The sequence below is a fragment of the Pyrgilauda ruficollis genome, unplaced genomic scaffold (genome assembly GCF_017590135.1).
Source record: "Pyrgilauda ruficollis isolate IOZ18807 unplaced genomic scaffold, ASM1759013v1 scaffold46, whole genome shotgun sequence".
Lineage (NCBI taxonomy): Eukaryota > Metazoa > Chordata > Aves > Passeriformes > Passeridae > Pyrgilauda > Pyrgilauda ruficollis.
The window spans coordinates 1475473-2052188 of record NW_024526155.1 but is presented as its reverse complement, the minus strand read 5'-3'; the positions used below and the strand labels follow the sequence as shown (position 1 = coordinate 2052188).

General features: G+C 43.1%; 1 protein-coding gene across 1 annotated transcript; it reads right to left on the bottom strand.

Moving 5' to 3' along the window:
* Positions 1–121140: 121140 nt before the first annotated feature.
* PTPRT (protein tyrosine phosphatase receptor type T) lies at positions 121141–560572 on the bottom strand. Its single transcript, XM_041478701.1, has 33 exons — positions 560464–560572; positions 444465–444590; positions 396229–396500; positions 391402–391483; positions 388189–388304; positions 385294–385468; positions 342875–343168; positions 272519–272815; positions 271137–271246; positions 234914–235115; positions 231447–231549; positions 212504–212777; positions 203703–203739; positions 189574–189709; positions 184451–184480; positions 174638–174786; positions 168746–168823; positions 168507–168542; positions 159044–159231; positions 153414–153501; positions 145731–145807; positions 144811–144847; positions 143493–143590; positions 141675–141791; positions 140237–140391; positions 136874–137009; positions 135559–135708; positions 131784–131957; positions 128694–128825; positions 124761–124886; positions 123284–123447; positions 122319–122454; positions 121141–121594 (listed from the first exon to the last, which is right to left on the bottom strand). Exons 1-33 carry the CDS (start codon positions 560531–560533, stop codon positions 121541–121543), a joined length of 4419 nt encoding a protein of 1472 aa, XP_041334635.1. The 5' UTR covers positions 560534–560572; the 3' UTR covers positions 121141–121540.
* Positions 560573–576716: the final 16144 nt, after the last annotated feature.

Genomic DNA, 576716 nt, shown 5'->3' with positions numbered 1-576716 from the left:
CGAAGGAAAGCATCAGGGGAGAGCACAGCCCTGGGCTGGTGAATGGAGAACTTCTATCTGCTCCCCTGCACATCCCTCAGCCTTTGTTTGCCGCCCCTTTGGGTGGGCAGTAGTGATTACCACTGCAGGAGCATTATCTCCCTGCTTCCAAAGGGATGAAATCTGGCAGAGTCCATTTGGTTTGTATATTGACAATAACCTTTCTTTTCCAGGAACCACAAAGGCCCTTAAAATAAATACCAAAGCCAAGCAAAACAAAACTGTCGACATTTCAACTGAGATCCTCAGAGAAGTTGGGCTCTCACTCAGCAAAACATTTACAGCACAGGCAGAAAGGGCTGCTGGAAGTGCTGCCCCACCAGCTCACAGATGCTCTTTGCTCCCCCAGCTGCACGTGGCAGGTTTGGGGACACAGCTGTCACTGCACCCTGGGCTGTCACTGCACCCAGCTTTGCCAGCAGCACTGGCTCCAGCCAGCTCTCCCAGTTTCTCAAATAAATAAACCTCAGTGGTGTCTGGGCATTTGGGACTGACCCTTGTAGGACAGCAGGTGCCTGGATGTTGGAGGGGTGTGTGGTAATTACATATCCTCTGAAAAGAGAGAGACATGGTTCTTCCAGGAAAATCCTGGGAAGCTGTGTGGAAGCTGTGAGAAACTTAGAGGAAAGAATTATTATCTCTCTTTCTGTGACCATTGTTTATAGATATGGTTCTCCAAAGTGTACTATTCATAGCTCACCAATAGTGTGAGAGAAGATTCCTAAAGGCCATTCAGTTCTTAAGTATGTCCACCATTGTTTCTATAAGAACTGTAGATTCCTGATAATAAAGTGTCTTTTCATGTCTTCTGATGATGGAGTTTCTGTATCACCTTTAGCTGTCCCCGATACCCCTCTGGTGACAGGGGTGTGCCCTTCACCACGTGGGCTCTGAGGAAGGATGTGAGACTGCAGCAAAGGAGGCTGAGTGTGGCTGTGTGAGGGACCAAGGGACACGTGGCAGATCTCCAAGGGTTTTTCTCTCCTTCTGGGCATACTCTGCCAGCCTCAGAGAAGGTGGGTGCTTGTCCAGTGAGCTACACTTCTCTGCCCACCACATCCACGGCCAAGGAAACAAAGCTGAGAGATGTGAATGACTTTTCTTGTGGGATTGGGCCCTATTTCAGGCTCCTGAGTTTGCAAATAAGCTAATTCCAGTGAGATGGAGACCAGCTGTGTGAAAGGAATTTGTTAAGCCACATCCATGAACATGTTCACACACTTGCAGACTTTCTGGAAACTGAGCTGGGATTGGTCAGCTCTTGGACATAACCTGGCAAATCTACTCTACTCTACTCTACTCTACTCTGTATTAAAGGTGCTATAGGAAGAAGCTGACTTAGCTCCCCAGCCCTGGAAGCACTCCCTCAAAGCCAGATGTCTTCTGCCCATTTCTTTAGACACTCCTTAGCCCCTTTTCCCATCCATCTCAGAAGTGTTCCTGTCCACATCTTTCCTGTGTTTTGTCTCCATTCAGGGTGCATGGCCAAGACTTGGCTCCTTCCAACACCCCTTTTTTACAGTACTATCTTAAAATAAGCTCAGGGTTTCTTTACAGCTGGATGTGCTGAACTACAAAGTGATGGTGTTGCAATGGACCTGCAGCCCTTGAGCTGCTGGGTCCACAGTGTTGCATATCTCTACCTAAGGGAGACTGAAAACAAAAAAAAAATTATTTTCTGTAGTTATTTTAACAAAATCCATGCTCAGAGAGATCCTGCAAAAATGACATGTCCCATGCTGCTGGTGCTAACTGGAAACCAGTTGGAAATTCTTGCCAACAAACACTGATTTGCAGCTGACCTCTGAGCATGATCTGAACCCTTCTGGGAGTTTTGTTCCCACTCTGTGTGTCTGGGCTCCCACGATTGCTGCTCAGGTGCTGGCACTCTCTCCAGCTGTTGGACATCCATTAGATCCTGAGCTTGCCTGGCATTGTCTTGTTGTTATTAGTGGGGGATTAGAAGTTTAAGGCCTCAGAGCTTAATGGCCTCCACAGGTGGAGAGCGTGGCACTGGCTGTGAAAATGACAAAAATCAATAGCTAATCCAGTGCAGTCAGTCAACCTTTTCAAAGCCTCATCCCTATTGATTTCCACAAGCTGCTCTTCCTGTCCCTTGACGTAATCAGTCTGTTTGCTCAGCAGACAGACTCGCTCTCTTCCATTCTCCCCCTCACTTTTTTAGGCTTTTTACACTTAGAAATGGATTACTTAGATCCCCCCAGCTTTTCATCTCTGTAGCTGTTGTCAGAGGAATGATTAAAGGGGAGGCAGACTGGGCAACCATCTCTGACAAATCAAGGGAGAGTTGACCCACGGTGTGATGGATGTTTCAGGGAAGGAGCAGGGAGGCTTTGACGTGGGAGAAATGGAAAACATCTGGTCAGGTTAGATAGTTACAATTCAGGTGGTGAACACAGGAAAAAAAGATCACTCCCATCTCCTTTCCCCATCACTTTGAAGATGAATCAGAGTCACCATACTGACAGAATGTGGCTCTGTATGAAATTAGGGATTGAGTTGCAATACCTTGGAGGAACATTTCCTCTTGCAGAGGGGATAACAGGCTTTTTCCTTCACCCACACTGCTCTGGCTGTTTGAAACACAAATTTATGGGGCATCTAGACACCTTTTAAAAAACCACCAATATAAGAGAGCTGCTGCTAGAACCCAGTGCAGTGGTGCTGGGCTGGGTCACCCCTGGGCAGAATGCTGCAGCCTGCTCTGGATGTGTGACTTTCCCAGTGCTGTGCATCCATACCTCAACATCACCCATCCCCAAAACACAAAGCCACCAAGAAAGCAGCAAGGCAGACAGGAAACTTTGGCCACAGGCTCAGAGCAGGCTCAGCAAGGGATAGTCCAATCTTTCCAGACTGACTCATGGCCATCCGCTGCTCTTAAATACGACTCAGTTCATAGCAAACTGAGTGTGTTTGAGATAAAAACACCAGTTAACAGGTGTGCTTTGTGATGCTTTAAACCATCTCTAAGAGCTGAACTGACCTAAAAGGTAATAGGAAAATAAACATATTTTGTATTGGCAAATTAAAAAAAACCGAACTCCACAACTGTGATGGCCGTGCAGATGCTGAGCCATGTGGGCATCTGCACAGGATGGATTAGCAGTGTGAGAGTGCTCCAAAAACACTGAAAAATGCTGCAAAATACATGGGGGAGCCTTTCCCTGCCCACGGCCCTGCTGTCTGTGCCCACTGCCCTGGCAGAGAGGGACAGTGCAGTCACACAGGGCTGCAGCAGCCACACCTCAGAGCAAGACCCCAGGTGGGAAGCAATCCCTTGCACCAGACTTGCAAACCAAGCACAGAAGGGAGACCAGAAAGGCAAAGCAGATTACCTGGGACTTCCCAGCAGCTTCCCCAGCCCTGGAGTCAGAGCAGAGCAGGGCTGATGATTGAGCTGGGTGGGTGCTGTCCTTTCAGCCTTGTTCACTGCTCCGAGCTGACCTGGCACTGTTAGCATAGGGAGATAAGGAAGCATAATTTGCTGTAATGTTTTTCTCCCCAGGCTGTTTTGTCGTGCCTCAAACACAGCAGATTAATTTTGCCTGTCAAATCCAGTTACAGTTTATTCCATCTCCTGTAGCTGGGATCAGAGGGCAGACATTTATCAGGCGAGCAATTGAATTACCAAATTGCATTCCTAAACCAACTGAACAAAAAAGCCCCTTTGTGACTCTTTTCTTGAGGGGAAAACCCAAACACCCAGTATTTTTCCTTGGGAGTTGTACTGAAACATCTGCTGTCATTAGACCCACCAGAATGACTCCAGGAAACAGCAGCTATGGAGGAACAAGATCTGCTCAGCAGAGGCCCATTTCTGAACAAAACTCTTAATGCTGTTTCCTCTGACAGAAATTCTGCCATCCACACAAACGAATCCTTTCCTGAGCTACAGCTTTCAGCAGCAAAATCACCTCTGAGCCTGTTGGTTCCTTTTGCCCCAGGCTAGCACCCTGTCCAGCACAACAGGCTGTGGGGTTTGTGCAGTCTTATTTCCAAATTATCACCGTGCTGCACCACAGCCAGGCCCAGGCTCCTGGTCCCTGGGGATGTCACTCCTCCTGGATCAGGAGTGGCATCCTGATCCCTGGGGATGTCACTCCTCCTGGGTGAGTGTTTCAGGCTGGAGGCTGCATGCTCCCTGCTCTCACTGGTGCTCTCAAGGTTGCTCTGTCCCTTTTGCTGATGTGACACAGAACTGTATTTTCTGGTGACAAAGAGACAATTCTTTCCATACAAAGGATGCTGTGTTTGCCAAGAAGAGCAGAAGGATGGCTGCAAGGCACAGTGAGGTGTAGCTGACTCTATTCTGCTCCTGAAGGCTGGTAGCTCCCTCAGGTGCTGGCCATGGTCTCACTTGTCCATGGAGTCCTGCATTGCCTGAGGAACCCAAGGGTTTCCAACTCTCCATCTGCCAGCCTGCCCCATCTGACAGCCTTCCTGCCCACTTTCTGTCATCTGCAAGGGTTACTATCCCACTCTGATCCTCAGCTTAGCTTTGCAAGACCCTGATTTACCAGCAAGGAGGGCGAGGCAGAAGAATTTCCTCACTTTGTTCTTGTAGGTGTCTACTCACTGGTTTGACTTCGCTTTTCAACAGCCCTTTTGATCTCTCTGCCACTCAAATAACTGAGAGGGAAGGGTGATGTGAACAGCACCATGGGAAACAAAAGTGCTTCCTTTAACTGTGAGGCAAACACAGAGGTGCCTTCTCCTTGGGACACATCTGCTCCAACATGGGCACTGCTCCTCCTCCCACCTCACCCACCCAGCACAGGATTCTGTTTCAAAGGGTCTCAAAGCCCCTCTGGCATCCCCTGTGGCCAACAGAGGGTCTGGCTGCCACCAGCGCCTGCTTGGGAGCCCTCCTGAGCTCTCCAAGGACCAGGCAAAGAGAGCAGGTCATCAGCAAAGGCAGCAGAGATTGATAAGTGAAGCAGGCAGTGTGATCTCTGCAGCGTTCCTAAAGGTGCCATTTTTCAGCTCAGATGCCAAAGCAAAGTCTTCACTGCTTGTAATAAATAAAAATCCTGGTTTTAATATTTTGCAAGGGGAAAGTTCTTATCCCAAGGGCAATGACTACATTTTCCTGTGAGTGGAGGTGTTAACCTTGTTGTACTGACTACATTTTAACCTAAGTTATTGTTGAAAAGAATGAATTTTCTGTGTGATGATGACCTTTTCCAGGAAAGCTCAAGGCTTTGTAGATGCAGCACAATGCTTAAACTCTATAGTAAGGAACAACAGTCTTGACTAAACTACACTAAAAATAACTTCACAGCTTAACAGGACAAAATACTCCTGAAGAAATGCTGAAAATTAGATTCCCCAATCTATATTTAGGCACTACATAGAAATGCACCTGATTAATGAATGATGCATTTCAGACCCCATATCAGCCACTCAGTTTTGCAAATTCAGTGTTAATTTTCCAGTGGCCATAACTAACAGTGATGGGATTAGCCTGCTGCCACATAAACAGTAAACAGGTAATTACTTTCTCATGCATTCATTAAACATTTAACCAGCACTTATACATGTAAGTGACATATAACAAGGTAGCTTTAACAGGTTCATTTGGGATTCAGATTGCAAAGATGTTAATTGACATTTAATAGGTTTGTAATTGATCTCTGTCATCTTACATTGTGGAAAAATGCTAAAACATAATTCAGCATAATGGCAAATAGTACAATGTAATGCAATAGTCAACATATCACCAAGATACACTATTATTGCAGCTACATAAAACTAAACTAAGCTACACAAGAAGTAATTTACTAGTTTAAAACTGTATTAATCTTCAATATTTTGCTTCACACCACCCACAGAATTTTAGGAGGCAGTAGTTTCACATGGTAATTAAGAAAACGTCCTTATATGTAGTAATGGGGGGCTATACAGTTATATCCTGTGCATACATACCCAGCCTATTGCTGCTTTTAATAATTAGGTAAGGATCAGAATATTTGCAGAAGCCCAGACACTGACTTTCACGAGTGGTGGTGTGCCCAAAATGGTTCTGTTTATTATTATAATGGCCTGGTGCTTAAACATTTATAGCTCTTTCCAGTGACCCAGAATTACACCAGCCTATAAACCAAAACCCTGCATCTTGCTTGTGTGGCTGTTTCTGAACAAATATATATGGATTTTGTCCAGGTAAAACATTTCTGGTACCTTGGAGCAGGACACTGAGATTTATCATGGGTCAGCTTCTATAGCAAGAATCCATCACTTGTTGTTTTATGACAATCGAGCACAACTCAGGCCATGAGGGGCACAGAGACCCAGGGGAGATGGAGAGCCTGTTCCAGTCTACTATAAAAATAGGGAAGAAGGAAGAATTAAGAGAGCTTGGCTGCATGAATTATTCCAAAGAGCTCTGCTTGCATAAAAGGGTGCTGGCACTGCCCAGGCTCCCCAGGGAATGGGCACGGCCCCGAGGCTGCCAGAGCTCCAGGAGCGCTGGGACAGCGCTGCCAGGGGTGCCCAGGCTGGGATTGTTGGGGGCTCTGGGCAGGGCTGGGGCTGGGCTGGGTGATCCCTGTGCCTTCCCAGGATTTCTGTGACTCTGTGACATGGTGAGCTAAGCAGGCAGGATGGCCATTCCTGATCCAGGTGCAGTGTTTGCATTGGCAGCCTTCCCCACAATGATTCAAAGTTTTAGAAATCACTAATAGCAAACTTGTAACCTCTGTTTTTTTCTGTTTTCTATAACTAATACCAATATTTATTGGTATTACTTATAACTATTGTTAATATTACATAAATATTACATAAATATGTTAATATTACATATTTTTAAAAATGTTGTCTTAACCCCTTCAAACACTTACTCTTAATGTATTATTTGTATAATGTAAATTCACTGATTTTTGTGATAAGCATTATTCATGAAGTATTATTATAATATTTACCACTGACTTTCATATGTTTTACCATCTCTTTGTGTGATCACCTACACCTTGGAGCCAAGGGCTGGATGGGAGAAGGAGTCACCTGTAGGGGAGCAAAGAACTGCCTTGTGCAGAGCATTGGTTCTGCAGGAAGGGCTTGAAATAACTTGGCTGCCTTAGCATCCTCTGGAGCTTTCTCATCCATGGAGACAGGGCCTGATTTATCCAGAGGGGTGTGGGCTGGATGGCTGCTCTGGGGCTGTAACTCGTGTCAGCCTCACTGGTTATTCCACCTCATAGCATCAGGTGCACCCAACTGTCAGGGGCATCTCTGTCCACATCAAACCATCTTCAGAGGCTTCTTATAACTTCACTCCCTGTATTGAGCTGCAGGCTGATTATAAACTTTTTTTCCCAGTATAAGTAATCTGTTTCTGATGACTTTGATTTTTTGACTTTTGGACTTTCCCTCACTGACTTTGGGTCCTGAAAAATGAGTAGCCAGTTCTGATCACGTAGAGTTTTAATCTGAAAAGCCAGAGGACACGGGCACCACTCAGAATATTCTTTCTCAGGGACTTATAAGGGATACTGTCAAGCTGAATCTGTACCCATTGAACTTGATTCCTTTAGCACGTGTTCTGAAATTCCCATTATCTGCCGAAGGAAATACTAGCAGAAAAGATTGTTAAAGGTCAGCAGAAGGCAGGGAGACTGATTTGTCTGAGTCCTTGGTTTCCATTGGCCCCATGTGGGTGCTTTACTGATTAGTTGGTAGAGAAAGCACCTCATGTAACCTGAGCTCAGGCTTGGTACAAACACGTTTGAGATTTCATCACTTCCACATGCCTAAGCCTGGTTTTGGAGCCTCTGAAGCAAATATATTCAGTCTGTCACACACATGCAACCTACCTGAGCAAGTAATTCTGCAAAACAAACCCAGAAGTGCTTACCCACCGGTGGCCATTTGTTTACTTTCAAGAGCTGCTGAACATGTGAAAATATTGACAAGGCTGGCAAGTCCCAGAAGTGGCTTGGGAATGCTGGAAGACTTCAAACTTAATTATCATTTGTGCTTGTTTGTTCTGGAGTTGCTTAATTTTTATGAGTTATGAAACTCGTGTGTTTAGATCTAGGCATAGAGAAGAGCTTTTATGCAAACAAATTATTGTTATTAACTGTTCCCATAATACCACTGTAAATGAACAGTTACCCAGGGCAGTACAAACACACAGACATCCAGCCAGGATACCTGTTCTCTCAGCAATGTTCTTTGTGGAAACTTCTGAAGATCAGCAAACACAGACTGTTTTCAGCTCCAGAATGGCCCCACACCTTGTCTTGGATTGCAGGCTGGGCAAACTGCAACTCTAGAAAAAGGCAGGAGAAGGTACCAATCCCCTCATTGTCCTTCTCCTGTTCTAGTTCACACCATTTCCATGCCAGAATGGTCTCTGCTCATCTCAGGCCTATATGGATTATTCAAGATAAAAAGGAGGAATAAAATCCAAACTAGTATTGTGGATATAAGGAGCCAACTAGAGCATCCCTGTGTTCCAGGGATGAACAAGAACCAGGCAAAGTCATTGAGGAAGAGATGGTGGCCCTGATAGTTTAAGGTGTAAACTGAGCCTGTGTAGCGCTCTCCCTTTATTTAAGTTTTCCAGGTAGGGACTGAAGGAACTAATGAGAAGGAGCTAATTAAGCTGTGGGTTTAAGAGCTGGAGCACAGAAATGGGCTCTGATGCTGCCTGCCAGCTCCCTGAAGGCAGGGGGAGGCCAGGGAGGAAAAGGCCAGGAAGAGCTTTCTGTTCTGGCACCTTCTGGGAGCAATCACTGGATGTTTTCAGGTGGGCTCCTGACAGCGGGAAATAGCCTCTTTCCTTGGTAAGGAGAGCACCTAGCCCCAGTGTTGGTGGTGCAGATGATGGGCTTCCAGGAGAAGTCAAGGCCAGCAACAGCTTTCTGTCCTGGGGGACAATTTTTGGACATTTTCAGTTTTGATGCTGTGGACACCAAAGTCATTCAGGCTCCTGTGAGCTCCCAAGGCTTGGGAGCAGGAGCTTTTGTGCTGTAAATGTGTGAGCTCATGACCAAAATGTGCACAGACTGTGCACAGCATCCCTGAGGTTATGTATTTAATTCATTTTGGCAAGGTCTTGCTGATGGGTCATGAGAAGTCCTACATGTTGGTGGGTGTTTGTAAGAAACAATGAAGTGATCCCTTAAGCTACAAATTTACAAAAATGGAGCCCAATCCTTCAGCCCACCTGACAGTGAAGTTCTTCCTGCAGAGATCTGGATTTAGAGTTCTGCATGACTGTGTTTTATAGATATTTATACCAACTTATAGAGGGACGCACCTCTACTAACATGCACACAGTCAGAGTGGAGCAGTGTCCTGGCAGTGATGTGCTTTTGGGGTGTAAATAATGCCAGCAACATCTCTCCCACTGACCAGGCTGTGTTGGGCATGCAATGCACACTACACTGACCATCTTCTGTCTGCCCTGGGGGACAGAATGGTTTTGCAGATCAGAGGAAATGCTTATCCTGCTGCAAAACTGTGCAATGATATTTGTGCTAATGCACTGTGTACCTGCAAGAGCTTACTCTGAACCAGACTATTTTGTTGACTTAAATGAGATGAAAGCTGCAGAGCCTGGGCAAGCCAGTAACAGGCTCATGGCTGAGACAAAGAATTACACAGCTCTACAGGCTCCAGGAATAAAGTCAGACAGTCATTTACTCCCACTGATGGAGACTGGTTCGTTCTCATGGGCAAACAATTTGTTCATGATATTTATTCCCTGTGCTGATCTGTGAGATTTTGGTTACTGCTGTGACATTTCACAGCAGTGTTTACTACTCCACGGGCTGTGTGGGCTTGAGTTTCTGCCAGTCAGGTGGGTGCTACAGAGGAGAGACTCATTGTAACAGGAGTGATCTGCACTGGAGGTGGGGAACAGAAACATGCAAGGCTGTTTTTGTCACCAGAACAACAGAAAGAATCACTCCTGCCATGTTTCTGGTAAACAAATCGGAAAGGTCATTGCAGGCAGAGGTAAAAATTTGAGCTTTTAGATTAAAATTTTCTGCTTTTGATCCATCTTCTGTGTTCAAGCCATTCCTCAAGATTTCTGCACAGAACACATTGCCTATCAAAAGGATAAAAAGCAGAAACAAAATATTATCTGCTGGTCAGATTACAGGAGTGGCATTTCCTTACACATTGTCCTGTATTGTTCTCTGGTGCCCCACATCTTTCTTAAGCAGCCATCCAAGGATGTCACTGCACAAGACCACTTTCCTTGGGAGAAGACGCAGATCTCAGTGAGCTGAGCCCATTTCCAGGGAGTTGTGCAGCAGATCAAGCAGCAGGAGCCCCAGGAGTGATCTGCTGCTCACTGCTTTGGTGCTCCTGCGGGTGCCTGCTTGTGAATCTTTACTTGTCGCTGTTTGATGCCAACCTCCCAGTAATTCATCTTGCCTCCCTGAAGCCCAAACCCGAGGATTTAGCAGAGCTGTGCCCAAAGAAGGATCATTCAGCAGCACACAACTGTAGCAGCAGGGGATCATTAAATACTTGGCTTAAATGGAAACTTATGAAAGTTGCTTTGAATACCAAATTTCTCCTCGCTGCCTCACTAAGTGCCTGTGGTGTTACTTCCTGGTGCAGAACAGGTTCACTCCTCTGATTTTTGCTACCTCTGTATTTCAACTGTGACCCAAATGACTGTAGATGGATGTGACACAGCAAGTAATATTTTTATTCTGACATGATTTGAAATGTAGACAAGTAGTCTGGCAGAATTTAAATATTCACTGTGGCTTTGTCCTTAATAAACACCACTGTGAAATGCTCCAGTGCTGCCTTCTAAAGGACACACCACAAGTTTTACAAGGTGCACAGGCTAAATGTAAATAATTATCAGTTCTCAGATTCTCATCCAGGCAGGAGAGATGCCAAGAGCTTGTGTGTTTATCCTCAGATCTATTGGGAAATTTCCCAGGAGCACGAGCTCCCAGACATTTAGTCAAAACATCTAGTGGTAACTGTCTCCAGAACATTCAGCAGCTCTTTGATTGACATATTTCTCATCAACAAGTTGGCTTTGTTTACATAGCTCTGAGAAGTACATAGGCAATGATGGAAAAAAATACAGCCAGACTTTTCTGTTCTTAGACTTTCTTCTTCTGGCAAGATGGGTTTTATTTCAGGAGCTGTTACCAGCCCAGCTTTGCTATCATTAACCAGCTGGGCTGTGCTGAAATGGCCATGCAGAGCAGCTTGCAAATACTCCTTGAGGAGCTTTCCAGCAGCTCAGGTCTGAAGCACCATCAGCAGAAGGCAAAGGAAGTTGGTTTGTTTTGTTTTTTTTCCCTTCAGCACACCTCTGCTTTCTGGGCTGAGCAGATTTTTGTTACTTCTGTCAATCACACTTGTAGGAAGTAGATCCCGTGTCTCTGCAAAACACAGGTACAAATCCTGAAATCACAGGATGGCTTGGAAGGAACCCTAAAGATCATCTCATTCCAACCCCCTGCCATGGGCAGGGACACCTTCCCCTGGACCAGGTTCCTCCAGGCCTCCTGATGCACCTCCAGAGCTGTCAGATCTCATTTTAATTTGCTTAATTACATAGAATTGTTTCTTATCAAACTGACCAACTCTAACAAATCCTCTTCTTCCTCTGCAGCCTTGACACTTCTAAAATACCGAGGGGATTGCCCAGGTTCTACTTCTGACATGGTGCTGAGACAATTCATCACCACCTGCATCTCCAGGAATCCTCCAGTTTATCTCATTATTACCTGTAATACTGACTTACCTCCTGGGGTTGCTGCAGAACTTAATCTTTTTATGGACACATGGAATTATTGTAATGGATCACCTTACAGGCCCTCATCTATCTGTGTTTTCTTGTAACTCCTCTCATTATGAGAACTAAATATGCACACACAAAGCTGCAAGAGGGGAGAATTTGGTGCTTCTTTTCCTACCATGTTAATTCATGCAGTGGGACTCACACCAGCCTATAGGGAATAGAAAGAGGAGGTGAGGTAACTTAGTCACTGACCTGCTCCTGCTCCTCAGTCTGTGAGCACACTGTGACATTTTTTTGCCCCACACCATATGGGTTTGCAGCTGCTGCCACTCTCCCAGGTGAGGAGCCTTGGATTGGAGCTGGTGGCTGGTATCCCAGAGGAAGGCAGCACTTCTTGTTCAACCCACACTCCTGAGAGCTGCACTCAATCTAGCAATGAGAGCACCAGAAACTTCTTCACCAATTATTCCAATTGTCCTTGGCCACCTCTGGGAGCACCTCACCTGCAGCCTGAGCAACTGCTCAAGCCAAGGTGCCTGTCCCTCAGAATAAATCAATAACACCTCTGAGTTAATAACTGTGAAACACTAGAGCAAAGTCTGCCATATTATCCAGCAATTAGGAAGATTTCTGTTTTTAAATCCACAGCTACTGAGAGTTCTCAAAAAAAGAAAAAATAATAGCGGTTTTGGAACAAAAAGAAGGACAAGCTGTTTCAGTCATCATTTTATTACTGGCTCACAAGGGAAATCAGTGAATCTACCAGTGGTTCTTGCAATTCTGTTGCCAGCTTCCCAGAAAGGAAATGTCATGTATAGCAACTTGTTTTTCTATTGCAGCAATTAAAGTACATAGGAGGCCACAACAAAATCAATACAAAACTGGTAAATCCGTAATGAATGACAGCAAAATACTGATCCTCTTGCCTAAAGAAGCATCTGTCTAAATACCAACAAATGGTTAGGCAGTAGAAGGCTTTTATGGGCTGTTTTTGTAGGGTTTGCCATTTTTTATCCCTTTCTTTATGTAAGCATCACAAATGGCCTCCTGCTTCCTGTGTTTGAGTTCCCTCTGAGGAGAGCATGCGCAAGTGCAAATTTTCAAGGCTTGAGATATCCCTGAGGAGAGTGCAGTTTGTGCTCCATGAGACATGTGCTGCTGGTGAAACCCCTCAGAGGCTCCCCTGGAGCCCACGGGGCAGAATTGTGGGAGCCATGGGGCTGCCTGTGCAAGGGAGAATTCATCCTTCTGCTGCAGGCTTTGGGATCCCACCGTCCACAGTCCCTGCCAGGCTGACACCCATTCCCATCCATTCATCCAGATGAGATGATTGGCAAGGGGGCCCTGATCAGTGGTCCAGAGGTGAATATCAACTACTGACCTCACAACAAGAATATGGCAATTTTTTAATACAATAATGCGTTTTCAGCCTGGTTTTTTTTTCACTGTTTCAACACATGACTTTTCTGTGTCTTGCCATTATGTTGATGGTTTAGAAGGGCTGACTGCTGCAGCCTTCTGCATGGGGGCTGTCTCCATGGTGTCCTGTCCTTTCTGAGCCAACTTGGTCCTATTTTTACCCTCTGCAGTTACTTTCAAATCACTTTTTTGCTTCTTTTCAAAAAAACACAGGCTGAGTCTCTTTTCTACTTCTTGTTTCTCAGAGGAATCATCACAATTAATTGTGCACATGTAATTTTTCCCTTGCCCATGGCATCTTTAGGTAATTTGCTGAGGTAGAGGCCAGCCAGTGCCTCTGACAGCTTCCTCGCTGCCCAGCAAGGCAACACGCAGGGAGAGGTGCAGAAAGCATCATCTCAGTACCCAGGTCACATAGAGTGCTCATAAATAATTGCAGATCAGCCCTATAACCTTCACAGATGTAACCTCATCTGTTGCTGGGGTGCTTATTTTTCTTTTTTTTTTTTTTTTTTCTTTTTAATTTCCACCTTCCATTCCAGCAAAACTGTGTTCAAATGCTTTTCTAAGCAGAACCAGATAATGCTTTTGATTGTAACCAGGATGTTTGGTTATTCATGATATTGCTTTTGTGTCTGTTGGGGGGTTTTTGCTTATAATTTTTATCAAGCAAGTTGTTTTCTAGTGCTGGAATGGCTTGCTCTGCTGTGCTAAACACTCATTGTGTCTGTCACATGCTTATCCTATTTCAGCAGGGAGAAATCAATAGGAATTGATTTGAGAATGTCCAATCTTATCAAGTATTGAGCAGGGTGCTGGGACAAAGGCTGAGCTGGTGCTGTAACATCTAACAAGGCACCGAGTATGACAACCTTGTTTAGAAGGATGGTTGGACTCCAAGGTGTTAAGTGCTTTTGTTCCTCCCCGTGCCCTCGGCTTTCAGATGGAGCCAATTTCCACAGCAGCTCCCTCCCAGCTAAAAGCAGTGCAAGCACACTTTCTAGTCCTAGCAGAAGATTACGTTCTGGAGAGAGAAAGTGTTGCATTTAGAAACAGAAACGCTGCCAGCAAATGCTATTTCAGCAATTACCTATGTTTAGTAATTATGCTAATGTTGATTCTCAAAAGGCTGTTATTTGCTCAGCATGTTCTTCATGCTTTATCTCTCTACCTGCCTAACCCTTTATTTTCACTCTAGCTATTACTGGTTGTTTGTCAAGTTAAGTGATGTTTGCAGTGCCAAGTGTTGTCAAGGTACTGTTGCTTTAGCTGAATTCCTATTTTTCCAATACTGGCTGCTGTGATTTTCTGCACATCACTACTACAAGGCTTTGGGGATTGGATTTCACTGCTTACAAGGAACCTTGGGTGCTGCAGGTGTTATTGGGCTGTGGGATGAATGAGCAGCCCCTGGGGCCTGTAAAAACATGTTTGATGAAGTGTGATGGGCATCAATTTGTAAGTGTTGAACTGACACAGGTGAGGAACCTGCGTGTGCTCCTGTCCTGCTGCAGCTCCAGCCAGCGTGCTGGCAAATGAAAACAGCCCAGCACACTGCTGTGGACATGGCCCTGACAGAAACACCACACCTGGAGCACCCTGCTGGGTTAGGTTTAAGGAGAATCCTATGGGAATGCCAGCATGTAACTGATGGACAGCCTGCACAGGGCTGTAAGAGTATGTAGGGGGTGTGTATGTCCTGTATGTGCAGGGCAAGAGGAAAGTGTTCAGTTACTTGGAGCAAAGCAAAATTGCCCCAAAGCCTGCACAATTCCAACTGGATGAGGCCAATGGATCATTTGGGCCAGCACCAGCCATGCCCTCAGGAATGTGCACAATGGCCTCAGCATTGCTCCCCAGGAACATCCCGTGACAGGACAGAAACAGGGGGTGTTGTGCATGGAACAGGGAAAGAGAAACTGATCTGGGGCAGGAAAAGGGAAAAGTCCTACTCCAGAAAGGGATTCTGCATGCACAAGGCTGGGACTTGGCTCTTCAGAAAGAGACAGCTTTGGAGGCAGGTCTGAGTCTGTGCCTGGCAGTGTGACACAGCATGTCTGAGCCTGGAAACACTGGGAATTTATCAGGGCTCAGTGGTCCCAAACACACTGCTTCCAGCTCCTAGCCAACCTTCCAGCATGGTCCAGGTCCCAGCCAGCCCTCCACAGCCCAGCCCAGGGTCACTTGTGTCCCCTCTCCTCCCTCTCCAAGCACTCGTGGCAGATACCTACTGGCTAAAATTTTTTGCAAAAATCCCCAAATTTGAGCCAGGGTAACAAACCTGTTTCTAGACAATTTTCAAGGAAGATTCACGATTTAACATGCTAGAGCTATTTCAACAAGCATCCTGCAAACAGCAGCCTGCACTGCAGGAGGAGGGAGCTGGAGATGAGCCTGCCAGCCCCAGTGTCAGACAGTGATACTGGGAAAATTTAATTTACCAGTGCCAGCACAGCTTGGAGAGCTTGACTCCTCATTGCAGCTCCTCCCTAACATGCAACAGCCCCAAACACACGGTGCAGCATTACACATTGATGAATTCATTTGCTCTGCATTTGCTGTCAAGTGACATTTGCACCTTCCTTTAACTTTTTGGGCTCCATTGATTTTATTTTTCCTTACAATTCTTCACCCTGTTCCTGCGGTTCAGGGAACACATCACAAGCCCTCCCGTGGTTAATTTAGCATCCATTAGCTTTTTGCCAACTTATTTGTAAATTAATTGTTGGGATTTATTTAGGAGAAAGAAATTCCATGAGATCCTGTGCGGGCTGTGCAGAACAAACCCTCCGTCCCTGCTCCCACGCAGGGATGTGCGGTCCGGGAACAGCAGCCTTAGCAAAGAGCTGTTTAATGGCCAAGGTGAGCCAGGTACCAATCGGGCTGACTCGGCACACGTGTTTATTAGCTGACAGGGGGGAGCTGTGAGCTGCAGAAATCGGCAATTAAGCGCTAATTGTGTCTTCTTTAAGGGGGCATTTTAAACAGCTCACCCTTTTGTTAGGCGGATCTTCTCACACACATCACGTCTCCCCATGGATAAACAGCCCTTTATCTCACTTGACTCTTCTGTTTTCCTTTCCCTGTGAAATGCTGGATCTGATTTAAGTCCCGACTCAAAATTCAATAGATCTTCCTTGTTACCTCTTTCCTTTCGGAAAGTCTTCATCAACGAAACCCTTGAAGATGATTTAAATGACCAATAGGTAGTAGTGCTCTTTAACTGTGCAATCAGAGATGATTTACTGAATGCATTTCGGGATGATTGTAGCCTGTTAAGGGATTGCTCAGGAAAAAGAGGGGAAGTGGCTGAGGTGTTCTGCCTCCCCTCAAAGGGCAATGCGCAGCGGCAGGAGCACGGGCTGCATATGTCACTATTATTATGGAACATGGAGCATCCATTAAAAGGCAGAAAAGCCAATATGTCACGTATTTGGAAACCTTCCACTCGCTGCCGAACCATCACAGAGCACAGGCCACAGAGATAGATCATGCTGACCTCTTTCCTAGACTGCAAACTGAACCTCATGTGCTGTTTCTACACTCATTATTTTCACCAAAGGCAGCTGCAAGTGCAGTTATCCTCCTTGCACCTTCCCTGGAAGCTCAGTTTAAGTGCTGAAAAGTACATCTATCTCACATTAAACACGAGTTCTCCCTCCAACTTAAGTTATTCTTTTGTCTCAGGACCAGCTGTCACACTTTGCACATATAGGATGCATTCAGGATAACAAAAAGGAACAACAAAACATAAAGATCAGTGGCAGATCTCACTGGTGTGCTGCAGATTTACCCCGCCTGCCTTTGCTCAGTACAGTTGTGCCAGTGTAAACAAACTGTGTAAGTTCAAATTTACCTTCGTCCCAGCCTGTGAGAGCCCCTCAGAGCAGGATCTCACATCTCAGACCAGGAGATTGCTCTGTTCATTTCCTCTTTGCTGTTGACTTCGTGTGTCTCAATCAGCCCCAGAACATTATACACTTGAACCTTCCTTCAGCTTAATCAGTTTCAAATATTTATTTGTCTTTCTAACCTAAAACTCTTTCTCTGCCTACTGATCAGCTGAACTGAAGCCAAGATCAGGCTCTCAGCTCACAAATGACCTCGTGTAAACAAAAATAAAAGAGAATTTCAGTGGTCTGCGTGAGGATTTGAGATTACTATAATGACACGGAATTTACAGGAGCTTGAAACCTAGGGAAGGTCTGTTTCAGAGAAGAAATATGGTAATTTGTGGCCGGAGGGAGTAAGGGAGGATTTAGCCAGAATGGAAATTACCTTTTGGTGCTCCTTTACTATAACCCCTATAACTCTAATTATAGTAATACACTGGGTTGTTTTACTCTTGTCCTATAACTCCAGCCCTTATACACAACTTAATCCATACAGCACCTCTTAATGAATTTACTACTCTCCTTACTCTCCTAATGCTGAATTATTAAGGAGATTTTGCTCTTGTTTAAAGGGAAATGTTGAACAAATATATATTTAGGAAGCAAAGGAAGATATCATGGACATAAACCATTCCAACACTTTTGGGGATCCCGTGTGGCAACACCCAAGTCAAGAAGAAGGTTTGGTGCTGGGGAGACACTGGGGTTAGAAATTGATTTGGGGGTTCTGGGTGTGAGGCAAAACTGCTGGGCTGATCTGGAAGTCCTCAGGGTACCCTCAAACACAGAGCTCACACACAGCATATTAAACTCTCTGGGACTTTTAATACTTTTCTGAGCTTGTGACAATGAGGTGATAAAGCAATTTGTAGAACTTTGTTTTTTTTTCCCGTGGTGCTATTTTTATTTACTTTTTGTTGGGTTTGTGAAGCCAGTTCTGGTCCTGCAGGAGCACTGGCCTGTGTGCATGGGCATTGAATTTGACTCTGAGGTGAGGTTCATTTTTTTCAATGAAAACTGAGAGTTTCTACATAAACCCGATTCTTTTATCAAAGCTCTTTCTAAAATAAAAAATTCTCTTCTGGAGAATGACCCACACAACCCACCTTGGTCTCCAAGAATTAGAAGATAGCTTAGGGACTTTGACTCTGGTTTTTCTTTTCCTTTAGTATGACTTGTGAGTTTTCTTATTTATACACAGAATCCACATTAGACCCTTCCATAAATGTACTTTCTCATTTATTTTCTGTTTCCCCAGCAAAAGGATTTCTGCAGCTCAAAAGTTACATCTCTGAGCCTTCACACCTCATCCCCTGGGAGGTATTCTCACACTCTCCTTCCCACCAGCACTGTTAGATTTCCAAAGCAGTTCAAAACAGTAAAAACCCCTCCTTTGGTCTGCAGTTTCAATGTTTTCTTTCAGATCCTTCCCAGCCTCAGCAGTCAGCCAGGACAGCTCCACCTCACCCTCACACTCTGCTTTGCTTTCAGCCATCTCAGGCTTTGTTTTATTTTTATTCTTATTTTCTAAAAGCCTCTTTGTCTGCTGCTGGATGGCTGCAGAACAGATGCTACAGGATTATATTTCATTTTCTGTCTTTACTCTCAGGCAAAATTCAATGTTCAGGGGCATGGTCAAAATTATTTCTTGATGGCCTTTGGATATTTGTTAAATACACACAGCTCTGGTGTATGATGTCTTTTCAGTGATGTTATATTGCTTTCAGTAATAGCTACAATTTAGCAATTGCACATATACCAAGGCAAAAACACACTACAAAAGCCTAAAGCTAACCTGTAAATCCATGAATTCAAGGGCTAAAGAAGGCAGAGAATTTATGGTGATATTAAGCTACTTGGTAGCTGGAAGTTCCAGCACACAGGTCCTAATTTTGAAAGTATTCAGCCTGTGGAAATTCACAATCCAATGGAGATTATTTTTTTAACTGAAAATATTTTTTTTTCTTGTTGAAGCCTATTAAATTCCATGTGTTAAACTCATGCTTAAGCATTTTCAGGATAAGGATGCTTAGGATATAACTAAAAACCCATTTGAAATGGCCAAAGTGCCCAGCTTTGGAACACAGGTACAAAACCCAGAAAGGTGAAGTCATTACAACACTCAAAGCATTCCCTCTCTTCTTTGAGTAAAATCAATATCCTTTAAAAGCTGTGAAATCTGATGTAAAATCTTGCAGTGAACTTCTGAATTTCCCATTCTGGAGTGGGTGTTCAGACACCCCAGTGATTAATGTTTTCATGACTGCCCAGCCAGATGGAAGCCTGATAGAAGACAGAAACATAATGGCCATGTAAATAAAAATGTCTTTACTAAAGGCTCTGCCAAGGTACTGAAATCTCTGGGCCTGAAGGAAAACAGCAAAGCTGGGGGTGATGCAGTAATTGTCATATGGATGTTCCCAGAGAGGGAGCTCAGTGCAGGCACTGAACAGGCAGAAAGAGGTGGGAGGCTTTGTTGTGCAGCTAATATATTGTTGTTTCATATTAATTGAAAATGGGACTTTTTATATGGAGCTGCTGGAAAAGCACCTGTGAAACAAATAAGCTGATCACTTGGGCAGAGCTAATGAGGCACCAGAGAAGCTACTCCTTAATATTACTTAAATGAAATTTGTCAGTTTACTGTAATTGTCCTTTAACTTTTGTAAGTCCAGAGTCTGCTTCCCCAAATTTCCTGACATTGTCACGTAAATTTTATTATTTTGGGGTCTGCTTCAGTCCCTGGCCTGGGCTCAGTTACGCCTATGAGCACATACTAATCTTCCAGAGAGAAGTTAGGCCTTTCTTTTTTTTTTACAATTCAACAAAGCGGAGTTATTTTCACTGAATTGAGAGTACTCCCAATAAGGATCCTGCCTGTCATCTTCAAAAGTTCACTTCATTAATTTCAGCAGAGCTGTGAAGCTCAGTCCTGGCTGAATTACTCATAAACAGGCAGGACAGGACTGAGTGTGCAACCCAGGGAACAGCGACAGCACCAGGCAGTGCTGGAATCCTCCCCCACGGGTTGAACAACCAACTGTTAATATGCATAAGTGTGATTTTGCAAGTCAGGCCGTGGGCTAAAATGTGTGTGAGAGAGCACAGATGGACTTCAGAATTACCAGGCAGTCGTGAGAGATGAGCAGTTGAACAGCCCCAAAGAAAAGCTGCTTGCAGACAGGTAAAATCCACTGAGCCCACGTCCTGCTCTGATAATAACACCAGCATTTATTGCCCATCAATTCTATTTCCTAACAGGTTTTTCTTTTCTTTTCTTTTTTTTTTTAGATGTTACCATGCAGACCATGGGAGGAATGAAAATGTTGTCCACCTCCGAATATCTCATTAAGATTTACCTGTGACAGACGCCTACAAAACATTTGCAGAGCAGGTTGCACTGTGACAGTCACTTACTACACCAAACATGATGGTTCCCCTACCTGTCCTGACCCACACCTGCCTGTTTTATATCCTTAATTAAACACTGCTTTAGTGCTGTTGTGTGCCAAGCTTAACCCTGTGGAGCCCCAGCCTGGAAGGACTCATTAGGGGCTACAGCAACATAAACAATAGATAAATCATTAACAACAATCAATAGCTGTATTCCTCATATTCTTTGTTTCCAGTGAATAATCCCATCAGTTCAAGTTGTCAGGCATGGCAGCAGGTAAAATAGCTGCAAGAAGCTCTGAAAACTTCCCAAATGATGGCTTCCTGCAGTTCTTTTGAAGGGCTTTAAAAGGTGGGTGAAGGATGCAGGAAACCCACAGGCAGAGTGACTTGGGGGTGGTGCTGACAGCCCAGGCTGCAGTCAGGACTGGCATAAATTGTGGGGAGAAGGAGTTGGCAAAGATTAAAGGATTTCCCCAAAACTGAAGAGGATACAAACAGAAAAGGGTGGATTAGAGAGGAGTGACACAGCCAGTATAAACCTAGAATCACTGAATGGTTTGGATTGGAAGAGACCTTAAAAATCATCCAGTGCCACCCCCTGCCATGGGCAGGGACACTTTCCACCACCCCAGGCTGCTCCCAGCCCTGTCCAGCAGGATAAGGACACAAGGGTGGCACTCCAAGCAGAGATGCACAAAACGACACTCAGCCCAAGGTCACAGCATGATGCAAAGACCCTGCTGCACCCAGCAAGAGCACCTGCCTTCCACTTACCTTTTTTAACCACTTATCCACAATTTCTGTGTAATTGCACCTGCCTAATAGCCTTCTGTCAGGCTCCTGCCATTCATCCATCACACATTAGCAGTCTATTCTGATTTCTGAGGTATATTTCATCTTCTCTGACACCCATAATTTTCATGTAACCCCTTTATTGAGGCAATTAAATCCTTCCATCCATTCTTTTCGGTTTCAAATTTACATTTTTAGTACTACTTTTGCAACAGCCCTTGCTCCTTCACAGTTGCAGGGTTTAATTCATGTTTATGTTCAGTTCATGTGGCATTCTCACCACATGGTTTATTTCTGTCAACTATGAAATTTAGATTGCAGCCCAGGCTCACTTTGCATTTTCACATTTCCACCACAAGACACATGAAAACACAAGATCCAAAATGGGATGTTTCCTTCTAATTTTGACCATTTGCTCATGTCCCATAATATTTTTTGGGTGACAATTTACAAAAAAATAAATTTTATCATTATTGTAGCTCTTCTCCTTATAATGCATTCAAATGCAGAGTCCTGTGTGTGTGAAAAACATAGAGACAGGGGAGAAAAATACTAATGAAAAACTCAGCAGAGCATGCAGTGCTTCTCTCTAGCATTTCTAACAAGTTGTCCATTTTTGTGGTCTTCAGGACCATTTGGAACCAGCTTATGGAACAGGTCAGTGAATGCTTCTCCTTGAATTATTTTGATAATGCAAGAAGTTAATAGCAAAGTTTACTGCTGTTTGCTGAAGAGGATAAATGCAAAGAAGTCTGGATGTCAGCAGCAAAAGACAGCCTCACTGGCTGCTTCTCTTCACACAGCAGCCCTGGGAATGCTGGATATGGGCACAGACCTGTCAAAAATCCTGAATGGAACAGGGAAGCTCCAGAAAAACACTTTTATTTCCCACCAGATTCCACAAATAGGTGCTAAACCTGGCTTTTGGAAGGGCTTTGCTGCCCACCCCTCCTGCCCTGCTGGCTTGCTGTGGGATGGCAGCAGCAGCTCCCTGGCCTTGGCCATCCCTCAGCCACTGCAAACACCAAAGCTGGCAACAGCCAGTGGTTTCCACAAGCAGGGTGTGGTGGGTTTGTCTTCATTGGAAAGAAAAGGTCAGACTTTCCCAGGATTAGACTGGAGCACTGTCAGAGGGTCCCTGTGCTGCCTAACTCCCAACTGAGCAGTTATTTTTCCTTCTGTAGGACAGTGACCAAACACCTCAAGGAATAATTCTGAAGTCATTTTCACACCTGGGTAAAAGGAACATTTATAAAAATGACTCTGACATTTAGGCACTGCTGGATCCCAAAGCTGTGCAAGAATTTGCACAAGCCACGGTAAGGAGTGGGACCAGCCAAGCTGAAGCACCTCAGTCTCCAATCCATCCCAGATCCTAACACAACCCACAGGGTCCTGGAAACAGAGAGGAATACTTGGAAACCTTGCTTGTGTCAGAGCACATTTCCCCTGATAAGATGCAGCACTGTCGAGTCACAGAACAAATAAAAACAAACAGAAAAGAAATCAAGAAGAAGAGCAGAATTAATTCTTCTCCAACTTAATTGTCTCAATCTTTCAAAGGCATCACCCTTGTGAGATGGATCTTTGTTACAAAGAAGTGATGTTGGGGCTGCTCCACGGGGCAGGTTTGGGTGCCAGGCGTGGATTTCCAGCAAGGAGCTCCCAGAGCTCCACAGGAGCACGGCGAGGAGCCTGCTGTATAACAGGGCCCCTGACACCTGGGAATGATTGGTATCTGACTCCAAGGCTTTGGAATGCTGAACATCCACTTTATTAAAACTATATTATATTACATTACAGCTATATTAAAGAGTGATACGATACCATACTATACTATATCATACTTCTAACTAACTAACTAACTAGCAAACCTGTGACTCTCTGCCCGATAGTCCCAACAAACACACGTGGATCCAACTGGTAAATGAATCCAAAACTCCATCACCAGAATCCAATCAAACAATCACCTTGGGTAAACAATCTCCAGAACATATTCCACATGGGCACAAACACAGGAGCAGCAAATGAGATAAGAATTGTTTTGATCATTCTTTTCTCTGCTTCTCTCAGGTTCAGAGAGTGTGAATCCCACAGTGCTGCTCTCAGCTGAGCCAGGAGATCACAGATTACAGATCTGCAGATTCCACTGAGATAAAATGATCTGAAGCCAGCTGCAGGTCCTTAGGGAACATTTGCAAGGGGACAACGGGACAGTGCCCAGCCCTTCTGCAGTCCCAGAGCAGGGTGCACTGGTCCTAGGCTGTGTGCCACTGTCACCCTGCCCTGCCTGGCAGAGGACAGGAGGGATGTGGAGCCAGCGAGCAGCACAGGCAGATCTGGCCTCCCCTCAGGACACTGTGCCAGGCTCAGGGAGTCTCCAGGGGAGCCTGAACAAAGCTGCTCTGGGTGAGGTGAGCGTGGCTGTGGCTCCAGCAGTGCCCGAGGCAGAGCCAGCTGCACGCTTGGGCACGCAGGGCACTGCCAGGGCAGCAGCAATGGGCTGGTTTGCTGCCCACAGCACCTGTGCCAGAGCCCACAACAGCCTGGCTGGCTCCTGCTGCTCACTCGCATGTTCAGGATGGTCTTTACAAGGAATATCCCTTGTGGGATGGGGGGCAACAGCTCTGCTCCCTGCCATATCCCTCCTTGCCTGGCAGCAGCAGCAGGAGCTGCAAATCTCACCCTACCAAGCTGTTCCTTCCTGGCTTTGCCCTGTGCACATCTCACACCCAGACAAAAACCCAACTGCACCTTCTAATAATTTTCCTCAATTAGTGAGAACAGTTTTCAGGTGCTGGAATATTGACACTGTCTTTTAAAAATTGGATTGGTGGTATTTAGGAGTCTGTTGTTACTTAGGAGCACAGGCTGTTGAACTGGTATTGTCATCTTGTTATCAATTCGCTTTTAATTAAGGTGAATTTTATCTTTTCTCTATTAAGTGGGGAAGAGGAGAGCAATGGGCAGGATAGGAGTAGGCAGAGCACCTTCAACAGCAATTTCACTGAGCAAACTATGAGCCACTAAACACTGACAACACTTCCTAATGTGCACTGCAACCATTGTCAACACGACGAGTGACATTAATTTCTAGTGTCCCTCTACATTTCTGACAAGAGCCACTACTTGAAGCCAGGATTCACTGTGCCACCAGCACAGCCAGCACAGAGCCACCAGGCAGTGCTGTCACTGCAGTGACATTCTCAGGCTGGAAAACCAGGTGGTCATACATTTGGTGGGTTTTTGTTTTGGTTTTTTTTTTTTTGGTTTTTGTTTTTGTTTTTGTTTTTGTAGTAGGCAATCCAGAAATAGGGAAATCTCCAAAGAGGAGAAAGCAAGGTAAATTTTCTCTCACCTTCTCTCTCATTCCTGATTTATCTATTGCTCTGCTTTGTTGCATTTCCAGTGCCCAAATGGGCTGCAAGACACGTGGAGTGGGCATGGAGTGACAGGACAAGGGGGAGTTGCTTCAAGCTGACAGAAGGGAAGGGTTTAAATTGGATTTGGAAGAAGCTCTTCTCTGTGAGGAGACTCTGGCACAGGGTGCCCAGAGCAGCTGGGGCTGCCCCTGGATCCCTGGCAGTGCCCAAGGCCAGGCTGGACAGGGCTGGGAGCAGCCTGGGACAGTGGAAGGTGTCCCTGCCCATGGCAGGGGTGTGGAAGGAGGTGATCTTTAACATTCCTTCCAATCCCAGCCGTTCTGGGATTCTCTGATTTTATGCTCATCATGGCTGAAGATCTCTCCATTACTCAGCTGCCCTACGTGACCCAGCTCTCCTATCAAATCTTTGCCACAGATTCCTGTTTGTGCAGTGTCAGAAAAACAACACAGAATTTTGTGTCTGTTTACAGAGAAAAAGCTCCATTGAGAAGGAAAGCAAAAGTAAAAAGCTGCATTGAGAAGGAAAGTGATGTTTGTGGGAGTCCCAGCTCCCTGCCTGACAGGACACTGGTTCCAGTGGGGTGAGGGATGGCTGGGGAGGTGTGAGAACCAGCCCAGAGGGCCTGGACTGCATTTCAGAGGAGGTTTAACTCCATTAGAGGGAGCACAGTAGATGTAGAGCCATTTGTTTCTTCCAAGTGAAGCAGTGGGTTTGCTTCTGTCCTTAAGCACTATTTCAGGGTGAAGGAGAGAGACAAAGCCGGAATTTGTGGGAGGAACAAAACCATTCCTAACACTCTCAGTTTAAAGGTTTATAGTCCTTGCAGCCTTTGTTAAAAATGCTTGGAAAAGATCCCTGGTCCCTCTACAGTTATAGACAAAAATCAGTGTACTATTCATCTTTGGTTACATGGTTGGACTTACCAAAGCCTTTATCTTGAAGGTAATACTGATTATACCTCTGCTGAATTGGGGTTTTTTTGTCCCTTTAATTTCCTTGCAGGACTAGTCCACAATTCCTTGACCATCCAGGCAAATCCATCATCTCCCCATAGAGCACCTCCATCAGCCTGTTTTTGATGCAAGCCCTGATAAAGGGCAGAATTTAAGCCATCCACGGTCAGAATTAAGTAAAAAAATGGGGTTCTGTCCACCTGTTTTTTTTTTGGGTTTTTTTTTGTCTCTTGAAATTACTTTCCAGCTCAGTCCCAGACTGAGTAATTCAAAGCTGATGGGAAATGAAAGTCATGGTCCGTGGAGAGCTAATGGATGTCTAAAAGCAGCAAAAAAAAAAAAAAAAGTTAGGGGAAAATTTATCCTCCCCTCGCCCCTAAATCCACCTGAGTTGAGAAGTGCAATACATCAACAGGTCTGTTGATAGGTTGTCTTCTAGCACCAGCTCATCATCCCATTTTATCTGCCTCATCATCTTGTGGACCTACACAGTGGCAGCAGACAGATAGCTCCAGAAAGAGTCAAGGTAACATTAAAGAGACAAATGCCTCCCATCTCCCTGGGTTTTTATGCACACTGACTCCTCTCTAGAGTCATCTGTACGACAGTCTCCTCTTGCCACCAGTCTAAAATAAAACAAAACAAAGCCCTAAATAAATGCCAGCAGGCTGAGGTGAGGGGACGCTCAGCAGTGTGAGCAGTGACACTGGCCCAGGGGAGGTGGCCCAAGAGCCTGCCCAGAGATGTTTCCTTCAGTGACCCTCAGGGGACATCCCCTCCCTGCTCACAGATGACTGTGCACATGCCCTGCTTTTCCCCCAGGACGTGCTGCTGGAGAAGATGAGACATGAGGACAGAAGGATGGCACTTCCACTTTGGCCTCTTGTTTTCTCTCTCTGGCCTTGATTTTGTCACGTCTGCTCTCAGACTTGTCTTTGTCAGGGATGCAGGGAGAGTCAGGGAGGTTGAGACCAAGTGTGCACCCAGCTCTGTGTGCTGGCCCTGATACAATGCCAGTCTCACCCTCCTTTATCTCAGAGTTTTTTTTGAGACTGATGTTGCCTATGAATTTAGCAGCCACCTATGAATCCTCCGCACTCTTCACTCTACAGTTAAAACTTAATTCTGTCCAAGCCAAGACCTGTTACAAGCACTAAAGTCCTCAAGCTGGAGTCTGCAAAGTCTCACTTTAACACTTGCCTTGCCACAGCCTATTCAGGAAAAAAAGAATTTATACTCATCACCTAGGAATTTCCTTAGAAAGAAATATTCATATATTACATAATCTTTTCATGTTGGGATATTCCTGGGACGAGCCTTTTTGGGCAGCAATTCACCACTCAGAGCCTGAGAAACAGCTTCTGTTCAATGGATGAGGTGCACATAGGAGCAAAACCTCCCCTGCATGTTGGAAACCATGGGAAGCCACTACAAATCCTGCCTTTCCTTTGCTGAGATAGTCAAAAAGGGAGCAGGACAGGGCAGGGCAAAATAATCAGATGCAAGAAAGCCTCCTTCTGTCTAATCTGCTGCTGCTCACCATGTGTGAAACAACCATCACTCACAGATGCAGGGACAGGCACGCCTGGGACATTGGCCTGGAGAGAAAGTGCAGGGGATGTCACCAAGACGAGCAGGGGGATGGGAAAATTCTCCTATGAGGAAAAGCTGAGAGGATTGACATTGGTCAGGCTGAAGAAGTGAAGGCTTCAGAGTGACTTAATTGTGACATTACAGCACCTGAAGGGAGCCTGCAGGAAAGATGGAGAGAGACAATTTGCAAGGACCTGGAGTTACAGGAAAAGGGGGAATGGCTTTGAACTGAAAGAGAGTAGGTTTATATTAGATGTTAGGAAAAACTCTTCTCTGTGAGGGCTGAGGCCCTGGCACAGGGTGCCCAGAGAAGCTGGGGCTGCCCTTGGATCCCTGGACGTGTCCAAAGCCAGGCTGGACAGGGCTTGGAGCACCCTGGGATAGTGGAAGGTGTCCCTGGCCATGGCAGGGAGCTTGGAATGAGATGATCTTTAAGGTCCCTTCCAACCAAAATAATTGCATGAGTTCCATTCTGGAGCTCCTTTGAGTGCCTCTCCCGCTCCCAAAAATTATACGCACATCCCAAAGATTGAAGCCATCAGTGGTTACATGCAGTGCATGGCCTGGGGGAGCTGAAAAGGGGAAGAAAGCAGCACCTCATATCCAAAGACAAGACCTCTCATCCCAGGCTGTTTCCAAGAGCATCGCCACTGTGAGGACAGCAGAGCTCATGTGATGTCTGGTGTGAGGGAATGCTGGAAGCACACTCACTCCAGAAGGGAAGCATGCCTTGGGAAAAGGCACAGTGGGAAACCAAACACCCCAGTGTACTTGTGGAAGATGCACAAGCCTTTTCCATCAGTGGGTCTGGATTTGAACTTGCATCCCTTAGATAGAGTGGCACATTTGTCTCTGAGATCAATGGGGCAGTTGCATCCCTAGATATGAAAAGCAGGGCAGGAGGCATTTGAGAAGTAAGAAACTAAAAATATGGCAGCCCTTCTGAGGGTCAAGATAAAGGTAACATGAGCAGACATGAGAAGAAGAGGAGGAAAAGGAATAAAACCTGCAAACCATTTCCTACTGCTGCCTTCCAAAACATGTGAGAGGTTTTAGTCTCCAGGAGCCTGTTGGAAAGAAGTTCTCAGCTCTGTCTCTGCTTCCACAAATAGCTTTCTAAAAATACCAGAACCCAGAAATTATCACAGGAATTATTTGATATTTATCGTGATTCAAATGCCTATGTAGACAAAATGAAAATGTAGATATCAGCCAAACCCTGGGCCTCTTCTTCCCTCCTTCTGTGCTCTGGATGAGTTGAGCCAATGGAAATTCCTGTCCCTGGCTGTGTCCCTTCTATTGATTAGGCTCGGGAGATACCAGACAAAGTCCACAGCACAGTTGCTCCAAATTTTCCCTTTCCCTGATGAGTCCCTTCTGACAACTTAGAAACTTACAGAACAGTTTTGTTCCCAGATACACGGCATCATTACAAGCTAGGAAAAACAGATCCACTTTCCTGACTGGGTTTTACATGTTAGCTGCTATCCACAGAGTCAAAGTTGCAGTAGGCACAAGCCTTGCAGCAGTGGGGCTCTGCTCTTAAATCTCAGACTGAGGTTGTGCCCCTTTGCACAGCCACGTAATGCCAAACGACCCACCGAGTGCTCATTAACGTGACACCCAATGGACAGCAGAGAGAACAAGGCAATAAATCCAGGCTGGAGCCTCCAGAGCCCAGCAAAGAGGAAAGAGTGAGTCAGAAAATCCTGCTCCTTCCTTGCGACATTTCCTGAGGTCCAGAGCGAGCTCAGAGGTGCCGCCTCACTTCTGTCCCTTTGCAGAACACAAATGGGAAAGAAAGCAAAGCTCAGACAGAACTGACTCTTCTTCACTGAGATTTATTGCACACAGGAGCTGGTGATGGGCATGAGCCAAGGAGTGCTGAAAAGAGAGATAGAGAGATAATCAGGCTGTTCCTAGCCAGGCTGGGCTTTCATAGTCCAAAGGAAAAGCAAATTGCTCATGTCCACCATCTGAGTTGGACCTTCCACAGATTCACACCCGGCAGTGTTTCCCACCCGCTTTCCCATTGCACCGAGGTGAACGGAAACGTGGTGGATACACACTGGACTGCTCCCTGAGAAGCAAAAACCAGCTTGAGAACCATTTTTCTCAGGTTTAACGGAGTGGGGAAATGATTTTCGTCTAGCTGGCAGTGAGTTCACAAGACCATCAGTCACTGCCTGCGCTGCAGCCCCCGGGGCAGTGCGACAGGGATTGAGCAGGAGATGGCACAAGGCAGAGCAGCACGGGGTGCAGCAGCAGCTCTGCTGCACAGCGGTGCAGGAGCATGTTGTTACCCGCTAGCATGAGAAACTGAGGGTTCCTGCAGGTTTTTTGCAGGGTGCAAATTGCTGCAAAAAAGCAAAGAGATCTGTGCTTCATTTGCAGCTGGGATATTCTGAATACACACAAGGGAGGGCAGGCAGAGAGTCACTGAAATGCAAATGGAGGTGCATACCTGTGAAACATGTCATTTTCTTTGACACGGTGGGTTACCTGCATGGAGTTACTTTATTAAAGCACCTTTTTGCCCCTGTGGCCTCTCTCCAAGAGAACAAACACACCCCATGGCTAAGCTGCCCCCACCCCGTGCCATGCATAGGTTGCAGGGGCATCCAAATGCTCGTGCCATACAAACCCTCCTAAGTCACTGCTTTCTTCAAATACAGCCACTCTGGAAGCACTCAGTCTTTTCATAACCTGCAGTTCCTAACAAATCCATCCCTCCAAGTTCATGAAAGAAAACTCCACATGTCCCTGCATGAAAACCCAGTCTCTGCATTGTGTCCTGGTGGGGTTTGACAGCCAGTCATGTCAGGGCACAGCTTGGTGATCCACGGGGAGCTGGAGCACAGCCAAGAGCAGGGACCGAAGGGCAGACAGAGCTGGGAACAGAAATTCCCTGGGGATTCACCTGGGCTGGTTGGTTTTACCATGGCCTGCAGTAACAGGGGAAGGCACATCCCCTCAAATATTATTTTACACTAAAAAATGAGGGTCAAATTCCTGAGCTTCACTTGAACCCTTCCTAGAGATAAGGGTCAGAATATGGTGGGATCCAAAGTGAGGTTCAACTTGTGAGGTGTGGCTCACTTCCCTCTCTGCAAGAGCAAGGAACACATAGGAAAAAGTATGTTTTAATCTGTCTTCTGTCTGGTGTTTTGCTGACAGCTCCATAGGGGACCTCAGGAGCAGAGTAGCCGAGATATTGCAGGTGCAGCTGTGAGTGTAATGGGTTTTTCAGTTCATTTGGAAAACAAAACAAGAGCTGTTCTGTGTTGACCTGAAATATTTTTCCACCATAATGAGAGAAAAGGAGCAAACACTCACCTTCAATCAACTGAAACATTCTGTTTGACCCAAAATGAAAGCTGTTATTTTGTTTCCACAGTATTCAACCACTTATTAATTCTTGCTAAATTCAAAACAAGAAACACCAATCAAGCAAAATGCTTTGTGTCGAGCTGAATAGTTTTTCTTACCTTCCTGCCCTCACCTGGGGAACTCCGCTCTAATGCAAGGAGGGTTTGCAAATTATTTTGTGTTGTTTTTGAATTACATGGAAGAGTGAAGGGGAACCTTTCTGCAGGTTGAGCCCTCCTGCCCTGGCGTGTGGCCAGGCTGGCGGAGCATTAACAGCACTGCAGGAATTCGCTCCTGCCTCCCTGGGCACGGCTGTAATAACAGCAGCAGCACCCTCAAATTAGCAGCTTGGGGCTCCTTTCTGCCCCATCCAAATGTCTGTAATAAAGGCAATTCCCAGCTCGGGGAAGGTGCGCCCTGCCTCCCCACTGCTGGCTACCTGCTAATCAGCAGCAGCCATCCCCCCTGCATCCTAAAACGTGTCATTAACGGGTCGGCATCCCCCGGAGAACAGCGGGAGAACTGAAAGTAAACCATCAGGTTATGTCAGGATTTGAGTCACAGAGCAGCTCTAACTGAAACTTCTCTGTCATTTACTCATCAGGAATGCAGAGCTCCTTCTTTGAATGAAACATTAGACACCGGCCTGACAGATCCAGGTGGAAGATTATCCGGCAGCTTAATCGCTCCCTGACAGCCCTGGTTACTCCCACATCAGCATCTATTAACCTTCCTTTTATTCAGACCCTTTTATGCCTTTTTAATCAGTGGCTCTGGGTGCTTTGGATCAAAAGCCAGTCAGATCTCAGGCGGGATGTGAGAGCTGCATCTCGCCATCGAAGCTCTGCTGTTTGAGGGTGCCAGGGCTGCCTGCCAGGTCACCTCCTCTTGGGTGGAAATCTTCAGAAAAGGGGTTGCCTTCTGAAACCACTAATGCTGTTTATCTCTGGGAAGGAGAAAGGTGTTTGTCAGAAGTTGAGCTCTTATCAGAAGCTTCAAATTTTGGGGTGTACTGTTTAAAGCCCCAAGTCATGGATGTGAAAGAAAAAGCACTGTGAAAAATTCAGCTTTAATTTAATTTATTTTCTGATAAGTCAGTATCAAGCCTTTAGGTTTTCAGAGAGCTCAAAGCCAGATGTGAGTGCACCCTCAAGGCTCAGACATTGGAAGACAGATAAAAAGAACCCAAAGTTTATCCTCTCTAAATCAAGACTGGATGTCTCTTGAAAATTGGTGCTATAACTCAAACAGAAGTTATGGTCTTGATGCAGAAATTATTGGCTGAAGCTTCCTGAGCTGTATTATGCAGGAAGTCAGACTAGATGATACTAGTCCCTCCTGGCCCTCAAGTCTATGAATCCTTCTCCTGTGTTGTCCCAAGTTGTCCTTTATTGTATGATATGTTTGGGTCCAGATTCTCAATGGCATTTGGACAGACAGCACCAAGCATGCACTTTAAGGTAGAAATAAAGGAATTTTAGCACCTCCGTAACACCTTGCACCAGTTCTTTCTGCGTGCTCTGAGTCCCCAGTGCAGACCTGGGCAGACAGAGAGCCGGTGGTGACGAGCAGACCGAGGCACTTTGGGCTTCACATTGTCCCAGGCCAGTGACACAGGGTTGTCCCACAGTGTGTGGGTGTGTGGCTCGGCTCTCCTTGGTGACACCAAGGGTGTGACATTCCCAGCTCAGCACCTCTGGCCCAGGTGGCCCTGCTGAGCTCACCAGACATTTGCTGAGCAGATGGGGAGTGGCACAGCCACCTCAGGCTCTGCTTGTGAAAAGGCTCTTCCCTTTGTCTGCCACCCTCACCCCTTCCAATGCCATTTGCTGCTGCTCCCAGCTACCAGCCTGTCCCTGGAACACCCTGAGCTGGCTGGCTGCTGGCTTCTCCTGATCATCTGTGTGCTGCTCCACGTGCTCCTCCTTGCTCCATCTACGGGCCCAGATGTCCAAAGACTCAATACTCCTTTCCCAAGCCATCTTGGCACAGATCCTGCTTCAGCCTTGGACCAGATTGCCTTTGCTGGCTGCAGTTGGCTTGGCAATACCATGGTGGAGCCATTTCCGGAATAAATAAATAACCCTCACATGAATAGACACTTCTGCTGCTCTAAGGGATGTTCAACACCAATGAAACACATCCTGAGATGTCTCACTCGGGAGAAAAAACAACCTTCAAATGGTGATCCTGTATTTCTGCAATGCAGCCCTAGAAACCTGAAGTTCATCCTCCCACCTGGGTTTCCCAACCACATTAACAATCCAAAATAAGACTGAGTCTGTGCCCAACAGAGCTTCCAGCAAAGTCAGACAAGCCAAAGCAGCGTGCTAGATAATAGCTGAGGGTTGGAAGGAGTGAGGAGACCTGGGTGAAGGGAAAGATGGAAAGGACTGTTGAAGGGAATGTAGGGAAAGATGGACTTGACAGAGGAGAGAAAAGGCTGTCTGGGGAAAAGGAGAGGAATGTGTCCAAAACAGTGGCAGCGTGGCTGAAGGAAAAACAGTCAGAGAAGAGACGGAGGGAATTGGAGAATAAAAGGGCTGTGAAGTATAAAATCTGGATGTACCCGAGGAGATTTGGAAAGGTCTTTGCTGGAGACCACGTGGAGCTAACTAGGTAAAAGGAGGAAAAAGTCCACTGGTTGCTTTCAGAATGGTCCCAGTAAAAGACAATAAAATAGAATTGGTGATCTGGGGAGCAGAGACAGAGGTGTAAAATGTCAAAAGACAGAAAAGGCCAGTTCTTACTTAATGAGGAACAGAGTTAACTTTGTGGCTTATGAACTTTTTCACACTGTGAATGAGGTCAAAGCGGGATTAATTGAGTTAATGAGTGAGAAGTCTCAGTTTAATATACGTTGATAGACAGACATTCCGCCATTAAAACAAAAGGATGAAAACACCCCAGGAAGCAGTTGTTGCCTTTCCAGAGCAGCTCTGGTGTGACAAGGAACCATAACCATCCACACAAACACTGGGAGAGCTGAGCTGTTTGATGTGTCAGGGTCAGGAGAACAGGGGAGTGGTTGACCCTAAATCCAACCCACTACCAAAAAACCCACCCAAACCAAAAAACAAAACAAAAAGCAAACAAAAAAAAACCCCCAAACAAACAACAACAAAAAAAACGTGCAACAAACTTGACAATTCCTTGTTTTCCTGGCTTGTATCTCTCAAAAAACCCCCCCAAAAAAAAAAACAAAAAAAAAAACAAACAAAAAAAAAACCCCAAACAAACAACAACAAAAAAAAGTTCAACAAACTTGACGATTCATTGTTTTCCTGGCTTGTATCTCTCAGACAGAGGTCAAGGCACCATGCAGCACAGACTGGAGAGCAGAAATGCTGCTGCACGGATATCAGCTGTGCTCGTCCGGAAACACAGCTGCCATTTGTCCTTCCATCTCCTATTCCCCAAAGGGAGGTTATAGAAATGTCTTGGCTTGAAAGACAGGTGTCTGCTAAGGAAGGCAGGAGCCCCCCTTGGAATGGAAAATGTAAACTCCTTCCATCTGAATTGTTATAATTCTGAAATTAAAGGGGTCTCAGGCAAAGATATGAGGATAGGAATAACAGTTCTTTACTAGTGTGTATAATAAAGCAAACAAACCACACCAGCTGTGGCCCTGACACCCAACAGAGCACGAGCCCAGCGCCAGCCTTCTCCTGGCCGCGGCGCTTTCCCCGCCGTGCAGTTCCGCACACGGCCAGCAGGGGCGCTGCTGGCTCCCGGCCGGGCAGGGGGTGCGATGATTCCTCCACTCCTGCAGGGGGCGCTGTGCGGCGGCGCAGGGAGCACGCGGTGATGGCGGCTAGGCCCAGATGGGACAGGGTGGAGGAGCGGCTTGGCTCCACAAACCCTGGGGCTCTCGGGAGCAGCAGGCTGAGAGAGCAGGATGTCTGGGCAGGCCAGGGGTGTGGGGCTACAGTGCAGCGAGAACTCAGAGCAGCACTGAAGAAGCAGCAGGGGTGGGTCAGCGGCAGCCTGGCTCCCAGCAGGGCAGGGAGAGGCGAGCTCAGGATCCTGGGCACCCGAGCAGGAGGAGATAGATCCCTTGTTTTAGTGAGGTGGGTGTTAGTAAGGGCCCAGTTCAGTCGCTGCTCTCACAAGCAGAGGCTCACCCCACGGCAGAAGAAGCAGCTCTGGGCTGGGCTCTGGTGTTAGCAGTGAATTCCCTGAGCAACAGCTCCAGCTGTCCTCCTCCAAAACTGAGAGAGAGAGCGCCAGCAGCTGCCCCATCCCCGTCCCCTACTGCCCAGTTCTTGGGGTATCTCTGCCCCTTGGATAGAAATTCCCAGATAAGGGAAGTGCAACCAGATGCTTTCCTCGCCTGAGCTTGGCTACTTCTTTTGTTTTTCTTAAGTACCACAGTTGTTAGCGTTTCCTAGCACCTTATGGGATAAAATTTCCCTAAGTAAAAAGGAACTAAAGGAAAGAAAAATAACCCCCAACAATAAAAAAAAAATAATAAAAAAAAAAAGTGTTAAACTATCCCTTCTTTGACACCATCATATCATGTATTTGCATCAGCTGATTCATGGGAAATATTTAGATTTTACACTGTTAATGTCTCAGTGAGTTCATGCAAGGTACCCAGAGACATTTAATCGTTGGGTTTGTCTTTATTTAATAGAGATTGTTTAATGGAGTCTGCAAAGCTGTTCAAACCACAGTGGATCAGCACATAATAAACCACAAGGGCACTTGGGGGTTTCCATGCCAATTAAGCATCGATAGCCCTGGATTTGGAGGGCTTTCACCTCAGAGTTTGATTTTGGCTCTGCTAGTGAGCAATAGCATTAACACACACCTGTCTGCTTCAGCACTAAATCAAATGAGGCCTAAGCCATCACAGGCTGGTAGGGATCCAAACCTTCCTGACTGTCAGTGGTGCTTCTGTGCTCAAATTTAATTCAAACCTACTCCTAACAAGAAAAGAGAGGGTATTAGAGCAGTGCTCCTGGATTTAGGCATGACAGCAGCTGGAGAAGGATGGAGACCTTCCTGAGAACAATGAAAGAAGGTCAAGCCCATGTATGAAGCATGTGCTGATAGCAGAGGACAATTTACTTGCCTACAGAGCTGGTGATCCCAGCTCTACCCCTGCATATGGCTTGAGAAAGAAAGAATACGTTTGATGGCAGTGGATGTGGAGATCTGAATTGTGGGAGTTTGACAGGCTGGGAACCCCTGCTGAACAGCAAACCTGGGAACAGGGTCAGGGCTGTGGCCTCCGAGGTGACTTTAGCACAGCCAACTCTATCTGCATAATAATTGTTCTGATTCTAATCATTATTTACAACCCCCACTATGCCTCTCACCTGAGCAGCACAAAAAAAAGCTTTAAAAGATGGTTGCAGCTTATTTACAACAGCTCCATTGGCTTGTAGCACTCTCCAGATGCATGTTAAAGCAGCAATAAGGGAAGCAAAAGCATTTTTAAAATCTGCTTTTAGAGCTGTGCATTGGTGACATGTATTTAAATCATCTGCACGCCATCAAGCACGGGCTCAAATTTAAATGTCACTGTGAATCTCCTTCTCTTATTCCTTCACAGGGTTATTTGTCATCTTCCAATTCATGCAATGAAAGGAACTGAACAGAAAATTAGACAAACAAATAAAAATCTATGTTTTTAATGCAAAATGCAACCCTGGAAACCTCTTACTGTAAGTTTTTTTAAATACCTTTCAAGAAGAAGAGTGAAAACAAAGCAAAACTGGTGCTGAAAGAAACAATAGATAAAGCAAAAGTCTTTCTCTTTGCTTAAATGTTAGAAGTAATAATAAAATGAAATAATCATTATTGTTGATCATCTGGCTGCCAAAGTGGATGTTTACCTTCCTGCTTATTACCCACCTTGTTGTGATAAATTTGAATAAGCACTGGGGGAACAGGAATTAAGTGGTAGGGTTTTTATCCCAGTCTTTAATTCTAAACTCATGAGAGTAGCTTCATTTCCCAGATCACTGAAATGTCTTTTATTTCCTGTCAATCTGACAAAGCGACTTACATATTCTGATATCTATCTATCTGTCTATCTATCTATATATATAAAATATATTCCAATTACTTTTTCAAGAATTCCAGTTTATGTTTCCTCAAATTGTAGCATTGCTCTGAATATGAAAACCTCTGTCTCTCTAATGCTTCTTTTGACCAGTAATCTTACTTTTTGCTTAGACAAAATATTAAGAGGAGAATCCATAAGTAACATAACGTGGTTTCCATAGCTATCAACACTATTAAAACATTGTTTCAGTTTTCCATTGCAATGGAATCTACAGAACAGACACAGATTATATGATATCAGTGATAAAATAATGACTGTCTGCAGTCATAGGGCCAGATGTTTGACTTCTATGGCACAAAACACTTGTGCTGATGGCAGAATGCAATCTGCCTTTTCACCTTCAGGAGAAAATATTTCCACTCAATTTTAATGTTGGTAAGCAAGAGATTTCTGATTAGGGTCCTTTATTGTCAAATATTTGCTGTGTCTTATCAGAGTGAAAGTTTGAATTTTCTCCCAAAAAGTGAAGCTTCTGCAGTCTTGGAGTTGAGATGAGGATCACTATTCTTCTATACAAAGAATCAAGGCTTTAAGTTACACCTAAAAGTAAAGAAAAACCCCAGCATTTTGTAATAACATAATAATATAGGTTGTAATAACAAAAGAAGCCTGAAAAGGACTCAGAGTGTTCTTTACAGAGGTCTCATCATTCAATGCCAGACCCAGGCTTTGAGGAAACCTTGAGTAATAGATGTACACATAAAATCCATAAACTTCAGTCAAATTAGTTATGAGATTGAATCCCATAGCCTCTCAAACTGGGATATTTGTTTTTTTCTGTGGTGTTTCAGTCGGCATTTATTTGTACCCAAAATAAAATATTATCACCAGAATAAGTCCCAAATTTAACCACCAGCACAGGAAAAGGGACTTGGAGAATCCCACCCACTACCCAAATCCTGCCTCTGGCACAAAGGTAGAAGTAGGACTAGGAGAGCTGTGAGGACAAAGGAAAATTATTTCAGACTAAAAGGAAGTAGGTTTAGATTGGATAGTGGGGATAAATTCTTCCCTGTGGGTGTGGTGAGGTTCTGCCACAGGTTGCCCAGAGCTGTGGCTGCCCCTGGATCCCTGGATGTGTCCAAGGCCAACAGAATAGCAAACAGAACTGAACAGCAAATGTAAGAAAATGTTTTTCCAGGGTTCATGAATGAAAAAGCCTCACAAGGAACATGAATGGGTGTGTAAAGACATTGGTTAACTAAAGAACACAGGTTTATGTGCCTGTAATCAGCTGAGGTGGTCAGGAGTTAATTCGGTATTCAGGGAAGTAAAAGATTATTTGGTCTAGAAGAAATTAAGAGTATGAACAGCTCCATTCAGTATTCCTAACAGAGCTGGAGAAATAATCTGCTCTGTGAATTTGGCCTCTGGTTCTGTTTTCCAATTATCCTCAGGCAGATGGTGATTTTGTTTTATTTATTCACTATTGGAATTATTTGCTGGATAGCCTCAGTAAACAATTCGCACTTGATACAATGCCACTGAGCAGTTTCCTTGGGATCTTCAGTGCTTGCTCTGCTTCGATAAGATGCAAAGACTACCTGGAATCACTGTGGTCTCTTCTGGGATGGGCAGATGCCTTAGAATCAGGTTTCCAAAGAAAAAAAGGGTGTGATTTTGCTGTCAACATTCCCTTTCTAGGAATATTTCTGTAAACTGAGCTGTTTCCCATGAGCATGTCTAACAGTCATTCCACTGCCCAAAGTTAGCCCAGGTACACAAAACAGCACCTGAGCTCCCAGCCCAGCCACACACCCAGTCCCTCAGGTCTCTGCTTTCATTTCCCTGCTCAGAGCTGCAGCTTTTGGCTCTTCCTTCATGTGACGGACACTCATCAGCACAATGGTCAACGTGGAGGAAATTTTAAGCAGCCTTTGACTGCATACTCAGTCTTTTCAAATATTTTACCATCCATTAAAATAAAAGCTTGTCAGAGAGAAGTGACATTAAAAGTAATAGGCTGTTTTATACAAGCCTGCTTCTCCCCTCTGCCTGCGTCTTTCAGGCTCTCCCCAGCCTCTGTGGTGACCCATCATCTCTCCACATCCCTCCTGCTTCCCCACCTCTTCTTTCTGCTGTGAGAGGCTTTTAGATGCTGAATTCCTTTGACCCTGAGGTTCCCCACTTTGGAATATCCCCACTTGCCACCCACCACTTAGCAGAGCTAAAAGGCATCCTTGAATGGGGAAGGTTGTCCTCTGTCTGTCAGGAAGATGGATAAATAGATAATGTTGGAGAAGCTGTTTAGCTTAATGTTTGGATTCCACTGCATCTGAGCAGCACTGAGATATTATAAACACTCCAAAATAATCCAAATCAATAAAGCATAGGGAAATTCCCATCAGATATCTCATGTAACAACTGCATCTGTCTGAGCAGGAACCCACATTCCAGTTCTGTTTTGAGGGATTATTTACCTAACCTAGCTGTCTACTGATCACATGGTTTCTTTAAAGAAGTGCCCACTTATTTATGAAAAATAATTTGCAGTTTGAGTTCATCCTATATACGTTGCCAATGAATTGTAAGCCTGCTCCACTTTTCCAGATACAGATTTCCACCAGGCAGAAATAAAGTACAAAATTACTTTTCTTATTTTATGGGCCATGAGAAAAATCACTGATCTCAGGACTAAAAAGCTGGCCAGCAAAGCAAATGACCATTCAAAGAAGAATTATAGAAGCATAAAGAACTGCTAATAAATAACACACCAATACTGAAAGTAGAGGGTGAGCTATTAAGCACATCAGAGGAAAAACCAATGTTCTTAATGCTGAGATCCTAAACAACCCTGGCAGCAGCTCCCGAGAGGACAAACCTATATATTCCAGTGACTCTGAAAAGGTCATTGGGTTTTCTTAATGAACAGCCTGGGAATCAGCATCTGTACGTAGATGCAGAAAAGTATAAAGCCAGGAGCTGAGGCTTTGTGACAAGCTTGTTGGGCTTTGAAGTAACTTTGAACTGGCATTTTCCAGTGTAGAACAGGGCAGGAACTGAAACTGTTATATCAGTGAAAACTCAGGGGGTTGTAACTCGATGTTCACAGAATTCCAGAATGGCTTGGGTTGAAAGAGACCTTAAAGCTTGTCTTGTTCCACCCCCTGCCATGGGTGACACCCAGGTTGCTCAAAGTTCCATCCAACTTGGCCTTATGTTGCCTAAATGTGGATGTTAAAACTGAGAAGGACAAAGTGACTTACCTTGGGAGGCTGGGTTGGGAGCTGTGAAGGCCTGGACATCTGTGGAGAGGCACCAGCCCATTCTCCTGACCAGGCTGTGCGATGGCTTTCTGAGAATAACTTCATTGTTAAACAGGGGCTTCTCACAGCATCACTCTCTCCTGCTTTTGCCTGATGGAGCAAGTCACAGAGCAATCTGGAGTGTGTTTATGGAAGGACTGAAGAAAGGAGATCTCTCACTTGGTTGCTGCAGGTAAGTGTGGAAAGGCAGGAATTCACACCGGCCAGTCTGAGATGATGAGCTGGGCTAATTTGACTTTCTCTGAAATTAAAGGAAAAGCATCCTGAATGCTGTGAAGCAGCATTTCAACCAGGAACCTAATTTAGCTGCTCCAAGTCACACTCTGGGAACTCTCCCTGCTCCCCATTGATTACAGAGGGAAGTAAAGGAGATCAGATAGCAGAGGGAATTGATTAAATTACCTGTCTGAAATTGCTGGTACAAATACCCTGCAATGTGCCCTAGAATGGAAAGATTAGCACAATTTCCAGGGAGGTGTAAAAGACCTTGAGCTGCACCCAGCAAGAATTGCACAATCATTCCAACTGCTGCTGGTTTTTGGCAGGTGCTGATGCTAAAAGTTCTCTGCACAAAATGTTGTTTAAATGCTGTAGAATGGCATTTAAAATAAAGCAAAATGAAAAGTGACAATTAACACCAAAATCCTGGATACATCTATTTTTCCTAGAATTCAAATCAGAGCACAGGTATGACAGAGCAGCACAGCAGAGGTGCTAAAAGGGAGAACTTCTTGTGGCAGGTGTAGGTGTTTACAATAGAAAATTTGGACTTTAGAAAATAATTTTACAACAATGTTGGAGGATGACATCCCCTTTGATAAAAGATAAGAACCTTGTGAAAACAAAGATTAAATAAATACCATTCAAAATAAAAATAAGAAGCATAATGATTAAGTTTTCAACTTCTTCCACAGCCTGACAACAGATCTGACAAGTTCTGAAAACAAAGGCTGAAAACAAACAAAATAATACTTTTTTTCAATAAAAGAAGCGGGGAAAAACTGATTTGAAATGACTGAAAAGTTTTCTTTCAACTTCAGTGGTACTGACTCATTAATAACCTTTGGCTAAGAAATTTTAGGTATAACTTCCTGACTATAAATTTTATCAGTCCTTCAGATGATATAAAATGAAAATATGTTTTCTTCCATAAGCAAGTCCCATAGAGCAGTTTGACTCTTCCTTCTACAGCATTTTGGTGTAAATTCTGCTTGGAAACAGTGTCTGTCATAAGTTCTGCTTGAGATATGAGAAAAATCCAGAATTCACAGGTATTTAGGGATGTACCCTGCCTGTATGAGCAGATAGCCTTTATACCCAATGATTTAAAACCCTGTTTGGGCTAATTGAACTCCCCTGACACTGCAGACACTGCCCCAGAAAAACTCTCCCAAGATGGATTGCTTTCGTGGCTCTTCTCCTCTTCTTGTTTCATCCCCATAGAGCTGTAGCTGGCAGAGGCTTATTTTACAAAATCTCTGTCTGTTGACTTCTCTGCCCACCATGTGGTCCCTGCTCACTGGAGCAAAAGCATTTTCCTGCCATCTCCCAGTCCTCCAAGTCCTGTTACTGGAAATGAAGTTTCGATGTCTCAGGCATTGGCGCAGTTGCTCCTGCCCATGGAAGATGGAAGCACTAAACTGTTAAATTAACAGCTGCAAACAGCTCACAGAATTGGGATGAAAGCAAATGATCGTGACTCCAAATCATTCCTCCTGAGCAGAGCAGGCCCCTGGTGCTGAGGGCACAAAGCAGTCAGCCTGGCCAGGCTGGAATTCCACACCAAGCCAGATTCCACTTCCAAGACCAATCAGTTTAGATGAAACACTTGGAGAGAGAAAAATAATCTTGCAACTGATGGAGAAACCTTAAAAAAACATTCTGAAGCGGAGGGTTATTTTAAGCCCCACATTGCTGCTCAGATGGCAGTGTTTTTTTCTGGACTGTTTCACCCATCCCTACACAATGATATAAAAGTCAGCGCTTCATTGAACTTCCTAATAGCCAGGACATATTTCCTTCACAACCCCAGCGCTGCCTCTCGCTATGAGCTTTCTCCTAAGCAGCATGACACAACATATTGTAAAGGGAAAATGATAATTAGAAGGAACATTCGAGCAGAGGAAGTTGTCTGGAAAAATGCTTTAGTTAAATGAAGCGGTGAAGATTGTTTTTAACTTAATCTGTTAAACACACTCGCCCGCACGCAGATCTAGCCCAGCTCAGGAATGTCTGCTCATGGCAGAGCTGCTGCCCATGGATGGAGCACAAACCTGAGCAAGGAGGAGAGGACAATTCCTGGTTTGATTTTACAGAGGTTAAATGGAAATACAGAGGGATTAAAGGCACATCAAGTACCCAAGTGCAGGAGTGAAGTGCTCCAGAGCCATGGCTGTGACCCAGCTCTGTCACACTCTGTGGATGCCCCTTCCACCAACTCAGGGACATTACAAGGCTGTGACCCATATTCCTGTCAATTTCTGTTTGAGTCTTTGATATATCTTGTGGTTGGGATGGTGAGAGAAAATGGAAATCTAAAACATCCCATTTATTTAATTAACCAGGCCACTGCAACACCAATATCCCCTCCACTCAGAAATGTGCTGGTTTCGCACAGATGTGAGGGAACCATCATTTTATTTTAAACTTAATTAATGTGGGCATGGAGGAGCCAAGGATAGAATTGCATTTTTTGAACAATAAGGATCAACTTCACTTTGGAGAAATTCACTCTTCCAACAGTGATGCTTCTATAAAATCTACAGGGATGCCAGGCTGTCAGAAGCAGCCCCAAGTGAAAGAAGGTTGGACAGTGTAGGCAAAGGGGCCAAAATAGTTTAATAGAAGTTGTTTTTCCAGGTTAATCATCCTGTAATTGTGAAATGAGTGGGATGGTTCTCTGTGTGGAGATCCAGGGATGAGATAATGAACTGCCAAGCAGGGAATGACCATGGGATAGGGAAGAAAGCAAGTGGTGCTGAAATTGAAATGGGACTGTGTGGGAGAGGGATTTTCCTTGTGCTCGTAGCTCAGCCTCAGCCTGCAGGTGTGATGCAGAACAAGATCAATACAGAACACCTGTGTTCTCCAGAACACAATTTTTTTTCCTCTTTTGTGTTAATACAGAAAATATTTCTGCTAATACAGTAAGATTTCTTTCCTGGTAACCTTCTACTTTTCTCTTTCTGCCCTTGGTTTCCTTTTGTCTTCAAGCACAGAGAGAAGAATCTGAAAGCAGGGCTGGGTTTCAGCTCTTTGCTGGGGCTCAGGGCAGTGCAGCTCAGCTCATTTGTGCTCAGGCTCCTTTCCACAGTGCTGCAGAGTCAGGATGGGACAGGGCAGCTGTGGGTCACTCTTACAATCATTTTCCTTCACACTGTTTTTCAAAAAGCTTTTAGAGTAACATGACAATTGCCAGTGTGGATAAGGATCAGTGACAGTTTAACCGAGTGACTTACCTCAGGAAATGATCAAAAAAGAAACTTCAGAGGAAAATATAAAACCTGCCACCCAAGAAAATAATGTAACAAATCCCTAGTGTAATAGTGAATAAATCTAGAGAAGAGCCCTGAAACTCTTAATACATTCAGAATCTTCATGCTTGATTAACTATTACAATTTTGGGTATTTTAATGGTCCTCTTTGAATCTAGCTAGAAATGATGTACTTCTACACAGGAGATCAAATGAATCTTGGCACTCCTGGCCAGGCCTCACCCTCTGCATCCTTCCACCCATTGCTCAGATAAATTGCCTTGTCCAGGAAGGTGTTAGAGACTGTTCACTGAGTGCAATGTCTGCCCACAAATCTGCTCTTCACATCTGTGTAAATCTCGACTCCTCTCACCCTGCAAAAGAAGCCAATTCCTTGTGGCCAAATGAGAGGACAAGAGGATAATCCAACACTCTAATGATCAGCCTTGATTAATTAGCTAGTCCTTCTGGATGGAAGTACCAGGGGTGGTCCTGCATTAGGTGAAAGGGGGTCATGGGAGGTAATATTCTCCAGCAGAACCTCTATAGCAGACTCTCAGCACAAATGATACATTTCTCCTTGTTGGGTTTTATGTTTCCAGTAAATTTTGTGCCGGTGGAAAACGCCACTTTCATTGCCCTGGAGACCCAGACACTGTTGCAGGTGTTATTTCTTTTCCTGACAGCACCTATAAACAAATACGTTTCTTCTTTTTTTTTCTTTTCCCTATCCTTTTAGAAACTCTCCAATGACAATGGAGTCCAAATTCATACTTTATGCAGGGAAAAGATGTTCATGGCAGGGAAAAATTCTGCAGGTACTCAGTGAGGAATCCCAGTGCCTTTAGTCGGGTTGCAGGTTGGTTGACTTTGCATTGATATGGGCTTCCTTGTTTGTCTTTCCAGTTTAAGCATCTGTTCTTAAGGAGAATGGACAAATTTTCGGTCTTTAACACTCAGCTCGTGGATAATCTGTCCCTGAAATGCTTACCTACAAATCTTGAAGCAAGTGGAAACTGTTATTTTGCAAGGTCTAATGTGAACAAGACAATTTTTTTTTCTTTTATCTTGTTTGTACCTAAACATCAGAACAATGGTTTGCATCCAAGTTAATCCTCCGATATAACAAATACTCAAAATTGGTTCTTTCATTTTTTTTTTTTTTTTCACATCTGGACTGGTGAATGAGCTCATGGCATCATGAGGGTTTGATGTGGCAGGAAAACCTCCATGAAAATGGCAAAAGTGCCAGCAGCAGAGTTCAAGCTCTGGCACCTGACTGTGCTCCTGCCTTTGCAAGTCCCTGCTGCACATGTGAGAACTTTGCAGCAGCCAGCTTTTCTGATTTGTTTTTCTGCTCATGAACTTTACCCACTGCTCTCAGTATCATTTTCAGGACTCAGAAGACACAATATTTTAGCTTTTTTTCTAGAAGCATCTGTTGCAGGAGGTGCTGTAACAGCACCCACTGCCCACATGACCCATCCCTCATTTCTAGGGACAGTGCATCAGCCAGACTAAGTAAAACACAGTTCTGAAAGTGCATCTGGCACTGTGGATACCAGGCATTATCTGAAGGCTGAAAATGTCCATTTTCTGCATCAATGGCAAAAAAATAGTGCAGAGAACAGTGGCTGACTTTAATAGGAGCAGGACAGGCTGCAGCTTAAAAGGAATCTGCTCCAGATGACCAGTCTGAGCTGGTGATTTATTATTTCTGCTGCTGTAGTAGATGCTGTGTTTGGGTGAAAGTCTATATGGGCTGTCAGAATTGTTGCTTGTGTGCTTTCTCTCCTGTAATAGGACTAAACACTCTGACACCTCCTACCCAGGAATATTTACTGCTACAGCCATGAAGAAGCATCAAATTAAATTTTCCAACCAAGACGGGCTTCCTCCAGCCCTTTTAGAGCATTACAGATTTCCTCAATGACAGTTAAGGAACCTGAGACCATCAGCATTTACTGTTAGCTTTGATTTCTGGGTAAAAAGTCATAAATAAAATCCAAATTCAATAACTGCTTTCCTTGCAAAACATGTGTCACCTACAAAGATCCATCACATATAGGCAGGTGCTACAGCACTCTCATTTGTACTTTGTCTGCAGGTGGCAAACTAAACCCAGGAAATAAATGTACTGTAATGGAAATGTTAAATGTTCAAGAAAAAATTAAAAGCTAAACAAGCATTTTCACATAAGATGAACTTTGACTTTACTACCAACAGCTCCACTGTACAGAAGGACGTCAAAAGGACTTCAGCCCACGCCATGAAGATTTTTTCCAGTTGATGTGAAATATTTTCCTCCCCTTCCAGATCTCTTTTCCCTACTTTAAGCTCCTTGATGGCAGTGTGAGCACCAGTATCATTGTCTTTATTTCCATCAGGGAGTCCTGGATGCTCCTTCTCCTTCCAACTCCTTGAAAGTCAGGAATGGCAGACACAAAACCAGTGTGTGTTATAGGAAGATGTGCTCTCCTGGAGACATTGCTCATCCTTAAAAGATAGTGACTAATCTCTTCCATTATTTCTCATTCATTAGGGAAATAATTGTCTGTACCAGACAACTTGTAGCAGAATAATAAAGCAGAGTAAGTAGGGATGTGAATAAATAGAATGAGTCAATATTGCTTTTGTTAAGTCAGATTGTGGCCAGAAATCTCATAGAGTTCTTTGAGGGTGTTTATGAGCTTGTAAATGAAAAGAATTGGTCAGCATAGCATAGCTGTATATCCACAAGATTTCCATTAAATTTCCTTTCTAGGGGTCTTAAAGAACTGAGTCCTCCATGGGATAAAATAACTTCTCAATTTGTGCATTAACAACTGGTTATAATATAAGAAACAAAAGATAAGGAGGTTTTTACTGGTTTCCAGCAAGGTTGTAAAAGGTTGTCTGCTTGAACTGTTTTTATTCAGTAGTTCTACATAACCTCAAAATGGGGACGAATATGGCAAATTGCTGAGGATAGAAATGTACTCATTATAACCAGACTTGGAATTTATTTCAAAGAAGAGTATAAAGCTCCCAGGACATCTAAAAATCATAGAAGTAATACATTGAGGGAGGGAATTTTTGACTGGATTAATTAGAGGAGTCTGGACTGTGTTAAATAGGCAGTGATGATTCAACTGTGGTGGATGAAGAAGGGTAAAAGATGAGATAAACCTATGAAATTATTGGCTGTGGGGAGATGTACATGGTGAGATTATTCCATTTCTTTTAATATAAAACCAGGGATGTATATAATGAAAAGAGTAGAAAACAGAGTTTCAAGTAAATAAAAAAATACATATTTTTAGGACAAAATAAAGAATTGCTTTGAGGAACTCATTGTCCCAGGATATTTCAGTAGCTGAAACTGTGAACAGATTGGAAAAAGATTCATTGAGATAAACTGTTGTTGTTGCACAAAGCTATAACACCTATTACACATTATGAAGCCCAAAAAGCCCTGAACTCCAGAAGCTGGGAAAATCATCAATTTAAAATTACCTTTCTTCTGTAGATTCCATCCTAGAGAAGCTGCTATCACTCCCATCACAATCAAAACAGTCTTTGATCCAGCAGTTCTTCCATTTTTATGGGAGCAATTCCACAGCATGGCCACCACCTGAGCCTGCCTGGCACGTAAAGTGCCTGGAGAGGAGCTGGGCCACAGCTGGACCTGGATAGGGGTAGGAGGCTACAATAATTCTGGGTTTTATACCCATTTATACCTCAGATTGTTTGCATTATGTCTTCAATATACCTTGCTTTATATCAGAGTGGCATTTTCTCTTTGCAGTGACATGACATAACACCATATAGAAAATGGTCTAGTTTAATAAAACGTTGACTATCTGTATATAAAAAAAAGTTTTCCTTGTCTTAATGGTGCCATTGGAGAAAGCTAACTGGTTGTGGAAAGGACAAGATTATGGTGGAGTCAAACTCAGTGTGGGAAACCAGAGATGTTTATCAACAGAGACACTTGGGGACTAAAAAAGTGATGAAAAAGAGAGTTGATGAACTGTGACCATGAGGCTCAAACCTGCCCTCTCTTCTTTTCCTCATACTTTAAATGGATTAAGGGGTTTTTGGAAGGATCTTGGCTGTGAAGGACATCCAGAAAACATCCTGCTCTTGCCCCTGTTCAAAGACCACTGGAGTCAAAGGGGCCCTTTCCTGCAGCACTTTGTGTTCAGGCTTCAGCTCCCAGAGCAGATTATCCATGGCAGATAACTGGCAGAGAAGCAGTGCTGTGCTGCCTTCCTCAGCCATTAATTGCAGATCCAAATCAGCGGCCCAGATAGCAAAGAAAAGAGCAGTTCCACTCCCTGAGCCTGGCTTAGCTCAGTCTGTGTCCTGCCCATCACCCCTCAGAGCTGCTGAGCTGATCCATCCCTTTCTTCTTTCGCTGTGGCTCTGGTGTTTGCTGGAAGCCACTCCCCTGAGAGGTGACACTTGCACATTATCAACGAACAGAGAGCCCATCTTTTTGTGTGCTGGCTCCCAGCTCCATCCCATAGGGGCTGCTGTTTCAGAATTGTTTGGGAGTGTGTGGGTTGCCTTGTCACGTTGGTTGGGTAATGAAAGGGTACAGAAAACAGCCCGAGATCTGCTACTGGAGACATGTAATTATTGCCGATCTCCAGGAAGCTTGTAAGTTGGGGTTTCTTTATTATTATTTGTGCTATGACAATGGTATCTGGATCTTTACCTTTCAGCCTTCTCCCATATAGAACGAGCTAAAAAGATGGATGTATCAGCAGGGTTTCTGAGGGGAAAAGAGTGTGGTAGAGTGTTTAGTGCCCTGTGCCTGCACTCAGACTTCCCTTTAATGAAAATGCCCTACTGTGGGACTAAAATAGTGCACCTGTAAATTGTTGCTGGTTTTGAGCTGTATTCCACTTGCACACTTGCTTATGTGCAACTGCATGGAGAAAGAGCACGTTGAAAGGCAAGGAATGGTGTATATAAACTGGAGATGGATTGTGAGGGCACAGTGGGTATTTGATTTGCAGGAAAATACACCAGAACCAAGATCTGAGCACTCAGGCTTGGTCCCTGCAAAGCAGAGGCTGCTGTAGCCATTGTCTGGTTGGGAGCAAAGGGGAAGGGAGAGAAAAGCAGATTGCGTGACTAAACTCCGGTGAAAATGAGCTGTGATCCATCAGGAGCAGAGTCTGGCACTTGCCTCACCTTCATCCTTGCTGTTTCCTCTCCTGCTGCTTGAAGATAGCCAAGAGCTTCCTTTTTAATCAAGGACCATTGGAAAGCACCAGCGGGCTCCCACTCACAACGCATTGATTGGCTTCCAACCGCAGTGACAATTGCATCCTGTAATCAAAGCAGCAATCATTAACGGCACGATTATTCCCCCTCCACACACTCACACACTCACACACACTCCTGTAGCAGGAGGGATGACTCCAAAATGCAGAACACAAACAGAGCTCAACATTCTCCTGGCTGGGCCTTGTTCCAGGTGGATCCTTTGCCAGAGGCTCCGGGAGGGCAGGTGTTGGTGGCAGAGTCAAGACTGGAAATCAAAAGGCAAATCCAAAGGAATTGAGAGGGAATCCAGGGTGATGCAATTGTCCTTTTCCCTCAGTGCTCCCCCATCACATCCCTGCTGCTTGAGCATCCCTCTTCAGGCTCTGCCTGAGCTGTTGGCACTGGGCTGGAATCGCCTTCCTGCAGGTTCCCTTCCCCAGTTCTTGCACAGCACTGTGGCCATGAGAGAAGGTGGAATTTTGGGAGTGTCTGACTTTCTGAATGCTTGGAACACAGCTGGGACAGTTTATTCTGCAGACACCAAACCCTGCTGCCAGGTTCCCTTTCCTTTTTGTGTCCTCACTTGCTTTCAGCTCCCTTTCAGACATTTAATTTCTGCATAGGCTGTTCCCTCTCCACACTCAGGATATGGACAGGGTCTTCTTCTTCCTCCTCTTCTTCCTCCTCCTCTTCTTTTTCGTCTTCTCCATCTTCTCCTCCTTCTCCTCCTCCTCCTCCTCCTTCCACTCCCACTCTCCTGTTCTGTCTCCTTTGGACATCCACCTCCACCAGTGGCTCAGAACATTCTTTAGCATATCTGCCTTTTCCTTTTTTTTTTTTTTTTAAGTGTGAAATAAATCTCCACAGAAAACTTATCCAGATGAAAAAGGAATTCTTTTAACCTTTACACTTCCAAATCAGAAGAATAAAATAGGTGTTAAAGAATCAATGGCATCTGAGCCTTGCAGTTTGCTTTAAAGGCAGGAGAAAAAATTATAAGAGTTATGTAAAATCTCTATGTATTTTACTTTGAGATGTGTTTGATGAAATAAAAATGAAAACTTTTTTTCACCAGCCAATATCTGGTATTCCTTTAGAAATTTGGCTTTACTTTACTCCCTGATGATTCAAAAAATATTTTCCGTGAAGGTTAATTTTTGAAGGTGGGTATTTTAGAACTGAGATTTGCAAAGTGGTATTCTGAAATGCCAAATAAAGAAACGTAGTGGCACTCTCAAAATCCACACTTGTATTCTCACCAAAGGTATGCACTGAGTTGAAGCTTATTTTATGTATAATTTTCATCCCTCTAATTTTCTGTGTGGGGTCTTTTCACATTTACTCCTTGTAAACAGCCATCCATTCCTCATGGTTATATATTTTTTCCCCTTAACTGTCCTTGTAAGAGTCAAAGTCTAAAAGAGTTGGGCTTAGAACAACTGACACATTTCTCTGGAATTATAGAGGTGCTTATGGAGCAGTGAAGATCCAAACAGCTGCAGCATCTCACCAGCACTAAACTAACTTCACACTTAACTTTGTAGAAAACCAAGATAAAATGCTGCTTTATTTTCCATTTCTGGGATATTATGAAACATGGCTCAGACCTTGAATGAGATGGAGACAGAGAGTTTACAAAATATTATCTGTAAGCAAATTTGTGGACAATGGGGAACATGAATTCTCCTTACTGCAAAGCATCTTCTGGAAATGCTGTGTGGTCTCATCTGCTGATTCTTTCTTTCCCTTCTCACCTGGTATCCAGGTTTTAGGGGTGAAGAAGACTCTTCCATAAAATAACCAGTATGAGACAGAAAAAACAAGAACACAAGTCTGTCACACTGGGAAAAGTATTTTCCTGTCAGCTTGTATCAGACTGACTTATTAGCAAATCATTAGCAACAAGCAAATCTCCAGAGTTTGGAATTTCTTTCCATTCATTCCAGATAAATATTTAAATGTGTTTGTCTTTATTACATTTCTCTGGGCTTATTCTGATGTGTTTGGCCTGGAAATCAGACTAAGGATTTTGGAGTCTGGAACAGGTTAACAGAGCCCACAAACTGAATGCAGAATAAATTAGTGGTGCCTGGTGGTTGGGTGGCTTGACAAGGGAGGGTGTTTGAAAAAACCCTTTACATTTAGGACCTCCTGGGGAGGAAAATAGAAAAGTAGAATCATAGAATAGAACAGAATAGAATAGGACATTAAATCTCATCTCATTCCACCCCTGCCATGGGCAGGGACACCTTCCACTATCCCAGGGTGCTCCAAGCTCCGGGACACTGCCAGGGATCCAGGGGCAGCCACAGCTTCTCTGGGCACCCTGTGCCAGGGCCTGCCCACCCTCACAGGGAAGAATTTTTTCCCAATATCCCATCCAATCCTGCCCGTTGTCAATTTTAAACCCTTCCCCCTCATCCTGTCACTCCATGAACCTGTCCAAGTCCCTCTCCACCTTTCTTACAAAAGGAGAGTTTGTTTGCTGTGGGACCTGCAGCCCTCCAGGTCCTCCTCTGAGCTTCCCTTTCTACAGGTGGTGTTTGCTCCTGCTTCAAGTGAGACAAGGGCAGGAAAATCTAACCCTGTTTTTCAAGCCCAATAAACAGTTCAGGCCAGTTTTGAGAGTCTCTTTTGTTACAGCTTGTTCAGCTGCCTCCAGAGCCCTGCAGCAGAAAGGGGGACCTGAAGTTGAAGAGGAAAAAAAGCCTTTCCCTGGTTTATTCTGTTAATGAGTGGATTTATTCCCAAGGCACACACATTTCTATTTTTCACAGCTGGTTCTGACCTCTGTCAGGGACTTCAGCCAAGAATGGCTATCAAGAAGGGCACATCCCAACCCTCAAAGAGCAAGCAGCTCCCTAAGGCACAATTTCCCAGCAGCTGGATTGTTGGAAAAAAGGCCAACATCTCCACAAAAGCAAATACTGCCAATACAGAAGCTTTGCCTTGAGGGGAAACTTGCACTGCTACAAGCCACTTCAGCCGCTGGGTTCAAGGCAATTCCCAGTGGAGGAAAAAAAAATAAATAAAAATTGGCTGGCTCTTCTACTACACAAACAGACAAAAAAGCACAAACATGTGCAGCACTGCCTTTTCTAAAAGTGCATTATTATTAACTGGAAACAGCAGCCAGATCCATCATGTTCAGCATGCCCCACATCACTGCTTCACTAAACACCACAGATTATTTCCCTGTAATTGCCTTCCTGAGCTGTCTAGCAGCCTCGATTCATTTCCATTAAAGCTTGGGAGGATGAGATCATTTAATATTCTTACATCCCCCCTTTCACTTCTCCCCGAGGTTTTTTTTTTGTTTTTTTTTTTGTTTGTTTGTATGTTTGTATGTTTTTTGTGGTTTGTTTGGTTTTTCATTTGTTTGGTTTTTGGGTTTTTTTTTTGGTAGATGTAACATTTATGTGCTCATTGTCACCCTCAGTGACTGCAGTTAAAGTTTAGCACTTGGTATTGCAGGGGAGCAGCTGAAACAATAGCAAAGTAATAAAAGTAGTTTTCACCCATATGTGTTTTCTCCTGAACTTAAAAGGGAAATATATTTATGCCCTGCACAATTTGACAGACAACAGCTTCGCCTCTGTCACATCCCTTCACTTTGCACAGCACAACTTGGTGGAGCAGACACGAGGAGAGAAAAGAAGGCAGAAGAAAGCCCTGTAGGCTGGTATCATCCAAGGGCTGACACCAGACTGGTAAATCATCTGCTGATTGTTTGCCTTTTGTAGCTGCAGAGTGCTAATTAAAACTATTCTGGATGTAGATTGAGTTTCTGCACTCGGAAGTTATCATCAATGCCTCACCTGCCTTGAATAAGAACTGCACATCCTGTGATAAATGCAGTGAGCGTTTTGCCCGGTTTCACTGAGTGTCTGCAGCTTCCTCTGGAGGATTTATTCCTCACCAAGTCTGTGCCATCTCCTGTGCTGCCACTGAGCACAGAGTGGGGTCATCCTCCAGTGTGAGACAGCCTCCACCTGCTCATAGCAACAGAAACACTCGGGTGGCTTCGGATGAGATTGGATTTGATGCCAGGATCATCTCCTGGTAGAAAAATAGATATTAAGTGAACAATCCTTCCATCAGACATGTACAAATCCTTGAGCTTCTGCCAGTCTGGAAGAACTGCTAATGTCTCTATTAGAGTTTCAGTGCTAGCTTTGTCTCACCGATGCTCTGCTTTGGAGAACAGGATCCAAGAAGCCATGTCACCATTTCTGTGCCTTTTCCTCATTTTCTGCACATGAGTTTTTCAGTTCTGATTTTTTTTTTCCTTTCTGATAACTGGTAATCTCATAAAGGAGCTATCAGATATTTCAAATCTCTCCTGTTCTGGTAATTACTACACTTTGATGCAGCAATCTTTTGATGTTGCTGCAACATCATTTTTTCATTAGTTCCCCATGTCACTGCTGTCAGAGTCTGACCTGATCTGACCCCGTGTTCCCCCAAAATGTTGACTGCCAGACAGGAGACCAGAAAGCTTTGGACAGGGCTTTTCATCCTCATTTTTTGCTCAGCTGTGTAAGTGCCAGGTAAAACTTGGAGCCACACAGCCTGTGCTCATCTGAGCTGTGCCACACCGTGTACCTGATCAGATACAGAAGTAAAAGCTCACTTAAAAGGCCTGCTGAGGCAGCTTGGAGATCTCTGCATAATTGAGAGGATCCCAGTTAGTGTGGAAATGTGTATTCCACACTGACAGCTCCATAGGGACATGAAAAGCAAAAATTCACACACTGTTGGTAGACAAAATGGCACAGAATAGAAAATAGGATTAGCAAGAGGGACAATTCATAAAGCAAAGCAGCCCTGTGTTATTTTTTCAGTCTTGATCTCTTAAATAGGTCTAGGGCTTCTTTTTTTTTTTTTATTTTTAGCATTATTGGTTTTTGCACCATTTCTGGGTTTTGCAGCATTTACTGCAGCATTGCTGGGCTCCTCCTCAGCTCTGCTGGGCCACAGAGGTTGTGAGCATCACTCTGGGCCCTGCTCTTCCTCTGCCTGCACTAACAGAGGTTCAGAGCCACTGAGGGAGAAGCAGGAGAAAAATGGGGGATAGGGCAGTTCCTGGGCTCTAGGAAGGATTATGCCTGATTTACCTCAAAAAATAATTAAATCAAAATAAAGGGCCTAACACAGACTTATAAAACACTTGGCCAGCTCCTAATTTTGATTTCAGGGGCATGTAATGATTCATGTCAGCTGGATGTCTATCTCTATATGCATATATTAAGATCTGACACAATTACCAGTTTGCCAGTGCTGAAGTAGTCTGGGCATGAGGAGGAACTCAGATGTAACAGAACTAAAGCATTGAACTGAGCTGCCTCCGACTGCCTCTCTGAACCCCCAGGATGGGAAGCCAGCCAGCACAGAGCTCCTTGTTATTTGGGGAGCAGCTGAGTGAAGCACCCCTGAGATCTTGGGGTCAGACCGCCAACAAAGGAGTGAGGGATTTATCAAATCCTTGTCTTTGTCAAGGAAACAGGGGCTACTTTCTGTACTGAGAGAGAGAGACACCATTCTCTGGGCTCAAAGCAGGGAGGGAAGGAAAGAAGGGACATAATTTCCCATGCACAGGCATGAAGGAGACAGAGCAAGACAGAGCAGGCACGTTAATATTTATCAACACATCCACTAATGAGAGAAAAGCAAGGCCTGCTGTTGCAGACAGGTAGAGATATTACAAAGGAAAGGTTTTATAAAATATGGTTTAGGCCCTGCTACTCTAGCTAAGCTAGCAGTAGCTTGAAAGTTTCCATAAAGAAAAATCGTAAGAATGAAGGCACTTAACACAACAACCTGTTCTAGTAAGAAAAGTAAGTTTTCACCTGCATAAACAATAGACCTGTCACATGAGAATCAGATATGTAAACAATCCAAGAATAGAGAGATTTGATGCAAAGGTAAAATGCCAGTTACTAACCAATGAATTGAGTGGAAAGAAAACTAGTAGCCAACAGGGGTTGAAGAGGTCTGTAAAAACTGTATAAAAATGCGTTATGTGAAAAAAGAATTGGATTTTCTGCATGAAGAAACTGAGTCCTGTCTGCTTAGTAATGCAACAGCCTGCTTTATGTGGTGTTAAACACACTCAGGAAATACAGGATACTAAAAAACTGGAAGAGGTTGCCTGTGCCACAGCCCCATGGACACAAGGGGAAGTTTAAAGGCGACCAACACGTCACTGAGACAGTGGTGCCACTCAGGTCAACCAGCAGCCACAAAACAGCTCTGAGGGCCACAAAAGAGCTTCTTCTCCTGGGAAACCTGAGCGCTGGTGAAGTTACTGGAAGTGTTTGGCTGCAGGTAGCACCTGTCAGGGTGGGCTGAGGTGGGAATGTGCAGATTATCTGTGTTCTCTGCTCAGGTCAGGCCAGAGTCACCCATGCCTGAGGCTGGAAAGGGGAGCAGAAGGTGCACCCTGCTTCCCCGGGGCCTCTCAGCCACACAGTCTCACACTCCTCCAGGGCACCTTGTCTGACCCCCCAAACCATCCCTTCCACCCTCTGCCACAGCTCAGGAATGGGATGTGCTCCTGGAGCCAACTTCTCTGCATCCCTGTGCCTTGGTGCAGCACCAAGGCTCCCGAGGGACCCAGAGTCCCAAGCTCAGTGTCAGTCTGACTCATATAATGACTGACAGAAAGGATGCATACCCACTGCACAAACCCTTTTATTTATTTTTTTAAGGCCATCAATAAGGCCCTGATTACAATGTTCCCTTCCTTGCCCTTGTTCAGATCTGTGTAAGCCTGGTAACGTCACTGAGTGAAACAGATAAAAGTTTTACTGCTCCTTCAGGGCTATTATGCCAAATGAAGAATTGCTACATATTCACCCACAAACAGCTGTTAATGTTTAATTTTTTACGTAAAATGCTCTGGAAATAAAGACGCATTGGGCTGAGCAGCTGGCAATGCTCAGTTTTGCCTTGCAGTGGCTGCAGTGTGGAGGGCAGTGCTTCTCTCCATCACCTCTGCCACACTGGCTTCAATACATCAGCAAAGGGTGAGAGCTCAGCTAAAGCCTTGTTCATATCAGCTGCAGCTGCTGGCTTTGCACAGGGTCCTGGAACTTTGCAGAGAACATTCAGACCTAAATCCACCATCAGAAAGAAGAGAACACCTCATTTCTGAGCAGGGAATGCTTTTTACCTTCTTTAGTTTCTGCACATCAAAAAGAGTTGGGAGCCAAACTGGTTTTTCTGCTTACCTTCAGGATGTCTGATTTCTCCTGATTTTACTTTACAGCTTTTTAGATGGGGGCCAGTGGTTGAATGAAGCTGGACCTTGCCAGCAGCCTCCTGGCACAACGGACTTTCACCTATTCCTCCAAGAGCACATATTAAATTAAACCTTCAAATAGATGAGAAGCAAACTACTAGAAGGTCTCAAGAGGTGAGAGGAAGTGGAATTAATCACCCTCTGAAATATGGAGGCCATAGCAAATGAGAATAGATGAGGTTTGATGTCAGGAGAAAAAGCTGGCAGTGGGGCTGAAACTCTGATAGCTTCTTCTCAGAACACGGCTCAGCCTGGCTTTCATCTCCCAAGGTCTGGAACAGCTCTGTGCTTCAAAAAAAGCTTTTGAGGGGTCTCTCTGTTGAAAAGGGAAGGAAATTGAGAAAGGCAATCACATCAACAAGTCCAGCAGTGCTCAGCCTGTGGAACTGCCACCCAAAACCTCCCATGTTCTCTCAGGAAATCCATGTGTTAGACCTGGAATTAGGAAGCTCAGGTTTGAGAAATGGCTGCTGATGCCCTTTCTCTAAGAAGTGACTCTTACTGTTCTCTTGACATTATTTGAGCACGCCTCATCTCAAAGGACATGGCAAACATTAATTAAGCCTCCAGTAAATAAACCTGTAGGGAAAGTTTATCAAAGGAAGGCACAGAGCCACAAAGTGATTTATGCAAGGCTGTGGCTAAGGCTGATTCTCAAATCCATTCTCTGCACACCACTAGACAGTGCTTTTTTTTTCACTGCCACCAGTGCTTTTGTACCACAAAGCTCAGCCAGCCCATAAAACTGAATAAAACAGGTCACTTAACACACAAGCACTCTGGACAACTTCCTGCTGGCTTTCTTTAACGAGGAGAGCAGAGTTTGGCTTTGAAGCCTCAGGGCAGAAGTCTTGGAGTGTGTGCATGTGAGTGTGCATGACACTGGATAAATGTGATAGATCTGGTGTGACAAAACTATCAGGGAGGCATTTGCATTGCCATTTCTGCAGCAGGGCTGCCCGTGCAGGGCAGAAAGGGAACATGTTCGGGGTGTCAGGCGTGTTACAGAGTAATGGGAGGTGACGTGAGAGCCCGAGAATGGTCACTTTCATTAGCAGAGACATCCCAAACGAACAGGGACAGTGCCTGCTCAGCAAGGGCAGCTCCTGGCTCTGCAGCTCCTCTGACTCGAGCTCGGGGCAGTTGGAACATTGTGGATTTGTCCTGACATCCTCCCTTTCCTGTGCTGTGCCCTCATGCCCAGCTCAGCAGTCCCAGACTGAAGCCCAGGAGGCTGAGGGACACCACAGTGCACCAGGGAGAGCCAGACCTGTTCCTTCTCTGCTCCAGAGCAGGGCAGCACAAGGGATCTGCAGCCCATTTATTCCCTGAGCAGCTCCAAATGCACCTGGAAGTCAGAATAATAGATTTAACCCCCCTGTGAGCAAGCACTTACCGAGATCAAGGGTGATTATTTTAGGATGTGATATGCACCAATAGTTCTAGGAAATTTTAGGTGTATTGCCTTTTTCCTTCCACTTTTGCACCCAATTATGTGACTGGGGAGAGTGGTTTATATTACACCCAAGAGACTTTCTGAATAGAGGAAAGCTGGAGAATTAATCCTCTACCTCAGCTAGTTTGTGGTATAAGAGCTCTCATCAAGGAAAAAAACTGTCAGACATTCAAACCTGAGCATTTTGCTTGTCTTTAACCAGTTCTTCCTTTTTATTTGTTCCCATAAATACAGTCGGATTTGGCAGGGAGAACTGCACAGGTGGAACTGAGTAATGGCTCTCAGGGTTTCTATAAATTAAGAACACCCAAGCTGACAATGTACATGTCGTCTTTACCAATTCTCTCCCCAAGCCCGTGCCAGGCTCTCTGCAATAAACTTCCTCTCCATTTCACAGCTAATCATGTGCAGCATAAATCCCACAGATCACAGCCTGCTCACAGGGCTGAGGAAGGATCAGTCTGGGGGGTTTATCCTCAGATGTGATCCAGCTGACACAACTTTTCTCCCCTGTTCACCCTCCACCACGGCAAAGGAACCTCAGTGAGGGGAATAATCAGAGTTCAGTTTATTTTCTAATTCAAATGCAAAGCACTTGGACATCCCCACTTGCTATGCTGCCCACCACCTCTTCCCTTTCTGTTTCCCTTGTAAACAAGCTGCAGGTGAATCGTGCTGCTCAGCACTTTTCAGACTTTATCCCGCTATTTTTAAATACAGCACAAATGTGATTAGCACATCAGCCTGATTATCTCCACAAGGATTCAAGAAGAAGACTGCCAGCCAGCTTCAAGTCTGTGGAAATCCTATTAAGGTTAAAGACAGTGTCCACAGGAGTGAGGGGTGGTGCAGGGGATGCTGCTGTGGTTCTGGAGAGGTGAGCAAAGGGAAAAGCTGCACCATCCCACTCTGCCTCTTTGTGTCACCCCAGCAGCACCAGCCGTGCAGAGAACTGTTCAATCTGCCCTTTCCTTTATCATAAAGGTAAATATTGTACTAGAAGCTCACTGAAATGCCCTCTCTTGGCCTCGTGTGCCACATTTCATCCTTTGCTCTCAAATTGCATTTTTCTTGTGTTGCTGGCTTCCTTTCTGCTCTTTTGGACACTTGCCCAGCTTCTCAGACACTGATACTCTCAGTATGGACAAACAGGCACATGGGTGTCTTGTGAGAGCACACACCAACACTTTCAGAGCTATTTAGGCTTGCAGAGGCCCAAAATATGTCTTTTTTTGGATTCAGTGGGCTGACTCTGGAAACACAGCACAGCATCTGCATTTCCATCTGGGAAATGGGGAGGAAATCTGGACAGACATATGGGAGTCAGTGTTTTTATATTTGCAGCATTGATGGATAAGCATCTGAATTTTCAACAGCCATCTCCTTAGTTCAGAGCCAACAGAGTTTGCTCCTTGTTGGGTAAAAGAACAAGTGTTTCAGACCCAAACTCCACTGATGAGGAGTCAGAGCTCCTGTACGTTGAGAAAGAGCCTGGATTCACCACAAAGGCTATGAGTGCTTCAGTCACACTTGATTCTAAAAAGTCAGCCCCAAGTGTTGACAGAGATGGGAAAATATTTATTCTCAAATCAGTTCCTCTTTACAGACTTTAAAAGAAGGTTTTTTCCTCTTGCTGTTAGCCAGATGTGGTGCTAAACACACATATATGCACATGCAGGTGCAATTTTCCCACAACCTTGTAATCTCCTGGAAACTTCCCCAGCAGGCATTAAAACCCCAGAAATCTCCAGAAAGGCTAATAAATCATTCTAAGTATGATGTTTGCAGGGGAAGGCATTTTGGAGATGATAAAACGAAGCCCATTTTCCAAATGTCAATGAACCCACAGCAATGGTGAGTGGCTTTTCAGATGTCTGCCCACTTATTAGAGATGTGCAAAGTCAGGTGCCTACAATGTTAGACTAGAAAAAGTTAGATTATAAATGAGTGTAGCCTTTCCAAGCCTATAAAAAGGGAGGCAGGGATCAGAAATGATTGGGGGGGGGAAAATGAATCTCCCACAAGCCTATTTTTCAGAAACCAGAGTTCAGCTTGCTCCTGAGAGCAGCAGGAAGCACAGCATGGAGAGGTAATTGCCCATGAGAAATTCTCTTTGAATGCACAGGACAACATTACTGGGCAGAGAGGCAAGAGGAGGAACAAACCAGAGCTCTGTGTGTGCTACTCAGGAAGCTGTTTGTACCAATTCCTACATACCCACATACTTCTGATGTATTAATTAACACCTGGGAGGAAAAGTCACCCAGGCCAGGGGCTCGCTGTGTCTGTTGTGACCTGCCAAATCCCAGCACCTCTCATGTGCTTATACATGGGAGACACAAGAAATGGTAAACACAAACACACAAACGTCACATCCAACTGCAGAAATGAGATGTGAGGGTTACTGTGGTGGATAATTCATTGTGTTCCTGCCTTTTGAGGTACTACAGGGAGTAGGATGCCAAATTCCCTCCATGCCATCACAATCACAGAGCATTTTACAATAGGATCCTACCTCCTTATTTTTTTGTCATTGGTAAAGTAACCATTTGGAAGTGAAACTCCTGCAACCTTTCATTAAAGATGGGAAGCCAAGAAAGTGGAGGGAATAGATGGCATTTTAATGAAACATTAGACACAAAGTGATGGCCACACTATTGTGTGTTAGAAAGCTCTGAAGGATGCTCAGCCAACTTGATAGCTTGATGGAATGAACATTTAAATTCTTCCTTTTGGGAAGGAGGTGTGGGATAATGGAACAGGGCCATGCTGCTGGCAGCTGAAGGGCTGATTTTTGCAGCACAGCTATGGCTGATAGTTTAAGTGTCTACAAATATGTGTTAGTATTCGAAGACAATTGAAATTAAAATGTTCAGGACCTGATTCTTCTCCCACCATGCAGCACCAGTTTCAGGGAATTTGTGCCTCAGTCATATCAGTACAAATGAAGAGAAATTCCATCTGGGTATTTCAGTGTACAAGTCTCCTTCCACAAGGTATTTAAGCACAAGTTTAAATCAATCCCTATTCAGCCAAGACTGATGCAGATCTTTGGCTTTCAGTAAAGAAACATGCTTAAAACCTTTGTCTTACAGGAATGAACTACAAGCCAGGGCTTTAGTTTAGTTCCTGTACCTTTCCTGATGAACCTTGTTACAGAGGAAAGTCATTCTTTGAAAAAGAAGGTATCAGTGGTGTGAAGCCAGATTATCTTGAGCCTGCAGGGAAGTTTATTACTTGGCTGAAGCACCTCAGCAGAAAAATATTTGATATTGATACCCATCTACCAAATGCAAAAGAAAAAGAATAAAAAAGAGAAACGAAACACCAAGAAACTAAACAGCTAAATGGACTAAATGACTTTTAATGGTGCCTTCCAACACAAACTATTAATGATTCTCTAATTCTATAAATATTGGATTGCATTTTTAGTGTTTTGCTACTTATATCTGTCAAAACCTGCAAGCCTGCCTGTTCTCTGAGGGGACAGCTCTCACTGAAGCAGGAGTGCACCCGTGTGAGCTCCAGAGCCTACAGCCTCTCAGTAACCCCCCCACCAGCATACCCAGCTTTTGCACTGCCAAAATGTGAATTTTATAGATGCAGCTAAAAAAAGCCATCTGAATTTTTTTTTCCCCACTGTGTTTGCCATTAAGTGCTTGTTGACTGTAATTAAAATAATTTATATTTCACGAGGGCAGTTGCGTCCCGCTCTCCCTTCCACGCGGGGCCACGAACTGCAGCAGCAATTAGTGAGACATGAGTGATGGAAGTCACGGTCTCCAAAGGTCAGAGATGGCTTTCCTTGCTCACAGCAGCTGCACAGAGCACCAGACCTGAAAGGAGCCAAAACCTCCACCAAGGGTTCGGGTTTGTAGCAGGCATGTTGCACCCAGGAAGATATAAGTGGTACCAACAGACCCAAAATTCTATACAATACCCAGACTCTGATTCTATAAAATTCCCAGCCCCTGATTCTATAAAATACCCAGTCCCTGATTCTGTAAAATACCCAGTCCCTGATTCTATAAAATACCCAGTCCCTGATTCTGTAAAATACCCAGCTCCTGATTCTGTAAAATACCCAGTCCCTGATTCTGTAAAATACCCAGCTCCTGATTCTGTAAAATACCCAGCTCCTGATTCTGTAAAATACCCACTCCCTGATTCCCTATAAAATCCAGTCTTGGCTCCCTGGGAGCAGCAAATGGAGCCAGGGGAGGATGAGGTCTGGGGAAATTCAGTCTCCAACACAGGCCAACACAGCACAAGGTGGCAGATTTCCCTTGGCCCCACATTAAAATAGAATTTTCTCCAATGCAATCTGCCAAAAGTGCACCAGAGAAACAGCTGTAAATACACACATAAGGAGTTTTCTAAGAATAAAGAAACTTGAAGAATAATGAAATTTGCTGTGCTGATAGGGGTTAGAAAATCTTACACTATACTCCTTTCCTCCTTGCTCTGTTAAGAGCAGCAGCAGAGAAAATCAGCACAAGAAGTCTTTGGTTTTTTTCTGGTGTTTTCATTTACTTTTATTTGCAGCAAAGTTTTCCCCATTTAGATCCCAATTTCCTTTGCCCTGCTGCAATGGGGTCACCCCGGCAGGGGTGAAGGCAGCGCGTGCCTGGCTGCACCCAGCAGACACCAGCCCAGCAGAGAGAACACAGAGCCCCCGCCACATCTCTGTAATTGTTAGTGCCGGAATGCGCCGACCTAAATGGAATTTCACCTTGGGAGCTGGGCCTGAATTGAGTCTGAATAGAGGTGAAATTCCCCAGGCATATGGTGAGTCCTCTGGCTGGTGCAGTCAGAGCCCTGGAGCACTTCAGCAGGCCTTGGGAGCCCCCCATTAGCTCCACAGAGGGCTGGGATCAGGGGAGGAGAACAGCTGTAAGTGTCTGTTCATGCCAGTGGGGAGCTGCAGAGTGCTGAACTACTGCCTGTGCAATAAAAAACAGGTATACAGCTCCTCTGAATTAGTTTAGATCACCGAGGTCTCTTTGTTTCAATTATCACTGGTACAGTCAAGTCTCCTGAAAGATCCCATTAGCTCCCAACTAGTTCTTTTACACACAGGCACCTCTTCTAATACCTTTTGCTTTAATGAAGCTGCTTTTTTTAATAGCTCACACTGGAGCACATACCAAAAAGAGAGTGGGAGCACTTAAAAATAAATGGGTCAAATGTGTCCCTGGTGTAACACAGTGGGGTGTATTGATAGATTGTTTAGATCTAAGCTGTTGAGTGAGTGAAATGGTGGGGAAAAGGGGAAAAGAACAAAGAACTGAACCTAAATAAAGACCTGTCTTGTCCCCCTTTTCCTGGTTTCCCTTCTACAGGTCAGTATGTGGTGCTTCCCTTTGCAGTGAGGTTTTGTGGATAAGGAGTCACATCCATCATTTTCTACCTGCTAATGCTATTTACAAAGCTCCTTCCAGGGAAGTGGTTAAATCCATGCCTGGTGCCTCCATTCATGCCTACACTTCTGCAGCTGGGACAGAAGATAATCTCCAAAGAGAAGAGGAGCATAGTTTTCTGTTTCTTCTCCCTGGCTGCTGCGCCTGCGTAAGGAAAAGTTCAGATTTGTTTAAAATGCCCAGGATTGCTGCTCAATCAAAGTTCAAAAAACATCAAATAAAGGCAAGAAGGCAGAGGTCAGATCTCCTGGTCCCTTGGTGCCTGTGACAGTTCTCCAGCACGCTGCTCCTTGCCTGGGGACAGACTGAGTTCAGCCCAGAAGGGCTGGTGCTGTGGGACTGTGCCTCAGAGGCTTTGACAGCAGCACGAACACCCCAGCAACCTTGGCTGCTGCCAGCACAGGGAGGAGAGGTTCTCACTGAAATTGGATGGGAATCCTTTTCTTTTAAGATCCCAAATCTCATTACACACAATCTGCTTGCAAGCCCACCGCCAGTTCTGCTCGGTGATTTTCTGCTGGGAAATGCTGCTGTATTTCAAGGCTGACTTTCTCCACACTCATTTTCCAGCCCTCTTGTTAGGCTCTATTTTGCAGGGTCAAAAGGCCCTTTACTCTCAAGACTCCTCTCCATGTAGATACTCTTAAAACTAATGATAAAAATCTCCTCTCCATCTTTTAATAAGATAATGAATAGAGTTCCTGGTGCTTCAGGTCATGTAACTCATTTCCCATGCCCTGGATCATTTTCCTAGCCTTCCTCTGAGGTCTGTGTAACACCTTCCAGTCAGTATCAGAAGTGGGTGAGGTCTCCAGCAGCCATCACTCAGTGCTCAAGACAGAGATGAGGTTACTCTGATTCCACTTGATTCTTTCCGTGTGCGCAGGGCTGTCCTTGTGCTGCAGAGCTGAGAGCTCCCTTTGAGGCTGCTGCCCCACCACGACCCTCGAGCCCACCCCAGAGCCATCACCTTCCCAGACAGGAGCTCCCTTTCTGTGGCTCCATCAGCACTTTTCCTTGCCAGGAGAGCAGCTGACTGTGTTTAACTGCAAGTGCTGTGACTGTCCCCCTGCACACAGCACTGCTGAAGCCACACCTCAAATCCTGCCTTTGCTTTTGGGCTCCTCACCGCAAGAAGGTCCAGAGGGTGTCCAGAGGAAGGAACGGAGCTGGGGAAGGTCTGGAGCACAAGGTGGGTGAGGAGCAGCTGGAGGGGGCTCAGCCTGGAGAGAAGGAGGCTCAGGGGAGACCTCACAGAGCTCTGACAGGAGGGTGCAGCCGGGGGGGTCAGCCCCTCCTGCAAGTAACAAGCTACAGAACCAGAAAGAATGGCCCCGAGTTGCACCAGAAGTTTAGACTGGATATTAGGGAAAACTTCTTCATGGAAAGGCTTGTCAAGCACTAGAAAAGTGAGAGAGCTTATGGCTATTATTGATTTGTCCTTTTTAACTGAAAGGTGAGGAGCCCTCAGTGCCCCAAGGGCTGGAGGAAGGGGAAAGTGCACCACAAACCAATACAAACACACATACAGCAAGGCTGAAGGGAATTTTAGCAAACATTTCCCTTCTGAGTTGTTTTTTTTTTTAAAGAGAAATGAAGAATAATGTTGTCCTTCAGAGGAGATATATTCCACTGGATGGACTATTTTTTACAATAGCTGATGCCCCTGCCAGCCCAGAGGAAAGCAAACTGAGTGATTAGAAGAGTAAAAAACTATTGCTGGAAGTGAAAAAGGACGTGGAGCAAGGACAGTTATTTTTAAGCTGTGCAGAAGCATTGCATCAGGATTTAACAGCACAAAAGTTACAATTTCTTGTTGATCACACTTTTTTTCCCCCTCTTTCTAAAGCTATAGCCAGACTTGCAATCTGTGTCTTATGAGTTAGTACAGTGGCTACCAAAGAGAAAGAAGAACCTGTTTATTACAAAATTCATTTGTTGGCACTTGAGCTCCTGGGAACTGCCCCTGAGTGCAATTTGTATTTGCAGATGTCAATGATGAAGGAAAGGAATCCCCAGATGAGGACAGGGAAGTGCAGATAATTTTGGCTTTACAAGGTATCTGGAGAAGGGGTGAGTGTATTTGTGAGCTGCAGTTAATGGCAGTGCATTCCACGGATGGCAGAGCCAAGACTTTATCACCCCAGATCCTCCAGCCAAGTGCAGTGGCCAGAAACAACCTCGAAACAGGTTTCAGGAGATGATAAAAGTTTAAAAGGAGGGGGAGGCAAGGGAAGATATATCCATTGGTGCTAAATGGAATAAAGAATTATACACAAAGAGAGCAAGCCTGCAGCAGCTGCAGTCAAGAAAACAAATCAACCATTTATTACTTCTCCTTCAGTGTTTTTAAATATTTATGGAATGCAATCCATAACCAAGTTAATTGTGAATGGCTGATGGTGTATTTGCAGAGCCTTCTTTCACCTGCAGGCAGCAGAACTGCCATGAAAGGGACTTTTCATCAATGACAATAATTATATGGCCCCTTAACAGCTCTCTGTGGGCCTTATGGCATAATCCAGTGCAGCTCCTCCCACAGGGCTTCACTGGTGAGTGGAGGCAAGGAATGCCAAGGGAATGGGAAGAACACAGTTCTGTGTGTCTGTGCATGCAGGTGAGTGTCCTCTTGGAGAAAGAAACCAGCCCCACTTTGCCAGGCAGAGACTCGTGAACATCCACAGCTGTGAAATTAAAAAAGCTCTGTGCTCCCTGCCATTTATAATGTAGGAATTAATCCAGAGTGCCCTCATTACTGCTGGTAGCACCTTGCTTAATGCAGTATTTAAATAAAAATAAACAAAAAACGAAACCCAACCTGCTGCTTGTGCAGTGACCTGGTGTCAGAAATGAAGAATTCGTCTCCACGCTGATTTAATCATATCAGAAAGATGGATGCCAGGATTCATTACTGTGACAAAATGTTTATTGTTTAATCACATTATCTGCCAGCTCTCAGGGAGGTTTATATGACACAGACCTGCCACAGGGATCACAGGAGCTGCCTCCTGGCTGCTGCTCTCCACACACAGCTCTGGGATGTCCCTGCTGTCCCCAGGTGAGGCTGAGCACCTGGAAGTGGCACCAGACACCTCCCTCTACTGCTAATCTGGCTGTGTGTTTTACCTATTCCCTCCCTTTCACCATGTGGACAGGGTCTGTTCAGCCAGGTGCATGGAAAAAGGGCATCAGCAAACAGGTACCACATTGAAAGAGGACTTCTGATTCCTTTCCACATTTGTATGTGAAATCCTGTTGCTTCCTGGAGATGAAATCCAAAGTAGTTTTCATTTTTGCCAATTCACAGCTTTTCCAGGCTAACCCCTGTCAAAGTTTGCCAGACTTCCTTCAGCCAAAACAAGCATAAGCATAAAAAATCTGCTTAAGGTATTTCTGAAGCATTTTCCATTTTGGTGACATCCAACAGATTTTCATGTTCTCCTCAGCTTGGATGAGAAATATATTGAGCAAAGCAAGCTCATGCTCTGGTCAGCTGGTTTCACTGTGGGTAACACAGAACCACAGAAGGGTTTGGGTTGAAAGGGACCTTAAAACTCATCCAGTGTCACCCCTGCCATGGGCAGGGACACTTTCCACTGTCCCAGTGTTCTCCAAGCCCCGTCCAGCCTGGCCTTGGACACTTCCAGAGATCCAGGGGCAGCCACAGCTTCCCTGGGCAACCTGAGCCAGGGCCTGCCCAACCTCACAGGGAAGGATTTCTTCCTGAATCTTCCAGAGAACAGGTAAAATGTTGGGTCCTGCTCCCAGCTGGCAGCAGAGCTGTGTCTCACCAGGAATTCCTGCAGCTAGGGTGCAGAACAGAGATAACTCTCCTACAAACCCTGCTCAGCAGAACTGCAAATACACAAACAAGTTCTCACAGCCCCAAGCTTACAGCTCCTGTTGTTACCACACATCTTTCACAAAGACATTCAGCCTCGAGCTAAGGGCTTCAAATGGTGGAGAATCCACCTTGCTGCTGGGTAATTTATTTCAGTGGTTAATTACTCTCTGCTAAAAATGTGCACCATATTTCTAGTCTGCACTTCTGCAGCAACTGCTTTAAAGCAGGCTTTTAAATGAGTTCAAATACATGCTGGAGCAGGACTCAGGGAGTTAATTAATACTGTTTGGATAGCCAGACAGTGGAGACATGTTCAATAAAGCTGACATTTATGTATCACTATCAATTCACAAAGATGAAACACTGAATTCACTTGCAAAGCAACAGGCTTGTGGATTTTTAGACATCTTAGTAGAATTTCAATAAAGCTATAAAGAATAATCTACTTAATTTCCACCAAACCCTCTCTCTATGATGTAAGGGTAGAGCAGTTTTATTTCTCATAATTTAGGGAAAAATATTCACTCTGTAGTCCCTTTCAAGCCTGAGCTGAGAAATATTTATCTTACTATTTTAATTTTTTTCCCATGATTTATAAATGCTGCTCTCTTTCCCCAGAGATGGGCATGAGGCTCAGACTCCTGACATTGATTGATTCAAGGGGGAAAAGTTTGTCACATTTGATCTGACAAGGCGAGCACATGCAATCCTTGGACAGATGTACCAGGGAGAGAAGTCATATTTTTATCTTGAACAGGGTTCTGGTCAGATGTTATCTGAGTTCAGATCCTGCAAGAAATTATTGTGAATATGTAAAGAAAAATAATCTGCTGGGAGAAAAAGTCTTCCCAAGTTTTGCACAGACTGGCTCTGGACAACTCATTTATGCCAATTCTCCTTGAGATTCACATCTTGCCTGAAGTGAATGGACAGAACTTTTCCATGGTTTCCAAATCAGTCAGACCAACAAATCTGGGGCATTTCCTGAAAAATGCCAAGACATGCAAACATTTTTGCTATCATTGCAAAGACAAATCTCTTCTTCCTCCCCCCACCAACATGCAGCCATCAGAAAAAGCAAGATTTAAAGGGATTTCACACTTCCATAAAAATAACCCACAAATCACCCCTGTGAGCTGCCAAACTAAGCTGACCACTAAGAAAGGCCAAGAACTGATTTTTTTTCTATCCCATGAAGAATGATGGGAGATATTTGCATTAAAATCAATATAAAGCTTATAACTCACATCAGTTTTGAAAACTCAAGATTTTTGCCTTTCATGGTTTGGGTCTTTTCAAATATTTCAGTTCAATTTAATTTGAATCAGCTCAGTTCACTTCATTCCTCTGGTTTGTTTCGCTTTTTAAACCATATTATTATTATGTTTAAGGACAAATTAATAAAACCAAGATATTTTATCCTGGGAAAAAGCAATAATCAAAGCCTAGAAATTTACACTTGGATTATTAAAAATAAAAAAATCAATAACAATTTTTCCTGTGGATAACTTAATTCACTTTTCATGAACTGAGACATTCCAAATGAAATGGAATTTTGTTTAAAAAAATTCCCAGCCAGCCCCAGAAAATATTTCTTCTTGTGTTTGTAAATCCTTCCTGCCTCCCTCTACAAGTACCTGTAGTGCTTCAATGAAGACCTCCTATCTCACCCAATAAATTCAATATACCTGTCACCAGATGTGGGAAAACTGCAGCATACCAACATGTATCCAAGTAAAAATTACTTCAGCAAGCATTTCTCTTTGTTTTACTGAGAACAACCTGGCAAGCCTTCCAGGGAGCTGACCCTGAAGCAAAACAGATGCACAGAGCCTTGCAACACCTACATCTTCATTTCCTATGTTTTGCTTTTTAGAAGAAGTGTAGGTGTCTAATGGAGCTTGGGAAAGCCACATTTTCCTTCAACTACACACTCAAAGTAAATCAAGAGTGTCGAGTAAAGAGAAACTAATTCCATTTTTCTTGCTTCCAGTAGGAAGGAGAATTGTCTGTCCTCCTCTTCTTGCCCCAAGCAACAGTCTTGGCAGCAAAGAATATTTTTTCATAAAGCATAATGCAGAAGCAGCTCTCATTCACTCCAGCAAATCCTGTTTAATCCTTGGATTTGTATCGTTTGCTGACTAGACTGAGAAATTTGGCTGCATCTAATCCTTTGGCTTCTGAAGAAAAATGGCTTATTTAAATATTTAGCTGCACTTTGTCAATAGCAGCGGGCTGGGGGTGATGGATGACAGCAATTATGCTGGGTGCATCTCCATTAATGTGCCACTTTCCCCAGGTATGGAGTCTGCCTCTTGTATGCTTTGTTTAATGATCACGACTGAGGAGGAATTTTAATGACCCCTCAGCAGCCTGCGCTCACTTGAGGTTGGATATTATTCAGTGGTGTGGGAGTAGCTGGTGAGCTGGGATGATCAGAGCAGTGGATTAGACACATCCTCTGCAAACAAGTTGACTCAGGCTTGGTGACACCCTGAGCTGCAGCAGGTGAAACACACCAGGAGAGAGCCTCAGCTCCAGCCGGGACAGCAGAAGCACTCCCAATGCTCTGCCGTGCAATTTTCAGTCCATCACATGATGAGAGCATTCTACACTGCTCACCAAATTTCTGTCAGCCATATATCTCCTCCTAAGCCAGTTTTTATAGGGAGACAGAGATAGAGACAGCAAGAGTGAAGGCAGACATCCCTCCCTCACCTGTACCAGGAGATGCCTTCAGTGCACCAGGGCTGGGCTCAGCAGTGATGGCTGCTGCCCCTGACAACAGGCAGGGTTTGCTGGGTTTTCAGAAGAACTGTCCAGGATGTCTCCATGCTCACCCTGTCTCCTGGCTTTCCAGAAGGGGATGGAAGGGTTCTTCTGCTCCAGAGTGGAGCATGGCTCTATGGCACACACTGAACTGGGCACTGAGGACAAGTGCAAACACTTTTGACTCCTCTGGCTGCCAGAAAAATGAGTCAAGAATAAATCTGAGGCCATTCCACTGCTGCTCACCCTTGGCGTGATGATCTGAAACAGAGTGGGTCCAGTTGTACCTCACAGGCCATTGTAAAGGCAGAGACAAAGAGCCTGTGAATTAATGAAAACGGGCCAGACCTACCACAGAAATATGAGTTTAACCTCCAGTTCTTTTCCCCTCTTTTCTTCTTCTGTCTGGGCCAGGGGTCCTGTTCCTGCTGTTATTCTCTATGTACTATTTGTATGGTTTATACATGTAAAGTGAATTTATTAGACTGCTGGTTTTAATGCTCTTCTGTTGCTGTTCCTATGTACCTGTGCAGACACAGGCGTCACATGAACCATTTCCTTCTGGTCAGAGCAGCACATATGAAAGAAATGTTCTGGATGGACTATTGCATGTTAATATTGCTGTAAAAGATGTGAGGTAAAATGTGACAATCCAGTAAATCCCAGATACTTTGTGTTTCATGTGCATGTGGTGCAAATCTTGGAAAGTCAATGGGATGCCCAGAGGACAAATAAAAGCAACACAGATCTTGAATGTGATTTCATTCTAGGGTAACAGACACCCTTTAAAAACACAATATGCTCTATAAACGGTATTATTAGCCTGAAGAATTGAGGGCAATTCTGACCCCTAACAGGGCATTAACAAAGATATCTACATTAGTGCTGATCTGTCCATCCTTGGTAGGATTTGGAGTCACAAAAGGCAGCTCAGTGTTCCTGATACTTTTTGGAAGTAGAAAAAAAAATCTATTTGTAATCTGCCTCCTCACAAATACAGGCTGGACCAGCATAATTTTCCTATCTGTTTCTCCTGCTACAAGGTATTATTTGCATTGGAAAGATCCCTGTACAGAAGGTGTGATGGGCAGGTCAATCAGTCAGTCCACAGACCTGACTGCCATCCTCCACCCCAGCTTTCACTGCAAAGAAATATGCAGAGGCCACCTTAAAACATAATTAAAGGCAGACCACACAAGGGATCCAAGGAGCTCAGCCATCTATTAATGGAAATGATGGATGCTCTGTATTAACCTTGCTGCTGTTGCAGTCCTACATACAGAAAGAGCAGCAGCCGTGTGAGCCATCCAGTGAGGTTACCTCCTGCAAATTGTATTAATAATTCACTTGTCTGTGTGAGCAAATCCCTCCTTCCCAGGCCAAAAGGTTGGACTAATTTAATGGTACAAGGTTCAGATATCCATATGCTCCTGCAGGCAGAGATGAAGCAGAAAACCTGGAGGTTGGCAGCCACCCTTTCCTGGGCTTTGTGCAGCAGCCAGAGGCTGCCCAACCTGTCTTGTGGGATGTAGTGCCAGGACAAGGGGGAATGCCTTCAAACTGACAGAGGGCAGGGTTAGATGGGATATTGGGAAGAAATTCTCCCTATAGGGGTGCTGAGGCCCTGGCACAGGGTGCCCAGAGAAGCTGTGTCTGTCCCTGGGTCCCTGGACGTGCCCAAGACCAGGTTGGATGTGGCTTGGAGCACCCTGGGATAGAGGAAGGTGTCCCTGCCCATGGCAGGAGGTGGCACTGGATGATCTTTAAGGTCCCTCCCCACCCAAACTATTCTGTGGTTCTGTGATGGCAGAAGGCAAAGCTGGGGGTCTGCAGTCTGGCCTTACCAAGTGCAATAGGATCCCACACACATCCCTGGGAAAGACCTGGCAGTCCCAGGGCTGTGGGCATTTCCTGATGGAAGAGGCAGGTCTTCTGCAATTCAGCAGAGATCCCATGTGCTGCAAACATACCAAAAGTGTGTCCAAAATGATTTACAAGAAAATCAAAGTATCACCTGTATTCTTCAAAAACTACTTTATGTTGGCTTATTCTCCATTTCTTAACTGACAGTGTTTACTTCTTCATGTTACTGGGGTGAGATGGGAGAGGGAGAAAGGAAAGCAGAGGGGACAGAAGATAAGGAAGCAATCATAGAATATCCTGAGGTGGAAGGGAGAAAGGGTACATCCGGGTGAGCCCCAGCCCTGCCCAGACCCCCCAACAACCCCAGCCTGGGCACCCCTGGCAGCGCTGTCCCAGCGCTCCTGGAGCTCTGGCAGCCTCGGGGCCGTGCCCATTCCCTGGGGAGCCTGGGCAGTGCCAGCACCTCTGGGGAAGAACCTTTCCCTTATACCCAGCCTAAACAACCAACAATCTTTGAGAAATGCCCCAAATCTGAGGGGGGAGGAAGAGTGATGGATTTCAAGACTGCCATACTTTTTTAAACATTTGTACTCCCTTGTTGAGCGTCACCAATCCTCCATCACGGCAACCAGTGAAGTGTTACATTGCCTTGCCTTTTGCCTACCTACACAGCCTAATTTGGAGTCACCTGCTAACAGTCATTTAATCCACTGCAGAGATTTTGTGCCATTTTCACTCCTGGAGCAGTCACTTGACAACATGTCAAGTGGGAGCAGCGCACAGCCGAGGCTGAGAAATCCGGCTGTCCACGGGAAACGTGGGTGGCAGAAGCAGGGAACCTGGAAAGATCCAAGAGAAGGTGGTAATTGCCCAAGAGCAGAGATAAAGCAGACTAGCCTTACATGAACCCCTGCAATTACATTTTCTTGCCATCCACAGTGCAGCTGCCCCACTCCTTTGAGAGAGACTCGGGGCGTGTGGTGACTTTAAAGCCCAGATCTGGGGGTTTAACTCTGAAGATAAAAACATTGTGGCTTTAACTGGGAAGGGTTTAACATGGCTGGAAACCATAAATGTTATGGCTTCCCAGCAGTACAACAACCATCACTGTGAACACATGGCTGTGATGCCAGCTGTGAGTGCCTGTGCTGGATGTAATTGCTTTTTTTCCTCCTGGTGTTCTTCATCAACCACCCAACCAACATATGAAGCAGAGGAATTTGCCATATGAGAGAGGAAATCTTGCACAAGATTTGCTCCAGTTTCTCTCAGTGTTGATCTGATACGAAGAGAAATAGCAACAAGAGATTACAGGATGTAGAAGCAAGAAAAGATTGCCTAAAATCCTGGTTGAATCCAAAGTCACAGAGAAAAAAACTGTGTGAACCATTTTTCCTAAGGAGCCCTGAGTCTGAGCTCTCTCAGGAGTGCTACCACATGTCTGGAAATACAGAACCAATGTGTGGATGTGACTCCAAAGCAATGGTGACAGCCGGGTTTACAGCTGCTGGCTGCCCTGCCTGGTGTAGCCTCTTTCCTCTCTGACCCTTCAGTTCCTGCTGCAGCTCTTGAGCTGCTTTGTAGCTTCCCAAAGACCACCCAGACCTGCTGCCCTCCACTTCCACCCTCCCTGTCACTATAGGACACGAAATAACACGATGCGGACACACCGCTCTTTCAAGGTAAAAAAGGGACTTTTTGATTTCTGACTCTAACATTTATAGATTTCCAAAACTGACAGTGGATTGGAGGGTGAAAGTGCCACCTCTCCATTGACACTGGACAAACCAACAGTCCATCCAAATATAATTTCTCCTCTTCCACAAAAAAATGCAAAACAATAAGTTATTTACATGAAGTGTGTGAGAAAGTTCATTACAAGAATGTAAACATCAGAACCCTTAGAAAAACTTAAAAAAAACAGGGCAACACCCTCCCTGCTTTGTACATTCTTGTCCATGGTACATCTTTGCTCTCTTCCTGCTCCCCAACCTTCACCAGGATTCAGCTGCCACTCTGCTCCCAGAGCTGTGACATGAACAGCCCAGAGTTCAGACTGCCCACACAACACAAACAAGAGCCAAACCCAGTAAAATCCATCCCCCTTCCACTGCACATGAAGCAGGCAGTGGCAGACCACGGAGTCACAGATTGTCCTGGGCTGGGAGGGACCCCCAGGATCACCAGCCCAGCCCCAGCCCTGCCCAGACCCCCCAACAACCCCACCCTGGGCACTCCTGGCCGCGCTGTCCCAGCGCTCCTGGAGCTCTGGCAGCCTCGGGGCCGTGCCCATTCCCTGGGGAGCCTGGGCAGTGCCAGCACCTCTGGGGAAGAACCTTTCCCTGAGCTCCAACCTAACCCTCTCCAGCAGATGACTCTTCCAGCTGCTCCTGAGCCACACAGCATGAGGCAGAGGTTTTCCCTTCCCTGCATGGGTTTGAATGACACGGGGAGTGAAGACAGAAACCTGAATGTTTCTGTTTATAGAGTAAGGCAAATGTCAAAGCAGTGGAGGAATATTTCACAGCCTATGGACCCTGAGGACAGAAATGCAGAAAGAGGCTGCCAAGTGATGTGTTTCTTGTTTCCAGACGCCAGCTTTTCCAGGCACTCTCTGGACCTGCCTGAGGAGTCTTCTCCCCAGCTCCTGGATGAATCTGTGACAATTGCAGTGGAATTCTGGAATTCTTTACTTTTTTTTGGCCCAATTTTTGTTTATAGATCTAATTTGTATTGAAATACGAATATTGTGGGCTTGGGAATCTGCTTTCTACAGCTGATTCTTTGATGGAAACAATACATTTTTTCCCCTCAGCTCAAATGAAAGGTTTTTTTCCGAAGGGGAAAAGTACATTGACATCCGTTCCAGATTTGTTATTCAGCAAACAGTCCAATTCAGGGTGTCAGCTTCCCTGTTGATTTGCAATATAGACTGTGAGATACTGTTATCCTGCTGCCATTTGCTCTGCACAGTTTCATTGTAGAGAGTTCCTGACCCTACTGAATTTGGCTCAAGAGTTACCATAGGAAAAAAATATAAGGCAGTGCCTTAAAAGGGACCTTGAAAACGACCAGTTTGTTATTCATTTGTTTAAATGAAAATTCTAATGATTGTTTTTTTCCAGAAAGCCCGATGGTTACTTATAGATACATTTAAAGGAGGGAGAGAGGTGTTAAAACCAGAAGAACTTATTACCTCGTTGACACTTGCAGGGAAATAACAAGAAGTAAAAATGCCTGAAGCTGCTCAGCCCAAACACTTTCAGAAACAAGCATTAACATTACAAACACTGCCAGAGGACAGAAGAAGGATCTCACTGAGGTGGTGTTTGTAATTTCAGTTGTGGTATGAGCACTGTTTATGAAGACTTCAACAGATACATGCCAGAGCTCTAATTTGGACCTTTCATTTTCATGTGGAAATAATACTAAAAATAATTTGTTTGTTCTCTCTCTGGCTGCTCCCAGGTACCTTTTGAGTCAGTCAGTTCTTTTTAACAAGCAAACAGCACTTTTTGTTACAAGAACTTCTGAATGAAGCCCCATTCAGAATGACAAATAAATGTGAACATCATCTTCTGAGATAATTAGCAGGAAACTTCAGCAACAGCTCTGACTCCTGGAATTTTAATGGCAAGAGTAACCTTTGCAGCACGGGGTTGAATTCCTCTTTAATTTAGAGCTACTCATAAATAGAAACAAACACCAAAGTCAGAAATTATGGGCCTCCATCCCCCTGAGTTGGCAATGAAAACCTCGTCCACAATCACTGCTTTAACCCTCCCAAGTACTGATGAAGGTAAAGCTCTGTCCTCCACTGCATCTCCATTTCTCTCTGCCCGCTGGGACATCATAGTGCCTTTCCCAAAACTGGGAGAACACAAAGGCATGGAGCTGTAAGGAGAGCAAAGCTTGGAACTGCCCCAAAAGGAAGTGTTCAAAGCCAGGTTGGATGGAGCTCTGAGCAACCTGGTCTAGTGGAAGATGTCCCTTCCAGGAAGGCATGCAGCACTGGAACAAGATGATCTTTAAGGTCCCTTGTAACCAAAACCAGCCTTGATTCTATGAAAAGTAGAGGAAGAATAACCAAGAAAGAAAAAGGCTAATGGTGATGTTCATCATGGGGAAAGCCCACTGCAGCCTGGGGACACAGCCCTTGGGGAGGACCTGTTTAAGGCCTGATTGCTACAGAAAGGCACTGCTGAGAAAAATAATAATCTGATTTATATCATACCTTTCAGACCTGAGCTGTGGCAAAATAACTTGAGAGCTGAGCTGCAGTGCACTTTATGGCTGGAGAAGCAAGGCAGGCTTTCCATGCACAGCAGCACCTTGCAGCCTGCCTTTGCCAGCAGAAGTGTTCTGCTGAGCAGAGGACTCTGGATCTAGAGGCAGGAGCGAGGCAATTTGTTCTACTGCCTCTGCCAAGGATGCTCCTCACGATCTGTCCTGCTCTCCCTCATCGCTAAAGCAGGACCAGCAGTGACAAGGACACATGCCAGCCCCACCTCGGGGCCAGCACAGCTGCAAGAAGCCATGTGCCCATCCATGTGTCCTGTCCAAGGCCTAAGTGTGCCCCTGGGCAAACAGGTTTAACCCCTGAGAGTGCCCAGCAGCACCCACAGGAGCCCTGTGAGCTGCTGCTCTCTCTGGGTGGCCCTGCTTGCACTGGCAGTGGCAGTGACAGTGGCAATGACAGTGGAATCCTTTCCAGGACTGCTCCTGCCGGGTGGGATGGCTGCAGGCAGAACCACTTGTCTGTATTTGTAAGGACAAGCTGCACATTCCCACTGGGAATGTTTTCTTGGGTTGCCTCCTCCAGCAGCAGACCTGCCCGACCTCCAGCTAACCTGCAATCCAAACAACTGTGCTGGAAGGGAATCTGCCAGCAAACTCAGCCTGAGCTGCAGGAAGCAGAGAGACACATGAATAAAGCAAAGCAAATTTGTTATCTTGGATTAAACCCTTGGTGACTTCAGCAGAGCTTGACTTGATATGGGGGTTTCATCAGCCCCAAAGTTCAGGGCAAACATGGCAGAAATATGTGCAAGGAAGCCTGCAAGTCAGGATGATTGTCTTGGATGAGGAGAAATACACAGCCTGTGCTCTGCAGAGGAATGGATTTAAATTATTGTAAGCAAAACCTAGCAGCTTGTTTACAGTGAATGTTACCTAAATTATGTCAATATTTCTCTCTTTTTTTTTTTTGTCAAGCCCTCCTTCACATGCAAACAAATCCCTCTCCCACCCCTCAGCTTTCAAAAAAAATCAAGCAACCACATATACTCTTCAAGTGCCAGTCAATCATAGGTTTCAAAGCATAAGCAGAAGAAGAAAATATCTCTTTTTTTGCTTTTGAAATGAACATAAAATAAAATAAAAAAAACAACCTGTAACATCAGACCATCATTAGTGAGTGTTTAATCAGAAACAACAGATTGGCCTTCAATCATGACTAATGACAACTTCTCTGCTGTGAAGTCTGACTGTGCAGGCAAGCACAGGGGAGCTCTCAGAGTCTAACACACAGGGGTTTAATAATACTCTCTGTGACCTGTAATTCCATTTGTCCTAGAGAATCACTGTACCTGGCATGTCCAGGGCCATTTCTTATGTCCCCTCCTGAAAGGGAACAAAATTACAATGGATACCTTCTCATGCTTCACTGAGGTAAAGGCAGTAATGAAGGGAGTTGGATTTTGCTACACAATCAGGAGGAGCAGCAATAACTCTTCCCAGCAGCCAGAAAGTTCTGGAGGTATATTGTTTTCTCCAGCTATCTGAAATAAATCCCAGGGGGTAATTACAGAATGGAGAAATAACACATAAATCCTGTTTAATTGACAACACTGAGGAAAAAAAGAAACACAGCGGAGTTTCATCCCTCTGCCTGCACTACCTGTGCTGCTCCTAATGTCTCTGGGACATCTGGAAACCAGGGAGGGTCAGACCCAGAAATCTCAGCCTGGATGGGGAATCTGCCTTAATGTAAAGCTCTTATGGGCAAGCATCCATCTCAATCCCAGGTAATGGGTTACAGGGAAAACCAACGGAGCAGAAAACTGGTATCAGCCTAGATTATCTCACTGCAGAATTTCTGACCCCGCAGGAAAGGATCCACACAGGGCTCAGAGCTGCAGCTCCCACAGCACAGGCACTGAGCAGGGTGCGCTGGTGCCTGTCAGGCAGAGAAGGGAGAGCTGGAATTCTCATTCCTGCCCTGGCTGCTGTGCTTCCCTGCCACAGCACCACGGCCCAGACCCACAGCTTTTCCAGCTGTGTCCTCCAGGCAGCAAAGGGCCTGAAAGGAAATGGCAAGGATCTGTGTGGTTTTGCTGTCCTGGAATCAGCATCTGAAGGCAAACTGCTTGGCAAAAGCTGTGTGTAATCTCTGTTCATCCAGCAGTTTATAGGTAATCCCGTGCTGGAAGGGGCAGCATATCCTGGGACCAGGATATCCAATTTACTCTAGGTTTTGTCACTGACCTCTACATCATCACCTTTAGGGGAAAAAAAAAAAAGAAAGAAAAAGATAGTGAAAGGGTGAAAGGGGCTGGAAATGCTCCCTGAGCTGAGAGCTCTGGTGGTGGCTCAGTGTCTTAGAGCAGCCACAGCAGCTGTTCCTGGCACTGACACCTGCAGGGCAGCACTTGGTACAGACCCAGAGCAGAGGGGGCAGAGCAGCTGTGCAGAGCCCCCTGCCACACTGCCAGCTCTTACCGAGGACTGCAGGGATGCACAGGGACTTAGACAAGGGCACCTAGTGACAGGACAAGGGGGAATGGCTTCAAACTGGCAGTAGGTTAGAGGAGATATCAGGAAAATAATTCTGTACTGTGCCACTGGGGAGGCCCTGGCAGAGGCTGGCCACAGAAGCTGTGGCTGCCCCATCCCTGGAAGTGTCCAAGACCTGTCCATGTATCCACCATGATCTAAAGGTGATCCTTTTGTTTTCTTCTATTTGGCTCAGAGATACCTCTGCAAGCTGCTGTGATAATAAACTGTCCTGCCTCATCCTGCTGCCTGTGGACAGAGCAAGGCCGGGGTGAGGAACAACCAAGTGTTCCCCACTCCCAGCTCTGCCTCTTCCTTCTCCAGGCTGTCCTAAGAAGATGAGTAAGACACCAGACAGGAACACACATTTCCATTACTCTCATGCAGATGGCTTTTACAGACATACAAAGCCAAAAATGTCCTTAAAATACATCACTATGGAAGCTGAGAGACAACACAAAAATCTGCTGATCCCAATATTGAACTTTAACCACTGGGACCCCACGGAGTTCTCTGCTCAGCCTGCAGAGCCCCATGGAAATCACCCAGCTCCAAATGACAGTGTCATTGTCACCAGCCTCCCACCAACGTGTTTCATCCCAGCCTGGCCCCACAGAGTTTATTACAGAAGAAACCACAATGTCATTTACACTTCCCTGAATGCCAGGGATCCAGCAGCATGTGCTGCAATCCAAGCTTTTTTGCTGCTGCAGAGCAGCTCCGTGGAGCTGTCGAGGAGAATGTCACCGCCACCACGATGCCACACAGCTTGTGATTGTCTTTGCCTCCCTGTCCCAGCTGGCAGAGACAGCTCTTTCCCTCACAGAGATGTAACTGAGTATCAGTAAATCAGGATGTCACCACTGATACCCTCCAGACCTGTGAGCAGACTGCTCCCCCCAGGGCTGTGCAGAGAGGTGTTGGCAGCAGCTGTCACTCGGTTTTGTTACTTCACTGTAGAAGATTAACTCCTGGTGCTTAGAAAGAGCAGAAACCAAATGGCAGGGTGAAGAAACATCTGGAGCAGGAATCAGTGTGCCTCCCTTCTTTCTCTTTCACACACTTCTTCACACTTTTTTTAATTTTTTTTTTTTTTTTTTTTGATCATTGGATTTGAAACCACAAAGTAAAAGTGAAATTTTGCATCATTTTCACCAAAGTCAGTGGGATGATGCAGAAGTTTTGGAGCTTCATGGAACAGGAAAGGAGCCCCAGCAAGGCCTGAGGGCATGCAGGGCTCCTCTCTCACCGTGTCTCCTTTACACAGTGAATCTGTGAGACATGAATATTGCTGATTACCAGGGAGGATGTTGTGGTGTGCTTTTATAGGAGGACACGAGAGCTCTCTGCCATTCCTGTGGAAATCCCAGTGCACTTCCTGTCAAGTGGATTCATTCTTGATTTCTGGCAGGAGAGGGTGGAGGGGGTCTTGATTATTCTTCTTCCCATTTTACATTTCAGACTTGGAATTAAGATTAAAAAGAGGGTCAGGTTCCCAGTGCAGCTCCAGGTCATTGTGCAGCAGGCCAGGCACAGACCTTTCTGCCTGGGAACACTGGGGATGTCCTGTCCTTCTCATTCAGGTTCAGATTTGGAACAGGAGGGGCCTCAAGATTTTTATTCCAAACCATTGTCAGCTGAAACCCATTCCCTGACATACTCATTTTTCTTTAAATGTATAAATACTGCTGTATCTAGGCTGCACCAGTGTAGTTCTTCTTTTGTGACCAAACCCAACTTCAATCTTCTGCTGATTCTTGTAGCATCCTATTTCCCTCTCACTTTGCTCTCTCCTCCTCTTCCCTTTCATCACTTCTTTATTCCCATTTCTATTCCTTTTTCACTGTTCTTACCTCCAGTTTATGCACTGAATGCACCTTCCTTGGCGATTGTCTGGGTCTGAAAGTGCTGAAAGCCAGCTCCTGGATTCTGGGAAGTTGCGCTACCCTGGATTCAATGCTCTCAAAGAGGCAGCTTCACTTTCATTGAAGCAATTTGTATTGTATTATCCACATTTGCATTCAAACACACTTACCTCGATCCTAAAGCACAGGTGTACTTGGGAGCAGATCAACAGTGAGTTTGTAAGTAGTTTAAAATACAGCAATCATAAAAATTCCAGCAGTTTTGGGAGATATAGTCCTGCTGAGTTTCTCTGCTCTGCACAGTTGTGTACACAGGGGGCCCCAGATTGTTTGGGATAATGGCCCAAGCCTTGTAAAAGAGCTGTCACAGTGGTAGATCATATGATTTCCAGTGAATTAAGCAGAGTCGCTTAAATTTGATTATCCCTCTTTCAGTTAGTGCATCTAAAGGGGTTGGGGAAAGAATTATCCAGCATCCAAATCCTTCCATTAAACTATTTTGTGAATCCAACTTTCAAACATAGTTGACAAAATGAAAGCTTTCATTGCTGTCCCCGTACACCCTTCATCCCCAGGACATCCAGAATGGAGCTCACAATGCCCATCACCTCTTTTAGGTGTTTGTATTTGTGAGTCACAACCAAAGTGTCTGAAAAGAACAACAGCAGCAGCAATGAAGCATAGCAAGGCAAATTTTCTAGATATTATCATTCCCCTGATTTTGTATAAGCAAAAAGAGACAATTACATCTGAATTTAAACCTAACCTCAGCACCCCAGTCAAACTGTAATTCTTTTTGAGCATCCTCTGAATGTCCTGGACACGCAAATGGGTCTCACAACCTCCCTTTCCACACTGATGTGAGCTGTGTCTGCTGTGAACAGACACAAATCCACCCTGGAAAGTGCTACGGGACCAGAAAAGCCTAAAAGAGAAAAAGCAAAAGCAGAAAGTTGGAGCACAACCAATTTCAAACCGAGATGGATGGTGCTCTCTGCTCACTCAAGACACAAGGAAAAAATCTCAGAGATTAATTTGTGAAGGCCCAGCAGGAACTGTGCATGCTGGGGATTGTGGAGGAAATAAAGTATATAAAAATACAGCTTTACTCTGAGGCAAGAAAGCCAATAAATCAAAGTGCATTAGCAAATATCAGCCGTATGAATAAATTGGCAGAGCCATTATGTTGTATCAGTTTCCTGTAGCTGAATGCAAGTGGAGCCAACTTCATTTCTGCAAGGGAACTGCTGGTCACAAAGTTTAAGTCACACAGGTTTTCCTGAGGGAAAAAAAAACCCAAAAACCAACCCAAATCCAAACAGCTTTCATGCCTTATCCAGCTGAATGACTAAAATCTGATAGTTTATCTGAAACTCTGCAAACCAAAAGAATATATCCTGGTCCCGAGTCACTTTTTCTTTCAAGTTCAGTGCATGAAAATACCCCCAGGATCTTGGTCTGGCCTTTTCCACATTATGCCGTCAGGAGAGCACAGAGCCAGCCAGGTGTTATTTGTGAGTGCCCTGGTTTGAAAAGGCAGGTGTCTGCTAAGCAAGGCAGGAAATGGAAATTCCCTTGAAATGGAAAATGTAAAAACCCCTGCCCCAAATTATTATAATTTGGAATTTGATCAGCCCTGCAGGGACACTCCCTGGCCATGGACAGCAGAGATCTCCTGGAGGGAGGATTGGCTGTGGGAGAGATCAAGAAAACTGCCCCGTGAACAGCAGAGAACTGCCCCATCGGAGAGGAACAGAATACACAGCCCCATTTCCAAGCCAAGACAGTGAGCTTTTGGGACAGAGCAGTGAGTGAGCAGGAGAAGCTGATGGCAGGCAGAGAGGAAAGGGCTGAAGGTCACCTCCCCTCTGGGTCCAGGGAGCAATGCCCAGGGGCTGCAGCCAGGTGAGGCACAGAACACAACTCTTCTTTCCCAGAGCAAGAGGGAGCAGAGAAACCCTTACTCAGACTGCCCAGGGAAGGTGAAGAATCCCCATCTCTGGAAATGTTCAAAAAACATGGATCTGTGGCCCTTAGGGGCATGGCTTAGTTGGGGGCCTGGCAGTGTCAGGTTAAAGGTTGGACTCAAGGATCTTAGAGGTCTTTTTCGCCCTAAATATTCTACAATTCCTTAGGACAGTGCAGAGGTGATGCTTCTATGCATGGCTGAATGAGACTAAACTATGTTTTGCTCCATTTTCTGTTCAATGCTCAAATATTAAAGCATAGTTTTGTGGCATTCAGGTGGAGAAGGATTACTTTACAGAATCTGTTCTTTGTAAATCCTACAGAAATGCTACAGAGTAAACACAAATGAAAGCACTCAGAAGCCTCTGTCCTGCCCTTTCGTATTATTGTTTGCATGAGGTTAATTTTTTTTTTTTTTCTAAGACTGCTGACTCTCTTCTGGGAGTTCTTTTAATTATGCTCATAATATTATTTCAGTAGGAGCATTATCATTCCTATACTACAAAATTACTTGATCAAAAAATTTGTTTTAAATCTCCACAGACTGCAGCAGTAACAAGGAAATGTTCCAACCACGCCCTCTCCAGCCTGGGCACCAGAGAGAGGGAGTGAAAAACATGTGAACTCCCCAGCTGGTTTCCTGCTAATGACTTTAACAAGGATAATGAACAGGAACTTGTGGAAAATGGAATATTTTGTCCTCAGGGGGGAGGAGAAAGATTTGCTATTTCTTGGATTTGTTTTGTGAACTCCAAGGACCAAAAAGTGGTAGTCACTTCTGAAAATCTTCACTGATTTCCAGCCAAAGCCATTCCAAGGGGAGCACTCTGCCAGCAGAAGGAGAAGAATTGTGAAGTGTCAGGAGCTGATTAGGAACCCTGCAGTGACGTCCCAAAATGCTACAGGAGGGAGGCTCAGTGCTTGGGGAACTACACTGGGACTTGAGACTCATTCCCATCTCTCTCCTAATCCTCATATAATTTAGGAGAAGTCCCTCAGGCTCACTGTGCCTCAGTTTCCCTTTCAGGGGTGTCCCAAGGATAACTAAGTTAATGAGCTGTTAAAGGAAATATGGATAAAGACCAGCTAAAAAATGCATCAGAAGCATCCCCACAGGTCTGGGTGTTGCTGTAATTGCAGAACACCAAGGTACCTCTAAATTAGAAAAAGGAAAAAACAAGTTTCCTTCTTCTTAGAGCATCACTTGTGGGTATTTCTGGACTTTCTCCTACAACATTAACTAGCACCCAGAGACAGACTGAACTGATAAATTCAGTTCTGGAGGCAATGTTCCCATATCATCCCATTTGCTAAAGCAACACCAGGATTTCAACAACCCACAGTTGTAGGGATGATGGGGAAGTGTTTTTTTAACAACAGCAATGCAGATTGCTACTGTCAGCAAAAAGCAACTGTGAACACATCATGCAGGGTGTTGTCTTTATTGTCTGAGGGTCTGGCCAAAGGCCTGGGAAGGCCATCAGAGTCACTCATCACTTAAACATTGTGCTTAAGTCTCCCAGGCCCCTTCGGCAATTCATGGAGAACCAGACCTCCCTGGACATGCCCATACTGTGAGCATCAGAGAGCTGGCCTGAAGCAGGAGCCACACCAGGGGCTCCCTGGGGTTTGAATGCATTGCTCATGCAGGCTCTGGACACTGAGTCTTCCTTCCATTATGGCTCATTCCTGCAACAAAAAAAACCAAACCAAAACAAAACACAAAAACAAACAAGCAAAAAAAAAAAAAAAACCCAAAAAACCCCACCCCTAAACTAGACCAATAAAACAAACAATAATCCCCGAAAAACAAAAAGCAAACAAAACCAACAAAAAAATCCCCAAACAAACAAAAAAATTCCAAACCAAAACAAACAAAAAAACCCAAAAAAACCCAAAAAAACCCCCCAAAAACCCCAAAAGAAATAAAAACCCAACAAAACAACAACAACAAAAAAGCAAACAAATAAAAGAGTTCTGAGCAAGAATATACAAAGTTTACCCTTCCCAGCACTGTGAAATGCATGGGAGGCTGAATTGCCTGAAGCAAACCAGTTTAGTTTGATACCCACTGAACTCAGGTGCATTCAGGAAAAGCAACAGTTCCATGAATTTATGTCTGACTTTTTTTTGAATGCTGGTATTCTGGACAGCAAGAGATCAAACTCTTATTGTGCCTTGAAAAAAATTTTGGCAGAATTTTCATGTAATAAATGCCTTCTGAGAACAAATATTTACCACTAGCTCTAAAGTTGAGTCTGTTTCCAAGGTGCCACTATAGCCCCTTGTAAGAACCCAGCTGGGAACACTGCGAACACATCTGACACAAACCAGTGCAGAGGTGCAGGAGTTACTCAGCCTCTGATTTGTGAGGAGCCATCACACCTCAGGTGTGAACCATTCATTAAAGCCTCTTTCTTCTGCTCATTTTGCTGTTTGCCCTGTGCCATTAACGAGGTGGCAGTGAGAAATGACCCTTCCCACCCTCCATGGAGCCTTCTCCCTGGGGATCAATAAATAGCAAGGAGGAGAGACAGACTTAGACACAGACCCTGCCAGACCCAAGGCAAATCCTCTGCCCAGAGGGCTGGATGCAATCAGACCTCAGCCAGGAGCTCCCATCCAGCCATCCCAAGGCCACTTTTATTCCAAAGGCTGGTAGCACCGAGCCATAAGGAGTCTGTCACACATCAGTAGGGCTTGTAAATGCTCCTCTGGGAAGGTAACTTGCACAGCAGCCCTGCTTTATTATTGCTTCCTCATCCTGGTTTTATTTCTCTCCAAAGCACCACTTCATTCCTTAGAACAAACAAGTATATTTTTAAAATAGCCAGAGCACTTTGCCCTCACCCAGTGGCTCTCAGTGTTGTGCTGTGAACTTCACAGATCGTTCCTCATTTCCTCAGGGAAGATGCAATCTCCACTCTCAAACCTTTTCTGTTTCATTGCTGGACTTGTGGCTGCCTGGACAGAATTGCTTCAGAACCTGGGGCCTCACAGCAAAAGTGGGGTTGGGCAGAGCCAGGGAAGCTGTGCAGACACAAAAGCAAACTCCAGCATCCTCCCCTGTATGTCCTTGGGTGGAGCCAGGGACATTTCCACAGGACTGAGCCCATGCTTGGCTCACTGCAGTTCAAGGAGATGATCAGGTGCTCACCATTCCTCCTCCTGTCACCACCACAGGCACCTGTGGCCTGTTCCACACGTTGTGTCTGCAATTTGAACTTTAGTCTCTAGCATCCCATGCTACCCTGGGTGAATCCCCCCACCTGGGCACCAGGGGCCCATGGTAGAAACAGGCGACCCCAATGTAGGGAATAATGTGCTCTGATTCCGTGATTCAGAAGGCTGAACAAATGCTTTATTAAGCTATACTACATTACACTAATACTATAGTAAATTACATACTAAAGAGATACTAAAGAAAAACCTGTGACTGGCTGGAGGCAGCCACGACACAGCTTTGACCCAACTGGCCAAGGAATCAAAACAACCTTCACCAGTGTCCAGTTCACAAATCACTTTGGGTAAACAATCCCCATAACACATTCCACATGTGCCAAGCAACAGGAGCAGTGGATAGAGGTAAGAATTGTTTTCTTCTCTGAGCTTCTCACTGCCTTCCCCAGGAAAAATCCTTGCTCTCTGTGAAGGGCTGCAGCCACAGGGGCCTGGCCTGGGGTGTTCTGGCACTGCCAAACCCACTGGTGCTGCTGGCTGCAGTCTCTGCTCTCTCTGGGGAGCCCAGTTCAGTTTATCACAGCCCAGCTCAGGAGCTGTTTTTTATACAGTCACTGAAAAACAGCCCTGGTGGCCCTGAAAGCATCAATGTCCTTATTGACTAACAGCAAAAAGATGGATTTCCTCAGTCTTGCTCATGTGCACCTGAGCTTATGGAGGAACACAACTCTCAAATGTTGCTCAAAACAAAAACTGCACAGCAGAGGGAATGCAGGATCTTCCCACGGGAATGTTGTTACCTCAGTTTTCCTGAGCATCTCTGTCCATTATCAATGATTTTTGTCATCTATCAGCCATCTTTGCCACACTGTCAACATTTCCATCTTTAGAAAACCAAACCACCACGTGGCAGAACTGAGAAAATAAGGAGACCAGCTGGAATCCTTGGAAATAAAAAGTGTTTCTAATCAAAATCAAAATATTCCATTTTTAGGAAGCCTGAAAATTCAAATAATATGAAAGAGCAATTAGATTTTCCCCCATGTCCTGGTTTTGGTTGAATGCTATTTGCACTACACCACTTCAAATATCAAGTGGGACAAAAAAAGTCACTTTAAGGGAAAGTTCAAAATACTAAAACATATTTAAACATCATAGTATTCTGATTTCTTATGAATAATTCTTTGTGGATTGAATGGTTTGGCAAAGATTTTTAAAGCATCAGCTTTTGCAAAAATGGAAATCTGCTCTTTTAAAGTGTTCTGATAATAAAACCTTCCTTTGCAGCCAAGGACACTGCTCTCAGAACTGCAATTTGTACTGTCCTCTTTATAGGACATTGATCTCTCTGCCACACGTATTAGAACATACACACTTCACAGGTTAATGACAAAAATGTAGTATTGGTTTCAAATACTGTTTCCCAGGGAATTGCCTTTTGATAGAAGGGAATTTGATCAATGTCCAGGCCCACAAAGGCACTGCCCAGACAGGGAGGGACAACTGCAGTGAACAGGAGGTGACTGCGAGCAGCCACAGGCACCCAACTGCTGTTCCAGGGCTGTCCCAAAGTGCCCTCCCTCCATCAGATATTAACTCAAGGATGGCCACTGATGATAAAAGGTGCTTTGGACAAAATCATTCTGAGCCTCACCTCCCAACCAAATTCCAGGTGTGGCTTAGAATATTTTGCTTTTCTAACAGCATTTTCTTTTCTGTTAAGTCAAAGTCCCTAATTTTTATTCTCTGTCTTAAATGGCTTTTCATGCTTCTAAGTGATCTTAGATTGCTGTGGCTTCTCTTAGCTCTAGTCCAGAGGGAAGATACCCAATTCTTGTATATTTTTAGTGTAAATCAAGAGCAACCCCTCTAAAGTCAAAAGTGCATAAAAGCAAAGTGAGAAGACAATTAAGTCCTGCTGTTTACAAAGTGCTGTGGAATCTCTGGGAATAGAAAGGTGTTACATAAATCTAAGATATTATTTATTAGTTTAAAATAAATCCACTTGGCATAGTAATGCACACACAAACTCTAAATACAGACAGAGGTCAGTAGGTCTTGTGGCTCTTTTCCCTCTCTCTGGAGAGCAGTGTCTTCTCACAAGAGAAGTGAGTGGCAAAATTAAAAAAAAAAAAGTGTAAGGGCCAATAAAAACAAGCTTCTTTTTAGCCCTTATAACTGCACATTGTGTTTCAATGGCATCTTCACTTAATACTTCAATATTTTTCTCACTTTGCAAGTCCACAGAGTAATGACAGCTTATAACAGAGAGCTTCAGTGCTAATTTCAGAATGCCTGAGTCAGCCACTTATCTTCATTTATCCTCTTCTGCTGGAATCTTGTTAAAAAGAAACAAAAACCAAACCAACTGCAATTTCATAACCCTAAAATAAATGGACACACACACTCCCTCTCCTTATGCTTTGCTGAAAATTAACTTTCCTGTGCTATTCTCCTTCAATTTCTTGCTACTGCCTTTATTCCCAGCTACATTTAGTGCCAGCAATCAGATTGGTTTTAATGTTAAAGCTGTAAGGTTCCTATTCATTGACTAAATTTTGCTTTATTTAAAGATTACAGAATGTCAGACCCAGCAGACCTTTCCCTTCACAGTAGTCTGCAGCTTGTTGCCTGTGCCTGTGGTGTCAAGCCTTGTTTTCCAGCGGAGGGATCCTCATATTATTTGTGTTTTCTTCCAGAACAGCACAAATCCAGCCCAGGATTCCCTAAATGCTCTCTAATTAGCAGCAGACACTCTGGGTGTGTCTGTCTGTGGTGTTTGCAGCCCTTTAGATGGACAGCACAATTTGGAGAGTGATCTTCCAGCTCCAAGCCACAAATGACAGAACCACCGATTCTTTTAGGTTGGAAAAGGCCTCCAAGATCTTTGAGTGCATCCATTGTCCCACCTTTGCCAAGCCCACCGCTGGTCCCTGTCCCCCAGAGCCACATCCACACGTGGTCTGAGCGCTTCCAGGGATGGAACGTGCCAGTGCTGGTGGAGCAGCCACCAAGCCTCAGAGAAAGAGCTTTTACATCAGGAGCCAGACCTTGCCTGGCCTCAGCCACTGCCTGGGGATGGGGACTCCAGCTGCAGCCATGGTTTGAAGGATTTACAGCTGTGGACAGTGGTCAGGGGGTGGGTGCTGAAGGTTCTGTGTGCAGTGGTGGCTGTCACCTCCTCCTGGGGGCACAGATGGCACCAGCAGGGCACTGATGGCTCCTCTGCTGCTCAGGGACTGAGGGTTCACTTGGCACAGAGGCTCCAACCTCCCCTCTACAGATGCTTTACACATCTGCCAGGTGATGTGGGAAAAGCAGCACTGGAAACTGATGGTTCAGGCTAGTTCTGTGCTTGGCTGACAGGAGTGTGTTGGGTTAGGATGAGAAAATAATCCTTCCATGTCTGGAACAGACTGCCAGCAGAAACCAGCAGCTTTTCTTGTGTGCGTGCATTGTGTTCAGGACACTGGGGTGGCAGGAGTTCAGCCACTGCCATACATTGCTTTTTCCACAGCCAGCTGGGCTGGAAGGGACCCAGCTCAAAGCAGGTCACAGCAGAGCTTGCTGCTCATGGACTTGTTGGGATGTCATGGTCCCCAGAGATGAAGACTTCAAAACTTCCTGACTCCCTGGAGTCTTCTGCAGGGCCCACATAACTGCATCAATGCTGTTCCCACACTCTAGAAAACAAAAGATGATTTACACAAATGATCTCTGACACTGAGGTAGCCACAAATGGCCACGGGAGTGCCAGAGGCTGATGCAGGGACACTGCAGTGCAGCTTGCCCAGCTTTGCTGGAGATAAACCAGGCAAATGCAGAAGGAGCACTGACATATGAAGGCTGCAAGACAGACAAACGACTCACTTGGTACAACTGAATGTTCAGAATTTGCCTCCTTGTTGGGAGCAGTATGAACTTGATGAATATTTGAGCTGCCACACTATATTGAGGAGAGTCAAATAACTGCTAGGATATTTTTTTCTCAGTGCCCTGCACTTCTGCATGTGTTAATATTTGCTGTGCTTTCTGGAAATTGCTTCCATCCTGCATTCTGTTCAGATAACAGCAGAGCAGAGGAGACATATGCTGTGCTGACAGCAAAGAGGTTGTTGGAGTTTTCTTAAAGCTGGCAAAGAACATAACAGCAGCAGGAGACAAATATCTTCCCCTACGAGGAGCTGGTCCCCTCAGAGCACAAACAGCTATGTACCAGCCTGGGCTGTGATTTGATCCTCATTTTAAACCAAGCACAGCCTCACAGTCCTGCCCATCACAGTGTTAGCACATTCCCTGTCCCTCTGTGCAGGAGCAGCTTTCCCAGCAGTGTCCCAGGGGCGCTCTTTCCCACTGGAATCTGTGCAGGCTGAGCCAGATCTGGATGCTTTGTGGGTGAATTAAAATCCTCTCCATGTCTACCCATTTCTGACCTCTCCTGTGAGATGAGGGCCATTTTCTGAACAAGAATGATTTTATTCCTTCCTATTCCAAAAACATGTTATCTATTACTGCTTTGAGTTCTGCTCAAAAACAGCAGCTGAAATCTCTGTCACTTTATAATCTCTGTATCTTTGGCCTAAATCTCTGTAACTTTGGCCTAAACAATGATCAAGTTTTATTTTAAACTGAGGCTTAATTACAACACAGGCAACACCAAGCACAAACTTGGTGCTCCAGATGCCTTGGCTGTTGTTTTAGAAGAACCTGGAAACAAGACAAAGTATTCATCACTCAGGTCTCATAGTTGGAGATGATGGGTATTGAATAGAACACAATCACACTGTCATTAACACAAAATAGCTCAAAGGGGTTTGAATCAGGCCCAAGGTGGACTCTACAATATTTTCAACTTTGAAGGTGACCTCTCCAAGTTTCTTCTTGTTTTGTGTTTGTTTTTATCAGAGCACAAATGTTCCTGGATTTCAAAAAGCCACTGCACCAAATTTGGCTAGCAAGGAGGAAAAGGGGAATTGGAAATCTGAACTGTTTTAAATACTACCTTTTATGATATATGGTCTCCAACAACACATTGTGTTTCTGTAGAGTCTTCTCTGTGTGGTCCTTAAATCCCTTTTCATAAATAAAACCATCTGTCTCCTTTGAACTATAGCAGCTCTAATTTAAAAAGTCAGTATTTGCCAATGTCTACAACTCATTAGCTCTGAAGCTGTGAAAAACTTCCCTATCTGGCTCTTCATTCAGCAGGCTTTGGCAATCACTGTGTTTGCCTGTTAGTTGTAAACATCCATTTTTATGAAAGATATGTTTTGCTTTGGATATCAGGTGAATTGAAAGGTAAAAGTGAGATTAGGAGCAAAAGCTGAGCAGGCAGCCTCCAATCTGAAAGGAAAATCTCACCTGGTCATCAGTGCTGGGACAGATAAACTCTTCTTTTCCAGTTGTGAAAGTGCAGCTGAGCACAGCCCTGCCCGCACCAGAGCCCTGCAGGCTCCTGCTGGAGCTGGGGAATGTGACCTGCAGAATTTCCCTGGTGCCGCAGCACAGTTAGGGATGTTGCCTGCTGGGACTGCAGCTTGCTGGAGTGCTTAAAAGCAACGTGCAGGAAAGGAAAGCAAGGAAACATCCAAGAGAGCCACAGAGACACTGCCAGAGCCAAGAGCCCGCTGCAGTGTTAACTCTGGTACCTGTCAGGTGCAGTTGTGATCAGTGTGATCATTACAAATAAAAGAACAAGGCTCAGCTTGTTACACACTAACTGTCTGCAAGTTAAAAAAGAGGGAACCTAGTCTGTACAAAAAGAATTTTTATCTCCCTAGATTTGGTAAAGCCTTTCTCCTGGCACTGCTTTTAGCAAGGGGGAAGGTGAGGTGTGGGTGAGCACTCTCTGCCTGCTGAACCCACAGGACCAGGACAGATCAGTGCAGCACAGCTCATTCATCAGTGGAGCTCAGCAAGGAAGGCAGGCTGGGTTTGCCTCTTCTCTCTGAACAGGGATTTCTCTCTCTAGGGCTGTTAATACAGCATCTTTTAGAGACAGTGAATTCTCTTCAGAAATAGGGAGATAATGAGGCCATTTCCACTCAACACTGCATTTAGATAGAAAAACAAAACAAATAATGCTGTCAAGATTTATAGCAAATACATTATAAAGGGCAACAGAACATTTGTATAAGGAACTGAAATGGACCTGCGGTAGAAAACACACTTTACTTTTATGACTTTAACTTTAGGGCATGGAAGGCACCTCATTAATGATTAGAGGGATACAGATGAGCCATAATAGTCTATATATCCTTATAAATTATATACAGGGAGAGCTAAAAGACAGCAAATTACAGTCTCCACTGTTGTGATTTTTCCTCTTCACCTCTTTCTTTCTCAGTCTTCCAGCTGAAAGAAGGAATTCAAATTTATATTGACCAACTGGGTATTAACTTAGTCCAATAGCTAATCACTTCTGGTAGGTGGCACGGATAGCTGGTCTGGACTGGAGCATCTGGAAATGCAGTAGCCTCTTATAAACAGCACAAACTCTGGTTTTAAACCTCTGAGCTGTGTTTCCTGGCAGGAGCCAGCTCAGAGCTCACCTCCATCAGGGCTTGCTGACAGGCAGGTGACGTAATTAACTCATTAAGTCACAGCAGCTCAGTCTCTTTGGATCACTTGACCTTATGCTAAAAGACAAACCATTCATCAAAGGCTTGTCCTCCATGGGCACAGGTGAGGAAGGGAAGAAAGGAAGGAAGAGGGGAGAAACAAAGAGCAAAAGGAAAATTAAGTGACTTACTGAAGGGCACAAGGAGTCTGCAGGACCAGCACGGCTGAGCTCAGCACTGAACGCCAGCACTGGGACTTTGTGCCAAGAAAATGCCTTCTCTAATAATCAGCAAAATGTATGTCTGACATCAGGAAGCAAACACACTGTTTTCCCTTCAAGACAGAGAAAAGGGCAGTGGTGGCTACTGGCCTTGGCTGCACTGAGAGCTCAGAGTTTGACCAAGCTCCCCAGAACAGAGCTAGAGAAATGTCTTATTTCCTTGTGGTGGAAAACACTGAAAGAGAAAGCTTTGGCAGTACAGGGGCTTTCTCTGTGGTGGAGACACATGCAATTCCTGCTGCAGAGTTGACAAATCACAGCAAGAAAGTCAGGGTGGATAAACCTAGGAGTATTATCCAGAAAGAAAGAAGAGAGTGACTCTTTCCAGCCGTGGCATCACTGCACAGCTGAAGGGAAGAAGCAGAGCTGTTCCATCCCTCCTCTGTGCATCAGTCTCCAGCTCCAGTTGGGGTGCTCTGGATGTGACTGTTAGGGAGGTGAATGGAGCCCTGAGGCTGCTCTAAGGTAGACAGAGACAGTCTGGGCAGCCCGAGCCTTGCATTTCCCTCTGCTGTTCCCTTGGCCTCGAGCAGACAGACAGACAGACGCAGACTAAGGTTGGTGTATCCCCAGGGCTTCTCAAAATCTGCTCTTGTGGAGGCACCTTGTGATTTCAGAGCTGACTTCTCCTCTCCCTTGCCGTGTAATTCTCTCTTTATGGAGTTCTTACCTTGGGGGAAATGGGTTTTATTGCAAAGTCAAAAGGTAATTTTTACATAGACTCTATTACCTGTTTATAATTAAAACCATAAAATCCCTTTGTAACAGGCTTAATAACTTCCCCCACACCAGAAGAGGTTTTCATAAAGAGTCATTAAAAGTACTCACAGCTAATGCTGGAAAATCAAGAGAAACATAGAAAATTATTGAGACATTTCAGCATTTAACAATGGGCACTTTCCCCCATTTATTTGAATAGTTCAAAATAATAAGAAAAGGCAGATCAACCTCAGCCTTTTTGGCCCTTCTCCTCTATTTTTTCTTTCTTCCAGGAGACCTCCTGCCCTGGGATTTTCCAAGGCTGAGAGCATGAGCTGTGATTAGCTGCTGGGATTTCCGGCCTTGAGAATGCACTGAGAAGTTCAACTCCAGCAGTTCTTACGAGCTCCTCCATGTCCTGTTTGCTTGTCTTGACCTCCCACCATTCCTGATCATGTTGGTAATGTGAGCAGTGAGCTTAAATTCCTCCACAGTTTTCTGTCCTTTAGGACCATTGAGGCCAAAAGTCGTTTTTGGCTTCTGAAGGCTAGCAAAATATATATAGTAGAAACACTATAAGCAGGAAAATGTGACCTTTAAAACAAATGGATGTAAAATTATATGTTTTACTTTGCAGTAACAACTGCCTCAGGCTGAACTGGAGCTGGGGCAGTCAGGGGCTTGGGGGAGCTGCACTGGTCCTATCCCAGTTTTTGAGAATCAAAACAAGCAAGGAAAAGTATAACAACACAACAACAAAAACAAACCAAAAACCCCCACCAAGCTAAAACCTACAGGGCAAAACTAAATCCATAACAAATCTCTAACAATGTTTTTAAAACCAGGCCATAGGTATCATCCAGGCAGTTTGACCTCCATGGATTTATGACCTACAGGCATCTCAACCAGAGACCAAAGCAGCTCTGCCCTACAACCATTCCTGTGCTGTGTTGCATTGTCAAACAACCTTATCTTCAGCTCAGAATTCCAGCCTGGGTTTTTGCTTTTTTTTTCCCTTGGCCTAAATAATGTCCTCATCATCAGGAGTGCTCGGTAATGTCACCTTGGCAGAAAATTATGTGTGCAAATGAGCTAAAATTGGCTAACTCAAGTGGTAGCACAGTGGAGGTGAGTCCCTGCTCATGCCAGGTTCATGGGTTAATAGGTAAGTGTCAGCATTCCACACCTCTGCAAAGGAGGGGGATCTGGCAGAATCTGGAAAAGTTCCACCCCTTTAGAGCCTGGTTGAAAACAGATCTCAGCTTTAGAGGCAGAATGAGCAGAGATTCTTCTTGAAGTCAGGCAGTTTGGAGCCCTAATTTGGGGAACAGTGCCTTTGGAATGTTGCCACACTCACAGCCTAACAACCTGTTAGACTACAGAACTGTTAGCAGCATCTTATTTCATCCCCCCTCACTAAGCACTGTTTTCCTTAAATTTACATTCTCCATTCACAGTCACATCTCAAACATCTCTTGGGTTTTTCTGTAAATCATTTCCAGCCCAAAATGCTGACTCATGGGGGAACTGAGGTTAAAGAAACTTTATTTATGTCAGAGGAATTGATCGCTTGTAATTTAAAGCCTTCCTGCACCACTATTTATCTTCTGCCTCTTGCTCCATGCTTTGTCCCACATCTGGGCCATGGCAGGTGCAGAGCCATGTATCTGTCAGAACAGTGGAGCTGCCTCATTGCTCATTTTTGGCCTCCTTGACCTTGCCTGCTCACCTTACTTTATTAGTACAGTTCTTCAAAACTTCTGAAAAAGCAAAATATTCCCCCTTGATGCCCTTCCCCATTTAATATAGTAGCACTTCTAATAGTTCTTTCAAGCTGTAGCAGCCTCTCAACTCCCTCACCCCTGCCACCTTCTCCCTTCTTTCTTCTTTATCCCTTTTTTTTCCCCTCCCAGTTGACACAGTCCACTTCTCTCTTGAGCTCCTGGCCTTTTAGCTTCATCCTTATGTCACTTTGGCATACAAATAGCCATCACCACGATAATCCCATCTGACTGTTTCCTTCACTTGGGGGCTGGGTGACTTCAAACCTCCTTCTAACACATCTTCATCCCTGCAGGAGTGTGGCCAACAGGACTTGTTTAATCACTCAGCCCCCTTTGTGCAGTGTCTCCTACCATGACTGAGGGTTTCTTGATTTTGTGCTGCTCTCTGCAGCCTGGAGAACCTTCTGCTCCTGGGATAGAATCCTTTGTGCCACCTTTGACAGCGCTCCCACCCCTTCAGACTCCAAGGGGAAGTCAGCTAAGAGCTGTTGGCTGTTTAGCACCATCCATTCTCCCCCTTAGCTCAGGAATGGCATAAACCTGATGGGGAGCAGAGAGCCCATTAAAGGGGGCAGCCTTGGGGCTGTACCTGTCTCCAAAAGCAACAAACCTGTCCCAAGTGCTAAGAGATGAACTGAGGCAGCTGCTCCAACAGCAGCCTGGAGACATTGCAGGGATAGCTGGGGGGAAAAAAATCGGAAAGCAAGTTTCTCTCTCATTTATCTGTCCCTGATACATGAAGGTGCCTTGTAATGTTGGTTTGTAGCTTGCTGCTTTTTCTCGTATTATTTGTAACTCACTCTTCTAGAAACTTCACAGTCATTGGCCTCAGAGGATTTCCAGTCAATTTATCTTTTCCTGCAGCTGAACTCTCTTGAGGTGATTCAGCCTGTAGGGACACTGGCAGAGGTGGCAGTGCCCTCCTGTCCCATGCACAGGGTACCCTCAGCAGCTGTACCCCCATCCAGGTGAGGCTCTTCAGGAGTGATGAGCAAGGATCATGAAAAGCCCTCTCACAGCTGTCCCTACTCTTGCTGCACCTTGGGTCTCAGACTTTCCTCAGAATCCTTCTGAGGAATTCATAGAGAAATCTGTGATATATTACATTGAAAGAATGGAATTTATCAGCTCTATACAACAAAAAACCAATCACTGTAGGAAAGAGACAAAAATTAGTTTGGATTAACGAGGCTGCTGGTGGGGAAAGAGTCATTCACAGACAGATTAAGCAAACCAATCATGTTACAACATTGTTTTGCTGTGTATTACTTGGAGTTAGTAGACTTATACTTGCTCTGAAAGAAAAAGGACATTTAAGTTAATAGAAGACAGTAAAAGCTACAGAACAATCTGAAGCCACTTGAAACACTGCACGCTGTTATTATGAAGGGGAGAAATTCAGCTCGGTGGGGGGAATTCTGAGCCTTTTTGTTAGGCTCCTGACTTTAGCAATCTGCCTCCCACATGGAAGGAGCAGGGAAGGCTCAGCCTAACACGTGCCAGGCTCAGCCACGTGCATGGAGCCCGGCCTGGGCTCAGCTCCTGAGAGGCAGGAGGGAGCTCCGCGTTCAGTAAGGCTGATAGATCGTTTACAGGGTGCTGGGAGATGGAATATGCAGTAATCACACCAGAGCACAGCAAAACAGAGACAAGACAGGTGTGAAAAATTGCAGGCTGATTAGTAATTTGTCACAGGCTTGCAAGGGGTCTGCCAAAGTTGGAGGCAGTGGAACAATGTGCACTTCCTGTGTCTTCAAACCAACTCAGACACCGAGTTTTCCATTCCAATTTCAGGAAATAAATAGCAGTGATAATTGATGAACAGCTCTGAGATGTCTTCCCATGCCTTTTCAGATCCTGATTTTATCATCCTGCTAGGAGAAAATTTCCCCAACAAACAGTTTATTGATTGTCCATTACACATTTTCCCTCTAAAGTTCTCAGAATGCCATCCAGATGTCAGACACATGATAGCAAAGCAGAAATTCAGCCAGGGAACAAAGATATCCTTAGCTGCAGCGCTGAATCTGACATTCAGGAATCCAGACCCCATGTTTACCCCTAGATCTTAATTAATCCTTGCTGTACCTCCCCATTCATAATGGAAAAGCAAACCCATTTCTAGTCCCAAACTTTCCCGGCCTTTGATATTTGTTATGAGCACACTGAGAGATGACTGTGCTGATGGGGTGTTTTGGAGAGTGCCTAAGGAAAGAGGTCAAATTTTGGGGGTGCAGAACTTAGAATCATAGAATAACCAGAGTTGTAAGAGAGCCACAAAACCATCAAGTCCAAATCCTGCACAAATCCATGTGGTTTGGGGAATTTATTTTTGTTTTCCAAGATCAAGCACTAGCATCCTTTAAGTCTTAAATGCAGTAGGTCATAATACTCTAAAATTAGAAATAAATAATGCTGGCTAGTAAAGATGCAAGTGCCTTCTAAATAAGTTTTCCTGATCAGATCTGTCAAGGCACCTCATGCCTGTCCCTCCTTAGAGCTCAGGGAGGGCAATTTCTGCCAAATTAGTCATTACCCCTGTGATCAGCAGGAGTAGGCTGAGATAATTGGTGTTGTTCAGCCTGGAGAAGAGAAGGCTTTGAGGTGACCTAATTGCAGCCTCTCAATCCCTGAAGGGAGCCTACAGGAAAGATGTAGGAGCTTTTTGCAAGGCCATGTAGTATTAGGACAGGGGGAATGAATTTAAATTGACAGAGGGTTTAGGTTGGATGTTTGGAGGAAATTCTTTCCTGTGAGGGTTCCGTGGCCCTGGCATGGGGGGGCATTGTGCAGGGAAGCTGTGGCCATCCTCCCCTTGGAAGTTTTGGATGGGCTTGGAAGAAGCCCTGGTCTAGTAGAAGGTGTCTCTGCCCATGGCAGGGGTTGGAACAAGATGATCTTTAAGGTCCTGTCCAACCCAAACCATTCCATGAATCGTGAGCAGAGGCAAAAAGTTGACCCCCCACTCATCTCAACCTGCACCCAGTGCCCTGAAGACCAGGTCACGCTCACCCAAGGCAGCACCTCAGTGCACCCGTTCTTTGGAAAGAACATATACCAAGAAATGAATAGGAAACATTCATTTTTCCACACAAAGGAGAAAGGCAGCCCAGAATAAACAGCTTCCTGCAGGAATCACAGCTGCTTTGGTGTGCAAAGGCCGACATGCATGCAAATGGTGCCTAATTAACTGCTTAAGGAGAGATTAGCTGCCATATGTTGTAGGAGTGATGGGTGTGCTTCCAGTGCGGAATTAATCGATTACAAATACTCTCAGGCAATACAGGGTGGGCTGCCTGCACCCTGGGGAGCACAGGGGCAGGAGCTGGGTGTGCTGTTGGTGTCCCTGTGCTCAGCTGGCTGGGACAAGCTGAGCAGGGCATGACCCACTGTTATGGGTGCTCATGCCTCACGTTGAAGGAGCCACGTGGGTTTGGGTGGCTACAACACAGGGAAAAGGGTCTGCTCCACCACTGTGAATATAATTTACCCTGTGGATGAAGCACTAACTGAAGGAACAAGTCAAGACACCACCAAATGAAGCCTTTGCATGACACCACACATCACAACAGGCCAAGATGGAGAAAGAGCTCGGTCTCAGAATTTGGGATGAACAACCTATTTCTTCACTCAAGCCAGGTGCCTTTCATAAAGAAACTCTATCTGAACTTTGGGAATGACAGGGAATAGGGAAAGACATCCAGGTCTTGATCCTCACAGTTGTGGGTGCCACTGGAAAAATTGTTCATGACCTCCTGGTCATCCCCTGGCCAGGCACCTGCCCACTCCCATTCAACCCTCAGCTCACCCTGCAGCCCTTTGCTACCCACAGCTCACCGAGGAAAAATAATTGTGTTCTTCAGCTCAGAAAGCTCAGTGGACATGTCAAGGGTTTAGCAGGGCTGTGGGATCACCAGAAGGGGAAATAGGGTGGGGAAGGCTCACACTTTTGAGCAGAGCAGAGCTCAGCAGCAGCTCAGCTGCCTTTCTCAGCAGTGCTTTACCCCACATGCATTAATCAGGAGAAATCATTTAATCCTTCTCACCTCTTTTTCTGCAAAGTGGGTTATTGGTATATCCCAGCTTTGACCGGCTTTGCATGGATAAATCCATAACCATCATTTTATCACCATGACTGTGGGACTCTGTGAATGGGCGTGTGCGAGGAAGAAACTCAAACTGTAATTCCTGCCTATCCCCCACCTCCTGAAGTCACAGACTTCAAAGGCCTGAAGCAAAGTCCCTTGAAAGCACTGAAAGGCTCCACTGGGGTGCAGATTAGCCTGTTAAAGTCGGAGCTCCAGAATTTCCCCAGAGATTTCCCCTCGCCTGCCAAGACTGACAGGCCTGAAAGCAAGGAGGGCACTGCCCCAAATGTTGGAGCAGCAGATTATACCAAAGGATTGACTCCCCTGAAAATGGTATTGAAATGAAGAGTAGATGACACAGCAGCCACTGTGAGCCTCAGAAAGGTCAAGTGATCCTGTGCTTTCTTAGGAGCCATTTATGCAGTGCTTCAGTGCAGTCTGAAATGGAATAATCTCAAGAAGGCATTGAGAGCTGTCCCTCTGCTGTTTTCTGGACCTCAGTAGGAGATGGAAAACCAGGGAGATTTGTTAGGTGTTGCACAGAGGCAAAAGAAATAATTCCACTCTCTCAGAGTGTTTTCAAATTCTGTCATCATGGGTTTAAATACTTGCCTTACCCTCAGCCTCAACCTCTGTTACAGACACAAAAGTGATTCCATATAAACACTCATTTGCCTCCTAGTGCCATTTAGCACTTGTAAAATAAGAAGGAACTACCACCAACAACTCTGAATGATGCAAAAAGACAAGATACTGTCAGATGAAACACCTGATGCTGAAAATGAGATGTGAGCCACTGAGATCTGGGGCTTTGGTTTGACTGTGGAAGTCTGAACTCCAGGAGCCTAAGGGGCTAAGAACTGAGAATTGCTGGGCTATAAGAAAAATCCACTTTAGTGCAGAAAATGTTAAAGCAACTTTTAAACCACAGCCAGGAGGCACCTAAATATTGCATTAGAATGGGCCATTGAGCTTTGCAACAGCACCAAAGGAAGGGAAAGTTATCCTGAGCACAGAGAGGAAAATTGAAAGGTGAAGAGAAAATAGGGAAGAGAAAGGTATGGGAAAAAAAAAAAAAAAGAAAGAAAGAAAAGAAAGGTAGGAGCCTCCCTGCAGCAACAGGCTCAGCACATCCTACACACACAGAATGCCTCTCCCCAGCTCTGACAGATGGAAATAGAACACATCTTGCATTTCCAACCCAAGACACCTCTTTAACAGAAAGTGATGGGGTTTGACTTTAAATTCAGGCCTTCAAACCCCCTTGTTGTGTGGAGAGGCCGAGCAGTGTGGAGCAGGTTGGGAGCCAGCCCTAGACTGCAGTGTCACCTCCCAGTGCTGCCAGTTTGCACCCTGGTATCACCTCGTGGATTTAAATAGAAGCATTGATAAACTGAACCCCTCATTAACAAAGGGCCCTCAAATACCTTCAAAATGATTGAAGCCAGGCATAAGATTAGCTCCAGAAGGCAGGGAAAAGAAAAGGTATTAAAAAACCAGCAAAATCCCACAAAATTCATTACTTTCTACTTAAGTGCAAGTCCCTGGAGAAGGTGCACCCATGCCAGGCTGGGCCATGTACAACACTGCAAAGAGAAGGAACAAACACAGGTTTTAGAAAATAAGGCTTTTCTGTCTTCTTTATTATCATTATGCTAATTATTCTGGGATATTCATTCCTTTTGTGTTCAGAAAATTCAGAAAGAAAATTCAGTACAGTCTCCCCCCTCTCCATTTGTCTCCCTTGCCCCATTCTTTTTTGAGGAAATTGGTAAAAGCCCTCTCTTAGGAGTCTAAAAAAGATATTAAATACAGACACATAAGAAATCATCACTTACATGCAGTGTTTTTGCAAAATCCAGTAATTTATAAAAAAAGCAAAGTTCTTCAAGATGACCTTTTAGGTACTAGACAGTTTCTTTGAAGTGGGAGAAAGAGGAGAAAAAAACCCCAAGAGGACTTTCTCTTGATAGTATGACGTGCACTTAGTAGGAGAAAGCTGTTGAAAACACTTAAACTCTGTTTTAGGTCTTTCTGCTGTTGCCCATCACCATGGTATCAGAACATCAGAAATGTAAAGCAGATTAGCAAAATCTGAGTCTCTGTGGGACTCCTGGTTCTTTGTCATTTTTTGTGTACGCAGAATCCCATGGGAAGTGAGTCCCTGTGTTTTGATTTCCAGGGAGGCTGAAAGCAAATTCCATTTTCTTACAGTGCTACCTAAGGGGATGGAGCTGCAGCAATTTCCTGAGTCACTCGGAATTTGGCCTTGTCCATTTTCTTCTGAAAGTTTATTCCATAATCAAGCCCCCTTCTGGACAAGAAACCTATACTTCAGGATTTGCAACTGGTGTTTTGGATTCTCTGAGGGGTAGGTAGGTGTCAAATGTGTGCCATGCTTCAAACACCTCTTTTCTAGCTCTGAATGGGTTAATTTTCTCACTGGTAATTTTGTGAAATTACTCAAATGGATGTGAATTCCTGCATGCAGTTTTTTACAGCTTTTTTTTTCCACCAGAATAAAACCCCAGTCCCTGTCACAATGCTGCCTCTCTCCTGACACAACAGCCAGGGCCATCACTGTCACAAGTTCCGTGGTGGAGCTGTTATTACAGAGAACATTACATCTCAAATGATGGGATTTGGTGGTCAGCTACTTGTTCTGTGCAAAATTATGTTTGAACAGAGCTAACAATGAAACATTTAGAACCATCACATAAAACATAAAAGGATGGAAGAACAAAATAATGAAGGGAAAAAAAAAATAAAAAGCACTTGGGGACATTCTCTAGTACAGTTTGTACCATCACACAGGAGTTATTATTTTTCCTACAGCTCATGGTTAGGAACACTCTCAAAGTCCAGGAGGTCCATTTGACCATTCCCAGCCTCTAGGCCACCTAATTTGGGGTCCCAGAGGTGGGGCCTGCTCTTCTGATGACTCTGGATATCCCAGGCAATAACCATAGGATGCTGTGTAGGCAGAGCTCTGTCCTGAGTTATATAATCTGACCTGGCTATGCAGTCCTGGAAACCAAAGTTATGTAAATAAATTATCCCAGAGGCTGCAGGAACTGGCACAATTGGCTGTGTGCTCTGAATGCAGACGTGCTGCTCTGAGGAGTCAAAGCAGCTCAGCACCTGCCCAGCAGATCTGCCCTGATGGGAACACCTCTGCCTGCCCCTCTTCCCACCCCTTCTGCTGCCTGCCGTTCCAAGGGACTCAGCTGAATTGCTGGCTCAATCTTCCACCCAAAATCTGGGAGAATTTATCAGAAAGTCTGATCTCCAGTAATTCCCATGCACTCCCTTGCACCCAGTCCCACCCAGACCAGGCAAGGGAGGAAGCAGCTCTGAGGGGCTCCTGTGAGTGTTGCTATGGGGAAAGGTTAGGAATGGTCCAAGGAGCAAGGGGACAATCAACTATTTGAGTTAATGCATCTAGTGAAACTATTACCAAAGCAGGATTTCATAAAACCTTCTGAGGGTGCAGGGAAAGTTATCATTAGAAGAGTTTAGCCTAAGGTTTTTACCTTTTTTTGGGCACTACATATTAAGAGTAGTGTCTATTCAAAACTAATTACAGAGCCAGGATAATCCATTCGGAATCACTACAAAAAAAGGGCGAGGAGAAAGAAGTTTAAAAAATTTAAAAAGGAATGAAATCAATGCCTTGGAGATAAATGTAACTGAAAAAAGTGAAAGGCAAAATCATTACTCAAAGAAGAAAAGTGAAATTATTCCTGCTTTGATGCATATAGAAAAGCATCTTGATAACTACAAGGCAAATCTAAAGAATGTGTTATCAAAAAAGAATGGGGTCCCTGTTTTTTCGGTTGCACTCTCAAATCTTGAATGGTGGTGATTTGATTGAGTTGACCTCAGAGGAGACCAACCAGACCAGAAAAACCCAGGATGTGATCGATGTATCAGTGGAGGGCTCAGCTCTGGAAGAGCTTTCTGAAGGCAGAGCCAGGTAGCTCCATACACCTTCTCTCAGGGAACTCACAGGGATTCAAGGTCTCAGAGATGCAGATATTTTTGCACCCCTTCCCTTCCCTTCCCTTCCCTTCTCTTCCCTTCCCTTCCCTTCCCTTCCCTTCCCTTCCCTTCCCATGCAGATAAAAGCCATTTTAAGGCCCCATCCCAGTGCAGGAGGCAGGGCTGAGGTGTCTCTGTGTGTGCACCACTGATCCCTGCCCTGTGACACCACCTGGGCCATGGTTTGGCCAGCTTGGGAGGCTGGTCCAGCTGGAAGCTGGGCAGCCAAAGGTGCACTGCGTGTCCTTGCAGCTGGCTCTGGGTGAGGGACGTGGTGACAGCACCCAGCAGATTTCCTCAGGCTCATTAAAGAGCGAGAGGTGCTCTCACACGCTGTCAGCTGCCTGCCTGACACAAAGCTTGCTGAAGGGCTGCAGGGCTGGGCAGGGCTGGCAGCAGCAGGAGGCACAGCCATCTGCAGCTCCTGTGGCACTTCTCACCTCCCATGGTCTCCTGGTGCTGCTTCCAGCTCTCCAGGCTCCCTCGAGGAAATCTGGGCAGGAGCAAGGGAACGTTCATTCATTTGCACAGCCTGGCTTTGGGCTTGGCTGGGGCAGGAACAGAAGTGCCACTAACTCCCCAAGTTTGTTCGTTTTTTGGTTTGGAGCAGTCTGTGCAGAGAGACAGACAGTGCCTTCCCTGTCTCATCTTTCCAGGTTTATGCCACCATGCAGCAGCCTCCAGCTGGTCCAGCAGCATGTGTGCTCCTCAGATTGTACAAAAGGATTCAGGGTAAAAGAAAAATGGCAGAAAGCCTCGCAGCTGAAGAAAGAACGAATTCCTGTGATGGCAGAAAGTGGCACGGGGCCACCTGCACACAGGCACAGGATCCAGGTCTGCCACTCACCTTCTGGGATTTCTGCTCCCGTGGCTGTGCTGTGTGGCAGGAGGGTTCGTCCCCTCCCTGTGGCCACTGCAGTCCTGTGCCAAGCCTTTGTACCTCGGCTGCCTGCATGGGGCTTGATTTTTTTTCTTTGAAACGTTTTGCTCAAAAGCTGAAGGGGCAGGAGGCACTGAAACGGTGCCCAGAGAGACCACACTGCTTGGATCACGGTGTATTTTATAATATATTTGGGATTGCTCTTCATCCCAATAAATTTGACATTGGAGGGAATCCAAATGGAGGGGTCTAGGGTTGTCTTCCTACCTCTTTCTTTGCGAAAGCAATTTCCTTTATTGGCATCCTCCAAGCAAAAGTAATCTTTCAGAGGGAGGTTTGGCAAAAACATGGAAGGGTTTTATAGTGACAGGGCCAAAGGTTGATAAAACCCCATTGAAGCCGTTGCAGTCCAAGGTAATAGGCAGCTCTAGACTTTCAGGAGAGTTAATAGAAGGAAAACAGTCTGGGTTTTCAGTAAAGGTAAAAACAGAAAACTGATTTTTGCCAGTATTTTTCCTTTCCAATGCACACACATCAACACCACCAAACAACAGTGCTTTGAATGGGAGACTTGATTTTAGAAATAGGCATTTAAGATTGTCTGCAGTGCTATAAAGCAATGAATTGTGCTGAAAAATAATTCTTTCTTGCCCACCAATCCCAATATAATTGAGTTCCCATCATTATTATCTGGATATAGAGTCTGTTTAACACAACAGCCCAATGGGATGTTCTTCCCAAGAGCCCTCTTGTATTCAGGACAGTCAGAGCAATGGGGGAGAAAAAAACCCCAAGTTTGTGCAGAATCTTAACAGTGCTAAGCAAGCAGAGTAAATTAATATCAGGAGAAGATGAATGACAGCCTTACACAAGGCTCAGCAGAATTCTTCTTGTGAGGATGTGGGACCTCACATTCCCTGGCAGAATCAGTTCTTCCCCTGATCATTTATGCTGGAAGTCAGGCTGAGCTGTCATCCAGCAAGTTTTAAAGCCAACAGATATCCCCATCTCCAACTGTTTTGGAAATGCATTCAGAAAGAGACACAGGCAGACAATAGCAGAAGGATTAAATTTTTGGGGGCATAAGTGCTGTGGGGATCACAAAGCTGGGACAGTAGCTGAACACCACTTGGCAACTGCATCTTGTGGAGGGAGCCAAAATACTCATTCCTTCTGGGCAAAGGGAAATGGCTGCATTTGTAAAATGCTATTGTTTGTGTTCTTTAAAAATAAAAATACATAATTTTTTGCTTTGGTCATAGTTTAATCAATATATTGAGCTGAAAGAGATGAAAACTGAAACTAGCAAAGGTTGGCTTGGAGGCAGCATTTTTGTTTTTGTTAACAATGCTCATTAGTTCATTTTTAACACCTCTTCTGCTGATATCTGAGTCCTGTGACAACGGCAGCCATTGGCATCTTCTTCCCCTTTGCTGAGCTCAAGGATTCCCCCTCAAGACCAGAAGTACAAGGTCACTCCTTGTGACACTGATGGGTTTGGTGACACCCGCAGAGCATCACTGGTGACTAAGGGTGGACTGAGAGACTGGAACCCCAGAGTGGCCTCCTTGGCACCTCCTACCTAATTAGACATTGCACATTTCTGCTTTAAATCATGCACAGATGGATAACCATCCCTGCTGCTCTCCCCCAGACAGCTGCCTGCAGGGATGCCCCAGCTTTGCAGCACCACTGTGAGCTCTCACACACAGAACCTCTGGCAGGGGAGCCCCGTGGTCTCCCTTGGTCCTTTCCCCATGGGCTGTGGCCCCTTTTTGAAGAAGCAGTTCTAGGGGAACAGCTTTGTTTGCTACCCTGAACAACAGTCGGGAGGTTGTTTTTACAATTCAGCTGATACAACATGTGTGGCCCATGTTTTTAAAGAATTTGCTTAGAATCTCTTCACCTTTTCCTCTATTCTGTCCATTTTACAGCATTTCCAGGTCCCACCCTGCTCTCTCCACCTTCATACATCCCAGCATTTTGCTTTGAAAACACAACCACAGAATAATGCACTTGACCTTATACACACAGTATTTTTCCTATTCCTTTCAAGTGGTTTCTGTAACATCAAAACAGAAAATTCCAACTCAGAAATTTCTAAAGAAGCACAGCTATACATGACTTTCAGATTAAATTAGCACCTTTGCAATCAAAAACTACATTAATACATTTCTTTTTCTTACCTGCAGCATTACTATAACAAGAGCCAGAGCGTGGCACAGATTTTAGAGGCAGAACATCAAACACAACCCAGAGCTTTGCAATTAGCCCCTCTCAGCGAGGACAGCGAAGGAGGAACGAGGCAGATGGAGAGTGGCATTTTGCTGAGTGACACCCAGCACATCCTTACAAGACAGCAATGCTTGCTTTGTATGTATTTTAAAGCTGAATTTTAAAATATGTCTATGTTCTCTGGGTGGAAATCAGTCTCTAAAGTTTTTAAGTGTGTTAGACTACAGCAGGGTTGTGGAGGCAAAGGAAATGAACCCTTTGTTCTTAAGGGTGGCAGAACCAGTGCCTGCTGTCACCTGTGTGTACCAACCCAAACAAGCCACTGATATAAAAAAAAATCCACTTGCTTCCCTCTTATTGTACATTTTTATCACCAAGATAAAGGTAAGAGTCAGTTTAGGCACAGATTTTAGGTTAATCCTTCCCAGAAGGAAGGATTGCATCAGAAAAGAGTTTATATGCGGTTTTTTTTTCCCTTCATTTAAACAACACTAACATCTGTAATATCTTGAGACTAAAATGTATTTGAGGTAAAATAGTGATGACATTTGAGGCAACCAGATTAATTAGATCAGACTTCTTGTGTTTGCTCAGATTCCTCACCTCCTTTCCAACTCTTGATTTTTTTCTTGTTTGCAGCTGAAAACACAGAACACAAATCATCCTTTCAAACTTGCTCCTACCTTGATTAAAAAAAAAAAAAAAAGTAGAGGGGGAATAGGTGTTTTACAATTCTAATTCTGTAACTGCTGTGCATATGCCAGAAGTTTGTTCTGACTGTGTCAGCTCATACAACAGCTTGGCCTTATCTGCACAGTGCAGAGATTTGAACAGGTTTAGGAGAGCTTTCAGAAATTCAAATTCTCTGTTTACTGCCTGGTAGCCTCCTCTGCTGCTCAGCACACAGTTCCTGCCATGCTGGTGTACAAACACAACCCTCTCCTAAAACACAGATACTCCTCCAAAAGGAGGGGTGTGAATTAAAGTCTCAGCTTTCAGCTTGTGGGGAATGCTTGGGCACTGGGAATAGCAACAAGGGAAAAGGGGCCTTGGCCTCTGTGAAGTTCCACCCTCAGCTGGGGTGTGAGATTGTAAGAAAAACTCACCTCACCAGCCCTGGCACACCTGGGTTAACCCATCCACCTGATCCTGAACTATTTAAATATATCTGGGAGTTTGAGCCCTGTTTTAATTCTTATTTTTAACACTATAAATGTGTGCAGGACACTTCAGACTCGCATTTGTGTATTACATTGTGATTATGAGATATTGGCACACAATGATTCAGCTTTGTGTGTCAGGAGTGTGGATATTTCTAAGGGAAACAGAATAAACAGCAAACTTTGGGAAAGTTTGGGAGAAAATTCCCAACTCATGACAGTGTAGCTTTTGTCATGATGAAGAACCCACCCATACACCCCTTTTCCACCAGGTATCACTCCAGTGAGCATCCTGCCTGGATAACACCATTCCAAGATAACAACCAGCTTGCTGGATAACCCCACAGGAGGGAGCATAACAGTATTTACATTTATGTATACACACATATATGTGTGTAAATAGAGTTTACAAGTTGTATATATATATATATGGTATGCTGTATAACAAGTTGCAGGTTTATGTTAAGCTACAAGTAACATAAAATCTATTTATACATACACATATATATATGTGTATATATATATTTATATTTTAAAAATATATCTATTTATAAATATATATATTATAGATTTATAAAATTTATAGATTATATAGTTAATATATTAAATATATTCTAAATATATATTCAATAGCTATACAATTTTAATATATAGATATACTTAATATATTTAATTTATATTTTATATAAATATATAGTAATTATATCTAATAATATATATTTTAATACATGTTTTATATCTATTTTCTAGATATATTTTTAAAATCTATATAAACATTTAAAATCTATTTACCCATACACATCTATATATATACTTATATACTACATATATATACACACTATATAATTACATATCTAAATACATAAGTCGTTTTTGTAAGTTATATTTATTTATATATATATGTAGGACATACAGCTATAGAGAACATAATGATAGACATACTGACACAAGCCAGTATTTACACAACTTGTAAATAAAAAATAAGCCTGAATTGCCCAAAAGTGGAGGTGCAAAAGGCCAGCAAGATCAAAGTGATATTTAATCCAAATGCCCAGGAATGTCCCAGGCTGCTGGAGCATCCAGTGCTGTTGCCTGCCCCACCACCTGGGCAAGCAGGCAGCTTCCCACAAGGACATAATGACCAAAGAAAATAGTTTTCCAGTGAGGACCACCAAACCAGGCAAGGGGAAAAGCAGCAGAAAGTGATTTTAGTGCTTAGGTTGTTTCAAATTGGATGGCACGTGTTAGGAAAACATTTCATTTCCATCTTTCCACTGCGTTTGCCGAAGAGGTTAAATCCATCTGCAATACCCTTTTTTTCAGGTTGTCCCTCAGGTTCAAAGGGTGCAGCGTGTTCTTATCAGCCCCTCAGAGCTGGCTTTGGGACTGATAACTTCTAAGCCTCTCCTTTTCTCATAAGTCTGTGAAAGAGCGAGAAAATTGCAAATAATTACATCCTGAAGTGATGGAGTTATCTCCCTAAAAATCCAGTACAATTCCCAGGAAGAAACGTTCCTCTCTGATCTCCTCATGGACCCTGCTCTCCAATGCTTGCCACTGCTCCCACACTTTCACACATGGAGCACAGCAGGAAAATTACTTTAAAAGCTGCAGACAAAAAAGAAAGCATAGCAGAATCCAAGAAAGGGAATTTTTTTTCCACATCCTGATGCAGATACATCATTGTGACATTATTCAACATCCTTTCAGCCCCAAAATTTTTAAAAAACAGGTACTGACAGAGATCTATTCTCTTCCAGCAAGCTGCTCTCTGCTTTATATTTCTGCAGTGTTAGACTGTCTTTTTAGCCTGGTCCTATGGTTTTCCAGCTGCAATTTGCACAAATTAAATCTCCAGACTTGCAAAGTTGATTCATGTAATCAGCAGCAGCAGGAGTTTGTCAAAGAGAATTATTTGCATGTTTACAGCCCAAATTGAGTTTTGACTTAATACTTGTCCATGGTACAATGGAAGTTTTTGCAGCTGCTCTGTCCAAAAAAGGGGTGGGAGGATGAGGAAGGGGACAATTTGCTTTGGACCCCTCCCACAGCTGAGGGTGGGAGGATGGTGAGAGGCTGCACTTATCTGGGAGGTGTGGAGGGAGTTGATGTGGGCACTGCCCTCCTCCTCAGGCCCCTTGATTCTCATTTTCCATCCATGACCTTGGGCTAAGCCCCACATTCACACTTCAGTCCTGCAGGGTGATAGGAATTCTAGAGGTCGGGGGTTTTTTTGCAACAGCTGGTAGGAAAATGGCATTTTTAGACAGTGAAGCCTGAATTGATCACACACCAGTAACACAGCAAGCAGTGAGCACACATAGCAGGTCTCATTCATTATAAAACACTTTCAGGCTCTAGATTTTTGTGTAAAAATGTTACTAAACCAGAATAGTGGCACTTGGCTCTTTTTTCAGCAACACAAGAGGAAGCAGCAGCTCTCAGTGTTGTGCAGATGGGTTACAGGGTGTGTGGATGAGTGGCATTACTGGAAGGAATAAATCCCTCCCCAAACATCAAACCAGCCTTTCCCCTGGACCACACAAAATTCTTCAGCAAAGTTTCTGTCTGCAGCAATGAAAACAGTGCTACAACTGATATGGAATAAGCAAAAAACAAATGCATAAAAAGCAACATAATTTCTACACACAACTTCTGAAAAAAAAAAAATCAATTTCCTTAGGATCTAGAGCAGGCACAAAACAAACCAAGTGCTTATTTTGGATTTTGATATTAATTTAGACTCAGGCCACAGCTAATCCTTCACATCCCAAGTGGCTCAGGAGCCAGTATCACGTGTTGTGATGTTCTCCTGTTACAGGCTGAGCTGGAGCTGGCTGATTACAAGTGGTGAATGTGCACGTTCAGCCACGTGGTGCAATTATAATTCAACTGCGTGTACACACAGGCACAGAGAACTGGGGTTGCTCATTACCTCCTTTGTCAGAGCCTATTTTTCTTTGCAAGATTGTTCCTATAGCACCAGAATAAACAATAATTTTGGATCTTTGCACATCCACCAGCTTTTTCCTAGACAACCCATTTTTTCATTGTCAGCACTCTGTGCGATCTCTGCTGATAGAGCTTTGCAGTCATGCTGGGTTTAGATGCTCAGCTTTTGGGAGGGGGTTAGAGAATCATAGAATAGTTTGGGCTGGAAGTGACCTTTAAAGGCCACCTAATCCAATGCCCCTGCAAAAAGTGGGATCCACTAGGCCAGGTTGGTGAGAAGACCTGGGTGAGTGCACACACACACACACACACAGAGAAACACACACAATCAGTTCCCTGGTCAAACAGGTTCACCTCCAAGACTGATGCACAGAACTGGGCTGTGTCCATCCTGAATGGAGATTCTTTCTGTCTCTGCTCTTGGCTTGCTGAGCTGGGGGGTTAGAAGTCCTACAAGGACTATATGGATGGAAAAAGTCTGAGCCAAGTTCAAATTCAGGTTGTTACTAGGAAGAAAAATCCACCCAGGTATCGTCTCACATTTGTGATATTCCATGCTCAGGCACTGGACCAGGAAAGGACATTGTAAACTCATCATTTTGTATACCACAAACACAACTTTCTCAACAACCAGTGGTAAATCCATAGTGAATCTGAGAGTGAATCCAATGTTACAGACTCAGGAAATAACTGCTGCCTTCTCCCACCTTCTCAGCACACTCAGCCATGACACATAAGGGAAAGGATGCTCCCAGGAACACCTCTGGAAATTTCACATAAAAGGGTATTTAGTAAAAGCTCTTCAGTCTCCTGATCCTTCACAGACCAAGGCTCACATTCATCCTGCTAAGAAGATTATTGCTGGAAACTTCTGGGTTTATCCATCTCCAGAATCAGGTTCTGTATGTTTTACTGTTTTTTCTATGCAAGCCAGACTGTCTCTCACAGTTGTTCTAGAGACAACCATTTATATATGCAATAAAAAAGCTATTTCACCACGTTGCTGAAAATTCCATCAGGTTATAGTTTATCTTAACAGTCTATCATTTACAATGTACTAATAAAGGGCTATAAATATTATATTGGTTTTGGCATAAAGAGTACATTATTGGTGTTTATAAACACATCAGTAAATGTTACAGACTTTTAAGTAACCCCATTGACCTGTAGCATAAAAGCCCTGTAGCTACTGATTCACTATATATATATATATATATATATATATATATAAGCACTTTATGGATAAACCTTTACAAGCCATTTATAAAAAACACTCTTAGTGAGAAATATGACACTCCCAAATAGACACAGAAATAACTCACAAGAAAGCAAGGTTATTACAAGAAAGACTAAAAGTCTTTTTATTTGGTTCAGCTTCTGCGAAGTTCTACCTCAATAAAATTAACACAGAGTAGAATTTTAAGTTGGTGTAATAAAATAAATATAAAATAATATAAATAAAGAGATTTTTCAATTGTTTTTCAAATATGTGACTCAAGAAAAGAAGAAGAGAACCTGAAAAGGCCAAGATAGATCAGAAGAATTTCCAAGAACAAACAAGAAGCATTAAATCCGTTCCTTCTGTCTTTATGCCATTTCATTTATGGCATAGGTAATTTTCCTTCAGGTATCTATTGATAAAGGAACACCTCACATCTCACTGCAGCCATCTCAAAATTAGTTGCCCAAATTGATGTTTGTCCCTGAGGTAACTCAGAGAGTGGAGAAAAACAGGCCCATTCAAGGGACAATCCAACCCCTGTGCCTCAGGCTGCTTTATCCAAGACAGACTCACCCTCTGGAGGGACCTTTTTCTCACGATCAAGGTCATTTTTTGCGTTCCTTCTCTAGGGCTGGACAACTTGGTGCCTTCTCCAGTGTAACAAATGGTAGGACAAGAGGAAATGGCCTTGAGGTTGTGCCAGGGGAGGTTTAGATTGGAAAGTAGGAAAAATTGCTCCAGGAAAAGGGTTGTCAAATCCTGTAACAGGCTGCCCTGAGCAGGGGTGGAGTCACCATCTCTGGAGGGATTTAAAAGCCGTGTGGATGTGGCACTTGGGGACATGGGTTAGTGGTGGCCTTGGCAGTGCTGTGGGAATGGTTGGACTTGGGGGTCTTGAAGGTCTTTTCCAATCTAAACAATTTTGTGATTCCAACTATCAAGCCTGAGTAAGTCCCAGCTTTGGAGTCTGCTGGAAAACAACAGCTGCGTGCTCAGCTCAGTGTGGGAGCTGATATTTAAAGGTTCAGCTTGAGAGACAAAGATCTGCAGCTCAGGCAGAGAATGTTTGTCAAACCTGACAGACCTTGCAGCAGGAGCAGGACAGGATCCTGGCTGCCAAGGGGATGGATGGAAAAGCAGCTGCTGGCTGCAGGCAGGGACTGACCTGGATGAAATACCTGTGGATTCACACCTTGGCACACGTCAGCCACAGCAACGGGAACAGGGTGTGGAACACTTTGAACCTCAGTGGGTTTTGGGCTTTTCCATCTGTCCTGTCTTCCCCAGCAGCTTTATCCCATTGTTACCCTTGTGCTGGGCCGATGAGGGGACAGAAAGGTGAATCTGGGGCTGTTTCTCAGTGCTGGTGCTTCAGCAGGTCTTTATAAGACCATCTGGAATAAGGCAGAGCTGTCTCTGCTGTTTACCTTCCCTAAATGCAACCTGTTGTTAATAACAAGTGTCAGCAAAATATTTTGGATGAAGTGCCAAGCTGAACTGTAATTAATCACTGTGTCTCTGTTACACAGTTGGGACTCTCAGTAAAACTTCCCCTCAATCTGACAGTTTAGTGAGGAGCTTTTTTTTTGGTATCAATTTCTTCTAACACTCTCCCTGATATAACAATAACTCTGAAGGGTGTTTCATACAGTCTGACCTCATTATGATGAACTCTTCAAACAAACAGTTGTATCTGAATGTTCACCACAATTAAGATAGGGAATTTGCTTCATCAGGCCGATAAAAAAAGCAAAACACCCCCAAACACGCATATCTGACCCAAACAGCCAGAGTAGAAACAGCTTTTTTCATAGCAATGAAGAATTAAAATGAAGCACTTTCAAAAGAAGATAAGGATACAGAAAGGAAAAGTAAATTAAAGTTCCAAGGTACATGTACAGTGCTTTAATCAGAGATAATCCTGAGTTGGAAGGGGCCCACAAGGATCATTGATTCCAGCTCCTCTAACAAAAACAGGAACTATGTATTTTTGTTTAATAAGACTGATTTAATATGTTTTTTCTTTTTTTTTTTTTTTTTTTTTTTTAGTAATGGACAATGCCTAGAAGAGCACTTCTTACCACAGCTGGGCTGTACAGGTGTAGCATGGCTAGACTGTCCTGTTTTGACACCCAAAGCTGTGAATCTCGATGCACTTCTGCTTGTGTTCTTGGAATAAAGAGGTCTTCAGAGCAGGGCAGCCTCATCTACTCACTTTATTACATCCTACTGCTTTGCACTGGCTGAAGCACTGCCTTGGGTATCTGTTGATGAACACGAAGGTGGGAAATATGTGCTAGGAAACGTGTGAAAACACTGGCTGCTGACACCCATATCCACTGTTTGGGTCTGGCAGGACAAAACAGCTGCACAAAATCCCTTCCATGTCTGTGTTCCTTGGTGTGTTCAGCCTGGAGAGGAGGAGATGAGGGGAGACCTCACTTGAGGCTTCAACATCCTCACAAGGAGCAGAGGAGGGACAGCTCCGAGCTCTTCAGTCTTGTCACCAGTGGCAGGACTCAATAAAATTGCACAGAATTGTTTGGGGGAGGGTCAGGCTGGAGCTCAGGGAAAGGTTCTTCCCCAGAGGTGCTGGCACTGCCCAGGCTCCCCAGGGAATGGGCACGGCCCCGAGGCTGCCAGAGCTCCAGGAGCGCTGGGACAGCGCTGCCAGGGGTGCCCAGGGTGGGGTTGTTGGGGGGGTCTGGGCAGGGCTGGGCTGGGCTGGTGATCCTGGGGGTCCCTCCCAGCTCAGGACATTCTGTGATTCTGTGATTTCTGTGGTTCTGTGTCATGGCTTAGCCCCAGCAACAGCCAAGCCCCACTTGGTCGCTCACTCACCCCTCTCCAGCTGGATCAGGGAGAGACAGGGAAGGGTAAAAGCCAGAAAGCTTGTGGGCTGGGATAAAAACAGGGAAATCAAAAGCTGTGCAAGCAAGGAGAAAGCAAAACAAGGAGTTCATTCCTCATTCCCATGGCTGGGCAGGTTCAACCATCCTCAGGAGACCAGAGCCTTGTCACACTAATTGGTTACTTGGGAGGAAAAACACCATCTTTCCAAATATTCCCCTCTTCTTTCTTCCTCCCCCACTTTATGCATGATGTCGCATGGGCTGGGACTTGCTTTTGGTCAGTTTGGGCCACCTGTCCTGGCTGTGCCTCCTCCCAGCCTCCAACACAGCCCCAGCCCCTCTCCAGTTGACTGTACAAGGAAAGCCCTTGGCTCTGTGCAAGCCCTGCTCAGCAATAACAAAAATATCTGTATTATCAACCCTGTGTTCAGCACAAATCCAAACCCCAGCCCCAAACCCAAACCAGCCTCTGGGAAGGGAATTAATTCTACCCCAGCTGAACCAGCACAGTCCATCTATAGAAAATACCAGAAAAATTTCAGAACCTATCAGCAATTGCCATTCGGCACTGAGTACCAAGGAAACAATATAGTAATAACTGTTAGAGAGAAAAGGTTGCAAAAATATGCTTTGCTCTAACCCATGCTGCTAAGATTGTAATTTTCAAAACTGCTTAGCTCACATCCACAGGCATTCTGAGAGGACTGACACAAAATCTGCAGCTAGGCTGAAGTGCCTGCTGAATTCTCTTTTCTGCTCCTCATCTCCTGAATGACAACCATGATGCAAAGCCCATCACTGTGACAAGATGCTGGTGTTATTTTTTGTCATGCAATCACCCCATCATTTCCAGCAGTGCTGCTCACAATGCCTTGCCTCCTCTAAGTCCAAAGAAAAGGCACAAGTACAAGAGTCTCTTAGTAAAACATTAATCTCAGATCACAGATTTATTTTATGGATTTGCAACACAGCCCATATTACAAACATTGTCTGGGAACATTTACAAGAATAAATAAGATGGACTCGCAGTTGTAAAAAAAAGATTACACTTCACTGTAATGTACAGTCAAAAAATATATCTGATATTCATTGACTTGACATTATTTACCTTCCTTCTTTTAAGCTAGAAAGAAAAGACACTGAATGCACAGTGTTGAGAGTTTTGTATTTATATTTTTTTCCTTTTTTTTTTTTTCATACGTGCTTTATCTATCAAACATCCAAACTGTACAAGTGAGTTTCACCAGTAATCCATAAAGGCCGAGGGGGAGGAGAGGGGGCGGCACCGCATCAGCAGAGACTCCTCTCATGCAGCACTCCTCCCTGCCCAAAAACACATCCAGGGAGCTGGAATGGCACACTGCTCAGCCAGAGGCAGCCACAGCACCGCCCTCTGAAGAGGTGACAAGGCTGGCAAGAAGCGATGCTGGCACATTTGGATTCCCACAGGCTCGGTGCGGGGAGGGAGGAGATTAAATCAGGGCGGGAGTGAATTTTGTCACTGCGGTTAGTCGGGATGGGTTAGGGGCATGTTAAGGATGCAGCTCAAACTTTTGGCATAGAAGTACAGTGTTTAAATGCTGGCAATGCAAGAAAGGGCTAGAAGGGCAATGAGGGGGTAATTCCAGTTCTGCTGCAGGTACATGGAAGTCCAGCACATGGAGTTTGGTTTGACTGTCAGCAATGTGAAACATTGAGCAGTGTTTGTCCTGGGGAGTCTCAGAGTACCTAAATTCATGAAAGCTTGTGAAGTGCTAGCCCCACTTCCTCTTGCATCCCCCAAAACACACTCCTTTCCATTATTTCATACAAAGAAGATTTTCTGGGGATTTCCTCACTGAAAGATGATGTACTCACACAAGGAAATCCATCCACAGTGCAACACACTTGAGGTGTCTCACAGGGTGTCCCAAAGGGTGGCATTTTAGAGTAACAGATCTCCACTGAAACACTCCTTCTGTGACAATTGTCTCCACTAAAGGAACCACTACGCTCTTGGGTACCTATACATGAAATATCAGGATTGGTCCCTAAGGGACATCAACAGCATCTTCACCCTCTACCTCCAGGGTGCCTTGGACTGGCTCATGTTTATACTGCTCAGAAACAGCTCAATGAATTGAATTCCAAGAAAAACCATTTTAGCTTGTTCTTTTCCCTTTTCATCCTTTTTAGTTTTCATTTTTCCCTGCCAGGACACACTATGGGAACACCAGCATGTGGCATTCAGTCTGCTGCATTAGTTTGTCTTTTAAGGCTCAGGTTGAAAACAGAATAGTGGTGGAAAATCTGCTGCATGAACTGGGATGAGGATGGAAAGACTAATTTAGATCCCTCATGTTTTTACAAACTGGAAAAGCTGCCAGGTTTTCACATTCTGCTAGTCCAACATTAAACTGTAGGATATTCTGAGCATAGTTTATTTTTTTTACAAGGGAAACTTTTAAAATATTGTAACACAGCAATTAATGGTTATAGACTAGAGGTCACTGGAAGTTAGCAAGTTTTTGCCTCTCTTTTTTCTTTTTTTTTCTTTCCATCACACTCTGTACCACCAGGATTTGGTGGTATATGAAAATGTATGATTCTGCTTGACAGTTTGAGCAAATTGTACATTCTTCAAGTATGCATATGAGGGAGATGATTGATACCTTTTCCAAGTCAATGAACAGATAATACATGATGGATTTTCCTTGTGGTCCTTGCCAAATCGGCAGAAATTGGGCTTTGCTCGCTATGCTGTTGGCTCACCCTCGAGGAAAAATAGCTGGAGGTATTTTTGGGAACAGGGAAAGAAAGAGCACTTGCATTGGAATTGTATATTATGTATGTATGGCTATAGAAGACTGCAATCTAAATAAGCAGGAGCACAGGAGGGTTAACAGAATCCTCATTGCTCACATCTGTCTCTCTGACTTAGCTGGCTCCTCCTGTTCCTCTGTCTGGGCAGGGCAGCTGCAGTGCTTTGTTCTGCCCTCACACAGCAGGAATATGGAATTTTTGACCCGGTGGCATTGGTTATGCTGAATAAATGTTGCCACTTTTGCCACATGGCCCCCTTTATTTTCCTAAAAAAAAAAAAAAAAAAAAAAAGGGGGGGGGAGGGGTTGACTGTCTTTTATACACTTAAGACAAATTAAAAGATTCTCAAATGAAAATGCAGCAGTTTCACACCAAGGTCTGGAGATGCCCCTTTCACTGGCTGGAGTGATCTCAAAAATTAACTGTGCTGCCAATGTCATGGAGTTAATTGTTCACATTTATTACAGGACAATGAAGTTTTCCAAGGGGAACTTTTCCACCACATTGCCCATCCAGGACCATGCCAGGACTGTGCACTACTCTGTGACTTTACTAAAAATTCTGCAAGTGTGACAGATAGAAGCACCTCATATTTGAAGATTCCCCTCTTGAGCAAATCTTCTTTTATCTTTGTCCCTCAGGATTTATTCCCTCTGTCACACTCCAAGTGCTCCATCTCCACAGCACAGAATGTGACATTACGTGTTTTTTATGATCTTGGCAGGAACTCAGAAGAGTGAGATGAGAGCAGCTGTGCAAGAATGAGAGAGAGAGCAAGGTGCAAATTTCCTACCTGTTTCAGGATACATTTCATTTGCCTTCTCCTCCAATGTTTTGTTTCTCCCAAAGGAGATTTCTTCTCCTTTCCTTCTCTTCCAGATGGAAACTGGTTTAACTGCCTCCTGAACCACCTGCTGCAGGAGCCTCTCTCCTTCCTCTATATCACACCAAGAGTGACCAAAAAATCCCTGGCTTGAGATTCCCAAGGGAAATCCCACAAACTACTGTTAAAGGGCCTGTGGAAAGTAAATGGAAAATCCATGCTAGCATCCACAGGCTTAAATCTAGTACTGTGGGATCCATGTGGCTACTGGACTGTGTATTTTTTTATTTTCCTGGGGAGTTTACAGCTCCAGAATAAAAGGTTACAAACCACTGATAACCAGTGGAATTCATTGCTGCAGTTACACCATTAATAATTTAAGATGTTGGTTACCCCCTATATGAGATAGTGACCCCACACCACCTGTTTCTACTTCCTTGTATTTCAGACCAAACTTTACACCAACTCTGTGCTATCACAAACAGTTCCCCCTCACCTCTGAAGGATGTCTCCATAGGAATAAGTTTATCTTCATTATGTCCTTTCAAATATTGTCAATGTGATATTTTTTCCAGCCTAAAATTCCATCACTGAGGAATTCACCTTTTTTTACTGCACATTATCACTTTCCATCCACGGCAGGGGATGCTTAGGCTGAAAAGCTCACACTGACTATTAATCCTTCCAGGAGTGAGAAAACCTCCTTTATCTCATCTCATAATTTCTTTCTTTCCCCATGAAAACAAACCCATCACCCATAATCTCGCTTCAAACACATTACCTACTTCACTATGGGCTGTTCTCTAGGGTTTAAACAACCTCAAGGTAATAAAGTGATTTAAAGTGAGCTTTTCCACACAATTCCCTTCATCATTAATTCACACTTGGCATATATGCACTGTGCAGGGAGGAACAGCATGAAGATCCCTGAGCCAACACAGACTGGAGCTGGGTCAGTCCCCCAAAAGCACTGTAACTGCAGGAATTTATAACAATTTGGCAACACAATCTGCAGTGTCTGCTGAGCATCTTTCCATATGGGTTGTAGGCTGGACATTAGGAAGTTCAGACACATGGTTGAGTGGCCACATAATAAGCTGTGACTAACAGTTGGGCTGTGGGAACCAACATTTGCATTGAGCTCCTATAAAATGTAAAATTGAGCTTAAATATCTTTCCCTGCAGTTTGTGCCAACATCACTTGGCTTTTGCAGAGGGCTGAGCACACAGGGAGTTGCTGTGGGCCAGCTGATACAGGTACCTGACCCTTTAGTAGTGTTTTTCATACCATAAAACACATCCAAACCTACCTCCAGACCCTAAAGCCCTGCACTGCCAGTGCTGTTCTGCTCTGCTCATCCCACACGTCCTTCCCCTCACTCACACACCCCTCCTGTGGGCTAAACTCTGGCATTTCAATCCACTTTCTTTTAAGTTAAGCCTAAATTACTTCCTACACTTCACACCTCAGTGATACTGGCATTTCTTTACCTCTCTGTTCCCTTATCCCAGCTGTCACCCTCGGTGCTGGCTTCACTCCCCTAAGTCACGAGGGAGACCTGTCACTGTGCTACTTTCTATGTAAAATTAACAGAATGCTAATTACTAATTAATATTTCTATATTATCCACAGGGAGTGGGTCCCTTTGGCTTTCTGGAGTCAGCAGAGTCAAAAACCATTTTGCTGACTTGTAGTTTCTTCATACCTGGGACTTGTTGAAAAATCTTATCCTGGGATTAGAATTCCCTCTTCCTTTTTCTTTCCCGACACTGACCTACACTGTTCCACCCAGCCACCTGTAATCAAAATACCAATATTATTCTTTTCCTCTCACTTTTATCTTATAGTTTCACTTTGCCTCCTAGTTATTTTTCCTGTTGAACTGTGTTGTTGCATAAAGAAAAAAAAAACAAAACAAATTCAGACCAGTCCCTTCACAGCCCCAACTGGAACTAAAGTTGATTTCATGAGTTTTTTGCAGGCAACAGAAAGGACCAACCAGAAACAGCACAGAGGCTCCTGTGAGAAGGTGGTTCATGATCGCTTAAGACCTTCATGATATTAAAGCCAAGAATCCAAAGCTCTTTAGAGAAACCCCCAGGTGGTTCAGGATCCTTTGCTTGTCAAGAGGGGTATTATTGAACCACAAGCATCCTTCCCTAGGCTGGTGCAGGTCCTGGTAGATGACAATGGTTTGGTTGGGTACTGGTGTGGCTCAGTCAAGCAGTCAGGAGCTGCTTTTCCAGATTTCATTTCCATCCCTCCTGGTCAAGGTGAGGGTCTGACTATTGAGGAAAGAATGACCATGAAGCAGAGGTGCCTTTTGAATTCACAGACAGCATCAGCAAAACATTTTGAACCTCTGGCATGCTCTGTGCCAGGCATGGGCAGGACAGAGCTCCCAGCAGTCTCTGAGTATTTACCTGAGGGTGGAAAACTACAGGGTGATAAGAAAATTGAAGTTTCCTTCAACTCTTACCTGCAGTCTATCTTTTAGCAAGTCTGAATTTAAAGAACCCTACACCCCAGAATCCATTTTACACACAGAGCAACCTCATATCCCACACCCTCAAGACAAATAAATGGCTAAACTGAAATACTAATTATGGTAAAGTCTTGCTTATTCAATTATTTTTTTCCCCAAGAGTACCCTGCAGACCTTAGTGATTAACTACTTAAACATACTTTGTCAGAAAAGCAATTTCTTAGCTGCTAAGAAGTCAGAATGAGGTCCACAACCGTGGCAAAACACATCTGGTGTTTGTTTCAGAGAAGGAGACTTGCACAGGAATTTTTGCAGAATAAAACAAAAGCTGTTTTGCTTAAGAAGAGAAGTTGCTGTGCTGGGCTAACACTTCTCTTTACAGGTGTCAGAACAGGTTTCTGTGTATGTACATCACCTTTCCTACAGCTCCAGTGGGTTACAATTTTGAAGCTTGTAGGGCCTGGAAATAGTGAGGAAATCTTGCTCAAACCCAATTTTAAGAACCTTCAGACTTTTAAACTCTTGAGCAGGAACTTTCTTTGCTGTCTGCTTGCACAGTGCCTAGTTCACAGGGTCCTGGCGTGACTAGGGGTCCTAAATTCTACAGAAATACAAATAATAAATAAAAAATAGTCATACATAGTATATGAGCAATAATACCTACTTCATACCCTGTTTGTCAGAGACACACTGCACCCCAGCTAATACTTGGGAAATGTGGTAACCAAGTCACCAAAGCTGCCAGACAAATGCCATTTGTTGGATGCAAATATTTAACCTTCGGGTTCAAGTGGCTGGGAAATTCCTCAACAGCTTCACCAGCAGTGAAAGGACAGAGACCAGAGGGATGGAACTGGGTCATGCACGGCCCTGAAGTCGAGCAGAAACTGGGAGGAAATATTTCTGTGGGGGCAGTGGATCCATGAACAGCTTCTCATCTCCATCATCTATTTTCATGCTTAAAGGGACTACATTTGGGAAGAGAATTCCAGCATAGTCTTTTTTGTGTGTGTGTGTGTGTTGGCCTTTTCATTTGGAAAAACAAATAAAAGGAAACAGATAAGGTAGACAAATTGTAATGAAACATTTCATGTATCCCCTATGGCTATCTCATTTTTCCCAAATGACTGCTGCATAAAATTAAAAAATTAAAAGGCTGGGATTTGAGAACAAAATTATAAATTAAAAAGGAGACATTTAAAAGAGAATTTCCTAAGGGTTTCATTCCTTCCCCACTCTGCAGCAAGCAGAACAAAAACACAATCCAAAAGAGGAGAGAAGTCAGAGGGGATTAGAAAGTCCAGTCTTTCAGCCTGTCTCCCATGTTGCTAATTTTTACAGTAAGTTATTTAAGAAGCAGTAGATGTTCCGATAGAAAGCAGGCAGCAGCACACACAGGCATCATCTCCTCCTTCCAGCGAGGTCTCTGCAACCTCAGTCTCTTGCTGAGAAGGAAGGAGAAATTTTCCTTCCCACACTTGTTACTGCCTTCCAGTGTGGGACAGGGGAGAAGCATCCGCCAGAGTTTGGGGTCTGGCACATCGTGGGGTCCCCTCCCTTCGCTGGGCTAAAAGGAACTCAAGTATTCCAGTGCAACCTCGTATACAAATTTATACTGTTCCTGAAAGAGAGGACACAAAGGAATGCATTAGGATATGGGAAAATTCCTCAGAGCCTCATCCTACAAGCAAAAATACCTCCTCCCTCTTTCTTATACTCTTTGGCAGGAGCAGGCAAACACTGGTTGTGTTTTTGAGTGATCCTGAGCAAGCATGGCTGGGAGATGGTGTCGTCAAAGGAAGAGAAAAGCACTCAAAGAGACAGCCCCAGTCTGGACTATTCATTATCTGCCTCCAGCCCTCACTGCACATGTTGCTTTTGAGGCACGAACTCAGAGTGATGGATGGAGATGACTGAATTCAGAACAGTTTAATCTCCTGGGCTGCAGGGAGCCAGGCCTGAGGCTGGACTGTTCTTCCTTCCTGGTTTCAAGATGTGTCACAGCACTCAGCACTGGGCTGGCCAGGAGGACAGATCTCTGCACAGACAGAAGGACAAATCCCACTCTTCCCACAGCCATGTGACAGCTCTGTGAGGTTTGTCCTCCTGAGGCAGCTGGGCATGGGACACAGGGTCCATTGCTCTGCCAGGGCATCCCCTCTTCTCAGAAAGAGAAGCAAGAAGATTCACTGAACATGCTAAACCAGGACCAGTTTTAACTCTGCTGTACTCATGTTCCCATTCATTTTGATTCATCCTGAACTAAGCCATTTTGACATTTTGTTACCTATCCTGAAGTCCCTTGCACACACACTGGGTGGGCAATGAGCAGAAAGAATCCTTACCAGTGACTCCACCATGTTGGACTTGTTATTCCGTAGCGTTTTCACTATGTGGAACACATCGATGATGTTCTGCTGTTGGATCATTTCGCACACACTGCAGATGGCACAGAAGGTGCCGCTGCGACCTCCGCCGTTCCTGGCAGCGGGACAAAAGAGGGGAGGGTGGGGCTGCTGAGGCTGAGGGAAGGGGAGCACACACAGCTCATAGCCCTGCACACTGGGGAAGGTCTCTTACGTAAGGGCTGGTGTTCAAGGGTTTGTGTGCCTAAAGGGGCTCCAAGAGAGCTGGAGGGGGGCTTTGGGACAAGGGCATGGAGTGCCAGGACAAGGGGGAATGGCTTCCCGCTACCATAGAGAAGGGATAGATGGGATATTGGGAAGGAATTATTCCCTGTGAGGGTGGTGAGGCATCTGTGGCTGCTCCATCCCTGGAAGTGTCCAAGGCCAGGCTGGACAGGGCTTGGAGCACCCTTGGGATACTGGAAGGTGTCCACTAGAACTGAGTGGTGTTTGGGGTCCCTTCCAACCCAAACCATTCTGGGAGTCTGTGAAAGTAGAGATCTGTAGAACCGGGGCAGGGATGGAAGGACTAAGGGATAAGGGGAGCTTCCCTGTCCCCCTGGAGTAGGGGACAGGGGAGCTCAGGGACTGCAGTGTTGCAAATCCCCCTGCTCTGGGCTCACAGCAGCTCTGTGCACAGAGCTGGGTACATGGCAGGGCTGCTTCAGCTCTGGCTGCGCTCCAGTCACGAGACCCACAGCTCTTCTCTCACTAGCGAGCATCTCTCACTGCAATCAGTAAAATCCCTGGGCCAGGATACTATAATGCAAGACAATATTCAACTTGAAGTGTGTTATAAAAGTACTTTATCTCCATTCTCCCCAGCTGAAGCCTGGCAAACCACCAGATTTCCAGAGCCACAACCACACCGCATGAGGCTGCAGACATTTCCCAGCCCTACTTACAAGCAGTGGACCACAGTGCGCCCGTCTCTGCCGTCGTACTGCTCCTGCCACTTCTCCAGCCTCCTGACCACCTTCAGCAGGGAGCGCTTGGAGGGAGGGGTGTCCCTGTAGGCCGGCCAGCCGATGTACTGCAGGTGCTGCACGATGCGGTACCCGTCCTGCGGCTGCAACACAGAGCCTGCTCAGGGCTGCCCGGGGCCAGCGAGGGATGGGCAGGGCTGGGAGCACTGCTTGCACAGCAGCCTCCCCTCTGCACCTGCACCAGCAGTGCTGGTGCTCGCCACGCTGGGTACAGTGCAGAAACAAGGGCTTTTCTCTAACCTGGAGAACAATTGTTACAGAGCCAAGTGGACAGCAAGTGCACGGGAGCTTTGTTTGGCTTACAGAATAAAGTTCCATCAAACTGCACAAACAGGTCAAATGTCTCTTTGCTGGTTGGCTGTGCTGTGCTGTAAGAAGTAGAGGCAGCCCTCAAAAATTCTCTGGGGATTGTGGAGGGAAAGGATCCTCACAAATTTGCTGGCAGTGGCTGTGGTGTTGGACATGGTGAGTGCAGAGAGCTGTGAGTGCACAGCATCCACCCTGCAGCCCTGCATCCATGGGCCAGCTCCACCTGAGAGCCACAGAGCCTTGCTCTGACCAGTTTTATCACCCCCAGGCTCTCCCTGAGACACAGGAAGGTGTCTAATCTCCAACCAGTTCATTAATTTCTGTGGCTGGACCACAAGGATCCCTCTGCAGTGCCACACCTGTACTGCTGCACAGGCTCTGAGCATGCAGACACTGATGGGTTACACTGCATGGAAATATAATTTGCAGAGCCTGCTTCCATTTCTGACAAGAAAAAAATGAAAGAGGAACAACAAAGGAAACATAATCAATCTGGGAAACAACTAATGAGAGAAAAATCCTCTGCTGAAGCCCTTTCCTGCAGTCCTGAAGCCGGATTGCCAGGGCTCAGTGCGCAGATAAACTTTGTTTCTAGCATTTCAGCTGTCCTGGGGCTGAGGGACACAGACAAAGAACTGCTTACAGAAATGGCAGTTGCTTATTTATAGGGAAAGCAGTGGCAGTTGGGAATCCCAGTCTAGCCAGTAAACATTGCATCTGTCTTCAGAGATGCTGCCTGGGAGCTGACAGATGGAGAGCTGCTGACACCATCCCAGTTTATTTCCTGCAATACTGATGGCTTTATATTGGCTACTAAGTGATGAATTGTTCTCAAATATACACAGAAAAATGCTCACCATTTAAATACAGATTTTCAGCTCATATCATCCACTTGCTGCCTTCAGCCAAGAGTCCTTTAGCAATGCATGCTGATTAAATGTTAATTAAAGGAAGTAGCTGCAGTGGAATTTCATTCCTAGGTGAGAGATTCTGCATCTCTAAACAACAAGTCTTGGCTCTGCCTCTTCCTCGAGCCAAAATGTGTATTTGAGAATAACTAGGGAACGTGGTATTTCTCCTGTCTTACCCTGGCCATGTTGCAAATCCGGAATATCCGGTTGATGATATCTTCATCAATGTCTGCTGAAACAAACTCCACCTGGATTGGGCCATAACAACAGGATGTCTTCTCTGGCCAGTACTGCATGCAGAGCTAGGAAAAAACACAACACCAAACAGAAATCTTAATTATTAACACATTCAGTCATTCCTTTTGGATCTATAACCAGCTCAAAATCCATTACAATTTGTATATTGTGGCTTTGTTCAGGGGAGATCTCATTCTAGCTCAGTAAAGCATTTTATATCCTGAATATGAAGAAAAAAAAGAAATATATTTTAGGGCCTGGACTTTTCTTTCTCTTTATTTTTGTATGAAGACAGTTTGGAACTGATTGTATTCTGGGTCTAGAGGTGCAGAGAAGGTGGCCGACAAATGAAGCTTCTGTAAAGGCAGAGATTTAACAGGAACATTGAATATTAGTGTCTGTAGATAAACTTAATAGGAACCACAGAGATTTGGTAAAAATGAGGAAACAGAACAGGCACCAAGAAAATTGATCTTAATTTAAACAAACTAGAATTTCTTTTTTTTCTGTAAGATGAAATTTTTAATTTTCTGGCTGTACCAGTGAGCAGGAGAAGGAGAGTGAGTTTGTTCTGACAGCAACAACAGCAACTCTGGTTTCAGGGTGAATCACAACTTCACCTCTGAAGTTTGTGAAGCAGGCTGGGAGTCTTTTTCTGGTGCTGATGTTACTGAGTTGAAAGGACAAAAACCACCCTGTGCACACAAATTACAATCTAAGGATTTTAAATCCAGCTGGAAATAGATCATGGCACAAAAATATTTTGCATGAGATCTCATTAGCAGTTTCTGCTAAGATTATATTTCTTTGTGGTTTTTTTTCTTTCTTCCTATTTTCAAGTGTAATTTTGTACAAGTTTCGAAACCCCCAGATGCTCATTTGAACTTGATCTCGAGCTTTTCAAGTTCAATCACTGCCAGCAACGATGTCAAGTGCGTGCATGTGGCTGCATTAATTCTGCACTCCTGTTCTTCCTTTGATCATATAGGATTGAAATTGGGTGGGATATTCACACAATCTTGTGCATCTTTGCCCTTGTTAGTTTTTCAAGATTAAGCAAGCCAGCCAAGACCACACAAGGAAGTCCTTTGAAGGGTGTCTTTACTCTTCCTTCAGACTTTCAAGCTGCCTAGTGATCTCCTCTCAAAGCATCTGTCCCTCAGGCAGGGAGATGTGAGCCGAGCAGCAGCTTAGCAAACAACCTCAAGGTGCAGGGGAAAGCAAAAAAAGATGAAATCTTTCCTTAGGATGGAAAATTTGCTTCTCTCAGAGCAGGTCTGTGAATGGCCACCTCTCCAAACACACAGGTGTACACGGTGCTGAACATTGCCTGCTGTGTGCTCTGACCTCCACAGGATTTATTTGCCTTTTCCCTGAACTCAGGGCACAGCCTGGGATCAGGCACTGATGAACAGACAGGGAATGACAATATTGTCATGCAAGGACAGTGCAGTCACAGTGCCAAGTTCTCTTCCATAAAACTCCTCTCCACAATGGATCTGATGATCTGCTGGAGGGTAGGAAGGACCTGCACAGAGATCTGGATTGATGGGCTTGAGGCCACTCAGTCACACAATGGTTGTGTGTGGTCTGAAGGAGAACAGAGCTGGGGAAGGGTCTGGAGCCCCCAGAAGCAGCTGAGGGAGCTGGGAAAGGGGCTCATCCTGGAGAAAAGGAGGCTTGGGGGGGATACCCTCTCACTCTCCACAATTCCCTGAAGGTGCAGCCAGGTGGGGGGCAGGCTCTGTCCCCAAGGAACAAGGGACAGGATGAGAGGAAACAGCTTCAAACTGTGTCAGGGCAAGCTTAGATTGGATATTAGGGAAATTTTCTTCACTGAAAGGGTGGTCAAGCAATGGAACAGCTGTCCAGAGCAGTGGTGGAGTCACCATCCCTGGAGGGATTTAAAAGACATGTAGATGTGGCATTTGGGGACATGGGTTACTGGTGGCCCTGGCAGTGCTGGGGGAATGGTTGGATTCAATCATCTGAGAGGTTTTTTCCAGCCCAAATGATTCTGTGATGTCAAACTGTCTCACAGTGTCCTGGTAGCTCATAAAATACAAACTTTAAAATCCTCCTTAACTTCCAGTGCCACCTGGGTGTTCTGGCATTGGCTGCACCCTCGAGGGAGGTGACACTGTGCTATAGAAACTGTCAAAGTGACTTCAGGCACTGCCAAATCCCCTTTTCTGTGCCTACAGACCACATCATAGCAGCAAAACTTTGCTAGGAAAAAAAAACCCCTAAGCTTTGTGCAGAAAGATAGTCACAAGAATAACACTGGCTGGGGCTGAAAGGTTTGTGTTTTCCCAGAACCAAGTGTGAGAAACTGCGTCATTTCCAGAAAAAGATGGGTTTTGCTTTGAAGTGTCAGGAAAAATAAAAGGTGAAATTTATCTCTGGATTCAATGCCAAGATGCAGAATCAAGGAGATGGAAGAGGAAAACAGAAGATACAGAGGATACAGAGAACCTCTGGTTCCTCACAGACTCGTGGGACTCTGCAGGGCACCAGGAGAGCCCACTGCTGAACAGAGCTGTCACTGGGGCTGGAATGGAATCCCACCAAGTTCCCCCTGATGGGACATCCCCTTAAGGACTGGGGTGATTGGCTTCTCCATCACCATCCAGAAAAGAGACCAACAATTCACTGCCTGCAAGTGTGGTAAGACAGGCAAGAGACAAATGAGAAAAGAATCCATGAAGTACCAGCTGTTGAGGGCTCCTCTCCTCTCATTGAACAAGGGCTGTAATGGGTGAATTAACCATGCCAAATGTACCCTCCACACAAATTGCATGATTACACCTTTTTGAAAGCTGTTCTCCTCTGCCACTCATCAGCAAGGTGGCTGGAGAACCAGGGCAGGAGGAATGGCAAAAGCTCAAATGCTGAGAATAATGCTGTGTCCAGTAGCCAAAACCCAACTTAGACATGGAATTAAAAAGGAAAAGAGATAAAAGGACTATATTATCCTCAAACTGTGCAAAGCACATTTCTCAGTATTACAGAATCACACTGGAAATCTCTGGGGAAAGATCCTTCAAATTATTTCAGCTCTCTTGGTTTTATTCTTCTGGAAATGCCATGTGAAAAAGGCAAATATGAAGCACCCTGGGGCTGTAGTAGGGAGCATTTTCCTGAACCAAACACAGACAAAAATATGAGAGGGGAGAAAGTGGGTTTGGGAGGGAAATTTTGACCTGCAAACATGAAGTATTTCTGTAATATATACAGTATGCATATAAAACTTTTTTGATACTTTTAACTATATTTTACATAATTTTATATCAAAGTATTTATATAATAAATGGAGAGACTTTACAGCAACTTTCCAGTACATAAAAGAGGCTCACAGGAAGGCTGGAGGGTGACTTTTCAGAAGGGTGTGGAGTGACAAGAAAAAGGGGAATAGCATTAAACTGAAGGAGGGCAGATTAGATGGGATATCAGGAAGAAATTCCTCCCTGTGAGGATGGTGAGGCCCTGGGATAGATTCCCAGAGCAGCTGTGGCTGCCCCACCCCTGGAAGTGTCCAAGGCCAGGTTGGATGGGGTTTGGAGCAACCTGGAATAGTGGAAGGTAGCCCTGCCTGTGGCAGGGGGTTTAAGTAAGATGGTCTTTAAGGTCCCTTCCCATCCAAACCCTTCTGTGATCCCTGTTAATTGCAATAAGAATTAGCTTACAAAGAGCTTACATATGGACTTTTTCTCCATTAAAACCCCAAAACATCACCTATTACTTTCCAACTCCCCCTCATTTATTTATTGGGGTGGGAGGGCACCCAGCCCAATAAAATGGCAGCAGGAACTCTCTGCAAACCCCCTGGATTTGAGAAGGGAGAGAAATGCCAGGAATGAAGAGCCACTGACCTGTGCTGCATCCATCTCGTTGAGCATCACCACGGAGGAGCAGTTGTAATCAAACACCAGCCTCCAGAAGTCTGTGATGGTGTTGGGCAAGGGGTGCTGGGTGACAATGAAGGCAGCAGGCTGCTTGTGGCTCTAACAAAAGAGTAAGATTAGTTTAAAAAAAAAAAAAAATCAATCAACTTTTATTCAAAGGAATATTATACCCAGGAGGCTGTGGGGAGGCAGTCTGAGCCATTTAACCAGATTATACAAATCACATCTCCTGCTCCTTGTTATCGCTCCGCAATGAATGAACGCCTCGTAATGGGATTCTTTTGCTCCCAATAAAGACATTTCATTAAAGAAGTGTCACAAGAGCAGAGATTACCCAAATCAATTATTTATATTTTGAGACTCAGCAAATAATGCTAATTCTACTATTACTACTACTACGACTATCAGTAATATTAATAATTGGAAGGAAAACAGCTGGAAGCAAATGTTCTCCTTTGTGCTGCAGTGGCCTTGAGGAACTCCAGAAGGGATTAGCCCCGTCTGCTGGGGCTGCCTGGGGTGCAGTGTGACAGAGGTGGCACGTTTGGATCCCAGCCATCCTTTATGGGGCAGCATTCAGAGCCTGTGAAATGGGCATTTAATTTCTGCTGTTATTCTTTCACCTCAAAAAGGCCCCCTGATCTCAGTCTCCCTAAGCACAAAGGGATGGAGCTGTGCTCCAGCCTCTGCAGGGCTGAGTTAATGAATGTTTGGGATGAAAGGCAACAAGCTGAAAACTTTATCGCTTCCCAATCACAGCAGGCAAGTCTTAGATGAGCCTGGAAACTGCACAGTCCTTTGTGCTGTACATCTATGAAGCAGACTTGCATCAAAAGGCACACTAATTCTGGGGTAAATAAAACAAAAGAGCACAAAATAACCCTCCAGTGGAATAAATTTTGGATTTAAAGTGAAGAAATAATAAAGTCCTGAAGTATGAAGCTGCCCATTATGGGGGTTTGTCTTTTTTCCTCCGTGTGTGGCAGATGTGGGTGGAAGTGCTGGGCAGGCCATGCTGGGAAAAAGGAGCTTCTGAGTGTGCACATGTGAGGAGGGTGATGGGACATGATGTACAGAGAAGGAAAACAAAATGATTTCTTGGGAAATTTTTATCTAGAACGGACTCCTTTCTTTTTCCCCACTGCATTCCACATCTAGAAACACCAGAATGGGTCAAAAGTTGTGAAGTACCAGACCAGTGGCAGCAACAGAGTGGCAATAAGATACTGAGGTTTACCTCTTAATTAATTAAACACCAGAATATTCGTGCTCTGGTTTTTTCATAGTGTGCCAGTAGCAAATCTAGCTAAACTCTTGGCTGAAGATCATGTGTGCTTGTGGGGTTTGCCTTTAGGAGAAAAAGAAACCCTGCCCAGCTCCTTGCTACAGGTGAGGAACCAGGTTCACTGTCCTGTTTCAAAGGGAAGGTGACACAGAGGTGTGACCTACTCATGCAAGAGAACATGTGTGGGATTATGGGGCAATGATGATGTTAGGGACACATAAATTCATGTTTTTCTCCAAACCCCATGGATTAAACGCAAATCTAGCAACCCTTCCTCATGACTTGACTCATGATGTAACTTAAGTCTCATTTGTTAAAGATTATGTTTCATTGTTTTAGGGCAGGGACATTTTGCTCCTTTCAGGGCAATGTGAGATGGATGGAGGGTGTCCTCTAAGAGTCCCTGCTCAGTACAAGACTTCACACCTCAGCAAGAACAGCAATGAAAATATAGGATTCTGGCTGTTCCCCTGTGATTATTTTTGTCCCCAAAAGTTCCTGAATCCTTTATGGAAAGATAAAGGAGAGCCAGAGAACATCACAGCAGCTGAATTTCAATGAAAGGTGAAAAATTGCTTTGTACTAAAAAAAAATAATCCACTGGAATTTTGTGGGGAAGGATCCAAATATTTGCAAAGTGATTTGAGGTAATGAGGGCTGAAATGTACAAACATTCCCCATCCCTAAGAAACCAAAGACTGGACTGTGCTTCTGCAGATGTGCAAAAGCACTGAACATGCTTTAAAAAAACAAGCTTCCTTAGGCACGTTTGTAATGAGAACATCACAATCTTGCTGAAAAAAATCTAAAATAAGTTCTGTGACCATTTGACTGAATATCTTAAATGCAACAGTATTGCTGTTTCCCAAAGATTGGAGAACGGACAAAATTAAAAAACAGAGACCCTGCTGCTGCCAGGGAAAAAATGATGGCATTTCACCCTGGATCATATTTACACATACTCCAACTGCAATAATTAGTGGCTTTAAAGACATCTGTGTCCAAAGGCAGCACAGCAAAAAGAAGCCATCAACATAATTCATCTTCCACAAATGACCCATGCTGTGAGATTCCAGGCTGTAAACAAAGCGAGGGAAAACGCCTTCGGACAGAGTCACATCAGCTCAACTCACATCCTTTAGCCTGAAAATATTTTGCACATTTGATCCCTGCACTCCCACATTCTTAACTGCATAAGATCATATCAGTCATTCACTCCACACTGTAAATTATCCTTTTCAAACAGCTGACCTGACAAACTTTTCTCTTCCCAATGGATACAAAACAAATGTATGGGAAGAGCTGTCCCCCCACTTTTTTGTGCATCTACCTTTCTGCGATCCAGCCTCAGACTGCACTCTGAGGGATGCTTTTGCCAAAAATTTTCTACCAATGTGGTGCAGCACTAGGGAGTGTGATCACAGAGTAACAGCATGTAACAGAATATGCTGGGTTGGAATGGGCCCTCAAGGATCATGGAGCCCAACTCCTGGCCCTGCACAGCACCATCCCCAAGAGTGCCCAAAAGTATTTTGTGAAAGCTTCTTGAACTCTGTCAGGCTGGTGCTGTGACCACTTCTCTGGGATAACCACGCTCTGGAGGACATATTTTGGTGACAAAGAGAAAATTCATGTGCTTTTCCCAATTTGGAGATACCAGACTCAGAAACTACAGCTAAGTATTTTTCTTTAGATCCATTCTCCCAGAAAAGCATCATGAGTGGGAATAAACTCATGGCAGGCCGTGCTGGGTGTGCCAGAGCAGTGCTTACATCCATGAGTGCAGCATTGATGTAGTTGCTGGACTCCCCATCCACGGAGATGAGGAAGGGCAGGCAGCGGTCCAGGGGCAGCACGTCCATGCAGCGGTTCTTGTCGTGGTTGCGGGGCAGCAGCCCGATGCTGCAGTCCTCCGGCCGCACCCGCGGCGTCACGATGTTCAGGGTCTGGGCAGGGCAGGGAGAGGGGAACAAGGACACAAACAGGCTGAGTGCCTTGCAGTTCACTTCCAAGAATCACAGAATAACAAGGTTGGAAGAGACCTTCAAGATCATCGAGTCCAACCCAGCCCCAACACCCCAACTAAACCCTGGCATCCAGTGCCACATCCAGGCTTTGTTAAACACACCCAGGGATGGGGACTGCACCACCTCCCCGGGCAGCCATGCCAGAACTTTATCACTTTTTCCATGAAAAACTTTTTCCCAATATCGAGCCTATATTTCCCTTGGTGCAGCTTGAGGCTGTGTCCTCTGCTTCTGTCAGTGCTGCCTATGCACAACATGTTTGTTTTAAAGGGACTCAGAGTAGCAGAGCTTTGGCTATAGGTAAACACTTTTGCATATAGGTAAAAACTTATAAAATAAGGGCCTTGTTAGCCTTGTAAAATCATGTCTCAGACCTGCTACTTCAGCTAAACAGAAAAGGGCTATGGGAAAGAGACTCAGAGGTAGAAAAACAAGTTACAGAACCATCACGTGCTCACACTGTGGTTTATGGTGGTTGGTTGAATTACATTTTTTGTGCTTAAATGGGATGTAACTGATTATGGGGTATCTGCTTAAAAAGGCCTGGTTTTTGCAATGAAGGGCTCTCCTTTGCACCTGCCTCGGGACTCTGAGTTATTCAGCTTCAGAACATTTGGCATCCCAGAGATAAAAAGGAAGAAGCACTAAGGAGCTTGTTGCTGTTGTAACATGTTGTGTTTTGCAGATTGTCCTGAGGAACTCTTCCAAACATTGTTAGCTCCAGCAAAAATTCAAAGCACTATACACCTCCCAAACATTTCCAGCTCTAAACCCACAGAGCAGCCTGACAACATTCCTGCCTTCCCCCTCTTCAGGTGGGTCCTGTGCAGGTGTACCCTGAGTACTGACCACCCAGCAGGTCAGACTGTTCAGAGCCTCTGGTGATTCCTCAAACTACTGACTTATCTTATAAAAACCTAAGATAAAATGTCATTTTGAGTTGTTTTTTTTTTTTTTTTTTTTTTTTTTTTTAACAGAAAAGTCTATTTGTTTTATACATTATTTAGATTGCTACTTTCCTTTTGAAGTGACACATCGGATGCTTCACTTACATAGTTATACCTAATCTCTGGGGCCTTGCTGCCAGTCTGTGACGGTTATCTGCCTTTTGCACAGCTCAAGAGACTGTGTTTCTTTAAATCTGTTTTACTTTTGTGTTCCCCATTGTGGAGACCTCCTGACAAACCAGTCCAGGTTGGTCAGCAAGGGTCAAAACTCAGAAATCAGAGTGAATGCATCTTAGCACCAGTGCTTAAGGGGTGGTAGATCAATGGCTGTCTGATGTCATTGTATTTCCACTTTTGCATCTCCCCTTCCTGAGCAAAGCCCATGGAGTCCAGCAATGAACTCTCTGCAGCCAGAAGAATACAAAATATTTAGGGGCCAAAAAAACCAACAACAACAGCAACAACAACAAAAACTTAGGAAGAGCTAGATTTCTGCCACAGAGAGGTTATGAATGAAGAAAAGAGGAAGGTCGAACAATCCAAGATGAAAGAATGTGTCAGAGTATAAAACTTGAAATAATATAGTTGCTCTAAATTATTCGGGTTCTACACTGTCTGGAGATGGAAAGCAGGGAGTCTGGCTGGGGAAACAACATGAAATCTCAGATCTCTGACAGTGCAGATAATCAGGCAGGTGACTTGCTAGTGATTTACTCCTGTCTATTTTATGCTGCTCCTCTCTCTCCCTTGTTCCTGTACTGATTCAGATTACAAAAACTCTCCAGAGTGAGCTTTTGTATGTCCAGACAACATGTAGAGCATGAGAAACACATTTAGCTTTACCTCAGGGCTAGTGGGACCTAAATACCACAAACTGCAAGCACAGATCTATAGTTATATCAACTGGTTCCCAAAGATTGCAGCAGAGATACCAGCTTTTGCATTAAATCCAGACAATCAGGGCTGAGGAACGCTCTGAGCCAAAATCCTGTAAAAATAGATTCTACAACAAGACAGACACTGAACCTCTTATGCAAAGCACAGTGGAGCAGTTCCTTCCCACAGGAGCTGCCAGCCCCTGGCAGCTCAAAAGAACAAGCACAGAGGTGACAAATCCTGTCTCATATCATGACAAAATACACCCAGCAAGCGGTGGCTGTTTTTTTAATAGTGTTTTTTTAAACAGCATTTGATGAAGTTCGGCTTTGGCTCATTCATGTCAAACCAGAAACACTTTTACAGACCTGCTATCACTTGATAGAACCAGATCTTTTTTTAATTGAGCTGCCATCAGTTGGGATCCACATTCTTTATCTCACTATACCAACCCTGATGATTCCCTGTAAGGCTTCAGATAAAAGACACACGTTCTCCCTTTACATAGAGAGGGAGGAAAAGAGGTCTCTGACTCAGGCTGGGGATCCCAAAAGACATCCTCCTGATGCAAAAGACACTTTTCTGGGGGAGGAAAAGTAATTAAAGCAATCTCCACCTTTTTACTCTGACTGTGAGTAGCCTCAACAAATAGCAGATGTCTCTTTCTATCAAACTCACCTTGCTCCAAATTTCCCACAGTCTTGTTTTTTTCCCTACATTGATGTTCACTCAAAATTACAGATCCACAGAATGTTTTGGTTTGCAAGAGATTTTAAAGCCCATCCATTCCACCCCTGCCATGGCAGGGACACCTTCCACTGTCCCAGGGTGCTCCCAGCCCTGTCCAACCTGGCCTTGGGCACTGCCAGGGATCCAGGGGCAGCCCCAGCTGCTCTGGGCACCCTGTGCCAGTGTCTCTTCAGCCTCACAGTAAAGAATTATAGAGTCATGGGAAACAAGAATGGAAAACCTAGTTCAGTGTTCAGAATTCTGAGTGAATTCTCCACTTTGTGAGAGGAACAACTTCACAAGGCCCATGGCTGGAGTGTCCCAAGCCCATTTACCAGGGTGGGATAAGCAACAGGGACAGGAAACAAAGGAGGGCCTCATATTTTGTTGCTTGCCCGGGGCAAAGAGCACTAATGGAGCACTTGTGAGTTTTGCTGTCCATCATTTTGGGTCTCATCACCACGTACCTGGCAAAACATCTGTAGTGAACTGAGGGGTTCATTCACATTTATTGGAAAATTAGCAATAGCCAAAATAATGCTCACTGAGCTCCCTCTCCTGTGTGGAAGGTTGTCAACAAGTTGATTGTCAAAACTTGGAAGCACCATATGAGCCACAAGAATGGATAATAAGGCACCTTGAGGCATAAATGTTTCTGTGTAAATCATGGAAGTAAACGAACAACACAATATTCATTAAAATAAGAAGTACAGCATTACATGTGAAAATTAGTACTCTTTCTCTACTGGAGTGATGGGCACAATTTTTTCCTTGCTGAAGGCTGAATAGTCCATGCTCAAAAACAAATCTCTGCCTGACCCAGTAGTACAACAACAAAAATCAACTGAAATCAGACCATGGCTCAGTGTCCCCCTTGTCTGCTCTGCTGGAAATCACAAAGAAACACACAGAAATTGATTAAACACCTTCAATACACCAACTGCAGTGACTGAGACATATGAAATTACCTGAAACTCATCTTTTATCTGGCTGGAATTGGTCTGTGGATCCAGTCTGCTGATGTTGTAATATATGGATCTGAACTCACAGACTGGAATGGCTGTGTTGCCACAGAGACATGCCTCCAAAATGGCATCATGGACAAACACGTACTGCTCCTGCACAGGGGAGGAGATATTAAAATCACAGTTTTAATACAGATCATGAAATATCACTCTTCATTTTTTCTTAAGTCGTGCCCAATATGCATATTTGGCTCTGTTTCACATGGAGACAAATTACACAGTGTGCTGTGTGACAGCTTTGTGAGCATATTTCATCCATCATTGAATGTGAGGTCTCACATGTTCATTTCAGATTTACAAGGAAAATGGGGAATTGGCACTCTCAGGAATGTTGGGACAAAATGAGGGTGGGCTGAGGAGGAGATCAGGGTGTAAAACCTCTCTGTCCACAAGTCAATGGTCACCTCCAATAACACCAGAGAATCACAGAATTGTGTAGGCTGGAAAAGACCTCTAAGATCACTGAGTCCAGCCCAGCACTGCCAAGTTCACCACTGAACATGTCCCCAGCTGCCACATCTGCATGTCTGTTAGATCCTTGCAGGGATGGTGACTCCACCACTGCCCTGGGCAGCTGTGCCAGGGCTGGACAACCCTTTAAATGAAGAAACCTTTCCTAATATACAATTTAGCCTTCTCTGGCACGACTGTACAGAACTAACAGGTTTCTTCAGAACCCTGGCTTCTGGGTATTTTGGGTCAAACTCTTTCCCTAAAATAAATATGGGAAATTCAACAAAGTTAACAGCCCCTCTCTGTTCCAGGTTGTTGTCCTGTCCCTCAGGAAGGGAAGGGGTTAAGGGACACACATAAAACCTGTGCAACAGGATAACAGTTCCACAGGAGTCTGTGCAGCTGCCAGACACTGTGTGATGGAGCACCTTGCTTAATCAGCACCCAGAGCTTGAATCAGAGGCGTTTTGTTTGCTTGGCTTGTAATTGATATACACTGGATACTACTGGAGCCTGCAGTGCTCCTATGAATGAGTCATGAGAGGCTTCAGGAGCTCTTTTTTCCTACTATGAGCATAAAATTAATCAGCAATGCACAGACCCAAACTTCAAGGTTTGCCCTCCTGTCTTGCAGGCCCTGAGTAGCTGCCGGTGAATTGATTCGGTGCAAATCCGGGCAGGTTTAGCCACCAAAAGTTCTGCATAATCAAGGCACAGAGCAAGCCAGTGTTGACTTCATAAATTGCTGGGCAGAGAAGCTGACAGGAAAGCAGCACCTCATGCAGGGAGAGCTGCTGGCACCCACCTCTGTCTGCACCAAATTGACCCTTTGGGAGCGCAGCTCTCGCACGCAGTTGAATATATCCACCACGCCCTCGTTCTCTGCCATGTCCAGCATGATGTCAATGGCAATGAAGCACCCTGTCCTCCCGGCCCCAGCGCTGGAAGAGAAAAGAACAGGAGGATCTGTGTGACCAAGGGGCTGTGGAGAGACAGGGCTCTGTGGAGGACAGAATAACAGCAGCACACACACCGCTGTCTCCTCCTGGGAGCTGCTCCCACTCCCTGCTGGATTCATTTTTCTCTTGTAGGATTTAAGAGAATGAGGGGAAATAGAATTTCTTGAAAGGGAAGCAGAAACAAAAGCTTTCTGTTATTGAATACCAACCAAATATTGCAAAAATACTCATTATAATTTTACAGGTCAGGTCACCTGCACACTTCTCATCACACAGAGGAGAGCAGCCTCTGGGTTGCAAACACACAATTCCAAAAATTTTCTTCCCTAGGACTCTGTAGAAGGCATATGGATACATTTACTCCAGTGGGCATGATGAAAGGAGCTCAGTCCTCCACCTCAAACACTTCTTTTCCCTTTGGAATCCAGAGGAGTTTGGATCCTGAGGAGGGTGATTTGAAGTTGTGGATTGTAAATCACACAGAAAGGAGCTTGAGGCTACTTGAACCCTTCAGTTCAGAGCTCCCCACTGCTCGTGAGAATTGGGCCATCTCCTGCAAAACTGTGTGGTCATCGTGTCCTCCTTCCCCTCTGGAAAATCATCCAAGCTGCTTAGGTGTGAAGGATGGAGAGAGGAGAATGTCTCTTCACGTTACTGTGAAGGAAGCAGAACTCTGCTCAGACCAGGGAAACTTCAGCTGCACTGAAAACTCCACCAGAGCCGAAAGCAAGGAGATATGAATGACCATAAATTAATGGACCAGATTAATCAGCTGCTGCATAGTGAGAAGAGATTTTTCATTTGCAGAATTCTAATGAATAAGTGGCATTTCCTCTCCCTTTATCTCTCAGCTTTTCAGAATTTTAACAAATAGTTTTAACAGTTCTATATTTAGAGGATCCTGGCACTTCATAAATATCGAACAGTGATATTATCCAGCCAGGCATCAGTGGGGAGAATTTGGTAATTACCACTTAAAGCAAGTCATTAAAATTCAAAAGCAGATAAATAACGTAGAGGAAATGGCATTTATTCATTAAAATGGGAAGGATGAAAAATCTCTCCTTGCTTTCTTGGTGACAACGAGTCAGGTTGAGACACCTTCCAGGGCCAGCCCCATACCATGGAACTAAAGCAGCAAACTCAGGCCCTCAGCTGTAAATGAAACCTCTTCTGCCAACTCCTCAGGCTTAGCTTTACTTGATTATAAAACTGACTCACTGCTTGCTAAAAAAAAACAAAACAAAACCAAAACAAACAACAAAACAGAACAGCCACCCAATCCAAAACTGCTTAGTAGTTGTGGGATGTATTTTCTCTCTCTTTCTCAAGACACAGAGTGGGAACTAGAAACAATTCCTTGTGGATGGATTAGGGGTGAGATTTTGGGACAGCCAGCTCTTCTCTCTAGCCTTGTGCTCAAGCTACATCTTCTTTAGCTCTCACATGCCCTGAGCCCTGCAGACATAGCTGCTGCTACAAACCCAAACTCTGGTTTTGCAGCAATGCCTTTCCTTGCATTTGAAGTAATTTAACTCCTTTTATTTGCCAGCTGGAAGTCACTGGAATTTTGCTAGCTGGAAGTTTTTAATCTGAGATTCTCACCCAACTCCTGGGCTTTCAGGAAGCCAAGATGCCCAAGGGCTGTCAGCCAAACTCAGCCAGACATATATTTCAGACCATAAAAACATAAAATCATAGAATGGTCTGTGTTGGAATGGAGCTTAAAGATGGTTGGGGGTTCCAACTCCCCTGCTGTGGGCAGAGACATCTTCCACCAGACCAGGTGAGGCCTTTAATGCTGGCACCAAGCTGAGCTGCAGCACATGGGGGTACAGAGAAGCAAAGCTGCTTTAAAATTCCCTGTCTTTGTGCTGGCATTGTCTATTCTGCCACATGAGGTTTGAGGGCTGGAGTGGCTGTCCCAGATATCCACCACTTCCCCAGCTCTGCTATGAGCATCCAACAGAGCTCAGATCACTGTGGGGTTTTCTACAAGTGAAAGGCCCTCTCTGACCTCCCATCATCTCCAACTCATGCCAGCTTGGTTCCAGATCTGCCACTTTAGGAAAGAAAAACATTTGTTTCCTGGCAAGGAGTCAAGGGGCTGAGCTAGTAATGCAACTAAGATATTGAAAACAATATATTTTAATTAAGAGCTGAAATGAATCAAGGGGTTAAGTTAGAAATGCAGTTAGCAAAGATCATACATTGTGATTAGAGCTTAACAAGGAAATTAATTTATACCAGGTGGGGATAACTGAAACAAGGCTGGAATGACAGGTGATACATGAAGTATTTTAAGAGTGCAAGAGCCATAAATACCACTGGCTTCTGAGAGTGAGAGAAGGTTTGGACTGTGACCAGCGAGTCAAGAAGCCCTGCCAACTTGACACAGGTGAAGAGTTTACATGAGGAAGAGGTCTTACTTCCTCTTCAAAGAACCCATTGACCCATTTCAGAGCCCATCATCCCAATTAAAGAGGACAATTGCGCAGCCCTAATGGACATTCAGCTAATTATAATACAAAGGCAGAGAGTTAATGATTATGTATTAGGCATCCTGGAGACCGTCTGAATATGTAAAACTGTGGATGTAACAACCTGGTCAGAGAGCAAGAAAAGTAGATAAGTTTTCCCAGAACTGGCCTGGGAGATTGTAGTGAGCTGAAGATAAAGAATGATAGCCAATTATTAAAAAAAAAAACTGCAGGTGTTGTTTTCCTAATATCTCTTTTCTCCTTATTCTCATAAGATTGTTTATAAATGGGCATCGTATTAATTAGCCAGTCAGGTGAAATGCATTGATTAAATGACCAATCAGGTCCACCTGTATTGATCAGTGTATAAAAGAAGTGGTTCCAAGTAAAGATACATGCTTGTGCCACTTAACCTTCTGATGGCTCTGCATCATTTCTTATAAACAGTGATATTTGGAAAGTATTTTCCAAATACTTTTTATTCGGAAAAATAGAGAGCAGGAGCCTGTGACTCCTTGCACATGCCTTTGGAAATTACTCTGCATGAGTCCAGAGCTGTAATAAATAAACCCTCTTTTATTATTCAACTTTAATTAGTTGAAGAGTCATCTGTCCATGCTTCAGCAAGGCCCACAAATGATACCCTGAAACAGCTGCTGGGTATTGCCAGGCGAGACAAAAAGAGGGAAAAGCTGCTGGAAGAGAGGCTCAGGTGGAGAGCTGGCCTACCTGCAGTGCACCACGATGGGTCCTGCCTCGGGGGGGTTGAGGAACTTCACCTGGCGGACGAAGCCCAGGAGCCCCGTGGCGTAGCAGGGCACGCCGTGGTCCGGCCAGCTGGTGAAGTGGAACTGCCGAATCTCTCGGATCTCATGGTAGCCTTTCTGAGGAGACAACACAGCCTCTATTTCTCTTCCATCAGACTCCAATCAGCATATTCTGCTCCCTGCTGCCTTCCCTCGTGCAGAGGCATGACAAGCACTGAGCTCTCGCTATGCGTGCAAACGTGTCTGAAGCTGCTGTTCACTCTAAAAATATTTTCAGCCAAATTCCAGTTCCCAGTGAAGTGGGTAACACTCACCTGAGGGCTGGGAATGTGGGTGCAGGCTTCCAGCTCCAACCTGTGGTCTCAGATTTCATACCCGCCCCCATCAGGGTGTCCTCAGCCCTAGCACTCCATGGCTGTGTTTACCCACAGCCATAAACCACCAAAAATTCATTCTTAAATCCTCTTTGACCCATTGAAGCAAGAGCCTGGGGAAGGAACATGCCAAGAGTGGGCATGCCTCAGGTAACAGCAGATTTTTTGCCACCTCCTGCCAAAAATCCTCAGTTTGAGATGCTGCTGGCAGTGAAAAGGGCAGGAATTAGTAGCCAGAACCATCTTTTCTGGGGAGAGCAAGTTGTTGGCATGCGAAAATCACACAGTTATCTGCCCTGCAAAGAGTAACCCAGAACCCTGGGTCAGCTGTGTTTTATTGTACACGAAATGTGGGTGGAATCCAGCAGCAGCTCCTCTAGCCTGTCAGATTTTGGCTTTAGCACTTCTCACCAAGTTTTTAAATTATTTAATGAAATATGGAGCTGATGTATCAGAAAACTGAAACATTATTCCCAGTGTGGCTGAAGTTCATTGAGCAGGAATTTTGGAAAAGCTGTAAAACCACTTACTGAGTGTTTGGAAAGTAATTTGGACAGACTTGGAATACTCTGACACTTAGACTTCCAATTTCTAATTACAAGTAACAAAATCTTCCAAATCCTGCTGGTTTGGGGATAGTTTTTATACTCTTATTCTTATTATATTCTCATTTCTGATGAAAAGGGACCCTATCTGGCATCCAGTTTGAGAGGTACCTTTTTTCCTCTGCCATTTGTTCTGTGAAACAAGGCAGTTATTATTCCTGGCATACCATCAGCTATCTGCTGCCTTTTGGATGCAGTTAAACCTTATGCACTGTGGATTCTACTTTCGTGGCTACATCAAGATGTTCCTGTAAAATCATTTGTCCAAAAATGGAATCCCTGTCAAAAATTTAGTTTGCTGAAGTGAAGCCTGTCCAAATAGCACAGCTCCCATCTCCAAGAGAATTCTGGATGTGTTTCCTGGAGTTTCTGAACACAAATGAAGTGTGTCACAGTCTCAGCTGCCTGAAGACCTCCTTACCTTTTGCACAGTGAAGGTACGTATGACATACTCTGCCAATGGCTCTGTCTCAATTAATGTGACTTTAATGTCTCCATAGACTTCTGTGTCATCTGGCCAGTATCGAACACACTTCACCTGGGGGCAAAAGGAAAATATTGAGAGGAACTAGTTCAGTTTGAGTCAGAGCTGACCTACATTTTCCTCCACCTTCAAGCTGAAGCCAATGAAAATTGGGCTTTCTTCTGATGTGTAGAGTTGCCAAAATTAACTGTATAAATTAGATCAAAATTCCTTTACCATCCATAGAAACCACAGGCAGGACTTTTCTAAAGTTCCCTTTGTTGTCCATACAAATGCAAAGGATGCATTTAGATTAAAAAAAAAAAAAATCTTCTACAGAACACCTGACAGTCACCACCACCATCCCTTTTGAGAAAAAAAATCTTTGCTACTGCTCCGGTAATTCTCAACTCTCTCTGTTTAGCCAAAGAATTTCAGTTCATGGGGATTGTGGGATACATGTTGGGACACTAAATTTGTTTGACTCTGAGCTTTCTTTATCAGATGTGGACACAAACTTGGCATTTTACCAGCTGTGACGGGCTTTAGCTAAGGCTCAAGAGAGAAATCTCCTGAGCAGGTAAGCATATGCCAGCTTAGCCAGCTCTAGGAGCCATGTGCAAAATCACCAAAAGAAATAAAAGCAAGGCTGTGAAGCTCCAGAAGGGATATTTAGGCTAACGAAGACTATCAGGTTATTAAATGCTCTAGCATGAAGTGTGGAACAATACCTAAAGCTGAAGCAATTAGCTGCAGCAAAGCAGGCTTCATGTTCCAGTTCCAGTCACAATTGAAAGGGGTTTTATAAATATTAAATATGATTAATGTAGGTTTGTTGTGGGTTTTTTGTTGTTTGGATTTTTTTGTCTTTTACACAGAGGCATTTATTTGGAACTGAAGTGTCAGTAGAAGGTAAAATAGAATAAACAGTAATAAATGAACAGAAGCAGCTGGCATTCAACCATGAGATCTAAGGGAAATCAAACACAAAGCAGCTGAATTACTAATGGCTCTGAGTAAACGACAATTTAAATTTTTCTTAATACCAAAGCAATGGAAAGTGACAAACATCAGGACAAAATTTTTTAAGAACTCTGGTTTCTGGCTGAGAACATCTCTAACACAAAAACCGTGCTGGGAAAAGCCACCCCAGACATTCTGCCTTCTTATTTCCTGAGGTCCAGCCTACACCTTTTGATTTATCCATGTTTGGTCCCATTGGGAATTGCCTTGTGCTGACACAGGGATGTCTGGTCCAGGTCAGTCCAGGAGAGGGATTTGCTGGCTGTTTAGGAGGCCAACACTGCTGGGTGGTCCCAGGATCCACAAAAACCTCAACCCCCAGGAACAGTGACCACAGGAACTCCAGGCTCTGGACTCTCATGCAAAGAGGTCTTTTGGTAGCTGGAGCACCAGTCACGTGTCCCCACTCCTCTGCATTTTTAGAGGAGTATTCAAATCATCAGATAAAGAACAACTACTACAGAAGTATATTTTGATTTCTGTACTGTGGAAGGAGACAGCTTCTGAGCTAGCATAAATGTGTATAACTCTGCCAAAGCCCAGACTTACAGCAGGAACACCATCCCTATTAGTCTAGAAGGGAAGCAGCTAAGTATTACAAAATCCAGCATTTTATATAATAACTCAGCGTGGCTGAATTAATTCCCTTCCTGCAGGAAACAAAAGGCATTTTGCTGCTGAGCTCTCCTGAGCAGCAGCTCTGTGTTAAACCCAGCCCTGGTCTGGCTTTACACGTTGGGAATGGCACCTTACCCTGCCCACTTCCACCAGGTTGGTGACCATGACAACACTTGCAGAGTTTTCTTGCCAAATCATTCTCCAGAAATCCTTCACTGTCTCTTGCATCGGCCCTGGGGCAGGAGAGAAGACAAAGAAGACATCTCAAGATAGTGCATGGAATGCCAATAACCCCTTCCAGCTGTTCTCCAGCCATTGTCCTGTTCCCACAGGATCCTGCTGTCTCTCAGAGCATCCCTCTGCCGTTCAGGGTTACAGACACTAACAGTCTGGAGCTCTCTGGAAGGTCAGACCCTTCCTCCCAGCAGGTATTTAAGGTTCCAGCATGGTGGCAACAGAAGTGATGGCTCCAGTAGGAAACTCTGTATGAGTGATGGGACAAGGATGTACCCCACACTGAACCTATATTAAGGCTGTGCTGTAATTCACACCTGATGCAGCACACCATTTCACAGTTCAATACTGATTAATTATGAAGGAGGAAGGAAACATGCAGAAATTAGCTCTTTCCTGAAGCTTCCCCCAGAAAAATGTCAGGTTCCAATAGCCAACCAGCCAGTGCCCACAAGAGGTTTGTCAGTGTAGAGCCTCTCCCTGACCTTATGTCCTTTCTTACAGGAAACTCTTCAAGTGACTTACAGAAGGTGGTGTTCAGATGCATTTCTTACTAGCTCCCCTCAAAGGCTCATCAGTCACAGATTATTGACACTGCCCTCCTCAAGCAGGGTAAACCCAAGACCCACAAAGTCCCCTGTAGTTGTCCTCTCACACTTCATGCACAAATGAAACATTCTAGGCTGTGCTGCCACCTCTGAGTCTGTGGCATTTTCTATTCCTGCAGCTGAGGTTTTAAGTCTGAGTTTTAAAGATCTTGGAAGATTCATAACAGATATACTCTGAGCAGAGAGAGACACAGCTCTCCCAGGATTTTCCTGGGAAGCTGTGAGAAAGCTCAGGGAAAGAATTAAAATAGTTACTATCTCAATCTATGCACCTGGCAGGCAATCCCTGTTTGTCAAAGATGTTTACAAGAAGGAGCTGTTCCTTCTTGACCAATAGGTGAGAGAAGATTCCTTAAGGCCAGTCAGGTCTTAGGTCCACCATTGTTTCTATAAGAACTGTGAATTTCTAATAATAAAATGCCTTTTCATGCCTTCTGATGATGGAGTCTCTGTATCACCTTTGTCTGTCCCCAGAACCCCTTCAGTGATACCCATATAACAAATTTTCAGATGTTTCCCAAAAGAGATGATGTCACCCCATAAAAAGCTCCTACAACAGCGTAAACCAGCAGTGATTTTACAAATATTTAGACATACAAGAGTGAACTTGCCTTGAGTTGCAATGTAATGGCGAGGCCGATGGTACCCCTGGAAAAAAAAGAAAATAGATGAGTGTCTGTGAAATCACAGCTCAGACAAAGCCCACCAGGGATTTGATACTTTCCAGGTGCCAACTGCTGCCCCTCTGGACAGTGTATAATTATGTAATATATTGTAATCAACTGGTTATGGAATGAATGAATGAATGGGCAACTGGACTGTCCTGAGAGACTTTAAGTGAGGGCATCTCCCTCAGGCTGAATAACAAAATCTCTTCATGCCAAAGATAAGACAGGAATGGGGCACTTTTAAACTATTTCCACAAAGAAATACAAATCCTGTGTTACCTGAGGGTAACAGATAGGCAAAAACACTGCATCTTCTTGTTTGAAAAGAAGAAAGGTATGAATTTGTCTCTGTGAAAATTCTGAGGGCATCTTTTATCTTTTCAAGAAACTATTCTAAACATTTCCTGTTGCCATGACTTAAGAGCTGCATTCAATAGATGCATGTAGATTGGATCACTGTGTGTGAGACAGAGGCTGCTTTTCCAATGTCATTTTAGAACACTTTAAAAAAAGTCAATCTGTTTACATACATGCCTTCTGCACCACAACTTTGTGAGTAGTTGGCAAGTCTCTGATATCAACTAATGCTATTGTGAGGGGCTGATATTGATTTGTTCATCCATCATCTAGCCCACGTCCCACTTATGCTGGTGGATCTGTCAAACACAGGAAATCTCCATCTGCCCAGATTGGTCAGACAAAATAAACTGGAGACTGAGAACCTTCTCCCTGTCACAACACGACGTTTGTACAACGTTCACTGTCACTCATATCCACAGCCTGTCCCTGTGTCAGAGGCACCAAATTCATGAGCAGGCTTGTCACAGGCGGGTTTGTCACAGGGGGAATGTCCAGGAGCTTACGTCGATGTAATTGGCGTTGATGTAGTCAGAGTGAGGGTCCCCATCCAGCAGCTGCAGTCTCACTCTTGAGTGATCATCTGAAGGAAGGAAAGGAAAAAAAGTGACAGTAACGATAAAGAGGAGTTTCTAAGTGGCCTGCTGTATCTGCTGGCTCCTGCAAGGATGGCACTGTGGAATTATGGAATGCCCTGAGCTGAAAGGGACACACAAAGGGCAACTCCTGGCCTCAAGAATCCCACCAAGGTACTTGAATGATTGAATTATTACAATAATCAAAAATGGAATAGCATCACATGTATTCCTGTTGCTAAAAGCCCTTTGTTTTGTGTCAAAGATGTGATGTTTAGATCCTTAAGTTAGTCATGCTCTGTATTCATTAAATTCATTGCTGTCATTATAATCCTTATGGAGATTTGAGACAGGTCACAAATGTCACCTGGTTTGGGAGGTTTGGGACAGACCTTTGCAAGGTGTATCTCCATGAGAAAAACCATTTTCCTGCTTGGAAGCTCCAAACTCCCTCGGCTTCATCTGATCTATGGAAACTGAAGCAAGAGCTAAAACTGACAAGACCAGGACATAATTAAATAGATCATGACAGAGATATAAAAGATTAAGGGGGGTAAAATAGCAGTGAAACCCTGAAAATAAGAAATGGAAAAACCCAGAAACTGGAAGGAAATACAAATTAAATCAGAGTAACATTCCTTTATGCAACCCACAGCAGCAAAATGGCATTGAGGCAGTGCTGGAAAAAACCAACAAAATCAGAAATGTTCATCTTTTTGAGGAGATTCAAAGTTACTTTAGATAAGGCAATAAAATAGCAGAGATCAATCTTTTCATCTCCCAGCATGCTCTACAGTTCAGACGCAGAAAGGAACTACCCCAGCGGGCAGATTATGTCATGATTTTCCACCAGGGGAATATTTTGATCTTTCTGTGGAACAGCTGGTGCTGGGCTCTGTCACAGGAGATACTCCAGAGCCAGGCTGCTGATGTGATTTGCTCTGGCAATCCCAGCACTGGTATGCAGTTAATTGCAGAGCTGCTTCTAAGGGCCAGTTGCTTGGCAGAGGCTACTGGGTTATGGGGGTCACTGCTGGCCATGCTGTGCTCATTTTTAAATGATTTTTTAAAAGAAGTATAATATCGAGTCCATTAAGTTTATTTCCTCCCTACCAGCTCTATGGAGCATAGCTCTCAGTCAGAGCAGCATTAATGTTTAGCAGCACTTTGCAGAACACAGGCCTAAGCATGATTTACATTCAATTAAAAAGAATCATAGCAATGAAACATAAAAATATGAGGTGTGATTCTGCAGTAACTCAGTCAAAAGAGGTTTAGTCATGTCTTAATTAAATGTAGAATCTGATAATAATTGTGAAGACAGATGTGCGGGCAGTTCTGAAAACCAAGACTTGGACATATATTAAATATTCATTTGGCCATGTAAAGGAATGATTCTACTCTGTTCAACCATCGGGTGAGATTTACACACCTAAAAATCCCACAACCACATTGCTGTGTTTATCACATCCCATATCTGCATTCAAAGAAGGTTCTGCAGGTGAATCCATCAAAAACTCTGCTATATTTGTATTAATAAATATAACCTTTGTAGGCACAGGGAAGGGGGAATATTTCTCCGAGTGCTGATGTTCCCAATTACCTGCACTCAAGGCAGCTGCACGAGGAGTCGCAGTAAATCATGTGGTTAGACAGACAACAAAAGAATTTATACTCGGAGCAATTCACACAGACAGACAAAGAGCTGATTAAACCGGACATGCGGTGAAATACAGGGAAACTCCCGCAGACAATTTCACACTTGCAATTCCAGGCAGCAAACGAAACTTGTTAGGAGCCACATGGAACAAAAGCAAAGAAAAAGCAAACCCTGGAGCAAACGCCTGGGAGGGGAACATTTACTGACTCCTCCCAAGAGAGCACCACTGTGGAAGTCTCAACTCATTGCAACAACAGAACCAAAAATGATGAGACCAAAAATGATGAGACCAAAAATGATGAGACCAAAAATGCCCCCAATAAGAGGAGAAAAGGATTTCAGGTTCATTTTTTAATGAGGGACACAGACAATGTCTGCAGCTGGAGCGCTCTGAATAACCCTGGAGGAAGCACCTGCCTCCCTTCATTTCATGGAGCCAAACATCAAAATTAAGTTTCAGCACATTGAGCCACTCTTAGGACAGAAAGTTAAAGCAGGCAGGATGAAATACATCCAGAGGGAGCTGAATGGGGAAGACCTGGGAAGCAGGCTGAGAGCAGCTCCATGATTTCAGGCAATTATGGATAATTATGGCTAAGGAAAAGATACTCAGTAAGTGGAAAAAAAGTGTTGTTTGTTTGTTTTCCTATTCCCCCTTTTTAAAAAAAAAAGTCAAATATGGGAAAAAAAACATAAAGTATGAAGAAATTTATCTGAAGATTAATGCTATTTTTTTTTTTGTTTTTAAAAGGAGACATTCAGTTCTAATAATATTTTAGGGCCAAATGAAAAATGCTTTAAGCTGAACTTTGCTTTCAGAAGACAGAATTCAAAATATTTCATTGCGTATTTTACTAAAATGAGATTAATTCCTGAGGGAGATTTATTGCTCTTACAAGTGAGAACAGTGCAGCAGAAAAAAAAACTGTGTATATGTGAAGCACACAAAATATTAATGATGTCTTAATGGTTTCTTTAACCTTGTTCCAAAGTTTAGGAGAACAGTCTGGATAAAAGTTCATAAAATAAGTTCCCTTGTAAATCTCTTTTTTCTGCAAAAAAACTTTGGGATTTGAAAAAAAAAAAAAAAAGGCAAATTTTTATGCTCTTAGTAGTAAGGATCTTGTACTTAGGATTTTTTTGCATACAGACTTTACAGAGCTATTTAAAGAACAGCAAATGCATTTATTATCTCTTCTCCCAATGGTTAAAACTTATTTCTGATTCTTCTTTTTTTCCACTGGACTCCTCTAGCCAAGGACACAGAATTCTTGGCAGACTGAAATGAAAGTGTTGTTCAACTCTTCATTAAATTTATCAGAGATCATATCCCTGTGTGTTGAAAATGGACTCTAAGAAACATTAAAAATGGAGGGTAAACAGAAAAAAAAAAAAAAGTTGCATTCAGGACCACAAAAAAATAGAAAAAAAACCTTAAATGTGTAAATGAATTTATTTCTCCCTGCTTACTCCACTCCTTCTGCTAGTTAGCAGAACTCTAAATTTATAGGAAGAGTAGTTTGACTGAAAATTGGTCTTAAAACAGACTTCAGAAATGACAAGACTTTCACTGAAAAGCTCTGTGCTCCCATTTTAGCACAAAATTGTTACCGTTTTAAACTCCTGTCAAAATTCCCATTAGTGATCATTTGAAGTATCATTGCAATTTCTCCACGTCTCATTTTGACACCAGCACTGGATTAATCTCACACAACTTTCGCCATCGAAACATTACACAGCTCGTCTAAACTGCCTGTCAGGGTTCCCCACACAGGAAAGGAGAAACACAGGCAGCTCTGCAGATTCAGTTCTGGGACAAAACAATGATTTATCCTCACTCTGTGCTCCCCTTTCTGTCCCCACTGACCCTGGAGTGTGCCATGAGAGCTGGGTAACATCCAGGTGGGATAAACCCCACCCTGTCAGCATCAAATTCCATGGATATCACACAAATTCCATGGACATCACAAAGATGTGCAAGAGTTTAGGCACTACAGAAAAAATAATGGAATAAAAATGCTTGGAAATTAAAAATTTCTGTTCTAAATCCAATACTGATGTCAGGCACTGGCACAAGCTGTCCCTGGCAGTGCCCAAGGCCAGACTGGATGGGGCTTGGAGCAACCTGGGACAGTGGAAGGTGTCCCTGCCAATGCAGGGGTGGGACTGGATGGCACTAAGGTCCCTTCCAACCCAAACCAGTCTGGAATTCTATGTAGGCTTTTTTATTTCATGCCCTATCTCTGTCTGTGGGCAAGAAGTGCTCTCCACCTGTGTGCCAGCTGAAAGCTTCTTCATCTCTTCCACTCCAAAATTCTCTGATTAATTCACAGTTTTCCAACCCAAAGCATATGGCAGTCAGAGCATGAAGGAAATAAAGCAAATTTCTCCACTGTCTTTTTGTCACCAGCTCCGAAGTTTTTAGTGGACCATCATGAGACTTCAAATGCAGGGAAAAATGAAAGGCACAGAAAGTTCTCTCCATCAGCTGAAGCAATACACCATCCTATCTCTTCTCATCCTCAGCTCTCATCTGAGAGTTTTTATTCTCCCATAATGTAATGGCTCTAAATCTGGGCAAGGTGGAGAGAAATCAAATAGAACCAAAGGTCCCATATAGCTTCTGGACATTTTCTCTTCTCTTGTAATAGATTCAGCTCAACATCCCTTGCCCAACAATCACTTTCTGATGCTCTTTGAAGGTCTCAATATCTGGGCCCTAAAGCAGAATTAAATAATTTTGCTTCAGCACATAAATGGGTACACTGCCTACGCTTGTCCCCTAAAGAAAATCCTGGCATCTCCACAACTGCCTTTGTTTTTACAGCTTTTATAAAAGTGCAGGAGCAAAGTTCATGGGCTCTGTTCATATAATAAAAGGTTCAAGCAGGACAGTTTCCTTCAGCATGGTAAGTCTGTCTGCAACTTCCCACCATCCACAGTGGATTTCTGTGGGCATGCAGACCCCAAATCCACTGCTCAGCTTTTCCTTCCCTTGCTCCAAAAACTGTTACAGATGGGAGGGAATGATGGAAAGCCGGGAGAGCTCTTTGATGTCTCCTGCCCCTCCTCTGCATGAACAGATCAGCTCTCAGGCTGGTCTGCAGCTTTGGTTTGCAAATGTAAGAGCAGGTGTTGGGGCTGGCAGTGTGATCCAGGTTTTCAGAGAGGCACGATGTTAATGCAGCTCTGGGAGAGCAGTGAGCCACTAAAACAGTCCTGTAACTGTGCTGTTACCCATGAGGCTGTAAAGACAAGATCTAATCTGCTGTGATTCACTGAGCAATGCTACTCATTGCAGGAGCTTACAAACCCACATTTTAACACCAGTCTCTGAAGCCGCTGCAGAAGTCAGATCAAAACCTGACTTTCCAATTCACGCCCCAAAAGGCAGGGGATTTGTTGTTCAGGAGGGATGAAATGGTTAAATATATAATGTTAATTGCCACGTGCAGCCTTTTACCAAATAAACTGGTAGGGGCAACCAGTGCCTGCTCTGGGCTTCACCAGCCACTACAACTGAAGTACAACAAAACAGCTCAGGGTATTACTGTGCTCCACCTCCTCTGCTCAGTTTGTACCAACTGAGCAAAATTTGTTTCCATGACCTGCCTGGAAGGAACCACTGCTCTGCTATTCTCAGCTCTGCTCTCCATCCTCTGCTCTGGCTCCTGCCCCTGGCTTTACTCAGGGAGCTTGCCCAACTCGCCCACCAGGCTCAGCTCCAGGCTCAGCTGATAACTTTGCAATGGTTTTACAAAATATCAGATGAATGATATACTCCTTCCTTAGGCAGCCTTCTTTTCTTCTCTCTTCCAAGCCTTCTCAATATTTCTAAATTCTCCTTGCTGTCTTTTAAAAGAGCTCTTCTCTCCTTCTCAAACTCTTTGTTCTGATAAATATTTGAGGAGAAGAAAGCCCACTCCACCCTCTCAGCCCAATTCCCAAATCTTTCCCAACAGTCCTCAAACTTGAGCTTCTTTTCTGACACTCTACACCGTGCAGATTCTTGTTCCTTAGCTCTGATTACATTTTGCATTCCCTTATTCAAGTTCATCACCTCCTATCTGCACGGCTGCTGTATTTATATTTAGAGCTAAAAGGCTCGCGTCACTCTTCGTTAGACAACAATTTGTCTTTGTGAACACCTTCTCTTTAGATAACATCCCATTTATCTTCCTTGATTTTGCTTCTTGAACTCCTCACACTTCACTTGGAGTTCAAGGTTTTCTTCATGGCCACCTTCAACATAAATGAGATGGAAGCTTTTGCACAGTTTTGCCTCTTTTCACCTCCTCTTTTGAATTATACCAAGTGCCTCCTCAAAATCATACAGAGAAACAAAGCCTTTCACTTTTCCTTCCTCATATCATACCACAGCACTTCCACTTTCAATCCAGCGTCTATAGCTGGATAATTCATCTGTCTTAGACTCATTTAATTGGAGTTGATTGTATAGACAGGTGAATACAGCCTCTGTCTGGACGTCTCTCTTTGCCACTGGGACACAGAAAGCTCACGGTGAGGTGGAGCTGAAATTAAGGGAGACAACTTCCATGCTAATTGTAATATTCCAGTACTGTCACTTCCATTTTCCACATGGAAAAAGAACACTGGTGAACTTGGTGACCTGCTCACAACCACACAAAGCCAGCAGTAGAACTGGGATCACATCAGGGCTCACAAATTTCAAAATTATTTCCAGATTCCTTCATCTTTACCATGGGGCCCCTGAATTGAGATGTCCTACATCATTCCCCAAAAATGGCACATGAATCACTTATCTCAAGGCTCAAAGAGAGCAGTAGTGTTGTGTGAGGTGAGGTTTCTTTATGAAGAAGTTGGGTTTTTGGGTTAGTTGTTGTTGTTTTGGTGCTTTTTGGTTTTTTTTTTTTTGTTTTTTTTGTTTTTTTTTTTGTTTTTTTTTTTTTTTTTTTAGTAAAATCTATTTGTTCTACAAGAAATACATTTTTAACCCAAGAAAAAATGTAGTATGAAATATATCACTCAGCGTGACTTAATTTTGCTCTTAGACCATTCTATAGATTTTTCCAGTCATGAAAATCTATGGCACATTCATTTATATTCTGATTTCTTGTTCTGATGGTTTCAAGCCTGGCTTCTCCAACTTCGTTCAGCTCAGCAGCCCTTGAAAAGAATTAATTCTGATGCGTCCTTTCCCCAGTCATTATCAGGAATAATGAAACACTGGTGAACTGCCTGCAGAGCTTGTGGAAAGCTCAGCTTTGGAGAGCAACTTTGGAAGAGGCTTCACAAATATCTGACAAAAATGAGGAAGGTGAATTTAGTCTTGCTTTGAAGAATAAAGCTGACCTAAATGGTTTTATGGACTCTTCCCTGCCCTGCAGTTCTGCTACATATTGATATTCCTGTAGCATCAACAGGAACTGATCACGGGAAGAAGTAAGCCAAGAAGTTTTAGCGCATTTTCAGTTGCCTTATTATGATGCTGAGGCAGAAGTTAAGCTTGTCCCAGCCTTCAAACCAGCTCTCTAGGGACGAGCAGTGACTGCTCCACTGGCTACTGACCACAAGGAAAGAGAGCTGGCCTCTGAGCAACAGCTAAAAATCTGATCTATCTGCAGCTCCTTAGTGCTCTCTTTTGTGGCACTGGAAGCTCTGGGTTTTGTAGTAAAAATAGACAGAAAATGGACATCATCACATAAAAAGTGACAAAAGGATTTAGCCCTTGAGCCACAAACCTAAAGCAGAAAGCAAGGCAAGTAGATAATGTGTAACATCAGGCAATGATGTTATGAAAAATGAGGATCAAAAAAACATGAAATAAGATAAATCCCAGCAATAAAGCCTGTAACAAATGGACTGAAAACACTCAGTACTGCTAGCCAGCTCCTGGTGAGCTTCTCAAACACACCCTTCCCACAGCACACAGGTGCCACAGGATGCTCAGTTTAATGTGAATTTACACCTACAGGAGATTATGTTTCCATATCTGTTCTTGTTGCGGTTCTCATCTTCCTTGGCTGTATCCCAGGACGCCGTCTGCCCTTCGGGAAGTGCCTGCAAAATAAACAATAAAGGAGGGTTTAAAACATCTGGCCAATGCCTTCAGGTGGGGAAGAGGCCTAAAGAAGAAGAGCAGGGCAAAAATAAAGGAGCTGCATAATTCAGTAGCTGACCAAGGAAACACTGTTGGTGAGGACAGGGCACCTCCACTAATGGGAAAAGCAGAGCTTGTGCAGACCATTTGCATCTCTTGCCTTCTGCCAGCCAAGACTCATTTTCCTCCTGCTACTTCGCATCTGAAATGATCAGGGGAATTTGTTTCTGGCTGCGTGGCTGCACAATCACAGGTTAACCTAATTTCCCCTGTACAATGGGACCTGGGGAGATTTCACTTGACTACACCTCTAAGAAAACCCAGTGGTTGAAACCCAGTGCTCAGCCTTTCATATTTAAGCTGAAAATAGAGTGGTTTCATCTATTTCTGTGTTAATAATGGGTGATGCAATACAAGCCATTCGCTGGATTTCTCTGGGGAAAGATAAAGCAGCTCAGGGTTTTAGATCATGTATAAAAAAAGAGAGGAAAAACGAGGTAAAGCATGCTCATGAAGCATGAGAATAAACAGCCATTTTCCTAAAATCTGCTCTTTCAGATGAGGAAGGAAGAGGGAAAGGAGCTGGCAGCACACAGTGCCACCCTCCCTGCAGCTCAGCCCTACAACTATTCACATGAGCCACTTTATCCTAGAAACATGTCCAGGAGGGATTTTCAAGGCAGAGACTGGAAAGCAGCAGTTGGAGGATGGTCCTGCCTTTCTTGGAAAAAACATGGGTGAAGAGAGCAGCCCCTCCTGAACTGCCTCCCTAGTTCTGCCTCCTCCCAGATGTACCCCCTAACAGGATTCTACATCACTAAAATCATCATTGGAAGTTTTATTACTTCTGTCCCTGGGGAATTACAGAGGGTTTAAACCACAGTCGTTGTAGAATCACATCTGCCTCAGCCAGCAGCGGGTAGTTTGACACAGCTGTGCTACAAAATGAATTTATGTTCATCTTCAGAAGCCACCCAGGTCTATTATGTGCCTGAGTGCAATAGCAGAGAGACACAATTAGGATCTACAACACTGGTGTTACAATTAAACTTAATGTGAGCAAACCCTGGCAGAGCAGATCGCCGTGAATTTCCTGCAAAGGGTTCCAGGACAGAAAATGTCAGGCACTGCAGCGCTGCCACGAGCGCTGCCGACAAAGACAGGGACGCTGAGTTCCTATTCAAAAGCCCAGGAGAAAGAGTAATAACTCTGTAATTGGTGAGGGCTTTGATCACACATATATTTCCTTTGCAGACTGTTGTTTCCAAAGAGCAGCTCATCTTCTGAGGAAAAACACCCTACCAAGAAACCCACATGCAACAAAAAAACCCCTCTGAGTGAAAGAAAAGAGGTGAAGAAGGCTCATTTTCATCTTCAAAGAGCGAGAAAAAGGTGCCTTATTTTTCCACTAATATTGAATTACAGCAGATTGACCAGAGAATGGCAACTGTCATTAGGAGCCTAATAAGAGCTATCTGAAAAGAAAAAGAAATAAAAGAAAATCCTTTCTCATGACTTCCACACGGGAGAAGCTATCTTGGCCAGAGAAAATATATTCAGGTCCAATAAATCCCTTTTCAACAAACCGTATCCTTTCATTTGATTTGAACATGCAATTCTCCACTGAAATTGATGTTTTTATGTTTGCTGATAGAGCCTCCAAAGATTTAAGAATCCAGGATTTTTCATTTCTTTCAATACCACAGAAATCCCAGCTTTCCAGAGAACTGACCAGCTCTGAAGGGAAGGAGCACAGCTCTGGTTGGTGGTGAACACAAACCACCTTTGCAGGGACACCCCATACATCCCCACTTTTATAAACATCAGATGAACAAACTGAGGAACTCCATGTACAACCCAAATAATTTGCCCATGAGATCCCAAAAAATGCAACATTAAGAATTGGAACTACATTGAAAAGAAAGACAAGAATGTGGATTATAATTGGCTTGCATCCAGAAAATGAGGAGCATGGCTAATGCTTTGTTCCTTAGGTTTTTATGGTACAATAAGTATCTCTATAATTGTGAAAAGAGTCCTGTTTCTATCTGCATTATCAGCAATGTTAAATCAGGACAGATCACTCAGGCACTGGTATTTAATCCATTTTTACCGGGAAATTCTACCCCTTCTTTCTTTGGGTTGGTAACAGAAGACTCTAAGTGTTCAAAAAAACCTATACTTCTATACTTGATTTTTAGGCTTTTTCTACTTCTAAAACTCCCTAAACTTCTCTTAGAGAAGTTTTGTGAAATCTATATTGAAATTTCTTCCCACTAGTGGAATTTAGGTTACAGTGAAGCTTTTTAAACTAAATTGATCTAAATTTTAGCTGAAATTACAAGGATAGATCTCTCAAAGTCAGCTTCATCTCAATCAAGCTTCCTAAACACCACAGCCCAGCCATAACTGAAGTGTTCCCATTAAACTGAGGCTCACTGCAAGCCAATTTGAATTTTGGATGGATGCATTTAGTTAGTTTGCTGTTTGCTTTTAATTTAAATACAAAAAATCTAATCCTTCATTTTCACTGATCCACCTTAATGCTGCAGTTTTGCTGCCAAAGGCAACAACATCAATTCAAAGCCTTCCTGTTCACCCCAAAGTGTGCCACAGAGCCCTGGCCCTCCCCCTGAAGCCATTCTCTTCTCAACAGTGTTGGAAAAACTCTTTCCACAAATCTGCTGGGAGCCAGAATTAAAAATTACCTGGGCTAAAAAACATGATCTGAACAAAAAAGTATCTTATCCATTCATTTTGCAGTGTCCCATCATAGCCCAGACCATCAGATCTATTCTTCTGGCCACATGCAAATATGTAGGCAGAAATCAAAGGGTTAAAGTCCAGGGGTGAATTCCACAATCTGAAGGCTCTCAGCACTAAGATGTTTGAGGAAAGGAGCCACAAAAACTAAAATAACTAAACAGTCTCAGTAATGCAGCAGGAGAATGTGCATTAGTGACATCCTAAATCATAACGGAAAATGAGTCTGGATAATTAAGCCTATTATCTCCTTAGCCAGTAATTGGTGCTTGCAATAAGTCTGTGGGACTGGTCCCACAGCTCCCAACAAATCAGAGCTGATATGTTCTGGAAAAGGAGCTGGTGACATTTAAATGTGTCCCGTTTAAATGTTTATGGCTATTCCCAACCCCAAACAGTGCCATCTACACCAGCGCTGCTGACAGATTTTCTCCTCTGTTCCTCTTGTTTCACCACTGAACAGCAGCAGCACCAAAAAGGCCCAAAGTCCCACTTTGCCCTCAGGTGCAGCAGGCAGCCCCAAAATAACACGGACAGGGAGTGCTGACAGATTCTCCCACTGCTCACACCCAGTTAACACTCATTTCACACCAGCACTCACACCCCTCACACCATCCCATCCTGCTTCTCAGCTCCTCCTGGAGCTACCAGGAATATTTTTCTAGATGCCTTCAGCAAAACAAGCTGCCTGTGCTCACACGTGTAGGTGCAGGCATCCTTTAAACAAATATGGAATGCAATTTCCAGGTTACTCGGCGGAGATGGGAACGCACAGAGATAAGAGATTGTCATGTGTGACTGATATGCTCCGTTCAAAGTGATTTTTCATGAGAGTAAAATTATTTGGTAACATGTCACTAAACAGGCTGCAATTTATGCTATCAATTTGCAAAGTAAGTAGAAAATCAGCTCCTTAGAAGAAAAAAAAAGAGCATATTTGGAGGTGACACTGATATTAGTGTCTGAAAACACATTTTAAAAGAGACATCAAATTCTTTCTTGAGATTTTATCAGCTGCTCTGCAAAGCGTCTTGCAAAGCCAATTTTGCAGCTCTGTGCTCCTGCAGATCCCAGGCTGAGCCTCACTCACAGCCAGCTCAAACCTCCCACCTTCCAGGAGCTCTCATGCTCCCTGACACTCCCCACTGCTATTTGGAGCTGAAGTGCTGCCTCCATCCCATGCTCCCAACCCAAATCCCACCGTGGAAAACGCCTGCATTTACGGCTGATGGAAGGGTGGAACAGCACAGGGGATTTGTGAGCTTGTGGCATTCTCCAGGCCGTTCCTTGTAAAGAAAGGAATTATGCAAATCTGTGTAATGTCATCATCCTTACACACGTCTGCAGACAGCACTTTCTGAGGAAGGCAGAGCTCGTGGAGCTGAAAGTTGCATTGACATTTTTCATGCTAATGTGCTATTTTGATAATTACCGATGCCAGCGCCAGAAAATTACATATATGCCAGCACCTGTTTTCTTCTTGAACATCAAGAACTGGGTCTTAGGGCATCTGTAATTGAGCTCAATGCAGTTTTGGGTACTCCTCATGGAAATGGAGGCCAAGGGGGGCTAAGTAAATCTCCTCAGAGAATTATTAACCTTTTTCAATATTAAACAAAGCTCTTTATATTGATCGTTTAATTAGCATGCTTGATTATGGGGCAAGAGTGCCTAGACCTGGTTAACATACAATTCCAGAAACATATGCTATGATAGTTTTTGATTCCATCTGATTAAAAAAACACTCCCTGGTGAGGACCAGGAAAAGACAGGCTCCGAATTACAGCAAACCTCAGCACTCAGGACACAAACCCCATGGACTCTCACTTGCAGGGTGGAAAAGTGAGCTGTTTTCATTAAGGAACTTATTTTCACAGCTGTTACATTATTTTTAAATAGCTTTAATGCCACTATGCATATTAATTTCTTATTGCCTTCCCATGAGCTTACTACATTCATTATAATTATCACTTGCTAGAGCTGAGTCTCACATATGTTTGATGCTATTTCCCTCTTCTGTTTGCTCTGCTCTAAATGTGTTTTCCTCTTCCAAATCATCCCCAACATCATGTCTTCTGGTCATGTGGATTATATTCCTGGTCATTCCAGCTTGCAGGGGGAAGAGGGGAGGGGAAAGAGGGCAGCTTTCATTTTTCCAGCTTTGCCTTTACTCCTCTCCTCACATGGAATTGGTAGAGAATGTCAGTCAAGCCTATTCTGAGCCAGAGGTTTGATCATATTGGAAAATTTCATCTCCATTTAACTACACAAATACCTGCCCTTGACTTGACAACTGTGCATTGAGGTCATTGTGCTGTGATTTCATGTGATCAATTATGAGAGGGGACGTGGAGCTCCCAAAAAGCTCAGGCAAAACCCCTTCCTTTTCTCACAGCCTGGCTCACAATACTCAAGGAAAACACTGATAAGGAAGGGACTGTGGGACTGCAGGTTCAGCACCTGCTGGATATTTACTGACTGCTCTTTATGGGACAGAGGCATGAGCACAGTGTCACCCACTTACTGCTGTAGTGAACACCTTCACTTTGGAATAGAGGGCCTCCAAAGACTGATAGTGCTGCAAAACCCTGTCCTCAAAACCAAAATCAGAAAGAAAAGGATTAGGAGGGCGAATTAAGGAAAAGAAACTCTCAAAACCAGCTACCCTCCTCTCCCAAGCTTCTACCCTTCATGAGTGCAACTTCCCTACTCAGTCACGTGAAGAAAGGTTCCTCTCACCTCATACTCCTCCTTGAAGCCATAGCCCTGTCCCCTCTTCATCTGGGTGATGTGCTGCAGCAGGTCTGCCACTCGGATGGCAGGCTGGAACTGTCCCCGGGGGTAGGACATCTCCACAGGCTCGCAGCTGCGGTACGGGTGGGTCTGGATGGTCAGCGTGGGCTGGGCCAGCTCCCCATGGCTGCTGTCTGTTGGGGACACAGGAGGCAGAGCAAGCTTTCAGCTACCTGCTACTTCCAGTTTCATCCTTTCTGTTTATTTAACAGCACCCCCCAGGCTGGTGAAGGCAAAAGGAAGTAAAGAAATGCATAGAAAACACAGGCTTATCTAAAATGCCATGAAGGACTAAATCACGCTTGAATATTTTTTTGTGTCAAGCAGACAAACCCAAAAAGACAGGGAGAGAGTGAACAGCCAGTCAGGCTAACAAGGATATGGCACATCAAGGGTGAGCTCCCCACAGCAACTCCAACAGAGCTACGTAGCTACTGTCTTCCCAAACCTGCAAAGAACATGGCTCAGAGATACACAGAGATGAGCAAGAGATCCAGGCAGGATTTGGGGTGTACAGCATGAGATAACTGAGAGGGACCCCAGAGAACAGCAAGCAAATGATTAGCATTTCAAATGAGTCAGGATGCTCAGGCAAAGTGAACGGCTCTGCTAGTTCAGGCCTAAAATTTTGTACGTCAATGACAAAGATGTAATATCATCAGGAAAAAAAACTAAACCAGCATAGAAACATAGTTATCTTATGTGCAGAAATTTAAATTTCAGATATGTCAACTTAATAGAAAAGCAGGTCATTTTGAAAGAAGTGGATTTAAAGCAATCTCTCACTATGCAGATGGAATTGCAACTTCATATCCCCGGCAAAACTGTATGCACAACAAAATATTCCCAGTGAACTAACAGAAAAGAAATAATAACTTCAATAACCAAACAATTGACTGTAACAATCTTTAACAACAGGAACTCAGACTAAATGAAAAATTCAATGACTTATCTAGCTGTCTAGAGCTGTCCAAATTTAAGTAGTTGGCCAAATATAGCACTGTTTTTCCTAGGACTGCAGGGATCTGAGATGCTCAGCTCCTTTCACACATAAAACCTGCATCAATTCTTTCTGGCCTTACCCAAACCAAGGTATAGGCAAACAGAAAATGCACCTCCCTCAGATTGTTCACCAAACCCCCGTGAGCTTTCACACACAGGGTTTGTTTCTTACAGCAAGTTCTCGGACAAAGAGCTGAGACACCACCCCTTGAGAGCAACACTGCGGCCACGTTTTTAAAGGGATAAAGAATAAATAAATCAAATTGCAATTTCAGGGTAATTTCTGTGAGGCAGAAATATCTTGGAATGCTCTTGTAAACATTGCTCTGCTTGAGAAACCACTGTGGTGTTTGGGCAGGGGCTGCCCATGTCCGTCCTGCAAAGGTGGGCAGGAACAGAGAGCTGAGGGCATCCCACTGTGTCCTCAGCACAGACATGACAAATAGCAATTCAGCTGGTTTATTATTAGATTAGGGGAAGATGTGAAAGCAGGGATATGCTCTGTTTGGTAGCTGCAGGACTGTGAGGAGATAGGAATGCCAGCAGTGGACACTGCTGCAGGGCAAGCTCATCACCAGTGGGACATCAACACGGTAGGGGGGTGAATTGTCAGAGATGCTGAACACAGCCTGCTCCTCCCAAATAAATTAGCACAGTGATCATCTGCTTTGAAGATTACACTCCTGAATTTCAGGATTTCTGAGTGCCAGGTTCTCATAAACACAGTCAATTCCCAGGACACTCAGATTTACAGAACTATGGCTCAAGCAAAGCAACCCTCAAACACAAAATGTGAATAAATTTGGGATTTAAGGAAGAGTAACATCCAAAGCATTTGTATAATCATCCCTAATGCTCTGACTAATGACAGTGTGAGAACTCTGAACAGAGGGAATTTCAAGGCTTATTAATTCCCCTAGTTGGATTCGCTTTCCCAGTGCATCTTTGCTCCCCTATTCCCTATTAACCTCCTGTAATGAAAAGGAGAAGATTTTTATCGCGGACCATTTCCAACAGACGTACTATGCTTAATTTTCCATCATTAGGTTTAATACAAACCCAATTTCACAACTGGCTTCTCTGAGGAACCTGCAAGTAATACCACATTTTTATCAGCCCCAATTAAAAAACATTACGAGATCCCAATTCGAGAGGGAGTCTTAAAACTAATGTGTGGTTCTGGTGCTAATTCGGGCAGGGCACATGCAGAGCACAGGCGACTTGTAAAATGGAGCTCAGATCAGCCAGCTGCTTTGCAGGCAATTACTAATTTCTCTCTTCATCAGTTCCTTTAATTCTGGTGTACTTGGCTCTCTTCTCAGAGAGATGTGTCACAGGGAGAGGTAAAAGCCAGGAAAGTGGCTCGTTCTTTCCAGAATAACTTCTCTTAAGGTAGGTACTCATGGTGTGGAGGTGGGATTAGAAGAAGGTGGTCAGCAGCAAAGAGGGGTCTGTTTCTGGCCTTTGAGTCCATAGTGACAGCTGGTCTCTTTGGTCAATGAGATAAAAATTGGTACAAATCCCTCTGATTGTAGGAACAGCTCTTGTGGCACAGAAGCTCAGAATGGTTTGGGCATGGAAGGGACATTCTCATTTCAATATCCCAGGTTGCTCCAAGCCCTGTCCAATCTGGCCTTGGACACTTCCAGGGATCCAGGGACAGCCACATCTTCTCTGGGCACCCTGTGCCAGGGCCTCAGCACCACCACATGGAAGAATGCAAAGTGTGGTCTGTGGCAGCACCACGTGTGCCTCACTCAGCAAGGGTTTCTGCTTGAAGAAAAGCATCACGCAATGTGGGTCACCCCCCTCTCCACCCTGGGACACACAGCTGAAACTGTTCAGGCCATCACCTCCTCCAGTCCTCTGTGACAAACACATCATGCATGGCACCTGTGCTGCCTGCAACAACATCCCAACCCCAACAACAGCAGCAGCTCTGGACTCTCAGTTGCTCCTACCAGCATTTTATCTCGGCCAAGGAAGATGTAGACGAGCTTTTTTGGGGACAAATTGCTGTGTGTGAGCTGAGCTTAACACTTCCATGTTCTGATAATAAAGCCTGATGCAGGTTACACGTTGTTCCCTCTCCATCTAATCACCCCACGAGTGTGGAGCTGAGCGCGGTAATGAGGCGCTCAGCGAGGCCTGCACCTCTCAGGATGTGTTTGCGGCAATTTTGTGAACAATCCAAAATGCAGGTGGGAGGGGAAGTGGCAGCAAACTAATCTCTCACTAGGATAGTCAACCAAAAGAGTCTTTGGAGGGCTAGCAAACAGGCTCTGCTTTTCCTTCTGTGTGCAGATATAACGCACATCTCATTCCTTTTGGCACCATTATTACTGGGAAAGACAACAAAGATTCCAGCAAAGTCAGGCTGCTGCTTTAATTGTTGCACTAAAGGCAAGTTAAAGTAATTTTCCACAGTCCCTTTTCTCTGTCTACTTCTCACAAACATTTCCCCAGTCCCCTGCAATGAGAATGACTTTGCAGGACAAATTGGCCAAGACTTTGCACTAAATTTTTGGCAGTGCCTATAAAGCATGTGTGCCTTTGGTGAGTTTTCAGTGAGAAAAGCAAAACAGAAAAATAATGGGTTTTTTTGTTTGTTTGGTTTTTTTTTTTTAATGGGAAAGTTGCAGGAAATATTTCACTCTTAGAAACTACCACTTGTGGAGGATCATGCATCAGGTGTTTTTTAAAATTATATTTCATATGCACATTTATCCTAGTCATATGTCCTTGTGCTTTTGATAGGAACACACCCCATCATATTTCACTGCATTCCATAGATGGAATACCATTCCAAGAAATAATTCAAATTAAAACATTTCAGGAGGTGGTGATTCCATTCTGACCCCTAAAATTGTGGCACTAGTTAATTACCCTTGCTGACTAAACATTTCTTAATTGCAATTTGATTTTGCTTAGCTTCGATTGCAGGCACTGAATCTTATTGTACCTTCTGTTAGATTAAAGAGCCCTCTGAGCATTTGAAATCCTGACCCATGCAGGCACTGATCAAATCACTTCTTCAGTTTCTCTTTGATAAAGTAAATCAATTGAGAGCTTCTGAAGTCTCGTTAGGGCAGGCTGCTCAGGGCTCCGGCTCCTTCCTAGAACAATCTCCAATTTTCCACAGTTCTATTTGTGCAGCTGTAAATAAGGCAGGTATTCTGCATGTGGCTGGGAACATGCTGTTGATGACAGAGCTGCTTCTAATATCAGCAGCTTGTGACAGCAAAGGGTGTTGCCAGCTTGTTTGTAACCCTTTCAGTGCTGCTCTTACTCCCCATATTAAGATGTCTTTTGCCAACTCAGATGTTTTGATTCTGGAAGCTGGCATTCTCATGATCCCCCATCTCTGGAAGGTTCAAGGCCAGGTTGGACGGGGCTTGGAGCAGCCTGGTCTAGTGGAAAGTGTCCCTGCCCATGGCAGGGGTGGAAGGAGATGAGCTTTAAAGTTCCTTCCAACCCAAAACACTCTGTGATCAGCTTGAGAGCTCACCTAACACCCTGAAATTTTGTAGAAGACAGTAAATTAGTGATTCCCTGTCTCTTACACAGCTTGGCTGATTGGGAAACTCTTCAGGTATCTCAGCTCACGTGTTTAGTGTGAAACTGCAGGTAAGCAAATGTAACAATGCTGACCTCACATATTCTCAACTTCTCCCTGCCTATGAAATGGTGCTTTTTGTGAATGTCTTTGCTGGGGAAATAATCATGAATTTGCTGAAATCAATCCTGAGGTCTTATTGTGCCAAGAAGTAACAGAGTCCAGCACACAGAGAGGAGCTGGAGCAGAGGTCACTTCAGTGGAATCTTCCCCCATCTGATGAGCACCCCTGACAGTGAGTTATTATTGCTTGCCTGCTGCTACACCACCTTATGTTCTGTACTTTTGTGCTTCTCAGACAAGTAAAATAAATATGTTTGCCTCCACAGAAAAACTGATGAACTTCTCCATAAATGTCACAGATAAGATGAAGAGCAGCTGAGAAATTAGATTGCCAGTGTGGAAGTGGCTCTGTATGATCAGAGCTCTGTGCAACATCCCAGTAAGGCTGCTGGGAGGGGTCCTGCTCACCCAGAGCACCTCTAGGGATTAAAGCTTTAGATGCTTTTCTAGAGATCATTTGTTTTGCAAACATTGTTAGACTGAGAATGGTTATCTGGGCATAGAGTATCATGTTGTCTCCTGACCAGAAAACTCACTCATGCCTCTCACAACTAAAAGCAAAGCTGCACTCCTGTGTCATCTTCTACACTGCAGAAGCTTCTCTCAAAACTTTTGCTTTAACGTCCACAAATTCCTCCTGTGACTAAAATGACAGGGCTATCATATCTGCTTATATTTTTTATTCTCTTAGCCTTGGCAAGTGATAAGATGCGATACGACACCCTTTGCACAAAATAAATTATATTTTGAGTGGTGTTTGTGATGGATTTAATTACACACAGAGCCAGTCTCTCCACACTAGAGCAAAGGCTGTCAATTCTTTGACATCTTCCAAGGGTGACTAGAGCATGGCTAATACCTCTTCCCCCTACACCAGGGATATGGTGCAAGATGAAAAATAATTTGCTTTTTTTGTGTGTGTCAAGGCTTTATTATATGATAAATACCCAGCTCTAATATTTTATCTACAATACCAACAGAAGTATGGCAAAACAGCATTTATCTAATGATATCAACTGAGCTCTGAAAGGGCACATTCCTTAACAAAGCCTTCTGACAGCAGGCTTGACAGAGCACACAGGGTGCACCTTTCATTTCAAAGGCATGAAGAAGCCAGACATCCATAATTTTTTTTTAAGTAATTTTTTTTTTTTTTACATATTCTAGAACTTTGTAAGAATTACTTGGTTAACACCAAGCATAAGAGTATTCTAATATTATAAGAGCATTCTAATAAGAATATGAAAGCATTCTAATATTACAGGAGTATTCTTACATAAGAGCATTCTGATCTTATAAAAATTATTACATACATTTTCTTCATCAGGTAACATAGAAGAAAATCCTGTTAAAGGTGCAAAGAAGATGCTTTGGTGAGGTGGGCAATGATTTGGGATTATTTGGTAGAAATATAACTGTGAAGCTCTTTGGATGTGTGGAGCTCGCCAAGCCAAATCTCTCTTTGCCTCCTTGGCGAAAAGAGGCTGCCAGACCAACCCACCTTCCAGAGACATTCAGCTACATCTGGAAACTTCAAAACACCACGTGAAACCACAAGCCACTAAAGACTGGAAGAAAGGGTTTTCCAATTCTGCAGGCAGGAAGAAATGTAAGAGAAATTCAGCTCAAGTCCCAGCCTACAAAGGTCTCAACCTTTGGTGCTCACTCTGCTCCTGGCCAAGCTCAGCACAGAGAAGTGCTGGGAAAACCTCTCCCACAGCTCCTTATTAGAGGCTGACTTGGCCTGGAAGGCTTCTGATGCATCTGAGCAGGTCAGCCATTGAATTTTTGAGCACCCATTGCATAAAAATCACTCATCCCACAGTAAAAAATCAGTGACAAAGGCACCTGCTAAAGCAGCAATACTGGATTTTTAACATCTTTGAGTCATTCAAGCCAGGTTGGGGGTGTACACACAGCAGACTGATTAGGGGTGGGCAAAAAAGCTACAGAAGTCTAAAATCCATGGAAAATTTCTATGTCTTTCTAAGCACAGCCAGTTTTTTGTCTGAGACTTTGTGTCAGAGAGCTCTCTCTGCCTGTTCTGCCCATCTGCAGGCACTAAAATCCCTGTCCTCTCGGGAGGGTAGAGACTCTTGTGAGGATCCTCATGAGCAGCTGGAGTAAGAACAAGGCTCAGTGTCCTTTCCTGCTGCCAGGAGATGCCAATGGATGCAAGGGAAGGGCATTCTGGTTCCCCTGCAGAGATCCCCTGATGAGAGCTCCTGAACATCTTCAAGAGCTACTGGACATGAATCTTTTCCCCAAAAATAATCTCTAAGGCTGTGCTACCTCATCTTCAAGTGGAAATCTACCTCATGTATTTTTTAGTGTTAGATATTCCCTTCTCTAGTAAAGATGTTTGAGCAAAACATTTAAAATCCAGAGTTGTCCACAACTGGAAGAGAAAGTAACTTCGCTAAAAACATGCATTCACAGAAAAAATATTAATCAGGAATTGGATAGAAGTAAATCCCAAAATTCCTGTATCTTACATGTCACAGCCAAGCCTAGGGAGCCATGCAGTACTGCAAATATAGAACATTTATTAGCAGAAAGCATAATAGATGGGAACAAACAGTACTGAATTGCAGGTACAGATATTGGTAGTGGGATGACTAATCCCTTTTCAAGATATGTTTTTCTTCCCTGGGAATTAATATTAATAAACATCAAAAATTAAACTTATTTTGCTCATACAGCAACATCTAACATCTGATGGATTTGTCTGAGAAACCAGAACGCCAAGGTTTTAATTTGTCTGCAAGTCACAAGACAGAAATTTCTCCAATGTTAGAGGCTGTTTCACAGGCTGTTAAATTCAGGTGGAACTGGGACAGTGACCAGTCTGTGTAATTCATGTCTTAAAAGTGCTCTGTACTTAACTTCCCATGTGGAAAACAGGGATATCAATCCTTACACAGATATAGTGCTTAGTAGAAATTTGAAATATTTTTGAATACATAAGCACAAGGCTGATTAGATTCCTATTTCCTCTTTTTCATCTATAAAATTTGGGGGTTTAAAAGTTTTGGGGGCTTTTGGTGTGGCAGGAGAAGCACAGAGGGAACCTGTTCATTGCTGCTTGAGCTTCAGAGTAGCAAGAGTGCAGTTCACACCTTAATTCCATCAGGGCAAAGGGGGTAAACAGCTCCCCCAAAGAATGGCCAGGCTTTCCCAGATGCCAAACAGCAGACTGAGAGAGTTTGGTATCTTCCATCAAACTGCAGGTCAGGGCCTTGTTTCTAAAGCACAGCCAAAAAAGAAACCTGCCTTTAGGCTTTTCTGTTGATGACACTGAGCCTCAGGGAAATGAGAGCAAACCTTCTGGGAAATGGACACCTTTCCTTCCCTGCCCCATTCAGAGGCCCCATTCCTTGCCATCAGCATTTTGGCAGGCAGCAGGATGGATGTGTGTGTTGTGGCAGCCCCTCCAAGCCTCTGTGCCAAGTGACAACCAAGGAACAGCCACTGGATTTCATTTCTTCCTGGCCCAGCTGTGGCCCTTCCCCCTGTTCTGAGTGATGTTTGAAGCAGTCACAGTAGATTACTGTGTCTGGAAGGAACATTTATTGTAGATAATCCAAAATGATAAATCCTACTGGCTAGATTCTGATCAGCCACACATCATCTTTCTGCTCCATAGCAGAGGAATTCATAAATCAGAGAATCACAGAGGTTTGGGTGAGAAGGGAGCTCAAAGACCATCCAGTGCCACCCCTGCCATGGCCAGGGACACCTTCCACTGTCCCAGGGTGCTCCAAGCCACATCCAACCTGGCCTTGGGCACTGCCAGGGATCCAGGGGCAGCCACAGCTGCTCTGGGCACCCTGTGCCAGGGCCTCAGCACCCTCACAGGGGAGAATTTCTTTCTGATACCTTATAGAGGCACAGAGCAGCCTCTGCCTCTCAGGACCTTTGTTATCCTCTCAAATCCATACCTGAGTGCCTGAAAGATTTAGCATTTAACTCTCAGCATACACAGAATCAGGTGGAGCCACTTCCCAAAACCCAGCCAGGAATTTCTTCAAATGACCTTTATACATGCAACTTCACCCAAAACTGCAGGCTCCCACCTGCTACAGACAAGCAAATCCTCACTTAAATTTGCAACCCCTGAGGCAGGTCCAGCCGAGCCTCACACACAGCACAGAGGGGTGTTTTTAAATGGAAACAGGATAATTCACACTAGATACAAAGACAAAACTTTCTATAAAAAGGGTGGGACACTGGCACAGGTTGCCCAGAGGGGTGGAAGATGCCCCATGCCCGGAAACGTTCCAGGTCAGGCTGGATGGGACTCTGAGCAATCTGGTCTATAGGAAAGTGTTCCTGCCCATGGCATAGAGAGCTTTCAAAGATCCCTTCCAACCCAAACTGTTCAGTGGTTCTGTGCCAGCTGCACAGGCACAACCAGCTGCTGGGTCAGAACCAAGCCTAAGGCAAGGCAGCGCGTGGGAAAGGGGCCCAGAACCCCAAATCTCCTTGACAAAAGAAACAACGTGTACTTGAAAAAATGAGTAAACCTTAATTTTTGATTTTTTTTTTCCTTTGAAAGCAATTAACAGCAATAACAAAACGTGAATGAAACAAGAGTTTTCTGATTAACGCACGAGCACGGGAATAATTCTGATTTTGGAAGCCAAGCACTTTGGGGTGTTATTTTCATGACACAAAGAGTGTGTTTGCTCTCCAGCTCAGCCCAGCACACCATACCTGTCCTCTTACCTAACAGCGTGGTCGATGGGACGGTGTCTGATGAAACTTTGAGATGGAATTCCGTTCACCCACACGACAGGGATCAATGGAAATCAACAGAGGATCAACAGAAAAAGAAAAGTTACAGAAAATGAAAACAAGGTTAGCTGTGTCTCACACTCAGAAGCCTCGGTCTATTATAGGTTATATTGGGTAACGTACAAAAGCAAAGAAAATTTAGGAATGAAAGAAAAGTCTGGCACTAGTACCTGAGTAGTAGGAATTCAACATAGATTTGCTCTGAAGGGTTTTGCTTTGGACAGAAAATGAACAAGGAGAGGGTGATGCTAGGTAGGAAAGACATAAGGAAAAGACTTTAGACATATATTAAGAGAGAGAAAGAGAACAGGGAGAATGTTCCTCAAAGAACACAGTAATATGGGATATATAAGGCTTATCAAAATGAATTATATTTTTCATTTCAACATGCATATTACATTTATTACATTGTCATCATGATGGATTTTCTTTAATATAAGCACTCCAGACCCCAAATATAGGATTATAGTTACTGTAAATCAATGTGTTCCTAAATAGGATACACACAGAGCTACACTCATAGGTCTATATTCTAAATGTTCTTTTTTTTTTTTTAACCAAAGGAGCAAACTTAGGGTTTTGTCTCTAAGAGGAAATTCCTCAAAAATTACCCCCAAAATACAAACTACAGAGAATCAGTATTGACAGTAAAAGAAACCTACTCAAACACAATGTACCACAAAAATACACAGGTGGGGTAGCAGTTTTTTGGTTAAAACATTACAACATTACAAGGGACTTGTTCTTCAACCCAGGATTGTTCATAGCAAATCCTATGATCCCTTCCCCTGTGAGCTGGGTTCTGTCAGCAGGACAAAAATCCTTGCCTTCTCCCATTACAGCATTAACTTTTTCTGGACAAGTCTCCACAAATTTCCATATTAATAAAATATTTTTTGAAAGGAGGAAGGGCTCAACATCTTCGTGGTAGATTCTTGTCTTGATAGTAAATTTATGAGGCTGGTTTATACCTACAGCAGCAAACATGCACATTCTTATGGTAATCCATCACTTTTGAAGGCATATTCTTTTGTTATCACTCTGCATTCACTCCCAGAGTTACAGGCATTTATATATCTCCTCCTCAGAATGTTGGGAAACAAGCTAATACAAATCTCAGTACATCAGAAAGATGACAACAGATAACACAGGAAAAACTATTCCATAGCCCAACAGAAGTAGATAAAACTCAGTGAACATCAAAGTAATTTCAGAAGCAATTTTTTGTATCTATGGAGCAAACACTGCTTAAAAAAATTCAAGTTATTCTGTGACCCAAAGAAGTCACTGGTCTAGGGAGTTCCATAAAGTCAGAATTATCTCCTGAGCAGGTTATAATCATCTAGTTAATGAACTTGCTCTTGTTCTGCATTCTCACCCCTTATTTTCAGACCTACATGACTTGGAAACACATTAAAACAATCAAATTCCTCACACTTTGGTCTGCTGCCTTAAGTCGTGAAGTTCTTCTGCTTTGGGGCCTCTTGCCCTTTTGTCAGCCTAAATCAGACCCTTCTCACCACACTTAGGACATGGCCACGTTTCACATAATATCAAATAAGATCTAAACAGAGCGATTGGTTTGCCCGGTGTCACAGGGCAAGGCCACACTCAGGGCTTGGGGCAGGACTCAAGTTTTTTTGGAATTTGGGAGTATAAAAGAACTCCTAGGGCCATACTGCCTTTCCAGAGCTGCTGAGGATGAATTTCCAGATAAACACCTCATGTCAGTGGGTTTGATTAAAGATGCTACCAACTGAGGTCTATGACATGAATTGTGTTTGTGACACGGGGATGTGACTTTTAGATTCAGATTAAAAAAGAGAGCAAAAACCTCAAACAAACCCAAACAAAACCAAGAAAAAAACTAACCCAAAACCAAAACAAATTAAAAACCAAACCAAAAAACTAAACCAAAACTTAAATACCCCAAACCCCACAATCACAAAAGAGAAGTTTCTTAAAACTTTGGAGAACTTGTTCCTGAAATCAGTCAGGTTGTATAATGAGATGTATACACAGGGCTGCTTTCTAACTAGCATTTCTCACAGGCATTTGGGTCTGTAATCAAAGGAAACATGTCCAGAGAGGATTTCACATCAGAGTAGAGATTAAGACTTGATTAAAAATTCTCTTTGTGCTCCCTGGAGTGGCACGTGAGGCCACACAGATCCCTCCAGTCATGCAGAGTGGTGAAGGCTCCTTCCTATTCTGAAAATTATTCTTTAATTTTTATAATATTTCCTAAACTAGCAAATCCCTCAAAAATCCCATGGAAGCCAGTAAAAGGGAATTTAATACATTTTCCTTTTATGCCTTTGATAAAATGTGGGTTTGTCTTTTATTTTTAAATTATTTAAAGAATTTTTTTACTAAAGGAAATCTCATGTCCACGACCCTACAAGTCCTTAGACTGCATTTGGCAGGTCACCTAATTAGGAGTGAAAATTATCCATGGGGCAGGAGTAAGAACTACATCTTGCTGTGCTTGCCTTTTGTGAAGACCTTTACATCTTACTGATCATAAAATCATGGAGGATTGTAGAAAGGTGTTTTGATGTTTCTTGGTACAAATGGATCCCTTAAATCCTGGGTGCCACTTGCCTACACCTCCCTCTCATCTTCCTGTTCTCGTAAGTGAAATCACACTGACTTGGTAACTTGTGGTAGTGGTTCCTACTGCAGAACTCAGTTCCCCCACTTCCAGAATGCTCTGTCTGAAGCATTAAAGCCACTCCTACATCTGTGTCCCTCCTGCAGGGTGTCTGGAGAGCTGTCTGCCCCCAAACTGAGATGTCACACAGGTAAAGCACACCTTAATAAATCAGTCTCCAGCAAAACTGGCTGCATTTTAATGGGTTAAATCCTCAGAATCCAACAGCTCCTGCCAGAACCCCTGCAGGGATATCAGGATGGCTCTGCTGGGGATAGGGAATTCTCCTGGACGAGGATGGTCCATGGCACCTGAGCGCTGCAAAGCCAGAAGAGCAGTTTCTTTGTGCAGAGCACATCAGTGCGTCCCTGCTGAGCTGACCCACTGCTGCTCATCCCATCACTGCCAAACTGTCTGTGATTTCAGCATGGTCACAACCCCTGCACACCTTTCTGGTCAGTGCAGACACTGGGGGGCTAATTTAGGTCCACTTTGTTTCCCATTTCCCATCTTGTTTCATAATAACCCTGCCCTGAGCCAGTGTCTACATTTGACTGTGCTGCTTCCCGACATTCCTGCACTCCAGGGAGCTGCTCAGCCACTGCCAGGCCCATCACCTGCCTTTCAAGGAGTTGGGATATATTGAGATCTTAAAAAAGCCCAAGATATTTGAGAAAATGACCAGCTGTGATTGTTCATAATCCCTAAGTAAAAGCAGACAAGTTGGAACAGCCACAGACCAATCTGTGTTTCACCAACCACCTTCTCTGGTTCTGTGGAGTGTCAGAGACAGACTGAGTCCAAAAAAATCTCTTTAATTTCAACACCTGTATGTATCAGTGAGAATCCTGCCAGGATAAAAACTAACACTGCAGAATGGAAAGAGGGATGAGGGGCTTTGCTTCAGGCCAGGAAAGATAAATGCCCAATTCTCTTCCTCTTTTCAGCAAGACCTGAAGTCTGGATGCCTCAACAAGAAAACAAGGGGCTGATAAGAAGAGGGCAGCTGTTCATTCTTTATCTTCCTCATGGTGCAGAGCATCAGGCAGCACCCATGAAAGTGGGGTTTTTAAACCTAACTGATTTAGAAAATAGTCCTGTGTGGTGGCAGGGCAGGGAGTCAGGGTAAGGAACAGCAGGAGGATGGACAGGACTCACCCAGGAGCAGACCAGTGGCCAACTGGAGAGAGCATGGGAAGAGAAAAGCTTCTGTAGGCACCCACTGAATTTGTTCTGTCTGAAAAGTTATCAGAATTATTGTGACAGAAACTGAAAGCTGGGGGCAAGGACACAAGCCCTGCAAGGCCATTTCATTCTGCAGGTAAAGTTGCCTGCAAGTCGTTCAATAACCGAGGGATCCTACTTAGCTAATTGTCTTGTTCTGTGTGATTGCTTTTGTGAGCTGGCAAGGTGATCCTGGCATTGAAAACTTTGCTTCTCTTGGTGGGTTCTTCTTCCAAAAGGAGAGGGCATTTCCACCTCCCTGCTGCAGCCAGCTCAGGCTCCACAGCTGAGGGCAGGCTGGAGAGGGTGACTGCCCACCATGGGGTGCTGTAAATGCTATTTACTGTTGGCAGGCAAAAAAAAACAATTTAAGAAGGAGTCTGACTGCTGCTTAAGACAGTTGATTTCAACAGCTCTGGTGGATAAACGCTGTAAAACTATTAGTTAGCAGGAAGGTTAAGAAATAATCCTATTATGTTATTCCAAAGTAGGCCTGTATAGAACCCACAAGTATTAAACTCCATTAAGGCAATTTATTTTATTTTTCTTTTCAAGGAATTCTTTTACCCATAAAATTCCTGTATCAGCATGTGCACACTACTGCACAGAACTTACCTCCAACACCTCAGCATCCCGGACTTAGCAGTAAAAAATTTGGAGAAATCATGAAGGTTTATTGATAATTCTTTCTCATAGATATAAAGAGGGGAAAAAAACCATCCACCCATGACTGACTCAGGTTATAGGGGAAGGCAGTGATAAAATCTGCAGAGATGTCAGACAAGTAAACATCTAACTGATTGAAAAAATTGAAAACCTGGAGTGCTGTTTCTTTACAAAACTTGATACATCATATTTTCTACAGTTATCATTTCAAATGACTCAGCTGTTTTAATTAGTCTGTCAACAAGGATGGGGGGGGGGGGGGGAAAGATGAGGTCACATTTTAAACTTGTCTCTTTTCTAATTTTCTGGTTGGAAAAAGAATCCCCAAACTTTGGGAAGCCCTGATTCTGAGGGAAGTGTCAAACACTTGACTTTCCCCACACTCCAGCCAAGCTGCCTCTGCTGTTTTGGGGATGGCTGATACAACACTGTCTGCTGCTCTCCTGGCCTTCAGAGATAGGAACCCCACAGAACTCTTGCTGCCTCCTTAGGACAGAGCTACTCAGCACCTGAGAAAATTAGATCTTGACTGAAGTCAATTTAACATCAGAGAAAAGTGTTCCCTGCCAGCCTTGGCTGTCCCACACTCCTATTTATCCATCTCACAGGTGTGTTACACAAAGTGGCAGTAGCAGCACATGCAGATGGAATTTGACATGACCTGCAGAGAGGGAAAGGAAGAATTCACTCAACCTGTCCCACTCAGGGTCAGATTACAGGGGGGGGTTTCAATGATAAACCACATTTTCTATCTTCCATTTTACTATTTGGGGGAAAAAAACCCTTCACTAAAGATGCTTAATAAAGACAAGAGTTTTAGTACACACTTGAGTTTCAGAGCTGTCCCTTGTCCAAACTAACAGGCTGAATGTCAAAAGAAGGAGTGACATGCCCATAGTGTCTAAGTTTCAATTTATTTAATACGAAAAAAGTTTACAAATCCACCATGCAATCCACCATGCACTCAACCTGCAGCTAGTGAGGCTAAAGTAGGAGTTGGTGCTGCTTTACCCACAAAACTCTTAGCTACAGAGGTCTGAGTGGTTTACAAATGTTAACTAAGATCAGTTTTACTGAATCCGAGGACACAGACAAAGGAAGAAATGCTGCTTTCCATTCCAGTTCTCTAGCCAGGAGACCAGGCCTTCTTTCATAACAATTTCATACGGAAAATGTTTTTTCATCCCACAAGACAGCTAAGGGATTTGACTCTTTTACTCACAAAGGAAAAGTATTTCTAAACAACAAATAAACATGTGCCTCTTATTGTGATGCAGTTATTAGAACAGGCTTTACAAATTATTCTCAGTAGATTTGGACCCAGGGGATTGTTCTCCACCTGTCTGTCAGTGAAACCAGGGGCAGTATCAGAGACATTCCAGATTTCTATGGAGCTTTTGCAACGATCTCTCTCACTGCCATTCCTAACTCCTCAACACTGTGCCCAAAGGAATAGGTCCTTTTAAGAACCTAGAGCTCTCCAAGGGGGTCATATCCATTGCAAGCAAGTTAAACTTACTGAATCCATTAACATCTTGGCAGCTGGAAGAAAAAGCTTCTTCATTGTGAACAGCACTGAGTTTGGTGGAGGTCTTGTCAGAAGTAGCCACAGGACCCATCTCCCTCTGCGTGCTGGTCTGAGTCTCCTTCTGCTTCTTGGCTAGCTTCCTTTGGGTGGTTTGGAGAGGGGAGAAAGCAAGGTCAGTTTGCCCTCGTTAAAAGCAAAGCAATGGCAAAATATTTTGACAAAATTACCCCACTTGGTCAGACATGCAAGGCATGTGACAAACCGCCTGCCAGGAAACCCCACAGGTTCTTAATGCAGCTTCTGGAGCGCGATAAATATCGTGATACCAGCCTGGAGCTCTCCCTCCCCGTCACTCATCTGGCACAAACCTGCATCACCCCAGCAGTGGGAGTGCTACCTCAGCCTTGGAGAGGTGCAATATGTCCAAACCCTGGAGCAGGTGCCTTGGAGAGAGTGGAACAGGTCCAGCCCCCAGAGCAGGTGCCATGGGCTCCAGGAGGAGCAGAGGGCTTGGGATGGGAGCACTGCTCACTCCAGGGGACCAGGACATCTGCATCCATCCCATGGGATGCTCTTTGAGGGAGTGTGAGACCTGGCTCTGTGCCACCTGAGAGCTGGAGCAGAGTTCTGTCCTGTCCCCAGCACAGCAGTGAGGGCAGCAGCCTCCTGAGTCCTGACACATCCTGGAACTGCTCTGGGATCCCCAGCCAGGGAAGGGTGGGGCACACTGAAGGTTGAAGTTGTTTTAGCAATGTCCAAATGGCCCTGTTCCAGGAAAATGGGTCTTTTCTTGTTTTGAGGAGACAGCAAAAACTTTGTCAAAAGCAGCAAGGCTGCTTGCTCTGGAAACAGTAACAAAGCTGAGAACATAAGAGGCTCCTCTTTTGCAAACACAGAGCATAATAAAATGAGGAGAAGCAGGAAAAGTGAGCTGCTAAGCTTCCACTGACATTTGACTGCCCTGTGCTTCATTCGTATCAGAGAGCAAAACCCTTTAAAAATGAATGTGTGACATTCTACAATCCATACCTTGAAAAAATATCACACAAATCCCTAGCACCAGCAAAGAACTTTGCTTACACCACTTCCCTAGATAAGAAAATAAAATAAAAGGGAGAAAAACAGATTACTGTAAGAAGGAGCTTTAGTTTTCTTTCTCTTCTCCAACTCAAAGAAGAAAAAAAAATCCTAACAACTAAATCATTTTGCAAAGAGGTTTTTCTTCTCTGAAACAACATGCTTATGGTAAGTACTACCCATCTTTTAAACTTAATTAGATTCAAAAAAGAAAAAAAGGTACTCCTTCCAACATAGTCTAACAGGCTCTATTTATGCTCAGAACATGTCAGAGTGGCATTTACAGGGAAGTTTCAAGCACATAGCTGAGCCCCAGCCTTCAGGAGATGGGCAGCTTGGCCACTTATACTTGTTTGGAAAGAAGGGTCAGAGCGAGCTAAATCCTTTGCCTGTGTCTGTGGGAAAAGCCTGTTTTAAAGAAAGATAATCAGATCAGGAGAGCACAGATTTATGGAAAAAAACTTGGATGTTTGCTGCAAACTTTTGAACAAACACATGTATTTCATCTGCTCAGCCAGTTGCAGTTCAGCCATTTACAGTTGGTGGTTCCAATCCAAGCCCAGAGCTGTTCAAATTGGGTCCATCATCCCAGGGGGCTTCCTCAGATCTCCCCAAACCCCCGTGGTGTATCCACTTGTGCAGATGAAGATGCAAAGAGGGGAGCAGTCCTTGAGTGATGAAGCAAAAAGCTGGCATTTAATGATGTTAAAAGCTTTGCTTCCAGTGTTCAGCAGCGTTGGCACAGCCAGATTTAGGAACCATGAGCTGCAGACATGGGAGCCCCTGCTTTTTTTGTGCTGTGGTACCTGGGGTAGCTAAAATAACCTTGAAGTGTGTTAACCCTGCCGTGCGGATCTTTTAATCCTGATGGTTTGCTAATCGTACATGCCTGTGTGAATTCCTTGGAAACAAGAATTAAAATAACTCAGTGGGAAACACTAATCCAAAATGCAGAAGTCCTTAATAAAAAGCACTCTGGACTGCTGGGGTGAGCCACTACAGACCATGACTCCGATGGTTGAAAATGGTGAGTCAAAAGGGGTGACTTCCTCATTCAATATAAGTTAAATTATTTGTGGCAATAATTATCTGTAAGTCCCCATTGCCTGGTATCTTTTCAGAAATGCCAACAAGCTACAAAGAGCAGGAATTGGCAAACTTGTTTTGTCTTTTGAGTGAATGAGTAACAACATTTCTGCATGTCCTAGGCAGGAAAAAAATAACCCCAAACCCAAGCCCCTTAGTCCCCAAAGGCCTGCTTACAAAAGCCCTATGCAAAGGAGTTCTACCTGGTCCTGTAGAAGACAGAGAGGCCCCTAAAACATTGGCTTGAATGCCTAAAAAGAAAAGGTGACATGAGTTTAAAGTTCTCAATCTACCTCGCACACACAACCCAGGTCTGCATCTGACAACGCTACAATTTTCTTTCCACAGCGCCTTATCAGTTTCCACCTTTCTCCCTCTCTGTTCCAAGAATGTAAAAATTCTTCATCTAAATTTAGAGGGAAAAGGAAGACAGATCTCTTTTGAGGATTTCAGAGCTAAGCTTGCCAGACACATCAAGGGGCTCTCAGTTTCTAAACGTGCCTTTTCTGCTGCCGTTCTGTGTCTGGAGAGAGTGGCAGCACAGGACTAAGCCTATTTGGTCCTTGCCATCATTATAATTCATAGAAAAGATTAGAAAATCAAATGACTAGCACTTTCCAGAATGTTAGGGATGTGACTTAAAACCCACAGCTAGGTAGAGGTTTATTTCCCAGCACGTCAAAACGCCTTTTGGAAATGGAAAAGCATTTATCTAGAAATGCTGTTTCCAAAAATAGGGCGCTCCAAGAGATCTCTGTGAATCACTGACAAGTCACGCCGGTGACACGGCTCCCGCTGTCCCCTCTGCCCTGCACAGAGCCACTGCAACACCCCAACAAAGCTGCTCTGGGAGCATCAGTGTCAGTCATGGGCTGGCTGCGTGCCCAGAGTGTCCCCAGCACAGCTGACACCCCTCATGGAGCAGACACTTCCCCACTCATGCAATATGCAGCTGAAAAGGGGAGGAAATAAAGGACCAGGCAGATATTGGGAAGAAGAGTCTGATACAATCAACACAAAATGTCAGGATGTGAATAAAATGACCTTAATGCTGGTTTACATCCAAGGGTAAGGGAAATGTGGCAAGAAGGAAGCAGGAATCCATGGGTGGAGTTTACCAGGTTGCTCTTTTCAGTTTGAGAGGGTTTGGAAATGAAGAGATGATGTTTGCAAGCACCACACACACAGAGGAGGGATGAGACAGAAAGATGTTCAAAACTGAATGAAAAAATGAAACCAGCTGTATAATCAGGCAGTTGATGTTGACCCCACTAAAGCAAGGAGAAAAGCCATTGGCAGTGAACACAAGTAAGTGTGAATTCGGGGGGAAAAAAATGATGGAGATTTGATTCGGTTATTTTTTTGAAACTTCTACTCATATCAGAGACTAGACATAAAATCTGAAGCACTGTATTAAAATTGTGGGAGTTCTACTTAAACAGTCTAGGAATGCAAACTTGGTATCAAGCACAAACCATTTACTGCCACAGGCATTAATCAGGAGGCTCCAGCAATATTTTCTGTTAGAACTATCTGCAGGATCAGATTCCTGTTTCATGGAGGTTTGGATGACTGTCAGGGATTATTTTTTAAAAGCAGCTTCAAACTCTTCTCTAACTTCCTCTATCAATTCTACATGCATGAACATTAAATCTGTAACTGCCACTCCTGGAGAACTCTCGTGCATGTACGTTGACAGATTTAATTTTAGATGTTTCCAAGGATGGATTTTGTACACTGTGGTGTAGATTTGCATGCACAGGTAATTTAGGCATTAGGTATAGATCATGTAAGTTAAACATGAAATTTCCTCCCACAGACACAAATTGCATATTGTCCTCATTTTCAATAAGCAATTTGAGAAAGTCGAAAAAAAAAAAATTCCGTTTGGAGAATTGTGCCTTGCAAACTCCTAGGAGTACACCTGTAATTTGTGATGGAATCTGCTCCAATTCAAGGCAGGCAGTGATGAGCCATGCAAATCCCAGGGAGCACTGGTCAAACAGCAGAGGTATTGGAAAGGATCTCCGTGCCCTAAACCTGTGGTAGATGACAAATCCAATTTGGAAGAATGGTTTCAGGCTGGTTTGAAACTAAGGGCATGGCACTGTAATCTGGGTGATCCTGTTGCTCTGACTGAGGATTGGAGAGAGCTCTGCTACAACACTGCTCTTCAAATCAGACATGTGCCACAGGGGCTCACACAAAGGAGGACACGAAAGGTAAAGGTGGGAACACGATCTACAAGCAAAGGCCAAAGGAAATGTGGACCTTTAATCTAGAGAATCAAATAGGGCTGGTAGGTCTTCAGACATGAAGAGACACCAGAGGGGAGCTGTTCTCGCTGCCTGCAGGGGCTGGGAAGTGGGAAGCTCTGGGGAAGGCTGTTCATTCTAAACTGGGGGAGAGCTCCATGCGGGAGGAGCTGCCCATCTCTGAAGGCAGGGGGGCAGACAGGCTGGGAAATGCTGCTCACCAGAGGGGTGTGAGCAGAGCCACAGGAGCGGGAGCTCAGAGCAGTGCTCTGTCACACACTGGGGGACCCGCTCCATGCTGCAGATTAAATGTGTGCTTCCTCCTGAACCCTGCCCCTCCTGAACCTGCTTTAACCTGCTCTGCTGAAGCCAGGCTGTGGCAGGAGCACAGGGAGGTTGCTGCAGTAAAGGTGTAGTAAAGGTGTAGTGAAGAGCAAAGGCCAGTGTCACAGAGCAAACTTCACAGACAGGAGAAAGCGGAGATGAGTCAAAAGATGCCCTGAATGTTTTGTACTGTAGGTATACAAGCACAGGCTCTTGAGAGTATGATCTAAGCTTCACTTGATCAGATTAATCACTGCTTGTGGGTGATTTTTTTTAGTATTTATTTTTTAGTTTTACTTACAACCAGACTTTAGACAAGCCAGGTGCACGTGGGAGCCATGCAGTATTAGTCCCTGCTGGTACAGACACCCACAAACCCTGCCCTCTGCAAGGCTTAGGCTTGCAATCACCATACAGACACGTTCTAAATATCATCTCATCTACTTTGTGCATTTTGATATATTATTTTTTAATTTGCTTTCATTAGACAAGCATAGCCACTGATTAATGATCCTGTTTTTCCATCATCTGATGAGAAAAGCACCTAATGAGAATGTTTCTTCTTAAAATTCTGATTTAGAAGGCTGACCTGTGCAGGCAGATCCCACAATCCGTGGAAATACATGGAGATATTTATGTGTGAATGTGGTTATACAGAGGTAAGCTTCTAAATAAAATAAAGGGATGTTTTTCTTTTCAAATATCCCACAGATGGTGGCAATAAATTCAGCACAAACTTTGTTATCTCAAAAAATCTAAGTATAAATTTAGCTTAATAACCTTTGCAATCTCTCCCATGTAAAGAAACTCCCAGCTGAAACCACCCAACAATTAAAACTGGTGTGAAATTCCAGTGGGAGTTGAAGGGGCTTCTTATATTGCAATCATGTCCCTGGAGCTCTGCGCAGTTCAGGGAAAAAGGAAAACATCTTGGCCATTGAGTGCCCTTTTCTAATAAATAACATTAAACTGAGTGCTTGTAACACATACATGAATCTCTGTATTTCCAGAAATTCTTCCCTGGTCTCATATTGCTCTTGATTAAATTTCATTCTGCAGCCATTACCCAGCCCAGGAGAAAGAAACAAACCAAAACAAACAACCCACACACAGAAAACATTTCCATTTATTTTCCTGGTGAGCAAATAATAAAATCATGATATGGATTGCTGCAGTTGAAAATACTGTTGCAAAAGAGGTGTCTGTCACTAGATGCAAACCCTTCTGTAAACTGGATGAATTGCTGTCTGTTTTACAGCTTTAGCTGGGAGTAAAACCAACATCTTCCAGAGCTGGCTGGGCTGATATCTTACACTGCCCATTAAACTTAAGTGCAGAGAGACAGCAGCAATTCTGTCCCAACCTTAGACACCATTTGTGTGGGTGTAAATACAGAGTAACTCCTCTGAAAAGGTTCAGGCATCACCCTGGGCACAGGGATGCAAGGAGTGCACCAGGACAAGAATTCCTAATTCCATCTCTTTCTCCTCACAGGATCTCAACCCATAAGCAATCAGCCTTTGCTGATGGGTAACGTGAAGGACACAAAATGATGCTGATCCTGCACGATGAGTTACAAGTTAAGAATCGAGGCCTCCTGGGTTGTATTTCCACTTAAAGCGTGTTAAAGATCTTTATGGCCTTCTCTTTCATCTTTCTGTATGTTGTAGGAAGTTTTCAATCAAGTGTTGCTGTACAAGAATCCCACAACTATTTACCTAATAACTATGCATGCCCAAAATAACTGCTCCTGTAAGTGAATATTTTGGACTGGTTTCACCAGTCAGAGCTGCAGGTACTCAACCATCCCGCAGAATCAGATTTTCCAGTCCTGAATTGCAGCAGAACACAAGACTGGCTGAGGGCAGAACTGCAGTCCAGAGACTACCAAAATGTTGTAGCCTGTCTCTGTAAAGACCAGATACTCCTCACAAATGTCTCTGTGACTTTAATAGAATTATCATTCAGAACTGTTTGGAATTTAATAGAATTATCATTATAGAATTATCATTACAGAACTGTTTGGAAGAGTTAGGATAGGAGATTTTGGTCCCTAATAAGAAGAAATGCCTGTACAGAAGATGACAAAGGGTTGGGAGGAATTATCTGAAAGCAGACAAGAATTGCTCTAAGAAACACAGCTTTGAAGTCCAGAAACTGAAACCAAACATGAAGGGATACAGTCCATATGGTCACATTTAAAGATCTGCCAGCAGATCTATTTGGGAATCTGCTTTTCAATACTGGTAACTCATTCAACTGAATTTTGCTTCAGGACTAAATAATTCATGCAAGGTCATAGCATAGAAACCAATTCTATTTTTAAAAAAATCTGTATATAACCATACTGCTGCTGTTATTTCCACAACATTTCAAATAAACTTCATTCCAACCTCTCTGCTCATAAGAGTCCAGAGAAATATGAATCAAGTTTGGCTAAGAATTTCACAGTCCTTAGCAATTTCAGATTTTCATCTGCAATTCTATTTCATGTGAAACTTGAAACATGAAATTCAGTAGAACTTCACTGTCTACTCCTTCATGGGCTCTCCTGCTTTCTTCCCTCACTACTAGAACATCCTTTTTACCTTGATTGTTGTTCAAGGGGAAAAAATCCGAACCGGAGCTTGGTTTTCGCAGTGCAGGGGACAGAGCAGATGTCCATGTGACCCAAGGCAGGCAGAGCCTGGTGCTGGCAGTGTTTCTGGTGAGGTGACTGCAGATGTGATGCCTCCAGCTTGCTGGTCCCTGGGGCAGCACCAGCACAGAGCTAAGAGTGAGCTCTTTGCAGGACATTTTGGGTGTGGTACTGGGGGGAAAAAGCTCCGTGATTTCTGCAAGCTGAGCTCCAACCTTCAGTGGCTCCTGTGAACACTCAGCTTGCCTGATGGCACCTCTGGCTTTTCCCTGGTGTGATGTGCTGCACGGTGGGCATCTGCCTCATTACACCTTATTAAAGCCCTTCCTTCTGCCTCTGCTGAAGCTCATTGCAACCCCAGGCTTGCTGACCCTCCAGAGGGTTTTCTCTTCACTTTTCCTGAGTCACTGCACTGCTCCCTGAGGAAAAAGGGTCTAGCAAATTGACCCACAGCAAACAGACCCCTTACAGACCCCTGTGCTTGCTCTGGCAGAACAATCCTCAGCTGACTGCTTAAAGCAATGTTGTGCAGCTGTATAATGGGTCACAGAGGGCTCGGAAGTTGATTCATCTTTTTAAACACACAGATCTCAAAATAAAATGAAGCAGGGAACATGCTGACCACATACTGCCGGAAAAAGACAGAATTATAATGGGAAACTTGGCAGTGAATTTCTCAGGCAGTGGTGCTATTGGTTGTAAGGAAACCAAACAGTAAAACATGAGAAATGTGCAGAAGAGGAAAGGTTCTATCAATAAATTCAACTAGCTTGTAGCACCTTTGGGTTAGAACCAGCCCCTACTTTATACTTAATCTCCTCTTTAATCTGACTACTTGAGGTCCAATTCCATTCTTGGTGAACCAGTGGGAGGTCTAGAGGAAATGGAGTTACTCTGCATTTACAATTACATCACTGGGCAAAGTCAAGACTCGTGATGGTGTCCTAAGGCTCCTCACATGTTTGGAAAGTGGGAAAGGTTCCTCTCTCAAAAGCTTCCTGACAGGTCATGGAGAAACAAAATCTTTCCAAGCAGTGGTGCATGGGGATCCTCCTTTGCCCTGTTGTTTGGACATAAAACAACTGATATGGAAAAGAAATCAGCTCCCCTTAACACAGCAGCACATGAACCCTCTCATTCTGCTGACCTGCTGAACTCCTTCCAGAAAAAAGCACCAAGATGAGACAAGGAGGAACTGCAGAAGGGGCAAAGGAAGCAGTTCCTGGAGCAGCAGACCAGGAGGGGCTGTCAGGGCTGATGTGGCCCTTTGGACAGCCCGGTGGGTTTCAGAGCCCTGACAAGCCTGGCAGGTTCTGGGGAAAGGGTTGGTGTCAGAGACAGAGCTCCTGCTGCTTCTGAGAGCTGGAGAGGGCAGAGCTGTTCCTGCCCACAGCAACAGCTGCCTTCTCCATCCTCCCAGCCCTCTGATGGCAGCAGAGGCCTCTACTCACTTCTCCAGGACTTTTTCCTCACATCATTGATCCAGCCTTCTCCTCCCCCAGATCCTCAGACAACCATTATCACAGCAGAAACAGCTTGGCCCTGATTGCTTCCCAGCCCCTCAATCTTTAGGCAACAGATGGCTCTGGAAGTACTGATGTGTGAAGCATTTTCATGTGCCTTAACAACTGCCTTAATTATGCAGCATTGTCATTAGGACTGGACAGGTGATTTAGATCTGAATATCTGAACCACTTCATCATCCAGTGATCTAAACCAACACTCAGAACCTGGCAGCTCCAGGAACAGGGATGTTTGCTGGGATAAAGTCAACTCCCAGGGGTCAGAAACCTTAAGGTTTTTAAAAAGCTTACATCCATGGCTGAGAAATTCCCAACAATAACTTTCAGGTGTGAATTTCCCTGAAGCGTGGCTACAGGCAGTGGACAATTAAAAAGGGGACACTCTGTATTTGTCCATTAGCATTTACAGAATTATAGAATCATTTATGTTGGAAAATATTTTCAAGATCATCAAGTCCAACTGTTCCTCCAGCACTTCTGTGTCCATCCCCAAACCCTGTCCCCAAGTGCCACATCTACACAACTTTTAAATAAATGCCTCAGGGTGATCCATCTCTTCCCTGGGCCACATGTTCTGGTGCTGGACAGCCCCTTTGGTGAAGAAATTTTTCCTGATATCCAATCTAAAGATGAATATCCAGTTTGAAGAGTTATAAACCATAAGTGACATATCTGTGGACATTCATATTTTTGCAGGCACAGCTACAGATGCAGTGGGAAAATGGAGAAAACAGCATGCAACTGGGAAAATAAAATACATTCTGCCGGAAAGACAAGGATAAATGGAGTGGTAAAAAAAATTAAAAAAAAAGAAAAAGAGAAACAAAAAGAAAAAAATAAAGCCCAAAATTACCACAGGGTGAACATGCTAAAAAAACCTCATCCCCAGTCAAATACTTACAAGTAATAGGAGTAGGAATATGCATTTCTTCTAAATATTGACGACCAGTCAGATGAACAAAATATCCAAAAGGAGAAAAAGAGAAAAACACACAATTAGATTTAGATGAACTCCAGGTTTCCTTTTCAATATACAAACTATTTGTGCTGTTTTCTGTACTGAGATCCTGTTTGCCTAGACATGTTTCAGGAGCTGTGTGTTGGTGAGGAATAAATAGAAACTGAACTGGAGACAGGTTGTGTTTCCACTTCTGCCACCAAGAATAAATCCCCTCACCTTTAATTGCCTCACTTTATCATGTCAGTACCATGGGCAATGAGACTTAATTTTGCCTCTCAAGTGTTTTGATATTTTTGAAATGGAAAGAAATATGTCAGAGCTATTAATACAAATAACAATAAATAGGGAAGTGACAATGTAAGAACGCCACAATTTTGGAATATTTAGACAATGAGCAAATTGTCTAATGATAAATCAAGCTTCATCAAACTCTAAAATGCAAATAGTTCATTAACAATTCAAGCATCACTCCATATTTATAGCTGAGCACTGGGGGCATGCATTAGCTTTCTGCATCACTGTGATTAAGCATTTTCTACCACAGTTTCTCAACAATTCATTTCACAACATTTTGAGCAGCACCACAAACTGAGCCTTGGCAATCAGTTGTAGCTTAAGAAGTTATATTTACCCTTTCATAGCTGGCAAGGGGCTTCTCTGAAAAGACTGGTTCACGACAGACCTAGCCCAGGGTATTAGAGATTCACCATCGGCCACAAGAAGCCACAGAAGCAGCAGCAGTGGTCAAGACAGAGAAGATGAAACACAAACTTCAACCTATTGCACAGCTTTAAAATCCCATCCTTGAAGATACTAGGATGACTGGGAATCACTTAGAAATACAAATGCAGCTTTCAAGTGTTCACTTTTGTGGTTGCTCTGAACACAACTTCCATCATAAGCACACGTGGAAACCAGGTTCAGCTCAGTCACTGTGTGCACAGTCTCCCTCTGTACTGGGCACACGTGGGGTAAAGAGCAGCTCACGAGGATTAAACTGAAGTGGCATGGTTTTCCTGATGATGGCCTTTGCTATAAACCTGCTATTTTGGCCAGGTTCCTGATGATGCCACGTTATTTGAAGGGCACTGATTCCATGATACACCTGGATGTATTTTAACTAAATGCTATTATCTCCTGAAGGCAGCAATTTTACAGGACCCAGCAATGCACCAGTTAAGGTGCAGTGATTGCCACTGAGCTACCCTGTGAAAATCTGAATTCCACTGAGCCTCTAAACAAAGGGAAACGTGACCAAGATGTAGAAAATGAGAACACATGCAGCTGAACCCCTGAAATCCCCAAAATGATTCCATTAAACCAAGCCCTGGGAGAGGCCAGGACCAGGGCTCACACGGCTCTATTGACTGGAAGTGTTCCCTTGAACATCCTCCTGCTCTTTCTGCTGCTCTCCTGTCTGGGCCACAGACATCTGGGATCACACCAGACTCTCAGCCCTCATTAAAAAGCTGCACATCCCTCCAGGCTGCAGAGGAAAGCTCAGAAAGGTTCGCTCCACAAGGACAGAAAATAAAGGAAGACAAACAAAAGGAGAATTGTGTTTTGAAATTGGACATTTTGGTTCAAATTCTCCCAAAATATGCAGCCTGAAATAAGGACTTACTAAAGAATATTTCAAAGCTTAACTGTGAGAACTGGTCAGAGTTATGGTTCAGTGAAAACATGACCTGGTCCTAGAATGTACAACACAGCCCAAACCCTGCCTGTCTCCCACCTGAAACAGGGATGGGGGGACACAGGTCACTCAATGTGCAAATGTCCCTTTTCCTAATTCTGTCCTACAGCTTGGGTATGTTCTGCCCAAGAGGCTTTGGGGTTTTATTTAATTAGTTTAAGGCAACCACCTAAATCTTAATCTAGAATAAGGAGCTGAATTTTCATAGGAGGAAATAATCCTAGACCCTACAGAGCCCCAAATCTCCTTTTTTTGCTACCGACAGCAGTTTAAAGAACTTATTTACAGTGCATCCATGACAGGCTGTCTGATCCTATTTATTCAGTCTTATATTTAAAGGGGTCAGTGGAGGTTTTGTCTGGTCAAACACACCAGCCTGAGAGGTGTCACATTCTTCACTCCAGGGAAATACAAGTCACGATTACACCAGAATTAAAACTGCCCAGATAAGATCAGAACAGACCAAAATCAAATACTTTGGGAAGGGGCAAAGTCAAAGGGTATTTTCTCCAGAAAAAAAAAAAAATCTTGTTTTTCTTGTTTTGTTTTTACAAAATGATTTTGTATACTCTGTTACACAAATGTATTTAAATAATATTAAGGGAAAAAAAAACCCCATAAGCTCCTTAGAGAATTACAAATATTTTCATACAATAAAAATGAGATATTTCAGTATATGTATCTGTTAATGAAAGAATGTTGTTCTGCCTTTTGTGAGCACATACACTCATATGAGCTCAGATAACCACCTCTAAATTACCAGGTTAAATTATCACAGAATCACAGAGTGGTTTGGGTTGGAACGGACCATAAAAATTATTCCAAACCCCCTGCCATGTCATGGACACTTTCCACTGTCCCAGGCTGCTCCAAGCTGTGTCCAGCCTGGCCTTGGGCACTGCCAGGGATCCAGGGACAGCCACAGCTGCTCTGGGAACCCTGTGCCAGGGCTCCCCACATTCAGAGTGAAGAATTTTTTCCTGATATCCAATTTAAATTTAATCTCTCTCAGTTTGAAGCCTGTGTGAGCAGGACATCTCCTTGTGTGAAGTTTCTCTCCGTTATGTTGCAGCAATTTTTATATTTCATATACATGTAATGATGATACTATGGCTTAACTCCTGGAGTCAGTGGGTTCCCAAAACCAAGAAAACAAACTGTTAATGGTTTTGATTTTAAATACTGCAAGACAGTCATGTTTAAAACAGAAATTTATATGTACACACAATTTTGACATAGATATATAGATAAGGAAACTTTAGCAAATTTTAGACAACCCTAAGTTGCAACTAAAACTTTCAGACAACGCATATAACATCAAAAAATTTCCACTGTATAAATACACTGGTTGGCTCAATTTAGCGTCACATATCTGACTGAACCTTCTAAAACTTTATCAGCCCCCTGAAAGTTTTGAGTTCCTGGAATTTTGCAATTTGTTCTGCTGAAACTGTGAGCAGCTGAGCACTGCTTGCTCATGCTCTGTGTCTGGAAGGTTCCAAGCAGCGTGCTGCCAATCTGGTGAGTCCCACAGGAACAAAAAGAGATTCCTGATGACACCCAGGTTTATCTCAAACCTGTGTCTTCCTTCTCTTCTAATCCCTCTCTGCTTCCTCTGCTCTCTGTTAAAAAAATGCTTCATCCAGGAAGTCCTGTGCCTGTTCCTGTGCCAATGAACTGTGATGCCCTGGACAATGGACAAATGTCATTGGGATATTTTCCATCTCCATTTGAAGACATTTCAAGTTCAGCTCATTAAATTATTTTTCTGAATTGTTGCCTTGCAAGGCTACACTATTTGTACACCAAGGCCCTGGTGCACTGGGAAGGGAACTGTTTTTAAAATGAGGCTAGTGCAAAATGCAATGCAAGAGCTTAAGCTCCAAATGCTCCTGTTTGCAAAACAAAAAGATAACTCTGTTTTTACACTGCTCTCTCAGAAGAGCTCAAGCTTTCAGCTCTGCTCCTCCAGAAGTTCCAATCAATTTATGGTCCAAATCAGCTTCTCCTTTTATGAAAGCTGGTCCCAACCCACACGAGTTTACAAATGCAACAAGCCTGACAGGCTCAGGCTCGTCCTCAGGGAACACTTGTCCATATGCAGCTCCGAGTCCCAGCTGGATGTGGCTGGTGGTGCCCATCCAAGGGAGCCCAGAAGGGATGTGATCAGCAGCTCTGGAGGTGCTGGATGGGCTACAGCCTCCCAAACCTCCTCCTGCACTCAGAGCTTCTAAATGGGAAAAGATTTTAAAGTCAATGAGCCAGTTTATTCCTTATTTCAGTGTGTCTTCCAGCAGGTATCCTTGCAAATTGCAGCAAACAGACACAGACTGCAGGGATTCTGCTTGTCTGCCCCGGGAGGGGCTGTGGAAACAACACAGAGGAAACTGTAATTTTCCAGCTCTAGGGAAAAAAGGGGAGAATTTAGATTTCTAATACTCCCACTCACCTCCTTTCCAATGTTAACTTTGAAGAAAATTGCCCAGGTTTACAGAGCCTATGGCAAAACCAGCTGAAGCAAAGTTCTGTGCGTGGGACATCACACCCAAATTCACCAGACATTGCTGCTCCAGGGACCTGGCAAGTCCAGCTGAAGGTGCTGTGCACCGTCTCAGGGGCCAGCTCAGCTCAGCAGGAGCTTGGCAACTTTCACACAGAGCAAATGGATCCTCAGTGTCCCACCTCTGGGACTCATTCTGCATTAGGAGTAATTTCGCCTGGGGCTTTGTCTGTGTTATCTGGGAGATAACAACTTAGGTTGTAGCAGTCATGACAGCCAAAGCATCAGAAAACTCAAGTGTTGGAAAAAAGGTTGGGATGAAGCAGCCACAGCTTCTCTGGGCACCCTGTGCCAGGCCTCACCTCTCTCACAGGGAAGAATTTCTTCCTAACATCCAGTCTAACTCTCCTCTCTGTCAGCTTGAAGCCATTCCCTGTCCTGTCACTCCAGCCCCTTGTGAGCTGTCTCTCTCCATCTTTCTTGTAGGCTCCCTTCAAGTACTGGAAGGCCACAACTGGGTCACTCCAAACCTTCTCTTCCCCAGACTGAACAATCCCAAGCCTCTCAGCCTTTCCTGGTAGGAGAGGTTCTCCTTTTATCCCCTGTATCCCATGCTACTTTGTGACTTATCCCTTGACATTAATTATCAATTAATTATCATTATCTCCTTGCAGTAACAACCATTCTTTTATTGCTGGATCTCCCAGAACTGGTATTTCTTCTGGGCCTACCACCCCTAGTGTCTGTGTTATTACACAGGCATTAACTGCTGCTCTCTGTCACACAGAAAGAATGTTCTATCTTTATTTATTCTTCCTTTGGAAATTACAACAAGAGGTCCAAGATGGAAGCAAAGCAGAAACTTACCTTCTTTTGATGGTAAGCATTGCTCCCAAGAGGATAATAACAAACATCAGGAGACCAGCTATAACTCCAGCCATTTTCACTGTGCTGTCAACTTGCTTTTCAGGTTCCACTGCATTGGAATTCTGGGTGGAAGCTCCTTAAAAGATGGAGGGAGAGGAAGGACAAGATAAAAAAAAAAAAAAGAATTTCTAGGCAAACTGTGCAATGATCCACTTTAAATATTCATTTGAAAGCCTAACAACATATTTGCAATCAAATTGCAATAGACAATTGTCCATCTAACCAAATCTGCCTTTAATGAGGGCTAATGACAGATAATTCAGAGCAGTAATAGGGTGTAAAATCCCAGTGTAGTGCAAATGACTCTAAAATTTTACTAAGTTTTACTGTAATGGGGCATTTACTCTTCTGAAGCACTCAGCATGCACCCAGAAACAGGAGAACAACAGTTCTAATTTTAATCTCAGATAGTTTAAATGGACTTGAAATCATTACTCACGGAAATAGTGAACACAGTAACATGTAATTATAATAATACTTCTGGCAGAAACTTTTTTCCTCCAAAATCAGCTCGCATTTGTCTTTCTCAGTGTATTGGAGGCCTGGCTTTTTTAAACATCTCATTACAGATATACATGTATCAAGCATTAATCCAGCATATAGAGCAGCACTCTCCACACAGAATCATGCTGGAAGGGACCTTAAAGCCCATCTCATTCCAGCCCCCTGCCATGGGCAGGGACACCTTCCACTAGACCAGGCTGAACCTTGGAGCTCCATCCAGCCTGGCCTTGGACACTTCCAGGGGTGGGGCAGCCACAGCTTCTCTGGACAACCAATTCCAGTGCCTCAGCACCCTTTATCACCACACATCAGGCATGACTTCTTCAACCCACAGCAGAGAGCATAATTTCTATTTGAAATGTTAGGGGGTTTTGGTTTGTTTGTTTGGTTTTTTTAACAAGTGAAATCTACACACCTAAAATAAAACTTATTTAGAACCTTATTTGTGCAGCATTACTGCTCTAACTGAGCACCTTGGAGACAGCTGCCCTCTACCCTATTGCTGAGACCTCATTAGTCCTCATTACAGACCTCAGCTCCGCTGACTTCACTACTTGCTGCACAGAATATTTCCAGATATAGCTTAAACCACTGAGCTTGATTTAGAAAGCCCCACAAGATTTGACTCATGGTGACTCTAAAGACTAAATAAGCCTATCTTCATTATATTCCTGTTACACTTAACCACTTCTAAAAATATCACCACTGCAGTTCACAAAGTTAAATGAATTCGTGTTACATGAGATCCACTCTTATCTTGGGCTTCACCTTTGCTGCTGCAGTCAGCCAGGTCTTCCTCTACAGCTTAAACATAGGGGAAGGGAATCAAAGGTGAACACAGAGGGCTGCCATCAGAAGACTGTAACATTTTGCTCTTTTAACAGCTCTGTGCTGCTGATCTTCAGGAAATCTGAATCACTTCTGTTCAAAGTCACTTGTTTGAGGAGATAATATTCAGTCAAGTCCATGTGTTGGTGAGAGAGCAGTGTTATTGTCACTGGGGTGTTGTTTTGCCTTTTGCCACACGTTAAACTGCACGTGCTTTAAGAGATGATGCAGTGATAAAAGCATGATTTCACTTCTCCTACAGCTAAGCTGTTAATCTAGTTTACTCAGAGCAAAACACTAAATTTACCAAGCAAAAAGGGCTGGTTCTTGGAATCACACGTATCATTTTCAGCTTTTGCCCCTGACAACTCTACTATTCTGCTGCATTCACCAATTTGCCCATTCAGTTAAGAGTTCACTGATAACTTCTGTGCTCACAGGTCTGAAATGCATTAATGGGACTCCTGAGCATGAGAATAAAATAACGGATCAGTTGCATATTTCCATCTTTATTTGACAAGCTCTCCCACAATCCTGCAGTAAATGTGTGTAAGAGGTGAGCTATACACCATCAGACAGGCAATCCCCACACTGTCACACAACAAAGGCAATGAGAAAGGTACAATTTCTCCCTGAAAATGGCTAAAACTCTATTCATTGAAGTGAAAGTCAGAAGTACTCCAAATTATCCTTCAGCTGAGCTGCAGTTACTCTTATGACCCTAAATAATAGGTGTTGGAGAATGGTTTTCTACTATAAACAGCACAGTCAGATGCCCCTCATTTTTGTACCATCTGAATACCCTCATGAAGTGTGAGCTGTGTTAGAAGAAATAAGAATGTGCTGTCAACTCCATCTTCTGACCCGCCAGATTGGTTTGATTTTGCCAGGCTGCTGCTCGTTACTCCAGGCAATCTGTGGTCAGAGTGTTTTTATCTGATATTTCCCACCCCACTGCAGGCTCCTGCAGTTCCAGGAGGAGAAGAAAGGCTCATTATCCATCCTGACACCTCCACTCTGTGGTGACTGATTCTCTCCAATCTTCTGGGCAACTTCATCTCTCTTGGCAAAGGTCAGCAATTCCTTTAGGCTACCAGCCCAACCAATTTTAAGTTGTCTCAGCTAATAGTGCCTAGGAATGGAGAATATGACAGTGTCAGCAAATTCCTGGATCTGGGATTCTCAAAGCCTTGCAGTGAAACATTACTGCAAAAGGCCATTGTTCTCCTGCTGTTCTGGCATATTTTCCATTCAGATACCTAAATCTCCTCTGGCTGCTCTGGTTTCCCACCTGCCCCAGCACCAGCTGTAGGTAAGAACATTCCTGCCCTGGCAGGAGGAGCTCTGTGAGCTGTTTCTCTGGACATGACTTTTGCTGCTCCTGACAGAAACGCTGTTTTGGAATTCACTTTTGCTTCTCTCCGTTATACAGATGCAGGATCTGAAATCCTCTGAGCACAGCAGCCCATAAAAACTGCTCAGATGGCCATTTCCTACAAATATCTTTAAACACACTTGCAAATCTCTGCACTGCTGTACTTGAGGGGCCACCCTTTTCTTTCTGAAAAACCATGTTTATATATTGCTGGCATTAAAAAGGAATGAAAACAAAATATGACTGTATTTTCTAGTGGTTACTTCCATCACATTTCCTGGAATGAATTGTTCCTTGTAACAGGAGCTGGATGCTGGAATAGTAAGACACAGAGCAGGTCACCACTGTTATTAGTGTGTGTATTTCAGTGGCACCCAAAGCCCCCACGGAGGTCAGGACCCCATTACTCTGCACTAACACAAACTAGGACAATTTTCTGCCCTAAGCTTGCTTTCTTAATAAGAAAGGCAAATGACAGCAGGCAGTGCCAGAGGAGTGAAGACTGTAGGTCCCCTGACTCCCTGTCTGTGCCTGATCTACTCCACCAGGCTACTGCTCTCACAGATATCATTTCTGTGGTGCACAAAATGCACCACCCCAGGAGCCAGAGCAGTGGCCTGACTCTGCCTTTCACAGGCACTGACACTCACCCAGCACTCAACTGGTCAGTCAGAGCTATTTCAACATTTTTCTTCTTTCCTAGCAACCCAATTGACTTTGTTTCTCTTTGATCCCTTCCAAAATTCCCAGATCCAGCATCTTGCAGTGAGCCAGAAGACAGTACAGGGAGCACATTCATGGGCGATACAGTTCTGGTGATGCTGCAGAGATGCAAAGAGAGCAGGGCAGGGGCAAATGGCCAATTTCCCAGAGCTGTCCCGCTCATCAGCCCATGAGAAGTCAGGTTTCTGGATCATCACACACTGATGGTTTAATTAAGGTTTTAATTAAGGTCTAATCTGGCCATGCTGCTGTTGATTCATAGAATCACAGAATATGCTGAGCTGGGTGAGACACATCAGGATCCTCAAGCCCATTTCCTGGCCATGCACAGACACTCCAACAACCCCATCCTGGACATAGCTGGGTGAGACACATCAGGATCCTCAAGCCCATCTCCTGGCCCTGCACAGACACCCCAACAACCCCATCCTGGGCATCCCTGGGAGTGGTGCTCAAACCCTCCTGGAGCTCTGGCAGCCTCGGGGCTGTGCCCATTCCCTGGGGAGCCTGGGCAGTGCCCTCTGGGGGAAAACCAGCTGTGGCATCTAAGGGAAAGATACCATGGCAATCTCTCTCCCAGATTTCTGCACATGTATATTATTTGAAAATAAGCCACAAAATATAAAGCAACCTCCTCTGTGGAGGTGGCACTCTGAAAAACATCCAGGAAAGAATGATTACTGAGTGCATGTAACTAAGCAGGGCTGATAATACAAGTTTGTTCCATAAAACCTATTTCGCAAGCTGCAATTTGAAACATTCTTTATTTCAGGCAGCAATTACAATATTGCATTTTAAAAAAAAATGACACTGCCAGGAAAAAGAATTCAAGAGAGCCATAAGCAGGAGGAAAAGTCAGGTATTTATGTGAGAATTCCAGCTGGTGAGACACAAAGTCCTGCAGTGGAAGGGGCATCACAATCACCAGTAGCCAAGACCCTGGAGGAGAGAGAAGTATCCCAAGGGTTAACAGGAGAAGAAAAAAAATAAAATAAAACTATTCTAAGGACATCTGGGTCAAATATTTAGAGTCCAGGAAAAGGCAGTGCAAGTGTGAAGGAGAGATGGATGAAATCAGAGAAGCAGCACAAGAAATGGGAGGTTCAGCCACCTCCAGGAGACGGGAAAGACCCAGCAAGGGGACAAGTCTGGCAACGATGAGGTTTGGTTTCAAAATTGTAGCACCTAGGAACACAGCTTCTTCAGAAATAAATCCGCTCTTGGAACAAAAAACAATCAGAAAAATTACTTAAGAGCATTATTTAATCCAGAAAAATTAATGAAAAATATTGGGCTCCCAGTCATTATGTGTTGAAATGATCTGCACAATCAGAGTAATTTCTTTGCAGCACATAATGGCCAGGCAGTGGGCTGAATGTAAAATCTCCTAATAGACCCAGAGGCTTGTATTCAAAAGACAGCTATTCTCAAATCACTTGTAAACACGATTTCCTTTATTTATTTTTTTATGGTGCTTTCTATGTGAGTGGCCTACAAATTATTAAAGCAGCTCTGCATGCAGGAACGTTTTCCCTCATGTTTTCAGTTCCTGATAATATCTATATCTGTAAAACACAGTCTGGAGTGCAAACACAAAGGCAGACAGGTACCTCCAGGAGTGATAACACTGAGATAAAGGTGGAAAGGCAGCTTTTTACATCCTGATGTGGAAACACCAGCACCAGCCCAGGGTGTCAGCTCACCACACCCTCCAGCAGTTTATTAGCACTAAAACCAATCTGTGCATGTTCCTGGTGCCTCCATGTACCATGAGCCAACAGAGTGGAACAGCTCATCCCATCTGAAAGGCAGATTCCTCTTTGGCTATTTCTTTGTTGCAATTCATTAAAAAACAGATATCACAAAGAGGATCACCACACACAACGTCACCACATCAATTTTCCACCTCCAGTTATTGAAGACTGCAAACAGCACAGGCTTAAGACTATAATGAGACACACTCATTTCTTTAACAAAGCTCAAAAGGATTGACAGAATGATGAGAGCCAAAAGCTTTCAACCATATTCTGAGCAGAGGGAACAGCAAAACAAAGCAGTCCTGGGGAGAAAGACAGACCAGAATTTGTATGAGGGATTTTCAGGCTTACAGGTGGAATCTGGAGGAGGATGAGGGTAAACACACAGTGAGACATCAAGATCAGCATTGCTAAGCTGAATGAGAATTAAAAAATAGCTGTAAGTGAATAATTGATTCTGGAGATTCCAGGCAAATCCAGCACAAAGGCTATTCTTTTTTCCTCCTCTCTCTTCAGAACAGGAGCCCTTAATTTGTGCTAGAAGCAGATATATGGTCCCCAAGAATAAGAAAGGTTAAAACATTTCCCTGAAAGAGGAGCTCAGCTACAGAAAGCTGCTGTGATGCCAACAAGTGATGTGATGGTTCAGAGGGTGAGAGCTTGTTTCTGTTTTAACTCTTCATTTTTGCAGAACTGTATTTAAAAACTAGCTCAAAATTATAGAAATTGAAAACAAGTGCAAGTACTAATATGACAAGTTCAATTTTACAGATGTGACTTAATTTTTGTGAAGTCTTAGACACAGGGAGGTCAACATTTTGACTGATAAGAGGCAAAAACTTCTCAGTGCCTGACAATGTTATGGATATATAAGAGATTCACCACAATTACTGACTTTTTCCCCAGTCAGCCCCCTCTAAGTAGTTACCCTGCTCTCATCATGATTTCCATGAAAAATCCACACCCACAGCAGCTGCAGAAGCTGCAAAACCAGTGAGCAAAGCCCAGGGGTGGGCAGAAAGTGAACACTGAAATAGTCACTTTTGAGCCCAAGTGGATGAAGGTGCCCCAGGTGCCAGGGTGACCTACAAACACCCGCCCTGAGAGGCTGCACCCCGAGCCCAGTGAGCAGCATGGAGAGCAGGAATCTCTCTTCCAGCTAAGGGGATTCAGCTGGGCAGCACCAGGAGTCCGTGTACACACACTCTACGTGTGCTGCATGAACACCAGGACACTTCCTGTGCTCTGCCAAGTTGAAGCAGCACTTTCAGGCAAGACTGGAATGAAGATTTCCCTTTTCCTCTACAACATTACGAAACAGCCTCACACCTACCCTGTAATTTGATCACATATCCTAATGCAACCATATAGTTTTTAATGTCCAGCTCCTGGAAGAAGCTCAAAAGCTTGTTAATATCAACCCTGTTTCTGAATACTGGCTTACCAAAAAACCTATTTAAGGAATCAGACATCATGTGTTTGTAACAGTCCTGGGTCTGTCATGCCTTTGGAAGTGTTGTTAAAGGATGCTGATGTCAGGAAAATTAATCCACGACCATCAGAGGTTTATGTCCAAAAAGGAGACAGAGAAGTCCTTTTACTTTATTGGAATAAAGAGAGAGGCCATGAGGCATTCCCCTGGGGTCTCTCTCTTTCCCCATTGGCTGAGGTACTTGAGAGGTTCAGACTTCCCAGAACACCTGATAATGAAGATTTCTCTCTAATGGATAACTCGCCTTTTTAATTTTTAATTCTTATGGAATTTAAGGGTTTTTCCTATTGTTTCTTTCATCTTTCAATATCCAATTTCATTATCAGCAAACCTACAGTTTGTTTGTAAAGGCAAATATCTTTTTCCATTCATCAATCAGCGGAATCCTTCCCATTGTTTCTTTTGTCTCTCAGTGCTAGTTTTATCTACCAGCAGACCCACAGCTTGTTTGTAAAGACAAATCTGTCGTCATTCTCACTGACAATAATAATCTATTTATGAAAATTGTTTTATGTGATCTGCAGTACCTGCCCGGTGGCTGACCCACCTTAGAAAGGATCTGCAGGAATCAGGAAATGGAGACAAAATCCTGATCACCCAAATGAGTTGGTCTGAGGGTGTGAGGGTCAGGAACATGAAACCCCACTGCCTTCTAAAACATGAGAGTCCCCTCCTGCCTGCCCCCTCCTCAGCACCTGTGCAGAAGAGGCTCCAAGGGACATTCCAAAAGAGCTCTTCCTGCAAATTTTCAAGCAGAAGAGATGAAAAACAAGCTGCTACATTTCCTAAGCGAGGAATCACCTAATGCTGCCTGATGCATTCAAACTAAGTAAAACAAAACCAAAGGAAACCTTTTATTAATTTGACCTTCACTTGTGGCTTTCATGTCCAACTACTGACTTGTTTTAGTTTCCACTCCTTTATCTGGCTACCAGTTTATCTGCAAACAAAGGTGAATGCACACTGGCTCAGGGCCAGCCACAGCACACGGCCAAGAGCATCCTTTCCCACCAGGTGGGACTTGAAAAGGGACAAGAACCTCCACACTGCTCCAGGTAAATCCTTGTCTGCTTTGGTTCCTGGAGGCCTTGGCTCACACAGCTATAATATATTTTATTTTCGTTTCTCCAAAGACCTTTCTATCCTGAAGATACTTGTGTCCTGGCAGTGGATGCTTTGAATTACAAAGGTGATGTTTTCACAGTCTCCCGTTGCTAAACTGTCTCAAATTTTATCTTAAACACTGTGCTTCTTCTCCTCTTACCTCCAGCTGCCAATTTTAATTGGGGAGCCCAGGATTAGGGTTTGGCAATGCAGCAAAGCTCTGGAGTGGATAATGACCTCTGGACACAAGGCTGGAGATACCAAATTCAGTTCACTCCTGACCTCATCCCATTCTGCACCAGGTTCTGCACTAATTCAAAGCTGTGCCCTGGGATAAGGAAGCCCCTAAAGGGATTGTGGTGCACGAAACTTGTGCTAAAAAATAACTTTTAGAAGGTAGAAATTTGATCAGGGGGAAAAACCCAACCAACCATTTTCACGCATTCAACTTAAAAAGTGTGATAAACTCCTCTGATATAAACAGCACCAAACAGAATAAACCTGTCAAAGGAATAATATTCCAGTGTATTAGAAGACAAAATGCAGCAACAAACAGATTTGAAGTGGGATTAGATCTATTTAAAAAATACATTATCTGTCTACAAAACCAGAATGTATTCCAGGAAACAAAAAAAGCCTCTTCAAATGGGTTTGAGGAAGCAGGAGTTATTAAATCAACAGTTTTCATGTGCAGCAAAATTGTGTGGGAACAGGAACTTTTTCCTCCCTCATTTTCCACTGATTATTTTGCAGTCAGCGCCCCCGCCCCCGCCCCCCCCGCCAGCCCAAGATTTCCCTGGTCACATTTCAGACCCAGGTTCTTTATTAAGATTTCAACATTCTCCCAGGAAGTTTCCTTCTTCCCATGCTGATGCACTACCAAAAATCAGGACCATTTGAACTTCCCAGTAATTCCAGCACCTTCCTGCCCCTGTACCATCGCAGCTGATGTGCAGCTGAAATAATTGTTGGGTGAGGAAGTCATAACTAGGCAGGAACAACCACACAGCACTGGGAGGGTAGTGTTCCTAGAGAAATGTAATCCATCTAAAAACTGAAAAAGCAACCCTCCTTTCCCATTAATCTCATGTAATACTGCCACATCCCAGCCACTCATTCTGTGCACATCAGGCTGAAATGGAGTAGAACTTAATTCCACAAGCTGATGGAATCTCCCCTCCATATTTAAATTTTCTGGAGTTAATGATGATCCTGGTCCCAGTGTGGCAACTTTATGGCACACAGACCTCCAAGTTCCTTCTGATGGAAACTGCAAACCCCTTGAGAGGTTCTGAACCTCCCCACTGTGAGTGACTTGGTGCTGCTGAGGCTTAATTCTGCAGCATCTCTGGCTCCAGCAGAAGTTTCTATAGAAACTACAGTTTCTATAGTTCCTCTGTTCCTCTACAGAGAGCTTACAGAATCAAGTTTTCCTTTTCCTGGTGCCATTTCTCCAACAGCAGGACTCAGCTGTCTATGAATATACACAATAATCAGCCCCAGAAAATGGCACAGCTCCTTTAACTGGAAATGCAAGCTCAGCTCCATGCACTCAGGGGATCCATGGGGCTCTGCCATCACACTCAGGTGCTGCTGTGAAGATTTAAGAGGTGTTGAGCCCTCAGCTGACCCTCAGCACAGACAGATCTCCACCTCGGCACTGAAGGAGTGCCATGAAAGCACTGCCCTCCTTCACACTCTAGTTGGAGCAATTGTAAAAGTATTTTCTCATGCAAAGCAAGTATTAAACAAGAAGTCATGAAGCTCCTCAGACCTCTGGAAGTCTGACCATGTTTCCTTTTTCTGAACTGATAATCACCTGTGCTCAAGAGGCTGGGCGGGTTTCGCGTGGTCACCTGTTGTCTACCTATCACTGCTAAGAACAAGCAAAATGGTTCCCAGGCAGCATGCACGAGACAAAAAAAAAGGAAAAAAAATAAAAATGTACCTCATAATGGTTATTATAGTTCCATTCTTTCATTTGCAAGAACTCACATTTTAAGGAAAGAAGAAATGAGTATCGGGAGATAAGGAACCATTAATGAGCCCTCTGCCTTGGTTTCAATTACACTGTGAAATTAATTTAATGCACTTTAGGAATACAAGAGGTAATCGCTCTCTCTTGGTAAAAGGTTGCAATTTTCTCTAATAAAGTGTCGATATAAATATGTTGCTTTAAGACAGGGAGAACAAGTCAGTTAATTCAGAAAGAATGGGACATATTAAAACAAATGCTGTCAAGGAAACCAAATGGCAAAACCTATAAATAACCCTTCTGAATGAAAATTGTATGGCAGAGAGCTGGTAAATTGAGGTTTAATTATAAACATTTTTAAAGACTGTTTTATGTTAATGAGATGTATCCAAGTGTCTAATGCTGTGAAAGATAACATTAGTCCAGTAATTAAAACAAAAAAACAAAGAATAGCCCATGTGAGGAGGGAAGTGGCAAGAGATCTGAGACCAACGAATCTGAAAATAAATAACATACGTAGATACAAAAGGTTCATAATGTTTAACATGCTGGCAAAGTGTGGGATGGCTACACAGAGTGGAGGAACACAGGGAGCTTTCTGATGGATCATTCAAGGTCACCCCAGCAAGGGCTGATGGTGAGTCCCTGCCTCTGGCCCTTCCCACAGGCAGCACCCAGCCTCTCATGGAGGCACTGGATGGAGGGAAATGAGCTGGCCCAGCTGGGAACCTACTGGCTCTGCTTTGGAGGACCTGCTGCTCTGAACTGCTGATGCCACCCCCTCCTCCCAACATTTAACAACCCAATACAAAAGGATTTGAGAGCCTTTTCTTGCCATCACGAGAATCAAGTTCATCTAAGCAGGAGCAGCACACAGAGAATCATGAAGAGAGCACCACCAGAGAGCTGGGAAGCAGCTCCTGCACAGAGCTGGGCTGAACTGAAAAGGGCTCATCTGAGCAGCCTATTTCTGGCTGGAGAGGAGGGAAGAAAACTGGGAAAGCTCCAAAGTTTTTTTTTTTTTTTTTAGTGGACTAAACCATTTTTAAAGTGGCTCTGCTTTGCTTTTCTTGGTGTTGGGGCAGTGGGACACAGAGAGCAGCCAGCTGGAGCAGAGGCGGTGGAGCAGCCCCGTGCGTCTCTCGAGTAATTAAAGAGACTCAGCTTCTGAGCAGGTGCCTTGCAGCAACACCCAGGATGTGTTACAATCCCCCAGTAACACATGCCTAACACATTTCACTGCCTAATTACTCCCACACTCACGTTTAGTGCCCTTGTTAATCCAGTACTTCAAGAGAATTCTTGCCTTGCTTAAACACGCCTCGATCCTAATCTTCCTGTCACTGGTGTAAATCAGAACCCGTTTCACTGCTGCAGTGACAAATGTCTAGGAATGGGAAAATTAGGCCTCTATTCTGAAATGAACATTTAGTCTGGCACCAGTAGTATTTATTTTCTTGCATCAAATCAAATTTTTTTCCCCCCTCTGGTACCAACTCAAACAGAGCTTTTAATGCTGAGACTGAGCCTGACACCAAAACAGGGTTTCTTTTTTCTCCTGATTCTTATCAAAGTCACCACAGTTGCATCCTCACTGGCAGCTCTGATGATTCTGTTCAAGGCAGACTTCGGGTTTGCTCATTCTATCCTCAGAAAAACACCAATGGAAATGAAGGGGAATACAGAGCAATGCCATTAAGGATAATCAATATAATGAGCAGACAGAAGACAGCACAGACACAGGAGGTTATCTAGAACATTCCAGCTATCAGCCTTTGATCAGGACATGATGTAATTACAGTTTTGTGAGTGTCTCTGTGCATTCCCCACTGCAGAGCAGGTACAACATCCCTCTCCAAGGGCTGGTCCTGTTATCCATATGGAATTAATGTATAGTGGGAATGCAGCCTCAGGACATATGGAAACCTGAAACTGTGGGAAAGCTCACAGAACCACTTTGTTCAGCTGTAGCTGTGGCAGCTCCTGTGATGTTACCAACACCCCAGCTTGTGGTGCTCCCTTGCCTGTGAACTGCACCCAGCCTGGCTCCTTTGGAGAGCTAAACCTGCCTCAATTCCAGGAATTCCAGCTCCGTGCTGCGGGCCAGGCACTGGGAATTACAGTATTGCAATTCAGAGCCAGGGCAAGAGGAAAAGAATTTTCACAGAGATTTCTGCACTGCACACAAAGGAATAAGATATCTACCTATAAATCAAAAGTGATATGAACCAAAAGTGATATAAATCAAAAGGGATATGAATTGAGACAGCGAGAATAAACACTAGTACTACCATCATTTCTTGTCCTTTTCCATTCAAGTCAATAAAGAAAAAAAAAACTAAAGAATAAGATCACCAAAAAGCAGTGGTTCTAGACATCCTCAGACTCTACCCATCTCTTTTTTATCTCTTATTAAATTAATCCTAGCAAGAGATTCTTTTCTAAAAAGAGATGACATTCAGAACCAACAGAAGGAGGGGGCTCACTGACCGGGTGGCTCAGTGACTCTTCCTGGTGACCCAACAGGTTTAATGGAAATTATCTCAGTTTGCAGAAGTCAACTGAAGGTCAAACACTTACAGGACACTTTGCTGAGGTACCCAAATCAGAGAGTGCAAACAAAAGGTCATGTCAGAATGGGATTTTTCAAGCTGTGTAAGTTATTTTCTTTTGAATACTCACAGAGCAAATATCTTTCCTGCTAGCATGACAATATTCTTCCCCCAGTCCAGAAAAATGAACAACTGAAATAGAAGGAACTACTGGTTTCCAAAAATTAATTAATCCAGTATCTCTGATCTCATGAGGAGACTATGCTATTGGAAAAGCTTGTGAGGATTCATTTCACCCAGTCCTGCTCTTGTTCTCTCCGCCACCAGAAAGCCAAAATCAGGTACTTGAAATGGCCACATCACTACCAACTGAGAGAACTGAGAGGAAGGAGACACAGAGACTGAGACACACAGAATGTTTGTAACCCAGAGAATGAATTAAATTATTATTTTACAAGGAGCTTTTAAACAGGAAAGGAACAAGAGGGTATGGAGACACCACAGCCACAGATGAGAAGGAGAAATGGGAGAAATGGCTCCTCCTCCTCAACTTTCAGTGGTGACACAACTGCTTACAGCCCCACCAGTCTGCATTACTGAGCCTGAGCAGGAAAAAGAGCTGCACAGTCACTGCCACACCAGTCTGGCTGGCTGGGACAGCCTGGGAATGTCTCCACAGGGAGATGGAAAATGCTCTCCAGTGGCTAATGGGGTTTCTTTGAGCCACCCCAACTCCTCTGCAAGTGCAGATGCAGAAGGGATCCGGAGAAAGGACCTTGAGGTCATTAATTTCTGCCACAAATCAAAACAGATGGAAAAGAATGGAAAAAATGGGATGGTGCCTCAAAGGATTTCTGGGTTCCTGCCAATTTTGGGGAACTCTCAAAGCCTCCACAGGCAGCCATGCAGGTATTTCACATTTCAGAAAAGCAGCAAGAGCACAAGCTGGCAAAGCTAAGTCTGGGAATGGAGAGTCATCTGTAGCACAGCCCATGGCAGCACCCCAGCACTTCCCTACAGCTCCTTGGCAGACTACAACATGTGGTGGGGAAATCTTTTTACAGCTACTCTGTGTTACAAATAAATTGGTGTCTGACATCATTTCTGGAAAAGTAGCCCCTGGGGTGATTTTGAAATCTTTAGAAGAGTTGTTAAAAGCAGCTGTAAACTCTTAGAAGGAGCTCAGACATTGTCACCGTTGGTCCCTCAGGAGCTGCACCTTGTGAACCAACCTGGGGCTGTTTGCCTTGGGTTTGCTGTGAGTGACCTGTCAGCCCGGTCTGTTCTGAGCTCACCACAGTGAAAATCAGGAATGTTTGTTCAATTATACCATGAAAATGGCATGATGTAAGAATTGTGCCCCGCTGTGTACAAGGTTAGGCTTACACGAGATCTCCTCTTATCTACTTTGTACAGTTGTGGAGAGAACAAATTGAATGGGAAGGTAATGTCACTTTTTCAGTGATGTTCTGCCAACAGCAAGAACAGTCCTCAGGACAGAAAAGCTGTCAACAGAATGAGGGGAAGAGGAATGGCAGAGAATTATACCCTGCATTAAAAAAATAACAGAGTCACAAATATAGTGGAGTGGTCCTGGAAATTGTTGTACTGCCTTGGCAATCTTCCTTTAAAAAAAAATAAAATAAAAGAGAAAATAAAAAGGCTGGTTCTTTGGCTAGGAACTGTAATCAAGTTGTGCCACCACTGCAGTTTTTACATTTCTGGTATTGTGTTTTGCAGGAAAGAGAGACCCACATACCTTTTGTTGCCAGCCGGACACAGTTGATTTTTGTTTCCTGAAAAATAAAAAAACACAAGAAAAATATATAGGAAAACATCACAGTGTGTAATTTGCCCATCTACAGTAAACACACATTCCTTTAAAAAGCTACTGAAAATACATATAACTTTTCTTGCACTTCATCTTTGAAAGTACCACCAACAGTTTTTGTTGCACAAAACACACGCATAAGTCCACACTACTGGACTTGGTTGCAGTTGGTTCTCTTAAGTGTGGAAAAGTTGGGAGTGACAGCAAATTTCTCCACGCTCCATGTGTGAGTGATGGGTCCCACATAAGTGCCTGATTAGCTAATAGAATTTCCCAGTTAAATGACCTGCTCTGTAATAGACTGACAAGCCTTGGGTCAAAAGTACACGCCACTGTACATCTCATTTTCATGCACCATTACTGCAAATTTTGCAAATTGGGTATTTATTTAAACACATGGCAAACAGACACCGAAGAAGTCATTTGAATATTTCAGCTCTCTGATGGATGTGGAGCAGACCAGCATTCTGTGCTGCTGCCTCTGCCAAACGAGCTGTTCTAACAACCCTCACCACTGCAGCTCCTCATTGCAGAGCTGGGACAAAACCCAAAGCTTTGTGTTCAATCCACCCTGGAGCCTCCAGAGCTGCAGAAACGGGATTTGGATGTGAACGTTGTGTTTGGCTTCACAAACAGCTCAGACTCTGCAGCTCTCTCAGGCCACCTCTGCTGCAAACACCACCTCTGTGGCATCCCCAGCTCCTCACTGCACAGCCCTTCCTGGCAGGGGTTGCTGCTGTCCAGCCTGTGATTGCCATCCAAATGGGAATGTGCTGCCTGGGTAAAGAGCTGCCTCTGTCAGGCACTGAGCTGCTGCAAGGCTTGCAGAGCACTTTATGCCTCTACACGTGTCAGGTGAAATGATTCCAGCATAAATTACTGAGCTGACAATGCTCCATTAATATGGATGCTGTCTGTACTCTGGAAACAACAGCCCAGCAAAGCACTGCTGAGCACCTCCTTCCATCCTCAAACAACTGGACAAACCTTGTGCAAATCTGAATTTGCTCTTGGAGAAAATTGTTCCATCTGTGACAAATCCTCCTTGGCTGGAGCAGACACACACTGTGCCTTTCTCCTCACACTTTTGTTGCACATAGGAAGGGGATGATTGCAGGATCCATGCTGGGAAATGCTGGGAATCACAGGAGCAATTCCCTCTGATCCCCTTCTGTGATGCCACACAATCTGGATATAAGCCACACTGTGTGCAGCCTGAGAACAATGAGATACCCAGAAGGACAAACCCTCCCTTTGACCTTGCTTCAAACTCTCTTAAGGAATTCCTGGCTCCTCGAGGACAAACCACGTCTATTTCCCAGTCCAGAGTGGGACTGAAGCCCTGTTCATCCCAGCAAACATTTCTGGTTATACCCCTTTGTCCCCCCAAAATCAGCTCCCCTGCACAACCTGCACCAACACTGGCACTGCAAAGTCACCACAGCTGCACACAGAGCTCCCCACTCCCCTCTGCCTCATAGGTAATGAGTATTCTGGAAATCCAAACCCTTTGTTGCTGCTTGGGATGCATGGAGCAGGAAAAACTCAGATTTGCTTTCAGAGCTGTCTCTGCACATAGTGCTGGGAACCAGAAGACAGACAGGTCCTGATGTGGTTTCTGATCTACAACAAGGTGAGCTGGAAAATCAGCAATGAGGAGCAAAATAAAAAATTAAGAGACAGGATTTTTGCAGTCTACAAGTAGGTGGAGACTTGCTCACATTTTGTTGAGGAAAATTTTCTTGTGTATTTGTTGTTTCCTGCTGGCTTCAGAATGCAACAAAAAGCTGGAGAAATTAGTCAGTGCTGGAAAAAGAAGAGTCTAGAATGATCTCATTTGAACATGTGTGTATTCCTGCACGAGACCCTCCCACAGGGTGATTTGGGAAGACAGAATTTGTTCTGTTTGCATCTGCATCCACTGATGGCTGCACTGAGCACAGCCACAGCTCTTAGGAGAACTGGCACTGCCAAAAGCAACAGCTACAGGAATGAGACATGGACTTCAGAACTTCATTTCAAATTGCATCTCCTGGGAAGGAAAGCATAAAAGAACCTGCACAGACACCAGCTCCCAGCTCCCAGCAGTGCTAAAGTGTAGAGACTTGAATTTAGTCAATATTCTGGATTAAGGTTGATTATTCCATTGCTCTCCACTGCTTATTTCTTTGGTGTCTCATAAAAATGAGATCCCTTTCAATTTACTCTATTTTTCTTTGGTTGATACTGAGAATTGTAAGTTTGCATGAATCTTTTTTAGAAGAAACAGAATAAATAAATACATTCCCCCCCCCCCCAAAAAAAAAAACAAAAAACAAAAACCCCAAAACAATTAAAAAAAAACCAACCAACCCAATCATCCTCCCAAAAAACACTAAACCCACTTTCCCACAATCATGTTTGTTTCCTGAAAAATATTACTTTTGCTTCAAGGCATTTTCCTGTACACAGTAAAGATCATAGAATGTTAATGGGTTGGAATGCACCTTAAAGTGCCATAGGCAGGGACAATTCTTTTATTTATTTTTTTTTCCTAAGCTACATTTCCCATCTTTCAATTTGTACACACTACTTCTTGTCCTATCACTGCAAGGTGCTTCTCTTTAGCCACCAGCAAAGCAGGAATAAGCAGTGTTGGTAATTATCAATGATCCATCCAGCTTGCCTAAAGCAATGACAAGAAAAATAATTAAATAAAGAGATAGTAATAGAAGTTTTAGGAAAAAAAAACCCAAACAAACAACTATTTTCCCAAAAATCAGTCTCTGGGTTGTTTCTGAATATCCTTTCAAATGCTGCAATACTTATTTCCCATTTTATGATATCACAGAAGTTTTACAAGGCCTTATATATCTACAACAATCCTAATGATATCCAGAGAGCCAACATATCCTACATATCTGTTTCATGCTATAGCTGAGCTCACAGGAATAAATTAAATTAAGATGCCAGTACTGCTTCAGCTCTGCATCACTGCCAGGTTAAGGCAGACATTTTACAGCCAAACAGTAATGGAACAATTTTAACTGAGATCCTGGAATAGGAAAACACTCCATGACTACATCCTGCAGCTCCTGAGCCAACCCGCACTTCCCAACATGCTCCATACCCTGAAAGCTCATCCACATGCCTATCTCAACATATTGATGGGAATTTGTTTTTTTGAAGCTATTTACCAATGAATAAAAGAAGATTATGGAGTACCCTCACTCAAGGCTGAGCCCTGGCTCTATTTTTAAGCCCACACAGCACGGGCACACTTGAGCACTGTGTGCCAGGGTGCTGGCAGCCTGTTCCTGGAGGGAGGACCTGCACCTACCATCAGCACAACCTGGCACCCTCTGGAGAGAGTCCTGTGCTGAGGAGCTGGGCAAGCCCTCTGCCCACACAGCTCCTGCCCACAGCCTGGAAACTGCACATCATGAGCCTGCTTTAGCATCCCCCTGGATTTCCAGGGCTTTTTAAAACATTCTTTTAATATAGCTTTATTCTTTCATTTTAGAAGCAAAGGAGCTGCTGCTGTCTACTAATTACTGAGGTTCCTAAATGCACATTTCACTCAAGTGAAATGGATGATAACAAAATGAGTTCTGCCTCTGTCTCTTCAGTGTTTGCATGGGAACAATTTTCTGCAGAAAAGGGCTACGAGGGCAGCAGGACATATGTTTATGTGACAGCTGCATCTTCACAACCTAAAAAGCCACATGATCTTTTTTTTCCCCCTTTCCTTTGAAACTGACAGCTTGCTGTTTACAGACTATGAACAACAATGAAAGCAGCAAAGCTTTTTCATCCATCTGTTTTCACACCCACCATTTTCCCTTTCCTTTACTATGATTATGACTCTGCAGCAGTCAAACAGAGCTTGCCTTGCCTGAAGAGCCACCTGCCAGTCCCAGCAGGACCTGCTGCCCCCAGAAGTGCCACGGGGGCTGCCCTACAACAGAGTTCTTTAGGCACCTCAAACTGGGAACAATTTTATCCGCTGCTGGTGCATGGACCAGAAAGGAATCACCACTCTCCCCTTGGCCGCAGTTCCGGATTTAGTTCCCCACGTCCCAGAGCTGAACATGGAACTTGTTGGTAACCTGCTTCACACAGGGTAGAAACCATGGGTTTGTCCAGCCTTAAGGAGTTGTTTATTTGGTTCTCGACAAATTTTGCCCAAGTTCAGGAAAGCTCTAAATTGTGTGTTTATTTTTTATCCCATTGCAGTCAGTCTTAAAATATGTCTGTGCAGGGTCAATGGACTCTCCTATAATTTTTATTGCCAGCTTCAGGAAATTGCTATTTCCTTCCAAAGACTAAGCCAAACCTATTATTGCTATTCCAATTACCAGCTTTTTTTAGTATCTGTGTCATTTGGAGAAGGGAGGTTTAACAAAGTGGTTAGGGCTTTTATTATTTACAATAGGAAGCTATGTCAATAATCTGTAGTTGATGATTGGATACCCACTCTTCTTAACCTCTCAAAAATGAGGCAGGCTGGAAGAGGATTTTATTTATTATTCAGAAAACACTCAGGTCCACATCCTCTGGTCAACCAGATGTGGAAACAGGGGCATACAAAGAGTGAGGTGATCCCACATCTGCATTATTTCTGCGCCAGCACCTCCAGGATGAGATTAAGAAAGAGTGAATGTAAGTGGATAAACTGTACACCCAAAATCCTCCTGAACACAGAGCTCCCCAAAGCTGGTTAGCAGCTCACAAAAGTGATGAAAGCAGCCCTGGTGCCATTTCATCTTTCAGAGCACGGCTCACACTGAACTCAGCCTCCCTGGTTTTTTTCATGGCCATCTCCAGAGGGATGAATGGCATCTCTCTACTGGCAGATCTATCCATACCTCCAAAATGTCCCAGAAGAATAATGCTGTGTGCTGTGAGCAGACCTGTCAGCATCAAGAAATCCAGCCTCAACTCCCCTGATAATAATGAGCTGCCCGATTGTGCATGTAGTACAAGTCATTAGAGAGGCAAAAAATCAATAGGAATCTCGGTAGAGTCTATCATTCCCTCAAAAAAATAATATTCTCATTGATTCCTGCAGTGCTACTTTTCACAATTCTGGGTTGAAGACATCAGTCACTTGTTGGACCACCAGGCTGGCAGAGCAGCTGGCAGCATCCCCCCATCACTCCCAGCTGTGTTACACAGGCTCCTGCTCATCTCCCATTTAAAGGAAAAATGGCCAAGAGGTATTGATTGCAACTGTGCTGTTACAAATTTCATTTTAACTCAATGAGGTACAATGCAGCTCCAGAAAGGATTTTTTTAAGGAGCTCTGGTTTCTGAGCTGCTTAAAAATTCAGGCAGGTTTCACACAGCAGCCAAAAATTCTCTTCATTGGGGTGTGGTGCTGGATCAGCAACCAGAGACCTGCAGAGAGACAGAGAACTGGGGACAATCAAACCTGCAGCACCTCAGTTTGATTATTGAGCCAGTGTAAGGATAAGGAGTAACACGGGGCTGTCAACCTGGCCTCCACTTTCAGAGGGAAAAATACAGGCAGGGCTGGAGTTTCAAAGGGGCTGAGCTCAGGAAGCAAACCTTCGTGACAAGCAAACCTTCGTGCTCTGTCAGGCAGCCATCTGTAGCAGGTGGCACCAGGACAAGCAGCAAACATCAGATCCCTACCTGGATGGCTGTGACAGTGTCTGGAGATCCTGCCAGAGCACAGCCAAGCCAAATGTCCCCTCTGCTTCTGTGCCTCCTCTTGTGCTGACTCCTTCTATCAACTAAGCAATAACTAATGGTGCTTCTCCTTCCCACAGCCACAAAGCCTGGAATTTCTGTGTGCCCTTCCTCCTTCTCCCCTCTCTCACTTCAAACTCTGCCACATTTCAGCTCAGCATCTGGTTGTTAGCGGTGCCTGGGAGGGAAGTTCACACAATTTGGAAGCATTTTGTGTAACAAAGCTGAAAACCACTCAGTCTCACCATGTTCTGCTCAGGCTCTAGTCTGGAGGCAGCACCACAGTGACCAAAGAGCCCCAAGTGCCCAGGAGATGGATCCAGCCAGCCACAGCTTTTTCATTCACACTCTGAGACAACTACAACAGTGCACAAGAGAAGGCAGAAGAGCTGGTGATCTGCTTCTGCAGCAATTTGCCACACTTGTTTTGCATCCAGCTGTTAATTATGTTCCTTTCAGTGTAACAATCAGAGCTAATGGCTGCAGAGCAGACGGGAACACCAAATGAGCACAACCCTCCATGTACAGAGGAGCTCAAACAATGCAGAACTCCTACAACACTCCTAACCTTCTCCTAATCAAGCTTTTTGACCAAATCCAGGCTCTCTGGAAATTAAGTTCTCCCCAGAGCCCTCTGTTTCCAAAGGAAGATGTTCTGGTTCACTGCATGAAGGCTTCTCATTGCAGCTTCCAGGTGTGGAAAGAAATTTCATCTTTCCACAACTGTCAGTGATTAATGAAACTATGGAATATCCTAATTAAAAAATGAGTAGTAATGTTCTATTAAGTTTTTTCATGTGTGAGGGAACATAAGGCTCTACTTTAACCATGCTAAATTGTTATTGTTGCAGGTTTTTTGCAGATGTGCCTTATCAAAAATCACAGAATGGTTTGGGTTGCAAGTGACTTTAAAGACCATCCAGTTCCAGTGCCCTGCCATGGCAGGGACACCTTCCACTATCCCAGATTGCTCCAAATCCCATCCAAGCTGGCCTTGGACACTTCCAGGGATGGAAATGCCATGTTTCAGCCATAATTATTTGTAGGATTTACCAAGACCAGTCAAAGCTGCTCAGGTTACGGAAAAGTAAAAACTCAGAACTCTAAAATACAAATGATACCTGCAAATAATTCTGAGAATGGAGCAAAAACCTGCTATTTACAGCTGCAAAAGAGTGGATGCAAATTGATCTTCATGTTTGAAATGTGGGCCTTAATGAATTTACCACAAACCAGAGGGGATCAGAACAGAAGCTACACCTCTGAAGATCCATATTCCACTCTTGGGCATTTCCTCTGTACTTTTACCCACAGCACTACACTTTGAGGATATATAAAACATATCCTGTAGAAATATAAATTATTATCACAGGAGGAAATTGCTTTCTCAAACAGGAGTTTACTGTGTCTGGCTGGACACTTCTCATCCTGCCAGGAACTGTGCATTGTAGCATTTAAGACTATTTGATTAACTTCTGCTTAAAAAGCCCTTCTGTTAGGACAGCCCAAGCAAGTCATTCTTTTTTGAGTCCTTAACACCTGGAATGTAGGATGAGATGCAGGAAAAGCAGGAACACCAGTGCTGCCTGAATCCAGAACACCAAGGGAAGCCTGCACTTCCCCTTTCTGGAACATTATATTGTACTTAAGCAAATAAAATTTCTTCTTCTCTGGGGATTCATTAGTAATTAACTATCACACATGGGGGAGCTAACTAGAAACAGAGAGACATATACATACATTCACACTTTCTTTTATAAAGGCAAATCCAAAACTGAATTAATTGAGCAGTGCTGGAAGGAAACTGTATTGACTAGAAAGGAAACCAAGGTGAAAATCAGCACAGTGTTGAAGAGATTTTGTACTTGTCAGCCACACAGCTGAAACTCTGCAGGAAAATGGTGATAAATGAAGGGTGCAAAGCACTCAGATGTGTTGTGAACACTCGTTGGCACTGCCAGCCTGTGAAACCATCCCAGTCCTCTGCAATGTGCAGCTGCATTTCAGGTGTAAAAGCCACTAAAGCCTGCACTAGTCACCTTTGACTGATTTTTGTAATTTTTTCTCTCTCAGGGGTGATATTGTAGAGAATTTATCTATGTTAAAATTAAATTTCTGAAAGCACTGGCAAACATGCTAATAATAGCAGACTCTGCTACCCAAATTTGTGATGCCTTGTTAATGCTCTAAGGCTCTTCAGGAGGCCAGAGTGGCAAATTCTCTTGTGTTCTGTGTGAATGGAAAACAGCTGGGGAGCCAAAGGGAGGAAGATGATCCACTGAGGCTGGATCTAGCCTGAAACAGGAGAGGTAAAAGGTCACAAATTATCCTCAGCTGGAAGAGAAGAGGGAAGAGATGCCTCCTGTTTTCCTGTGGTGGGATGGGGTGTGTTGTGGCATTGTGTGTGTCATTTGAGTCTGAGAATGAGGTGGGCTACATTTCCTGTGCAGTCTGCATTTTAAATCAGATATCACAGAATAAAGATACATAAAAATATAGAATTGCAGAGGGGCAGGACAGAGATGCAGACAGTCCCCACTGCAGTACCTGACTTCCTCAAGCTGGAACTCCCAACCACAAGGGCTGCATTAGGATATGGCCAAGTGCAAGCTCCAAGGTAATCCAAATTCATAACATCTCATCCAAAATCACAAGCACTGTGAACTATCAAGATACTGCAATTATGGCTCTTAAAAGCACAATAGCCCCTACTCTGACATTCATGCTTATTGAAGGATTAAAAAAAAAACCCAAAAAGTATCTAAATTCTAAGCAGCTCATTTAGTAAATCACATGGCAACATGTGCCTTTACAGAATCAGGGTCCTCAACAGATTTCTCAATGGATCTGAGCATCAGAGAGAGATTTGAGTGAAGGACAAGTAACGGCATGCTTGATTTTCATCAGATTTCTGTAAGAGGGTAATAAGAAGGAGAAGTTAAACCAGCATCCAATCGAGAAGGAAGGAGAATGATGAGGAGGACAGAGAGAGGCAGTCACACCTACAGATACAGCTCAATTTTCCCTGCACTTACTCCATTGGCCTTGCTAAGAGCCTGGAAGTATATGCTGTAGCTTTTCAGGGGGGAAAGAGGAGCATTCCAGTAGCCATTGTAGGTCTTGTTGTCACCCACGGTGAAGGGCTGTGTGACAGGAAGGTTGATGGGCTTCAGCTCAGCTGCAAAGTAGTGTGGGGAGTCCAGACTGGAGGCATTCTTGTAGCTCACTGGCACAGAGAAGCACTCGATGATGTCTGCAGCTCTCCGGGCTTTCTGCAGCTTCTCCTCCTTGACAACGAGCTGGTAGACACTGGGAGGGAGAGAGAAAGGGAGATTAGAGACCCCAGGGCCTTGAATGTCAGCAATAAATAAAAAGGGAAGAGTAGAGCAAAGTCAGAATCACACACAGCTCCTGGCACAGCAGTAGCAGGGGCAGTGGCTACTGAAAGTCACTGCGGGGGCAAGAGGCTGGCCATGTGCTCTGTTGGTTTAATTGAGTAAATCAGGATCAATCTGGGTGAAAGTGTAGATTTCAATCATGTCACTCTTTAGGAAAAGGAGTAACTAATAAAATATCCACTCTAGAATTAATTTTTAATGTGCTGAATATTGGGCAGCAGGTGGTTTCTCCTTCAGCCACCAAAGTGAAACACGAATTCTTTGCTTGGGCCAAACAGTGGCTGCAGTGGAGGAGAGCACGAGCAGGTGGTAATGGTGTCAGGTGCCTGTGGGAACAGTTTCAGGGTGCAAAAAGCTATTTAGGCCAAAAAGAATCTTGAACATCCCTTTTTTTGGCCCTCCATCATATCTTGATGTCCACATAAGGACCTGGTGAGGCCCTGGCACAGGGTGTCCAGAGCAGCTGTGGCTGCCCCTGGATCCCTGGCAGTGCCCAAGGCCAGGTTGGACAGGGCTTGGAGCAGCCTGGGACAGTGGAAGGTGTCCCTGCCATGGCAGGGGGTTGAAACTGGATGGGCTTTAAGTTTCCTTCCAACTCAAACCATTCTGGTATTCTATGACCTCTTTTTGGGATATCCTACAATGTAGAATTCTCTAATTCCCAATGGCAAGCCTCCTTCTACCTTCCATCCCTCGAGGACTGTTTATGTACTGAGCAGGTGGCTTTATAGCTCCCTCAATCCACTTTTGTTTCAAGAAACAGCAACAACTCCTCATATTCACTCTGACTTTATGAAGTAGTAATCCTTTTTGATTCCTGCTAAGCTTTTGGCCATTATGATATATAATAGCAATCTTGTTATTTCTAGCTTACTATTCCAGGTTCAGAGCCTGCAAGGCATTCAAATGCACTCTGCTTTTTTCCCCTTCCCTCCTCGGGCAGCTAACAAAGCCCTGGAGTTCCATGCTGCTATAGCCCAGGCAGGTTTCACTGTCTGTTTAACACCACTCACACACTTGACAAAGAGAGATAGGGCTGCAGTCATTTTGCTTCGTGTCAAGCTATTCAGATGTGCTGCCCTCACCTGTCTGTGTCAGGCTGGGCCTTTGTTCAGGCAGACAGGGGAGATCGATGAGGAGATTGGGGCCAGCCCGCAGTGTATCGTTGTCCCACGTTCACAGGCTCATTGCTGCACAAAGACTGGCCTGGGGAATTTCCAGCACAGCAATAGCTCATCAATGCTCCCGTGGGAAGGGAGTTCTGGCTGAGTGAAGAAGCCCCAGCTCCTGCTTTTGAATTCTCAGGTCCTGGGGCCTGTGGGGATCTGGCTCATGTTCTGCTGACAGCAGGGCAGGCAGGGAAGAACTTGGAAACCACTTGGCTCCCACTGCTAGACACAATCCCAGCTAATCTGTACAAGCAGGAGCAATTTATGAGTTATTCAATACTACAGCTGTCCTTACCCTGGCATTTGCTAATGTAGCTGGGGATGCTCACCTGGAGAAAAGGAGACTCAGGGGTGCCCTCCTCACTCTGCACAGCTCCTGAAAGGTGCCTGTGCTCAGCTGGGGCTGGGCTCTGTCTCCAGGCAGCACTGACACAGCCAGAGCACACAGCCTCCAGCTGCACCAAGGGAAATACAGGTTGGAGATTGGGAAAAAGTTTTTCACTTAAAGAGTGATAAAGCTCTGGCATGGCTGCCCGGGGAGGTGGTGCAGTCCCCATCCCTGGGTGTGTTTAACAAAGCCTGGATGTGGCACTGGGTGCCAGGGTTTAGTTGGGGTGTTGGGGCTGGGTTGGACTCGATGATCTTGAAGGTCTCTTCCAACCCAGTGGTTCTGTGAATTCTGTGAATTCTGTAGCAGGAGCAACAGCTGCAGCCTTTAATGATGTCCCATTAACAGTTTAGAAAGCTGTCCTCCTCCTAGAGTTCATCAGAACCTTTAATAAATTATTTTAGTTAGTCTCTGATATTTATTTTACAATTTTAAAAAGACAAAAACAGGTTTCCAAGCAACACATTAAGTATTATCATTGAGGATGCAGTGGGAGCTGCAAGCCTGTTCAATACAAACCCTCTCCTCAGCTCAGCAATAGCAAATCATACTGGGCTGGTTTGGCCACTGTTTACTGACAGTGTACATTCCTATTCTGACCCTGCTCTCTGGCCATAATAATCAACACTACTGGGAAAGTTTGTCATTGTGTTTGTCAGCCATGTGCAAAATTGTAGCTGACTCTTTTATGGACATTTGCCAGATACCTTCTAACCTAAAAAACATTTTGTTCCTGTTTCATCCAATCCTAAACACTTGCATTTTCTGGTAATAGAAAATGTTTCCTTTAGGTACATAAACAAATATATATGTATAGATATGGTGTTGTTAGAGGGTCCCAGGATGAGGGAAGAGATGAGAATCTTAACTCCATGTTTCAGAAGGCTGATTTATTATATTATGATATTATATTATATTAAAATGCTATATTAAAACTGTAATAAAAAGAATAGACAAAAAGGATCCTCCAGAAGGCTAGAAAGGAAAGGAAAGGAATGATAACAAAAGCTTGTGATTCTCAGAGAGTCCACACAGCTGGACCATGATTGGTCATTAAGTAGAAACATCTCACATGGATCAAAGATGCACTTGTTGCATTCCACAGCAGCAGATAGTTATTGCTTACATTTCTTTCCTGAGGCGCCTCAGCTTCTCAGGAGAAAATCCTATCAAAAGGATTTTTATAAAATATGTCATGGCGACATATAGACATATATTAATCTGCTTTCAGCAGACACAGAGTCCAAGAACTCCCTCATCCTCTCTCCCCAGACCTAAGGGTGACACTCACTCTCTCAGTTATCCCGCTTGCAAGCCATGAATTCGTGCACTGTCTGTCTTTGGAGAAGGGGAAGCTCCCCGGGACATGAACTGCCAGGTAACTGAAGTCTTTCCCGAATCATTAGAGCACTACAGACACTTTTTATCATGAGCAAGAGTTTTGATACATACAGAACCCAGTCACAGATACTTTTTAAACTGAACCCAGTCACAGATACTCTTTTGCCTCTATTCTTTCACGCTTTTTCTTTCCACTTAGCTGTTAACATACTTCTTCCCTTCACAGGGATAACTCACTCTTGTAGCGGCCTGAAATTTTACTTTTAATGTTTATTCTTTTGAAATGAATCAAGGCTCCCTGGAAGCACAACGGTGTGCTCACGAACATTCAGCTGGGGTGTAGCAATTCTCCCCTTTGTGCTCCAGATAAAATCCTGTTCATGTCCTGCTCAAACACTGCCTCCTTGTCCATGGAACAGGCACCTGAGCTAGCACTGCTGTCGCTGCTCCCTCTGGATAAAAACCCTCCTCTGGTGACACTTAGGGTGGGGTGCTGACTGCTTTCATGGCATTTTTCTCCCTGATGCCCAGCTCACACTGGCTGACTCTGCACCCTCATCTTTGTCTTGGCTGCTTGGCCTGGGGTCCAGCACCCTCCAGCCTCACTCTTCTCTGAGCCCAGCCACTCTCAAAGGAAGTGGTCGAGCAGCCAAGAGCGTGTTTGAGTCCAAAGCTTGCTTTGGGCTGAAGATTATCACTCTGAGCTCTGGTTCCCTTTCAGATGGTTACTCTGGGTCTCACTTTCTGTTTTGATCGCAGTATTTTGATCTGTCTAGACCCTCCAGAAGGGCAGGATTCCCAGTTAACCCCAGCAGGGACACAGACTGGCACAGACTGTTTTTTTTTTTTTTTTTCCCTGATCATTGTGATTTTTTGTTTTGTTTTGTTTTGAGTTATTCTCTTCTCCACCTGTTTTGTTCATACCTAGGAGCAGAATTTCCCTGCCTGCCTTTAGGGCATTTTCAGAGATCAACTTCTCTGCATTAACCTGTGAAGTGCTGCACAGCACAGCAAATGCTTCCACACCTGCACTGAGGTGCTCTTGTAATTTGGAGCAAAACCCCACCAATCCTACACCCAAATGGAATTGCTGTGGGAATTCTGAGTAACAAATGTCCCATTACCCACCCTAAAGTTTAGCAAACCATCTGCATTACTGCAACATTTCTCAGCAGAGTAAAACCAACCCAGCTTTGCTCAGAAGCTTGTGGGATGCACCACAATCCCCAAGATCGTGGTGAGGCACTAACTCAGGATAAACTTGGTGAGGAGGATCTGCCCTTCTGGCCTAGAAGAGCCCTTCAGCTGCACTCACATCTGTGGGTCGGGGCTGAGCAGGGTCTCCCCTTTGCCATTTGCTATCCCTGCTATCACCAGTGTGATTACAGACAAGAGGAAGGAGTGGTTTTCCAAAACGTGGTACTGGAGGGAAGGATAAAAAAAGCAAGCAGGTAATGAAAATAAGGAGGAGATACCGAAACTATTCTAATAGCTCTTATTCCATCTAGCAGGTAGTCAGTAGCATGGCTCTCCTGGGGCTCTCCCCATCTCAGGCTTCAAAGCTGCTGCTCCCAGCCAGGATCAGCTACCATGGCTTTCCTGGCAGGAATCAATGCCTCAGCTGCAAACGCCCAGCTGGATACGAGAGTCAGTGTCATACACAAAAATGACATTAAAAGAGACAACAAAAACAGAGCATTCAAACTCCTACACAAGATAACAACTTCAGTGCCAGTGAAATGAAAGATGATACAGCCACACTACCTCCTGCCTTCCAGTTTTTAATGTCAGGACACATTTGGAAACACTGCAATCAAACACACATGGATGTGCTCCAGGGTGGTGGTTAGCAGGGGTTTTGTGTTCCCAGTGCCACCCCAACCCACTTTGGTGCAGCCAAATAATGCTGCTATCCCATAAAAAACACCAGGGACTGCTTTCCAAACAACCACAGGCTCTGCTCTGCAGACAGCTCTCGAGGGATTCTCAAGTCTGGGCCACAAAACAAATGCTTGACCTCCTAGGGGCTGAGGAGCTGACTGCCCTGTGTGCAGCTGCACTCTCTGATTAGAAAAGGAGGCCAAAACTGGGCTTCTTTATAAATTTCAAAGGTCTCAGATAGATAAATCCACATCAATTTAATAGAAGCTTTTTAAAGTTTTTGACAGCTAGGCTGTAAATCTCTGATAAAAGCACCCACCATAATGGGCTACAGCACAAGTGTTGTCTGCAGAGGAATGAAAGGTGCCCTTATCACCATCTACAAGGTAATTTTTTAAATTATGAGTTCCCTATTCAGTGTGAAAAAAAAATCAACATCCCCAGTCACAGCCCATTGCTGTGATGGAGGTTTCTCTGTTTGCCTCAGGTTTCTCCTTTCCCTGGTCTTGATATTTTTTTTGTTTTGTTGGGTTTTATTTGCTTTGTTTTGGTTTGGTTTTTTTGAGGATGCACTGAGACAACACTTGTCTACAAATTAAGTATTAAGACTAGTCTCAAAGTTTGAATGTAGGATGCACAGGAATATGGGGAGGAAAAGCTGAGTGAGAGCTCTCCATAAAGCATCCAACATCTGGCCCATGCACTTTGGTATCCTGACACATCAACAAGGTGAAACATTCACTGCACTCTTGATAATGAGAGGGTAGGAAAAGGAATAAAATTTCTTTGTAACCTTGCAGTGATCCACTCACCTGAATTTTTAAAGCTTAAAAGGAACAATGTTTCAGCAGCTGAGTACTCCCTCTGGACCAATCTCGTTATTAAACTTTTGTTCACATCATATAAAGATTTAATATATTTTCATTTAACACATAAATTTATTATCAGCCATATATTATTTGCAATATTATTTTCTCCCAGGGAGCAAAAATAAGTGGCAATTAGTACAGCTTGATCTTGTAGTGCCTTTTTTTTAGCAGACTACTGTGAGCTGGTTTTGTTGTTCATCCTACAGAGAACAGGAACTTCCCACTCCTAGCTCAGATGAGCACATTACTTCCAGAGTAACTCTTTGATAGGCTACAGGAAATAAGAGAGTAGTGATTTCCTTGTTACTGGTTATTTTAATTCAAAGAATGAAGGACAAAAGGGAGCAAATGGAGGAAGGATTTGTGCCCCCCCATGTGGGATGTAGCGGCTGACGTGGAGCTGGATGTTGAATTTCCCCTCCTGCACATATCCTATGGAAGGAACAGATCCAACTATTCCAAAAAGGCCATCAAAACCCATGAAAATAACCCCCAAATACTGTCTGACCAGCACAGAGGTAAAGAAAAGGCATCAGCAGTGCATGAATAGGGACAAAGGTACAATAAATAGAGGGAACAACAACCTCTTCAGCTTCTTCCCCCTTGTGTGCCACACTAGACTCCAGCTACAGAGCACCAGCTTTTTTATCATTTGATTATTGCATTTAACTTGTGATCCTGTTAAATTTGGTTGAGCCAAAGTAAGTATATCTGTATATATCCATGAAGGTTCATCACATTTATTCTGACAGTATGGAGCCATCTCCCAGGATACTGGAATGGGAGAGGGTTTGATGTGCTGCCTGACACCCACATTTAGAATTCAGATTAGCCATTGGAAGTGCAGATGCTTGTTTTATGGCCAAGCTGCCTTCAGTGATGCACACTGAGACACAAGAGTAGCATCAACATCTTTATTTCCTCCTCTTAAAGATATTGAGATCAAAGCCTGAATTCTGCCACAGAGACAGTAAGAAATAAAATAATGGCAATTTTGAAGAAAGGTACTTCATATATCAGTGCTCTATATTATTTACCCTAAAAAATGGTGACATTAAACTGTAAATAGATCCTTCTCACAATGTGCCTCCAGCCCCACCATGAATCTGCATATGGGTGATTTTGTAAAGAATTCAACCCAATCCAAGTGTAAAAAAGCTTTATATAACATACATTCCCCAAAGTTTACAGATCTCAAGGGATAACTGCCGGAAAGGCTGATGCTGACACTCACTGCTCTGAGCACCCACAGCAGCACTGCTTTCCTTGGGCTCCAAGGGTGAATTTCCTGAGCAGGCACCTCCTGCATTGAAACATTCAGGCACCCAAGAGTCAACTCCCCAGACAGCTTCCAAGTTCATGAAGTTTTCTGGGTGGCACAGGTGCCAATATATTCCTGAGAACCGAGTTACTGCCTTCACATATTCTCAAATGCCACCCTCAGTACCTCCAGTAGCGTTTTTAATCAGAAGCTCTGAAACTAATCTACAAACCATAATGAACTGTTTCACAGCCACCTAGGACACACTGACAGGACCCAGTGCTCTGTTCTGCAATTTTCTGTCTATTTAAGAACAGATTCCAAACACATTAAAATCAATTAAAGATTGCTGCTGTTTCCACTGCACTCTGGAACAGCTCCATGCAGAATACAATATGCTGAAGTGAAGGTTTGCTTTCAATAAACAGTTTAATGCAGAAAGTAGAGGAAAAAAAGAGATTGTTCTACAGTGTCATCTTCTGGAATGTGCTTGGCTGTTTCAAAGACTCAAAAAGTAGCCCATGAATATTGGGCTGCACTGCCATCAATAAGCTTGCTTGCATCTGCAAGGCATTCACAAAAATAAAGCTGATAATAGGGATGTTGCTTGAGGAAATAGTCTCTCATATTGCAAAGTTATTCACACCAGAGCCTTCATTTTGGAGTTATTTTTGCGTGTTCTTTTAGCAGTCATTTAAATTAAACAACTCTTCTACTACGTTCACTAAAGTTGAAGAATACCCAAAAAAAAAGATTCAAATTCAGCCAAATTTGTAAAAAATGGCATAGGAAGAAGAGATGGTAATTACTGCCATTGCAATGAAAAAAAACCTGCTGAGATAGAGCCAATAATAATGAACTCCATTTAATAATCAAGAAGGCTGGGAAGAGAGTCTCTTCACATTTTCTTTCACTCTCATATTCAGCTCAGTGCTCCAGATTTACTACTAGGGCATGTCAGACCCTGAAATTCATGAAACAAAAGGTAACGATTTCACACTTGGATAAAACCATTTGGAGTCATCCTTTTCACACGGGCATTCTTTTATCACTAACATTTCAAGCTTTGTTATGTTTCGTTAGTGATTGGAATGGGCTCTAGAAAAAGTGGGGATGTTTAATGACTGCATGGCTCCTGTACAGAGGAGAGATGGGTCTGTGCTGGGCTGCCTGTGGGACAGGCAGTGGCATCTATTTCAGGAGCTGTGCACTGTGTCAAGCCTGAGGAAACAGCAAACCCAAACAAAATGTTTGTGTTTGCAGAAAAGCATCCTGCCAGTGCCACTCTAACAAATGCTGTCTTTGGCCAGGATGCTTTCTCTGAAATTCCTTTGCAGTCTCACATTCAACTCCCACAGCTGACTGAAAACATGAAAACTCTGTTGGAAGGTGTGTGTGTGGGGGGGTGTTGTTTGGTTTGGGTTGCTTGGGATTTTTGGCATTTTTGGTGTGGTTAGATGGGGTTTTTAGTAAAAAAAGTGACAGTGTAATGTCAAATATTCCATGGCCTTTGTGGGTTGCATATGTTTTATCCTGACAGACCCCTGAGGTACAGTAACTATCCCACTGTTGCAGATATATAAACAGTGGCATGGGGAATGTGACTCTGTCTGATATCACAGCATCAGTTGTATGTAAACAAATCCACACTTTGCTGTCCAACATTCCTCCATCCACCCACCAGCCAATATGTCCTGTCTAATGGAGTCTGGAGTATCCAGGCTGAACACATGCTATTCCTACCAAATCTTTCAAATCAGGGGGAAAAAAATGGAGAAAAATGTGACTTCTGAGCATCACTAGAGATGTGGCCTGCAGTGATAAAGGAGGAGCAGACAGTGCAGGGAAGGAGGAGTTTGGACACTGGCTCTGTCTTAAAATTACACCACACAAAGGATGCAACAGAACCATAAACACCACTAACAACATTGTCCCAATAATAACTGATTAAATAATGCTGCTCTGAGCAACCTGGGATAGGGGGTTGGAACCAGGTGAACTTTAAGATTCCTTCAACCCAAATCATTCTGTTCTTCTATGATTCTATATGTGTACATCTAAACACCCCTGTGTGCACCTGTGTGTGTACCTCCACATAAACATGTCTATTAAAATCAATGTTTCCAACCTCATAAGGTTGCACCCACCATGACTCTCCTCTGATTGAAGAGGCTATGGAAAGGTATCCAAAAATCCAAATACTCCCATATAGCTCTAAGCAAGTCTGGCCACCACCACAGCACCTGTCCACAGCAAACAGCAATGAGGTAACATGCACAAAACCTAAGGAGCTGCTCAAAACACAGCTGTATTCACGGACCATAAAGAAGGATTTGTGTACTGAAAAGGCCTTTTCCCCCAGCTGTATCATTTGCCCTAATAAAAGATGCAATTCACACTTGCAGAAAGACCATCCCCAGCCCACCAGAGCATTGCTCCTGAATCTGTTTATTTGTACATATGTCATATTACTCGTACTCTCTTAAATGCTTTAAATTCTCTATTTAATCTTCTGGGAAGTAAAAAAATTAATTAAAAAATAGGGAAAAAATTTAAAAAATAACCAGAGGGCATTTCAAAGCTCTGTGTTCCATTATCTCAACCATCTCCATAAGCCTGACCTGGCTTGTAACCCAGATTAGCCAGAATAGCTGCTGCTCCCTGGTGAAACTGGCCCAGTCCTTCTCTCCAGTTCAATGCTGTTTTCTGCTGGCAGATTAAAGATAATGAATGCAGACAGATACAGCTTTCACTGCAACAGGAGCTGATGTGAGTGGCTTTGGAGGTGTCTCTTGCCTCCTGAGCCACCTGCCATCTGTTTAATCTACAAAAAAAAAAAAAAAAAGCCAAACCCCACCTCTGTTTTGTTAATGTTGCTTTGTATTAGACAAGCATCACTGACTGAGGTCCTGTCATCCTCAGAAGTGCTGGTTTTAGACCAGGAGGATTTTTCAAGGACGAGAAGAGCCAAAGTGGTTCTTGAACAACCTGCAGGGCAAGGAGAGACCATGGCAAACCCTTACTGGGACTGTCCAGCACCTTCTGCCATGCCCTCCATAAAAGCAGCAGCTTGAACAAGAGGATGGGGGTATTTGCATATGGTCTCTGTCAGAATTAATTTGAGTTCTTCTAATGGCTTCCATCAAATTAGGTTCATTTGGATGCAGAAATAATCTATCTGGGAATTCAAGCTTCCTCTGCCTTTTCCACAGCCACAGCTACCAGACTATGCAGGGAAAACCCACACAGAAGAATCTGCTGTCTTTTTTTAAGAGGGAACACTAGAAAATACTAGAAACATAATTTTATTGAGGTCATGTCTGTTTCGATATTTTTTAAATTAAGAGGCTAAGAAAAACAATAAGAAGAAAGAGGGAAGCTGCTCTGTTTACAACCTTCTGATAAACTTCATTACTCAACTACTCCCACTCCTGTGGTCAATGTGCAATGATGATGAGCTCTCCTAGGGAAGCCTAACAAAGATTTTCAGCACCTGAAGCTGCAGGAGTATCCACCAGCTCCTTTCCACCTTCTCTGGACATGTTTTGATTTTCAGAAAGTACAAAATTGTCATGTTTCTGATACCAGGGAGAAATCTAAAATGGTGCCTTCACTACAAGATCTCCTGGCCCAGAGTGAAGGGAAATTGAGGATAGAGGGAGTGGGAAAGTCCCAAGGATAAGAACTTCTCTGCAGAAATTCTTCCATAAACACCTCCCACCCCCACCACAGTGGGAATGGGATGGATTTAAAATTAGAAGATTGTGTCTGACAATCCTCTAGTCCACCAACTCCCTTCAAAACCAAGTATTTTTTACAAAAAGAGCAAACATTACACATAGGCTGTGTCCTTTGGCAGAAAAAAGCCCTCAACCTGCATCAACATCAGCTCCTGCAGCTCCTTAGGGATCTGCCAAGGTGGGCCACAAGGGAAATTGGCGTTTCCTCCTCTTTTACTGTTTGACTTTCCCACTAGAAATACTCCACATTCTGCCTCTCTCCTCGCCTTCCCCTTTTGCACCATGACTGCTTTGAATGACACCAGCCCTATTTCCCCTTCCTTTTGCACTGCAAGCAAAGCCTTCAGCATTCCTGGCTCTGCCTTTTGCTTTGGAAAACCACAGTGCAAGGAAAGCTGAAATTATGGGGAGGCAGAAGAGCATCATGGCTGCAGGGGTTTATTCCTGAGGATTGTCTGGCTGCATTTATGATAATCCCTTCATTCCATCTGCATCCCACGCACTGGTGCAGCAACCCCATTTTCTGGTTCCAAGAAATTATGCATTCATTATGGAGGAAATTAACACCTCAAAGCAAACTATAATTAGGAATTCTTCAATTCGGTTTATGCTTTTTCAATTAGGCCCTCTATAATTTTAATCACGGGAGCATTAACATGTTTCCGGAATTTATATACCTGTAGTATAATTAAATCCTGAAATGCCTTAGTCTGCAACAGCAAAGCAGGGCTTGCTCATCTTCCCTTTTATTGTGTTTTTCTGTTGTTGTAGACACACCGAGGGGCACCTGCCTGAGTGAACATCTCCTGCCACGTGCAGCAGAGAAGGAAGGGCCACTTGTCCTGTGAACTCAGCTCCCTCACTCCCAGGGCAGACACTGCTCCTGAGGAGTGGACAACTGCCAGGGACTTGTGCTCAGACTCATCCCATTCCATCTTAAGTGCCTAAAGGAGCTGCTTCAATTAAGTAAATCATCCTTAATGATCCTCCAAAAAAGCCAAGGTCCTTCCTGTGGTCTTCCCACCCCTGAGCAGCTGTGGCCCAGCTCAGCTCATTCCACCAAAGGGTCTGATCCAAAAGCTCTCACAGGCTTGGCACTGTGACACCTCCTGGAAGTCTGAGTTTCTGATTTTTGAAGTCTTTCATGCTGTTTGTTATTACCCTTTCATTCTGTGACAACAAGGAAGGGGCACAGTGGCTCTGAGAGCTGTGGAGCAAAGAAATGTCTTGGGAAAAGGAACCCTCAAACTGGAACCATGGGTATTTTCTCCTGTACCCTTATCTAATAGGGTGACAGGTTGATGTGAGGAGATGGCCATCAATTTGTGAATGTCAGCTTAAAGCTCAGAATTCATTAACCTGTTGGTTGCTGGAATTAAATCTGGCAGTTTATAGTCAGCATAAAGAATTTATGCATAAAGAATTTATGCAAAAAACCTCCTTTCCTCTACTCAGTATCCTCAGGTCTTCACAGCACTAAAAGCTGTTAGCAAAAGTCTCCCTGTAGCACTAATAAAATGCTGTTTGGCACCAAAGAATTTGCTCCACTTGTAATTTGATTGTCAAAATATTATCATTCAAATAGACACCAATTTTATGGCTTTCCTCTCCCATTTCCGCTCACTGCCAAAGCTCCCTGTGGAATGAAAGGCACAGCAGGTCACCCAGGCTGTGAAAATGGCCATGGCTGGGATGGCTGAAAAATGGTAAAAGGTAAATTTGTCCCCTTTAGGGGGCTGAATTTCAATTGCACATTGTGCTGATCCAGTAGGAAAATGCATTTCCTGTACCAGATGAGAAAATTGACCCAAAATGCCCTTTAGCTTCACTTTTTGGCACTCACACCTGACTCTTCAGGGAACTAAACAAAACCGTTACGCCCCTATTCAACTAATTCTGCCACGTTACACAAAAGACTAAAAATTAGACTATTAAGTATCACCTTTCTGATACTTGTGGTTGTACCTTACACACCTGTATCTCCATTTTGCTTTTCTCCTGATACAATAGGCAAAGCATCTCTAATATTCATAATAATTTCAAGTACTAAATGCCTTTCACCCAAATTCTCAATTTTCTTCTCTCACATTCACACACAGTTGAAAAAAATGTAGATCTAGTTTATCTCTAAGAAGAAACTTCTTTATGTACCTCCAAACTCTTAGCTAAATTGAAGACAGAGTGTCAGGCAGGAGAAACTAAGCTTGAATGATTTCAGAACAATATCCCTGAGGTATATTATAGGAGACGTTAATTAACACAGATAATTTGGCTTACAATATCAGAAGCCTAGACTGATAATCTCATTTCTCATTAAATACTACAAAATTAAAAGATGACATTAAATACTAGAAAATTAAAAGTGACGACTGCTTGCCCTCTATTGAATCAACCAGCTCATGTGATGCAGACATTTAAACAGGAGCTCAGAAAAAGCAGAGCAGGAATTTTCTCTCCCAAGTACTAACAATGTGCCTTTCAAGGGAATCTAACTTTCTGAATTACCAAGGGCATGATAATTTCACCCTTAGCACCCTTTTTATTGTTTTGCTGCTCCTTCACTCCAGTCTTTATTTTCATATACAAGGTTCTCTACGTGGGAGTTTTAAGAAGTAGAAACTGCCACCCTTTTCTGGCATTAATGAATCAATTATCAGCATGACTGCCTGAGGCAGGCTCATGTGATGCCACTAAGAAGCTGCAAAGCAGAGATCTGAGCAGCACTGCTCCCTCTGTACTAATGGAGATCTACAAACCAAAGTCACCTGTGGCAAAGAAAAACAAAAGCACCAGCAAATATTGTGAATTTAGAGTTTCTCCACCGCAGAATCAAGGTCACTGGGCTTGCAAACCACTCCTTTGTAAGGCTGGGAAGAGCTACTGTGCAATAAAGGCAAAATCAGGCTGAGCATGCAGGGACAGTGATGCAGGAAAGGCAGGCTCAGGATGAGCAAGGGATGCCCAAAATCACAGAAAAGAAAGAACTGGCGATTAAATTTCGAGCCTATGGCTCCAAATTTTCTCCATTTTTACTTTGTTGCTGATAGAAGGACAAGTTTTAGCTATTTTCAGTTCTGTAACATAAGATGGAAGCGATAGCATGGCCCTTCTTTCCAGGAAAATTTTAATCATTATTGCATGTAGGAATACTAAGTACACAGATACATCCAAAATGATTATTTCCTGGGAGAATAACTTGAGTATAAAACCAGAAAAAACCCACTGTTCCTAGGTGTTCTGTAAACTACACTACATCTGTCTTCTCTTCAATTTTTTAGCATCATGTATAACAAAATTTCCCTTTATTTCATGCTTGGAAGATCAATAATCAAATAATAACACTCAAGTGTAACACGGAGCTTGGTCTATAGAAATTAATTTTTCCTCCTGGCTGGTTGTTGATATGAAAATATTTATTTCACCTTTGCTCAGTCCTTAATATATTTTAAATATTTAAACTCTCTTCTCTTATTCAGATTTACATATTTCCTTTAAGATGTAAATTAATAAACTGACCCATCTGTACCTGTGTGCTGGCAGCACACAAAAGAATATCACAGATTATTTACTGACACACCTCTGAGAACTGCTGGAAGAGAGACCAAATCCATATTGCTCCAACAAAAAAGTTTTCTATTTTCTGAACCCCACCCCAAAATAATTGCAGGCTCTTCTCGAATGTCCTTCTGCAGTGTCCTACAGCTCCATCATGCAGAGCAGGGTATTGACAAGGCAATCACACCTAAGGGGAGCATTTATCTAAGCTCTGAAATCCTCAGAACTAACACATGCTCTGGAAATCTGATTTTCTCCATAACAGTAGTATAGGTAGATTGACAGAACCAAATGCATGTTAATAAAGCAGATGGACCTTCAAATATCCAACACACAAAAAGCAGCCTGTGGACATGTCCTGCAGATAAAACCCCTCAGAGTGTTATTTCCAAGCTGGGAGTGGGATATAAATTCTCAAATAGAGGTCTAAAGATGTCATATGTGAATAATCTATGAAGGACTAACTCAGCCCTCCTGACAATAACAGATTCAAAGGCAGAAATATCCTCAAAATCACATTGGAGGTTTTCAGGAAAGAGTTGAGGAGTAAAGATTGAAAACACTTGCATTCCTCCTTCCTCTTGTGAATGTATTATAGATGAATGTCAGCCTCCAGCAAATCAATCATAGCACCATTCACATGGCTTAGATTGATATAAGAACACCTAAAAGTTATTTTTAAAGGGCAATGTGGAGTCAAACTGCAGGTTATACCACAAAAAATAAAGGCAAAAATGAAACGCCTGTGCCACAAGGGAGAATATTTCTGCTTGCCGAGGCTTCACCTTTCTTTTGGCAATAGGACAAAATAGATCAAAGAATATCTAAGTTTATATTAATCCTATTAGGTTGCATGAAAGAGTCCTCATTGTTATCTATAGATCATTAACAACACTGAGTTCATGATCGTTACTTTTATAAACAGCCACATTTAAATTATTTATCATGAACATTGGGGAACATCAGAAGTGTCTTAATGCTGAAAGTGACTTTGGATTTGGTGTAGCTCCATTTCAGGTGAATGAAAATACAATTAATCTTATTTTAAATATCCTTCTGTATTATTCTGAAGATATATTATTCTGAAGATATGCAGCCCATGCTCCACCTCTGTGCTACAGCAGAATGAAATAACTCAAGACCAAGTACAGATATTGCCTCACAGTCACATCCCTACGTGTTCTGCAACTCACAATGCCCTGAACAGAAGACAAAATATTAGAATAATTACTGTATATTAATTGTTTTTCATTTTCACAGCTTGGGAGGACCACAATAAAAACTGGAGAACTGCAGAGCAGAAACTGTCAGGTTGGTGGGATAAGGGGTCATCCTATTCCTGCCCAGAGAAAGCCCTGAATAGCAGAGCTTTTCTAGGAAGGTGTGAGGAAAATCCACTGCAGACTCCTCTCAGGAACAGTTCAGCCCCATCTGGGGCAGGCTGGGAGATGAAGGATCCAGGAAAGCGTGGTCACATCCACCAGGGAGGCCGGGAGAAGGCATCCCACCAGGATTTCCACTGGGCAGGACCCTCTGCACCATCTCACTGCTGGCCAGGGAGGTTGCTCAGCCCTTTGTCTCAGACCTGGGCTTGCCTTAATGCCTTCAGCAACTGGGCAGAGCATGGCATCCCACCAAGAGGGGATTAATGAGGGAAATGAACCCCACACAACCAAAAGGTAGAACATCTAACCAGACAACAGCAAAAAAGGACACATTTGATCTCAGCTGAATGAATAAAACACACCGAGGAGGAAAAACCACCACATTCTTGTGTTGTCGTGGGTGCCAAAAGCAGTTCACAATAGGTTACTCGTGTTATGTCCCTCTGAGGGAATGGGACCCATTTCTGGAAATGGTATTTTGAGAGAATTTCACAAATGGGGCAGTGTGCATAACAGACTGAAAGAAAAGGGAAGAGGCTAGGAGAATTAAAGCTTGAAATAACTGGATTTATTAAGGTTAGCCTGAGAAGAGTCTGGATGGTTCTATAGGGGAAGAATTCTGAGCCTGTCAGAGTTAATAACAAGCTAAAAATCTCCCCAAGACTCCCTCTCCCTTACTCCTCCTGCCCTTCTGCTTTTCATGCACACATCTGTAAGTCAATGAAATGGACTCATTATAGGAAATAATTTTATCACTTAGATGTGGCATGTAAATATTGCACTTTCTGCAAACATGTGTAATAGGCTATGATGCAATTAAAGAAATCAGAGTGAAAATTTATAAAAAATCTCTACCAATTTTATGTACAGATGAATTTGCTGGAAAAGGCATTATTCACTGAATGCAGTTAAAGTGCAGTAAATCGACTTCGAGAAAAATCACAAGACTTTTCAATAAAAAGACAAAATAGCGACACTGCTAAGACAGCAGGTGGTAAAACGAGATACAGGAATGTTCCCCCATATAAAGAAATAAAACAAAACAAAGCTGTGTGATTTTACTGCTCTTTTCCAGCAGAAAAAAACATCCCTAAAGGACTCAGAAAATAGGCTCCTAAATTTGCTCATATGGAGTACCAGAGATTGAAAGGCAAACTTTGAAATACATTACTCAGAAAAACCAGAGAAAGGATGATGCTTAGTCTTAAGGAAAGGATTTTTTTGGTTTTGTTTGAGCTTATCAATGCAATTTGGGGCCAAGCCACAACAGAGTTGGGGGATCACCACCTGATATAGGATATTTAATTAAATCCAGTGCTTTGCATCTAGAGCAATTTGCTCCTGAATACTTAGTGGGCATCCTTCAAAAGCATTAAGAACCTGTCAATGGGATACAGAAACCCAAAATGAAAGAAACACATTATGAAAGGGGGAACTATGGTGTTTTTTAAACACCCATGGGAAAAACTTCAAGAGTCTCTTGTGAACACTGGAAGTAAAAGCTTGAAGATCCCACAGGGAGGTAATGAATATGTGCTGGACTCCTCTGCAAGGCAGGACCCACTGTTTTTACAAGTGATTCCAATTGCTGCTGTCAGCAGAGGAGCCTGGCAGGATGAGGGGCAGCAAAAGGTAAGGCAGTGTGGGCTCAGAAAGGAAATGTGTTCATCTGTGCTGGTGCCTTGCACCAAACACAAATTCACTGAGATGGAAGAGAGTGATGAGTACAGAACTCCAAGTGAGGGAATGACCTGCAGGTGAGTGTCCCACATCAGCATGTCCCCATTCAGAGCAGCACCCAGCTCAGACAGGCAGCAAGGTTCCCTGCAAGGTGCCCCCTCTATGCCATGGGTGCCTGGGCAGCTCCCTGCCCCTAAATGACCAGGGAAGGGATGGCACCCCTGTACCTGGCACTGGTGAGGTCACACCTTGGGTTCTGTGTCCAGTTCTGGGCTCTCACTGCAAGAAAGACCTTGAGGGGCTGGAGCATGTCCAGAGAAGGGAAGGGAGCTGGGGAAGGGACTGGAGACTCAGTCACGTGAGGAGCAGCTGGAGTTGTTTAACCTGGAGAAAAAGAGGCTCAGGGGGAACCTTCTCCCTCTGCACAACTCCCTGACAGGTGGGGGTCGGGCTCTGCTCCCACAAGGGACAGGACAAGAAGAAACAGCCTCAAGCTATGCCAGGGGAGGTTCAGGTTGGACATCAGGAGGAATTTCTTCATGGAAAGGGTGGTCAGGCATTGGAAGGGGCTGCCCACAGACGTGGTGGAGTCACCATCTCTGGAGGAGTTCAGGAAATGACTGCAGATGGCACTCAGTGCTCTGGGCTGGTTAATAAGGTGGTGAGTGGTAAAAGGTTGGACTCTATGGTCTTGGAGTTCTTTTCCAACCTTAATGATTCTGTGATCTGTAAATCCTCTACTCTGCAGCAGGATCTGCTTGTCTGTGCTAGCAAAGCCTCACTAAATCAAAATTTCTTTTTTTCTGGACTTCACTGCACAGCCAGCCCAGCAGCACAGCTGGATTACGAGTGTGAGAAGTGTGTTAAATCCAGAAACTGAGCAAATACCTGCACAAGCATTAAAGACAAGGCAGGCACTCCTAGAATAGTTACCAGCAGGTCTTGTTCATTATGGAAGAGGGGGCAGGATGGAGACCTGGAGCCTCCTCCACCCTCGTGTGGGGATGTTCAGTCTCCAGCTCCACATCCCGCTGTGCTCCAGCACTGCAAAGGCATCTGAAGTGATGCTGAGAGGGTAATAACCCCAACAGTGCCAGCAGCAATCCTTCCTGGAGGCTAACAGCGGGAGGCAAGGAGGCTGAAGCATTCATGAAAGGAGAGTGTGAAAGGCAGAATCAACAGCTCAGTTGGCCTTTTAGTCAGCGCTTGCTTTCGGCAGCTCCATTATCAGAGCAGAATGAGAGAGGAGTGAGGGAAGCCTGGGGAGGAAGGAGAGGAGGGAAGTGTGATGAGAAAAGACAAAACACCCACCTGACAGGTGCTCCCCGGGACTGAGCAGGCTTCAGCATGACGGTGATGGTGGTGTCAGTCTCATTGAGGGGAGAGTCCGTGTCGTACTCCGGCATGGACGGAGCTGCAGCAGAACAAAGAACGCCTTCATTAGCACCAGCCACTGCCTTTGGTAGGGATGGCAACGTTATATTAACATTTCTCAAATGAAATATCAAAATACTTCCCAGTGTTATGACCAGAATGATCAAAACTGCTTAAATATTTGTACACTCTTTTTCCATTCCAATGAAACAGGAATCGGACAATCTTCAAGCTGGCTCTGAAAATCCCATCTTGAATTTTTAAGACTTAGTAAGGCCTTGAGATGGGAGCATTCCTTCACTGTTAAAGTGAGGAAAGGAAACTGCATAGACATTATAAAAAACCCATATTATTAGGATGAGTGAATCAGTGGCAGAGCTAAAAGTACCCCTGAATCCTGAACCTTTTTCCCTGTTCTGGTCAGTGGATTTGCCCTCTCAGTGGATTTGCCCTCTCACATCTTAAAAGAGTTTAATGCACAGACTTAATCTGGTCCCCTTGATTAGCTGGAGGGTGTGCTAGGAAGCACAAAAGATGAAAAGAGAGGAGCACAAATTGGGCAGGTTATTTTTGCACCCAAACCCAGGATATTTTACCCTGGTGTTTAAGAGCTGCTGACTCACCAGGCAGCTGCAGAGATCCCAGTGCCACCCTCGGGCAGTGCCCAGCCATGGCAACCCCAACCCTGCTCCCCCCAGCAATACAGAAACCCACTGAATAAAATCCCACCCAGCCAAACGATAGTTTCTCCTTCTGCTTTGTTATCTTCTCTTAGGACCATTCCATGAAAGTAGGACAACTTTCCTTAGGAAATATGTTTCACTTATTGCTTCTTCCTTCCCCAGGAGCAGGCATTTCTTTGGGACAAGTTTTAGTGCTGAAGACTTGACGAGATCATGAGGTCAGAGCAGCACCAAGTTTGTTCCAAAGATGCAGGTTTTGCTGAAATAACTTTAAAGTATAAAACAAACAGAAGAATTCACACAAATAGTTCATCTGTAGCTCACAAGGGCAAGCTGCATTGTGGGGATCCCATATTTAATCCTCTCATAGTGATTTCCACTGTAATCCTGTTTACAATCAGGATTTTTATCTAAATGCCTGAAAGCTGTCAAGAATGGGGGCTGCTATTATCATCTCAGCTGCTGGCTTCCCTGTCAATAAGCTGGGAATGTATTCAGAGTGAATGTCAACTGCTTAAGAAGGATGTCTCTGGAATAAGGTGCTCTCCATCAAGGGGAAGCAGTGACTCCTTGAAACGAGACACATCCCCAGTGGTCTTCCACACCAGATATCACTGGAGAAGCTGGAGAGCACAGAATGGTTTGGGTTGGAAGGGATCTTAAAGATCATCCAGCCCCCCCCTGCCATGGCAGGGACACCTTCCACTGTCCCAGGCTGCTCCAAGCCCTGTCCAGCCTGGCCTTGGGCACTGCCAGGGATCCAGGGGCAGCCACAGCTGCTCTGGGCACCCTGTGCCAGGGCCTCAGCACCCTCACAGGGAAGGATTTCTCCCTAACATCCAATTTACCCTCCGTCAGGTTAAAACCATTCCCTTGTCCTGTCACTCCAGGTCCTTGTCCAAAGTCTCTCTCCATCTCTCCTGGAGCTCCTTTGGGTACTCCTGTAGAAGGCTGCAATGAGGTCACCCCAGAGCCTTCTCCCCTCCAGGGGAGCACCCCCAGCTCTCCCAGCCTGGCTCAGAGCAGAGGGGCTCCAGCCCTCTGAGCATCTCCATGGCCTCCTCTGGACTCAATCCATGATCTCCATATCCTTCCTGTGCTGAGCAGCCCAGAGTTGGATGCAGAGCTCCAGGTGAGGTCTCATGAGTGTGGAGGAAAGGAGAAAAATCCCCTCCCTTGACCTGCTGGCCTCGATGGCACAGCAGGAATTGCTGAGCCCCTGCTCTGGCCAGAGGGGACGGTGCTACAGCATGACTTAGTGCACCCATGGAAACAAATACACACACATTGCTACAGCACAGGTGTCTTTCCATGTGAAAAAAAATAAATACAGCCTACAAGGACATTCCTGTCAGTGCAAAGATACTTCTTCTCCCTAATAACCTTGAGGCTGCCTCTTAGAGCAAATTTAATGGTAATTTTCAAATTATTTGGAAAATGTATCAGAAACTTGACCATGCAATGAGAGAATCTAATGCCAGAGACAACCCTAATGCTTACCCACCTATTGACAACCAGATATTTGGGAGATGGGGGGTAAAAAAGTCAATAAATCAAGCTCAGTATGCATATAGTTGGCACTCATGCAGGCTGCTAACACAATTTGAGCACTCATGGGATGATAAAATGCAAAGAAAGTGAATGAGAGGAGAAAAGGCCCCCAAACCATTGCTGTGGTTTTTTATTTCTCTGGTCACAAGGGAATGGAGTGCATGCTGTGCTGTCCCTTCACAGCAGGGCTGCAGAGCCCCCAGCAGCCCACGGAGCTGTTTGGACACTTAATGGCTTTTACTTCAAGTGGTTCAGGGCTTGAGTGCTAAATGTGAAGGGTTCAAACCCCGAGCAGAGGGAGGAGATGTGCTTTGCTTCCTTAAAATTTACCCTGTCACTTACTGCTCTCAACTTGCTATTATTAACTGATTTTGAAATAGGGCAGTGGAAAATCTATACTGTAGTGCAATCTTTTCTACAATAACCAGCCATGATTTCAAGCATTACCAGTATCCTGAATGTTCCAGATGTGTATTTTGACTTTACTGAAAAAAATGGTTAAAATAGTCCAGAAAATGACAGCATTTCTCTCTGTTAGAAAGCCTATTTTAAAAATCTATTTTAGTGCTATCAACTAAATGTTAAAATCCACATATATCTGCCCAATATCACCACTACAGTCAATTTTTTATATAATTGCCCTGTTCCCCCTTTTTTTTCCCACACCTTCTGTTTGCCATTGCCTCCTTATTTTAGTGCCTTTCATATTTTTATATGCCTCAAGCCCTCTCTCTGCTCTTACCCATTAAAAAACCCAAGAAAAAACAGCTTTCCTTCCTTATTTTTAGTTTCTTTGCACTATTAATTCAATTACTTCATTCCATCCATTTTAGTACATCCTGAAAATAAAAACCACATTACAGAAGGAGTTTCCCCAGCCAGGCAGATAATGCTAACAATAATTACTATAAGGGTAGCTCATTTGTGGAACTAATGATGGTTCTCATTTAAAATGCTCCACAGATATCCAGGGATACTTAGGACACCCACAAATTGACCACTGTAATTGTAACCCAAATAAACAAAAGTCTGTGGCTGTTTCAAAACTCCGCTCTATGAAACTTGGAGAGACATTAAGCTGAGTATTTTAAAGTATTTTTAAATGCCAGCTTTGAGTTTGAAGCATAAAGCCCTAGATTTTTATTTTTTTTTTTCTTCTTCTTTCAGTACCTGAAATCTTGGTTGCTATCCGGGTGGTGATGGGTGGCCCAAAGCCCTTGACTGTGCTGGCTTTGATGGTGAAGGAGTAGGTGGTGCCTGGGTACAATCCCACAAAAAGGTGATGGGTTTCATTCCGCAGCTTGAAGACTTTCCCTCTTTGGCTGGACAGGTCAGCACTGGGATCCAGAGACCCAACGGCCTTGTATGTGATCTGCAAATGAAGAACAAGCACAGGAGGTGATGAGGGGCTTTCTGCACCCGGCCTCTCCCGGCTCCCCTGCTTTGTCACCTCTCGAGGCTGAACTGCAAACACAAGGAATTATTTCAGGGTTGTTTCCGTATCTCCCAGGAGCCATTTTGTGTTTGGGTGCTGTCAAACCAACATGACAATTCTTCCAAGGCTTTACTTAGGGAAAAACCAATTTCCTCTCTCAGCTAAAGCCTCAGCACGTGCTCACTTACAACAAAAGATGTGAAGAGTCGCTTTATGTTCCCAAGCTCAGAACTTCTGTTGTCAAACCAGAGCACACAGCACGGCCGGCAGGATTTTCATGAGAATTCACCCATGCAACCCCCACAGCTCATGAAAACCCTGAGTGCAAACATGGGTATGTTTCCTTTTGGCAAATCATCTCCTCAAAAGGCAGCTGAAAACAATGGAAGCCTTTGGAGACAAAAACAAAAGCTTTGGAGGCCTTTTCCTGTGCTACAGAGAATACGCTGAAATGAAATAATATGTTTAAATGAAATAAAGTTCACCACGTCTTTAGGCAAAAGCCCTTCTCTCTGTGGAAACCAGCTTCTGCTGTCCCTGCCCTCATTCTGAGCCTCAGAGTGCAGATTTACACGTGGTGCAGTCTGGTTTACACCTGGCTGAAGCCAGGAGGGCTCCGGACCTGGAGGATGTCCTGAGTACACCTGGAGCTGGTGCCAGCACACCTTGAAACCTGCCTGAGCTCAGCACGCTCACCCACGGCAACCCTCCTAATGTACAGACACTTCAAGGGAAACTCATGACTTATTTACCAGCCAATTCCTTGCCTGAGTTCCAAATTCAATCCCAAGGCAGCTCAATTTCAACAGAGCTGTCAATATAATGTACCGTGCTCTGCTGCTCTCCTCACCTTTTTTGATATTATGGGATTCTCACTTATTTGTAATGAAACACTATGAATAAATCAATGTATGTTAATACATGAGGTCTTCAATTTTTTATTAAGGTCTCCACAAGAATCTAATTCCCAGCCTTTCTGAAAGAGCCTTTGAAAATCTTTAAGTCACTTGCTTTATGACAGGAGGAAAATGTTGCATTTTGAGGAAAAATAAATATCCACTGTTTAAAAAGGGAGGCTTTAATAATAACAGGATAAATAAGAGACCAAGACTGATGTTACTGACAGCAGAGAAGGGTGAGAGCATGTGAACCCTGTTATTTGGACAAAGAAGAAGAGTTTAGACAGAGCTGACGTCCAAGATAAGGCAGTGTAACAGAGAAAGGGCATGAATTACACCAGCAACAAGAAAGTACAGAAGCAGAGCTCTTAAAGGAATTATAATTAGACAGCTTGCAGGTGATTTCATTGAAAACCAGCTAATTTTTCCAGGAATTACAATCTGGGTTTAAGTTTTTATTACATGCCAGACACCTGAGAAAGAGAGACCTCTGGGCATAATGGTTCTTAAAACAAACAACAAATTAAAAACAGGAGGAAAATCTCTCCACCCACTGCTTTTCCCTCAGGGACTCAAGAACCAGCATGGCATGGGACAGTATTTTGAGAGTTCTTATCGCATCAAGGCACTTCAAGGCAAGGGAATTTGTAAGAAGACCATTGGAATTAAATTGAGAAGCAAATACTTAAATCAAGAGACATGACCTTGTCCATGCCATAGCTAAAATCCAGAAGGAAAAATGCATTTAATTTAATGTTATGTAGGAATGAGCCAATGCAATCTTGTATGCTCTGTTGGTACATCAAGAGCTAGAGAAATAGAAATAAAACTACAAAGGGGAATCAGCAAAATAGGAATTGGAGGAGAAGAAAAGGAACTTCCTACACCTGGGGCACTGAACAGCATATTCACAGGATGCCCAGGTCAGGCAGTGGCCTATGCAAAATCAGTGGTATTTATTTTCAAGCCCATTATACTGAAGGTTATAAATACAGTGAAAGATGTGCTTGTCCTTGATCTCCATCCATATAAATAAATGTATTCTGCTACCTTCAGCAGTTCTAAAATCATTACAGAAACAGTTATTTTTCCTTATTTAAAAAAAATAAAATCTAAAACCCCCCTATCCCCTTAAGGCAAAAAGAGCTACAAAAGCTTTCAAAAAGAAAAAAAAAAAAAAAAAACAACTAAAGAAAAAAGCAACTCACTGATTTAAAAAAAAAAAAAAACAAACCAAAAACAAAACAACAAACAAACCAACCTAGTCTTTATTTTTCTGTTGACTGTAGCAGAGAATGAATACAAGGGACCTTAAAACAACCTGGGTCAACTCACAAGTAGCAAAGAAGGAGGAAAGAGCACTTGAGACAATGTCCCCAATTTGATATTGTAGTGTGGGTCAATTTTCAGAGCAACTGCTCACTCAAATCAGACTTCAGGATTTCCCAAGTTTCTTTTCAGGATATATAAACTCCAGCAGAGAGATTTGTGGCACAGCCAAATGTGAGTTCACCTTTTCTGCAGCAGAGTCTCTTTCCAGTAGGCACAGACCTTGTTAAACCAGGTGGTGTGGGGTTATTCAGAGCACCCCTGTCCCCAAAACTGAACATTTGACTTTAACACATTAACAGTACCTGGATGCAGCACAGAGAACAGAAACATAACAGTGCAAAGCTGTGCATGTGTCCAGGGTCACCCAGTCCAGCAGCAGAAATATTTAGGGGTTGATAAGTGCAAATAGTGCCGAAAGAGCAACCAATTCTTGCTCTCATCAGGGTTGAGCTCTTCTCTGCTTCCCTCCCTCCAGAAGGGCTCTGAGTGACTGGAGTGGGCAGGAAAGGGCACAGAGCCCCTGCCAGGAGAGCCCCTGGGCTAAAGGACACACAGACACTGCCAGGAGAGCCCCTGGGCTAAAGGACACACAGACACTGCCAGGAGAGCCCCTGGGCTGAAGGACACACAGACACTGCCAGGAGAGCCCCTGGGCTGAAGGACACACAGACACTGCCAGGAAAGCCCCTGGCTGTGTGCCCATCTCTGGGAGGACTCTCATCACCACCACGGGGACCTGATGTTCTCCAGGCTGCTTTTTGTAAAACCAGGGATTCTACACTCCTCTACACAAACATTTGTGTGGCTGAGAAGTCTGTGGATTTCTGTAATTGCTGAGTGCTGCTGCTTAAGCAGCCAAACCCCAGGTGAAGCAGAGGAAGCAGCCCTGGAAACAGAGCTGTCCACTTGGAAAAGAAGGCAAACTCTTCCAGCTCAGCAAAAAACAAACAAACAACCAATCATTTTTCTCTTCCAAGCGAGCTACCTGCTGCTTTTTAGCTCTGAGTGCTGCCCTGAGTGTGGACCAACAGCTGAGAGCTCTGTCTCAGCCTCATTCCTCTCTGGAGCTGCAGGCACAGTGACAGCAGCTGCCACTCCAGCTGCAGCCACAGCTGGCCCTGCCAGCAGCTTGTCCTGGGGCTGGCCTGGCACACATCCCTGCTCTGCCACCCTCCTCCCAGCCAGCAGCAGCTCCAGGGGCTGGGCACTGGGATTTCCCCTCTGGAGCAACTCAGAAGTGCCACACTCCTGGGTTTGTGTGTACCCATGGCCCTGCGTGGGAGGATTTCTCCTACAGAAATCAATGTATCGCTTCTCTGTTCATTTCCATGTGTGCTCCACCAAATTATAGTGGGTTAAAAGGAAGGCACCAAGAGTTTCCAGTCTTCTCAACTGATTTAAACTCAATTTTCTGAAGCGAGAGAAACTGCAGGGAATCAGAAAGTGAAAAATTTTTGAAAAACCGTGGAAATTTCCGACTCTGGAGTAATTTATGAAAGCACAAAAACATGTCTGGAGAAGAAATATGGCACTTCTCTGGAACAAGAAGGATGCTGGAAAAAACACCTGTCTTGTGGTTTGTATGCTGAATATTTATCTTAATTTCTTGTTCCATGTGTCAAAGCATTTCATTACAAAACAAACAAGAGACTAATCTAAAAAAATAAGATGACTCAATCGCTCAAAAGCAGCTGTTCTAAATTATTTCAAATAATCTATTTTAAAGACAAGCTGAGCTATCTAATACTTCTGTATTCTCAAAAAAAGGAAGAAACATCATTAATTTAAAATTTAAAAGCACAGACAGAAAACAAACAGAAAAATACCAAAAAATGTATTTTAAAACATAATTCTGATTAGAAATATTGGAAATATTTATTTGCATCCTGATGCAAAATAAATGCAAATACAAAGATGAGGAAATTTCTCACAAGACTGAAACTCTCTGATTTTTAACCACCTTCCTGATTTCCCTGCAGGCCAGGCACTGTCCTAAGTGGAAAGCTGTCTTTGCTCTGCAAACTGGAATGTCTGTTCAGGGTTTCCACAGGGAATGGAGAGTTTACACATCAGCTCCAGGGGAACTTGATGGTCCCAAGGAAAATTTTAGTGGCCAGCACTGCTATGGATCTAAACACAGCAAAATCGAGCAAAGAAGTAGACATTAATAAATGCTAAATCTCCTTGGAACCTCCTTCACTGAGTTAATTAAATGCTTCTCATACTGAAGCAATAAATTTCAAAAAATCAAAAAGGCAAATGGTGAAGGAACTCAGAAGAAGAAAGAACAGCAATTTTCCCACCAGTACAAGAGGGTCAGAGCACTGAGCCCGGGGCTCTTCCAGCTGGGCAGGAGGGATGGGATTTAGGAGGTGCTCAGATGCTGAAATCCCCAGCAAAATTTGGTTACATGACTCCAAATCCTTTGTAAAAGGTAAAACAGGCCAACAGTACAAGTTTGAGTCTGCTAGAAACTATCAAAGAAAGCTTTATAGTTTAGTGTCCAGGTGTTCAGTGATGCATAATTGCTGTGATAGATTGGAGAATAAAATAAGAAAATATCAGCATAAAGGAGTAGGCTGATGAACAAATTCACTCCTGGTTGTTATTTAAGCAACCAATCCCAGTGCACGCCAGTCCCCATTAACCAGGGGCACCCCCTCTTATTCCATCTTTCCCTCTGTTTTTATCCACTTTAAAGCTCAGAATATTAACTCTTTTAAATCACTGAGCTATGGTAACAACCCCAGAGACATAGATGTAATATTCAGAGCATAAGCACAGCTCTTCTCTCCTTCCCAGAGCCCAATTTAACACAATTTTCTGGGGAGATGTGAACACTTTGTTAACTGTCATCGTCTGTGACTGCAGAACTTCTCTTACAAGGACATAAAACTTTCATGGGGAAGGAAGAAACAATAACAGACGTATTAACTAAACTAGGAAGCACAAGTTTATTTGCCATTGCAAGAGAGAAAACACATAATTTAAAAAAACTCAAAAATAACCTACTGGGATTTTTCAAAACTCCTGTGGTGAACAAGCAAGTGCACAAGCCTGGAGAATTTCACTCTTTCTTTGCATGGTGGAGGAAGAAAGTGCTTTGTCTTATGCTTTCTAAATTAGAAATGTCAGCAAGAGTTGAAGATTAGAAGTTTAAAAAATCCCTATAGAAAAAAAAAAGGTATCTATTGTTCAAAATGTGGTAATTAAACAGAGAAATAAACCATCAAGAGATGTGATGAATTAACTTTGGGTTTAGAAGCTCCTTTGGATGAAGCTATAATGGCACAAGCACAAGGCCCTAAGCTTGATACAAGAACAAATTGTGATAAAGATCTCATCACTCCACTGTAATGGCTTTTTTTGCTCCACTACTAAAATCCTCAGGGAGCCCAGGATGGCTGTTCAGACTCTCTTTAATCCTTTTCAATAAATAAATTAACAAGGCAGAATATTCTGCTCAAATCACGGCTGATAGATCCATTTAGCCTGCCCATACATTTGGTACATATGAGTAAGATTTCACCCTGATGAATAACAGAGTTGTCAGGATTTTGTGTGTTCATAACCTTAAAACTGAGGACAGAACACTCCAATGTCTCAGGACTGAGAGCTTGCCTGTCAAGGGGAAAAAAAAAAATATATGTTCAATATGTTCATATGTTTCTTCCCACAGCAATTGATCCCGGTATGCAGACCACTTTATCTTACATCTTTTGCCATACAGAATTAATCAGCCTCAGCGAGCAGAATTTTGCTCTCTACAGCCATATCCACCATTAAACATTAGGACTTTAAGCTTCCCCTCTGATTTCAGCAATTGCAGCCTGTTTCAATGCAAATGGTAAGTACTGCTGTTAAATCACACACTACTTTGTGGGTACATTATACAACCTTATATCTATTTTCCATTTTAGTGACAGCCTGCATAGCAGTTTGGGGAAGGCATTTGAAGCCTATAAATCCATTGCATTATTCCCCTACATTCCCAGTGATGTTTGACGTGCCTGTCTTTATAAAACAGCCTATTCTGCTTCTCCACACCCCTCCTGCAACCTCTCCCATCTGGGGATGATTTGGAGCTGACAGGTAGCTGCACTAGCTCTCTATATATAAAATAGGTTTTTTCCTCCCCTTTTTTCACTCAGCAATGCCTCAAGACTAAAAACAATCTCTTGCTATGGACAACAGAGGAGGCAGGACAAGGAAGATGACACAGCCACTGCATGCATGAGTGTGCCAAGGTCGGGAGCAGGGTCTGCAGGGACACCCTCACTGCTGTCTGTCCCTATACTGAGACAGAAGAAAAGGCAGATTTTCCTGACTTTTTCCTGCTTTTTGAACTCACTCCTGTCTTGTGAAGCAAGACCTGGCATCAAGACCATTTTTATCCCTCAGTTCTTTCCATACAATGCATCACACAGGGCACAGGGAGGTGGACTGCACTGGGAATAAGGATCCCAGAGAGTGTCACAGATGTCAGCTCCTCCAGCAGTGCTCAGCAAGCAGGAGGCAGTCTGTCCATCCAACCAGAAAATCCACTTGTCTGGAGTTCCTTCCCACACCAGGGCTGGGCCCAGCTTCCCTTGTCCCATGGGACTGTGTCCTGCCACCAGGTCCCACCTCTCCCATTGCTGGCTGCCCTGCTCAGCTGATGGAAAAGCCTGGGACCAAACCCAGTGATACAGCAAAGCTGCTGGCATCCCAGAAAATTAAAGCTGCAAACCAGCCCCAGCTCTAATTCCTTTCTTATTTTAAAGTGGAGCCTTCTGGAGAGGGACTTTTCACAAGGGCATGCAGTGATAGGACAAGGGGGAATGATTTAAGCTGGATATTGAAGAAATCCTTCACTATAAGGTGGAGGGGCACTGGCACAGGTTGCCCAGAGAGTTTGTGGACACACCACCCCGGATGTGTATAAGTCCAAAGTTGGACAGGGCTTCGAGCAACCTGGGATGGTGGAAGGTGTCCCTGCCCATGGCAGAGAGTAGAATGAGATGAGCTTTAAGGTCCCTTCCAACCCAAACCATTCTGGGGTTCTATAATTCTCATTTTGAGAACCACTTAGGTCCCAATTGCATAATCCTCTCTGGAGCTGGAGTCACTCCTATTTACCCAGATGACACCCAGGCAGGCTCAGCTGTGAACAAGCCTGACTTAGTGCTGTTTAAATCCTCCTTAGAGCAGCTTCAGGACTGCTCAGTGTTCAGCTGCCAGAGCCAGCTCCAGGGCACTCACACCCCACCGAGAGCAGAGCAGAGCAGAGCAGAGCAGAGCAGAGCAGAGCACTCTGTCAGTGCCAGGCTGTGCTCCTGCCCAGCGCCTGCAGCCTGCAGCCACCAGGAACTTTCCCCTGTGCCTTGCCACACCACTTGCTTCAAATTCATAACAGGGCTGGCACAAGACTTCACAAATAGATGAGGAAGGATTTTGTCACAGGCAAAGTGTGATTTTCCAGGGCTGGAAAACATTCTGCAATTCATAAGAGTGCAGAGATAAGGGAGTCAGGTATCAGCAGAGAGCTGGATGTGTTTCACAGGGTTCAGCACTGCAGATGGAGGGGAGGGGAAACCAACTGCAAGGCTTCATGATTGAAAACACCTCAGGAAACAATAGGCTATTTAGTTTTAAATCTTGCCTTACATATTCCACTCCATGCTCTAATAAAGCCTACAGGAAAACTTCATTTTTCCCCGTATCCCAAAAATAAACACAAATCAACTGATGCATTCAAGTCTGACAGAAATATCCTTGAACTCAAAGTTACACAAACATAACCATTCATTTCCCTAGTTGCTGCCTCGGGGAAGCAGTTTTCCTCTAGCCAGGTGTTAAGATACCACGTGCAATGTGAGTTAACCATGAAAAGGACTTTATTCACAGTATGGTTTGGCTTGGAAGGGCCCTTAAACATCATCTTGTTCCAAATCCACTGCAATGGGCAGGGGCACCTTCCACTAGACCAGGTTTTTAGGATGGAAGAAAACCAGCTGTAGCTCAGGGTCTGCTGGAAATGTTTTATTTTGAATTCAGCACGTGCAGAGGGTGTACAAAGCGAGAACGTTCTACACAACATCTCACTCACCATCATTTTGAGCACCACAGACCTTCCAGAAATTTCATAAGGCTTCTCCACAGTTCTTACCACATGTGGATTTATTCTCACATAGTCAGCACTGAGTTTCCAAACCACATCTTTCTGAACATGAGTTTGTATCGTTCATAAGACACCCAACATCAAGAGCAGCTTCAGATTTCAATGGGAAGAGCAGCAAGGAACAGCCTTTCCCAGCCACAGCCTTCCCTTCCTGCTCGTTTGAGACTTGAAAGATCCATAAGATGCTTTTAAAATTGTATATTTCTTACACAGATCACCCCAGCACCACCAGTGGCTCTTCCCCAGTCCCTGCTCACCAGGCTGAGCCATGAAGGTTTAATTGCCCCCTCCCCTGAGGGACAGCTCTGAGCAGCAGGGCTCAAGCTGGGTAAGGACAATTAGCACTTCTGAATTCAAACCTGGCAAGCCAACACATTCCCCAGCCTGAAACTCACTCAAGAATGAAAATCAGCTCTTTTCTCCCCCACAGCCCCTTGCTTGGGGTCACCCTTAAAACAACGTGTTCCCAGTAAAACACCACTGCAATAGAGCAGTGAATTACAGAGTCACTGCCCAATGAACACAAGAGCAAAAAGCAGGTACAGGTCCATGGGACAAAGCCCAGACTCTGGTTATCCTGCTTTTTCTGCAGAAATCCTCACTTTCAGGCATTAATCCTACATTTAATGTTGGCAAACCGCAGTTTCAGCAGACAATTAAAGATCATTTGCTTTCCAAAGGTGAAATATAATTGTGCTTTGTATCATTTTAAGTAGCTACAGAGATTCTCATCCTGCAACAGAGATTCCACTCCAGGTTCCCAGCCACATGGAGACTGGCACAGTCCCCATCCCTGTTTACAGCATGACTGGTAGCACTTGCCACTTCCAGTTCCGAGGCTGGTATCGAGCAGAGTGTAAATCATAAACAGCCAGGACCCAGAATGTGGGCTCTACATTTGCTTTCAAGCTGAAAGCTGAGAGTGTCAGAGTTGGAGGACTCAGATCTGTGTTTTGCATCAAAGCATGCTAATATTTTGTCTAGCTCACCTCCATCTTCACATTCCAGCACAAGCCTCGCTTGGGTGTGAAAGATAAGGCATGAAGAACATAAGGAATCCCTTATTTTCCACATACATTATCAGAGCTGCTTGTTTTCTTGAAGGGAGCAGGAGAGAAGCATGATCCCTCTGCAACACCCCATGGGCTGTTAAATGTAAGGAATGTAATAGTAGAGACTCAATTCAAATAATCACAAAATGGTTTGGGTTGGGAGGGACTTTGAAGTTAATCCCGTGCCACCCCTGTCATGGGCAGGGACACCTTCCACTGTCCCAGGTTTCTCCAAACCCCATCCAACCTGGCCTTGGGCACTGCCAGGGATCCAGGGGCAGCCACAGCTTCTCTCAGTGGCCAACTCCAGTGATGCACCACCCTCTTAATAAAGAATTGTTTCCTAATATCTAGTCTAAAATCTCTGCCCTCTTTCAGTTAGAAACCGTTTCCCCTTGTCCTGTCACTACATGCCTTCACAAAGCCTCTCTCTAACTCTGTTATAGCCCTTTAGGTAATAGAAAGTGCTCTAAGTCTCCTCAGAGCCTTTTCTCCTCCAGGCTGAGCCCTGGAGGGGGCTTTAGGGTCCTTTCCAACCCAAACCATTCTAGGATTCTCTGAACATTACTGCCCCTGTCACAGACTGCACAGGAGCAAAAGCAGCATGGAGTGGGCAAGGCACAGCTTTAACCCCAAACCACGTGAGAAATCTTACAAAAGTCTTAATATTCCTAAGACACAAGAACCATAAGAAGCCTGGATGCACACCTGGATACATCTGCAAGGGATGAAGCGCAGGAGGAGCACTCAGCACAGGAACACCAACTGGAGGCACTAAGCCAATATTCTGAGCCCAGCAAACCCCTCAAACACACATTTAACCTCTTTCCTGCCAAGGGCATCTGAAGTGCATCTCTGCATCCTCATCTCAAAAACAGAGGATGAGTGAATCAAGCCCAGAACTCTGTTCTTATCCCAAAATCAACCTGGGATCACTCACACAAAAAATTTAAAAATTCTTGCAATGAAGGAATCACAGAGCACTAAGGATGAGAACTCACTTGTAAATCAGTTCTGAAACCTATTAAAACAAAATTTACTTTTCTATGTTGATTTTTTTTTCTTTTTTTTTTTTTTTGTCCTCTTAAAATTTTCAGACTTAGAGCAGAACTGAAAGCATCTCAAACCCCAAATATCCATGAATAATAAATAAGAATGGTCATACTTTGCTAATCACAAAATAATTTGCCTGTACCTCACCATGCTCTTTGGACACTGAGTTTGCCATACCAGAAAGACAAAGCATTACAAGAGCAGGTACAACTGTTTTTTGACATTGTGTGTTTAAACAATGACTCTGACTGCACTTTTTACAGTTGCCTCTCAAGCTACACCATCAAGTTTTCTAAACTTTGTTTTATTTTTTTCACAAGAAAAAAAAACACCAACCTGTATGGAGTATAGTGTGGGATGAAAATAGGCTGTGCAATTTTCCAACCCATTTTCCAAATTTTTAAATTAATATCTTCAACCTTCCTGTCTAGCATAATTGCCAAAAAATAGTTTGGCCACTTGCAAAGATTTCGAAAACTGCTGCAAGTCTAAATCAGCCCTGCAAAACAGAATGAAAGCCAAACCAGCTCCCCCATTAATGCACACCTACCGTAAATAAGAGGGCAAGAAATTCCATCTGAAGCCAATGTAGAAACCTTGTTTGAATGCCCTAAGTAATAGCAAATAAATCCCCCTGAACTGTCCCAGCCAGCAGAAAAAAAAAAAAAAAAAAAAAAAAAAAAAAAAAAAAAAAAAAAAAAAAAAAAAGCCAAGTTGCTTCTGCAACATTCTAGCAGAAAAATGGTCAGCTTTGAGCTAGATAACAGTGAAGAAAATAAATGTTTATATGCAAAATATTTGCTTGGAATTTAGTGCTTAAGAAGCTGTCTTGTATTAGTATTTATAGCAAGATGGAACATGTTTTCCCGAGCAGCTCTGCAAAGGTGGACAAGGTTGAAGTTCTCATGAATGTTGCTCAGCCTGTGATGGAGCTGGGCTTTGCAGAGTTCTCTGCTGGCCCCATCTTGCTGTGCCAGTGGGATAAAAGGGGCAGGATCCAATCCAGCCATGGAGTGGCTCTGGGGAAATGGAGAAGTGGGGGGATAGAGCTCCTCAAACCCCATCTCAGAGCAGCACAGAAGCTGAGCCCAAGGCATAAAAAGCTAACTCCCCCAATCCCAAAAATCTCTTCTGAACCTTCTATCGGAGAAGCAGGCGAACCCCGGACGGGGAATAATGTGCTCTGACTCCATCGATTCAGAAGGCTGAACAATTGCTTTATTAAAACTATACTAGATTACATTAATACTATATCATAACTATACTAAAGAGATACTAAAGAATACTAAAGAACAACCTGTGACTGTCTGAGATGAGAATTATTTTCTCCTCTCTGTGCTTCTCCAGGAAAAATCCTGGGAGAGAGAATTATGTCTCTCTCTGTTCAGAGAATGTGAATGCCACACCTTCTCCTTCTACATCTCAACATCCTGTACCAGCTAAAACTTAAAGGATTCATTCTACATTTTCATTCGAAAGACCCATATAACTCCCCTAAACTCCTGAACTCCTCCCATAGCACCCTCCTTCCCACCCTTGCTGGAAAGTTTCTGCTCCCTCCCTTTCCCAGGGGCACATGGCTTGACACTGACATTTTGCTTTCCCCTCTAATAAAACCACATAATCAGAAAGAACAAATCCTGTGCCCAACATTACAGAGCCTTTAAAAGGCTTCCCAGTGCTCACATCCAGAGCATTTCATTTGTGCACTGACTGTTTGCAACTTCTGCTGAATAAACTCACTGCTGCTTATTCCCTCTTGAATAAATCCTGGACCTGATTTTCTAATATCCTGGGGATAATCCACAGTCAGAAGACATCTGGAAATCCTCCATCACCTTGGAAAAACAACATCCTTTGTTCCTCAGGACAGAACTGCTTTGGAGTAAATACATGGGATATAGCTTTTGCAGACACATTAGGTACTACATGAATAAAATCCCATTACTATTGTAGAAAAGGTCATCTCCAATCAGGTTTGCTGCAGCAAGTTTTCTGCCTTATTTACCTGAACTATATTTTCCCAGAAGCCAGAGGCTGTAAAATCCACAGTTTACAAACAAGCTAAAAAATTCCTACCAAAACAAATGTTTCATTTTTTTTTAAGTGACTTCCCACACAAAGGTATCTCTGAGCTATCCATTAGCTCCAAGTGAGCTACATCTCACTGAACACCTAAATAGTCTTTGTAGAGGGAGAAAACACACAGCAAGTGCAGAAAATGTGTTCCAAAGTCAGAAGCTGAGGCAATGCTCCTCCCCAACTCATCACAGGGCTCCGGGATCACTGGGGGCATCTGACCTGGGCACAGGACTGACCAGACAGAGTTGGTCAAAGGATAAGACTTAAAAATCCAGTGCCTACCAACCTCTTGCCCACTAAAAAAAGAGGCTGGAGAGGGAAAAATACACCAAATATACCAAAATATACCAATATACCAAAATATACCAGATTTTTATGTGCTCTGTATAAATATCTCTTCATTTCCTAAAATCCAGCTGTCTTCAAATAAAACTGCTGGTCCACAGGGTGTCCAAATGAGCAGCCCCAGGAACCACATCAGCAAAGCCTCACACAGCACTCAGAGCAGAGGCTGATTCATTTTGTTCACACAAGGACAAACTAAAGCCAGCTCCAGACCTTTCTCCCCATGCTACATTGATTTTGTATTTTACTCAATTTGAGAAAACATGGGCATTCACTCAAACACTGACTAGCACAAAAATAACTGTATGATGTGCATTATGGTCCATTTTACATTGTAAGGTTTATTTCAGCTGTGTTATTTTGTTTTCTGAAGGCACAGTGTGGAGACCTTGTGAATGAAAAGTGAACTGTTAAGATCTTTAGATACCTCTCAACTCCAGTTCTGGTTTTACGGTGCTGTAATCAACTTCCAATCCACACAAAAACATTTCAATCACACTTTAAAAATGTTTTGCAAAGGTCTTGGCATAATGCATTTGCTGTAATTCATTACATTTGCCTATTCTCGAGTTCCAAACAGATGAGAAAAAGATACTTTTCTCTTCCCTGTTTTAATAGTCTATTGGATTTTCCTACTACTTCATCTGTAGGAATATTGTCATCCATTAATTTTGTTTATTGGATAATCCATTAGATTGGTTCAACTCTCTTTTTTTTGTTCCCCACATTAACAGCAATATTCTGAGCACTCCTCACTCCACCCTTGGGATGCTCCAAAGACACTTTGGATTGCTTTAGGTGGCATCAAAAGTCTTCACAGCTCAGAGTCTCAAAGGATGGACTTTAATCCAATTTAGTTTTTGAACTCCCCTTTTAGAGTGATCTTGCTCTGCTGCTTCTTCCCTTTTGCCAATGAGATGTAAAAATCAGATAAGTCTGGCTAGCTCCACCTCTCCTTTATAGATAAGAAGAAAAACCTCCATAAAGAATGGACCTGAATTCTCTGAAGACTCTTTTGTGGTCCTTTCTTTTGGCAAGGGTGTTCCCAGGAGCACACATGGAATCTGCTCTGGGCCTGTCCTGCTTGGTGCAGTGTTGTCGAGTTTTATCTTCTTTTTTTTCTTTTTTCCCCGGGGATTTTGCCAGTTTCTAGCTCCTTTTGTTACCTCTGTTTCTTCAGGGAGGTCCTGACCCTGATAGGTGTCCTCCTTACATGGGATCACCACTTCACAGAGTCTTTGCTTCCTTTATGCCAATGTCAGGATTAAATTGTGAGTCAGTATTTCTTGTTCAGACACAGATGTTTATTAGTTCTTGTCAATTTTGCAGTCTCACAAACTGTGAGTTCTACAGCACTTAAATCTAACAAGCTAAAAATGGAATCCTATCTCTCTCTCTACAAGGCTTTTTAAGGATAAGCTGTCCAATTAAGAAATGACACCTAAATTATTTTTACTTTTAACCCAATAACCAACCACCCGTGCCTGCAATGTGGACTTTTTTATCCAATTACACAAAACCACCCAAACCCATGGAGGAGAAGGTGAAGAAAGTAAAGAAGAAAGTGAAGAAGAAGGACCAGCCTCCCCCCTAAAATCTCCATCTTGCTTTATATCTATTACTATTCTAAACCCTTAAATTCTAAGTTTCCCACCCTGTGGTATCACACACTTTTATTCACACTCCACACCCACAATTCCAGTTCTGTCATTCCATTTTGGAAGCCTTCTCCATGGCCTCAGGTCAAATGCAGTGTTCTCTTGGGGGTCAGTGCCTGGCAGCACAGAAACTCTGAAATTCTCAGTAACCAGGGACCTCAGGAACACTGTGTTCCAACACAGTGTTCTGCATTCCCTGCTTTGCCCAGAACTCCAGAAGGGTTTGGGGAGGGCAGAAGGGGAAAAAAGCAGCTTGGCTCCTTGGTGCCAAGGAAGCCACAGTGCCAACACCTCTGCTGGGCCAGTGTCTGGGCACGGAGCTGGGGCAGGAGCAGAGCTGTGGTGCCTTGATGAACACCAGAAGAAGCCCTGAGTTTTTAACATGCCCTGGTGAGGAGGTGACCAAGGTTATTTGCTGCAGATGCAGACTTGGGATTCCCATGCTGGGAACTGCAGGATAAAACTCAGCCTCAATGGCTTGGGCACTTTTCAAAGAGTACTTCATTAGGTTTCAATTATAAAGCACAATTAGAGGAGCTCAGAACAAGAAATGGTGGATATTTCTTCCTCTTTAAGGCATTTCTTTCTCTCCCACTCTGTCCCATATAGCCAGTCACCGTGACCCTGGGCTGTGCTTCCTACACTGCAGGATGACTGCAGCAGGGCCAGGGGAGGAAAAGGCAGGAACCCCCTCAGGCTCTGACTCCAGACTTTTACAACCCCAGGCAAGTGCGTAAAGGACACTTAGTCACAGTGATTCATGCAGCAAATCATTCTGATGCCACATTCTCCTCCATCCACCCAGATCACACTTTTCAAATCCTAACAGTGTTTCTTTAATTTTTTTTTTCTGGATGTCTGACACACTGCAGACTATTTTAAAGATGACTGAAAAACAAGCTAGGCAGGATAATTAAATTTGCTGTACAGTGGTCTGCACCTTCACAAAAAATGTTCCAGGGGAAAGAAAGTAGTCCAGGGGTTTCCACAAATCAAAATGGGTAGAGGATATACTAAATCCTGCAGGACTCACATTACATACTTCAAAAGTCTAAATGCCACCACTAGAAAAGGAATGTCTATTTGTGGTCAAGCTTGAGTTGTAATTTCAGCAATAAAAGCCCTTGATCAGTGCAAGCCTTTATTTTCTGATTGTCTCAAGTGATTCATGATTTCAACCTCAAAGCCTTATAGTGGTTCAGCCTCAAAGAACATAAAAATAATTGCATGTTATTGGACATAACAAAGCTGTGAATAAAGTATTTTGCACCAGCTTCTTTTTGCCTGATTTCAGGGTTTTACAGACCCTTGAAATGAGTTTTCCAAATCTGGTAAGTCAGTTGAAGATGGCAATAGGCTTCAAATAATAAGTGTAGAAATATTATGCTTACCCATACCTGAAAGGCAAAATAACTTCAGGTAGTTGCTGCCTAAACTTACCCTGAAAAAAAAAAAAAAAAATCAGGGCATTTTATAGAAGGAAAAAGGTCCTTTATTGACAATTTCATCTTGGTACAAAGTACAATTTAAATAGATTTAGCAGCTGCTCCTGGACTTACTGGAGTATTAGAGCCTTTCACCAGCCAGTATTCAGAATCTGAATAGGAATAACAAGAACACAAATTTGAATGAGACTCAGCTTCAGCTCCCACGTCTAAAACACAAGGAGGGTGGCATCAAAATGTGGCAAATTAGAGTGCAGACACCTGGTCCTGAAAAGTCACGCAGAAAACTTAGTTTATACTGCTTCATCTTATTTCTCATCAAAATAATTTGGAGGCTTGAACATGAAACAGATTTGTGAATTCACTAGGGAGCCAGAGAGAGTCATCACACAGTAATGGAAAGGCAGATTTTTTTATTGATTCAAATTAAGGGTAATTTATTGAAAAAAAAAGCCACAATTTGCATGAAAGCCGTTGCTGAAAGACGCAGCAGTGTAAGTGTGTTTTGATCTATATGACTCAAACACACACAGAGCCTGGTGGGTGCAGAGAGCAGCAGCTCTGCAGTTGCTGCAAGAGAAAACCAAATGGTCCTGAGCCTTTGCTGTGAGACAGCTCAGCCCTTTGGTACTTCAAGTCTCTCTCTTCTTTTACTCTGTCACAAGTGGTCTGGTCATTCTTATTCTCTCTGACCCTTCCAAGCAGTGAAATCTAATTATCTCTGGTCTGGTTCTCTGACCTCTGAAGGTCCCAGGATCCCCAGTCAGTGGATTTTGTCCTTAAAGTGTGAGGAGCCTTTGTTGCACAGCTCTTGGAAACAGAACAAACCTGAACCATCCCAGGTAGATCAGGGGACCACAGGGGACATCTGAGTGTAGGTCTCAGACCTAAAAACATTGGTGTTGTCTACATCACAACCATTTGGCAAGGGAAGCCTATTGCTCCATGGGGAAGCTGCTACATTCTTCCAGATTTGGCATTTCTCAAACATAGATCAAATCTTGATGGCAAAAATGAACAAACTGTGAATTAGAAAAATTACAGCAGTCATGGAGCAAATGTAAACAATTGGCTCCAAATGTAAACATTTCCAAAACTAAATGCTTCATCTTCTTTTAATTGCCAGATTCCCTACAGCCAGAGTTACAGGGATAGGCTACTAATCCCAGAGTTTAACTGGAGTGTGGGGGGGACCAAATGGGCACTGCCCAGGCTCCCAGGGAATGGGCACGGCCCCGAGGCTGCCAGAGCTCCAGGAGCGCTGGGACAGCGCTGCCAGGGGTGCCCAGGCTGGGGTTGTGGGGGTGTCTGGGCAGGGCTGGGGCTGGGCTGGGTGATCCTAGGAGTCCCTCCTGATGCCTCATGTTTTAGCTTTTATATTTTCACATTCTGTGCTGCTTTAGTGTGTGCTTTTGAGCATGATATTAGGGGATGGTGAGCTCTCTGCACAGAGTAGGGAGACAAAACAATTCCTTCTCTAGCTGGGGACCAAGGACAAATGATCCAAATCTCAGCCCCAAGAGCACAAACAACGTGGGCTGAAGAGAGAAAAACAAGCAGGATGGGACTGCATGGGCTAAAACTGTAATTGGACAATTAACTCCAATATGCAAATGGAGCAGAGCTGATCACAGTGAGAGACCCCATGCCCGGTCGTGCATTTTGTGACCATTTTGGGTCGTGCTGCCCAAGGTGGATCCATTGAGGCCTTTTAATAAATCCCTGCTTTATTCTTTAGCTCTGTCCAGTCTCTGTTCTAGGTCAGCCTTCACAAGGCATCACTCCCAGCTCAGGATATTCTGATTGTTTGCTCATCCTCCTGAGCTGTGGCAAGGAACGAGGCTCCTGTGTGATCCCAACCCCATCAACCCCACCTGGAGCACTGGATTCCCTTTCCCAGCTCTTGAGACAACCAGGCTCTCCTGGAGCTCCTCACTACCAAGCTTCCATGTTTATGAGGAAATCTGCTGGAATAGAAATGTAAAACACCAACAGTCCCTGCCTCCAGCACATCCCTGGCTGCTGTTCCCGTGTCACACCACAGCCGGGTTATCAGCCACGTTTCCTCTCTGGGAACAGGCTCTTTGTGCCACGTTCACACATTATTGATCTCTGAGCTAAATTTTCCATTTTCCCAAGGGATTTAAGCCAGTTTTCATCTGTGTGAGCACGCTTGGAAGGCTTGGAGATTTGAGAGAAGCGATTTCTCTCCCCCAGCCACGGAGTGGCTCTTTTAACACATTCCCACATTTGCATTTTGCCATTTGCATATGCACAGTTTAATGCCAGAGCAGCACGTAAATAGGACTGTTAGTTTTATGAAAATCTGACTTTTGGGGGGAATTGCTTTGTGCCAAACAATAGTAAAAAACAGGATCCAAAGTAAATCTTACAGTGAAGGGAGAAAAACCCACTTATTACAAGACTAGGAAAACTGCATGAAATGCTGAGGAGCCTCTTACAAAGGCAAATTATCCCACAGGGTAGATGGCAAAGGGATCATTTACATTCCCAGTCCGTAAAAAGCAGTGATTAATACAGCTAGAGAAAATGTAAAATTTAATGAGTAACTGAAGTGTTCAAACAAACTGCTAGTTTAATAAAGCAGAATGACAGGGCCAAAGTGTTGGGAATAAAATCCCAAGGTTCTGTTAGCAGAGAGAAAATTCATGGATGGAGTGAGAAAAAGAAAAGGTGATTTAACATCAAAGGAAATAATTACTCTTCATCTAAATAAGAATTAGAATGAACATTTATATTGTCTTTTCTTCCCCTCTGAATGTCTCCAAAACTCTTATTTATTTTAGTTTACATACTTAGCTAATTAAAGCTCTAAAATAATATAAATTTTTATGGGCCATTTTTGGAGAAAACCAGCATAACTAAAAACAGTCCTAGCCACTTTGAATATTGCATCAAGGTTCTATTAGTTTTCATGGTGCAATATTTTTTTTTTAAAAACTGCCTCCTGCTAAATAATTACGATCTTATTTTTAAGCAATTTTTTAAAATTACACATGGATTGCAAACTTCCATTCTTAATGGCTAGAATTTAGCAATAACCTGCATTGAAGTTGGCAAAGAAAATACCGAACCAAGGTCTCAGCTGATGCAGAGGGGAAACCTTGCTGACATTGTGCTGTTTGTGTGAGCTGTGTTTGCCGAGTCCTTGACCTCTGCAGCTCCACCCCTGCAAATCCACTTCCTACTCCAAGTGCTGAGTGGGGTCCAGCTCATCTCCTGTCTCTGCAGTGTTGGGTCTACAGGCCAAATGTTCACTGTTTTTTTGGGGTTTTTTTCACCCCATTTCTCTGAAGTGAGCTACACAAACCCAACGTGAGCAGCCTGTGATGAAGGGTCAGGGAAGCCCAGGATGCTGCTGGGCAAGGCTGACAACAACTCTTCACTGAGAGCTTTTCACTCCTCACAGCTAAAATGTCTGTGAAAAAGACAGTCCAACTCCTTCCAGAAGTATTACTTTACTCAGATATTTCTCACAACTGCATCTTCCTCTCCCAGCAACATCCACCTACTACGTACAGGCCATGCAGTATGGTCACAAATAGATCCATGGAGAGCTGCTACTAATAACTTGCATTTGCAGCTACAAATATTCTGCTATTAGAGTGAGAGTGCTGAGACAGATCTACCCAGAGCTTTGCAAAAGTCAAGATGCCCTCTGAAAACATGCCCATCATGGGAACAACTTGACCCCAAAATGCCAAGGTGGACAGACGCAAGGCAAGGCAGAATTAAGGGTTCTCTAGAGCCCTTTTGGAAAGTACCACTTTGCATCTACGCAGCATTGTCACCATAACCTCAAGATCTCTCCTATAATTAGGAGTTCCTCTATGAGGATACAGCCAGGCATTTTCATTCCAGGTATGTTTATCATGTTGGAAGGATGGTACAATGAGTACTCTGGGTGGGAAGAGAAGTAATGGCAGTACAAGAGCACAAGCCACACTCCAACACAAAGTCATTATTTCGTAGTCACTGATGTCTGCATGACTTGCTGCTCACAGAACTCATCTGCAGAGGGACGACTCTTCCCACTCTCACAGTGAGGACTGGCTTAGTTTCAGACACTGGGAGGTTTGTGGGCTTTTTGTTCACCCTTTTTCACTCCCTCGTACAGTTACTTTTCTTTTTACTGTCACATTGGCAAAAATCAATGCACTGAGAACACAGCTGCTAGAAACACTTGTTAGGGACACTAGGATACAACTCAAGGTCCCTCACACACACTCTCCCTTTGCAGTGTCTGTAACACCCAAAAGAGGCTAAGGAAATGGTAGCATTTCCAGGGACAAACCAGGAACAAATAAATGAAGAAAAGCCAGTTTTAGTGAAGAGAGCCTGAGATTAGCTCAGCTGGTCAGAGCCTGGTGCTAAAAACACCACGGCTGGTGGTTCAGCTCCTGTATGGGCCATTCACTTAAGAACTGCACTTGATGATCCTTGTGGGTCCCTTGTAACTCAGATTATTCTGTAAAACTGATGATCAGACTCCAAGTCTGCTGTTATTAGATGAGTCTACCATCATAATACTTAGAACTTGGGTGTAAGTGCACCCAAAAAGTCATCAGCCCAGGCAGTTCTTGCAGTGTGTGTGTCCTGAATAAAAAGGATGACCCCAGACATCTCTCTAGAAGTCAAACTCAAGTCAGATTTACATAGATATCTGCAAAACGATTTGGCTTCTTGAGCTACAAAACTGATCTAGCCATCACTTCAGCTCCCAAAGTTTGAAAAGAAGGCAGGAACCCATAATCTCTTTGGTGGTCATCTCTTGTCCCTGCCTCAAAGGTGTGACATTGGCTCCTGAACACTGCAGGTTCTTGGCAGTGACATTAATTTTAATTTAATATCGTAAGGCTGCATTGATGCTTAGCAAGAGCCTCAATCCACTAAAGCATATTTCCCTCTAGGGACTTGGGCATGAAAAGGAAAAGCTGCTGAACAGAAGGCAACATATCTTCCTCTGCATTTATATCCAGAGACATATCTGCCTGCAATGGCAAGTAGGAAAAACAAGTGTCACCTCAGAGAAGAGCTCTGTCACCTCATCTGTTACCTTCCTCAGCAAAACAATGGCTCTCTGAGGGGCAGACAAGGCTGAATGGGTTGTACCAGATTGTTTTCAGCTGCAGGCAATAGTTATAATCACTAATTTATATGCAGAAATATTTATAAATAGTAAATTTAGAGACTATCATCTTGGTAAAAGCTGCACAAGCCATGCCAGAGTGTTCTGCCCAAATCCTGTAGCCCTTTAAGTGAGAACAGGATGCAGAGGAAAGTGGTACTCCCATAAATTATTACTTGTCCTTTATCAGTATGAACACATAGAAATATCATCAGTAGGAGCCGCCACATCTTTTGAAGGCAAGTAAATGAAAAATAAAATTAATCTCTATCTTCTGAAATGCCACCTCTTCCAGCAGTTACTATGGAGCATGAAAACTAACTCAAAGCTGTCCACTGCTTTTGCTGTTTTGTGATTTCCCTCTGTTCACCTGGGGAGAGGGTAAGGGACATGCACTGCACATGGTGCCAGCACTAGGGTGCTCAGGGGCAGCACGGCTGCTTTGCAGGCACAGCAGGGATCCTAAAGCAGGGATCCTAAAGCAGGGATCCTAAAGGGATCAGTGCCATCCAGCAGGAACACTGCTCTCCCTAAGAGCTGCTGTCAGTTTTTTCATCGGCACCTGACACAGCCTGTAAGTTCAGTAAGGGACTGGTGAGGACTCCGAGATCTCCTGAGCAGATGGCAGTTCTGCCAGCCTCATCCAGGACTCTGCCTGTTCAGCACAGTAACAGAGAGCAGCAAACTCAAACCACAATCTCATACCCACCTGCCACAGACTGACAGGAGTGTCAAATCACTGCAGTACAGGTCTGTACAATAAATGCTACTATTGGTACAAAAATGTGGCTTTCTCCAAAAAGCAGATGCTACAACTCCTGAAAGACCCACTGCTGTGCACACCAACAATTGGAGAGTTATTTTCTTTCTGTGCTTATTTCAGACAACACTGAAACACCAATTTGGAACTGCACACAAAACAGATGCATGCTCAGCCTCAGCAGGTTTAGAATTGTCTACCAAAACTCTGCTAGGTTTATCTTATGCTGAACTGATTAATCACAGGCAAGACTTCCATGAGCAGTGTGTGCCCCCAGCACACCATTAAGGATTATGTTCACAGACACTTTGTTTAGACAGGACAGTGTTAAATCCCAGCAAATAACGTGGTCACTGAGATGTGTGTGGAGCCTGTGAGGAGGGAAGCTGCTAAAACAATTATGTAATGACATGAAAAAGCAGTGGGTAAACTGCACATCTTGATTCTTCCTGGGCATGAATGCTTCACTAGGGCTTCCTCTTCATCAGATTTGCTGGGGAAGAAAAGAGCCACTGCTACCATGTTTCCCTATTAGAAATGCCTGACATAGTTTTTGTCTCACACCACTGAGGCACTCAGAGTAAAGGAAAACACCAAGACCTCCATGCAGCAGGCAGAACTGCAGCTCACTGATTGTCATCCTTGCCTTGACAATGCCTAGCAAACCACTGTAGCTGCAGGGAATTTCTCGTGGTCCAGAAAGGCTGTTCCAGAGTCCTGCAAAGTCCACAGTCTTTATTTAAACCTGTCAGCAAAGCAGCCAGAAATAGATGTCCCTCTGCCGCCAGATTACACAATTTAAACTAGTAGCAGGTAACGAGGGATTTCCTCAAAAGTCTTTCAGAAGCAGCTTTCTTGGTACTTATTACCATGACAGAGGAAAAGGAGAGTCTAAGAAACTCAGCTGGCAGCATGGCAGACCTTTGCCTCAGGCACAGCAGAATGAACTCCCCCGTTCCCAAGTCACTGCAATTCATAGCCCAGGGCTGTGTCTCATTACTCCTGCCAAAGCCAAGGTTGCTACAACCTTAGTCTCACTCCAGCACAGACTTGTCTCATGCTGGCAACTCCTCTGAAAGCTGAAGCCATGGGTTTATCTAGCTGGAAACCTGTTCTCTGCTAGAGAGAGGTTTGGTAAGAAGAAAGAATGTTTCTGGAGTGAGGGGCATTGCAAGACAGATTTTATAAAACATAATGAGAGAGAAAGATTACAGTGTGAGGGAGAGGACTGAGTTGCATTCACCAAGCAGCAGTGATTGCTCAGCAGCAACATGGATGAGTTCACAAAGTTCACTTGTAATAAGGATGTTGGATTGGTGAGGATGTAGCTTTTGTCTGGATAACCTGAATAACTTCTAATTTGTCTGTGGCCTAAATAAGAAAATGGCAAGTTAATAATGCTGTATATGCATTTTTTCCTCTTTAAATTTAGTGCAAGTTCAACACTGTCACAGAGACAAAGTTAAATAGCTCAGAAAAAAACCTTTTGGCTCAGTGGAAAAAGGAACTTATCAAGCACTAAAAGGAAAAATATTCTAGACAGTAACATGCAAGAGTTCTGTATGCATGACTTGTGTTTGGATTTCTTGTTTCCAGTAGACAAACTAGTAATGATTGGGCAGCCACAAGGCCCTTGTGCTCTGTGCAAAAGAAAATAAACAAATAAAACTCATCACTTCCCATTGCTCTGCTGCCAGGACTGCAGCCCTGGGAAGAACTGGACCATCACCCTCACATGGGACCTGCTCTGGGCAGGGGCTCATGGAGCAGGAAAACCTTGAGCTTGCCCTGCAGTTTGGGGAACGACATTCCTGACCCTTGAAAAGCACCAAGGTGTGAGCCTTAGGGAAAATCACTCATTCTAAAAGACAACATAAATCTGGATAGAAGCATGGTTCTGCTATTTCAGCAGAGGAAAGTTGTTTTGTTATATTTGATTATTAGATATTTTTTAGCTTGTGTCCTCTCTCCAAGCAATGGGCCTTGTGGAAGCATTTTAAGAATGACAGCAATAGCCTTGTTCTCTTGATTCCTTCCTGTGAACTGTGGAGTTGGCCCATGAAAGCTCAGGACTTAATGAATCATTTCCATCAGCAGAAGGGTTTCAGACCTGAAATCCAGAGTGACCCCATACTGGGAATATTTCAACACAAATACAAAACTGTCAGACGTTAAATCTTCCAGTGACAACACTCAAGTGTAAGAGCGGGTTGCTGGAATTTTCACTGGTGAGCTGATTTTGGATTTGTTTCAAATGAAGTTTCACTAATGTTGAAAGACCAAAATATTCCTGAAAGATGGGAGTTTGAAATGGGAATTAAATTCTGTCGAGACATGACCAGACCTTCCCTGCAGGTATCGGAAAAAGAATATCCTTCACTGCCTGAGGACTGTGTCTTCACAGCATCTTCTTTTTTCCAGCTCCAGAAGAGAGGGGAGAGGAGCTCCATCCAAGGGGACACCACATTTACAAGACACTGGCTAGGTTCTCTTTCCTGTCAGACTGCAGCTCCTGCAGCTCTTTGATCACCACTTGCTCATCACCACTGCTGGCTTTGTCATTCATCCAAGCCCCCTTGCACACAGCCAACAGCCTGGGCATCATTCTCCTAAAGCACCACTCATTGGATGACTGGGAAAACAAAACAGGGTTGGCTGATGCTGCTAAGCTCTCAAATTCTGATTTCAAGGTGATTTGTGCTCCTTTCCTCCTTGGTTTGCAGGGTTGGGAGGGGAAACCAGAAGCTCTTTTTGTGCTTGCAGCCAAACAAGGAATTAGCTTGCCCAGCAGAGTGTGTGCTCTAGAGAACAGGAACGTCAGGGGGACAATCCATTTCATGGTTCCATGAAGCTGATTGAAACATGATTACACAGCAAGCCAGGGGCTCTTCTCCTCTGAGACTCCCCAGCTGCCTGCGCTTCCTAGGAACAATTATTACTGCAGGTGACTTCAGATTGCAGCTGGGATGGACTTAGCTTCAATCTTATCAGGGAGTTTCAGACATTTGGGCTAGGGGACTAAAGTTAATTGCACCAAATACGGCACAAAGGGAGTAATTGGAAGGAATTTATCTTCCAATGACAGGGAAGGGTTGGTGAACAGGTTAGTGCACGATCCTGATCCTTCTTCAGTGCTGGAAAAGTAAAGAGCTGAAGAATGTATTTTATGATCAGATGAATGGGGACATTTTCCATCTTAAAACTCACTTTAAGCCAGGCAATTATTGCACTTACATCCTTCCCCAGCCCACTGATTTTCACCCAGGAAATGGGAGGAACCAAAGGCCTTTCGTTTTTCCATTCTTGTGCTACTTCTTTTGGGATAAGGTTAAGGCAGAGTTAATCATCATTTGCAAGTTATATTTAAGGCTGGCAACACGTGAAAGACTAAAAGCCCTGCAGAATAAAATCCTTTAATTGAGTCACAGCACAAGCACAGCATGGCTGGTAGGAGTATAAAAAGCCAGAGCACAGCTATTCATTAGGAATGAATATGGAAGTTAACCCAAGGAGACCGTGGGAATAAAAGAGGCCCATTGGCTCCCTGGCCTATTTACTGAGAGCCACGTAAACACAGGGGCAATTAAACCTGAATACAAACACAGGCAGCACAGCCAAGGCAGGACAGAACATGGTCCTGCACCCAGTCTTGACCAGGACCAGGGGTAGCAGGGCTGCGAAGTCTCTTCTATTCTCCTTTTGCACACTCTTTCTTCCTCTTCATATTTCCTTGGGAAATATTTCCTTATGGCATTTTTCTTTTTATAAACAAAGCCAAGTTTAATGTCTGTGAGAAAAGGAGGAAGAATGGACTAGGTAGCAAAGCAATTGGGAGTGCCTCAGTAATGCATTCAGGCCGTTAAGGATTTCATTAGGTTTACTAAAAGGTCATTAACGATAAAATATCTTCTTTTATTTTAGCTACTTTCTAAACATTATAGTCTATTCTGCCATTCAAGCCTGCACCCCACTGACATTAATTAGCATGCTATATATTAAGGAGAGCTTTTAATGAGCTGTTATTTCATATGATTTTATTGGAGAGCCTCATTGTTCAGCTTAATAGCAGAAAATGACAACTATAGAAATTGCTTTGATAGGACTGCAGCATTGAGGCAGTTATTCAATCTCCATGCTTGTTCCTCAGTTATTCCTTGATGCTGAAAGCTCTGCCTAAAACCCCTCATTGTGGTTTGCCATGATACACTGGGTGTAAGGAAAGCTGTGGGCAAGGAACAGCCCCCAAACCAGCGAGTGGGGTGTGAGCAGCATCACACGCAGCTGCTGGGTCTGCTGCACAGCAGAAAGCAGCAGCAGCAAGGCCCATGTGTGTACAGAATGGTTTGGCCACATTTATAGATCAAATACCAGTGTTAGCTCTTACTGTACTGACAGTTGTGAGATGGTGTCGTTACAGTCACTTGAATCTTAAGATATGTATTTGTATTTATTCTCCAAGTCAAGTGTCTGCCTCACAGAATGGTTTGGGTTGGAAGAGACCTTAAAGATCATCCCAGCTCAACCCCCTGCCACCTTCCACTAGGCCAGCTTGCTCTAAGACCCATCCAAGCTCACCCTAAGTCACTTTTCTCAAATTCAGAGCAAAGCAGGTGAATTGAGAACAAAAGGAAAAGTTCTCCCTGTGCTAAAGCCTTCATTCTTCTGAAAGGCACCTCACCCTCACTGCCAGCAATACCACCTGGACAGCAGGATCAGGGGAAAGTGTAACCAACAGGGAAGGGAAAAGGGGGAAGGAGAAAGGAGGCAGGGGACTCCAAGTGACAGAAACTGGTAAATGAGAAGGGCACAGAAAACTAAACCCAAACCCATCCTGTCCACTGGATGGCAGGATCATGAAGACTGGCTCCAAGACACAAACACAAAGGACAGCAACAAGGTGAATTTCCCAAAAGGAGCCGTACATCCTCACATCCATACTGCTGAAGATGATGCAAAGATCACCTTGACTGGCTTCTCCCCCTTTACAAAGTTCCTCAGTGGCATCCATTATCAGGATGAAACCACCATCACACCGGAATTATCCAGCTGTATGTATTTCTAAATTAAACAGTACTGAAGATGAAACAGAGGGAAAAAACCCAACAATCTGGGAAGGAAGTGCAAACATGCATCTGCAGTTTGCTTTCAACTTAGCTAACTGTTACATTTTGGTAAACAAAATAATGCAAGATGTGAAAATGGAGTTTTTAAAGAGCTTTGTAGTACTCTAACTGCACAGGTACACTGCCACGTGAAAAGATGAGATGGAGGAAATGGGATGAAAGATCAGCTGTTCTCCTGAATGAGCACTATAGAGAAGAAAAAAGAATAGACTGAAATTGTATTTTTTTTTTCTGGGGAAAAAAACATATTGGAAGGCAGAAAGAAAAGATGCTGATATATCTACAAAAGGATATTTTAAAACTGAACTTCGTTACAAGAAAGAATAAGTTGGAGGTTTTTTCCGTTCTTATCATTTAGTTTGGCTTAGAAAAAGCACAATGTGCACACTAAAATAATTCAGCTCCTAAAAAAACAGTGTTGTTGTAACCAAATATCTTCTCATTTGCATGGGATTTATATCACTGCATGTCTATTGGCTTCAAAAGAACAATAAAAAGGTAATCAAAGAAATTGTTGTGCTCAAGGGACCACATTATGCTTTTATTTCTGAAAAGCTTGATCAAGCAATTTTTTTTAAACAGTTGATTCATTCTATTTATAACACAAGTATGCTACTTACCTGGAGGTTGTCATACATTTGAAAAACCCTGACATCTGAGTTTCTCAGAAAAACCCTCTCATTTTCTTCCTAAGATGTTACTGGAAACCACGGATTTTAAAAAGCATCATTAACAAATGCTCCCAAGTTAAGCACATCTTGCAAGTAACAGCAAATGAGTAACACACAATTAAGAATCCTATACAATTTGAAGAAGTTTGTTCAAAAGCTCTTTGAGATGCTTATTCAGAAAAGCATCCCTAATTAGGGAAACATTTAAACATTCCCTAAATTTAAGGCTGTGCTAAAGTAACTGGGACAGGGTGGAGAGAAACAGGAGCAATAAAAAACTGGTGCTTTGCTGGGGCTATCTAAAATCAGAGGCCAAACAAAATTAGGGAATAACAAGCAGTTATATTTATTGAAGGGCCTTCAGGTACATTTTGGGCAGATGAAGCACACCTAGGAGCTACACCCAAAAATGGACCATGGGTCATGGCTTTTCACACTTTTATAAGTTGGTCCTTTTGCATATTGGGGGTTCATCTTCCAATTACAGCTGCAGGTACTGAAGTCATTTACCCCAAGTTTGCTCCCCCTCAGCTCACTTTTGTTTCCATCTCTGGGCCCTGAGGCAGTGAGGTGTCCTTGACTGCCAGCCTGGGGAGGAATTGTTGTGTCTGCCCAAACTGGGAAAGCAGCAGCTCACACTGTGTGTGGGGTTTGGAGCTATACACTAAAGAATTGCAGGGTTACAAATGTATGAAAAATATACATGCTAAAATCCTAAAGCATCAATACAGCCGGCTCTTTCCAACAAGGAGTAATCCCTGAGTAAACCCCCAGCCTGCATCTGGAGTAAACTCCCTGCTGCTGCTGTCCTTAGCTGGAGAGGCAGGAGCAGCCAAGCAGAGCCAGCACCCCGGTTGTGCCAGGCAGACAGAGCCCAGCCTAACTCCTATCAGCTCCCCACAGCACCTTAAATCAACACAGCTCAGACTAACTCCAGTTCTGCCACAGTATCTGATATTTCCAAAGGTGATGGGGAAGGAAAACCATCCTGTTCCACCAGAACAGCTGCATTTGTTGCACACAGGCGAATTGTGCTGTCCTTGCAGGGTCAGAGAAGCCACCTTGACTGAACACCCTGAGTTTGGCAGGAGGGTCACTCAAGCACATGCTCATATTCTATGCTGACAGGGGAGCTTATACACCCTATTAATGTATTAAAATTGATTAAAGAGCATGGGGGTGGAGGGGAGAAGCTCTCTGTGGGATGCCACTGGCTGTGGGGTGGGGGGAAAGATATTTCCTGTGACCTTGTGATGCTCAAGTTTCACTGGAAAGCTCTCTGAATGAGCCCTGCCTTGTTCTAGGAACAGAGCCACAGGATCTGTGACTAACACAGCATCCCAAGCTCCTGAGAGAGCGAGCAATGCTCAGATTTATCACCCTTCTCAGTTGCCAAGAAATGATAATAAGTCAGTGCAATCAGCACCGTTCATTTCCCTTATTCTGGCCTGAATCTTTATTAAGTGGAGCCCAGAACACTGGCAGCATTTAACCAACCTGTTCACCAAGTGCTCAGTAAATACTACAGTCAGCAGACATAAAAGAAACAATTTCTCTTCAGCCAGCCCAGCCCTGTTCCAGGGCCCTTCTGTGCTAAGAGCCATAAACTCCAGCCCTAATTGAGCTGCTGGATGTGAACAGCTTTCCTTACACGTCACTGAGGAGGTGACACAGCCTCCGCAGGGCTGACAGAGCTTCAGACTCGAACAGATGATACATGGCCACACACTTCCATTGCTAGTTTAGATTATTAAAGAAGTCTAATTCAATATAACACAGATGCAGTAAACCCCTTATTCTTGATGTAATCAACTTTCATGGACTCTGGACAAACAAGAGACTACATCTTATAAATCCAGTGTCAGAGGTAAACAGCATTAGTGCTGCAGATGAAGAGGGAATAATTCCCAGCAATGTCCCTGCAGATTGATAATGCCAGGACCCAATACCCCATCTTTAATTGCTCACTGCCTGCATTTTGAACCCTTGACAGGGTCTCCAGGATGTTCTGCTCATGCTCAGCTAAATGCAGTCCCAACTGAGTTTAAGTGAGAAAGCTCCATCCCAGGAGTCTCCTGCATCCATGGAATGCAATCGAGAGGCTGTAACATGATTGATTTTCATGGGAACATTCAAAGCCACTTCTCACTGAAGGCAATTTCCCACAATTGTCATCTTTCCACTATTTCAACAGTAGAGCTTTATATAAATTGGTAGCAAGATTTTGTGGTTTTTGCTTTCCTTCTTGTGGGAGCCATTTTTCACTCTTCACAACCACAAAAAGCCCCCAAACCTTTTAAATAAACAAACAAATGACTAAGCCAAGCTGAGTTCCCAACCCTTGTAGCTTTTTCCAGGGAAACTTTTTTTTTTTTGCAACACCTTTTAGCAGGAAAGATTTTATCTAAAAAAAAAATCAGGTTTCCTGAACAGCTTAGCAAAGGGCTATGAATAGAAATGGATGCATATCCCTGCATAGCTATCACACCAGATAATCCTGCTTTTTGTTATAATAAGCATGCACTTTCCGGGGTCAAGGGTGGAAGAAATTTGTTTCCACCCTTTTATAAATACAGGCAATGCATCCCACAAATATTGACCTCATGCAAGATGCTCTAAAGAGGCAGTTTGCACGTAACAACCTCTCCTGCATTGCAAAAGGGAGGGAGGTGATGGAGAAGAAATGGCATATTGGCAACTGGAGAGATGAAGAAGGGCAGACTGCAATTTTACATGGTAACTAAGAGGATCTGTAGCCTCTGAAGTGCAATTTAAACTCAAATCCACTGGGATTAGATGTACTAGGCTCCAAGCATCCCATTAAAGAGCTGAAATTGTGTATGAAAGTCCCTTGTATTATTATTCCTGGCATCAAAATTGAGATTTACAGCAGTTCAGAAACAGTGACTGACAAAACTGGCTAGTTAGAAGCTGCAAATACATCCTTATTTTTCCCCAAAACACCAGGGATTTAACAATCCTAAAGATGAGGACAGAAGTGATTACAGGACTGTACTTTATAATGTTTAAAAAGACAATTTGCTGTTTCAACATTGCTCTTAGGCATGGCTCACTGAAAGGACTTCAGCAGTCTGGGAGCCATTTTTCCAGCCAAGAAGCTGAACATTTGGGATCCACCCTTTAAATGCTGTTAGGATTGCAATATCCCTAAAAATGCTTTCCCTCAAGCAATGTGACAAGTACTTCAGACAGCAATGATAGGTTGGTTTCCCCTTTTTTCTTCATGTTTAAGGGTGAAATATTCTAAAAATGGCAATTCTGAGAAATCGAATACATACAAAAATGTATTTACAAAGGCAAAAGCCAGCATCACTTCCAGAGTGCACCTGAAAGCTCTCAGCTGCCCAAAGGAACAGCAAAATGCAGATATTATTTATAAGTTTTGCTTACTTAAATTTTCTAGATGCAGGTTTGCACTAAACATACATCTTAGACAACCTCATGTCATCTAAAAGCAGAAGAATTTTAGTGCCAAAGCTGGTCTATGACCTTAAATTAGATTGCTTGCCCTTGCAGCCCAATGACAGTGTCTGTTCGATGGTAGTTTGACTTTATACACACTTAGGAAAAAATTAAAATTAAAAGGAATAAATCTTTGTTGCATGTCTTTGTACACAAAGGCTTTGAAGCTGAACTCCCACATGATGTGAGGACAATGAGCAGAATTTGATTATTAGGGATTTTAAAGCAGAATAGCTTTTTAGGACTGGTTAAAAAAAAAGTAAAATAAAAATTTCAACAAGTTGTGGTGCTTTCAGTCTGCCAGGAGACTGATGGTGGGGGAGGATTACTGAGATATGACTGAATTGTGGCACTCACACAATTCTGGCTGCTCCCAGAGACAATTAGGACAATACCAGTGCAATATTGCCTCTTCCATGAGTGTCACATGCAGAACCCTCTGCGTGGAGCATCTTACCCAAACCAAGGAACCAGCAAAGCCCAGCTCTGCTCTCACCTGGGTTTCTGAGCACAGATTGGTCTGCCTGCCTCCTGTAGGTACCTACACACCTTGAAGCCACCTGGGGACCTGTTAAAGGCTTTAAGCTTTCCCTCTGTCGCTTCCAACAGTAGCTGTGCTTCTCCGTGGCTTTCCTGATGGACAGACAGACTAACACCTCCTGTCTCACCACACACCTGTGAGCTTTGCTGGCCTCCCCTGGTGCCTCAGGTTTTAGCTTTTATATTTTTCAGATTCTCTGGTGCTTTATTGTGTGGGTCTGGGCTTCATATCAGGGGATGGTGAGCTCTCTGCACAGAGCAGGGAGACAAAACAATTCCTGCTCTAGCTGGGCACCAAGGAAAAATGATCCAAATCTCAGACCAAAGAGCACAAACACTGTGAGCTAAAGAGAGAAAAACGAGAAGGATGGGACTGCATGGGCTAAAGCTGGAATTGGACAATGAACTGCAATCTGCAAATGGAGCAGAACTGATCACAGTGAGAGACCCCGTGAGCGCTCGTGCATTTTGGGACCATTTTGGTTCACCCTGGGTGCAGCCCTGGCTGGGCTCTTGTGCTGCCCAAGGTGGTTCCATTGAGGCCTTTTAATAAATCCCTGCTTTATTCTTTAGCTCTATCCAGCCTCTGTTCTAGGTCAGCTTTCACAAGGCATCACTCCAGCACCCCAGAATGATCTGTTCCATTCTCCCTTTCTGCCCAGCTCACATCCTAAGTTTCCCAGCAGACTAATTTGTAATTCCCACAGCTTTCCAAGTTGTCTTGAACAAGAGGTTTATGCTCTCCAGAAAGACACTGCAATTAGAGAAGGATCTAGAACAGCAATTACAAGGGATCTAAAAGGCCCTTCTGTTTGAAAATCCAGCTGTTAATGTACCCAGTGAAACAATTAATTCTCAACACAGAGGGGGTTAAACCACTTTTAAATGCAACACTCTTGCTTTGTTAAAAGGCAGCAATAGCATTTGGAAGGAAAAATACCCATCAGAAGAGACTTGCAGAAGTCAAAAAGCTTCATGAAGGTCCTTCCATTCTGTTTAGGCTCTTAAGAAGTATTCAGTCATTATGAAATTAGTGCTTCTGGCTGCCAAAAGACTTGCTGAAGGTTGTGCTGCTGAATCCCAGCCCAGTTGGCACCCAAGCAGTGGATATGAAAACTGCAACAGCAATTTGGGTTATAGGGACATCTGGCAGGGAGCTGCAAGAATGATTAGGGAGCTGAGAAGAAAATCAGTCCCAAAGGGAAGCAAGTGGGATGCAAGTAGAATAGACAGCATGATTATTTTGAAGCATTGTAGAAGCTTATAACATTTTTTTTAACAGAATTAGAGGAAAAATACAATATCCAGATACAATGAATCAGATTGTGATGGTGATGGTGAGGAGGGAACTACTACTTAGGAGGAGAAGGTGGGGTTTTATTTGTTTTTATTAGGAGGGTTTGTGCCCAGAGGGGTTTGAGAGACTCTCAGTGGCACAATTCTTATGTGTGAATTTAGTCAGCTACCTCCAGGTGTAAAGCAGGACCTGACACCACTAACTCAAGTTCATAAAGTGATAATACTTAATAAATACTCTGCAGGGTTGTTTTGGTTTTTTTTCACTGATAAATGCCCACAAGCCTTTGTGTTTTTTCTCCCTGAGAATTAGAGGAAAAATACAATATCCAGATACAATGAATCAGATTGTGATGGTGATGGTGAGGAGGGAACTACTACTTAGGAGGAGAAGGTGGGGTTTTATTTGTTTTTATTAGGAGGGTTTGTGCCCAGAGGGGTTTGAGAGACTCTCAGTGGCACAATTCTTATGTGTGAATTTAGTCAGCTCCTCCAGGTGTAAAGCAGGACCTGACACCACTAACTCAAGTTCATAAAGTGATAATACTTAATAAATACTCTGCAGGGTTGTTTTTTTTTTTTTTCACTGATAAATGCTCACAAGCCTTTGTGTTTTTTATCCCTTTTAACAGCAACATAACTGCAGAGCTTCCAGAGAGCTGCAAATTCACTGGAAGGTCATTGAATCTCCCAGGACAGAGCAGAATTCCCAGTGACACCAGTGACAGAGTACAGGAATTGTGTGGGCTCCATCTGCAGGGATCCCCACGTTCCAAACAGAGCACACCACCCTGAGAGTGCCCTGGCCACCTCTCCAGGTTGTGCAACTGCTCTCCTGTATTTTTTTCTCCAGATGATGGACTTGTCTCAGGCTTCCATGGACAGTGGAAAGCTTCTGTAGGAATTTTCATATGGAAGGAGGGACAGGAATAGACAACATTTTCATCATGACAGCTTCCAGGCACTGTGGTTCTCATGGTGTTTCTAGCAGTCAGATGTTCATCCTTTTGGAGGTGGGGCAGAGTAGGAAAAGGAGGAAGAGGGAAGAGTTTGAATTCACCTTGACTTCTCTTTGTCTCCAGCTGCCAAATATGCAGAGAGTCATTATCAGAAAAGAAAAATTTGTTTGTGCCTCCTCTGAGACTCAAGCAATGATATGACTTCAGGGGCAAAGGCACTGTCATGATGCATCACAACCCTGCAGGCATTAAAGTGTCTCATGTAGCTGCTCTGCCAGAAAAGCTACTCAGATTGCTGAAGTCCTTTCAACAAGCTGAGCCCAAGGCAATATTTTAGTAAGAAACAGCTTCTTTAAAAATTAAAAGGAGTTATTTTTGCATCATTTGCATCATTTGACTTGGGTCATTTTAATGTTCTGTTATAGGTCACCTGTGTTGCTAGAAAAAAATGAACTTGTAACATTCTATTCAGACTAATTCCTTCAAAACACACCCAGGTTTATTGCCTAATTCCTTACACAGACACCCTCAAAGACCATGAAATGATGAAGGCTGGTTCTATTTTAGCACTGACAGATGATTTGCACCCGCATGCATTTCCGTAAGTGTCTCTACAGTGACCAACAATGACTCCAGACTTAGTCAAGGGTTTCAGCTCGGCTGAAATGACACTAAATTAGCAAGAGGAAATTCTGTTCATCTGTTTAGTGTTGCTGTGTCAAACTCAGTCTGGCCTTTGTGAGCCAAATGATGACCTAAAAGTGAAGTTACAGGAGAAATTTTCATCCATTGCTCATGCTGGAGTGTAAGATATCAGTGATGTGAAACCTTCTTCATTTTTCCCATGTGACTGTCACAGAGAGAGCCAGTGCTAGTAAGGACATCTGGGAGTGACATAGCACAGGACACTCTGTCCCAAATGGAGAGGCTGGATGGGAAGAGGAAAGAGGCAGAACCTCATTGACGGTGTCAGAGCTGCTTCTTGCACCTGTGGCTTTTCTAAAGTGAGTTTGTACAAAAAGCACAAAGGAGAGAGTGAAATACTGGTTCTTGCTCCTCTGTGCCAGAAGATGCTGCACAAGACACAGTGAGGGGTTTTATGTCACCATAAAAACAAAATTATTTTTACTTTCTCTAATCTTACAGAGGTAAATACTGAACCCATAAACTGACACAGACTCAGCCAGTGCTGGTGCACCACTTTCTGCTATTTAATCCAAGTGTCTTTACCTTCTCTTGTAGGACTGTATTTCATTTCACATGATCCCCTCAAGAGTCCCTCCTCTTACATTCCTGTTCCACATATTTGGGTGTACATGACATTATGGAGAGTTTCATCAGGAGCACGTAACAGCAGTAACACTTCCTTAGCTTCACAAGAAACACCACCTCTGAAAAACTCTATAATCACATTAAATTGTTTATTTCTCATCTGGCACAGGATGGTCAGTGATCATCCCATAACCTGCTCTACTTTGTCATTAGATAAATTGTTGGGATGGACAAATATGATCACTGAAATGTTCAGAAAGAGATAAGAGTTGATGGTTACTTTCTGCTGATATTGTCAGGAAGTGCTGTGACAGGTGGAAATCAAAGAGGAATCAGTCACTGTGTGTAGGTATAAAACCTAGCAGTGTTTTACCTCAAGAAGAAAAAAAAAAGGAAAACAAACAGACCTTGGAGCTACTGCACAAGGAAACAGGGCATCTGAGACATAGGGAAATGTGTGGCTCTCAATTTGCCACAAATATTGGAAAGAAATCTTTCTCTTTTTTGAACTGGGAATTTTTTTTCCGTGGTAGCAACAGACTATCTTGAAGATTCTTATCTATTTTAATCAGGCTTCTTTTAGCACCGGCTGAGATCTCTCAGAGCTCAGGATTGGCTTAAACACACATGAAAAGGGCCCTGTGGCACGTATTCCTTGACAACAATCTGTTCTTCTCACCTCATAGAGTGTAATGATGCCATTTGTCTCATTTGGAGGCTTCCACTGAACGTAGATCTTCTCTTCAAAAGGTCCTCCTTGGATAGATTCCAAGGGAACGGGTCCAGGAACTGCAGGGGAAAAAAACCCAGACAAACTGTGTTAAAAACTCCACCAGCTCCAGCTGCACACACATGAGACACCAAAAGGCCATCAGACAGGAAACAGAATGTTAAAAATAAATAAATTAAATTAAAAATTAAAATCCCTCAAGGCACTACCATTACCAAGCTACTATCAATGTGAAAGGCTTATTTTTCAACTTTTGGTTCAAATAACAATACCCTAATGTAACCACTAAGTGACAAATAAAATCAGAATCCATGAAAATATGATGCTAATTTCAGCATGATTTTATTCCAGTACAGCAGAGCAGCAGCAGGGAATTTAATTTGTCCTTCTCCACCCACACAACAGCAGAACATTCCACCTAAACAGACTGCACCTTGGCATGGAGATGCTAAGGGGCTGCACACCTTTATCCATAGGAAAGATTGATTTGCTTAGTAAAGTAACAATGCAAGATTTATATTTCATTACAGCTACAAGGCCAGCTCAAAAAAATCCACCTACTCCAGCAAAATGTTAATGCCATGGGAGATAACCAACTAAATGCACTCCTAAGCCTGTCTGATAAAAACCCTGCTCATTTTTCTGAAATATTTGCCATCCTTTTGTGTCTCCCCGTGTGATATATGGGGTTGGAGGAGCCACTTTCAGCTAAGAGAATCTCAGGACAGTAACTTGTACAGCCCAGGCAGAGGAATTTAGTCCTTGGTCTGAAATAGCTCCAGTGGGATAACAACACTTTGAAGCTTTCTATCAATTCCTCTAGAAAACTGTTCTTTTATATCCACAACCATTCTTTTATACCCACAATTAATTTTGCTTCTGAGTTCTCTATAAAATGTGATGTCCAGAAGATCACCTTTAAGAAAAGCTACACTCTGGAAAAGAAGGAACTATACATTTTTTTTTTTTTGGATGCCTTCTTTTTTGTGAAGGCACAAGAAAAATCAATAAATACAGGATTGCATTTGCCCACATGACAAAGGAAGCTGCTGGGTGGTTCAGAACATGAAAAATTAAACCTACAGCTTAGGTAGGTTTAACAGCTTCTCAGACTGGTGTCTGTCATGCCCCAGCACTTCAGGAACCTTCACCCTTTCAAGAACACGGTTGTGAAATGGAAATCATCTAAACCTACAAGTTTTACACTCAAAACAGACACACTGTCCAGAGAAGCCGCACTATTCTTGGAGGACAGAGGGTTATGCTGTTATTCACAACTTGAAGACTACTCTTCCCTCCAAACCCAACCAACCAACCCCACCACAACTTACCATCCTCCTCAGTTTGCACCACCAGCTCCTCGCTTTCCATTCTGCCCTCAGGGTTGGAGAGAGCCAACCTCAGCCTGATGGTCATGAAGGGCCGGAGCCCTCGCAGGGTGTAGTGAGAAGAAGTTTGGATGAGCTCCTCTGCCTCGAATTTCTGCTGGTTGAAGACGTACTGGTAGTGCACGGTGAGGTTGTAGCTGTGGCAGCGCGTCACGGCGTAGCCGAAGGGCTCCCACTGCAGCGTCAGCTGCCGCGAGCGGATGTCCACCACCTCCACGTTCTGCGGCCCGTGCACGGGGTCTGGGGAGCAGGAGAAGAAACAGAAACACAATGTGATGTTTAATAAAGGCAGCCATCCATTAACACACTTCATTCCATGTGTGAGTATCGCAGCACTCCGCAGTTCTGGATGTTCTTGTCTGTACAATGTACAAAGTGGTTGGGAAATGAACATCGGATCCACAGCTGCATTCTGCTCCTGAGTTTTGCCTGGAAATTTCCTGTCACAAGACCCTGAACAGTGGTTATGTGAAAAATGCTACTCACTTCCAAAAATTTAGAAAAGTTTATTAAAAACTTATAAAAAATACAACAAAAGACTGAATAGAGAAAATATTACGAGGAGCAAAGGATTTTCCCCACCATGTGCTCACCCACACAATGGAGGTTTCACCTTTTAACGCTTTAGCCCCTCCCAAAGTTCCATCCATTATCTCCTTCTTCACTGTCCAGTGGTGGAGTTCACTGCCTTAAATCTTGACTGCGGGTCAGGTGCTGCCATAGTAATGAGCCAACCCTCCCAAACGTCCTGAACTCAGGCCACCCCGATAACAACACATGGGAGGGTAAAACATAATTATAAATCTATAAAACTTCTCTTAACCTATACACAGGATAGTTGCCTTTTAATTGTAAGAGTCAATCATCACATTACTCATCTATCATGGTTGTGCTCCTGATTCCTGTGAAATCTCACTGAATTCAACAGTGGCAACAGGATTCTGTTGCAGTAAGGTAGAAAAATCATACAGAAAGGCTTCATAAAACCAAGGCTGCTCTCCTAGAATCAGTGGTTGGCCTTGTCAAAACTAACATTTTGCAAGTTCCCATGTGAAAGCAATCCTGTTGTGAGCAGTTTGTTAGCATAACCATCTATTCCTGGGTAAAAACCCCAGCACCTGTATAAACTGGTTTTACACAGTTATATAGAAAAATTAAAGCAATCTCTCACAAACAACTTTTCCTGCATGTACACCCTGGGGGTTTGAGTGACCAATCAATACAGAATAACAACTTGTTACTAACCAACAAAAGTAATTGCAAAGAAAGCTACTGACCAATTGGAATCACACACGAGATCTGTAAAACTGTATAAAAAAGAGTTACGTGAATAAAGAATGGCTTTTTTCCACCATGAATAAATCACCGTGTGATTTATTCCCATAGGATTCTATCAGGTAAGGAGTGGGGAAGTCGTGCTTTCTTCATTCTTACAAAGAAAAAAAAATTATAATAATAGTAGCTGATGGCCTGCTTGACAGTGCTTAATGACCTTGGTGAGTCAGCCTTAAGTGATGCAAACACACATGAAATGGCTCCTGGGGAAGGAATGAATTCAGGTGTCTCAGCTTAGAATTCAGCTCCATGGCCCCTACACCCTCCTGCCACCTCCAAACCCACTCTGCTCACACTGAAGCCCCAGAGTGAAAGAATCAAGACTAAGGGATCATCCTGGATTGGCCATTCCAACATCCTGGATATTCTGGCAATGAGGTGTACAGGCAGATCCTGCCACTCCTGAGTATGTTTTCTGAGTTGTCTCAAGCTGGTGCCAATAAAAGTTTAATTTCAGATCATCTCCGTGCCTTGGTCCCATCAAAGTTTCTTTGCTCTTTATTATTCTTTCTACAGTATCTACCTATGGCTGAGGTAAACTTTGAATATTCATGTGGAGGAATCATTTTCACCTGCTGTTCCTTAATTTATTTTTAACAGCCTAACTCAAATGCTCTGACTAGACTCTGCCCTTTATATAAAATATAAATGCATGTGCCACTAGACATGTAGATATAAAGAATGAAGGATGACTGAGTAAAATCAGTGTTTGAGATAAGTCAGACCATAAAAATTCTACAGATGTCAGGGTTTGTTTATCTGACATTTCTTCAACTGGTATTTGCTCTTTTGCTCAATATATAGCTGAACAAGGTAATCAGAAAATACATAATTTCACGTAAAGTTCCTTAATTTATATCGCAATTCAGGATTCTTTCCTCTTCTCATAGTCTCTCATTACTTCAACCTAAGAAAAAAATGTTTTCATGGGAACAAAAAAGTTGGAAGGATTCCTGAATACCAGTCACACCTCTTTGAGAGATAATTAAAGTGTAAAAAACCCCTTCTAGTAATTCTTTAAAGTAAAGCACGAACCAGCCACCCTGACTTCAATCTACTCATGCACAAGCAGAAAATACATTTTAACAACCTGCACATTCTGTATTACTTATAAAAATCCCCTAAGGACTGGCAATGGGAAAGTATTTGCATCTTTTTATAGATATTCACATGTGCAGACACTTTGGAAATGGGATGGATATTAAAAGACCAGGGGTCTAAAGCTAGCAAATGGTTTAGGTTTCCCTAAATCATGTCAATCCCTCAGCATCCAGAAAACACCTCTTAAAAGTGAGTCTTTAACTCTGTGTCAAATAACAACAACAACAAAAAAAAAAGATTGATTTAGAAATTAGGAAAATTTTATGCATGAATATACACATATATACTTGCATGAGGTGATAAGCATTCATTTTCTATAAATCCCTGAAATTTATGTCCCTGCAGATGAATTGTACAGATAAATTAGGTCAACAAAAGAATGGTTATCTGAAAATATTCAGCTTCTGAAACAGCAAGGTAATTCCAAGCCTCATTCCAAAATGCATCCAAAGGAAAGAAAAACAAAAGTAAATGCAGATATTTACCCTGCTGAAGTTTGCATTACACCAAGCACTCAACTGCAGAGCCCAGCAAACTCAGAATGTGGTTGAGATGAGGCAAAAACATTTCACAAAAATGCAATAATGCAGCTGAAAATGACAATTCACCACCATGGTAATTTTATACCACTTCTGTTTCTTTTAATTACAATTATTTGCCTTAAATCAGACATGTTATAGAGTGAATTAGCAATTAGAGGGTGTTTGGTTAATGGATGTCAGATGCTCTGACTGTACCTGTGAATTAGGAACAACCTGATCCTCACCTCACCAAGTCACTTGCCCAAAGCTGGGTAGGGAAAATTTCCTGCAGTTTTTAACTTCCTTTCTTATCCTGTCCACATTTGCCTTTTCTTTTCCTACCCCAACCTCTAAGGGTTAGAAGCTGCTCATAACCAGCTTCTAATTCTGCTCAAAACTTTGCTGTAAATGCTGTCAAGTCCATCACACACACAGTTTGAAAGGGTCTCTGATTGAATAACCAGCCTGTGAACCACAGAGGAATTTGGTTACAAAGCAGGAAGGTAAAATCCATAGTGCAGACCCCACTACACCATATTTTTCCCAAGAACCATCTGTTCTCAGGCTGACAGTCCTAAACCAGGTGTCAAATACCCATGTCCTGAGGTGTCCCTGCAAGTCTAGAGGTAGACATCTGGTGGCTGTCTAGATCTGTAAGTAGAGGGAGAATAAGTAAGTAAAAACTATTTAAATTTTAGTTTCAGAGAGGGAGAAACCAAACTGAAATTAAATCAACAAATAGAAGCTGGCCCTGGAAAGCTTTGTATTCTCTCCAGTTTTCTTCTCTTGGTTTCAATCTCCTTTTTTTCTGAATACTGAGACTATATAATTTGAAAATGTGTTCCTGTTGCCACACTGATTTCTTCCACAGCAGAAGCTATTGAAATCTTCTTTTCTAGGATGAGATTTTTGTATTGTTGTTTTTAAAGGGCAATGGTCCTACTGTCCTCTTTGTATAACTCCTTCTGCCTGTTAGCTCTGTGAGTATTCAGTATCAAAAGGCTTGTAGCTATTCCTGGGACCTGTCTAACATCACCTTTTTCATAATGTTTTCTTCCAAAAGATAAGGAAAATTTATAATTCATGTACAATGGTAGTGCTGATATTTGAAACTGGACAAATGTCTCCATTTCTGTATTCTTGGAATGATAGCTTCCAAATAATACAAGAAAATATCTGAAAAGTACTAACTTTGCACTTGGCTAGCGGAATAAAAGCTGCTAATACATATCTCAGCTTCATTTATACAAAGATACCCACCAAAGCAAGACAGAAACAGAACAGCCCAATTTGAATACTTAGGAGATCAGATATTGGTGTAAACTATGTACCCTGAAATAACATTTTCTATGTGTCCTAAGAACTCGGGGAAAAAAAAAAAAGGAAATTCTTAAGAAGCTTAAACAGCAAAACAGCTGCCACAGATCTACTGAAATGAGTCTTGAACCTACAAAAGGAAAATTGCAGTCTCTGAGATTTCACTGTGCAAGTCCTGTATTTTTATTTCAGCCTGGTTGAACCATTAATTACATTTGGAACGTTCACATCAAAGTCAAGGACTGAACAGTGTTTTTTAATACCTCATCACCCACTGATGCTTTGCTACCTTTCATTACTCTGATGGGCTGCAGCAAACACTCAGCAGCCAGGAGCCTTTCTGGAATCCTTGGGATGTGAAAGTCTGGAGGGGTCTGGAGCTCGAGTCCTGTGAGGAATGGCTGAGGGAGCTGAGAAAGGGGCTCAGCCTGGAGAAAAGGAGGCTCAGGAGGAACTTCTTGCTCTGCACAACCCCCTGACAGGAGGGGACAGCCAGGGGGGTCAGGCTCTGCTCCTGGGAACAGACAGGAGGAGAGGGAACAGCCTCAGGCTGGGCCAGGGAATGTTAAGATTGGATGTGAGGAAAAATTCTCCACAGAAAGGATGGTCAGGTGTTGGAACAGGCTGCCCAGGGAACTTTTAGAATCACAGTCACTGGAGGGATTTAAAACACATGTAGGTGTAGAGCACCTGGGGACATGGTTTAACAGGGGGCTTGGCAGTGCTGGGCCAACACTTGGACTCAATCTTAAAGGGCTTCCCAACCTAAATGATTTGATGATTCTAGTAGCCTGATTGAAACAAACTCTCCAGTGATCCTTCAGTGGAATCTGCATTCTCAGTCCTTTGTTGAGCAAACAATATCCAGAGACTGCTTTTCCTGCCATTAGAATTTCACAGAAAAGCTGACTTTTAAGGCCAGTTTTGCTCATTCCTTATTGAGTGTCATGGAGCTCATTTTGTTCTTGGCCCTCCTCTCTCTCAAGGTGAGGCACAGAAGAGAAAAGATGGTTTAGATTATCAATAACAATTGCTAGAGCTCTGTAACCCTCCACCAGGGGAAGAACAGAGAGGAAAGGAAGCTGCGGGGGGACGCTGGGGTTTGAACACAGAGCTCAAATCGAGCAGTGAAGTTAAACACAGGCAATCAGCTGCTGCCCCAGGGTTAAGTACCTGCTGCAGGAGCCTAATTGCAAGAAATTGCTGCTGTCAGTAAAGACATGACAGCGAGTGGAGATGTCCCTCCTCATCTGGGGCCCTGTGCCCGTGTCCCCTGACCCTATGGAGAGCAGCAGGCAGAGTTTATTAGCAGTGCACTGATTAAATTCTGTTTCCCAGCAGCAGGTTACAGAGACTGAGAATGCACAAAGGGAAGAAAAAGGAGCATGCCATGAGCAGCAGCTTTGTGTGAATCCTGAACTGATACTTTCAGCTACAAAAAGAGAAAGAAAACAGGTTTAACTATGAATTCTGTCTTCCCCTCTGCACACCCACACTGAGGTCATCACCCCAACCAGCACAGGCCATCCAGAATCTGGGCACCCCAGTAAAGTCCCCAGCCCTTCCTCTAGGCAGACTGGAAGGAGATAAGGAGAAAATTGGGTGCACTGGTAGATGGTAATGCCACCAAAACTTGTGTTCTCCCAACTGCCAGCACAGCCTCTCTCTGTAGCCCAGGAAAAATTTAAATTAATTTTTATTTACAAAACATAAATTTGGCAGCATCACAGAGTGGTGGAGAAGTGCACAAAATATCTCACTCCCACAATAAACTGACACAGTGGCCATTTTTCAAGCAACAGCCACAAAATTCGTAATTACAGAATCTTTGAAAGGCTTGGTTTGGCAGGGACCTTGGTTCCAACACTCCTGCCATGAGCAGGGACACCTTCCTCTGGAGCAGGGTGCTGCAAGCCCCACCCAGCCTGGCCTGGAACCAGCAGTTAGAAGGTTTCCTTTGTGTTTTTCAAAGACACTGTTCTTGGTCTACGGATAGAAAACCAAACTGAAATGTGTCCAACAATGACTTTATTCAGGGTGTTAGATAAAAGCTGAAGCCTTCTCTCTCTCCCTTTTATTCCCTATCCCTCATCGTCCTCTCTTAATTTCCACAGGATGAAACAAGTCTAGGGAAGCACGCTTACTATAAAAAAATGCAACACAGCAAAGAGAGCAAAAATAATCCAGAGATTTACCTTAAATGCAAAATGCTGCTTATCTCATCAAAGAGATCCTGCCAGAGGAATTGTCCCACAAACACCTTCCACAGCCTTGTCCCAGGCACAGACATCTCTGAGTGATGGACAACTCTGTCCATCCCTCGAGTGCAACGTGTCCTTCTGTGACAGCTCCTCTGCTGAGCCTCGCAGCCCTCAGCTGCTGCCCATCACATTTCAATGCCTCTGAGCCAAAATGTGGGATAAATACTTTTCAGACATGACAGTTGGAAGCACTGATTAAACAGAGATCACCAGTCTTGCAGTGCTGTGAAAGTGTTTTGGCTTTGCCCTTCTCTGAGGAAGGAAAATCTCCCTAATATTTGGATCTAAATTTGCTTTCTTTTAAGCCACTTCAGATATCATCACTGGTCCAAAGGCAGTGCAGACAGAGCTGAAAGTAGGCAATTATACAGAAAGGGGTGTTCTGAAAGACTTGGAACAGAGAAAGGAGAATAAAGGAGTGAGACTGACACAATGAAATCACCAGAGAACAAACAACCTGTTTGTGAGGCCTTCAATCACTACAGCCCAAACCATGCACAAAGAAATAGGTGTCATTACAGCTGATAAACTAAACCAGGCTATTTTAGAGCATCTCTGAGCAATAAAGAAAAAGGAATGTTGCCAACTATTATAAAAGAAATAGGAAATAAGTTAGATAATGGAGTATGTGGTTAGGTAAGCCAGGGACTGAGCTCTCTCCACAACTAACATTATCATTTTAATTCAGTTAAATGCGAATCCTCTTCATTTTTTTAATTGATCTGGTTTTGTTTCAGTTGCAAATTTTAGTTGAAAGACACCCAAGATTTCAAAATATCTATAAAAGAGGAAAATATTTTTTACATTACAAATCCCATAAAACATCCTCTAATCTCAGACTTCCACTTTGCTAAACAGAACCAAACAAAACATTTAAAACAACCCCAATGCCCTTAAATGGGTCCCAGATCCACCCGGACCCTCCATTTGTTACAAAATATGCCTGTCACACTCCCAGACCAAATCCAGGGGCTGGCCAAGGGCACAGGGAAAGCAGAGGCTGTGCAGAGCAGGACCTGAGCTGCCAGCACAGCCTTCCCAGCACTGCTACAGCCAGAGCTGAGCTGCCAAAGCTCCACTTGTAAACAACTTCAAGATAATTAAGCACTGCTTTTTAAAAAAGGTTTATTAGCATCTATTTAAAGGAAATTTTTTTTCATTATATTATGAAATGGCAAAATGAGAGCTTGCTTTCTTTTATACCCCAAACCTGTTGTGCCCTAACACGCTTAAAAAATAACAATTTAAAAGAACAATAAAGGGTAATTACTGATTTTATTAAAAATATCTATCATGGATACACATAGCACTGGCATTCCATGGCTGGGAACAAAATTTACATTACTGAGCATTTTGATGATTAAATACAGCAGCTTAATTAAATATGCTAATGAAAGTGAGATTAGAAAGCAGGTAAACCACTGTTTTTTTGCCAACCAAAAGTAAAAAATCAGATTTTACAAATTTATTTCATTATGCATCAATAAAATATTTATTTTAATTGTTTGTTATACTAACACATACATGCATTTATTTTTATTATCTCTTCCTCTGTGTGCTTTGCTGTTATCCTCAAATGGACTTAGTGGAGGAGACTCAGAGAAACACAGAAGCTAGATCCTGACAAAACATAAATTATCTCTATAAAATAAATAAGATAATCAAAATAGTGAGTAAAAGAGAGGCTTTCTCTACACAGGCTGTTCAATTATTCTGAGCAGCAGAAAAAAGCATTCTTCTTTAATTCTTGTTTAATGTTTTCTCTCATTTGTAACTGTGGGTTCTTTAAATGTCTGTGCAACCTGCAAGAGAAATTCTCAGTATTCCTTCAGAATCATGTTCTTCAACAACAAATATATTTTAAAAAATATTAAAATATTCCCCGTTCTGCTTGTTGATCTGGCAGAAGGAGCTTCTAAAGTTGATGAAACAGTGGCTTTGAGAGCACTACTGGAAGAGTAGTCCCAAATTGTCCTAAACCTCTTGAGCTCTTGACAGCGCATCCAGGGAGGTGATGGTGCAGAGGTCAGGGCAGGCCCAGCTCTGCCCCAGGCCCAGCCATGGCCCCAGAGCCCCGGGCAGGGCCTGACCCAGCAATTCCCCTGCCCAGAGGCAGAGCTGCTGCCCTGGGCAGTGCCAGCCCTGAGCAGAGCCAGAGAGCCTCTGGGCTCTCCTCCCTGGGGACATTCCAGAGCCACACGGACACAGCCCTGTGCCCTGTGCCCTGGGATGGCCCTGCCTGAGCAGGGAGCTGGCACCAGATGACCCCACCGTGGTCGCTTCCCACCTGACCCAGCCTGGGATTTATTAAGGAATGCATATAAAAAGTTCAGAAGAATAAATCATAACAGATGAAAAAAAAATATCCAAAATTACTGGAAAGCACTGCAGAGAAAAGGAATACAAAGGATGAAAAATTCCTCTGTACATCACAGACAAGGTAGGAAAACACTCCTGCCTAACAACAGCCTGCATTCTCACTATGTCTAATGGAAGCCCTAGCCCTTGGCTTTCATTGTTCTTCCCAAAAGAACACAAAAATAAAAAGACAGTGCCGAGCTTTCAACACTCAATTAAGATTTAGGATGTCACTCAAAGGGAGCAGAAGGCTGTTTTTGTCTGGCGATACTCGGTGAGCAGATCTGCCTCAATCATTGTTTATGTTCCCAATCACGGCACACTATCTGTATTAAAGAGAACAAGACACTGAATGGAAACCTCACAGCCTGGGGAAGTGTGAGGTAGCAGTGTGCTCATCAAAATAAATTCTCCTATGAGAGCAGTTTATTGATTTGTGTATTTGACTCTCTTTGGGATTATTGTTCAATTACTTTTATCCTCTGAGATGAAAGTAGCTGAATGTAACATCAAAAGCAGATAAAAAGTCGCATGTTTCAAATTTTCTTTCAAATCTCCATAACATCCATTACAGATACGATTTTCAAGAGGGTCCTCTGAGAGCAACAGCAAAAGGTAACTCCATCAGACATACAGCTCTCATCTGTATTTCCCCTAATTATTCTGGCTAAGCATATTCCCTGTAAAACACATTATTTACCCTTGAGAAGCGACAGTCTGCAGAAACTGTCTCCTCTTTATCAGGTGAGCAGCTTGCTAATTTCTGATATGATTAGTGGTTTATCACCACTTCAAATTGCAAACACACAATTTCCACCTCTAGCCCTGTTGAGGTTAAAACATGGTGGTGGTAGCGGTAGGGAAGAGACGGTTAAAGTCTCATTTTGTTGGTTTGCATTTTTCTTGGTTGGTTGAGTTAATACCTCACTACAGATTTTTCATGCTCTGCTTGCAAGAAAAAATCCAAAAAACAAAAACAAACAAACAAACAAAAACCCCAAAACAAAAAACAAACAAAGAACCAAACCAACCAAACAACCAAAAAAAAACCCCATAACAAAACAAAGCAAAACAAAAAAAAAAGCAAAACAAAACAAAAAAACCCCCAAAAAACCAAAACCAACCAAACAAAAAAACAACAAAAAAACCTCCCAACAAAATAAAAATAAAAAAAAAAAAAAAAACCAAAACCAAAAAAACCCCAAATATATTTTCTATTGTCAACCCTCTGTTTTCACTCTGGGACATGGACTCACATCATTTTAGTTTGCTGCACATCACAAGTAGCGCAGCACCTGGAATCAGGCTCTTGCTCCCCTTTTGAGAGGCAGGTGTAGCCAGCAGTTGCCTGGTGCTCCTCTCACAAGGTGAGCTTTGCTGTTCAGTCATCAGGCAAAACCAGCCTCAGTTCCTCAAACATGAAAAGGCACACTACTGCAAGCTTAGAACCCCAGCAGGGTAATTTTATAATGTATAAACTACAAAATTTATAAATTATATAAGTGTACAAATGATAAACTGGGATAATGGTTCCTGTGCTCTGTGTGGCAGGGACATTCAGAGCACAGTTCAGCACAGCCCTCAGTCTAAAAACTCATCAGAGGTGACCTCAGTCACAGCCACAGCCCCACTACCAGCATGAACATGAGCTTTATTAAAGCTCAACATGAAGTAAAGCGATGAATTTAAATACATAATTGCACTCCCAGTTTGCATTTTTGACCAGCTGCTGTTTACTCAGCTCTAAGAGGAACTGTCCTGACAGGAACAGGTCAGGGGGGCAATCCAGCTACTCTCTGCACTCTGAGGGCAGCCCTGCACTCTTCCTACACAGATGGGAACAAGGCTGGGCTTTGAACTCACAAGGTTAGCCAGAGAGGGGACCAGAAAGCCACTCTGAGATGGGACCAGAAAACCACCAGACAGAGATGGAGCACAGGAGTTCCAGCCCATTGCAGTTGGATCTTTACTGCATTTGAGCCATTCATCTGCTCTGGAACTACTTTTGTCTTTTGTCACAGAGTGTTGTAAAAATCTTTGCAAAGCTGTTTCCAGCCAGCCTGTAAAGCACATTGGTTTTCTTTCAGTGATACAATTACAAGGAGAAGGCAGTCATGAATATTAGTGAACTTTGAAATATTGTTTCTAGGGGCAATAGATTTTACCCAAAGGCATATTAGTGCTCCACCTCAACATTACAAAAAATCACTTTAAAACTTACAGCAACACATTTCAAGTCCATTACCATGTGTTTTCAAATGTCATGCCTCAAATGTGACAGTCAAATTCCTGAATCAATCAGCCAAATGGAATTATTTCACTCAGAAATTATGTGAAGAGAAAGTAGCAAAAAGCAGTAAAAATGTAGAATAACTTTATGCTGTAACTTAAGCAACTGAACAGGCTTCTTGGTGAAATAAAGAGCAGCACACTCTGTGTGTCTGCTTTACAGGATGATGAACTGCTGAACACACTGGGGATTTTTTCTGTAGCAGAACAAGGTTTGGGGTTTAAATTTGTGATCTGTCCCACAAGTAGTGCCCGGGATATTTGCAGGGAACAGCAGGTGCCTGGGCACAGCTCACTAGCTGGGTATCACCACACACAAGGGGCATATCCAGCATGTGCCAGCTGCAGTGTGTCTGCAGGCTTAGCCTACATCTCCATTTGTGCTGTTCTGTTCTTCCTCAGCCACACTTTCCAATATCTTCATGAATCCATATGGAAAACAGGCCAAGCCCAGCTACTCCAGTTAGAAATTCTGCTCTGGAGCATCCTTCCAAGGAAGTTGGAGCATCCTTGTACACCAGTTGAACTCACATCAATGGCACAGCATATTCTGCCCTCTGCACTGAAGAAAATTAGAGCTTTGGAACGCTTTTTGTCCTGCTAACATCACAGCATCCCAACACGGCATATTTAACATATTTAACATAGTCACAAAATGTATGGCACTGCTGGCTTTCAGGCACAAGAGTGAATGAATTCAGGAAATCACACTGCCCTTCATCTCTGCTTGGGTGTTCATGTTCATGCCTTCTGTTTGTTTTACCTCCAGCACTTCCAGACAGGAAAGATTTTTTTTTTTCTTGTGCCACAGAGTAGTGGTGGTACTGTCCATGTGGAAGACAGGCAGTGTATAGGATCAATCAGGATCAAGAATCATAAATTTCATTTCTTTCCCCAATGCTCTCACAGTTTCATCTGGGTGAGAGGTAATTAATCCACATCAACCAGTGCTGGTGAAGCACCTTGTCCAAAAGCAAACATGATATAATCCAGTGATCAGATCCTGGGGGAAAATGGCTGATGGATGGAGAAAGAGCTGTCTACCATTATTTTCTTATTTCCATTGGAAAATGAAGGCCGAATAACATCCAGTAAAGTATAAAAATACACTCTTGTATTTCCAAATGCCAGCAAAAAATAATCTTCTAAGTGTAGCTAAAAAAAAAGTCTCTTTAGTTTTCAAAGTCAACCTAAGTAGTTGTATGAAAAGAAGATTTTATGTAATAATGGGTGGCAATATGAGGCAATGAGACTTGATAGTGTCAGAGAGAGTTTCCAATTGCATGAATTGACATGCAAATGTTAAAAAAAAAAAAAACCAAAAAAAAAAAAAAAAAACCAAACAAACTGAGAAAACAGCTTGAAGTAGGTTCCAATTCATAGCAGGTGCATCAGGCACAGCTCAGACACCGAGTGAACTAAGTTCTGATGAACTTTTTTCTGGCTTCTTGTTCCACATTAAAACCCTCCATTTTTTATGTTTGCAGTGATTTGTGATGCTGAAGGGGAAAGCCAGAGGCTTCCATCCCCATATATACCAGACAGGAAACCATGGGATCCACGATGTTCATTTTAAATGAGAACCAAAATTTATATATTTGGCTCAGAAGATGACCTTTGTCATTACACTGACACAGAAGAGACTTATGTTAAATAACCATGCTGAGCATCAACTAGTTGGAAATTAAAACAAAACAGAAAGAGTGGTTCTTTCTCATAGTGGGACTATGGTGGGATGTCAGAGTTTGATTTTCACACTTTGTACTCATGACTGTGCTGTCTGGACATGATAAAGATGATCCCAGGAATGTGTATTTAATAGGAAGCCAACTGGGCACATTAGAGTTAATTAAGGAGTTAAAAATCTGAGAACAGTTCTAAGTTATAGATTACCCACAGAGCACAAATTTCTTTATACACTTCCATAGCAACTCCTGCACAAGTTAATGTCATTATACAGGGAGCAGCATAAGGAGATTTCTGTACCAACTCAGAGCAATTTAACTTCAATTTTTGTCAAAGGTATTACTGCAACAGGACTTGCAGTTGGCTGGGATAAATTCATCAGAGTCAGTTTGAATAAGCCATGCCCTCACAGGCTGCCTCATCAGAGGAATGTGTCCAAGCTCCAGAGAGCAAAGCAACAACCCTGCACCATGCAGTGTCTCCCATCCTACTGAATTCCTTCAAACCATTGATGTTAGGGGCTACAGATCAATAAATAACTCAATAACACTGGGAGCACCCTAGTGCTGACCCCACAAACAAAGGGGACCCTGTGTCAGATGTGGTACAAGAAATGTTGCTGTAGAATCTTAGAATCACTGAATCATTAAGGTTGGAAAAGCCCTCTAAGATCATCGAGCCCAAGTGTTGACCCAGCACAGCCAAGCCCACCACTAAAACACGCCCTAAGTGCCACATCTAAGCTCAGGTTCATGCAGAATTCCAAGATTTAGGTGGCCTGACATCCTAGCATTTAGTCTCAGAATGTGTGAAATCCTGTTTTACAAGCCCATGCATAAATATATCAATTAACATTATTGTTTAATCCATTTATATCTAAAACAAAATGGCATGAAAATATAGCACTGGAACTGCAACAGACTTTGAGGATAATTTGGTGAAACTCCAAAGCCATGAAGAGTTTCCCCACTGTCAAAGCAAGCACACACCTGTATCGGTGTAATTTCACCCAACTGGAAGGAGGAATGATGCATTTGACTACAAGATATTAGAAGGCTAATTAATTACTTTATTATACTATATTATTCTATACTATATCACACTATATTACACTACATTTAAACTGAAACTGAACAAGTACTCAACTGAACAAAACCTTGTGACTGCCTGCTGACCCACAGCCTGGACATGTGCTTGGCCCTGACAGCCAAGGAAACAAAACCCCATCACCCTGGGTAAACAATCTCCACATTGCATTCTGCTTGGGCACAACACAGGAGCAGCGAATGAGATAAGAATTGTCTTGATCATTCTGTTCTCTGCTTCTCTCACTGCTTCTCTCAGGTTCAGAGAATGTGAATCCCACACACCTGATCACTTGCTAAAAGGGGTTCCTTCCTAAAGGAAGATTTTAATCTCCAGGAATGAGGGTGCAAAGCAATGTGCTTGTCACCTCTCCCATCTGCTTTATTCTTATACCAGCCTAGCTCTCAAATGTAGGGACTGTGCATCCTTAGCAGTGCAGCCACTGAAACTCCATAAATGCTGCAAATGGCACTGAATAAATTCATTAAATACAGGGATGTTTTTCTTCCTGTTGGATCCCATTTTCCTCTGGGATATGGTTCCAACAGGCAGTTTAAAGCCAACTTGAGCATGTCTTCACAAACAGGAGGCAATAACATCAAACAGCTAAAAACCAGAGTGTACTGTGTGAGTGCAGTCCATCAGCCAGAAAATAAGGAAGGTATGAAGAAAGAAGAAACAGAAATTAAGAACCAGAAATTTTCAGCTACAGGGGTAATACTCTTGTGAGGATAATCCTCCTGTCCAGGATGTGACAAATCCAGCTTGCTAGGAGATGGCTTTGAGACGTGAAATAAAGCTGCATTCAGCTGCACTGGACAGCACAAGTCTGGTGCTTCTATTATAAGCAGAAATTAATACTCAGGTAGAAATAACCCTAAATCAGACTTATTTAGTTCATCAGCTGAAATGCCAGCCTTCACATAAGAATGCATTTTTGGCATTTCCAATCTTGCACTTCTTTGTAATAAAAAGCCACACTTGTCATTAATCCTGGACTGCTGATGGGGCAGGGAGGGAAGCTGAGAGTGGAGCTTGCATCCAACTGCTCAGTGTCTCCTCTGCCAGCACAAGGGGAGATGTTCTGCCCAGCACAGGGATATTCCTGGCCAGCTCAGGTGCTGAGAAGGAGAAGGAGCACTCTGTGAGCACTGCTTCCAGCTGGGAGGCTCCCAGCACAAGGAACACTTGGGCTCTTGTAACGAGTCCAGAGGAGGCTACAGAGGTGCCCCAAGGACTGGAGTCAGGCTGGGAGACCTAGAAGTGTTCATCTGGAGAAGAGAAGGCTCCAGGGAGACCTCAGAGCCCCTGCCAGTCCCTAAAGGAATCCTTCCCTGTAAGGGTGGGGAGCCCTGGCACAGGGTGCCCAGAGAAGCTGAGGCCTGGATCCCTGGAAGTGTCCAAGGCCAGGCTGGACAGGGCTTGGAGCAGCCTGGGACAGTGGGAGGTGTCCCTGCCATGGCAGAGGTGGCACTGGATGAGTTTTAAGGTCCCTTTCAACCCATTCCATGATTCTATGTCTGATGATAGAAACCTGTGGATGTGCAGTGAGATCCAGCAGGGAGATAAGAGATATCAAGAACAGTTTGGTATTGTTTTGTATTGAGTCACTTTCTGATCTGGCAATTAATCCAGCTGCATTTAAACAATAATAAGGAAAAAAGACTGCTGCATTTAAAGAGTTATTCATGGACTGAAAAAACAGCTTGGATTTCAATGAGACTAAAAATGTCTGCTGGGAGTATTAACCAGACTGCTGTAATCCTGACACTGCTGTACATTCAGATTACACTGAGAGCCCTGGCTGGGTTAGCAGCTACACTTTTTATAGGCTTGACAATGTGTCAGAAGAGCTGTTTTATTTGTATTTTCTCCCACATAATGCCTCTATTAAAATCCTTTAAGGGTCTTTTCTTAGTGTCAGGCTGATCAGATAAAAATGGTCTTAAAGGAGTGCTGACCCTGCCCCTCCCACTGTGTTCTGCTTGTACTTCCCTTGAGCATAAAATTGTTTTGCTTTATTTCGTTTGAGCTAAAATGTAAGCACATTCTGGAAAAGGGCAATTACTGGGCTAAATGCAAGGCATTGATTTTGTTCAGAGCAAACTCTTATCTGTCCTCCACTACCCCAACAAGTGTCTCTAGCATTTGGAAATGCACATTTGTTCAAATATGTACATTCCCATAAGAGCTAACCATCCATGGCCTAAATGGCACCACACTGCTGACTTCAACACCCTGGCGGAAGGAGGACATGAGCATGAAATTAGAATTAAACAGCTGGTCATAAATTCTATCTAGACCCTTCATAAACATGTGTTGCTGGAGAGCATTGCAGCCATAGTTCAGCTGCAGGAATTTCAATATCTCTTGGTCTGGTTAAGGGGATAACTGGGGAAAGGAACCAGTTGGCATCTCTGTCCTCTTTTCCCCCAGCTCAGTTTCCAACCACATTCCTGAGGACTCACCATTTGCCTAACCTTATCATTGTCATGGTTGTGGAATATTCTATGTTGCTCTAAGTAATTTTCCAGCCTTAGAAATTGGAGATTTTGGGATTGTTGTTACTGGGTTTTCATTATTATTGTTGTTTCTCCTGTGATTATTATTATTGTTTTCTGCCAATATGAAATGGTGTAGAGAGCAAATCCCTCCAGATGGCCAGGGAATCAGATCGTCCCCATCATATCAGAGATTCTTTGTGAGTATCCACAGCTGGTGGCAAAAGGAGTGGCTGCTACTCCTGAATCATGAAAAAAATGGACAATCCTCACAGAATGGTTCTGAGTGTCTTCACTCTTACCAGACCCATTTCACTTTGCAGCTGTGATGCTCTTGAGTTTTAAATTTCACAGGAGATTTTCTGAAGTTGAGGAAGGAAGCGAAAGTGGTTGTATCTGTAAATCTTGAGTGGAACTGAATGGATGCCACTTGGAGATTCAGGATATTTCTAATCTTCTCAGGATAAGTTATAACCACCTAGGGTGCAAATGCTAACACATCTCCGGTAGGAATATTGTTATTTTAATAGCCAAGCAGTAATTATTTTTTTCTCTGCCCTTCTTTCTTGGCCTTTACTCTGAACAGGAAGAAATCATTAACAGCTGGAAAACAACCAACCATGCAACTGACTTTTTCAGCACTTGTCGTAGATAGGAATATTAGAGGAAAATGAGGTTAGGAATAAGGTATGCTCTTTATATAAATTCAGTGGCATAGTAAATGAAAAAAAAAAAAAAAAGTGTGTCTCACCATAAATGCTGTTACAACTTGCAGACCTGTGGTGCCAAGCTGTGGCAGTAGTTATTGGAATGTTTCAGTAACCTATTAACATACCTTTTCTTAGAAACTCTTAGCTTTCTTTAACACACTTCCAGCAAATGGATTTCCAATAAGCATCTAGCTCCTTTCTCTTCTTTCCATTTCCAAATAAACTCTTTCAGGGCACAGTGGTGTGTTTTTGTGGAAATGGCTTTGCTGAGAAATTGAAAGGTAGGATCTGGATCAGTTCCCTGCATGAGCTCTGCAATATCCCTGAAAAGTGTCATGATCTGTATTTGGTGCCCAGAGCATTGCTTAAGCTACTGAGGAGAAAACTAATCTCTTGCGCTTTCATTGGCAGCACTGTCTCATAGAGTGATCCTAATGGGGTGGAAATGAGCTCAGCTGCCTAATTCTGTTAAAAACATAGGCTTTTTCTCACACATGAATGCCCATCTACTTCCTTCTAGCCTTGCTGAAGCCATGGCAGCAAAGAATCAAGTCATAGTTGCCGAAAACAGAACACACTGCTTTTTTTTCCACTTCAGCTCTTTATTTATTTATTTATTTATACACAGTAAGAAACAGCCAGTGGAAGAAACTCTATTCATGCATAAAAAAACCCCATTCTAAAGTAAAAAAATATCTTGATGTGGACAAATGAGCTTTCCCCTAACTTTTAGGGCATGACTAACTTCCTCATTAGCAGCATAATTTTAAGTAGCACTGTAAACCTTGATTTTATCATCTCTGTTTCATGAGCCACAGGTGAGGGCAGTGCAGCCACAGAACCAGAGATGCCTCCTGCCAATCCAGCTCCATCCAGCTGTGATCCTTGCAGATAATCCAAGCCCTTCCATGGGCTGTTGTGGTCATGTGTTGGAGTTGTTGGCAGCAGTAACACAGCGCTCTGTGCCTGTGGTGATCTAAATTTCCAGATCCAAATCCAAATTTCCAGATTCCAGATCCAAATTTCCCAGCTGGTGGACAACCACTTCCCTGCTCCTGCCTATGGGATATGGTGGAAGCAGACAGGGCTGTAAATAAACCTCTGCACTCCCATCTGCCTGTAAATTAGGACATCAGCAATCATAGGGCTCTCTAATGTGATTTAGTGAGCATGGTGGTGTTCGATCAAAGGTGGGGCTTCAGGATCTTAGAAGGCTTTCCTAACCTCAAAGATTTTATGACTGTTTTCTGCTATATAAACAATCCTCTGGGTGTACTTTTAGGTCCATTAGGGTTGACCTTCCTGTCTGTGCTCATTAAAACCAAGACTCAATTTGTTAAAGGGCTGAGAGGAGACTGAGGTCAGACCTCGCTGAGGGCTGCAGCTCCTCCCGAGGGGCAGGATGGGTATCAGGGGAAGGTTCTTCCCCAGAGGTGCTGGCACTGCTCAGGCTCCCCAGAGAATGGACGCGGCCCCGAGGCTGCCAGAGCTCCAGGAGCGCATGGCGGGATCCTTGGGGTTGTCTTGGGTGGAGCCAGGAGTTGGACTGGATGATCCCTTTTGGTCCTTTCTACTCAGGATATTCTGTGATCCTATGATTTTTTTTAGTGCCAAGAAGAATGGATCCATATAGGACTTTGTGGGAAAGCTTAGAAACGGAACAGCAACACACTTTGCAGGGATAATGATCTTTATCATATCCTCCATCATTTTCCCTTTGGAAGACTGCAGGGAATGTGCTCATGGCAGCTCCAGTCCATGCTCTGAGGGAGCTGTGGGTGCTCCTCAGGCAGAAGTGGCTGTGTGAGGAGGACCCGGGCAGTTTGAGGGAGTACACACAACTCATGTCCCTTGTGAGAGACTTCCATGACTTCATTAAGTCCTGATACTCCTCTTGTAAGGCTGTAGCTGCCTGCTGATTGCTTGCTTTGCTATGCAAATGAGCTGAAAAGGGAGCTGAAAAGGGAGATGAAAAGGGAGCTGAAAAGGATGCACAGCAAACAGGGATTAGGGAATAGGAAATTACAGCTTTCTTTCATAAAATAGAGCTGCAGAGCAGGGCAATAACTTGATAATCTTTGGTGAATAATCCTGATTCTTGGGGGTTTGTTTGTTTGCTTGTTTGAACCCAGAAGTTCCTCAAAGTTTAAGAAGCAAGTGGTCTCAAGTTGTCCTGGAGAGTTTTTGTAGATAAAATCCATTCTGCTCTCTGCACTGGGAATGTTCACCAGATCTTCAGCCTTCCTGGTGGAACAGTGTCTTGACCTTTGCAGAGTCCTTCTTTCTGCAATGTGGGGCATGAATCAACAATCAAACCCCACGTTTGAAACTAAAAGAGCAGAGATTTAAGTTGGATATTGGGAAGAAATTCTTCCCTGTGAGGGTGGGCAGGCCCTGGCACAGGGTGCCCAGAGCAGCTGTGGCTGCCCCTGGATCCCTGGCAGTGCCCAAGGCCAGGCTGGACATTGTGGCTTGGAGCAACCTGGGACAGTGGAAGGTGTCACTGCCATGGCAGAGGTGGAATGGGATGGGCTTTAAGGTTCCTTCCAACCCAAACCATTCTGTTATTCCATGTCCTGAATTAAATTGGAAAGTGCCAGGCTGCCAAGATGCCAGTTCCAAAGTCAAATACATCAACAGTGAAGAACTTGATGGTGAAGCAGATCAAATGCAGCACTCAGCAGCTGAAGCCTGATTCAAGAATGCTATGGATTTTCTTATGCAAGTAATCATTACATGTCCATAAAGATCCACAGGATTCAGATAGAAAACAGATCAGAACTACTTCAATAGGTTAATGTGATAAGAGCCTCCCATGGAAGATAACTGCTGCAATTATAAATGTACTTTTGCCTACAAAACATTGTTGCAAAAGGAGCTAAGAAAATTGATGTCTGTGCTTTGAATAGAAGCACAAATATAAACATATTAGATAAAATGTCTGTAACTGTCTTTTTTCCACATCTTGTGCCTAATGCTTCAAAAGAACAAAAAAACACACCAAATAAGTTGTACAGAGTAAAGAGACAGAGATGAAGGCTGCACACTCAGAAGCTGATGCTCTGGAGAACAAATTTTTTTCTCAGAACAGAGAGCAAGGTAAAAATCCTCATCCTTTTGGGGGTTTTTTTGTTTGGTTTTGTTTTTGTGGGATTTTGTTTTGTTTGTGGTTTTGGGTGTTTTTGGTTTTGTTTGGGGGGGGGGAGTGTTTTGATTTTTCTCCTAGAACTTTAAAACACAGTACTGCTAAATACCAAAATCTTAAGTCTGCTATCCATCAATAGCATCAAGTGAGCTTGACATGTGAAATGAGGACACCTAAATGGCCTCAGATTTCAATTTCTACTTGTATCCAGTACGAAAAATGTTCCTCTAGTTGAACAGGACAAAAGGGTTGCTGTTGATACAATAAATATTGTAATCATTGCATTAGAGACAGCCACCCTGCTTCATGCTTGGAAGCTTCCAACTTACACCACAAGTACTGTAACTTCGTGTATTTCTCTTTCATCTACAACTCCTGTGAAAGGTCAGAGAATTGGCAAAATCCCACTGCTGAGTGAGAAGCAGTGGGAATACACACTGGTTTTCTGGGGGGATATGCTCCCTTCCCAGGCCCTGAACCATTCCAGAGCTGACTCAGGGACTGGAATAACTCCAATTTTACCAAAAGCTCTGGCATCAGCTCATGGATGTTACTAAAATTGTTACATAGCAACAGCAGGAATGAAGTGGCCCCTCTGCAGGAGCCATCCCCAAGAACTCGTGCCCCAAAAAGCTGCATTCAGGAGCATGAAGTGACAGAACAAGCCTGGCCCATGGATTGGATTTGTCATCAGTGCTCACAGAGATGTGTCTCCAGCCAGCCAGAAATAGAGGGAAACAACTCTCAGTCACAGCTGACAGTCTGCTTTTACCTCTGTACTTGCTTTTCCTAGTCCAAAACTGTAACAGTAATCAAATGGGAATAAAAGAAGTTTTCTTTGATGAGCATGTCATGCTGATGAAAGGCAGCAGAAGTTCTCTGTGTAGACAAGAGCCACAAACATTAACAGACACTGGCATTTGGAATTTTTCTCTCTGTCAGTCCTCAAAGGGGTGTTCTTGTGAATGGAATCCTGCATAGCAAGGGAAGTTGCTGCTTAATTTCTGCCAGAGCTCCCAGCTCGTCCACCCTCATGGAGCACCCCCTGTTGTAAATCCCTGAATATTTCTGTATTTGCTATTGAATTCTGAGATTAAGGCAAGCCTTTATATTAATAAAACAGTAGTCTTATCATTCAGCACTTCCATATTGCTTTTTGTTGCCTTTGAATTTTCAGCAAATGTTTGTTTAGTTTGCTTCTTTAATAGGAAGGTCTGAACTTCAGATGTTATTTTGTCCAAAGCAGGCAAAGCTTTTCTCAGCCGATAATCACAGATGTTGATGTATTTATATTGACCTATTTAAAACCTCAAATGATTTTAATAGGATAGGAGGATTTTTAAAAGGCTGTTTTCAGAAGCCTTATTCAAAAAGCATAATGGTCCCATTTGTCAAAAACGCAAGTGTGCCCTTTAGCAGAGACCTAGGACACAAAGCAGACTTCAGACATATTCCTTCCAAAATAGCTGCTCTCCAATTTTTCAATAGCTGACTGAAAACAAATTTTACCCCCAGCTCAGAGGACAACCATTCTGTTCTAGTCTGCTCAAGAAGAAATTTAAAGTTGAGTCTCTTCAGCTCTTCAGATTTGAATGTGTCCTTCATGTCTTCAATCTTTATGGATTTTCATATGCAGTGAGGAAGGGCAGGGCAGGGAATCCTGAGGAAGGAAATGTCCATGTGTGAGACGGAGCACATTCTGTGCTCCAAAGTGAGAGCCACTGTCAGCTTTCTGAAGTTTTTTTTTAGCCTGTGTTTGACTCCACCTGTGGCACAGGGTGGGTAACCTTGGAGATAAATTCTTCATGAGTAAGGAAATGCTTGCACGTGTTCTTAAGATTTTCTCAAGTGTGATATTTACATCCTTCTATAATCCTGAGAGGAAACAGGTGGCAGTTCAATGTATCTGTGGCTGTTCAATTACATGCTCAGGCTCCCGGCACAGGGCTCAGGGCTGGGTGGCTGCTGTGTAATTGCCCTGCTCTGGCAGCCAACTACAAAAGCACTGGAATCAAACTTTCCAACTGGTTTGCTTGTGTGTAATCTCCAGCATGGAATTTGTCTTGAATGCTTTCCCTCTGCATCTGAATGTAAACTGAAGAGTTTTTTTCTCTCTACTTTCACAGGTTGCTTTACATTCAAGTTATAGGAACTTGTAGGTACATTATGCTACAGACTAAACAACAGAAACAGGTGCATGTTGGAATACGTAGAGCAACTAAAGCAAGGATTGCATCTAAAGGTCTCACTTTTCTCCCAAGGCAATAGAGAACTCTGTAGCCCAGATGTGCACTCTGAGGAGAGTACCAGGATTGTACAGCAGAAACACAGTGAAGAACAAAAATACTCAGAAAGAGGAAGCGACACATCCAAAATTGCTTTTTTAAAGGGCCCTGCAGAGTCCATGCAAGCAGTTACACCAGGGAGGTTTGCTGGCACTGACATGGCTGTTTTCCAATGGTCCCTGGACAGTGCCTTGGGTATTTGTCAGTGCAGTCACTAATGACACTCGGGGTTTCTCATTAGTGTGGCAGCAGTTCTGGAGGCTGAAAGCACATCTGTAAATTAGCAGCTACAGATCTGTGATCGACCTTTACTGTGCGATCAATAGCACAGATAGCACCAGAATGGATAAGACTAAAGATGGAAATTCTTGGAAAAAGCACCAGTGAGATCAACCACATCAAGCCCTGAAGTCTTCAAACCACAGGTTACAATACATATACCTTTAAATACAGCTTTTCCTGAGAATTTTTGTTGGCCACCTCTTAACCAAAGACTTAACTCAAAAATTGCTCTGACCTGAAGCAGCTCAAGTGGGTGGTACAGATACTCAATGAACAAAGGCAGGGGTCACCACACACAGCTCAAATTATGTGTCCCATCCTTACACCTCCATGCAGGAGGTTCAGAAGCACAATTCCTAAAGGAACACCTTTTGCTGTGACAATCTTATGGGATCCTATCCAACACAAATTCTCATATTGCTATGGGGTCTTGAACAGCAACAAACAGCAGCAAAGGAGATGGAAAAATAATATCATGCAACTTCTCCCAAGCATTATGTTTACCTGAGCCAAGAAGTTGAGCTCAGAAATGCCTCAGGCCCACAGGTCATTAGGATAATCCCCCCTGCCTTTGGATAGCACACTGCAGGAAATGATCTGGCACTGCAATTTCCATGCTAGGCAAGAACACCCCAGGCAAAGAGGAGACTCATTCTAATACATTTCCCAGGACGGAGCTTTAATAGAATTAGTTCACTTTTTCCCTTTTATAATTCCCATTCAGCTATTCATAGTTATATTTGCTATATCAGCCTGCATTCTTCCCCCTAAGTGTTTACAAGTGCCTGTATTACTATCCTTATTTTGTGCTCTCTGCCCAGATGCTGCCCTGTAGAAGCACAATATGTATGTCTCATTATCTCTTTATGCCCACAACATCTCCTTTTATTTCCCTGAGCATTTTGAGTGCTATTATTTCAAAGCCTTCCAGTTTTTCATCATCTCAAAGATAATTACTGATGATGATGATGATTATATTATATTATTATATGCTCTGGAATATTTCTCCCTCTCCCCTTCTCCATATTTTGATCCAGAGCATTAAATAATCCTCCTAACTTATAAGATGGGTAGGTCCAGAAGTTGTATTTGGGATATTATGTAAGTAAATATGAAAAAAAAAATCTAAAAGTGGCACAAGAAAAATATTAGCTGGCAAAAAATTGCATTGTTCCTGATTACTGGCATTGTATTTGGAACTGCAGCATTCCTAAATCCTGTAGTACAACAAATGCAACACATAAAATCATCTTACTAAGTTAAAAACCAATTTAAGTGAGATTATGTAAATTATGGAAAAAAACTCGATTCCTACCAAGCAGGGGTTTTGTTGTCTTTTGGGAAATTTTTACACATAGGACATGAGTGTGTGAGAAATATTTCTGGATATTCCAAAGGAAGGTAGCAGGTACTCCATTATATTGAGAAACAGACATTTGCCCTCCTTTTCAACTCAGTATCACAAAATTCTCTGAAAAAAAGTACTTGAAGATAAATTTTAGTGCACAAGTTTAGGCATCACATCATAAGAATATGAGTAAGCATAGAAAAATGTCACAAATAAATCATTAGGAAATAAATTTAGAAATCCAACACAGAGGGAGATGAGATGAGTGCCAGGCAGAACATTTGCAGAGCCACAAGAGAAAGGGGAATGTTTCAGACACTGCAGAAATACAGAGAGCCTGGAATATATTCCTTTTTTCAAATGGGAAGGAAAATCTAATCTCTCCCTTTCAATCACTTCCCCCCAAGCCCTTCCAAAGTTTGTTTATTCAAATGAAACAGAACTTGGGCCAAAATGTAACCAAAGACATTTAGTGCATCCCAAATCTCAGTTCTAATTCTGGAACTGCAAACACATCTGCTGAGATATGTCAGTTTTGCATTAAAAAAAAAAGAAAAAAAAAGTGGAACAGAGATTTCTGAATAAATTTGACTCAACTCAAAAGTTCCTGTGGTGTTGTACGTAATATCTTATTTTCACTTCTTAAAATAATATTTAGAATTTTAAAATAAGCACATATCCTATCCTGAGAGCATGAATTGAGAGAGAATTAATAGTTTCCTGTTGATGTTACTTCACTAAACATCAAGGAGCATGAGATCCTTCTTTATTTCATTTTATAGGGTCTAAATTTCACATCATTGCAAGAGGTTAATAATCTACTTTCTCCTGATATTTGTTTCATAGTCAAAAATCAGTACATGATACATGTCACTCATTGAAGCAATCAGAAGAATACACTCCAGTCAATACCATTTATTAATGTCAACCAGAGAGCAATTATACCTCATCCAACCAAAAATAAACAGACAGGCATCACATCTTTGATGACAGCTAAAACTATCATCTCTACAGTTCTCATCAAGTCCCCACTGACATAAAATTTTACAGGGGTATGTGTGCTAGTTCTAGGAATCCATTACCTTGCAGTAATCAGAAAACAAAATTTTAGAGAGATATTCTGGGCATGTGCATGGAAACAGAGGGAAATGAAGAACATAAATCTTGAATGAATCAAAGGGGAAAGAAAAAAACAAAACACCAAAATGTATAATGGTTTCATTTGTCAAAACATACTCCAATGGCTTAATATTTTTTAGATTCCCTACATGCCTGTAAATCCAGTGTAAATCCATTACCATCAGAGCTCTGGTGAAAGCTGGATGCCCAAGAAAAGACTCTGGTGTTGGCTGTTTGATGAAGTGAACCCAGAGAATCGCAAAGGCATTAAACATTCAGCACTCTCCTCTGCTCAGTGCCAGCCCAGGATGCTGCACTGCCCAATGCTTCTCTCCAAGTGAGCCCAGTCCTGGTGAGAACCAACACGTGGGTGATGCCCCAGGGATAAATCACTCACTTGGGGTATATTGAGAGAAGTTTCATGGAGTTAAAGACTGGAATAAGATGCATGTGCACTTACCTGGACTTTGCTGCTATATATGAGAAGCATATTATTGGATGGATTATACACATAATTGTTTGGGTTTTGGGAAAAAAAAAAAAAAACCAAAAAACGGAAGGGAAATATGAGAAAGGAACAAATGGAACAAGATGAAGTGGAGAAATATTGTATTCAGTACTGTTCCCATGCCCTTAAAAACAGCACTGTCCCTTTAGATTGTCATCCTAAATTAGTACACTAAAGCCTCAAATGATCCTGTGACAGCACTTGATATAGCCACTGTTGAAGAATCCTGAAGCTTTCAGCCCCACTGTGTGAAATTCCCAGTAACACCATCCATTTTCCTCCCTTTTATGTACAAGTCTGGTTCCCAGTGAAAACAAAACACTCCAGGTAGCAAATTTCTAGGTATTAATGAATTTCTCAGGTGGTTTAAGCCACTTAATCCTTGGCCTCATGCCTTACAGCACCACCCAAGTCAGGTTATAAGCACCTAGAAATGCATTCTGATGTGTCTTTATTGCTTAATTATCAAGGTGAGATGCTCATATTAAACTGGGCATTTAATTACAGTTACACACATCTCAGAGCATTACCACCAAAAGATTTCCCTAGGTAAAGAATATAATTTATCTTTTTTCCCCATTGATGTTATTTAGTTCTTGCATGACAGTAAATTATATTTCAGAGCATAGTTTTAAATTTGCCAAATAGGTGTTGCAGCAGAAATTACAGACCAAGCTTTGCCTTTCCTGTGTTAATACCAGGCCTAATTGCAGAGCTCTCCTCCATGAGTTTTTCTGTGAAGTCAACTCATACCAAAGCAAGGTGATCACAGCCCTGCCCAGTACAGCTAAATCCAAATCTCTTCCATTGTGAGAAGGAAACACTTTCTTCTAAACACCTGCTGTGTGTTGGGCCCCTCAGTTGTTCTGTGAATTCTGTCCTGTACCAGCTGGGCTGTCACTGCTCAAGCACAGGGAGATGTGGGTCTGTCCTGAAGCTGCGAGCAGGTGAGATGTGCCCCCTCAAGCCCTCCCCTCCCAGGGTTTATCAGCATCTATAAAACAACCCACTTGGCAAAAGTACTGCCACTTCATTAATCAACAGGCTCCACCTGCCTGTGAGGCACAGTGTGAGAAGAGGCACAGAGACAACAGATGGGAACCAGCCCTCGTGTGTTACATGCACTGTAATTATCTGTAGCTGTGTCATTCCTGACAGGTGACTGCCTCAGTTCTCCTTCAGTGACGTGGCACAACCTCCTCACACAATCCAGCTGAGTGCTTCACTAGCTCTAATGTTAAAAAGCTTTTCCTTAAAGTCTAAACTGAATCTTTCTTGCTGCTATTTAACCCCATTAATTTGTATTCCTGTCCACTACAGACAGAAGGAAGAGATTGCTTTCTTTCTTTTTATATTCTTGAAGAATATTATGTTCTTTAAGTGCTGTCATCCCAACAAAACTGTTCTAATGACTAAATCTTGCTTTTCAGGTTGCTCTGTTTTCCTTCAGGCTTTTTCTGTTGCTTTCCATATTTAACTCTGCAGTGTCCAAAACTGGATTAGGTTCTTCATTTGAAGCATTACTAAAATCTTATTATAGTCAAGAATAACTGTGTTAAGAAAAACTCTCCTCAACAGCTTCATGTCCCAAAGAAAACCAGAAACAATGCAAAAATCCCTGTCAGAGGACAGGATAACCAAGCATACAGGTACCTGGTTGCTCTTCAGCCAGACCTCCTCTAGAACACCAGGAAACACTTTTTGTTGGGTAAAAAGAGTCATGACAGAGGCAATTTCTCTTTCAGCACATTCCAGAGAGATTCAACCCAAGGCACATTGTACTGCCAGACTTCCAGAGCCTCTTAAACAGCAATGGAACATCTCTAGCTTGCCTTGGAGCATGAGCTGACAGCAACAGTGACAAGGAGAAAACCTTGGGAGAATACTTAGGCAATTTTATAGTTTTGTGTTGTTCCCAAAATACCTGCTGCCAGGTTTGCACAGAGCACTTCAAAGCTGGTCTACAGTGGCCAATGCCACCTCTCTCTCAGGATCCAACTCAGCTACAGATCTAGGCAGGGCAGGGCAAATCTGCTGCAGGAGCTCAAAGAGTTTGCTGTCAGAAATCTGTATAAAGCACACACAGCCAGAAATGTGCCCAGTGGATGTGGAGTTCTTTGATTTGGGGCTTTTCACTTTGCTCATTTCCTTCCTTCCTTCCTTGTCAATGGATCTCTCTCCTGCAAGGGAGCTCAGGTTGGTCAATTCAGACTTTCAGGTACAGAATAAAGAACATATTCCAAGGACAGGGCTGCCCAGGTAACATGGCACAGAAATAAGATTTTAATTTATTTAATGTCTCATTAACATATTTAACCAAATACAGAGCAAGGCAGTCCCACAACACTGAATGTGTCAGCAGGGACTGCTGTTTCTGTGGAATATCAGGAAAGCAGCAGGAAGAGGAGAGCCTCAACCCTCATAGTCTGTGGTGTCACGATCCACTCTGGCATATTTGCAAGATTCATGATAGACTTAGTGAAAAAGGAGCAGTGACTTTGTAATAAAGGAGAAACACAAATGTTTTACTGCTCAAAAATATGGGAAGTTGATACATTTGGAAGGAAAATAACCCAAATATCTGACAGCACTGTATGAGAGAAACAATCCCAAGCATTTTTTCACATGCTGGATGAAGTAGGAACACTTTTCAGAGGAGATAAATCATGGTGGGTTTATCTAAGCCCTGAAGGATGCAACCAATCCACTACTGCCATTAATGAAGTGGTTTCGTACTGCCCCTTCATCTCCTCCTACATCCCTTTAGCCACCACAGGTACAGGTTACACCAGAAACCACAAAATTCCTCCAGTTCAAGATGCCACATCTCTACTAGATACAAACCAAAACAGGGCACTTCCATGCCACACAGAACCTTATGCAAGCTTCATCCAAAAGAGCACCTGAGGTCATTAGAAAGAATCATCTTCCCCATCTACACTTCAAATTTCTTACTTGACACTGAACCAAACTGTCTAAAGCCTACAAAAACATTTTAATTTCTTTCTTCCTTTCTCTGGGTACTTCAGTGCCTGCACTTCCTGAGAAAACAAAAGTAATTTTCTCTTCAAAGATGAACTAGAGAGCTGCAAATCAGGCTGTTACCTTGGAGGGAATAATTTTCACCTCAAACCAGGGGCTGTGACTTCCATAGATTCCCCTTTTCTGTTTGTGTGTGGGGTTTTTTTGCCAATTGCACCAAGAGCATTTACGTTTGTGGAGGAGAGAAAAACAGTATTATTGTATTACTTGTCTGACCACCTGGATTTCATATGGAATAACCTCTGAACTACCATCAGTGATAAAAATGGTCCCTAAATCCAAATGTATTGCCTGAAGTAGTGGCATCACATGTATTTCTGAGCACAGATGTGGCAGAGTAATTGCAAAAGCAGATTACAGAGACTGTGAGGGCACAGCAGAAAATCACTGAACTTCAACAAACTCTACCAGCCCTGGACTCACTCATGTAGTAGAGTTTCCATATATTTTCCAGGCCTAAGGTCTTCAAGATCTTTAAGACATGAGGTTTAATTATGGCACTTCTTGAATTGCATGTAAAATATGTTTTGCCTTTAAAATAACAGTGCCCTTCCTAATTCCACACTTGTCTCTTCCCAAAACACGCAGTACACACATTTTTTTAACACGCAACAGTGGAAAAAATGTAATCTTGGGAAAGACTTTTCAAAAGAGGTTTTTGTTCAAAGCCCTGCAGTCAGCATGGGTGATAAAAAAGGAACTCTTTGAACAGCTTAGATGTCTCACTTTGCCATAGAGGACAGTGAGTTTGATCTGCCAGCAATCACACATGTAATCCTTGTAGTGCTTTAGGATGTGTGATCCCTTGTTTCTGACCCAGTGGACATTCTTTGAAACAGGCCTTGAACAAACTCTGTATTCTCCCCAAGAAGCATCTGAATTTCACTGAGTGTTGTTGTGAGCATTAACAGGGACAGTCACATCTCTGCAGATTCATTTGTGAATGCACATTCCACCTCATGGAAGAAAGAGGAGAACAAATAGAGGAACCTGGCAATAAACAACCTCTTCCAGGTCAGAGAAACACACAGGAAGGTTCAAAAAAGAAAAAAACAAAAAAGAAGTTCTTACTGGGTCCTGCTGTATTTTGCCCACTTCAAAAGCAGGCCAGTTGCTATCTAATATAAAGACCTCTCCTATACAGAGACATTACAAACAATGAAAATAAATTTTAAAAAAAAATTATTTTTTGGCTTTTTTTTTCCTTAAATGAAAATGCATTCTCCAATCCTGTCAAGCCATGAGGCATAAAACTTGAGTCTAGAAGATTTTTAATTGTCATTTAACAATTATGGAATCTTACAAGAACTTTTCTAATCCTCAGGCACAAAAATGCAGAGATATCCTTGGACATGAAGCTATGGAAAAGCTCAGGATGCATTTACAGCCAAGTTAACACAGCAGCTCGGAGGAGTTTATGGATGTATGTCATTAAAAGAAGTTTAATGTCCTTAGCTACCTAAGATTTTAGTCATGTTTTAGTCATGCTTTAGTCATGTTTTAGTCATGCTTTAGTCATGTTTTAGTCATGTTCTAGCAGCAGCTGAAGCTAAGCACTGCTGTCTCAGTGCGTGACCCCACTGTGACTGAGCCACCACAGCTGGCCCCAGTTCAGCCCCCAGTGACCCCTCAGCACAGCAAACACAGGTGTAGGGAACAAAGAGTGAGAAAGCAAAGCACCACTGCTGGAGGACAAAATCTGAGAAATCTTCACTAAATGTTACGAAGCAGAAGGTGCAGAGTGCCCAGGCAGGTGCAAAGGAGAGCCCCTTATTGCAAAAACCAGGCCTTTCTAAGCAGCTACCCTGTAATCAGTTACATCCCATTTAAGCACAACAAATGTAATTCAACCAACCACCATGAACCACGATGTGAGCACGTGATGGTTCTGCAACTTTGTTTTCTACCTCTAATTCAGCTGAGTCTCTTTCCCACAGCCCTTTGCTGCTTAGCTGGTTTAAAATTTCTTTTTAAAAGCTTCTGGTTTTAAATATCTTATCTTGGTGGCTGGTGGTAAATTGTTTCCAGATTCCTTCAGAAGTTTTACTTTTTAGTTTCCTTTTGTAAGCGTATTGGTTTCTTACTTCTCCAAGATGCAGGAGCCCAGGCCGCCTCTGTCAGGCCTAGGCAAGGGTGAGGAGGATCTGGGACTGCCCTGAAGTAGCAGGCCTGAGCCATTAAGGGTAACTAGGCCCTTATTTTGTAAGTCTTATATACAACAACTAAACAACCTCTGAAACAATATTAACCTGCTAAACACCCTGAGCCCTCCACTGCAGACTCCTGGAGGCCTGGAGGCAGATTTTGGCTCAGTGCTCCTCGGCACACATGCGCAAATCCACCCCCATGGTTCAAGGCTCTCTGGATCTAAGACCTGTCACTTCTCTCTCTTATTTCTTGCACCAGGACAAAAAAAGTACGCACTTTTTTTTGACTAGCAAAGCAAAGAAGGTGTTTTTCTCAAGTTCTGTTCATAAACCTATAATGTGCATGTCCCACTGGCATCAATGAATGAATCAATCAATCAATCAATCCCTGAGTGCCCTGATTCAGGAGTAAGTCTGTGGGAGACAAAGACTGGGATACAGGACCTGGTGGCGGATTTTTATGTCACTGACAACCTGCAGTGCCCGTGACATCTACATGCAGCTCATGGTGGGATGTTCCTCTTTCCTTCTCCCTCCTCAGCAAAGCCATGCTCACATCTCCTCCTCCACATTAACAGAAATCAGGAGCCCAGAGGACTCAGCAGCTGCTGAGCACCACTACTGTGCATTTAATCCTGAACTATTTATTATATATCACACACCTTCTGCGTAAGAATAGTGGCATTTAATATTTGATAACAAAATGTTGTTGTACCAAGACCAATAAATATAATTCAACCAGCCAAACCAATTTGGTTTTCAAATCATCATCACCCAGCAGAAGTTTTGGGATGACAGCAACTGATTTCTTCGTTTTTCAGCAGGAAGGCTGCTGCCTGTGCCCCCAAACTTTTTAAAATGGGCTGTTTAAGGGAAAAAGTTTGACAGTGCAACAAAACTGCTGTTTTAGAATGGATGTGCAGAATTCTACAGAAAAAGCAGATTTTTAGTACTGCACATCCTTTTATCTTTGGGTGGCATCAAAATCAACAGTAAGGTGCCCGCTATGGAGGATACATCCAGGAGTTGAAAAATTTCAATTTATGGGCAAGCTGATATACTGAAAGAAAAGCTTTGATTTTCCTTGGGCTGATCTTTGAAGTTTATGCCACTGCAGGCTCCATTTGCTGTTCTTACATCTTCAAAGGCATCTAAAAAACACCTTCTCCAGCCACACTTTCCTCTAGCAAGTTATTTGTAGAAGGAAAAGGAAAAAAAAACAGACAATGAAGGTTGCATGAGCAACCAAGTTACATTCAAAAATATTTTTGCCAGACTTTGAGGAAGGAGAAAGGAAAACAAAATAAAAATCTTGGTTTCCAAGCCACCTTCCCACATCTGAGCACCACTAGGCTGGTGTGTTATTCCTGCCTGGATTCTCTGCAGCAATACTTTCATTTCAACCTTGCTGTCACATAAGAGATCCAACAATATCAAACAGAATTTATAGACACAAACACTGCTCTTGCCAGCAGCTACAGGCATAAAATACAGATATTCTGCTTGCTCCTTATTGTTTAATTTTAAATACACAGGGAGCGAAACCAAAGTTTGAGTCCATTCATTCTAACATTATTAGGACAAGAGCAGGAAGCTCAATTAGATTTTGGGCTGAGCAGACAGATATCTAATGTTGTCTGCATCAACACAGCATAAAGGTAAAACATAAACCAGTCCAAGTCAATAAGGAATATGTCTTTGCTGTGCTCCTGGCCATTGGTGTTTGAAGGCACTGTGGCTGCAGAAAGCTCAGATATCTCCTAATTAGTCACAATGGGTAAACTGAATATTTACCTGTTGGCTAGCCTTGGCTTTATAAAATATTTACAGCTACACACACAGCCCAAAGAATAAAATGTTTTCTTTTCTTTTGCCTTTTTCTACTTCACAGTACTGACCTTAATGTTAAAAACTTGTGGATTTTGCTCAGAAGTCACTTTAAATCTAAAAGACCTACTTGAAACCATTCTACTGGCTCCTTCTGAAACACTGGCTACTGAATGATTCTGCTTTCATTTTCCAAGGGAAAAAATGTCTGGCAGGTACACAGCAATCTCATTTTTGATATGGGAGAGGGACAGGGTGCAAGGAGAAATGATTTATGTGACTTTAATGTGATGTGAGGCAAGCGTGAGATATTATTAAGATATGGTCAATAGCACAAGGACATTTGAGAGCTCTTATATTTGAACACCTTTGTGGTGTTTCAATGCATCAGCTTCAAAAATTAGTTTTTAAAATAGAATCAAGTGATTTGAAATATCTTGGAGTAAAATACATCTCATCTAACACGTTCCTGATGAAGTACAAGCAAAACAGAACACCAAAATATATCAGTATGGCTGTGCTACAATGACATGTGCAGATAAAAGGCACCTCTCTGAGTGCCCACTTTCCCACTAAATCATCTGTTTTCTCCTCTTTATTTCTTCCTTTCTTATATATCTCTTTTAAAGCATCAAATAAACTGTAAGATGCCATTGACATGTCTTTTTATTGTAACTCTAAAGAACTCTAACATTAGCTGCATTTATGGTAAAGAGAATGGGAAAAGGTCAAATAGCTGGGAAAAAAAGTGCTTTTTGTACTAAATGCCCAAAAGAGAGGAGGTTTTTTTTTTGGTCATTTCACAAAGCAGCTGAAGAAACCAACCATCTGATGGTGAATATTTCACAGAAAAGATCACTGAAAACGCAATTCCTTCCACACGGTGCAGATCATGAACTTGGATGTTGTTTCTAACACATTTTCTGGGCTTTATGCAATAACAGGTAAAATAATACCTCAGGGACTGAGGTAACTGAGAACCCAGACAGGCACAGTTGTGGCCTCCAAAAATAACCAGTGTTCTTCTCCACAAAAAATAACTCAAATGTTTACATAAATGGGATCTTCCACCTGTGCAGTCAGGGCCTTTCTGAGATTTGAATTGGTACCTGTCCCCAGCTCTGCCTGGCTGCAGTCACCTGGAATTCCAGTCACTGCTCTATAGCTGAATAAAGAACACAGGTAAAATTACTGAGGCTATTCACAAAAAAAAAAGAAATAAAGTCACCTCTGTGTGACACTGCAGAGCCTGGAGCCTGCCCTTCCCTCATTTCACATTCTGTATCCTCAATGACTTCACTCCCTCCATGAAACACAGGAGCACTGTGACAGCAGCTCTTCCCTGGTGTGCAAATACCATTCAGGGGACATTTTCCCCTGTCATTTGCTGCTGCTGAAACATTTCTGCTCTGCTTCAGAACTGCTTATGCTCCCAGGACTGTGATATATTGTGATTTTCTTTTTTCAGGAAAGTTGTCACCACTTTTATTCCCTTTTCAAATTGAATTTTGTATTGATTAAAGGTCCAGGCAGGCTGTTTGGTTATCCCTTATGAGAAAGTATCCTACAAAATATTTAATTTTCTATTACATTCTATACGTAGTGTTTTCATACCTTTGTATAGAACCTAACACTTAATTTTATTCCTACTATAGAATTTTATAGGGAGGCCTTAAAAGTCTTTAGGAGTAGATATAATTCTTTATTAATTTCTACTGGTTTTTAAAGTAATTCCTGCAGGACCTCTTTGCTTTCATTCTTCATAAATTCTTCAGATATAGTTCACAGAGGTTGTCTGAGCACGTGCTGAGGATACAGAGCACAGTAACTTTGGCTTTTATTTCCACTCAGAGGTGGAACAATTTGAGTTCAGCTGCCCGAGGTCACTCAATTATTTCTCTATTTACAAACAGGAGGCAAAGCTGCTGTTCAGCTCCAGCTTCTTCACCCACCACAAAAATATATGAAATGAGCTCTTCTTTTCAGAACAAATATTATCCCTCCACCAAGAGATTTGAGATGCTGCTTCCCATCAACAAGGGCTGAATAAACATTAATGACTCCACAAAAACAGTGACCAGACACTGGCACAGAGTGTCCAGAGAAGCTGGGGCTGCCCCTGGATCCCTGGAAGTGTCCCAGGCCAGGCTGGACAGGGCTTGGAGCACCCTGGGACAGTGGAAGGTGTCCCTGCCATGGCAGAGGTGGCACTGGATGATCTCCAAGGTCCCTTCCAAGCCAAACCACTCTGTAGTTCTCTAACCTTTTCATGCCAGTTATTTTACCCCATGCTCAGAAAGAGTTCAGTTGTGCTTGTGCATGATTGTCACTATCATATTTTCTGAAAAATCCCATGGCAAGGATTTCTTCTTCCAGGAAGCTGAGAAGCCTCAGAAAAGAATGAAAACAATAATTATCTGATTGCTTTGGAATGTGGTCTGTAGATCGTTTACCAACAGGTGACTGTTTTATTGAAGATTCATCTCTTCCCTCATTCTGGAGACCCTCACAAACACCACACATGATGCACTGAATTGTGTCCTCTTTAAGTCCTCTAAGAAATTGTGTTTGTCACCCTGTATCTTGTTATCAACAACATCCAAGTTCATGATCTGCACCATGTGGAAGGAATTGCATTTTCAGTGATCTTGTTTTCATGAATACTGTGATCACAAGGGATCACATGCTATCAACTTTCATGCCAAATAACAGTTTTAAACCAGGATTACTGGGGGCAAAGGAAAACAAAGGGTTAGTGAACAGAGCTCATCTTAGCATTTAAAATTTCCAGATCCAATCACCAAACTTTCAAAAAAAATACAAAGTGCTCAGTTTATGTTTAGGAAGCAGAAGACCCTTCAGCCAAAACAAACCATTTACTATTTATGGCATTTGTTGAGAGGCCACAAGCACAGCAAGGAAGGGCCAAAACTGTCAAACAATGAATTTACATCAAATTCCTTTCCCACCCATTGCCAATTCCTTTGAGAGCAGTTGATGTGTCCCTTTTAGTTAAATATGGTTTGAAATGGAACTGCCAGAAGAAACCAAGTACTTGATATGGAAATAGACCACAATGGGTCACATAATTCAATCTACAGCACTAGCGAAGAAGGGAAACCTTGCTGAAAATTCAGCAATCACTTCAAGGCATGGATGGGAAAGATTAGCAGTAACACTGACCCACAGAGACAATTAACACCTATTAAATTACACCTATTATTAAATTAAATACCTATTATTAAATTAAATAAATGTTTAATGAAGGATTTTAAAGAGCAGTCCATTTGGACTCTTGCATCAAAACACAGTCAACTTCAGCCACCCGCAGAATGAAGGAAAAAGTATTGCTAAATTAAATTTTACTAATCCTCTTCAGTTACAGAGACAGGATGGTGCTGAGAGGGTGGTGAGCACCCACTTCCCACCACCCACTGCCATCAGCAGCTCCCTGCCAGCAGACACTCCTCAAACATCCTTGTCATGGGTGACAGGTTGATTTTCTGTACAAGGACTGGCCTGGAACCCAGCGCACAGAAAGAGGAGAGACTAACAATACAGGAGAGAAGAAGGCAGCCCAGCATTACAGCAGTGGCCTGGGGGCAGACCCAGAGTGTTTTCAAGCACTTCTCCAAAATATTTCTCAAGTACTTCATGCTTCCAGAAGCCTCTATAAAATGCAGGCAATGCTTTCACTATATTGTTGTGGTCAGTGACATAAAATGTGGTCTGGAAACACCAGAGAGTGTTTTATTGTATGCCCTTAATAGAGAGTAGCCTGAAGGTTCGCAGGCTTAATAGTGAAAAAGACCCCTGCTGTTTCCCAGACTTGTTTTTTCTGTGGATTCCCATTACCATCAGCCCCCATCCCTGCACTGTATTAATGCTGCAGAGTTGTACATTTGCCTGTACTGACACATACATTTTATCCTTCTGCCATTTTTTTCATCCTCTTTCACCTACGTACACATCATCTACCACTGTATTTGTTTTCCATTTAAATGCCCAGCCTGAATTTCAAAGAGCAGCCATGGATTCAGGGTCACTGATCCAGGATCATTCAGGATTTTCCTTTTAAGAAAGATAATTAACAGCTATTCTGTGTCTGGTTATGACAAAACAGATGCTGTTTTGTTGTTAAATATTGCTGTTAAAAGGATTTCTATATTCTGCACTGTATCCTCTGTGGCCTGAGATGCAAATATGGCCTAATTCTTTAAGCTGTGTGCATATGGGGACTTAAAAAAAGGCAAAGTGCTGTTCCTGGAATTACGTGCACAAGTGCTAAAAAGCAGGGGGAAAGGTTTGTGCAGGTCCATGCAGACAGGCAGGGCATGATGTGGGAGGAAGGAGAGCCAAGAGCACAACTCCTCACACCAGAGCTGCCTGGCTGTGCACTCATCCTGTTTGCCTGGTGCCCAAGGCTCCCTGAAAGCTTTGGAAATTCATACTTTATACACAGAACATACACATACACTCACCTCCACCAACAGAGCATCCACAGAAATGGATCAAAATTCAAAATACATGAATGTCAAATTATCTACACCTTTATATTACCCTAGTCTCTTCTAGGAACTGAACGTTGCCTTTATGCAATTCCTTTCATCACTTTGCTGGCAAAATTCCCTGAGCCAATCCAAGAGTCAGGCTTGCTCTGCCAGGATCACCGACACTTAAAATCTTCCACATTTTAGAATACGGAACACCAGCAAATCACAAAGTTATTTAAAGAGTATCACGTCCCATTTACTCCATGCCATTGACCTTCATGTCTATAAAACCAAATTCTAAAGCCACGTGGGTGCCCTGTGTGGCCTGTGTCTGCCTGGTTTCTCTCCCCTGTGATCTGTGCTCCGCAAGAATCCTGATTCCTCAGGATGTCTTATTGCACAAGAAATAAATCTTCAGACAACACCCAAACACCTAAATTTTTGTTTGGTTTAAAAGAAAAAAAAAGAAAGCAAGCTTGTTCCTGTCATATTTGCTCTAGGCTGAACTACAAAAATCAAACCAAGGGTTGTGGTTGCCTCAGATTTTACTTTCTTCTGATCTGTGGAGGTGACAGGAGAGGATTCAGTGCTGACTCTTGTGGAAACTGGTGTCAGCACAGCAACAATCCTGGCAAAAACCTTCTCTGCCCCGTGGGCCTTGCTGGGATGCTCCAGCTTTCCTTGGATGCAGCTCTGGAAAGCACCTGGGATTTCAGCCTCAGGAGCCTGCTCCTCACGGACCTTCCTGCCCGTAGTCAGGGGTCTTTAAATAAAAATGCTATCAAGGTCATGGAACTCATTTCATGTGGGAGGTAATTTTTCTCAGTATCTGCAAACCTGGGTTGTTTCTTGTTTTGTTCTGTGGTTTGTTTTTTTTTTTATTTTTCCTGATTGTTTGGGTTTTTTATGTTTTAACACTATGGGGCACTGAGCTTGTTTTGGGCTTAGTTTAAATACATTTTCTTGAAGACTGTTCAGTATTTCAAGCAGTAGATATTTGTTACATTTTCAACAAACTCAAATTTATGATCAGGAACTGGTCTGAAACTTTTGGAAAGAATATCCTGCATCCACTATTGCAGGGGCCAAGGTGTTGCAGCTGTGTCACTTAGCTGGACAGATTACTCTAAGTTATGTACCTGGGTATTGAAAATAGGAGGAGAAAAAAAAAATCTTTCTCATAGTTTTGCTTGTGCAACTGCAGTACCAGGCACTGGATAAAACGTGCTCTTTCTGAACTGTAGCATCTCCCAAGCTAGATAAATATTACTTACTACAGACAACAACCCCTCAAAAATCAGCCTTAAATGCAAACCTGGTATTTGTCCTGAAGCCAATTCAGTTATTTTTAACTTCAGAATGAAAATTAACCTCCCCAGCTCTAAGTTTTTGATCTAAGTTTCAGTTAAAAGTACCAGAATCTTTCTAAAACACGCTCACATAAATTATAAATTCTAAAAATTAACCTCATAAATTAGGAATGTAACTCATTCTTTTCTCAATCTCAGACCATAAAAATTGAAGGAGTTCAATAAAGCAAAATTCACCTTTTCACCATGGCCTGATTCACGGTGTCTTCACTGAACACGGCTCAGGGAAATGATTTATTCTTAGAAACAGGCGCCTTCCCCCAGTCCAGGGAGAGCAGGGTGTGCTGCACACACGTCCCTACAAATGGGACCTGCTGGTCACAGCTCCTCGTGTTCAGGTGCCTTTGACTGTGGAATTTTTAAGTCAAAGATGTGCAATTTCACTCTTTAAATTGTTGCTGCTACCACCAGAAAGGGGCAGAGAAGTATCATAGGATGGTCTGGGTTCAAAGGGACCTTAAACATCATTTTGTTCCATCCCTACCCTGGGCAGGGACACCTTCCACCATCTCAGGGTGCTCCAAGGCTCATCCAGCCTGGCCTTGGACACTGCCAGAGATCCAGGGGCAGCCACAGCTGGAAGGCTTGGTAATGGTATTTAGAGAAGAAGAGAGGCTTAAATGGAGCATCTTGCAAAATAAATTACCATAAATAGAATGTTAGACTGCTAAGAAACCTCCTGGGCTCTTTAAATTTGTACTTTTTTATTTTTGGCTCCTCAACAGAAAATCACAGACTCGCTTTATCATTTAAATCTCTAACACAGCAAAGATCAAAGTTGGGTGCTGAGGAGCTCGTCTGTTTGATGAGCTAATCAGCAGAATTGACTCGAGTTTTGGGGGTTTGCATAATGTAAGAAACAAAGGCAAAAGGCAACTAAAACCACAACTCTACAAGCACCTTGTGAGCACCTCCTTGTTCTGTTAATCTAAACCTGAACAGGGCACAGCTGAAGAGTTGCCTCCACAAAGCAGAAAGCACTGTCAGCAGCAGAGCAATCCTTCCAGGGCTCTGCATCTCTGCTTGTTTCAAGACCACTCTGCTTATAATAACTAATTATTCCAGCCTGCAGGACCTCTCTTTTCTCATATGAACTGAAGACTGGTACAATGAATGAGGTCTCCCACATCCCTTGGTCATGTCCAACAGGCTGAGATCTTCCTTCCAGCCACATTCCTTAATAAAACCTCCCTAACCTGGTCAATGCTAATATTTACAAGTGTAGGCAACTTCTCATTTTGAGAAGGAAGTCCCACTGCCATCCCCCCAGAGCTTTTGGGATGTATCTGCTTAAACACATCTTCTCCTGAAGCTGGCCAGGTGACTCACCCAGAGGGGTGTAACCACAGCTCACACTGTCCTGGCCAAGCCATCCAGGCAGAAAATTATATTTCAATATTAATAATTTCCTCTCTTTCCTCTCCTGTCCACTCTGCAGTGACTGACAAACTTTGCCATTCATAAACATGACAAAACTAGGTTTATTATTTCTCTCAAACCAAGAAGCTCCCAGGAAGAAATATGAATGCAATGGAGAGCTGTTTGTATCAGGTGATACAAATCCACCTTCTCATCACTTTTCAGTCATTACCTGAGACAGCAGGAGCCTAAAGCAGAATGTCAGGAAAAATTTCTCCACTGAAAGGGTTTTGAGGTATTGCAACAGGCTGAGCAGGGAAGTAGTGAAATCACCAAATCACCATCCCTGAAAGCATTCAGAAAAAAACAGATGTGGTGCTTAGAAACATGGATTAGTGATGGGTTTTGCAGAACAGGTCAAGGGCTGGACTTGTTCTCTGAGCTCTTTTCCAACCTTACTAATTTTACGATTCTATCCTCATAAGAGTTTTAAAGAATAGAAGGTACTGACCAGTACAAATTACCAACTGACATTGATATGAACTCTGAATAATCAAAAGTTCTCCCTGTCGGGTTTGAATTTTGGGTTTGCTTTTTTCCTTATTACTTTAAGCTCCTAAAACCATAATAAGAGATGCCAAAAGCTCTGCCTGCACATGAACTGAGAAAGGTGCATTAAGGCCTTTTTCCTTTTCAAGCTGCAGTGTGAACAGCAACAAAGAGCATAAAGGAGCAAACAGCTCAGTCTGTAATTTTAATTCAGAAATATCTTGCGAGTGCCATTGCAGAATCCCCAAGCAGTTCAGAAAAGTGAGATTACAAAGCAATGCTAATATGTATCAGAACATCATCCATATGGATAAGGACATAAAGACACTGCAGGACAAGTCTGAGGATGGAAAAGCCAATATGCCTTTTTCACACCAAGTAAAGCAGCCCATCAATACAAACTGGTGTTCACTGCTTTTCAAATGGAGCTGTAATATTGGGCCATGGCAGCAAAATGCATTTTTGCCCAGCAGTTTGCACCACAAAGAGCTTTATTAAAGATTCCTGTTGAACAAGAAGACAATAACCTGTGATATTCCCCACTTTTTATCAGGTTCCTAGTGAAGCAATGGGCAGAAAAATGTGCCCAGCACAAGCTGGGGTAGCAAACAAGGAACCTCATTGATTGCAGGCACACAAGGACTCTGGCTACTGCAACAATGCACTGAAAATCACAGAGGTTATAACAAAGCCAGTGGAATAATGGCAAAATTGCACTTTAAATTTCCAAAGAGAGCCTGCTGCTGCCTGCTCTGGACAGACAGCCCTGCATGTCCAGTGTGTGGGCACCAGACAGAGCCTGTCCCTCTGAGAGGCCCTGAGCAGCAGATGGAGCAATTAGCTCCCTGCCCCACAATATTGCCTGGTTCTGAGCCCAGGGTGCCAGGGAGGATAATTGCTCTTACAGCTCTCCCAGAATGTGCTGCATTGTTTACTGACAAACTCTCTCTTCTCTCTCAAAACATGAAAGCCCAGGGCAGGGAAGCATTTGTGTGCCTCTGTAAACGTAGCTAAGCACAAAAATTCATTCCCAGTGTGACATCCAGCATTTTTGAGGTGATTCCTGAGCCATTCTGGCCAATACAAAACACAGCTATGTGAGATATTCCTAGATGTTGTCTTTTTGTGTGCTAAAATAGAGCCTTAGGAGATGTTTCCACCTCATTTTCACCAAAATTATGGGTCATTACATAATGTTCCTGGAGTAAAACCCTTGCTAGGTCTTAGTCTCTCAGTGGCCATATTTCAGCAGAAGGCAATTTAATTTGTATTTGGCTTTGTGGAATGTAGATCAAATCTTGGCTATAAAATGATAATTAAGCATTTGGAATTAATTGCTATTATGGCCTTGACATTTAAACTTGTCAGTTTTCCATTAAAGACTGTTATAACTGCTTCAACCTCTCTTTCCTTATTTATCTCTTCTCTACCACATGTTTTTTCTAAAATTAAAGTAAAACATTTACAAACACATCACAACCCACACATTCCCTTGGATATCACTGCATACAGTTTGCTGCAGCACTGAACTTCTCTGGTTTAAGATCCTTCCACACTAAGAACAACAGGTTTTAAAACACAAGAGCACTCCTAGTAAATCCAGCCCTCTCAAAATAAACCTTTAGGCACCACAAATCCAGGTTAAGAAGTTAGGGACTGCTTGAGGTGGTTTCAGGGTTGTTATCCCAATCCCATGTGACTGCCAGTGCACAGACTGCACTACATGTGATTCACTGCTCTCAGAGGAGAGCTCAGGAGCCTGCAAATCTCTCCTGATGGGAGCACCTTTAGCTGGTGTTGCTGCTGTCTCCTTTCCTCAGCCAGGCTGTTCTCTCAGCACAGCCTGTTAGCACAGAGCAGTGTTTTCCCCTACCTGCTCTAACAAGCCAGGGATGATTAGTGAGGCACAACGGGGACAGAGTTTATTTCCCCACTTTTATTCTGGGTAGACTCAATTTTACTGCTTTGCAGCATCGTAGTGAGCAGAGAATGCCAGAATGGTTTGGCTTGGAAGGAACCTTACAGATCACCTCATTCCACCCCTGCCAAGGGCAGGGACACCTTCCACTGTCCCAGGCTGCTCCAAGCCCTGTCCAGCCTGGCCTTGGACACTTCCAGGGATCCAGGGGCAGCCACAGCTGCTCTGGGCACCCTGTGCCAGGGCCTCAGCACCCTCACAGGGAAGAATTTCTAGTATCTCATCTAAATCCCCCCTCTGTCAGTTCAAAGCCATTTCTCCTTGTTCTGTCACTATCTGGCCATGTAAACCTTGCTCTCCATCTTTTTATAAGCTCCCTTTAGGCACTGGAAGTGGCTCTAAGTTGCATCCAGAGCCTTCTCCAGGCAGAACAACCCCAAGTCTCTCTGCCTGTCTTTCTAGGAAAGGTGCATTACCTATAATACATTCTGTGATTTGAAATTATTCATGTGATGCTCAGAATTTACCAAAAGCTATCCTTGCAGATTTTCACCTCAAACTTCAATGGGATCTAATCATATGAACCTGACTTGTACAGAACTCCTTGGGCTTGGACAGAGCCCTGCTCATGCCAAGTTTCTGCTGAGGGAAATCCCCTGATACACAGAGAGAAAGAGGAATACTTTACATCAAATAACATATTTTCCATATACCGTGTTGCATCTGTTGCTATTTCTCCCTAATGAAGCTGCTCCCTTGTGCTCCCCTCATCTGTCCTTTCATCACCAGCTGAATTCCCGCCTCTGTTCAATGTTCATTCCCTGCTGAAGTTCCAAGCTTTTCACTTTTCCAGACATGAAGCTCTGTCAAGCACAGTTTGGTCACTTGACTGTTGTTTTATTTTTTTTTTTTAATGGAGCAGGATATACCACAGGAAAAATGGAAGTCAAAACCAGCTGCTCCCAGATCTTCATTGCCTAAAACCATGCACACACCATTGCTACCAGTCCCAACTGTCTCCAGAGAAACAGCTCTGTCAGGCCTATGGGCTGTCAAAAACATCATTTTCTGCAGGATCTGCACAGCTACAGGCAGGAAATAGGGCATTATTTATAGTAAGTGGCAAACCATTACTAATTCATTTACATTGACTGTGAAAACAAAACAAGTAATGACGTTCAGAAGACTGAGCAGCTCAGTTCTGGTGCAGTTTGGCATGAAATATCCTGGAAACCTCTGACAATTTTACACACTGGAAGAATGGTTTTCTAGGATGTGTACAACAGCAGGATGTTAGTGGCAGAAGGATGTGCTGATACTATTGCTTTACTGTTTTTTCAGATTCTTCTTCATTGGAGGGCCTGAAGTAGTGAAACTTGTTGCAATTCTTCTCTATAAAAGATAGAAATACCAGCGCTATTTTGAGAGACAGGCAAAATCCTACTCATCACAGTACTATGCGCCTTCTCTTTCAGAACTGCAGCATCCAGTTTTCCCTGTCAAAGCACAGAGGTGTTTATCTGAAAGAATAACATGGATATTTATGGGGTTTTTTCCATACTACCACCTTCTCCTACAGCATTCCTGGGAAGGAAAGTGGAGGGGGGATAATCAACCGTTACAAGGTGCTGGTCAGGCAGCCCCAGGCAGGGGAATGCTCAGGACACACAGGTACACTGTGTCTCTGTGGAATTGGAAAAAACAGAAACTTCCACAGATACTGAAGAGTTTGATTTGCAGCTGTGGAAGAAGCTTGGATTGATGCAAAAATAAAATACGCAGACATTAAGCAGAAAAATCATAAACTTATGTTTCTATAGTTGTAAGTAAGAATATGCCTTAAGTGAGAAATTGTACTGATAAGATGGTGAAGGGTTTATAACGTAGGGGTGTGGTTGTATAGAGTAGGCTAAGAGTTTAGAAGCTATAATAGAAGCATATGTGTGCATGTGAGACACAAGCCTATTGGGCAAAAGTATCCACAGTGCAGCAAAATTAAGTAAAGGTCAGAAAAGCAAAATAAACCTTGCGGCATTTATTCATTGGGTTAGAAAATTCTATATTACCTTGTAACAAAGAAACTTGTGACTACTCTGAGCTATGGCCAAGTTCTTGCTCCTTTAAAATCTCACAGCCCCTGAGACTGATATTTATCTGAGCAATAAATCATTCTTAGCCCAAAAATAGTCCCATCCCTTCATTACTAGCAGTGACAATGATATGCCTCCAGTGCCTCAGTCCCTGTGGTCCTGAGGCTTTCCATGGCTCAACTCTGCCCAAAATGTGCTCCAGCCAGCACAAACCCTGACTCAAGCTGCTGCAACTCACCAGGAGTTTGAAAAGGTCCTGATGACAAGTTCAGGGTTCCTTTATCAAAGTGTTGTAGAATTTCACTGCAGAGGCATTGGAGGGAGAATTTCATCACTTCCCCTTCCAGCTGGTCACTAAGATTTCTCCTTTCTCTTGCCCTTTTTCTTTCTGTCCTTTTTGTTTTCCTTGGGGTTTTGGTCTTCTGGTTCCTCCCTTCCCTCAATAATTTTAATTGCCATCAGCAACATATACACTGAATCTTTCTTCACGTAAATCTGGTTCAGCAATATTACTGAAATCAGGAAGGGAACAAACTCCAAAATAGTGTCCATTGGAAGAACACTGCAAGTGCTGAATACACCCAGGTCTCTGGGAACAGGAGTTGCAATTTACCCTGTCAAAGGCAACAGGATGGCAAAGTTTTCCAGCAAACTCAACTGGTTTATCCTGGTTTCAGCAGTCACCACTCATTTGAAACACTCCCTCAAGTCCAGGAGCTCAAATTTCCTTAAAAGTGATGAATGCTCTCAATTATAACAACAGGCAGGTGCCTCCTGCACGGCTGGTCTGTAATGATGACTGGCCTCTGCAGGGCTGCTCAGGGTCAGTGGGCTACTGCTCTCCTGAATATTAGTCATGATGATTTCAGGTGTGAAGTACAAGGCTAATGAATCCTGCTCTAGGTGCTGTGTACCTGCCTGCTCAGCAAAACTGATATTAGCCCATTAGAGATTTTTCTTTTCTAACGGCAACATTAGGAAAGTCTGCAAGGTGACTGAAAAACTGAGTGGCTGGGGATACTTTCCCCCTATTATTATTTTTCACATCACTCTGCAGAGCTTTAAGTACCTGATAAAACTTCACAAATAGTCTCTGAGGCCAGGATATACTTTAACTATCCATTCCTATGAATGTTACCTGCAATGGATACAAGCCTGTTTTTTTTTTTTTTTTTTTTTTTTTTTTGTGGTAGGGATTCCTTCTTTTTATTGTAATCTTTTATTAACTTTCACTCTCAGTTGTCCACTTTGATTTAAAGTACATCTTCCCTCTCCACTGACAAGGCAGCATGAAGCAAGTATATCAAAGCTAAGGAGTTATTTACTTGAAAAATGCCAGCTTTGAAGATCTCTTATTTTCCCTTAAATGGAATCTTTCAAAATCCAGTGTAGGTGGCTCCCCATTGAGTAAAAGGACCACACTCCTCATACAGCTGCTCCTCGGTTGTGTGTGATCCACCTGAGAGCTCAGGCAGTTCACCAAGGCTGCACAATAGAGTTAATAAAAAATGTGTTTCCCCACAAGTAAAAATTGCACCAGGCAGGTTCATGAAGAACAGCCTAGAGGAAAGTATTTGCATGAATATCTCTGGAACAGTTCTTCCTGCAGGATGTCCCTAGGAACAGAAATCCCCTAACAGGATGACCATAAAGTCCTTTTTATCCCATTTCTCCTCAACCTCTGACTAAGAATCCTTTATTTATTCTGCAACTCTTTCCCTCACCACTCCCCCTCCAACGCACACCAGGAGCTGATATTGTAACATAAAAAACAAGGATGAAGAAGGAACTCAGACTCCTGGACAGAAGAATGTGGTTTTTGAGTAAAAGGAAGAGCAAATTAAAGACTCCTGTTGAACAAGAAGACAATAACCTGTGATATACCCCACTAAAGGCCATGACAAATGAGTAAAATCAATCACTGAATAATTCAGGTTGGAGGAGACATTTCCAAGTCATCTGATTTAACTCCCTACCAAAAGCACAGCCAACTTCCAAGTTACATTCAATTCTGAAACTCAAACAGATGCATTTTTGCTCTAGTCCTCTCACTACACATCTCCAAAATGATGTGGCTCCTTCCTCTTTTTCGCAACCATCACCTTCCTCAGTTCCCTCAGGACCTCATGGTCCCAGCAGTCACAGCTGCCACCAACCTCCAGAGTCCAAAGAGCTCAGGAGCAGTAGCTCCAGCTGAGAATCCCCATTTTGGCTCACTCAGCACCTGCAACCTGCAACGATTCTTGCTGCACTCCAAAACCTCCTGGAGTGCTTGGATCCTGCCTTGTTGCCCTACCAGCAGTGGTGATTCACTTTCTGCCTGAAACAGCTTTTCCAAGAAGCTCCAGTCACCCACAGGCCTCCAGGAGACCCCAAAACCAGGCTTCACACCTGCCAGGCCCAGCCCAGTGTCATCCCATGACCTAAAGCCAGCCAGAGACAGACCTTCCTCCTCATTTGTGCTGTGCTAGCACAAAAATGTAACATACACTGTTTTCTTTCACAGGCGTGTGGGGGGAGGAGGGGGGAAGATGGCCTTTTTGTTTTACTCCCCAAGAAACCAAGAGAATCCAAGTTGAACATATGGTGTTCATGATTTTGGAGAGGGGGAATCTCTCAACACTCTCCTCATTCCTTGATGTCAGTGAGATTGCCAGATTCTCCCTGTTCCCATTCACACCAGCTGTATTTTTTATTTATTTAAATTTTTTTTAGACCTGAAATTGCCTGTATGAAGTTTTGACAGTCTTGACAGCATCATGTGTCTTCCAAAGCTTTCCAGCACAAGCAAGAAAAAATAACAAAAAATGTAAGCAGAGACTCACTAAGTGGAGACTTATTTTGTGACTCACTAAGGAGCAATTTGTATGCAACTCTGCACAGTGGTTTGGCCAACTCATCAAACTTTTATGCCAAAGCAAAACTCTCAGGACTCTGACCTTCTGCTCTGCAAAAGTAGGGAGGGTTCTTGACTCACTTTTTGACAGCCCTCCCTTAGAAACTGAAAGAACTGCCTTGCAAATAGAATTCAGTTCCAAAGGATGATAAAATGCCATGGGAATTAAGAGAGGTTTTATTTTTTTGTCTAAAATCTGATATGGGTCTGGTTTGGAGCACAGAGGTTTGCTGTCTCTGGGGCTGCTCCCTTCACCACACAGAGGGCAGCTTGCAGCTGAACACTTTGTCCTCTTGGGAAAACAAAGCAAACTCACGGAATTAATCCTAGAACCCTGTAAGTGGTTTTACACAGACAGGTTTTCCATGCTCAGTGGCCAGCAGGGTGATTTAGAATGTTCCCAATCAGCACAGACCTCAGAAATGTGGAAGTGCCAGGTCAAACCCGTGATCAACCTTGAGTTCATGATACCACACTGAGGTGGAATCATGGAAGAGTTTGGGTTGGAAGGGACCTTACAGCTCACCTTGTCCCACCCCCTGCCATGGACAGGGACAGCTTCCACTGTCCCAGGCTGCTCCAAGCCCCATCCAGCCTGGCCTTGGGCACTGCCAGGGATCCAGGGGCAGCCACAGCTTCTCTGGGCACCCTGTGCCAGGGCCTGCCCACCCTAATAGGAAAGAATTTTTTCCTATATCTACCCTAAATTTCTGCTCTTTCAGTTTCAAATCAAGGTACATCTGTTCAATATCAAGTCCTGGAAATGCAAATTATTCTTGTCAGATGAGTGAAAGCATTAGGAAGACAGAGATAAGAAGGTTCTCCAGGAAATATGTAGATTAACTGATACTAAACAGAGAATCAGGCAACTCATTGAGAACTCAAAGCATCCTTCCACTTCATTCCTTTCACTTTAGCTTCTCTCTTTAACAATATGCTCAGTAATTAATAATCTGTCACCAAACAACTCGCATAAGCACACAGTGTGTATTCCAGATCCCTAATTCTGCTTTCACATAGCGACCAATAAGACTTTAGTACCCTGGGCCACAATCTATCCAGGGTTTATTCCAATAAAGTTTAATCCAAATTTTCAGCAAAGGTTACTTTCCAGGTAAGGTCACCTTTTCGGCATAACACAAAAGTTGATTTCCTTAAAATAAAAGACAGAGGGTGAAATGGGAATTGCCTGGCAGGATTTTCAGGTCCATGCTGCCTGGGATGACAGCAGTGGTGGTGTCTTGTGGCTGCTTCCTGATCCACATAAAACACAGCAGATCCACCCCACTCCAAAGGCAGCAAAGGCATCATCCCAGCTGCTGCACAATTTTACCCCCCGGCCATCTGAACTGAGGGGAAACTTCCCATACATAGAAATACAAGCACTCAGCCTTCCCTGATGTGAGCACTCTGCAATATAATAACTGAAAACCTTTTCTCTCTGAAGAAAATAAAAAGTAATTAATAGCCAGTGAGTCCTTGCAGATATCTATCCTAAATTAATTATTACCTTAACACACTGTAAAATTGTTTCTACTCCTCAGTGCTAAAGAAAGTAACCATCAAGCAAAGGAGTCTGTAAGTCCCACAAATCTTCCATGACTCGATGTGTTTAATAATGGTACCTCACTTCAATAAATAACACACAATAATGACTACACTAATATCATAATTAATTTTTGGTACCTATCTATCTGCCACTACATAAATGTAGAAGTGAGATCTATGCTTTTTTTTTACAATGCCATTTCTCTTCTTCTATTTAGAAACAAATGTAATTACTTCAGCTAGAGAATACAGAATTACTTCTACAGCAGAGTCAAAACATGCATCAACACTCATTTTCTGTAATTATTTCACAAGCAGCTCTGCCTGGCTTCTTTCTCAAATGAAAGGACTTTTCAAAATGCCTTTGGCTACTTAATGACTAGCACACAATTATGGGCACAATCAAAGAAAAGAATTAAGGAAAAAAGAAGAGGTTCTCATCATTCACTTAACCTTTTTCTTCAGTGTCTGCCTTTAAACACCAAAGAATGTCAGAGAACAACATGAATGTCCTCACACCCTCGTGTGCCTTCCAGAAGAGCCAAAAATCATGGCTGGGATATAAATAAATCCTCTCTGTATCCATGATTCCCTCCCCAGCAATTCTATCAGAGCACTTTGGCAAGATGGTTGTAATTAGCTTTACATCTTTGAAATTGCCATTTATGAGGTTTATTGCCCAGACACAAAGCCCCACACAGCTCCCAGATCCCATGATTTAACACAGCACCAGTGCTCACAGTTAACCTGGCTGTGGAGTTAAACTGAATTGGTAGAATCAGGTGTGGTGTGGAGCCAGCAGTAAGGAGAGAGGAGAGTAAAACACTGCAGAAGGCAAAAGTCAGGGATGGAGCAGGACAAGCGGCAGCAGAGGCCAGAGGAAAAGCCCCACAGATGCTTCTGCTGGGATTAGCTGGAGCTCTGCCTCTCCTGCACGCCAAGGAGCAGCAGAAGCTGAGGATCAGAGGAACAAAAAAGACACACGGAGGAGACAGGCTGTTCTTGACAGCCAGATTTCTCTCTTCTCTCATCAGACTTAAGCCAAAATAAAATGTGACATGAGCATGACAAAAGGTTATTCCCCTTCCACAAGCTTCCTAAAGAAAGGAAGCGCAGGAAGTCCACACTCCCACACAAATTCATCACCCTCTGTCACCCAAAGCCTGACAACTCTCTTTTTATGAATTAAAAAAGAGCTATTTTAAATTCAAATAAGGTGGCACAGTTATTAAGTTATTTTTATCCTCTTGTGCACTTCTAGGACAAACTTTGAGTACCCTCACTTCCCAAGCAGATGCTTTTAGTGCACGGAGGAGGAAATAGCACACTCAGCTCCTCACACCACTCACCTGAGTGATGCCAGAGTGATCAGTGCCACAGGAGAACATATTAAAGAACCATAGAATGACAACAACCTGTTGACAAGTGACAAGAAAGGAGCTGAGCAGTGCTAAACTCTCACATTAAAGAGCAAAGAAGTAACTTCAGGTTTAAGTAGTTTTAAACTCAGTTCATAGCAAGATTAGCATCAGTTTTGTGGGGAGGGAAAAATTATTCTTCTAAAGATAAATCTGGAGAATCATGGATGGCTTGTAAAATGGTATTGAGCAGTTTGCCATAAATTTAAGGGATATTCAGTGCAGTAAGATCTCCAACCCAGATACCTAAGCAGAACAGAAATTTGGATACTTCAAGAACTGAAGATGAATTTTAATGACTGAAGAGAAAATTGAGATGGGAAATTGCCTTTCAAATCTTCTTCCACAGCAGTTAATGCTTCAAACTGCCACCTACTACACAACGAAACCTCATTTTGTCTCATCTTGTGATGGCAGAACCAGTAACTGAGAATCCATGTGAGAACCTGCACTGCATCAGAAATGTGATAGTTACTGCTTGGCCCAGGAGTCACACTGAAATCCACATTTGCCACAGGATTTATTTATGTCTCTATTTTTAGAAGCTAGGCCAGGTTACTTAATTTCCCTGAAATGACTTTCCCTATCCTGTGCAGGGATAGGGAGGAAGCTGTGCTGTTTTCTAACTAGGTTTTAGTGTCTGTTCAGTATTTAGGGTGAATAAATGCCAGAACCTACTGACCCTGTCGTGAGTTACAGCCAAAGAGCCAGAAAAAGAACTCTGAATTTGATGAAATAAAAATGCAAAGGGCTAAAGGTCCTCTGAGCAGCCTCTGGGCCAGAAAAGCCTGATCAATAAACAGAAGCAAAATGGCAAGGAAAGCATCACTGCTGATCCTGTGCCTAGAGGACTGGGACAGTCACTTGAGTGCATCTTTGCTTTTGCAGAGACACTCTGCTGTCCCCTGTCCAGCTGCTCCTTGTGCCACCAAGTCCTTCTGGGAGGAACCTCCTTAGACACAACACTTTGAGACTGAGTCCTGACCCCATCCAGCCGCCCTGGTTCTGGATCAGCATCCAGCTAGGTCTGCTCTGTGACCCACACAGCCACCAGACATCTGCCAGGGCCAGCAGCTCTGGATCAGCATCCAGCTAGGTCTGCTCTGTGACCCACACAGCCACCAGACATCTGCCAGGGCCACCAGCCACCTACCATGGCCCTCTCTCAGCTGCCATGGCCCTCCCTCACCTTCCATGGCCACCAGCCATGTACCATGGCCCTCCCTCACCTGCCATGGCCTCCTCTAACATGCCAGGGCCACTAGCCACCTGTCATGGCCCTCCCTCCCCTGCCATGGCCATCTCTCACCTACCATGGCCCTCTCTCAGCTGCCATGGCCCTCTCTCACCTGCCATGGCCACCCATCCCCTTCCATGCCCATCCCTCAGCTGCCATGGCCGTTGTTCACCTGCCATGGCCCTCCCTCCCCTGCCATGGCCCTCCCTCCCCTGCCATGGCCCTCCCTCCCCTGCCATGGCCACCCATCCCCTGCCATGGCCCCCCCTCCCCTGCCATGCCCCTCTCTCCCCTGCCATGGCCCTCCCTCCCCTGCCATGGCCACCCCTCCCCTGCCAGGGTGACCCAGCAATTGCTGATGAACACAGCCACGGCTGCTGCATCTCCCCACCGGTGTGTTGCAGTGACAAACTAGTCCCCTGAGGGAGATTTGCTAGACTGAAATGCAATATATCACTGAGTACCTGCAGTCCCCAGCAGTGACAAGTGTGTCCCCGAGTGCAGAGCGTCAGTTATGTCAACACTGGAGCCAACATGTTCTTCTTCCCCTCTCCATTTCCAAATGTGCCATAATATTTACTGCTACAATATCTTCCCCCATCAACCCTTTAACTATCTCCTATGGAGTCTAATTAAAATGAAGTATTGTAACACACAATCAACACTTGCACAGTATTGATGGAGACTTGCAGATGGTATTAGCAAGAAAATAGCTCCTCAGCACTGATTAACTTGAAAGCTTAAAGAAGTTCCTCTATTTTCCATGTTGTATGTCAAGCTGAACATTTTGACAGTAGGAAAGTTGCACTGTTTCTTCTACACTTTAATTACAGTAGCACTTCCCACTTGAACACCAGTGCTTAGAATTAGGCAATAATTAGGTGATTCCTCCTCTTTCATCTGCTACTTCAGCCTCAGCCACACTGAACACAGTAACCATCTTCACACTTCAGTTTTAGGTGGCAATTTCAGTGTATAAATAAATAAATATTTACACAGTGTCTCTATGAATTTGACAGTGATTCTCTGAGGAAGCAGGAGTGAGAAGCACAGCTGAAATGAACTGTGATAGCTGGGGCTTGGATCCTCTCCTCTCCTCCAGATTTTAATGCAATGACAAAACAATGATCTTGAAATGATTAATGCTTCTTGAGAATCATAGAATCACAGGATGGTTTGGGTTGGAAGGGACCTTAAAGACCATCTCATTCCAACCCCCTGCCATGGATACCTTCCACTATCCTAGGTTGCTCCAATCCCTGTCCAACCTGGCTCTGGATACTTCCAGGGAAGAATTTCTCCCTAGAATCTAATCTAAACCTGCCCTCTTTCAGTTTAAAACCATTCTGCAAGGTACTGCAGAGACAAGATGTCACCAGCTTACATTATTATAAAAGATACATTAGATGGGATAAAATAATGAAACCCTCCCCAAAGCTGTTTCTAAGCAAGTGACCTGACTTAGTGATATAATTGCCATGCATTTTACTCAGAGGTTACTTCCCTCTCCTTACAAACAACTTTTCAAATGTACATCTTCAGGCAGTTTTCCCCCTAGTGAAGAAATTGTGTCTAAGGAATGATATAATGGCTGAGTTATTGTTTGAAAATGGTTTGACTCACCATGCAAGTTTCTAAAAACATTAATTAAAACCCAAAAGTCTTACCCAAACAACAAAACTTATAGGATGAAAAAAAAATCCTATCCCACAGTGCCTCATCCTCCTAGGACAACTCCTAGAATCTGAAGGCAGCAGGACTCACCACCCACCTCACACAGCAGTCCAAAGCAAACAGGCACTCGACAGCTGAAAGCTGGGACAGCACTTAAAGGAAACAGAGATCTGAGACTGAGCTTTGAGGGAGGAGAAGCTGAGCTCTTATTCCCACAGGACAGAGCACCAGCTCAGCTCTGAAATTCAAATACTGCTTTTTCACCAGATGAGAGATGATACAATTTAAATAAAATAGAAGAAACAGAAGTGAGAGATAAGGTAAAAGTTGAACAGGACTCAACCCAGCACTGCTATACCCACAGTGATCTTGACAGCATTCCCAACACCCATTGCTGCTCCCCTCTAAATTGAGCTGTGCACATTAAAACCCCCCAAAAACACCATACACCAAAAAACCAGGCTGCCAAGGAGCAGTGCTTGCTGGAAGTCCTGTCAAATCTCCCCTGGTGGATGTCTCCAGCGTGGTGCACCCTCAGCAGTGTAGGACATGCAAAGCTCTGCACATCACACAGACTGGCACAGATCCTGAGGCTCCCACGCTTCCCTTCCAGCAGACAACACAGAGCAGGGCTCCCTAGATAGTCTAGAGTGGTATTTTAGTGTAAGCAAAGCTAAAATTATAGCAAGCTGTATAATTTGGTGGGTACCTCTGAAAGAAACCCAGGAAGCTCAGAGGAATTGTTTGAGCTAAGTGTGATCGGAAGGAGCCACAGTGCTGCATTTCCTGCTGCACCAAAGGCACTCCTGGTGCTCCATGGGGACCTCTGGAGAGGCACCAGAGCTTCTTCCACCTCCCCTGCAGCACAGCAAAGAGAGTCAGTGCAGGCAGTGAGGGCAGCTTCTTTCTCAGCAGCTTTTTGAGGCTGGAGAAAGCACTTCCAGCCAGGTTCTCAGCCAACCTCAAAGCTCTGGCTGCACATTCCACTCTGTTGACTCTCTTGGAGCTGGGGATGAGGGAGAACAGATCAGATCCCACAGAGCTGTTTAGGCAACCTGCCCCCACCTTCATCTCCTTGATGCCTGAAGGAGACATGGAGCCAGCACACAGCTAAAATAAATTCCCATTTTCCTGTGCCAGGGTGTAACAGGGAAAGCTGCCAGCTTTGCCACTCCAGAAAGGTTTTCCATCCTGAGGAGGAGGGATGCAGCAGACAGGAGAACACAGACAGCAGCCTGGAACTGCAGGGGGTCACTGCCTGCAGTTTTGCATGGAGAATGAATGAGTGATTTGTGCCTGACTCTTACTTGTGAAAGGAAAAGCAAGAGGAGGGTTTAAAAACACAAAAACCACCAGACCATATTTCATGAGAGTCCATGAATATGGAGTGGGGAAAGAGGGGGTTGGCTTCTGACTCAGGGTTTTTGAGTTCTTTGGACCAACAGCACTTTTTATCTCATAAATATCACAAAAGCCAAGCAGGAAGGATTTTTAAGGATAGACCTGTCAACACAGTCTGGGAATCACTCAGCTTTTCTGCCCAGAATGTGACCACATCACTGCTGTTTCTGTGCTCTGAATACCCAGGAAGGAAACCTGCAGTGGCTGAAGGGGCCCAGAGCATCCCCCAGTGTCCTTGTGCTCAGGAGGGAGCAGATGGAGTGCTGCAGGCTGCCCTTTGCTACTCAGCCCAACTCCTTCAAGGAAGACAAATTTGAAGGAAATGCTGAAGGTGACATACCATTAGTACCCTGGTCCTTAACCCTGGGGACAACCTGAGGTAGGATTTGTTTCATAAAGTCTTAAAGGAATTTGAGTTTAAAAGCATTTCTCTCTGTCAACACATTCAAGTGCATGATCAGAAGCAATGCCACTCCGTGACTCCCGTGCAAATCTCTGCACAGGCTGCAAGGGTCTGTCCTCCTGTGCTGAATACAAGGCAGTTCTGCATCATGTCTCTCAGTCTGTGACTCAGTAATTTAACCCTATCCTGCTTTTCTCACCTAACCTCTGGAGGATAACTTCTTCTTAGAGTTATTTACCTCTGGTGGGGGTCACACAAACAAGTCTCTCTGGGCAGGAATGGCTGGGTTAAGGGAGGAAATGTTAGGATTTGCTGAGAGCTGAAAAGACTGGAGCAATCCAGTTGGAAAGGGTTGAAGGGATAAAAATGATTGTGCCAAGGAGGATGGTTAACAGGAGATGGGTGCTGCAGTGAGGGAAACACATCCCTGAGGGAGGAAAAGCTGTTTTACAGGCACCAGAGGTTACAGAGCTGAGTCACAGGATCCCAGCATGGCTTAGGCTGGACACTCATCTCACTCCAACCCCTGCCATGGGTAGGGACACCTTCTAGAAATTATTTGTGAGGTCCTTTTCATACCATGAATGAGGGAAGTGTGCTGGAAAAAAAAACCACAAAAACCTCTCTACATGTTCTTCCAAATATTGCCGTTTCTGAAGCCTGAGCACTCTGGTGAAATTTAAATATTCATCCCTTTCCCACCAACCTCATCAAGTGATGACTTCACAGGAAAGAACTTTTGAGCAGAAAATTCAATTTTTTCACAAAAGAAATGCTTACCATATCTGTGTCACAGGCAGGTCAGAGAGCCTTCAGTTAGTTTTGATGGACAAAGAGTACATTGCACAGAACATACACAGATTTTAATAATTATCTTGTCATTGAAAATTTGAGATCTAGGTATATTCTGAGTTTCCACAACTCCTCCTGTTTCTCCTTAACTTCATCAGCTTTTGAGTGAAAAAATTCTAGGGGACAGTTGTGGAGGATGAACCTCTAGACAGCTGCCATGAAAAATAGAACATTATGCCCCCTGTTAAAATAAAAAAAAAAAAGGATTCTGGGCCAGGCACACTCTAGATTCTTCATGGGAGACATGGCCTGTTGAGGTGAGCACTCTATGTGTGGAGACACGAGGCTTGACTCCATTTCAGAAGGCTGATTTATTATGTTATATATTATACTAAAATACTACATAAAAACTATACTAAAAGAACAGAGAGAAAAGAAAGATCAGAAGGCTACAAAGAACAAGAATAGAATAGAATGCATAACAAAAATCCTGTGACTGCTCACAGCCTCGGCACAGGTGGCTGTGATTGGTCATCAATGGAAAACAATCCACATGGACCAATGGAAGATGCACCTGTGGCATTCCACAGCAGCAGATAGTTATTGTTTACATTTCTTTCCTGAGGCTCCCAGCTCCTCAGGAGGGGAAAAATCCTAGGAAAGGATTTTTAATAAAATATCATAGCTACAATGGCCCTGACAAGCTGAATTAATATGGACAAATAAAAGCCCACCAGAGTTCCAGAAGTGTGGAAAGCTCTCAGACACAAATTCACATTGGAATTTTTGGGTCTTTTTGGTGGATGCCCCATCCCTGGTAGTGTCCAAGGCCAGGCTGGACAGGGCTTGGAGCAAACATGGCAGGGATGGAACAAGATGAGCTTTAACTCCCTTCCAACCCAAACTATCCTGTGATAAATAAGGCAAAAGGTGGATATTTCACAGCCCTGTGCTGCAAATATGAGGAGGTGGCCACAGGATCTGATTGCTGCTGGAATATTGTGTTTTAAGGACCAACACATTTCTTAATTGCTCAAAATTAAGTGATGAAGTGCAAATATTTTAGTCTAAATTGCTCTAACCAGAAAGAAAACCCCACAAAACCAAATAAAGAAATTCAACAGCATTAAAGAAACTTAGAACAGAAAACACACACCCCAACAAACAGTGCTGCTTGGAAAAAAAATTAGAATATTTCATTATATTATTATAATTTTTAAAATTATTTTTATTTTTGCTATACAATAAAAATTTCCCACCTCCTCTTTTTCTTTTTATGTTCTGAATTGTACCTGTAATGCTGTTACCTTTGCTTAACACACCTGGAGCACAGACAATGCTCTGCCCTCTCCTCTCTCTGTGAGCAGCACTTGCTTTTAAAACTCCTCAGCATTTCGCTGCCAAGGGACAGACCTGGGATAGACAAAAGGCCAGAACTGTGCATTCAGCACACAGGTACATTCCTACAGCCTAAGGAATTTAACAAGGTAATGTTCATCATGGCACAGGCCACCACAGTCAGCTTTGGAGATTATTTCTTATTATGAGCATCTTTTACACTGGGACAGGCAGACACAAATAGGGACATGCAAACTATCACTCATACAAATTAATTAACCAAGCCTGAAACCCCAGGAGTGCTGACACCAACCTGAGCCTCAATCCCACAAGTGCCAGGGGAAAATTCTCTAAAAATGCCTGATGGGTTGCAGCAGAACACACCAATAGAATATGAAGCACCTGTTTGCACAGAGCCTGCTTCCAACTCTGTTACGCTGAGCTATTTGCTTCTCTTTGAAAATAAGTAAATATTTGCTCTGCTGTGCCAGCTGGATCAGGGGAAAGCTCTGAATTGCCTCTCCTAGACAGGAGAAGGCTGGCAGAAGGTGCCTGTCTGGAGTTCACACACACAACATTAATTGGAAGAAACAAGTATTGAAAACAGCTTCAGAACAGAAACGGGAACAACAAAAAGTAGATAGAAAATTCATTTTCACTCTGCAGATTTTATGTCAGGTACTGCAAAGTTCATCTTTTAACTCTGCAGTTCCTGGTTTTTTTAGAAGAGTAAGATAAAAACCACAATCAGAAAATCTGAGTTTTCACAAAGGCAAGGGACGTTTTATACCTGAAACTTGTGCCTTGTCTGATTGTGAAGGAAAAGATGATGTACCTTCTGAGATGTGATGGGAATCAGTGTTTACAAGAAACTTAACTCTTATCACCTGAAACCCCTTCCATCACCACAGAGCAAATTATAGAATGAAAATTCAGCACTTCAGACATGGATTTTAATCTATGGCACCTATCAGACAACAACTCAAAAGACATTTATGCAATCTTAGAGCAGCAACTGCTTTGACTGAGCTGCCAAAAGACAGTTTTAATTCCATATGAAATGAAAAAAATATCACAGCTCTAGAGTTGCTTTCAGGCACAGTTTCTCTAATGAAATAGGATTCTTTCTGTCCAGGAAAAAGAATTGTGTGGATCTTTATACAGAGGAATGTGTTATGAATATAAACATAAACACTATACCAAAGGGACCTATAGAACAGCAAGTGCAAAGATTTATTCCTATAATAGGTTAAAAACTAATCCATCTTAGGGTGATAAAACCAACTGTGAAGAACTGTGTTTATACAAATATAGAAGTTGATACATAGCATTGTTTTGATGCTGCATTCCTTGTCTTAAATTCAGCTTCCCACTCCTCTGCCTCAGTCCCTCTTCTGTTAAAACAGCCAACTTCATGCCAACAGCTTATCTTCTTATGAAAAATGTTCTTAAATACAGTTATCACTTTAAGGCTTTATCTTCCAAGTGGTGGAGTTCCTTGATATATGATCTAATCTTCCAGCTCACCAAAGATTTCTGTTAAACTTCATTAATGGACAAATCAATTTCTGGTGGTTTGGATCTATTTGTAAGATCTACTTTCCTCCCAGTTTAGTTTTTTTTTTTTCCTTCTCTTCTCTAGGGAATGCTAGGAAACCTCTCCAAGTGCCACAGGGAGGAAATGATGATGTTCAGGCTTTCAGATTTTGTTATCTTGTGAGCCGTGGTCTCACTTTCAACCCCCTTCTGATGGTCTCTGTACCAAGATTTTAGCTTAATAATTTGAAGGATTATTGGCAGCTGAAATGAGGATTTGTGGATCTTGAGCAAAATACATTATAATCACAACTGTCAGGCTGATTTGGATGCTCAGGCCTCTAAGTCTCCCCAGCAATATTGGAGTACTTTGATGCAGTCACAGCTATGGTTTGTACTTCAGTATTATTTCTGAAGTCTTAAAATATTCCACTGCTTCACATTAAAAAAAAAAAAACAGCTAAAGAAAAACAAAGTAAATAAAAGTCCAAAGCTTTTAAGCATTTAGCTTATGAAACTAAAAAACAAAAATAAGTTAAAGAGCTGAAAGCATTTCCTTTTCCCCACTGCACTCAGTTGAATAACAAATAATTAAAAGGGTGGCCAAAAGTGAAAACTGCAATCCAGTCCCAAGGCCAAGGCAATCAGCTGGATCACAAATCCACAGCCTGGGCAGATTGGGGGTCTCTGTTTTTCACCTGTGTAATGGGAGCTGTGAAGGGATCCCCAAACTCCCAAAAGGGAATGAGAGCTCTGCTCTGGGTTTGTTGTGTTCAGGCAGCAGAAATGCTTGTGGACACAATAGGTAGCTAAAAATGACTTTTAAAAGTCCATTTTCAAGCTCAAACAATATGAAAATGCAACGTGGTTGTGCAGACAGAGACAGCTCTGCCAAGCGGGTTTTGCACTCATGCTCCATCTGCTGGTTCTGCAACGCGATTTAAGACACCAAGCTGCCTTTTCCTTTTGTCCCCCAGCTGTGCAAAACCCTTGCTCATCTGGATGAACTGCCAAGTGTTAAACAAGAAGTCATGTTCATCTCAACATTTCAGGAGTCCACTGGGGAAAAATAAAAGGGTAAAATATTTATAACAAAATGTAAAACAGCTAAACATGTGAGGAAGAACTCTGTTCCTAAATGTCTTGCAAATGCCTCGGGGTTAAAAGCCTTAGCATGGTAAAAATGTAGTGCTCTCTTCCATTTTGCCTCTGCCTGGCTTTTGTACTCTATGTTAAAGCATCCATGAAAGCCAATTAATGTGCATTTTATTCTTTGAAATGTTTAAAATTGGCCACTTCCAGCATATAAAGTCTCAGCATCTCTTATTATTTGAGTGCTTTTCAATGCAGACTTGTGTGTATTAAAAACACACTTGAAAATGAAAGTCATTTATGTTTCAGCTGCCTCTGGAAAAGCAACAAGAGAAACACAAGCAGGAAGCAACACTTGTCCCAGGACAAAGATAGGATCATGACTATGCAAACCCTGAATGGATGCTTTGCAAGGACGGAGCTGTCATTGATTCCTGGGATGGGTTATGGCACAAAGGCACCTCCCTCTGGTTCTCTTGAGCCCCAGCTCAATGGGAACACATCCACAGCATCCTCCTTCCCCAGCTCCCTCCCACTGACTGGGCTTTTCACGCTCGGATAAAGCCACAGCTGGAAGCGATCATCTCGTGCACCCGCGGCAAGCCAACAGAGGCAGTAATAACATGGTAATAAGGGATGAGATTTTATGAAAGATGCCTCTTAACTGAAGACTAAAAGACACCATGCAATTTAAATAAAATTGCTTTTAGCAGGGGACTGTGTGACAATTGAGGAAAAACGCTTGGCCTGTTTTTGCAAATGGTGGGGCAGATTTTCAGTGGGTATAAAATGCTGACTTGGGCAAAGCAGTGCCAGGTTTGCATGAGCCAAGGAGGTACCTTTTGAGGCCCACGCTGGAGAAACCCATTTTCTTAAACTGAGAATGCTGAAATGAAGCTGCACAAGCAAGCAGGGAAGAAGTTATTAACACATCAAATATCTGCTTATGTTGCTGCCCTCCCCGCACAATTTTGTTAAGCGAGCTGAGAAGAGGAATCACACAATTATCCAAACACACACAAGGAAACTCAAGCACCATTGTGTTGTGCACAAAGAACCCAGCTCCCTGGTTAACCCAGGCTGGCTGGGTAACACAGCACTGAGGGAATTTTGGTTTGGTGTCTCTGGGCACCACTTGTGTCCAGACTCCAGTGCTGAGTATCTGCAGTCATTCATGGGCCTGTCCTGTCAGTGACCTCACACAGAGCCTTCACGTGTGCCCAGCATATTCACACAGAATCACAGAATTACTGAGGCTGGAAAAGACCTCCAAGTTCATCAAGTCCGGCCTGTGATTTACCCCTACCCCAACACTCAGCCCAGAGCACTGAGTGCCATGGCCAGGTGCTCCTTGGACTCCTCCAGGGCTGGGGACTCCACCACTCCTTGGTCAGCCACTTCCAATGTTTAACCAGCCTTTCCATGGAGAAATTCCTCTTGCTGTCTACATTGAGCCTGCCCTGGCCCAGCCTGAGGCCGTTCCCTCTCCTCCTGTCCCTGTTCCCTGGAGCACAGCCCGACCCCCCGGCTGTCCCCTCCTGTCAGGAGCTGTGCAGAGCCACAAGGGCCCCCCTGAGCCTCCTTTTCTCCAGGCTCAGCCCCTTCCCAGCTCCCTCAGGAATCTCCAGCCCCTTCCCCGGACACTCTCAAGCACCTCAAGCTGCAGAAATATATCCTTGAAAAACTGCAGCAATAATCCAGGTGGTTTGTATTCCCTCCAAATTTGATTCAAACCCACTTTTCCCTCAGAAGAGCAGATGTTCAGCTGCCTCACCACAAAGTCAAGCCATGCTCAAGGATTTTTCTGAGTCAAACAAAACAGAGTGGGGTTTTGTTGGTTTTGTTTTAGGCCTTTTTGTTGTGTTTTCTCCCCTCTCCTTTTCTATTTTTGCCTCTATAGATTAAGAATAGCTGCTTGGGAGGAAGCCTGGACAGAACTCAGGAGACAAGAAACATCCAAAAGAACAGTGTCCTAAATTCAGCTGGTGTGAAAGCAAGAGCTGGGAAGGTTCCCTGCTTTTGGGAGAAGTTGTGAAATCCCACCATTAGTGAGAACAGTTCTTGGCATAAGAGCCTTATGCCTTTCTGGAAGTTGTCATCTTCCTGACCAGCCTGCCCACTCCAAAAATAATACTAAATTCAAACCACATTCTGGAAAAATATTAAATTAAACAGCAACAGGACCAGGCAGAAACAGTGTGATGTGGAAATGAATAACTAGATTTCCTCCTAATAAAAATAAAAATAAAACATTTCTGGATAACAAACCGCCTTTGCAGATAAAAAAAAAGTAATCCCTAGAATTTAAATCCATCGTGAGCAAAATCCCTCTGGAAAAAAAAAAAAAAAATGAAATCCAGACCAAAGCACTGTTGTGGCTGGATTTATATTCAGAACTGTATTTATGCAGACTAAGATAAGGGCAATCAATCCCCAGGCCCCAGGACAAAAAGCTGATCTTCTGCAAGGATCAGGATAAAGAAAATTCCTCACCATATGTCCCATGGTTAAAGGCAATAGGGAGCATGCTTTGGGAGACTCAGGAGTGTTTGGGGATTGGTCAGTGCTGGAAGCAAATATCAGATTTATGGCACACTGATGTGCTCCAGCAGTAAATCCCAGCCTTGCCTCTGCATGCTGCTGCTTTCCCACACGTGGAATTTAGAGCCTGAGCTCTGGAAGGGTCACAGCCTCACGCCAAACCAAGGATCCTGGCAGCTCCAACAGTCTGGCTTTTCAGGAGTCCTGCATCCCCTCAGCCACTGCAAATGCACCAAAGCACTCTGCTCCCTTTTCACCATTCCATCTCCTCCCAGATTCTTCCTGTCCCATACAGGTTGTCACTGTTGTTATATCTCACACAACAGAGCTGCTCCTTCTTTCAATTCTTTTCCAGTAAATAATTCACAGATCCAATCTATTCTCTATTCTTTGAAAGGTGGCTTTCCAGGGCAACCATGTTGCTACAAACAGCACAGCCATAATTTGATCCTGCTGGTTCCTCAAAGAGATGCTTTTCTGCCTGGGACACCTCTGTGTGTGAAACCAGCTGTAACTTGGAAAGAAACCAGAAAGACATTTGTCATCAAGAAATACATCACCTTCTCTTTTTTTCCCATGTTTTCCACTTATTAATCAAAGGGTAGATGCTGTCTTTCTACTCCCAACAAAAAATAAGTGGGGAGGGGGAAAGAATAAAACAGAAATCCAGATATATTTATCTATTTAATCAATTTTGCAGGGGAAAATCATGATCTTGCATGCAAAGGGATTTAATCCCTTAGGATGAAGCCTCTATCTTTCAGCAATGCTATCAAGCTGGTTCCAAGCACAAACTGGGGATCAAGGATCAAAATGAAGGAATATTGTATTTCTGTTGCTCTTAATCCCTCTGGCTGACATGCCAAGGGCTGTTTGAGGTGGAATGAAATCAGAGCTTCAATCACCAAGGTAGGGAATGTCCCTGGAATGGCTTTGGAGGATCCACAGAGCCAAACTCAGCCCCGAGGCTGCCAGAGCTCCAGGAGCGCTGGGACAGCGCTGCCAGGGGTGCCCAGGCTGGGGTTGTTGGGGGGTCTGGGCAGGGCTGGGGCTGGGCTGGTGATCCTGGGGGTCTGTACCTCAGGAATATTCTAGAATTCTATGATTAAGTTTTCCTTCACTTGCTAAAAAAGTCTCTATTTCCCCCACCCTCTCAATTTAAAGTTACAGGATACTGGAGCCAAGAGTGAAAATTTAATATTAATAGGGGAAATGAATGTGTCTTTCAGCACAAGGCTTAGAGTAGCTCCAAGTTAAATAAGTCTTTGAATCAGTGATTTTGATAATACAAAAAAAGCCAGTTGTACAGAACACTCTTTCAAATCACTTGATATGCTTTTTGTGCAGTGCTTTGATTCATAGATCTGAGTTTTAATTTTTTTTTATTATAAGCTTGCGAGAAAAAAAAATGAAGGCAGCAGTGTAGCAACCTTGAATCATATTTTTCCACATTAACATGTGGAAGTATTTAATGGGAGATATCACCTTAAAATTAAACCAGAAATAAATATTTTTGAACTCGTACTCAGTGCACATGCCTGTGGTTGATCAGTTCATAGATTTCATAACAGTGTGCAAACACCTTCTTTTTCTAACACCTGTAATACAGCAAAACCAGAAATATTTTTATAGATTTGGAACTATTCTCTTAAGCCAACAAAAAATGGCAAAAGCTGCTTACTACTGGAAAACTTTACTAGATTTCATGGCAACAAAGTCACCTGTTGACAACCACCGGAGGAAAAAGTTTTCCAGCTACTTGGCAGCACCATATCAAACTCAGAATGTTCAGATCATTTACATTTGTATCAGCCACTGTATCTGGGCTATTTTTAAAGGGAGTATCGAATTCAGCCCCATCATTTAAGACTAACTTTTATTTCCCTAGGCCTTCACCAAAAATTGAGTATTGATCTTGACAAGTGCTCTTTGTGCAGGAGCTAAATCACCCTGTGGTGATTAAGGCAGTCTCCAGCAGCTTATCTGAAGGGAGAGGCTGCCTGTGAGCCATGGAATTTTTCACATGAGGACAAACCTCCTATGGACATAAACCTATTCCATGAGGAGTCATTGCCATGTATTTCCTGGGGTGAGATGTTGGGGTTTCTCAGGACTTTTTCTCCTCTCCCTCCCTTGTTCCTTACTAAACAATTCTCCTGTCAGACTGAACAGTTTCCTTCTTCCAAGCCACAAGGTTATAAAACTGCCCCTATTTTACACGTCGTTTTACAACCTGGTGTCATCATCCAACAACAATTCCAACAACATCCAAGTCTCTGCCAAAAGGCAAAGAATGATAAACTCACCAAGGCTGGAAAAGCCCTCTAAGATCAGAATCCAGCCATTAACCCCAATTCACCTGTTGTCATCATCCAAAAAGGCAGAGAATTATAGTCACTGAGGCTGGGAAAGCCCCCTTAGATCAGAGTCCCGCCATTAACCCAGCACCACCATGTTCACATCCACACCTTCTGGGGATGGAGGACTGCCCTGAGCAGCCTGTTCCAATGCCTGACAACCCCTTCAGTAAGGAACTTTTTCCTAGTATTCAATTTAAAGCTCCCCTAACAACCTGAGGCTGTTTCCTCTTCTCCTGCCACTTGTTCCCAGGGAGCAGAGCCTGATCCCCAGCTGGCCACAATCTCTTTTCAGGCAGTTTCAGAGAGAGAGAAAGTCCCCCTGGGGGCTCCCTTTCTTTAATCTCAACAGCTAATGAAGATCAGACAATGTTCTAATGAAGCTAAATGTTCGAGGCAGCCTTTCCAGACAGTATCTTAATCAGGAATAAGTACTGATCATAAAGAAAGTATTGTACTCTGTCCCTTTATTAATTTAAATATTACTCTTTGGCCTTGTTTTTCATGTGAGTTTGCCCCACTAGAAGCAAACAGTTTTCAGATGAGATTCCCTGCCGGATAATGACCTAAAAGCGAAACTTCTCCCTTTTTTCCATCCACCAGGGTTAAAAACAACTTTTCGCCTATTCTTCCTTTCTGCGGAAACTGAAGGAAGGAAGGAAAAAAAAAAAAAAAGGCAAAAAAGCAGAGGAATAGTCAATAAGCACAGAGAAGAAAATAAGCCTCAAGCTTCCCAAAGCACACACTTGTGAACAAAGGCCAAGGAACAAGGATTTTAAAAGCTCAGTTTATCTACACAGGATGGCTAAAAAGGCCCCACACTTAGAGAACCAGCGCTGAATACAAGGCACTATTGGGAACTGTGTTCAAACACTTTATTCTAATCCTGTTATCTCCTCAACCTATTATTTTGGGGATAAACACTAATGTTTTAGATCTATCTTTCCTTTAACCAACCTTCAACAACATGTCTGGTCTTAACCTTAACCAAACCCTCTCTTTTCCCCATTCCCTGCTGACAACTCTTCCCTTTGACTGACACTTCACTGGGTTATGCCTCAAGGTCATTTCATCCTTTCCTGTCCCAAGTCACAACCTATAACAGCCCATGAAAAAGCCAAACTTAAATCCAAAACATAAAACCTGCAAAAAACAAATTAACAAATTGTTTGTGCAGGGTTTGCCATATTTGATTTTCAGTATTATTTCCATAGATCAAATATTATGTCTTTAATGCTGTCCTGTAGAACATCAAAAAGCATCACCAGTGGGGTAACATGCCTGGGCACATACTGCTAACAGAAATTTAGATATTATACTGTTTAATAAAACTTCTTTAGGCTCATTTAGAGTAGGACCTTCCATAATTATGTTATGGGTTTTATCTAATAAAAAAACAACAAACACTTTCAAGTCCATATAGTCACCTTCCATTCAGTGTGATCAAAATCTGAAACTTATTAATGATTTTGTAAGAGTTGTCCTGATGTCTGAGCTCATGCTGGACCATCCTGGCCATGCTTGTGCTCTGATGCAAAGCTGACAGTCAAGAAACAAAACAAGCAAGGGCAACTTTGTAAATGAACTTCTGTTGTTTCATTTGAAGTGGAAGAGAAGCATGACCCTTCCAAAATCCTTCTCATTTTCATCTCTAAATAAGAATCTCATTGGAGCTTGTGCTTGAATTGAAGGCCAGCAGTTACTCAGCCTCCCCAGAACAAAAAAATTATAAAAATACAGTCTCTATGTGAAAAGAGCCTGGGCAGAGTATTCAGTGCAAGGGATATTGACTTCCCTCTCTTAGAAGGTTGCAGCCACTTTCTGTTGTTACACTGATTTCTAGAAATTTAAATAAGTAAATGCTTCTGCAGCACAGGTGATAGTCTCTACTCTTACTTGTACAATCAATTTTGTTACCTTTATTTGTGGCCTTAATAAACACAGCACGACACCAAACAGTGCAGTACAACTGGGCTGCTCCAATCACCTCCTGGTTGCATACAAATGTGTAGGAGGTTGGTACTTCCCTCTTGCTCAGAAAAGGCAAAGACAACTAATAAATCAACCAAAAAATTCACATTAAAAAAAGCATCATCACTCATCCCTCAACTATTTTAAAACCCCTCTATTTTCCCTGATGTCATTCATTAGGTACTCTTAGGAAAATCAAGGCAGCAGAGCTGTTTTCTCAGTTCAGCACATTTTTGAAAATCTTCACCGTGAAAGTTTTGTGTAATTATCCTCAAAATGGTGTTTTGAAGGAGTTCCACGACACATGGAAATTGGAATAATGAGTTGCATTTTCTTGTCTATCACTTCAGTTGGCATTTGGTGCAACTGTACATCTTTAGCTATTAAGTCTCTCCCTCCCTCCTGGTCCACACTTAGATCAAGATCATTACAATTTCTCCTACCCATTGCCCTAAACAAAACATAAATGCCATCACCATCAATCTCAACAAGGCCTGTATGACAGCTAACATTAACAGAATGACCTTCTTCAGTTAGATTTTCATTAGTAAAATAGGATGGAAAGCAGAAAGTGCCCCAGCTTTGCCAATTTGAACAAATTATCCACGTCATCCTTGTCGGAGTCAGTCGATACCTGAACTGGGCAGGAAACTCAGCAATCTGGGACACAGGACAAGACAATATTAAGCACAAAGCCAACTTTTTTTTTTTTTTTTTTTTTTCCATCTTAACTCCTGAATTGAGCCAAACCCAGCCTTTTTTACAGGTAAGGCAGAGAAGCTTGTAAGTTTGGCTGCTGCAGAGAGTGTGACTGCAAAGTGACAACACATCAACTCCAGAGCAAATCTGAGCACGTCACATTTCCATCTGCAAATGCACAGCCCCAGGCCAGGCCTGCAGTGACTTCTAGTGATGTCAGAGGATTTGACCATGCTAGGAAAGGAGAAGAAATCCAGAAGGTGAGCAGCACAACACGTGCCAACTTCCCAAACAGGCCAGGATACCATCCATGTCACTTCAAGCTTTCCATACAGCTGCTGCAAAGCCTTTAAGGTCTGTGTTCTACCAAAGGAGAGGTGCCAAACCAAGCAAACACCTCCATGTCAGGACCTTGTGTTCAGGCTTATTTGTTTTTAACTAAATCTTCTCAAAGGGGCACTAAATGTTCACTAATTCACAACCTTCATAGTAAAGGATGTGCCACCCAAAACACAGCCAGCCTGCCAGGCTTCCTCTCTTGGTAGAGAAAGGATATTGCTAGAATTGTTGCTCCCATAAAGTGGACAAGGAACACTAATATTGTACTGCTTAATCCCATCCTAGGATGGTTTTGGGTGTTCTGGATGCCTTCTTCCCACTTCTGATTTGCTGTTTGATCAGAAAGAGTAACACAAAACAGAATGTTCTTATAAGGGTTTCACTTCTTAAATCCACATGTTGTAAACCACTAATTTGTGGGGAGGAAAGGAGGGTTTGTAGCAAAAAGGAGAGAAGACTTTTAATCCCTGTTCTTTGTTCACACCCTGGTAAGGACCTTGCAAAAATTACAAAAATGCAAGAAAATGAAGTTGTGTGGTGGAAAAAAACCTGTGAGGCAGAAAAGTGCTTTGCTCATCCCCTTGCCAGGCACAGGGCTTGATTTCCCTTAATGGCTGATGATTAATGTATGACAACAGGATGAATAGCCAATATATCTGAAACATGAGCAACATCATCCGTCAGTTTTTCACAGGAAGTCCAATATGGCTTAGAAAGAAAGATAGATTACTTCTGCCCCTGGATCAGCACTGATCCATTCCAATATGAACTAGACAAGGAGGGTGCTGCAAGTGTTTGCACACAGTCTTTTGTTAGAAATGAGGAGGGAAATGGAATAATTTTTTAGGTAATTTTTTAAAATACAAAAATGTATTAAAAATTACTATTAAAATTAAATAAATAAAATTAAATTCTTTCTAAATTATTGAATAAATTATAATAATTAGAAATATTATTTCAAAATTTCCTCCTTCACCACAGGGCACTCAAACTGATATCAGTGTCAATTTGTTAATATCCTCTGCAGATCCACTATCCAAGAACAACATAAATTTTGTTCGCCACTTAGAGATGAAAATGCTATCACAGCCTGGTCTTAAGAACAATTTTCTTACTGCAGGACTGGTCGGAACAAAAAATGGTTCTTTACCTATTCCAACAAAAAGCAGCCTCACACTGTGGCAAGAGTTTGTCAGAAAAAGCACAAGCATAAAACCAACAGTTCTTAAACACCTGCCTGTGGAACAAAACAAAATATTTCAGGATGTATCCAAATTCCCAGTGTCAGCTCAGAGCTGTGCTGAAGCACCTGCAGCAGGGCTGTGTGGCTGAGCACTGTGGCAGCAGCTCCCTGGCCACAGAGAGCAGGCACAGATACAGACCTTCCCAGGCACTAGCCTTCTGACAACATGGAGTCAGATTCATCATTCTTCCCTGCCACGGGGGAGCCTGCAAAAACAACAAAAACAATTCTTATCTCCACTTGCTGCACCTGTTGCCAGGTAAATGTGGAATGGAGACTTGTTTACCAAAGGGTGGTGGTGTTTTGGTTGGTTGACCAATGAAGTCAAAGCTGTATCGGACAGGCTGGAAGGGGTTACAGGTTTACTTAAGAATATAGTAATAATATAGTGTTGGGGAAGATGAAACAGGAAAGCCTTGTAAATATGATTGCCTGGCAAAAGATTTTGAGAATATGGAAACTATAAGCAAGATTGAAATGAAAGCAAGCTTTGAGATACCTTAGTTACTGAACAACTGGAAAACAATGGTATGGCCAGTTAATGGTAATCCTCTTATGAAGAAACAATACCCTCTGCTTGCAGAGAGGTCCAAGGGTCAGAGCAGACCCTACTAGCTTGGCAGAAGGGGTCCAAAGAGCAGTTTTTAGGGTTTAAAATGTAACACAGTATGGTAATGTAATGATTCTTATAGGCTGTATGTAAATGCTATAGGATTTGTATCTTGTATTAGATAGGTTAGTGAGAATTAGAATATTCAACACAGAAAAAGATTTATGGTATTGTAACAGGAACTTCTCTCTCTTTTACTCTTTCGTCCTCTCTCTTTTACTTTTTTGCTCTCTCTCATCCTCTTTACCATGCTCTTGCCTTCTTTCTCTTTACCAGTCTCTTTACCTCTCTCTCTCTTTGGGGCCTGCTCTGAGCTGAGGCTGGCAGCTCCCAGCAGGGCCCCTGCACACACATCCTTTGCAATAATCTGCAAGTTCCAAGACCTGGCTCCAGAGATCTCTCGTCTCCATCCATCCCGACTGTCCTACCCCCATTGCTCCTGCAATACAGTATAGAGGGATAAAGCAATGTTCAGCCTCCTGCATCATGGAATCAGTGCTAATTACACCCGTGTGGACAGAGCACCCCTTGGGGAGTGGAAGCAGCAGAGCCCTCACCTGCACACTTGGTCCTGGTGGTCAGGGGGGGCCCGGGGGGCCCCGTGCCCCCTTCCCCGGGGCGCGTCAGCAGCACCCGGATCTCGTACTCCACGTCGGGGTCCAGGTGCCACAGCTTGTAGTTGGGGGAGTCCACGATGTGGGTCTCTGCCCAGTTGCCCGTGGTGGTCCTGTACTCCACCTCCTTGAGGATGATGGGCCCGTCCCCGATGATGGAGTTGGCGTTGGGTTTGATCCACAGGTACGTGGCTCCCACGGCCAGCAGCTCCGGGGGGGCGATCGGCGTGGGAGGCTCTGGGGACAGAAACAAATCACAACCTGTCAGAAAATGTTGTCCAAATTTCCATCCCAAAACCTTTTGTAACAAAGGCACAATTTCCCCCTCTCATTTTCCAAATATTATATAAGAATTTAATCTGTTACTGGAAAGAATTGGGCTTGGGTTTTTTGTGCTTAAATTCCAGCCCTCTTGCACTGGGGGTTGTGTTACCAACTGAGAAACACCTGTGAAAATACAAAGCAGCTTTCTGTTTTAAAAATGCCTTCATAAACCTCATAAACATTTATAAACCTCATCATCAGGTTTATACTTGCCCCCTCTTTTAAGCATGTGAACAACAGCACTCAACATCTTGGAGAGTGAGGGAAAGAAATCCTAAATAAAGACAACTGAGTGCCCTTAGCACAAACCATGAATCAAAGGGTTCCAGCACAGCCCTTCCTCTGTCCTGTGGCCCGGCACAGCAGAATATCCCAGCCACAGATCGAGGTGCTGTGGTTCAGCCAAATTCTAACACTTAACATGACACAATTAGCAAGAGGAAAACTCAAATCACTTGTTCATTTTCTGATCTTAACCCCCAAAAACAGAGAAAAATAACAGCATATATTTTCTAATCAAAGCACTGGCTGAGACAATATTAGCAAATTTAAACAGCAGAGATCTTCCCATGCCCAGCAGCCAGGATACTGCTGGAACTGGCTCTGAGTGGGGCTCTTGGTGGCTCAGAATAAAGAAAACTCCAAGGCAACAGTGAATCAACACATCCTATGGTGTTTGATTGCAAAGTTTGCACAACCTCATGGGCAAAGGTACTCAAGAAAGTCTGCATGACACCTGAGGAGTGCCTGGATGTTTGAGAAGCAGTATAAGGAGGCAGGAACCAGCTACTGAGTACCACCTCTGTGAGAAAAAGCAAAGCGAGCTGATAAAAGACATCTCAGCAGCTCCCTTTGATGGAAGCTACAAAAAAAAAAAAAAAAAAAAGAAGAAGAAAAGAAAAAAAGAAAAAATCTGCAGAGTTCTGGCTGCCTGCCTGATTTTTATTATTCTTTTTCTCCCTCTCTGTCAGTGTAAATAACACTTGCATGCTGGAAACCACATGAATAGCATACACCTTGTGGCTTTGAAAACCTGAGCTGAACTCTTCAAGATTATCAGCAATTTCCTGAATCTTTCCTAGCCTTCCCTCTGCCACACTCTAATGTGGTTTGCCCTCAGCCCAGAGGACACAAACTCTATTCTCTTGTGAAAATCAGGTGACTAAAAAGAATATTTTTATCAAGAGGGGCTTAAAACACTGGCACAGGGTGCCCAGAGCAGCTGTGGCTGCTCCATCCCTGACAGTGTGGACATTGGGCTTGGAGCAACCTGGGACACTGGAAGGTGTCCCTGCCCATGGCAGGGGTGGAACAGCTGAGCTTTAAGGTCCCTTCCAACCCAAACCATCCTGTGATCTCTGTCTCTGAAAAAGAAACACATAAATGTTACAACGTAAGAAATGTGGAGTTCCGTGGGAGTCATTCTAAACCCCTCCCTCCTGAAGGTGATTCCTCAAAGAACTGGAAGAATCCTGGACCCAAGGAAAAGAGGAAGGAAAGACTTTGAGTACCACACGATGGGAGGAAGATTGGATTTTCCCCTCAGGATAATTCTTGCAGGTTAAGATCTGCTCGGTGAAGAAAAATAAACTGTTGTACAAAAGGATCAACTGAAATTATGCTTGATTTCATTTCCTTTACCTGTTCACAAGAAATCATTCTATCTCCTTGAGACTGACTGCAGGAGTTGCGTGTTTTACCTCTGGAGAAAAACAATCTGAATTGTAATTGCAGCAGGTATCCAACATGAACAAAAATCAGTGATGCCAGATGTGTTTTCTGTGGAATATCTGTTTCTGCTTTAATTCTGCACTATTCCATAACTCCTGCCAGAATCTTTTTCTGATATGAAATGCCAGGCTGATTATGTTTTGACTTACAAAGTTATTTCTCCAGGAAAATTGTTTTCCAGAAACATGTGTGGATACATTTTCATTAAAAATCAAATTAATATAGATCACAAGCAGTTTATTTCTTATTTCTTGGTGCAAGGCAATTAAAAGAGAGATTTGGTTATTTTTATTCCCAGTGCAAAAACTACATCTTACAAGTCACATCATAGCTGAACACAAGACAAATGAAATATTAAACTCCATTCTCCTGGGCTGCAGACTTCAATAGCAACATGAGACAGGTTACTTTGGGATTTGATGGCAACTTAGAAGAGATTTATGGGACTGAGCTTAATTAATAGAGCAGTTTATCCTACTAGGCAGGCATGAAGAGAGTTTAGTAACCACTGTTGCCAAACAGATTTAAATTACCATGTCACCCAGCACACCCATCTTCCCTACTTTTGTCCCAATCCAAATCATCCCCACCAAAAAAAAAGTGATGGTGGTTTCCCTTCTTTCTCCCATTTATTTTCCCCTTGTTCTACCACTAAAAACACAGGTGCTGTAAAATGTAATAGAAGCAGGAATTTAAACTGTTGCTCCTGCTTTCTGAATTTAAGGAACTAAGATAAGCAGCTGTTCTAGTAGTGTTTAGAGAATCAGTCCCACCTCACTGAAAATAATTAATTATTTCCTACTATTACCAACTGGAGCAAAGGCTTTAACTTTTTTAATATCACTCTGTGCCAAATTACTGCAAGCACTCTAAACAAGTTCCCCATTATTTAGCAAAACTGGCACATAAATGAGAACATTTTTTTCTCTCTGTTACAAAACCCACTTGCCAGTTACAGATGACCAGCCTGATGTTATGAGCTCACTATTTTAATTAAAATCTCTGTTTGACCTTGATTAAGCAAACGTGGTGACAGATTGGCCTTGTACACATGTAATTGTGAACAGCCATATTTTAAGCCCCATTTCATCCCAACACTATTTTATATCACAAGCTTTGCCTGGCCTGGTGCTCCCTTTCAGACACTCTCCCACCTCCTCCAGACAGAGAGGAGGAACCAAAGGCTCCCCCAACAACCAGCACATCTGGAACTGGATTGCTGCCCCTGGGATATCCAGCTGAACCCCAGACTTGGGAATGACATGGAAAAATGTGCTTAAGGGTTCTCACTTTAAAAAAAAAATGTAGTTCAGGCTCCAAACAAAAACCAAAGTTTTGACCATGGGTATATTTTATTGAATCTAAAACCAGGCCCAGCTGTGCAGACACAAAGGGAACTGGGGTGTGCCTTTCTCCTGCTGTTAGAACAGAAAACACAGCTCCTGTCTGCAGCTCAGAAGGCTGAACACTGTTAGAGCTTGAAAATTACATGAATTCTAGTAATGCAAAGAGTGTGAGAAAACTAAAACCTAAAAAAATGAACATGAAGGACCAGAATAGAGCAAACAGAATCACAGAGGATCTCAAGCCCCACAAGGATCAAGTCCAAATCCCTGTTCCTTGCAGCACCACATAAAATTCCATCATCCCTAGTGACAGGACAAGGGGTGATTGCTTTAAACTGACAGAAGACAGGGATAGATTGGATATTAGAAATTCCTCCCTGGGAGGCTGGGCTGGCCCCAGCACAGGGTGCCCAGAGAAGCTGTGGCTGCCCCTGAATCCCTGGAAGTGTCCAAGGCCAGGCTGGATGGGACCTTGGGACAGTGGAAGGTGTCCCTGCTCATGGCAGGGAGTAGAATGAGATTAATTTTAAGGGCCCTTCCAACCCAAACCATTCTTGGATTCTACAGTGACAAAGAGCATCACCCAGACACTTCCTCAACTCTTACACTCTTAGTACTGTTAACACACTTCTTTCCAGCGATTGTGAAAATCAAACCTATTTTACTCTTTGGCAAATATTCCTGAGTGTTTGTACTCTACTGCTGGAATATTTCTCCACTTGGTTTTCTAAGCAAGGCAATTCTAAGTAATTTTTACATGATGGAAGAATAACTGTCTCCATGAATCCTTAAGATACCACTGGGAAGACTGAAAAACTAGAGAAAAATCCTCAACAACTGTTACCACTTTCTCCTGTGAAATAATCCATAAAGAAAGACATTACAGAAAATGCAATCTTAAAACAGATGGATACACCTCCTAAACAATGAATTTTATATGATTTTTTTAATTTCTCCCTTTTTCATAACAAAACCATCTGATAAACTGTACAGATAAGCTGACCATAAACTCTCATTGGCATGGGATAGGCTGTGGCTGGTTTTAGACAAAAATAGCCCTTAATGTTACAAAAAAGTACCCTTTATGTCACAAAACTCTGCTGTAGCACCAAGTGCAGCAATGCCATGTTTTGTTTTCTCACATGCACAGGACAGAGCACAGGTTCTAAAAATAAGATCAGAAGAGATGCAGAGGTTGTTATTCTTTGAGGGTTGAAAAGGTGAAGATGGGACCTGCTGCACAAAGACCTTTCCCTGACAAGCAGGATTTGTGTTTTCCAACATGATCCTGATCATGCTGCACTCATGGGAATTATAAAAGCTTTTCTCACCAAGTCCTAAATAAGCAGCTGTGGACTGGGCTTGTCAAACTGATCAGGATGGGACTGAAAGGCAAGGAAACCAAATTTTAAGCTTCTCAAAATTCTTTTAAGCAGAAAACACAGAATAAAAAGTATCTATATAGTTTTCTACACAACTGTCTGAGCAGCATTCATGGGCACATTTGCTAGTTTTATACAATAACTATGAATCCTCAGAGCTCTGAATGTCAATATTTATACTGGCATTGCTTTTTTCCATACTTCCTACCACTGTCATAAATGCAGCAGGTGAATTTCGTTTTCTAGTGATGGTCCAAACTTTCCATTTATTACACAAAAGAAAAAAGGCACCTGGATTTTACAATATTTAGCCTGAGAAAATTTCACTGTGCTGACACTGCACTAATAGATTTTGTCTAAGAGAGACATTCAGATGTGTCTCTCAGAACTGTAACAGGCTGACAGCAGTGGCACGTGTCAAGTGCTATAGGAGTGTGCCAGCTGCAGCAATAAATGATTCATTAATTCACCTGCAGCAGGGAATGATATGGTCTGCCTGAACTCCAGGAAAAGTGCCCAGAACCAATTCTGAAATCAACAATTCTGAATATTTAATTAAAGCAAAAAATCCAGAAAAATGAGAGAAGAGGAAGATTTGGGATTCCTGCAGCCTATAGACCAAGGGGCAACGGTTTCATAGGTTTAAAAATTTCAGAGGTGCAAAGTATTTACTCTTTGGTTTTGCACTCAAACCACCCATTACGAACAGAGCATTCCCAGCAGGCAAACATCCCCTTTACACCTCTTCTCCTCTGTGAGCATTCCTGTACTGTGGGATGGAGCTCTGTTCTTTGGATCATGTGGCAAACTCCATGTCAGTGCTCTCCACCTGGTGCTTCTTCCCAGCACAGGGTTTACTAACACAGCAATAAGTGACTTTAGTACTCTGTGATACAAAATACTCATTTGCCACAATAATGTGTTTTTTCCCTTTTGCTTTTCCCTCAAGAACTGCTGCTTCTGTCTACAGGGCACTCACCACACATTTAATGTATAAAAGCAAAGCAGAAAGTAAAAATGAGCCAGAAAATGTGAAAGAATTGAGCAAAGTGGTCAGAGAATCAGCACAACAGCAATGAAAGCAAGAGATGAGCGGAACCCAGGGGTCAGCAATCAATAACACCAAAGAAAGCAAGACACAGTATTTGGCAGGATGCTTGTCTGCTATCATCCCCTCAAAACCCCAAACTCAAACTGCAGACTATTCCCTCAGCATCTCCCAACAGCACAGGTGCAGTACACAGATATGAAGGGAGAACTTGATCCATCAGCCTGAGGAAAACAGGGAAAACATTCTCTCTGTATTGTACCCCTCAAGAAGAAGAGGAAATGCCTCTTGGTGACTTGGACATGTGCTCTAAACTAAGCAACTGGGCTGTCAAGGATTGAAGAGAACACAACAACCTTTACAGGAGCTACTGTAAAGCAGGAGAAAACCTCTTAACCCTTTCCTGAAAGCACTGCAGTCTCCAGGAAAGGCAGCTGGAACGAATCCTGGTTAAAGAAGGTTCATCTGTATCAGTGTCATCTTATCAAACATCTACAGAGTCACCCTGAGTGCACAAAGAGCTGGTGCAGACCCAGTGCCTCCTGCCAACCCTTCCAATGGTGTGAGAGGCTAAAGGAGGGGGGCACCAGATCCCAAGGGGGAATTACAGCCGCGTGCTAATTCATTAGCATTTCACACTATTTGTGCCTCAGAAGCTTAGCCTGAATCCCACCAGAGCCTCAGAGGATGCTTTCATTCTCTAATAAAGAAAATAGCATCGGATTAGTTGAACAGTATCTCATTTCCCAGTGTAAATTAAGTGAATTAGGTGGAAGAGTCTGTGCTCTAATTGTAAAGCTTATTACAAGAACTCACATAGATTAGACCTGAATGCTTCTCTTTGAGTCATCATTTGCACTGTAACAGAGTTAAAAAGGCGGCTATAGACTCTCACTATTGATGTGTAGGAACCTCCAGTTTTGCAGCAAAGCACATTCCCAAGCCTTGTGCAGTGTGAGAGCCAGCAGACAGCACTTCCATGGGTGGGAGTGCTGCCCTCCACAGTGCTCAGGCAGGCTCTGGAGGCAATCTCCAGGAATGACAAACTCCTCAGGGCTGCAATCATGGACAATTAACTCTCAGTTTTAAAGCACGTCTAATTTTCTGAGTGTCAACTGCCAAACAGCTACAAAAACATATCATGGAGAAAAGCAATGCTGTTCTTGTTGGTTCTGGGATGTCACTCTCTTCACAGGGATCTTTCACGGACCATGAGAGGCCCAACACAAGGACTTTTGGCCATCCAGGAGCTGATTCCAATTAGCTTGACTTTCACTATGTAGCTTCTCCATGTTCCAGCCTACACTAATTATCTCAGGTTCCCTTAATTGTCAACGGAGAGAATGGGCTCCCCATAAGGCACATATCTAAGACAGATAAAATTAATTGCTCCCTGATCCCCCCATCTTTTGACTGGTATTAAAATAGAGGTGAGATGCATTTTACCTCCTTACTCTTTATTTTCTCAGCTCCTGGCCCTATTGTGAAACACAGAGAGGTGCTGGATCAGTCTGTTAAGGGGAAAGCCAAGAAATAATACTGAGCACCTCTGAATTCCCTCTGAAAGCCCTCACTCAGGGCAGAACTCAGGTGCTGCAGTCTAAACCCATCACATGAAGATAAATAATGATGCCTTTCTCTGGGAAAGGTGAGCACAACTCACTTTCCTTTTCTCCATGCAGCCAGAGCATGCACGGGTGACAGTGATGCTCTTTGATTTAATCATTCAATGCTCCAAGTGCCTGCTGGGGAAAGGATTTCATTCTCTTACTAAGACTGTTCTGAGAATGGAGCATCTTAGTCCCATCTGCTGAGATTGTGTCACACACAGAAAAATGGTTCAGGTTTCATTTGACCAAAATACCAGTAAAAATAAAGAGACCGTGACTTTCTCTGTGCAGCATCTAACTTCTCCATTTTGCTCCACGATGAGCATCTCCAGCATGCTTGAACCAACTCCTGCTCTCCAGACATATCTTTGATGGATTTTCCTTACATAACAATTAGTAATTTTTAATTTTTGCTGCTTCCCTCATTTCTTGGAGTTGATGACAGGCACATCAGCTAAGTGTGGACTAAGGTTTCATATTAATCTGGAAATGATCCATTAAAAATACAAACTAGGATTTAACATAAAAACATATCTGAATACAGTAATTACAAAAGTATGAGAACTAAGCATCATCTCTCCTGTAACAAGAGAGATGAAAGTATAGTTGCTTTGCAGAAACTCTGGTCAAAACACTGTTTCCTCCACTAGAAATTGCTGCACCTGCACCAACAATGATTCAAGCTGCCGGTTACTCGTGACCCTCTGTCTGAGTTCTCTCTCCCTCAGGTGAGAAATCCCTGGGTGATACAATCTCTGCTGATTTCCAGTTCACTCTGCTGCCTTTAACAGCCACTTCTCCATCACTACAGTCTGAAAAACCAGCCTATGAGATGCTGCTCCTCCAAGTCTGTACAATTATATGGAAATCTGCATGCACATCCTACCAGAATCAAGGGTCTCTCCACCAGTCACTGCTCAGGGCCACCTTCAGCTCTCCCTCATGTTTCTAATCCCAGGGCCCATCTGAGCTCATCCATCACATGTTATTAAGTCTATTTCTGCTTTCTGCATGAACAAGCTGCTAATATCCCACAGGGACTGAAAAATGTAATCTTAACAAGCACCAAAAAAAGTAGAAAGGCGTTAATAAACACATAAACTGAGAAACATGTAATTTCAGGTCAGCTCAAGTTCAGGCAGCTTCAGCAGTTGCTATGCTACCAGCTGATGGTGGTGGGAAAGGACAGAGGCAAAAGGATTTTATAGTTCTGTCTGGAGTGGATATTTAGCAACTTCTGCTTTCTGGCACATCCCTGTCTGCAGAATGAAGGATCATTAGTCTCTAAGCTGCTGAAATGGCAAGTGATTGGAGGTATTGACCACCAGGAAGCAGCATGGAATGGTTTGCCTGGATTGATTAAGTAGCTTAATCCATAGCAACCTGCTAGGTTTGCAGGAAAAGCCTGAGGCAGGATGCTTCACTTCATTTGAGGCAAAGCGGGGCAGTAAAAATCCCATTGTCCTTTACATCCCTGGGGTGTGCAGGACTGATGGGGAGCAGTCAGAAAACTGAGGAACCAGCCAGGCTGGAGTTAAACAGGAGAGAGTAGCATGGCAGAGAGTCACAGACTCAACCATGTCCCACTGACACTGATCCCTCCTCTCTCAGACACAACCTGTACCCAGAGCTGGGTCCACTCAGGGCACTTCCAGGCTCTGCTCACACTCAATCCACACAAAACCCTGGTGAAGCAATTAGGAATATATTGCTTTATAACTGGAAATAATGATTAATGGATGGCTGCAGGGCCAGAGACTGAATGCAGACTTGTGTTCCAGCCTACAGACTTTATGACCTCCTACAAAGAAGCGTGTTCCAGGTCTGACAGGCAAATTTAGGGTTTTTCAGTCCATAAAGAAAAATGTTCTCACTTCAGCACTTGTTTTCCTGTGACAGATCTGTGAAAAACACAGATCACATTTGACCACGAGGAGGCAAGTCAAATTTAACACAAAGAAAGCCGAGGCTGGAATAGTAGATAACGAATGTGCCATCAGGGATCTCAGGGGGGCAGCACCCCCCAGGAACTTTCCAGCTTTTTCAGCTCTATATCCTGAAGCAGCAGCTGGCAAACTATCCAGGCAACCAAGTCTCAGAATGGGTGGTCACCTGAGTGCAGGTTTGCCGGGTATGAGCCCGAGCAGGAGCACAGCTGTGAGCTCAGTGTGGAACCTGGCTGAAGCAGACATGACTCATTTCCAAGGTACTTGGCCGAGTGCTCCTTTTGGGCAGTCATTCCTCCTGCCTTAACTGACTGAAATTACAGACCTGGGAACATTAACAGCCCAAGGAAGAGCAGGATTTGCTGTTATCACAGCTATGCTTCATTCAAATTTAAAAGTTTTCTCACTTTACTCCTTTCTCTGGGGTAAGAGCAGATGGGCACCCCGGGAAATCTGAAGAAACTACTTGAATAACTGGATATCAGGGATATTGAAATGTTCCTCATGCAGGTTCCAAAACATCCCCAGAAATACCACCTACAGAAATTGTCCTATGGTTTACACCTAAAGTAGCACATTTCATCCCAGAAATGCAAGATGAAGGTTAATAATCCTTCCTTTTATTGACAGCAAAGTGTGAAAAAGAGCCAGGTCCACTACCAATAACTGTTCTGCTGCCACAAAAGCCATGCTGCTTACACAGCTGCATAAGCAACCTATGGATTTATTACAAAGTCTACATGGCAAAAATCTTTCCTTGTGGTGGCAAAAACAATCCTTGTCCAGGTAGTTAAACATCAGGAAGAACAACTCCAAGTTCCATGGCAATTTCCAGAACACAAAGGGATCTCTTCCACCTCTAAGGCATCTCCGGTGTACAGCACACTCAAGAGAAATCCTGCCTGCTACACAGATGTGCTCCCAAAAGGAATGTTTGCAGTTAGGCTGATGTACTTCGACTTTTTATTTCCCCAACAGAAGGAACAAATATTCTGCTTCTGAATGAAAGTGCAAAAACACCTCAGAATTGATCCTATTAACCCTGAAGACTTAGAGGCCACCAGAGATCCAGGATTTTGAATGTTGCAATTTTACTTCTTTTTATAAGATTGCCAATATTTCCAATAATATTTGCAGTTAGTTAATTAATTCTTTATTCTTTCTTATTTGCTGCTGTCTCACCCCTGGGACAGTTAATAAAAACAAGGTCTCCTACCACCAGACAAAGGACTGGAAAGAGATGCACTATGGCTGACGGAGTTAAAATTACAGAACAGAAGTGACTTTTAATGGGTCTTCATTTCAAAACCAGTGTTAATTCAGCTTTGGGTCCTGCACAGCCTGGATCCTCCTGCATGTTGTGTTATGTAAGAAAAATCTGTCCATCTAGAGGAGAAGCTGTGTTTCATTCCCATAATATCAAATTTTATGCAGATCTACCAAGGCCTCGAGTCAGGTTCCTTCAAAGAAAACTCCTATTCCAAAATGTGTGCTCTAAAAGTAGAAATTATATGTTCAAATGCTTTTTCAAGGAGCTGTAAGACAAATATTTACTGTGCCACAAATCTTCCTAAAGCAGAGTCTGCAGATGTCCAGGCAATATCTGAATATATGACTAATCAGTGCTGGTGCTTTCTTCACTGTGCAGAGCTTTCTGCTCACAGTATATTATCACTCCCCCAGTCAATGCAAATTGAACCTGGGCTTTCCTGAGAAGGTCCAGATTCAATTTGGATTTACTGATTTAATCAGCTGAGAGTTCCTTACATAGGAACTGGTCCCCTACAGGCATACATTGACTAAATTCCTGAGATTCTGCATATGCTGCAAAAGCTAAAAACACGGGAGGAAAGAAGATGGAAAACCTACCAGGACACAAGGGAAACCTTTTTTTAATATTAATCATAGCAGTAGAAAGATCATACTGACTGGTCACCCCTTCAGGATGATGCACACTGGTATACAAGATTTGATATACAACCTGCCAATTCCCAGTATCTGTTTTCCCCAAGGATGGCTCCCAAACAAGTCAAGATTCATCAAGGAACAGCAGTTCACTCAGGTTTTCTGGGTGAAATGAGGACAGCAGATTACCTAAGCATAAGGCCAAGCCTTATGCTGCACTTCACTGGTGCAAAGTGGGATTTAAGGTCGCTTCTGACTGAGAAAAATGGATGATATGTGTTTATGTATGGACAGACCTGCAGAACTTGCATTTCTGTGATGTTCTGGTGCCAAGCACTCTAGAAAGTCTCTGCAGCAGTTTGTAACAGCCCACGTGGGCAGGCAGAGCAGAAAGCAGCAGAGATGGGTGTCAGCCAGCAGGACAGGCTGCAGCCTTCCTGCATCACCAGCCTGTTACCAAGGACTTTGTAGTCATAACAACAAAATTGAGAGATGCCAATTACCATAACACTGAGCACATAATTAGCAGCAGCCTGAACAACTTGTCATCCTGCAAAACTGAAGAATCAGCAGCAAAAATGCAAAGTGACCAACACAGGAGTAGGTACAAGAAGTTTTCTTCCTGCATTAGAGTGTCAAAGCATGATTTAGAAAATTATTTTTTCTCCCTTGTAAGGGATGTCTGTCACTTGGTATAAGGACTGTATGTGTTCACTCAGTATGTTTGATTATATTACTCTGTGACTTTAAGCACTGATGGATAAGGAAGATCAGCAAGGAAATGCCAACAATTTTGAAATCTTTGTTTACAGTTCTAGAGCTGCACCTTTCACATTGAAGCAAAATATCAAAAGTTGATTATGTGTTTGTTACACACATAAAATGAGCTAGAACACATAAGGGTTTATTTTCCCATTACTTTGTACATGTGGAATTCCTGTTGATGCAGAGCAAAGCAAATTTTAAGCAGAGGAGTCACTGTATCAGCTGTCACTTCTACCACCAGGAATGCCTGTTAGTGATTTCATCACCATGTAATTATCAAGCATGGGGTCAAAATTTACCCTTCATCCTATCAGTAATTCCTGTCAGGTACCTGGGAAAACATTCAATCCCTACACAATCCACACCAAACAGGATTGCAGATTTTCATTTCATCACAGCACCTGAGGGAAGAACAGCAACACAAACACCTCAAAGGGTCTTGTGCAACTGTCTGAAAGGACCTGACCCAAATAAGCACAGTGAAGTATTCAGTTCTTCCATTTTTATTCTATTTCCTATCTTTACAAGCAGAAACCTCCATTGTCCAAATAAGCCCCAGTTAATACCTGATGAAATCTTTGTTCAATGCCACAGAAAACCATCTGTTGTTCCAACTTGTAAATTTACATTCCCTGCATGGGTCTCGAGTACAAAACTCCAGAAGTGAATTGCTAGACATAATCATCACCCTCAGAGGAACAATAAATATTGTAGGTCAAATCTTGCCCAAAATACTTGCACCAAAGAGTTGTGCTGCTTGTAAGGCTACTTAAAACAAAGTCTTTTTGCTTCATGCTGAATTCTTCGTGCTAGACTCAGAGCTAGACTCTTTCCAAGGTGTCCTTAAGAACAGTAGAACATCTCTGGAGTTAAGAACAGGCAGACACAGGTTATCGTGCAGTGCTTGGCTTTAATGAATAGCTTGTTAGCCATTCACCAGCTTAGCTCCTTGTAGATTCACTTAATTATTTAAAAATACAATGATTATTTGGCTCTGTGCCAAATTCTTCTCTAGTTTATGCTGGTACAAGTCCAAAATAAATGGAGTTACCACTGTGATGCAAATAAGCCAAGTTTCTGCTCTTTTGTTCCTCAGTAATCTGAAATGTTGATGATTCCTTATTCTTCACAGGCAAGCTGATAAGAACCAGCACCACAGGAAACCATTTTCTAACAGAATGTGCTCCGTGCCTGCTCTGAACCCATTTGTTGCTTGTTAGGACCCTGGCACCCCTCCATAGTTCAATGAACATGATTAAAAATGACTTGATGAATGTAGTGCATTGAACAGGTGGCTGTAGCCAGGCTGGAAGGAAGAGCACTCTATGCTAGGTGGAAATACTTAATGTTTTCTAAAATTGTTTAAACAGCAATAGCTCTGTGGATCTGGGCACAGACAATTTCCAAGAGTCCTAATTCCATTAATGACAGCTGCCAAAAACTCTGCAAGGATCAGGGACAAAATGTGGGGGTGAGGGAAGAGAAACTTCTCCATGGCAGCCTGTACCTTCCTCCACAACAGGAATATTTCACCAGGTCCCAGGGTATCAGGAAATAAGAGATAATGGAAAAGTCAAGAAAGGAACTGCTCAGCCAGCACAGGAGCTGCGAGGTGACAGAGTGAAGCCTTGCCTCCAAGTCTGGCTCAAATCCCTCCCAAACCCAGGGAAGGGCAGAGCCAACTCTCACAGACAGCACAGGCAGTGCCAGCTGGGTAAAAAGTGACTGGAGACAAATGGAATTGCTTGGAGCTCATCAGTCTGCCAGGCACACCCTGGTGAGACCCAGAGCTGGCCTCTCTGGGGCACAGAGGGATTAATAGGGGTTTTAATCGAGTTGTCTGCTGATGGGTTGTGACAAGATTACAAAAACCCCTGATTTTAAGGAGTGTGCAATAATTTCATAAAAGGCAAGAACTGAGCTAAACCCACCTGGGCCCTCTGAGCAGCTATGGTTTGTTCATGCACAGGTATTCTACTCCCTGAGCAGAGCATTACAGGATTTCATTTCCAGCAGAGTTTAAATGATGGAATAACCAGAAAAGGGGGCACTGGGAGTAATGGAACAGACACAGAACCAGCCCAAAACTGTAACAAACCCCTCTGAAACTTGATTACAAGTGCTCTTGATTATTAAAAGCCAGACACGAAAAACAAACAGGGGAAACAAATCTGCTTCTTTCATCTAACAAAATACATTTCAACATTTTTTCCAGGGAAAAGCATCAGCTCTTGAATACTTTATATTATACATATGCCTTCAACTCTGCTGCTGATCTTGACAGCTGCACTTTAATTTATTTGCACGACTCTTATTGGAAGTTGAGTAAAATATGGAATACAGTGAGTCCACACAGTGATTTAGAGCTATTACACCCACATCTGTCACCAGCTGCCAGGTTGAACACGATCTGCCACGCCACTGGCAGGCATTCCCTTCATTGGCAATAAAATCTGGGGCTATATTTCTTTGAGATCTACCAATATTCACTGCATAAAAGCAAGCTGCCCTGAAACATGGGCAGTAAAACTGAGATGAATTCACACAGAATCTCCAAGCTTCAGCTGCAAAGAAAACAGTGGTCCACTTATCCTGATGTTATTGGAAATGCCTGGACTTTATCTAGGAATGTAAATCACCTCTTTGTATAAATTAAAAGGTATTCCCAATGATACAAAGCCAGGTTATAACCTAGAACACAGGGGATATATGTCACAGAGAGAAACAAGTGCTTCACATACACCCTTTCTTCTTTTTATAGGGTTCTTAGGAGCTCATTTGGAATTTACTGTGCATGTAAATGCCAAATGAATTCCAAGTGCTGCATTACTGCCAATCCATTACACCAAGCCCTGCAATTTTAACTTACAGCTCCCAACTGCCTGTGGCACCAGGTCTGGATTCCAGTTCTTACACTCAGATAATCTTGCGGATCTGTGGAAATCGCTTTGTTAACATTTCATCACACCTCCCAAATCAGGGGTGCTTGTGCTGGAAGGTTGCCCAAGGTTTTGTAAAGGAAACACAAACACAAGAGAGGCTATGAGTGAGCTCTGTCCCACAACAAAGGGTTTCAGTACTAAAATGACTTTTACAGAGAGTTATTAAATTTAACCATGAGTTTAAGGTCCTTATTTATGATTAAGTCCTTATTTTATTACCACAGCAGGTAGGAACAGATCAAAACAAAAGAGGATACTGCTGCCTCTTCCATATTTTTCATTGAAATGACAATTCCAGAGAGTGGCCTGGGACTACAGCAAGGTCAGCAGGCAATCTCCCCTGCCACCCCTGCTGCAGACAGAAACATTTCTTTTGCTGGGAAATCCATCACAATGCATCTGTAAGAGCTGCAGGTGAAGCTGGATACCCTCCAGTAGTTCATGGTCCTGAAAGACAGGACCAGGGAACTGAGCAGGATCACAACCCCAGACATCAGGAAAGACTTGGGCTTGTTCAGGGTTCTGGACAGAAGAGTGGTCCAGGAGAACTGCTGGATTTCCAAGGAGCACCTTGTCAAAGCTCAGTGTTCCCTGCTAAGCTGCTTGTTGAGTTGTTACCACAGAGAACAGAATTACTGGAACTGGTTGCAGGGCTCTGCAGAGCACACTCAGCTCACAGTGGCACACACAGCTCCAAAGTTCACGTACACAACAGCAGCCTGGAACAGGCTCAGGACTGGGGAAATACTGTCCTTGTAAAGCCAGAAAGGGGTCAAAGCAGGCGTAAGGAGTTGCTGGCAGCTGCACAAACAGACTGTCAATTTTGTGCTTGCAGCATACTGAAGATTTCTCTTCATCAGAAAACCAATATTTTCATAAAGGTTTTGTGTACGTGTTCATCAGAGCTGCTGCTATAATTTACACTTATGTTTGAGCCTGTTTTCACTGCAGGCATAAACAAGGGTTTGATTTTTAAAGATCTGGACTTTTAAAGATCTACCTGTAGCACCTGCCAAAAAGAACTCTCAACAACTAAGAGCAGGTCCGCAGCTGCCTGAAAAAAAACATTAAGATAAAAAAACAAAACAGAAATATGCCAAACGAAAAAATCTTTGCATTATTCAACACAAGGAAGCAAAATACATTAAAGAATTAAAACTAGGCTGTGGTGCAGTTTGTCTTACCAACATAAGGTACACACAGGCTTTTGTTGAGCTTTGATTGTGTGAAGACAGCAGGCAACATAACAGCAAGCAGCACACACTCTGCTCCCATGGCACAATCCCACAGGTACCCCCAGCTGTGCCTGCATTTGGTGGCCAGAATAGAATCCACAATTAGCATCCACAATTAGCTAACTTGACCGACTTGGCCCTTTTCAAGTGTCTTTTAAGTGGCTTTTTACTTGAATTGAATGTTACAAACCCCTCCATTTCTTTGACTCATTATCTGCCAGCAGTATCTGCCTCTCCAATCAGCAGGATCCCTCAAGGGACCCAAGGTAGCCACAGGCACACCAAAGTGGAGATTTTAGAAGTTTCATCTGACAAAATTCATTACTCAGTTGCATTATTTTGCCTCTGAATTGCGCCCAATTCCTATCCCCAAAAATCACAGCACAGATTTAGATTCTAAGCCTGTGAATCAACATTTTCTAAAGGAGTTGTAGCATTCAGACATCAAAAGACCTCAAGTTGTAGTGTTCAGACATCAAAAGTGATGACAATCAAGACACACTTCACCCTTTCTTAGGACAACAAATTCCTGCAGGTGAGCTGAGGTAGGGCAGCAGCACCAATTTGTCTCTGAGCAGCCTGTCTTGTGTTCAATTTCACTGAAATTAAGAGAGAATGATTTTTTTTGCTTAGACTGATGTCACATTGGGACGTATTTCTTCATGGCTCAGTTGAAGTGCCTGGATGTTAAACTCAATTGTGTTTGCAGACAAGGTTTTTCAATGAGAAGTGATTTATGTGGATGATAGCAGCACATGCATCTCACAATTAGGTGTGAAATAAATCTAAAGGCATTGTATTCTTACACAAAACCAAACAAAAATGCTCAGTACCTACTGGGATACACAAGACAGATGATGGACTTTGGACCTGGCTAGCATAAGAGATTTGATAGACAAAATGCCTTGGCAAGAGCAAACAGAACTTTGAGGATTAAATCAAGATTGCAAGAAGCTTCAATCAGACTGACTTACCAGAAAAAGAAAATTACATCAGACTTCTGCAAGCAAGAGATATTTAAAATGCAAAAGTTTGTTTATGTGACCATTAACCCAATCACTGTAGTAAAACATTACTAGCCCTCCTAAAATACTATATAAGCATTTGTACTTCACAATAAATTGGGATTCTTTGATTCTTTTCTCACAAGTCCCTGTCTCTCTTCATGGCTGATAAGTACCTGCCCATGAGAAGTCAGTTTGCAGTTATGGGATTCTTGTGTTCTTGGTTAAAAAACATCCCTCGGGATGCCACTGTAACCTATTCAGTAGAATTAACTGCAGCCTAGTGTAACACAGGAGGTTCAAACCCTCAAACGAGCACTTAGATATCACAGCTCTCCCATACAGGGTCAATTTCATGGCAAACTTCACAGTTCCTCCTTGCAGGAGATGGACAATCTTGATGAACACCGTACAAGCACAACTGCTGAATGCCGTCCTGTTCCTTCCAGCATGGCCCAGGTGTAATCTGACACACGAAAAGCCCTAAAGAGCTGCAGCAGGGTTCAGAGTGGGAAAAAGATCTTCTCTTTGCCTCTGTCCCAAGATTATCTGTATGGTGGGATTTACTGCTGTTGGTTTGTCTGTTGGGAATAGCAGTGGAAAATGGGATCATGGCTCAGTTCTGGTGGTTCAAATGACAAGCCACCCATGGAACAGGTAAGATCTGCAAACTGAATGTGGAACACACATACAAACCCTTCTTTTTCTACCACCAGGACTGGTTGATTGTCATTACAGGACACGGAACAACATGATGTGGACTCGGCTGCTCTTTTTAAGGTAAAAAGGGCAGTTTATTTTCTGACTCTAACATTTATAGATCGTGACAGTGGATTGGAGGGTGAAAGTGCCACCTCTCCAATGACACTGGATAAAGAACTAAACAGGCCACCACAAGAACACAAGATGACCTTTAAGGTCCCTTCCAACCCAAAGCATTCTGTGATTCCACCTGTGGCATTAAGGAGTGGCAGGAGCACCCCAGGATTTACGCCTGCAATATGCAGTTTGCAGGCCAGTTTTCTTATCAGGTTATCTTTTCTGGTTGTTTGACAGAGCTCTGTGTCCCTTATGTACGATGTGGTGGCTTAAAGGACTGCTTGTTTTATTCCCTTTAATGAGATAAACAAATACCAGCAGAGGAACCTGGGGGAGCTGGGTCAGAATATCAGGATTTGATGCAGCAGCAACAGTTCCCCTCCAGCATCCAATAGTTCTGTTGGAGCAAAATTTGTCTTTACATAAAGACATGTTTTTCATCAATATTTTCACAGTGCTGGCCTGAAGGATCAAGGTCCTCAGCTTTTAAGGTGGGTTGCAAAATGTGGCAGAATTTTCAGCTAAGGGGCAGCTGTTGAAAATTGCTCATTTAAAAACAAGAAGGAAAAAGTGTTGGAAAAGCTTGTTTTAGACAGACTCCTACTTTTAGAGAAGCTCCCAAATGCATTTCCTAAGTGTGCATTCTAAACTATCAGCCCTATTAACTTTTCTTGTTTAAAAAAAAACCAAAAAAACAGAAAGTCAAAAAGAAACTTCTACTCTCTAGAGGTATAAAAGGGAAAACAAAGCTTTGAAGGCAAACTTCTCAAAGTAAAGAAAATAGGACTTGTAATGAGGCAATCTAAATCTGCTCTGAGGAGTGGAGATGAGGAAGAATATAATTTCTCATGATCTGTTATTTCCTTTAAAAGCCCCATAGAATGAATGGACAGTTGCCTATATTTGAATTTTACTCCATCTGGTCAAGGAAGAAGATAGATCAAGAAAATAAAAAACAATTAAAGGAGAAAACCACTTTTCATAAAGATGTAATTTAAGTGAAAACTTTGAGTGAACCAAAAGCCATACATCTTACAATGAGCTGTTTGTTCACCACATCCCTGCATGAGCCCTCCAGTACAGAAAACTTGCTCAAGAAAAGAGAAGCAGATAATTTTTACATTAAGATCTTGTATTTCCATGAAGCATGAATGCTGAGAGCATCTTAATTCCCAGCAGCAGCAGAGTTTGAAATTTTTCAGAATAGATTCAGCACGGTCCTGAGGGACAGATAATTAAAGAAGCAATACTACCTGTGGGAAGCAGCACACACTAGGGCATGAATCAAAATCAGGGTTAGAATCCACTCTGTGTCAGCTGGAATAGATCTGCTTTCAATGGCACATCAATTTTAAATGCTTCTGATTCCCAAACTCTGACAGGAGAACAGTGAGGGAGGAGATGAGATCAATACAGAATACTTGAGGTAAAGAACAAACTGATTCAATTTTGGGAGAGGCAGCTTAGTGCTGAACACACTTTGCAGAAGAGAAAATGCTGTCCAAATGCTGCAGTGGATTCTCTCTCATCCTTGCCACACCTCCCTGCCTGTCAGTCACACCCAGGGACTGACAGGGACTGTGTGGATAATGGGAATTGCACAGGGAATCCCTCCCTCATCCCCACTGCCCAGGCTCCATGATTCTGGTTCCTCCATGGTTTCATCCTCTCTCTGTCACCGGAGTGGGTGTGGACAAAAAAGAAACATCAGAGTGCCAGAGTGTTTGCTGAAGAAACTAAGGAGTAAAACTGGTCACTGATGTGTGAGTGTGCCATCCTTTCCACCAACACTCTGTAAATCCCCAGCCCTCAGGGGTTTGTGGTGTCTCTCTGTGCTGTCCTGCCCCAGAACAGAGCAGCTGGTGGCACCTCAAAGACAGATACGACCTCTCCTCCTATTGAGGCAATGCTTCTATAGAAGAAGAGAGAGAAACTCTGCTGAAGTTTCTTCTCCAAGGTCTTCTTTGAAGACATTACACCTGTGCACAGGGAGAACTGCAGCCCCTTGTTGTTGCAGTAAGGTAGAAAAATAATAAAGAAAGGCTTCACAAAATCAAACCTTCTCTCCTAAAACCAGTGACTGGCCTTGTCAAGCTGGCCCTTTGCAAGTTCCCATGTGAAAACAATCCTGGTGTGAGCAGTTCATTAACATAACAATCTATTCCTGGGTAAAAAAAAGCACACCTGTACAAACTGTTTTTGCACCGTTAGAAAAATAAAAACTATTTCTCACAAACAACTGTCCCTGCACATACACCCCAGGGGTTTGAGTGACCAATCAATACAGGGTAACAGCTTGTTAATAACCAATATAATAATTAGCAAGAAAGCTCCTGACCAATTGGAGTCACACACGAGTCTGTAAAGATGTATAAAAACCAGTTATGTGAATAAAGAATGGCTTTTTCCTCCATGAAGAAAATGGAGTCTGTGTAATTTATTCCCATGTGAAAACAATCCTGGTGTGAGCAGTTCATTAACATAACAATCTATTCCTGGGTAAAAAAAAACACACCTGTATAAACTGTTTTTGCACCGTTAGAAAAATAAAAACTATTTCTCACAAACAACTGTCCCTGCACATACACCCCAGGGGTTTGAGTGACCAATCAATACAGGGTAACAGCTTGTTAATAACCAATATAATAATTAGCAAGAAAGCTCCTGACCAATTGGAGTCACACACGAGTCTGTAAAGATGTATAAAAACCAGTTATGTGAATAAAGAATGGCTTTTTCCTCCATGAAGAAAATGGAGTCTGTGTAATTTATTCCCATACCTTGTAAATACAAAGCCACCAGCGTGCTTGGTTTTGGCAGAGTGTCCCAGTTCCCATTGCCAGCTTGCCCATGTTACAAATATCTTTTTTTGCACCCATTGCAGTGATATTGTGCAGCAGCAATTCCCACCATGAATTACATTACAGGAGAGAAACTTGTCCCTGGGTATATTTTATACCTTACCTACCCTTTAGTTCCTCTTGCTCCCAAATCCCTCTCAAATCAACCTGAGAGGGGACAGATTGAGGGAAAAAAAAAGAAGGATCCTTTTCACAAAAAACAGTGGCTATGGAAAGGGATTCCAACTGAAAAAAAACCACCCATCAAAACACTCTGCTTTCCTCTGCATCTCTTAAAAGTCTTGCAAATGCCAGTGGAAATGATGGGGCGTCTGATGTTTTGACAGAAACAAGAACATCATTAAGGTAAGAGCTGTCAGCAGGTATTTTATTTTCTCCCTGAAGAATATGGCTACTCTTTAGGCTTTACTTTTTTCACTAATCTTTTTTCTTTTCATTTCCATTTTTGTAATTCAATCCTGAAAGATGGCATATTTTATTTGCTTGTGAACTGGATAGATTAGAGAGCAGCAGTGATGGCTTGTGAATATGACCATGTGTGGTTCCCAGTCAGCAGCCAGCAGAGATGCACTAATTGTCCTGCCACTGGGATAAGACAGAAAACTATTCCAAGTCCAGGTGCAGTCCTTGTTTATACAGAATACAATGCTGAGGTAAAATTAATGTAACAGCAAGACAGTACCCAATATTTCATTACTTCTTACATGTTAAATAATGGCACATATAGCTCTTAAAAATAAAATGTGGTTTTCTGTATGTATTTACTACCTCATGAGGTTCCAGGTATGAATTAATATTAAATTCCCAGTAAAACCACTGGGAATTCAGGACCACCCGCAAACCAGCTCTCCACATTACCAATGGGGAGGAGGTTCAAGAAAAGCAGGAACAGACTGCAGGAGGCAACTGGTGACAAGAAACAAATAAAGGAATGGGATCAGGGAGCCAAATCAGATGAAACGCAGAGGGAGCAATGCAGACCACGCCTGGCCCAAGGCTTTGGGAGAGCCTGGGGTGTGCTCAGAGGAACAATGCCTGGAGGGGCACCATGAATGCAAATGAGTGCTGAACCCTGCTACTGGCAGGCTCCAACTGGGAGAACTGGAGTCCAAATCTGGCAGCTAGAGGAACTGCAGTTCTTGACAAACAGAATATTTAAGGTTCACTCAGAGGAAATTCCTGGAAGGTACTCAGAAACCCAGTGACACTTATTTAATCCACCACACAGAATGAGAACTCAAATCCTTCCCCAGAGGAGTGTGACTTGTCAGTCTGGGAGAGGAGATTAGAGAGGTCAGGCAGATCTGTGAGCACAGCCTCCTCAGAAGTTATCAATAAAAGAAAGGACTGAATCAGAGAGGGGAATCACAGCATATTTTATCAGGATTAATAAAATAGATGTTTATGATCTCTACTAATTTGTTTGATGGTTGTTATTCAGAAATCCTTGTTTAGTCATTAAAAAGACAAGGCACAAGTATTGTTAGCAGAGGCATTTTCTATAGAAGAATAACAGACGTATGGGAGAGTGAGTCAGATATTTATGTTCCCTTTTAAAAATAAAATTAGCAAGCTTTTAGAGGAACACACTGTTTCCAGATACATAAAAGCATTCCTGATTATCTCTGCAGTTCCCAGGCCATGCCAGGCCCAGAAGTTTCACTTGTTCTGGTCTATACACAGCTTGTGCTCCATTCACTTGGCAATTCTTAGTGAGGAATACTCCTTCAGAGAGAAAAATCATTATGGAATCATGGAATATCCTGGGCTGGGAGGGACCCCCAGGATCACCAGCCCAGCCCCAGCCCTGCCCAGACCCCCCCACAACCCCACCCTGGGCACCCCTGGCAGCGCTGTCCCAGCGCTCCTGGAGCTCTGGCAGCCTCGGGGCCGTGCCCATTCCCTGGGGGGAAAAAAGCCCAATTTTTGGAATCAAAGTTCCTTTCCTTTCCTAGTGAATACACAAGAAAGGGAGTGGACAGATGCAAAAATGAGCATAACACATAGAAAATCTGTTTGGCCAAACAAGCTCATTCATCATGGTGGTAGAGCAGGTTCACATTCTTCCTCAAGTGCTAAGAAAACTGGGAGACACTGCATCTTCAAATTTCCTCATCAGTTCCAAATTTGCTAGCCGTGTATTTTCTCAAAGCATCGTACACATGGATGTGGTGAAGGCTCTTCATGAAAAAAAAAACCCCTACATCTGGTTCAATGCAATCAAATCAATGAAAAATCAAACAAAAATTCTAAAATTATGCATTTTTAGCTACTAAAAAGCTTTTCAGCTTTTGCAAGGACATTCATAGCCCAACGTTTCTTCTTTGAAACAGATGGCAGTGATGTTTACTGTGGGTTCTTTTGCACCACAAATCCACAAAGAAAAAGCTGTTTTCAAGAAGTTTCTTTTTAACCACTGAATTGTAAAGTGTCTTGCACTAAAATAATCTTTGTTGCCATGTTCCAAATGATCATCTGAAAAATGAACTGGTTTTGACATGTCCAAAACCTGCACTCCCTGGGGTTTAAAATCATGAAATGCTTTTGTTTACTAATTACATTTGAAATCACTGGGATTTTTTCAACTGATAAATAAAACACTAATTGGCTACAACTGATGTGATCTCCAGATATCCCAGGCACTGTGCTAATCATCTGCTTGTCCTTTACTTGGAAAAACTGAATTCAAGCCTCCTTTTCAGCCCAGCAGTTTTAGCCCATGGCTTGATGATACAGGAACAGGCAGCAATATTCATCTAAAAAATGCCTCCTTTTGGGTCACCCACTCCACAGAAACTTTGAGATTCAGGTAGAGATATAATGGCTTATTTTTGCACAAGTTGTGGCAGGGGAAAGGAACTTATTCTTCCCTCACACAGTTAATCATATGACTGCACAAAGCTCCAGACAGAGTAATTCCTCCCTAAGGACATCGAGGACTCTCAGCTCCAAGTCTCATCCTTTTATCCCTGAATTAGAAACCTATTTCCTGGTCAGGATAGGGGAACAGCATCCAAGCACAGTGAAGTAGGAAGAACTGGGAAACAAAGGAGAGATTAGGATAGGATAGGATAGGATAGGATAGGATAGGATAGGATAGGATAGGATAGGATAGGATAAGATAGGATAGGATAGGTAGAGTGGGAAATTGTGGTTTGGTGGATGGGCAAAAGAGTACAAGAAAGGGTGGATTTAAGTGCACAGACAGTAGGAATGGCCACCACTCCTGCAGATGGTAGAAGGTGACAACTGACAGCAAAATTTGAAAAATCTAACCAAGTCCTCTGACATTTTTTAAGGTCTCACTCCAAACCAACCCTCAGTGCAAATGAACCACAGAAAACTAAACAAAAAAGTGAATTTTCCTGTTACCACAGGGGTAGGGAATGCCTGAGCCACATATTCAAAAAAATCATCCACGTGTGTTGTTGCTGCACTGGGTTACCTGCTGGGATCACAGAGCAATGTATTTGATATTTGTATTTGTATTTGATATAGCAGATATTTGACCAGCACCTTTGTGTACATCCCATAAAATTTTGTTTTCTTCCTGAATATTGACTTCAGGTAAGACTTACCACTCCATATCCTTCATTATTTTATTCCTTTAATTACATTCAAATTTTTTAACTTTCCTGAAAATAGAATCCAGTAGAGTTTTGCTGAATGCATTTCTTTTTTTTTTGTCTCTCCATGGGATGTTTCCAAACAGGAAATACACATGGATGTATACACACCTGCAATAGAAAACAGGCTGCAGACTCTCCCAAGGTATCAGACAACTCCTTTAACATGAATTGTTTGAGGTGTAATTTCAGGTAAGTGATCCTAACATGCTGGCACGTTTTATGCCATTGGCCTCAGGGCCTCAATCACAGTCATTTAGTTAAATATCACATTAAGTCCCCTGGGTTCAGTTCTTCACAAAGGCTAACAAATAGAGGCTTAGAGTGCATGTTTGCTCTCGCACATGATAGAGAGCATGGCAGGATCTCCCTGTGCTTGTACTCCTGGTTACTGCAACCACTGCCCTAAATACACTATGATTTAAAGTTTACCCTGGCATAGAACTACAGCCACTCTAGGAATAATCAGAAATAATCATATGAAGTGATCTCAAGTACTGCTATTTTGAGCATTCGTTTAGTAGCCTCAGAGAGCAAGTCCTCAGTCACTTCTACAGACAAAGAAAAGCAGGAGTCTGGAGTGCTCCAAGGAAGGTCTGCTCTGCTCAGCTCTGGGCACTCAGCTCTGGCAGGTGGATGTCTCATTTTGCCAACTAACAAGCAAACTTCTGTTTGTTTGGAGAATTGCAATCACTGCCACAATTGCTGCCTTTTACTTTGTCTCCCATCTCCATCTATTTACAGAAGTTCAGCAAATACCCAGTTTGATTCTCTGCTGTGCACACAAAAGCACTTTTTTCCTTTCAGGAGCCCTAAAGACCCTACCTGGAGATGTCCAAAGAATCTGGATGTGGCACTCAGTGCTCTGGGGTGTGTGACACAGTGGGGATTGGGCACAGGCTGGGCTTGGCGACCCTGGGGGGCTTTTCCAACCAGAATGATTCTCTTTAACTATGACAAGCTTTGTTTGAACAACCATGAGGTTATTCAATATATATATAACCTGGGAGAAAACAGAAGGAAGAGCTCAGTGTTCTGTTCCTTCACCAGCACAAGGCTCCAGCAGCCAATCCCTACACACACAGTCCAGCTCTGGCAAGTATAGCTGTCTTTTTCTCCTAAAATGAGCTTCTAGGATAAGCAAAGCCTGGTGGTGTCTGCAGGGGTCAACGGGACTAGAAGAACACGGTGATGTAATCAAAGCTGTGCCACTCTGATGCTTTTGTGCTTTGTTCAGGTACAGAGCTGGGCTTTGTTTTGGTTTGTGTCACTTAAACACATTTTGTCACAAAGCACTTCACAGTTTGATAATAAAAGTTGACCCATTTCTCCCCAAGGATATAAACACAGTATCTCACACATCCAACAACAAGCTGAACTTCTTTTTGCTCTTGGTTTGTGACACAACCTCCTGGAACATTGGTTTGGTTAACAGACACAAATGGTTAGAGAAAGAACATGGTAGATACTGCAGCCTAATGAAGAAACTTTAGGCTATTCTATGTTTTACAAAGAATATTAATATTAAATTTTGAAATAAACTGCCTTTCCTCTTCTGCTTTCCACAAAAACACATCTAAAGCCACACATATCAATAGTGCAGCCTCCATACAAGGACTCACACTGCTGGAATTGCAAATAAACCTCCACTACTGTGGAATAACCCTATCAATGCAGGTGTCTTACTGGCCAATTATTAGTCATTTCCTCCATTCCCGTCCACCAGAATTACCTACTGTATTTTCTCCTGTTCAGATTGAAAACAGGATAAATATATGCTGCAGGAGCCAGAGGGCCATTTGTCTGATCTTACTGACAGAAGTTTGATTGATGCAAGGGAAATAATCACCTCACCTGCAGGAAAACATTTAGATGTGGGCAGAGGTGTCTGTGAGTGGATAACGTTATAGCTGTCACTCCAGCTGCTGCCCTGGAGAGCAGCTAATGAGAAAGGCAAGGAACAGGTGCCTATAAAAATCTCAGAGCTGACACAAATACCTACAGTGGTTTTACCCAAGACAGAATCCTCGCTTTTTTACAGCTTTTCAAGCAGGCAGCAGAGTGCATACCACTGAGTGCAATAAATACAGGAGGCTGCTAATTTACTGTACGCGGCCATTTGAAATGGCTTTCATTAGAACACCTCCCCAGCTGCCCAGTATGAACCTCAGGAGGCTGTTTCTTTATGCTCTCAAGTGGTATTCAGGTCATGCTTTGTGTTAGAAAGTTTATTTTCGTGTAGTTCCTGGCAGCATCATTGTGGAAGCCATGCCCAGCTACACAGCAAGTCCATTGCTGATTATTATTTATATAATTTCTTTTTTCCTGCTCAAACCTCAGATAAATCTGATACATCTGTGCCACTCATTCCTGCTTTTGAAGCAGAAATATAACTCTGCTAAACCTCTACAACATCCCCCACCCCAAAAATCCCAGGAGTAAAATGCAGGCTCTTAAAGTAAGTTCATCTGCCAGAGAGTAAAGATGGCTCTGAGGCTCCTTAAACTTCAGAGAGTTAAGCAAATCCTATGAGCACACAGTGTAAAAATATTCTGGGGTGTTTTTCATGTGCTTAGAGGTCACAGACACTCTGTGGTTTACATATGTCTATTCATACGCCAGCTGGGATGGTGAGCACTGAGTTGTGTTTTCCAAGTAAATACATCTGTTCAGCTCTTCCTCCTCCCAGTTTCACTCCATGTGATTATCTCCTAGCTGGAACAACCAGGGAGGCTCTGTCTAAGCACTGTGAGCCACAGAAGAAGCCCTCACATTTAAGGTCAGGTTGTGGGTTCACTTACCCCAAATGATCAAGGCAAACTTGACAGATAAAAAAAAAAATCAACTCACAGCTAAGGCTGGCAACCTACTGAAACGTAAGCAACAAAAATAAAACTTAAATGATAAAAACAGAGCCTTTGCTAAGCATCAGTAAATTCTGGATGTAAAAATACCCAATCAAACCAAACAAAAACCCAAGATGTTAACCAGAAGGGATCACTCTGGCTGGGAGCCTGTGGTAATCACATATCCTCTGAGCAGAGAGAGACACAGCTCTCCCAGGATTTTCCTGGGAAGCTGTGAGGAAGCTCAGAGAAAGAATTAAAACAATTACTATCTCAATCTCTGGACCTGGCAGGCAATCCCTGTTTGTCAAAGATGTTTACAAGAAGGAGCTGTCCCTTCTTGACCAACAGGGGAGAGAAAATTCCTAAAGGCCAATCAGGTCTTAGGTCCACCATTGTTTCTATAAGAACTGTGAATTTCTAATAATAAAATGCCTTTTCATGCCTTCTGATGATGGAGTCTCTGTATCACATTTGTCTGTCCCCTTTGGTGATAATTGGTGACAGCTCTGGTGACAGGAGCCCTCCCTCTCGCTGCCCACATTAAAAAAAAAAAAATATAGGGTTGAAGAAAACTTCAGGATTTGGTCCAAAAATTCCCCACAGCTCCCATAAAAAGTCAGCAATAGTAGTACAAGCAGCCTAGTAATCTAATGTCCCAGATAGAGCAGGCAGACACACCAAAAGTGCCTGATAATAGTTAAGGTGAATCTTTCTTTACCACTCAATAGTTCTCTTTTTATTTCAGGTTTTTATGATACAGAGAGTTTCACAATACCCTGCAGACCACAACACTCCTTCCAGCCTTCCCTCTCCTGGGCTGTATCTCTGTTTATTTCCAGTTTAAAACTCAGCCTTGAAACATACTTCTTGATTTAGGCTGTTCCCTCAGAGAGACTCCACAGTATTACACCAAAAGATCAGATGTTTCTTTTTTCACAAAATGCATTTTGAGGCAGTAATAAATGCTAGAAATTCCAATATGCTGCACAGTGTGCTGTTCACCCTGAGAGCTGCAATGATGGGTGGTAGGTGCTGGGATTTCACAAAAAGCATTCCAGAGCCTGCGAGAAACTGGGGAGAATTGAAACCACCATTCATTATTCCTGAAAAAAGGGAAAGCAAAAGGGTGGGAGAGAGAGCACCAAACCAAATCTGAGACTCATTTTCTCCAAAAGAATATGTACAATGGCCAGAGCAGCAGCTCAGCTCACTGCTGGTGACAGTCTGGTTGCCAGATCTCAGAATACTTTCTGTGCTTTATTCCTGTCAGAGTTAAAAGGCAGAAATATGGAGAGAAATAGAAGGAATTCTGAAAAAAAAAAATACTACAATCCCACTGCAAATCTGGGAGTTTCACCTCCTGGATAAATTCCTGAAGTCCGCAGCACTTGCTGAGGAGCTGAGAACAAAGGCGACAGGGCTGGAGCTCAGAGCTCTCAGAACAGCAAGGTCACTCACACAACATCCTTTCATTCACCCTCCATTTTTGCTGGACAGTTGTGTTGATAAAACAGCACAGCACTCCCAAGGCACTCATGTACAGATCCAAAGGCTTGCCACAGTAGGTGCAGCAGGAGTCCCCATGTTTCCTCAAAATACCCAAAATTTAACATGCCAGGGCGCTCATTTTGGGGCTGTGGAACAAGTTCAGCCCTCATGGAGTGCAGGGTTAGAAACGTGGTGCAGGAGCACAGACAAAAATCCCGCATGTCCCAGCTGAGAAAGCTTTTCTGTGGCACAGAAATTCCTTTCTGGGGTGGGCTCCGGGGATTTCTTTTTGGGACTGACACCAAAAGGGTTTGATTAATAATAATGTTACACTTAACCACACCTGAACTGAAAACTAGTGACTTCCATCCAGTCTCCATTAGTTATTTGTGAGGTCTCCAGGATACTCTCTCAATAATTCATGTATTATTTGTTACTGTTTGATGCAGAAGTTCACCATGTAGGCAATGATCTCCTGTCACTTGAAACTCTGATCATGGAACAAGTGCTTTTCCTTGACCATGCAGGACATGTTTATAGTGCCTTTCCTTGTCTCTGCTGAAGAGGTTTGTGTTAGAATTGGGGAAAGAAATATTAATAAAATCCATGTGCTTAGAGGTTTCCCCATTCCACAGCGAGAAAGAGAACAAAGCTGGTAAGGAAACGTCTTCATTGTGGAAACAAAAGAAAATATTTCATAAAAATACCTGAAAGTCCAGATTGATATATTTTCCCCAGAACTGACAGCAGTTCTTCAACAGAACAAGGGACCTTGTGAAGACAATTAAGACACATAAATTAACCAAAGAAAGCCAAGATTGTGATCAATACAGGTTCACATTCAACACTTCAAGATTGATTATATTTAGAAGAAAGGCTTAAGATCTGTTAGCTGCAAAAGCTGGAAACATCCCACTCAAATAAGGTATAGATGCTACACAGGGAAGATAATTAAGTATTTAAAGAGCTTATCTAAGGCTGGTGAGATTTTCTATAATTTAAAACCTTTCAATCACTATCTTTTTTGAAGACTCCTCTGCTTTATTTACACAGCAGTGCTCATGATGCAGGAATGACTTGTGAGTTCTGTGGCCTGCATTTTACAAAATGTCGAATGAGATTAAACATTTTTTTCTTCCTGTCATGACAGCTGTAATTGAAGTGAGATATATGAAAAATAATAAAACTTCCTTATGACTGTAGAGCTGCTACACCTGAGGCTGAGCTACACAGAAAATTCTCATCCTCTCTGTTGAAAGTAATCCTGGAAGAGAGAATAGCCTAGTCCCTAATGAAACTACCACACCTCTAATGAAGGCTATTAAAATTCCCTTTTTGCTCAGGAAACACCAATAATCCCACTCTAAAGACTATAACATTACTGTGATTCCATAAAGATGAGATATAAAGACATTATGGTGATTTTGAGGATAATTCAATACCAGAATGATTTTCCTTAGTCTCCTTGACTAAATGCAGTGTCAACTAATGCTGAATCAAGTCCCACTGGACAGGCTTTGAGAGGACCATGCATGTGGGGAAAAAGTTCTGTCTTGAAGACAAAAAATGTATTTTTCCTAATCACTCCATTTTAAATCCTGTAAGAGAAAAATAATGAAACAGTCTTAAGGAATCCTGGTGGCTATATATATATATATATAATTGTATATAAAATACTTGTTTATGACAAGACTTCAATTCTCAAGAGCAGTTCAGTTTTTGACTACAACAATGAGCATAAAACCTTCCACAAGCAGAGTGATTGCTGCATGCTCTGAATGGCCTCACCAAAATGCAAATAAATCAAGGTACCAAAATTCTGGGTCATCCTTGAAGCACCATATTCTTGACACAAGTGAAACCAAATTATCTACAAGGCTCCTCAAGTAGAGCACAGGTGAGGTTAACTAAAAGGGAGGTGGGAGAAAACAATGTAAGAGCAAGCACAAAAGTGTTTATATTTAGAGTTTGAACCTCAGAATCATGGGAAATAGTGATAAATCACTATGTGATGAGCAATCTGGGTCAGAAGACTCAGTAATACCCCATTGCTGATCAAAAGGCAGCAGGATATGGTCAGCAGTGTTCACAAGGGTCAATCAAAAAGTCAGCAGCAGCAGCAGCAAAAGAGGGTTTTGTGTAACGTGAAGGAAAGAAAAGAGAAAATTGTAGAAGTAATCCAAACTTCTTCCATTTTAATTTGTGTCTGTACCCTGCTGAGGGAACAAACAGTTTGTAAGTTGTAGTCTGTCATGTAAGTCAGTAGTAGCTGCAGGGTAACAAATAGGACAGTAAAGCATATGCAAAGTCTGATTTATGGGATCCAAACAGAGAGAGCCCGAGTCTTGCAGCTATTTGCATCTTCCTCACATGCAAACAAGCACTGATGGAAAGTTTCCTGCTGAGAAAGAGAGAGACAAGAGATGCACTGGAGAGAAACCTGGTAAGAAAATCCATTTTTGCTGGACAGTTGTGTTGATAAAACAGCACAGCACTCCCAAGGCACTCATGTACAGATCCAAAGGCTTGCCACAGTAGGTGCAGCAGGAGTCCCCATGTTTCCTCAAAATACCCAAAATTTAACATGCCAGGGCACTCATTTTGGGGCTGTGGAACAAGTTCAGCCCTCATGGAGTGCAGGGTTAGAAACGTGGTGCAGGAGCACAGACAAAAATCCCGCATGTCCCAGCTGAGAAAGCTTTTCTGTGGCACAGAAATTCCTTTCTGGGGTGGGCTCCGGGGATTTCTTTTTGGGACTGACACCAAAAGGGTTTGATTAATAATAATGTTACACTTAACCACACCTGAACTGAAAACTAGTGACTTCCATCCAGTCTCCATTAGTTATTTGTGAGGTCTCCAGGATACTCTCTCAATAATTCATGTATTATTTGTTACTGTTTGATGCAGAAGTTCACCATGTAGGCAATGATCTCCTGTCGCTTGAAACTCTGATCATGGAACAAGTGCTTTTCCTTGACCATGCAGGACACGTTTATAGTGCCTTTCCTTGTCTCTGCTGAAGAGGTTTGTGTTAGAATTGGGGAAAGAAATATTAATAAAATCCATGTGCTTAGAGGTTTCCCCATTCCACAGCGAGAAAGAGAACAAAGCTGGTAAGGAAACGTCTTCATTGTGGAAACAAAAGAAAATATTTCATAAAAATACCTGAAAGTCCAGATTGATATATTTTCCCCAGAACTGACAGCAGTTCTTCAACAGAACAAGGGACCTTGTGAAGACAATTAAGACACATAAATTAACCAAAGAAAGCCAAGATTGTGATCAATACAGGTTCACATTCAACACTTCAAGACTGATTATATTTAGAAGAAAGGCTTAAGATCTGTTAGCTGCAAAAGCTGGAAACATCCCACTCAAATAAGGTATAGATGCTACACAGGGAAGATAATTAAGTATTTAAAGAGCTTATCTAAGGCTGGTGAGATTTTCTATAATTTAAAACCTTTCAATCACTATCTTTTTTGAAGACTCCTCTGCTTTATTTACACAGCAGTGCTCATGATGCAGGAATGACTTGTGAGTTCTGTGGCCTGCATTTTACAAAATGTCGAATGAGATTAAACATTTTTTTCTTCCTGTCATGACAGCTGTAATTGAAGTGAGATATATGAAAAATAATAAAACTTCCTTATGACTGTAGAGCTGCTACACCTGAGGCTGAGCTACACAGAAAATTCTCATCCTCTCTGTTGAAAGTAATCCTGGAAGAGAGAATAGCCTAGTCCCTAATGAAACTACCACACCTCTAATGAAGGCTATTAAAATTCCCTTTTTGCTCAGGAAACACCAATAATCCCACTCTAAAGACTATAACATTACTGTGATTCCATAAAGATGAGATATAAAGACATTATGGTGATTTTGAGGATAATTCAATACCAGAATGATTTTCCTTAGTCTCCTTGACTAAATGCAGTGTCAACTAATGCTGAATCAAGTCCCACTGGACAGGCTTTGAGAGGACCATGCATGTGGGGAAAAAGTTCTGTCTTGAAGACAAAAAATGTATTTTTCCTAATCACTCCATTTTAAATCCTGTAAGAGAAAAATAATGAAACAGTCTTAAGGAATCCTGGTGGCTATATATATATATATATATAATTGTATATAAAATACTTGTTTATGACAAGACTTCAATTCTCAAGAGCAGTTCAGTTTTTGACTACAACAATGAGCATAAAACCTTCCACAAGCAGAGTGATTGCTGCATGCTCTGAATGGCCTCACCAAAATGCAAATAAATCAAGGTACCAAAATTCTGGGTCATCCTTGAAGCACCATATTCTTGACACAAGTGAAACCAAATTATCTACAAGGCTCCTCAAGTAGAGCACAGGTGAGGTTAACTAAAAGGGAGGTGGGAGAAAACAATGTAAGAGCAAGCACAAAAGTGTTTATATTTAGAGTTTGAACCTCAGAATCATGGGAAATAGTGATAAATCACTATGTGATGAGCAATCTGGGTCAGAAGACTCAGTAATACCCCATTGCTGATCAAAAGGCAGCAGGATATGGTCAGCAGTGTTCACAAGGGTCAATCAAAAAGTCAGCAGCAGCAGCAGCAAAAGAGGGTTTTGTGTAACGTGAAGGAAAGAAAAGAGAAAATTGTAGAAGTAATCCAAACTTCTTCCATTTTAATTTGTGTCTGTACCCTGCTGAGGGAACAAACAGTTTGTAAGTTGTAGTCTGTCATGTAAGTCAGTAGTAGCTGCAGGGTAACAAATAGGACAGTAAAGCATATGCAAAGTCTGATTTATGGGATCCAAACAGAGAGAGCCCGAGTCTTGCAGCTATTTGCATCTTCCTCACATGCAAACAAGCACTGATGGAAAGTTTCCTGCTGAGAAAGAGAGAGGCAAGAGATGCACTGGAAAGAAACCTGGTAAGAAAAAAAAAAAGGAGAAAGAGGACTGGAATAATTTCTTTAGACAGGGATTTTGTGTGTCTTGGCACCAGAGCACAGCACAATCACAGAATGACAGAAGGGTTTGGGTTGGAAGGAACCTTAAAATTCACCTCATTCCAACCCCCTGCCATGGCAGGGACACCTTCCACTGTCCCAGGGTGCTCCAAGCTCCATCCAGCCTGGCCTTGGACACTTCCAGGGATCCAGGGGCAGCCACAGCTGCTCTGGGCACCCTGTGCCAGGGCCTCAGCACACTCTGAGTAAAGAATTTCATCCCAGAATCTAATCTAAATCTCTTCTCTCTTAGTTTGAAACTATTCCTGCTCATCTTGAAGGTGTAATAGTGCAGCTGTTCAACAGGCGGTGTGGACATTTGGGAGCTAGGAAACATCATATTATGGGTTTTTGTTCTCAGATTCCTAGACCAATTAATAAAATAGTTGCAGGGCTTGCTGTAACCATAATCCCATTGCTCAGCAGGTTTCTGGTCTTAGATCTTAAGCATCTTTAGAAGTCACAGCTGGACAGGGGTGATGGGGAGGGTGTGACCTGAAGCAGTCTCCCAGTACCAGAGGAGGTATTCACCATGGCACAATATCAGCACATCAGAGCAAAGCTGGAAAGCAGTGCAACAGGTTTGAGGGGCTGGTTCTATGAGAAGAGTATTTTATCAGCTTGCAGCTGAATGGATGCTGGGAAATTATTTACTTTGAAAAATGAAGCATTCTTCAGTTGGGTAGAGATGGAAAAGGAGGGCTGCAACATCTCCTCTCCAAGCTGCAGTTCTGGCTGTTTCCTGGTCTCACAATCTCAGTGAATTAACTTCTAAGTGATCATTCTTTCCTTAACACTGCAACAGGCTCTTCAATCTCTTCATTCAGACAGGACAAATGCAAACATCATCTGCTCCCTGGAGTTCAGTCACACTGGCTCGGAAAGCAAACCAGCTCAGCTCCAGCATTCCGAGCTAAATGCTATGCAAACATTAAAAATCCCATTCACCTGAATTCCTGACACAAACACCTGCAATGATCTCCATTCAGCACCACTGACAAACTCCAAAAGCCTTCTGCCAGCTCCCAGATTGGAAGCTAAGAAGATTCTGGAGCTGCCTTAATGCCAGTATCCTTAGCCCCATCATCAGTCAAGTGTTTACAGAGCTCCCATCATTTGTTTCCTCATGAACTTTCAACCTTTTTTACTTCAGGATTAGAGGCTCAGCTTGTAAATGCCAACCTCTAAACCCGCAGAGGAGTTGAAACTTCCAGAGTCTGTAGTGTTGTGTTGGCAGGAGGGAGAAGAGTGTGTGTGGCACCCAGACCTGCAATCTCTGATGGCTGAACACCCACAAGAAGAGATTGTTTAAGGAAGAGTTAAACATCACCACAATCCAAAGTGCTCCGAGATGTACAAAACAAAAGAAAGCTAAGCTAAGCTAAGTCAGGGCAATGTTAAGAAACAACAAATAATTTAAACTGTTTTATATCTTGCCTTGCAGTTTGTTTAAAAACAATAAAAATAAACTCTGGGCATATGTTTCACACATTCTAAGAAACCCAACCGTGCACTGTGCAGACTCACAGGGTGCTGCCAGCAGAAAATGAACACTCAAATCCAAGAAAAGACAGCTGGGAATTCATCAGCACCTGGCTCAGGGCAGAAGTTGGCCCTTCCACAGGTGATGTTCAACTTCTTAGTTCGGTGTCCTACACCAAATGCAGGATTTTGCACAAAGCCTGTTAGCTGGAGGAAATACTGCATGCCTGAAAGAGATCAGTATCTGAGCTTCTTTAGCACCTGGTGCTGCAAAATATTTTTGAAAGTTCCAGTAACCACATTGGCTTTAGTTATTTGCGTCTACAGAAACAGTTTTCTCTTTTCTTTGGAAATTAATTGGTTTTTCCCACACACATTGGATCTACAGGTCACACTGTATTGCAAATACACCCTTTTTTTGCAGGTTTATTATTAAAGATTCTCATAACAATAATCTATTCTTACTAAGAAATGTGGCTTGAATTTCACATCAAGTAAAACATTACTTTTTGGGAGGTTTTTTTGTTGTTGGTGGTTTTTTTGGTTGTTTTGTTTTGTTTTTGGTTTTTGGTTTTTTTCCTGCTGCAAAATACGTAGATTTTGTTGCAAAAGGGGTACCCCTGCCCTGCTGAGATAACAGCTCATGCTCAACAATTACATCCCATAAGTGCCCAAATCTGCCTAAAATATCCCAGAATCTTCACCAATGTCCACAATGGTGACAGATGACACTTCAAGGGAGTTTTCTTTAATGGAAAGCAGTTAACAGCATTGTAACCACAGGGTGGATAAATTAGGAAGAGCTTTAGATCTTATTTTTCAGGAGAAGCCCATTAATAACTTCCCTACAATTTTAAGCAGGCAGAGGAAGGATGAGCAAAAGAGAGTTAACAATGAATGTGACTCATCTTTCTTGCTAAGTCTTTAAGTTCAGTCATAAGCAAAAAAATAAGTGTAATTTTGAATTTTAATGTCACATGAGCATCATTAACAATCAATTTGCATGAAAATCTGTACTTTAAAAAGGAACAAAGAATGAAAAGCTGCCAGGTTTGTTTGATAATGCCACGTATCTGCTGGTCATTCACTGCAAGGACACTTCCAGGTACCAAAGGCAGAGGGCTGTGTTCTTGATAGTTTATGTTCTTTTCTGAGCATCAACAGTCCTGAGTTAATCTCTATGCAGTTGCCTTAAACCTCCTTAATAATTCTAAATAGAAACTAAAAAGTTTGCATGTATATCATATATTTAGTGGTGTGATAGGAGAGCCATTATCATTTCCCATGTTGTTAGAAACAAGGTCAAGTTTAAACCCTGAGTACTCCCTGCTCATCTTTCACAGGAACCAAAAAGGCTGCTGAAGAGAGAAACAAAAAAACAAAAAACCAAAAAAAAACAAAAAAAAAAAAAAAAAAAAAAAAAAAAAAAAACAAAACAAAAAAAAAAGTTGGGAAAAATATATATTAAATATATATTAGTTTATGGACTTGTCTTGTATCCCTGGTGGCTTTGTATTCCTTCTGAATGTGTTTGTTTACACATATAAACATATTTCTTGTTGATTAATATGAACAAGAGAAACCAGCAAACATATTCTGGACCATTACTGCAGGTCTGTGTGGCACTGGATGCAATGCTGACAACTGGATCCTTTCTATAAACTGCACATTTATCTCTCCTCAAGGAAATGGCTTCATTTCCCAGCTCTGTTTTGGAAGTTAAACATAAGGAGAAGGAAATATTTCCTTTTGAGAGGACTCATGTTTCATACTACTGAAAATCTACAGTACAACAGCTTTGTCTTCCATCTCCTTCATTGGCTTCACAGCTATGAAGTTGGATGGAAAGAAGAGAAATTGGAGTGCTTGTACTTTCTTTGCCTCCTCTTTTCTTACCACACACCCACCCCATGATTAAAACTGAGTTAAAGCAACAGCTACTGAGCTGCACTGAATTAAACAGAGCAGTGACAAGTTCAGGTAATTACCAGCTAACACCAACAAAGGGATTGTTACATTTCCTACGCCAGTATGACTGCAAAGAAATAAAGGAAGAAGTGGCTTTTCCAGACACTCTATTAATGACAGAGCCACTCTTCCTCATTCAGATATTTCACAGGCAGCACAAACAGCCTGGATGCACCTCCCAGGCTGGGTGTAGTGCTCAGAGCTGCATCATTAGGTGTTTTAGCAGATGTGAACTCAGCTTCTCACAGCACAGCACAGCACTGGACACCGACTGTACTTGTGCAATCTGGGGGGAAACAGGCAAAGAGGGAGCAGGCAGCCCGAGGGAACGCTCATTATCAGTGTCCTGACTCTGCTGGGAGCACCAGCCAGGGACTGACTCCTGCTCACAGGCTGATAGCTTTGAGGGCCTTGATTAATGTGCAAAACTCAGGCAGATGAATTCAGACGTGCCCAGAAACTTCTGTGATCTGGATGAACCTGATAAATTCAGATAGAAATCTTCACATCTGCCAGCTGCTTATTAATGCACAAGGGGAAAATGGTTTTTTTTAGCAGTAAAATCTAAATCAGACGTGCCACAGCTGAGCTTGGCTCCCAAAGAGTTCTAAGGGACAGAGGGACGTGGTCTTCCAGCCACCCTGATGGGAAAAGAGGACAGTTCCAATACTGAACCTACTTTTCATATCCACACCCCATCTCCTGGGTGAAGTATGGGGACCTGAGCATCACCAGCAGAGGTTATATTACCCCATGATGGCAAGGATGTTGTGTCCATTTTAATGAGCACATTTGGCATTAATATCTCAGGGTATAGAACTATCTGTGTATCAGGCATGAAAATATTAAAAAAAAACCCCAAAAAGCAAAAAACCCCAAAATCCCAAACAAACAAACAAAACCCAGCCAACCAACAAAAAAAAAAAAAAAACAAAAAAAAAAAACCAAAAAAGGAACCAAAAAAACCAATACAGAAAATATTTAAAGGGTCTTTTTCATATTCATCACATCACATCTCATCTCTCCATAACAGCTCCATAGGAAGTGAAAAACTTTGCAGTTGGTGAGTCTCCCCTATGATTACATGGAACTATCTCTTTATCCCAGGAGCACATTCCAGAGTGTGTTACACACACATGGATCACACACTTCCATACCCACACCGAACTTTTTGTTTGCAAGGAAATCAATGGAGAGCCTGATGTGACATTTCTAGAACCAGCTCCAGCCCAAGATCAGCCTCAGGTCAAGAACAAAGATGTTTTCATTTCTTATGACTTTTAAGCTCCAGAAAATTCTTTCTCCTAGTGGGACTTCCTGCTGTTGGATATTTAACTGAAACTATTCTGGAGTCAGCTCTAGTAATAAATACTGAGAGACCAAAGTACCTGTAGAGCTTTTTCTTGATGAGTCTGTCTTAGAACTGTAAATCTGAAATTTTTCACAGTGTATTTCATACTGGAGAAGATTCCACGTAAGGATTTATTTAAATAGGAAATTATTTATCATGTTTTTCACACCTGAGTATCTCAACTCCAGCAATTTGACAGGTTTTTTTTGATTCAGTTCATTGTTTAGTGCATTTGTCTATGTTGTTTTCCTTTGTTTTGTGGTTTGGGGTTACTTTTATTTTGTAAATTCTGGTGCCTGCTTTTAGGAAGAGACTCAATCACTCGAGCAGATTTCAGTGTGTACCTGGTGAGTTAATAAACAGATGGTGGAATTACAGTGACGAGCATCACACCAGAAAATACCCAGAGAGAGAAAGATAAACAGCTCTGACAAGGAGCCCACCTCTCCCTCTGGTATCACTCATGACATCAGCTCCTCCTGTGACTCACAAAAGTCTGATAAAAGCAAAAGTGAGCTGTCCCAGATATCACAGTGATGACAGCAAGGCTCTCAGGTAAGAGACAGGGTATTTTTTCCAGCCAAACACTTTGAAAATCAACTAAGACAAAATTGAAGAGAGCTAGAACATCTCCTTGGAGGTCTGTGGAGAGGCTGGGCTGAGGCTCAAGAGGCTCCTCCTACCCCTGGAGCAGCAGAACAGACCCCACAAAAATCCAAGGAGCCTTGAAAGGATGTTAAGGTAGCAACAGGTAGCAGGAAACTCATTTTGAGAGGCTTCTGGAGAGTGAAAACCTCAGAAAAACTGGCTCATAAAAATAGGATATAGATGCTGTAATATTCCCTGTTTATCAGCTCTGATATATTGAGTGATTAATTTGGACATCCAGAGTACCTGAAAGGGATCAAGGAATAAAAAACCAACAGCAAACGGTCTTCCATACACCCCCACAGAGTTTAAAATGTTATCCACAGCCTTACCTAATGTGACAAGTGTCCTGGAAGGACACCAGCATTAATACAGACCTTAAATAATGAAATTCTAGCCCATTTCCACAGTATTTTAAACAATCTTTATACAAGCAAGGCTTACATTTTGTTCAGAATACGAGGAACTGCCACACAGCTTTTACTTAAAAGAAAATTACAGGCAGGAAATGTTCCATTCAGGTGTGAGCAGTGTAGTGAGACAGAGAATCTCTGGGGTTTTTTTAAACTGCCCTGTACAAAATTGTATTAAATTACTATATGTGAGAGAGAAGAAATAGAGAAGAGCTATTTCCACTGGAGCACCAAAGGATGGCAAGGGGGGCAGATGGAAATGATAGGCTTTTCTGGCCTGGCTATTATGATTGGAGAGTGCAAAGAGAAGAATAAATGTATTGTCATTTATTCCAGCCAGAAGACAGAGAAGCATTAGTACACGCAGCAAATAGCTGCCTAGAGAACAGCATTTTCACAGGATTACAAATGTATCTCCTGCCACTAAACATACCAGAATAATTTGGAACTAATACTGTTATATTCCTTTGTATAAAATTGCCAGTAATTTCTTTTAAATAATACATTGCTCATAGTGAAGGTGCCCACAGACAATCAAGGTGGTGTGTTTAATTTCACTGATCATTCCGTTTGCTGAAACAGGTATTTACTGTCCAATTTAGGGTTTAGGAGTATGCACATTTCAAAGCAAAACTTCTCTTTTGATATCTACCAAACTTTTTTATTCAATATTGAGAAATGTAAACTACTTTCTGTTCTAAATACTCCAATAAAACTTATTATGCATAGAGAAGCAAACAGATCTTTCAATTAAAAAGATTACATAGACACACTTTTAAATCTTAATCTTTGTTGAAGAAACACCCTTTGATTTTATGTTCCTCTGATCAAGAGAAAGCACGTGAGAAGCAGAGGTTTAGCTTGGATTTAGCAGGTTTAGGAGCAGGACTATCAATTGTGCAAAATCTCAATTACAGGCTAGTTGAATGTATGCTCAAGTACATTATTACAATTCAATAATCATCTCTTCAAAATTAAACAATTCCAATTTGCTTTCATTTCCGCCTGTGCACATGAATTACAAATTTGCTATTATTCACACTAAAATTAGTCAGGCTGTTTGGAAGCCCGATGTGTCACAGGGTGGCACCAAACTGACCTCAAATGAACCACTTAACCTCACCTGCTTCCTAATCAGGGATGAAGAGCAGGATGGGACCTTCCCACAACACTTTGATCCTGTTAAAGTTCCTTCCAGGTGGGTGCATTGCTGAGCAATCCAGCAGTGAAGCCATCAACAACTTTCCTGTGGACATCCAGCCACTCATGGTTTTAATTTATTCTTCTATATTTTTTTCCTTGTTTGTATCAACAAACATGAAGTTCTCAAGCTGCACCAAGGGAAACACCAAGGGTTGGGTATTGGGAAAAAGTTTTTTACGGAAAAATGATAAAGCTCTGGCATGGCTGCCCGGGGAGGTGGTGCAGTCCCCATCCCTGGGTGTGTTTAACAAAGCCTGGATGTGGCACTGGGTGCCAGGGTTTAGTTGGGGTGCTGGGGCTGGGTTGGACACGATGATCTTGGAGGTCTCTTCCAACCTGCTCTTTCTGTGAATTCCAGGTACAGAACTGAGCCAGGAATGGTCTGACAGCTGCTTGCCCTGGAAAGCTGCTTTCCCTCTGTTTAGCTGTCGTACAATCCTAGGTGTGCCACTCCTGGCAGCTCAATCCCCTTTTAATCGTGAGTTAATTCCCCCAGATTTGAACAAGATACAAGATCACCTGGTGGGAATGAAAAGCACTTGGCATCCAGCACAAGCATTCTCCTCGTGATCTGTGTGGTCCAAACATCTGCACCACACAACACTCCAAGGCACAACAAAGGCATCTGATCACCGAAGGACAGATAGTTGGCAGAAAGCAGAACAGTGGACAACCAGATCTCGTTTTACAGCTGTCCTCTGTTTTCATACCCTCCATTTAAATCAGTAAATTACACCCTGTGAGCAGACCCAGACTTCAAATTCCTCTCACCCCAACACAGAGTACCTCAGGAACAACCCAGCCACCATCTGAACTCACCACCTAAGAGTCGGTGAGCACTCCTGTGGTGCAGCTCAAGGTAGGTTTAAAAAATAAATAGATAAATATGAACCTAGCATAGAGGATAGCACTTCACCACCTGCCTCAGGAAGGTGAGATTAAGACACACCTTGCATGTGTCTGGCTCTTGAATCATGGTAATTAATATGGCTAAAATCCAAACACCCTTCAAGAACTACTGATGCTTCTACTCTGGACTTCAGGGCGTCAGCAGAATCAATCCCAGCATTTACTGCCAGCAGCCTTGAACAGTCTCTGCTGACATGCAATGCTCCACCACAAGATTATTTCTGCCTGATAAAATACTGGAAAGGAAAGCAGCTCGTGAAGCTGATTGACAGCCAAACTATTCAGCTGACTACAGTAAAAGTCTCCATAGCCACCATACTTTACTACAAAACTTTACAAAGAGGGCTGTGTCCAAAGCTTTAATTCAAACACTCAAGATACCAACTTAAACTCACATCACTTTCACCCTTTCTCCTTATTTTAACACGAACTAAAGAAGGTCCGACAGAATGCCAGTTTTTACAGACAGTTATCCCCCAGGAGGAGACACTCCTTGTGCATGAATATGCTTTGCTGCTCCTACCTTTGACGATGAGCTCGGCGTAGTTGGAGACGCCGGAGCCGCCGTCGGAGCGGATGACGCAGCGGTACTTGCTGATGCTGCGCTGCGACGTGTCGGCCACGCTGACCGTGGCTGAGAAGCGCCTGTGGTTGACCACTCGAGTGACCATCAGGGCTGTGTCCCTCCCGTTCCACTGCTGCAGAGGCAGAGAGAAATAATGCCGTGATGGAGACAGGTAGGTTATGCGTTGGTGCGTCTGTGTGTAAGTCGCTCCTTGGGGTGCTTAACATGGTCGGAGCTCCGTGTTCATGTTTTGGGAGAGGTTTTGGACAAGCACGGCTTTTCAAGGGAAGAATTCAGCCATTCCCTCAGGAAATCCACAGGGCTGTGTGAGCTGGGCTCTAAATATTTTTATACATAGGTGAGGGTGGGCAGGCCCTGGCACAGGGTGCCCAGAGCAGCTGTGGCTGCCCCTGGATCCCTGGCAGTGTCCCAGGCCTGGTTGGATAGGGCTTGGAGCAGCCTGGGATAGTGGAAGGTGTCCCTGCCATGGCAGGGGTGGCACTGGATGAGCTTTAAGGTCCCTTTCAACCCAAACCTGTGATTCTATGATATATTTAAGTTTGTATTTCTATTAAATATTTGAGATATATTTGGGTTTTTGGTGTGTTCTAAGGATGCAAAGAGGGTAAAGTGTCTGGCAGGAACTCATATGAGGGGCAGGACACTGAGGACACTTGGCTTGGTCAGAGTAGGAACTCTGTGACAGGGACAGGACCCAAGAAATGCCTGGAGCTGTGCCAGAGAGGGTCAGGCTGGAGATCAGGGAAAGGTTCTTCCCCAGAGGTGCTGGCACTGCCCAGGCTCCCCAGGGAATGGGCATGGCCCCGAGGCTGCCAGAGCTCCAGGAGCGCTGGGACAGCGCTGCCAGGGGTGCCCAGGGTGGGGTTGTTGGGGGGTCTGGGCAGGGCTGGGGCTGGGCTGGTGATCCTGGGGGTCCCTCCCAGCTCAGGACATTCCATGATTTTAAGATTAGTTCCTGCAAAGGCTGCAGAGGGGCAGCTCTGACTGCCACTGCGCAGTTCCACCCACTGTAATTAGAGGTCCGTCTTGGATGTGAAAACACAACAGCTGAAGGCTTTGTGTTCACCTGGAAAACACTACAAATTAACAGATTCTGTAAATTTAGCCTTTTCAGCTGCAAAACTCTGATTCTGGACCAATTTAAATAAATTGATTGGATGAGCAGACATCCTTGTATATCCAACATTCCCCAATAAACCTCTCTACCAATGCCAGTCCACATTTTTCCAGCTGGAAAAGGGACAGGTGAAGAATTAGCCAGAAATTGTTCTTCACAGTATAAACACCTCAACTTGCTCATTTGTCCAGTTTATTAGGAATTTTAAAGAAAGCACATTGCTATTTTGGCAGTTTCCACTAAACAGTTATTAGGGGTGTTTCCAAGGCTATTTTCATTAAATGTTGCAGTTTTAGAGAATGGAAAGCAGGTTTTCATTAACAATAGCAATTCTTTCCTCCCCAACTCTACTTCTCACAGGCAAAGGTTCATATTGCTGCAGGTCAGAATTGTTTTCACACACATCTAATTGTAACTGGGGAAATATTTTAACGAAAGAACCAAAAAAAAGATAAAATAAGTCAAAAATGTATCTCAGTGAGTGCTAGACATACACCATAGGTAAATAAATTTAAGTTAAAAATGTAATTTTTAGAACAGCTGTGATGAGACCATAGTCACTGAATATAAAATCATTTTTATATAATGCCAACAACATGTCTCACCAACTTAAGCCTTTTTCCCAGTACTATTTTTAATTTTTATGATTAGATATGCCAGTTCCTTGATTTAAGCTAGATTTGAAAATGTTATTTTAAAATTTTATTAAAATGCCTGAAGTCAATTATAAAATTTGATAAAACCTGATTATTTTACTACAAAGGCTCTTCCTGTCTGCCCCTGATGTTACAGCTACAGCGTGATCAAAACCTCAGTGACATCCATCCCAAGCTGAGAATAAAACTTTTGGACTGGCTTTAGTGTTCTCCAAATTATGTTGGTCCTGTGCACATGCAACAAGAATCCTCTCGATTTCTTTAGAAGTAAAACATTTAGGAACTCAACAATTTTAAAAGCTTCTGGAATGGTAATGCTGGGTGTTCATATATCAGAGAAATTCAAGGGGCAGGAGAAATTATCGTGTCCTTCACTGGAAAACACACAACCCACGTGCTGATGTTGGGAGTTGTCAATTCTAACACTGACAGTGAATTCCCAAGGTTTTTCCCGCACCCACCAGAAGAGCAGGACCCAGACAAGTTTGATCAGTAGGCTGCAAGTAAGACATCCAGTGAGGGAATGTTTTGGTCTTTCAGTGAGTAGGATTTGCCTATTTTACCCACCCAGGTAAGTAATTTCAGACCTTGGAGATTTCCTTCTTAACAATTATCACTAACTCCAGGCTGAGAACATTTTTAGGGTGAAAGGAAAGCAGATGGCATAATAAAGCAGAAGAGAACTGTTCCACTTCCTCTCTCTTCTGCTTTATGGCTGAGTGTATACAGGTACGTGGGCATTTGTTTGAAACCAGAATTTTGCTGTCACTGCCCATTTTTTCCTTTTTCTGTCTCCTAATTCCATGCTTTGTCACCTCAACTCTCACCTATAAGTAAACTACGGCAATTCTTCCAAGGATCTTGATGAAAACATTTTGTTTCACCACCAATCTTTCTCTAGCTATTTATTTCACTTGCAAAAGCAAAGAAAGCCCCAAATTAACCACAAAAAAAAAAAAAAAAAAAAAAAAAAAAAAAAAAAAAAAAAAAAAAAAAAAACAACAGGGCATTTTTTTTCCGGGGGAAGAAGAACACCAAACCAGCAGGGCATTGCTTTACCTGGAGCCAGAGCTTGTCGTGCTGTGACCACTTCCCGCCGGCGATGCACTGGAAGGTGGCGTTCTGCCCCACATTCACCTCCACGTTCTGCAGCCGCAGGAAATGCGGGGCTTTTCCTGACAAAAGAGGATTGCAAGGGTAGAGCCAGGCAGGAACCACCCGTGCTGCACCCACCCAGACACCCAGCAAAGCCTTTGCAAAAGTGCCTTTGCAAAACAAAGCTGCCCTTGGATGTTTAACTGCTCCCTGCAGGGGGAAGTGGTGATGGAGCTGGGAAAAGGTGGCCTGAGGGATCTTAGAGAGCCCTGGCACCCCTGAAAATACAGATTTGGATCAAATCACAAGTTCATGGTCACTAGCACAATTCCTTATTGCCTGCTATAAAGAGTAATTGAGTCATCTCTTCTTTTCAGAAAACTATGATTCTAAAAAGGTCAAAAAAAGTCAAATGCTTTTGTGCTTGTCAAGCATGACTGACCCAAACCCCATTTTCACAAGAGTCTTTTATTCTTTTTCTTTTCTTGACTATCAAATATGTCCTAGACCTTTAGAACAATGCATCATCAATATCAAATCAGATATTAAATGAAATATTCATTTAACTGACAGTATTGTACCACTGGTTTAGTTTAAGATCACTGATATCAATGTTTTGCTGACAATAAATTCAGCATTAGTTCAAAATTAAACCAGTGATATTAAAAATGCAGACATCATTTTTTTTTTCAAAAAGAAACTAGATGAGAGGATATCTTCTTGATTAAATATCAGACTGACTTAGGTCTTTATTTAACTAAAAGTATAAACAAGATTACCGCAGCAAATGCAACATCTTTAAGTGAACTATTTTTTTTGCAGGGCTTCAGAAAATGGTTTGTGCACCATTTGAAAAATTTTAGTATGATACTCTGAAAAAACTTACACCTAAAAAGTCAGTGTTTTTCAACAATATCTACACATTTTCTAGAATGATTAGACACTGAAATACATCATTTCAGAGGACAATATGACTTCCCTTCTGTTGGAAGAAACAGCTTTAAAGGGAAGTGGGCATCTGTGGCCGTGCATGGCTGAAACTTGATGTACAAGTGTTTGACACATGAACAGGGAACACATGTTCATGCACCATGTCAAATGTTTTTATCTGCTCCTGTGCCCCATCCAGCACAGCTCACTGACAGCTCCTGAAGGACAGGGACTCTGTACCGTCCTGCTTTGGGGGCAGCAGGAATTTGCATCAAGGTTTACTGGAAAACTCCCTCTGGGTGACATTCAGAACATTCTACAGGGTATTTCAGGATAATTCTAACATTTATGCCTGCAGTCTAAAATGTGCAGCTGTAAGTCAGCTACAAATACGAAGGTGTGGAGTCCCACCAATGCCAACATCCTGGTCCTTGGGTCTGCCCAGCCTCTGGAGCATGGGTTGTGCTGTGATGGCAAGGGCTCGTGCACACAGAGCCAATGAGCTTTTAGCATAAGGAAAATGGATATTCCAGTGTATTGCTTCACAAGACAAAGGAAAACAAGAGGCATCACCAGCAGTACATTTCTTTTTCTGTATTACTGTGTCATTAGGGGCATTTCACTGCTTTTTGCTGACTTTGGTTTGCCTACCTTTGTCACCTGTGAAGGTAAAGCAGAAATGAAGAAATAAGACCAATGATTTCAGTAACCTCCAGGGCCACCAGGAGCTTCACAGTCCCCGTGTTTTGATTTACAACAATTGTAAAAGGAATCTGAGGGGCAAAGGCTGTACAAGGAAAGGGAACACGTGGGTGACGTTCACCCTGGTGACTGACACTGCTGAACAACAAAAGCAGCACTGGGAATCAGACAGGAGCAGCATTTACAGACACTGCAAAGAACTGCAGCTTGTAATGAGCTCTGTATACTGGGGGCTGCAAACAGGTTGAGAAAAAACCCCAACTAACCAACTCTGTTTCAAACATTGTGTTGCTGAGTCACCAAGAATGCATTTAATTTTGACAAGGACATGTACATACTTGAAGAAATGGATTCAAAATCAGTTTACTTAATTAATCAGGGATACAACACAGCATCATGCCTAACTGCTTTAAATCCCATCATTTTCTTGTTGAGGCTCTGCCCCAGGGTTTGTTTAGTGGCCTCTATCCCAGTGAAGGGAGCAGCAATCACCCAACACACTGTGGAAGGCACAGACCATTTGGGGATTTGTCTGGATGCTGCCAGTTATCAGCAACATCTGGTTAATACAGACTGTAAGTATTCCTTAATGAAGTAAATGCACCCAAAGGCCTGAGCAATGAGCACATGGTAAATACAAATATAATTTACTTAAGCTGCAATTAAGCATACTGCAGTTATCAGAAATGTCCTGTTAAACTTGAGCAGAACCATGTCTGTCACATTGAATGGCAGATGTTCTTTGACATTCTGATCACAGCAAAAACAGCTGATTTCACTCCATCTATAAGATCCATCATTTTTTTGTGAGCAGCTGTCACTGACTTACTGAAACCATGAGCCAGAAAAAGGGGCTGTTAAAGAAGATCTTTACATGCAACTGTACATTACATCCATAAAATATGCAAAGTCCTCAAGCCCCACTTGAAGGTGGGTAAAGGAGCCAAACAAGTTCAGACTCAAAGACTGTGGCACAATGCTTCTTTAAACATAAAGAAGTAAATATATCTCATCTTATTGTTGTGTCTGCAATAGAAGAAATGCAGCACTAACATTTTTTAATAGTGTGAAGAACCTGCATTAGCTTCTACTCCTGTATATGTGCAGTGTCTGAATAAGATTAATTTTTGATACATTCACAGCTTTCTGAGCAGGTCTAGTATGTTGAAACCAACCTTTGGGACAGGCCTCTTACCAAGGAAACACTGAAACAATTTGTTTGGTTGTTCTTTTCAGAAGTTAACCACACTGGTTATTATGAGAAGCATTTTAGATTGTTTTCTACAGCAATAAGATTAAGAAACACTAAAGCCATCAGTTTACTAGCAAGTAAAGAAGAGAGAATTCCACTAGCCATAAACTGAGAGCAGCTTTGCTTTTGTACAACTTGCAAAAGTAGGTAATTAAGCAAGGCTGACTGTCCTTAGGGGTCTTGGTGGGAGACAAGACATTTTAGTGCTGACCCAACTGGGCAAATCTCTCCTTTAGACTACAAACTATGGCTTAAACCACATTGGTACAGTCAGAAAAATAAAGAGTGCTCACTGCAGGGATGGGCGAGGACTCTGACTTCATCCACAGCTATGTACCCAGGGTGTCCTTTCAAAGAGACAGATTCAAATATCACCTGAAATATAAAAGAAAAAAAAATTCTGAGAAAGAACATTTACATCAGTAATTTCAGCAGTCACCACATTCTGCTGTTATTACAAGTCTGAGTCATTCAAGGCATTTTGTCAACAATGAAGGGATACCAGGGCAATTCAGTGTGTGAATGCAACACCAAATCTGTTGGGGAAGCAAAACAGAGGATTAGAGCAACATTCAATAGGATTAAAGCCAGCTCTGTGCATCTCTGATTTGGAAAAGCAATATGTGCCCTGGCTGTACACACCTATATTCTCTTAAGCACCAGTCCAAGAACATTAGGTGGATAATAATTTGATATCTTGTTCTCAGTATGCCTTGGAAGATTGGAGAAAGCACTACAGTTGGAGAAAGCACTACAGTTCTCTCCCTGAATCAGTGACCATGCATTCCAGCCATTTGCAACTTCTAAAATTCACTACTAGAACAGAGAGTTAACTATTTAAAACCAGTTTTCAACAGTTCTTTTTGTTCTAAAGAAGAGCTGGCATTCCCAGCCTGTCACTGTTCAGCCTCTTCTGTATCTCCTTCATCAAAAGATTTAATACAGTAAAAGGTTCAACTGTCCAAATATTGCCCTGGATGAAAATAGACCAGAAATATCCTTCCTAACTACAGAATTGCTGATGTTCCTTTTTCTTTGCATTTGGGCTTCCAGAACACGGTTTCTTATGTTTTCATGACTTCCTAAGAACTCTTCCCCTAATTCAAAACACAATCAGATGTGAGATCTCCTGAAGTAGACCCATAAGGAAAAAAAGGCATAAAAACAGACAAACTTCCCAAAAACCTTACTTCCGGGTCAAACCATGACACAAAGCTAAGAAAAGCTCAGGTGCTAATAATGCATAGAAAAAAAGTTCTCCTCCAGAGGGGACTGGACAACTATTAGGCTGCCCAGGAAATACGAGGAAGAAGCAAGCCACTGGAAGATAAAATAATCCAAAAACCATTAGCAACTGTTTTGTGCTATCAAGGTCCTTGATAGGCTTTTTAGGGACTGTATAAAATAAGAGTATAAAATAAGAGTCTTTAGTATGGAAATTATAATTACTTTAGCAATTAAATATCATTCATGATAAAAATTACATTTACTGGGAAGGTCATGCAAGGCTCTACTGCAACTCCCTTCAGACCTGAATTCAAGTGCAACATTACAGCTACAAAATCTTATTTCAGTTTTCCATTTGTGAAAAGTCATAAGCCACAACAAAGTAATTCTCAATTATCTGCAAGTCAAGAACTTGATAAGTTCTCCAAGGCATTGGCATCAGGTATGAGTGGATGGCAAAAGTAAGCACAAAACACAGAGAATTGGCTTTGGTTAATCTCCAACATGTGCAGGGTCTTTAATGCAACGCAATACAACCTAATAATAACCAACTCAGCCTCTAAAAAATCCCTGTCTACTGGTGCAGAATCCACTGAGTAGAGGACTCCTCTCAATTCAAGCAATATTGTTTGACTGTTTTATCCTGTTCTGCTTTACATTCAGATATTCCTAGTGCTTTCCCAGTTCAAACTTACACATTATTGTCTTTTTGTGTATTTTGAAGTGTCTCATCCCTATCAAAGTGAGAAGCACAGAAGCACACAGGCTTTCCTGAAAACTGGGAATTGTGCCCCAACATGGGAAAAAGGCAGGGATAAATGTTTATGGGGCCCATTTCTGCAAATCTCATGCTCAGTATCACTCATGTCCTTTTGAGTTCAGCTGGAAATGCAGCATGATTGTTGAGACAGGCAAAGCTTTGTAATAAATAATGCTTTGCATTTCAAGAATTCCATAGAAATTAATACAGTTGACAAAATACAAAGCTTCACTTTTCAAAAAGCATTCTTAAATGCTCCTGAGGTCTGCAAATACAAAGTCATTTCATGTTTCCTTCCCACGGAACAAGCCCCCGTTGCAGCGCTGTGATTTACCAACAATATCTGTGTTAGCAGCCTGGCCCAGCTCATCTGTTGTGCTACAACACTTTTCTCCAGGCATGGATCAATAACATTCCTTGCTATACATCAAAAAAACACCTTTCTGGCAGGCTCTAGTGCTGCCCTTGGTGCATTCTGGGACTGAGTTCATCCTTATGGCAAGCAGTAATTCAAGATTACACGTATTACCTTTCTCCAAGAACCATTAGAGCTTTTTCTCGCTACGCTGGAAAACATTTGCAGGCTGAAAATCCAAGTACAAGTAACTCCAGGGTAGACATGATAAATCTCCCCACGTTTCTGTCTCAGCTAAGTGCTTCTGCAGCCAGATGACTCCTATGACCCTTGCACAGAACTGCCAGACCTAAAACAACTTCTGGCAGCTGCTTTGGATACCAGTTTTCCACTAGCCACATCTCCAAAGTTCAAAGTACTTGAGAAAGCCTCAGACCAAGCCAGACAGCTTCAGATTTTTCTGCCTGGCTGAATTTTTGGTGCACATCCCAGTTCAGGATGGTGTGGTTTCTGTTCATTAGGAGGATAATTGACATTTTGCCTGATGCAGAGCTCAACATTTAGCGAAAATGTTGGTTTTGCATGATCTTTTCAAAATACAGAACAGGCTGTATGGGTTCTTGTGTGCAGAGAGTTCTCCAGGAATGCAATTTTGATTTAAAGCTGACAAAGAAACTGCAAGTGTGTGGGTGGTGATGCCCTGGCACAGGGTGCCCAGAGCAGCTGGGGCTGCCCCTGGATCCCTGGCAGTGCCCAAGGCCAGGCTGGATGGGGCTTGGAGCAACCTGGAAGCAACAGTGGAAGGTGTCCCTGCCATGGCAGGGGTGGAATGAGATGACCTTTGGAGTCCCTTCTAACCCAAGCCCTCCTAGGATTTTATTAAATAACACTGCAATGGCACATTCTAGATCATGAGTGTGAAAAGCAGGACACTTCTCAGGCAGCAACACACCCAAGTTTTGTCAACCTCCCACCTCTGGACTTACTTAGGCAGAAGCATTACTTTAGGCTGGCAAATACCAATAATTTTTCCTTTTCATTTTTTTCAAGCTTCAAGTTCTCTTTTTTCTTTTTATTTTTTCTTAAACCTAGCTTAAATGTAGAAACTCACAGGATTTCAGACCACCAACAAGGTGAATTATAAAACCAGAGGCTGAAATCAGTCTACTAGACCCCCATAATATCCAGGACAGATCTCAGATTTTAAAAGCTATGCTTAAGGAACAAAAATACAAGGATGACTAGAAGGAAACATCACTCTCACTCATCACAAATTTAAAAAGAAGCACCTTGCATTTTCTAGGCAGGAACTACTCCTGGGCAGGTACTGCTGCCTTCCAATCCATTCAGTTTTGTGCTTCAGTGGAAAATTCTTGTTTGATTTAAAGGATTCTTTTGCCCAAGAAAAGCAAACTTGACCTGCCAAAGTACTTGTAAAAGACCTAAGTGAGGCTCAGGAAGCCTCCTATTGATATATCTGAGAGCAGGATCCCTCTTAGTGTGAGATCTGACTGCCTTTTGCAGGTTTTTCAAGCACCGATTTTCTGGGTGAAAGATCATTTCTGTCATCTCTGTGGAGCACCAACGATGAAGCAAATTCTGCTTCATGCCCAGGATCACGTTAATATGAATGGAGTAGGAGCACTCCAGTGTGCCTTCAGAACAGTCACAAGTTGTGCACTGCCCTTAAAACACCATTTCCCACACATTTGCATCTTTTAATCCTTCCCTCTCGCCCGCCTGGTGCACTCTGTGGATTCTGCTGGTATCCACAACTCTTTCAGAGGCAGAACATTAAAGCTTCTTCCTCCAGCTCAGATTTTACAGACCTCCTACCCAGTTATTAGAAGCAAGAAAAAGAGAGGCTTTTCTACCTGCTGGCTTTTATACACAGACTATTTGCTGCCTTTTCATAGTTCCTTCTATACTGGTGCCTGTCTCACTCATGGCTTTTATTAGTATCACATGGACATCAAATCTCCTGCAAGGTTTAGGATGCAATTACCTCCCAGGCTTTTTTTTTTTTTTTTTTGGTGTGTGTCTTGAATATAAAACAAGACAAAAGTATCCTTCAACAAATAAAAAGCAGTATGTGAGTCCATTGTGTGCGAATTATCTAACTGAAATTAAAACAATGGCTGCAAAGTTGCCACATGAAGTTTGAAGCAGACAACTAATACGTCAGTGTAAAACTAATATAACCAAAAAATAGCATAGCCATTACATTCCTTGGCTTTATCCTTATCTAAAAAAAAATTGTCTTCTAACAGAATGAATAAAGCTGGGCTAGAAAGAGGAGGAGCTGAGGATCTAGTGAAGAATATCCACATATGATACTGTGGTACAAGAATTTATTAGTACCTTATGTCATTACACCCCTCATATGGGCACAAGATGCAAAGCCAAGTCAAAAAATATTCCTTCTTATGGAACCAACCAAGGTCCAAAAATAATCCAGGCAGATTTATGCAGAGTACAGATACATATCCAGAAAATGTTTTGTTTGCAGTCACACAGGGCCACGGAAAGTGTCAATACAAGTGGCAATTTCACCATGAACGAGTGGGTCTTGTCAATAATTGTCTCCCATCCATCAGTCCGTGGCCTGCCAACAACTAAAGAAAAAAAGTGAGGAGGAAAGAAATATGTCAAGCTGCTTATATATCCACTAGAGGTCAATTTATTCTGAGAGGAAAATTCAGGGAGGGAAGTGACGATTTTCAAAACTAACAATAGCCATCCAAAGGAGAGAGAGGGAAAAATATTACAAACCCCTACCTGGTAAAAATGTGGCCAGAAGGTGCTGATGGCCAGCTCTGCCTTCACCCAGCCTTCGGTCACCACTCCTGACACGTTCCAGATGGGGTTGCCCTGGGGGCCCCCGTTGACCTTGACGTAGACGTTGAGGGAGCCGGGGCTGGAGCGGTCGCGGCTGGACAGGTAATAGTGGAAGTCGATGCAGTGCGTGTCATTCTCCTTCAGCGTGGGCAGCAGCAGGTGAGCTTTCTGCCCCGATGCTCGCCCAGAGCTGTTCACCATCATGAAGGAGCCTGCAGATCAAAGGAAAAAGAGAATAAAGAGTGGGTTTGTTTGGATTTTTGGTGTAAACAGCTCTGTTTGAAAAGTCAGCGGGTCCCTTGCAAGCCACAGAGCAAACCATTCCTCTGAAGGAAGCAGCTGTTTGGTGCCAGCTGTTAGGGAGAGAAGGGATATTAAAATTGCAAGGTATATACACCATAGATTCAGGGCTAGCTAGAACCACTTTAATTAAATAACTTGCAAATCAAAATAGAAATGCTGGCTTGCCTGTATTATTTTATCACCTTGTGATCACACAGTCACTCTAAACAAAAGCACATTCCCAATTCAAGCGACAACCAGGTTCTCCTGCTGCACACCGTGCCCCAAAGGCACATTCAATACAAGCTAACAAGTGACAGGATGAGAGAAAGCAGCCTCAAGTTGCACCAGAGGAGGTTTAGATTGGGTATTAGGAAAAAATTCTTCATGGGAAGTGTTGGAAAGCACTGGAACAGACTGAGGAGTCACCATCCCTGGAAGTGTTCAAGTAATGTGTGTATGTGGTGCTTGAGGATGTGGTTTAGTGGTGAGCATGGTGTTGGGTTGATTGGTTGGATTTGATGATCTATAAAACTAATTTCCAACCTTAACAATTCTGTGATTCAACACAAAAACAACAGAGCGAGTCTCAGCTGATATTTGCCTGCATCAACTAACACCCTTCATTCCAGTCCATACCTGTGAACCCTGGCACCTGAATATTTGAAGGTCATATTAAGAAAACCCCAATTTTCAGAGCCCAACCAAGTGAGGGCTGTGGCCAGAACAGCAACATCTTTACTTGTAATAATGCAACAGGACAATAATTCTTGTGGGAGGGAAGTGTAGGCTGAATTTAGGGAGGGAAATGTATACTGAGGCAATTTATGAGTTTGTTAACCTGGAAGTCTGCATCATATTAACCGTGGCACTTGATGTTGAACTCGCATTTGGATTCATCAAGCAGTTATTTTATAGCACATTGTGTCTCCGCTCATCTCCTCACACATGCATCAAGGTGACAAATGTCAGCAATAAGGGAGAACACTATGAGAGTTATTTGATTCAGTTCTGGTTACAGGATCTCCTTCGTGTGGGTGCAGACACTCACACTCAGAAAGAACTAAAGAAAACACTGGGATGGGGCAGGGGGAATCTGTGTGTCAGCAGCCAGGCATGATAATTTTTAATCAAACACAGCCCTCTTGACACTTCTGGTTCTGATGCTACTGCCAAGCCACACTGCAGATGTGTTTGTCAGCTGGCCTCTTGCAGTTCACAGAAGATTGAGTTTGAAAAGCCCTGCCTTACTTCTGACCTATTGACTCTCCCTTTTCCTCACCATAGCATGTGACTCAGATGAGCCAGGCAAACATTTGGATCAATTCTGTGCAGTGAACAGTCATATATTATGAATTTATAACAGCTTCAAGCAACTTTCTCTTAGAAAATTTTTCCTCCTGTGTTTATATGATATATACTCATTTTGCAAAGGAGCAACAGGAGGCAGTCATCTTAAAAAAAAAAAAATTAAAAAAAAATTAATAAAGTTACTACACTACACTCTAAAGACCTTGGAAAATTCCAGGGCAATGCAAGTACAGCTGGGGAACAGGAAGAGACTCTAAGAAAATTTATAGGCAAGATGGTCCCTGGCAATGCTGCCTTTCAGTGGAAATTAAGGAAAAACAAAAAACAAAATGGTCCCAAGTCAAGAAATTCTAGATTTTCAGCAAGAACTTGGAGAAATGTTAGAGCTGAATCCAAACTTTCTGGTTTCTGTCTAAAAAGTAGGATCCTGATAAATGCCCATTGCTGATGTAACTCTGAACCCAGTCAACCATAACATCTTCTTCTTCAGCACGTACTGTATACACACTACTCTTAAAAGTCTACTCATATCAACTAAACTTTTGAGAAACTGAAATTTGGGTTCAGTTCCTATGAGCTAAGAACAGTTATTATCAGCAAGCACAGGTACCAGCAGGCCTGGAGAGGCAGCACGGGCTGTCAGCTGAGGCTGCAGGCTGGGATCCTGACACAGCCAGGCTTGGGCAGGCTGACTGTGACACCCAGATCACCAGGGCTGGAGCCCCTCTGCTCTGCAGCCAGGCTGAGAGAGCTGCGGGATTCACCTGGAGAAGAGAAGGTTCCAGAGAGACCTTAGAGCACCTTCCAGTGCCTAAAGGGTCTCCAGGAGAGTGGAGAGGGACTTGGGACAAGAGATGGAGGGACAGGATAAGAAGGAATGGGTTTAAGCTGAAGGAGGGGAGATTTAGATTGGAAACTGGGAAGGAATTTTTCCCTGTGAGGGTGCTGAGACCCTGGCACAGGGTGCCCAGAGCAGCTGTGGCTGCCTCTGGATCCCTGGCAGTGCCCAAGGCCAGGTTGGACAGGGCTGGGAGCAACCCGGGATAGTGGAAGGTGCCCCTGGCCATGGCCGAGGTGGGACTGAATTGGCTTTAAGGTACCTCCCAACTCAACCCATTGTGGGATTCCAGGATCTCTGTCAGTACAGAGTTGCAAGAACCACTCTTCTGCAGAGAATTTGGGAGGGAAGACACTGCGAAACCACTGAGTAAGGGTGGCAGGGTCTGGAGGAGCGCAGCAGCTGCTGTGAAAGGCTCTGCCTGAGGCATTTCAGAGCCACTGGAGTACAGTGAAGACAAGTTCTCCATGTGGCAGATCCCACCCTGGAGGAGGCAGGTGCAGCTCAGAATCACTCCAGGAACAGCAAAGCTCCTGTGCATTTCCAAGGTTTTTGACCAAGTGCCTCCCACACTGGGGAGGCAGCCAGGAAAAGGGATTTTTACACCATAATTGATTGCACAGCACCTGGCAGAGCATTCCACTTCTGGCCATGCCTCTCAACTTTTCTCTTTTTAATTTGGATAGTATGGAAATTATCCTGCCCTAAAGAACTGCTCTGATCTGTGCTGTGTCTAACACATGCAGCCCTGAACTGAACTGGGGGAGGTAAATGCTTCAATGACAGCAAAAGTTAGGGAGTATTTCACTTCTACAGATCCATATATAAAAATAACAAGCATTCCTCTGGGAGAAAAAACATCAGCTTTTATAAAAAGTTCCAAGCAATAATTACAATTTTATTTTTCACCACCCGCAAAATAATGAATCACAAGCTATTCATGGCCTTTTGTGCAACTTCTGACAGTTCTGGGGAGAGTGGGGAGTGTTGGTGACAACACCAACAAGAATAATACCCATCCACCAAAAAGCACTTATCAAAATAATTAGTCTTAATTTCTAAAAAAATAGCCTTGCAAACAATTGTCATGGATAAATTACTGCCACCTTCCTATTTATAACATATGATTTTGTTTAATACAATGTGTGTAGAGATACAGGGGGAAATCCTATAAGAAACACAACTTTCTCAGGAAAAGTCCTGATAAGAGGCATTATTTTATGACAGTGGAAAAGATGAAAAATATCCACTTACAGAGCCATCTCTGCCAGAGAAAAGAACTCACACCTTGTTTGAAGGGATTTGTTCCCTAGGAACTCTACCACAGTCCTTTCTTGCTGCAGAGCCTTGGAGTGGCAGCTTCTCCACAAACCCTTCCCTGGGATACCCTGGGCACAGCTCACCCCACAGGATCCAGAGAAACACCTCAAGCCTGGCCATCCTAGGAGCTGAAAACTTGTAATTCCATCAAGGTAATCACTGATATAAATTATATAGAAATATTAAATACATATATTTTTATATATAGATCTACATTATAAATACATAAATCTAACAACATTTAATATGAAATACAATTGTGAATAAACAATACCCTATATCCTATAAGTTGGCCCCAAATAAACACTTTTTTTTTTTTTTTTTCTTTCACAATGTGAACTTGAACAGGTATCCTGTCCTCCAGGACCTTCACAAAGTTGCTCTGCATGCTCCACGATCAACAGATGAGATCCACTGTCCTGTTACAAATTTCCAAATTTGTCTATGGAACTTGTGTGGGCAAGATCCATCACTTAGGAGTAGGTGAGAGATCATGAAAACAACTCCCACCAGGAGAAAATAAACAAAAGACAAGCCAGCCTTTTAAAGACAAATGTGGTTTTCCTCATTATCCTTAATGAAAATTGGCATATTGTGATTTAGGGTCTGACAGCCTCCTTTAGGCTGAGCACAGAGCTGAAGCTGATGGGACTTATTCTCAATTTATAGGCCTATATGTGCAAATAAAAGAGATGCAATCTGGTCTGGCACCAACAAATCACTTGTCACAGTCTCCACTCATACAAAGGACTAAGGAATGAATTAACATGTCACAAATGGAAATTATTGACTAATAGATGACTGAAAGCCTCCTGAATGTCTCCAGGCAAGAATATGAATAAAACAAAAGGTATCTTGGAGAAACTCTTGTTCAGACTGTTGCATATCCAATTGGGGGAAAAAAGAAACAAAAATATCATTGAGTTTCATTGTTTTGTTTACTTCCTCACAAAAGTTCAAGTTTCCAAGTCTACACGAAACTGAAAAAAATGGAATTTGGAGGAAAAAATTATCTATGCTGGATAAAAGTTCTTTTTTATGTTTATTTGACAGAAAAGCATAAGCTCATTCAAGCAAATTGAACATAAGGTCAATTAAACATGGTGTTCTTGGATCAACAGGTTAAATTAATTGATATCTTGCTGGTTTTACCCTGACTATGTAAAAATGAATGTGTTATGCTCAGATCAGTCAGAAGCAAGAAAGATGGGGAGACTGTAAATAAATTCATTTTCAAAAATCCTTTCCAACGGCAGGAACATAAAACGCCACTCTCTCCTAGTTATTAAACATACCACTGAAAATTGGGGAATTAAACCATGAAGTGCTCTCTAGCTGGCCATAAATTTCAATTTTTCCCCTGCTTGGTGGATAATGATGCCTTGATAAGCGTCCTATTATTGATGCATCTGCAGCACAGCTCCTGTTCCCGGAGCCGAAACGCCGCTCTGCAGCAGATGGTGGCTATTGTGTTTACACATCAGCACTTTATGTTTGCCTTCTCTCACGTCTGCAGTAAAGAGAAGGCCGTAATTGAGTTTTTAATGGCTTTGCACATTGTTCATTAAGTTTACACGAGTGTGCTCTGACGAATGACAGCTGAAGGAACGAGGCACCGAGGAGCCGCCGGCAGCGCCCGGCAGACCTTGGCTGGTGCTGCCTCACTGCTGGCTTTGAAGAGCTGAGCTGCTTCAAAAGTCAAATTACAGCAACCAGGAAAGACTTGAAAAAGAAGCTGTCAAAACGCTCTGCTGCAAAATGAGTCTTCTAAAAGCCTGAGCACCAAACCCAGGTGTACGGTGTTGTTTTAAAGAGCAGATTCTTCCTGACATAAAGATGCAGGTTTCCAGCAGGTGCACCAGCCTGTTTTCAGACACAGTTGTGTTTATTGTCCTAAGTTGTTTATTGCCAAAGAGGAACACTATCTCCCAGAAAGTGAGTCTGACACCTGTCCTTGTTAAGGCAGAGCAAAGCAACACGGGATAATCTGGGCTGAAGGGGCCTCAGGCCAAGCCCCTGCTCAAAGCAGGATCAGCCCTGAGCTTACCACTGAGTCTTCCACACCTCCCCGGAGGACTGCCCGTCCCCTCTGCTTGACTACCCTCATATTTTTTCCCTTTTATTCAGTCCAAAACCTCTCATTTCCAGTTAGATCCTTTGTCTCTCATCCTCCCGGCACCTGCTGTGGTACAAACTAACTTATTACTCCTGATCCCGTCCTGGCAGGAAAGGATTTGTGAGGTGAGGCTTTGCTTTGCAGGAGTGCTCTGACCTTTTCCCAGTGTTCCATTCCCAGGGGACAGGACTAGGGTCACTTCAGTACCTCATACACTGAGACAGAGCATGGGATCCTTTCCCTTTATCCATCCCTTTATCACAGGGATGGCTGCAGAAGCACAGATCAGAGTAAGGGGTCTCTCTGAACTATCTTCAAGTCACTCTGAAGGCCAGAGAACAGACACTGAACACTACATATGTTAAGAATGACAAAATATGTTTGTGGACAATATAACAAGAAGTCCACAGTTGGTGGACCACAGTTGTGGACCAACACCTCCACAGTTGGTTTCCAGCAGTGGCAAAGCAGCCACTTGAAGCAGAATATAAGAATTCTTCACAGGGTGCTGTGAAGCAGAATTTACCATTCCAGTCTTCTGACAATCAGTAATATAAATATTTTTTTGAAGTCAAAAGCTGCATTAACCCCATTTATTGGTTAGCCACAGAATGATCTTTCACCATTTTTGTTGAGTCAAGAATAAGACTCTGTCAATGAGCTCTGGAGTTTGATTATACATTGTGCTGGGGAAAATAAATGAATATTTCCATTCACTTTAAGATTCTGTCACTTAATTTGTAGTTCTTATTTTATGAAATTTATGATTACCTACCTACCTACACTTTCCACATTTTTACATCCATTTTTGTGTATAACACTGGAAAAAGGCTCAGAAATCTCTTCCCCTCACTGATGTACTACAGACAGCAGCATTTGTACAAACCCAGAAATTCTAAATCTCATAAGCACATCCCTTTTCCATGTATTAGGGCAAAATCAGGCCCATGGGGTTTAATTCTTAAATGTGAGTCATACTGAATTAATTTAGCTATGAAATTGTTTGATTCGCTGATAAATATGAATATAAATGGCAAGTTAAGCTCAGTATCATTCATGAGGACAATTCATTCACTTGGGAAATTGTTGGATAATAGAAAAGAATTTTTTAAAGAGACAGTCTACTGTTTGTAAAAAGTTTTTCTTCTGGAAATTAATGTTATGAAAAGAATTATGATTTGGGGGGATTTTTGTAAGAAAAATCTTCTCAGAACGAGACTGATCTCATATTACCTCAAATATTTGCTGCAGATATTTAAAGTAAAGATTGTGACATAAACACTTTCCCAGTCCTCGCTGAGAGAAGTGTGTGCAAAAGTGGGTCTGCTTTGCCATTTCCAAAAGGCCTTGGGAGCAGAGAAGCTTGCAGTGCCTTTGCTTTATACATAAAACCAAATAATTGTGGGACTATGCTCAGAATTAGGAAAAGCTGGTTTCCCATAGGTCCATAACTGCCAGCTGCAGACTTTTCCACTGATCCCACAGCCTGAGCCATGCATGACTGCTGCATTTCAGTGCGTATCCAGACATGCTGCCCATAAAACACGAGGGCTTTGTATCAAACTACCCTCCTCTTGCAAATGCTGTCCAAAGCCTGAGTCATGGTGACCCACAGACATGGAAAGATGCTCACAACCCAGAATTGATGCCTTATGTAGAATCTGAAAAATATAAAAGCTAAAACCTGAGGCATCAGAATTGTCTCCAGCCAAGTGGCAGCCTCCATTTATGCCCCGCTGAAGTTAATGCTGAAGAAAGGAACATCTACTGCAGAGGCTTCGCCAGCCTGGATGGGGAAGATTAAACTACCCCTGACAGAAGAAACAAGAAAAAACTACATCATGAATTACAAAGAAAAAAAAAATCACATTTTAATGACTTTCTGGTGGTTCAGAGTCACCAAACCCTCTTCAACTACAAAATCCATATGGGAGGTGATCAAGTGACAAATAAGCCAACAAATGCCTAATTAGCAGAGGGCTTTAAGGGGGATAATGGGATTTCTGCAAGAGGCTGTGAAGCAGGGACTTGGGAAGGACTCCATTTGTTAATGGAATACTCTTTTAACCTTGCAAGATTATTTAAATCAATAATAAAAATAGCTGCTTCTGTTGTTAAAAGCATTCTTCCAGCAGTGTAACATTTTGTGCAACTTTTGGTCACATTATGTCCTTGAGAAGGACAGCAAATGACACAGACTGAGAGATTTGCAATAGAAAGATAAAATTCAGGGTTCAGGTTCTGACTTCATCATTTCCTCAGTGACACAGGTTTTTATTCTTTATTGGCCTGAAGAAACTGAAACATGAAGACAGAATTCTTAAGAATAGCAATGAAAAGCAGCACTTGGGAGAGCAAGTGTCCAACACAAAAGAGACAAGAGGATATTTTTAAGCATGGGAGGGACTTATTGCCTCAGTTTTTCACCAAGACATGATCTAGAAGTGCAAGAAAACTGACTGTAACACCTCAGAAGTGTCAAGGCAGAAAAATGAATTAATAGCTCTTTCTCTATTGAGCCTCACCTCAGCTACAGGCCAGAGTGGTCTCCAATAGTCTGTAGTCAATACAGAAACCTGTTGGATCCAGTGTGGAAAATCAGCTCAAAAAAATGAATTCTCATTGCTGTGGACACAAACACAGCAATGATACTTCACTGCACTTCCAGACATTTGTTGTAAAGACATTTGTTGAGTCAGTGAGATCCTGAAGGCATTGACATCGAACATTTCTAGTCTATAACGAGCACTGCACAGCTTATCACAAAGATTCATGACAACATTTCTCACTTCAGTGGTGCAAGGTGATCCAGCATGGCTTTCCACCTGCATCTCTAGAGCACAGTCATTTCCTCCTTAAAAATCACCATGGAGAGATGTAGCTAGAACAGCATCAGAACTCCAATCACATTTTCCTCTCCACCAACAAACTCACATTTTATTTACAACACAAATCATTGGCCATGAGAATTCAGGAGAACACCTTTGCTCTACAGCTACAGCCGTGTGGCAGCTCTTCTGTGTATCAAAGAATCCCAGAATGATTTGGGTTGGAAGGAGCCTTAAAAACATTTAATTCCACATTCTGGCTGTGGTCAGGGACCCCTTCCACTATTCCAGGTTGCTCCAAGCTCCATCCATCCTGGTCTTGGACACTTCCAGGGTTGGGGTGTCCCCATGCACAATGTACCTCATGCTTCTCTCTAGAGTCCACTGCTATTTCTAGAACTTTTTTCCCACATTTTATAAACTTTTTTTTTTAATAAAACCCAATCGCCACAGCTGAGAGTCTTGGTTCACTGAGAAGCAAAAACTTATGTGTGCTGTAGAATTAGAAACAATTCTATAAATCTCAGCAGTGAAAAACCTTTTTAATAGACTCATTGCCAGCATTCACTGTTGCTAAGGTCACTGCAGTAGTTTCCTTCAACAGTGTCCTTATTCTATTATTTGTAAACATGGTATAAATTGTTTGGCAGTGATATTTTAAAAAAGAGTCCATTAACAATGGAGTTACACCAGTCTATCGGGTGATGGCATTTGTAACAAAACCATACAATTTGCTGCAAAGAATAGTCAAGAATTCTCTGCAAATTTAATTTTGTTATGTGATTATCTTTCAAAACTGATGAAAATGTATACTAAACCTTGCAAACAGAAGGGGTTTATTTGTTTTTCATTTCCAGCAGCCTGACAACTATTTATCCTACCAATCACTAGCTTACCACTTCGGTAAAGTATAGGCAATTGATTAAAACATGTAATAATGTTTATGTAATTAAATGGGCAAATAAAAAAATAGAGGTAATAGCCATTATCCAACATAATGTCTTCATTTAATGGCACAAAAATTCATGTTCTTCACACCCAAGAGCTTTATTGCAGCTGAACCTTGAAAGTGAAGTCCCAGAGACCTTGTGGGGACGTGAGTCACAACCTCTGCTCGAAGGCTCTCCCACAGGTGCTGCTGAAGAAAGCTCAGGATTCAGCAGAATTCAGCATCCCTTCCTCACCTGATTTAACCTGGGGCATAACCTGCTGCCAAATGCACCTCTCTCTCTCAATACTAACAGGAGAGGAGTTCAGAGGAAATGGTCAGTGCTTTTTGAGCAAGTAATTGCTACTCATTCTGTGTGCCTCAGCTTTGTATTCAAACACAGTGCTTATTTTAAAAAGTAAATTCTGTACCCTGTCAAAACCCTATGGTTAAAAATAAAAATCTCTCCAACCAGGTGGATACAGATAGAAAGAACACATGTTTTAGGTTGGTGATTACAAGCAACTGAATAATTAAATCACTGCATCTCAGCCACTGCAACATCAGCTCTCCTTGGAGGGGGCAGCAAGCCAAGAAAGTCTGTTGTTTCCCAGTGCAAAACCTCTCTCCAGAAACCTGGAGGACCTGATATGCTTAAATGTACATGACATGCACAAAATTTGGATTAAAAAGTCAGGCTTCCAGTGCTCTCTATCCCATGAAGATCTCATTTATGTAATGGTAAAAGACTCAAAAAACAACTTCTAACAACACATCGTTATCTTCATAGACTGTTCTGCATCACCCAGACCCAGTGGCTGATCAATTAAGCCATTACAAATTTAACAACAGTCTTTTGCCAGGGCAGCCTTTGTTCTCAACTTTTATTTTGTGTTGATCTTATTTTCCAACTGTTTTTTTTTCTCTGAACACAAATTTTTATTTTTGCCTAATCCACTCCCCTAACAACATTTTAAAAGATGAAGGACACATTACAAACTCCACTGTGTCTCCTTCTCCCTCGCCAAAGATGCAGCAGCTGTTGGCTGCAGCCTCATTTGTGAGAGGTGCATGGATGAATGGTTCTAGGTTCACAACAAAGAATTACGATTATAATAATAATTCATAATTGAATTTATTTAATTTGGCTACTCTGAAGCTGCTGAGGTTGAATGCTCTCAGGTGGTTACCCTGGTGTTGTTCAAGGTTCTCAGGCTCCAGTCTACTGTGTCTAAAAAAAGTCTCTGTGTCTCCAAAGCCTCACCAGGCCATCAGCTGAGACAGCTCTACCCAGAGCTTCCTGCTCATGGCAAGTTAATAAACTGTGCTTATCTTTGTGCTGCTGTGGTTAATTAAAACTGACATCAAATCTAAATTGCTGGGCCAGTTGGACCCTAAAGGTTGAACCAACAAGGGCTTTGTGGAAACCACTCTTGAATTGCCTTTGGCATCAGCCAGGCAGCTGCCAGAAGTATTTTGGGGCAAACATCACTTTCCTGGGCAGCACTAAGCTCCACAGCTCAGGCACATATTTTTTTCAATACATCGAGCTCTCTGTTTGCTTAATCATTAAAGACAAATAGCTAAATATATTTTATTACATAATTCTAGAGTATTAGCAGCGGTTTCCATGTCAGCCAGAATTAAATGTCTCATTAGCAGGCATGCAGCTCCATTGCCAGCCAACATTTATGTTCTCTGCAACTCGGCTAACATTTCCATATGTTTTGTATATGCAACATTTTCTAGGAAACTGCAGAGGGATTATTACCTTTTCTATTTGTGACAGAAAGCACATATTAAATGTAATGCCAAAAGGCAACCAGAGCAAATGATGTCTGAAAAGAAATTGTGTCTTCAATTTTACATAACTCTGCTCCAACCATATGGTCACTTCTGTGTACATCTAAGAAATCAACACTACAGCTCCAAACTCAGAATATGTTAAAGGTCAAAGGCTGAGCTATTTTTGCACCAAATGTTCAACTTTGATGAGCTCAGTTTCTGAGCACTGGGTGCTGCTGAAGTCACTGCTGCTATTCTGGGAGAGCCGCAGCACAGCCAAGGATGGAATTTGGCAGAGTGGGTCCAAAAATAATTAAGGCCATCTCACAAGCCACCACAGAGGATGGCAGCACTACAATTTCTCAAAAGGAGCAGCTCCAAAGTGCCAAAGCAGAGGCTGGTGCAGGCCCCAGTGAGGGCGTGCTGGCACCGGGGCAAGGAGGCACGGCCAGCCCACGGCTTTCCCAGCTGTGATCACCAGCATTTGCTCATTCCCATGGGAACTAAATTACACCAGATTTTTCTTCTAAACTCAGTGTTTGTTTGCTTATCTTAACTCCTGTTAGAACTGCAGCAACCTAAACAGGGGGGCTGCTACCAGCACCCTCTTTTCCAGGGGATTGTACCATCTGGGGGGACATTGTCCTGCTGAATGTTTCTGACTTATATTTCAAAAAAAGAGAAAAGGAAATGCCAGCTTGAAGCAGTTCAGTTGCCCACAGTGCCTGGTCCTGGTGTTCAGAGAAGGTGCCTAAGTCTCTGTGATAACAGACTAATTTAATCCAAATAGCATCTATTTCTGCATCAAATGATTAATTTGATGACTGGTTCACACCACAACACAGTATTTGTGCTTAAAGAGATCTGAAAACACACAGTTATAATTAAAGATTATTAAACTATATCCATCATTACACCAAAGTCTAATCATTATTTAAGGGAACATCTGATAGTACTGAAACTTGACAACTATTTTTGCTCAAATAACTTGACTCAAATAACTTGTCTTTAAGTAACAAAGCATCTTTTGAGTAGCTGGAAACATGCTGCCTTTGAGCCACTGTATACATGCCCCTGTTTTAATCAAATAGCCTCAGTACACTTAAAGGACACATAATTTGCAATATTTTATCATGTTTCACTTCTTGGTCTTTTTGATATTAGGCAGAAACAGGATTACCAGTATCTACAAAGGCTGTTAGTCCCATGTGCTTTTTGAGCTGGTTGCCTGTGTAAACATTGTTTACTAAATTGCCCAAAAGTACAGAGAGATTTATTTCCCGTGGACTGCAGTTCATTTAGAAATAAACAGTGTTATGTGCATGTTGTTAAATTTTTATTAGAAATTAATGGTATCTACTGAATCACATTTTCTGGTCCAAATTTTCCTGCTGAAAACCAACAGGGCAGGATACTACCAGAGCTATTCTGAGCTCTGCAGGCCATGGCAGATGGACTTGATACCACTGCTTGGATGGGAGCTTCAGATATTGTAACTGCTGAGTTCCTTGATCCATCTAAATCCACCTTTTTCCCGAGGTTCCTGCCACAGCAGAATGATTGGTTCAGATGGCCAGGAATACATTGAGTTTGTAGAGTAAGCAGAGTTCATAGTGTTCGTCAAAAATCACAAGTCCTTTATGAGAAACTGCCCCCAGCCTACCCAAAGCTGATGAGCTGTTAGCTTGTCTCAACTTCCTCACAGCTCCCCACACCTTTTTCTCTCAGTGCTACTCCACTTATCCAATTGTCCATATTTTCTCACAGAATGAAATTTAATGCATTATTGGGAAGGACATTTGGGCCATCAGTTGTGAACCCTCTGACACGTTTGACTATTTGCTGTCTGCACTCACCTTCAAAACCCACAGGGACTTTTGTTTCCCCCTGAGGAGTACTTTAGATAATAAACTCTGAAAGGCATTTCAAAAGCTCTGAAATAAATCCAGTTTAAATCCATGTGCCACTGGCACAGTAATTTCTGTACAATAAAATGTCTGAGTTTTCCTCTGCAAAGGTTCTGGTGGTGAGTCTGCCATGCTGAACCCACCTTAAATGGATTCATCTTTGTATTATTGTTTTAAACATTTTCCCTCCAACCTTCCTGGAATCATCCCCATTTTCTCTTCTTCAAAGAAAAAATTCCCACTGCTTTTCTATTTACTGGTCAATTAAACAGCTATGAAAGAAATACATCAGCAAAGCAGCCACTTCACTCCAAAATCTCCTCAGATGATCCAAGACTTGTTGTTCCTCACCACAATCATAACCAGTCATTTGCCCAACACTTGCTCGGTCTGACATCCACCAGAAAGGTCCATAAAAAGACACAGTAATTTCTAGAATTAACACTAGTGCAAAGTAATCATTTGGAGCCTCTGAAGTGTGCATTTTTCTCTAAGTGAAGCAGCTAATTACTGCTATTCTCACTGACTCACCAGTTCCCATTTCCTGCAACTAGGAGATTTAAATAAACCTAGAATCTCCTATTCTTATTCTGAGCTTCTCTCTTCACCCCAGTTTCAAGTCCCTACACTACAGCTTGAAATTATTCTTAGTAGACTCCTTTTCATTTTGGGGACTGAAATGCCATTTTTATCCGCAAAGTTTACATTTATTTGAAAGGCTGAGAGATTTGGGGCTACTCAGCCCGGAGAAGAAAAGGCCCTGGGTAGACCTTAGAGCCCCTTCCAGAAGCTGAAGGGGCTCCAGAAGAGCTGCAGAGGGACTTGTGAAAAGGACCTGGAGTGACAGGACAAGGGGAAATAGTTTTAAACTGTCAGAGGGCAGGGCTAGATGGGATTTTAGAAGGAAATTCCTCCCTAGAAGAGTGGGGAGGCCCTGGCACAGGGTGCCCAGAGCAGCTGTGGCTGCCCCTGGATCCCTGGCAGTGCCCAAGGCCAGGCTGGACAGGGCTTGGAGCAGCCTGGGACAGTGGAAGGATTCCCTGCCCCTGGTAAGGGGTGGAACGAGATCTCTGGGGTCTCTTCCAGCCCAAACCAACCCAAGCACCGTGATTCTGTGTTTGAAACACATCCAGATCCACACTACAGCTGGCAGTAGTTTCCTGTGTACAGGATCATCTTAATTCTTCCACTGGAAGCAATGGCAAGATCTGCACGCACTTCAGTAAAAAAGCAGCTCTCTGACACACTTTCAATTCATTAATTCTATTAATCAAAATTGCTGTAATTTAAGCAGGTGTAAAACATTTGGGGGGATTACACATTTTGCTCATTAACAGACAAAGAATACTGGGAGATGTTCTTGGCATAAATAGGAATAAAAGCTAAAATTCTAAATTAAACATCTTGGAACAATACAAAACATTGAGGCTTGACTGGATGTTAGGCAATTACAGCAGAGCATTTCAGATGGCCAAGAGGTAAAGTAGAAACTTCTGTCGTGTTTTAGAACCTGAATGCAGCTTCAGTACTGGCAGGACTTCAAAAGGGAACAGAGATTTTTCCACAGGCAAGGCTTATCCTACAATTCCGACACTTTGCAGTTGAAACAGGTTGTAAACACCTTGAGTAGAAGGAACTCAAATTAAAACACACTTGAGCAGTTCTCTGGGGTTCTGATCCTGCTCTAAATGACCCAGACAAATGAACCTCCCCCTGAGCTCAGCATGATCAGCATCAGTGCCAAATTATTAACAAGCATTTTCTCAGTAGATTATCTATCCCTGAAAAATAATTACCCCTCACAGCCTTGCAAACAAACAAGCCATTTATGTAGGATTTACACTGAGTTAGCTCACAAATTCCTACACACAGCCTGACCTTCTAAGCATGCAGACACAGTTAAGCTTGCAGTTTTCTCATTAATCTCTGCTACACAAATCTAATCCAGGATCATATTCCTACTCCTCCCAGCTTAATATATCAAATTCTACCCTTACTGAAGAGATGTATTCTAGACAGTTCCAAGCATCAACATTGTTCTGATATGGATTTGGGGCTGGAGATATTCCCAACATCCACATCCTGCTCATTTTTAGAACCTGGTTTAAACAGTTCTAGCAAACCAGGATGATTTTCATTCAGCTTTTCACTCTAAATTCCAACTGAGTTGAAGGAATAGAATTTGGATGTCAGACTCCACATACAGACACACAAACACACACCCTAGATTCCTGTCAGCCTCTGGACATGAGTTTTTAATCCACTGACAATAATAGTGTAATTCAGGATGTACATTAGATTTACCCAAACCATACACAGTGTGACAGATATTCACTGTGCTTCTGCCACTAGAAATGCCACTTGGTGTCACTTATTCCTTTTGTTGTCTTGACAATACCACACCAAGCATTAAAGAGATGCCTGGCTTGAGAGGAAATTCAGCAATATCTCTTGATAAACATGTGTGTGTCTGCATGTCATAGTTACAAGTTGCTGATATTTCCCTGAAGTGATTAAAGCTTTCAGATCTCTTCACACAAGAAAACTACCCTAGTAGCTTTATCTTTTACAGATACATCCCCAAATCTTCAAAGTATTTGTCAAGTAAGTGTTCAGAACTCTTTTCTGATCTGTGCAGAATACAGGTAGCATGAGAATCAGCAGGATACTTCAACCTAAACCATCTTGGTTTAGGAAGGCAACTCCAAAAGAACACTGAGTGCCCCTGCTGTCTTTCAGATTGCACTCAACCAGAGAGATGTGGTGAAAAAAAAATCATAGGAGAAATAAGAAAACATCTTCAAATGCATAATGAATTGGATCTCTTCCTCCAACAGTTCAATGTAAAACAGATAATTACAAAATCTTCTTTATTAACATTACTTAAGCTTGCAACACAGTCCAAAAACTAGGCAGTTAAAAATGCAGCGGTGTTAACAGCAAAAACCTGGGACAGATCTTTTACAGTTCCCATTCCAGAGGACCCTTCCACAGATTGGCTGCTACTGGTGTTACACATCCTCCATGCACAGAGCTAGAATGACACTCCACTCAAAGATTAAACCCTAATAAAGAGTAAATTAGGAAGTTTCTACTCCTGAAAAACAACTGCTGAAATGATCTCCATATTTATCACAGAATCACAGAAGAGTTTGGGTTGGAAAGGACTTTAAGGATCATCTAATTCCAACCTCCTTGGCCATGACAGGTTGGCAGCAGCAGTTTGTGCCTTGGAGATTCTGCTGACACACCATCAGAGTAACCTGCAGAAGTTTCTCATTACTTTGTCATTCACAGAGATCATTGCCATAATAAATTCACTGTGAGAAATAACCTAATGAAACCTAGAATATTTCCCTTTATGGTATTGCCAGGATAATTGATTTGTCAGGAGCAATGATATCAGATCCTGGACAACTTGAGTAGTTTTCAAGCTACCAACATTTCTCAAAAAAAAAACCCAAAAAAGCAAGGGGATTTAGCTTGCCTCCTCTTGTTTTTTGATAAAGTACTGAGATGCACTGATGCTTCAAGTTTGGCATCTTAATTGTGTCAGTGATCTGTGATAACTCAGAGGATGGTGATGTTGTAACCACACATGAAGGGCTCAGTGGTGCTCCACACATAGAATTGTTCCCTTCCCAACTCTAGAAAGATGCAATATTAAAACACACACTTTAAAAAAAAAAATAAAACAGTATACACATATAAAGACAGTTCACTTAATGCTCTGCTCAAACCAGTTCTGCACACACCATTTTCAGTGGCTGAGTAAGAAATGTACCTGAGATGAAACACTTCAGACTGGGATGCAAATGTAGAAACTACCTGTGGAAAAACAAAGCTCCTTTCCATTTGTTCAGTGCTCTCTAGCACAGAGCCCCGTGATGTGAGGCACCAGAGGAACCGAGATTGAGCAGTCCTACCACCTGGCAATTGCTTTGCAGACTTGCCTAGTTATGCTAGAAGGAAGAATCCAATTTCCAAATCTCCAGGCAGTCCATTTAAAACACACCTTTCCATTTGGAACACGTACCACTTGCAGCTTGTGCCTTCCTGAGACACAAATACATTTCACCCTTGTACGGCAAAGGCTCAGCATATTCCACTACAAACTGGTAACATGCCCTAGATTTACTTTTGCAACACAGATATCTTTATGAAATTTTGATTTCCTAGTGCTGTAGGTACCACATGCTAAATGTAATCCTTCTTCAAAAAATAAATCATCTTTAAGAATCTTACCCTTCTTTTGTTCTAAAATATTAGATCTGTAATTGCACCATTTTAAACTGTTCAAGATTTTTTTTTAGTCATTGAATTGTGACAGTGCATAAACTAATTAACAAAAATTAAGATAATTTGCCCCATTTGGCTCAGTTTTTATTTTGTACTCATACAGCCTCTATCAAGGGGACTAATTTGGAAGAACAGTGGAGTGTAATTTCTTCCTGTTTCCAGAATCAGTCAGACTCAGCATGCAACCATTTCCCTATCAGTTTGTTAAGAGCCGTATTTCTAAAGAGTATATCCTTAACCCCCCTGGAATTCTCTGGCTCTTAACATACTTATTTTTCTCTGACATATTTTTCTTACGCTTCAGTGTGAAAGATTGTTTAACCATTTTTTATTTAGGAAACTACCGAACAAGTCTTCTTCATACACAGTGGTGCTAGGAATCAAGCAACAAAAGGCATCTGAAACACCACACAGCACCAAGTTCTGAAGTATTTTGTAGGTTTTGGGGCTTTTTTTTGGAACTAGATGATCCTTAAAGTCCCTTCCAAACAAAGACTTGCTATGATTTTAAAATTCCATGTACCCAACCACAAAATTTTACCGTCAAAGTCTTATAGGATGTGTTAAAATGGGAAGCACTGCTTACCTATAACTTTGAAATAAGTTTAATTACTTATCAAGCTCTCAGAGTTGTTGTTATTACAACACAGCTTTGATGTCTAAGATGTCCCACGGGTAAGTCAAGCCACAATGTCTGGGTTTCCCTCCTCGGCATGGTGCTCCCATGCATCATGAGCAGTGTGCCAGGGGAATTTCCAGACAAGGATACTCAGGGCTGCACAGCTGTCTTAGGCTGCAAGATGTGGCTGGGCTGTGCATTCTGTCCCCATCTGTCAGAGCTGGGCAGTTCTCTGCTGTTCATGGCCAGGGAGTGTCCCTGCAGGGCTGATCAAATTCCATCATCCCATGGGGAGATGCTCCGGCCAGGGCAGGAGCCAAGCATTCCTACCTGGATACAATCTGAGCCTGGAACAGCACAGCAGCCTTTGCCCACTGCATTCCCAGAGGAGCAGCTTTCTCCTGCCCTGCATTGCCAGAGGAAGAGCAGGCCCATCTCCAGCAGCCCTGGAGCTGCAGAGGAAAACTGCAGCCTTGCGCAGGATCCCTGCTCCAGCAGAACCACAGCTGGCACTGCAGGAGGGCTGAGCCCCCATGGGATGGGACTGTGCCACCACCCTGACCCACAGGGGGACAGGGCCTGCTCTGACTCTGGCAGTAGGGTTTTTTTGTACTATTGCATTTGTGGGTTTAATTTTCCTAGTAAAGAACTGTTACTCATATTCCCTTTGCCTGAGAGCCCCTTAATTTTAAAATTATAATAATTTGGAGGGCGGGGGTTTACATTCTCTATTTCAAGGGAGGCTCCTGCCTTCCTTAGCAGACACCTGTCTTTTCAAACCAAGACAACAGCCAATTCCAGGGAGCTGTTGGCCAGTTGGGGAACACCTGCTCACTCATCTTTCCCATGCCAAACACCTCCCAAAAAACCAAACCCTTCACAAGCATTCAAACCACACATATGGAATTCAAAGTATTCTGACCAGCACTGTGGCAGCCCTGCAAGATGATGACACTGACAACAAAACACAACTGACGAAGTTTTATGTTTATTATACAGGGACAAATCACAGGAAAAATGAATTTTATTTCACTTTTTCATTGAACTTCTCAGCTGTCCCAGCTCAGACCATTCCTTTGATAAAACTCCCAGTGAAACCCGAGCCAATGCTCCCTGAGCCAGGGCAGGGTTCTTTGGACTCATTCCTCACATTTATCACATTTATCACAGCCAGACAGAAGGTGTGAAATGCCATTTACACAGCCAAGAGGGCCACAGAATAAACCACAACCTGGCTTTGGCCTCCAGCCTCTCAGTGCACAACCAGGAGTGGCTCCAATAGCTGAAACAGGATTTAATCCATAAAATCAGTTCTGCTGCTGCCTCATGCTGCAAATCTCCCAGAGACTCTTTAAAAATCAACACTTTCCTAATAAACGTAAATATTGGGAGAATGGTTCTTCCTTCAAAGCAAGGACAGAGTGAACATTAAGGTCAAGCTGAAATTAGTCCAATTGTTTTATATTTCAACAGCATGAAACTGTGGGTTTTACTTCAGATAAAGAATATAAAAATTGACAGATCTCACTTGATAAGCAACTAATTAGTCTGGTATTTTCTCTTTAGGTTCAGCTAGGCTTTCAAATAAAATAGTACAAGAAATCTTATACTGAGCAGTTGCAGTACAACACCTTCCAGAGAAAGCCTTCTAAGTCTGGGTAATTAGTTAGCAACCTTGAAACCTTTAAACTGAAGATGTTTTGGGCTTATTATACAGGGAAAAATCACAAGGAAATTCTATTCAGCTACTGAGAATCACAGCAGAGTTGCTGCTGCTCAAAGATGTGCTACCAGAGAATTTGTTGCTAAGATAAATTTTAAATAAGCCAAGGATCTGAAGGGCATCTCCAACACCATAAAATTCAGAACTGCCTTTCCTTCCTAAATCAATAGACACATTCCTGATGTTTTATTGCCCTGATATCTCAGCTTCACTGGGGAGTTGCCTCTTTCTGCCCTGAAAATGTCTCAAATTTGAACACAGATACAAAAAGTGGGAAAGGAAAAGAATCTGTCCTTCTCCCCCAAAGAGTCCAACCAGCACAGCTTCCCTGGGTGAAGGCAAACACAAAATGTGCTCCCTAATTAATGGAGACACATGTCCTTAGTGTTCTAAAGTCAGCATTGCTCAGATCTATTACCTCACCACAGAGTGTAGCAGCATAATTCAGTCCCTTGTGATGGGCACAGGGAGGAGTACACACTTTTACAGCACTTGTGGAGTCTGTGCTGATGCATATGTTTGTGAAGAAACATGGATTTCTCTTGTTCTTTCCATATAGATTTTCTTCTCTTTAATGAATAAGTCATTAGGATAACAATTGCCAAGCCCTACTCCACTCATAACAAGGCCTTTCAAGGCTGATGTTGTCTAATCTCAATATATTAACTCATAAATTTTATTTTTCATTTTCTCTGGGGCTTTTTCCTCTCCAGGCATTCAGGTGCTACAAATAACACCTTGTTAATGCATGCAGCATACATACATACATTGATTTTCTATGCTGGATAATTGTAAAGAAAAAAAAAACAGAACAACTTCATGGCTCACTTGAATCTTCATTTGAACTGGCCACCAGTATTATTTACAGCAGCTGTTTGATCTTTTTTATTTGCACTTGGTGGAAGAGCATCCCAGAGATTCCTTCAGAAATTAAGGGATACAGAGTGATCACTGTGCTCCAAATCCTGTGTTTACTTCCTTTTCCCTATTTACTGGCATATTGCATGTTCTACTCACAGAGTTCAAGGAGCGCTTAAAACATACTCATATCTGTTAAAAATCCAATTACAAGCCTATTTCCCAGCCCTGACATGCCACCAGAGCATTTCAAAACCAAGGGTCAGACTTTGAGCTTCACTTATTAACATGCAAGCCAGTGGTGGGAGCTGGACAAAATATTTTTGTGAACACCGTGTCAGCCAGTTCAAAGAAGCATTTTTTTTTAATGAACTCTAATGCAGTAATGAAAAAGGAGGTGATAATACACTGGAAATTATTCAGATATCTCGGGGGTTCAGCTGCTTCTGCCATTCATTTGCCAGCTGCCTTCCTCACCCTTAAGGCCAGAGTTTTCCTGCTTATTGCTACAACATCAAAAACCAAACAAACATGAAACTGTAACTCCCTGGAAGACTTCATCTCAGCAAGGGTGATGTTATGCTTGGCAAAATGAATAAATCACTGATATTCTCATACTTTCCTGCCATGAACTGTCTCTTAGAGAGGGAAAGAATGCACAGGAAAAATGTAAAAGCATTGCAAACACCCAGCTCTTTACACCAGCATTCCATGCAGGATCAGCTTTCCATGCCATGCTGCTCTACAAAGCCCTGGCAGGAATGTGACAGCTCATGCTCTGCATTACTGATTCTGCTCTCATGGGAGCAGGATCTTGGGGAAGTCATGGAAGTGGCCACCCTGGTGGAAACTGGGAGTTTTTTTAGCCCGTCAGGCCATCTGTTGAAGAAAAGGCCACGGAGGACAATGTCTGAGGTCCCTGTAAAATTCTGGCAGAAGGGTTGGGATGCCAGTTGGATTCCTGACCCAGCTATGAAATAAATGAAATAAAAAAAGGTTTATTGTGGGGGTGTAGAGAAGGTTACACAAGTTCAGAAGTCACCACCATGAGAAGGGGCTCAGCAAAACCCTGTACAAATGCTTTACCTGGTAACATGGGCAATTCTCTCGTATATGAATTATTCACCAACCCAGCTTGACACCTTGGAAATTGTTTGGGCTCTGTAATAGCCTAAATCCTGTATGTGGCATTTTTCAGCTGATGGGTTGCTCACTATTCAGTTCTGCTCATCACAACATGTGCCTCCAAGCAACAAAAGCACTGCTTCTATTCCTGGATTGGATCACTGAGCCTTTTACAAGTGAGGAACAACTGCTCCCACAACAAATAGCAAATATCAGATGCATTTTTCCCAGGCAGACTCTGAAATTGTCAGTAACAGCCATTTGCCCAAATTTCTAAGCTTCCCATCTCCTAAAACCCCAATCCTACTCATGTTGTGATTGATTTCCCAATATCTCTCTTGCTCTGTCCAATTTGATTTTTATTTGTCCTTGATCAAGAGAATAAGATGAACGTCCTCAGAGAGGCATGAGAACCATCAGCCTCAGCAGGGTCAGAAGGGTGCCAGAGGGAGCATGTACACTGATTCTGAATGGACTGAGCAGCTGTGGGGGCTGGGGAAGTATTTACAGAAAAAAAACTGGTTTTCCAACTGCTGAGCCAACCCTTTCCTTCAGTGGCAGAAAGAAACATCAATCTGGTTTTAGTGATAGAACTAATCTGTAAAAACCCAATAACCACTGATGGACACACAGGGGAGAAAGACCCTGCAACCAACACATTCCCAACACAGTACGGGAAAAGCAAAGCCTTCCAGGAGTTTTAATTTTTAAAAATTCTAATAAAAGTAGCAGTTTATTTTGCTTTTTAATAATTTGCATTTAGAGGATGCAGTATCAATCACTTTAAAAGTATTTGTCTTTTAATGTATTGGGGAGTCTGAAACACAAAAAAAACCCTAAAAAAATCTGGCACAGGGTGCCCAGAGCAGCTGTGGCTGCCCCTGGATCCCTGGCAGTGCCCAAGGCCAGGCTGGACAGGGCTTGGAGCAGCCTGGGACAGTGGAAGGTGTCCCTGTCATGGCAGGGGGTGGGTGTCAATCCCATTGGTAACAAATCTTTAATTAAGTGCCTAATTCCAAGCTCATTTTAAGGAATGTTTCAGCTGAAGCCTCAATTGCACTATGGAGCCCTGTTCTCCTCTCAGGAGCTCCTTTAGCTTTTCATTCTACTCTGACCTTTTTGCACCAGTACAACCCATGGCATTACCCAAAGGTGCACAAGTGTCCTGAGTGCTGAACTCTCCAAGCCTTTTTTACCCTTTTAAAAGAGATGATCTTGAACTTACTGGAGCATGAACAGGAAGATGCCCAACGTCATTGCAATAACACAGAACGGCTCATGGCTTCAGCTGGCATCCTGCACAAATGTGCTCGTCTCACAAATCATCACCCTGGGTGGCTGGGATGGGACACTCAGCTGTGCCTCACTATCCACAGGGATTTGGGGCAGCAGCAGGTCTGCACTTCAAGTGTCTCCACCACCAGCATCTCACACAGGCATGGAAAACATTTGTGCAGTCACAAAAGAGCACCCAGACATGGATATACACACCAAAGTTTTCTGTAATAACCACTGGGAAACAAGTGCCAGCCTATATTGCAGTTGCTGTTTCAAAACATGGGAATCTCAAGTTTGTTTGGTTTTTTTAAAATTCTGACACACTTCTAAATAGCTGTTCAAATCTCCAGGACTGTGGTGCAGCCTGTGCCTCGACAGAGAACACAGCTGAGGACAGGAAAAAGGCAAGGCTATTAGAGTTATGTATGTCACTGGAGAGGGGATTTTTGGAGTTACATATGTTACTCACACGAGGGGATTTATTCCTACAATTACCACAGATCTTCTCTGTGCTTCCACACAGAAGGTCTGTGTTTATCTACATCTTTAAGTTTTTACACTGTGTCATTTTCTAGTTTTTGACATGGTTTAGAAAATTCAATTTCAGCTGTAAAGTCGCAAACAAATACCTCTGACAGGTCTATTTCTGTAAAATATATAGTGATATCTGCCTCCTATTACATTTCATTTCCCAGCAGTTTTTCACTCAGCTTTAATTTGTTTTTTGATTATCTGTTTTGGATAACCAATAAAGTGAGACCCACCAGTAGCAAACACTTCCAACAGCATTTTAGATCAGTTAAGTGTAGGGAAGTCCAGATTAAGGGAAGTAGAATGTATTGTATGTGCATGGGGTGAACTGTGACCCTCTAAAGAGCCCAGCGCTGCTGCTGGCAGAGGATTTCAGCCCCTGAGGGGCTGGGTCTGCTCCAGCAGGCTGGAGTCAAAGCCTGAGGTGATTCAGACAAACTGCCCACAGTATCCCTGCCTTTTGTGCAAAACCCAACAGGTGAACATTGCTCTGTCCAGAAGGAACAGCCACAAGTTAAATGAAACCATTTTCACAGGAATGTAAGAATCACAGAGAACAATTCCCTAGCATTCCCTTTGCTCCATGACTCTCTGTACCAGAAACACACAATGAGATAAAAAGCCCGTAGTGGGACAGTGGTTTTCCACCAAACAAGAGGTGACAGAAGCCAGGTGACACAATAAAATAAGCTTTAGCTCTCACATATGAATGCAGAATGTGCTGCAAGAAGAAATTTTAAAAGGAAGAAAGCATGCACTGGGCTGAGCCCCAGCGTGGGCAGCAGGGCAGGGGGGTTCTGCCCATCTGCCCCTGTGCTCAGGTGAGACCCCACCTGCTGAACTGCCCCAGCCCTGGGCCAGCACAGGGGTCCTGGAGCTGCTGCAGAGAGCCCAGGGGAGGCTCCAGGGGGATCAGAGGGATGGGGCAGCTCTGCTGGGAGGAAAGGCTGGCACAGCTGGGATTGCTCAGCCTGGACAAGAAAAGGCTTCAGAGTGACCCAAATGTGGCATTTCAATACCTGAAGGAACTGACAAGGAAGATGGAGACTGTTTACAAGAGCCTGAAGTGACAGGACAGGAGGGGATGGTTTCAAATTGACAGAAGGCAGGGTTTGAATGGATATCAGGAAAAACAAAATTTCTGTGAGGGTGGGCAGGCCCTGGCACAGGGTGCCCAGAGCAGCTGAAGCTGCCCCTGGATCCCTGGCAGTGCCCAAGGCCAGGCTGGACAGGGCTTGGAGCAGCCTGGGACAGTGGAAGGTGTCCCTGCCATGGCAGGAGGTGGAATGAGATGGGCTTTAAGGTCCCTTTCAACCCAAACCATTCTGTGATTCTAGGAAAAAGTTAGAAGTGGAGGAGAATTAACCTCCTACAAGTTACCTCCACAAGTTGTCTCAATGCTATTCCAGGGCATTTCAGTTGCTTTTTTCATATTTTGAGATATAGAAATTTGTGTTTAAAACAGCAGCTCTGGAAAGGCATCCAGTCAAGTGCCACGACTGGGGCAGCCTGGGAATGCACAGCTGCACCCTTCAGAGTGCCACTGGAGATTCTGGAGATTCAATCACAGCAGGTCACTTGAGGGAGGCTGGAGTCACACACTGCCACAGAGTCAACAGGAAAAGTGGAATTCAGAACAGCCTACATGGAAATCCATTAATATAGTCCTGCCCGTTCCATCCTTCCTCAGCAGAAAATGCTGTGTATATATATATATATATGATATATATGTACACGTGCATATTTTATTCATGAGTGTGCAAAGACTATATATACACACATTTATATATACTCACTGTACACTGACGCATAATGGAGCACTTCATCAACTGGAAATAACTGCAAGGAAAAGAAAAAATTTCCACAAAACACCATTAAGTACCAGGTCACCCTCTGACCTTCGTGATCTTGATAAATAATTTCTGTTTCACGGGGTTTTCTGGGCTCATGAAAGGACGACTCATTCTTTTATGAGTCGTCTACAGACCCTGTCTGACCACAAATGAGCTCAAGCTGGCTCATCTCTAGATCTTAATTAATAAAGACATTTACTTTCAAATTGCAAGTCCCCATTTCTGTCAATACTTAAAATTATGTCAAATGTGGACAGATAATTGTTTTTTAAAAGAACAATGCAAGCAGGCAGAAGATATTAAATAAATATGGGCATAGACAAGATGAGACAGTAATTTCTCCTTGAATTTGAAGCATATTGTTTTATCTAAATGTTTAAAATGGTGTATTGATTCATCTCATTGTTCCACTAATTCCACATTTTTTATTTTTGCCACCTCATTTGCTTTCTGCCTTGTCTCCCTTATGCAGTTTGCTTTCTGCTCCTGGTGTTTGTAGTGGAATTCACAGCTGATCCACACAATATGCTGAAGTTATTCAAATCCTTTGTGACATTTAGAATGTGCTAAGATACTATGACTTTTGAAAAGCACCATGAATGAGAAAGACAGGTTGCAGAATGGGAAAAGATCCCTCCCTTCCCTGAGAAAACAACTGCAATTGATAGAGAGACCTTCAAGAAAAAAATTAAATCCTCAACTGCTGCAAACTGGCCAAGCTCCAAGAAAGATGAGAGAGGTAAGAGATATACTGAAACCACCATGTGGGAATGGCAAAGACAAATGCTACAACAAAAACCCCAAAACCAGACAGAAAAACCCACAAAGGTCCATTTAGCTCTAGATGGGCATGAGGAGGCAATGGTGATTTTGTTATTTGCACAGATCATTGGCTTTTCTCAAGTCTAGTTCCTCAGTTGCTAATGGCATTCAAGATCTTGTCCTAAGGGGTAAACCTCAAATGCCAGAGACATGGCAAAGTCTAGGATTTGTCCTAAGACAGTGAAGAACCCATCTCTTCCTTAAAAAATATCTCAAAGGCTCACATATTATCCTGGATTTCACCAGAACCTACCCAAGCCAGCTCTTTACTGATGACCAAGAGTTTCTGGATCACCATCTCCACCTTTCCTAAGGGGATTCCTTATTGGAAGAGGGAACAGCCCATGGTAACAAGATCTGCAAGGGACTAGGCTGCAGGCTACTCCTCACAACACCCACCACACATTTTGGAAGCGAGGTGGAAACACACTGCAAGACAAAGACTTCTCCAAACTGAGGCTCTTCTACTCCCTTTTAACACCACAGCTCCAGGTAACAGCAGCCATCCCCAACATTTGTAATTATCATTAAGAAAATAATCACCTGATATAGGAAATTTATTTCTTTTCCTTCAGTAGAATAGTCTTCCAAAGAGATACCACTAATCCAATAAACAAAAGTGTTGGATAATGAACAATGTTTTCTCAAAGGGTAGTCAACTTCCTCTGAGAAATGTTGCCACTGGTTGCATGCCACTGGAGATATTTCATGGGAATTGCAAAAACATCCAGTCAGACATGGATGAGGCAGGACAAAGAGATGGAAAAGGATTCCCATTACCAGCATCCAAAGAACAGGGTCATAGACAGGGCTGGTTTTTCTCTGCTTTCAAATATCACCAAACAATTTAACTTTGCAGTAATTGCATTATTGTATACAGATGTCAAAATCAACCCAGGAACCTGAAGCCCACCTTCTGGGAAAGTTTACAGTTTTATGAACACAAATAGTGCTTAAATGTTTCCTTTTTGCCTGCAAGAACTAGTTTAAAAGCAGAGTAAAAAACCAAATGTTTCTTTAATAAAAGAATCAATATTTATGGCTTTGTTGTATTTACTGTTTATGAAGATACTTAAGTTAACTCTTATCCACCAAGACAAACAACAATCATTCCTTCAGGACAAAGCAACCTCTTCACAGCCAGAAAAACATCATCAGTACAAGTGAAGTGTTGAAAAAATTTGACATATAAACAATAAGCAGCTAGACAAACTAATAAACAGAATGTCTCTTAAAACTAGCAGAGAAAATCCATGAAATACTCGTCCACTGGAAAAACACAGAGCCTGGCCAAATGTCATGTTTAGAAAACACAGAATTACAAACACATTGTTTTGACTGTGACTGCAGTCTAAATGGATGATTAATGTATAATTAAAGCAGTCAATCCAAGAGATAAAAGAGACTAGAAAACCACAGCAGTACCATAGGTGATGCCATATCTAGTGAAATAAATTCATGTCAGAAAGTCACACCTCTAGAACTGGCACACGCTTTGGGGAAGGTCCATTTCAACAGCTAAATCGCAGCAGTGCCCAATTTTCAGAGCACCTCTCCCCTCTTCTTTCACCCTTCAGCCTGGATTTTCCGACTGATCCCAGCAGCCACATGAACACAATAATCTCCATTCTCCAGCACTATTCCAACAGCATGCTAAGAGTTTGGATACATAAAACACTCTAGCAAAGAAAATCTGGTGGAAAGCTACTTCCCTTTTCCTCCTCACACCGAGTCACAGCTTAGCCAGTGTTTTAAAAGTCCTTAGAGCATTTATCCTACTCTTCTCCCTGAAGCCTCTGGTGTATTTCTCTTTATTCCAAGGAATCTTGATCAAGTGCATACATCCCTTTCTCACACCAGTTCTCAATGCCTTGGCCTTAGAGTCCCCCCAGCTCAGACATTCCTGGAGCACCTCCCATTTTATTCCCAGCACAACAAACACCTTTATCAACCAATGAGCCCCCATGAGTCCTTTTCCCACCTCTCTTTTACCAAAAGCTATTAAACTCCAGTTTTTCAAAGGTCCCATAGTACTTTTACACCCTCAGGACCCCAGATCAGCCCGCTCTGGCCTTGGCTGTGCCCTGATCCCTTTTGGAGCAGCCCTTCCATAAGAGGGGAGCTCCACCCACCCCTGCAGCTGCAATTTTCCCTCACTCTGCTCATTCAGTCCAGAATTTGTTTGCTTTTTATTGGGCATTTAATGCTGCTGAGCTTTGCATTAAAAGCATCAGCCCTAGCTTTTATAACCCTTTTTTCTATTGCTGCCTTGTTTTTCTCTTTTAACTGTATGATTATTTATGTTCCCCTTCTTTTCAGCTTTTACAGCTTCATTTCCTTACGTTTTCCTACAGCTCCCAAACCAAAGGTTGTCTTAACCCCTGGGCTAGAACAAATTCTATTTTTTTTTAAATTCCTTTTATTATAAATAACCTTCATACAAAACCTAAAGTTTGTATTTTCAACATCTTGCTACAGACTTCCCACTCATTCCTGTAAGAACGTCCACAAGCCAGTTTTGGGAGTTTTTATTTTGACAATTTACTATGTCATAAAGGGATAAAATATGTACTTAAGGCCAGCTCAAACACAGATTTCAGATTTTTGATAGATTCCTTTGATAAATATTTCTCCTTAGTTTATTTAATGTATACAAACATCAACCTTAATTCCGGAGGATGAGGCAATCCTTTCTCCTATTTCAGATTACACTCATTATTCTTTTATCACTTCTTCACCAGAAATAATCCACTTTTTATTTCCACTGACTACTCAATTCAACTGGATTCTTAAGGGCTGTGCCAGGACATGAACCATACACTGAGTTTACAAATCAGAAAGTATGCAGAAGTACCCATGTGTGTTTTACAGATTGGAAAAAATCTTCCTGAAGGTATTGAAATGAAACAATCCTGACCACTTCTTTTCCACTTTGCAGTCCACACCCCACACTGATCAAAGAGCAACTACAAAAGGCAGACTGCTTCTGTTGAGGCAGCAAAGTTCTTCTACATTTCCCCTTTCCAGATGAGATGATTTCCTTTCTTGCAGAGAAACTATACAATATCACCTGATTTTTAAATTTCAGAAATCAGTATTCACATTTTAAAAATCCACATTGCTCTTCTAATTGATCCAAAGTTATTTTGTTTTGAAATCTTATAAAAATAAAATAAAGTTGTTCTGCATCTTCACATCTACCTGGAGAACTGTCTCTCCTGTCTGGAGGAGGGAGAGGGACCAGAACTTTCAGAGCAAAGAGGCTCCACAAACCATCTTCAAGCTAAGTAATTTGAAGTTAAATCAGTTTTTGGAGATTTCATGCCTTGGTTTGTATTCTAAATTATAACTTTAAAGGCAGTTTTTTTGAAAAGCTCCAAAACAAAAGAAATGTGATATATGGCAAAGGCAGCATTTAAACTGAAATTGATTTTCTGAGTGGGAGCAGGTGAGAGTCTCCTGCTTTGTGCTGGACCATTCCAGAGGTGGGAGCCAGCCAGGTTCCTCCTGTCCCCCTGTGCCACAGGGCTGGCCTGGGAGCATCTCACTGCCTTTCCCATATATGAGAATAGTCCATGACTTTAGCAACCAATTAAAAGCAAACAAGTCTTTATATATCAAACAGCAACCACAACTGCTTTAAAAAAAATAAAAATTCCAACTCCAAAACTTGGGGGTATTGCAAATGAGTGACTAACTCAGGATAATTGCTGTCTGGTTTAACATTTGAACGCTGTGCCACCTGCACCCCAGACTTGTGTTATTTTCAGGGGAGACATCTCATTTAGGCAGGAGAGAAGAACAACTGGGTGATAGCCACCACAGTTAACTCAACTGGGCCCAGGGGCTTTGAATGCCAGAAACAACTGCTGGGGTGGAAAGGAGCAAATGCTGAATTCCAAGTTTAATGAGTGTCTTAAGTATTTTAAGATTTCTGGCATCATTTAAGGCTACATGGGCAATGCACAACCTGTAACTGCAGGGACAGGGATCCTCCACAGGCAGCAGAACTCCATTTCACTCCTTCCTGCCCCACTTTACCCTCAGGAAGATGAACCAGGAGTAAACAAAGCAAATTTACACCAGAACCAGCTTGCAAAGTACTCCAGGATAACTGCAAAACCACAATGAAATGTCATGGAATATTACATTTACAGCCATAGGAGAGGCAGGACTTTAACACCTTGTTACTTTTGTTACTTCTAGGTTTGTCTGCTCTTTTGCATTGATTTTGCCCAGAACAAAAGTATTTTAGGAATAAAACCCAAGAACAACTGTCAGCTTGTTTTTCCTGGAGAAGCAAGCATTCTTTCAGTACAAAGTATTTATTTATGCATTTCCAAACAGAACTGGCTACGGGGGAATTACTTAAGCCTCAGTGAAGCAGCAAACATTGTTTGTGATCTTTTTCACGATGCTGTCCAACCCTTCAGTGTTTATTCAGCTCCTGATAGTTTCTGTTTATCTGCTGATAGTTTTTGGAGGCGCCAGTTGTGGTTTGTTAAAGCCCTGGAATGGAAATCTGCTGGCATCAGCAGGGGCTCTGCCTCACTGGATCCACAGGCTGATGGATTTGGATCTGCCAGTTCACTGGGGTCAAAGTTGGCACCTTTTCTATGGGCAAGTGAACCTTGGAAATGCCCCAAGGCATCCCAGCACAGCCCAGAGATTTGTCTGAGGAGGCACTTCCCTGATTCCATCTACATTCAATACCAAATTAAACGGCGTCAAGCAGATCTCATTACACAGATTGATTTAATGAGCTATCTGCACGCTGCCAGCAGGGCTGGACCAGGGTGCAGCCAAGGGAGGCTGCAGGAACCACTGCCCTCATTCAGCATGTGGCACAGCTGCAGCCACCTAACACACAAATTCCCATTTATCCGCAGCCCCCAAACCTTACACTGTGCAACCTCTGGGCTGGAACGAGCTCTAATCCTGCTTATAGCAAAACAAATAAATAATAGCCAAAGAGATTGGAAAAAATTCCTAAATTCTAATTGATTTTTAAAAAATCTGTCTAAATTGCTACTGCAAATTAAGAGTAGAGAAGGAGAGTTACAACTGTTTTAAATAGTTGGTCACAGACAGTTTGTTACAGAAGCTCTTTCTGTTAAGAGACAAATGTACTTGGGCACACCTGACAGCTCTGGACCTTTACTCAAGGTTTCTCCAGTTCTTCTTCAGCAACAGTGGATTTGCTGGAGCATCCCATGGCTTCCCTGTGTTCTGGTTTCCTTTGCCCAGAAATAAAGAAATTGCTGAGAGTGTCCCCTCTCATCCTGCTGTCGACATCGGGGAATCACAGAGCCTCTGAGCCCCAGGGCACTGGCAAAGCCTGTGCTGATGGTTCCTGCCTTTCCTCACACAGGTGGGATTCAGATGAAACTCTGGTGCTCTTTTCTAGTGCAGGTGGTTCCCTGATACTACTGAGCCATATCACCCTGAGTTTCCTGTAGATATGAAATAGCTGACATTTAAATGGAGGAGTAAGTATGACTTCAGGAGTATAAATGTATTTTGCATCAAAGCTTAAATAGCTTTTAAAAGTTTTCTGAATGTGCTATTATGTCTGTTCTCAGGGTTCTCTCTGAAGCTTTTCCTTTTTAATTTTTTTCTGGTAAAACCTAAGCCATTTTCCCAGCCTTGAATTGGGGCAGGAGAGATCCAGCTGTATTTACATTCATGTAAGAGCAATGTTTCCTTAAATGCACATCACTCTATAATCATGGATTTCAAGAAAAACATCTCCTTCTTCACACCTGTGAGCAGCTCACACATTGCTCAGCACAGGTCACTGCACACTGGAACTCCACAGCAGCAAGGAAATCAAGGGACCAGGAGTGATCCCAGCAGGTGAGCTGCTGCCCTGCTTGAGATCCAACACCCCCACCGGGTTGTGAAATCTGATTTTGGGCATTTCATCTGTGAGAGACTGAGTTTTGACAAGGCAGCAGTATGAGGAAGTGGGCAGCATCTGCAGCATCCCGTGGCACCTGAGTGAACTGATGTAAATCACTTTATTTTATGTTTCTGGAGCTGGAAACATGAGACACAGCTACCAACAAGGTCCACAGCCCCCTGCAAAGGAGGATTGTTCCAAGTACAATTCTCTCTGCTGGAACACATTTTAACCTAAAGCACAGGGGTCACAGGGTAAATGGCTGCACTTGCTACAAAGCACAGGAGACAAGTGTAGTTCCCTATGAAGGAAAAACAAATTCACGCTAAAGAATTCCTCACAGTGTATTTATCCTAATCTCTCACCACGCAACAGTTTCCAGTGGCTGGAGGCAGATTGGTAAGAGATACCAACTGTCAGGAAAAGGTGAAAAGCAATTAGTAAATCACTATCTCTTTTGTAATCACTGATGAAATTTCCATTTTTTTTATCCCCCACTGCTCACTGGCCCAAACAAGCAAGACATCACCTTGAAAATGAATGCAATTAATTATATTAGCTGAACCTTTTAAAGAGGAATGGCTTCTCATTTACATTCCTGGCAGAAATTCAATAAGATTGCACTACTGCAAGGTTGATTGAACTGCTGCTGCAGTTAGACCGGTATCCTGAAATGAAAAAAAAATTCTAATGTTCATTATGAGATTTTTAGAGCTAAGTACTTTGAACTGTTAATATTCTCAAGTAAGTCTGCAGAGGAAAGGCTGGAAAAGGTAGTTTTAACTGTGTGTTAACTGAAGCTGAAATAATTTCCTTCCCTTCTGCACCATCCTCCACTTACTTTTAACTAATCAAAAATTAGCAGAATTATCTTACATGCCTGATCTAATTAGTAAAGATGTTATCCAAACCTTCAGCTTTCACCTATGCACCTGAGCTCTTGCCCTCTCTTAGCACAGCTGTAGCTCTGTTGACATGAAAGGATGCAGAAGTTATTATTTGTGTGCAGGGATTTCCTGATTTCACTGGATGCTGCTGTAGCAGAGGGCAGCACAGCACTGCCTCAACAATCCCAGCTAAGCAGGACAAACCCAACAGAAATTGTTACACTGGCCTGCATAATGGAGTCTTTGCAGCAAACTTTCAATTAGAGACAATGAATGATTGTGCATGTATTTGTAAAAGCATAATCAGTTTGTGAAAGCATAATTGGTTTGTGAAAGCATTATTAGTTACAGGGATGTAAATAAGGGGAAAATGCAGGTTGGTGTTTGGATCACAGGCTGGAGGATGAGATAATGAAAAAAAACCCCATTTAATAGCAAACTGGGCACACATTTGACAGGCCCATCCCACTGCAGAAACACACCTGGAGAGGCTGACAAGGTTCTCAGCCTTGCTCCAAGCACCTGGCAGAGAGAGGGACAGAGAGGAAGAGCTCCATCCCTCCACTCAAACAAGGAGACAGCTGCACAGTCAGCCAGTCTCCAGGAATAAAATCTACAAACAGAATGAAAATCCTTCAGTTACTACCCAAAACCCCCTATTAAATTGAATATGGAATGGACTTTATTCTTTATAGAATCACAGAATGGCTTGGGTTGGAAGGGACCTTAAAATTTATGTTGTTTCATTCCCTGCCATGGGCAGAGACACCTTCCACTATCCCAGGTTCTCCAAGCCACGTCCAACCTGAAGTTTGATGGGTTTTATCACTTTGTTTAAGTTCAAGTAGAGCTATGTGAATAAACACATCAAATACACACAAGAATATTTGTGCTTGTAGAAAATTGGCAACAACCCACTGAATCCTGTCCAGGCTGCTGCACTGTACCTTCACAACCCCAGTTTATGCTGCTCATGTTTTTTATCTGACCTCAGTTTAAGAAAGCTTTAAATATAACTATCATTGAGTGAGATAATGCTTATTGCATTTGCTCTTGGAATAATGAAAAAAGTATTCAGGAAAAGAAGGTGGGAGTATTAAGTCTGCTATCTCATGAGCTTAAAAAAAAAGAAATATAAAGGCAGGCAGAGAGCTTTAGGCTGCCTAAAAACCTGACTGTTGGTCACATTCCTGTAACTAAAAGTAGTAAGGGAAAATCACTGGGTTTTCTGCAATTTGAGCAAAGAATTAATTTCAGATAGAAATGTCATTATCTTCTCTTTTTCCACAAGAATATGGAGACTGAGTGAAGTCTTTATGAAGGACTTGAGATGAAGCTTTATCTTTAATATGGAAGGTATGAACTCTCTATTTCACAAGAAGGATGTTGGTGATTCATCTACTTCTTAAGTCTTTCTCAGACAAATGGAAAAAGAAATCTAAAGAGATAGCTGATAGAACAAGAAAGACAAAATAATTCCCAGTGCATTACCTGTGTTGGAAAGGTTCTCACAGAGCAGTGCTGGATGCAAATGATTTTCTGAACAGTTCACACTTATCTTTGAGCCAAAAGTGAGATTTCAGCCAAATGTTTAGATCTCTTTGCTTGGAGAGATGGCTGAGGGGTCTAAGCACAAGGTACAACCTGCAGCCATTTGGTGTATCAAGTTAGCAGCAGGCCAGCCTAGCTGTGAAACTGTAGGCTGGACCTGTGCTTGCTCACCAAAAGGGAAGAAAAAGTCAGTTATTTCACTTAAACCACATGCATGAGGCAATTATATCATCTTTAAGATGATATAATGAAGAGAAAGTTAAGCTTTTTGTCCTAACAAACTGCAAATCTGTACAAATGAGCATGCTGACAGAAGAACCTCTGGAATGCAGGGAGTGAGACAGGCTGGAGTCACCAGCTTCAGACAGGCAGGACTTCCCAGGCTGGGTGAGCAGTTCTGGGGCTCTGTGTCACTCTGTGTCACCTCACAGAGTGTTGGTTCTCAGCCCAGGCCATCCAGGCTGCAGTGAAGTCTCCCAAGCACTGGAACCCTGGCTTCTCTTGGAACAGTCATGGACTTCTGCTGTACCACCAAGAAACGCAGCACAGAAACCCTGAAACTTAACCCCTGGTCAGTTTTATTTTCCTGAAGACAGGGATGGCTCTGTCAAACAGCCTGGGACAATACTGCATGGAAGAGGACCAGAGTCAGGACACTGCTAATTACCTTGATGGGCTCATCAACAAGAAGAGCTAAGATGATAATCACAACAAAACTCCATTTTTTTCCAAAGCATTTACGACTTTTCTATTACTGTGCGTGTCTAAAACACACACCTGCCAGCACTCTGCACCTTGTGACAGGACCCTATGGATTACACAAGAAGCCAGATCTCATGCTGGGAATGCAGAGCAGGGGTGGAAGCAGAGGTGGCAATCCCCAGTCAGTGGAAGGTTTGGAGGGTCTGGGGCACTGCCAGCTGGTGGAAGGCATCAGGCTGTTGTAAAAGTAATGGACATGAAAACATACCTGAACATGTTGGAAAATTTACCTCATCTAGAAACTACACGTTTAAGAATGCAACAAATCCACCTCAGAGACAGCATTGACTTTAAGAGCCTTGTGGCCCTAAATCACAGTGGATTTGGTTTTTGAAGGAGTTTGTCGCTGTCTAGACAGTATGACAACAGAAGCTCTGAGATCCTCCCTTACCTTGGGTTTGAAAAGTTACAATGTTTGGGGAGGAAAAGTCTTCCTCTTCAAACACAGGATAGGAGACCATGCTTTCCCCTCCTGTAATAAAGCAATAGCTTGAATAGATTATGCCTAAAGTTTCAAAAAGAAATCAGAACAGCAGCAGTACTGTGAGGACATGGGCTTGGCCTGATTTTGAAATCATGGTCCACTCTGCCCAAACACTAAAGCATCAGGGACAGGAAAAGCCTGATGTGTAACAGCTCCTTATTTTACAGTGAGACACGGCTCATTTAGAGCAGCAAACTAATTAATACAATCAGAGACGAAAGTTTCAGAACTCTCCCAACAGCACACATTAGCATATACTGCCAAGAGACTTGATAAAGTTCAAAGCTTATCTTGTAGCCTGCATGCTCCGTGTTTGCTCAGAGCAGCAGCTGGCCAAGTGATCTCCCTTCTCCTCAAAGAGCAAAATTAAATTAGATTAGATCATCTTCTCTCCCTTGTAGAATTAAGATCGTGCTATGAAAACAAGCAAATTAGCTTTTGAAATTCTGTTTCTCACTTTAAGGCTACAAGGCTGAGAAATGCTCTCTGCACCAGTTCAGCTCAGCTGCAGGAGTGGGTTTGTGCTGTTTTCCTGGTGAGCTGAAGGAGAGACTTCTGCAGTTTTTTCTCTCCGTGGACTTGAGGCTGTGAGTGGCAGATCCTGAGGGAGGAAGCCAAAGAAGGGAACAAAGGAGGAAAGGTAATGGACACAAAGTCTTGAGAATCAAGACATGCAGAAATCACAGAATCACAGAATGGGTTAGGTTGGAAGGGACCTTAAAGCTCATCTTATTCCACCTCCTGACATGGAGGACACCTTCCACCAGAGGACAGAGGACACAATCCACCAGAGCAGGTTGCTCCAAGCCCTGTCCAACACGGCCTTGGTAAAACCCGGTTTAGTAAGAGCTGCAGTAGTGAGGCTTGAAAGCTTCTTGGTTTGTTACTATATAAAAACACTTCCGAGTAAAGGAGTAAAACCTGGTTTCTAGAAAAAGCAGGATTAGGAACATGAATGTTACATCAAAAGAAAGGCTTAGAGCATAAGGAAACAGAAGGGAAAATGTAGGGACCAGGATTTTTTTGGACTAGAAAGCTGGACTGAAGAACAACAAATGTTAGGGGATGGATGGTGGAGGTTTAGTTCAGATCAGCAATGGCAGGTGCCAAATTCAAACCAAACAAATACACAACAGCAAGTTAAGTTCAAAGGGGGACATACAAATGAGATCTTAGACTGAAACCATAGTTTTCAGAGCTCATTCACTGCACACCAAGCTGTGAGGTCAGTTGGCACAGGCACACTTAAACAAGCTGATAAAAACATCTCCCCATTAAGTCACCATGCTGCAGCAATCAGACACACTGCAGAAGTCCATCCTAGGCAATCTGTTCTAGATGAACAGCTAATGAGAACTAAGCTAAACCACTTCTCTCTGGTTGTGATTCCTCCTTTGAATATTCCCATAACTGTACTGCTAAAAAACTCAGACCTATAAAACTGAAACGGGAAAGAAATTCTTCTGCTGTGGACAGATGGAGTAGTAAAACTGGCCATGAGAAAGCACAGCAATATCCATGGCACATCTTCACTCTGTCACCCTAGACTGCAACAAATTTAGCAAGAAGTTAATTTAGCTTATAGTTTGTTTGTTTGTTTTTTAATACTTTGATTATCTCCTATTAGGTTGGAGTTGATGGAGAAGGTGATTTGGGGTTTATTGCCAAACTTCTTCACAGCTTGATCTTCGCTACCATAACAAGAGGAGATTATAAGATGAAGATGGTATTGCAGGAAAAAAAATAAATGCAACAGAAGTCTCATATACATGGAAAACAAGAGGGATGGAGGGAAAGGAAGATTTTGGCGGGTTTATGTTACCATGAATGGTGAGTTTATGGGCAGACCAACTTTTGAGGAGGCATCAGGAACTGTTATCCCATGACAATGCTCATCACACTGCTTAAAGCTTGACTAACTTGGCTGTTAAAGAAGAGTGGCGCAGAAGTAAATTAAAATATGGAAGCGCTGCATAAACTTTGAGGACATAAACCATTTGTTCTAAAGCATTTAAGATTAATCAGAAACAGCTCTGCTGTTTCATGGCTCTGAGGACAGTGAGCCAATTGCTGCCTCTAAGCTGGTGCTTTCCTCATGCTGCCACATCTGCTGGGTGTGCCAGGGCTGGGTGGGAAGGTGGGACAAAGCATCCTGACTCTGCCAGCATCCCTACAAGGCAATAGATGGCATTTTCAAAGATCTAAGGGATGGGTTCAGATCTTCAGCGTGAAGGATGATCTTGTTTTAGAAGAATGAGATGAATCAAGGAGGTTCTTAGACACCTGATGAGGGTTTCTTATTCTGCTTTACTTACTGCATCCTTCTGATCAACACTGACATTTCTTTCATATTACTCCCTCATGCATGCACTGTAAGTAAATCCAAAGTAGAAGACCAGAGGAAAAGCTTTTTCCACGCTTAGAAAGACAGACCCAACCAGTGAAGTGTCTTTGTTCTACCCATAAGAGGTTTACCCAAAGGGCTTGACACCTTTCGATGTTTATAGACATTTTACTAAGGAAAAGCCAATCATTGCTCAAGGTAAATGAGGGCCCAAGTGGCTTATGTTGAAGCCTGGAACATCTCAATTTCCTGTGAATTCCCTGTGACTTGGCTGGTGCCATTTTTACTGCAGCTGTTCATTCAATTGAGAGCTCACATCATGAAACATGTCAGGGAGAAAAAGGGCCGATGAGAATTCAGTGAATAGAGCTTTTCATTTGAAAAGATTCTCAAACACACACAATTGCTTTCTGTTGCTTAATTTTCAACATTGATAAACATAATTGCATTTATTTATCTAGTCAATACTGAAAACAAGCGATAATTTGTAATATAACAACTTTACATCTCAAAGGAATACAAGCACAACAGTTTCCAGTCCCTTCTGAAGGAGGTGAATGGCATGGAGGAGGTTGGATTGCCTGTGTAGGAGAAGCTTACATTATTTTTTTTTCATGAGGGTATATTAATATTGTTGCTATCAACTTGCTTTTGTATATATATAAATGACTTTTGGAAAAGAGGTTTAAAAGCCAGCATTTTTCATGTGCCAAATTACACACACTAAATATCTGATACTAGCAATAGCAAATGCTAATATTTCCTAAGCATGAAAAATGAACTCTCTTTCCCTCACAAGCTCTCAATAGCAACAGTTCTCATTGGAACCAGTGATCAGAGGTTGTTATTATCATTCCATCAAACAATCTGTATCCTTCTAATTAAAGAGTAAAGCATCTGAAAATCTGCTCATTATGAGTCTCCATCCTGTTTATTTTGAAGCTGGCAGAAAGAGTTACAGTTAGTTCACTATACACTGCATAGGGCTTATGGTAAAGAAACTGCATTAGTTAAATAATCCTTAACACTCAATCTTGGATGTTCTTCCATAGCTTTGTACTCAGGTACTGGGAGTCTGTTAAGTGGTGTGATGGTTGGTGACAGAAGTAAAAAACTAAAGAAAAGAGTAAGAAAGATGAAAGAAGAGAGTTCACTGGGCAAAAGAGACAAATGGGGGAAAAAAGTGCATTAGCCAGACAATGCACTGCAGCAGAGTCCCTCTAAGAGATTACACCCAGCTCCCACTGAATTTAAGGGAATTCAGGAGAATTCCACTGACTCTATGTTAAACAACTTCAAAAAGCTGAAAATTCACTCAGAGCTACCAAGGCTCATAAGAGGCTGAGCAATAGCCTTAGTGATACTTCCTACTTTTCCTGTATTTTGCTCACCCTCTGCCTTGAATCCCTACTTAATGCCTCAGTTGCTTTCTTGGATCATACTGAGGAGTAATTTTGCCTCTGATTTCCCCAAAATCTCCCTTTGTAAATCCTTATCTGTCAGTATTTGTCTGTTCATTCATGGCCTTCTCCTTCCCTTTTTCAAATCTGGTCTGTCTGAACCTGCCCCATGCAGGTTCCCAGGTCACTCTTCTTTTGGAACTTCTTTCCTCTTAGACCTCTCCATCTCAAGGCTGTTCACGAACCTTGCAGAAAAAAGGAAAAATACCCAATGCAGAGCAGGTTCACCATTTGAGGGGAGGAAAAAAAAAAAATAAAACCAGAATTCTGTCTACTCAAAAATTCACTCTTCAAATGTTGTTACAAGTCTCACTAGACCTGCAATATTCCCTAATCCTGTCAGTTTCCTTAAAAGCCCTAGAATTTATCTCTTCCTCCTAAAACTTCTGCTCCTATTTACTCACTGCTTTGCCTCTTCCTTAATATCCACTAACTTCACATTTATCAACTTTAGTATTTAATTTTATGGGAAAGACCTTCCCCATCCCTCATTCTATCTATGCACCTTGTTTACTCCTGCAACCACATTTATTTCAATAGCAGTTTTATTAAATTTCATCTATGTGGAAGAAACCTCTCTCTCTTCTATTTCCCAACTCCTGAAGATTTTGAAGCTGTTCATGAGAAATATTTTTCCACTGGTGTGGCTATAAAATTCCTTAACTTAGCCCTTGAACAAAAACCAGTTTTAACATGTTGGCATCTGGACAGCATGTCCTAACAGAGCTCAAAATAACACATTATAAAAAATACAGGCTGTGTGCTCAGATGCTGAGAGGCATCAGCTCCTGCTAGAGCCAAGAGGTGCTGAGATAAATTAATGTTTCTGTGCTGAAACCATGCAGGAGGAACGAGTTCACCAGAAGCTTGCTTGTCCTTCCTCCCAGGGTGATGCTGAGTGATGTGGCAGTGCTTTAGAAGTGCCATGATCTCACTAATGGTGATAATGGAAAGGTCCTGACACTCACAAACATCTCTGTTTGGGGAAGCTCTGGCAGGAAAGGGTCAGAAAGAGACTGACAACGGTTCAAATATACCATTTAACACATCAAGGTGCAGAACTATGTGTGCTCCCAGCAGACAGCAATCCCTTCAGAGTTATTAAAACACTTCCTAGAAGCCACTCTGGTCTTTGATATAATTCCTTTATACCCTGTGAGCTCACTGAAGGCTGCACATCCTTGCTAAGCTTGAATTCAGTACCAAAACTCCACTTCCCTCTAAGTAGAAGGATGGTTCTGCTGACCTCTGACAACAGCACATTAGGAGAAATTCTCTCTCACCTTTACAGTGGGAATGACACAGAATGAAAAACTGGGATGTAATTTCCTCTCAGCAGACGTCTTCTAGAGAGATAAGTGTTCTTAATTAAATCTACTTTTTACATCACTGAATAAAAGCAAGTACTTAGTTAGCTAAGTGTGATATACTTAATTTATAAGTCTGCAATTTCTCCACAGACTTAGGTCAAACAGTCCCCCGCTGTTTCTATTTCATCCAAAACCAGTACAACCCATCCCAAAGGAAAAGTTTTACTGGGTGTTAGAACACAGGAACAAGAGACAGAGCAAATATTTGGTAAGACTCACTCTTAAAACTTATGCATTTAAATTGCTACCTGTATGAAATCAGTTCATGGTCATGGTCTTCATTGCTGAATAAGCAAGATTTTCTACATATACACAGGTGAGATTTACTTACTGACAACCCAGACCTAACCCAAGGTAGTAAAAACATATAGGTGACAACATAGTCCTCCAAGAGACACCTAAATCCTGGTGCTGGGCAGAGAGCAGCCATGACAGAATGAGTTGTAGGGGTGGCTTAGGGCCTGGAGAGAGTAAAACAGAGCAGTTGAAGGCTGGAATGACAGAAAAATTCCCTCTAGTTGCTCGCAAGGTTACATTCCTCCCAAAGCTGCATTCATGAACAGGTAAAAAGTGTGCACTTTCCTGGAAATCTCAACATTGGCATGCACATCCACTAAAATAAACCCACCACCTGCAGTCAATCCCAAAAAAACTCAGGTTAGCATCAAGCAGGGATGGAATTCGGGAAATGGGGAAGAACTATTTACAACTAAAAGAAAGAATCCCAAAGCACAGACAAGAGAGTAAATAGCAAAATGAAAACACATTGGGGAAACTTTCCAGAGATCCCTTTCTCTTTAGACCTTAACAGCTGAGAAATTACTTGGCGTTCATCAACGAGCCACAGACTAATCTATCTACTTGTATCCAAGTGAAAGAGTGGGGAGAAACATATTTGACTCATTCTTAGTAATTTCCCCTGCATAAAATATTTCTGGAGGAAAAAAAATATACAGGCAGCTGAGCCAATTTTTTTTCTCCCTCTCAGACAAAACTGAATCATGATTCATCATATACACAGATGAATTTTAATTTATTCCTTTAACAAGTTTCTTTTTGTATTTTCTTGTAAGCAAGAATTAATACACTCAGACGTGAGGAAATGTTAATTTTACTGCCTCGCCTTTCAAATTTACAAATGTTGAGTCTAACTCCTGCTGGCACCATTCTGGCCCGCAGGGAGAAGAGACAAATGCCTGACCTAAGCACAGAGGGTCTCTGGCCTTTCTAGAGGTCAGCAGTAGCTTCACATCCCTCCCCTCCTGAGCAGAATTAAAGCATCCTGCCCATCCAGTGTGGGCTATCACCTTCCAGAAGGAAAGCTGTTTGATAATTATCCATTCCTGCTGTAACACCATGGTGCCCCTCACAAAAAGACAAAGGTGACACAGGAAAGCATTTGGCCTGTTAGACTCCCATAAAACTTCGCTCAGTTCAGAGCAGCCCAAGTGGAATTTGGCCATCTGGAATTCCTGGATACATCTTGATGCTTGCCTGCTAAATGAGTATTTCACAGAGCAACACTAATGATGATGACCCTTCTGTTCTTCCAGTGAGAAGCTCAGACACTCCTCCAGTTCCTGGAACAAAAGAACAGATTCATTTATGTGTGGAAAGAGTCCCCCATTCCTTATCTCTGCTGCAAGAGGAAAGACAGGGATTCTGCTGTGATTTCTCAGTGAGGTGGTGCTGTGGTGGAGGATCCATCACACCCAGGGGAGGTGATGCACTGCACACCCTGAACAGCTCTGAGCTGGGCTCACTTCACTGGGACACAGGATGCAGACTCTCTAAGGCCACACTCAGAATTCATTTGTGCCTGAAAATATAATCTCAAAACACCCACCACTTAGATGGAGGTTTAGATTGGTTCTCAGGAAATATTTCTTCACCAAAAGGGTGGTCAGATATTGGAACAGGCTGCCCAGGGCAGCAGTAGAATCATCATCCCTGGAAACATTCAAAAATATGTCATGGAATGCTTGGGACCATGCTTTAGTGGTGGCCTTGGCAGTGCTGGGGTAATGGATGGACTCGATGATGTTAGAGGGCTTTTCCAACCTAAATGACTCCATGGGAGATAAAAATGCACCAATTTCTGTCACAAAATTACCCTTCCACAATAACAGGTCCTGTTGCTCTTTGCAGATGATGGTTTGTGGAATCAGGATGCAAAGTGAGGCCATTTGCCCTTGCTTGATAACCTACAGGTGATGTCATTCTGAAAATTATCATTTATTCCAAACATTTTACTAATCCATATATTCTTCATACCCACACTTTCGTCTCCTACACAATGCCCAGCTGGAAAACAGTGGAACAAGAAACAGCAATGGTATGGAGCACTCAGAGATGCAGATCTATGTTTACACACACACGTACTCCATTTCTTTTGGAAGAATTATTGTTTATTTATGTGAAAGCAAAGTAGCACTTGCTCTAAGTGCTTCAGAGATGAAAGGAAGTGAGCAGTCAGGCAGACGGGGCCAGAAATTCAGCCTCTGTGTGCTGATCTTTTATCTGCTAAGCTGGAACAGGAAAACTTCACAAAGTAAATGTGGGATTAAAATCCAACAGCAAAGAATGCAGCTGCACAAGTGCACAAGACACGATGCCTTTGCATTCAGATAGAATATATTTAATACAATTAAAGTAATTACTTCAGTCTAGTCAGCCCTGGTTAAGTCTCCGTTGGAGTTAATTAGCAAATGATAGTAAAATACTTTGAACTTTAAATGTTAAATACTTTCATTATTAATATTATTCTTGCAACTGTTGCCAGAGCAGCCAGGTCCCAGCTCCTTGGAATGCTGCAAAGTGGTGACATGGTGAATAGGAGCAATACTTTTGCCTGGTTGATTTAAACACATTTCTTTGTTGTGTTAACCAAGCATCAGCCTCAAAAAAGACCCGCAAAAGAGCTCAAGTCCCACTCTCACAGGATCCCAGATGGGCTCGGGTTGGTCTTGTGCCTTCCAGCACTGCCATGCAGAGTGCTGACTCCTTGCTTGGTAGCACAACTTCAGACAAATATCCCCCAAAAGGTGAGAAAATAATGACTGAAGGCACAGAGAAGACAACAAGACAATTAAGAAAGGTTAAAAGGACTGGGTCACATTTAGTTCTGCAGAATAAAGATTTAACTGCATACTGCTACATAAGAGAGGTTATAAGAGAGCAACAACTGATTATTCTCCCTATTCAAAAATTGAAAAAAAAAAAAAAAAGAGTTGAAGCCACAGAAAGGAAAATGAAGGTTTGAGAACCCCTACAATTCAAACAGGGGAACAAAGAGCCCAAAAGCTGTAGAATACTCATCACTGAGGGTATTCAGGCTTAAGTAAACACCCATCTGTTAGAGAATATTTTGTTATAATCACTCCTGCTATTGTGCAAGGAGGTGGAACCAAAGTCCCACTGAAATCTGGGGGTGGGATACCTACGATTCGTGTGTTCCACATTTTTGAAACATTTATTCAGAACAACAAACATCTGGTTCTTAATCCCCCAATTAACACTGTTTCCAGCCCTAAGGAATTAATCACAGAATTCATGGGAAACAGTTTATTTGCTGGCAACGGAGTAAAACAAATTGCCTACAAACTTCTACATTGCTAATGGAGCAGTTTAATTGGTTTTTTTTTTTTCTTTTTGACATTTTAATTAAAAAAATAAAGACCAGAAAGACATCCCTGGGCAGAGACCTTTGCAGCAGTGTGTCAGCAGAGAGTTACACAGCTCTGGGGACTCGGGCTCTCATTCATGGTACTGACCTCCTTTGAAGAGCACTCTGAGATCTAGCAGTGAAAAGGACTTTAAAAAATGCTAGACAGCATCATTAGTATTCAGGAGGACACAGTTCTGTGGCTTGGTTGAATTCAAAGGAATCTGCTGGTACTTAGGAAAGCCGAAACGTTTTCCAGAGGAAAGGGCTGAGCAGCTGGGGGTTGGCCATGCTTCCAGCACTGCAGGCTGACTCAGTGTCACTGAACCAACCTAATTCCTGCTCACTTTTTGTTTTCACCACTTCCACAATGTAGAATTTTAACCTATTTCCAGCTATAAAAGTAAGGCAGGGTTTAAAATACGGTCTCAACATAAAAATTTGCATTACTGCATCCCAGAGCCCTGCTGGCACTCCTGCCACCACTCCCTGTGCTCTGTCGTGCCTCTGGGTGCTTATTCCATGAACACCTCTTTGTTACCACCTCTTACACCCTGCAGCTCAGTGAATTTACACCCTGCTTCTCTCAGTTGCTGTGGAGGAATTCAGTGGAATGAAAAGTCAATCATCACATGTTCTAGGACTCCAGCTTTAAAGATGTCCCTGCTTGTAGGAGTGGAACATGCTGTTCTTCAGTTTATCCACCTGGCTTTGCCTCTACATGAATATTAAGTAAACAACTTTTATTCCCACCAAACAGCTTTTTAAAGAGTAACCAACACAAACATCACAATTCTAGCCAGCAACAGACTCACAATAATAACTCCAAAAATCTCACCAACTTTCTGGTGATCTGATTGAAAACTGTTAGCATGATTGAAAACCAAGGTTAGCATGACTTGGACAGCTCCTGAAAACATGGGGTTTGTTTCACCAGGCCCTTCTGCACACATTTGCTGTGGTCCATGATCTTCCACCAAAGGATTTTGCTCTTTATTCAGTGTGAACAGTCCTGTGACATCAAGCAGTCACATCAGGAACTGACTCAATTCCCCTCATGCTCCTTCAAACCTTCTTACACAGTATTTCTTTATCAGCACATTCCCACCTGATGGCTGCTTTACCTTTGCCTTTTAACTTCAATGAAGTTTTCTGCATTTTTTGTTTCAGGTCTAAACTATATTAAATTTGCAGCTGCTGGAGTATCTCTAGATATCTTTTTACATTATACCAGATATCAAGGAAAGGGGGAAACCACAAGTATTTAATAAACTACACTGTGATGCCCTGGGGTTGGCATGGGGGTTTTTTTTGTGTATATGGAGTGGTTTGTTTGGGGTTGGGGTTTTTTGGGTAGGTTTGTTGCTTTGGGATTTTTTAAAATCGTGCCATTCCAGGCTGCTGCTTGTCTATTGTTGTTTAGATTGGATATTAGGAAAAATTTCTTTGTTGAAAGGGTTGTTATGCACTGGAACAGCTGCCCAGGGAAGTGATGGAGTCACCATCCCTGGAAGCATTCATAAAATGAGTTGTGGCACATGTGGTCACAAAACACAGAGGTGTGGGAGCATGGTTTGGGGATGGGATAATGGCTGGAATCAATAACCTCGGAGATCTTTTCCAGCTCTGTGATTTCTGCTGACCCCTCCATGGTTCCAGGGTATTTCAGATGACAATATACCTCCATAAGGAGGCCAGGAAGGGTTTACTTTAACATTGGAGTTAACAAAGCATTGAACTCATCCAGTGGAAGTCACATAAACCTTCCCATTTGTTCCAGATTCTCAAATGCATCAAAACTGTGTAAATTCCTACTCCTTCTCTCTGGGATCAGCTAACTCAAAGATTTGCCATGTCTCTCCAGCTTGGTCTTTACCAAGGACACAAAATAAGGACACAACACTGAACCAAAAGCTGAGGAGCCCCAGCGATGAAATTGCCATCATTTAAAACACAACAGCATTCAGAATCAAGAAATACACTCTTACAGGCAGGACCAAAAATCTGCAACTTCCACAATTAACTCCTTTGGGGATGCCACAGCCAAACCAAGTAGTACCAGGTGTGACACACTCTGAAGGCTCCTATTCTGAACAATTTCCAGTTATAAAGTTATTTAAAACGCACAGAACTTAAACAGCTTTCAGTGCTGGAGGAAGCCCAGCCAGGCTGGTGTCTCCTGAGCTGTTTTTTACTGACAAGCACCCAGGAACGGGGTCTGGGCTGTCTGTCAGTGGCTGTGGCAGGGAGCTATTGCTGTCTCAGCTCTACACTGTGTCCTTCCAGGCAGGCAGCAATTACAAGTCTCTTATCCCAATAATTACAGTCATAAGAATAAGTCTTAAACAACATTATATTTTGTTCTTCCATGTAGCTCGTGCTCTCACAGTGCAATGCACTAGCCAGAATGAATATTTCTTTTTTTAGGAGTGAAATCAAAGTCTTCACTGGCTGATGAAGTCTTTTTGCCACTGTGTGCCTTAAAGAGACTTGTATTGCTATTTTAGGTGGCAACCAACATGGACAAAGTAGGATTTTCAATGAACTTTAAAGTGTTTTCTTAAGTCAAGTTCTTTTTCAATGTAAACAAAGCATTTCACAGCAATTTAAGGCTAGAGAATTCATTCCCATATAAAGCATAACGGTAACTTCCAATGGAAAACAAAACTTGGAAATTATCACCACTGTGAGCTCTGCTAAGAATATTCCAACTATCACATGCAAATCTACACTATACTCAGTACATATTGGTAAATTAGAAACTCTGGTAACTCTCACCGCTGGAAATGTTTTTCTTGCATATGAAAATTCTCCTGTCTCAAGTTCCAGCCTAATTAAGCATTAGCTACCACAACTAATTCTCTAAAAACTTTCTTGTCTTTCTCAATATTGGAATTTAAAACCATCACTTCAGAGCTAAATGGTAACTGCAATGTCCAATATTTCCACATTTTAAGACTTTACTTCTGGCCTGTCCAACATGAACCTCCCCAGATAACTCTCTCATCCAGAAACATGCCAAAAGCTGGCCGAACCTTAGAGTATCATATCCAAAACATTTCCTCTCTGCTAAATGAGAAACAAAATAAGAATAAGAAATGTGAAACAATTCTTCAAGGATATCCAATGGCAAATATTGCAAAAAGCCACCTCACATCTATGAATTCCGTTGCCAGAGTATTTTGAACACAAAATTAACATTTTATTGCAGAGTAAAATCCTGCTCTGCTCCTGTGTGTACCCAGAGCCAGCACACACATACACAGCAATAACATCTGATTCTCTCCAAGAATTGCATCTCATCACTGTTGATGAGGCTCCACACTCACCAGTTGGGACAGCAGGATCCATTGTTGGCTTTTCCCAGGTGTTGATCTGCTCCCAGGTAAATCCATTGGTTCCCAAGGCGACGCTATAACCACAGTTACTGTAGTGCTCATCAAATGAACAACCACCTACAACCAAGAAAAATGAAAACATTTCTGGGTTAATTTTCTCTCTCTCTTTGTGGTAGGCCATTTACTTAGATATTTTGTACCCAAGCTTACACAGGAAATAAAAATAAATAAAACTAATTTCCTGAACATTGTTTTTCCTGCAGCTCCAAAGGTTATGTCCAAAAAATATCTTTGTACTTTCCATGTTTTATATTCACTGGAAGCCCTTGTTTTCTTCCCTCCACACTACTGTTTCTAAGATCAATCCCCTTTATTTCAACCTGTTATTTTCAAGGACAATTCTGCAGGATACCCCATGCAGGAATATTTGCATGAACCGCCAAGATTTTTTTTTTTTAAATCAGGAAAGGAAAGGAGAATGCAAATGAGAAATAAGCACAGCATCACTGTTCCTACAACAAGACCTCACTTCTTGTTGCTTTTTAAGCCTTATTTAACCTGGCTTTAACCACCTCCTAAACTTAACAACACAAATTTCTGTGTAGTCCATGAACACACAGAGCTTCCTCCAAGTCTTTCAAATCAATACTTTTAAGCATGCCCCTGTATTTTCTGAACAAGAGAATGAGAAGCAGCAGGTGTCAACTGGCATCCACACCTTCCAGACTGCTGACTGAAAGATCTTTACTGCAATTCCTGAAATACTTGGAAGAAGTTAACTCTCAGAAATGCATTGGCAGATGCCTGAACACCTGTGAATCAAAGGAAATCCAGGAACTGTGGAATGAAATGCTGTATTCAGTGCAGATCTTTGAAACTTGGGTCACACAGAACAGAGGTTGTTTATTCCCTAGGATGTTCCTACTCTAGTGTCCCTTATGATCTCATGCACTCTTCACCTCCACCCAACCCAGCCTGCCAAAGTATTTCACTACTGGATCCACTGGATCAGGGATCTGGGTAGCTCAGTTTAGACTTGAATCATGCCCAAGGTGTGGCTATAAAGATTTGGTTTTCTCTTAAGGAAGAAAGGATCACTGTTCTCTGCAGATCCCAGTACTCCAAAGGACCTGGGAACACGTAACACGCCAGGGCTGCGCAGTGCTCAGGACAACGCTCCCTTGCTCTGCCAGCCAAGCACCAATGCTTCCTGATGATGCTTCAGGTTTTAGCTTTTATATTTTTCAGATTCTATTCTACTTTAGTGTGTACTTCTGAGCTTCATATCAGGGGATGGTGAGCTCTCTTCACAGACATGGAGACAAAACAATTCCTGCTCTAGCTGGGGACCAAGGACAAATGATCCAAATCTCAGCCCCAAGAGCACAAACAGCTGCTCTGGGCACCCTGTGCCAGGGCCTCACCCTCACAGTAAAAAAATTCTTTCTTTATATCTAATCCTTGATAAATCCATATAGCCACAATGACGTGTGTTCATATTTGCCAAGCAAGGACATCAGTGGTGGCCCTGCTTTCTGCAGGAGTTGGCAGATGTGACATTGCAGCTTCCCTTCCTGGCAGCCAGGTTCAGAAAATTGAAGAGACTTTTGGAGTTCACTAAAGTGGGAATAGTAACAAGCAGAAGTGTTGTTTTCACTGATGTCAGCATAAGCTTAATCAATATTTCCAAAGACACCCCACCTATGCAGATACTTTTATATGAGCTACACCCAAATATGATGGAACATAAAGACAGGAAGAGGTTAGATCCATCCCCAAAGAAAGTCATCCATAGATGAAATCCGACTGCTTTCTGAGAGCTATTTATTAACCTTGAAAAAAATAATCCTCAAGTTGAAGGGAAAGGAAGACTGACCACTGAATGAATTTAGTTACCAGGTCTGCAAGTTATCATTTCAATCACATATCACAGAGTAGCTTGAGGAAAATGACAACATTTACACAATCACCAAAATGGGGTGCTGGGTCTTCATAAATTGTTAGCAAGAATGAGGATTTTTGGAAAAGATACTGGGATGTTTGGAGCCTTTTTCCTGCTTGGCTAAAAATTAAACAAATTGAGCAGTTGCTCAGTGGAACTGACAAGGGAATGGAGATGGCTTTGATGGCGTTGGATAACGCAGGTAGTGTTAAACCCTTTTCACAAAATGAAATCTAAACAAGAAAGCTTTTCCCTTCCTGAAAAGGGTCATACTGAAGCAAATAATGGCTCACATAAGAAGGATAAAATATCCCTTGTTTTACACTGCGGGCTTGTAACAATGCCACTGCTCATCTGAGTGATGCTAATTAATCTTGAGCAGACCTATCATCAGTTACTGAGACTTGCCCCTGGATTATATGTAAACCAGCCTTGCATAAATTGAATGGCTCCTTTGAATATATAATTGAATTTGCAGAAGTGTGCGCCAGGGGGGTGTTTAAATAAGTGCACAAATATGATAAAAAGAACTTCACGCCATAATATCTAATTCAGTAAGCAAAAATAATGGCAGGGCACATTCCAATTAGTGTTTGATTTATTTATTTTAACAAATCCAATTAGTTGAATGTTTTATAAAGTCATCCAATGTCAAACTCTCACAGACTCACCAGATAAAAAACACAATACTTCTAAAAGGGGATAAAGAAACACAGTGATGTGAGAAGCCTCATTGGTTATCCTGTGGTTCTAAACACACACGGGAAACAGAGCAGCAGATAGAATTTGATCAGGCATTTACAGCAATCCCAAAGTGGGAAAGGGATAGAGACTCTCAGAACGTCAGTCTCATTGATCCACTTCAGCATTCCTCCAAAAAGAAGTAGTTACTTCTCTCATTTACTAAAAAAAAAATCCAAAACAAAACAAATAAAAACAATAACCCCCAAACAGCAACAAAAAGGGCAAAAGTTAAGAAAGCATGAACACTTTTTAGTAAACATCCCTTTTGAAACTTTCATGAGAGCTGAGATTTAGTCTATCAATTTTTATCTTAAACCCACAAAATGCAAAGCAAGTAAAGGAAGAAACAAATGCTGTTAGGATGAGACAGTGCTTATGAACTATAAACCTCTACAAATTAAACCACCACTGTTTCTGATCATTCATTCTCATCCCTTCCAGAGATGGAAAACGGCTCATTAAAGTAACTCCTAGTGTGGGATTTATTGTATAAAAATCCATTTGCAACTTATTTTTCAGATTGTAGAATTCATATAGCAAATTCCTGAGAAATCTTATTGTGTATTCTTCTGGAAGTGGGAGAGAATGAAGAATGAAAAGTTTGAGCTGAGTTGCTTTAAGATGGGATAAATCAAGGAATATTAGGAATATTGGAATTTCCTCACTCAGGAAGATCAGTAAGTCCGTGATGTGCTTTCTAGTCCTTCCAGAAACATGAAGACAGAAGACATCAGACAAGTGCACATCAACCTGCTCTTGCAGCTGGCCAATTTCAATGAGTACTTTATTATCTTAACCAAATGTTTGTTCTATAACCACAGATTTTCAAAGAACAGGTTTCTGCAGAGAAAAAAGAGTCATCTTGACTGAGTCAAAGGGCACCATCTATTCAGGGTGCATTTAAACTCAGACTCTACAAAGGAGACAAAGATGCTCTGACTCCTCAAACTACAGGGAAAGCTTTGATCATTTTTATGCCTCATTAGCTAACAGAGGATTCACACCAGGAGAAACTAGGAATAGATCCTCCAGTGTGTAAGGAGGAATAAACTCTGAAGTAAAGCATTCATAACTTCTTTTTCTGATGTCAGCTCTTTAAGAACAGGGCTCAGACCTTGCACAGATTCAGGTGAATCACTCAGCCATTAAACACAACTCCCAGGCTTCTCAGCTGCTGGTGCTCACAGCAGTGCTTCTCTGGAGGCACACAGATGCTTGGGTTCAGAAACAATCAGTGATTTCTCTAATACATCCCACCTGGCATGGTTTCTGCTGCAAGTGTCAGTCCCCATGGTTGAGGAGTGATTCACCCACCACAAGACATTTCTGTTCCTCATCTTGACATCTCACTCTTGACATAGTCTTGCTAAATTTACATGTAAGCAGAGACAGTTTTATCTATGCTCTGGAAGGTGTCAATTTTCTGAGATACCAGTAGCAATTGTCTGGCCAACTTGAAGCATTTTTGTTAGAGATGACTAAATTTCATTCTTTTTGCCTGTTCTGTGCCCTGGCAATCCAGATTACAGGGGAAGCATACAGAAAGCTTATCTTTATTTTTAAAAGAAAACAATGAAAATTATTTCTCTTTGGAATTAAAATATATATGTAAAGGGTTTGGGGTTTTTTTTCCCATAAACCAATGTAATCCTTGAAAATCCTGAATGCAGTTTAAAAAAGCTGTCCTTGGTTCAAAACTGGAATTATGATTCCAAATGCTATCAAGCCATTAAGGAAGACACTCATACTATCAGCATATATTTACACATTTTCTAAGTCTTTTTCCATGTATACACCCTATGACCTTGCTGTCTTTGCAGGTCGAGTGTTACCTATCTATTCCCACACATTTTGAAGCAGCTCTGAGCAGAGTTTCCATGCACACACATCCCCCATGCAGGGATAAAATCTATAGTTGGAGGTTCCTTGCATAAGAGCCTTGCTACATTCAAAATATTGCTTAAGGGATCACACGTGGTGTCCATGAGGAGCATCACCAGTAACAGACAGGTGAAGCTTTGTCACGTGAACACCTCAAGTGCCCTCCCACAATAACAAGTTTTTCTCCCAGCACTTCCCTGCAGAAGCATTTGTCCCAAATGTGCAGCAGAGTCCAACAGAGTTTATCAGTTCTGTTCCTAATCCCAATGGAGCAGAGCAAGCCTCGTGGATCCTGACATTCATGGAATGAGTGTTTAAGCTCCATGCCTTGAACTTGTCAGTTTAAGCTGAGTTCTCTTCCTTAAATTCATCATTACAGGTTTCGCTTTGCTGAATTTTCCCTCTGTGTCTCATCACTGAGCCCCAGACCTGCTCAAACACTCATTACTAATTCTGTACTTCATAATCCACCACGGATCAGTGAAACCACTTTGAAGTATCCCAGGACTAAAACTAACACTAAATGTCATTTGTTTCAATTTATATGTCCAAATCAAGGATGACTCATCTAACTTGCCTTGCAAAAATGTATGTCCTTTATTTAATGCCAGGAATACATTTTTGCTACTGACAGCTGAGCTGTCACTATTTCAGTGGCTCAATATTAACATTTTATTGCTTTAAGCATAAGTTAATATTAGAGATCTGTACATATCTCTAATCTGATTGAATTTTTTTTTCAAGTTGCTAAAAAAGTCAGTTAATACCCTGCAACTTTTCAGAGAACCCCGACTTTCCAAATTCAGTTAGTTCCAGTCTGCTGCATCACATGAAGATTTATGCTAAGAATGTTCAGACTTGCCTGTCCCAAGGAAATGAAACTTGTAAAATTAACACAGGTTATCAAACCCATAAAAGATTCTTAAACAGACATTCCCCACCAACTTTTCTCAAGATTCTAACTAATAATCTTTCAGTCTATAAATGTAATGGCTTTCCATGACTGAAGCAGACTCCTGCTTTAGTCATAGTAAGACAGAATGAAGATTTCCTTTTAAAAACACAGATTTGTAGCACACACTTGCTGCTATACTTGTAGACTAAATATAAAAAAAGGCTTACTTTGCTTCAATTCATTTCTTAAGTCACAGGACTTTTTTTTTTCCTAAAATAATCCTGTTTTGCGTTCCAAAAATTCACCTTAAATTGTTAGCCATGACTGTTGAAGATGTGCTTAGTTATATTTGTCAGTAAAAGCTATCTGTGGGTGTTCATTGTTTCTTAAAAAAAAAAATAAAAAAGGAACATTGCTTTTCCTTTGTTCCAGTATCTGAAAATTCTTAGGCCTAATTATTCAGTAGATCCTAACAGACTTGTCCAACATTGTATTTATAGAGCATTTCCACTGAATTCTACCTCATCTGCTACACGGGAGCGTTGATCAGTCAGAGCTCTCTATTGGCTTGCTTCATTCCAGCATTTTATCTGTCACATGGATAGCTGTTCAAGCTGCACACTTAAATTACACCCTTCTTTTACTCTACAAGGCAAAAAAACCTGTCTGGAAGTAGCTGTTTCTCACTTATTTTATATTCCATTAGCAAGCCTCTCATTCTCAATAAGCTTTTATACAAACTTCAAATTAATGTGTTTGAACTTCAAGCAAGAAGCAGCCGTTGACTGACTCACATTATCTTTGGTGATGAATAAAATATTGTCTCAACAGACACCATTTCAGGAATTCCAACAGCAACTACAAAACCTCCAATCTTTCTCCTTTCTCTGTCCTGCTGTTTTGGAGGAAGATCTCTTTCCAACAGAGATGTTCCATTGGAAGTTCATGGTCCTAAAACACAAGGATTATTTTAAATAAGGGCAAGAAGTCTGATTTCTTGCCACACCACCAAACATAGAATAGAATTAAACACAGTCTGGTTGCCATCAAATATAACTAGAACAGACATACCCTTTTCAGAGAAGAATTTAAGTTTTTACTGGACTGGCATTTTTATAATCATTCCATTAACTTCCCAAATGAGGCCAAGGGAAGTAAATTAACTCAGTGCTGAACTTCCAAAATGCATCTTACTTTTGCACTCACAGAAAACCACCCACAGTCTTCATGAGAACAGAAATGTCCATGTGCACACACACACATCCCATCTCTATTCTAAACAGCTCCAAAAAGAGCTATCAGTGGTTTAAATGTTTTCCTGGAGAAGATTCTAATGAAGTGGGTTGGTTCTTGATGAACAATACTGATATTTTGTTTAAATTGCTTCTGAACGTGTGCAATTAAAGATGCAGCACTGTGTAGGACTCCAAAAGGTCTTTGATATTTGAGCTACCATGCTTGACAAGTATTAGCTCAACTCACCCTGGTTAAATATCAGATTTAGATAAAAGGACAGCTATCATCTGTTATTGACTATCAGCAAATAAAATCTAATTGGCTAATAATACAGTGGTAATAACTTGCAATGAGTCCTGCCACTGATATATCATGCTAAATTTAATAACTGTTATTGGAAGCTACTCCCAGAGAATGGCTGTATAAATAACTTTTACTGAGTTCTAACAATTCCTATAGCTCCAACTTTATACTTATCTCAGATCAAGGTTATCTCTTCCAAATGCCCTTTCACTTGTTGCTGGCACTTACTGGTTCAAATTACAGTTAAAGTGCAATGTCAAGGATATTTAAAGACATGTATTTTAAATTGTTTTCAGTCAAACCATGATCTTCATTCAATGTGTCAGGAGCAAGTCAGCCCCAGAAGTGACAGTGGCTCTCCAGCTGCTCTGCTTCCAGCTGCCCTGGAGTCAGACTGGGAACAGGAGGGCAAATCCTGACTCTGTAAGAGCTCTTGTAAACTTCCATCAGCTGACTGATGGTTGAGGCACTGACAGTCAGCTGCAGATTTGAATTTCAGTAATTTTGTACCTGACTTTTAATAGTTTTTTCAGTTTATTTATTCTGCCTCTGCATTTTTTATCCACATTTTCTCCCTTGATGTACTAGTGCACTGCAATACCCAGGATGCTGTTCAGAATCCCAGTGCAGTGGGGAAAACAGCAAGCCTTGGAAGCCCCTCTGTCCTCTGCAGCACACTGGAAACAGTGTGAGAAAAAAAGACTTGCTTGCTTTTATCCTCCAGCCTCCTCTGTGTAAATTCATTGCCCAAAGAGAAAAACACAGAGTAAATACGTGCCAGGAATAAATAGGTCTCTGCCTAACAGCACTTGTGAGTTCTTAAAAATATACAGAGCTCCTCTTCTGTTTAACCAAATTTCCTACTACTACATAAGCATATGTGCAAAGTGCCTCTCCAATTACAGCCATGAATCTTCCTCTCACAGTCCCTGACCCAGAATGTGCATTTAGCAGAGCTGCAGCATTCCAAACTCTGCATTAATGAGGGGCAGCATGGCAATGAGGAGAAAATCCAGAGTAACTTCAGCACGAGTGCAGTTATCTCTACATTCAGCTCAGGTTTTGTTAAGGGCCCCCCCTGGGTGTTGCCCTGTCACATCCTTGGCCACCTGCAGCCTGTGACACAGGTGGGCTCAAAAATGGCCCATCAGCCACGTGCTGCTGAAGGAGTCCCCATGAGCCACTCCAGTCTCCATCCACTGATGGGGAACAATGATTTGTTAATAACAGGGTGTGAACAGCTCAATATCTGCTGAGGTTCTTGATTTTAGAGGAATTCCAAACTTTAAAATGGACAAAATTTCAACATCTTATTTTCACTCTCCACTTTACTTTGGAACAGTTTCAGGCAGTACTATCCCAGTTATACAAAAGCAGGTTGGTAATGAACATAGAGAAAAATATTCCTATTCCATCATCTAAGGTCTTATTCCTGTCTTTGCCACAGATAACTTCCAGTTTAAGGCTGAAACTTAGAATAATACATTTCCAAGTGAAAATGTTTTTCAAGACAGATTTTCTGAACTCCACAGCTCTTATTCCTTTTAAGCAGCATCAAGCCTGAACTCTGCTGGGAAGCATTAAATCCTTAAAACATTTCTTTCAGAGACTTGAAAGGCACAAGGTGAAAGAATCTAAAAGCAATCACTTCTCGGTGTTATGAATGACCAGCTTGGAATAAGAAGCCCTTTTCTGTCACATGGACCATGGTTTCAGTCAGCTTTTAATCCCTGGTCCATTGAGACATGTGAACCGAGTGCTCTGAGCTTTTTATCCCAACCTCAGCAGCCCTTGGTGGTGCAGTCGGGATGGACATGAAGCAGAGATGGCCCAGTGAAGGGCAGATTCTAAAAATCTAAATTTGAAACAAACTTCAAAGCTGTTTCACTGACAGTATGTCAATATTTCCTTTCAGGAATCTTGGAGGATTTTGTAAAACCTGTGCAAAACCCACACTTTTGGTAGTACTGCAGACAAACTTGATTGATGTTCTTACACTGAAATAGTCAAAGTTCATAAGTGCTATTCAGATGCACAAAAAGCTCCTTTACTGGATATTTACATCTGAAAATAAGGTCCTACCTGTAATTTAAGAAGATAATTGTCTTTGCTTTAAAGACTTCTCTTTACACTTGAAATTGAACGACGCCATCTCCAGAAATAAGACAAATACCTTGTGCATGATATTGCTTTATCCAGCTCCTCGCCAAGCCCTATAAAGCACCTTTCCATTTGATTTTGGTAGATGAAAGGGTATTTGTGAGTATAGCTGCATACAGTATTTAACAGCCCAGGAAACTCCATTAAAATGTAATGCATTCCCAGAGCCCCAGGTGAAAGTGCAGCTACTCAGAAGCAAAGATTTTTAATAAGTGTCCTCCTCAAGATTTCAGCTCCACAGCTTAACTAAGTATAAAATTTCTAATAAATTCATTGTCCATTTTTATACAAGTCATTTAAATTTTAAGATGGGTGTGAGAATCTGATTTATTAAATATATGATTCTTCAAAAGATTATGATCATGACATTAAGTCATTCAGAAATTAGATTCAGTTTCTGATCAACTGAACTGGTATTAAATAGACTTATCCAATTATAACCAGAGTGCAATTACACTGATACTTGAGCTAACTGCACATTAAGCATTGCAGCCAAAAATATTAGAAAGATGGAGTGAAAGAATGTTTGAAAGCACATTTTTAAAATAAAGGAGAAGAGATTCAGATTAGAATTTAAGAGGAAATTCTTTACTCAGATGGCCAGAGGTAGTGGCACAAGGTGCCCAGAGAAGCTGTGGCTGCCCCTGGATCACTGGAAGTGTCCAAGGCCAGGCTGGACAGGGCTTGGAGCAGCCGGGGACAGTGGAAGCTGTCCCTGCTCTCTTGGAAGTGTCCAAGGCCAGGCTGGACAGGGCTTGGAGCAGCCTGGGACAGTGGAAGGTGTCCCTGCTCTCCCTAATTAAGATCCCTTCTGACCCAAACTGTTCCATGGTCCTGTGACTTTGGTTTTGCCCTATGGCCTCTCTGTTGATCTTTATTCATTGTGCTAAGGCTTGTACCTGAAAGGCTAAAGTAAGACAAAAAACAATAATAAAATAAGCTAATCAGGCATCTCCTTTTGTTATCTGTGCACTTTGTAGCCTATTGTGACAATCATGGCATCAAACGACCTTTTTTACCCCGGAGTCTACTCACAATCCCCTCACCAGCACAAACTTGTGACTTGCAAAGGGAAGGACCACAGGGAACTCCAGACAGTCAGCTTAAAACCAGAACAGCTGGATCAGGTCAGACACCTGCCAGGGGTTCCATGGAAACACTCATGAACAGGATAAGCACACGCTGAATCTTCCTCAAAACACGTTCCCAGCCCTGAACACCTTCCCACCACCTTCCACATAGTGCTGGCACTGCCCAGGCTCCCCAGGGAATGGGCACAGCCCCGAGGCTGCCAGAGCTCCAGGAGAGTTTGAACACCACTCCCAGGGGTGCCCAGGGTGGGGTTGTTGGGGGATCTGTGCAGGGCCAGGGGTTGGGCTGGTGATCCTGGGGGTCCCTCCAGCTCAGGATATTCTGTGATTCCATGGACAAGCTTCACTGATACTCACACATTCAGGATCTCTGTGCACTTCTGGAATTTGTAAAACCCCAGGATAATTTTGACACCTTTGTCACAGCCTGACACCTGGCTGACACCTTCAGGGTTCAGCTGGAAACAGAGGGGATGGGGTGCTTGTGCCAGGACTGGCATGGGACAGTGACACTGCAGAGAGAACATCTGCCACGTGCTGAACCAACACCCCAGGGAGGGGACAGAGACTGCAGGATATTGTTTTTCCATGGAAATGACTGTGCCTGGCAGGCTGTACCCAGGAGGCACAACTGTTTTCCATCACATTTTCACTTCATACAAGACAGACTTCTCACCAGACTATCAATATCAGCTTTGCTTTGTTTGTTTTCTTTTTTTTTTTTTTTTTTAATTCTAAAGCACTGTCTCACAGGGAGGAAATAATTGTGATACTTGACTATACTGCAGCCTTTCTAGCAGTTTAAGACTATTTTAAGATTAGATAATTAAGATAAACTTGATGATGAAGTCCCAGCTGGAATAAAGATGTTGTTTATCTGAAAACACTCATCTGTGGCAAAAACTAATAGAATTTCCCAGAACAGAGACTATAATTAATATGGATTTTTTTTTTTTTTCTAAAAAGCATTATTTAACCAGCAGACATAATTTTATTAGCACAGAGACTAAAACCAATCCAAGTGAGTGGACATAGCTTCAGATATAAAGATTATACCGGAGTTGTGTAAGTCAGGTTTTGGTTTAATGTTCTCTTTCCTCAGAGGTGGAGATGATACAACCACGGATCATCTTCAACCAGCTGCAGGACAAGTGTGACAGAGACTTTCTGAACACACTTGACTTGAATCCCAGTCACAGCACCAGCTTTTCAAGCAGTTACACTGACCCCACTCCTCACCCAATAGCTCAGAGCCAGCTGTGCTGGGAGATTCCTCACCTATCCACAGCTAATTGCCACAACACTTCTGTAGTGGAGGAACGACCACAAACATGGGATTTGATGGCACTCCAAGCTGAAAACAAGGAAATGAGCTATTAAAAAGTGACCTCTTTCCCAAGCACTGACAGCAGCCACTGGGAACACTGAACTCGTGGTGACAGCACAGGCTGGGTGCCTCGAGTCAAAATTACAAGAGTTATTAGCAGATCCTCAGCTAAATTATCTGATTTTATTTTTTAATCTACATTGAATGATGGAGGCAATAATGAGGTGTCCTCAAGAGAAAAATGACCCATGACATAGAATATTATTTTCTTGCCAATGTCACCAAAGCTTTCTTGGGATAGCTGGAAGACACCATGGTGAGGACAGAAGTGAAACATTGTTTATTGCTATTTAGGAAAAGAAAATTATTTCATTCTGGAAGTGTTTTGATGCCAATTTTGCATCAGCAGTTTGTGAAACCATAGTTTCACTGTAGCAAAAGTTTGATTGTTCTTGAGTGAAGTTCCCACAATACAGAAATCTCACCCAAACCACACAGTCTGAGGGTGGTGCTAAGGCCAACCACTGCCTCCTGTTCCTGCACACTCTGTTATTTAGTCTTTGCAGCTAGACGTCCCGAGGTGCATTGCTGGCTCCTCACAGCCAGTGAAGGCCTGCTGAATTAATTCTCTTTCCAACCTGGAGTAGCTGGAGCATTCCATGCTTTCCTTCACTGCATCTCCCAGCATATGTTTTGCTGGATTAAGGAAGCTACACACTCCAGTCTCCCCATGGCAAAAATTCTCAATTATTCCACATCTCCTTATAGCCCTTCTTTACATCTGTGATGTGCTGGATTAATTTCTCCTCTGAAGGAGTACTGTGCTGTCCAGATGGAATCACCTTTTAAAGATAAAATAATTGCTGATCTATATAACACATTCCTGTTTTGCCATCTTGCCTTACCCAAAGACATTCTCTTTGCAGAAGCACATCTCAGACCCATCTCAATCTCCTGGTTTTAATGCTCCAACAGCTTCTTGTCACTTCCAACTGATTTCAAATCTTAAACCAAAAAAACTAATGAGTCCTGAGATGCATGACCTTGCATTCTGTAATGCTAAATTACATCCCATTTTTTTAATGTCATCACATTTCAAAATCCTAATTCCTCCTGTCTTATAATTTTATCCTCCTCCAGCTGTGCATAAGGGACTACCTATAAGAGCACATTCCTTGTTTTTATGTTCGGAGCAGCAGTGAAATAAACTAAGATTTCAAAAATTATCATTTAACCTCAGTTAGGATTCCTCCAGCCTGGTCCAGTAGAAAGGCATTAAAAAAGCTTACAATGCCAGGGTAGTCCTAGACTCACACATTCAGCTTATTTGTCCATAGCAATGCTATTAAACTTGAGTTAAATGTACTACACTATGTTTTTCAAACCAGTCACAGAGTCCTGGAATGGTGTGGGTTGGAAGGAACCTTAAATCTCATCCTTAAAGGGCAGGGACCCCTTCCACAAAACCAGGCTGCCCATCCCTAGCCACTGCATTTCAAGCACACAAATAATCTTTTGGTATCATCCAGGTTAACAGTGTATCCATGTACAAATTCCCTTGTAAAGTCTGTCTTTTAGGATCCATGTTAATGTTTCCAAAAACCCACACCTTAATTTAAACTTCTCCAGCTCTAGCAATCAACATGAAAAGATTCAGTAGCACATAAAAGAATTTATACCCTGTTGGACCAATCCTCTATGATTCAATTCCACATTTTACAATACTTAAAGTGTCAATTATGTGATTTAATATCTTAGATAAAGTCAGTGCGCTAACATACTGGTACTAATTAAACAGGGCAATTATAAAATAGAATCTGACTTCCAGTCCTGGCAAACTGACAGTGTTTCACAGGTGAGGAGGTGAAAATGAGGAACACAAAAACAAGAGGAGTTGCTCTAAAACCCTTCATTTAACAAGCTCCACTTGACTTCCCCAAACTTGCCATTACTGTTTTGATATGATTTTGAATAAACTAGAATCAGTAACTCACAAGTGCCTTTACTAGTTACTACAAAGTTAGATTTTTGCCTTATTGAATTTTGGGAGAATTCCAAAATACTGCTGAAGCACACACACTGAGCAGAAATGCTGGTTCTTACCCCGACTTTGCAAATTTAATTTTTATATACATATAACAAGTATATTCATACAGAGACCTAGTGAAAGATCCTATCCTCTTTCTGCTGCCACATTCAGGGAGTTGATCTGCATGAAACCTGGTACCAACAGTTATTTTCCTTCATCGTGCAAAAAATCTGTGTACAAACCTGTGTACAACAGGTAACTCACTGAGGACAGCAGCTGAAAGTGCTTGGTCAGAAAAGAAGCCCTGGAAACTTGAAAGCATTAGGTCTGTCCCTTTTTTTATAGAACAATGAGTTGGTGCTATACAATCTTTGAAATATGATCAAAAAGGCTGTTAAAGCACAGAAACATAACTCAAGTCCTTTTTAAGGTGATTTTGATGAACCCCAGTGGACCAGACTATCATAAAGCTTATTACTAATTGAACAGGGATGTGGCAATGAGGAGTATAATTTATGCACCATGACTGTTTCCCTCTGCTGGTGCCCAGCGCATTTATATTGGAGTGAAAGAGATGTCACCCACAGCAGAAAACTTAAAATTTCCTGACAGAATACTCAGATTAAAAAAAAAAAACAAAACCTAACAAACAAAAAAAACCAAAAAAACCAACAAACAAAAACAAAAACCCAGACAAAAACAAATAAAATAAAAATTAAAAAAGAAACAAAAAACCCCACTAACAACAACAAAAAACACCAACCCCCCCATCATTTTGTAATACCTTTACTCATTCTCAAAAAGAAGAGATTTGAACGCATGAAAATCATAGAAACACAGAGTGGTTTGGGTTGGAAAGGACCTTAAAGCCTCTCCAGCCCCTCCCCTGCCACAGGAAGGGACATCTTCCACTGTCCCAGCATGCTGCAACCCCATCCAGCCTGGCCTGGGACACTTCCAGGGATCCAGGGGCAGCCCCAGCTACTCTGAACAGATACATTCCCTGTCTACCAGGGAATTTAGTTTATTTAAAATATTGTTTGATTTTTCAGTTAACTCAGCAAATTTCTAGACTCCTACGAAGGTCATATAATTCTATCCACTAATCCATGATTTTCTACAGCAGCTTAAAAAAAGCCTTTACTTGTTTCCAGTGAGCTTCGTGGACTTCATTTACTCCAACAGGAAAAAGTTTCTAGGAAATACAGGAATTCCAGGACTGAATGACCCATTTTTTACATTTTTTAAATTATTATTAAGTTTTTAAACTGTTCCTTTTCTATGTGACTTTTAAAAACCCATGATCTGCCTGAAACCCTACACACCACAGGCACATAAAGAGACTTCATTAAACTATAATATTCTTATTTTAATCTTTAAATTATTAAATTTGCTGCCACTCAATACCAGCATCTTGAGGCAATTATAAAGTGTTTTCTAAGAGTTTTAAATCTTTTTGGCTAAGATATCAATCACAGGCCTTTCCTAAAAATGTCCCCTGCAATGGATATTCATCCTTTTTCCTTATGCCAGAGGTGAAAACTATATACCCAGCTGAATATGCAATTTCCCATTACTTGTATTATCATAGCACCCCAGAGACCTGAGTGAGGGCCAGAATGTGATCAAATGCAGGTTATTGAGCTAAATCCTTCACTTCTTTGGGATCTCTATTACGCTCCATGCTCTGGAGCCCACAGTAATGATCCCCTGGCTGGATGAGATGCTGGCAGTGTGCTGGGGGAGCAGCAGTTTAGGATTAATGCAAGGAGTCCAAGATTTGCTGCAAACACTGATTTACCTGCTGAAACTCTGCTTTGCTGTGTCTGAGCAAAGGGCCACTGCCAGCAATCCTTGGGAGAGGGGGACTCTTTGGAGGGGAAAGCTGAAGGATTATAAACCATCTAACTTTTGCTGTAATTTGTTTCCTAAACCACAGTTTAGAAGCTGCCCAATAACTATACCTAAGGCATCTGAACATAACTTTGCTTTCTTTTTTAGGTTACATCCTTGTGCTGGCGACACAGGAAAAAGATCTCTGGGAATCAGACATCATGTACACATGCCAGAGCACCTCTTTGCTGCAGTTCCATCCCAATACACAAGATTTAGGTTGGTAGCATACATTCAGGGGGTAATCCATACCCTGCTTTTAACAGCCTGGTACCTTAATTCCCCATTTGAGAATCCCCTAAGTTTACACCCACCACTTCCTAGGCAAGTAAAGAAGCAGCTGGCATCAATTCACCCAATTCTGAGTTGCCTGCTCACCAGCAAGCCAGTCCCATTCAGGAAGGCTTTTAAATTCAAACTAAATTCCAGCTGTTTGCTTTGATTCCTTCTTACTTGACTCCTTCATGTCACTGTGAGGCAGATTACAGACTGATAACTACAGATTAAGAAAAATAAATAGGAATTCACATCTGGTGATTTATCCATCTCCTGTCCTCACACAGACCATACAGTCTTTACCTAATTCAGGTCATCAGGTATTTTCATTACTCCTCAAAACAATCATACTGCTGTTGTAACCCAAATATCCCACTTGCTCTGCCTGAAAGATCCAAAAGCCTTAACAAAACCTGGACTGAAAGTCTGAACCACCATTAACTTCACCCTGCCACCTATAAAGAGAGACAGAGTTCAGGAATGATGGTTTATTCTTCTGCTGCCCTGGAAAACTACAAAGTAATGGATCTCTAACTTCTTCTGAGATCTCAGATCATCAACATAAAGTTTAAACCACATTTTCAATCCAAAAACTATTTTTTAAGGAAAGAATTGCTGTTTCTTTTCTTTCTCCCTGAGGTATGAAACACAGCATTCAAATAAATCAAATGCTCTGATCCTCTATCATTCATTTACTTTTATTTCAGACAGGATTTTTATTCAGCAAGAAAGAGAGTAGGATTTTCCACCTGCGACCATTTTTGCAGACTCCAAAACTTGCCGGCAATTAATCACAGAATCATAAAATGGTTTGAGTTGGAAGGGACCTTAAAAATCATCTTGTTCCAACGCCCCTGCCATGGCAGGGACGCCTTCCACTGTCCCAGGCTGCTCCAGCCCCAGTGTCCAGCCTGGCCTTGGGCACTGCCAGGGATCCAGGGACAGCCACAGCTGCTCTGGGCACCCTGTGCCAGGGCCTGCCCACCCTCACAGGGAACAATTTCCTTCTAATACGTAATCTAGAATTACTAATTTCATATTGAATTCATTCCCCTTGTCCTGCCACTCCACCCTTTGTCCCCAGTCCCTCTCCAGCTCTCTTGGAGCCCCTCAGGCCCTGGAAGGGGCTCTGAGGCCTCCATGGAGGCTTTTCTTGCTCCGGGGAGCAAACCCAGCTCTCTCAGCCTGTCTTTACAAGAGGTGTTCCAGCCCTTTAAGCAGTTTGGTGGCCTCCTCTGGACTCTGTCCAACAGCTCCATGTCCTTCCTGTGCTGGGGACCGCAGTGTCCCTCCCCAGCTGTGCCAAGGTCGCCGTGCCCTTCCTTGTGCAAGGTGCCAGCTGCTCACGGCCTCTCTGGGCTCCGCCAGAGCCAGCCTGCCCTGGGTGGATCCCAGCAGCTCCTCGGCTCCACACACTCAGAGCCCCGGTTTGGAGAACCCAACCCAGGATTTGGGAGCCCTGCTCAGGCTGAGCACAGGGACAGCACCAGCAGCAGCTCATTCCCCATGGCAGGCTGGAATTCCCAGGCACGCACTGCTGTCATGTTCACACTCACACTCACCAGTGAGCACACTTAACACCCGTGACTATAAAGCCTTCTCTACAACTGAGGTTTAAAATTCCCTGAAAAGCAAACAGCACTGAAACACTTTCTTAATGTGGGGTTGCAGGACAGACACATCAACAAACAATGCAAGTGCATCTTGATGTGAGTACATTAAAATAATGGATAAGATCTATCAATTAGCAGGTCAAGCATTTCCCTTTCAAATTCTACCTTGGAAAAGAAAGCTATATAGAAGAATAATCATATTACTCTTCCAGAAAAAGCAGCATTTCTAGAAAAGACAATGTTTTATTGGTCAGTACTTACCATCACTTCAGATTATGTGAGAAAGTCTTTAAGTGTTACTTTATAGACCTTTTAATACAATTTTCTAGCATTAAGGATAATGCTGCATTACTTTTACTCAAGAAACTTAAATACTGAGAGACTTTCAATTTGGGCTTGTTTGCAGACCTCCCTAACCTTGCACACAGGAAGAGTTAGCCAGGCAAGTACATGAAAGTAGAAGCAGGATATACACATGGAAAGACAAGAGTTTGATGACCTCACTTGGCAACTGCTCAGTGTATCAGGAAAAGGTTTAGCTCCAGCAGTGGCCTCTGATAATGGATTTTCTGAAAAACAACACTACTTTTAAAACTCTGGGTTGAATTAATGCTGCTTGAAAAGATTGTCTTCCTGTGACAACTGCATTGTCTCTCCTTTCTATCCCTGCTGTACTAAACTGACCATGAGCTGTGTGACCTCCCCTCCTTTGTCACCAGCAGCTCTTCATCTCTCAGACTCTTTCATGTTTTCTTCTGGTATTAGCAGCGCAAAGTTCAAATCAAGATGCAGGAACAGAAAGCAATGTTTTTGCTTTCTCTGCTCATTTTCCCTTTTAACTGATAATCCTAGGTAGAAAGAAAAAATAAAAAAGACTGCTTAAATTTAATTAATGAAGCTGAAAATTTCAGTTAAGAAGTCAACTACAGAATCACAAAAATTAGATAGAAATAAGTGTGCAGTTCATGACCTTGCCACTGCTGTAAATGAGCAAATGTTCTTGCTCTACCAATGCCTGAGTGAAAGCAAAGGTTTAATTGCATTTTTTCTGTGGTACAAGTGGACATATTAAAACTAAGCATGGGGAGAGAGGGGAGTTAATTTGATAAATCTTCTAGGGCTACAGAAAAGACAGTTGGTACTTAAAAAGCAAAATACTACAGTGTGAGCTTCCCCTCTCCCTCCCTTCCAACTTTCTCTTATCAAAGCATCCCAGAGCTCTTCCAAGCTTCATCACCCTTTCCACTGACACTGCTCATCCATACAATAGCTCATCCATACATGAGGGCTGTTCACAGATCCAAAACCTAGCATGCTGCTTCTTTTTTGTGTGTGTGTAGATTGTTTCCCTCCTTCTTCCAAGAGGAAAAGCCTTGACCTTCCTGAGAAATTACAGAAATCCAGGGGGAAAGGGGTTGAACCAAAACAAAATAAACCAAACAACAGCAATTTTTTCATGACTGTGTAAGAAAATGTCCCCTGGTTCCAATTACTGTCATGCAGCAGAGCTGATGAGATGTTGGGACTTGAACCTGTCGTGACATTGCATGAGAGCCCCTGCAAGTCCCCGGCTTTAATCCAGTTTCACAAGCAGAAATGTCACTTAATCCTTTGGTAAATTGCTTTAAAAAAGATTGCTAAGTATGAAGAGCTCTCCAGCAGACCAAGTAAGATATCGGACAGTTGCCAATTTCATGAAAGAGAACCCAGAAGTGCCAAACTCAATTTCATCCCGTTGTGCCAGCGTTACACAATCTCCTGGTGTTTTTATCCCTTTCCTGATGCTGGCACACTGTGGAACAGCAATAACCTTTCCCACAAACACAATTTAAATGGCAGAGCTTGTGTAGGTGCAAAAACTTGAACTCAGTGGAAAGATTTTGCTTGTGCACCTGCCCACAAAAACATCACATTAACCCTACTGAGGAGTAACTTAAAAACAATCTGCCACTCTGAACAGTTACCCCACAAAGCCCTCCCTGCTGAGCAGTCAAGGACTGACTATAGAAAATTTTGGGGCTACAGGGGACTATAATAGAAATATAAATTTCCTAAAGATGTTTCATCCTGTTGTCTCCAAACATATATTGGATATTAAGAAGAAATTCCTCCCTGTGAGGATGCAGAGTCCCTGCCACAGGGTGTCCAGAGCAGCTGTGGCTGCCCCTGGATCCCTGGCAGTGTCCAAGGCCAGGCTGGAGAGGGCTTGGAGCAGCCTGGGACAGTGGAAAGTGCCCCTGCCCTGTGAATAGATATATTTTAAGGTCCCTTCCAACCCGAACCATTTTATGACTCTGTGATATTTGTTAACCACACAGCATTTGTTTACTGAAAATTCCTATGCTTTTTTCTCCACATCCCCTCCTGCATCAAGCATCTGGTATATTCCTGGGTTTTGAGGCGTTTGGGTTGCTGTTTCTTTGGTTTGTTGTTTGTGTGGAGTTATTTCCCCTTATAAACTGATCTCAAATCACTGAAGATTCTTGAATTTAAAATACCAAAGGCCTGATAAAAATTCCAGCCAGCAGCTGCCGCTCACAAGCAGCACTCTGGAGACAGACCAGCACGGGATACTGGCAGGGAAGGAAACAGCAGGGCAGCAAAATTCATTTTCTTTGCTGCAGTTTGCAACGGGAGCATCCCGTATGCCACCACCACCTGCAGCTCTGAGCATCAATTGGAAAAGAACACAAGGTGGGAAAATAACCACAGCCACTCCTACAGCCACCACAGGCAGGGAGAAGCCCATCAGGAGCACAGATCACCTTCTCTGTTACCTGAGCTGCACTTAAGAGAGCCAGGATCTCTTCTGCATTCACACAATAGAGGAATCCAAGCAGCTTTTGCTCCTCAAAGAATCCTCCTGCTCAGTCCGTTCAAGCAATAACACGATCTTGTAATTTAGGAATTCCTCAGAGAGTGTTTGGTTGTTCTAGAAGAACACAAGTGACTTTAAACTGTCTTTCAAATTAAACAGCATCAGTTCCCCTCAGAGGATGAGTTAGATATGAGTCTGCTTTACAACACAGAAAGAGATTGCTGTGACTGCTGCTCCCTGGGAGGAAATTCCACAAGTAGGAAATGGAAAATTCTCCATTTTCCTGATGTTTCCCACAAATCCAAGTGTCGCAATATCACACAAAATGAATGACATGCACATGCTGACATACTTAAGGTAAAAAAGGTGCGTTTATTTCTGGACTTTGATATTTATAGAATTCTAAAAGTGACCATGGATTGGAGGATGAAGTTGCCACCTCTCCAACGACACTGGTCAAACCAACAGTCTATCAATTCTCTCTTCCTTCAGAAAGGAATGCAAAACAATCATTATTTACACAAAAAGTGTGTGAGAAACTGCATTACAAGAATGTAAACATCAGAAGGCTTAGAAGAACTTTAGAAGAACTGAGCGAAATCAAAGTGTTGCTACATTGAAATGCAAAGTCATGTCCCATCTCTAAAACTCATACTTATTTAGGTTGGAAAAGCCATCCAAGATGACTGAATCCAACCATTCCCCAGCACTGCCAAGGCCACCACTAACCCATGTCCCCAGGTGCCACATCTGTATACCTCTTAAATTCCCCCAGGGATGGCAACCCCACCACTGCCCTGGGCAGCTGCGCCAGATCTTGACAACCCTTTCCAAAAAAACTTTTCCTAAACCTCCCCAGCACAACTTGAGATCAAATTTCTACACATGAAGAAGCAAGAGTACAAGAGAGAAACAAGCAGCAAACAATAAATTACTGCTGAATGCTCTGAGCTTTGCACACATTGAACTTTCTTTGATAATTTTATACTTATAGCTGTGACCCTGCAAATGGAAGTGCAGATCAAATCCTAATTCTTAACGATTTTTCCAAAGCCCCTAAGCCAGTGCTAAACTCAGGAGTCATAAAATCTATTGTTTCACTGCCCTGAAACACTTAGAGAATTTGTCAATATTCAGGAAAATCACCATTCAAACCTCCTGCAGCTTCAAGTGGGAAAGCAAAGAGAAGGAATTAGGATCAGCTGGTTCATGTACTGAATACAAATGGCAATCAAAGTACAATCCTCAGATTCTCAAAATCTAAAGTGTGAGAAATCTGAAGTTTGTCCTAAATCACAAGGTAAACTAGATGTATTTGCAGGATTAACTCCTGGAAGCAAAGAGTGTTTGGCTGCTTGTGACACTTGGGATTTATGTCCCTGACTTTCCCACTTATAAATAGGTGCTGCAAGCCTTAGTATTAATGTTTTACTGGAAGCACGAAGTACTTCTGTATTAGCTAAAAAAATTCTAAATTGTTACTTTGATCCTTTTATTTTCTCCACACATTTATCTGTGTGAAGAGTGATACATAGAAGAAGAAACAGCTGCAATTGAGCAAAGGAAATTTCTTGTCTTTCATGGGAATTTTAGTGCTCAAACATCCTCCACAGAAGAGGAGGTCTCATTATGAATGTTACTCTTCCAATTCACCAGTCCAACAAGCACAGATCAGTATCATCACTTGTTTGGTTTTTTTCCTAACCTGTTTTGCACACAGCAAATCAAGCCAAGCCCTCGAGCTCTGAAGACCTGAGCAGACCCCGAGGCACAGCCATTAGGAAGGAGAATATTTCTCCCAGAGCTGCAGAAAACCTCATCGACCCAGGTGACCTTGATTTGCAGGCTCAGCTGACAGCAGAGCAGAGCAAACAGCACTGCTATCATTAGCACATCAGAACGAGGCAGGAATTAGCACTTGCCATGTGGAGGTTTTACACAAAGCTGAGCTCTGCCTCACCCTCTGTCACAAACCCAACCTTCTAAACGCGTTTTCAGTGGGCTCAGCAGCCACGTGCACGTTTGCTTCACACTCACTCCACAGCCTTCAACTCAGCCAAAACTTCTCAGCTGCCCCAACACCTCCTCCATGGTTGCTATAACCAGGAGATGATTTACCTCCAGCAGACACATGGCCCATTTCAGTCAAATGATGCAGCTCCTGGAAGGGGGAGGACAAAAAGGATGGAGAGAACATTTTCTTGATTTCTTTATTGCCTAACACACAGAAAAAGAGGAAAGCACACTGCACACAGCTCTCTGCTCTTTTCATGACAACAGCACCTCCACTCGTTGCCCTCACTTGTTTGAATCAAAGAAAAATAAACCCTGAATAGAAAATAATACAATTCTGAAACACTGACTTCAAACCAGGTATAGCAATTTTCTGTCAAATCCTTCAAACATTTATTTATGCACAATTATTCTGTACAATTTTACAAGCAAGATGTTTGGACTGCCTCTTTAACCAATGGGAATTTAACCAACCTCTGCTCTAAGCAGTCAATATAGCACTGATAGGGCCTTCACAAAGAAGGCACAGTCTCAATTTCCAGAAACAAAACTACTGCCACCTTGGCAACAAGGCAGCAAACAGCAAAAACTCCTTCAAAAACTGGAAAGCAATCTAATCACACCAATGCCAGGTGTCTAATTTTTAAATACAGTAATTCCTGGCACACTCTCTGTAAAAAGAAAACATTAAACTCTGTGTACAAATATTCACTGAAAATATGTTCACAGATGCATACTGTCTTGCAATAAAAAAAATAAATTACATCTGTAGGTCTGCCTAGGATGATTTTCAACCAGGTAGGAAATAATCAGTTGCTTACAAATCTAGGATTGCAAAAAGCACAAGATTGGAAACATATATATATATTCTGAAGCAAAAATCCTGTAGACAACTACAGCTAAAAATGCAGAAGTAATAACTAGATTTGTTCCAAAGCATGTGGCTGTCAAAGCAGAGCTGTTCTCTACTCATTTAGGTGTCTCTAACCACAAACACCCAAAAAGTGTAAAGGAAAATCCTAATGAGACCCAGACAGCACTCAACTCGAGCTGGAATTAATTCTTTGGGTTGGTTTTTGGCTGCTTTTTGTTTGTTTGTTTTGGGGTTTTTTTGTTGTTTTGTTTTGCTTTGTGTGTAGAAAAGATACAGAAAGAGAATTAGGGGTTTGTGTTGTGTTCTGTCTTTTTAAAACATGTTATTAGAGGCAAGCCATATCTCAGAAACCAAAGCAGCATCCTGAATTCTAACAAAGTACAAATACAAACTATTTAAAGAGCTGACAGAACCAGTTCCACTCAGATGAGAGAGAAAAAGTAAAGATCCTTTTGCAATAGTTCTCTGAAGCCACTGAAAAAACATCAGCTCCAAGCAGATTTCACCAGGCTGAAGCTGGGAGTTGAATGCACAGCATAATCCAGAGCAGGTCTCTGGTGATTTCTTTATCTTCCCCAATTTGGCTGATGCCAAATACTAAGGTGGTTCAAGAGGACTTCAGAGAAACAGCAGGTATGAAAAATTCAACCACAGCATTCATTTTGATGGCCTTAAATAAGGAATCATAGGTCAAGACAAGCATTGCTTGGTCAGGAAGCCAGAGCCACACTGGAGGTCTTCATGCTGGGAAGATTCAAATAATATACAATATATATAATATAAATTGCTGGTTCCACACTCTCACAACCAGCAATTTCAACCTGAAGTGTGAAGCCAAAATGAACTTTTGGAGCAGCTGGGCAGAAGCCATGGTGAGGATGAGTGTGCCCTGCTCACAGCCTCTGCACAGGTAAAGTCAAACATCTGAATGGGATGCTAATTAGTGATTGAATTTGAAAGGACATTGACATAAAAGTAGTTTTAGAGCTAGACTTAAACTTTTGGAGTTTGGTAAAAAAAGTGTTTGCCACCTAAGACTTCAAGCCAGGACAGGACAAATACCTTCCTGTTCTTTAGAACTGAACAAGTACAGAAATAGAAGAGCACAAATGCACACCCATGGCTGCTGAACCAGGAGATTGCTGCCAAAAAAAGGCCTTGGTGGAAAAGGGTGTTAAAAAAATAAAATAATAAAGTTTTGTGAAGCAAAGTTAATTAATATGAATGAAATGGTATCATTTAAACTACCAAAACAGCAACAATGAACCACTAGGACTCTGATATGATACTGAGAAGAAATAAACTTTCTGAAGTGTTCCTTGTATCTCCTCATATCCCCATGACTTCACTACACTCCCTCTTCCCTCCTCCTGACCTGAGCCAGGCAGAGCAGGGCTGAACCCAGCTGGGTGCCCACTAATTTGGTACCCACTAAAAAATTTGGTACTGCTCCCTACCCACTTCCCCCTCCACCCCTGCAAAATGTTACCCAAGACTAAATCCTGCTTGGAATTCATCTGAACTTGGTAACTTGCTACAGAAAACCATCAGGGAAAAGGAACAGAGAGCAGCTGGTAAAGATAACGTGCCATGGAAGAGAAGTTTGGGGCTGAAAATGCTTTCCATCATCGCTGTCAGGCACCCTTCAGCAGCAGCCGCACTGCAAACAGGAGTGCAGATCACAGGCCCTGTGTGGATCAGAACCTGTACTCACATCGTGACAAGTAGGTCACAGAGGCTGATCTGGGCAGCTAAAAGTATCTGCAGAGCTGTCCCAAATTCTGTAAAACCTCAAAAGGCACCACAGAGAACTGCACAGCTCCCTGCTAGCCCTGCCTGCCCCAGGCTGGGAGTGGGGACAGCAAAGATTTCTGAGATTGCAGAAGAACAAAACACAGCCATAGTTCTCATTGTCTTGTGGTCTGATATTGATGGGATTTTGAAGTGTGAAAGTACAAATAATTTCTACATCTTGTATCCAAAATATGAGTATGTAGAGGTCTCAGATTACCCTTTTTTCTTTTGGAGGGGTTCTAGGTTTCAAAGCATTGCATTTTGGTCCCGTAGTTGCCACTGCCCTCTGGATAGCAGAGCACACTCACCCACCCAGAATTACATCTGAAGAATTTTGCCCTATTATTTGCTTCACATGAACAGGGAGGAGAGAAAACCAGGAAAATTGGACTTTCCTCTCTCACGTTCCCTGTAAGCCACTTTTCTTTCTCACAAGAGCTGAGAGAATTTCCCTGCTGCATTTCTATGTTCCTGCTAGTAATGAGTAGTTTCCTGTTGTAGAGTCAGGGCTGCTCAGAATTTCTACTATAATGACATAAAAAAGCTCAAATTAACTCTGAGCCTGTACATCAAAATAATGTGTTTATTGCAAACTTTTTTTTCTTTTTGCATTGAAAAAACACCACCTAAACATGGCTGTTTTCATCATGCAATTTTTTCCTGGTTTGGTTGGTTGGTTTTGGGTTTTTTTTCCATGGATACTTCAGTGTAGAAGACAGAAACCCAAAAGATTACACAGAGTTAATGTTCCTGTACCAAAGATCTTGCAAGTTACAATAGATATGGCTTAATGGTTATGATTTTCATGCTTTCTGATCTGTAAAAGCTGTGATACCACTGTAATAATTCACTGATGGCTTTGCTGACATGCTGCAGGTGTAACTGCCCAGAGCAGGACCCCAAACAACATTCCTGGAACAAACTAATAACAAAGTCATTCTTATTGGTGCAAGATTTCTCTCTCTTTGTCTGGCACAAGTTCAGAAAGCACAATTTGAAGGCTGTCCTACAATTTGAACATTCCCTCTCTTCCACAAGTGACAAACACTTGCTCTTCTCAGACAATGAAGTGGTCAGATTAAGAAATTCTTTCTTTGTTGTCACAAAACACAGCTCAAGCCTTCCCCACCTAGAAGGAGCCTGCAAATCTCCACTCTACCAGCAGTTTTCCCTTTCTGCTTTCCAGCCTCCCTGGCCAGGCTGGCAGGGATGATTCCCTAAGTCAGCCAGCTCCTCCAATCCCAGAGCCAGGTGCTGCTGCTGGGAGCACAGGACGAGGTCCCCACACTGAAATTTCTGTGGCACATGGCACTTTGCATCATGCATCAGCTCCTCCACATTGCAGGAAATAGTAAAGCTAAGAAGATTTTCAGAAAGCTGGAAAAGCATAGAAACAGAAAGAACAGAGAACTTAGAACCAGCTACAGCTACAACGTCAGAAAGAAGAACAAGTTACAATAGTACAGGAAGAAAGGACATGAAACAATAGTTTGAGTTTTAGGCTTGGCTAAGATAGACCTTAAGGCTGCAGAAAATATGCTTACTAAGATAGTAGAAGGTTTTAAGCTTAATAATGAAGTATTGTGTATTGTTAATAGAAGGCAAACAAGCAGCATTGTGTGCAGCAGGTGTAGGTGTGCTTTTAGTGATTGCCTAGAACAATTGTCTGTGAGCTTTAGCCATGTGCTATTGGCTAGAAAGTTTTGAAAATGCTCTGTAACAAAGAAATCTTTGGCTACTGCTGGTTGTACATGAGCTTTTGCCATCTTTCTGATGTCTCAAGCATGTCATGAGGCTGGTGCTGCAATAAAAGCTCAACCAGCAATTGTGTTCTGTTGGTGAAAAGAAAAATTTCCCAACACACCACATTTGCTGTCTTCCCCAGCAGCTGCTTTATGCACAGTGACATTCTGCTTGAAGTCTGCTCCAGGGAAATGAGTACTATGGGATGGATTTCCAATGCAAGTTTCACAAGTAGGTCAAAGGCAGGCACCAGCTCTCACCTTCCACAGGCACTGCTGCTCCTGCAGACACCAAGAGGTGCAAAGTGTTTCCAATGTTGGGGGAAAAGCTGTTATGGACAGCTTGCAGTGAAGAAAGAACACAAATCCCAGGGGGATGTGGCACTGGGTGCCAGGGTTCAGTTGAGGGGTTGGGGCTGGGTTAGACTCGATGACCTTGAAGGTCTCTTCCAATCCAGATTCTGTCAATCTGTAAAATAAACCACCAAAGAGGATGTGAAACAGCAACACTCCCCTTTCCTGCCATCACTGCTCCAGCAGAGCTCTACCTTTGGTGATGCTGACAGCCACATCTCAGCCTCCTGCTTACCTGCGCCTCACTGAGCTCCTCAGATGACACAGTGACACAGGGAAGGGACAGGAGCAGGAGCAACGCTGATGTTGCACATGCTTGAAGTAGAATTTTTATGAGAAAACACACAGTTTTCTCCCTGACAGTGTGAAAGGCCCACAGGGAACATTTGGCTGTTGTAGACACTGCTCCTTTCATCAAAAACAGGCTGCAGTGTGCATTTTCCTTCCTTCACCCAAACACGGGAGAGCATGAGCAGCAGCATAACCTGCTCCTGGGAAAGTCACACAGCCAAAAGGGAAGAATTTGGACAGAGTTCCTGGCACTCACATCCATCCAGCCTGCAAAAACCGAGAGGAGGAGGACCAATTTCCCAATAGCTTAATGCTAACCTACATTCTGAATATTCTGTTGTGGCACTGGGTGTCTCATGAGCAGAATTAATTACAGGGCCAAGGAAGTAAAAGGCAGCAAAAACATTCCTCCAACATAACACTCTGAGGGTCCCAAAGATGTAACAGGTTCAGCTGCACTTTGGGAAGGACAAACTCACCTTGGTTCTAGGATATGGAGGGTGTGCTTTGTCCCAGCTGAGCACCTGGGATAAGAACTGCAAACGTTTCTTTGGATTGTGCTGGCAAGCCTGTTTCAAGACAACAGGCTGAGACAAAGCACCTCAGGCCACCCTGTCAGGCTACTGTCCTGTCAACCTTATAGAATTTGTGAACAAGCCATTTCCTTAATCTTTGACCTCTCATGTCACAAGGTGACCCAGCCTTTTATTGTTCATAAAGCCTTTCTTCAGGCTGTCTACATATCCTACATGTCCATCACACCTACAGGAGGACAAAGCTTCACAGGCAGCAGACCTCAACTGGTCAGCCAGAAGACTCATGCTTGTTGCCCAGAACCAAATTAAAAAGCAGGAAAATTCTGAGATGTCACCACGAGAGATCTACAAAGCTGCACTGTCAGTTGTGAGAAAACATCTCAGCCCCCTGCCAGAACAATGTCACTCACTGCAGACCTGTGAAAATTGTGCATATGGGGTGGCAGCAGGAGCCACATTTGGGGTTTGGTGCCTGCAGCAAGCAGAGGGAACGTGTACCTCAGCAGGTATTGTGAAAGCAGCTAGAAATGAAGAATGGTGGCACTTTCCTCAGTACAGTGTATTTGTGTTTTCAACCATGTGGGTGGGTTAGGCAAGTTCTACTGTAACCATAGCTGTTCCTAAACAAAGAGCATTCCTGTAAACTCGAGGAATCTATTACAAAGCACAGAAAAATATTTTTACACACAGAGTCTAATAACATGTTTTGTCAATTAGCTCAGTCACTGTTCAAAGGAGTCACCATCCTACCCTCTTCCCCTTCTTTCCTCCCATGAAATAGAAAAAGCAGCAGTTTTAGAAGTAGTTCTTAAACACAATTAGCATTTATTATAACTTCCCAGGTACAACCTACGCTTATCTCCCAACTGCACGAAGAGAGATCTCTTTGAGGGGTTATGATAAAAGTAGTTATTTCACAGCTGATCTCCACACACTGTTTTAACAAGCCTGCCCATTTCCAGAAAATCCTGTCACCCTATAATCTTCAGAAAGATTAAAGGTACATAACACAGCTTTAAAAACCCACATTGCTTAAGGTCTCTTATTACTCAGGTTTTCCCTAAACTCACTGTTCATTATTTCTCAGCCAAGAATTGAAATAAATTTCCTGTAATGCCACCAAGATGTCACTTTTAACAGGCAGCAATGGCTTCAGTTCCCAACTGCCAGAGGATCAAAGAGCACACTGGGACCATTACGTGAAGGAAAAGGTGAAAATAGAGCTGAACACCTTCCATCTCCTCAAGCAGTCTGAAGTGTTCCACCTTTAGCTCTAAATTTCCTGCATCTATCCCATCTCTGCCTTGAGAAGAGAGCTCTACACTCTTGAGAATAAGGATGTTCATCTTTAACCTGAAATCAAAGCCCCAAGTACCCCAGAGCATGCTGTATGCCCCCCAGAAAAGTGAGGCATTAAGAACTGCAGCAATAATTAGAGGAAAATAAGGTGTTCCCATTTCTTCCCTCCTTTTTGTGAAGTTGTAACATCTTCCTGAATTGCTATTTTCTCTCATCTCCCCCTCACCCTCTCGCTGTGGTTTTGTGAAGTGGCAGCCAAAAGCAGAGGTTGTTCCTAGGTGGGAACATGAAATTTAATTAGGTGCTCCCTCTCCTGCGTGGATGAGGTGGAGAGAGCCAGAATCAGAGGGCACAAGCTCCTTCTGGAAGGAACCCAAGAAAATTAAACTTCAATCAGTAAGAGAGAAATGTTTATTCATGAAACCTCTGCTAGTGCTGAAACAGGAGAGGTGTTTCATTTCCAACCCCCCCACTATTTGCAAGGCATTTCCTCTCATTTATATTAGGTTGAATCCTTCAGTTCCATTTTGGAAATCCAGCTCTGGATAATGGTGAGCCAAGTCCATCAGTCATTCCATCCTCACTTACAGCTCCCTAAAGTTAAATTCCCTTATTTTAGCTCACAGGTAGACACACCACACCATCAAGAACCAGTTCTGTACAATGGTGCTGTTTGAGATTCATTCTTTGGAGGGCAGGTGACTACAGAATTTCACCTGCAGGAGAAAAGTTTCCCCAAAATTCATTGCCTTATGTTGTTATCACCTGTCATCTAGAGCATTCACATCTTAGCAAAAATTATTCCATCTTCTGGGCATCTTTAACAGCCATGGAAAGGTGAGGAAACTTTCAGTTCTTTAAAGTAACCTTTCATGGCACAGAAAATGGACAGCACTGAGAAACTAAAGGAACTGAATCACAATTTCTTCAATAACTTCATGTGCAAGGAGGAAGACTGAACACAATGAAAATGGACAATATTCCTTCAGTAAGCTCCCATCAGGAGCAGATGGAGATCAGGCCACTGGCACAGAAATAGATAAAACAATATTATAAAGCCTGTCAAGAAACCCCTGGACTAGAATAAAGAAGCAACACCACAGAAGCCAGTAAGAAAACACTATTGTGATAACAGATAAAATGTGGGCAAAGATAGCTGAACAATCTACAGATCTCTGCAAATGTCATGTCTGTAACTTGGCTGGATAAAATTGTCACAATTGGTGATTTCATTGTTTCTTTTCAATAAAACTTAGAGGACTGATGAGAATCTAGAATATGCACAAAGGTGAACATAGTACCTGTCAAAAAAAAAAATAAAAAAAAAAAGCTAATTCCAGTCCAGTTTGGCTTAACTTAAAATTCCTCAACAGAGCAATAGCACATACTACAGAAGAATCATCCATATCTGTTTGGATGACAAGGAAATGAGTAACAGCCAACAGTTGTCATGGATCAATCCCATTTTTTTCCGCAGCCATGAACAGACTGGATAAAGGAATAACAGAAGTTAGATATTGAGACTCCAGTGAGGCTTTTGTCACTGTCTCATTAGACAGCCTTCTAAACTGTCTCTTTTTAGAGATGCCCCCTTTATTTAATACTTTGTAAAAACATCCATTCCCCAGGAATGAGCCAAATTGCTAATGAAATATCAGAGCTACCCAGCAAACTGCAGCCTAGCATGATGCTGAAAGCTTTGGAAGCACCTGGAAGTACTTTCCTAAGGTGGAGGACCCACAGCAGAAGGAAGATATTGACAAATCTCTCATTTAAAAGGAGAGTCAGGTCATAGGACAAATAGGTACAGGATCTCCAGCACCAGGCTTTTTTTGTCAGAGGATCTGAGAAATTGCCTTGCTGACCCTCCAGCTTTCATTTTCCAATCACTCAGAAATGTTTCAGCCGTGCTAGTCAGTAACACCCCCAGTACCTCCCCACACAGGGGCTAAATGACACAAGTGGTGGCCTTGGCAGGGCCTGCTCAATGCTTGGACTTGGGGATCTAAGAGGTCTTTTCCTACACAATTCTATGATTATATTAACTCAAGGTTTTGCCAGCAAAACCAAGCACTGGATCCTCCTGCAACTCAGAGTGCTCAGATTGGGTGAATGTTGGGACTCTCTTGTGGCATTCACATTTTCTGAAAAATCCCTTTGCCCAGGATTTTTCTCCCGGGAAGCTGAGAGGCCTCAGAAAAAGGAGAACAATTCTTATCTCATTTGCTTCTCCTGCGTTTTGCCCACATGTGGAATGTGTTTGGGGATTGTTTACCCACAGGTGATTGTTTCACTGGGTTCTGCTGTGAGTTGTTTTCACTCTTTGGCCAACCAGGGCCAAGCTGTGTCAGACTCTGGAGAGAGTTACCAGTTCTCATTATTATATTTTTAGCATACCATAAGTATCCTTTCTGTATTCTTTAGTATAGTATAGTATTCTTTAATATAATCTACTATCATAAAGTAATAAATTAACCTTCTGACAACATGGAATCAGATTCATCATTCCTTCCTGCCATGAGGGTCCCCACAAATACAATACTCTCTAATCTCTGCAGGGCACAGGGAGAAAAGAACATTTCTTTACATTTTTGCCAGCATGAGGAATGTAAGTGCCCAGCACAGAACATGGATCAATCACTTTTCTGCTCAGTAGAGAGAAACCACAGGCCCTACTCCTCTGTCCAAGCAGCACATGGATCAGCTCAGACCTTGTTCCAGCCCCTCAGCTCCCATCCTTGTCCCAAGGGCACGGGCAGAGTGACAACAGCCACAAGGGACACAATCAAACCATCCCTGCTCCACAGAGCTCCGCTCCCAACGCTGGGGATTCCACCCTGCCCCTTCACCCAGCCCAGCAGAAATAAATCCTGTTCCCACACCATGGTGACCAGACATGCACTTCTTGAAGGGGATCCACAGGAAGTACCAACTATCCACAATTCCAACCATGCTGAAAAAGAAAAACTTTCCACAAGGGGTTCAATAAAAACCCCATTACGTTTGCTTGTAAAACACATTTATACTTGGGTAGTTTTAGATTTTCCTTCATTCCATGAGATATGAGCACAGAGCACTCACATCTAAGCTGCTACCAAGCACTTTAAAGCTCCAATTTCTGTCTTTTGTTTCCTCCAAGACTTGGCCTCTGCCTCCAGAGCCTGCCTAGGAGCTGAAACAGGTATGTACAGATTCACCAGTTAGGGCTGTTCAGAGCATTTTCAGTCCTGCCTCAGCAGCCTGGTATCCAGTGGCACTTGCAGACTAAGCCTACAGAGATTTGGGCACATATTAGCAATTCATATGCCTCACTAAAAACCAGTATTTCCTAATATCACCTATCTCTCCCAAGCCACTTTACAAGGGATAGCACATGCGGGGAGGCAAGTCTGCTTTTCCTGAATGTAACATACACCAGTTCATGCTTTACAGCACACACCTTCATGTTACTGACAGTTGTGCAGGGAGGAAAACAAACCATTTCCAATCCCTAGTTGTTTTATCCTCTCTTCTTTCATCAACAAGAAAAGTGCATTGTGTTGTACCAAACCCACCTTTTTTTTAGTGACTATTTTACACCTCACTTCTTGCTGTTAATGCAACAGAGACACACTAAGAAAAAGAACATTTCATTCACCCAATTCCCCTCCTCCAGCAACACATCCAGCAGTAGGGAGATCATGTGGAGAGCAGAATACTGCAGTCATATAATAAATACAATATAGCTCCTTACCAATGTGTGACAGAGACAAAGAAACCTCAAGTCCTTTGGAGATACAAGTTCACAGGCCTGATTTTACAATTCTCCTTCCCCTGGTACAAGATCTTGCTGCCTACAGAAACAGGGCTAAGGAAAGCTTACACCTCTTTGTCTTTCTTAGCAGAGAATATGCAGAAAGGGACTGGCACAGTTCTGACTTTACTCGCCCAGACTGTTGATTCCAGAGGCAATTTTTGAATCTAACTTATTAAGCCAAGTTTTTACACTCCTTAGCAACCAAAGATAATGTGTTAGTTCATGCAGCTTATTAGAACAATGTGGATCAATGCTCCACCTGGGCATAAGCTGACAAGGTGACTGAACTTGCAGCTACAGTGACTGCATTTAATCTGAAGGAGAAACAGCAGCTTCTTAAAATACCACAACTCCACAAGATTGTGGGAATGAAACACAAGTCAGGCTTTTCTGTATGGCTGCCTTATCCTCTAAAAGTGGAGTCCTGATAATGTAATTTCCACCTTCAGCCTAAAACAGACAACACACTGTGAGCTGCACTGACCTGCGGGGTGCAGTGGCACAGCGTCCCTGGCAAGCAGCACCCTGCAGACCTGGGGCCAGATCCTCCTCTGGGGACTTGAACTGGCAAATCTAAAAGCTTTGGCCAACACCTGTTTCCTTGGATTTGCTGTGGGAGAGTTTGCCAGCCTAGAAAAACCCCTGGTTGCCATAGAAACAGAAATACCATAGTAAAGCAAAAGGAAGAAATATTCAATTGTCAGCACAGAGAGATTGATTGTTTAGGTTTCCCCCCACTCATGTAAAACCAACACAGGGCTTTGTGTCATTTACTCCCAACCTAAATCCCTTCCCACTGGTTTGAGCTGGTATTTATGAGGGCTCTGAGCTGATAACCTCCCTCCTGTCACAGCCCCAGCCTGCCTTGGCTGCAGCAGCAGCCAGCCCAAGCACTTGGGGCAGGGGGAGGGAGCTCTGTGCCACCCCTCAAAACCAGCACAGGAGAAAACGCTGAGGGAAGAGGGGAAGAAAAGGATAAAACACCATAATTTATTTTTTTAATTCTCTTTGGGCAGCGCTGCTAGAATAGCAATGGCTGCACTGAGCTCTTTGCTATGCAGGAGCTGTAAGCACACAGCGCCTTGAGAGCAGAGCCAGCCCCAGCCCCACAGCCCAGCCCTGACACACCATCCCTGCAGCTCCTCAATCACTCACAGCACCTAGCCAGGAAAAGCCTGACCAACTTTATGAGCAATTAATTGATGCACTGAGGTAAACTAAAGGAAGAGGAACATATTGGGTTGGAACAGCACAGCAGCTTGTCCAGGGCTCCAGCTCTGAAAGAAGGTGCAGAAAAGCAGCAGAAAATATCATTATAGGCAGTAACAAGGCTCCTGGGGAGGAAGGCAGTGCCTAACCCCAGGCCATGAGTGCTTGGCTCATGTCTTAAAGCAGGCAGCTTTATCTCTCTTCTAAAACTTCATCCTACATAATTTAGCTGTGGATTTTCAAGTAAACGTCTAATCTTCTGCCAAGCCAGCTCAGTTATTTTCCTGAAATGCCTCGAGACAGAGTGGCACAAGTAAAATATGTGCTCCTTTTTATTCAGTTTTAAATACATTACCTTCCAAATTTCTTGGATGTCCTTTTGTTCCCACATCACCAGAGTGGCAAATAGCTGTTAAAAAGATCTGCACAGATGTTGCATTCTCTCTGATGGATTTTTTGCGCATTACAAGACACAAAAATTAAAGATCACTGACTTGTATTTTCATTCCAGATGAGTTAATTGATCAAATGCACACTAAAAAAAGCACAGAAGAAATTAGCTTGGAAAGGAGAACCGGGGAAGAGAGGAGGCTTGGTGAACACAAGGAGCACAGGGAGGCAAACACATGTGGAAGGACACTTGTAGATCAAAAAAATTACTTTTCCTCAAAGTTCATGTACTGAGACTGGGAACAGGATCTGAAGATGATGAACAGGCAATAAAAGTGAATACAAATATCTGCAGCACACAAGTGGAAAACTTCTGTTTGTTTAGGACACCACTGTTATAAGAAAGGATCAGTGCTAAGATCATTTTATTGTTAGGAGCTTGAAAAATCCCACTGTCATCTATGGAAGAAAAATCCTGGGCTTTTTTTCCTCCCTCATTCAGGTAACAGCACGAAGTTAGAATAAATGTCCAAGGACTGATCTGTACAAAATTCCTCTCAGAACCAACACTGCAAACCCAAGCAGTTTCCCAATACAAATGTTACCTGAGATAACTTCCAGAAAGATATTTCATATAAAAATTCCTTTCCAGACAGGCACAAAACATTTGTGCATCTCCAGAATATGTTTTTAAAAGCAAAACTAAAGAAAATTCAAGGTATTATATCACACAACACTTTGACCTGGTGCAAATTTCACTGACATCAACAACAGCATTTGCAACAAAGCCCAAGGCAGGATGCCTGACACCCCTTCAGACTGGACTTGCTTTCTGGAAATCTAAGCCAAGGTCAATGGATTTTTAAATACTCACATTTTTAATTGCCTGTAAATCAGTCCCTTACAATTTTAAACAAGTAATTTTGCAACACCATTTCCCCATCAATAACACTGGAGGAAATCTTCCACACTTTTCTGAAGCAATAAAAAGAGATTTGGCAAGGAACATGTGCAAGGCACTTTTAATATGAACATGCTCTGTGCTGCTAAGTTATTCCATTCAAAAAAGACCAGAACCCAAAAATTCTGCAGACCGCCAGGTCCTCTCAATTCAGCTCTTTCAGCTCAGGGTTGTTGATTTATTTGTGCACTAAGACTTTCCCAAGTTCTACAAAATTCAGGGATTTCAACTAATTTTAGCTTAAGAAAGTAATTTCTTAAAAGTAATGAATTAAAGTCTGAAGTGCTCTGGAGTTTTAGGAAAAAAAAGGAAACCAAAGCATTTTGGCTTTTTAAAGGAAAGCTAGAGTTATCTCCTGAGAACAGCTAAAACTGCTGAGCTTCTCTGCTGACACCCTGAGACAGCAGCAGAGAGAAGATGGACAGTGAGGGCACAACAAAATCCACTCCATGGGAATGCATCCAGCTCCAGAATTCCCTGGAATTATCTGAAACTTAGACAAAAAAAACCAGCTTCTTTGAAATTCCTGCATGCATACTAGGCTTAGATGAAAATGGGAAAGTTATCTTTCACTTCTAGAGTTGTACAGAAGTTGCTTATTTCCCTTTTTCTGTGATTTCTCCCAAATGAAGGGGGAGGAAAACCCCTGCTACTTGGCATTAATGGAGTGCTGCACAGCCTCTTGCCTGAAGGAAGAGCTTTTAAGCAAGTAAAACCAGAATTCAGCAGAAAAAGTATCCCCCTTTACCTCAATTAGGAGATGAAAGGGGGCCCCTCAGGCCCCTAAGAAACCTGAAAGGACAGGGCAGCAAGAGCAGCAGGGGCAAGAAAAGATTTATGATTTTACTTTAAGTCTTAACAACAACACTCTGCAAGAAAAGTTCTCAATTTGCCAGACTTCAAATATGATTAAGGGCACAGCGTTTAGCTCAGTAACATCAGTGTAAATCAGAGCAGAGCCACTCTGCTGACATTAATTACCTTGCACACTCATTGAGGCCTCTGTGATAACAAGCAGAGTGTCAGCAGTTGTGGATTCTCATCCAGCTGTGTTTCCAGCAGAGATTTCAGCCAAAATCTGAAATCTATAACTTGAATTTTAGTTTTTCATCTTCATCTTGGAGCACATTCAGCCCAAGACATTGTTTTTGTTTTCATATAACTATCAGGAAAGAGCCAGAGAGCTTAGAAATTGAACACTGCATATTTTAAGGTAACACCACTAAGATAAAAGTTTAGGAGCCCCATTGCTAAAAAAAACAACAAGTTCTTTAGTTAGTGGTGAGAATGCAACACTTTTGTGTTCTGTGTATAATTAAAAGGCTGGAACAATCCCCCCATTCCCTTGTCCATTTAACAGAGGAGTTGCCATCCATCCAACTCTGCCACAGAGTGCAGGAGGACAATGCTGACTTTCACAGGTGACATTTTATTCATTAATGCTCCTCCACATCCACCTCTCCTTTGTCAGACTCCTCTCCCCAGAACACAAAGGCACAGCAGAACTCCCTGCAGCTCTTTTCTCTCCACACTGACTCAATGCCACACAAACTCTCTCTGCCTCTCCCCTCTTGACCACCCCATGAACACTGGGACTTTGTCATGGGTGCTCTGTCTGCCACTTGAAAAAAAACCACCTAAAGGAAATCATAAGTGCTAACTGAATGAAAAATCATTTTCCCTGTCTAAGCCAGTGGCCTGAACCAGCCCTGTGTCAGCAGACACAAATCCTTTCTGGCTTTGGTTACACAGATCTGCCTCAGGATGCTGCCAAAAGGTTCACACTTGTAACCTGGAGAGCTGCAAAGCAAACAGCAAAGCAAACACACTCAAACCAAACTTACCAACACGGGCTGAGAAATACAGGAAAAAACCCAGTTCAAGTTCTGAAACTCCCAAACTACACAAGAAAAAGGTAAAACTTTATTCATATGCAAATATCTCTCAGCTGATGTTCCACACATCAAATAATATGAAAGCGTTTAGCTAATGCCTGAAGTCTCTTCCACTCTTGGCAGCTGACAGCTCCAACCAGCATGAGTGGGAGAGCCTTAGTGCCTGCCCAAAGGAAATACTTGGTCTTGCTCTCTTTGAGTTATATTGAGCTTTTCAAAGGGGGTAATAGAAATTATGTTTAAAAAAAAGAAAAAAGGTCAGTACTCCCACTCAACATTGAAATTAATAATTCCTTTTGAACCAAGCTTTAAAGAATAGCCATAAGTCCATATTCAACTTTAATCCCCTCATCTGTGCACTGGAATCAGGGAACCAAACCATTCATTGCCCAACACATCTTCAGCAGCAAAGCTACTCTGAAAGAAGGTGTTCCACAGTATCTATTGCTAATTGTTAAATATTGCATCTTGAACTTTGGAGCTGGTTTCAAACTCGGTTGAAAAATTTGTAAATGAACTTTTTCCTCCTTTGCTCTGTCTTTGGAGTGCACAGAAAATAACTGAAGAAAGGCAGAGGAACCAAAGATCATCTTTGATTCCCTCAGCTAAAAGAAAGGAGCAGGCACTGTCACCAAGGTAAACATACAGCAAATCCCCAGGGGGGTGCCTGGATTGGGCTAGAGCAGCAGAGAAATCTGTCACACACCCAAGACACATAAAACACACAGTGATTCACAGTGAGTGATCTCTGAGATGCTCAGGTAGGTTGCACCATGAAAGAGGTGCCAGTCACTGCTGAGACCACCAAGTGACAATGAAGGTTTGTTCTCAGCATCCTCGTGACAAAGGCACCTCAAATGGCAGAACTCACTCTGAGATTTCAACAGCATTGACATTTTAAGGAAATAAAATACTTAATTTCTTTCTATTTATTCCATGTTGGGAAGCAGAGGTGAAGCTGCAGAACAAGGACATGGGGAGAAGTCATTTCACTGCATTTTCACTACCCAGCTGTGTCTGCACTGTTTTCTTGCTGTCTCCTGCTTCCAGTAAATACAAGACCTGGCCTGGGCTGATCCCCACAGTGTCCATCCTCAGGGCAGGAATACACCCTGGAAATGCCACACAACACGTTCTCAAAAACTGAGCCAAATACTGTCACACACCTAAACCACTCAGCCACGACCACAAAAATGCACACAGTGGGCAGACACAGAAAGAACACCCTGCCAAAGAGGACACCTCTACAACAGCACAGGGATGAACTGCACAATTACAGAAGGACTGATGTTGTGCAGGGTGATGTGGCCAATTACAGTGCTTTAAAACACACATCCAAATAGCCACCTTAATTAGGCAGAGGGAAAAAACACTTTGTATCCCTTACTCAGATCCTTCCTTGTATTTGACTCTCTCTCCATTTCCAAGGAGGCAAATATTTGTCCTGTCCCAGGAGGGAGGCCATAGTGAGGTGTAATAAAGGACATGGACTTAATAACATGAGGTATTTACAGAACAGCAGACAGAAAATATTGACTTGGCAGAACAGAGGGAACATCATTTGGAATAGTCTTCGGGTCAGGGCTACTGTGGCAGTGGTTGAAAAAGAAACAATTGACGCTGAGGTCCTGGGAAAAGGCAGGAAATTAAAAAGGGAAGATGCTGTATCAACATTTACCATTATTTTTAATACACAATTTAGATTATGAATTCCAATAAACCCCAGAGCAGACAAAGAACACAATGCAAACTCTGCTTTATTCCTTGATAATGCACTGTATGAGAAAATGGAACTAAGTGCATCAGATCAAATCAAAATGTGAGGCAAGATTTCAAAAATATCTCAGAAACAGCAGCAGCTCTCAGTCTTGGACTTCAGGAGGATGAGTTACAATAGTGCTGCCAGTTCAGAGGAAGCCTTTTGGAAAGGGGCACATTCCACTGAGCTCCCAAGTCCCCAGCTGAGCTGGTCAGTGCTCTCCTTGCACATAAAGATGGATTCCCACCCCTGGAGATGCATGGAAAGGCAGGAGCCACTTCCCATATTTTCCTTGTTAGTTTTTGGCAAATGAGCATCTTGAAAAAAGTAATACAATTTCAGTATTTAAAGTGTTTGAGCCTCTATCTGTTCAGTGCACGGAATGGAGAGATGAATGTTTTACTTTGTTACAGCAGTGCAAATCCAAGTGCTTTTATTTTTTATTTTGTTTTTGAGCAGTGATTTTACATCTGTACAGATAACAGGAAAAACTTGACCTGCTGACACCAACAGAATGTCTCAATCCCCACATTCCCCCCTCCAAGACAGCACAAAAGCAGCCCTGCTCCACAAAATCCTTCTGCATATCATCAGAATTCACAGGCTCTCCCACTTTCAGTTCCACTTTGGGGCACAGATTCTCTTGACTGTGTTTGTATCACACACCACAAAATGTACCTTTCTGAATTATCACCACATGGAACAGGTGGAATGACTGCTGGAAAGGATTCTTATCCAGAGTTACAACCCTGGCCTGAGAGGAGAGCTACCTTGCTCATTAAGGAGCAGGAAGTCACCAAAAGGGCTGAGTAAAAACCTCATGACTGATTTCTGGAGCAGAAGTGAGCTGAGTTATTAAATATATATTTATCAATGAAAGTTCTTCGTCAGGCACAGCTACACCTGTCTGGATGCTCATCTCAACACTTGAAGGTACATATTTTGGGAATCAGTCCAGGTTTATGTATCTCAAAAGCACATCAGGCCTTTCCATGTTCATTTTGGCCCCAGTGTGTGCATGCCAGCTCTGTAAAGCTGCTGCCTGATGTGTCTGCTGGGTCCAATCTTGTTAAGTGTTTGCATTCTATGCTGTTTCACAAAGTATAAAATAATCCACTTCAGCAGCCTTACTTAAAATTTATGGCATGGCAGCTGCAATCTTAAGCCTTGTGTTAATAAAAAAAGCACATAAATTTTGTTCCTGATCAGTAGCTGAGTGCACCAATAGATAATTTCTGCTTTATTTGAAGACCTGATGAAGCTCTGTGTTTACCCAGAATGAAAAAAAAAAAAAAAAAGTGGAATTTGCACAAAGTCAGACAGAAATACAGGTTTGGAAAGCAGAGTGTTAGCAAGCCCCACTCCCTGGCTCTTAAAAAGCCCAACAGGTGAACCCAAACAATGGGAAGAGTCCAGATACTGCAGTAAAGGAAGCCAACTTTGCTCCTGCTGCTGGAAAAGAGAGTTTTCAGTTTTCATCCCAGCCTTGCAGGAATTCTGCTGACCAAAATCACAGGAAGCAGCAAGGAAGAGGGGGAGCTGGCAGGAGCATCCTTCTCAAGTGGTGATAACAGCCCATAGATTTGCTGCTCAGCTGTGATGCTGCTCTTTTCTAAATGCTTGACTTCTCAGACTTAATGTGGTGTGAAAGCTGGGCTTGCACGACATAGATAAACATAATTATCTCCTGCTCATACGGAGCATTATTTAAAAGAAGTTTTCCATATTCACAATTTGCCAGGATAAAGAGGATTTGCGGTGATCAGGAGGCCAGCAGAGTGAAAATGTGGGAATTAAGGAAAAATCTGGAGTGTGCATTCACCCAAAAGAACGTTTCAGAGAGGACTAGCAAGGTATTATGGTTTGCTAGGAAAAAGCTTACTAACTTGAGAGAGAATTGGAAGGGAAAACAGCCCTTGATCCCAGAGCAGGATGAAGCTCCTCAATCCAGGGAAACGACCTGCACCAGGCAGGAAAGGACTGTGCCCAGCAAAGGAAGCCTCAGTTCCCTGCTCATTCTTGACCTTCTCCCACCCAGAGAGCCAGAAACACCCCCACTGCTTCTAAGTCACACTCAAGGCCAGTAAATGGAAGTTTCTGCATGGCTCATATTACATTCATTTCAACTTTATATCTACCAAGTTACTTTAGTAAATCAATTTTAATGTAAAAAAAAAAAAATCTCATAAGCTTATTTTCTCCTTCTGCAGACAGTAAGTTTAACTGCTTTATGTATTTAATCATCCTGAAACACCATTTTTTCCCAATTTCAATTCAAATGCACACAGACAAATCAAAAGTAACAGCCACATCTAATGAAAATAACACTCGATTCACCCAGTGACAGAAACATACAGAAAACCAAGAACCCATATCCACATCCATCTGTAAACCTGCTTAAATAAGTGTTTATAGCTTAAACATTGCAGTCTTAGCACTAAAAACTCTGCTCTAAGAATACACCCTGCATAAAGCTTTAAATGGATTTAGCATCCATTGAGAATCTTACCTGGGAAAATAACCAGGAAAAAAAAGCAAAATATGCCTACATCCTGCTTTCCAGCTTTACAACCATCATTAGAAACTGAAATGATAAATTGAAACTTAAGCGACCGAGGCACTCCAGAGCTGCTTGAGTACAAGGGATGTCAGATGCCATCTGACTTTGGAGATGTCAGGGCCCAAGAGCAGCCAGCAGTTTTTCCATGGATGGAGCTGTCAGAGTGCTCTCATCAGATCACATTGGCTCAGTGGTGCCAGGGAGCCTTTCCCACTGACCCTGACAGCAGCAGAACCAGGGCACCATGGGCATGTTCCTGAAGTCCTTAACCTGCACTAATCCTTGCATTGGGTGCCGTGGCTGCAGCCACCACTCCTGGCACAGCTTGCTCTCATTTCTGCTCCCTGTTCACAGCCTCTTGAATTGGCATTTCTGCTTTAACTGACTCAAAAAGAGCAATAACAAAATGCTATGGCTGTGCCATTTTAAGAACGAAAGAGGTTTTCTTAGCCTTTCTTCTAGGCAGGAAAGGGTTTAAGCAGTTGGTCATATTCATGTTTTTGATGCTTTTCATTCATGCTTGAGGATGTCCAGAAGGGGCAACGAGGCTGGAGAGGGGCTGGGAACACAAACCCTGAGAGGAACCACTGAGGGAGCTGGGGGTGCTCACCTGGAGAAAAGGAGACTCAGGGGTGCCCTCCTCACTCTGCACAGCTCCTGAAAGGTGCCTGTGCTCAGCTGGGGCTGGGCTCTGTCTCCAGGCAGCACCGACACAGCCAGAGCACACAGCCTCCAGCTGCACCAAGGGAAATACAGGTTGGAGATTAGGAATATGTTTCTTACAGAAAGAGTGATAAAGTTGTTCTGGCATGGCTGCCCGGGGAGGTGGTGCAGTCCCCACCCCTGGGTGTGTTTAACAAAGCCTGGATGTGGCACTGGGTGCCAGGGTTTAGCTGGGGTGTTGGGGCTGGGTTGGACTCGATGATCTTGGAGGTCTCTTCCAACCTGGGCATTCTGTGAGTTCTGTGAATTCTTTCCAAGTAAACTCAACCTTTTAGTGAGGATCCAGGTGTCATTGGTGAAATCAACTGTGTCAGCACGAGGAACACCTGCAGCAGCACATGGTGCTCAAGGATTTCACTGGGGAAGAGCTGACAACAAACCCTGCACTGACAGAGTGTGTGTCCCTCACAAGTTGAAATTCCATCATTTTGAGAGCTGCTTAAAACCCTACTGAAAAAAGCCCCTGGAACCTGGGAAACAAAGAAATATGGAAAATGTAAAACAATTTATCTGCTTCTGTTTGTTCCTCTCGTGTGCCAATCAAGGCACTGCCTCCCACATAAACTATTCTTTTTTTTCCACCTCTCATTGGCAAATAGAAGAAGGATATTGATTTGACTGGCAGAGAAATAAAAACAGATTCAGCTTCACTGAACTTTAATATAACATAATTTGAAGCTAAATGCATTACAGACTGGTATCCAACAAAACAACACTTCAAATCTGAAAAAAACTAATTCCACAGGAGGCCAAGAGCAGGAATGGACCAAAATATTGTATTTGAAGGCCGGAGGCAGATATTTCATGTAAAGACAAGGTAAAAGAAGATTTTATATCACACCAAGAGATAAGATCCTCTGCCTAGAGAAAGATCCTCTGAGCTCAGAACCAATATTGAGTTTGTTCAACACTCACAGTATGTTTGCATAAAAGCCACACTCCTACTCCATCATCTGAGGACAAGAAGTCAATCTCAGGGTATGGGGATAATCACAGTGACTACTCCAACACAGACACAACACAAGCATTAAAAGGAAAGGATAATCTTAATCACTGCTCCTCTAATCCCATCCCTTCCAAAGCCACTGGAAGCACAGTGAGATTGCAGCCATGCAGAACAGAGGCTGTTGAGTGTTCTGCTACAAGAGGAAATTAACTCAAGCATCCCCTCCCCTCTCAACATCCTCCGTGTCAGCTGCAGCTCCCTGCAATCCCTCTGCCCCACTGTTTTGTGCTCATAGCCCTTTCAAGCTGAGGACTAAACTTGGATATTTTCACACAAAACTCAGCTTTCAAATGAAAACAACATCTTTCAGGTGTTGCTGACAAATACCTGAGGTTATGAGTAGTGAACTGCTTATGATCAAGTGCTGCTCAAAGGATCAGCAGCATTTAAACATTTAAATGTTTAGCCCATGATTCCACTCAATTCAGGAATCTAACAATTTTTCACATGCTCTTCATTACTGAGAAATGAAGGAACATTGTCCCTATTATGTGAGTGAAAAACTGTCATATAAACACCACAGGATGCACTTTTATGTGTAGCAATGTACCTAAAGCTGTAAGATGGCAATTAGCAAGGCTGAAAGCAGCAGTCAGGCACATAACTCCTACTGAAAACCAGTGGGAACTAATCACTTAACACCTTCTTCAAACTGGCATTAGGCTCCTGTATAGCTCCCATGTCCTTAACACCGTGGAAATCTGTATCAAGCTTGCACAAGACCTCTGGAGGACACCAAAGAGCTGAATCCAGACACTTAACACTCTGTCCTAGCAGGTAATTTGTTCTTGTCCCAAAATGCCTGGAGGAGAAAAGGGATGAGTGCTGGATTGTAGCCTTGACACCTGGCTGCACAAGGATGGCTCCACACAGTCCAAATGCTCAGCATTTCATGGAACCACAGAATGGTTTGGGTTGGAAGGGAGCTCTGTAACCTCTTCTTCCAGCCCCACTGTGCCACTCACATGAAAGCCCTAGAGGAGTTAAGCCCCTGGAGGAGAAGTTAAGGCTCAAGTGGAAATCCTAGGAATAGCAAAGATGCTGAATTTCTCCAGCAGTGAAATTCCAGGATTGGGAATTGTCTCATTACCAGTTCTCGGTACATTCCTACACTTACGACAACAGACCCAAGTGAGCACACCAGTATATAAAAGAGTTTAAAGAGGTAAGTAGAGAACACAGTGCTCAGCCTCAGCAGGTTCCACTGCAAGAAACATTGTTCTTTTAGTTCTTAGGGATTCTGACAGCAGCCTGTGCTGTCACCCATAAAAACAAACCACCCAATATCTGATGAAGTCTTTTTTTTTTTTTTTTTTTTTTTTTTTTTTTTTTTTTTTTTCTAGGACAGCACAGAGAATGCAGAATGCATCCAGGGATGGAAGATGAAGATACACAGCAAATATATGTTTACACTGATACTGCAGAGCTCAAGAAATGTGCAGCAAACCTGCAAGCCCACAAAAATGCTACTAAAAAAGTCATCAAATGTGCATGTATGAGAGCACTACAAAAGTGGGGTGTCCTTCATAATGCAAACTCTCTCACTGCAGGCTTTTAAAATCCTGGCAGCCTGAGTGGTCCACAGATGTTAAATATTATTAGATCACTTCAGGGAAAGAACATGAAACACTGTTCTGTCAGATTCGCAGCTGCTGTTCCACAGACTCTCAGACAATTTCAAATTAGGAGGAAGGAACACATTTTTTACAGTATATGGGTGATTAACCACTGGTGCAAACAGCAAAGGGGAGGATTGGAGCTGCCATGTCTTGATGTTTGAGATGAAAAGTTTCCAAAAGACACATTTAGACAAAACATCAGCTAGGTTTTCTAAGAGCTACAGGGCTTATTTTTTTGGCTCTGAGTGAAGGAAAATAAGTGAAACTCAGTACTTTGGCTACCAGAAGATGCAGTACCACTGGATGGTCCCTCATGTGCCTAATTCCTGTGACTGAGTTTTAAGGATTATTCTCACAGATAATTTTGTAAAAACTTCTTCTGCTTAGAAAAGTGAGGTCCCAGAGGTGGGACATGGCCCATCCCATAATTCACTCCACAAGGTTTTCCTTAGGATGGTGCCAGGCTGGAGTGGAGCACAAGAGGACACCCACTTCTGAGAGAACTGAAACAAGAGCCCTTTCTTCAGTGAGCTTATGGATTTTATGTGAGAGGATTTTAAGGCAATAGCTTAAGATTGCAAGTCTGCAGAGCCATGGAATATTAAAATGGCTTTACTTTAGATAACATAATTCTTTCATTCTTAACAAGCATTTTCTTATGATAGTATAATAATCCATAGTTTGAGCTATTGCTTTGTTTCAAGTAAAAGTGATTACTATGGCAAAAAGCAAAGAGGATTCAATAAACTGAGTAATCTTTTCTGTCTGCTCTACAACATTTCAAATGCCCTGAACTGTAAGAACTTTACCCAAAGACAAGGGAATAAAGAAAATCATTTCAATCTCAGAGCTCCAGATTTCACCACAATCCACACAAGAATCTCATTTCCAGTTCAGCTTTGACTTGAAGGTTTATATTTCTAACCTGGCCAGTTTTCCCAGCTGTCTTAAGAAAATCAGTTCAAGGTAGAAGTATATAAATTGTTTGAGTTGGAGGAGATTAAAATTACTCCATTTCCACCCCTGCCATGGCAGGGACACCTTCCACTGTCCCAGGTGCTCCCAGCCCTGTCCAGCCTGGCCTTGGGCACTGCCAGGGATCCAGGGGCAGCCACAGCTGCTCTGGGCACCCTGTGTCAGGGGCTCATGGGGAAGAATTTCTTCTAAATATCTAAATCTCCCCTCCTTCAGCGTTACCATAGATTCATAAGAACATGTCTGGCAACGCTGATCCCTACCTGGGATACCATAAATGTGAAGATCTAAACCATAGGATTGAAAATATTCAGTTAGAGCAACATATTTCAGAACTTTATTAAATCTAAAAAGTGGTGATTTTGCTTTGGAAGGATGTTTTATTGTTGTTCCTTAAAAAAAAAAAACAAAAAAAAAAAAAAAAAAAAAATTTTTTTTTTAAAAAAAAAAAAAAAAAAAAAAAAAAAAAAAAAACAAAAAAAAACCAAAAAAAAAACCACTAAAACAAAAAAACCTGATTTTGCAATTACCTTTCTACGTAATCAGAGAAATCCTGTTAGTGCACAGCTAAACTCTTCTGTTGCTTAGCAGTTTTCATCTCAAAATAAGAAAGGGTATGAAAGGACTAGTGGTCTCCAAAGCAGAGTGCATAATTGCAACATGTTTCCAGAAACAATAATCCCATCTTTACCAGTGCTAAGCTTTACAGTTTACACATCTGTGCAACTGGATGTCTTCATTGTTCTTATGGGATCTTTTTTCTCTTTTCCTTAGACTTCATCTTTTCTCTCACAGTAATAAATTAGTGTGTCACATATACAACAATTCTTAAAACTCAATGCTACATTAAGCCTCACACAGAAGCACAAACATCCCTTAAGCCTCAGGCTTAAAATCATTCCTGCGTTCAGATGTTCTGCATGCAAATGATACCTTGTAGCTTTGATAAAACTTAAATGTTTAAATCCAAACAAAGAGAATCTTTGCAGCAGTGAAGCTTCAGGTGATTAATCCCTTACTACTGGGACTATATAGATGTTTTTGTCACCCCCATAATGCCACAACAAAAACTATCCAAAGACTCATTGACCCTAAATAAAAGATAGTTAAAAATTCTGTCAGTTATTCAATGAATAATTTCTATTTAGGTAGGATATATGAGCAGCATTTATGGGTGCACAGGGAAAGAGAAGGAAGCACATGTGAAAAAGCTCTTTTAACAGCCTCAACAGCCACTTCTCAGATCACCCTTTATTTCAGTTTGATCCAGCAAGGCAGGGCTTGCCTCATCAAAACAAATTGTGGAATATTTAATGATTCTGCCTCTTTCATTAATTCCATATTGGTGATGCTCTGTGATTTTGCATTTCCAACAACCTTACTTTGTTAAAATTTAAAACTAAATCTCAAAATATCATTATTTTACTTTTTCTTGGAGTGACAAATTCTCTGTTTTAATTCAAGTCTTTTAAACTCTATTGATACACCTTTATGTAATCTAAAGCACTCAGATCTGAGTCAGCAGGACTCAAAAACACACATGTGTGTATTTGACAGGATAAAGTGTTCTGCCTCTTGCAACACTGATCTCCAACCACTACTCTGCTGGAGCTACTCAAATGACAAAACTAAAAATAAAAAAAAAGCTAAAAATAAAAAAATAAAAAATAATAACAATAAAAAAAAAGAACCAGGATCTGAAAGCCTGAAACTCCAACACTGAAGCCAGCAATGATTTTTTAGTGTAATATTGTCCCCAAAAGTTTTGATGGTTTGAAATAGAAGAAGAGAACTGGGTTTTACATCTGTTTATCCACTTGAATACACAAATCCCAACCCAAATCCACTTGGTGTGACAGAGAAGGGAAGGCTCCAGGGACACCTCACTGAGGCCTGTCAGTGCTTAAAGGGAGCTTACAAGAAAGATGGAGAGTGACTTTTGACAGGGACTGATAGTGACAGCACAAGGGAGAATGGGTTTAAACTAAAAGAGGAGAGATTTTGATGGGATATGAGGAGGAAACTCTGCCCTGTGAGGGTGCTGAGGCCCTGGCACAGAGTGCCCAGAGCAGCTGGGGCTGCCCCTGGATCCCTGGCAGTGCCCAAGGCCAGGCTGGACAGGGCTTGGAGCAGCCTGGGACACTGGAAGGTGTCCCTGCCATGGCAGGGGTGGCACTGGATGAGTTTTAAGATCCTTTCTAAGCCAAACCATCCCATTCTGGTCTGTAGGAGCACATTCACTAGGGCCCCCCAGAGACTTCATGAAATACATCTGTCACCAGTGGTGGGGGTCACGGTCAGCAGGAACTGCAAAGAAGCAACAAATAGAGAGTAAAAGCAGAAAAGTGAATCCTCAGCAAGAAATTTAACAGAGAACAACTGATAACAACAATCATTTTCAAGCTGTACCTCCCAAGTTTACAATCTTCCTGTAGAGGGACAGATATCACGCAAATTTGCAATATTCTCCAAAGTAATATTCATCTTAACTTGACTTTACAAAGCAAATAAATAGGCAAGAGCAAGAAAAACATATGTGCATCTCCTTCATAAATTCAGAACGCTGCCCAAAACTACAAAAGGAACTGTCATGCACCTAAGTTTTAATTGGTACTTCTACTAAATAAAGGCATTATTATTTTTTCTGTTACCTGCAGGTTCTCTGAGCAGGACAGATTAGTTTAATGAGACTTTGGATGAAGCACTCCAAGTCAAAAAGGTACAGAAACTATTATCCCCCTGCCAACCTTTGCCATGGTTTATTAAATCGGAGCAGACAAAGAACTGCATCCCTCTACTACTGATTCAACAAAGGATTAGACACTGACATGGATAATGGAAAACCCTAAATCCATCAGATTGAATTTGAATAAATAAATAAACAAATCCTAATACACATTAACCCTCTGCACCTTCCTAGCTGAAGTGGGAAAGAGAACAGCTCTAAGAGTTACACCAGGACCTTCCTCTGGTGTTTCTTCCATTCTCCTCTGATGCATCCCACAACAATGGGGCTGGGCACACAGTATTCAATTAATGAATCATTTCCTGCCAAATCCAAAAGGTGCTCTCAGAGAATTCCATTGCATCTTTTCCCTTTAACACCCTGCACGCTTCAAAAAACAATACCCAAGAGCCACTGAAGACATTATATGAAATGAAAGTTTCACTTATTCTGTGATCAAATTAATGCTTTATTTGATTTATGGATTCTGCTGCATCGCCTGCTACACAAGCCAAAACTATTTGAGTATAAATTACAGGGGTGCATGAAATTACAGACAGGGGGGAACATCTTATCAAAGATCCCAAGGGAAGGTGCAGCATGCAAGATGCAGTCTAAACAAGTCAGAAAAAGAAGTTCCCTTTGCATGGCAAGTTCCTGGGTGTACAAATTTCACTTGGCTGCTGATTTGTGAGATTTTAAGATTTAGCAATCTGTGTCCTGCTACTCTTCCTCTGCAAGAGAAGTTGCCTATAGGACATGGCAATTATTCTCTTCTTCCCCATCTCTCACACTTTCCAAGAGCCACTTGCAGGAATTCCAGCTGAAAAGCCCAGAGAAAGGCAGAGCAGCTTTGCTCAGCTCAGCTTTGCCCTGGTGCTCTGACACAACCTCAGATTTCCCTGTATGGCTTAAACCAGAAGCAGCCTGTGTTAGTGTTAGTCAGGCACACACTTGGATATTCCTGCAAAGATGTGACCAAAAAAACCATGACCTGAGGTCCTGCAAGGACTGACAGAGCTGTCTGGGTCATTAATACAGGAGGGAGAGGTTTCTGTGGACAACTTCTGCCGAAAACTGCTTCTCTACCAGATCCAGGCTGAAGTTATCAGGAAAGCTGTGCTACAGAGCTGCTCTAGGTCAGGCTGACAGGACAGGGGAAGAAAATAAACTGTGTTCAGTGCAAGAGCAGGCAGGCAAAACCCCTGCCAGATTCAGAAAGAGAGGGTTTGTAACTCCTCCTTCCTCTCACTGACATTGCCAGGGACACAATTCCAACAGAGAAGTGGGGAGTTTCCCCAGGTGGAGGGGCTGCCACACCCAGCAGCCTGGGCAGGTGTGCCCCGTGAATGAGAAGCTTCAAGTATGGATTCAAGGAGACCTCAATGTAGGGAATAGTGTGCTCTGACGCCATGATTTCAGAAGGCTGAAGAAATGTTTTATTAAGATATATTATATTACACTAATACTATACTATAACTACACTAAAGAGATACTCAAGAAACCCCGTGACTGTCTGGAGACAGCCACAACACAGCTTTGACCTAACTGGCCAATCAATCCAAACAACCATCACCTTCTGTAAACAATCTCCATAACATATTCCACATGTGCCAAAAAACAGGAGCAGCAAGTAGAGATAAGAATTGTTTTCTCTTCTTCTTTGAGCTTCTCACTGCCTTCCCCAGGAAAAGTCCTTGGGAAAGTTGTGCCTGCTGCTCTCTGTGAAGAGAGCTGTGGCCGCATTCAAGTTTCTGCTTCAGTTGCAAACTCTTCTGTCATCGAGTTCCTATTAAAAAACCAACCAATGTGAGCTGTCCTTCCCCCCAGGAGTAAAGGATCAAGGTGCCACTGGCACCTAACAATAGTGAAGACTTGGCTTAGAGAGCTGAAATGAACTTATAAATTAATTAGAATGACAGTCATCTATGTCTAGGAAATGTTGATATACTCCAACAAGAACAAACCAAAAAACCAAATTTAATGTTCCTACATTAAAGCTGTGGTTCAGGAAAAAGAAGAAAAGGACATTAAATCAAATATGCTTTTTCTGGATTCACAGAATGCCCAGGTTGGAAGAGACCTCCAAGATCATCGAGTCCAACCCAGCCCCAACACCCCAACTAAACCCTGGCACCCAGTGCCACATCCAGGCTTTGTTAAACACACCCAGGGATGGGGACTGCACCACCTCTCCGGGCAGCCATGCCAGAACAACTTTATCACTCTTTCTGTAAAAAACTTTTTCCTAATATCCAACCTATATTTCCCTTGGTGCAGCTGGAGGCTGTGTGCTCTGGTTGTGTCAGTGCTGCCTGGAGACAGAGCCCAGCCCCAGCTGAGCACAGGCACCTTTCAGGAGCTGTGCAGAGTGAGGAGGGCACCCCTGAGTCTCCTTTTCTCCAGGTGAGCACCCCCAGCTCCCTCAGTGGTTCCTCTCAGGGTTTGTGTTCCCAGCCCCTCTCCAGCCTCGTTGCCCCCTCTGGATGTGCTCCAGCCCCTCAATGTTCTTCCCAAACTGAGGGGCCAGAACTGGGCACAGCACTGGAGGTGTGGCCTCATCAGAAAGGTGATCCCAACAATCCCAACCCAACAACAGCACTGGCTGCTGCCCTGAGATGGGTTGGTGGCACCAGTCTGGGTCTCAGCACTGCAGTGCCCCACCGACTGGGCACTCCCTGCCCCTCTAGCCAGGGCTGGAGGAGCTCTGCCCCATCCCTGAGCAGCACAGGGCTGGCTGCAGGCCTGCTCAGGCTGAGCAGCTCCCAGCACAGGCAGCCCTGCAGCTGCCCGAGCCACTCATCTGCTGCTTCCCAGCACCTCTGAACAGGGCTGGAGCTAAACAGGGAGAAAAGCAGCAAGGGTTCTCCATCCCTCTGGGAGCACTGCAGAGCCAGGGGTTTAGCTGGGAGCGGGCCCTGGCTCCAGAACATCTTTAGGAAGAGGCTGCTGTGCTTTCCAGCTCATTTGGCCAAGGCTGGTGACAAACACTGACAGTGTGCCACTGGCTGAGGAAAGGCTGTGCCAAGGCTGATGTGCTTTCCACATCTGAAGGGGTGCATTCCGCTGTGTACCTGGGGACCAAAAGTCTCTTCCTTCTTCTCTGGGGTTCTGAAACTCTCAAACACCTTTCAAAGAGAAATGCAAAATCCACCTAATACATATGGAAAGAAACACTCTCACTAAGCTGTCAAGAAGTACAAGAGTTAGAGAAAGTATAGAGAGACTGAGGCAGATTTTCAACATTTTCTCCATAATAATGACCAAAATTTGCACAATACTAAAAGTCTCCCATGCGAATGCAAACATCACTATAATCCCTTTTAACAAAGCACACAGAGAAATTAAAGCAAGCTTAACTAAGTAATGTTTGTGAATATTAATGAGCCTAAAAGTTAAATCCAAGCTTTTAAAATTTAAAGTAAAGAGAGGATTGTTTTCAGACTAATTTGTATTTAAACCCAATGCTTTGCATGTGAAATGCAAGGAAGAGAATGAACTGTGGTGCCCTGGAAAAGCATTAAAATGAGTGTAACAAAGTAAAATCTTTTAGAATTCTAAATATCTGGATCTATCCAGCTTTTAAGCTGATACAGTGAGATGTGCTCAAATATCACTGGACAGTGGCTTATTCCAAATCTCCACATCCTGTTTTATTGGAAAGATCTAAAGAATAGGGGGTTTATTCCTTATTGTCATAATTCAAACAGCAATGATATTTCACCTGGCACATGGAAACACTGCATTCGCCATCCCGAGAAGTTTAGGACAAAAGTGGAACAGCTTCCACATCTGACACAGGCAGGTCAAGCTTGATTTAATGAGGCTGAACATCCCTCACATCAAACTGAATGGTTTAAAATCCCACCAGCTTCAGCAAGGAGCAGAAATCACGTCAGGTGGGATTTACCCAGATCCCAGATGTTCATCACAGACACCCACATCACCTCTGCTCTCTGTGCAGTTAGTGAAGAGAAACTGATACTTTTATTCTGAATTCATCCTAGTCTCCTGGACATGTCTTGTGAGATGGATCACCCTTGAGAACACCCGTTCCTCTCCAGAGGCTCTAAGGGAGCTGAGGATCACTGCAGGGCAGCTGCCAATGACACAGACACCTCGCACAGATGGACCTCACTCCTCAGGGGCCAGAAACCAAACAAACCCCACCCACCCACTGGAATTTGCCCTGAATTGGAGAGTACCAGCTCAATCCTTAGAACAGACATGACCAGACTCCCTTTGCTTGGCCATCCTGAACTGACAGAGCTCCACTAGAAACATGGACTTGGGCTGGAAGGAAAATTAAAGGTTCATCTCATTTCACACCTGCCACAGCAGGGACACCTTCTACTATCCTATGTTGCTCCAAGCCCTGTCCAACCTGACCTTGGACACTTCCAGGGATCCAGGGGCAGCCCCAGCTTCTCTGGGAATTCCATTCCAGGGCCTCAGCACCCTCACAGGGAACAATTCCTTCCCAATATCCCATCAAACCCTGCCCTCTGGCAGTGGGAAGCCATGCTCTTGTAAATAGCCTTTTGATGTTTTGTTGTTCCCTTTTTCCTTTTCTTTTGGTGTGTTTTGTTTGGGTTTTTGTAGCTCAAAATCACAGCAGAGTTGAAGTTTTTATTGCCACAAGTTCTACCACCGAGGAACACAGGCTGAGCCCTCTTGGTATTCTAACAGAAATACCTGTCTGTGGATTCACATTCTCTGAACCTGAGAGAAGCAGTGAGAGAAGCAGAGAACAGAATGATCAAGACAATTCTTATCTCATTCGCTGCTCCTGTGTTGTGCCCAAGCAGAATGCAATGTGGAGATTGTTTACCCAGGGTGATGGGGTTTTGTTTCCTTGGCTGTCAGGGCCAAGCACATGTCCAGGCCGTGGGTCAGCAGGCAGTCATGAGATTCTGGGCAGTTGAGTGCAGTTGGGTGCTTGGGCAGATTCAGTTTAGATGTAGTGTAATATAGTGTGATATAGTATAGAATAATGTAGTATAATAAAGTAATTAATTAGCCTTCTGATATCATGGAGTCCTGCTCATCATTCCTCCCATCAATTGGGCAAAATCTCAGTAATACCTGTCTGCTCTTTTCTGTGTTTGGAAACCTCCAGTCCGTGAGGAAAAATCCATTTTCTGTTTAATACTGATAATGTAAAACAGACAGCAGAGAATGGCATGACAATTGCAGCAGTCTGTGAGAAAAGCCAGGGCATTGGCAGGCAGAGGCTGTGCTGGCCTGATCCCAACCCCAGGCATCCCCAGGAGCACACAAGCACAGGAGCACCCAGGCTGACGCATGGAAACTCCAGTCCCTGATCTATCCACAAAGCACATCCAGAGATTTACAGAAAAAAAATCAAGCAATCACCAGGCAGCCTCAGCCACATTCTGACATCTCCTGATAAACACCCTCCAAGCTCAAAACAAACAAATTCCCCTTGTAGGGACAAATTACTTACACTGGTCCTTCTGCTTTTCCTGCTTTCTGCTGCCATGGAGGGCACCAACCCTGAAGTTTAAAGGACCAAGTTTTATTTGGTAAAATAAGTTTAAAAAAATATCGAGCCAGTTTGGTTCTCTGAACTCCCCTATTCCTCCTCTCCCTGCCACCCCTCAGTCCCTGTGCAGCACTCAGGGGAGCTCAGGCAGCTGCAGCCTGGGTTATTCAGCTTACAGAGATCAGTGCTTGCTGCAGTTCAAACGCTTCATTAACTTCTTGTGCTCGGACCCTGGAGATAAGAATCTGCTGTCTGGAACAGATTTGCATGAAGGCAACAAAAAATAAATAAAATTACAATGTAAGACATGACAAAGTGAGCAAAGCAGGGCTTTACCCCCTTCTGTAAAACCCTAAACAGGGGAGAGTCCCCACCTTCCCCTGCAGAGATGAACCTAAGGGAGAGCTACGACCTTAAAGCTGGAATTTACCTCTTGCATTCCTGCACAAATGGGCTAAATAGCTTGGATCCCAGTCAGGATCACAGATGTGCATACCCTAAAACACAACTGCTAACAAGTTTGGCAGCCTGCGCAGCGTTGGTAGGAACAAGGCTTCCCTGCCAATTGGTCCCCAGTGCAGCCCAACTGCGCACAATAAAACACTCTCCAGCCTTGCTCAGGTTCTGAATTCCTGCTCCACGGGAAAGGAACGGGCTTTCCAAGCATCAGCTCTCTCACAGCTGCCCTGCCTCCCCCACTGGCAGCCCCCGACACAACACCCAGGTGCTGAAAGCTGTGTGTGCTCATTTATCTCAGCCCTGACAAAAGCAGTGACATTTGCCAAAGTTTGATTCATCCCAGGCTGAAATCCTCTTTCCCTGGAGGTAAATATTGCTGTCTAATGAGGAACAGTCACGCACAATTACACTGTGAGGCAGCAAATGGCTGAGGATCTTGAGAAAGCTGATTTGTTAAACTAATTGCTGGAAGTAAGGACTGGGGTGAGCCAGGGCTCCAAATGCAATCCCAGTGCTTCCCAGGGCACTCTCCAGAAGGGTCCTTGGATGTGCCTCGAAAAATTTACAAGATAAGCACAAAATAGATGAGAAAGTAGCCTGAACTCTTGCCTCTCTTTGCCTATGAGTTTCTTCACAGAGAAAGGAGCTTTGTTCAAAATGTGCATTTTGTAAGCTGCAGCAGGAGCTTTCCTCCAGCCCTAGGAGCTGATCCCTGATGGAGCAGCACACCTCTCTCCTGAACTGGGACCTCTCCTCTGCCTCCCAGGCTGTGCTCAGTCCAGCCTACAGACCACCAGCAAGAAAATACCTGTTAAGGTGAGGCTTTAGCACAGAATCCTAGAATCACTGGGTTGGAAGAGATCTTCAAGATCGAGTCCAACCCAGGCCCAGCACCCCAACTAAACCCTGGCACCCAGTGCCACATCCAGGCTTTGTTAAACACACCCAGGGATGGGGACTGCACCACCTCCCCGGGCAGCCATTCCAGAACTTTATCACTTTTTCTGTGAAAAACATTTGCTAATATCCAACCTATATTTCCCTTGGTGCAGCTGGAGGCTGTGTGCTCTGGTTGTGTCAGTGCTGCCTGGAGACAGAGCCCAGCCCCAGCTGAGCACAGGCACCTTTCAGGAGCTGTGCAGAGTGAGGAGGGCACCCCTGAGTCTCCTTTTCTCCAGGTGAGCACCCCCAGCTCCCTCAGTGGTTCCTCTCAGGGTTTGTGTTCCCAGCCCCTCTCCAGCCTCACGGAACAAGGCTTCCCTGCCAATTGGTCCCCAGTGCAGCCCAACTGCGCACAATAAAACACTCTCCAGCCTTGCTCAGGTTCTGAATTCCTGCTCCACGGGAAAGGAACGGGCTTTCCAAGCATCAGCTCTCTCACAGCTGCCCTGCCTCCCCCACTGGCAGCCCCCGACACAACACCCAGGTGCTGAAAGCTGTGTGTGCTCATTTATCTCAGCCCTGACAAAAGCAGTGACATTTGCCAAAGTTTGATTCATCCCAGGCTGAAATCCTCTTTCCCTGGAGGTAAATATTGCTGTCTAATGAGGAACAGTCACGCACAATTACACTGTGAGGCAGCAAATGGCTGAGGATCTTGAGAAAGCTGATTTGTTAAACTAATTGCTGGAAGTAAGGACTGGGGTGAGCCAGGGCTCCAAATGCAATCCCAGTGCTTCCCAGGGCACTCTCCAGAAGGGTCCTTGGATGTGCCTCGAAAAATTTACAAGATAAGCACAAAATAGATGAGAAAGTAGCCTGAACTCTTGCCTCTCTTTGCCTATGAGTTTCTTCACAGAGAAAGGAGCTTTGTTCAAAATGTGCATTTTGTAAGCTGCAGCAGGAGCTTTCCTCCAGCCCTAGGAGCTGATCCCTGATGGAGCAGCACACCTCTCTCCTGAACTGGGACCTCTCCTCTGCCTCCCAGGCTGTGCTCAGTCCAGCCTACAGACCACCAGCAAGAAAATACCTGTTAAGGTGAGGCTTTAGCACAGAATCCTAGAATCACTGGGTTGGAAGAGATCTTCAAGATCGAGTCCAACCCAGGCCCAGCACCCCAACTAAACCCTGGCACCCAGTGCCACATCCAGGCTTTGTTAAACACACCCAGGGATGGGGACTGCACCACCTCCCCGGGCAGCCATTCCAGAACTTTATCACTTTTTCTGTGAAAAACATTTGCTAATATCCAACCTATATTTCCCTTGGTGCAGCTGGAGGCTGTGTGCTCTGGTTGTGTCAGTGCTGCCTGGAGACAGAGCCCAGCCCCAGCTGAGCACAGGCACCTTTCAGGAGCTGTGCAGAGTGAGGAGGGCACCCCTGAGTCTCCTTTTCTCCAGGTGAGCACCCCCAGCTCCCTCAGTGGTTCCTCTCAGGGTTTGTGTTCCCAGCCCCTCTCCAGCCTCACTGCCTCCTCTGGACATGGGTTGCAGATTTCCCTTCCTGAGCAGTGTCACATCTGCCTCTCCTGCTCTACAGAGCCAGGGTTGCCTCCTGCAGCTCCTGATGCACATCATTATTCCTTGCAGGGGTCATTTGGCACAAAGTTAGGACAAAGCAGAAAAGCAGCCACAGAGATTTGTATTCTGTTATCAAGGCAGTCTGGAAAATACCAGTGTATCACCCAGCAGGATGTGCAGCATCCTAGCCCTGAAGGGCAGCAAGGGTCCCCCAGGCACTCTTGCATCTTGCCCCATTCCGGCATTCCATCAGAAATGTCATCACATTCCAGCCAGGAACTTCCTGGCCCTTGAACTAAAACTCTCTGGATCTCAGTTTAATGTTACAGAGTTTCTGAACTTTTTGATATCCCCCTGTTAAGAGGCATTTCAGTTCAGGAGCACCTTTCAGGGGAGAAAAGAAAAAAGAGAGAAAGAGAGAAAGAGAACAAGAAACCCCCCAGCAAACCCAGTAGCATAGACTTCTATAATTGATCCAGGAGGGAGATGAAACCATAATTAGTCCATTCGGGAGATGGGGATGTCTCAAACCCTTTTTTGGGAGTACCTGGTAACGTTCACTTTACAAACAAGCAAAAGCTAATTGCTTCAGAGTGCCAGCAAAATCTATCCAGGGAATTCATCCTCTTATCTAATGCCACCTGCAGCAGGACTGGGCTGCTCTGAATTAGAGCTGAGATCAAAGAGCACCTGTGCACAGCAAGATTTTGATTTCCTCCTCCCCTCTCTTAGCTCCACCAGACAGGTTTGTATTTCTGATCACACTGTCAGCTAAATTGTTACTTTTAATTACAAGGCATTCCCACTTCTCCCCTTCCTCCTGGCACCTCACAGAGATGAAAACCCAACATATCCACCATGTTTTGCAGCACAGGGAAGTGGGACAGGAGGGAAGAGCAGCTCCTTGCAGGATCCCTGCCCCTGCAAAGGGGCTGCTGCCGGGGGTTTTGCTCTCAGTGTACAGCCCAGCATCTGCAAGTCATACACTCACTGATTCCCACTTGCTGCTACTAATAGGGGGCAGGTTAGCCTAGAACAACATTAATGAGTTATAAATTGAAATTAATTATCATAATAATGAAAGGATGCATGAATGCAAAGTTTGCATCTTTTGCAGTGGTATTTACAAAAGACAGATTAGCAAGGTAATTTGTGTTAGATTTTTACTACAAAACTCCTGAAGGATGCAGAGCACAGCAATGGGAAGCAGCTGCTTGGAGGCACTAATGTCTAAACCATGTCAAACCCAACACTTGCAGGAGGATGGAAACACCTCTGAGAATCAAAAGTCATAAAGCAAAAATATATCCTGCTATGTATCATGTCTGCTGGGCACGAGCTCAAAGCTGCTCACTCTGAGCCTTTCACTGATTTAAAGTAGAGCTGTGTGGCTGGAGCTGGATGTGCACAGCAGCTGCCAGTGCTGCCTCTGGACAGTGCAGAAAGGCAGTGATGAGTTCCAGCTCACAGGACTCTGAGTGCCATCCCTGGGCAGCCCAGCTCACACCAGACCTGTGCTGAAGCCAGCAATGACCACGCAGAGCCCCAGCTCTAATTGTGCCTCTGTAGGTATCCATTTGCTGGAAGTTATAGCAGAGAAATGGCCCAAAGTGATCTGCAAAAACACAGCAGAGAGCACCACACAAAATATCCTGGGCCTGGGAAGACAGACCTCCCTCTCCATGTCCCTGCTTGGATTAAGATAAAAGAAACTCCCTGGAAGTTCAGTGTAGTTGGTTTAACACTTCCAGTCCCCATAACTGGCTGGGAATCAGCAGTTTTAACTGCAACAAATTAAGCTCACTCGTAATGCACCTTTATTAAGCTTTGTGATTTCTTTGGTAGCAGTAACAATACCAACAGCTGGAATAAACCCTGCTTTGGGTAGAGCAGACTCAAGTGTTGAGAAAAGGCTGAGAACACTGACTGAAGGCAAAGGAGAGGCAAGCAGGGACAGCAGAGAACTCCAGATGCACACACTTGCTCTCAGGTCTGACTGTGAAAAAGTATTTGCTCTGCACTGGAGATCCACTGGAACTAAGCCACAGGTTCCTCAGGACCTTCCACTCAGCACAGGAACAAAACCCCATGAACCACATTTCTTGGCACTGACAAATGCAGGGAAAGGTCACTCAGGACAATGAAATGGGGTAGAAGATCAGCAGGGAAATTTTTAAAGATGAAACTTTGAAACTTTGGTTTTTCATTGAATCCTAAAATCATTTAGGTTGGAAGGAGCCCTTAAAAGCAGCAAGTCCAACTGCTCTGCTTGGTCCAGCTGGCCTCCTCCCCTCTCTTAGCTCCACCAGACAGGTTTGTATTTCTGATCACACTGTCAGCTAAATTGTTACTTTTAATTACAAGGCATTCCCACTTCTCCCCTTCCTCCTGGCACCTCACAGAGATGAAAACCCAACATATCCACCATGTTTTGCAGCACAGGGAAGTGGGACAGGAGGGAAGAGCAGCTCCTTGCAGGATCCCTGCCCCTGCAAAGGGGCTGCTGCCGGGGGTTTTGCTCTCAGTGTACAGCCCAGCATCTGCAAGTCATACACTCACTGATTCCCACTTGCTGCTACTAATAGGGGGCAGGTTAGCCTAGAACAACATTAATGAGTTATAAATTGAAATTAATTATCATAATAATGAAAGGATGCATGAATGCAAAGTTTGCATCTTTTGCAGTGGTATTTACAAAAGACAGATTAGCAAGGTAATTTGTGTTAGATTTTTACTACAAAACTCCTGAAGGATGCAGAGCACAGCAATGGGAAGCAGCTGCTTGGAGGCACTAATGTCTAAACCATGTCAAACCCAACACTTGCAGGAGGATGGAAACACCTCTGAGAATCAAAAGTCATAAAGCAAAAATATATCCTGCTATGTATCATGTCTGCTGGGCACGAGCTCAAAGCTGCTCACTCTGAGCCTTTCACTGATTTAAAGTAGAGCTATGTGGCTGGAGCTGGATGTGCACAGCAGCTGCCAGTGCTGCCTCTGGACAGTGCAGAAAGGCAGTGATGAGTTCCAGCTCACAGGACTCTGAGTGCCATCCCTGGGCAGCCCAGCTCACACCAGACCTGTGCTGAAGCCAGCAATGACCACGCAGAGCCCCAGCTCTAATTGTGCCTCTGTAGGTATCCATTTGCTGGAAGTTATAGCAGAGAAATGGCCCAAAGTGATCTGCAAAAACACAGCAGAGAGCACCACACAAAATATCCTGGGCCTGGGAAGACAGACCTCCCTCTCCATGTCCCTGCTTGGATTAAGATAAAAGAAACTCCCTGGAAGTTCAGTGTAGTTGGTTTAACACTTCCAGTCCCCATAACTGGCTGGGAATCAGCAGTTTTAACTGCAACAAATTAAGCTCACTCGTAATGCACCTTTATTAAGCTTTGTGATTTCTTTGGTAGCAGTAACAATACCAACAGCTGGAATAAACCCTGCTTTGGGTAGAGCAGACTCAAGTGTTGAGAAAAGGCTGAGAACACTGACTGAAGGCAAAGGAGAGGCAAGCAGGGACAGCAGAGAACTCCAGATGCACACACTTGCTCTCAGGTCTGACTGTGAAAAAGTATTTGCTCTGCACTGGAGATCCACTGGAACTAAGCCACAGGTTCCTCAGGACCTTCCACTCAGCACAGGAACAAAACCCCATGAACCACATTTCTTGGCACTGACAAATGCAGGGAAAGGTCACTCAGGACAATGAAATGGGGTAGAAGATCAGCAGGGAAATTTTTAAATATGAAACTTTGGTTTTTCATTGAATCCTAAAATCATTTAGGTTGGAAGGAGCCCTTAAAAGCAGCAAGTCCAACTGCTCTGCTTGGTCCAGCTGGAATTTTGTGCATCAGCAAACTGCTTTCCTGGAATATCCTGGAAGAACTTTATTGATCAGGGGATCCATGTGGTGTTTAACATGGATAAAAGGAATGGCTGAAAATAAGGTGAAGGAGGGTGAAGGAGGTTTTCATCTCATCATCTGAGCAGAGATGTCCCTTACAGGCAATATGCAGGTACAATCCAGCACTGGCATAAATCACTCGCTGTGCAGAGCAAGAGTAACTCTCCATCAACTCCCTGAAAGGCCTTTTAGTCCTCTAAGTGGAAGTTTGTACATTCTTCATTCATTTACCATCCCTAGTGGCTTCTGTACTAAATTAAGTGTTTATACAGTGCTTTGAAGATGTAAAGCACTGAAAGTGGCAAATACTCTCAGTAGATATCAAAGAGCTACAGCTCCTAGAGACTGAGCTGATCCATCAGCTGAAATAATTGGTTGCACCTAACACTGACAAAGTAGAGTAGTGGCATAAATGTCTTTTTTTTTTTTCTCTCATAGTATATAGACAGAAAAATACAGATTCACACTCAGATTTGCACTTGGAGGAAGTAGATCATGCCAGGATTATTTTATCCAAAGGATTACCTTGGTGGGAGGAGCGCTGCCTTTCTCTTAAGGACTGAGTGTTGGGCACAGCTGGAAATAAGGCTCTAAGGATGACAGGTAACTGCTGCAAATAATGATGGAAATGCAGTGTCTTTGATTTAGGTTTCTTTTACCAAAGATGGAGTCTGCTGACTTTGCTGTTTCTGACCCCAGAAGTCCACAGGTTATGCACAACTAAGAAAATACCTGGAAAATGGGAAAAGCCTGCCCTGAGAAGCAAAGGGAATTATTTACAGAGTTACTTTCCATGGCTCTTCAGTATCAAATCGGCACTGCCAACTGTGCTGAAGTTGGGAAGGCACACATTACCCTCCCCAGTGCCTCCCCTGCAACCTCAATATGCTAAGGAAAAAAAAAAAAAGGCAGATTAGGACTGATGCTAATTGAGCTCAAAATATGCCATAATGGGAATATTAAAGGGGAAAAAACCCAATCAGTGGGAAAGGCATTGATATAGCAGCAGTAAGACAGCTCCAGCTGTTTGGGCACATCTGGCCAATAAAAATTACTCTACCACCAACTTATTTATCCTAGTGAAGGACCAGAAGCAGATTGCACAGGGAATAGGTGTATCATACACAGGAAGGGATCTACAGGAGTGCAGCACTTCTGCCCTTTGTGGGCCTTTCCCCAGGTTAGATCTGGCAGGTCAGAGGTGTGAACCTGCCCTTGCTAGCTGCACAAAACATTCCTGAGCTTCCTGACCCGCCAGGGACAGCAAGGGTTAATCACTCTCAGATGCTCTGGATGTGCTGTGACATGCAAGAAAACAGTGATTTTGCACTTTATAGTAAAAATAAGGACTTTTAAGGGAGAGCTTTCTCCCTCCGTATTTGTTCTGAGTAGTAATTGTATTTACCACTTCCTCTTTAAATATCTCCACCTATTTTGGCTGAAGGATTGGAGCTCTGTGATTTGTGTCCTCATCCTAACCCTCCCCTGAACTGCAAATGCTCCTTTGGGAGTTTGTGCAGCTCTGTTAATAACAGCTCACAAAGGTTACCAAGATAATGCACCCAGTAATGTCACAGTTCTAAAATACCCAGGTTTGTTTAGACAGTGCTTCTAAAGGAGATATAGAATTGAATTTTGATTATTATTTAAAATGCAACTTTAATCTTTTCACATAGATGCTAATAAAAGAATTTTTGCTAGGGGAAGGGTGGAGAAGATAAAGCAGAAATTCTTCTGTGGCATTCTCTCCTATCTCCCTGAAGGATGAGCTTAGGATCCCAGCCACTCTGATTATTGTTGTAGTATTAAAATGGCCTTTAATTCCCATTATAAACTGGCTCCTGACTTTCATTCAGGTGTGACTGATCCCCACCCACATTTTCATTCATTAACATGCCAATTGCCATAGATTTACTAGAATCTGGTTTGTGGTTTGACCAAAAGGAGGGGATGTATATGAGGGAGATACAGGAGCCTGGTTTCAGCCCTGTGCCAACAGCAGGCAGCGAGAATTCAAAGGTGAGCTCATGGTGAGAGAAGGTCTGAGAGCCCATGAGTGTGACAACAGGTAAGGGAGGAAAAAGACAGATTTAGGCAAAATATCAAGAAAGGATGAAGAGATCAAGAAGGTGTGCTAAAGGAGCTGCTGTGAGCAGCAGTGTCACAGGTACAGCTGGCTCACCTCTCTCTCTAAGGGAGAGAACAGAGGTGATGGAGGAACTCTCTCCTCCAGTGTCCAGTGAAAGGATAAGAGGAGGAAAAGGTGAAATGCTGTTATTCTCATTTAAACATAAAAATGAATTTTTATCACAACCTTGATTTAGCACTGAAACAGATTTGCCCATAAAAGCTGTGCAGTTTCCACCCTTGGAGATATTTAAAATTAGACAAGGCCCAGAACAACCTGCTCCAGCTGACCCTGCTTTGAGGACAGAAAAAATATTTAAGGATCTCTAGAGACACCATCTAACCTCAGCAATTCTGTTATTCAATACCATCTGGAAGGAAAGGACCTTGGAATACTCAAAACCAGCTCCTCCCAGTTCAATGTCCCAAAATCAGAGGAAAGGACGCAAGATGCCTTTAAGGTTCAGGATGCTCCAAACATGAACTGCTTCCTCTCTCTCACTATAACCCCACCAAGCTCCTCTCCATCTTTTAGAGCCCTTTAATGCCCAATTCCTTCCCAGCCCATACAGGAATGTTATATCTGCCCTATTTCTTTTACCTCTATTTTCAATATCACCTCTCCAAATCCACAGCAGATGCCACATGTTAATGAAATAACCCTCCAGGGAATGAAAGCTGCAATGCAAACAGGAACATCTTGATCAAATCCAATTTTTGTTTCAGGAAAATTTCTCTCAGGAGAAGAGCTGTGGTTTAATGGCTCCACATTTAGCTCATGAGTTTCTCCTCACAAGTCTAAAAGCTCCTAGACAGTCCACATAAACATATGGATCTCATAATGCCCAAGCTGGCCATTAAAAGGGGGAAGTTCTTGGAAGTGCAAGTAGAATATAGAGCAGACATTCCCTGTGTCTGAAATCTGATTTTCACGATGGCAGCTCATGAGATGCTAGTGAGGGAGTGAATTCCCACACAGGGCAGTGTTTTCAAGGAAACACAAGGTTGTTTTGGGCTCTTGAGTAAAATTCAGAGCTCGGAAGTGATTGGAATGAACAGTGTCTGACCTAGTCCTCTTCCAAATAATCCAAGAAAAAGTTTGCAAGCTGCAAATTGCAACAGAAAACTTCCTGTGGTGCATTACAGACATTGTTCAACCCTCACCTTACCTCAGCTAGGTCAGAGCTCAGCTCAGTTCTCTCAGCCCACATCTCCTCCCCAAGACTGATGGCTCCTGCTCACTGTCACCACACAGCCACTTGCTTGCATTAGGCCCCTGCACACCAGGAAAAATGCCTTTCTGACTGCTTCAGCTGCCTTTTGTTTCACCTGAAGGAAAAAAACAGCCACACAAAGTCATCTGCAAGTCCCTGGCCAGAGCTGGAATGGGCTGTCAGCTGCTGCCTGGCAGGCACCAAAGGCAGCCCCAGGCACAGATTTCCATGGGGCTCCAGAAGTATGGATTCAGGGTGACCCCAAGGTGGGGAATAATGCGCTCTGACTCCATGATTTCAGAAGGCTGAACAATTGCTTCATTAAGCTAGGTTATTTTACACTAATATTATATTAAAATTATACTACAAAGGTACTACAGAAAAACCTGTGACTGTCTGCAGATGGTCACGACACAGCTTTGGCCCAATTGGCCAATCAATCCAAACATCAGCAGAGTGCAATTAACAAATCACTCTGGGTAAACAATCTCCATAACATTCCATATGTGCCAAACAACAGGAGCAGCAAGTAGAGATAAGAATTGTTTTCTCTTCTTCTCTGAGGTTTCTCATTCCCTTTCCCTAGGAGAAATCCTTGGGAAAGTTGTGCCTGCTGCTCTCTGTGAAGAGAGCTGTGGCCACAAAAGCACAATGTGCCTGTGCTGAACACAGCCATCCATCTGTAGGGGCAGGAATAACAGGAAATTAGGTGGAACACACACTTTGAAAAGCAAAAAGCCCATCTCTAGAGGTAAAATCCCAAGTGTGAATGCAGGACTGCACTGAACAGGTGTTTATTTTGAAATGAGGATAAAGGAGCCAGTAAATCATTCCCACACAGCCACAGGAGAGCTGGCAGAGGGCATTTTCAGAGGTTATCCAGGATCAGAACAGCAACTTGGAATTTAAAAGCCAAAAGCCCTCTCCTCCATCCAGAGTAATTCTGCACATGGAGCAGCTGTGGTGGCAGGAACAGAGGCAGGATGCTCTTAATTTCCATTCTTTATGATCCATAGCAGTCACTTTGGAGAGACACAGCACACTAGCATTTTTCTAACCTTCCTAATGAAAACCTCATCCCAAACTTTATTGTGCCCAGTAAGAACAGCATCACAAGTTGTGGGCAAAACAGAGAGAAAGTGATGATCCCTCTATTCATCACATCTATAATTTTTTTCCGTCTCTCTGCTGATCTCAGACAAATTCCTGTTAACTCAGGGTCTCTGAAGAGGCTCTGCCTGGGCCAGCATTCCCATGCTCCCTGCATTAACTGCAGGAAGCACAGTGGATGTTTCTCCCAGTGCCATGAATCAGCTACTAAAATGCCCACACAGCAATCTCCTGATGCACAGACCTTCCTCTGCCACCCACTGCCCAAGTCAGCCATCCCAAAAAAGGGAGAAATAATTATTTAAAAAATCTATTATTACATAATACTACTGGAAACATCAAAAGGAAACTGCTTTCTACTGTTTACTTACCTTTTTTTTTTCTTATGTAACTAAAGGGAATGAAGAGTGGAGATTTCTAACAAGCAAAGTTCAGCTCCAGTTGGGATGAAGCTGGCACAGGCTTCCATGGGGAAATAAAACCTAAACCACATCAAGTAGTTTTTAAATTCCACCCTAAAACCAACAAGCTTAAGGAAAACAAGCTGAAATCTGGCTTTGCACATTAGTGCCTTTTCTGTTTCTGTGGTAGCAGCAAATGTCTGCAGAAAGATCAGCACATTAAACACTTCAGAGCCAAGGTCTATACTTGCACTCTGCAAATGAAGAAAGTAGAAGGGATTTATTTGCCCAAAAGCCATAAGACAGCCAAGGACCCAAGTGAATACACAGCCCAGAGCCTCTCCATCTGCTGCTCCTGTGCCTGCTGAGCAGCCACGCTCTCCCAGCCACTGCAGGGGAAGGATATCACAATCTGGATGATGTTTTCTGGTCTAACTGCATCTCCAAAGAGGCAACAGATCTATATTGGGAAGCCCTCACATTGATGGTTTGCTCTGAGACCAAACTTTGATGAAGAATTTCTCATTTGGATAAACCAAAGCCATTCTAATTTTGATTTAACATTTCGCTGTAACGAACACAAGAATGAAAGGCACTGGAGATTTCTGCCAGGCTATAACAGAAGTTGAATTAAGTTCAAAATTTCTGGGTCAGAAAAGAATTCAAACATGAAAATATTTGCATTCCAAATCAGAGTAAAGAGCTGAATTTCTTTTAACCTCTGAGATAGGACTTGTCAGGCTCTGTTTTGATCATCTTTTTAATCAAAATGACACATTTGGATATTTCAGAACCACTTCTCTGAGTCCTCAAAGCTGCAAGTCAGCCTGATATGAAGAAGTGTTTTCCTCCTGAGCTCCCCTCTACTGGCAGGAGCTGCCCTTTGTGGAGGCCCCATTCCAGCACTGGGGATCCATCATAATTTGGGAATGCAGGAGATGCAGCTCAAGCCTTTTATCCATAAGCTCAGCAGCTTCCCAAGGCCCAGGCAGGGAGGAGTTCAGAGCAAAATAAAGCCACAATTTCTCCAGTTCAAAAGGAAAACACTGGAAGACAGTTCAGACACTGCAATCTGAGTAGCAATATTTTTGTATGGGCCATGAGAAAAGCGTCATTTGTTTCCTTTAAAGTGCAAGAGGGAAGTTGCTTGCTCGTCTTCAAACTTGTCCTCAAATTTCCACTGAGAAACTGACTTAGAAGTTAACACGCTTTCTACCATAAAATACTTATGATTAATAATTTCCAAACAGTTTTTATTTAAAACTGTGATTTAAGTCATATTTGAACTGTTCATTGAAAATTCTTTTGCCCTCAGTGCTCCTTTAAGGCTGAGTAGTGGTTGATGGGCCACTAGAATTAATTCCAATTGCCATTAATCTTCCAGTTGCCTTTTTTCAAGATTGATTGGTTTTTTGTTTGTTGGTTTTTGGGGGTTTTTTTTCTGTCTGTTCTGAAGCAGCCAGCAAAAAAAAACCCCAACAAAATTATCTGAAGAAGCTACAAATACCAACAAGCAACACAGAACAGAGAAACACGGCTTGGAAATTCAGCAAGCATATATATTCATGTACTGTCAGGGAAACCTGCTTTTATTCACTCTTCCTATTGTATCAGGAGGAAAGATCAAATTCATTTAAATACAGAAAAGAACTTCCAAAAGGAATTTAAAAAGCTGCAGTCATTGAGGTTTTGGTATTTAGCACAGTCCTGTGCTTGGCAGGGGACTGCAAAGAGGGCATGCAACTCCTCAAGCCATTAACCACCATTCAATTCTCTTTTTTCTCTCAAACAGAGAGAGCCTAAGACAATATTTTACCTTTTCTATTAACATTTAATTACAGGAATGCAATTAGTGCCACAGCTTGAAGCCAGGGAAAGAAAAGCACAGTACAGGTACCAGCTTTTCTTCCTTACAGCACTCAGAGCAGCTGAGGCAGGATGAGCAGCTGCAGTGATGTTTGTAAGGGGCAGAAATGACCACAGAGCTGGGGGGGAATGCTTTGGGCATTACAAGGGGAGGCAGCATGGGACAGAGGTGTCTTTTCATCTCCACTCTGCCAAATTCCACGTTCAGCTGATGCAATAAATTACATATGATATAATCAATTATATAAACAAACAGACTGGCAAGATGTGCAACCTTTCCATGGTCGATAAAACCCCTTTGATTTTAGTGATTAGCTGTAAATGAGCACCCAATTACATGCACAGAAGGAAGAATGGACACAAAATGGAGCAGTGACAGTCAGCTGTGCTCCAAGTCAAAGTTCACACATGTGTGACTTGAGGTACCAGCAAAAAGTCCAAATCTGGAGCTCCTTTGAGAACACAACTCCTTGAGATGCTTCCTTCAAAGCAGCAGCAGGAATCAATCTTCAGGTCTTTACACTGCTTCTCTACAGCAGCAAAAGCACTGCAAATGGTCCATGACTAATTCTTCTGAGTTAATGAAGAGAATTGAATCCATCCTTTCTTACTTTACACTTAGGGGTCAATCCACCCTTGAGCTGCCTCTGTGCAAACACGAGTGCCCAGCACAGGCAGTGAGGAGCAGAGGATGCTCTTCCTGATGCCTTAAGTTTTTAACTTTTCTATTTTCCAGATCCTGCATTAGTGTATAACTCTGAACTCCACATAGAGTTGACACTCTGTCTGACCAAAATGTGAAGAGAGCTTACACTCTTCACATTTTGGTCAGACAGAACAATCCTTTTCCAGATGGGAGCCAAGGGCATCCTTGCAGCCTCTGGCCCAAAAAGTATAAACAAAAGTGAACTGTGGGGAGCAAACTGGGGAATGTGACTTCATTACCTGAAGCTGTAATTGGACAATTAACCCCTGATATGCAAATAGACCAAATAGAAAAATTAATGACGTTTATCTGTCTTGGGTGTAGTTTCTGCCAGGCTCTTGCACTGCCCAAGGTGTATCCTTTGAAGGCTTTCAATAAATGCCTACTTTGTTCTTTTAACTCTGCCTAGCCTCTGTTCTAGGTAGCCACTACAAGGCAACATCCTCAGCCCAGGCAGTGAGGAGCAGAGGATGCTCTCCCAGCTCAGGGATTCAGGAGCAGAGGATGCTCTCTCAGCTCAGGGATTCAGGAGCAGAGGATGCTCTCCCAGCTCAGGGATTCAGGAGCAGAGGACGCTCTCCCATCCCAGGCACTGAGCAGCAGAGGATATTCTCCCCCAGCTCCCAAAGCCCAGTATCCCCCCTGACCAGCCACACGCAGTGGGGAGGATGGGCCAAGCAGCCAGAAGCCCCTTGGGCTGCATTCCCATTCCTTCCCAACCTCACACTCCAAACTTCTCTCACACTCCTCCTTAATTTCTCCCTTAATTACTACAAGTAATTTTATTAATATACTTTGCAGCACCATTAACTATTACCTGAGGCTTAGCTTTAAATATGATGAGACTACATAATCTTAATGGCACTAATTAATAGTACCATGACTTTAAAATTTCACAGATCTGACCAACAAAGCATACAAAGTGTGGTTTGGGAGGAATTTTTTGGTTCGTTGGCTGGTAATTTTTGTTGGTAAACTAATGCCACTGACAAACAGGAGCAGAAAAGTGGGAGTCATAAAAGCAGAGAATTAAACTAAAAGCAAACTCCCCCAGTAATTAAGAGAAACATGGAAGTTTGTCCAAAACACTCAAGCTTTGGGCACCAGTTCAGAGACACAGGAGGTACTGGAAAGGCAGAGGTAAGGTCCCATTTGTTTGGAAATTTTTTTTTACTTCACTATTTTCTTGTGTTCTAAGCACTGAAGCAATCAAAAGCTCTCTCTTGATACTGCTTTGGTGGCCAAAGGCTGATGACCACCAATGGGACAGGGTGGTAAAAGCTTCAGGAGCTGCAGAACTGGACACTGCATCAGCCAGAAAACAGAGGGTGGACAGCCAAACAGAGAGAGAGAGACCTCATTCCTTCAGTGGCACATTTAATATTTAATCCTCATGGCACATCCTGTCAGAGCAGAAAGGCTAAAGCTGTGTGTCCTCAGCAGAGGTTCTGCCAAAATGTTCGAATTTATGACTTTTGTGACTAACCTGTCAAAAAAGCTGGCACCAGAAATTTGCACTGGGGGCTTTTATTTCTGAATTTCTTGTTGTCCGTCCCTTTCTCTCTCAGTCAAGCAGGAAGTTTAACAAAAAAACCCCAAATTTGCTTTATTCCTAACTCCCAAAATTCAGCAACTCATCAGTCAAAGAGAAACACAAACTGCAGGTACTGCTGGTGTGGTTTCCAGAGGATCTGAGCAAGCAGCTCCAGTTCCAGCTCTGAGGAGCCACAGCTGCTCAGCACCACCCAGAAAATAGTCCTGGGAACAAAAGTACAGCAGTCAAACTGCTCCAGAGATGCTATAAATTACATTGTCAGATGAAGAGCGATGTATTTTCTCTGCAGTGATACTGTAATTACCAAGAAAGCGCCCTGCCTTTGCCTGTAAGTGCTGTGTGCAGTAATTAATTTTCCTCTGCATACTGATGTTTGATAGTAATATGTAAATCATTGGGTATTTGCTACAGATACCTAATAAAATATATCTACTGTCACACTCTTGAAAGCATCTCAAAACAACATTAAGAAGTTGCATGAACACAGAAATGCAGTGTCCTGATGTGTCTTTAAAGCAGGCTGTAGGTAAAAAGTCTGATAGTGCCAACACCTGAAACTGCAGCCCTGCTTTTCCCATTATTTTATTCTTAACAAAACCTCATTGCAGTCAGGAGGCTCAAAAGTTCCAGCCTGACAGTCTAAAAATCCAAGTGCTCAATAATGGCAGGGAAATTCTGGTTACCCTGGAGTGCTGGTGACCCCAGAGAGCCCCAGGGACACCCAGGCAGGGGGGCTCACACTGAGGATGGTGCAGCTTCTGCCAGGGCTACACAGAGCTGGGGACAGAGCAGACAGAAGTCCCACACTGAGAAAATATCCCGTGGCACAGCCTTTGAAGGAATGTCACCATCCTGCCACCCCAGGCAGCACAGGCCAAATTCAAAATGTGCATTAAAAAAGAGCAGTTTTCCTCCTTTCTTGCCAGAGATGAGCTTTAGCATTCCCAGGTAAAGATAAACTCCAAGTTTATGGGAAATGCCCACACCTGGGAACTAAAGCAGTGCTGTAGCTGGAGGGGAGCATGAAGCCATTGAGGCAAAACTTCTCAGTTCAAGCACAGCTTGAGCCTTGCCCCTCTGCCATGTCCCAGCAGCTTAGCCCTGTCCACCACCACTTTTCCTCAATAATAATATGGATGCACAATTAACCCTTACATCCACTACTTCAGCCCTAGAGATCAGCAATAAAGCTGTTCCAAAGGTGATTTCTTGTCACTCTCATATTTTCTGAAAAAAATCCCTTTGCCAGGATTTCTTATAGGGAAGCTGAGAGGCCTCAGAGAAAAATGTCAGCAATAATTATCTGATTTGCTTCTCCTGTTTTGCTGCTTTGGAATGTGGTAGGTGATTGTTTCATTGGTTTCATGTGAATTGTTTTTACTTAATGGCCAATCACGGCCAGCTGTGTTGGACTCTGCATCAATCACGAGTTTTCTTGATACACTGAACAACTGCAGGGTTACAAATATGTGGAAAATAGAAAAGCCCAAATTCTACGGCCTTACCATGAATCCCCTCAAAGTGAGATATTCCCACCAATTCACCCCAGGGCAAGACCCTGGTGCCCAACTTCCTGAGCTCTCCAGGGAACTGGCCAAGAAGCCCCTTCCACAGGAGGATCTCTTGCCCTCCCACCCTTGTCTCATTAAACCTTTTCAGAGTGCTTCCTCCTCAGACCCACTCAGGGACTTTTGGAAGCAGCTGCAACAGGGGAGCTCCAGAGCAGTGGGCAGTGCAGCCTCCCCCAGCTCCTGGCACACTCCCACAGGGCCACCCCAAGAGAACCAACACATCCACTCCAATAAAGGGGAGGGAATAACCAGGATTTTATTAAGGAGAGACCATTAATGTCATTGATATTACAGACTTATCCCAGTGTGACAGCATTGATGGGGACTGAACCAGAGCAGAAATACAAGTTTTAAAACCCGAGCCCAAGACTCAGCTGGAAAAGCTGTAACACCCTTGGCTGCTTTGTGACAGGCTGACCTGGGCTGACGTTGCCCCTTTTGAAGAATTTCCCTGTTGAGTTTTCCCAGGAAAGGCTTTGCTTTGCACTAAGATGCATTCAGACATACAAGTCCCTTTGATGTGTCAGGACCCACTGAACATTAATAACCCGATTACAGCGCAGAGAGCTCTTGATAAATCCCCCTCAGACAGCAAGATTTGCTTGTTCTGAAGTGTTTACTTCCACCCAAATCAGAATTTCAACCAGGAGCTCTCTCAGTGTAACGAGGGAAGTCCCTGTGCTCCTCTCTGCTGTGTGGCTGCACAATTCCCATCTCCTCTCCTCCTCTGACTTGGTAATCCCACCAGGAATCACCAGTTCTGGGAAGCATCACTTCCAGAGGCACCAGGAGCCATCCTCAGGAGCACAGAGGCCATCCCATGTTTGTCAATACACGACTCTAACATCTGCCATTTACTCCTCTGCTCCCACCCTCCTTGGCAGAGCCAGTCACCTTTTTTTTGTTGCACATTTCCAGTTTGCTGGCTGTTGCTAAATTGAATAGCTGATGCTAGATTTGCTTTTGTCACAAGGTTGCTACAGACCTTGACTTTTCTCACTAAAGAAAATGACTTTGTGTCAGACCTTAGTGGTTGTTTATTATGGAGACTTCATAGTGCTGCCCAGTATGGATGTCTTTGATTTTGAAAGAAAATCAAAACAGGCACATGAAGTGTTCTGGGAATGAGAGCAGTGATGAGGAGGCAGAAAAGGACTACATCATTAACTCACTTTGGCTATAAACTCAGCAGAGCCCAATCTCAGCATTATTATGGTCTGTTTAAATTTTAAAGTTCAAGTTTAAAAGGAGATGAGATTAACCATTCACAGGCTACAATCTCTGCTACAAATTCCTCTCTCATGGTTCCAAAAACTGGGTATAAAACCAGTCACCGCACAAGTCAGCTAAAAAATATCACCTACAGCTCCCCTGCTTGCTAATTCTTCAACTTGACTGAGAGGCACAGCAGCTGCACAACTGCACATCCCTCTGACTGCCAGCTTATCAGGGAAAAATGTCTGACTTCTCCCTGCAAGCTCTCTTGCCTTCAAAGCTTCCCTCCCCTCCCAGCCTATTCTCAGTATTTTTCCTGCTCCCATTTTAGAGTTTCCACTAGAAATAAACTGAGTGGCACAACAATCCTACAGCAGGAGGTAGAAGAGCACCCCAAAGCCCAAGCTGCTGAAATCCTCCCCTTCCCCAGGGGCACAGCACACACTGCCCAGATTCTTTGCAGAAAGAGAAGCACCAATGGAAGCACTAATTTTAACAGTGCACTGGTCTAACACAGTTTAACACACCTTGCTCGTGGTCAGTGGTGGATTCATACACTGAAGTGTGCTGGTCTCAGCTGGGCTGGAGTTAATTCCCTTCCCAGAGGCTGGTTTGGGTTTGGGGCTGGGTTTGGATTTTGCTGAGCACAGGGTTGATAATACAGATATTTTGTTATTGCTGAGCAGGGCTTGCACAGAGCTTCCTGCCCCTCCTATGGCCGTGCTAGGGAGCCCAGCCCTGCCCAGACCCCCCAACAACCCCAGCCTGGGCACCCCTGGCAGCGCTGTCCCAGCGCTCCTGGAGCTCTGGCAGCCTCGGGGCCGTGCCCATTCCCTGGGGAGCCTGGGCAGTGCCAGCACCTCTGGGGAAGAACCTTTCCCTGATACCCAGCCTGACCCTGCCTGGCACAGCTCCAGACATTCCCTGGGTCCTGTCCCTGTCACAGAGCAGAGATTGGTGCTGCTAGACCCTGGTGGGATCTGGGCTCAGTCTCCTCTCTTCCAGCTGAACCAGACAAGTGACTTCAGCCATTCCTTGTGTAGCCCCCCAGACCCTTCACCCGTTTTCATTTTCCCCACTCCCTGCACCAAGTGCTCCAGCAGGAAGGGAATGCCTCCTGCAGGAGCCAAGAGAACGAACAGGGTATCAGAGCCCCAGGGCTGCTGTGGCTGAGCCCTCATCCCCACTGTTGAGTATGGCAGAATAAACAGAGAGTGAGACCATATCTCAAAGCACAGGGAAAAGGTGACAGCAGAAATAAAACTGCTCCTGCAGAGGTCAAGCACATGAGAAGCCATAAGACTGGACTGATTTTCTTTGAGGTTTTTTTTTCCCTTTCAGAATAATGCGCTGGTGTTGGTGCATTTGTATTTTGGTGGCAGAGAAAAGGCTGCAGCACTGCCTATACCAGGCAGTGAGCAAATACTGCTGAACCTGCCCTGAAGATCCTACAACATCAAAAAACTCTGCTTTACTGAAGAGAAAACAAATGCACACTTCACATTTCTTTTTTAGCAACCTTAGGGTTCAGGATGCCAAGTGTAATAACATCAGTAGACACTTCCACAAGAACACATGGTAAAGAGAGAAGAGATTTCAAGGGGGGGAAAAAAAGCACCTCAAAACCCTGTACCAAATATTGTGACTTCTCCCACGCTCCAGCAATGCTTCTGACATTTCCCAATGTGAAACCAAGCTGACATCTTCAGCCCACCCAGAACAGCCTCGACTCTTCCTTCCCTGCAAAGGAAGGGAAATGGGTTTTTTCCTCTTCTTTTCTTCCTTTCTCACCACATATGTTCAAGATAAACATCTGAGGCTGTGAAGAAGCACCAACTTTTCAGTGTTAGTGGCTGCACAGCACATCATCTGGAGTTATGGGATGGGGCTGGTTAAAGATGACACTTCAAGGAGCCAAAAAACTGCTATATGAACTCTTCTCAGCAGCCCCAGTAAGAGATTTACTCTCTCTGGGCAGCCCATGGCAACAAACTTCACCATTTTTATTCCACTGAGAGTAGATGTAGGATGTATATTCCAGGAGAGCTGTACACATTTATGCTAATTGTGCAATAGCACAATATTTTCTTGAGCAGTTTAGGAAACTCTCTGATAAAGGGTAGGGGAAATTGGGGATTTTCTGGTACATTGGCAGCAACAAAAATACAGCAAAGGGCCATTTACTACTCATATTGTGGTTGTATCTGAGGTAGATGAAGGCTGCTGAACATGAATTTAGGGAAGGAGCTGGTTTAGAGGCACACAGGAAATTCTGTAAGGGCACCTGTGGATGCAATGCAGCCAAGCCAGGCTGGAGACCAAACTTAGCTGCTTGCTGCCATCAGAAACACAGCTCACTGCTCCTGGGGTGCTGGAGATGGCCCTGTAAACTGGCTGTGGCAGCTGGAAAATCCTAAGGGGCCATTTAGTGGGTTTATTAAGGTGTAATATGGTTTTATTTTCATTCCTTTGCAGACATGCAAGCCAGGAATTTGCTCTTGTTACAATCAAACTTTCAGCTTTTACACTTATTATGGAAAGCAACTGTTCATGCTGAGGACTGTGACATATTGACAAAGGCTAAATTCAGAGAGAGCCTTGGGCCCACCCTGCATGAGTCAGTGTCATGCAAGAGCCACAGTGAAATGGGAAAAAGCTGAATTTTTTGAACAGAATCTACCTCTGAGTTGTACTGTATGGATGGATATCACAGCTATGATGTGCAGCAGCTGCTCATCAGAAAACATTCCTTCCATCAACACAAAAGGCTGAAATCAGGAGTGCTAAAAGTTGTCCTCTCAGGGCCAGAAAAAAACCTTTACACTGGAGATAGTTAACAGGCAGAAATGAGACACTCAGGAATTGGATATCATCTGTTATTTCTCACAAACATGGCATTTACAGTCAATTAAAACAAGCTCCTACCAACTCCCTGCACCCCCTGCTGTCATTCCAAACATCCCCAAGGTCCCTCAGCAGAACCTGTTAAAAAAATAAACCCCAACCTGAGCAGTTGACACACAGACCACTGGCATAAAAAGTAACACTCTGAAAGAACAATCAATATAATTTCCCATTAGTCTTCACAGATTTGTCATTTGGGCTTTTCCTTAGCAGCCTTGAGGGGAAAATGAGAGATGTGTGTGACTGCACAGGAACTACAAAAAGTCTCTTAAAGGCATTTAGAGCTGCTATTGCAATCATTTCCTTTCAACAGATGAACGAACTGAGGACATTAGGCATGAAGAAAACTAATTTTCAATAGAATACTATCTATACATTATGTTCCAGCTGGGTGGGTAACCTCAGGAGCTGTAGGAGCTGCCCAGAAGTCTCCAAGTGAAGTTTCCACAGCAGAGCTGGTGGCACCTCACCCTGCTAAGGGATGTGCTAAGGGATGTGCTTCATCTCCAACAGGGGCCAGGTCTGACCCTCTGAGGGCTCTCAGCTGTGCCTCAGCCCCAGAGATCCCACAGGATCCCTTCCTCAACATGAAACTCAGGCCCTGCTGCTGCTGCTGCCTTAGCATTTAGCTTTCATATTTTTCAGATCCTGTCATTCTTCTAAACTCCATTCACAGTGTGAGCTGCTGCTTTCCCAGTTTGGGCAGACACAACAATTCCTCTCCTGGGAATCAAGGACACCTCACTGCCTCAAGGCCTGAGAAACAAAAGTGAATTGAGGGGCCAAACAGAGTAAATTACTTCATTACCTGCAGCTGTAATTGCAGGATTAACCCCTGATAAGTAAATAGACCAAACCTGTATGAAAAACTCATGACCATAATGCATCTTGGGTGCAGCCCCTCAGAGGTTTTTGACTGCCCAAGATGTACCTATTGAAGGCCTTTAATAGATATCCACTTTTTATTCTCTTAATTCTGTCCAGCCTCTGCTTTAGGTAGCCACTCCAAGGCATCACTGCATACAGGGATTGCCCTGCAAACCCCAGCCACACAAGGGCTCCCATCACCAACTCCCCCTCTGCTCTTGGCCAAGCGATGCTCTCACAGAACATCTCAGGCATGGCACTAAATAAAAACCCTAATTCCAAGCCCTTGGAATTAGAGTTTTTATTTAAACTCTAATTTATGGTTTAAATAAAAAAACCAGAGCAGAGTCAGAGCCTGGTTTAGTGACTTGAATCACAGAGCTCAAAGCTGTCAGAGCCCAGGGTGCTGCTAAAGCACAGCCCCAGTGCCCAAAGCTGCATCCACCCCACAGAGCCCAGGGTCCCATCTGGGGTCTGTCCAGCAGCTCAGTTTGACAGGAAAATGCTCCCACACAATTTATCCCTCACACACCTCTCAGACCAACTCATACCCTGGGATTGTTTTGGCCCAGAGGAGAAATATCCCAGATCACTTTGACCCTGCATGGCAGGGAATACTGAATGTATCCTCTTCACTACAGAGCCAGAGACATTTCTGACAGTACCCATTCATTCTGATTTTTTTTCTCCTTCCTAACTCTTCCTTGACAAATGATAAAAGCCTCTAAAACTACCACTGCTAAGCACTATATACACATAAAATCTGTGCTGTTTGGCTTCTCCCGTGGCTCTGAGCTCCCAGGTCCTCATTACAGAGTCAGGGAAGGGCTTTCAAGAGCTGTAATTGCTGCCTAACTGAACAAAACCCACCCTGAGCACGGAGGCAGAGCCTGCTGTAGGAAATGGTCAAAAAGAACTGGGTGGGAAAAAAAATAAAAAGGAGCAGATTAATTTAAGTAATGGCAGTTACCTGGAATTACTCAATGCACAGAATACTTAAAATATAATCTAAAACTGGGAATTTCTTTAGTATCTGCAGAATTTCTTTCAATGGCACAGAGGTTTCCATCCCATTCCACCAGCTCCCACACAGCTGGGACAGCTCCCACCAGCAACACTTTGGGGTCAAAGACTGATGATCACATCAAGGCTCAGGGTTTAAAACAGGGTTATAAACCTGAATTAGCATCAGAAGAAGTAAAATATTTTGAGAGATAGATCAAATATGTATTATATTATATCAAATATGCTTTAAATTAGCATCAAGCTAACAATGCAGATCTACACTAGCTTCATCCCAAGCAATTATTTCTCCATAATAAAAAGGAGATGTAGACCTATGAAGCTGAATAGAATTCCCAATCCCTATTATCTTTCTTCTTTAGGCTTTGTTTTGAACAGCCAGTTTCCTTTAACATCCTTCAAGACCAAGCATCATCACACGGAGCAGGGGAAGAACAAAGCAGCTCCTTTTATCTACGTCTCCATCTTCTGAGTAAATATTGCATCACTGCTCTCCCTAGGAAACACCTTTCATCTTGGGTTCAGGGATGGGGAAGAGCTGATGTGGTCCTGAGAGGAGCAGAGCTGCAAGGGCACCCTCCCTGCCCACGATAAAAGCCTGTGCAGGGACCCCCGTGTCACCCCTGCCCTGCTCACAGAGCTCAGGGCCAGCCCTGGCTGCTGAGGGCAGCAAGAAGGCCTGATGCTTTAGGATTTGAGCTTTTCTACTTCCCACATATTTGTAACCCTGCAGTTCGTTATTATTAAGAGATGGCATTTCTAGGAGAAAGGTTAACAGGAGATAATTTGAGCTTTATTTTCAAAGACAGAGAAATTTAATTTCTGTCTGCCTGAAGGCCCTTCAATAAAAATAATTGCTTTTTGTTCCCTTAATGTGAAAAGTGCATATTATATGGCTGTACACAGATATTTACTATATGTATTATGTTGTATTGATTAGTAGTGCTGTATTAACATTTTAATAGTATGGTAAATGTAGTTCTGTAGTTAAAATGTAGCTTTTGTAATTAAAATAGAAATTATGTGAGTGGGATATTATTTTAAAGAGAGGAATAAGGTACTCACCCTGAGATGGCAGCCACAGGACACCTAAATCTTTCAGAGAAAAAGAATTTATTGCCCCATTATCAGAAGAAACAAACTTCTTCCTGCCTCGCTCAGCCCTGAAGATGCCATCAGGATTAAGAGGAAGAAGCTGACACTGACCAGACAGAATCCTTTGTTTGAATGGAATTTATGCATCATGTATGAGGTGTATGGATATGCAACAGGCTGTTGCTGTTAAGGGTTAATCCTCTGTTAACGTGGGTCCTTTTTCAGGCTTATTTGGCCCAGAAAGAGGTACCTGGACTGTCTGTAACTCTTCGTTTTTATTGTCTCATATTGTCCTAATCCCAGTTGTTCAAATTTTTATTACTCTAATTATATTAATATTTTTATAAACATTTTATTACTATTTTAACTTTATTGCTATTTTAAAATTTTTAAAACAAGTGATTGGCATTTTTCACACTTAACTTTGTCTGACCTCTGTGTTTAGGTAGCCCCAAAAGGCATCAGGCTGAACAGTGAAGTTTCTTTTTTCTTTTCCCCCTGAGACAGTGCCAAAGCAGCGTGCAGCAAATCCCAGTGTGTACGTGGCTAGGTGCCATCTGCTCCCCTTTCCAGAGGAAGAATCATGATATTTATATCCCCCAGAGTACCCACATTAGCCGTGCATAAAGATTCTGCTCCTCCTGCACTGCTCTGCACAGGAATAGAATGGCTGCAGAACAGATGGGGAAAACAATACAAGGATATTATTAGGACAAACCCACATTATAAGGAATGGTTCTGTTCCTTATATAATTACACCAGAGCAGGGAGGGGTTTCTAGAGTGCTGCAGCCTCTGGAAATTTAAAGATTCCACAGAATCAATCTTAAGGTTCCTTTATTGTAGAACAATGCTTACCCTTAAAATGTTCCACCTGTATTCTGAATTTTTTAAAAAGGGAAATACAGGAAAACAGCAGTAGTTTTTGTGGGCTTTTTCAGGAGTTAATCCATCATGAAGCAAAAAGGTCATGGAAAAGAAAGTGAGCCTGTTCTGTTGGTGGTCTCCTCTTGCATCAGTCCATGACTAATACTACAGCATCCACCTGCCTCTGTTTTCATGTCAAATGCTTAGTCTGGTACTTCTGCCCCCTCCCTCCCACTCTGAGCCTCTTCTGATATTCCATCCCATAAAGAAAACATCTCAGTTCAGCAATTCCCTCCTTAATTCTGCAACTCCATGATGACAGAAAGGCACATCCTAGATACTGTGAATCTTGGCAGCTGCATAAAGGGAATAACTCTGCACCAGTGACAGCTCAGATGACGAGATATTTGCTAAGCCTAGGGAATGGCTGTGCTCTCTCCCAGTCAGTTCCCATTCTATAAGGGGGAAAAAAATTATATCTATTGCCCTGGGAAAAGTTACAGCCCATCTTTACTGGTCATCAGCAGCTTTCAAATAATTCATGCAGAAAATTACTTAAAATACATCCCCCCATACAAATGCATCTGTTTCTGATTTAAAATAAAGTTCAATTCCCATTTTTGAAAAAGCTTTTATATGGAGACTTCTTCGAAGCTCAGTCATTTGCAGCTCATTTGAACATTAATGGAAAGAAATTTTCCTCCACTTCAAACTATTTCCTCAGTCAATTAGACAAATCCTCTAAGTGGAGTTGGTGAAGCAGTTCATGTCCAGGAACTTAATTAGTGCTGAATTCCCAGACTTGCATCCACCTCACCCACACCAACAGCTACCTGTGGGCCATGCAGCTCCTGGGACTGTGGGGACAGCTGGGGACACCAGGGGGTCAGGACAGCCAGCACAGCAGCTGGGACAGAGGAGGAGTGCTGGAAGAGGACGCAGGATCCATCAGAAGGGAAAAGGAAATTCAAACCTGATGAAAGACTTAGCAAAGGTCCTTCCTTCTGAAGGTCATTGAGAAAACTCCCCCAGCAAATTTTCAGGGTAACAGCTCTGCCCTGGGCCCTTGCTGAATTTCTCAATGACATTTGCAAACTATTCCTGCTCCACTCTCCTGCAACTTCAATTACACTGTCACCTGCACATTTGTTTGTCCTAGTTACTGCTCTGCTCCTGGCTGTGGCTCGTGGCACTCCCAATTAGGATTGCTGGCACAGCACCTCCCAGCACCACCAGGAGCAGCCCAGAGCTGGCTGCAGAGCCCAAGAGCAGTGGGAACAAGTGTAGAAGCAGAGCATCCCTACACTGACAGAGCAAGAACTGCATTTCACACTCTGCAAAACTGCACTTCCATGGTAAAGACAGTGTGGAAAGCACTGAGAAATTCCGAAAAATAATTAGGGTCTCTTGGGAAGAAAGAAGTTTGAACAATATTTATAGAGAAACTGAGCTGGGGGGGAAAAAAAGAGCAGCCTTTACTGCTGGTGACGGCACAGTATTACAGCAGAAACCAAGTGAGCTCCTTAATAAAAGGTTAATCTAAAGCAAATTGGTCTCATCCTATGAGGGCTCATCGCTTATTTCCACTTTCTCCTAACCTCCAAGTGAGTGCAAGTCTTGAGAGCAATTGATAATTACAATCTTAAGACAAAACAATTCTCTGAGTTTCTCTGAAAAGGCAGACTGCTGGTCAAATACAGCTAAAAAAAGAATATTGTATTTGAAGCCTCCTTTTCATGCTCATATTTATCACTTATGGAGAAAGTGGCTCCACTGCTTTTTGTGGTCACACACCCAACAAGGCCTGTAGCAGATGGAGAGAATGACTTGAGCAGGTTTCTTCTACATTGTCCTTACTCCTCACACAGGATTTAACTCTCACATGGATAAAATTCAAAGATACAGACGTCCAAACCTAATCCTCAGAATCACCTGGGATTCCAACAGGATGCTACATCTACATTAATTACGCAGGCCCATTTCTGGAACTTCTGGGCACATGAAGTCCTTTTATTAATTGGCTTGGATCCTTGGACAAGAGAGAAGTTTTGTCCCCTCAGGGTACCTGCAAATAAATCACAAGACCCACGGCCCAGATTCGTCAGGATAAGCAGGTGCCTAAACACAGCACATTTCCAAGAGATCCAAGAGGCCTCAGTTATCCAAGACTGGGCAATAAGCTGGTGAAAAAGGGCAGAACAAGCCCAGTCCACAGTGCAGCCTCACACCATGAAACAATCCTTTCACAGGCAGAGGCAGCATAAACACAACCCAAGGAAGAGCTCAGAGGAAAAAATGCATAGCAGAACTGCTTGATCTTGCATCCCAGTAAGCTTTTTCCCTTCCCAGGGAAGTCCAGGTGATCTGCAGACTCTGCACATGCTGCTGCACCAGTTTAGTTGGAGGAGAAATAAAATTCAAGTCAGCATTTGGCTTTGTCTGTCTCCTCAGCCCTGAGTTTCCATGGAGGGTCCAGGGCAGATGCCTGTGCTCACACAGCCTGGAATGGAACAGCTCTGCTGATGGAGATGAGCAGCAACACCCAGCTCACATCATGGAATTAAACGGGGAGAAGGCACATGAACCCAAGAACCATCTTCAGGGGTGTCAGAACCAAGGGAAAAGCATGCCAAAGAGATATAACAACTGAAACCAGCCCAAAAGCATCCACTACATTTTTTTTTCTGTGTAAGAGCTCATATTTCTGTTTTGTTTATTATCAGAAAGGAGTACAATATATTTCCTATCCCATAAAATACACATATAATTTTTGTGGTAATAAGACTTAGGAGAGGCATAAATATTCCCAAGGGTTTCTGCAGTTCAGGAGAACACTGTAAAACAGTTTGATAACTTGGAGATTACATTTCCCTCTATTCACCACACACACACACACACATAAAAGCCTGCCAAGGGGAACGTTATTGATGCTTTATAACTATGAGCCAATAGACCTCATGAATTTCATTTATTTGAAGACTGCAATAGAAGCAGAAAGATAAGTAGCATCCTTAAATTTAGGATCATTAATTTAATCCACGCCCCCCAACACACACCAGCAAGCTCTCCATGCTAAATCTTTTCATGGTGCTTTTACCAGTGCAAGCAAAACCAGCAAATGCCATTTGGGAATGAACATTACAAGCCTGTTCAGGAGAGTACCCCTCCTGAATTATCCACAGCAAATGGCAATGAGATGTTTCTCGTGGCAGAGCTTGTGTTTTACTCCCAGGAATAATTCAAGGCTAGGATAGAGAGGAGAGTGGTGGTGGTGGGAGAGGAGCAGCAGGAAAGATGGGCTGGGCTGCTGTTTTCAGGTGTTGGAGGGAAGTACCAGAGTCCTGGGGAAAGTTCTCCTTCCCAGGAGTCCTGCTTAGAAGAGGATCCAGCAGCTCTTTACCTTGGAAAGCTCTGGCACACAGGGCTCTGGCTCTGCAGAGCAAGTTCAGGACTAAGAGCTTCTCCTCCCCTCTCCAAAGTACCTACAAAGCTGAGAGGATTCACACAGCAGCAGCACAGCCAAGGCATTCTGTTTAAGAATCATGAGATCAAACCTGCTGCACGAGTCAGTATTTCTGAGATGCTGATAGCAAACACAACCCTCCCCAGTCACCCTGCCTTGGCCACCTGGCTGATCTGTGGCCTTTGGCACCACAGTTCCCAAGTGCCACAACACAGAGAGCATCAGCAGTGCTGATAAAACCGCTCTGCATGGAAAGGAAAGGTAGACAAAACCATTTAAACAGCTAAAGGCTTCAACAGAGAAGAAATAAGATGTCATGGAGTGCCAAAAATCTATCAAAGGCAGGTTAGCTCTCATCAGTGGTGCTAAATAGGTATAAATGGACATGTTCAGCCAGGCAGAGACAGCCCTGTGGGGAGCTCAGCCAGGGAGAGGAGGAGGGAGCAGCTCCCCTTCCAGATGGGATAAGTTCAGCATCTGTTTTGTTCTCAGCCTTGAATGCCTAAATGCATCTTAAAAACGTCACCAGGCAGAGCCTGAGACAGGCAGAAGGACATGTCACATCAAACAGCACATCTGGGCAAGAGTCACACAGAACTGACATTCCTGCACAATTTGGACACTGCCCCCTGTTTGTCCTTGCGCATTTTTGAATCCAGACCTCTGGTTTATAAAACCAACTGCTTAGTTATGCAAGCTTCTTGTGAAGCATCTCTACTCATTCCTGGTGCAATATTTAATAAGCCCCTTGACTCCTGATGTTTCTGTTTTAAAATTTGAGGGCAGCGTTTCTGACCTGTGAATCATCAATTATCTGCCCTGCCCAGCAAAATTAAAAAAAAAAAAAAAAAAAAAAAGAAATGACAGCTGCTGGGTCTGAAGCATCCCTGTATCCCAGCTGCTGCTGCATGGTGCAGCATGCCAGAAGGGAACTGGGAGAAGCCCTGCACAGCAGAGCAGCAGCTCTGCCAGCACACAGGTAAAGTCCATTTATACCCAGAATTATCCCCCAAAATCTGTCTCTGTGTTCTTGCTGCATACAAATGCACCTGCAGCAGTCACAGACATCACAGAAGACACTTATTTGTTCAAAATTTATTCACAAAACGTTAAACAATTCCCTTTCCCTACAATGACTAACCCAAAGAACAAACCATGCCTCACCCAAAATCCCAGGGCATCTCAGGAAATCTGATCCTGAGAAAGTGATTTTGAATCAGATTAGTTGCAGAGAATTCTGCTGCTCTTTGTGTGCAGCTTTCAAGGGTCTTCTGCATCTTCAGAACACTAAACAATACAAAAAAAAACATTGTTTTATTTAAATACACACCCTTAAAAACAGAACTGAAGCTCACACACCAAGACTTCACACAAATACAAGTGTTTGACACAGAAGAATCTCAAAAGAGAAAGACAAATTGGCTGGGCCAGATGCTTAAATCAGGAACTGAAGTCTGATACTGCATGTGGGTACCTGTCTTGTGCTTCCTTCTTTAAATGCCCATGTGTGAAAACAATCTTAGCTAATAAATAGAGAGCAGAAATCAATTAAGCCTTTTGGCAACTAACACTGCATTACCCAACCCTAATGTTGCCTTTAATTCCTTTTAAAAAAATTTATGACTATTCAAGCAAATAAGAAAAATACTAAAATTATACACTTGAAACACACAAAATTATGCCTTATTCTCAAAATAAATTATTCACTTGCTTAAGCCAGCACCTATTAAAATGTATTTCCTTGAGGCAAAACATCTCCACTACCATCACTCTCTTTGAGAGCTACATTCATCTTATTTCCCTCTTTTGGAAAGGAGGCTTGATGGAAAGGCAAGAACAGATCTCATTTCTCTTCCTGCCTCTCTCCCACTCTGTCCTTGTCCTACCCATCACTGTGGGAACCCAGAGCACTGGGAATATTTTCCTGTCTGCTCTGGGGTGCCCTGACCCCCAGGGGAGCACTGACTTTCACCCTCATCCATGGAGAAAGTTTCCTAAGCTTCAAGATAGACTAGAATCCACTAAAATGTGAAATAGATTATAGAGAGTAGTGTAGATGTATCACTTGGTGAGAAATTTAGGGTTTGGGAATTCTTGTATGCTGTGGATGGAACCAAGATGGAGGCACAGGGTGTTGTCCTGGGTTTCTGCTTCATGCTTCTTCTTCCTCCTTCTTCATGGGTTTGGGTGGCATTTTGTAATTGGGCAGAACAGTCTGCATTGTGGGCTCTTTGGGATCAGTTATTGGGTTAAAAGGGAAAATAATCCAGGTGCCAGTTCTTAATTGGATAGTTTAATCTTAAAAGACCTGGTAACAAGAGATTCTTGGCCATTTTTTTGGTGCTTTTCCAGTGTGCTGAGCCTGGTGTGGACAGTGTGCAAAACTTTAGATAATAATAAACAAGAACTTGAAGACCAAAAAATCCAGTGTGTCTCTCCTTCCTGACACAAAACCACCCCAGGAGGGTCTCCCCCGACAGGGGACCCCCAGGGAGGGCCCAGCCTGAGGCCCAGAGATCAAGAAATCAATCCATCACCTTGGAGCTCAGTCCTGGAAGCAGCCTGGGATTTAAGAGCCTTGGTCAGCTGGATGCCAACCATGTGGTGTTAGTGGTCCCTGGCCCAGCTCTAAAGGGGAGACAACAGTTTATGGCCAGATTTGGGCTCCCTTTGACCACCCTATAGCACAGATGAGCCTCTTTAACCTTCCCATATGAGATATTTTAAAATTCTATGGCTTTAAACTCCTATTATCTAATTGACCTCAAGTGCCAACTTCATACCATGAATATTATTCATCACTTGTGATTGTGCTTTAACTTCAAGCTGCAAAATAAAATAAAAAAAAGCTGTGGAAGTTGAGCCTGTAGTGGGCAGCTTGACATAAACCCCACCAGAATTATGGACAAGCCAAGCTGACATCCAGCATCACCTACATCTCCCTGGAGATAACTGGGTCTTGCACCTGGACTATCTCTTTAGGACTGACCACATACCATAAAAGTAGTTTGTGACCTGGGGATCCATGAAAGCAGATTTTCTTTAATATAGATTTAAGGGAATGAAAACTGGTGATATTTCATGGAAAAGATCAGAAATGCACAGCTGACAATCCTGACCTATGAAGGGAGCAGTGCCCAAGCCCATCTTCTGGCTGCATTCACCAGGGTAAAGCACAAATGTTCTCCAGCATTCCTGGAACATAATGAAACTGCCAAAAAAACCCTGAGACACCTCACAGCAAGGCTGGAGAGGAAAATGCTGGAAGATTTATACACATCTGGAAGCAAGTGGTAGAAAACAGTCTGCAGAAGGTGCAAATTTCATCTTCCCAGCTATTCATCACCTCAGAAGAAACTTGCTTTAGGCAGACAGACATATTGCAAATTTGTTACTGACTCCTCCTGAAAAACATTTCAGGATGGTGTCATTTTCCAAAAATAAGGTTCAATAAAGGGAATGCTATCTGCACCCAATGCAAAATACATTTTACATGCACAACTCGTGGCTGCTGCATGTATTAAAAATGTAACAAAAATTACAGAAACTTCAAAAAAATAAAATCAAAACACGTCTTATCTTCTTCGTTGTCAGAACCAGCAGCTATTTCAATTTCTATTCATTTTTCTGTAGGATGATCAATGGTTTAGTTTATAATAATAGTTAAAATTTGAGCTCTTCAGAGAGTTTACATTAAGTTTCTAATACCTGTAGTAAGAATTGCAATTAAGAGGTTGCAAAACACAAAGATAAGCCCAATTTACCATTACTTTAACATTTATCACAAATCATAAAACCACAAAAGAAAATAAATATGTTTTAAAAAGCCAGAGAAAACCCAATCCTGCAGCAAATATTGGATACTCTACACATAAGGAGAGAAAGCAATTTATTTTCATTAACTGGGACTTTACCAGGTTTTTAAAACACATCACCAAGGAAAAAAAAATCATCTTGACCTCTAAACTGAGAGGTTATTTGGATGGCAACCCAAATTTTAAATCCCAGGCTGTTCTGCCAAAGAATGCTCAGCCTATTTCACACCTGAATGTCTTTTTTTTACCACCCCTGATGCTCACAAAAAAAAAAAAAAAAGTTTTTTTCTCTGAAAAGTCAGAAATAATTGATAACAAATAGCTTCACACATAGTTTTCATTTGTTTTCTTACATTAAACAAACTTCTGGGTCTTTAAGGCCTTCACACACCTGAAGACACACATTTTTCTCACTACATCACAAGAATAAACACATTTTTATTTCAGGTCCTTTTAAACCCATTCCTTCACTAAAGCTTGAGGCACAACATCTGAATTACAAGCATCAATTCATCTTATTTCAAAAATATCTTGAAATTAGAAAAAAAAAAAAAACCAAAAAAATCTTAGAAAAAGCCCAGGTTTGGTGCCTCTGGGAGCCCACAATGATAGTGATGCCCAGACAATGTCTTTTTCTTGATTAAGTGGTAAAAGCTGCATTAAGCACCTCCTCAGTGCCTGCAGCACTCAGCGGGATCATGTTGGGTTCTTTAATCCCAAAGTGCAGCTCCTCCACTCCTTCCTGCTCTAATTAGACACCTGAAGGTGCATCCTCAGTCTTTGAATTACCATCTCTCCCCACCACTGGAGCAACACGTCAGTAGGTAAAAATAGAAGGGACTGCCTTGGATGGCAATCACAGAGCTGTGGATTATCTCCTCAGGGTTTAGTGCAGCTCTCCTGGCTGTAAAGTGGGCAGTGATAAATGCTGGGAGTGCTCATGGAAAAGGATTTACCCTGCACAGGTCAGTGAAATTCCAATATTAAAGGCAAAGCCCCCAGTTCTGCTGCCACCCAGGTCAAGTTAATTGGCTGCCTACAAGGATGCAGGTTCAACAGAACTTCTCCACTCAAAGCATTTGATAACACAGTTTTGGCTTGGATCATAGAATCACAGCAAGGTCTGGGTTGGAAGGGACCTTAAAGCTCATCTTGTTCCAACCCCCTGCCATGGGCAGGGACACCTTCCACCATCCCAGGATGCTCCAAGCCCTGTCCAGCCTGGCTTTGGGCACTTGATCACCATCACAGTGACCATCACTTCACCTGTACACTCCACATGACTTTAGAGAACTCCCAGGAACAGTGTGCTCTGCCCTGGAAATAGGTCTGGATACAGCTGAAAATACAGCCTAGAAACAGCTGAAATATCAGCTGTGTGTTTCAGGCATTTGTTCTGACCTAATTATTTCTAAATAAGCCTAGAGGGGGTTGGGGTATTTCCCCCCTCCCTTCTCTCCAGGTAATACTGGAAATGCTCAGCTCCATTTCTCAGCCAGTGATTTCAATAACTCTCCTCAAAACATTAGTAACAGAAAACTGAGAGATGGGATGACCAAGTGTCTGAGTATTCTCTGGTGTTTTTTCAAGCAGAGGTTTCAAAAGACAAATCACTGATTGCTGGAGACCTCCGGGGTTGTTGGGGAGATTTTTTTTCACCAACAGGATGGAACAGCTGGGATTCATTCCTTGAGCTTTTATTGCAGCACCAGCCTCATGACATGGTTGAGACAATAGGAAAATGGCAAAGCTCATGTACAACCAGCAGCAGCCGAAGATTTCTTTGTTACAGAGCATTTTAAAAATTTTCTAGCCAACAGCACATGGCTAAAGCTCACAGACAATTGTTCTAGGCAATCACTAATCACTAGGCACACCTACACCTGCTGCACACAATGCTGCTTGTTTGCCTTTTATTAACAATACACAATACTTCATTATTAAGCTTAAAACCTTCTACTATCTTAGTAAGCACATTTTCCTGCAGCCTTAAGGTCTGTCTTAGCCAAGCCTAAAACTCAAGCTATTGTTTCATGTCCTTGCTTCCTGTACTATTGTAACTTTTTCTGCTTTCAGACTCTGCAATTACAGCTAGTTCTGTTTCTCTGCTCTTTCTAAGACCTACTTTTCTAACTTTCTAAAAATCTTCTTGCCTTTGCTATCTCCCAGGGGGGTCAGTGCACAGATGGATCCATCTGCAAGGGACGTCCCTGGGCACAGAAAGTGCTGAGGATTTGAAGAGATGGATGCAGCCAGAAATGCCCAGCCAGGTATTTCCCAGTGGGTGGAAATCCTTACCTGACACACCAGGTCACAGGGGGATGCTGGTGAAGCTTTCTTTCATTCAGGAACAAAACTGCTTCTTAGTATTGAAATTACTTTCCTTGTTCTTACTCTTAAAAAAGCTCCTGTTATTGCTCAGCTTTTCTCAGGAGCTGTCACACACCCTAAAGATATCATGTGAGGCCAGCCCAGACTTGGTACCATCTTTGGGTTTTTTTAATCCAGATCAAGTCTCCCACCTCATCCCAAAAGTCATAGTTCAAGAAGCCACAAAATTAATCATCTTCTGTTCTTGATTCATTTCCAGTGATTGCTTGTAAAAGCACCTTGTTAACCCAGGGGCTGCTCTGGCTCAGGAGCCTGCAGGACTGGCCATGGCACGGTGACACAAAGGGCATCTCCTTCCCTCAAAAGTATCACGAATCAAAGATTTCTTCACAGCCACTGTAATAAATTCTCACATGGCCAAGTATTTTATAGGGGAGGGAAAAAAGGTGGAAGAGAGGAGAGCAGATGGTGACTGTATCCTGACTTCAAAGGAAAAAAGGGGAAAAAAGTGATATTCAAAACCAAGCTGGTTTAATAAATGGTACAAAAGATTATCCTATTTCCACATGACTGGGAGACACTTTGCTAACTGCAGCCAAACAAGAAAATAAAGAGAAAGGTAAAAACCAGAGTTCTGGATTTATGCATACAGAAAACTGAGACTGAAATTCATCCACTGAATGGGATGAACCCTGCTGCCCCTGCAAATGGGGAATGGGGGAGAAACAGCTCTAGAACACAAGAGCTTCCAAAATCTGTGGTGTGTTTGCAGAGGAAGGGAAATAAAGAAGTTATGTGATTTACTTCTATGTACTGAGTAAAATCCAAATACTATGATTTAGCCTAAAGGAGGAGTGCAGGGGAGGTTTTTTATTTGCAGTGGAGGTTTTTTTATTTTTAAGTTTTAAAGGACAACTTAAATGACCTTAACAACTACAGAGTTATCAGCTTGGCATCAACTCCGAGTAAAAGAATTGAATAGCTGATTCAGAAATCAATTAATAAAGAATTAAATTAATCCATAAATCCATGTTGATTAAAATAACAGCCTTGATATAGTACGGAAGGGATCCATGAAAAATGCCAGTAAGGGGAAGTGTTGATAAAGTTACTTCAAACTTCCATGGGGCATTTCCCTTGGCATGTGGTGGCACCTGGTCCATTCACCAGCTGCTGCAGCAGCAGCACAGGGCAGGACCTTTCCCACATTTCCTCGGTGGGGAAGACATCCTCTCCCTCTCCAATATTCTGCAGTTTGGGCTTCCCAGTCCTCCTTTGGGATCACTGGCACAACACATTCCCTTGATACGGCTGACAATGCACGCACATGAGGAGCCAGAGACAAAGATGAGGCGCAGTTCCTTAATCCCCCAGTTTGCTGGTGTGGAGAGAAAGCAGCACATCTGAGCCATGAGAGCTCTGGGGGTGTTCCATGGACAGGAAAAGGGGTGGCAGCAGGAGGCAGGCTGCAGATGGAAGCAAGCAGAGGATGTGGGACATGAGAAAGGAAGGAGCAATAGGGAGAGTTAAGGGCTGGTTCTAGGGAAGAGACTGGGACAGGTAAACAGCTGACAAGGAAAGGAAAAAAGCCACAAACATTTTATGTAGGAGGCACTTTTGAATAGATATTTTTTTTCCCCAGATATTTAACTTAACTCCACAGTGCTCTGGGGCACCTTAGATTCCCATCCTTGCTCCACAGTGCCTGCCTTCTCCAGAGTTTCCCAGAGATGAAGGGTCAGGAGGCTGTGGCTGGTGCTTCACCATAGCACCGGGCCCCCCAAGGGACCTCAAGGGCCCTAGCTCCTAGAGGAGTCAAATACCAGTTCTGCTCACTTCCATCTCCCTCACCACCAGCCAACTTTGGCAACATAATTATAAATCTTTTCTCTCACAAAGAATAGCTGATATTCCCAATCTCATCTCAAATCTGTGGTAAACTCCATGGCATCTCTTTTATTTCCAAATGAATTTGCCTTATTAAAAAGTAATGAGCTATTAATTAACTTTGCACTCATACAAAGCTGTTTAATTCTCAATCCAATTAACAGCAATCTGCTGAAGGATTCTAATGATTATTTTAAATTTGCTAAGAGAAACATCTCTGAGCCTTCATAATAAGATATTTATAGAATGGCTTGGGCTGGATTGTACTCGCATTTTAATTCGATAACATTTTTATAATACACCAACATCTCTCTACAACATTATCTCTGACAACACATCATTCACAACCACAGGAAGGCTGAATAACTAAAGCTGCTTATTTAGAAGCAGTTCTTCAAGGATTATTTTGTTTTAGGCTTTCCCAACCCAACACAGGTACTCCTCAGTTTCTGCAGAGGGTTTCTGCTCGGAGGAGTCACCCAGGGGTTTCACACAGGTGTCTGCACTGCAAAGACTGCACTTACAGACTGTTTACCACCTCTGCCAAGGCTCAGGAAATCATCCCTGTCTGCACAGGAGAGCCCAGCTCAGCAGCCCCACGTGGGCCTTGGCTTGTTCTGTCCTGTGAAGTTACACAACCACAACAACAGCACTTGCACTGTGTGATCTTTGAGCCTAAACGGGGGCAGGTCCTGCACAGTTGGACAGGAAAAGCTTTATATCCACTTGATTTCAGCATCTGAAGGGCTTCCCCTCCCAACACACAGACAGAACCAACACCTGTATAGCATAAACACCTGCAGTCACTCACCTTGCAGCATTTCTGGTAGAAAATAAAGGATTTTGCAAAATCTGCCCTTTCAAGGAAAGTTATTCCCTCCACCACTGCAGCAAAGGCACTGAAGAGCTAGAAAGCTGCAGCTTTTCATTCTCACTAATATTACAAATTTTCCCTAAGGCTGGTGAGGAGCACACTCAGCTCAACACACTGAGGAGCACTTGGGAAGATAACCCCCCACTTTCAAAAACCACAAATGAAAGCAACTTTAATATTATTAAAGACCACAACTTCACGTATGGCTCTTAATAATTAACTGCCACTGCCTACCTGAAATGAGAACTGCCAGAAAAGCTGCAATATTAAATTCTGAGCAATTTTGTGTCTCACAGGCCTCAGATACCAAATTTCAATCAGGTGTTCAGAGCAGGAAATTTCTAAAGGCAGTTCATAACTCACCTTTGCACATACCCAAAGCACACACAAACCCTGGCTAGTTTAGCTTTACACACATCCAAACGTGAAGTAATGTAACTTATCACAGGTTAGAGCTGACAGGCTCATCTACAAACACAGCCACAGGCAAAGTCAGTGGTAAAAGCATGGAAAAGTGTGGAAGGGGCACTGAAAAAAGTGGTATGAAACACAGGGGACTGTATTTTTTTAACAATACAACTCCTTGAATAGTAAGTTTTAGCCAATTACAACTTTTTCTCATCCAGGTGAGGAATTTTTGCTGTACCACTCAGGGCTGTTATTTGGACTGAATCTCTTTCTGCAACCTTGTTGGGTTTCCCCACTTCAGACATTACTAATAGGGGATATATGTGCAACATCTGTCCCTGAAAACAGGTACCCACTTAGGAAACTGAAGCTAGGAAAGGTCACTGCCCTTCAGCCATAAGCAGAAGTGTAAGAACAAAATAAATTTAAAAATTTTGGTGCATCCATGAGTCCCAGTTAAAGTTAGCACTTCTCTTTGCATATCTACATTGGCAAGATGCAGGATGCTTCAGGAGAGAAAAACGAATTTTCCTTGATTTTAGATATTAAGTAGTTCCCAAAACAGCCCAAAAGTGAGAGATTTAGAGATGTCCACAGTAGGAAATGCTGATTTTTACATTGTGGGATCCTCCAGACACTTCTAATTCACTCATGGCATCATGCAGGAGAACTGCTCAATGTGCAGCAAGGACTGTTCATCTTCCTGATTGATGAACATCCTCTGTGGGTGCAGTTTTCCCTCTCTGAGGCAGTTTGTTCATTTACATGCTCCACAGCCTCCTGCTTCAGAGGGGACACAGATTGCTGATTTACTCTCTGCCTTTGTTGAGGCTGAGGGCATTGCACATTATTTTATTATCTAGTACATGCACACACAGGGTGCTTTAACTGCTGCATCCATACTCTTGTTTTACAAATCAATGCTGTGCCTCTCTCTGAATTAGAAGAGCTATCTGAAGGTATTGATCTGCTCATATTTCTTTTTCTAGTGATCATGTCATCCACAGCCCCATCAAGTTCCCCTTGGCACAGAGTACATTCACATGGTGCAATTTTCCGTGCTCGGTGCAGCGACATCTGCCACTGACCTGCCCCAAAGTAATAAAAGTTAAACTTCCTGGCTGTTCTGTACATTACCCTCTGGACACACACAAATCATTTCTCCTGTGACATCTGCCTATTTAGATTGGGGACATCTTGTCAACTGCAGCAATTTGTCCAGTCTCACAGGATGGCCAGTGAATTCCCCCCCAAACACAGCAGCCCAAAAGGAGGGGCTGGTTTGCAAAATTCAGGAGCCAAATGAAACACATGAAAATGCTTTCTGCTTTTATAAAGCACAGAGGGGGCTTTAAGAACCATTCACACATCTTGCTTAACCTTAATTTGAAAATAATTCCTGCTAAACTTCTAAACTACTTTCAAGGAGTTAAAGAACAAAACCACAAATCTAGCTCCCCTGCTAGCTCCTTCCAATAAAAGAAAGTTGTTTCTACAAATTATTTTTCTGTTATGTGGAAGGTTTTTTACTACAGAAACAACATAGCAGTAACTAAGAAGGTTTTTGGTGTAATAAAGAATCAACACTTGCCACCTGACATTTGTGCCCTTACACACCCCTTATACCAGAGGGGAAACAACTGTGCCCTGTGATGAAGTCTGACGTGAACACCAGTTCTCAGACTCCAGGCACTGAAAATTAATTATTCTTTACAAGAAAATAGAGTTTAAATGCATTCTTTCTGCCTGGGTGGAATTGACTTGGCTGCACAGGGTGATGGGAGCAGGGTTCCCTCACAGGGATCCAGGTCCCTCCTTGCACAGCTCTGGCAGCACAGCAGGGCAAGGTTAAAGTTGATGTTTTGCAGCTTCACAGAGGAGTGAAAAGTGTGTCCTGTGCCATGCAGATCAAAAGGTCCTGGAGCTCAGGCAAAACCCAGTCTGCAGAGAGCTCCTGCAAACAGCCAGGTTATTCCAAAATAACATCAGTTCTGCACAGGCAGGAGCTCCAGATGAACTGAAAGAGGGAGAAATAGGCAGGTCCCCAAAAGAGAGCATCAGGGGAAGAACCATACATAGTGAAACAACCCATTTGATAAATATTACTCAATTTGCACAGAACTTACATATTCAAGCTCACTCCTACTGAAGTCAAGTGAGCTGAACTTCCTTAAGATTGAGATCAGGGTCTAAACACAGCTGTAAGTTGTAGGAAATGATCTCTGAGTAGCAGCACAATGTAGATTCAAGGGGTTTAGGCTAGAAAATCTGCCACAGGAGCCTCAACCCCCTTCTCAGTTTTACACCACAGAAATTTCTACATTACACAATCTCAAATGATTGATTTATATGAACTTACCTCAATTATATAAGCATTAGAAAAGACAGTATAATAAGTATCAACACCTAACTTGTGGTGCAGCATGGAAGGGAATTTCACTACATTCAAGACAGCATCAAATTAGGATATAGTAACTTTCATATTTAACATTTTTATTCATCTCAGTAAAAGGTTTACTAATTGATGGTGTCATACTGTACTAAACAGCACATGCCAGGAGGAGCAGCTGCTAAAGATGCAACAAAGCAACAATTTGGAGCAAGCACTGAAAAAAAACAACACATCCAACAGAAAGAACTAAATGCAAATAGGTAGAATACTACTATTTATGTCCCTTTTTTTTTCTAAGAGAATCAATAGAAAGCAGAACTTGCTTTCTAAAAAGAGACAGATTTTGTTTGGTTGAGCACAGAAAGTTCATGGAAGTGCAGGATCATTACAAATTAAAGGATTAGTGATGCATGGCATACAACATGGCTGCAATCAAGTAAACAAAGCAATAAGACAGGAAAAATCTGTCACAGCCCAGGCACCTTGCACCTGGAACTTTGTGAGAACTTGAGGTTTTTTCAGTGCAAAATGCTGTCAGTCATGAAATGAGCAATCTGTTCTCCTCTGAACAAAGACAAACCCAAGGTCCAACTCGTGCAGCTTCAGCTCTTCCATGGTGGCAGATAATTCAAACCCAGCTCAGCAGCAGCTTGAATTCACATGCCTGAAACCCAAGGATGCCATCTGCAGCTCTGCATTTACATTTAACATTCAGTTGTGCTCCTGGCAAACTTCAGGCTCAGCCTCCAGAGCCTCAGCCTCGTACTCTCCCACCATCCACATGTTGACTCCTAAACTAAAGGGACACTCAAAGGAAACTTGTCACCAGCATTAAAGCTGTGTGGCACAGTGTTTGATGTCCCAGCATGTTGGACTTGATGATCTTGAAGGTGTTTCCCAGCCTCGTGTGTGTGCAGCAGCGATGACCCAGGACAAGGGCTCCTGCAAACACTCACACTGCTGTCACCACAGCGTTCCCTGAATGCTCCTGCAGTGCAGGCCATGCACATGGAAAAATAGAAATACTGCTGTTGTTTGAAGTCATGCAGCCACAGAGTTTCTCTCTTCCAGAGCCCTGGAGCCAATCTGATGCTGCCTGCTGCAGGTGATATGGACCAAAGTCTAAGTCAGCATTTCTCTAGAGCATCACTGCAGGCTGGGGAATGCACAGGCATTGGGAACATGCTGCCCACACAACTACCACTAAAGCCACTCCAGGCTCAAAAATACCTCTATCAGCATCCATTACTATATCTATTGACTGTTTATAAAAGAATTCTTTTAACATTGGATTTATCTGAAAGTCTTGAGCCTGCAGATTTGGCATGCATAACAGCTTATTATAAATCTCACAAACAAGGACAACTGCAAAGTCACTTTGTACTACATTCAAAGTTGAGCAGTTCTAAAATGGACAGAAATCCCATTATTGCAGCACAGCATCCCATTATTCAGCACTGAGACACTCTCCCAGTGCTATTACAAGCTCACACAGTGCATGAGTATTTGTGTCAATACGGATCAGTCCATGCAATGTGCAACTGATTTTCCATAGTCAACCTTAAGTGTAATCAAACAATTTAAGGGTATTTTAACAGATGGAAAGAAATCCAAATGAGTAAAGGCATTTTGATATTTGCTACCACTTAGAGTTTCAAAGCTTTCAGCACACATATGTTTATTCAGAGAGTTGATTGGGATCACGGGTGAGTGATTATTTATTGACATGTGCACAGAGGGATGGAAACAGAATGGGATAATTGGTTCCTTGCCAGAGTAACTGGCAATCGTTATTGACCATTTTTTATTTTTGGACATCAGCCCAAATATGATACTGCATGTGCCAGAGAAGCTTTACATTTGGCAAAAGTGGAACTACAGGAATAACTTCTTACATGTGATTAACCCTCCTAATTCAGGGCCAAGATACTCCCCAAACCTAACAGTTAGTCAGGGCCTCCATCTGCACATGGTACAGAACAGCTACACACACACACATTCTTTTCAGCAATCCAAGCAGAAAAACAAGTTGGCATTTAAGAAAAACAAACCAGCAGCACTCAGATGCCTTTTAGACCCCTGGCATGAAGGAGTAATCACCACCTTTCTCTCACAACCCACTATTAAAATGAGGGAAGAGCAAATGTTTGCTTTCCTGAGAAGGGCAATATTCCAACAGATGAGAAGCAGAACCACCAAATATTGACAGAGCACGAGGATCCTCCATCAGAGCAGAGCAAGGTCAAGGTCCCTGTCCCTGCTGGGACTTGAGCTGAGCCCCTTCCCCTCCTCCAGGTGAACCCTCTGCCAGCTGAAGTGTGGGTAATAATCCCGTCAGAGGTCTGCAAACAGAGATGCTACACTCACAAGGATCACATAAAAACCCTCAGACTCATCTGGTCCAACCAAGCTGGAAGGAGGAGGTGGGTCAGCTCCAAGGAGGGCCCAGGAGCTCTCCCACATGTGGGCTTTGAAGCAGATCCTTGAGCACAGCTGCTCAGCTGTTAATGCACAAACCTTCACATCAATTCAAAGAATGCTTTCATGTCTCCTCCATACAGCTAAAGTCACAGGCAAAATTCTGCTGTGTGTATTTTATCTGTGAGCAGCATCAATGAAAGTCAGATACATCAGAAACCCAGGTTTTTTCTTTTCAAATTTAAAAATTCATCTCCTCCCCAAGACCTTCTTTTAAGCATCCTTCTTGCTACACTGAAAATTACCATATCTGAGAAAACTTTGGCCCATATATACAAATTGCAATCTTTCCACAAAAAAAAATTTTTTAAACACTGTAATTTACTTTAATTATTAACAGCAGAGAAATTCAAACAAAATCACAACATTTGCTTATGGGATTGCTAATCAACTTTCCAGCTTTGTTTGAATTAATAGAACTGTCTTCAAGGCCCCCCTGAAGCCTCTATCCCCTCTTCTGCATAAGAATATGTGCCCAAGTGGATATAAATACATACCCTTGAACTTTTAGGGTTGCAAAACAAAGACGTAGAAATCTGCAATATTTAGAGCCAAATAAAAAAGTGCAGAGCAGACTGTTTGAATTACAGGCAGCTACATTATTCTGAGTTTTAAACCCTAAAAAAATGAGGGGAGTAGGATAAAATCAACCCCAAGGCCCAAAATTTGTTCATATAGTTTCTTTTTTGAGGTAAAATATTTGCCACATGGAATTGTGGGAACAAGGGGGTTATTCCCAGCTTTGCTTAGAATCACCAGCTTGTACGGAGAGATTTTGTGCAGACTGGTATCCTTTAACCCACAGAAAAACCCCAAGAGAATCATTTGACTCAATGTCTGGTTTGGGAGAGAATTCACAACTTAGCATTTTTCCCCAGTACAAAACACAGAGGGAAGGGATGGGACACACATGGAGCAGGAAAACCTGAAAAACATCCTGCCAAAGTTCACCTGGTTCCCAAAGCCAGCAGAGGTCTCACAAAAACACTTGTTTTACAACCCAGTTCAGAAATATTTCTACTCCCATTGGTAATTCTGACAGTTTTCAGCCTGTGCTTATCCACAGCTCCGCACAGATGTGGAAGGAGATTTGGAGGAAGCTGCCAGGGGGAAAGGAAAAAAGCAGTCAGCTCTACATGCAAGGCTTTATCTGGATGAGGAAACAGTGCTAAAAGAAAGCAATTTAGCAGCTGACACTAAACTTCCTTACTTTAATACCTCCAAGTTAAAAATCAATAGATTTTAATTGTTCATTCCAAAGTAATGTTTTGTTCTGAACTGAAGGAGAGTTTTCATGCTTTCTGCTAAAGATTGCTCCTCAACAAGTGTTGCAGTATCGATTTTGATTTCACTCAGCAGTAAAAACTCCATTTCAATTCCTATATTGTGTAATATAAAGCTTGAAAATTTCCCCCAAAAAGTAAGTAATGCTGCAAGAATACAGTGAAAGCTGGCACATTTTCATCCTGGCTTGCTAACACTGCTGAGCTAGAGGTAAATGATCTATTTTTGCCCCCACTTGCACAGGCACAGACAGGGCTGAGGCCGACCCTGTTTGCTTCTCCAGCGTGAACCAAAGGCTCTCTGCAGCCACAGGAGCCTGCACAGCCTCAACAATCAGCTCAGACAGAAAAGTCTCATCCTAAACCATCCTTCCCATCTGTTAAAAACAATTTAGGAGTTCCTTCAGACTCAGGCAAGATGAGAACTACACCAACCATGCTGCTGAGCTCGTGGACGTGTACAAGTCCGGATAAATGCCCACGTCTTTCCTCACCAAAGCAGGGGGTCAGAGCACAGGAGCTCTCTCTTACCCTGTTTAATGCATGCACTTAAAATACTCTTCAACCTGCTTCCAGGAATATTTGCAGCGCTTGCAGTTCACACACTACCACAGGCAGGCAGGGGAATATTTCAAAAATCATTGAATTTAACAAGACTGCTGCAAGCAGACAGACAGCAGCACTGTCAAACCTGTAATGGGAACAAGAGGTGCTGGTGGAGCCACACAGGGAGCCACAGGAGCAAAGCCAGGCTAACCAGGATGGTTTGGACACACAGCCCTTACCCACAGCACAGCAGAGCCTCCACTGAGAGCTCTCTCCACTTCAGCTCCATCAATGAAAAAACACCAACCCTCTTTCTCCTACAAAGACTGCTCTGCTATATTAAGATGTGATCAAATGCAAAAATAAGTCTCAAAGAGAGTGCTGGCAGAAGAGGGATTTTGGAGGTGTCAAATATGCAGCACTACACTTGGTGGCACCACTCCCTGTGAATGTGAGTTAAACCACAAACAGCCCCAACCCACCCAACACACCACGGGAGACAAAACTGACTTGTTTTTTTTATAATTTATAAAATTAAAACACACTTTAAGCTTTCTTCTAAGCTCGGTTTAGTCCTAGTGTCCAAGCCATAAGGACAGCAGGGATATCCACACTAATGAGGCCAAGTACTAGAAGCATTTTCAGCTCTCCAAAAGAACCAAATAAATTGTTCAAGAAGCTCTTTAAAAAAAAAAAAAAACACAGCTTCTAGCAAAAGAAATTATAGACAAGTCAGTGTGACACAAAAAATAAAGCTCTCCTCTTGTACATTGTCTCAAAAAAGAATTAGTATGTTTTCCCTTAAATGAAAATATAACAGCTACTGACACTCTGATTATTAGCTTTCTGTACCAAGTGGACAGCACTGAGACAGTAAATCAGGATGAACATAATACACCAATTTATTCAGCAAAGCCAAATATTTGAGCAAGCACACACTGAAATTTAATCAGGCAAGAATCACCTGGGAAATCCTACTCTGCGCATCAGCTACCTCCAAATAAATCCTAAAATATACATGCATGTGTAAAATACACACAGAGAAATGTGACAGTACAAACAGGTTTTGCATTAGGGTTGACCTGTGCAGAGAGGATTAAAACAGACACACAGACACAATTATTCCATGATGTCCTGGTGCAAATCCAGCAGAGACAACAATAATGAAGGGATTGGAGCACCTGACATGCCAGGAGAGCTGGGAAAGCTCAGCCTCAGGAAGCTTCATGTGAATTATCCATGTCCATGGGAAGGAATAAAGGAGATGCCCAGAGCAGCTGTGGCTGCCCCTGGATCCCTGGAAGTGCCCAAGGCCAGGCTGGACAGGGCTTGGAGCAGCCTGGGACAGTGGAAGGTGTCCCTGCCATGGCAGGGGGTGGAACAAGGTCTTGAAGGTCCCTTCCAACCCAAACCATTCCATGATTCTATGATCTCTTCCTCCAAGGAAGAGCTGGCACAACTCAGTGTTCCTGAGATTTTTGGAAGGTGAACAAGAAGTAGCTCCATTGATTTTATTGAACATGTGTTCATGGATGACAGCCAAGATCTAAACAAACCTTCCTGAGAAGTTATCCTTTGATACTACTGAGAAATAGGAGCCAACCTGAAAACACATACCCCCCATGGCACCTTTCATTAGGAGATCTTCAAATAATTCCCCAGTGTTGATTAAGCACCCCCAATCTCCTGAGATAGAAAAGAAACAAGATGCTCCTTACAACAGACTTATGTGAGACATGGAAAAAATTCACTTGTTTGAGGCTATCAAACAAGGTGGGAACAGAGTGTGGAACAGGGAAGCTGAGCCTCCAAATCCCTGATCTAAGCACAGTACCAAAGATCCACCTGCTCCCTGCTGGGGCAGCCCCAGTGCAGGAATCCCGGGGAGTATGGAGTGCTGTGAAGGGGTCACAGCTCTCACAGACTGCAGGATTTCAGTGCTACATTCAGTGGGCTGCCTTGCCCCCAAGGAAAGCTGAAGTTAGCTAAAAAAAGGCAAGATATCATTCTCACCTGTGAGATTACCAAATACAAGTGTGGTGAGTCAGAATACTTTGATTTTCCTGGTAAGCCAGGAGCAGACAGAGAGCTGTGATATCCTTAAGTCTGAGAGAATTAATTAACAGTGAAGTATCATAAGGGGCTGGGGGAGGGGAACCTTGATTCATGTTCATCTTTAAATACATTTTCTTTAAATCATTTCCTTGTGCAATTACTCATATATTACAGATAATGTTCTTGTACTCGATTTGCCTTGCTGTAAAACAGCAACATAAACATTTTCCTCCTCCCTAATATCTTTGGAATCAAAGTTATCATCTGATGAGAGGTATCCAGGGGAACAGTATTCAATACAACAAATAATTTTTCATTTACTATTTACTTCCTCTTTAAAATATTCAAGTGCAAGGAAGGGAGTAGAAAGAGCCAAGGTCAATTCATACATAAATATTTAGCTTGGAGATGCAATTCCTGCTTCCATTACTTTGTACTCTTTTATTACTGTGTCCTAAGGACATGTACTGCCAGTAAACTGAAGTTTAAGTTTCCAGGCTTTTATTTTGTACGGAGTTCCCACAAAAGAGAAATTCCAAGTTCCATCTATTCCTTAAAAATTAGCTAAGTTTCTGTTCTGACAGACAGGCTAAGAAGTGGCAGCCCTGTCCTCCTGCATGCATACCATGCCAGTAAAATCTCTCTCCATGAGAAAGAGAAAATTGCAATTTTGCAAAAAGCGAACTTCTTAATCCCACCATGCTTCTCCCAGATTTTTGCAACTTGCCACAAGCTTCTCCCACAATGCTGAATCATGGAATTGTTTAGGTTGGAAAATACCTCTAAAATCATTCAGTCAGACTGTTAACCCAGCACTGACCACACCACCTCTAAACCATGTCCCCAAATGCCACATCCACACACCTTTTAATTTCCTCCAGGGATGGGGACTCCACCACTGCCCTTGGCAGCTGTACCAGTGTTTGACAACCCTTTCCATGAAGAAATGTTCCCTAATATCCAGTCTAAACCTCCCCTGGCCCAGCCTGAGGCCGTTCCCTCTCCTCCTGTCCCTGTTCCCTTGAGCACAGCCCAGCCTGGGGCTGTCCCCTCCTGTCAGGAGCTGTGCAGAGCCACAAGGGCCCCCCTGAGCCTCCTTTTCTCCAGGCTGAGCCCCTTCCCAGCTCCCTCAGCCCCTCCTGGTGCTCCATTCCCTGCCCTGGGCACTCTCCAGCCCCTCCAGGTCTTTGTCACGAGGCCCCAGAACCGACCCCAGGATTCGAGGTGGGGTCTCACCAGTGCCCAGCACAGGGGGACAATCCCTGCCCTGCTCCTGCTGGATTTTTCAGAGGTTTTAAGATCCTTGGTGTGCATTGCATTCTCAACAGAACTCTCCAGCAGGCAGCAGCCTCTGGCAGCCCTGAGGGGAAGCACTCATGGCTGGGTGGGATGAGCCCAAGGAGGAGAAAAGCAAAGCCCAGCGGCTCAGGAAAATCCCCTCAGCAGGGCTTCCCTCCCTGCACCAGCAGCTTGGCATGAACCACCATTCTCCTTTCTCCCCTCCATCAAGCAAACGTGGGTGAAAGTCAAACTCAAGACCAAAGACTAAGAAAAACCTGCTAAAACATTTTTAACAGCTGCTATCTTTTAAATTTTTACTTCTCTTAACAGAGTTGTCACAGTGGAAAATCCAGAGGTTTCCTAAATAACTCCAGTCACCCTGACAGCCTCAGAACAGGAACTGATCTGCAGATTTACTGGGCACATACTAGGAGCACACAGACAAACACCTGCTGCTGTGCCACCATAAATTCCTAGAATATCATTTAACATGGATGGGCATTGCAGGAACACAGCAGGAATGAACAGCCACTAAATGCCTTGCAAAAGGAGAGAGCAGAGTAAGGAAAATGGATTGGAAGCCTAGGGGCATAAAGAAAAAGGAAAGTTTTGAAAAAACTCATTATAATTTGTTCTCTTTAACTCTACAATATAATAAGTAATATCAATGCTGAAAACAATGACAAAAAAATAGAGTTGAAGCTAATTTTCAGGAGACATTAATTCCCTCAAGTTGACTGATAAATAACAGTGTTTTCTCTCCTCCTTTTTGTCTTTAATGGGATTCAAATGATTCCATTTAATTGCAACAGCACTGGTTTCCCCACCCAGCTTTCTATACTCCAGTGAAGCACAGGGTGACCTTAATTGTGTAATTGTGTACATGATGCTGATTTTGGTTCAAACAAGAAATACAAGAGCACCACATAGTAAATTCAAATTTAAACAAACCCATAAAGGCTCAAATCCCAATTCATTGCAGTCCAACTGCCTCCTTGCAAGTCTAAACCACAATAAAATTCCTTCATGATCACCTCACAGAGGAGCTGCCTGCACAGCTCTATGGACACGTACTACCAATAAAACACAGGTTAAGCTTCCAGGCTCCTATTTTGTCTTGAATTGTCATAAAAGAAAAATTTCTAGTGCCATCTAGTTCTGAACAATTATCTAAGTCACCATCCTGACACAGACAGAGCCTGAGAAGTGACAGCTCTGCCTTCCTGCATGAATTAGGTGCCAGTGGAATTTAAATCTATGACAGCAAAAAGCAAATCTATTAATTCCAACACACTTCCCCTAAATTCCCGTGGCTTGTCATGAGCTGCTTTTACAACATAGAACCACAAATTGTTTGGACTGGAAAACCACTTTACTCAGCCCAAATCCCCAAACTTCTGTTCATATCCCTGCCTTATCAACTCTGGGCTGATATAAAAAAAGTTAAGGGTGTTGCAGAGTTACACACAGAGCAACACATTCATGCAGCCAAAAAGAGAAGCCCACAAATTCCTGCCCACTCAGGTGATGGGCTTCCCTGCCACAAAGGCACACTAAGAAAACAGTCATATTAACATCAATAAATAATCAAGCTTTCCCAAGGGTATTAGCTGCACTAATAGAAGGTTATCCACAAAACCCCGTGCCAATCTTCTTGCAGGTTTGACTGAAAAAATCACCTGAGCACACACTTCTGCCACGGGACCTTTAGTTGTTTATGCAAAAGATGGATGGCCCTGACTGGAGGGGCAGTTACTCAATATTTTGTTGTATTCTTACTGTTAGCTCCATGGGCCCATGCATTATTTACTGCACACTATGCAAACTGAGCTCCACAAAGAGAATTATTAATTTCCTCTCAGGTTTCTCCACAGCTATAGAATTTCTGGGCTTTCACCAGCACTCAGGCACACTCACCACCCCACCTCAGAGCTCTGTGTTCAACCCTGTCCTTTCAGGCACACAGAGATGAAGGATTAACCCATGTTAACATAATTTGATGTTCCCTGTGAAAAATGTGTATTTTATGATTGGCTTTTCTCAAATATTAAAATGAATATTATATGTGTTATGTTAGAAAGTTATGATATATTAATTTTCTTAAGTAGTGTGTTAAATACAGTTTTAGGTTATAACAATGTTAAAATAGAAACTGCTATGTAAGATACTTTTTTTAAAGAGAGGACTCACACCGAGATAGCAGCCACAGGACACCTAAATCTTTCAGAGAAAGAGAATTTATTTCTCCCTTATCAGAAGAAACAAACTTCTTCCCGCCTCGCTCAGCCTGTCAGGATTCAGAGAAAGAAGCTGACACTGACCAGACAGAATCTTTTATTTGAATGGAATTTATGCATCATGTATGAGGTGTATGGATATGCAACAGGCTGTTGTTTTTAAGGGTTAATCCTCTGTTAAGTGAGTCCTTTTTTTGGGCTTATTTTGCCCAGAAAGAGGTACCTGGACTGTCCATAACTCTTTGTTTTTATTGTCTCATATTGTCCTAATCCTAATGGTCAAAATTTTTATTATTCTAATTATATGACTATTTTTATAACCATTTTATTACTATTAAACTTTTAAAATTCTAAAAACGAGTGATTGGCATTTTTCACATTCCCCATTTGCAGCTCAGGGTTTTTAGGGTGCTCAGGGGTCTCACCTCACAGAGCAAACACAGCAGCACTGAGCGCAGGTGTGATGTGACACCTAAAGCCCTTTTTGGGGCCCCACCTCAGCCCCCCCAGGGTAAGAGCTGATGCTCCCCTGCCTCAGCTCTCCAAAACTCACCCACGAGCACTCAGGAGTTCTGCTACAGAAATAAAGCATCACATGCCTAACACTCCTCCTCTCTCTGACTGGTACATTGTGTGCTTCTTCAGCACCTCCTAATCATATATTGCACTTCTAATTGGGTTTTGTTTGGGCTGGTATTCTGTTTGCTTGGGGGGTTTGGCTGGGATTTTCTGTGGGGTTGTTTGTTTGTTTGTTTGTGGTGTGCTCTGCTGGTTGGGCTGTTTAATCCCACATTCACTGTCTGCCCCAAGGTTAGATAAGGTCTAAATGCAGATTTGGGGGTGAGGGGGCTTTAGAGAGGAACATGATGCAATCATGCCTTCACCATGATGCTGTTGATATTTAACAGATAATCAGATTAATTAAGAAACAGCAGAGCAGCATTAGTATGTGTTATCACTTATGCTAAATACAGCATCATCACACTTTTTTTCTCCTCACTCTACCTCCTCTTTTCTTCCCTCTTCAACAGCATTATAATAAAGTCAGAAGTTTTACAGGAAAAAAAGCCTGCAGTGGATTGTTCAATTTTTTGTCCTGTCTAAATTAAAGTGACTCAGACAGAGTTCCCACCATTTCTTCTGGGACACAATTCCACGGCCTCAGGGATCTGCAGTAAGATTTTTGTAACGCCCAAAGTAATTATTTGCTTGTTTTTATCTCATTCTGTTCCTTTCACTGTACATTAAATATTTCTCCCTTATTCCCTTCCTTTCCTCTGAGGTACTCTCCCCTTCACAGCTCCATTCACAGTTAGAGATCCAGAAATTAAATGGATTTAGATACTGTAAATCTTTGTTCAAAAGAGGAGAAATTGCTGTCACTTGTGTATACTCTCAATATGTTAATTTGTCACTCCTGGAAATAAGAGGAGGCTCAGGGGGAATATTCCAGGCAGAAAAAACATCCTGACATATACTTTTTAAAATACAAACACAGCAGGTGGCATACTCTACCCTTAGTGCACTTGCTGCTTTTCAAACCCACGTTCAGTTTGATGCAAATATGCCATCAATTGCCAGTCAGTCCTCCCGAAAATCTCAGCATTAATCACCCCCAGATTTCTCTCCTCCACTCAAAAATCACTTTGTATACACCTTACTCTGGATTTACATTGTAATACTACTCAGGATTTCTGCTAAATTTCTGCCTGAGATTCTCAACTCCAACATTTTTTTAAGGACCAAAAATTTGAAAGTTTACCATCACTAAGCAAAAACTAATAAAGCAACTACTTCTAAATGTTCTCAATTTTAATAGCAATTGCATCTGAATTCTGAATGAGGTGAGTGATCCTTCTGCCATCTCCTATGAGGAAGAACTCTGGGGGTAATCCTAAATGGATAATCCAAACACTCTCCTCTATTCTCTCCAGCAATTCCAGCATGAATTACACTTGGCAAGCAGCATGGTAAAAATCTGGGGTTTATGTATTGTTAATGCTGCTGCTGCTGTTTCATGTTTTAAACACCTGCAAGGCCCACTGAAGTCAATGACCACTGGGAATTACACTAAAGGACACAAGGAAATTTAATATTTCTTTCACTGAAACACTCATTTATTGAGCATTCTGTTAGCAGTAGCAGCTCGTCAGCATGGAAGAAAAACCTCTTAAAAAATCCAAACAAACCAAAACCACCATCAAAAAAACCCATACCAAAAATTCACACCAAAACTCCATACAGACAACTGCCAAGTGACCTTCAGAAATCACCAAGTAACATTCCAAACCATTACCTCCCAGCCATTATCAGCAATGCTTTTGTATTATTACTAGAAAATCAAAGTGCAAGGGTAAAGCAGATGTCCAGTGCAGCTGTACTCTGTATGTTAATTTTTTTTACAATAAATATGCACAGAAATCTTAATAAACACATTATAGAACATGGAAATCTTTGGTACATGGAAAAGCTTTATTATAAAAGATGCAAAGTTGAGTGTTTACTTTAAAAGGGTTATTTTTGTTTGGTAAGTTCATTTAAGGACAATTAATTATACTTTCTTATTTTTTGCAGGCTCTGGCCTTGGCAGTCTCCAGGGTTATCCCTGTGCCAACAGAGACACTGTGTTTATTTCCAAGCTTTCCACTTCTCTGATCATTCTTACCACGTGCTGATAGCTGTTAGTACATACACCATCTCCCATGTTTTAATCATAAAAATATTTACTGTTTGCGTAGGAAACCCTATCGCCAACAAAAAATTTATTCAGGAAGCTGGGGAAATGTTTTGACCAACATTTGCATAGCAAAAATCTCTTTTAAAATTAGATTTTCTTTTTTTTTTTTTGAAACCTATTATTTTTTACTAGATCACATGGATTCATCCTCCCTGATGGAATATTTGAACCTCAAGAACTGCAGGGAACCACCTGGTTTAGAGCAGTTTTTTTTCAACAAAATAATTATTCAGAGCATATTTAGGGGAAAATCCAAGTGGGTTTAGATTTAATTTATGCAGACAAATAAAATCCCACTTCCCAAAATGAAATAGTGGGTGCAATGCAGCATCCCTGGCAAGGACCAAGTGCACTGTTTGTGCACAGGAGTGCCGTGGAACCAGGGGGATGCTGGCAGCCACCCAGCCCTGCTCTCTGTACCTGCCTTGCCAGGCAGGAGAGCAGCAGAGGCCCCAGGGCACCTTCCAGAGAGGGAATGAGTCAGTGCTGGCACAGCAGCCAGACCACCCATCTGAAAGTCAAATCCATCAGCTGACTGTGCCCTGTGCAGCCAGAGCCAGCAATGCAACACAAAAAGCCTGTCTCAAGTGAAAGGCTCAAAACCCGACCTTTGAAGGGAAGGGGCAGAGATGAGTGACTGGTTTTAGGCGGGTGATGGCTCCTGGATGTTTAATTAGGGCTGGCTGCTGCACAAATTGAGGCACATCTGGGCTGTCTGGCACAGCCTTGACCCAGGCCCAGTGATGCACTGAGGTACCCAAAATATCTGCAGAGTGTAAATATAACAGGCTTTTCCTCTCACATGCTTATTCCTTCCCATTACTGAAATAAACAGTGCACAACTGTCGTGTGAACACATGAGCAGAGCTATGAGATACCAGCTGAGCTGGAGGAACAACAGGGAGAACTGCTGCTGGCATGGTTAAGGCTCTTAAAATATTAGCAACTGGCAAATATAACAGATGAATAGATGCTTTTCTAAGCAAACTCACAATGGGCTGCTGGTAAATTCAAAATATTCACATCAGTTTGGTTTGTGAAGGGAGATGCTCAGTCACTGAAATTAAAGACAAGAGCTAGGTGATGTATCCCACGTTTCAGGCTAAGGAGCAAAATTTGCAGCCATGAGCTATCTCACAGTGACTCTGGTGGACATTTAACTTAAAGAAAGGCAGATTCTATCAGGGCCAGCCACCCTCTCAGCCTGAGAGCATCCAGCTCCACTTCAGAGCCTTATTTTATGTCTGCTTCCTCACTGTTTCTGTTTTGGCAAAGTCCCCTTTCCTATTTCTCTTCCTACTGTGATAAATTTACCATCTTCTCCTTCCCACCACAGTCTCCACCACTAACCCCACCAAACACGAGGATCCTGTCAGCTGCCACCTTCTTGCTTGACTGTGGCACTGCTCATGTTTCTGCTGCTGTTTCTGTTCCCCCTTTATACAACTGCAAAGAAAACGTTCTTCAGGGTATGAAAAAACCCCAGTAATGCCTCTAAAGCATTTAGCAGTTGGCTCTTCAAGGGTTCCGAAGTTACTACTCAACAAAGCCATCCCTTCAGGTTTAATAAACAATTAAGAGGGGAAAGGGATTTTCTATTAGAGGCTCATTAGGAGAGAAGAGTTGGTACCATTGCAAAACCGGCAATTGCCTCTGAGTCCAGGATGAAAAGGTAACAAAGAGAAGGTCATGAGCACTTCTGCCCAGCCACTTGACAAAAACACCCAAGCTAGAGACCAGACTTTCTAGAGAAATACACCTCTTTTAAACTGGTGGACTTGAATGGAAAACAACAGAAATAGATCATTATTGTTTACCTTGGTGCTTTTCTCAAGACCAAATTAGTAAAAATTCTTGGTACCAGCCGAAAGCAGCGGCAGAGTTACACAGACAGGTTCTTGCCTCAGCTGTCTGGGGCTTTTTAAATCTACCTCTCAGCCACACACCTCTGCAGAAACATCAAAACCACAAAATATTTCCCTGAGAAATGACTGACTGGGGTAGAAACACACTGCACTTTACACTTTCAGCAGCAACTGTTCCCATTAGAGCACTGAATTCCCACCTAGGAATGCAGAAAGAGATTTCGGCTGCCCCCACCTAAGTAGGTACATGTTGACAGCAAATCCCTTTTCTGGAGGAACGAACCATCAAGCTCAGCAGCTTCCCGTCTTGCTGAGAGAAGTGCTCTTCTGCTTATCCAGCAAATGCTGCTGCACTTCCAGTAAACATTTCTAAAGGAAGAAAGGCCCATTATAGAGCAGTCAGATTGTGTTAATTCCCTTCTTCCTCCTCTGCTTTGTGCCCTACTTCTACTAGTTGGTCACAATCACACACTGCTTTTCACTCCTACAAATCATCATTATCTTCTCAAATAAACAAAACCACCATTGCCATCCCTGACTCCACACTCTGCAGTTAAAGAAAAGATCCTGAAAGCTCACTTCAAAGTTGGTATATTTGCCTATTTAGGGTTTCTTTTCTCCCCTCTGCTCTTGAGGGCTGATCTTTGAGCCAGTACTACTGGGAGGAAGATTCACACATGTTCAGATTAAGGTAGCAGCAACAAATTCAGCAGTGCTGGAGTCAAAAGCACAATATTCCAATAATATCCCCAGCACAGCCTGAAGCCCTGCTTCTGCTCACACAGGTAATGATACTTTCTTCAAATTCAAGGAGGAGGGATTGATTCTCAACCAAAAAATGGATAAACTCTGGCTGAAGTGGTAATACTCTTGATTTTGTTGTTCTTTACAGCATCACAGAGGAGAAGAGTGGAGCAGCCCTCCTTCACTCCACAGCTGAATTCACAGCCAGGAGCTGCTTCCCAGTGATTCAACACAGTCACTACCAGGAATGAAGCTGAGATTGACAAGGATATATGTGGAAAAAAAAGTGATAAACTCTGTTTCCTCTGTAAAACCAGATCTGAAGCAGTTTCAGCTAAGAAAACATGAGATATGGGACACTTTGAGCACTTCCAGCACAAAGGGAGCAGCATGGCTGAACAAAGAGCTTTGCGTAACCGGAGGTTGCTCAGGCTGCAGCACGGATCTGTGCCCACACAACATCATCAGCTGTCAAACCCCACAGCCTTCCTGAGAGATGAACTCAAAAATATCAAGGAACAAGAGCCAGGTCCCATCCTCCCAAAATTCATAAGCAGCTCAATCATTCTTCAAGTACATGAGCAGCACCGCTTCAAACGGCAGCAGAATTCACCAAGTCGGTTTGAATTCCCAAGGCTGCAGTCCCAGGGGGATCCAGCTGGAGGAAAGAAATCAAGCAACTGGCCTTGGATTGATTTACAAGCTCTACTTAAAAGAAAACAAGATAACCAGAGGAGACCAAGCACTAAGTAGGTTCTTTCTTCCTGGGGTTTCCTGTCCTGTTTTACCAGGACTTCCCAGAATTACATCATCTTTAACTGGGGCATTAAACAACACCTTAACTGCTGAATTCAGCCTTCTTTCTCCAGACATCCTTGTTTTCTTTAGCTGAAATTTCTTTCTTATCAACATTTTCCTCTGGAACGTGCAATGTCCTGCCATCCAGTTTACAAAGCATTTGACATCTCTGAACTGCAGTGATAGATGGGATGTATTTATTGGATATTAAAAAACAAGCAGGACTGATTAAATGATGCATAGTCTGATTAAGACAGTAATTGTCTCCTTTACCATGAAGATGTATGATCTTTAGAGCTCACAATAATGAACCTTTTTTTTGTTGTGTAATGACAAGTGCACAGAAAAATAGGGCCAGGCTGTGAGAAGTCCTCACTGGTGCCATCAACAACATCCACCACCTTTGTGTGCCTGCTCTTTTTCTCTGGCTTTGCCTGGAAATGAAATGTAAGGGACAGCACCAGGCAAAGAAGGTGGTAGGGTAACAGGGAGGTAAGGATGTCTCAAAAAAAAGCAGAGACTATCTAAATGAAGGTACATCCAAGTAGTACCATCCAGCACAAACAGGGGAGGGCACCAGCTAAAGAAAAATAAGAAAACCAGAAACTGTGAGCGGTATAAAAAAGTGACTCCAGGCCAAATACATTGGCTTAAATGAGCCAAGTAATGCTGCTCCATAAAACGTTCCTGAAATACCAGAAGAGCCATATACCATCTTCTTATACAGAATATGAGCACAGAGCCAAGGAATGGCAGCCCACGAGCCCTTCCTCAGGGGAGTGGAGCTCTCTGCTACTGAGGCAAAGGGAGACACAGAAGGTTTCCTGCTCCACAGATGGAAACCTGGACTACAACTTGTTCACAGCAGCAGGTGACCCCTGCGTGCTGCTGCTATTTCAAATACATGTAAGGAAAGTCTCATCTATGAATGTTCCTATGAGCATTTTTTGGAAGCTCAGTTGCATTTTTAATCTGTGCCTTACCAAACACCGAGGAAACAGACTGCAGCAGTTTCCATAAAAAATTAAGGGATGTCTCTCTAGAAAGACAGGGGGCTTTATATAGCAATGCACACACACACATCCTGCTGCTCGTCACCCAAACACTGGAAGGGCTTCTGGGGATGTCAACCAGGCTGCAGGATTTCTGTGGGAAAGCAGAAGTATTATCACTCTCATCAGTGAGCAAACCCATGTATACAATCAGATTTTGGTAGGTGGATTTCAGACAACATCTGCTATTTTTATTCTTTTTCTTAATTAGGGCCACAATAAATCAGTCTCAAATTTGCCCATTGCCAAAATATTTAAGTTCCAATGCACACGTCTCCATTGTACATTCAGTGCTTCCCATTCAAGCAAAGAACAATACCTGCCAATACACATTCGTGCACCTCACTTATAAAATCACAATGGAAATTACCAGAAGCATAAAACAACTATTATGATAAATAATGAGCTTTTTAAAACCCACATCATACACACAGAGAGAATCAGAGACACTGATCCTTCTGTGCTGAATGTTATTCAAGAGGATTGTCAGAGCAATGCTGAACAGATCAATTTATTTCTCTTTCTTCTCTCCACTTAACTGGATTTCATGTACAAAGTAATTGTTCCTATAAGAAACCACCGTTGTCCATGGCTTTCGAGGTTCAAAGCCTCAGACCTACATCTTTACTACTATTCGGGTTTCCATGGCAACAGATGATGGTGCCTTCTGAAAAAAAAAATATATACTTTAATATTCTACAGTAAGTGCCCCAAATCATTCCCGTAATATTAATGAAAACTGGAGCACGTGGGCCTGCACGCAGAGCATAACAGACTTTAAAAGTACAATGAAACAAGAGAAGCAGAGCTCAGGGACTTGCAGGAGGGCGGATGGTTAAAAAGGACTCTGCATTTGTAAAAGAGAAGGATTATCCCTCAGAGATCCACGAACGCCTTTATGCACACAGTGACCTTTCGTTGCCGCTGTCGAAAGAGGCAGTTTCACAACATCACCTTCTTAGGATTAATTGTTTATGTATTAGAAAACAAATCGAGCCAGCCGGGGATAAAAATAAAGTGGAATTGTGGCGCTAACAGCTCCCCAGAGGGAGAGAAAAGTGATTATTGAGTTAAATGGCTGCATTGTTAACAACTGCCACACAGAGCAGCTCGCTCAGAAAGGCCCGTTTTTCACCGCCAATTTACTGACAGCGAAACCTGAGCAAATGAACTCCTACTAAATTAAGGCTTCTCCCAAAAATTTCCTTGCAGTTTGCTCCCTTTTCATCTTCTCCCCTCGCTGGACGAGCCCTGTGTAATGAACTCTCAGTTGCCACAACTTCGCGATGTGGCAGCAGCTTTTGGGAGTGTTCGAGCTCTGCCAGCAAAACAAGGAGCAGGACAGGGGGAAAAATTAAATTAAGCACTGCCATCAGAAGAAAAACAAGTGTTAAATAATCTGGTGTTCAGGTCAACAGCCTTCATGTAAACCCTCTGTCCTACTTTCCCCCGGATGCTTTTTCACAGCTGCAAATTACTTTAATCTCTCTATTTATCCCCCTGTGGTGCTAAAAATACTCTCAAAACAGACAATAGCAAAGTGTGCGGCAACTGCAGCAATACCCCACATGCTCTGGTGGGAGAAAAAACGGACTTTCAGAAGAACTTCCCTTTGAGTAATGCTGTTCTAAAATCCTGAAAAGAACTGGGTACCGCTGTCATTACCTGGTGGTACTTCTGTGTCGTGCATGGAAAAGTAAAGCATTTAAATTAGCAGCTGACCGTAGAGCTGACAAAAAGTTTAGAACCTTGAAAAGCGTATGTTGAGTTACAAACAAATACAGAGACTGCAGGGAAGGGGAAGTAATTGCTGGGGAGAAGTTATAAATAGAGTGATAGAGAAATTACATAAATAAATGAGTGGTAGCCAGCTCCCTCAGGATGAAATGAGGTATTCCATGGAGAAACCATGAGCATTCTGCTCTCTCTTTGTAGTATTCCTAATTTTACGTTGGGAATAACACAAAGCAGCAGCAGCGGCGCAAATCGGGTAGGAACTGACCACATTTCCTCTTGACTTGTGCCTTTCCTATTTCCTAGTCCAGCGATCAATTAAGAAAATGAGTTTTTTTAAAAACAAGCCAACAACCTGCACAGTGATTTTTCGGGATGTTTAACAAAAGGCTGCTGTATAAACGCAGTAGTCTTTGAAAAATAATCGGAGACGGGAGGTATTTGCATCCTAAAAGTTATGGAGAGAGCACCACCTGATGGAAGATGCGGAAAGACACCGATGGCATTAGCTGGAGCCGCTCCAAACTTCACGGAATTTTCAGGGACAAAGTGCACCTGCAAAATTTTGCTTTTACCATTCAAAAAAAAAAAAAAAAAAAAAAACCAAACCCAAACCAAAATCGGCTACAGGGACACAGTCCAGACCGATACACTTCACAGCAGATATTTATTTTAAGAGTAGAAGGCTTTCTCCTAATTTCAGTACTATAGGCAGCTCAGAAAGCAGTTGTTAAAATCAGTGTCTCTTACTTTGTATGGCAGGACGCACACTCATATAGGAGGGAGAAGGGGATTCTAATGATTTTTAAAAACCTCTCACAGTTACTCTTTCCACTGAACTGATAATTAAAATATTTCGTGGCTCTCCTAAAAATAATTGAAATACGTTAACTTTTCATGTGTTTAGCTCATATTACATTATCTCCCTCAAATACAAAGTGTCTTCTGCCCCCTTAAAACTTTGCTATTTCCCAGAACACTCTTCCTTCCAAGCATCTGGCTAAATGATTCATCAAAAGCCCAGGATCTAATCACAATTGATATGACAAGTGTCAAGAACACGAAAACAGTTGGGGGGGGGGGGGGGGGGGGGGGGGGGAATAAATAGCTCCACATATTGCTTACTCAAGGAAGCAGTTATTTAACTAGGTTAGATTTCCCAGCCTCTCTAATAAATCTGTGCTTTGTGCAGTTGCCTAGCAATGTAAACACGATCCCGGTGGTGTCAAAGCCAGCGGGGTTGATGACAGCAGCTCCTCGGGCCAGGGTCTGCCCGGCCCTTGCCAGCCAGCCCCGTCCCTGAGCCCAGCCTGAGCCCAAGGGCTCGGGGCAAGGTGGGCACGGGGCTCAGCATCTCCAACACGCCACTACTGCTGCTCTAAAACAGCGAGACAGAGTCATCCGAGCTGCTGCTTCGAGTCACAAAAACCTTCTTGTGTGTGAGATGAACTCAACTTAGTTTCGTGCCTCCAGCACGCCTAAGTCACAGGCAGTGAGATGTATCCCCACGTTAAGCGACACAACACAGGGAAATTTTACTCATCTTAAACATACAGGTAGTTTTAAAATACTTTTTTTTTCCTAAGTCAAGAGAGAAGAAAGCTATAACTGCTTGTCTTTTAGCATGAGCACAAACTGCAGTGAGAAAATTAATGTAATGCAAGATCCAGGAGCAAAACAAGACCCATGTAGCTTTGGATTACCTACAGAATAGCACAGGAAGAGAAAGCCAGCTCTATAAGCACCTGTCATCTTCAAGTAATTCAAACTATGCCTAAAGGAACTCGTAGGAGTGGGAAAATAGCTGGCTACTATTACTGTACACATGTCAGGGAGCAAAGTACTCCTTAATATCAGCGACAGAGAAAGTGACAATCGGGAAGGAGCCGACCCGAGTGCCTGAGCCCCCGAGAAAGTTCCTGGAGCTGTGGCATGCAGCTGCCACTAAACATCCCAGGGCAAGCCCAGACCCCTTCCCCTGACCGGAGGGGAAAGGCAGCGGCTCCCCCCGCGCCGCACATCCCGCGGGAGCCAACTCCTGCCTTGGGCTCGCAAACGCTCTTTACCACCAAAAAACGCCTCGCGTATCGCGAATCCCAGAATAAAGGCGATGCTGTCACCTCTTGCCACACGCAACTTTCGCAGGAGCGAGTCCCCCCAGCCCCGGCAGGACCCCCCGCACGGCCGGGCAGAGCCCCTCGCATCCCATTCCCGGCGCCTCCGCGACCGGCGGGTACCGAGGCTGCTCGCTGTCGATGGCCAGCGCCTTCCGAGGCGTCTCCATGCCCTGCCGCTCCCCGGATGGCACCGGGAGCTCCCCGCGAGGCCGCGGGGCTGGAGGCGCAGAGTTCGGGCTGCCGGGAGAGCCGCCCGCGGCCGGGGTACCGGGGGATACAGGAGTGGGGCACCGGCCGGGCGGGCATCACTCACCTGGGAAGACCTGTCCGTCCGCCCTGGGCAAGAGCTGCAGGAAAAAGACGATCGCGGCCACGCCGGTCATCCTTCCCCGGAGTTCACCTGCCCTCCCCGCTGCCGCGGAGCCGCTGCCTCCCCGCCAGTATCCCCCGCATTGGTGGCTCTGCGCGGCGGCGGCCCCGGCAGCCGGAGCCGCGGTGCTGCTCGGCGGAGCCGCCGGAGTGCCGCTGCCCCGCCGCGGCGGGGGCACCCCCGGCCCCCTCCCCCGGGGAGCGGCTGCCCCCGCGGAGGGCAGGTTTCGGGGCGCTCGGTGCCTATTCAAGCCCGGCTGCGCGCACGCACGGCGCCCCGCGGCAGCGGCTGGAGCGCAGCATCGCGCATCGCAGCCAGGTCTGCCGCTCGTGCCCTGGCTCCGGCGGGGATGGCGAGGCAGCGAGGGGCTGGCGTTAAACGGAGGGCTGGGATTGGGGGTGGGATTGGGGCCGGGAGCGGCGCGGGGATGGGATGGGATGGAGGGAGAGACCCTCTGCTGGAGCCAAGGAGGAGATAGGTCCCCCCGAGCCCTGCCGTTTGATGGGGGGGCTGCTACGAGCAGCTCACGGGCACCTACAGCTGAAAATAGTAATTTCCATCCTTATTCACTTTACTTTCGGGAGTTCACTGCTGAACACCGAGTCACATCGTGCCCTGGGCACTCCTAGGGCTTAGGCACAGGCAGGGAAACAATTCCGGGCACAATTCGAAGAACTGCCGCCGACAGCTAACTTCTTGACCCAAAATGCTAAAAGGAGGGGAGCCCAAGGCTCTGAATAGGGATCACTCAGTCCGGATCAGACACCTGGGCTGGAATTCGCACAGGAAAAGGAGAGCAGTGACCAGGCGGACAGAGCACCTGTGCGGCCACCAGCGCAGCCTCGGGCAGTCACGCAGCAGGGCTGGCACTGCCGGCTGCCGCCGAGCCCTGCCCGCTCCCGGCGCTGCCGCCGCCGCTCCCGCCCGGCCCCGCTGGCGGCTCCGGCCCCGCCGGCCCGCAGGGGGCGGTGTTGGACCGGCGGCGGCTGCGGGCGCTCCGGGGCTGCCCCGGGCACGGCCGCGCTCCAGCTCCGAACCGCGGCGGGAGCGCCGCTGTGCGTCTGAAACAACCGCCTGGCGTTTCATTTTAAATACTACGAGAGCGCCGGAGAGTTATAATTACGGGAGTATTATCGGTGATATTTTTGCCCGACGTCTGGGAGAAATGATGCATCTGACTCCATTGATATCAGGCTAATTAATTACTTTATTATACTATATTATTCTATATTATATTACACTATATTACATTACATCTAAACTAAATCTGCACAAGCACCCAGCTCAACTGCACAGCATCTTGTGACTGTCAGCCGACAGTCTGCACACACACTTGGCCCTGACAGCCAAGGAAACAAAACCCCATCCCTCTGGGTAAACAGTATCCACATTGCATTCTGCTTGGGCACAACACAGGAGCAGCGAATGAGATAAGAATTGTCTTGATCATTCTGTTCTCTGCTTCTCTCAGGTTCAGAGAGTGTGAATCCCACAGAGCATGAAAGTTTCTTAGGGGCCAGGATGTCCTCAGGACTCAGCCTGAAGGGATAACCAGAAATTTCTTCACTGAAAGACTGGTCATGCACTGGAAGAGGTTGGCTTTGGGAGATTTAAAAGGCACGTGCGTGTAGCACTTGGGCATGGGTTGTTGGTGTGCTTGGCACTGCTGGGTCAATGTGCTTAAAAAGGTCTTTTCTAACCTGAACTATGCTATGGTTCTGGAGTAATCACTGAAGAATTGCACGTGGCAGTCCTTGACTGCAAGAGCACAACCCTGGGAGCCAACAGAGACAGCATCAGCTTGCAGCAAATACTTCTCCTCAGCTGTTCACAGCCTGAGCCAGAAATGAGCTTGAGAGGACCCTGTATCTCAACAGAGAAAGGGTTGGGTTGGAAGGACCTTACAGATCATCCAGTGCCACCCCTGCCATGGGCAGGGACACCTTCCACTGTCCCATGGTGCTCCAAGCCTGACCTCAGACATTTCCAGGGGTCCAGGGGCAGCCACAGCTTCCCTGGGCAACCAAATCCTATGCCCAGCCCTAAAACCCCTCCAATCAATGATGTGTGACCCTCTCTTTAGGAGTCAGCATCACTTCAGGAATTGAGGCATGCCTCTATCTTTCATTCAGCACAAGGACAATCACAAATGAGTACAATTGTAGATGAAGGGAGAGCAGAGAACAGAACAACAAGAAGAAAACCTCACTAAATAATCTGCTAGGCAGCAGAAAGGATCCAGCCAGCACAGTAGACATAGAAACCACTGGAATAATTCTTAGATCAGTGCAAATTGCCTGGGCAATATGAACAGAAAGTCTTGAAACACAGGGATGGTGCTGGTAAGAAGTGCATAAAGCAGTATCAAAGAACAGCTGTAAAAAACAAACTCTAAATAAAGTTGTTTTCATATAAATTAAGGAAAGGGAAGAAACAGAAGCAAGTCTGGCATTCATGTTCAGAATGACAAAAAAATTGGCAGACTAAGTGACTTCCTGAGATCCAAGGAGCTCAGGGAGTGAAAAGGAGAGAAACTTAATACTTCTTACAGGGAAGATTTTCAAACCAAGAAGTCTGCATCATCAGCAAGGTGAAGAAGGGTGGGAGGGGAGATCTGGATAGAGAAAAAAGGTTAGAAATAAATTGCCTACAAGAATCTAGGAAAAAACTGACAAGAGACAACTATCTTGGACATCAAATAGTGCAAAGGCAAACATTAGGCTGAACTAAAGTCAGGCTAAAACCTTATGAAGGATTTTCTGAACTAAAAAAGTCTTGTGGAAAAGGAAAACAAAAAATACAAGATGCAGGATGACTGCAGCAAGAACAGGATAAACTAAAATTAGGCAGATGTAAGCACAAAATCCCAAAGTCTGAAATTATTTCAGTTATTGGCAAAGTCAATAGATATTTGTAACTCAGGAGGATTGAAATAGTCTTCCAGACAACAACAGCATCTTTGAGGACTATAGTGGTGGGATGAAATCCAGCTATTAAAAGAAGTTGTAAGGCTGGAGAAGGGAAATGAGAAAACATGCTGCAGATAAGGAATGTGTAATTTAAAAATAAAGAGCCATGCCATCAGTATAACTCATTTACAGCTAAGGGAGCTCCTGAAATTCAAACAGAGCCATAATGTTGGTTCATAAACCATCAAGAAAGACAGGGACAAGTTGTGCTCTAAAACTCAGGTGTTCACCAAGCAGTAACACACACAAAGGCTTTTATAATAGGTGGCTTTGGAGCTGGCATGAAGAATTAAAACCCCTACAAAAGGAATTAGTTAGATTTCTACATTTCCAGGCTAGTATCTATTACATGATATTATTTTCTGAAAATGGTAAAGAAAAGTTCTAAGTCTGATCTCATCCTGCTGTACAACACCACAGCTTATTTTGCTGTTACTAATAACTCTCAAGTGGCTTAAAAAAGAAAACATTGACATAAACTCTGACGTTTTCTTGAGCTTGTTGCTTGAGGCGTCTTGACTCGGTAAAACTGTTCCCTCACTGGGTCAGATGAGACAAAAAAAAAAAGTAAGTCTTTCTTTTCCAGGGACAAGCTGTATTTCTGGTGAGCAGAATGAAGAGCTAAACAACTGAAGGCACTGTCACATTAAGACAGCAGATGCATTTAATCAAAGAAACGCATTAAACAAGCTCAGCTCCCAAAACTGAATCAATAGGTATGTTTTTGAAGTATTTAACAAAAAAGTTAGTATGTAAATACCAATCCAGCCAATCCAGTACGTAAATACCAATTCCAGAATGGGAAGTTAGAGGAACTCCTCCGGTCCCCTGCAGTGTGTACAACATCTCACAGCTCCAGCAGAAAGCTGACTCACAGACACAGCCAGGCTGCCTCTGCTGCAGACATCACAGCTCCTCTGCCTGGAAAGGAGTACTCCACAGCCCATGTGCTTTTCTTGAAGGGTGGGAAAACATCTTTTTGCAGTTCTACAGGATTCTTTGAGGGTACACAAGTCCCCAAAACATAGCTCTCCCTCAAGTCTGGCTCTAGGCAGAGTCCTAGAGGTACAGGAGAAGCTTCATTCCATACACCAGTGGGTCTTTAAAGAGAACCTCAGCTTTGACAAGTTCAATACACACCAAGATCAGTCAGCTCAACACAGCAAACTCTTTTTTCTCCCCTGAGGCAAGCAGTAAATATGTACTCACAAATAAATACACAACTTACAGCTTTCATTACAGAGTTTCTTATTAGGCAGCATCCTGGTTAAAACACAGGATTAATGAGTGAAACTTTTAGGTAAACTTCATTGGGTAGATTAAAAGTTTCCACTTCCTTACATTATGCACTGAAAGTCTGGGTGTAGAATATGATCTGTTGATCTTTTGTTATCATGGTGTTAAGGAAAGGAAACTTAACACCTCAGGTCATTCTCCTGATACCATTTGCAACTTCACCATCTGCCTTCCTGATTACAATTTTTTATTATTAGAAACAAACTGTCTCTCTAGCACTAGTTTCACTTCTTTGTGCAGATTTATCCATTTTTATAGATATATACGTGCACACCCAGGCATGCCATCACCACAGGAAAAATAAACCCACACCACATCTGTGCATAAACTTAACCACTGAGGAGTTAATAATAAGCCAGCTCAGTGAATATCAGGGAAAAGACCTCTGTCCAGTTCTCTGTACCCTGTAAGTGGTGCCTTATCTGTTTTTCCACTCCCACCAAGTAATCAGCAAAATTACAGATAATTATGTGCTCAAATACAGAGCCCAGCTGCTTTTTCCAACCTGGTTACAAGTTGAAATCATTAATCGATGTCACACACATTGGCATTGATCTCTCATGCATTATCCTCATTAATAAGTTTCTTCCTTTCTGAAGATAAAGAAATTAACTACCAGTCATCAATTATTCAGAAATACAAGTTCATCTTTAGACATGAGCACAATGACACCTTCTGGGAAATGCTAAAAGGACCTGGATCTAGCAGTTTATTTTAACAATGCTGGATCATGGAAAAGCAATCTATTAATACCATAGGCAGACACGTAAACAGAAAGGTGGCAAGGAGGCAACTTCAAAATAGTCTGAAAATGTCAAACAGCCCAGCAGTTGTTCATTAGCAGCAAGTCTTGAATTTAAACTTTATCTTCCCATATAACAGAATAAGAGTCAGAGGACTATTGTATTTGCAGGGACCCCCGTGGCAGGGAGGAATGATGAGTCTGACTCCATGTTCTCAGAAGGCTAATTTATGATACTATATTATATTAAAGAATACTAAACTAAAGAATACAGAAAGGATACTAATTGAATGCTAGCAAGATAATAATGAGAACTGGTGACTCTCTCCAGAGTCCTGACACAGCTTGGCCCCAATTGGCCAAAGAGTGAAAACAACTCACAGCAGAACCCAGTGAAACAATCACCTGTGGGTAAACAATCTCCAAACACATTCCACATGAGCACAACACAGGAGAAGCAAATGAGATAAGAATTGTTTTCCTTTTCTCTGAGGCTTCTCAGCTTCCCAGGAGAAAAATCCTGGGCACAGGAATTTTTCAGAAAATATGGATGTGACCGACAACCTTGATAAACATCTTTCTAAAAGAAAGCACAGCTCTCCATGGGTGTAGCTGAATTTATAGACCACAATTAATGAAATTCCAGAGACAGCTGTAACACACAAGGTTTAGCTTGCCTGGCTCTACTCCACTGCAGCTGGCTGAAGTGCAGAAGGGGCAGCACCTGGCTCCTGGTGCTGGCTGCAGACTCAGGGTGGGTGGAACCTGCCCTGGGAGAGGGGATATTCCCTCTGGAAAATCACCTGATTTTCCAAAAAAGCACCTGATTGTGCTCAGTGGGGAAAGCTCTCATGTGCAGCCTGAGATGGCAGGGCCAGAGAAATCAGAGCCAGGCTAAAGGAGCCCGGGCCAGCAGCATTGCAGATCCACAGCAGGCCTTGGAGGAGCAGAGAGGATTTTCTGAGCAGCAGGAATAGGTGGCTCAGTTTGCACTGTGCTGTTCCATGAGGGGACAGTCTGGGCACGGACAGATTGCTCAGCCAACCTTTTATTTTTGTTCAGTATTGATAAGATCCCTCTGAGCTCTTCGCCATTATCCTAAGTTTGCAATTCTTGCAGTGCCAGCTGTAAGTTATTGTCAAGGTAAAGCACAACAGAGGGATGTCAGTGTCATTGCTGCCACCTTCTGACTCACTGAGACCTCGAGTGCATTTCCCTGCACAGAATATTTCCCCACTAATCCTATTCTTTTTAGCTGTTTCCAAAGCACTGAGCAGGTAAAACTCCTGTTTTACCCAAGTTCCATCATGTACCATGATACATCTCATGTTCTAGTGCTCAAAGCTGCTCACTTTTCTCATTGAAAGCTTCCATACAAGTTTTGTTTGATACAAAATTAATCTGAATTAACACCCACGTGAAGTGGGGATCTGGATGACATTTGTATCATCAAGCAGGTGTTCTGCACAGCTTTCCAGAGGATGCTGCCATTCAAAGGGGAACTAAGGGCCTTTTCATCAGCCACAAGGAGCAGGACAGCTCCTCCAGGCAGGGGACACGAATTTGTTGCTACTTAATTCAGACAACTCAGATTCCTCTTGCAATAGGAAACCTCAGCAAAACATCTGAAAGTGATATTCTACCTTTATATCTACTGGGATTCAAAAATAGCTGCTGCATTTGACAGCTATAAGGAAGGGAGCATTCCAGTTAAAGATTACTCCAAGCCCAGTTTCTAGAACAGGCAATACCATGAATGAAAAAAACGACTAATTCTAAAAACTTTTAGAAATCTCTTGGGTTTGGTTTTTTTTTTTTAGAAAGTTACAAGGAAGAATAAACAGCTGTGACAAGTTTAACTCCAGCTAGAATATCTAAAAGTCATTTTTCCCCCCACATACACCAAGGACAGTATGACAAATCACAGACACTTCTCCCACTGCCTCACTCTGTCTTCCTTCCCAGAAACTGCAGAATCCTGGCTTGGAAGCTAAGGTTCTACAAGGTACACTTCACACAAAAAAAAAAAAAAAAAAAAAAAAACCACACAAACCACCAACCTGAAAAGGCAAACAGAAAACCAGCAACAACCAAAACACCCAAACAAAAACAAACAAAAGTATAAGCCATTTAGGTTAATCAATGAAAAATGGCAGAGTTGTCTCAACCACTCCAGCTTGTGAAACTTTGGAAAGCACAGTCTGTCAGAAAGGAGAAGCCAGAAGCATTCAGCACTTCACACACGTGCAAACCTACATCTGGTTTTTCACTTCTATTTTGCAGATATAAAATCAGAACCTGTCACTACATGGATGTATCCCAGAAGTACAGAGTAGAGAAAGTAAGTAGGAAAAATTTCTACATTGATTGGGTAGCCAGGCATTGCAGGGAGGGTGATTCCCCCAGACAGTGGGGGACTCACCCTCCCTGCAAGTGCTCCAAAACCCTGTGGATGTGGCACTGAGGACCTGGATTAGTTGAACCTGGTGGTGCTGCTGTGTTGACACAGTTGGACTTAATGACCTTTAAAGGTCATTTCCAACCTCAGCAATTCTGTGATTGGAACTTCTCTAGAAAGTGCAAGAGGCCTAGAACATTAGGAATTTCTTTAAAAGTAAACCAGTCCTGTTAAAATTTATAACAACTTGCATTAGCTCAGAGTAAACCATAAATTGTTCCCTTATTTTCTCTGAGCTGTACCCAGGGGATTTGTGCCCACATAAAGAAAGCAGCTGAGCATTGGCAGGAGGTGGAAGCCTTTCTTCCTGCACAGCACACAGAGCACCAGCCCCTGCAATGTGCCAATGATTGTGACTAAAGAGTCACATCCATTATGCACTCCTCATTCAGGAAAACCTGGATGTTTTCAAGTAAACTACATGGAGAACTTGCAAATTTCACAAGTCCCATTTTTAATGGATTGCTCATGAAGCTTATCTAATAAAATCTACAGAGAAATTTATAAGCTAACATAATGATAGCAAATAATTTTTGTTAGGAATTTGCTGCAGTGCTACAGCCAAGCATAAACTTTATCAGTTATTTGGAAAATATAGAGTGCCATAAAGTAAAAGTAATTAGAATTAATGTATCTTCACTCTCCCCCCCTCAAAAAATATCACTTAATTCCTCTTTAAGACATAGCCATTCATCAGGGTTCATTAAGGCCATATTTTGCTCTCAGTGCTGTGTCATTAACAGTCATTAGCAGAGGAGGCAGGAACACAGAGTCACAGCAGAGCTTCAGCAGCTTGGGAAGCAAAGGAGCAATCTCCTCCTCAGGCCAACGTGGTGATAGGGACAAAGGGCCTGCAGGAAACACAACCCCAGCCACCCATTCCTTCACTATTTAATTCAACTCTCCCTCGTCTTTTGACATCCCATCCCATGGCAAAGTTCATCTAAAGGTGTTTAGGTGAACAATTAATATTTGTAGACTCCCTCAAGACTTGCACAAGGGTGCAAGGACCCCCTCCCTCTACATTTCCCAAATGCTGGTTCTTCATCTTCCCTATTCTGGAGCCTGAAACCTCCCACAAAGCCAAGCTCACCAACCCCACTGGCCCTGCCCTTTCAGTGGCCAACTCCTTGGGCCTCTTGGACCAAAACAGACCCAAAGCCTGGGGGATGGAGGCAAGGACTGCTCATATTTCTCTTTTCCCATTAATGTTCTCCTGCAGGCTGTAACCTGGGTTTGCCATAGTCAGCACCATCAGCAGATGCAAGATATCCTACAGCAAGGATTTGCCTTTCTGTGCGAGCCCGTATTCCCCACTGAATTCCTATAGCTACCCTAAATGCAGCTTTTAGAAATAAAACTCAATAGCTGACAGCTGGCCAAAGTCACAGACTCCCAGAATGGTTTGGGTTGGAAGGAAACTTAAACTCATCTCATTCCATCCCCCTGTCCATGGGCAGGGACACCTTCCACTGTCCCAGCTGGCTCCCAGCCCTGTCCAGCCTGGCCTTGGACACTTCCAGAGATGGAGCAGCCACAGCTTCTTGGGATAACCTGTGCCAGGGCCTCAGCACCTTCACAGGGAGGAATTTCTTCCCAATATTCAATCTAAATCTAACTTCTCTCACTTTAAAGACATTCCCCCTTGTCCTGTCCCTCCAGAACCCCTCTCCAGCTCTCTTGGAGCTCCCTTAGACACTAGAGGGGCTCTGCTGCCTTCTGGAACTTTCTCTTCTTCAGACTGAGTAACCCCAAGCCTCATAAGAGAGGTGTTCCAGTGCTTGGAACATCTTTGAGTCCAGGAGCATCCCTTCCCATGGCAGACCAGTGAACAGAGGCAGCCATCAGATACAAAACCTTTCAGTGGACCACTTGCAGTATTCTAAGACTGGACTTGACAAGGCTTGAGAGCTCCCTATTTCAGACAAGTGTCATGTGAATAAATCTGTCTTTGCAGCTTCCTAAACAATCACATAAAGTGCCTTTGCCTCAGTAAGTGCTTGTAAAGCAATCAAGCACTGATATGATAACCAAATGTTTCTCTAATAGTAATTATGATTCTTTGAAAAAATGCTCCTCTAACACTAATCTATTTTCTACTTGAAAGCCAATCTTGCTAGTTATTAGATATTCTCCTTCCTATCACAATCAGTAAATTATTAAAGAGCTGACCAGGCTTTGTTTTAAAATTATTCTCTTATGAAGCTCCCTGATATATTTACCCTGAATACTGAATGATTTTGAGGCCTCTAAGGACCCATGAATGATTTCTATTTACTACCTTTAGCAAAAAGCCTGTGTAATTAGCAGCAGGAATTTCACTTGAATCACAGCTACTGGTGATATTTCCAGCTCACTTACACTGAGTCTCTTGAAAAAAAATAATAATTAAAAAAAAACCCACAAAAAAATAAACACCACAAAGCTCTAAATTTTTGATGGGAGAAAGCATTTTAGCCTGGGAAGTTATTAAGTGGCTGTGCACTTAAAGATGTGTGAAGAATCAGTCCCCTACTGGGAACCTGGCAAGGCTCTCAGTGCCCAAACCATCAGCTTTAGCACCTAATAGAAAACAGCATTTGAGAGAGTTCTCTGAAAGCACCTCACCTCATTTCCAGCCCTCCTGCTACGGCAATGTGTGGCTATCACACTCGCACTCAAACCAAGTGCACAAATTCTCCTGATTATCTACATGACATGTAGGCACACCTAAACTTTTTAAAGCTTCTTTTTTCTGCTGCCATCTTTTAATACATATTCAAGTACCTTATGCTAACTGTGCTGAGCAGAGCAGCATCATTATCTTCATTTGACAGACAGGAAAACAGAGGGGTCAAGTTCTGCCAACACACTGAAGAAGTGCAGAGCAGAACAAGTTTTAGAACTAAAACATGTAATTAATGCCCTGTTATCAGTATCCTTCTGGCTCACAGCAGTAAAACGAAACCCATGGATGGGAAACTTTGTGAAGAATCAGAGCTTCCTTTCAAAAGCCCACCTTTTAGTAAAAAGAGATGGAAAGGTTTCAAGTATTTGTTTAAACCAGCTTCAGACAGAGTCCCACGCGCTTGACTCGCTGCAGCAATGGGTTTGCGCAGCACTCCTGCCACCTCTCAAGAGCAGTTTATTCCAGAGTTGGATGCCCAGCCTGGCTTCAAACCCCCCAGACTGCAGTGCCAAAATTTGCCTTCCATTAGCCCCGAGCAAGAATTGCATTAAACCAGCTGGTTCAGGTTTATCTGCTGAAATAGCCATGCCCAGCTGAAATTCCTCACTAAACAAAATCCATGAAAAACCCACAGAAGCAGAGGCACATAAAGGAGCCAAATGGAGGCAAGAACTCCACAAATACATGTAGAAATCCTGTTTGCACAAAGATTTCAGAATGCATTCAGTGTTTGTTGCACTTTTTCTATTCCTGTAAGTAACCAAAGGTTATGCTGCTTGAAGCCACCCAGTTCTGAGCCCAGGGACCTGACACAGGATTGCCACCAGTTTGGGTGGATGCAGGACTGAACTCAGACTGGGCACCTAAACAGTAAACAACACCCTCAGCTAAGATTTCAGCTCACATTTAATTTAAAAAGAACCAGCCTACCACCAAATCTCCAGCCAGCCCTCATACATTAAAAAAAAAAATTAAAAAAAAAATTTAAAAAATTTAAAAAAATCAATGTAAGACACCACTTTAGTAAAGTCAAGATCATAAAAACCCACACCAAAAAAACTCCACAAACCCAGTCTACTCTACACTGTACCAACAAAACCCACCTTGATATGCATTAAGTCTCAAACCATAGTTTAGATTTTTATAGGGTTGGGGAATTTAGGGGTGCTTTTTGTTGTTTTAAAATCAAAACAGCACATATCCAATTCCTTTTGGTATAGCACCACCAAATTCTGCTTCACCAGAAATAAAAAAATAAAAAAAAAATAAAAAAAAAAAAATTGGTCCAGAAATTCTCAGGCTGAGAATTCTAGTTCAATACTCAATGTTTTTGTAGCTGCAGTAATTGCTTTCTGCTAGGGCCAGAAATAAACCTGTTCAGTCTGCAGTAAAAGCAGTATCTTAACAAGTGAAATTGTAAAAGCACAACTTCCAAAATCTGTGTAATCAGGGAAATCTCACATGGGAAGGGTTTACTAATTGCAAGACGAGTGGCTTCCAGTTAGGAAGTTTTTCACCTTATCCTTAGTGCTTGAGCCAGGACTGGATTTCCCCTCCTGCAGCCCTCTGAGCAGACCTGCCCCTGGGGAAAGAGGGGGAAAATAAAATGCAGGTTATGTAGTCCAGCACTTTCATGTACATGACACCCCCATTACACCCTCTCATAGCCTTCCCCAAGTACTGGTTAATACTATTGAAGTGTCCCTTACATGACAGGTGAACTATTTTTAGCTTTAAAGCTTAGGCAAAGGAAAGATTAAATTTCACTGTCCATGTCATACAGCAGCAACACAGCTCATACAAAGCAGAAGTCTTCAGCTCTGCTTTCCTCTGCAGATAAACAGACAAGATTTCCTCTGAACTTGAGGGCACAACCACAGCAATGTTTATAAAAATCCAGTTCACTCAGCAAGAACATTAAATTAAGCACTTCCAGTGATCACAAGTTGGCACAACCTGAGCTCTCTGCAATATTTACTATCTTTCCCCCTCCAAATCCTAAGAAACCATGTCCCTGAAAATAAGAAGGACCCAGCATCAGGCCTAGAACAAATCCAGTTCTGTCTGGCACATATTTCGTGCTCCATGGTGTTGGGTGTTACACAGTTCCACTTCAGCACCAAAACCCAACAATTTCTAGAAGTGGATTGTTACAATTTTGTTATAAATACCAAAGGCAGTTTCTCGTACAGAGTCAAGAGCACTTACACATATATTCATGACACTTAGAAAAAAGAAATCAGGCTGGGAGTTTAAAGAGACACAAAGGTAGCATTAAGCTTCCAATAAATCCCAGTGAATTTAAAATTAATTCCCTTAGGTGGCACTAGAAAAAAAAAAATTTAAAAGTTGATTTGCTCTAAAATAAGCATCAGATTTCATTGGCTGAATCACAGGTGGCTCACGTGCAATAGGTCAGTCCCAGATCTGCACCAAAGCTCAGGGGTCTGAGGAGATTCATCCTTATCACCTCTGATGGGGTTAACAAGGACCAACATTCCTCACAGCAGGAGATGGGAAACTCAGATTATTACAAACTAACAGGAGACAGTTAATGGACACAAGACTGTAAATGAAGAATAACTGATAGAACAATCAAAAGGCACCAGGGAAAACCCACAGCAGAAGGGCTAAGTATGACAAAGAGGTGTTGTTTCAAAGTGTAATGAGGTTTTTATCATTGGCATGGGCCCATTGCTGCAGAAGAAGGGCAAAATTATTAATAATGACAGAAAAGTTCAATAAATATTTTTGCATTTGCATTTTGAGTGAAGGAGGAGGATATACTTGTATCACTTGAGAAAGACAAAGTACTTCATGCTGCAGCTGCAATCAAGAGCAACTCAAAGGATAACAACAGGAACTCGCTGAAAGCACCCTGGGACATGGTTGACATGCTGGTGCTAATTTTAATACATCTCTGAAGACTGATAATATCATACCAATATCCATGTAAGGCAAGGGAAGTGACTCAGCTGCACAAAAACTTGTTTCTCTGGGCTAAATCTTGGGCAAAAAAGGAAAAAATGTGTCCAACTATGTGACTGAGGGAAAATTAAGGGGCAGGAATTTATAGAAGGTTGGGTTGATGATATCCCTTCATCAAGCTGACCTTGGCAGAGGTGAGGTTTTGATGGCTTTAAGGTGTTTGATTTAATAATGCACACAATTCCCTAATAGATACTGCAAGCTATAAGGAAATTAAAACAGAGTAAGGAATAGGGAGTTGATTGCTCCACAGTGGTTGTCAGGAGCTGTGATCTGAGCTTTGTCATGAGCTCCCCAGCAAGGAGCAGCTCAGTGTATCAGATATCACTGTGTTTATCAGCAGCCTGGGGTGAAGCTCAACACCTCCAGTGCAAGGGTTTGGTGAGCTGGGAGATGCTGACCAGGAAGATCTGTCCCACCCAGCAGCCTGGAGAGCTTCCACAGGGACACATCCACTCCCACAACAGGGATTTCAGTGCAATTCCAGACAGGGCTGCTCTAGAAAGGGCAGGACTATTTGTGGATTGGTAGATTTTGGTAAGGAGAGAAGTCTAGAGAGATTAATGGCTCATACTTTCAGTAACAATACCAATAATGAAGCACAAAACCAGTAATAAAGCACTAATGACCTGTGCAATTTTAAGGCTTTCCTGGATTTATGAGACAGGACCAGCAGCTCTTCCCACCACTGCACATAACAGATACTGGTACCATTAAAACCAATGTTCACATCCACAATGTTCACTGACAATATTGGAAAAACAGAGTAAAAAAGTCAAGATGCTATGGAAAGCATCAGAATATTTGTTTTAGGGCCAGAAAGAGTCTCACAACAGAGTGTAGGCAAAAGATCACTCTGGTTATTTTATCAAAAAGATTGAAAAGGACTTGATTACAAGTGTGTCCTTGGGGAAAAGATACCAGCTCCTAAAGAGCTTCTTAATGTAATAGAGAACAGCATAACAAGGAGAAATGTCTGCAAGGCTACACCAGACAAGTTGAAAAACTTGGCAAGTTTTCTCCTCTGCCCAACCACAATGAGGGGGAAAAAAAAATGAAGCAAACCACAAAACCTCAGCAACATTATTTCCACCACCACCCTTAATAAAAGAGTTACACCACTTGAAGCAGTGAAATAATCATTGGGGATGCTGAAGACCAAACTCACATGGCTGAGCTCTTGAATGTGGCATATTGCTGAATTTATAAAGATACCTGTCTACTGAAAGAGTGCCACAAAAATGACAGCACGGGAGGTGTCACCTCGATTAACACAAATAATTTCCAGATAAGCGTCTCTTAAGAAGCTAAACAGGATCTTTTAATTCTGTATATGGGCTTATTCTCTTCTCTGCCACAGTTTATAAACACACACTTCTTTGTCTTCCCTTACCCAGCATGCAGCTTTTTCAGAGGCAAAACCAAAAGGAGCCCATGACATTTCTACACCTTCCTGAAGACATACTTCATACAGCTAATACCAGCCCAGTGGGAAGGCTCCCCAGAAATGGCAGCTGATAAAGAGCAATCAGAACATAAAAGCTCACTCCTCAGCTGTGAAAAAAATGCGTATTTTTGAGTGGCTTTTTGCAAATATTAAAATGAATATTATATGTGTTATGTTAGAAAGTTATGCCGTATTAATTTTCTTAAGTAGTGTGTTAAATATAGTTTTAGGTCATAACATAATGTTATGATAGAAACTGCTATGTAAGATACTTTTTTTTAAGAGAGGACTCACGCCGAGATAGCAGCCACAGGACACCTAAATCTTTCAGAGAAAAAGAATTTATTGTTGCATTATCAGAAGAAACAAACTTCTTCCTGCCTCGCTCAGCCCTGAAGATGCCATCAGGATTCAGAGGAAGAAGCTGACACTGACCGGACAGAATCCTTTGTTTGAATGGCATTTATGCATCATGTATGAGATGTATGAATATGCAACAGGTTATTGCTTTCAAGGGTTAATCCTCTGTTAACGTGGGTCCTTTTTTGGGCTTATTTTGCCCAGAAAGAGGTACTCAGACTGTCTGCAACTCTTTGTTTTCATTGTCTCACATTGTCCTAATCCTAATTGTCAAAATTTTTATTACTCTAATTATATTACTATTTTAAGAATCATTTTGTTACTATTAAACCTTTAAAACTCTAAAAACAAGTGATGGGCGTTTTTCACATCCGCGCTCACCTGGCTCACTGCAGAGCCCGCACAGCTCTGCTTCCCCTCACCCAGCTCAGCTTTCTGGGAGCTCAGGGTCTGCCCTGGAGGCTTCAGCTGAGCCCACGGAGCAGGTGTTAACTCACTTAGGTCTGTTACACCTTCCAGGCAGGTCTTGTTTTATTTTACAGGGTATTTTGAGTCTTTCATAGCATCTTTCATCTGAAAGGCTCAAGATAAATTGCAATGAATAAGCACAGAGATAGCTACTCACGTACCTTTGTTCTCCAAATTCCCTCTATTCAAACCAGGACTGAGGAAAAAGATTGCAATTCTAGGAACACATTTTGGTAGGATACAAGCTCCTCTCACCAGAACTGAGCCTGGATCAATCATTCCTTCCTCTCTCTCTCTCAGCCTTCAGCTAGGATGCTGCACAAACCAAGTTCCAGGTAGGAGCAAGTCATTAATGTCAGCGAGACCCTGCAGTTTGTATTGCTGAAGAAAGTTCCCAGAATGCCAGCACTGACCTGCAGAGACTTTATTCATTCCTAGAGACTCTAAAAACAGGGTGAAAACACCTGAGCTTGCACCTGTAAGGCCCCTGCTTTCAACAGAGCTGGAATCACCAGTGAGGAACAATTTGGTTTCCAGCTGCTTTGTAGAGCTCTCCAGATCCACAGAGTATTTCAGATGCATCTCTAAAACACAGTTTAACATGCCTGTTATCACAGGCACTGCTACTGCAAGAGGTTACAGGATATAGAATTTAAAATAATTGGCATATTAGTGACAAATATGAGAACAGTCCCTGTGGCAGCTCAGCCACTTAGACTTGAATATGGTACACTTAGTGCACAGGCAAGAAAAAATAGTATTTCTGAATTCTTTTAAAAACCTCATAAAAATCCAGTACT

What these genes read in the sequence shown, in the direction of transcription:
- PTPRT (XM_041478701.1), bottom strand. Translation starts at nt 560,533, where the DNA reads ATGACCGGCGTGGCCGCGATCGTCTTTTTCCTGCAGCTCTTGCCCAGG. An exon ending in TCTGGCCACATTTTTACCAG is followed by an intron (nt 391,484 to 396,228) that starts GTAGGGGTTTGT and finishes TTTATATTTCAG; the next exon opens with GTGATATTTGAATCTGTCTC. An exon ending in TATTCCTACTCCTATTACTT is followed by an intron (nt 174,787 to 184,450) that starts GTAAGTATTTGA and finishes AACCACCCAAAG; the next exon opens with GAAGCTAGCCAAGAAGCAGA.